Here is a 576,716-nt window from a genome sequence, read left to right as displayed (position 1 = left end):
CATGTTTTTCCCCCTTAGCTGTTTTGTAGCTTATATAAGTGAGGAATGATGGATTAAAAGTTGTTGTCTTGTCATTTAAGTTGTCTTGTTCATTTCCTATGAATCTGCAGTGGATCTGGGTCAGGGGCTTTAGAAAGGTATTGAACACCAGAACCGACGGTGGCTGTTGACATTGAAACCTCAAGATGGAGATGATGGCCGACTTTTACCAGCACCCACTTTGAGATGTTTTTTGTTGTTGTTGAGATTTCCTCTCCTCACCTCAGACGGGTGTGTTGAGGAATAACTGTGTGGACTGTCTGTACCGTACTAACACAGCCCAGTTCATAGTGGGGAAGTGTGCTCTTGCCTATCAGCTCTACTCTCTAGGCATGATTGACAAGCCAAGGTTGCAGTTCGACACGGACTGTGTCAGGTTAAACCCTACCCTACTCCTTACTCTTGCCAGAGATTCATTTAAACATTACTAAAAGCTCACATAAGAAAAAGCATTCAGTACATCAAATATACAGTAACTTCAGTTCTCTAACCTCTAACCTTGCGGTGCCCCCTGTGTGACCTTTACCCCCATGCAGGCTTTTTGAGAAGCTGTATGAGGACCATGGGGGCCACCCTGCCTCTGCAGTACAGGGGCTCCCAGCTGGGCCACAGGGTCAAGACCTACCGCAAGATAACCCCCTGGACACAGCACTCCAAAGACATCATGCAGACCCTGTCCCGCTACGACAGCAATGCTTTCTCAGGTAGACACGTCACACACACACACACACACACACACACACACACACACACACACACACACACACACACACACACACACACACACACACACACACACACACACACACACACACACACACACACACATTCCGTTCACCCCTGCCCTGTAATTATGAGACCACTGCTTACTTATCCACTAGTGAATTCCTTTCACCCCATCCTCATCCCCTCACCCCCTCCCCTTCTCCCACTACTGTTGAACCAGTGCTCCCACTACCTCCATGCTCTCTGTCAGATAATGTGTGCCCTGCCAACTCATCTGTCTGTCCTTCCACCCACCCCTGCCCTGCCCCCCATGAACCTACCACCCCTGCCTCTCCCTGTTAGCATGGAAACACTGATTCGTCATCCAGACCTGAACTCTTATTACATAACAAGATCCAGCTCTCCCCCCACCTCCCTCTCCCATCATCTTTCATTTCCCCAAAGCTTTACATTTCAAAGAAAATCAATGATGAGTTTGTAGACGCAGTGTACGGTGAGTGGCAACCTCTTAATAATATCATACATCAAGTGAATTGTACATACTCTCTCTCCCACGACTTTGCACACACACACACGCATGCACGTACACACACACACACACACACACACACACACACACACACACACACACACACACACACACACACACACACACACACACACACACACACACACACACACACACACACACACACACACACACACTGTGAAGGTACATTGTTAGCATTACAGTGGATACTATGGCTGTAGAGTATTCTGGTAGACAAACACTTTGTAGAGAGCTGGACATTATCCTCATAAATCAACCGTAAATGTACAGTGCATTCGGAAGGTATTCAGACCCTTTGACTTTTTCCACATTTTGTTATGTTACAGACTTATTCTAAAATGGATTAAATGCATTATCCCATAATGGCAAAGTGAAAACAGGTTTTTAGAAATGGTTGCAAATTTATTAAAATAAGAACACAGAAATACTCTTCCTTGATAAGTTCCTTTCCTGAGGATGGCTCACCTCTCACAGTTCTGGGTGACTTTAACCTCCCCACGTCTACCTTTGACTCATTCCTCTCTGCCTCCTTCTTTCCACTCCTCTCCTCTTTTGACCTCACCCTCTCACCTTCCCCCCCCTACTCACAAGGCAGGCAATACGCAATCTTTACTAGATGCTGTTCTTCCACTAATCTCATTGCAACTCCCCTCCAAATCTCCGACCACTACCTTGTATCCTTTTCCCTCTTGCTCTCATCCAACACTTCTCACTCTGCCCCTACTCGGATGGTATTGCGCCGTCCCAACCTTCGCTCTCTCTCTCCCGCTACTCTCTCCTCTTCCATCCTATCATCTCTTCCCTCTGCTCAAACCTTCTCCAACCTATCTCCTGATTCTGCCTCCTCAATCCTCCTCTCCTCCCTTTCTGCATCCTTTGATTTTCTCTGTCCCCTATCCTCCAGGCCGGCTCGGTCCTCCCCTCCTGCTCCGTGGCTCGACGACTCACTACGAGCTCACAGAACAGGGCTCCGGGCAGCCGAGCGGAAATGGAGGAAAACTCGCCTCCCTGCGGACCTGGCATCCTTTCACTCCCTCCTCTCTACATTCTCCTCTTCTGTCTCTGCTGCTAAAGCCACTTTCTACCACTCTAAATTCCAAGCATCTGCCTCTAACCCTAGGAAGCTCTTTGCTACCTTCTCCTCCCTCCTGAATCCTCCTCCCCCTCCCCCCCCTCCTCCCTCTCTGCGGATGACTTCGTCAACCATTTTGAAAAGAAGGTTGACGATATCCGATCCTCGTTTGCTAAGTCAAACGACACCGCTGGTCCTGCTCACACTGCCCTACCCTGTGCTTTGACCTCTTTCTCCCCTCTCTCTCCAGATGAAATCTCGCGTCTTGTGACGGCCGGCCGCCCAACAACCTGCCCACTTGACCCTATCCCCTCCTCTCTTCTCCAGACCATTTCCGGAGACCTTCTCCCCTACCTCACCTCGCTCATCAACTCATCCTTGACCGCTGGCTACGTCCCTTCCGTCTTCAAGAGAGCGAGAGTTGCACCCCTTCTGAAAAAACCTACACTCGATCCGTCCGATGTCAACAACTACAGACCAGTATCCCTTCTTTCTTTTCTCTCCAAAACTCTTGAACGTGCCGTCCTTGGCCAGCTCTCCTGCTATCTCTCTCAGAATGACCTTCTTGATCCTAATCAGTCAGGTTTCAAGACTGGGCATTCAACTGAGACTGCTCTTCTCTGTGTCACGGAGGCTCTCCGCACTGCTAAAGCTAACTCTCTCTCCTCTGCTCTCATCCTTCTAGACCTATCTGCTGCCTTTGATACTGTGAACCATCAGATCCTCCTCTCCACCCTCTCCGAGTTGGGCATCTCCGGCGCGGCCCACGCTTGGATTGCGTCCTACCTGACAGGTCGCTCCTACCAGGTGGCGTGGCGAGAATCTGTCTCCGCACCATGCGCTCTCACCACTGGTGTCCCCCAGGGCTCTGTTCTTGGCCCTCTCCTATTCTCGCTATACACCAAGTCACTTGGCTCTGTCATATCCTCACATGGTCTCTACTATCATTGCTATGCAGACGACACACAATTAATCTTCTCCTTTCCCCCTTCTGATAACCAGGCGGCGAATCGCATCTCTGCATGTCTGTCAGACATATCAGTGTGGATGATGGATCACCACCTCAAGCTGAACCTCGGCAAGACGGAGCTGCTCTTCCTCCCGGGGAAGGACTGCCCGTTCCATGATCTCGCCATCACGGTTGACAACTCCCTTGTGTCCTCCTCCCAGAGTGCTAAGAACCTTGGCGTGATCCTGGACAACACCCTGTCGTTCTCCACTAACATCAAGGCGGTGACCCGATCCTGTAGGTTCATGCTCTACAACATTCGCAGAGTACGACCCTGCCTCACACAGGAAGCGGCGCAGGTCCTAATCCAGGCACTTGTCATCTCCCGTCTGGATTACTGCAACTCGCTGTTGGCTGGGCTCCCTGCCTGTGCCATTAAACCCCTACAACTCATCCAGAACGCCGCAGCCCGTCTGGTGTTCAACCTTCCCAAGTTCTCTCACGTCACCCCGCTCCTCCGCTCTCTCCACTGGCTTCCAGTTGAAGCTCGCATCCGCTACAAGACCATGGTGATTGCCTACGGAGCTGTGAAGGGAACGGCACCTCCATACCTTCAGGCTCTGATCAGGCCCTACACCCAAACAAGGGCACTGCGTTCATCCACCTCTGGCCTGCTGGCCCCCCTACCTCTGAGGAAGCACAGTTCCCGCTCAGCCCAGTCAAAACTGTTCACTGCTCTGGCACCCCAATGGTGGAACAAGCTCCCTCACGACGCCAGGACAGCGGAGTCAATCACCACCTTCCGGAGACACCTGAAACCCCACCTCTTTAAGGAATACCTAGGATAGGATAAAGTAATCCTTCTAACCCCCCCTCCTTAAAAGATTTAGATGCACTATTGTAAAGTGGTTGTTCCACTGGATATCATAAGGTGAATGCACCAATTTGTAAGTCGCTCTGGATAAGAGCGTCTGCTAAATGACTTAAATGTAAATGTAAAATGTACCTTATTTACATAAGTATTCAGACCCTTTGCTATGAGACTCAAAATGTAAAAATCTTCCAAAATGTACATTTTTTCCATGTTTCCATTGATCATCCTCAAGCTGTTTCTACAACTTTATTGGAGTCCACCTGTGGTAAATCCAATTGATTGGACATGATTTGTATAGGCACACACCTGTCTATAAAAGGTCCCAGAGTTGACAGTGCATGTCAGAGCGAAAACAAAGCCATGAGGTTGAAGGAAGCTCCGAGACAGGATTATGTCGAGGCACAGATCTGGGGAATGGTACCAAACAATTTATGCAGAATTGAAGCTCCCCAACAACACAGTGGCCTCCATCATTCTTAAATGGAAGAAGTGTATTTATTTAATCAATTTTAGAATAAGGCTGTAACGTAAGAAAATGTGGAAAAAGTCAAGGAGTCTGAATACTTTCCAATGCAATGTAAATGTGTCCATTTATTTATTACTTGTATTTACTGGCACCGTTGTTTGAGGACACATTCTCATTTCCAACAACATTCTAGGGAAGTGTTAAAGTAGAGAGCAGAGGGGTAGAACTCCCCGTTATTGTTTCCTTGGAGTACCTTAGAGCAGCCGATATAGAACACAGGGGAAATCTTCAATACAGAGCACTAAGTGTTATGTTCTTGGCTTAGAAGTGTTCCCTTTATCCATTTAAATCACCATGGCTCTATTTCTTACTTCACAGACCTCTGGTATTGTAGAACACTGTAGACACAGAGTTGATTAGAAAAGCTTCTCCTTGTCTCTGTCTCATATCTCTCCTGTTTAGTGGAGGATTTAATAGAGCTGTAGAAATTCCCCTGGGTCTCCCAGAGAATTTTCTTCTGAATCACCCTCACACACTCCCACGTGAAAATACTTATTCACACATGCATGCACATGTGCGCGGACACACACTCACACACTCTCACACACAAACTCTCACTCTCTCACACATACGCGTACACACACCCACCTCCCCCATTCAGTCTATCATCACCACAGGACCCATATCTCCCTTCAGTCACACTGCCATCTTACAGAGGACAAAATGGCTTCTCAGCTCGTCAAACAACACATTACTTCCTGCTCAGGACTTTAGTGAGGAATGCAACTCTGAACTGTTTTACTGGGGGCCTTGATTGATTTAACTCAATCCTAGTGAGTCATGGGATTGATCCACTCAACAGAGAGGCCTGATGGAAGAGTTGGTAATATTGGATTATAGGGGGAATTGTTTATTTAGAAGAGATTATTATCGTTGATGTTATTGCATCATGGTCTTTTTTTATTAAAACTTTTGTGGCTCCCTAGGTTGATGTAATTGACCTTGTGTGTTGACTACACACACACCTAGTGTGTGTCTGTGTGTGTTTGAGTGTCTGGCTGTGTCTTCTCATCTCATCACCATCTGTTCCCTCTGCCACTGTACACAGACTCACAGACTCACAGAGACACACAGACACACAGACACACAGACTCACAGAGACACACAGACACACAGACACAGAGACACACAGACACAGACACACACACACACACACACACACACACACACACACACACACACACACACACACACACACCACACACACACACACACACACACACACACACACACACTGGGCGTTGCAGGTGAGTCATCTGATTGTGGTGTAATGCAAATTTAGTTTAGTGAAATGACATGCACTAGATCCCCAGGGGTCATATAAGATATCTACAAAGAGTTCTGCTGGGGCCTGGCTGGGATTGAGTGAGTGGGAGAAAAAAATAGGGGTTGAGAAGTGAGTGAGAGAAAAGAGGGGATCAGGGGCCTGAGAGTGTGATGCACTTGAGTTCAGTAAGTGCATTCTCACTATGTTGTAGCTTCACTGTCTGCAGAGTGAGAGTGGGAATCAGGTCAATGTCCCAGTGTGGTGGCGAGGTCTTCATTAGTGAGCTTAGTGTATTGCATGTGTGTATCTTTAGGTGTGTGTTGGCACGTTCCACACCTCACACTGTCCCTTGGAGAGAGAAACCCACTATACCGCTAACCATTGAGCACAACCATTTGGGTTTGACTCAATGTCACATCCTGACAATAGTAAGATGTTATTTTCTATGGTAGAGTAGGTCAGGGCGTGACAGGGGGTGTTTTGTGGTTTTCTATGTTTTGTATATCTATGTTTAGGTTCTAGTTTTTCTATTTCTATGTCGTTTTTTGGGGGATGATCTCCAATTAGAGGCAGCTGGTCCTCGTTGTCTCTAATTGGAGAGCATACTTAAGTATTTTTTTTTTCCCCCACCTGTGTTTGTGGGTAGTTGTCTTCTGTTTAGTTTATGTACCTGACAGAACTGTGCACTTTTGTTTTCTCTTTGTTATTTTTTCTTTAGTGTTTTGAGTTAACCTGTTAGGGCTAGGGGGCAGTATTGACACGGCTGGATAAAAAACGTACCCGATTTAATCTGGTTACTACTCCCGCCCAGTAACTAGAATATGCATATAATTATTGGCTTTGGATAGAAAACACCCTAAAGTTTCTAAAACTGTTTGAATGGTGTCTGTGAGTATAACAGAACTCATATGGCAGGCAAAAACCTGAGAAGATTTCATGCAGGAAGTGGCCTGTCTGACAAGGTGTCGTTCTTCTTGTCTCTGTTTATTGAAGAGTGAGGATCTTAGCTGTCCCGTGACACTTCCTACGGCTGCCATAGGCTCTCAGAAGGCGGCAAAATACTGAATCGTGGCTTTGCAGGCTCTGGCTGAAACAAAGTAGCGCGTTTGGGTAGTGGCTGGTTACAGTACTGTGAGACTCAGGCTCGTGCCCGCGTCGACCGAAAGCTTTGTTTTCTTTCCTCTGTTTAGCTAAATGGACATTCCCGGTCGGAATATTATCGCTTTTTTACGAGAAAAATGGCATAAAAATTGATTTTAAACAGAGGTTGACATGCTTCGAATTACGGTAATGGAATATTTAGATTTTTTTTGTCACGAATTGCGCCATGCGCGCGACCCTGATTTACCATTTCGGATAGTGTCTGGGACGCACGAACAAAACGCCGCTATTCGGATATAACGATGGATTATTTTGGACCAAACCAACATTTGTTATTGAAGTAGCAGTCCTGGGAGTGCATTCTGATGAAGACAACAAAAGGTAATCAAACTTTTATAATAGTAAATCTGATATTGGTGAGTGCTAAACTTGCCGGGTGTCTAAATAGCTAGCCCGTGATGGCTGGGCTATGTACTTAGAATATTGCAAAATGTGCTTTCACCAAAAAGCTATTTTAAAATCGGACATATCGAGTGCATAGAGGAGTTCTGTATCTATAATTCTTAAAATAATTGTTATGCTTTTTGTGAACGTTTATCGTGAGTAATTTAATAAATTGTTAGTGAATTCGCCGGAAGTTTGCGTGGGGTATGCTAGTTCTGAACGTCACATGCTAATGTAAAAAGCTGGTTTTTGATATAAATATGAACTTGATTGAACAAAACATGCATGTATTGTATAACATAATGTCCTAGGGTTGTCATCTGATGAAGATCATCAAAGGTTAGTGCTGCATTTAGCTGTCTTCTGGGTTTTTGTGACATTATATGCTAGCTTGAAAAATGGGTGTCTGATTATTTCTGGCTTGGTACTCTGCTGACATAATCTAATGTTTTGCTTTCGTTGTAAAGCCTTTTTGAAATCGGACAGTGTGGTTAGATTAACGAGAGTCTTGTCTTTAAATAGCTGTAAAATAGTCATATGTTTGAGAAATTGAAGTTATAGCATTTCAAAGGTTTTGAAAATCGCGCCACAGGATTCAACTGGCTGTTACGTAGGTGGGACGAATTCGTCCCGCCTGCCCCAGAGAGGTTAAAATAAATATTCATCATGAGCAATCAACACGCTGCGCTTTGGTCCCCTCTCTACGACAGGCGTTACACTCAAATATAAGACGAGTGATTATTTCACAGAAAATAATTATGTTCCTTGAGTTTTTTCAGTTTAGAGTTACAAAAAGTAGAATTGGTGTCCCGTCAACGGGACAGTTGTAAATCATGCAGCGCTATGTGTCACGATCGCAGATTTTAGAGAAACAACAAATGTCGGTACATATAATTGTCTTATATCGGCTGAAAGCTTAAATTCTGTTTAATATAACTGCACTGTCCAATTTACAGTAGATATTACTGCGGAGAAAATGCCATGATATTGTTTGAGGAGAGCTCCTAACAACAAAACACTTTTTTCACCGCGAAAGGTTTGATAAATTCACCTCTGTAGGTGAAATGTGTACTTACATTCTGAAATCTTGCTCTGATTTATCATCCAAAGGGTCCCAGAGAAAACATGAAGTGTCATTTTGTTAGATAAAATGCTTTTTAATATCCTAAAAAGGTCCATATAGCATGCACGATCGATTTTGTATTTCCACTTGTTCAATTTGCAAAGAAAGGAATCTGTGAAAATCTAACCCCAAATGTTGTTTCAACCAGTCAAATCACGTTCGTATGTATTCCTCAGAGATCCTAGAACATAACCAGACTTCACTATATAATTAGGGGTGTACTATATCCTATAGGACACCAAATTTGGTCAGAGAGCGACGCCTTCATGGCACGCCGATGACGCGGCTGGTCTTCATTTGATCGACTATCTTTGTCAAATAAGCACCAATCGGTGTCAAACAAAGCTAGCTAGGGCTTTATGGGAGTATCTGTATCTGTTGCAAAATGAAGGTGCTAACCTTTTGCGACAGCATGCCTTTTCCTTTTGCACAAATTATCAGAATATTCAGAGTTATGAAGTTATGAAAACTGATTGTTTTGCAAATGTTGAACTTATAATATGGCTACTAATACTGGAAGGCTAAATCAAATTCAAAATGTACAGATTTGACAATATTCTTGCAAAAAAATGTAATATGAATGCAACTGTCACGATTTGCCCAAATGTATCTGGGTGACTTCACACTATATGTCAAGTCGTTCGTTCAAACTTCAAGTTATCCATCTGAAACTTTGCACATACACTGCTGCCATCTTGTGGACACCATCTAAATTGTGCCTAGACAGAGTCATGGCTGGAACTGGGACCTTTCTCTTGCATTTCAAAGATGGTGGTAGAAAAAAAACGCTTGTTTTTTTCTTTGTATTTTCTTCTACCAGATCTATTGTGTTATACTGTCTTACATTGAATTCACATTTCCACAAACTTCAACGAGTTTCCTTTCAAATGGTACCAAGAATATGCACATCCTTGCTTCAGGGCCTGAGCAACAGGTAGTTAGATTTGGTATGTCATTTTAGGCGAAAATTGAAAAAAAGAGGGCTATCCCCAGCTTACTGCTCTCTCATGTCTCTTCATTGAACAGAGCAGCCCAAGTGGAGCCATTGCTATGGATACTTACAGTACAGACTCCAAGCGCCAGGAGCCGAGTGCATGCAGAGCGAGCTGCATGCAGGGAGCGAGTGACAGACAGAGGAGAAGCTAATGGATTTAATAACGGAATAAATTATGTCTGATTTCAGGCAGGGCTGGGCCTTAAATTTGGCAAAAGCAATCAGACCTGGGTAGGGTAGGGCTTAAAATGAATGTCCGTGCATCGCTAGACAGCACATCCTTTGTATGGCTGGAGTACATATTAGCTACAGTGTTATGATGTTCAGAACTGTGTTTTCTGTTCACTGAGGAGGTGTGAGTAATGATGAACTCACCATGGTCATGTTTTAAATGTTTACATAATTACTGTGGATGACAAACAAACCTCTAGTAGCTTCATTTAATTCCTTATTGTATTCCCTGAATAATATGTGTCATTTTGATATGGGCTGCATTTAGCTCCTAGGTTTTCTGGAGTGTTGTTGATGGGTAGTGATTCGATAACCGTGCTGTAAAGCTTCAAGAATAAAGTCATAACCCCACTTTTTAACATTACACAAGTGTACAGGTCAGGACTGTATGGCTATGAGAAAAATATATACAGACTCGCTTAGTTGTTGTGTAAGGGTGCGATAACAACAATGTTTACTAAATGTTTTTTTCAACCAGCAGTTTCTATTTCTGCCATATATTGCTTTTTTTGTCGCTAAAATCACATTAGGAATGTTATTTCTTTTTTTCAGGGACAAGTCATATGTTCTCTTACGGGGGAATATTCCTTAATTCATTCAATTCAATTCCAAATTCTTCGCCAAGGCCATGACACCTCTAGACCATTTAGCCTTTTTTAATAGAACAGTCATAAAGCCCCAATGACATTCTGCCTTTTAGAGGCTTGGAAACTTCAGGTGTCATTCTTGGAAATTGATTTAATTGATGTACAGCCTTGTACATGTTCACCTGTGTCAGTTGTTTTGCCTTTTTTACCTTCTTTCCTCCAGTTTAGTCCCAGTCGCACCCCTTTCTGTTCCTCCCTCCCTCATCTCCTTTTGGCTGGACGTGAGTTATGGAGCTCTCTGTATGATGTCATAGGGTCCCTGACTAAGTATCGTGATAGAGACTGTTCGCGCACACACACACCAGCTCCACACTGTTTTGCTAAATCTTAAGCAATTTTAAGCTTTCACTCCATTTCTCAGTTTTATACTTTAAATAAATGTTATTTGGAGAAGGACAGTAATTGCCTTGACATCACATTGTACTCTACACGCGTAATCAATTACATTGGGAGCTGTGGAGGATGTACAGAACACAGAGAAACTGTATTGTTTAATTAAATGAACACAAGCTGACACACACACACACACAAAAACACACACACACACACACACACACACACACACACACACACACACACACACACACACACAGTTCCCTAACCTGCCTCCCATGTACAATTAACACACACCGATGACACACCCTAATAATGTGACAAAAACACTTTTATTTTCTTCTCATTGACGTTTGTGGCCTCGTGTGCCTGCGTATGTACTTCTATTGTTTGACATTAACTCCTATACCCTGATTTATTGAATAAATCTTCAGCTGAAAATTGCCTGTAGAAATTACCAGGGAGAGCGAGTGAGAGTCTGTAATTGCAGCTAAACACCCTCGCTTAGTGGCTAATTACCCGCCATGGCCGTTAGTACATTACCACGTGGCTACGGGGCAGAGAGGGAGGTGTATCTTACCAATCACACCTCGCGCCACCGCAACATGATACAACACGTGACACATAGACGCTAAATGCACACAAACATGCGCACCCGCACCAACCAAACGATTATCTCTACAGCACCCACCTGCCACACCCCCAAACCGTGTAGTCATCATCATGATCTAGTCTGGTTTTAATTGTGTTTTCCATTCAGTGATGCTTTCATCTCATGAGCCCCTGGAGCTTTTCATGTAGATATAGTTTGATTAGATGATACATCTTACTTTTCTCTCTCTCTATCCTCATCTTCCATTTCTCATCTTCCATTGGCACCTCAGACCAAGGTCTGATTTAAGATCGACATTGAAACGACTGACCACAGCAGAGGCTCAACTGACCAACACTATAGACCAATTTGACTCCCTGTTACACCTCAGTCCTGTGCATATTGTCTCCTTTCTCTTCTGTCTCTTCTTTCTCTCATTCTGTCTCTGTCTCTCTCCCTCTACACTCCCCCCTCAGTTTCAGACCGGCAGGATGCCATCGACCAGTTTCTGCAGGTGTACCAGCCATTAGAGTCTAAGCCTCACCTCTGGGAGCTGCCCACTGACTTCTACCTGCACCAGAGGAACTCTATGGCAGTGTTTCCCAACCCTGGTCCTCGAGTACCCCCAACAGGACAGTTTAGTTGACAGACTAGTCCTTGACAAGCACACGTCATTCAACTCATTGAGGGCTTGATGATTAGCTGACAATTGAATCAGTTGTGCTTGTCCAGGGATACAATAAAAATGTGTACTGTTGAGGGTACTCAAGGACCAGGGTTGGGAAACACTGCTCTATGGTACCACCAATGACAGGCACAGGTACACGTATGCACGCATAGAGTACACACACATACACACACACACACACACACACACACACACACACACACACACTACACACACACACACACACACACACACACACACACACACACACACACACACACACAGTTTGTACAGCTAACCTTGTGGCGACACAGAATTCAGTCCCATGCAAAATCCTATTTTCCCTAACCCTTAACCATAACGGATACACATCATCATGGCAAGCACATAAAGTTTGCGCCTTTTGTTGCAGCTAGAACTGATCACTTGTTTGTCAGTGACAAGTAACATGACCAGATGGATCAATACAATTCAATTTCACACATCGCGCCAAAACGGCCCAATCACAGCTGTGTATGCAAACGAAATGATGACCGGTAGCAGGATTTTCTAACAGTAAAAAAAAGGTAGCTACATGCCTTGAAAAAAAAGGTTTCCTAATCAACTTGAAAAATAAATGGAGCCTAACGAGATTGAGCAGGTTCAGGAGACACACACAGAGACAGAGCGAGAGGCCGGGTCTTCTGAAGACCATGAGGAAGGAAATCCCTGGCCGCATCTCAAAGAACACTTCAGCTTCAAGCAGAGAAGAGGAGACAGTGTAATTATGGAATGTAAGCTCTGCGTACCAAAGAGGGTGGCGGTGGCCGCCTACAAAAACTCTGCGTCAAACTTGAGGAAACATGTAATGGTACGAAAAGTAAAGTTTTAAATATATGTTATTGCCATGAATGGCGTTTGTTGTGTAGGTTATGTAATGTAGCTAACTAAGTGTTGCTACTAGCCAGTTGCATTCAATCTGTAGCATAATGCTAACTTTAGCTAGCTCATCCTGTTGCTAGCTAGTTAGAAGCTAACCCTGACCAACGTCTTTACACAGCTGAAGGAACTATAAGCTGTAATGCGGGCTACTACCGCATTGACTTTATGGTGACTAGTAGCTAGCCATCCCCATAAGGTAAGTTGTTGGGGATAGCTAAAAGTGAAATTAAGGAACTTGTGAAGATAAAATAAAATGACACATTTTGAGACCTGGGATTTTTAGGTATGTGCACAATCTTTTTTTTGCTTGCTTATCACCTAGCTATATCTGGTTGGATCACTGAGTTTTGAATAATAGCCAAAAATCATGTTTGGTAAAACTATAGTTGGGGAAAAGAAAGAACAATATTCCCCAACATCTGTATGTATTTGGACAGTGACATTATTCTAAACATGCTGTAATTTCTAAATGTTTTATTTGATATGAATAAAAACACCTTATAGCTGACAGTCTGCACTTTAACCACATTGTCATTATATATTTTAAAATCCAATGTGCTGGACTACAGAGCCAAAACAAAATTTTTGTCATTGCCCATACACTTACAGATTGCACTTTATGTGCTGGTTTAAGTTAATTTGTATAAAACCAAACTGGTCAGGTTATATACATTTTGCCCAGATTGATGCAATAATTTTGTCCACAGAGGAAACATCCATTAAAGATAACAAACTACAATATGCTCACCTCTGTAACCACAACAAAGGAACCAAGGAACTATCAAACACCTCTTCAACTTGCAAGCAAGCAAATATGTCTGAAATGATGGCAGTGGGAGGAGCCAGGTGGGTCTCACAGGCAACCGTTGACAAGCATGTCATTCATTTGATCTGTGAGGGCCAACAGCCATTCTCTGTGGTCGAACAACCAGCTTTTAAAGAGTTGGTAACCACCTTGCATCCTCAATGCAAAGTGATCTCCAGACCTACTGTTCGTTCAAGAATACATGAAGCTGCCAATCACATGAAGAAGACAGTTATGGCACACCTTGGCAGGGTAAATTATGTTGCCACCACCACTGATTGTTGGACAGCTCTTCAAAGGAGTTACATCGGGGTCACATGTCACTGGATAGATGAAGAAACTCTGGTGAGACGTTCTGCTGCACTTGCTTGCAAGAGATTGAGAGGTTCCCACACATTTGATGTGCTTGCATGTGCCCCCGATGACATCTATTGTGCATACAGGATCAGGGGGAAAGTGGTAAGAACCACAACAGACAGTGGATGAAACTTCATCAAAGCATTCAATGTTTTTGGTGAGCAGAGCCAGGCAGTCGAGTCAGCAGACCAAGACACAGATGCTGAAGAGCCAGCAGAGCAGGTTGAATACCAAGACACCTATTCCATCCTGGAAAATGACAGTGGCCTAGAATATCAACTCCCTCAGCATCAACGGTGTGCATGTCATCTGCTGAAACTCATTGCAACAACAGATTCTGCGTTGGCAGAAACAAATAGTGATAGCTACAAAATGTTGTCCAGGTGGTCTTTTGCCAAATGCCAAGCCATGTGGAATAAAACAGGCCGGTCAACCTTAGCTGCTGAAGTTGTAGAGAATGAGCGCAAACTGCAGTTGATCTGTCCAAATCAAACACGTTGGAACTCAACTTACCTGGCTGTGGAGAGGATCACACGTATCATACAAGAGAAGGGGGAGGATGCCATAAGAAATGTGTGTGAAGAACTAAAAGTGAAAATGTGAGTAGCAATTCTTTGAATCAATGTAATGTTTTCCTATTACAGTAATATTTATTGTCCATGAAATGTTAGAATTCTAAGAGGTATTACATTTACCTTACCTTATCTTTCAGGCTGAGCCCGGCAGAAATGTCCTTCTTGAATGAGTACAGCAAAGTGATGAAGCCTTTGGTCTCAGCTTTGAACATTCTACAGTCTGAGACCAACACGTATATGGGGTGGCTGCTGCCAGGGATTTTTTACTAAAAACAAAACTTCAAAGGCTGAAAGCATCTTGCCAAATGTGCCTACCCCTTATCAAAGCCATTCAGAACGGTCTCCAAAAGCGCTTTGGAGAAATGATGGAGGAGCCACAGCTTATTGCTGGTGCAAGCTTTCTGCCAAAGTTCCAGACGTCTTGGACTGACAAAGCTGATGTCATCACAGCCGGTATGATTTCTTTACTCCAAAAGGTTTTTACCTCATTGTCCATATGATGATATCTTTTGGTCTTTGAGTCTTTTCTTTAACAGTTTTTTTGTTATGTTTTTCTTTTTTTCATTATTTAAGTTGCGTTACAGGTGCTGGACAATAACCTTTGCATATAACTATGTTTGGGCACAGCCAGACATGGACTCACCTCAACATTAGAGAATTTGTCTGGTCTGAATGTATTTGAACAACTCAAATCAATCTCCGTATCTGAGAATAAAAAGTGGGGATGTCAGTGTTAGAGCTATTGCAATGCCAATAATATGATTGTGTTGCCAGCCACATATAACAGAGTTTGCTAAAACACTGAATATGTGAATGTTGTGTTGTTTCCAATGTACAGGTTTGGCATACCTGAAGAACCATCTTGACACAATCACACAGGACGAGACTGAGCATCTAAGGCAGCATTCATCTGATGAAGAGGATTTCATCTCTTCACTGACAACCAAACGGTCAGAAGGTACAGGGGAGCTGGATGGGTATCTGGTTAGTCCATCGGACAAAATGGATTTACTTCATTTGTTTCCGTCCATAAAGAAGTTGTCCCTCAAGTTCAACACAGGCCTGTCTGCATCTGCCGCCTGTGAGCTTCTTTTTAGCTGTACTGGACTACTCTTCACTGCAAAGCGAGCCAGGATAGACTCAATTAACTTCAAAAATCAGCTCCTACTGAAACTGAATGGTAAATTCAGAGAAGTGAAGTGAGTTGAGAGTTAGTTCCACAAAAAATATGCCTTTTGAACATTCCTTTGAAAATTTGTGTATGTGAAGATTAATATGAAATATTAAAATCAGCTGTGCTGGATCTTATCTTGTTGGTTATTTTCTGGTGTTTTATGGAACATTTATCCTGTCAAGCATCAAATGTAAGCAATATTACATATACAGTAGTATATATAAAAGTATTCTTTTTTATATTAATTTGTTTGTGAAGCTTGCACTCAATTGCCACACCCTTTTCACATGAACTTCCATTCTTGTAAAAGGAGAATAAAAATAACCATCAAAATTGAAATAGCAAATTATTTTAGAAGTAATATAGTAACTTTTGTTCTGAGTACTTTTTAAATGTGCTATTTTTTACTTTTACTCTAGTAGTTTTTTACAGTACTCTTTCCACCCCTGCTTTTATGGTCTAATTACAGTACAGGTCTAATTGAAACGCCTATCAATATAACACGTTGTCATCCATACTCCCTCTGACCTGGCGGACTCACTAAACACAAATACTGCGTTTGTAAATTATGTCTGAGTGTTGGAGTGTGCCCCTGTCTGTCCTTAAATAAAAATAAACAAGGAAATTGTGCCGTCTGGAATGCTTAATTTAAGGAATTTGATCAAATCAAAATCAAATCAAATTCCTTATATAGCCCTTCTTACATCAGCTGATATCTCAAAGTGCTGTACAGAAACCCAGCCTAAAACCCCAAACGGCAAGTAATGCTGGTGTAGAAGCACGGTGGCTAGGAAAAACTCCCTAGAAAGGCCAGAACCTAGGAATAAACCTAGAGAGGAACCAGGCTATGAGGGGTGGCCAGTCCTCTTCTGACTGTGCCGGGTGGAGATTATAACAGAACATGGCCAAGACGTTCATAAATGACCAGCATGGTCAAATAATAATAATCACAGTAGTTGTCGAGGGTGCAACAAGTCAGCACCTCAAGAGTTGGCTTTTCATAGCCAATCATTGAGAGTATCTCTACCGCTCCTGCTCTCTCTAGAGAGTTGAAAACAGCAGGTCTGGGACAGGTAGCACGTCCGGTGAACAGGTCAGGTGCAGGCAGGCAGAACAGTTGAAACTGGAGCAGCAGCACGGCCAGGTGGACTGGGGACAGCAATGAAGCAATGATGTATAGCATAGCCACAGGAAGTACATAACCACAGGAATTACATAGCCACAAGAAGTAAAGGTGCTGAGGGTGCTGCAGCATCCTCTGATAAATCAAAATCTAACTTTTTTAAACAAACAAAAAATTTGTATGTCAACTGAGTACTTTTTCCACCACTGTACTTACAGTAAGTACCAGATTGAAACATATAGAACATCTCAGCAGAATATTTAATCATTCCAAACAAAGCTGATTGCAATTTAAGCTGAAAGCCTACCCAAAGGTCATGTTTTTAGTCTCGTTACCAAACAAACAAAAGAGGACGGCTTCGGAATGATTTAGTTTGGAAACATGGATCAAGGAAGACAGGTTGGTGGGGAAAGAAGAGTGGCAGGGAGAGGGAGAATGCGTGGAGGACAAAGGAGAGGAAGACCAAGAGCGGTGGTCTCTGAGGAGATAAGGGCTACAATTATTGACCATGTTGTAAACCATGGACTCTCTTTGAGAGAGGCCGGCTTAAGGGTGCAACCAAATTTTCAGCATTTAACAGTTGCATCAATAGTAAGAATTTTCCGGCAAAACAACAGGCGAGATGTGCGTCCTGCAATGATAATTGAACTACATATCACAGTACAATACAGTATGTTCACATTTTTACATGTACTGACATTTTGAAATATATTGATTGTTTTGTGTTTTACAGTAGGATCCAAAGGTTGCCTCCCACAGGAGGGAGAGGCAGAATACTATCAGATGCGCAGGAAATTGCCATTGTTGACATGGTAATTTGCAACAATGCAATAAAACTGCTGGAAATTCGGGAGAGAGTGCTGGCAGACTATCACTTTTGGGAATGTAAATACGGTCAGCACAAGGACAATTGCCAGATTCTTAGAGAAACATAAAATAAGGATGAAGCAGTTGCACACTGTACCCTTTGAGAGAAATGGTGAATGTGTAAAAGAACTCTACTATCAATATGTCCAGGTAGGATGTCTGTTCAATAACCTAACAGGGTACATACACAGCTATGCATAATGTAAAGTACTGTACAACTGTGGATTTACTGTATTTTAGAGAGTAATGAAGATGGAAGCCAGGCAAACTGCACATACATTCATCTTTGAGGATGAAGCTGGATTCAACCTGGCAAAAACACGCCGCAGGGGAAGAAATATGATTGGACAGAGAGAAACCGTGGATGTCCCAGGCCAGAGAGGAGCTAACATCACAATGTGTGCAGCACTGTCCAATGACTGTTTGCTGTTACACAAACCCCTTATTAGCCCCTCCAATACAAAGAGGCTAATTTCTTTTCTGGATAACCTGCATAATCGACTTGTGCCAGCGGAGGAGAGAGGGGCAAGAAACTCCCCTACCTTTGTTTTTGTGTGGGATAATGTGGCATTCCACCACTCTGCTGCAGTCACAGACTGGTTTGCTGCACATCCCAGGATGTCAGTACTATTCCTGCCTCCATACTCCCCCCTTCCAAAACCCCATAGAGGAGTTTTTCTCTGCGTGGAGGTGGAAGGTTTATGACCACCATCCACATGACCAGATGTCCTTACTGGATGCCATGAACGCAGGGTGTGGAGACACTTCTCCTGAATACTGCCAGGGTTGGATTAGACATTCCAGAAGATACTTTCCAAGAGGCATCGCCAGAGAAGACATAAGATGTGATGTTGATGAGAACTTGTGACCAAATGCAAGAGAGAACGAGAACTAGAACGCTCACAGCACAGTACAGTATGAGTGTTATACTATACATGTTGATGAGAACTAGAACCCTCACAGTACTGTACAGTATGAGTGATTATACTATACTATACTATACAGGTTGATGAGAACTAGAACCCTCACAGTACTGTACAGTATGAGTGATTATACTATACATGTTGATGAGAACTACAACCCTCACAGTACTGTACAGTATGAGTGATTATACTATACATGTTGATGAGAACTAGAACCCTCATAGTACTGTACAGTTTGAGTGATTATACTATATATGTTGTTGAGATCTAGAACCCTCACAGTACTGTACAGTTTGAGTGATTATACTAGACATGTTGATGTTTTTCTTGTAATTATTATTACATGTCAGGAATTCGTTTTTTCACAAGTAAATTACTATACAGAAAAAATAAAGGCTTTTGAAGCAAATTGCTGCATTTCTGATTAATTCTTGTGACATATACTTTAGTACAGTCAATAAAGTGAAACGGTGTTATTCTTATTATAAAATGAAATACTGATTTATGTGAAAAATCATTCAAACTTCAAAGAGAAAGGTTCATCATTTATGTAATGCTCCCTGTTAATGTTTTTTTAGGTCAGTGTGTTATGAGTGACAATGTATGCTTTCTGAGTAAGAATTGTGTTACGTGTGTTATGGTCGAACGAGCTTATTTTTGAGACATGTATGAAGAGTTTTGGTGGTTTGAGGGAGTTTTGGAGGCGAGATTAACTGTTTGGCCAAGATGCATGTTGGTAATGCAGACTGTGAGAAGAGTTTTGAAAAAGTGGCTTCAATATTGACGATGCTTGTTAGCAATTTAAAAAAGCGACTAATAGTTTTATTTTAAGGTATCTTGACTTTTACTCAGGTATGACAATTGAGTACACACACACAATACGGTAGATGCGTGCGCGCACACACACGCACGGCGGCACACACACGCACGGCGGCACACACCTAGAATGTGAGTAGGGTCTTTGTGCGGCCCCTCCTGTGTGTTTTTTTTCTTCCTGTGTGTTTCTTTCTACTGGCCTGGTGGGAGATCACTCAGACAAGATTACCAGCAGCACCTGTGTTTCTGTAACAGCTTTAACACCAGAGACTTATAAGGACTTTCCTGCAGCACAGCACAGTGTGTGTGTGTGTGTGTGTGTGTGTGTGTGTGTGTGTGTGTGTGTGTGTGTGTGTGTGTGTGTGTGTGTGTGTGTGTGTGTGTGTGTGTGTGTGTGTGTGCGAGAGAACGTGTGCACGTAAGTGCGTGTCTACCTCTGTGTAGAAAGCTGTCACCACCACTGTTCGTGAGCTTTTGTTTGTTTCTGAGCAGACAAAGGGGACACTTTTAGGAGCTTACAGACGGACCAATGGACCAATGGGAGTAGAGCGGCGTGCAGCAAAGAGCAAGCAGTTTTGCAAGGGGCACGGTTCGAGGTACTCACTCCCGTGAGTGGCGCCAATGGATCAGCGCTTGAGGCGCCAAAATATGAAACTAGTCTTGAGCGCCCACCGTGCATTGTTGACCAAGGAGCAGACTTAATCTTGTCAACCGATCAAACAATATTTTAACATTGGAGCTGACAACAACCGGGACCGGTGGTCTCTACACACAGTAGGCGGATTTTGTTGCAGTTAAATTTGCGTTTACCACGGCCTGTCTGTAAGCGCTTTTAGACTTGATGTGTGAACTGAGTCTAGAGAGGCTTTATTCACAGCAGGGAGAGGGCAAAGGGTTAATCTCTGTGGGTACTGTAAGTTATGGCTTCCTCACCTCTCTATCACCTCTACTTTATGATAGCAGGAGACATGTCAATTTAAGTCACCCTGAAGGGAAATGATCAACTCCACCCAACCTATCATCTTTGGGGTTTAGAGTGCACCTGGGTTTCCACTTACCTAGCTTCCTTTCACTGTAACCCCACCCACCATCCCACTGTCTTTTCTCCCACTCTTATCGCCCTCATCTTCTCTCTCTCTCTCTCTCTAATTCAATTCAAAGGGCTTTATTGCCATGGGAAACATATGCTTACATTGCCAAAGAAAATGAAATAGATAATAAAAAAAGTGAAATTCAAAATTAACAGTAAACATTACTCACAACATTTTCTAAGGAATAGAGACATTTCATATTATGGCTATGTACAGTGTTATAAAGATGTGCAAATAGTTACAGTATAAAGGGGAAATAAATAAACATAAATATGGGTTGTATTTACAATGTTGTTTGTTCTTTACTAGTTGCCATTTTCTTGTGGCAACGGTCACAAATCTTGCTGCTGTGATGGCACAGTGGTATTTCACCCAATAGATATGGGAGTTTATTAAATGTGGATTTGTTTTCAAATTCTTTATAGGTCTGTGTAATCTGAGGCAAATATGTGTCCCAAATATGGTCATACAGTTGGCAGGAGGTTAGGAAGTACAGCTCAGTTTCCACCTCATTTTGTGGGCAGTGTGCACATAGCCTGTCTTCTCATGAGAGCCAGGTCTGCCTACGCTGGCCTCACACTGAGTCTGTACATAGTCTAAGCTTTCCTTCATTTTGGGTCAGTCACAGTGGTCAGGTATTCTGCTATGGTTTACTCTCTATTTAGGGCCAAATAGCTTTCCAGTTTGCTCAGTTGTTTTGTAAATACTTTCCAATAGGTCAAGTAATTGTCTTTTTGTTTTCTCATAATTTGATTGGGTCTAATTGTGTTGCTGTCTTGGGGCTCTGTGGGGCCTGTTTGTGTTTATGAACAGAGTCCCCGTACCAGCTGGTAGAGGGGACTCTTCTCCAGGTTCATCTCTCATTAGGTGAGAGCTTTGTTATGGAAGGCTTGATAATCACTTATTTTTACGTAGTTGTAGAATTTAATTGCTCTTTTCTGGATATTTTTTATTGCTGTAGGCCCTTTTCTGGATTTTGATAATTAGTGGGAATCATCCTAATTCTGCTCTGCATGTATTGTTTGGGGTTTTACGTTGTACATGGAGGATGTTTTTGCAGAATTCTGCATGCAAAGTCTCAATTTGATGTTTGTCCCTTTTTGTGAATTCTTGGTTGGTGAGTGGACGCCAGACTAAACAACCATAAAGGCTAATGGGTTCTATAACTATAGCTGTAGGCACTCCTTGGTTCGGGACAGAAGCACCAGATCATCTGTAAACAGTAAACATTTGACTTCAGAGTAGGGCTGTTATGGTGACTGTATTACCAACACACCGGCGATCACAAGTCATGGCGGTAGTCAAATTTCATGTGACCGTTTAGGCACGGTAATTAAACTTCTCCAAGTTTGGATGCTGCTGATGGCCAATAGTAGCTTACCAAACTTGCTAACTGCCTGGTACTCAGCACTCTTATTGTCCCTCTAATCACTCTGACATCAATGGAAATGTAATCAAAAATCTAATCAAACACTTCATGAGAGCCCATGAGCTCATGTTACGCAAAATTTCTATAGGCTATGCAATTGCGTAAGAAAACAGTTTTGATGACCTCTATTAGAAAGAGGAGGATCCCACCAGCTTTCTATAGACTAGGCCTACTATATTTATTTATCAACTTTCCTAATATTAAGCAAGAGTATAGCCTACCTGGCTGGCATGAAAATGAACCATGGGAAAAGCGTCCTCCGTTCACTTTTTAAGTGTATAGTTGACATTTATTTTTTGTGTTCCCATGCCCCTGTTCCGAGACAGGTGAATGATAATTGTCCATTCTAAATCAAAACTAATTTCACACATATATTATTTAGTATGTTTTGTAAGGTTTGTATCACAACTAAAGGTGGCCAAATAACTTCTTAAAATTAAGCACATTAATCCCCTTAGAACCGTGACATGGCAGGAGATGTTTTGAAACATTTACTGCTTCGCATACAAGCCAGTGAATTATATGCGTTACAGTTGGATGAGTCAACAGACGTGGCGGCCCGGGCACAGCTTCTGGTATGTGTCCGTTACGTTTATGGGGGGTCAATTAAGGAAGACATCCTCTTCTGGAAACCAGGACAATATGAGAGGATATTTTTAAAGTACTGGACAGCTTTATGACATCAAATGGACTTTGGTGGTCAAGATGTGTTGGTATCTGTATTGATGGCGCAAAAGCCATGACAGGGAGACATCGTGGAATGGTAACGCGCATGCAAGCAGTTGCTCCCGACGCCACTTGGGTACACTGCAGCATCCACCGAGAGGCTCTTGCTGCCAAGGGAATGCCTGACAGCTTGAAATATGTTTTGGACACTACAGTGAAAATGGTTAACTTTGTTAAAGCAAGGCCCCTGAACTTTCGTGTATTTTCTGCATTATGTAATGATATGGACAGCAACCATGTAACGCTTTTACAACATACAGAAGTGCGCTGGTTATCAATGGGAAAGTATTGACAAGTTTTTTTAAATTGAGAGACGAGCTTAAAGTTCTTTACTGACCATAATTTTCACTTGTCTTCACTTGCATAATGATGACTTTCTCACACGACTGGCCTATCTGGGTGATGTTTTTTCTCACCTGAATGATCTGAATCTAGGATTACAGGGACTCTCCGCAACTACACTACCGTTCAAAAGTTTGGGCTCACTTAGAAATGTCCTTGTTTTTGAAAGAAAAGCACATTTTCTGTCCATTAAAATAACATCAAATTGATCAGAAATACAGTGTAGACATTTTTAATGTTGTAAAGGACTATTGTAGCTGGAAACGGCAGATTTTTTATGGAATATCTACTTACGTGTACAGAGGCCCATAATCAGCAACCATCACTCCTGTGTTCCAATGGCACGTTGTGTTAGCTAATCCAAGTTTATCATTTTAAAAGTCTAATTGATCAAAACTGTGTCCTGATTAAAGAAGCAATAAAACTGGCCAACTTTAGACTATTTGAGTATCTGGAGCATCAGCATTTGTGGGTTTGATTACAGGCTCAAATTGGCCAGAAACAAAGCACTTTCTTCTGAAACTCGTCAGTCTATTCTTGTTCTGAGAAATGAAGGCTATTCCATGCAAGAAATTGCCAAGAAACTGAAGATCTCGTACAACGCTGTGTACTACTCCCTTCACAGAACAGCGCAAACTAGCCCTAACCAGAATAGAAAGAGGAGTGGGAGGCCCCGGTGCACAACTGAGCAAGAGGACAAGTACATTAGAGTGTCTAGTTTGAGAAACAGACGCCTCATAAGTCCTCAACTGGCAGCTTCATTAAATAGTACCCGCAAAACACCAGTCTCAACGTCAACAGTGAAGAGGCGACTCCGGGATGCTGGCCTTCTAGGCAGAGTTGCAAAGAAAAAGCCAAATCTCAGATTGGCCAAGAAAAATAAAAGAAATGGGGAAAACAACACAGACACTGGACAGAGGAATTGTGCCTAAAAGGCCAGCATCCCGGAGTCGCCTCATCACTGATGACGTTGAGACTGGTGTTTTGCGGGTACTATTTAATGAAGCTGCCAATTGAGGACTTATGAGGCGTCTGTTAATTATAGTTTCTTACTTCCCTTGAGCCGGGTTGTGACCAAAACTCACACTCATTCTTATGTTTAATAAATGTATCGTATAGTGTGTGTGTGGCAGGCTTACAATGATGGCAAAAACAACATTTGAGAGTGTGCTGACCCTGCTGCTAGAGGGGGTACGCAGCTGGAAGTTGAATGTTTGAAGGGGTACGGGACTATAAAAAGTTTGGGAACCACTGCCGTAGAGGTTAAACATTCTGGAGGTGTGTTTTGGATCATTGGCACCAACAAAGCACCCCCACACCAACACACCTCCTCCTCCATGCTTCATCTCACGAAGACACAGCGGTTGGAACCAAAAATCTAAAATTTGGACTCATCAGACCATAGGACAGATTTCCACCAGTCTAATGTCTCCTGTGAACAGTTGATGTTGAGATATGTCTGTTACTTGAAGTCTGTGAAGCATTTATTTGAGAAGCAGTCTGACGTGCAGTTAACTTTAATGAACTTATCCTTTTCAGCAGAGGTAACTCTGGGTCTTCCTATCCTGTGGCGGTTCTCATGAGAGCCAGTTTCATCATAGCGCTTGATGGTTTTTGTAACTGCGCTTGAAGAAACAATCAAAGTTCTTGAAATGTTCCAGGTTGACTGACCTTCATGTCTTAAAGTAATGATGGGCTGTCATTTCTCTTTGCTATTTGAGCTCTTCTTGCCATAATATGGACTTGACCTTTTACCAAATAGGGCTATCTTCTTATACCACCCCTACCTTGTCACAACACAACTGATTGTCTCAAACGCATTAAGAAGGAAAGAAATTCCACAAATTAACTTTTAACAAGGCACACCTGTTAATTGAAATGCATTCCAAGTGACTACCTCATGAAGCTGGTTGAGAGAATGCTAAGTGTGCAAAGCTGTCATCAATGCAAAGGGTGGCTACTTTGAAGAACCTCAAATATAAAATATATTTTGATTTGTTTAACAATTTGTGGTTACTACATGATTCTCCATATGTGTTATTTCATGGTTTTGATGTCTTCATTACTATTCTACAATGTAGAAAATGAGTAGGTGTGTCCAAACTTTTAACTGGTATTGTATGTTGAAGCGGGTGGGGCTCAAGCTGCATCCCTGTCTCACCCTGAGGAAAGAAATCTGTGTTTTTTTGCCAGTTTTAACCACACACTTGTTTTTTTTGTAAATGGATTTTATAATGTTGTATGTTTTCCCCCCAACACCGCTTTCCATCAACTTATATAGCAGACCCTCATGCCAAATTGAGTCAAAAGCTTTTTTGAACTCAACAAAGCATGAGAAGACTTCGCTTTTGTTTAGTTTGTGTATATATATTTTTTGATTTAACCTTCATTAAACTAGGCAAGTCAGTTAAGAACAAATTCTTATTTAGAATGATGGCCTACCAAAAGGCAAAAGGCCTCTTGCGGGGGCGTATATAAATATAGGACAAAACACATATCACAACAAGAGAGACACCACAACACTACATAAAGAGAGACCTAAGACAACAACATAGCAAGGCATCAACACATGACAACACAACATGGTTGCAGCACAAGACATGGAACAAACATTATTGGGCGCAGACAACAGCACAGAGGGCAAGAAGGTAGAGACAAAAATACATCACACAAAGCAGCCACAACTGTCACTAAGGGTGTCCATGATTGAGTCTTTGAATGAAGGGATTGAGATATAACTGTCCAGTTTGTATTTCTATTTGTAATTTTTTAGGATCCTCATTAGCTGCTGCCAAAGCAGCAGCATTACTTCCTGGGGTCCAGCAAAATTAAGGCAGATCATACAATTTTAAAAGTTCTTAGGGATAGGCGGGACACCAGCCGACAACATCCGGTGAAATTGGAGTGCGTGCAATTCAAACATTCATGAACATACAAGTGTCTTATATCATTTAACTTCTATGGGCTAGGTGGGACAGCCAGTGAAATATCAGGGCGGCAAATTTAAAAACAACTAAATGTCATAATTCAACTTTCTCAAACATACAACTATTTTACACCATTTTAAAGATACACTTCTCCTTGATGTAACCACATTGTCTGATTTCAAAAAGGCTTTACAGCGAAAGCAAAACATTCGATTATGTTAGGAGAGTACATAGACTAAAATAATCACACAGCCATTTTCCAAGCAAGGACATGTGTCAATAAAACCCAAAACACAGCTAAATGAAGCTCTAACCTTTGACAATCTTCATCAGATGACACTCCTAGGACATTATGTTACACAATACATGTATGTTTTGTTCGATAAAGTTCATATTTATATCCAAAAACAGCATTTTACATTGGTGCGTGATGTTCAGAAAATGTATTCCCACCAAAACGTCCGGTGAATGTGCACATCAATTTACAAAAATACTTAGCGTAAACGTTGACAAAATATATAACAATTATTTTAAGAATTATAGATAGACTACCGCTGGATGCAACCGCTGTGTCAGATTTTAAAATAGCTTTACGGAGAAAGCACATTCTTCAATATTCTGAGTACATAGCTCAGCCATCACGGTGAGCTATTCAGACACCCGCCAAGTTCGGGGCAACCTAAACTCAGAATTAGTATTAGAAATATTCTCTTACCTTTGCTGATCTTCATCAGAATGCACTCCCAGGACTGCTACTTCCACAAGTAATGTTGTTTTTGTTAAAAAATAATCCATATTTATGTACAAATACCTCCGTTTTGTTCGTGAGTACAGATCACTTATCCAAAGGCATAACGTGCGAGCGCGGAATGAGAGACGAAAAGTCAAAATGTTCCATTACTGTACTTAGAAGCATGTCAAACGCTGTTTAAAATCAATCTTTATGGTATTTTTAATGTAAAATTGCGATAATATTCCAACCGGACAATAGCATATTCATTCAAGAAGAAAAAGAAGGAACGGCGTACTTGCGTGACCGCGCATATCCAATCCCTTTGTTGCCAGGCAGACCACTCAGTAACTGAGCTCCTATTATCTGCCCAGTGACAGGAAAATGCTCAAACCACTTTCTGAAGGCTTTAGATAGCCAATGGAAGCCTTAGGAAGTGCAACGTCACCCCACAGACAAAGTAGCTTCGATAGAGAATCAAAAGAAGAACTACAATTCTCAGACTTTTCACTTCCTGCTTGGATTTTTCTCAGGTTGTTGCCTGCCATATGAGTTCTGTTATACTCACAGACACCATTCAAACAGTTCTACAAACTTCAGAGTGTTTTCTATTCAAATAATATGCATATTCTAGTTTCTGGGCCAGAGTAGTAACCTGTTTAAATTGGGTACGTTTTTCATCTGGCCATTAAAATACTGCCCCCTAGCCCAGACAGGTTAAAAGCTTAAATTCTTGTTAATCTAACTGTGTCGTCCGATTTCAAATAGGCTTTACGGCGAAAGCATACCATGCGATTGTCTGAGGATGGCGACCCTAATCAACATATTTTTCAACCAGCACAGGCTTCACAAAATCACAAATAGCGATTTAAATAAATCACTTACTTTCAAAGATCTTACTCTGTTTGCAATCCCAAGGGTCCCAGCTACAACATGAATGGTTGTTTTGTTAGATAAAATCCTTCTTTATATCCCAAAAAGACCGTTTAGTTGGCGTTTTCAGTAATGCACTCATTCAATATGCAGACAAAGGAGTCCAAAAAGCTACCGCTAAACTTCATCCAAACAAGTCAAATGATGTTTCTATTTAATCCTCAGGTACTCTAAAATGTAAATAAACTATAATATTTCATACTGAAAGTAGTTTGTTCAATAGGAAAGCAAAATTAATAAGCATGCGCCCTCTCCCTCGCGCGCCGAAAGACTGATATTGTTCCGTGCGCTTCTCCCCAAAACCTCAAATACTTGTTTGTTTTTCAAAAAACAAGCCTGAAACCTTGAATAATAGACTGTTGACATCTAGTGAAAGCCATAGGAATTGCGATCTGGGAGACGGATTTACATAGAAGTTACCGGTTGGATTGTCTTCGGATTTTTGCCTTCCATATCAATTCTGTTATAGTTTCATAGTATCAGACATTATTTTAACATTTTTAGAAACTTCAAAGTGTTTTCTATCCAATTATATCCTAGCTTCCGGGCCTGAGTAACAGGCAGTTTACTTTTGGCACGTCAGTCAGGCGGAAATTCAGGAACCTAGACCCTATTCCTAACAAGTTTTAAAAACATTACAATACATTGACAGATTTCACAACACACTGTGTGCCCTCAGGCCCCTAATCACTTACTTTTGAAGATCTTCCTCTGTTTGCATATCCACAGTACTAAATCCATGTGTATGTATAGCACATATGTGTGTGTGTGTGTGTGTGTGTGTGTGTGTGTGTGTGTGTGTGTGTGTGTGTGTGTGTGTGTGTGTGTGTGTGTGTGTGTGTGTGTGTGTGTGTGTGTGTGTGTGTGTGTGTGTGTGTGTGTGTGTGTATGCATGTGTCTGTGCCATTGTTTTTGTTGCTTCATTGTCCTTGCTGTTCCATAGAATGTTTTTTATCTGGTTTTAAATGTAATTTTACGGCTTGCATCAGTTACTTGATGTGGAATAGAATTCCATGTAGTCATGGCTCTATGTAATACTGTGTGCCTCCCATAGTCTGTTCTGGACTTGGGGACTGTGAAGAGACCACTTGTGCCATGTCTTGTGGTGTATGCATGGGTGTCCGAGCTGTGTGCCAGTAGTTTAGACAGACAGCTTGGTGCATTCAACATGTCAATACCTCTCATGAATAAAAGTAGTGATGAAGTCAATCTGTCCTCCACTTTTAGCCAGTTTGAGTGTTTGTTGCAGCTCGTTCCAGTTGCTCGCTGCAGCGACCTGAAAAGAGGAGCGACCCAGGGACGTGTGTGCTTTGGGGACCTTTAACAGAATGTGACTGGCAGAACCGGTGTTGTCTGTGGAGGATGATGTCTCAGATAGTGGGGAGTGAGGCCTAAGAGGGTTTTATAAATAAGCATCAACCAGTGGGTATTGCGATGGATATACATAGATGACCAGTTTACAGAGTATAGAGTGCAGTGATGTGTCCTATAAGGGGCATTGGTGGCAAATCTGATGGCCGAATGGTAAAGAACATCGAGCTGCTCGAGAGCACCCTTACCTGCCAATCTATAATTTATGTCTCCGTAATCTAGCATGGGTAGGATGGTCATCTGAATCAGGAATAGTACGGCAGCTGGGGTGAAAGAGTAGCGATTACAATAGAGGAAACCAAGTCTAGATTTAACTTTAGCCTGCAGCTTTGATATGTGCTGAGAGAAGGACAGTGCACTGTCTAGCCATACTCGCAAGTACTTGTATGAGGTTACTACCTCAAGCTCTAAACCCTCAGAGGTAGTAATCACACCTGTGGGGAGAAGGGCATTCTTCTTACCAAACCACATTACCTTTATTTTAGAGGTGTTCAGAACAAGGTTAAGGATAGAGAAAGCTTGTTGGACACTAAGAAAGCTTTGTTGTAGAGCATTTAACATAAAATCCGGGGAGGATAAGACTGTATCCTCTGCATATAAATGGATGAGAGAGCTTCCTACTCCCTGAGCTATGTTGTTGATGTAAATTGAGAAGAGCGTGGGGCCTAGGATCAAGCCTTGGGGTACACCCTTGGTGACAGGCAGTGGCTGAGATAGCAGATTTTCTGACTTTATACACTGCACTCTTGGAGAGAGGTAGTTAGCAAAACCAGCCCAAAGACCCCTCAGGGACACCAATACTCCTTAGCCGGCCCACAAGAATGGAATGGTCTGCCATATCAAAAGCTTTGGACAAGTAAAAAAAATAGCAGCACAACATTGCTTAATATAAAGGGCAATGGTGACATCATTGAGGACCTTTAAGGTTGCAGTGACACATCCATAACCTGAGCGGAAACCAGATTGCATACCCGAGAGAATACTATAGACATCATGAAAGCCAGTCAGTTGATTATTGACAAGTTTTTCCAACACTTTTCATAAGCAGGGCAAAATAGAAATAGGCCTATAACAGTTAGGATCAGCTTGATCTCCCCAGATCCCCACGAACCGTGGCTGCCTTCCAAGCAATGGGAATCTCCCTAGAAAGGAGAGACGTGTTTAAAAGGTTGGAGATAGGCTTGGCAATGATAGGGGCAGCAACCTTAAAGAAGAAGGGTCAAGTTTAAGGAGCTCCTTTAGCACCTCGGACTCAGTGACTGCCTGCAGGGAGAAACTTTGTAGAGGGGCAGGGCAAAAAGAGGGAGTCGCATTAGAAGGGGTGGGAGATTTGGAAATGTTGGACGGGCAAGAAGGCATGGCTGAGTCAAATAGGAATCCTGATGTAACCTCTTGGCATTCCCCTAGGATAGGGGGCGCTACAGCGATTTTTGAAAAAAAATGGTGCCCATTTTAAACGGCCTACTACTCAAACTCAGAAGCTAGGATATGCATATAATTAATACTTGTGGATAGAAAACTCCCTAAAGTTTCTAAAACTGTTTGAATGGTGTCTGTGAGTATAACAGAACTCATATGGCAGTCAAAACCCCGAGACAGATCGAAACAGGAAGTGGAATTCTGAATTGCGAACTCAACTTCATCACGTTGCCTACTAATCACACCGTGAGCTATGGTTCATTGAGCACTTCCTATTGCTTCCACTAGATGTCCCCAGTCTTTACAAAGTGATTTGAGTCTCCTACTGTGAATACTGACAGAATGACACGCTGTGGAACGTGGTCACATGGAGAGGGCCATCACCATTATGACACCGGCGCCCCTGGTTACCCTCCCCTTTCGAAACATTTTGAAACACAATGCAATCGTCCCCCTCAAATCTTATTGGAGCTCTCGTTGAAAAAGGCCCTACAGATTTATGTTATACAACGTTTGACATGTTTGAACGAACCTAAATAAGAAAAAAATGCATTTTGTTGAAAGAGTAGCCCCGCGCACGTCGGAACTTTTGGTTCAGCCTTCAGAACGCGCTAACAACAACAAGCTAATGGAACATAAAGGATGAACTTTTTCAAACGAAAATACATTTGTTGTGGACCTGGCATTCCTGGAAGTGCCTAAGGATGAAGATAATCAAAGGTAAGGGATTATTGACAATAGTATACAAGACTAGATTTGATATGCGATTGTTCCAAGATGGCTAGCCTATTGCTATTGCTAGCCTATTGTTCTGAGTATCGCATCCCCTTTTAGCGCAAAGTGTGATTACCCAGTAAAGTTATTTTTAAATCTGGCATTACAGGTGCTTTCAAGAGATATTCATCTATAAATCTTAGAATGACAATATTACATTTTAAAAATGTTTTCGAATAGTAATTTAGTAAATTGTAGCGCTGTTTCATTGGATGTATTTGAGGGAAAATAGTTAGTCAACGTTACGCACCGATGTAAAATGCTGTTTTTATATATAAATATGAACTTTATCGAACAAAATAATGCATGTATTGTGTAACATGATGTCCTAGGTGTGTCATCTGATGAAGATTGTCAAAGGTTAGTGCTGCATTTAGCTGTTTTTTGGTTATTTGTGATGCATGTGGTTGGTCGGAAAATGGCTATGTGGCTACTTTTACGATATACTCCTCTAACATAATCTAATGTTTTGCTTTTGCTGTAAAGCCCTTTGAAATCGGACAACGTGGTTCGATTCAGGACAGGTGTATCTATAAAACGATATAATTTGAAAAAAAAAATGAAAAAAAAAAATTATTACATTTTGTTATGTTAATGGCGATATGATTTTTCGCTGGATGTCCATCCCACAGGGGTTAATGAAGTGGTGATTAAAGAGCTCAGCCAGGTGCTTCTTGTCAGTAACAACCACATCATCAACATTAAGGGACATGGGCAGCTGTGAAGAGGAGGGTTTATTCTCCAGATCTTTAACCGTTTTCCAGAACTTCTTGGGGTTAGACCCACAGAGAGAGAACTGCTCCTTAAAGTAACTATCTTTGGCCTTCCGGATAGCCTGAGTCCACTTATTTCTCAATTTCCTGAATGATAGCCAATCAGCCTGAGTATGCGTGTGCCGAGACTTTTGCCCAATGCAATTCTTGAGGTAGAGTAACTCTACAAGATCACGGTCGAACCAGGGGCTGCACCTGTTTTTAATTCTCATTTTCTTTATGGGAGCGTGTTTGTTTACAATACCAGTGAAAATATGAAAAAAGAAGGTCCAAGCGTCTTTGACAGAGGGGATCAAGCTGATTCTACACCATTTTACAGAGGCCAGTTCATGAAGGAAGGCTTGCTCATTAAAGTTTTTTAGCAAGCGTCTATGACAAATCAGGACAGGTCGTTTCACTGAGCAGCCATTACGAACACAGGCTGTAGAAGAGTGATCACTAAGGTCATTACAGAAAACACCAGACTGATACCTATCAGGATTATTTGTGAGGATAACATCGTGGAGAAGAGCCTTTTCTGGGTGTTTGGAGTCATACCTTGTGGGATTGATAATAATCTGATAAAGATTTAGGGAGTCCCATTGCTTTAGGACTTGGTCCGGTGGTTTAAGCATGTCCCAGTTTAGGTCACCAAATTCAGACTTAGTGTAAGGGGCCAGGAGAGAGCTTAGGGCAGGTAGGATACAGACCAGTGCTGAGGGAGGACGATCGCACCCAGCTACAGTCAACAAAGAGATATTTGAAAGTTTAATGCTTAAAACCAGCAAATCATATTGTTTGGGGACAGACTTGTTGGAGACAACCAAGCACTGAAGGTGATCCTTCAGTCTATAAGGGTGTGTAGGGTGAATACGTGGTCTGTTGTATGGTAATTTGGCAAAAAATCAACTTGACATTTGTGACACACCACCTGGATTCTGTCTTATGTAGCAAAATGTGAAATTGTGTTTTTTACATTGAATAAAATTAGAGACTCAGAGCTACAAAATGGTATATCATACACTGCATTTGAGGAACAATGGAAAAGTTATTCTGCTTTGAAAGTTGCAACTTGTAAACTCACTTTTGAGAAAATCGCCTTTGAATGTTTTCGTATCTAGTGAAGAGCTCTTCTTTGTCTACACCCATTCAGCATTGTTCACACCCTCTTAAGCTTTAGATCCACCCATCTCACAGTAGTGTGTTGATGCTGGAGTGAGTGGTCGTGCTGCACCTCGCTCCACAGGTAATATTACATTTCATTACATTGGAACGATTTGATTAGTGTATTGTTAGCTAGCTACATAGTTGTATCTGCTGTCTTTGTATCAAGGATAAAGGTGTAGCTCTGAGGAACTAACAACGTTAGCTAGCCAGCTGTATTCGTTCGTTCGCGCCGTTTTCGAAACTGCGTCAACACCATAACACCATAGCTAGCTAGCCAACTTATTACATTTCATTACATTACATTGGAACGATTTGATTAGTGTATTGTTAGCTAGCTACATAGTTGTATCTGCTGTCTTTGTATCAAGATAAAGGCGTAGTACAGAGTAACTATCGAGGTTAGCTAGCCAGCTACATTCTCTAACATAGTCAACAATGCGCCCACTGCTAGCTAGCTAACCCTACCAGCTAGCTGTATCATTTTTAGTCAATAAGATTTATGCAACGTTAGCTTAACTTTCTGAACATTCGAGATGTGTAGTCCACTTGTGTAGCTAGCAGGACTGACTTTGTGTTAGCTAGCCAACGTTTAATTACTTCTGCGTTATGAACTAGACACGGACACGAATGATCCATTGGTAGCTTGTTGTTACCAAGTATTGGTGCTAACCGTGTGTTATAGGATGCTAGCATGCTAGTTAGCTAGTTAGCTACGGCGTCATAGGACACGGTGCACTGGGTGGGTTTTCACGGAAGAATACTAGTTATCTAGCGGAATAAACTAAGTTTGAGCCTATTCCTGGAAACACTGAACCACTGTAGTTTACATCAATTTTAATTTCTAGTGGTAGCTAGAAAAGTTATATTTTATCGTTTTAGTGTTTCAGTGAATTGTTAGTGAGGGAGGCCCTGCTCTCTCGCTTCCCCAGTTGTTTAGTTAATTTTTCTCCTTTGCATTAGCGTAGCCTCTCCTGTAGCCTATCAACTATGTGTCGGTCTATCCCTGTTCTCTCCTCTCTGCACAGGCCATACAAACGCTTCACATCGTGTGGCCGCTGCCACTCTAACCTGGTGGTCCCAGCGCGCACGACCCACGTGGAGTTCCAGGTCTCCGGCAGCCTCTGGAACTGCCGGTCTGCGGCCAACAAGGCAGAGTTCATCTCAGCCTATGCTACCCTCCAGTACCTCGACTTCGTGGCGCTGACGGAAACATGGATAACCACAGAAAACACAGCTACTCCTACTGCTCTCTCCTCGTCTGACCACGTGTTCTCGCACACCCCGAGAGCATCTGGTCAGCGGGGTGGTGGCACTGGAATCCTCATCTCTCCCAAGTGGACATTCTCTCTTTCTCCCCTGACCCATCTGTCTATCTCCTCCTTTGAATTCCATGCTGTCAAAATCACTAGCCCATTCAAGCTTAACATCCTTACCATTTATCGCCCTCCAGGTTCCCTTGGAGAGTTCATCAATGAGCTTGATGCCTTGATAAGTTCCTTTCCTGAGGATGGCTCACCCCTCACAGTTCTGGGTGACTTTAACCCCCCTACGTCTACCTTTGACTCATTTCTCTCTGCCTCCTTCTTTCCACTCCTCTCCTCTTTTGACCTCACCCTCTCACCGTCCCCCCCTACTCACAAGGCAGGCAATACGCTTGACCTCATCTTCACTAGATGCTGTTCTTCTACTAATCTCACTGCAACTCCCCTCCAAGTCTCCAATCACTACCTTGTATCCTTTTCCCTCTCGCTCTCCTCCAACACTACTCACTCTGCCCCTACTCAGATGGTATTGCGCCGTCGCAACCTTCGCTCTCTCTCTCCTGCTACTCTCTCCTCTTCCATCCTATCATCTCTTCCCTCTGCTCAAACCTTCTCCAACCAATCTCCTGATTCTGCCTCCTCAACCCTCCTCTCCTCCCTTTCTGCATCCTTTGACTCTCTATGTCCCCTATCCTCCCGACCGGCTCGGTCCTCCCCTCCTGCTTCGTGGCTTGACGACTCATTACGAACTCACAGAACAGGGCTCCGTGCAGCCGAGCGGAAATGGAGGGAAACTCACCTCCCTGCGGACCTGGCATCTTTTCACTCCCTCCTCTCTACATTTTCCTCCTCTGTTTCTGCTGCTAAAGCCACTTTCTACCACTTAAACTTCCAAGCATCTGCCTCTAACCCTAGGAAGCTCTTTGCCACCTTCTCCTCCCTCCTGAATCCTCCCCCCCCCCCTCCTCCCTCTCCGCGGATGACTTCGTCAACCATTTTGAAAAGAAGGTCGACAACATCCGATCCTCGTTTGTTACGTCAAACGACACCGCTGGTCCTGCTCACATTGCCCTACCCTATGCTTTGACCTCTTTCTCCCCTCTCTCTCCAGATGAAATCTTGCGCCTTGTGACGGCCGGCCGCCCAACAACCTGCCCGCTTGACCCTATCCCCTCCTCTCTTCTCCAGACCATTTCCGGAGACCTTCTCCCTTACCTCACCTCGCTCATCAACTCATCCTTGACCGCTGGCTACGTCCCTTCCGTCTTCAAGAGAGTGAGAGTTGCACCTATTCTCAAAAAACCTACACTCGATCCCTCCGATGTCAACAACTACAGACCAGTATCCCTTCTTTCTTTTCTCTCCAAAACTCTTGAGCGTGCCATTCTTGGCCAGCTCTCCTGCTATCTCTCTCAGAATGACCTTCTTGATCCAAATTAGTCAGGTTTCAAGGCTGGTCATTCAACTGAGACTGCTCTTCTCTGTGTCACGGAGGCTCTCCGCACTGCTAAAGCTAACTCTCTCTCCTCTGCTCTCATCCTTCTAGACCTATCTGCTGCCTTTGATACTGTGAACCATCAGATCCTCCTCTCCACCCTCTCCGAGTTGGGTATCTCCGGCGCAGCTCACTCTTGGATTGCGTCCTACCTCACAGATCGCTCCTACCAGGTGGCGTGGCGAGAATCCGTCTCCGCACCACGTGCTCTCACCACTGGTGTCCCCCAGGGCTCAGTTCTAGGCCCTCTCATATTCTCGCTATACACCAAGTCACTTGGCTCTGTCATATCCTCACATGGTCTCTCCTATCATTGCTACGCAGACCACACACAATTAATATTCTCCTTTCCCCCTTCTGATAACCAGGTGGCGAATCGCATCTCTGCATGTCTGGCAGACATATCAGTGTGGATGACGGATCACCACCTCAAGCTGAACCTCGGCAAGATGGAGCTGCTCTTCCTCCCGGGGAAGGACTGCCCTTTCCATGATCTCGCCATCACGGTGGACAACTCCATTGTGTCCTCCTCCCAGAGTGCTAAGAGCCTCGGCGTGACCCTGGACAACACCCTGTCGTTCTCCGCTAACATCAAGGCGGTGACCCGATCCTGTAGGTTCAATGCTATACAACATTCGCAGAGTACGACCCTGCCTTACACAGGAAGCGGCGCAGGTCCTAATCCAGGCACTTGTCATCTCCCGTCTGGATTACTGCTACTCCCTGTTGGCGGGGCTCCCTGCCTGTGCCATTAACCTCTTGGGGCTATGTGGGACGCTAGCGTGCCAACCGTGGTGCACCCTATCAACAGCAGGTGCATTTCAAGAGCGGCAAATTTGAAACCAAATAAATGTCAAAATTCAAATTTTTCAAACATACAACTATCTTACACCCTTTGAAAGATAAACATCTCCTTAATCTAACCACGTTGTCCGATTTCAAAAAGGTTTTACGGCGAAAGCATAAAGTTAGATTATGTTAGGAGAGTACATTGACAATAGCTGTGTGTAATGTTTTGTCAATTCAAAGACAGGGTCACCAAAACCATAAAACCAGCTAAAATGATGCACTAACCTTTTACAATCTCCATCAGATGACACTCCAAGGACATTATGTTAGACAATGCATGCATTTTTAGTTCTATCAAGTTCATATTTATATCCAAAAACAGCGTTTTACTATGGCATTGATGTTGAGGAAATCGTTTCCCTCCAATAACCGGCAGTCAAGTCAGCACCACAGCACCACAGCATCGAAAATACTATGTAAATAATCCATTACCTTTGATTCTCTTCATCAGATGTCACTTCCCGGAATCCCAGGTCCATAACGAATGTAGTTTTGTTCAAAAAAGCTCATCATTTATATCCAAAAAGATCCGTGTTGTTAGCACATGATCTAAGCCAGCCGGACTTCTCGTCATGAACGAGGGGAAAAAATATATTTACGTTCGTTCAAACATGTCGAACGTTGTATAGCATAAATCATTATGGCCTTTTTTAACCAGAACATGAATAATATTCAAGGTGGACAAATGCATTCTCTTTTAAAACGTTTTGGAACGAGGGTACCCAACATGACCTCGCGCGCCAGAGTCTAATCGGCCATCACCGTTCCAAGGCTCTTGTTCGGTCAGATCTCATAGTAGAAGATTCAAAACACTTTGTAAAGGCTGGTGACATCTATTGGAAGCAATAGGAAGTGCCAAAACATTAATCAGCCCCTGTGTGTTTCAATGGCATAGGCTTAAAGGTAATTCAACACATCAGGTATCCACTTCCTGTCAGAAAATGTCTCAGGGTTTTGCCTGCCAAATGAGTTCTGTTATACTCACAGACACCATTCAAACAGTTTTAGAAACTTTAGGGTGTTTTCTATCCATATATAATAAGTATATGCATATTCTAGTTACTGGGTAGGATTAGTAACCAGATTAAATCGGGTACGTTTTTTTATCCAGCCCTGAAAATACTGCCCCCTAGCAACAGGTTAAACCCCTACAACTCATTCAGAACGCCACAGCCCGTCTGGTGTTCATCCTTCCCAAGTTCTCTCACGTCACCCCGCTCCTCCGCACACTCCACTGGCTTCCAGTTGAAGCTCGCATCTGCTACAAGACCATGGTGCTTGCCTACGGAGCTGTGAGGGGAACGGCACCTCCGTACCTTCAGGCTCTGATCAGGCCCTACACCCAAACAAGGGCACTGCGGCCCCCCTACCTCTGAGGAAGCACAGTTCCCGCTCAGCCAAATCAAAACTGTTCGCTGCTCTGGCACCCCAATGGTGGAACAAGCTCCCTCACGATGCCAGGACAGCGGAGTCAATCACCACCTTCCGTAGACACCTGAAACCCCACCTCTTTAAGGAATACCTGGGATAGGATAAAGTAATCCTTTTAACCCCCCCCCCCAAAAAAAAGATATAGATGTACTATTGTAAAGTGGTTGTTCCACTGGATATCATATGGTGAATGCACCAATTTGTAAGTCGCTCTAGATAAGAGCATCTGCTAAATGACGTAAATGTAAATGTTAAAATGTAAATCTCTTTTTGCTCTCGGAGTGCACACTTGACGCTCTGGCCGATGATTTGTTTACCTCTTCTTTTTAGAAGACATTTACTGAAACTGGCCATATTCAATGGGTGATGTACACACGTAACGTAACGTTAGCTAACGAGCCAGACCGCTAATATTAGCTAGTTACACAAAAATGAACAAAGTGTCAACAATGTCTAACATTAGGCTCTAACTAGAAAAGCAAACAGCTCTGGGAAACAAATAATAACCTCCGCTAGGGAGCCAGCCAGCTAACGTTAGCTAGTTAAACAACAATGAACAACGTTCCAACAATGCCACAGTTGCTCGAACTAGAAAAGTAAACGGCTCTGGGAAAGAAATAATAATGTCAGCAAGGGAGCCAGCCAGCTAACTTTAGGTAGACAGCTAACAGTACACTTTAGCTTGAAATGAAAACACTTTCTGTCAAAATTAGAAACATATAATATCTGAAAATGTAGCTAGCTAACGCTAGACTATCTTAACTGTATACATCATTATGCATGATGGACGTGTCTACCGGTCAGGAATGCCATACTACGATTGCCCTTAGTTTGAAGATGTAATCCGGAGACAAGTGTTTTCTCCATCTCTTTTGCTATCATACTCTAATTCCACTGATTTCAAAACTTGATCCTCCAGAGAGTGGAGAGCAACACTCATGCAGCTCCACTACACAATGAAAAAATTTAAAAGCCGTGTTCGACAGGATTACCAACGCAGACTGACGACCTCAAATAGACAGAAGCCTTGAATATGGCAGACCAATCCGATCTCCTCTCTCGGCATGTCCATCCCACTCATTATCTCAGCCAATCTTGGCTAGTGGGAAGGTTGCTAGCCTTTCTGTGACTTAACCAACAAGTGTCGTAATTTAACAATTTTATTTGTATTTACAGATGGCATACAAGTCTGTTATTAAATCACATTAAAGTTCACATGTCCCGAGAAGGTATTTCTATATTTTTTACGTTCAAACGGCTCTCCTGCGAAGTCGTGACTTGCGACATACGCCTAGTTTCCTGAATCGGGTCACATTTGCTCAGGACTTTGATGTCACTGCAGAAATGAAGGATTCTGCTGTTAATGATAATGCAGAGTATTTTCTGTTGCTGTTGACGCATATTGCACGGTAGTTATTGGGGTCCAATTTGTCTCCACTTTGTGGATTGGGGTGATCAGTCCTTGGATCCAAATATTGGGGAGGATGCCAGAGCTGAGGATGATGTTAAAAAGTTTCAGCATAGCTACTTGGAATTTGTAGTCTGTATATTTTGTCATTTCATTTAGGATACCATCAAAACCAAATGACTTTTTGGGTTAAAGGGTTTGTATTTTGTGATGTACTGTAGTTCATTCAAATAATTGAAGAATCCAGTGGGTTCTGGTAGTCTTTAAATAAAAAAAATGATTTAAAAAATAACTAGAAATATTGTCACACGCGCCGAATACAACAGGTGTTTAGAGTTAATAGAGTTAATAAAATAATGACTAAATAACTAAAGTTAAAGAATCACAAGGTAACACAATAAATGTACATAACAATAATGAGGCTATATACAGGACGAGGTACCAAGTCAATGTGTGGGGTTGCCGGCTTACATGTAGATGTTCCGCTAGTGGAACACCACTCCAATATCCAATGATAGGGCGTGGCACGAATTACAAATTCCTCAAAAATCCCAAAACTTCCATTTTTCAAACATATGACTATTTTACACCATTTTAAAGACAAGACTCTCCTTTATCTAACCACATTGTCCGATTTCAAAAAGGCTTTACAACGAAAGCAAAACATTAGATTATGTCAGGAGAGTACCCAGCCAGAAATAATCACACAGCCATTTTTCAAGCTAGCATATATGTCACAAAAACCAAAACCACAGCTAAATGCAGCACTAACCTTTGATGATCTTCATCAGATGACACTCCTAGGACATTATGTTATACAATACATGCATGTTTTGTTCAATCAAGTTCATATTTATATCAAAAACCAGCTTTTTACATTAGCATGTTTTGTTCAGAACTAGCATACCCACCGAAACTTCCAGTGAATTAACTAAATTACTCACGATAAACGTTGACAAAAAACATAACAATTATTTTAAGAATTATAGATACAGAACTCCTTTATGCAATCGCTATTTCCGATTTCGGTGAAAGCACATTTTGCAATATTCTGAGTAGATAGCCCGGCCATCATGGCTAGCTATTTTGACACCCACCAAGTTTGGCACTCACCAAACTCAGATTTACTATAAGAAAAATTGGATTACCTTTGCTGTTCTTCATCAGAATGCACTCCCAGGACTTCTACTTCAACAACCAATGTTGTTTGGTTCCAAATAATCCATAGTTATATCCAAATAGCTGCGTTTGTTCTTGCGTTCAAGACACTATCCGAATAGTGACGCGCCGGCGCGTATCGTGACAAAAAAATTCAAAATATTCCATTACCGTACTTCGAAGCATGTCAAACGCTGTTTAAAATCAATTTTTATGCTATTTTTCTTGTAAAATAGCGATAATATTCCGACCCGGGCGACGTTGTTTTCGTTCAAAGACTCAAAATGTAAAATGGACTCTTCACGTGCACGCGCGCACCCGTTTCATTGTTCTCAGATCGACCACTATCCAAATGCGCTACTGTTTTTTAGCCAGGGACTGCAGAGTCATCATTCAACGTTCTGGCGCCTTCTGAGAGCCTATGGGAGTCTTAGAAAATGTCACGTAACAGCAGAGATCCTCTGTTTTCGATGAAGAGGCTATAGAAGGCCAAGAAATGGTCAGAGAGGGCACTTCCTGTTTAGAATCTTCTCAGGTTTTGGCCTGCCATATGAGTTCTGTTATACTCACAGACACCATTCAAACAGTTTTAGAAACTTTAGGGTGTTTTCTATCCAAATCAAACAATTATATGCATATTCTAGTTTCTGGGCAGGAGTAATAACCAGATTAAATCGGGTACGTTTTTTATCCGGCCGTGAAAATACTGCCCCCTATCATAAACAGGTTAAGGTGTCATGAATCCCGCTTCCTGAGTCTGTTTTCTACCTGAGCTGCCTGTTTTCTGTTTTGGAGTGGTTTCCTGAGGGTTCTGAATACACCCTGTCTGGTTGCCGGGCGAACAAGCTAGGCGGGAGATCTCTTGATTAACCGCACCTGCATCTCATCAGCCATCTGCACCCCTGGTCCTGATCATCACCTCTTCTCTTCATAAGCTCTGACCTGACATCCATTCCCTGCCGGATCGTTAGCAATGAACAGTATGTTGTGTCAGCGTATCAGCCTCATGTTACCAGAGTTAGTTTTGTTGTTTTGTACTTTTTGCCGGTTACTCACTCCCGTTTACTCTGTCTACAGTCATCCTCCCGGAACATTCAACCCCCTTGCCTGGTAGTCAGTGTTTTCAGTGACATCGTTGGATCTGCCTACTCACTCTCATCAACTCACCTCCGCTGCTGCTCCGTCTCCTGGATTATTCTATTTTCACCCTGAGTCTGTAAATAAATACTCACCTTCATTTTACTTACCTTGTCCTGGTCTGCTTCTGGGTTCAGCTTTAGAGAACCGTGACATAAGGAGCCTTTTGGTCAAAGACTTGTCGCTCCGGTACCACTTGCTGTGCGGTAGCAGAGAGTAGAGTCTATGACTTGGGTGACTGCAGTCTTTGACAATTTTTGGGGCCTTCCTCTGACACTGCCTAGTATATACAGTTGAAGTTCTGCCTCTGTCCTCGTGCTCCTAGATCTTAGTGCTGCTTTTGATACCAGTGATCACCACATTCTTTTGGAGAGATTGGAAACCCAAATTGGTCTACATGGACAAGTTCTGGCCTGGTTTAGGTCTTATCTGTCGGAAAGATATCAGTTTGTCTCTGTGAATGGTTTGTCCTCTGACAAATCAACTGTAAATTTCGGTGTTCCTCAAGGTTCCGTTTTAGGACCACTATTGTTTTCACTATATATTTTACCTCTTGGGGATGTCAATCGAAAACATAATGTTACATTTCACTGCTATGCGGATGACACACAGCTGTACATTTCAATGAAACATGGTGAAGCCCCAAAATTGCCCTCGCTAGAAGCCTGTGTCTCAGACATAAAGAAGTGGATGGCTGCAAACGTTCTACTTTTAAACTCTGACAAAACAGAGATGCTTGTTCTAGGTCCCAAGAAACAAAGAGATCTTCTGTTGAATCTGACAATTAATCTGGATGGTTGTACAGTCGTCTCAAATAAAACTGTGAAGGACCTCGGCGTTACTCTGGACCCTGAACTTTCTTTTGAAGAACATATCAAGACTGTTTCAAGGACAGCTTTTTTCCATCTACGTAACATTGCAAAAATCAGAAACTTTCTGTCCAAAAATGACGCAGAAAAATTAATCCATGCCTTTGTTACTTCTAGGTTGGACTACTGCAATGCTCTACTTTCCGGCTACCCAGATAAAGCACTAAATAAACTTCAGTTAGTGCTAAATACGGCTGCTAGAATCCTGACTAGAACCAAAAAATGTGATCATATTACTCCAGTGCTAGCCTCCCTACACTGGCTTCCTGTTAACCTCTCTCGGGTATGTGGGACGAAATCGTCCAGTGGAATCGAGTGTCGCGAAATACAAAAACCTTAAATGCTATAACTTCAATTTCTCAAAAATATGACTATTTTACACCATTTTAAAGACAAGACTCTCATTAATCTAACCACATTGTCCGATTTCAAAAAGGCTTTACAGCGAAAGCAAAACATTAGATTATGTCAGGTGAGTACCCAGACAGAAATAATCACACAGCCATTTTTCAAGCTAGCATATATCTCACAAAAACAAAAACCACAGCTAAATGCAGCACTAACCTTTATGATCTTCATCAGATGACACTCCTAGGACATTGTGTTATACAATACATGCATGTTTTGTTCAATCAAGTTCATATTTATATCAAAAACCAGCTTTTTACATTAGCATGTTTTGTTCAGAACTAGCATACACACCGAAAACTTCTAGTGAATTTACTAAATTACTCTTGATAAACGTTTACAAAATACATAACAATTATTTTAAGAATTATAGATACATAACTCCTTTATGCAATCGCGGTGTCAGATTTTAAAATAGCTTTTCTGCAAAAGCACATTTTGCAATATTCTGAGTAGATAGCTTGGCTATCAAGGCTACCTAAACAGACACTCGCCAACATCGAGGCTCAGTACACTCAGAATTACTAGTAGAAAAATTGGATTACCTTTGCTGTTCTTCGTCAGAATGCACTCCCAGGACTTCTACTTCAACCACAAATGTTGTTTTGGTTCAAAATAATCCATAGTTATGTTCAAATATCCTCCGTTTTGTTGGTGCGTTCAGGTCCCTATCCGAAGGGTGACGCGCGGACGCATGTCGTGACAAAAAAATTCAAAATATTCCATTACCGTACTTAGAAGCATGTCAAACGCTGTTTAAAATCAATTTTTATGCTATTTTTCGCGTAAAATAGCGATAATATTCCAACCGGGCGACGTTGTTTTCGTTCAAAGGCTGAAAGAAAAACATGGCCACTTCTCGGGGCCGCGCATCTCCTGTCTCTGAGCCACTAACCTGACCACTCACAAACAGCGCTCCTGTACCTAGCCCAGAGACAGCAGAGATCTCATTCCACTTTCTGGCGCCTTCAGAGAGCCTATGGGAGCCTTAGAAATTGTCACGTTACAGCAGAGATCCTGTATTTTCGACAGAGATGCCACAGAAGCACAAGAAATGGTCAGAGGGCACTTCCTGTATGGAATCTTCTCAGGTTTTGGCCTGCCATATGAGTTCTGTTATACTCACAGACACCATTCAAACAGTTTTATAAACTTTAGAGTGTTCTCTATCCAAATCTACCAATTATATGCATATTCTCGTTTCTGGAAAAGAGTAGTAACCAGTTTAAATCGGGTACGTTTTTTATCCGGCCGTGAAAATACTGCCCCCTACCCTAGAGAGGTTAAGGCAAGGGCTGATTTCAAGGTTTTACTGCTAACCTACAAAGAATTACATGGGCTTGCTCCTACCTATCTTTCCGATTTGGTCCTGCCGTACATACCTACACGTACGCTACGGTCACAAGACGCGGGCCTCCTAATTCTTCCTAGAATTTCTAAGCAAACAGCTGGACGCAGGGCTTTCTCCTATAGAGCTCAATTTTTATGGAATAGTCTGCCTACCCATGTGAGCGACTCAGTCTCAACCTTTAAGTCTTTACTGAAGACTCATCTCTTCAGTAGGTCCTATGATTAAGTGTAGTCTGGCCCAGGGGTGTGAAGGTGAACGGAAAGGCTGGAGCAACGATCCACCCTTGCTGTCTCTGCCTGGCCGGTTTCCCCTCTTTCCACTGGGATTCTCTGCCTCTACCCCTATTACGGGGGCTGAGTCACGGGCTTACTGGTGTTCTTCCATGCCATCCCTGGGAGTGGTGCGTCACTTGAGTGGGTTGAGTCACTGACGTGGTCTTCCTGTCTGGGTTGGCGCCCCCCCCCCCCCTTGGGTTGTGCCGTGGCGGAGATCTTTGTGGGCTATACTCGGCCTTGTCCCGGGATGGTATGTTGATGGTTGGAGATATCCCTCCAGTGGTGTGGAGGCTGTGCTTTGGCAAAGTGGGTGGGGTTATATCCTACCTGTTTGGCCCTGTCCGGGGGTTTCATCGGATGGGGCCACAGTGTCTCCTGACCCCTCCTGTCTCAGCCTCCAGTATTTATGCTGCAGTAGTTTATGTGTGGGGGGCTAGGGTCAGTCTGTCACATCTGGAGTATTTCTTTTGTCTTTTCCGGTGTCCTGTGTGAATTTAAATATGCTCTCTCTAATTCTCTCTTTCTCTCTTTCTTTCTTTCTCTCTCTCGGAGGACCTGAGCCCTAGGACCATGCCTCAGGACTACCTGGCTTGATGACTCCTTGCTGTCCCCAGTTCACCTGGCCGTGCTGCTGCTCCAGTTCCAACTGTTCTGCCTGCAGCTATGGAACCCTGACCTGTTCACCGGACGTGCTACCTGTCCCAGACCTGCTGTTTTCAACTCTCTAGAGACAGCAGGAGCGGTAGAGATACTCTCAAAGATCGGCTATGAAAAAGCCAACTGACACTTACTCTTGTGTTACTGACTTGTTGCACCATCGACAACTACTATGATTATTATTATTTGACCATGCTGGTCATTTATGAACATTTGAACATCTTGGCCATGTGCTGTTATAATCTCCACCCGGCACAGCCAGAAGAGGACTGGCCACCCCTCATAGCCTGGTTCCTCTCTAGGTTTCTTCCAAGGTTTTGGCCTTTCTAGGGAGTTTTTCCTAGCCACCGTGCTTCTACATCTGCATTGCTTGCTGTTTGGGGTTTTAGGCTGGGTTTCTGTACAGCACTTTGAGATATCAGCTGATGTAAGAATGGCTATATAAATACATTTGATTTGAAGTTGGAAGATTACATACATTTAAGTTGGAGTCATTAAAACTTGTTTTTTCAACCACTCCACCAATTTCTTGTTAACAAACTATAGTTTTGGCAAGTCGGTTAGAACATCTACTTTGTGCATGACTCAAGTAATTTTTCCAACAATTGTTTACAGACAAATTATTTCACTTATCATTCACTGTATCACAATTCCAGTGGGTCAGAAGTCTACATACACTAAGCTGACTGTGCCTTTAAACAGCTTGGAAACGTCCAGAAAATGATGTCATGGCTTTAGAAGCTTCTGATAGGCTAATTGACATCATTTGAGTCACTTAGAGGTGTACCTATGGATATATTTCAAGGCCTACCTTCAAACTCAGTGCCGCTTTGCTTGACATCATGGGAAAATCAAAAGAAATCAGCCAAGACCTCAGAAAAAGAATTGGAGACCTCCACAAGTCTGGTTCATCCTTGGGAGCAATTTCCAAACGCCTGAAGGTACCACGTTCATCTGTACAAACAATAGTACGCAAGTATAAACACCATGGGTCTACGCAGCTGTCATACCGCTCAGGAAGGAGATGCGTTCTGTCTCCTAGAGATGAACATACTTTGCTGCGGAAAGTGCAAATCAATCCCACAACAACAGCAAAGGACCTTCTGAAGATGCTGGAGAAAACAGGTACAAATGTATATTTATCCACAGTAAAACGAGTCCTATATCGGCATAAACTGAAAGTAATAATGAGCTGATTCAGAGGACAACTGGGTGAAAGTGTTGTGGTCAGATGAGACCAAAAGGGAGCTCTTTGGCATTAACTCAACTCGCTGTGTTTGGAGCAGGAGGAATGCTGCCTATGACCCCAAGAACACCATCCCCACCGTCAAACATGGAGGTGGAAACATTATGCTTTGGGGGTGTTTTTCTGCTAAGGGGACAGGACAACTTCACCGCATCAAAGGGATGATGGACGGGGCCATGTACCGTCAAATCTTGGGTGAGAACCTCCTTCCCTCAGCCAAGGCATTGAAAATGGGTCGTGGATGGGTATTCCAGCATGACAATGACCCCAAACACTTGGCCAAGGCAACAAAGGAGTGGCTCAAGAAGAAGCACATTAAGGTCCTGGAGTGGCCTAGCCAGTCTCCAGACCATAATCCCATAGAAAATCTGTGGAGGGAGCTGAAGGTTCGAGTTGCCAAACGTCAGCCTCGAAACCTTAATGACTTGGAGAAGATCTGCAAAGAGGAGTGGGACAAAATCCCTGCTGAGATGTGTGCAAACCTGGTGGCCAACTACAAGAAACGTCTGACCTCTGTGATTGCCAACAAGGGTTTTGCCACGAAGTACTAAGTCATGTTTTGCAGAGGGGTCAAATACTTATTTCCCTCATTAAAATGCAAATCAATTTATAACATTTTTGACATGCGTTTTCTGGATTTTTTGTTGTTATTCTGTCTCTCACTGTTCAAATAAACCTACCATTAAAATTATAGACTGATCATTTCTTTGTCAGTGGGCAAACGTACAAAATCAGCAGGGGATCAAATACTTTTTTCCCCTCACTGTATCTGGCTTATATGATTACGATGGTGATAATGGTTCTTGACAGTGTCATAAAGTGTATTTTCTTAGTCCAAGTAAAGTGACGGGATATGTGTATTTTCTACAAGCTATTTAAAATATGTAAAGAATTCATAACAACACCAACAAAGGATTTAAGAAACAAACTTTTAAACGAAAGGAAACTTCTTGGCAGGGATTTTTGGGAGGGGAATAAATGTGGGTTTTGACACTCTTATGTAGGTGTCATAACCAGCAATAAAATAATGCAATATATGTCACAACAGTTGTAAATATATGGGTCATGACAGTGTTATGACCATATTATGTTGGGTAATGACAAGTTATGTCAGCTGTTATGACATATTATGACATGGTTATGATTCATAACGTGTTATGACTCTGAGTGTCAAGTAAAATGTTACCAAGAATGTGGTGCATTTTTCACAATTTTCCATCAAGCTTGCTTTACTTTGTGATGAATGTGTAATAAAAGTTTGATACTTGATCGTTCTTGATCGTTCCTCCAGTTATTTTAGTTTTTCCTCTAACTTATTCTGTGCCTCTATGGTACAGTGTTATTGCCATCCATCTGTTCTGCTAGTTCCTCCTTTTCCTTTGTTAGTTCCTCTATCTCTTTTGACTTAAAATGTTTTCATTTTAAAGATTAGTATTTCTTTGCATGACCTCTGAAGGCACATTTTAAACTCTCCCATGCAACGAGGGGCTCTGCTGTACCTATGTTATGCAGGAAAAAGTCTGTTATATATTTTTTTGTCTTGGTTAAGAACAGATTGTTATCCAATAGAAGAAAAAATAATAATAATAACTACAGGTTTGGTTCAAATCCAATTCAACACAACACATCCTGAAACCCACTGTATTTTCAAGAATTGTGGTGGCAGCATCATGTTTTGTGTATGCTTGTCACCAGCAGGGACTGGGGAGTTTGTCAGGATCAAAATAAATGTCAAAGGAGCAAAGCCTAGGGTAGAGGAAAACCTGCCTCAGTCTTCTGAAAACCCTGGGATAGAGTTTTGAGTGTTCCTAAGTGTTCCTAGGTGTTGAGTGTTCCTAAGTGGTCCTGGTCCAGTCTCAGTCCTGACTCAAATGTGCTTAAAGTTTGAATATTGCTCTCCATCAATGATTCTCAACCAAATTTACTGAGCTTGAGCAATTTTGACAAAAAAAATGATATATGTTGCCCTAGGAGTTGTGCAATGTTGGTCAAATCTTGTTCAGAATTATTCACAGCTCTTAGGGCTGCCAAAGGTGCTTACACCAAATATTAACTCTGGGGTGTGAAGACATATACAATTAAGATGTTTTTAATTATTATTCATTTGAAAAATGTAAAATGTGGGGTAGGTTGTGTAGATCGGTATGGAAAAAATATAAAATAATCATTTTTAAAATTGAAGCCACCGAAATATGAAGACTTTGCAAGGGGGTGTGTAGACTTTCACTATGTAATCCTTCCATTATCACCTTGCTGCTGTAGCTTCATTCACCTCAGTCGATAAACAACAACATTCTACCAACATGTCAAAATTAACTGATACATTACGCACTAGCTCAGCACCGGGATGGATTAAAAACTCTATTTTAGTTTCATGTCAAGTCAAACAGCAGTTACCTAGCCATCTACAACCATCTTCCACCTCTGCAGTATTTTGAGAAAAAAGTTGCTCTGTTCACTGCAGCTGCGTCAATGTGCTCTCTCAAAGGCATCCAGCCGGACAAACACCCTTCCTTAGCGATTGCGCATGGTCCTAACCAACTGCATTTGCCTTTTAATTGGGATTGGAAAGACTTTAGTAGCCTAATTTAAATTGTTGGTGTTGAGCTAGGGTATGGAGACTTCCATACTCTGCCATACCCAATTGACTGAGTTACAAGACAGGAAGATGCTGAGCGAAAAAATAAAACAACCCAGGTGCGGCAAAAGAACACTTACAGAGAAAAATGTGGCAGTCAAACACGAGGCGCAAACTTATTTTCTAATTTTATTCATATACTCATCTCGTATAAAATGTACAATCAAATAAACAACTTAACAAAATCAAAAATGACCCACAGTACTGACAAATACAAAGTAGCCAATAACTCCAACATATATAGGCCGATGCAATACTGCTTTGGCATTTCAAATACATTCAATAAAGTGCTAGTTTTTTTAATTCTTTGCTCATATAAATACATAATGCCGTATTTTTTTTCTTTACAAAAGCTGTTGTTCACAGCATTTCAGACGGACTGTGTCCTTGTCTTCAGTCGCAATAAAGTGCAGATGCTTGTTAGACATACATTTTGTTTAAAGGATTTAACGGTCAACTGAAAGCGAATTGTCGGTTGTCAACATGCACACGTACACACACATACGTTCACTCAGCACCCCTCTAAACTTCACTGGGTGACCTGGAGTGGGTGGCTACGTTGCTCTGAAAGCAGCCACAGAAGAAGACGTAGAGCGAGTGCTGGATCTCGGCATTACGGTAGGCGTAGATGATTGGGTTGATCATGGAGTTGTAGGTGGCCGGAAGCAGCGTGGCATACGTGTATACCGACGGGTATTCGCGCTCTCCCACCAGGCAGTAGATGGCGAAGGGTAGCCAGCTCGAGCCGAAGGTGCCTAGGATGATGGCGAGCGTGGCCACACCCTTCTTGGTGGCCACGTAGTGCGATGTGGTGAAGAAGTGCTGTTGAAGAGCGATCTGGTGCGCGTGGCGGCACACGATCTTGCAGATCTTGAAGTAGAGGGTCAGCATGAGTATGAAGATGATGAAGAAAGAGACCGCCAACAATGTTACATTGCTGCGAGTGAGTGGGCGCACGATGCTACACAAGCTTGGGTCGTCCAGGCAGTTCCAGCCTAGCACAGGCAGCAGGCCCAGGCACAGAGACACGCCCCATGTGCTCACCAGCATCAGGTGCACGTAGTGGAGCGTCTTCTCTGAGAAGTAAGTCAGTGCATTGTATAAAGAGAAATACCGGTCCACTGTTATAGCCAGCAGGCTACTTATGGACGCCGTGAAGGAGGCCACTAGGAACCCAACAGTAATAAGGCTGATAGTCTCTGAGGAGAGGACGTACTGGAACACGAAGTTGAGGATTAATCCCATGCCTGCCAGTAAATCCGCTGTGGCTAGGCTTCCTACGAGCACGAACATGGGGGTGCGCAGGGTGGGTGTATAGAAGATGATAGCCACCACGATGGCGTTCTCACAGGCGATGACAGTGCCCGCCATGCAAAGCATGATGTCCCACGGGTTAATGGGGAAGTCCAGAGGGACGGTGGAGAGCCCCAGGCTGACATTGCGCTCTGGAAAGTCGGTCTCCATCCACGGGAGAGCCTCTCCAGCCACCACAACCGTCATTGCGGTGTCGTTACACAGGAAAGTCTTGTTCATGTCTGCGCACATGTCTGCTTTCCACTCCTGAAGAGAGAATGAGATAGAGAGATTGTGGTTAAGTTTAACTAAGGGAAACCATAGTAACCATGACAGAGAGGGAGAAGCGTTCATCCATGTATACGGGTAAGATAGTTTAGCTAGCTAAATTTCTTGATATTATACGTTTCAAATGTTGTCAAAGTAATTTTCATTGCAAGTTAAAGCGTACTGTTAGCTAGCTAGCTAACGTTAACTGTCTGGCTCACTAGCTAACGTTACATGTATGATCTGTGTAGTAATATTATTCGTATCTCAGAGCCATTTGCATTGCTATTTATAGCTAGCTAACATTGAACGGTAACCATAGTTGGTTACCTTTAGCTACCAGCAGATTCAGGTAGTAACATTATGAGTTGGGATTATGGTTCATTGTTTAGTTAGCTAGCTAGCTACATGTCTAAACAAAAGACTCAACTATGCAAGTACCCATTTCACTGTTCCATTTACACTTCTGTATCCTGTGCATGTGACAAATAAACTTAGATTTTATTTGATATAGTGTGTGTTTACCAGAGTGAAGAAGAACATGACCTGCACCGCTCTGGTACACTCTGAAATCGGAGTAGATAGCCAGAGGGAATTTACAAACGCACCCTTTGAATTTAGCTAGCTGTTTTAGCTTGCCACCACATCATGTACTGTATATGTTGGATATAATTGAATTGCCAAAGCGAGCTAGTTCATGTTAAATGTTGCTTGCAGTGAGTGTTGGGTTTCTCTGAGAGCAATTTAGCTAGAACTGGCTAACTAGCTAGATTATTTCTAGTTAAAAAGGTAGTTGGTCTGGAGCCTCAACTGCCTTTGGACAGACCACAGCCAATGTAAGTTAGTCTTTTGTATAATTTAGTTAGTTAGTTCCTGAACATTAACCCCTTGTTCTTCATCTTGTGTGGAATAGTTTCACTGAGTCTCTGTCTCTGCATTATCCACAGGGTAACTGTCAACTTTTGAGTCTGAAAATTGACCCTGGAGGTTAAGAAATCTGCATTGTAAGTATCAATTTGAGGTTCATGAACATTAACCTGGAATTCTTCATCTTGTGTAGAATTTCATTTGACTCTGTCTCTGCATTATCCAGAGTTAACTCAAATAGTCTGTGTAGCTATTTTCTTAGCTATTTATTTGAAATATACACTGAGTGTACAAACATTAGGAACACCTGCTCTTTCCATGACATAGACTGAACAGGTGAATCCAGGTGAAAGCTATGATCCCTTATTGATGTCACCTCTTAAATCCACTTCAACCAGTGATGATGAAGGGGAGGAGGCAGGTTAAATAATATTTTTTAAGCCTTGAGACGATTGAGACATGGATTGTGTATGTGTACCATTCAGAGGTTGAATGAGCACGACAAAATATTTAAATGCCTTTGAGCGGGGTATAGGTGCCAGGCATACTGGTTTGAGTGTGTCAAGAACAGCAACGCTGCCACGCTTTCATGCTCAACAGTTTTACATGAATATCAAGAATGGTCCACCACCCAAAGGACATCCAGCCAACTGTGGGAAGCATTGGAGTCAACATTGGGTAGCATCCCTATGGAAGGCTTTCAACACCGACAAATTGAGGCTGTTCTGTGGGCAAAAGGGGGTGCAAGTCAATATTAGGAAGGTGTTCCTAATGTTTTGTACACTGACGTATGATGCTATATTAGGCTTCTGTATGGGTGGACAGCAAAGTAGGAGCCATCCATGGTGCTGAAACTTGGGCAACTTAATAACTGCAGGGTAAAAACAAAACCTCACAAAAGACACATATCTAAAACTGTTATGACAACACGGTAATGCGTCCAAGTTCAGAGACCACAGGAACAGCAGCACTCGAGGAGCTATCCATGGTGCTGAAACGTGAAACTGAATAATAGGCTATGATCGTGAATAAAACTTCAACCCTGTCCCACTTAACTCCCAAAAACGAAACAAACTGATAAACAATATTATCATAAGTCAATTAAGTAGCATACCTTCTATTCACCAAGTTTTAGTTTCTATGTAAAAGGACGATGTGGGCTACCTACCTTCGTTTCACACAGAGTTTAGGAGAAAACCGTCTTTATAGAAAATCAAAAGCGTTCCGTTCTTCGAAACCGCTCAGGTAAAGCCCTCGTTTTTGTTCTGTTTCCCTCGCATGGGCGAGACACCGAGGGCAGGTGCGACCTGAAGCATTGACGCGCGCGGGGGAGAGTGACTAGAGCTCGATAGCCAGAACGGTAAAGACAAACGTCTGCGAGCAGTGGAGCATTATTAAACCCAAGTGACGTCAGGCCCATTGTAGAGCGCGCGAGAGAGAGAGCTGAGAAGTCCGCCTTGCGATCACATGCTCAAAGGGAACCTCTACACCTGCCTGATGTGTTGAGGTGAGGCGATAGATGAGTGCGGTTGAATTTGTGGAGAGGGAATACAGCTATGTATTGACTCTCATGGCCTGGGGGGAAGATGTTTAGGTGTGGGGGTGCTGAGATAATTTTATTCTCCCTGCGCTGCTAACGACTATTTTTGTACACTCATAGTGTAGTAATAGAGGGTTCAACACAGCACCACCACTACTATACCCCCCTTAGTGCTGCTCCACGTGTTACCAGGCATTAACAGGCAGGCTGAAGAGGAATCAGTCAAAAGTCCATCTTTGCTGGACGTAGATCCTGTTATGTTAGTCCTGCACTACCCTCTCCAGTCCACTCCACAAAACAGTTTAAATGGCAAGCGTGGTAACCAAAATTTACACTGGTGTCCAAGCTTACATTATGTAATGCAGCGATGAGCAAGTGGCAGCCCCCCTTTTGTCGGCCTGCAGACCAGTCAAAAGTTTGGACACACCTACTCATTCAAGGGTTTTTCTTTATTTTTACTATTTTCTACATTGGAGGATAATAGTGAAGACATCAAAACTATGAAATAACACATATGCAATCATGTAGAAACCAAAAAAGTGTTAAACAAGTCGAAATATATTTCACATTTTAGATTCTTCAAAGTAGCCACCCTTTGCCTTGATGACAGCTTTGCACACTGTTGGCATTCTCTCAACCAGCTTCACCTGGAATGCTTTTCCAACGGTCTTGAAGGAGTTCCCATATATGCTGAGCACTTATTGGCTGCTTTTCCTTCACTCTACGGTCCAACTCATCTCAAACCATCTCAAATGGGTTGAGGTCGGGTGATTGTGGAAGCCAGGTCATTTTGATGCAGCACTCTATCACACTCCTTCTTGGTCAATTAGCCCTTATCCTCTCTGGGCTAGGCGGGACGAATTCGTCCCACCTACGCAACAGCCAGTTGAATCCCGTGGCGCGATTTTCAAATACCTTAGAAATGCTATTACTTCAATTTCTCAAACATATGACTATTTTACAGCATTTTAAAGACAAGACTCTCGTTAATCTAACCACACTGTCCGATTTCAAAAAGGCTTTACAACGAAAGCAAAACATTAGATTATGTCAGCAGAGTACCCAGCCAGAAATAATCAGACACCCATTTTTCAAGCTAGCATATAATGTCACAAAAACCCAGAAGACAGCTAAATGCAGCACTAACCTTTGATGATCTTCATCAGATGACACACCTAGGACATTATGTTATACAATACATGCATGTTTTGTTCAATCAAGTTCATATTTATATCAAAAACCAGCTTTTTACATTAGCATGTGACGTTCAGAACTAGCATACCCCCCGCAAACTTCCGGGGAATTTACTAACAATTTACTAAATTACTCACGATAAACGTTTCACAAAAAACATAAATTATTTTAAGAATTATAGATACAGAACTCCTTTGTGCAATCGAGGTGTCCGATTTTAAAATAGCTTTTCGGTGAAAGCACATTTTGCAATATTCTCAGTAGATAGCCCAGCCATCACGGCTAGCCATTTAGACACCCACCAAGTTTAGCCCTGACCAAAGTCAGATTTACTATTACAAAAGTTTGATTACCTTTGTTGTCTTCGTCAGAATGCACTCCCAGGACTGCTACTTCAATAACAAATGTTGGTTTGGTCCAAAATAATCCATCGTTATATCCAAATAGCGGCGTTTTGTTCGTGCGTTCCAGACACTATCCGAAATGGTAAATCAGGGTTACGAGCATGGCGCAATTCGTGACAAAGAAATTCTAAATATTCCATTACCGTACTTCGAAGCATGTCAACCGCTGTTTAAAATCCATATTTATGCCATTTTTCTCGTAAAAAAGCGATAATATTCCGACCGGGAATCACCGTTTAGGTAAACAGAGGAATGAAAACAAAGCATTCGGTCGACGCGTGCATGCGCCTGAGTCTCACAGTACTGTAACCAGCCACTATCCAAACGCGCTACTTTTTTTTCAGCCAGAGCCTGCAAAGCCACGATTCAGCTTTTTGCCGCCTTCTGAGAGCCTATGGCAGCCGTAGGAAGTGTCACGTAACAGCAGAGATCCTTTGTAATGGATAGAGATGGCAAAGAAGGCCAAGAAATGGTCAGACAGGGTACTTCCTGTACAGAATCTTCTCAGGTTTTGACCTGCCATTTGAGTTCTGTTATACTCACAGACACCATTCAAACACTTTTAGAAACTTTGGAGTGTTTTCTATCCAAAGCCAATAATTATATGCATATTCTAGTTACTGGGCAGGAGTAGTAACCAGATTAAATCGGGTACGTTTTATATCCAGCCGTGTCAATACTGCCCCCTAGCCCTAACAGGTTATACAGCCTGGAGGTGTGTTGGGTCATTGTCCTGTTGAAAAACAAATGATAGTCCCACTAAGCGCAAACCAGATGGGATGGATAATCACTGCAGAATGCTGTGGTAGCCATGCTGGTTAAGTGTGCCTTGAATTCTAAATAAATCACAGACAGTGTCACTAGCAAAGCACCCCCACACCCTCACACCTCCTCCATGCTTCACTGTGGGGACCACACATGCGGAGACCATCTCACAAACACACGGCGGTTGGAACCATAAATCCCAAATTTGGACTCATCAGACCAAAGGACAGATTTACACCGGTCTAATGTCCATTGCTCGTGTTTCTTGTTCCAAGCAAGTCTCATCTTCTTATTGGTGTCCTTTATTAGTGGTTTCTTTGCAGCAATTCGATCATGAAGGCCTGATTCACACAATCTCCTCTGAACAGATGATGTTGAGATGTGTCTGTTACTTGAACTCAGTGAAACATTTATTTTGGCTGCAATTTCTGAGGCTGGTAACTGTAATGAATGTATTCTCTGCAGCAGAGGTAACTCCGGGTCTTCCTATCCTGTGGCGGTCCTCATGATAGCCAATTTCATCACAGCACTTGATGGTTTTGTGACTGCACTTGAAGAAACTTGAAACGTTCTTGGAATTTTCCAGATTGACTGACCTTCATGTCTTAAAGTAATGATGAACTGTCATTTCTCTTTGCTTATTTGAGCTGTTCTTGCCATAATATGGACTTTTATCAAATAGGGCTGTCTTCTGTATAATATGGACTTTTACCAAATAGGGCTGTCATCTGTATACCACCACTACCTTGTCATAACACAACTGATTGGCTCAAACGCATTAAGAGGGAAATAAATTCCTCAAATTAACTTTTAACAAGGCACACCTGTTAATTGAAATGCATTCCAGGTGACTACCTAATGAAGCTGGTTGAGAGAATGCCAAGAGTGTGCAAAGCTGTCATCAAGGCAAAGGATGGCTACTTTCTATAATATAGAAAATAGTTAAAAAAATAAAAAACCATGTAATTAGTTGGTGTGTCCAAGCTTTTGACTGGTACTGTACATATACAGTTGAAGTCGGAAATGATGATGACAACATGATGCTGCCACCCCCGTGCTTCCCGGTTGGGATGGTGTTCTTCGACTTGCAAGCCTCCCCCTTTTTCCTCCAAACATAATGATGGTCATTATGGCGAAACAGTTGTATTTTTGTTTCATCAGACCAGAGGACATTTCTCAAAAAAAATACAATCTTAGTCCCCATGTACAGTTGCAAACCGTAGTCTGGCTTTTTTATGGGGGTTTTGGAGCAGTGGCTTCTTCCTTGCTGAGCGGCCTTTCAGGTTATGTTGATATAGGACTCGTTTTACTGTGGATATAGATACTTTTGTACCTTTTCCTACAGCATCTTCACAAGGTCTTTTGCTGTTGTTCTGGGATTAATTTGCACTTTTTGCACCAAAGTACGTTCATCTCTAGGAGACAGAACACGTCTCCTTCCTGAGCGTTATGTTGTCATATTCAATTGTTCAAACTATGAAATATTGGAAGGTGAGAAATGTGTACAATAGGGTTTGAACAGTAGCCCTATACATCTACCCTATATTCCCCATTAATCATGAAACTGTGATGGCAACGGTCCAGTCATCGTGAACCGTGCGCCAGGTTCCAGGTTTAATCTGCTGTATGGTCTGCGTTCCATAATGATTCAAATAGGCTACATGTCCCAAATTATTGCCGAAGTTGTTATATGTTAGCCTAATATCATCCACTATTGTTAGCAATCCTCATGAACAACCACACGAACGTGTCAGAGGAAAGAAAGGTAAACTAACAATGTAACTTAATGATGCAAAATGTAAGGAAACGAACACTAAAGTGACAGTTATAAATGGATGTGGGTATAAGTAAAAACTAAAGGTGGCTACCAAATTTCATATTTAACACTATACAAATTGAAAAAAGAAATACAGTAAAAAATGTCGCCATATAATTAAAACATTCTAGAAATCAAATCAACTCTGTAGGTTTGTTGCAATACGGTCATTTGGACTTTACTACAAAAGCCTATAGCTTGGGTCTTAAAATGGAACCCTGGCAAGTTATAAGGCCAGCATTTAATAAACTTTACTGTGGAAAAGTAGATATGTTGATACGCTTCAGTTTGCTGCCATATGACTGGTTTCACATTCGTCTCCAGTGATCATAAGGTAAAATAGATCTAAAACATGTCATTTATATTTACAATCCCCTTACTCAAATACTAATTTACCTAGCCCTTATCAATAGCTCTTATACATTTGTAATTTACAGTGCACGGAGAATGGTGTTATTTCTATCGGAAAGAAATGAAGTAGATGTTGTTCCACTTGGAACCGACAGGTTGCTTGACCTTATTCATCGTTTCACTGCGTGTAAAGGTGGTGGAATTATGAGGGAATTAAATTAAGGTCAGAGTACAGCATATCTGTAGACACACCTCAGCCACACCTTTATTTATTTGATCTAGCATGCTATTCTCATGTTTAAGAAAAGTGCATTAATAGGGAATTGCGTTCGATTTATGTGCTTTTAAATGAAATCAGAATTCATCCATTTTTTGCTTATTTCCAAGTGTTGCAGTCACTGCTATATGCTTTAACCACTGTCGGTCTCTTGGTTACCAAGCAACCACAGCCCTTAGATGCATCTCTATTCTCTACCAAGATTTGGGGAGAGAGAGAGAGTGAGAGTGGAGGAAAGAGAAGGGGGGTGTAATAGGTGGAGCAGAGGGAGCAGAGGGAGGGCGAGACATGGGTAAAAGGGAGAGAGGGAAAGAGAGGAAGATAATCTCCCTTCTATGTGATGATCACAGCAGGTGAACTACCATTAACCATGCTGTCATGACGTGGCCCTTTCTGGGTATAGATCGTGGCATCCCCCTCTCTCTCTTTCCTACACCCAGGTTCTGTTATCTCAGGTCATAAATTCCTGGAGGAGACTCTCTCCCCCTGGCCATGCAGAAAGAGACGGAAAGGATTTCACATGGCAAACTCCGAAATCCCCAAAATGGGGATTTGATACAAAAGGTCCACTTGTGAGAATGTGGGAATGATCCGTGGACACTTAAGGGACTGGTATGACGAGTATGTTTCATTTGGTGACCTCAGAGAGGACAGGAAACACACATAACTAGATCTCTGAATATCTACATTTCTCAATTATGTGGTTTGCATCTAATTCTTGTATAAAATGAATAACATCACCTTACATCATTGACCTGGCGTCATGGAACAGCCCTTTTCTACTGTTACTAATGAAACCCCCTCCTGAGGAAATCCTCTTTAGACCAAGCGTACTTCGATGGACACTGAGGGGGCACAGGTTGAGTTTAGACCACATAAACCTCAGTGTCCGCTAAGTTTGCAATGGTTGTTGAATTCCTAACCATACCACGTGGAGCATTGGCTCCACGGCTTGAAATGGTTAAACTCTGAGACTATCGATCCCTACCGAATAAAAACAAATCTTAGATAATAATTACTAGTCTGCAGCTAGAAATTATGTCAACCTAGGATGCGAAGACCGACATCCGCCGAAACCACTATTATATGAGAACATTTCTGAATGGTACTCTGAAGTATCCATTCTAACCACGAAAGACTTCAGGGAAGCAGAGAGAGAGAGACGCTCTGATGAACGGACTCTCCGCAGAAATATATATTGATTGCGATTATTCCCGAATGAGTGAGCGTTCATGTGCAAAGGATTAGCATTTCAATTAATATAATTATCAACTGTGTAGTGCCTTCCCTGTGGCTCAGTTGGTAGAGCATGGTGTTTGCAATGCCAGCATGGTGTGTGCAACGCCAGGGTTGTGGGTTCGATTCCCACATGGGGCCAGTACAAAAAAAAAATATTAAGAAAATGCATGATATGAGGTGTATGCAGTCACTCTGGATAAGAGCGTCTGCTAAATGACTAAAATGTAATGTAAATGTAGTGACTCCTTTTTCAGTCCACACCCACTTCCCTTTGTCCACCAAGCCGTCATATCGGCTTAGCCCACTAGGAAACCTCCCCTATCATTTCCTTGTAATTATATCTACTGTGTTGTTTGTTTATGCATTTCTGTGATTATTTATTTAGTAAATAAATAAATAAATGATTAAGACAATTGGTGTATTGATGATTCATAGTGAAGACTAGGTTCGTGCAGATAAACAACAATTTAAGACGTTTGGAATGAGACTAACGTGAGGTAAAGAATAATTAATTAATAAGAAGAATAATTGATCCAATATTAAAATATTAAAACTTCGTAATCTGAAGATTTTTCTTGGATTTTTCTTGACTTCCTAGTTAATTACATTTACATGATTGCTTTAATCACGTTATAATAATGACAGAGAATTGATTTGATAAAATAATAATCTTCACTTTAATGATGCCAAAGACACGACAATGCACATGCCTAGAGGGAGGTACACCTCCACTGGTCAACTAGCCATGCAATGTGTTTTTGTTTTTGCGGACATACATTTATCAGGATTGCTACCCCATGAAAGGTAGCTGGCTCCAGATTATACATTTATTTCAGAGAGGATACTACAAAGAACGATCAAGGAGTTAGCTAGCTAACTTGCCTTAATATTCTGAATTTATTTTTATTTTTTGGAAAGATAACCTTGAAATGGGCATCCAACTGTCTCAACAACCAAAAACACATATCTTGGTTTAGCTTTCTTAACAAACCATAAAATCAGTAGTTATTTCTGGTTGTCTATCAAAGTTGTCCGGCTAACTAATTGATTTTGCTTTGTAGTATACCCCTCAGGTGAATGAGAGGTGTGTGAGAGGTGTGTGAGCAAAACAAATCACTGATTTGACACTAGCTGTTTGGGCCAAAAAACAAATGAGAAAAACAGGTTCATATAAAGACCCTGCTTCTCCTAACTAATTGATTCTTACACACACACACGCACATACAGTATGCACACACACACACAATCACCCTGAAATCTTTAAATGCCTCACCTTGTTTACCTCGATAAAAGCTGTACATGCCTACTAATGCCAACAGCCATTTGCAATGAAGGAAAAAAAAGAAAAAAAGAGGGAAAGGTGAGAAAGAGAGGATGAACAATGAGAAGAAAGGGTCAGGAGAGGGTTGAGGTAGAGGGATTTAGAGTGGAGCGAAGAATGAAAGGGCAATGGAAAGAGAGGAATTTGTGTGGTGGGAGATGGCGAGTGAGAGCAAAGGAGGGAAAGAGATGTGGATGGATGGAGTGGAAATGGGGTTATAGCTGAAGTGCAGTGAGGGCTGGTCTTACAGTAAGAACTGGTAGAATTGGAACAATTCAAACTCCCAGCTCATGACCCAAAACAGAGGGATATACTACAAAACAAGATTAAGGAGTTAGCCAGCTAACTTGTCTGAATATTCTGAAATAACTTGTTCATTTTGATAAAACTCATTGATTCTGCTTTGTAGTATATACACCATTTGATATGGAAAATAACATCTCTCACAAAAACATGACTCATTCACACAGGCCTCTCATCCATAAGAAAAAGAAAAAAAATCACACACACATGCAAGAATTAAGAATTCTGCGTTAGGCGAATTTCCTTGCCTGATGGAGGATGTCGTTTCAGGAGGCACGCTTTCCTATGTACATGACATGCTCTCGTGGGATCCGTTTGCTTATGCTGTTTGTGATATCACTAGAAGAGGAAACCAGAAAGATGAAGTATAAATAGACATGTCATAATTGTTGTTGTTTCTCTCTGATGTCTGATTGGCCTTGCTTATCTCTCTAGGCTGTGAGAAGGAGACGCCGGCACACATTTTCTCTACCTCCATTGCTATTCCTATCTGGTTTAATCTGGGCTTAGTAACAGCTAATAGATGTTCACTCTGTTTCATTCTCTCTTTTCTACAAGTGGGCATGTGCAGCAGGCCATTTTCCCCCACACCATCTCACACCTTTTTCACCTATCCCTCCTTCTCTCCCTCCCCCTCTTTCAGTCTCATTCCTGTATTCTCATGCAGAGCCTCACAAGTCACACAGACACAGAGACTGCCAGGGAGAAAGGACCAGCTGCCAGTGTGTGTGTTTGTGGGAGTGTGTGTGTGATAACTGAATGCGTGTGGCATATCTGTGAGTGTTGAAGGATGTGATAAGGCCAGTTCCCCTCACATTGTCTGTCTGACACCTGTGGCTGCAAACCTTTGAGTCACAATAAAGTGGGAGAGAAAGAGCGAGAGAGACACACACACAGAGAGATGAAGAGAGAGAGCAATACATAGACAGAGATAAAGAGAATGAATACGACAATGTACAGTACCAGTCAAAAGTTTGGACACACCTACTCATTCCAGGGTTTTTCTTAATTGTTTACTATTTTCTACATTGTAGAATAATAGTGAAGACATCACAACTATGAAATGACACATATGGAATCATTTAGTAAACTTTAAAAGTGTTAAAACTTCTTCGGGATCGGTGTCCCTTCCACGGGACGGTTGAGCTAACGTAGGCTAATGCGATTAACATGAGGTTGTAAGTAAAAAGAACATTTCCCAGGACATAGACATGTCTGATATTGGCAGAAAGCTTAAATTACACTGTGTGCACAATTATTAGGCAAGTTGTATGTTTGAGGATTAATTTTATTATTGAACAACTACAGCGCTCTCGGTCAATCCAAAATGTTAATAAACCTCAAACCTGAATATTTAACCTCTATGGGCTAGGTGGGACGCCCAGCAGGTTTAGCACTCAAAGTCAGATTTACTATAAGAAACATTTTCTTACCTTTGTTGTCTTCATCAGAATGCACTCCCAGGACTTCTACTTCAATAACAAATGTTGGTTTGGTCCAAAATAATCCATCGTTATATCCAAACAGCGGCGTTTTGTTCGTGCGTTCTAGACACTATCCTAAAGGCTAAATAAGGGTGACGAGCATGGTGCAATTCGTGACAAAAGAATTCTAAATATTCCATTACCGTACTTCGAAGCATGTCAACCGCTGTTTAAAATCAATTTTTATGCCGTTTTTCTCATAAAAAAAGCGATAATATTCCAACCGGGAATCTGCGTTTAGATAAACAGACAAAGGAAAAGAAACCATTCGGTCGAAGCGGGCACGCGCCTAAGCCCATAGTACTCTGAGTGGCCACTAGCCAAAAGCGATAAAGTGTTTCAGCCAGAGCCTGCCTCGATATCGTTCAACGTTTTCCCGGGCTCTGAGACCCTATGGAAGACGTAGGAAGTGTCACGTTATTGCACAGATCCTGAGTCTTCAATAAAAAGAGCCAAGATGAAACACTACTTCTCAGACAGGCCACTTCCTGCTTGAAATCTTCTCAGGTTTTGGCCTGCCATAGGAGTTCTGTTATACTCACAGACACCATTCAAACAGTTTTAGAAACTTTAGGGTATTTTCTATCCAAAGCCAATAATTACATGCATATTCTAGTTACTGGGCAGGAGTAGTAACCAGATTAAATCGGGTACGTTTTTTATCCAGCCGTGCAAATACTGCCCCCTATCCCCAACAGGTTAAGAAAGTAAAAGTGAGGTTTTGGCTTTCTTTGGAGAATATCTATGTGTGCACAATTATTGGCCAACTATTAGTGTGCAGAATTATTATGCAACTAAATGAAAAATGAAAAGTTCCCCATCTCACTTGTTTATTTTCATCTTTTTTCCAAGATGGCGTAGCAGTTCAGACGTCCTCTACCCTCCTCTTGTCGTGTCCCGTGTATATATATATTTACATTTTTTTTTTTTCTTCACTTATCTTTTTATATATATATATATATATTTTTTTTAATTCTAAAAACTCAACCTCAAAGCACTCTCCTGCAACCCGCCTCACCAATTTAAAAAAGAAAGTATTATTTACCTCATCTGAATTCCTCAACAGAAGCTAGCAAGTGTTTAGCCATTTTCACTGGCTAACGTTGAAGTTCAGCTAGCCACGGTTAGCTGTCAGCTATCCATTAGCTTGAAAAGCTATCGCCAGTTTTTGTACAGCGCGACTCAGACCAGAGCATACCGGACCTATTCTCTCTCCTTTCCCCGATTTCTACCGCAGGCTCTGGACATTTACACCTGGATCTTGCAGCTAACTAGCTGCTACCTGAGTGACTATTGGCAACGTCGGTCACGGAATTAACACACATTATTACGGAGCTAGCCAGCTAGCCAGCTGAAGAGTTCCGTCAGCCACTCCTGGGCTATTCCTGAGCTAGCCAGCTGAAGTGTCTCCTGGGCTACAACTCACCTATCCTGACCCGTTTTACTGCCGATGCGGAGCCCCATCAGGTCTTCACGACTGGACCACCGACGTTATCTGCCCGAGGGAGTTATCCAACTGGCCCCTCCGTCGCGACGTAACCTGATCGCCCATCTGCGGCCCGCTAATCGTTAGCTGTCTTTTCGGCTGCGATCTGAATAGGTCTATCGGACACTTTTCTTGGGCCACTATAACTAACTATTTTGCCAACTTGGACTGGTCCCCCCTTCCACACGGAACCCCACTAACCCACAGACGGAAACGCACGAGGTGGCTAAAAACAGACCTCCCTCCCATCTTCCACCAGCTTGCTACCTATGGCCCGGCTAGCTGTCTGAATCTCACTGGACCCTTTGATCACTCGGCTAAGCATGCCTCTCCTTAATGTCAATATGCCTTCTCCATTGCTGTTCTGGTTAGTGTTTATTGGCTTATTTCACTGTAGAGCCTCTAGCCCTGCTCATTATACCTTATCCAACCTCTCAGTTCCTCCACCCACACATGCTATGACATCTTCTGGTTTCAATGATGTTTCTAGAGACAATATCTCTCTCATAATCACTAAATGCCTAGGTTTACCTCCTCTGTACTCACATCCCACCATACCTTTGTCTGTACATTATACCTTGAAGCTATTTTATCGCCCCCAGAAACCTGCTCCTTTTTCTCTCTATTCTGGACGTCACAGACGACCAATTCTTATAGCTTTTAGCCGTACCCTCATACTTATTCTTCTCTGCTCCTCTGGGGATGTAGAGGTGAATCCAGGCCCTGCAGTGCCTGGCTCCACTCCTACTCCCCAGGCGCTCTCTTTTGATGACTTCTGTAACCGTAATAACCTTGGTTTCATGCATGTTAACATTAGAAGCCTCCTCCCTAAGTTTGTTTTATTCACTGCTTTAGCACACTCTGCCAACCCGGATGTCCTAGCTGTGTCTGAATCTTGGCTTAGGAAGTCCACCAAAAACTCTGAAATCTTCATCCCTAACTACAACGTTTTCAGACAAGATAGAACGACCAAAGGGGGCGGTGTTGCAATCTACTGCAGAGATAGCCTGCAGAGTTCTGTCCTGCTATCCAGGTCTGTACCCAAACAATTTGAACTTCTACTTTTAAAAATCCACCTCTCCAAAAACAAGTCTCTCACCGTTGCCGCCTGCTATAGACCCCCCTCGGCCCCTAGTTGTGCTCTGGACACCATATGTGAACTGATTGCCCCCCATCTATCTTCAGAGCTCGTGCTACTAGGTGACCTAAACTGGGACATGCTTAACACCCCAGCCATCCTACAATCCAAGCTTGATGCCCTCAATCTCACACAAATTATTAATGAACCCACCAGGTACAACCCCATAGCCGCAAACACTGGCACCCTCATAGATATCATCCTAACCAACGTGCCCTCTAAATACACCTCTGCTGTTTTCAACCAAGATCTCAGCGATCACTGCCTCATTGCCTGCACCCGTAATGGGTCAGCGGTCAAACGACCTCCACTCATCACTGTCAAACGCTCCCTGAAACATTTCAACGAGCAAGCCTTTCTTTTCGACCTGGCCCTGGTATCCTGGAAGGATATTGACCTCATCCCGTCAGTAGAGGATGCCTGGTTATTTTTTTTAAATGCCTTCCTCTCCATCTTAAATAAGCATGCCCCTTTCAAGAAATTTAGAACCAGGAACAGATATAGCCCTTGGTTCTCCCCAGACCTGACTGCCCTTAACCAACACAAAAATATCCTGTGGTGTTCTGCATTAGCATCGAACTGCCCCCGCGATATGCAACTTTTTAGGGAAGTTAGAAACCAATACACACAGGCAGTTAGAAACGCCAAGGCTAGCTTTTTCAAACAGAAATTCGCTTCGTGCAACTCCAACTCTAAAAAGTTCTGGGACATTGTAAAGTCCATGGAGAATAAGAACATCTCCTCCCAACTGCCCACTGCACTGAGGATAGGAAACTCTGTCACCACCGATAAGCCCACTATAATTGAGAATTTCAATAAGCATTTTTCTACGGCTGGCCATGCTTTCCACCTAACTACCCCTACTGCATTCAACAGCACTGCACCCCCCACAGCTACTCGCCCAAGCCTCCCCCATTTATCCTTCTCCCAAATCCATTCAGCTGATGTTCTGAAAGAGCTGCAAAATCTGGACCCCTACAAATCAGCTGGGCTTGACAATCTGGACCCTTTCTTTCTAAAATTATCTGCCGAAATTATTGCAACCCCTATTACTAGCCTGTTCAACCTCTCTTTCGTGTCGTCTGAGATTCCCATAGATTGGAAAGCAGCTGCTGTCATCCCCCTCTTCAAAGGAGGTGACACTCTTGACCCAAATTGCTACAGACCTATATCCATCCTACCCTGCCTTTCTAAGGTCTTCGAAAGCCAAGTCAACAAACAGATTACCGACCATTTTGAATCCCACCGCACCCTCTCCGCTATGCAATCTGGTTTCAGAGCTGGTCATGGGTGCACCTCAGCCACGCTCAAGGTCCTAAACGACATCGTAACCGCCATCGATAAGAAACAATACTGTGCTGCCGTATTCATTGACCTGGCCAAAGCTTTTGACTCTGTTAATCACCACATCCTCATCGGCAGACTCAGTAGCCTTGGTTTCTCAAACGATTGCGTCGCCTGGTTCACCAACTACTTCTCTGACAGAGTTCAGTGTGTCAAATCGGAGGGCCTACTGTCTGGACCTCTGGCAGTCTCTATGGGGGTACCACAGGGTTCAATTCTTGGGCCAACTCTTTTCTCTGTATACATAAATGATGTCGCTCTTGCTGCTGGTGAATCTCTGATCCACCTCTACGCAGACGACACCATTCTGTACACTTCTGGCCCTTCTTTGGACACTGTGTTAACAACCCTCCAGACGAGCTTCAATGCCATTCAACTCTCCTTCCGTGGTCTCCAACTGCTCCTAAACACAAGTAAAACTAAATGCATGCTCTTCAACCGATCGCTGCCTGCACCTGCCCGCCTGTCCAGCATCACTTCTCTGGACGGTTCTAACTTAGAATTTGTGGACAACTACAAATACCTAGGTGTCTGGTTAGACTGTAAACTCTCCTTCCAGACTCACATCAATCATCTCCAATCCAAAGTGAAATCTCGAATTGGCTTCCTATTTCACAACAAAGCATCCTTCACTCATGCTGCCAAACATACCCTCGTAAAACTGACCATCCTACCAATCCTCGACTTCGGCGATGTCATTTACAAAATAGCTTCCAATACCCTACTCAACAAGCTGGATGCAGTCTATCACAGTGCCATCCGTTTTGTCACCAAAGCCCCATATACTACCCACCACTGCGACCTGTACGGTCTCGTTGGCTGGCCTTCGCTTCATAATCGTCGCCAAACACATTGGCTCCAGGTCATCTACAAGACCCTGCTAGGTAAAGTCCCCCCTTATCTCCGCTCACTGGTCACCATAGCAGCACCCACCTGTAGCACGCGCTCCAGCAGGTATATCTCTCTGGTCACCCCTAAAGCCAACTCCTCCGTTGGTCGTCTCTCCTTCCAGTTCTCTGCTGCCAATGACTGGAACGAACTACAAAAATCTCTGAAACTGGAAACACTTATCTCCCTTGGAGTTGGGAAATATGCATAATAATGATGATATGGTCAAAATACTGACTTGCCTAATAATTGTGCACATATGACAGCACTGGAGGATAATGGGTTCCTGGTAGCTTCACGTTTGATTCTTCTCAAATCTTTGGCAGTTAATTTGCATCTTTTTTTCTCAACACGGTTCTTGCGACCCTGTTGACTATTTGCAACAAAACGTTTGATGGTTCTGTGATCACGCCCCAATATCTTAGCAATTTGAAGAGTGCTGCATTCCTCTGAAATACTTTTTACAATTTTTGACTTTTCAGAGTCAGTTAAATCTCTTTTTTGGCCCATTTTGCCTGAGGAAAAGAAGCTGCCTAATAATTATACACACCTTGATATAGGGTGTTGATCTCCTTAGGCCACACCCTCCCTCATTACACAAATACACATCACCTGATATGCTTAAATCCAATAAGCATTCCAATTTATACAGCTTGGAGTTGGGAAATATGCATAATAATGATGATATGGTCAAAATACTGACTTGCCTAATAATTGTGCACACAGTGTATTGTTAATGTAACTGCACTGTCCAATTTACAAATACAAAAGAATGGTTTGTTTTTTCTTTGTATTATCTTTTACCAGATCTATTGTCTTATATTCTACTACATTCTTTTCACATTTCCATAAACTTCAAAGAGTTTCCTTTCAAATGGTATCAAGAATATGCATATCCTTGCTCCAGGGCCTGAGCTACAGGCAGTTAGATTTGGGTATGTCATTTATGCAAAAATTGAAAGAAAGGGTCTTAAAAATGATTTTTAAGTCTTGAGACAATTGAGGCATGGATTGTGTATGTGTGCCATTCAGAGGGTGAATGGGCAAGATAAAATATTTAAGTGCATTTGAACGGGGTATGGTAGTAGGTGCCAGGCGCACTGGTTTGAGTGTGTCAAGAACTGCAATGCTGCTGGGTGTTTCACACTAAACAGTTTCCCTTGTGTAACAATAATGGTCCACCACCAAAAGGACATCCAGCCAACTTGACACAACTGTGGGAAGCATTGGAGTCAACATGGGCCAGCATCCCTGTGAAACGCTTTCGACACCTTGTAGAATCCATGCCCTTACGAATTGAGGTTGTTCTGAGGGCAAAAATATTAGAAAGGGGTTCCTAATGTTTTGTACACTCAGTGTATATTACATAGACGTTACATAGACGTTTTTATGCATTATTAGAATCATCCACTTCGTCATATATGCGTTATTTGAATTGAGCGTCAAGGAACAGCAGTGAACAGTTTTATCCTTAACAAAAAAACTTGACATGAGGGTTCCTTGAAACCCACTGTTACTATGCCCTATAGATTCACAATTAACCGATTTAGGGGTGTATGCCACTTGGCAGTGATTGTAATGGAGGTATATGACAAGACCATAAGGCTCATCAACTTTTTTAAAGATATATGATAAACTTAAATGTTGTATAGACCTCCTTTATCTTTTCCCATAAAGGCATATGGATTTTTGTGAAACAGATAAGCAGAAACTTGCTATTTTTTTTCTTCAAATATGCAAAAACATGCCTTTTGAATTTTGTCTAATGTTAGTAGCTAGTAGCCTAGTCAAGGATGCATCATGCAAAATATTGGGACAATACACTTTACAGCGACCAAGTGGAACAAAAGTTAACCTTGGAGATTTAAAATATCCCTCTTGGGGCCAAGTTGACCCATTTTAAGAAATGCCACATAAAACAAATACCCTCTGCCACGTCCTGACCAAACTACAATAACAGTACCCCCCCTAAAGGTGCAGACCCCAGATGCACCTCATAAATAAACAAAAAACAAAAAACACCACAAAAATCCCCCTAAACTAAAGGGAGGGAAGGGAGGGTGGCTGCCGTCACCGACGGCACTTGTGCTACACCCCCCCCCTCCCCAACCCACCTATACAGGAGGTGGTTCAGGCTCCGGCCTACTGTCCTCCAGAATGCAGACAGACTTGATTAGTTTCGGGCCGTAGGCAGACTCCCCTTGTTCTGGATCGTAGGCAGACCTCTTCCTTTCCACACTGTAGGCAGACTCATTAAATACATAGTTAATCATTTTTAGTTCCAAATCGTCAGGCTTACTCAGTTCCGGGTTGCTGCTAGACTCACTTGGTTCCGGGTCATCGGCAGACAGACCCCTTCGGTTCCGGGTCGCAGGCAGACTCCCTCGGTTACGGACTAGACACTGTTGCCGGATACTCTGGACTAGACACTGTTGCCGGATACTCTGGACTGCAAACTGTTGCCGGATACTCTGGACTGCAAACTGTTGCCGGATACTCTGGACTGCACACTGTTGCCGGATACTCTGGACTGCACACTGTTGCCGGATACTCTGGACTGCACACTGTTGCCGGATACTCTGGACTGCACACTGTTGCCGGATACTCTGGACTGCACACTGTTGCCGGATACTCTGGACTGCACACTGTTGCCGGATACTCTGGACTGCACACTATTGCCGAACTCTCGAGGCTGGGCTGACGCACTGGAAGCCTGATGCGTGGTACTGGTACTGGATGTGCCAGTCTGGGGACACGCACCTCAGTTCTAGTGCAGGGAGCGGGAACAGGCCGAGTCGGACTGGGTTGACGCACTGGAAGCCTGATGCGTGGTGCTGGTACTGGAGGTATCAGCCTGGGAACACGCCCCTCAGGGCTAGTGCGGGGAGTGGGAACAGGCCGAGTCGGACTGGGTTGACGCACTGGAAGCCTGGTGCGTGGTGCTGGTACTGGACGTGCCAGACTGGGGTTTCGCACTTCCGGGTCCGGACGAGAGACAGGAACTGGAAACACCGGGCCATGGAGGCGCACAGGCGGTCTTGATCTCACCTCCTGCACAACCCGTCCTGGCTGGAGGGAACTAGTAGCCCTGTACGAGCGGGGTGCTAGTATAGGGTGAACTGGGCTGTGCAGGGGCCTGATGTTTGCCGTGTGTAGAGCGGGCGTAGGGTAGCCTGGTCCTAGGAGGTGCACCGGTGACCAGACGTGCTGCGCAGGCATCCTCCTACCAGGCTGGATGCCCACTCTAGCACGGCATCTGCGAGGGGCTGGAATAACTCGCACTGGACTGTGCGTGCTTATGGGCGAGATTGTGCGCACTTCAGCAAAACACGGCGCCCTCCACTCCATACGGTCCTCCATATAAACATGGGTAGCTGGCTTATGGCTCATCCTTGGCCCAGCCAAACTACCAGTGTGCCCCCCCCCCAAAAAAAATTCTTGGGGGTGCCTCTCGTGCTTCTCCCTCAGCGCGTACAAGGCCTCGTACCTCCGCCTCTCCGCCTTGGCTGCCTCGATTTCCTCCCGTGGGCGACGGTATTCCCCAGCCTGGTGCCAAGGTCCAGCCCCATCCAGAATTTCCTCCCAGGTCCATTTCTCCCACCAGTCCATCTCGAAATCCCTTTGCTCCTTACTCTGCTGCTTGGTCCATTTGTGGTGGGAGATTCTGTAACGGTTGTCATCTGGAATGGAGGACCAAAACGCAGCAGGAATGTGGATGCTCATCTTGATTTATTTTAAAATAAAGTGAACACCCCCCATTAACCTAAACATAGAAATACAACAAACCCGAAAGAACATAGAAATACCAAAACATAGAACATAGACCAAAAACCCGGAAATAATAAATCAAACACCCTAGTACATAAAACACCACCCCGAACCACATAAAACAAATACCCTCTGCCACGTCCTGACCAAACTACAATAACAAATAACCTTTAAACTGGTCAGGACGTGACAGACACCTTCAAATGGGGGGACTAGATGCATAAAGTGCTTTCATTTCTAAACAGTAAAACAGATGTGTATGAAAATACCCTAAAATAAAAGGTGACATTCTGTACTGTCGCTTAGAGTATAGAAACAAATTAACCATTTTAGCTTCACTATCCAAATAAATACGTAGGGGAGTGTATGTTGCCCTTTTTGGTTGGCTTTTGCTTTTGGTTTACTTGAATATGTTTTGGACAACTGCCTTACGGTAAATACTGCGGGCTATTTAGTGTGTAGCTCCATATTAAACTTGCATATTTATTAAATATAATGTAAATTGAAATGAAAGAGGGTTTTATTGGTCAGTGGGCAAGGTTGGTGACTGGTGATAACAATACAGTAGCATCCCACAGACAGCTATGTCATTGAAAATAAGACCAAGCCATAGTTGACACTTCTTCATAGTCTCTTCTTTCTTTCCTCTCCTCCTTTGCCTGTTCCCATCCTTTACTACTGTCACTCTAAAATAACTGCACATGACAGTACACAGTGCTCATTTATTGAGAATAATTTATCTGGTAGTGATACTCCAAAATTTGGACACACCTACTCATTCAAGGGTATTTCTTTATTTTTACTATTTTCTACATTGTAGAATAGTAGTGAAGACATCAAAACTATGAAATAACACATATGGAATCATGTACAGTAATAACCAAAAAAGTGTTAAACAAATCAAAATACATTATATATTTGAGAATCTTTAAAGTAGCTACCCTTTGCCTTGATGACAGCTTTGCACACTCTTGGCATTCTCTCAATCAGACAGCAGAGTGAAGGAAAAGCAGCCAACAAGTGCTCAGCATATGTGGGAACTCCTTATAGACTGTTGGAAAAGCAATCCAGGTGAAGCTGATTGACAGAACGGTTGGAAGAATCTCAAAAATATATTGTTTAATTAACCCGTCTCCTCCCCTTCATATACACTGAGTGGATTTAACAAGTGAAGTCAATAACAGATGATATCTTTCAACTGGATTCACCTGGTCAGTCTACTGGATGTCATGGAAAGATCAGGTGTTCCTAATGTTTTGTACACTCAATTTATGTAGGCCTAGTAAACTTGATTATTATCGGTGTGCTTGTCTATAAGGCTGAGGAAAGATGCAGCTCATGAAATTTTGGCTATTCTTAACCTTCATTTTCAATGTGTGAGCTGCACTTCCCTACGCAACATACTAACACAATAAATATAATTCTACATTTCAAAGGACAAACTATATCTCACCTAAGATTCAAACTTGCCTCAAACAGAGAAAATGACCAGGAGTTATTTGTCCAGTAAAAAGTTTACACGCTTTAGTAACTGATATTTTTTTCTTTTTTTAACCTTCAACTAGGAAAGTCAGTTAAGAACAAATTCTTACTTAAAATGACAGCCTACCCCAGCCAAACCCTAACCAGGATGATGCTGGGCCAATTGTGCGCCACCCTATGGGACTCCCAATCACGGCAGGTTGTGATACAGATTGGAATTGAACCAGGGTCTGTGTGACTCCTCTTGCACTGAGATGCAGTACCGTACACCGCTGCACCACTCAGGAGCAGACGGTGCCATTTGACTTCTGTTAAGAACGCTCTCATGGAAAAGTGTTCGATCATGTCAACATTTGTAATTGGCCAATGCAGAATTTGTTAGTGGACATAATTAATCACTGCCACCTGGTCAGATTAGCATAGGGCTAAATGTGCCAGGTTATGTAATGGGAACAGCTAACGTAACGTTGTATCACATGCAAAGACGTGAATGATTTTAATTGGCGGAAGTGACTTTTGAGACAGATTTTTTTTTTATTAAACTTTTTCGGATGTTCGTAAGAATGGACCCAGTATGTTCCTGAACACTTGTACATTAATATGGATGCTACCATGCTTACTGTCACTTCCTGACCAGTAAAGGGGTTATTTGTTATTATAGTTTGGTCAGGACGTGGCAGGGGGTATTTGTTTAGAGTGTTTCGGGGTTTGTTGGGCTATGTGTTTAGGTAGAGGGGTGCTTGTTTAGAGTGTTCCAGGGTTTTTGGTTATGTTCTATGTTAGTATATTTCTAAGTCCTGGTCTAGTCTTTTTAGTTCTATGTTTAGGGTTATTGGGTGGACCTTCAATTGGAGGCAGCTGTTCCTCGTTGCCTCTGATTGAAGGTCCTATATAGAGGGGTGTTTTTGTAATGGGTTTTGTGGGAAGTTGTTTTTGCACTGCTGTGTTAGCATGCAATACTGTTCGTTCGTTTTCTTGTTTAATTTTTGTAAGTGGTCTAATAAAAGTTAATATGAGCACTCAACCCGCTACGCCTTGGTCCACTATATATGACGACCGTTACACTTACGGATAATCATTAATGAATAATGATGAGTGAGAGAGTTTTAGGCACAAAGATAATTCCCCCAAGACATGCTAACCTCTCAATATTACCAATAACAAGGGAGGTTAGCATTTTGGGGGGTATGCTATTTATGCCTCTGTAACTTTCTCACTCATCATTATACACAATTCAGTCATGATTATCCATAATCATGGTAGTATCCACATTAATGTACAAGTTTTCAGAAAAATATGATATTCTTATTTTACAATAAAAGTGACATTCTGTACTGTCGCCTCATAAAACATTTGATCTCAAATCCAAAATGCTTGAGTATACAGTAGAGCGAAATTAACGCTTTAGCTTCACTGTCCAAATAAATACGTAGGGGAGTATATCATAATGTAAATAATCATATAATCTTTATTATTTATATGACATGGACTCAAATCAATTAATTCATTCGTTTACTATTTATTTATTTGTTTTTATATTTAACCTTTATTTAACAAGTCAGTTAAGAACAAATTCTTATTTTCTTTTGTCCAACATCCTTCTGAAACAGAAAAAATGACAGCTGTGCGAAATGTGTATAAAACCTGAAAGCTGTATTTTAAAATCCAGGGATGTGTTTAAAATGGCATGAGAGAAAATGTAATAACATTTTAAAAGTGTGTGTTCACCATTTATTAATCATTATTCCCACATTTATAAACCATGTACTAATAATTAGTAAAGTATTTTTGCAGCCCCTATAATGGTGACAAACGATGCCCACAAACTGTTAGGGCCTACATAAAGCTGTCCCAACAGCAGAGTCCCAACAGCAGTCCCAAGACCTTACCACTGCTACACCTGGCATTCAGCGGAGTCTTGTCTGGCAGCGAAACAGTTAATTCAGCCTCATTTACAGCCTTTAAAAAAACATAGCTGATATGGCTGACTTGCTTAAACAAATGTGGTTTCTACTGACAATTGAGATGTACTGTACAAACTATGGCATAAGGGGACAACAAGTGGATAAGAGGCAATCTTGATTAAGACATTAATGAGTGAGCGACGATGGACGTAGTCAATATAACTATTTGTTCAGCACTTTTGAAATGTACAGCGACTTAATTCAGAACATGGGCTGTTCTTACAGTGTACTACTATCTGTAGCACTGTCAAAGCTGTACAAAAAAAGTATGAAAACAAGCACACACCGGCCACGAACGATGTGTTTACAATACCACGTTGGTGAAAATAGACCAATGTATTAGGGTAAGGCACATGGGCTACTAACAGCTTACTACACAACATATACGTCGTATTACTTTCTTAGCTACAGTATACATACCTCTCTGGCATCCTACATAATTTATGAAGCAGCATAAGACATTTTTGGACTCAAGTTGTTGTGACGTGCTTAAGTGGCACGGCAGTCCTTCATGGGAAAACTTTGCCATCAAAGAGTGTCTAGCTCCACTCCCATCCCCAGGCTCTCTCATTCGTTGACTTCTGCAACCGTAAAAGCCTTGGTTTCATGCATGTTAACATTAGAAGCCTCCTCCCTAAGTTTGTTTTATTCACTGCCCTAGCACACTCCATCAATCTGGATGTCCTAGCCGTGTTTGAATCCTGGCTTAGGAAGACCACCAAAAACCTTGACATTTCCATCCCTAACTATAACATTTTCCGACAAGATAGAACTGCCAAAGGGGGCGGTGTTGCAATCTACTGCAAAGAAAACCTGCAGAGTTCTGTCTTACTATCCAGGTCTGTACCCAAACAATTCGAGCACCTACTTCTAAAAATGAACCTTTCCAGAAACAAGTCTCTCACTGTTTCCACTTGCTATAGACCACCCTCTGCCCCCAGCTGTGCCCTCGACACCATATGTGATTTGATTGCCCCCCATCTATCTTCTGAGCTCGTGCTGCTAGGTGACCTAAACTGGGACATGCTTAACACCCCGGCCATCCTACAATCTAAGCTTGATGCCCTCAACCTCACACAACTTATAAATTAACCTACCAGATATAACCCCAAATCCGTAAACACGGGCACCCTCATAGATATCATCCTAAATAACTCGCCCTCCAAATACACCTTTGCTGTTTTCAACCAAGATCTCAGCGATCACTGCCTCATTGCCTGCATCCGTAATGGGTCTGCGATCAAACGACCACCCCTCATCACTGTCTAACGCTCCCTAAAACACTTCTGCGAGCAGGCCTTTCTAATTGACCTGGCCGGGGTATCCTGGAATGACATCGACCTCATCCCGACAGAGGATGCCTGGTTGTTCTTTAAAAGTGCCTTCCTCACCATCTTAAATAAGCATGCCCCATTCAAAAAATGTAGAACCAGGAATAGATATAGCCCTTGGTTCACTCCCGACCTGTCTGCCCTTGACCAGCACAAAAACATCCTGTGGTGTTCTGCATTAGCATCGAATAGCCCCCGTGATATGCAATTTTTCAGGGAAGTTAGGAACCAATATACACAGGCAGTTAGGAAAGCTAAGTTTAGCGTTTTTAAACAGAAATTTGCATCCTGCAGTACAAACACAAAGTTCTGGGACACTGTAAAGTTCATGGAGAATAAGAGCACCTCCTCCCAGCTACCCACTGCTCTGAGGCTAGGAAACACTGTTACAACCGAGAAATCCACTATAATTGAGAATTTCAATAAGCATTTCTCTACGGCTGGCCATGCTTTCCACCTGGCTACCCCTACCCCGGTCAACTGCCCGGCACCCTCCACAGCAACCCGCCCAAGCCCCCACCATTTCTCCTTCACCCATATCCAGATAGCTGATGTTCTGAAAGAGCTGCAAAATCTGGACCCCTACAAATCAGCCGGGCTAGACAATCTGGACCCTCTCTTTCTAAAATGATCTGCCGAAATTGTTGCAACCCCTTACTAGCCTGTTCAACCCCTCTTTCGTATCATCTGAGATTCCTAAAGATTGGAAAGCTGCCGCGGTCATCCCCCTCTTCAAAGGGGGAGACATTCTAGACCCAAACTGCTACAGACCAATATCTATCCTACCCTGCATCTCTAAGGTCTTCGAAAGCCAAGTTAACAAACAGATTACCGACCATTTTGAATCACACCGTACCTTCTCCACTATGCAATCTGGTTTCAGAGCCGGTCATGGGTGCACCTCAGCCACACTCAAGGTCCTTAACGATATCATAACCGCCATCGATAAGAGACATTACTGTGCAGCTGTATTCATCGACCTGGCCAAGGCTTTTGACTCTGTCAATCACCACATTATTATTGGCAGACTCATCAGTCTTGGTTTCTCAAATGATTGCCTCGCCTGGTTCACCAACTACTTCTCTGATAGAGTTCAGTGTGTCAAATCGGAGGGCCTGGTGTCCGGACCTCTGGCAGTCTCTATGGGGGTGCCACAGGGTTCAATTCTTGGGCCGACTCTCTTCTCTGTATACATCAATGATGTCACTCTTGCTGCTGGTGATTCTCTGATCCACCTCTATGCAGACGACACCATTCTGTATACTTCTGGCCCTTCTTTGGACACTGTGTTAACTAACCTCCAGACGAGCTTCAATGCCATACAACACTCCTTCCGTGGCCTCCAACTGCTCCTAAACGCAAATAAAACTAAATGCATGCTATTAAACCGATCATTGTCCGGACCTGCCCGCCCATCCAGCATCACTACTCTGGACGGCTCTGACTTAGAATACGTGGATAACTACAAATACCTGTGTGTCTGGCTAGACTGTAAACTCTCCTTCCAGACTCATATTAAGCATCTCCAATCCAAAATTAAATCTAGAATCGGCTTCCTATTTCGCAACAAAGCATCCTTCACTCATGTTTCCAAACATACCCTCGTGAAACTGACCATCCTACCAATCCTCGACTTCGGTGATGTCATCTATAAAATAGCCTCCAACACTCTACTCAACAAACTGGATGCAGTCTATCACAGTGCCATCCGTTTTGTCACCAAAGCCCCATACACTACCCACCATTGCAACCTATACGCTCTCGTTGGCTGGCCCTCACTTCATACTCGCCGCCAAACCAACTGGCTACAGGTTATCTACAAGTCTCTGCTAGGTAAAGCCCCGCCTTATCTCAGCTCGCTGGTCACCATAGCAGCACCCACTCGTAGCACGCGCTCCAGCAGGTATATCTCACTGGTCACCCCCAAAGCCAATTCCTCCTTTGGTCGCCTTTCCTTCCAGTTCTCTGCTGCCAATGCCTGGAACGAACTGCAAAAATCTCTGAAGCTGGAGATTCCCATCCCCTCACTAGCTTTAAGCACCAGCTGTCAGAGCAGCTCACAGATCACTGCACCTGTTCATAGCCCATCTGTATACAGCCCATCTATCTACCTCCCCATACTGCATTTATTTATTTATTCTGCTCCTTTTGCACCCCATTATCTCTACTTGCACATCCATCTTTTGCACATCTACCATTCCAGTGTTTAATTGCCATATTGTAATTACTTTGCCACCATGGCCTATTTATTGCCTTAATTCCCTTATTTTACCTAATTTGCACTCACTGTATATAGACTTTTTGTTTTCTTTTTTTTCTACTGTATTATTGACTGAATGTATACTTCTCCCATGGGCAAAGAAACTCAAAAGGGGTGAGGATATTAATTAACAGAAATTTTGATCTGAATGTGCAAATTGTCCAAACAGATCCGCAAGGTAGATGGATGATTTTAAATATGTTATTGGACCATAAACAGATATGGCTCATTAACCTATATGGACCAAATAATGATGATCCAAGCTTCTTTGAATATATATATACACTGCTCAAAAAAATAAAGGGAACACTTAAACAACACAATGTAACTCCAAGTCAATCACACTTCTGTGAAATCAAACTGTCCACTTAGGAAGCAACACTGATTGACAATAAATTTCACATGCTGTTGTGCAAATGGAACAGACAACAGGTGGAAATTATAGGCAATTAGCAAGACACCCCCAATAAAGGAGTGGTTCTGCAGGTGGTGACCACAGACCACTTCTCAGTTCCTATGCTTCCTGGCTGATGTTTTAGTCACTTTTGAATGCTGGCGGTGCTTTCACTCTAGTGGTAGCATGAGACGGAGTCTACAACCCACACAAGTGGCTCAGGTAGTGCAGCTCATCCAGGATGGCACATCAATGCGAGCTGTGGCAAGAAGGTTTGCTGTGTCTGTCAGCGTAGTGTCCAGAGCATGGAGGTGCTACCAGGAGACAGGCCAGTACATCAGGAGACGTGGAGGAGGCCGTAGGAGGGCAACAACCCAGCAGCAGGACCGCTACCTCCGCCTTTGTGCAAGGAGGAGCAGGAGGAGCACTGCCAGAGCCCTGCAAAATGACCTCCAGCAGGCCACAAATGTGCATGTGTCTGCTGAAACGGTCAGAAACAGACTCCATGAGGGTGGTATGAGGGCCCGACGTCCACAGGTGGGGGTTGTGCTTATAGCCTAACACCGTGCAGGACGTTTGGCATTTGCCAGAGAACACCAAGATTGGCAAATTCGCCACTGGCACCCTGTGCTCTTCACAGATGAAAGCAGGTTCACACTGAGCACATGTGACAGACGTGACAGAGTCTGGAGACGGCGTGGAGAACGTTCTGCTGCCTGCAACATCCTCCAACATGACCGGTTTGGCGGTGGGTCAGTCATGGTGTGGGGTGGCATTTCTTTGGGGGGCCGCACAGCCCTCCATGTGCTCGCCAGAGGTAGCCTGACTGCCATTAGGTACCGAGATGAGATCCTCAGACCCCTTGTGAGACCATATGCTGGTGCGGTTGGCCCTGGGTTCCTCCTAATGCAAGACAATGCTAGACCTCATGTAGCTGGAGTGTGTCAGCAGTTCCTGCAAGAGGAAGGCATTGATGCTATGGACTGGCCGTTCCCCAGACCTGAATCCAATTGAGCACATCTGGGACATCATGTCTCGCTCCATCCACCAACGCCACGTTGCACCACAGACTGTCCAGGAGTTGGCGGATGCTTTAGTCCAGGTCTGGGAGGAGATCCCTCAGGAGACCATGCGCCACCTCATCAGGAGCATGCCCAGGCGTTGTAGGGAGGTCATACAGGCACGTGGAGGCCACACACACTACTGAGCCTCATTTTTACTTGTTTTAAGGACATTACATCAAAGTTGGATCAGCCTGTAGTGTGGTTTTCCACTTTAATTTTGAGTGTGACTCCAAATCCAGACCTCCATGGGTTGATAGATTGGATTTCCATTGATTATTTTTGTTTGATTTTGTTGCCAGCACATTCAACTATGTAAAGAAAAAAGTATTTAATAAGATGATTTCTTTCATTCAGATCTAGGATGTGTTGTTTAAGTGTTCCCTTTATTTTTTTGAGCAGTATATATATAATAAATGATCAACCCTGCAAGAAACACAATACTCTATTATTATGGTGGGAGATTATAATACTGTTTTAAATACCTCAATGGACCGTAAAGGAAATCACAATACAAACTATCACCCTCATGCTCTTAAGGACATCATGAATGTCATAGATATATTGGATCTAGTGGATATGTGGAGGCTTAAATAACCTGACCTAGTGAGATATGCAGTACCTGGCGGCGGCTCAATCAAGCTAGTCGTCGCTACATCTTTCTTTTTTCCTTCTAGTTGGCACCAAAACTTTAAAAAGTGTTGATATGGGGACACAACGCGGTCGGACCACCAGATAATTGCCATGTACATTACTCTTACAGAATGTACATGTGTACGAGGATATTGGAAATTTAATCAAAGCCAATTGGATGATAGCTTGTTTTTAACTAGGTCAGAGGAATTTTGACAGAATTATTTAATTACATAATCCACTTACTGTATGGGACACTTTTAAATGTGCCTTTAGAGGCCATGCAATTCAGTACTCATCTATAAAACAAAAACAATTTAGTTCAAAGGAGTCAATACTAATAAAGGAAATAGAAGGTCTAACAGAACAGATAGATAGCAATAAAACTGTACCATAGAGGCCCAGAATAAATTAGAGGAAAAACAAAAATAAACTTATTCAACACAGAGTATAATATAATTTAATAATAAAGCAAACTGGATGGAATATGGGAAAAATGCACCAAATAATTTTTTCCATATTATAAGTTTTGAAACCGGCGTCGTTTTGTGTATCAGTTGTTGCCATGGAATCGGAATATCGAAAATCTCTTCCCAACAATTTTGCGATCTATACGTCACAACCTTCGTTTTTTTATCCTGAAATGAAACTGGTATACTTTTTTATTTATCACAATTTTCTTTAACCAATTTTGGTTTTTAATGCAGGCCCGACAGACAAATTGCTTGGGGTCATTGTCCATTTGGAAGACCCATTTGGGACCAAGCTTTAACTTCCTGACTGATGTCTTGAGATGTTGCTTCAATATATCCACATAATTGTCTTTCCTCATGATGCCAACCATAGTGGAGCAGTTAGAGCAGTGGCTTCTTCTTTGCTGAGCGGCCTTTCAGGTTATGTCGATATAGGACTCGTTTTACTGTGGATATAGATACTTTTGTACCTGTTTCCTCCAGCATCTTCACAAGGTCCTTTGCTGTTGTTCTGGGATTGATTTGCACTTTTCGCACCAAAGTACGTTCATCTCTAGGAGACAGAACATATCTCCTTCGTGAGCGGTAGGACTGCTGCGTGGTCCCATGGTGTTTATACTTGCGTACTATTGTTTGTACAGATGAACCTTGTTCCTCAGGCGTTTGGAAATTGCTCCCAAGGATGAATCAGACTTGTGGAGGTCCACAATTCTTTTTCTGATGTCTTGGCTGATTTCTTTTGATATTCCCATGATGTCAAGCAAAGAGGCACCGAGTTTGAAGGTGACCTTGAAATACATCCACAGGTACACCTCTAATTAACTCAAATGATGTCAATTAGCCTATCAGAAGCTTCTAAAGCCATGAAATCAGTTTCTGGAATAATCCAAGCTGTTTAAAGGCTCAGTAAACTTAGTGTATGTAAACTTCTGACCCACTGGAATTGTGATTCAGTGAATTTTAAGTGAAATATTCTGTCTGTAAATAATTGTTAGAAAAATGACTTCTGTCATGCACAAAGTAGATGTCCTAACTGACTTGCCCAAACTATAGTTTGTTAACAAGACATTTGTGGAGTGGTGTAACTCCCTGGCCATAGAGAGGGGTTTTTGTTCTTTATTTTGGTTAGGCCAGGGTGTTACATTGGGTGGGCGTTCTATGTTCCTTTTTCTATGTTTTTGTATTTCTTTGTTTTGGGCTGTGTGTGGCTCCCAATCAGGCACAGCTGAAGTTGGTTGTTGCTGATTGGGAGTCACACATAAGGAGCATGTTTTTCCTTTGGGTTTTGTGGGTAATTGTTTCTGTTCAGTGTGTTTCCTGACAGGACTGTTTCTGGTTGTTTTTGTTCTCTTTTTTTAATAAAAATTCTAATGATGAACACATCCTCTGCTGCACCTTGGTCTAATTCTGACGACGGCCGTTACAAGTGGTTGAAAAATGAGTTTTAATGACTCCAACCTAAGTGTATGTAAACTTCCGACTTCAACTGTGGCTCGGATGAACAATACCTGAAAGTGGAGAAGAACTCATGTAATCACGTCACGTGCCACCTTAACACCTTTCCTACTAACATTTCCTGTTGAAACACTGTCTTCCTCTCTGTTGTGCAAGCATGTATGATGACACACTTCCTCTACAGTAAATCAAATTACTGGCAAGAACATTTATCTCATCTCTCTTTATACCAGTTCCCCTATCCTCAGTTTCAGGCAGTGATTTAAGTGTGTAGGTTTCTGTGTGGTGTCTGGGAGTACTGAGAGAGAAATAGTTGAGGTGTGGTAACTTTCCATTTCTGGAAGGAAAGAAATGTAGGTGAATAAGTGAGAGCATGTGTGGGTGTGTGATTTTGAGAACAAGGGTGGGTTGCACCAACATGGTTTAAATGAATCTTAGATTAGTCCTAATCCAAACTTTCTAAATCTAAGTTTGTGTTGCACCACTTAATTTTAAGACTGGATTAATTAATCAAAGGGTAATTCACTAAACTATGATTAGTGACACATGTCATAATGGATTCACCGTTGCAATAGGATTTAACCCAGTTTGAGTTCATCATCCATGTTGGTGCAACCCACCCTAAGGGTGTGTGAGAGAGTAGACACTGACACTAAGAGTGTCCTAAAAAATATTATCGAGTGGAACATGTTCTGACACAAACACACACAGAAACTTGTGAGTCAATGGAGGGTGTGTGGGATAGTCTAGACATGGAAGTGCAGCTCCTGCAGCACTAACCTACGAAATACGCATTCCAAAAAAATGATGAGGACCAGAGGATGGAATTGCTGAAGGCTGGTTGCTAATAACAAGGGCATGTGAGGTGAGTGCACACACACATACATTTGCAAAGAAAGACATGACCTTTTTGGCACTGCCTGAATGAAATAAGTCAGAATACATATATCACTGCATCAGACTGTCCCATGATCAGCCAATCAAAACACTGATATTGCTTTTCTCTTTTTTTCAGCCTTTCCCACCAATAGGGTGTCTCCATTCAGCTCAGCCAGTGTATGATGGGTCAAACGGATAAAGCCAAGCTCAAATGATGGATTTTTTTTTTGAAAAAACATGTCTGAGAATAGCCTTGTTATGTAATGGCAGGCACACCTGCTGGACTCGTGGCCATTACATGAGAGAGACTTGGAGGGAGGGATGAAGGGGGAGGGGGAAGAAGGGAAAGAGAGAGAGGACTAGAATGACAGTAATGGAGAGCAAGTGATAGAGCGAGAGAGAGAGAAGGGGGAGAGTGAGAGATTGATCCAAAGATAGCTATATTGATGAATCAGTTTGTTTCCCTTGCCACACACACCTGGGGCCCATCAGGGCTGGATGACTGGCTGACAAAGCTCTCCATAGAGAATACAGAGTGATGAAGACAACACTCAGCCAGCTTCACTGTGATGTTAACATCATAACAGAGAATCAGCTAGAACATTCAACAAAGGATGACACGTGTCCATCCATACCCCTCCACAAAGGGTTAAAATATCAATCAAGCAGAAAATCATATGAGGGGGAGAGATAAAATACCACAAGTACACGAGTGATCCCCTTTCTATTTATCTGTATAGGCACACTCATCTATATGATTGGTGATACAGACCTCTCCCTTTAAGAGAACAGTACATGTCCAGTCATAAATATGAACAGGTCAGGGAACAGGGCACATCCATATGTATGCATTAAAAGCATGGCTGGATAAGTGGGGAATTGGAAAAAGCCTTTCAGAACCTGCTTTTGTCAGGACTGTGTTTATTGTTTGTCATCAGCCTTCAGATCAACCTTCTTTTTTTCAGATCTTCTCAACATGTCAATTCAACTTCCTGTGAGATGGATCTCTGCAGGATCTCTGCAGTGATGTGAAACCATGTGAGTGTATAATTGTGTTGAAGTGTCAGTGTAGTATGTGTGAGTGTGCATAAAGCCAGTGCAAGAGAATCAGTGCAGATAAGAAGTGAGTCAATGCAAATAGTCTGGGTAGCCGTTTGGTTAACTATTCAGCAGTCTTATGGCTTGGCGGCAGAAGCCTTTTGATCTCAGACCTGGCGCTCCGGTACCTCTTGCTGTGCGGTAGCAGAAAAACTGTCTATGAGATGAGTAGCTGGAGTCTTGGACAATTTTTAGGGCCTTCCTCTGACAACGCCTTGTTAGAGACCAATTTGTAAGTTGCTCTGGATAAGAGCGTCTGCTAAATGACTTAAATGTAAATGTAAATGTAGAGGTCCTGGATGGAAGGGAACTCGGTCCCAGTGGTGTACTGGGCAGTATGAACTACCCTCTGTAGCGCCTTACGATCGGATGCCAGAAGAGTATGTGAGCGGAGCGAGGAGTAGAGTTTGACTGAAGCTTGGAGCGAGATTCCCAAAGGCTGGATAGTCATCCTTCTATCCTGCTCTAATTTCTCTCCAGTAGCACTCTGGTAGCGTTCACTTCACAAGCTCAGGGCATGCCCGGCCCAGCATGCATTTTTAGTCTACTTGTGTACTGCTATAGCCCCTTGCTTCAGCTACTGTCATGGAGTTCGCTAAATATTTTCATAAAGAAACTAATAAAACACACAGGGGCAACATCAAGATTACTTAATAAGATGAGGACCAAGAGCAAGCGAGAGGGTGCAGTGATGTAGTCTACAACAAAAAAATCATTGTGGAATTGAAAAGACACATATCCCGAAAGCATGATGGTGTTCTTACAACGTGCACATGCTAAACAAGGTGGTAGATAACTAAGTGTGTCATTGTAGCAACGTATTTATAAACAAAACATCTGATCTATTAAAAGTTTCACGCATTTTTACTCTACTATCTATACCATAGGTCATAATTGATTTTAGCCTAATAGGCCTGGCATATTCCCACTTTCAAGGAGAAATTGCCAAGAAATTGAAGATCTGGTACAACGCTGTGTACTACTCCCTTCACAGAACAGCGCAAACTGGCTCTAACCAGAATAGAAAGAGGAGTGGGAGGCCCCGGTGCAAAACTGAGCAAGAAGACAGGTACATTAGAGTGTTTAGTTTGAGAAACAGACGCCTCACAAGTCCTCAACTGGCAGCTTCATTAAACAGTACCCGCAAAACACCAGTCTCAACGTCAACAGTGAAGAGGCAACTTCGGGATGCTCGCCTTCTAGGCAGAGTTGCAAAGAAAAAGCCATATCTCAGACTGGCCAAGAAAAATAAAAGATTAAGATGGGCAAAAGAACACAGACACTTGACAGAGGAACTCTGCTTAGAAGGCCATTATCCCGGAGTCGCTTCTTCACTGTTGACGTTGAGACTGGTGTCATGGTGACTGGTGTCAATAGTCATTTACATAACATCAAATTGATCAGAAATTATTTAAATGGACCAAAAATGTGCTTTTCTTTCAAAAACAAGGACATTCCTACGTGACCCCAAACTTTTGAACGGTAGTGTATGTGTGTGTGGATTAAAAATAAAGTATTTAAAATATGTAGATGATTTCAATGTGTGCACCACTTCAACATCCAGGAGGTGGATGAGACAAAAGAGTGTTACCTTGACAACAGGCTGTGGAGATGAGCAAAGGTTCTATGGTGAGGGCACTCAGGCATGTTTGTGGGTGGTGGTGAAGAGGGATTGAGGTATCAGAAACCCCCCCTCACCTCTGGCACACACACAAACACACAACTAATTAATGTTCTCACTATAATAAAAGATAGATTTAGGGGGTAATTAAGGAGGTGTGATTGAGTGAACACCACTCCTTTCTCACCCAACAACACCCCTGCACATACATGCCAAAACAGATATGATACATACACGTGCACACTCCCTATCCACTAGATCCAACAGGCAGTTGAAAGGACATTTCTAAGTAACCCCAAACTTTTGAACGGTAGTGTACAGTTGAAGCTGGAAGTTCACATACACTTAGGTTGGAGTCATTAAAACTCGTTTTTCAACCACTCCACAAATTTCTTGTGAACAAAGTATTGTTTGTGTCATGCACAAACTACTTTGTGCATGACACAAGTAATTCTTTCAACAACTGTTTACAGACAGATTATTTCACTTATAATTCACTGTACCACAATTCCAGTGGGTCAGAAGTTTACATACACTAAGTTGACTGTGCCTTTAAACAGCTTGGAAAAATCCCAAAAATGATGTCATGGCTTTAGAAACTTCTGAGGCTAATTGACATCATTTGAGTCAATTGGAGGTGTACCTATGGATGTATTTCAAGGCCTACTGTCAAACTCAGTGCCTCTTTGCTTGACATTATGGGAAAATCAAAAGAAATCAGCCAAGACCTCAACAACAAAAAATTGTAGACCTCCACAAGTCTGGTTCATCCTTGGGAGCAATTTCCAAAATGCCTGAAGGTACCACGTTCATCTGTACAAACAATAGTACGCACGTATAAACACCATGGGACCACGTAGCCGTCATACCGCTCAGGAAGGAGACGCGTTCTGTCTCCTAGAGATGAACGTACTTTGGTGCGAAAAGTGCAAATCAATCCCAGAACAACAGCAAAGGACCTTGTGAAGATGCTGGAGGAAACAGGTACAAAAGTATCTATATCCACAGTAAATCGAGTGCAATATCAACATAACCTGAAAGGCCACTCAGCAAGGAAGAAGCCACTACTCCAAAACCGCCATAAAAAAGGCCAGACTACGGTTTGCAACTGCACATGGGGACAAAGATCGTACTTTTGGGAGAAATATCCTCTGGTCTGATGAAACAAAAATAGAACTGTTGGCCATAATGACCATCGTTATGTTTGGAGGAAAAATGGGGAGGCTTGCAAGCCTAAGAACACCATCCCAACCGTGAAGCACGGGGGTGGCAGCATCATGTTGTGGGGGTGCTTTGCTGCAGGAGGGACTGGTGCACTTCACAAAATAGATGGCATCATGAGGAAATGGGTCTTCCAAATGGACAATGACCCCAAGCATACTTCCAAAGTTGTAGCAAAATGGCTTAAGGACAACACAGTCAAGGTATTGGAGTGGCCATCACAAATCCCTGACCTCATCCTATAGAAACTTTGTGGGCAGAACTGGAAAGGCATGTGCGAGCAAGGAGGCCTACAAACCTGACTCAGTTACACCAGCTCTGTCAGGAGGAATGGGTCAAAAATCACCCAAATTATTGTGGGAAGCTTGTGGAAGGCTGCCCGAAACGTTTGACCCAAGTTAAACCATTTAAAGGCAATGCTACCAAATACTAATTGAGTGTATGTAAACTTCTGACCCACTGGGAATGTGATGAAAGAAATTAAAGCTGAAATAGGAATAATGGTATGGGGCTATTTTTTATGGTTCGGGCAAGGCCTTTAGTTCCAGTGAAGGGAAATATTAATGCTACATTATTAAAATGACATTCTAGACGATTCTGTGCTTCCAACTTTGAGGCAACAGTTTGGGGAAGGCTCTTTCCAGTCTCACCATGACAATGCCCCCATTTACTAAGCGAAATCTATTCAGAAATGGTTTGTTGAGATCGGTGTGGAAGAACTTGACCTGCCTGCACAGAGCCCTGATCTCAACCCCATCAAACACCTTTGGGATGAATTGGAACGCCAACTGCGACCCAGGACTAAACGCCAAACATCAGTGCCCGGCCTCACGAATGCTCTTGTGGTTGAATGGAAGCAAATCCCCACAGCAATGTTCCAACATCTCGTAGAAAGCCTTCCCAGAAGAGTGTTATAGCAGCAAAGAGGGGACAGACTCCATATTAATGCCCATGATTTTGCAATGAAATCTTCAATGAGCAGGTGTCCACATACTATTGTTCATGTAGTGTACATCCAACTAGCGCTAGCTAACGCTAACTACAGTAGCACATTGATACTTGGAGTCAAATATTAATATAAATATCAAAATAATATTGTGATATGTAACAGTATCAATTTTTTCCCCATCACTAGGGGTGGTGGAGAGTGGTGGGAGATCCCCAGGAAATAGTTGGTCATATACTTCCCAACAGATTGTGTGTGTGTGTGTGTGTGTGTGTGTGTGTGTGTGTGTGTGTGTGTGTGTGTGTGTGTGTGTACTTTTTGTAGATACCACCGAATCAAATATTAAACATTGAATTAGGAAAAGTATGTAAATAATGTTTGAGTAAAGATGGAACACTAAAAACACACACCTTTACTATTTCCCCATTTTGTTGTGTTACAAAGTGGGTTTAAAATGGATTTAAATGTCTTTTTTTGTCAACAATCTCCACAAATTCTGTAATGTCAAATTGGAGGAAAAAGTAAAATACAATGCAATTTTTAATGGATAATTGTCACGTCCTGACCAATATTTAGGTATTATTTCTATTATATTTGGTCAGGACGTGGCAGAGGTATATTTGTTTTGTATTATGGGGTTTTGTGTGTGGTGTAGTGGGGTGTATTAGTTTGGTATAGGTTCTAGGTTTGTTTTTGCACTGCGTGTTGTGTGCCTGCAAAACTGTTCCTGTCGTGTATATTGTTTTCCAGTGGATGCGTTACTCCTTTTTTGGAATTAAAACATGAGCATCCATATTCCCGCTGCAGTTTGGTCTATTCAACACGGCTCTTTTTGTGACAGAACTACCCACCACCAAAGGACCAAGCAGCGGAGAAGAGGACAGAGGCAAGTGAGGGAGGAATGTTGGAGGCAGCCCCAAGAATTTTTTAGGGGGGGGCACAAGGGCTATTTGGCGGGGCGAGATTACAGCCCCAGGCCAGCTCCCCGTACCCTTGTAGGGCAGACTGGACAGGTCCTGTGCTTTGGGGTTGGGGCTGTGGTGAGGCCTGGGATTTTCAGGCCGGTAGGCAAGGTACCAGCGCCCCGCATGTGCCAGGGCGAAGTAGGCATCGAGCCGGAAGGGGTGATGCCAACCCTGCGCTCAAGACCGCCAGTGCGCCCTTTCGGTCCGGTGTTTCCCGCTAGATGCACTAGCATGGAGGTGCGTGTCTCCAGGCCGGCACGTCCAGTACCAGCCCCACGCATCAGGAGTCTAGTGTGTCAGCCCAGCACCGCCAGTCAACAGTCGTCGGAGCTGCCCGCCAGTCAACAGTCGTCGGAGCTGCCCGCCAGTCAACAGTCGTCGGAGCTGCCCGCCAGTCAACAGTCGTCGGAGCTGCCCGCCAGTCAACAGTCGTCGGAGCTGCCCGCCAGTCAACAGTCGTCGGAGCTTCCCGCCAGTCAACAGTCGTGGGAGCTGCCCGCCAGTCAACAGTCGTCAGAGCTGCCCGCCAGTCAACAGTCGCCGGAGTGGCCAGACTGCGCTGAACTGCCGGAGTGGCCAGACTGCGCTGAACTGCCGGAGTGGCCAGACTGCGCTGAACTGCCGGAGTGGCCAGACTGCGCTGAACTGCCGGAGTGGCCAGACTGTTCCCCGGCCCAGCCCGAGGGGCCCTCCTGTCCCCTGGTCCAGCCCGAGGGGCCCTCCTGTCCCCCGGCCCAGCCCGAGGGGCCCTCCTGTCCCCCGGCCCAGCCCGAGGGGCCCTCCTGTCCCCCGGCCCAGCCCGAGGGGCCCTCCTGTCCCCCGGCCCAGCCCGAGGGGCCCTCCTGTCCCCCGGCCCAGCCCGAGGGGCCCTCCTGTCCCCCGGCCCAGCCCGAGGGGTCCGTCTGCCTGGCGCAGCTATCGGCTCCACCGAAGTGGGCGACGCCGAGGGTGGAGCAGGGTCCACGTCCTGCACCGGAGCCACCTCCAGGATAGGTGGGTTGGGGAGGGAGGGTGTAGCACAGTGCCGTCGTTGACGGCAGCCACCCTCCCTTCCCTCCCTTATTGTTTAGGGGGTATTGCTTTTTGGTTTTGTTGGGGTAATGGGGATTTTTTGTGTTCTTTTAAGGTGCATTCCGGGGTCTGCACCTTTAGGGGCGGGTAATGTCACGTCCTGACCAATATTTAGGTATTATTTCTATTATATTTGGTCAGGACGTGGCAGAGGTATATTTGTTTTGTATTATGGGGTTTTGTGTGTGGTGTAGTGGGGTGTATTAGTTTGGTATAGGTTCTAGGTTTGTTTTTGCACTGCGTGTTGTGTGCCTGCAAAACTGTTCCTGTCGTGTATATTGTTTTCCAGTGGATGCGTTACTCCTTTTTTTGAATTAAAACATGAGCATCCATATTCCCGCTGCAGTTTGGTCTATTCAACACGGCTCTTTTTGTGACAATAATAAATACAAATATATTTTGATTAGATAAGTATTCAACCCCCTGAGTCAATACATGTTACAATAACCTTTCTAGTCTTTCTGGGTAAGCCTTTAAGAGTTTTACAAACCTGGATTGTACAGTATTTTCCCATTATACAGTTTTTAAATTCTTCAAGCTCTGTCAAGTTTGTTGTTAATCATTGCTAGACTGCCATTTTCAAGTCTTGCCATAGATTTTCAAGCCGATTTAAGCCAAAACTGTGACTACGCCACTCAGGAACATTCACTGTAGTCTTGGTAAGTAACTCCAGTGTATATTTGGCGTTGTGATTTAGGTTATTGTCCAGCTGAAAGGTGAATTTGTCTCCCAGTGTCTGTTGGAAAGCAGACTGAACTAGGTTTTCCTCTAAGATTTTGCCTTTTTTTATCCAATAAAACTTCCTGGTCCTTTCCAATGACAAGCATACCCATAACCTGTTAGGGCTAGAGGGCAGTATTTACACGGCCGGATAAAAAACGTACCCGATTTAATCTGGTTATTACTACTGCCCAGAAACTAGAATATGCATATAATTATTGGCTTTGGATAGAAAACACCCTAAAGTTTCTAAAACTGTTTGAATGGTGTCTGTGAGTATAACAGAACTCATATGGCAGGCAAAAACCTGAGAAGATTCTGTACAGGAAGTGCCCTCTCTGACCATTCCTTGGGCTTCTTGACTCTTTTTATTGAAAACTTAGGATCTTTGCTGTAACGTGACACTTCCTACGGCTCCCATAGGCTCTCAGAACCCGGGAAAAAGCTGAATGATGTCGAGGCAGCCCCTGGCTGAAAAACATTAGCGCCTTTGGTAAGTGGTCTATCAGAGGACAATGAGACTGAGGCGCATGCACGAGGCGACCCCATGTTTTTATTTTCTCTCTCTTTGTACTAAAAAACAGATTCCCGGTCGGAATATTATCGCTTTTTTACGAGAAAAATGGCATAAAAATAGATTTTAAACAGCGGTTGACATGCTTCGAAGTACGGTAATGGAATATTTAGAATTTTTTTGTCACGAAATGCGTCGGGCGCGTGACCCTTCTTTACCCTTTCGGATAGTGTCTTGAACGCACTAACAAAACGCCGCTATTTGGATATAACTATGGATTATTTTGAACCAAACCAACATTTGTTATTGAAGTAGAAGTCCTGGGAGTGCATTCTGCCGAGGAACAGCAAAGGTAATAACATTTTTCTTATAGTAAATCTGACTTTGGTGAGGGCTAAACTTGGTGGATGTCTAAATAGCTAGCCCTGTGATGCCGGGCTATCTACTTAGAATATTGCAAAATGTGCTTTCACCTAAAAGCTATTTTAAAATCGGACATAGCGAGTGCATAGAGGAGTTCTGTATCTATAATTCTTAAAATAATTATGTTTTTTGTGAACGTTTATCGTGAGTAATTTAGTAAATTCACCGGAAGTTTGCGGGGTGTATGCTAGTTCTGAACGTCACATGCTAATGTAAAAAGCTGGTTTTTGATATAAATATGAACTTGATTGAACAAAACATGCATGTATTGTATAACATAATGTCCTAAGATTGTCATCTGATGAAGATCATCAAAGGTTAGTGCTGCATTTAGCTGTGGTTTGGGTTTATGTGACATTATATGCTAGCTTGAAAAATGGGTGTCTGATTATTTCTGGCTGGGTACTCTGCTGACATAATCTAATGTTTTGCTTTCGTTGTAAAGCCTTTTTGAAATCGGACAGTGTGGTTAGATTAACGAGAGTCTTGTCTTTAAAATGGTGTAAAATAGTCATATGTTTGAGAAATTGAAGTAATAGCATTTCTAAGGTATTTGAATGACGCGCCACAGGATTCCACTGGCTGTTACGTAGGTGGGACGAAATCGACCCACTGGCCCTAGAGAAGATAACACAGCCACCACCATGCTTGAAATATGAAGAGTTAGTCCTGAAGTTATTCAGGCTTGCCCTAACAAAGGGGTTGAAAGCTTGCTGTCTCTGCCTGGCCGGTTTCCCCTCTTTCCACTGGGATTTTCTGCCTCTACCCCTATTACGGGGGCTGAGTCACTGGCTTACTGGTGTTCTTCCATGCCGTCCCTGGGAGGGGTGCGTCACTTGAGTGGGTTGAGTCACTGACGTGGTCTTCCTGTCTGGGTTGGCGCCCCCCCTTGGGCTGTGCCGTGGCGGAGATCTTTGTGGGCTATACTCGGCCTTGTCCCGGGATGGTTTGTTGGTGGTTGGAGATATCCCTCCAGTGGTGTGGAGGCTGTGCCTTGGCAAAGTGGGTGGGGTTATATCCTACCTGTTTGCCCCTGTCCGGGGGTTTCATCGGATGGGGCCACAGTGTCTCCTGACGCCTCCTGTCTCAGCCTCCAGTATTTATGCTGCAGTAGTTTATGTGTCGGGGGGCTAGGGTCAGTCTGTCACATCTGGAGTATTTCTCTTTTCCAGTGTCCTGCGTGAATTTAAATATGCTCTCTCTAATTCTCTCTTTCTCTTTCTTTCTTTCTCTCTCTCGGAGGACCTGAGCACTAGGACCATGCCTCAGGACTACCTGGCTTGATGACTCCTTGCTGTCCCCAGTTCACCTGGCCGTGCTGCTGCTCCAGTTCCAACTGTTCTGCCTGCAGCTATGGAACCCTGACCTGTTCACCGGACGTGCTACCTGTCCCAGACCTGTTGTCCCAGACCTGCTGGAACCCTGACCTATTCACCGGACGTGCTACCTGTCCCAGACCTGCTGTTTTCAACTCTCTAGAGACAGCAGGAGCAGTAGAGATACTCTCAAAGATCGGCTATGAAAAAGCCAACTGACACTTACTCTTGTTTTACTGACTTGTTGCACCCTCGACAACTACTATGATTATTATTATTTGACAATGCTGGTCATTTATGAACATTTGAACATCTAGGCCATGTGCTGTTATAATCTCCACCCGGCACAGCCAGAAGAGGACTGGCCACCCCTCATATCCTGGTTCCTCTCTTGGTTTCTTCCGAGGTTTTGGCCTTTCTTGGGAGTTTTTCCTAGCCACCGTGCTTCTACACCTGCATTGCTTGCTGTTTGGGGTTTTAGGCTGGGTTTCTGTACAGCACTTTGTGATATCAGCTGATGTAAGAAGGGCTATATAAATAAATTTGATTTGAATACTTAGACATTTTAGCTTTTTATTTTTTATAAATTTTTTAACATTTCTAAAATCATAATTTCACTTTGACATTATGGGGTATTGTGTGTGTAGGCCAGTGACACAACATCTAAATATAATCCATTTTAAATTCAGGTAGTAAGACAACAAAATGTGAAAAAGTAAAGGGGTGTGAATACTTTTTGAATGCACTGTAACATAGCTGTATCACAAAACTACAAGATCCAGAGTGTTATAGTACAAAAGGAACACTTATGTGAGAATGCTGTTCATTGACTACAGCTCAGCCTTCAACACCATAGTACCCTCAAAGGTCATCACTAAGCTAAGGATCCTGGGACTAAACACCTCCCTCTGCAACTGGATCCTGGACTTCCTGACGGGCCTTCCCCAGGTGGTGAGGGTAGGTAGCAACACATCTGCCACGCTGATCCTCAACACTGGAGCTCCCCAGGGGTGCTCAGTCTCCCCATGTACTCCCTGTTCACCCACGACTGCATGGCCAGGCATGACTCCAACACCATCATTAAGTTTGCAGACGACGCAACAGTGATAGGCCTGATCACCGACAACGACGAGACAGCCTATAGGGAGGTCAGAGACCTGGCCGGGTGGTGCCAGAATAACAACCTATCCCTCAACGTAACCAAGACAAAGGAGATGATTGTGGACTACAGGAGAAGGAGGACCGAGCACGCCCCCATTCTCATCGACAGTGCTGTAGAGGAGCAGGTTGAGGGCTTCAAGTTCCTTGGTGTCCACATCAACAACAAACTAGAATTGTCCAACACACCAAGACAGTCGTGAAGAGGGCACAACAAAGCCTATTCCCTCTCAGGAAACTAAAAAGATTTGGCATGAGTCCTGAGATCCTCAAAGGTTTCTACAGCTGCAACATCGAGAGCATCCTGACTTGTTGCATCACTCCCTGGTATGGCAATTGCTCGGCCTCTGACTGCAAGGCACTACAGAGGGTAGTGTGTACGGCCCAGTACATCACTGGGGCTAAGCTGCCTGCCATCCAGAACCTCTACACCAGAGGAAGGGCCTAAAAATTGTCAAAGACCCCAGCCACCCCAGTCATAGATTGTTCTCTCTACTACCGCATGGCAAGCGGTACCGGAGTGCCAAGTCTAGGACAAAAAGGCTTCTCAACAGCTTTTACCCCCAAGCCATAAGACTCCTGAACAGGTAATCAAATGGATACCTGGACTATTTGCATTGTGTGCCTCCCCCAACCCCCCCAACCCCTCTTTTTACGCTGCTGCTACTCTCTGTTTATCATATATGCATAGTCACTTTAACTATACATTCATGTACATCCTACCTCAATTGGGCCGACCAACCAGTGCTCCCGCAAATTGGCTAACCGGGCTATCTGCATTGTGTCCCACCCACCACCCGCCAACCCCTCTTTTACACTATTGCTACTCTCTGTTCATCATATACGCATAGTCACTTTAACCATATCTGCATGTACATACTACCTCAATCAGCCTGACTAACCAGTGTCTGTATGTAGTCTCGTTACTTTTATAGCCTCGCTACTGTATATAGCCTGTCTTTTTACTGTTTTATTTCTTTACTTACCTATTGTTCACCTAACACCTTTTTTGCACTATTGGTTAGAGCCTGTAAGTAAGCATTTCACTGTGAGGTCTACACCTGTCGTATTCGGCGCATGCGACAAAAACTTTGATTTATTTTGAATTGATTCACTGTCTAACTGTTCAGTCTGCTATATCGAGAGATAGGTGTAGTGTTGAGTTAATGATTGACAGTTTGCTGATGTGTGTTTGTATGGGTGCCAATGTGCGTGTGTAAAGGGCCAAAGATAAGAGGGAGCAGATGGTGATGAAATGAGAATAATTCACATCCCTGACAACCACACACACACACGGTCTTGACGGTTTTATCCATGTATAGTTATAAACACTACAAGCTTTCACTTTATGGCTTAACAACTTGAGTGGCAAGTCTCGGGATAGTCTAGTGAAAACAATGGAAGCCTTAAATAAGCCTTCAGTGTTCACAGCAAACCGCTTTCCATTTCTTCCACCTAAGGACAGTTTTCCTCATAACATTCAGCTAAAATCTTTTAAATAACTTGTTAAGAACATCCTTCTGGCTAAAGCTGCACTTTATTATCATTCATGGCATTATCTCTAATTCAGAAGAAAACAAATATTTTGGATGTATTCTGAAATGACTACAATGTAAAAATAAATATTAAAAACATGGTCTGCCTTCTTTAGGGGCCTACCTATTGAAAGATGGTTGCCAAAAAAATTGGTTACTTCAACAAATTCCCAGTGTGGAAGAATCCCATAATCCAGAAAAAGTAGGACATTTTGTGAAAACCTGGGAATTGTGGCAAACTTACCGGAATTTCTAAAGCCAATATGTCCAACACCCCCACCTCCTCAACTCTCTCACATGACCATTAACTTTATTCCCCACTCCAGTGTTCCATTACTCTGCTCCTTTCCCTGTGTGTGAATGCCATTGACCTAGTAATTTCCATACTGCAACAGTGCGTGACATTAGCTGTAAGTGTTCTCATCCGTACTCATTATTGTTATGAAATCTGAATGAGGAGCTGAGAGGCCATATGGACAGGGTCGCACCTTGGTGCACTCAGCGGGCATTAGGATCCCTACAAATCTGAATCTCTACAAATCACCTGGGCTAGACAATCTGGACCCTCTCTTTCTAAAATTATCTTCCGCCATTGTTGCAACCCCTATTACTAGTCTGTTCAACCTCTCTTTCGTATCGTCTGAGATTCCTAAAGATTGGAAAGCAGCCACAGTCATCCCCCTCTCCCCCTTTGAAGACACTCTAGACCCAAATTGTGACAGACCTATATCCATCCATCCTGCCCTGCCTTTCTAAAGTCTTCGAAAGCCAAGTGAACAAACAGATCCCCGACCATTTCAAATCCCACCATACCTTCTCCGCTGTGCAATCTGGTTTCCGAGCTGGTCACGAGTGCGCCTCAGCCACGCTCAAGGTCCTAAATGATATCATAACTACCATTGATAAAAGACAGTACTGTGCAGCTGTCTTCATCGACCTGGCCAAGGCTTTCGACTCTGTCAATCACAGTATTCTTAGCGGCAGACTCTGCAGCCTTGGTTTCTCTAATGACTGCCTCACCTAGTTCACCAACTACTTCTCTGATAGAGTTCAGTGTGTCAAATCGGTGGGCCTGTTGACTGGACCTCTGGCAGTTTCTATGGGGTTGCCACAGGGTCCAATTCTCGGGCCGACCTTTTTCTCTGTATATATCAATGATTTCGCTCTTGCTGCGGGTGATTCTTTGATCCACCTCTACGCAGACGACACCATTCTGTATACATCTGGCCTTCTTTGGACACTGTGTTAACAAACCTCCAGACAAGCTTCAATGCCATACAACACTCCTCCGTAGCCTCCAACTGCTCTTAAATGCTAGTAAAACGAAATGCATGCTCTTCAACCGATTGCTGCCCGCACCTGTCCGCCCGACTAGCATCACTACTCTGGACGGTTCTGAATATGTGGACAACTATAAATACCTAGGTGTCTGGCTAGACTGTAAACTCTCCTTCCAGACTCACATTAAGCATCTCCAATCCAAAGTTTAATCTAGAATCGGCTTCCTATTTCGCAACAAAGCCACCTTCACTCATGCTGCCAAACATACCCTCGTAAAACTGACTATCCTACCAATCCTTGACTTCGGCGATATCATTTACAAATTAGCCTCCAACACTCTACTCAGCAAATTGGATGTAGTCTATCACAGTGCCATCCGTTTTGTCACCAAAGCCCCATATACTACCCACCACTGCGACCTGTATGCTCTCATTGACTGGTCCTCGCTACATTGTCATCGCCAAACCCACTGGCTCCAGATCATCTATACGTTTTTGATAGGTATAGCCCCGCCTTATCTCAGCTCACTGGTCACCATAGAAACACCCACCCATAGCAGGTATATTTCACTGGTCATCCCCAAAGCTAACACCTCTTTGGCCGACTTTCCTTCCAGTTCTCTGCTGTTAGTGACTGGAACGAATTGCAAAAATCACGGAAGTTGGAGACTTATATCTCCCTAACTAACTTTAAGCGTCAGCTGTCAGAGAAGCTTACCGATCACTGCAGCTGTACACAGCCCATCTGTAAATAGCCCATCTAACCAACTACCTACCTCATCCCCATATTTGTTTTTGTTATTCTGCTCTTTTGCACACCAGTATTTCTACTTCCACATCCTCATCTGCACATCTATCACTCCAGTGTAAATTGCTAAATTGTAAATTACTTCACCACTATTGGCCTATTTATTGCCTTACCTCCTTACTTCATTTGCACACACTGTATACAGATTTTTCTATGGTGTTATTGACTGTACGTTTGTTTATCTCATGTGTAACTATGTGTTGTTGTTTTTGTCGCACTGCTTTGCTTTATCTTGGCCAGGTCGCAGTTGTAAATGAGAACTTGTTCTCAACTGACCTACCTGGTTAAATAAAAAGATTAGTCCAATTACCCACATTCTTAGAGAGTCAGTGGGGGGTAGGTGGTTGTGGTGGGGGGGCTATTGTAATATGGACCAATGAACAACATGGAAAGGTTTGTTGAACATGGTGTTCAATAACAGTTTCTTTGTTTAGCTGTGTTTTAGCGGCAAAATAGTGTTCATTTCGAGCGTCTTGGTTGTTCGGTGGTGAAAGAAAGAGAGCAAGAGAAAGCAAACGTAAGAGAGCGAGCGTGAGAGAGAGCATGAGCGCGAGGGAAAGAGAGAGAGAGAGAGAGAGAGAGAGAGAGAGAGAGAGAGAGCAGGTGCCCATCCACATTGACAAGGCTGTTGTGGAGCGGGTCGAGAGCTTCAAGTTCCCTGCCATCCGGGACCTCAATATCAGGCACTTGCACTGACCCTATGCACACTCAATAGACTAGACTCACTAGATACACACACCATATACACACACACTCACTCTACATTGACACTCCCACACACATTAATATATACTTAATATGCACTCACACACACACACATAACATACACAAGAATACCAACAACACAAACACTACAAAAGTATGTGGACACCTGCTCGTCGAACATCTCATTCTAAAATCACAAGCATTAATATGGAGTTGGTCCCCCCTTTGCTGCTATAACAGCCTCCATTCTTCTGGGGAGGCTTTCCACTAGATGGTCGAACATTGCTGCAGGGACTTGCTTCCATTCAGCCACAAGATCATTAGTGAGGTCGGGCACTGATGTTGGGTGATTAGGCTTGGCTCGCAGTCGGCGGTCCCGTTCTGTGAGCTTGTGTGGCCTACCACTTCACAACTAAGCCGTTGTTGCTCCTAGTCGTTTCCACTTCATAGAAACAGCCACAAGATCATTAGTGAGGTTGGGCACTGATGTTGGGTGATTAGGCCTGGCTCGCAGTCGGTGTTCCAATTCATCCCAAAGGTGTTCGATTGGGTTGAGGTCAGGGCTCTGTGCAAGCCAGTCAAGTTCCTCCACACCGATCGACAAACCATTTCTGTATGGACCTCGCTTTGTGCACGGGGGCATTTTCATGCTGAAACTGGAAAGGGCCTTCCCCAAACTGTTGCCACAAAGTTGGAAGTATAAAATTGTCTAGAATGTCATTATATGTTATAATGTTAAGATGTCCCTTCACTGGAACTAAGGGGCCTAGCCCAAACTATGAAAAGCAGCCCCAGACCATTATTCCTCCTCCAACAAACTTTACAGTTGGCACTGTGCATTCGGGCAGGTAGCGTTCTCCTGGCATCCGCCAAACCCAGATTTGTCCACCGGACTGGCAGATGGTGAAGCGTGATTCATCACTCCAGAGAACACGTTTCCACTGCTCCAGAGTCCAATGGTGGCGAGCTTTACACCACTCCAGCTGACGCTTGGCATTGCACATGGTGATCTTAGGCTTGTGTGTGGCTGCTCGGCCATGGAAACCCATTCCATGAAGCTCCCGACAAACAGTTATTGTGAAGACATTGCTTCCAGAGGCAGTTTGGAGCTCGGTAGTGAGTGATGCAACCGAGGACAGATCATTTTTACATGCTTCAGCACTCGGCGGTCCCGTTCTGTGAGCTTGTGTGGCCTACCACTTCATGACTAAGCCGTTGTTGCTCCTGGACGTTTCCACTTCACAATAACAGCACTTACAGTTGATCGGGGCAGCTCTAGCAGGGCATAAATTTGACAAACTGACTTTTTGGAAAGGTGGCATCCTATGACGGTGCCATGTTGAAAGTCACTGAGCTCTTCAGTACGGCCCATTATACTGCCAATGTTTGTCTAGGAAGATTGCATCGCTGTGTGCTCAATTTTATACACATGTCAGCAATGGGACTGATATAACGAATCGATTAATTAGAAGGTGTGTCCACATACTGTTTACATAGACACTCACACACACTTTTACACTCATCATTTGCTGCTGCTACTCTGTTCTTTATTTTACTCTGATTATCATTGTCGCAGGAAGTAGATCATAGCCGTGGGAATTAGGGGTGTTGAGGTTGCTGCAGCACCCCCTGCAAAATCGGAATAAAAAAACATTTTTTTTTTCTTTCAAAAAACACTAAAGTAGTGCACTGGGACTTTACTAGTATTAGCGGACCAATGTAGACATCTGTAGCGCAGGCAAACACTTGTTTTATCATCATCTCTGCTTTGGCAAAAAAGGTAGTTGTTTAACCTCTTATGGCTAGGGGGCAGTATTTTCACGGCTGGATAAAAAACGTACCCGATTTAATCTGGTTACTAATCCTACCCAGTAACTAGAATATGCATATACTTATTATATATGGATAGAAAACACCCTAAAGTTTCTAAAACTGTTTGAATGGTGTCTGTGAGTATAACAGAACTCAAATGGCAGGTCAAAACCTGAGAGATTCCTTTACAGGAAGTGGCCTGTCTGACCATTTCTGGAACTTCTTTGCCATCTCTATCTTTTACAAAGGATCTCTGCTCTAACGTGACACTTCCTACGTCGTCCATGGGCGCTCAGAGCCCGGGAAAAACCTGAATGTCGTCATCCCAGCCCCAGGCTGAAACACATTATCGCCTTTCTCAAGTGGCCGATCAAGGGACTATGGGCTTAGGCGCGTGACCTGGCCGCCCCCCTGTCTTTGTGATTTTTTTCCTCTGTTTGCCGAAAAGGAGATTCCCGGTCGGAATATTATCGCTTTTCTACGAGAAAAATGGCATAAAAATTGATTTTAAACAGCGGTTGACATGCTTCGAAGTATGGTAATGGAATATTTAGAATTTTTTTGTCACGAATTGCGCCATGCGCGCGATCCTTATTTACCATTTCGGATAGTGTCTGGGACGCACAAACAAAACGCCGCTATTCGGATATAACGATGGATTATTTTGGACCAAACCAACATTTGTTATTGAAGTGGCAGTCCTGGGAGTGCATTCTGACGAAGACAACAAAAGGTAATCAAACTTTTATAATAGTAAATCTGATATTGGTGAGTGCTAAACTTGCCGGGTGTCTAAATAGCTAGCCCGTGATGGCTGGGCTATGTACTTAGAATATTGCAAAATGTGCTTTCACCAAAAAGCTATTTTAAAATCGGACATATCGAGTGCATAGAGGAGTTCTGTATCTATAATTCTTAAAATAATTGTTATGCTTTTTGTGAACGTTTATCGTGAGTAATTTAGTAAATTATTAGCAAATTCCTCCGGAAGTTTGCGGGGGGTATGCTAGTTCTGAACGTCACATGCTAATGTAAAAAGCTTTTTTTTGTATATAAATATGAACTTGATTGAACAAAACATGCATGTATTGTATAACATAATGTCCTAGGTGTGTCATCTGATGAAGATCATCAAAGGTTAGTGCTGCATTTAGCTGTCTTCTGGGTTTTTGTGACATTATATGCTAGCTTGAAAAATGGGTGTCTGATTATTTCTGGCTTGGTACTCTGCTGACATAATCTAATGTTTTGCTTTCGCTGTAAAGCCTTTTTGAAATCGGACAGTGTGGTTAGATAAAGGAGAGTCTTGTCTTTAAAATGCTGTGAAATAGTCATATGTTTGAAAAATGGACGTTTTTGTATTTTTGAGCAATTTGTAATTCGCGCCACGCCTATCATTGGATATTGGAGCAGGTGTTCCGCTAGCGGAACGTCTAGATGTAAGAGGATAATCAAGAACAGTATCTTGCAGGATTCAAAAGTTGGAATTGTAAGAGTTGTTGCCATTTCCCTTTCTCTGTGATTGTCATTCTAATTGAATCCAGAAATAACAAAACCCTGTCGTCAAACATTTACATCAAAAGGTGCAAAGTTGTGTAGACACAAAACATCCACATTGATCAATAACATGGAAAACAACCACTTTTTGTGCAGTACTATTTACCATTCTTACAAAGCACTTAATTTAAATGACTGTATTGTACATAGGCTGGTCATCAAGGTTTGTTCCTGTACTTTCAATCACCATGAAGAAAAATAATGCACAAACCAGTAATTGAGTACATTGAGACATCAAGTGGTTTGTGATGATCTGATAATGTGGCTCAATTGGCAGAGCATGTTGCTTGTAAGGCTAGGGTTATAGGTTTGATTCCCATGGGGGACCAGTACGAAAAAGTATGCATCTACTGAAATGGAAAAGGAATGAATAGACCATTTTAGTTCATATAGAAATAAGTTGGATTTGCTGAGTCTTTCAAGACAAATACAAAACAAATATTTTTATATTCCACAAGTAATATCAGATTAACTGTTTTGTATAGATAATTATCAGACTTAAGTTACAAATGCTGGTAAGCACTCAAATTAACTTAGTAAAAATGTTTTTTATAAAAGTAGTGCACTGGGCCTTTACGAGTCCTATATTAGCAGACCTACACTATATAGATGTCTTCAGTGCTGTCAATTTATTTTTCTGCATCACATAAACTCAGCAAAAAAAGAAACGTCCTCACACTGTCAACTGAGTTTATTTCTAGCAAACTTAACATGTGTAAATATTTGTATGAACATAACAAGATTCAACAACTGAGTCATAAACTGAACAAGTTCCACAGACATGTGACTAACAGAAATGGAATAATGTGTCCCTGAACAAAGGGGGGGAGGGGGCAAAATCTAAAATAACAGTCAGTTATTGCAGTGCATCTCTTACTGCAGTGCATCTCCTCATGGACTGCACCAGATTTGCCCGTTCTTGCTGTGAGATGTTATCCCACTCTTCCACCAAGGCACCTGCAAGTTCCCGGACATTTCTGGGGGGAATGGCCCTAGCCCTCACCTTCCGATCCAACTGGTTCCAGACTTGCTTAATGGGATTGAGATCTGGGCTCTTCGCTTGCCATGGCATTTCTGTCTTGCAGGAAATCACGCACAGAACGAGCAGTATGGCTGGTGGCATTGTCATGCTGGAGGTTCATGTCAGGATGAGCCTGCAGGAAGGGTACCACATGAGGGAGGAGGATGTCTTCCCTGTAACGCACAGCGTTGAGATTGCCTGCAATGACAACAAGCTCAGTCCGACGATGCTGTGACACACTGCCCCATACCATGACGGACTCTCCACCTCCAAATTGATCCCACTCCAGAGTACAGGCCTCAGTGTAACGCTTATTCCTTCGACGATAAATGCAAATCTGACCATCTGACCATCCCACCCCTGGTGAGACAAAACCGCGACTCGTCAGTGAAGAGCACTTTTTGCCAGTCCTGTCTGGTCCAGCGACGGTGGGTTTGTGCCCATAGGCGACATTGTTGCCAGTGATGTTCGGTGAGGATCTGCCTAACAACAGGCCCACAAGCCCTCAGTCCAGCCTATTGCGGACAGTCTGAACACTGATGGAGGGATTGTGCGTTCTTGGTGTAACTCGGGCAGTTGTTGTTGCCATCCTGTACCTGTCACGCATGTGTGATGTTCAGATGTACCGATCCTGTGCAGGTGTTGTTACACATGGTCTGCCACTGCGAGGATGATCAGCTGTCCATTCTGTCTCCCTGTAGCACTGTCTTAGGCGTCTCACAGTACGGACATTGCAATTTATTGCCCTGGCCACATCTGCAGTCCTCATGCCTGCTTGCAGCATGCCTAAGGCACATTCACGCAGATGAGCAGGGACCCTGTGCATCTTTCTTTTGGTGTATTTCAGAGTCAGTAGAAAGGCCTCTTTAGTGTCCTATATTTTTATAACTGTGACCTTAATTGTCTACCGTCTGTAAACGGTCTTAACGACCGTTCCACAGGTGCATGTTCATTAATTGTTTATGGTTCATTGAACAAGCATGGGAAACAGTGTTTAAACCCTTTACAATGAAGATCTGTGAAGTTATTTGAATTTTTACAAATTATCTTTGAAAGACAGGGCCGTGAAAAAGGGCCATATTTTTTGTGGCTGTGTTTACTTCATACCTCTGCACATTTATCTGGTACTGATATTCCCTGTGCATAGCTCCATTCTTGTTTTGTTTTTTTATTCCTCGTGTTTCTGTTTTATTTCTATTATATTTAAACTCTCCATCATTGGGAAGGGCTCGCAAGCACGCATTTCACAGTAAAAGCTACACCAGTTGTATTCGCATGTGACCAATACAATTTGATTTGAGAGAGCGTGAGAGAGAGAGGAGAGAAATGAGGGAACAGAATAGAGATAGAAAGGGGGGGGAATTGGGAGAAAGAAAGGAGCTTCACAACAGGGCATGAGCTTCACAATGGGACATGGTGTGCCATTCTCACCCAGCAGGCTGTAATAACCAGAGGAATAACAGGGACATGGGATGGCCTGTTCCTATCTTTCTAAAAGGTCTAGGACAGGACACCTTCTATCATCATTATCAACATCATTACAGAGAAAAGGATCACAATCATACAGACTGACTGACTGGCTGAATACTGAATAGCTTGGCCAGTCAGGTCCATCATCAGTCCCGTACATCTAACAGGGACCACTTTTAACGTGACATAACAAAACGTGATTAGACAGTTATGTGTCTGTAGGTCAGGGAGGTTGACATTCAATACCCAGTGTGAAGGCAGTGACGATCTGTTCTGCATTCAGTCAATCATCACCTGTCAACCTGACTCAGTTTCACAAGGGTTTTCCACTACATTTTTCCAATCTTTTGGCAGCAGCACATGATTTTGTCGAACCAATATATTATATACACTACCGTTCAAAAGTTTGGGGTCACTTAGAAATGTCCTTGTTTTGAAAGAAATGCAAATTTTTTATTCATTTAAAGTAACATCAAATTGATCTGAAATACAGTGTAAACATTGTTAATGTTCTAAATGACTATTATAGCTGGAAACGGCTGACTTGAAAAAATAATTGATTATCTACATAGACGTACAGAGGCCCATTATCAGCAACCATCATTCCTGTGTTCAAATGGCACATTGTGTTAGCTAATCCAAGTTTATCATTTTAAAAGGCTAATTGATCATAAGAAAACCCTTTTGCAATTATGTTAGCACAGCTGAAAACTGTTGTGCTGATTTAAAGAAGCAAGAGGTCAAGTACATTTGTGACTAGTTTGAGAAACAGATGCCTCACAAGTCCTCAACTGTCAGCTTCATTAAATTGTACTCACAAAACACCAGTCTCAACGTCAACAGTAAAGAGGCGACTCTGGGATGCTGCAAAGAAAAAGCCATATCTCAGACTGGCCAATAAAAAGAAAAGATTAAGATGGGCAAAAGAACAAACACTGGACAGAGATATGGCTTTTTCTTTGCAACTCTGCCTAGAAGGCCAACATCTCGGAATCGCCTCTTCACTGTTGACGTTGAGACTGGTGTTTTGCGGGTACTATTTAATGAAGCTGCCAGTTGAGGACTTGTGAGGCGTCTGTTTCTCAAACTAGACACTAATGTACTTGTCCTCTTGCTTCTTTAAATCAGCACAACCATTTTCAGCTGTGCTAACATAATTGCAAAAGGGTTTTCTTATGATCAATTAGCCTTTTAAAATGATAAACTTGGATTAGCTAACACAATGTGCCATTTGAACACAGGAATGATGGTTGCTGATAATGGGCCTCTGTACGTCTATGTAGATAAACCAATTTTTTTTCAAGTCAGCCATTTCCAGCTACAATAGTCATTTAGAACATTAACAATGTTTACACTGTATTTCAGATAAATTTGATGTTACTTTAATAAATGAATAAAACATTTGCATTTCTTTCAAAACAAGGACATTTCTAAGTGACCCCAAACTTTTGAACGGTAGTGTGAATATAGTACCAGTCAAAAGTTTGGACACACCTACTCATTCATGGGTTTTTCTTTATTTTTACTATTTTCTACATTGTAGAATAATAGTGAAGACATTAAAACTATGAAAAAAACAAAAAGTGTAAAACAAATTCAAATATATTTTATATTTGAGATTCTTCCAAGTAACCACCCTTTGCCTTGATGACAGCTTTGCACACTCTTGGCATTCTCTCAACCAACTTCATGAGAAATGCTTTTCGAACAGTCTTGAAGGAATTCCCACATATGCTGAGCACTTGTTTAATGCTATTCCTTTACTTTGCGGTCCAACTCATCCCAAACCATCTCAACTGGGTTGAGGCTGGGTGATTGTGGAGGCCAGGTCATCTGATGTAGCACTCCATCACTCTCCTTTGGACTCATCAGACCAAAGGACAGATTTCCACCAGTCTAATGTCCATTGCTCGTGTTTCTTGGCCCAAGCAAGTCTCTACTTATTATTGATGTCATTTATTGATGCCACTCTAACCTGGTGGTCCCAGCGCGCACGACCCACGTGGAGTTCCAGGTCTCCGGCAGCCTCTGGAACTGCCGGTCTGCGGCCAACAAGGCTGAGTTCATCTCAGCCTATGCTACCCTCCAGTCCCTATACTTCCTGGCGCTGACGGAAACATGGATTACCACAGATAACACTGCTCCTCCTACTGCTCTCTCCTCGTCTGCCCACGTGTTCTCGCATACACCTAGAGCATCGAGCCAGCGGGGTGGTGGCACGTGAATCCTCATCTCTCCCAAGTGGACATTCTCTCTTTCTCCCCTGACCCATCTGTCTATCTCCTCATTTGAATTCCATGCTGTCACAGTTACCAGCCCTTTCAAGCTTAACATCCTTATCATTTATCGCCCTCCAGGTTCCCTTGGAGAGTTCATCAATGAGCTTGACGCCTTGATAAGTTCCTTTCCTGAGGATGGCTCACCTCTCACAGTTCTGGGTGACTTTAACCTCCCCACGTCTACCTTTGACTCATTCCTCTCTGCCTCCTTGTTTCCACTCCTCTCCTCTTTTGACCTCACCCTCTCACCTTCCCCCCCTACTCACAAGGCAGGCAATATGCTTGACCTCATCTTTACTAGATGCTGTTCTTCCACTAATCTCATTGCAACTCCCCTCCAAGTCTCCGACCACTACCTTGTATCCTTTTCCCTCTCGCTCTCATCCAACACTTCTCACTCTGCCCCTACTCGGATGGTATTGCGCCGTCCCAACCTTCGCTCTCTCTCTCCCGCTACTCTCTCCTCTTCCATCCTATCATCTCTTCCCTCTGCTCAAACCTTCTCCAACCTATCTCCTGATTCTGCCTCCTCAACCCTCCTCTCCTCCCTCTCTGCATCCTTTGATTTCCTCTGTCCCCTATCCTCCAGGCTGGCTCGGTCCTCCCCTCCTGCTCCGTGGCTCGACGACTCACTGCGAGCTCACAGAACAGGGCTCCGGGCAGCCGAGCGGAAATGGAGGAAAACTCGCCTCCCTGCGAACCTGGCATCCTTTCACTCCCTCCTCTCTACATTTTCCTCTTCTGTCTCTGCTGCTAAAGCCACTTTCTACCACTCTAAACTCCAAGCATCTGCCTCTAACCCTAGGAAGCTCTTTGCTACCTTCTCCTCCCTCCTGAATCCTCCTCCCCTCCCCCCCCCCCCCTCCTCCCTCTCTGCGGATTACTTCGTCAACCTTTTTGAAAAGAAGGTTGACGACATCCGATCCTCGTTTGCTAAGTCAAACGACACCGCAGGTCCTGCTCACACTGCCCTACCCTGTGCTTTGACCTCTTTCTCCCCTCTCTCTCCAGATGAAATCTCGCGTCTTGTGACGGCCGGCCGCCCAACAACCTGCCCATTTGACCCTATCCCCTCCTCTCTTCTCCAGACCATTTCCGGAGACCTTCTCCCCTACCTCACTCATCAACTCATCCTTGACCGCTGGCTATGTCCCTTCCGTCTTCAAGAGAGCGAGAGTTGCACCCCTTCTGAAAAAACCTACACTCGATCCCTCCGATGTCAACAACTACAGACCAGTATCCCTTCTTTCTTTTCTCTCCAAAACTCTTGAACGTGCCGTCCTTGGCCAGCTCTCTTGCTATCTCTCTCAGAATTACCTTCTTGATCCTAATCAGTCAGGTTTCAAGACTGGGCATTCAACTGAGACTGCTCTTCTCTGTGTCACGGAGGCTCTCCGCACTGCTAAAGCTAACTCTCTCTCCTCTGCTCTCATCCTTCTAGACCTATCTGCTGCCTTTGATACTGTGAACCATCAGATCCTCCTCTCCACCCTCTCCGAGCTGGGCATCTCCGGCGCGGCCCACGCTTGGATTGCGTCCTACCTGACAGGTCGCTCCTACCAGGTGGCGTGGCGAGAATCTGTCTCCGCACCACGTGCTCTCACCACTGGTGTCCCCCAGGGCTCTGTTCTAGGCCCTCTCCTATTCTCGCTATACACCAAGTCACTTGGCTCTGTCATATCCTCACATGGTCTCTCATATCATTGCTATGCAGATGACACACAATTAATCTTCTCCTTTCCCCCTTCTGACAACCAGGTGGCGAATCGCATCTCTGCATGTCTGGCAGACATGTCAGTGTGGATGACGGATCACCACCTCAAGCTGAACCTCGGCAAGACGGAGCTGCTCTTCCTCCCGGGGAAGGACTGCCCGTTCCATGATCTCGCCATCATGGTTGACAACTCCCTTGTGTCCTCCTCCCAGAGTGCTAAGAGCCTCGGCGTGACCCTGGACAACACCCTGTCGTTCTCCACTAACATCAAGGCGGTGACCCGATCCTGTAGGTTCATGCTCTACAACATTCGAAGAGTACTACCCTGCCTCACACAGGAAGCGACTCAGGTCCTAATCCAGGCACTTGTCATCTCCCGTCTGGATTACTGCAACTCGCTGTTGGCTGGGCTCCCTGCCTGTGCCATTAAACCCCTACAACTCATCCAGAACGCCGCAGCCCGTCTGGTGTTCAACCTCCCAAGTTCTCTCACGTCACCCCGCTCCTCCGCTCTCTCCACTGGCTTCCAGTTGAAGCTCGCATCCGCTACAAGACCATGGTGCTTGCCTACGGAGCTTTGAGGGGAACGGCACCTCCGTATCTTCAGGCTCTGATCAGGCCCGACACCCAAACAAGGGCACTGCGTTCATCCACCTCTGGCCTGCTCGCCTCCCTACCTCTGAGGAAGCACAGTTCCCGCTCAGCCCAGTCAAAACTGTTCGCTGCTCTGGCACCCCAATGGTGGAACAAGCTCCCTCACGACGCCAGGACAGCGGAGTCAATCACCACCTTCCGGAGACACCTGAAACCCCACCTCTTTAAGGAATACCTGGGATAGGATAAAGTAATCCTTCTAACCCCCCCCCCACCCCCCTTAAAAGATTTAGATGCACTATTGTAAAGTGGTTGTTCCACTGGATATTATAAGGTGAATGCACCAATTTGTAAGTCGCTCTGGATAAGAGCGTCTGCTAAATGACTTAAATGTAAATGTAAATGTAGTAGGGCTTTCTTTGCAGCAATTAGACCATGAAGGCCTGATTCACGCAGTTGATATTGAGATGTGTTTGTTACTTGAACTCTGTGAAGCATTTATTTGGGCCATCTTCTGTATACCACCCCTACCATGCCACAACACAACTGATTGGCTCAAACGCATTAAAAAGGAAATAAATTCTACAAGTTAACTTTTAACAAGGCACACTTGTTAATTGAAATACATTCCAGGTGACTACCTCATGAAGCTGTTTGAGAGAATGCCAACAATGTGAAAAGCTGTAATCAAGGCAAAGGGTGGCGACTTTGAAGAATCTCAAATATAAAATACATTTTGATTTGTTTAACACTTTTTTGGTTACTAATGGTTCTAATGTGTGTAATGTCATAGTTTTGATTTCTTCACTATTATTCTACAATGTAGAAAATAGTAAAAAATAAAGAAAAACCCTGGAATGAGCAGATGTGTCCAAACTTTTGGCTGGTACTGTATATATTTTTTTGAATTAATAATGACCTGGCCTGTGTCCCAGAATGTGCCTACATAACATACAGAAGCAGGCTAGTAATGACTAGCCATATTTTAAATAAGCATGCCCTTGTGTTCTTACATTAATTTGGATAGATTTACTGTAACAGATTTCAACGTGCCATTGGTCATCCTCTTGACGGTCGCCTAGGATAGGGGGCGCTACAGCGATTTTTGAAAAAAATTCGTGCCCATTTTAAAAGGCCTCCTACTCAAACTCAGAAGCTAGGATATGCATATAATTAGTAGTTGTGGATAGAAAACACCCTAAAGTTTCTAAAACTGTTTGAATGGTGTCTGAGTATAACAGAACTCATATGGCAGTCAAAACCCCGAGACAGATCGTAACAGGATGTGGAATTCTGAATTGCGGACTCAACTTCATCACTTTGCCTATAAATCACACCATGAGCTATGGTTCATTGAGCACTTCAAATGGCTTCCACTAGATGTCCCCTGTCTTTACAAAGTGGTTTGAGTCTTTTACTGTGAAAACTGACAGAATGAGAGTGTGGAACGTGGTCACATGGGGAGGGCCATCACCATTATGACGCCGGCGCCCCTGGCTACCCTCCCCTTTCGAAACGTTTTGAAAGACAATGCAACCGTCCCCTTGAATATTATTGTAGCTCTGGTTGAAAAAGGCCCTAAAGATTTATGTTATACAACGTTTGAACGAGCTTAAATAAAATAAAAAATTGGCATTTTGGTAAGAGAGGAGTCCCGCGGACGACGGTACATTTGGTGCAGCCTTCAGAACGCGCTAACAAGAAGAAGCTATTGGGACAAATTATTAACTTTTTCGAACGAAAATACATTTGTTGTGGACCTGGCATTCCTGGAAGTGCCTTCTGATGAAGATAATCAAAGGTAAGGGATTATTGACAATAGTATACAAGAGTAGATTTGACATGCGATTGTTCCAAGATGGCGCTGACCTGTAACGGTAGCCTATTTTTCTGAGTATCGCATCCCCTTTTATCGCAAAGTGTGATTACCCAGTAAAGTTATTTTTAAATCTGGCATTGCGGGTGCTTTCACGAGATGTTAATCTATAATTCTTAGAATGACAATATTACATTTTAAAAATGTTTTCGAATAGTAATTTAGTAAATTGTAGCGCTGTTTCACCGGATGCATTTGAGGGAAAATAGTCAACGTCACGCGCCGATGTAAAATGCTGTTTTTATATATAAATATGAACTTTATCGAACAAAAGAATGCATGTATTGTGTAACATGATGTCCTAGGAGTGTCATCTGATGAAGATTGTCAAAGGTTAGTGCTGCATTTAGCTGTTTTTTGGTTATTTGTGATGCATGTGGTTGGTCGGAAAATGCCTATGTGAATACTTTGACGATATACTCCTCTAACATTATCTAATGTTTTGCTTTTGCTGTAAAGCCTTTTTGAAATCGGACAACGTGGTTCGATTCAGGAGAGGTGTATCTATAAAACGATATAAAATAGTCCTATATTTGGAAAAAGAAAAATATTACATTTTGTTATCAATATGGCGATAGGATTTTTCGCTGGATGTTGATCCCGCATACGGGACAGAGACCGTCAAGAGGTTTTAATTTCTGCGAAATCCTCTAGAGGCCAGAATAAAACATGTAAAAAGATACTTGATAGAAAAACGATAACACGGCAAAAAAAAAGTGGGACGAAGGACTGATTTCTCCCATTTATTTTTTAAATTCAGGTGAGCAGCAGCCATACAGTTGTATTTGGCTAGCAGTGTTTATGTAGGGCAGTTGTGATTGGAGTTTTCAAAACAAATATCACTGGATTGATGCAAATCGTCATGATTTGAATAAATCATGATAATAAAAAAAGCAATTTTGGAACGAAAATTAATGTGACCAGGTACATTTATTTCACTGGTACCCTTGCGACCAATTAAAAATTTGTGTCGCACTGCCAAGTCAAAAGGAGGCAAATATTGACTGTTGAACCCTGCTCACATGATGGGTGGAACACTTCTTTACACAGTGTGTGTGTGTGTGTGTGTGTGTGTGTGTGTGTGTGTGTGTGTGTGTGTGTGTGTGTGTGTGTGTGTGTGTGTGTGTGTGTGTGTAAAGGTCTTAACCCTCATATATGAGCATGTCCTCCTTGTCAGGGAATTCGGTCAGTTTGAGTCCGCAGGTTTCCCTCATGGGCTGCTGTAGGAAGTCCTGTGCAGGGGCAGGGGTTAAAGGTTAGGGCTTAGATGTCAAAAGCTTACAGTGAGCTGAGAGGTAATGGTGACAAATGGGATAAAAGACGGTAAGAGAAAGGAGACCAACACACAGTATGAAATTGCTGTCATCCAGAACAACTCTGACTATACTTCAAACTCACTCTAACTGTTTTGTACAACTATTCAGCTTGTTCATACCCTAACCAGGGACCAAACCTGAGAACATATCAACACATCCTCCCCTCTTGAGAAACACTAGGTGTAGGAAGTGTAGTTTACTGTGGGAGGGGTGCTTTGTAGTCCACAGGGAAGAAAATACTTGGTTTTCAGCTCACACTAAGCCACATAGGAAAATTACAGACTGGAACGCCTGTGATTGTCTCCACAAGAGACGAGAGTGAGAATCAATAATAACAACACTAGGGATGAAGTGTATAGCTCTCCTCTTTGTCCCTACATAGCCTGTATGGTCGAGAGGTGGTTACACAACAGCAGTAGCCTTTGAAGCACCTCCCTTCTGCTCTGAGGCGATGGGACAACGATATGTTGAACACCGTGCATTTCATTACCTATCAAAGTCTAGTGATTCAGCCTGCTGCCTTTCATTGTGCCCAGGAGAAGTGAGAACTGGAGAGAAGTGGAGGGAAACAACTGAATACAAGAGTGAAGCTCTGCCAACACTCACAAAAAAACACAGGAGGGGAATACAGAATTAGTGTGTGTAATCACGCGGCAAGCAGCAAGGTAAGGTAGCAAGGTAATGATCAGATTTAAATATTTTATCAGTTTTGCACTTTTCTAGCAACAAAGCAATCCATTCTCTGGGACAGGCTCGCAGGCAGCGACACAAGACACGTGTGTGTATGCCGACACGTGAGCTAAGTGTTAAATGTCCTCCCCAAAATATGAATGACCACCTACCCACTCCAGGCCCAAGAAGAGGGAGAAAACATGTAGGTGAGGAAAACATATTCTAAATCAACGTTGAGAAGCAGGGAGAAAACAGAGTCCTGGAGTTGCTCAATATTTACAAAGATAAGTATTTTATTCAATGTTTTTTTGCCTAAACAAACATTTAAAAAGGCGTATGGATAAACATCTAGAAGCATGTGAATGAACATGTAAGAGAAAATAAAAGGGGTCAGTGGAGGAAGGTAATCTCTTTCTCTCTATCGCCTGCTCTCCCCTTTCTCCCTTGATCCCTGTGGTATCTGCTGTTTAGACAGTATGAGATGGCCCTTACCTTAAACGCTTCGCTCAAGAATTTAAACGGAGGAGGCAATTACCCACAAGCCTCCAGCTGGCACCGGAAGCCATCTTGTGTGGGGGACTGGTGTCACTTGAAAAACAAAAAGAAGGGTATAGTCGGTTAACGAGACCTCCCAACAGCATCTGGGTTATCGTCATCGCCGACAACAACGAATGTTGCACACAATCATCTCGCTTTGGCAACCGGTTGAAGACAATTGGGTTTTTGGAGCACGGCATGATGTTTTTATGGGTCCCCATCTGCGTCACAGGATTTGGCTGTTGATTTCTCTGTCTGTCTCTTTTCAAGTGGCTACATTTCTCCCTTGATCTTTGTCCATCTATTTCTTTATAGAGCCTTCAGAAAGTATGCACATGCATTTACTTTTTCCACATTTAGTTGCGTTACAAAGTGGGAATAAAATTGATTTATGGTCATTTAAAAAAAAAATCAACAATCTACACAAAATAGTTTAATGTCAATGTGGAACAAAAATGGGAACATTTGTAGAAAAAATGTAATAAAAAGTAAAACACTAACATATCTTGATTACATAAGTATTCATCCCCCTGAGTCAATACATGTTATTAGATTGCGCCAGAGGGGATGCCTGACGTTTTACGGGCTCCTAACCAACTGTGCTATTTTGTTAGTTTTATTTGTAACGGGTGAGTAAACCTCCACTACCATCCGTTCTATTGGCCAACATGCAATCATTGGAAATCAAAATGGATGTAATATCTTAGGTGTCACTGAGTCGTGGCTGAACGACAACATGGATAATATAGAGCTACCAGGATTTTCCATGCATCGGCAGGACAGAGAAGCTACGTTTGGTAAGACAAGGGGCGGGGTTGTGTGTTTATTTGTCAATAACAGCTGGTGTGTGATGTCTAATATTAAAGAAGTTTTGAGGTATTGCTCACCTGAGGTAGATTACCTTATGATAAGCTGTAGACCACACTACCTACCAAGAGAGTTCTCATGTATATTATTCGTAGCGGTCTATTTACCACCACAAACCGATGCTGGCACTAAGACTGCACTCAACGAGATGTATAAGGCTATAAGCAAACAAGAAAATGCTCATCCAGAAGCGGCAATCCTAGTGGCTGGGGACTTTAAAGCAGGCAAACTTAAATCCGTTTTTCCTCATTTCTACCAGCATGTCACATGTGCAACCAGAGGAGAAAAAAAATCTAGACCCCCTTTACTCAACACACAGAGACACATTCAAAGCTCACCCTCGCCCTCCATTTGACAAATCTGACCATAATTCTATCCTGATTCCTGCTTACAAGCAAAAACTAAAGCAGGAAGTACCAGTGACTTGTTCAATACGGAAGTGGTCAGATGACGCGGATGCTACGCTACAGGACCGTTTTGCTTGCACAGACTGGAATATGTTCCGGGATTCATCTAATGGCATTGGGCTCCCGAGTGGTGCAGCGGTCTAAGGCACTGCATCTCAGTGCTAGAGGCATCACTACAGACCCTGGTTTGATTCCAGGCTGTATCACAACCGGCTGTGATTGGGAGTCCCATAAGGCGGCACACAATTGGTCCAGCGTCGTCCGGGTTAGGGTTTGTCTGGGGTAGGCCGTCATTGTAAATAAGAATTTGTTCTTAACTGACTTGCTTAGTTAAATAAAGTTTAAATAAATACAAATTGAGGAGTATACCACCTCAGTCATCAGCTTCATCAATAAGTGCATCGACGATGTCGTCCCCACTGTGACCATACATATCCCAACCAGAAGCCATAGATTACAGGCAACATCCTCATCAAGATAAAGGCTAGAGCTGCCGCTTTCAAGGTGCGGGACACTAATCCGGACCGTTATAAGATGCCCTCAGACGAACCATCAAACAGGCAAAGCGTCAATACAGGATTAGGATTAAATCCAAAAACACTGGCTATAATGCTCATCGGACGTGGCAGGGATTAAAAACTATTACGGACTACAAAGAAAAACCCAGCCGCAAGCTGCCCAGTGACAAGAGCATGCAAGATGAGCTAAATGCCTTTCCTTTAAACAGGTCAACATTCACAAAGCTGCGGTGCCAGACGGATTACCACGACATGTACTCAAAGCATGCGCGGACCAGCTGGCAAGTGTCTTCACTGACATTTTCAACCTCTCTCTGACCGAGTCTGTAATACCTACATGTTTCAGGCAGACCACCATAGTCCCTGTGCCCAAGGAAGTGAAGGTAAATGATTACCGCCCTGTAGCACTCATGTCGGTAGCCATGAAGTCATTTGAAAGGCTGGTCATGGCTTCCATCAACAGCATCATCCCGGATAACATAGACCCACTCCAATTTGCATACCGCCTCAACAGATCCACGGATGACGCAATCTGAATCTCACTCCACACTGCCCTTGCCCACCTGGACAAAAGGAACACCTATGTGATAATGCTGTTCATTGACTACAGGTCAGCATTCAACACCATAGCGCCTACAAAGCTCATCACTAAGCTAAGGACCCTGGGACTAAACACCTCCCTCTACAAATGGATCCTGGACTTCCTGATGGGCCGCCCCCAGGTGGTAAGGGTAGGCAACAACATGTCTGCCATGCTGATCCTTAACACTGGGGCCCCTCATGGGTGAGTGATTATTCCCGTCCTGTACTCCCTGTTCACCCACGACTGCGTGGCCAGGCATGACAACACCATCATTAAGTGGTAGGCCTGATCACCTACAACTATGAGACAGCCTATAGGGAGGTCAGAGACCTGGCAATGTGGTGCCAGGACAACAACCTCTCCCTCAATGTGAGCAAGACAAAGGAACTGATCGTGGACTACAGGAAAAGGCGGGCCGAACAGGCCCTCATTAACATTGACGGGGCTATAGTAGAGCGGGTCAAGAGTTTTGAGTTCCTTGGTGTCCACATCACCAACAAACTATAACGGTCCAAACACACCAAGACAGTTGTGAAGAGGGCACGACAACACCTTTTCCTCCTCATGGGTCCCCAGATCCTCAAAAAGTTCTACAGCTGCACCATCGAGAGCATCCTGACCGGTTGCATCACCGGCTGGTATGGCAACTGCTCGGCATCTGATAGTAAGGCGTTACTGAGGGTAGTGCGTACGGCCCAGTACATCACTGGGGCCAAGCTTCCTGCCATCCAGGACCTATATACTCGGCGGTGTCAGAGGAAAGCCCCAAAAATTGTCAAAGACTCCAGTCACCCAAGTCATAGACAGTTCTCTCTGCTACCGCCTGGCAAGCGGTACCGGAGGTGCAAGTCTAGGACCAAAAGGCTCCTTAACAGCTTCTACCCCCAAGCCATAAGACTGCTGAACAATTCATCAAATGGCCACCCAGACCATTTACATTGACACCCACCCATTTGTTTTTACACTGCTGCTACTCACTGATTATTATCTATGCATAGTCACTTTTCCCCATCTTTATGTACAAATAATCTCGTCTAACCTGTACCCCCGCACATTGACTCGGTACCGGTACCCCCTGTATATAGCCTCGTTATTGTTATTTTATTGTGTTACTTTTTATTATTTTTTACTTGAGTTTATTTGGTACGTATTTTCTTAACTCTTTCTTGAACTGCATTGTTGGTTAAGGGCTTGTAAGTAAGCATTTCACGCTTAGGTTGTATTCGGTGCATGTGACAAATAAAGTTTGTGGCACCCTATTGCCCTCATAGTGCACTACTTTTGAACAGGGCCAATAGAGCTCTGGTCAAAAGTAGTGTTCTATATAGCGCAATAGACCGCCATTTGGGATGCACACACAATGTGTTCTGACTGAGGCTGGCATAATAAGACTCAAGTCCAACTCCGCTTGTATGTTGTCCTATTAAAATTCAAACTCTAATTCTCTTCCCTCCGCTCCCTTGCTTGCTCACTAAGGAGAATATTCAAGAAGTCCAGTTGTCGTGGCAACATTGAAAGAGTCCTTGAGTCACACACAAGGTGTGTGTGTCCATGAAAAGGGACAGTCAGATATTTTTTTAATTTCATTCACTCTAATATAACCATTATGATACAATGTATTAGACTGGTAACTGTGGATAATACTTACATTACTGGTTGAAATCAATTGTTTTGAGCTATGTTAGTCTTGTACATTCTGCTCTAGTCTAAAAAGACAAATCAGAAAATCAAACCATCAAACCAATCCATCCAAAGCAATCACAGTGTCCTGGAGCGTTAAAACAAACCATTATAAGAATTCAAACTGTGGTGATGAATTAAGTAACGAAACCGATCTGATATGTAGGCAATTTTATGTTTTCTTTGGATTCATCATCTCTGAATGATTATGTGATCATTGTGATCATCTGTATGGATAGGGGGTGAAATGTATGTGCCGTTGGTGGCACTGAGTTCTCAAACAAGAACTAATTTCAGAAAGAAAACGCCATGTAGCAATATGTTTAACCATTTATTAAGCAATTAATAATATAAGTATTGGCGATATACAGTAGGCTTTGCTCCTTCAGGGTAGCTCACTGCCCAAGCAAAGCATCAATATAAAATAGCCTACAGGCAGTGAGCGTGGTAAGCTATACCAATCCCCCCGGCAGGAACACAGAACCTAACAGGTGGAGGCTGGGGTGGTTGTGGGAGCAAGAAGCCAGCGCATAGTTGCAGGAGCAGCAAGCGGCAGTAGGATGAGTGAGCAGACCCGGTAAGCTTAAATGTGACACGATTCAGGAAACTAGGCATATGTCGCAAGTCACGACTTCACAGGAGAGCTGTTTGAACATAAAAGTATTTTTTATCAAAATATGTTTTTTTGGTAAAAGTGCCTTAATATCAAACTTGTAAAATTGTTTAAATTACGAGCCTAGTTGGTTTAGCCAGAGAAAAAGCGAGCAACCTTCCCGCTAGCCATGATTGTCTGAGATAATGAGTGGGCTGGACATGCCAAGAGATGAGTTTGGATTGGTCTGCCATATAGCACGCATCTGTCTATTGGAGCTGGTCAGTATGTCTAGGTAATCTTGTCAAACACGTCTTTTTAAAAAATGTATTGTGTAGTAAAGCTACATAAATCTAATGTCAAGTTCAAGTGTACTGTTAGCTGGCTGGCTCGCTAGCTAACATTGTGTATACTCTCCACCTTCTGGAGGACCAAGTTTTGAAATCAGTGGAATTTGAGTATGATAGCTAAGGAGATGGAGAAAACACCAGTCTGGATTACATCGTCAAACTAAGGGCAACCATGCATGGCATCAGACAGGAGCCACGTCCAACCATGATGTATACTGGTAAGATAGTCTATTACACGTTTCTGATTTTGACAGAAAGTGGTTTCATTTCAAGTGTACTGTTAGCTAACTAACGTTAGCTAGAGCTAACGTTAGCTGGCTGGGTCGCTAGCTAACGTTGTGTATGATCTTATTCTTCGTATCTCAGACACATTTGCTTGACTAGTTATAGCCTTAGAACCTGGTTGGTTAGCTACCTGCAGATTCATGCAGGGTAGTAGCGTCATGAGTTGTGATTATGGTCCATTGTTTAGCTAGCTAGCTAGCTACATGTCTTACCAAAAGACTCCACTCTAATTTTGACAATGTATCTTAATTTCAAGTTAGTGTACTGTTAGCTAGCTACCTAACGTTACTTGGCTGGCTTGCTAACTAATGTTACGTCATGCGTTGGGATTCATTGTTTACCTAGCTAGCTATCTAGCTACGTTTCTTAACAAAAGACTCTCGTCTTAGTGTGCCAGAGCACAGAATAACTGATGAATTTTTGAACGCTCAACACCCGTTGAATATGTCATATGTCAGTAAACGTCGGCAACAAAGCATCACCAATGCTCTGGATAACATGAAAACTGCCTAACCAGCTCTGCTCGGGAGAGTAAAATGGTCAGAGTGGGTGTTCTCTCATTATGCGTCTGGAAGTAGCTAGCCAATGTTAGCCAGTTAGCTTGGGTGCTTGACTGTCGTTATGAGGTCAGAGCTTTCGGAACAACCCTACTTATTGGCCAGAGCATCCAGTGTGCCCTCTGAATGTGAAACGCACTGAATTTACGAACAGACAATCTGACAGCACAGCTGCAGTCACCAAAGCTCTGGATAACATACTGTAACAGCCTACCGCTGTGCTAGGGCGAGTAATGTTCAGTGAGCTGTCTGTCTCTTAGATGTCTGGAAGTTGCTAAAAAGTTAGTACAGAATGCATAGATCAACCCTTAAAGAGATGGGTGGGGCTAAGGCTTAAGAGGGTGTGAACAATGCTGAATGGGTGTAGACAAATAGGGGCTCTCCAATAGTAGTACCAAAACATTGAACGACGGTTTTCTCAAAAGTGAGTTGATCAACTTTAATTTCCTAAAATGCAGTGTATGATATACCATTTCGTAGCTCTGAGTCTCTACTTTTATCCAATGTAAAAAAACAGAAATTCATATGTTGCTACATGAGACAGAATCCAGGTGGTGAGTCACAAATAGACTGCCAATAAGGTAAGCGTGATTGTTACTCGCCTCTAATTGGTGCCATCACAGCTGATGTATCAGCCTGAGGCGGGGAACTCGGGTTTCCCTTCTGAACTGGCTCCGCTTAATTTCAGAAAGAAAACACCATGCAGAAATATGTTTTACCATTTATGAAGCAATGAATAATGCAAGTCTTTGCGATATAGGCTCTGCTTCTTCAGGGTAGCTCACTGCCCAAGCAAAGGATCGATATAAAATAGTCTACAGGCAGTGAGCGCGGTACATCAATCCCCCAAAAACAGCAGAACCTTATGCCAGCTGACTATGTATAGCTATACCAGAGCGCCGTTTAGATATTATCAATAGAACAGCTAAAGTAAACCTACCATCGACAGAATTAATACATATTTAGGAATGTTAATCATGTGTTGCATAAACTGCGGCGTATGACTCCTATCCCTCGTGACGTACTGCCGGGTACCCTTGCTTAAGGCAAGATGAGCTTGATCTTGGCACGTGTGAACTATCTGCCTATCTTGCCAATGTAGCAGTGTGAACCCAGCTGACCTAGAGACACACCACCAGGTTCTCCCACTGAACTATCGGAGTAGCATGATCATCTGTGGGCCTACATGAAATATTTACCATTATCAAGCAACCAAACCAATATGCACCCATCCAATCGCACTGAACTTTATTACGATAACCACCAAAGCAATGCTATTGACTGTGGGCTGAAGGCCGACATAGTTATTTTATATATATAAAATAACTATATATATATAAAATAACTATATATATATAAAATAACTATATATATATAAATATATATATATAGTTTGCTATCTTCAAAGTAATGACTCAGGACGTAATAATACTTGCCACGTTACATTTTACCACTTTAGTTTAAAAAAATTTTTTAAGATAGTTGCTAGCGAAAGCCAGGATAATCCCTTGTCCCTTGTACATAACTGGAGCATTCTTGTTTTTCTTACTTCCTGTCGTAAGGCATTCTGGTACTTGCAGTCAATAGCATAATCCTATACAACAGAAATATGTACATAGTTCTCTCAATCTACTTCACATGAATTCTAATACAATTACTCTTGTACATATGTAAATAACTGTAAAAGAAAAATATCTTTAGATACAGCTCAATTAATTAACTGTAAACATGAACTCTGTAACTGTCACAACATCGACGGAAGGTGGCGCCCCTCCTCACCCGGGCGGCGCTCGGCGGTCGTCGTCGCCGGCCTACTAGCGGCCACTGATCCTTTTTTTATTTTCTGTTGGTTAGGTCTTGTTTAGTTTGCACCTGTTTCTTATTAGTTCATTAGTGGGGGAGGGTATTTAGTCGTTCTGTGTAGTTTGTGCTGTGTGCGTGATTGTTTTTTGTCAGGTGTTACGTGTTTGAGGTACAGGTGTTTTTTTCCCCTCTGCCTGTGGGTTTTAGTGCAGCGTGTTTTGGGCTGCGTCCCTAAGCTGCGTGCGGGCTGTTTGTTTTGGGCATTTGTTTTGCCTTGCCCTGCCTTACCTGTTTTCTGGGCAACGTGTGGATATATAATAAATATTTTTTGTGTGTTCACGGACTTGAGTCTCCTGCGTCTGACTTCGACCCTCCTGTTTCCTGGTGAACACTAACAGTAACCCATTAAATTTACTACATCCTCCCCCCGATGAACAACTGTGTTCATCTAAATCTCTAAGCAGTATATAAACTGAATAGGTCTCACCAAAGTCCCTGAGGTAGTACGAACTGAACATGACCTAACTAAGCCATCTCAGCCTGGAAACAGTTCCTCAATCATCCCTAGTTTCCAGGTTTGTCTGGGTGTGTTATCTTCTCCGATGAGTGCAACATCACCCACTTCAGTGGGGTGGGCTGTAGTGTGTCAGTGGTGTCCTGACTTTAGATTCAGCAAGTAGTCTCTTCGCCAGCTTTTTTCCAGAAGCTGGCCACAAGTCTCTGCCTGTACATCTGCGTGTAATTTCCTCCTTGTTGAGCATTGGGTGCTGAGTGTCAGCCGGAAATGGCTTGGGCAGCAAAGAGGTTAGTATTTTACCCACCAGGATGTGTTCTGGTGTCAGGGGTTCTGGTTCATCCACCTCATTGTGGACAAAGGTCAGAGGCCTAGAATCTAGGATAGCTTAAACCTCTGTCAGGACTGTGCACAATCTCTTCAAATTGGAGGGAAGCTCTCCCGAGAACCTCTCAGGCATATTTTCACTGACTTGACAAGTCTTTCCCAGAATCTTCCCCACCAGGCTGCTAGCTCAGCGATGAACCTCCAGGTGATGCCCCTTTCTGAGAAGAACACCAAGAGTTGGGTCCCTTTGCTTGCATTCCACAGCTCTTTCAAGTCTTAGTCAGCTCTCTTGAACGTTTTTACATTGTCCGAATAGATTACCTTGCATAATCCTCTCCTTGGGATGAATATTTTCAGAGCTAACAGGAATGTCTCTTGACTGATCTGAGACCAGTTCCAAATACACTGCTCTTACAGCACAAGTGAACCGCGTAACGTATGACTTCTTGACAGAACTATTTTCTTTCATGTAGAGCGGTCCTGCAAAATCCACACCTGTGATTTTGAATGGTGGGGATTCAAGCACAGTGACCTGCTGTCCTGCCCTTGCAGACTATACATCTTACCACTGTGCTCTTGACTAGCTACAGTACCTTGCACGCAAGATCCAGTATCGCTCTCTGATTTGTACTAGTGTCTCTTACTCCAGAATGCATCACCTTCTCATGATGGTCCTGTATCAGCATTTCTGAGTATGTGTGCTTGTTGGGCAGAACCCATGGGTGCTGCTCTCTGAATGTGAAGTTGGACTATTGCAGTCTTCCTCCTACACTGAGTAGTTCTCTGATTTTACAGTCATTATTTAGGCTTTTTCCTGCCTTCAGTAGTTTGATCTTCTGACTGAAACTCTGTTGTGTTACCTTGATCCAGTACTTTTCTGCCTCGAACAGTTCGTCAACAGTCAGTTCACCTTGCATCTTTGTGTTTGTATGAGTATTGGCTGTGAATGTCTTTATCCAGGCCTTCACTCTGAACAATCTTTTCAGTTTGCTGTATCTTTCAAGCTCCAACATGGGTTCAGTGATGTCTGTGCTGTTTGCTGTGAGCTATACAGTGACCTGGTGACAGGACTTGAGTTCTGTATTCACCTCTTCTGGAACAGTCTCCTCCAACTGATTGGATTATGTCAGAATGCTGGGTCCGTTCCACCATAGCTGGCTCTGTGTCAAGTTTTGAAAAGTTTGTCCTCTTGTAGGGAAGTTGGCTGGATTTGTTTTCTAACCCCCCCCCCCCCTTAAAAGATTTAGATGCACTATTGTAAAGTGGTTGTTCCACTGGATATTAAGGTGAATGCACCAATTTGTAAGTCGCTCTGGATAAGAGCGTCTGCTAAATGACTTAAATGTAAAAATGTAAAATGTTTTCCCTTCAATATGCAACCTTGACTCTGGACTGTTCAAGGACTGGATCTCTGTCACTATTTGCGACAAACTGTTTCCATTTCTGAGCTCAGCTGCATATCCAATGCAGCACGAGCATCGAGACTGTACATATTTTCATCTGTTTTTGTTCCATTTCGGGGTGGTCATCAGGTTGTTTGCTAGTCACTCTCCAATTACAGCTCCCATGACCTCCAGGCGTGGGGCTACACTGGACTTGGATGCGACTAGACATGTTTTCCCATCTTGCGTTTCACCTTGCAGGTAAGCTACTGCACTGTAAGCCCTTTCACTTGCACCACAGAACACGTTTAGTTTCAGTGTGTGGCTGTTCTGCAGTTGCAAATCTTTTCTGTACCACCTTGGTATGACGAGCTGGTGTAGCTGGGGTAGTTCTGCACACCCCTGTTGCCATTCTAGTGTCAGATCAGTCCCAGCTGAGTCCTCTCTCCCACATTTCCTGGAACATGCACTTGATCCTGATGGAGAAGGGGGTCAGGAAGCCAAGAAGGTCGAAGACGCATGCAGAACACTTCTCTTTGTGTTTTCCTTTTGCTTTAGAATGCTCAGTAGCAGCCTGAGGTCAAACACTAAGTAATCTGTTCCCAGTCTCCACACTAAACCTAAAACTTTCAAATCAAATTGTATTGGTCAGATACGTGTATAGCATATGATATTGCGGGTGTAGCGAAATGCTTGTGTTTCTAGCTCCGACAGTGCAGTAATATCTAACAATTTCACAACATATACCCAAATCTAAGTAAAGGAATGGAATTAAGAATATATAAATATGTGGACGAGCAATGTCAGAGCGGCATAGACTAAGATACACTAGAATAGTATAGAATACAGTATATACATATGAGATGAGTAATGCAAGATATGTAAACATTATTAAAGTGACTAATGTTCCATTTATTAAAGTGGCCAGTGATTTCAAGTCTATGTATATAGGCAGCAGTCTCTAATGTGCTAGTGATGGTCATTTAACAGTCTGGTGGCCTTGAGATAGCTGCTTTTATGTGTCTCTGTCCCAGCTTTGATGCACCTGTACTGACCTCGCCTTCTGGATGATAGTGGGGTGAACAGGCAGTGGCTCGGGTGGTTGTTGTCGATGATCTTTTTGGCCTTCCTGTGACATCGGGTGCTGTAGGTGTCCTGGAGGGCAGGTCGTTTTCCCCCGGTGATGCATTGGGCAGACCGCACCACCCTCTGGAGAGCCCGACAGAATACTCTCAATTGTGCATCTGTAAAAAGGTTTGTGCAGGTTTTAGGTGCTGTTTCGCCTTCTTCACCACACTGTCTGTGTGGGTGGGCCATTTCAGTTTGTCAGTGATGTGTACGCCAAGGAACTTTCCACCTTCTCCTCTGAGGACCCGTCGATGTGGATAGGGGGCTGCTCCCTCTGCTGTTTCCTGAAGTCCATGATAATCTCCTTTGTTTTGTTGACATTGACTGAGGTTATTTTCCTGGCCCCTCTCCCAGAGCCCTCACCTCCTCCCTGTAGGCTGTCTGTCATTGTTGGTCATCAAACCTATTACTGTTTTGTCGTCCGCAAACTTGATGATTGAGTTGGAGGCGTGCTTGGCCACAAAGTCATGGGTGAACAGGGAGTACAGGAGGGGGCTGAGCACGCACCCTTGTGGGGCCCCAGTATTGAGGATCAGCGAAGTGGTGGTGTTGTTGCCTACCTTCACCAGGTGGTGGCGGCCTGTCAGGAAGTCCAGGACCCAGTTGCACAGGGCGGGTTCAGGCCCAGGGCCTCGAGCTTAATGATTAGTTTGGAGGGTACTATGGTAGTTAAGGCTGAGCTATAGTCAATGAACAGCATTCTTACATATGTATTCCTCTTGTCCAGATGGGATAGGGCAGTGTGCAGTGTGATTGCATTGTCTGTGGATCTATTGGGGTGGTAAGCAAATTGAAGTGGGTCTAGGGTGACAGGTAAGGTGGAGGTGATATGATCCTTGACTAGTCTCTCAAAGCACTTCATGATAACAGGAGTGCTACAGGGCGATAGTCATTTAGTTCAGTTACATTTGCTTTCTTGGGTACAGGAACAATGATGGCCATCTTGAAGCATGTGGGGACAGCTGATTGGGATAGGGAGAGATTGAATATATCCGTAAACACACCAGCCAGCTGGTCTGCGCATGCTCTGAGGACGCGGCTAGGGATGCCGTCTGGGCCGGCAGCCTTGTGAGGGTAACACACTTAAATGTCTCTTACGTCGGCCACAAAGAAGGAGAGCACACAGTCCCTGGTGGCGGGCTGTGTCGGTGGCACTGTGTTATCCTCAAAGCAGGCGAAGAAGGAGTTTAGCTTGTTTGGAATCAAGACGTCGGTGTCCACGGCATGTCTGATTTTCTTTTTGTAGTCTGTGATTGTCTGTAGACCCTGCCACATATGTCTTGTGTCTGAGCCGTTGAATTGCGACTCCACTTTGTCTCGACACTGACGTTTTGCCTGTTTTATTGCCTTGGAGGGAATAACTAAACTGTTTGTATTCTGCCATATTCCCAGTCACCTTGCCATGGTTAAATGCGATGGTTCTCGCTTTCAGTTTTGTGCGAATGTTGCCATCTCTCCATGATTTCTGGTTAGGGGAGGTTTCCGTGGGTACAACATCTCCTATACACTTCCTGATAAACTCAGTCACCGTATCAGTATATTCATTAATATTATTCTCGGAAGCTACCCAGAACATATCCCAGTCCACGTGATCAAAATCAATCTTGATGCGGTGATTCCGATTGGTCAGACTAGCGTTCAATAGTCCTTAGCACGGGTCCTTCCTGTTTGAGTTTCTGCCTATAGGAAGAGGGGAGCAAAATGGAGTAGTGGTCAGATTTGCAGAAAGGAGGGTGGGGAAGGGTCTTGTAGGCATCCCAGAAGTTGAAGTAGCAGTGATCGAGTGTTTTAGCAGCGCAAGTACTACAGTGTAGAACTTCGGAAGCCTTTTCTTCAAATCTGCTTTGTTAAAATCCTCAGCTACAATAAATGCGGCCTCAGGATATGTGGTTTCCAGTTTGCATAAAGTCCAGCGAAGTTCTTTGAGGGCCGTCGTGGTATTGGCTTGGGGGTGGGGGGGTGGGGGGGGGTAATACACGGCCATGACTATAACCAAAGAAAATTATCTTGGGGGATAATACAGTCGGCCTTTGATTGTGAGGTATTTTAGGTTGGGTGAACAAAAGGACTTGAGTTCCTGTATGTTATCACAACTTCACCATGAGTCATTAATCATGAAACAAACAGCCCACACTTCTTCTTCCCGGAGAGATATTTATTCCTGTCTGCGCGATGAACTGAGAACACAACTGGCTGGGCTGACTCAGACAGTATATCCCGAGAGAGCTATGTTTCCGTGAAACAGAGTATGTTACAATGCCTGATATTTCTCTGGAAAGAAACCCTCACCCTGAGCCCATCAACTTTATTATCCAGAGACTGAATATAATATACTCGGAAGCGGTGGGTGGTGTGCGCGCCTCCTAAGACAACTCCGAATACCACTCTTCTGCAGGCGTTGTTTTGGGTCGGCCTCTGGAATCAGTTCAATTGCCCTGGGGGGTGCGAACAAAGGATCCGCTTCGGTAAAGTCGTATTACTGGTCGTAATGCTGGTAGTGCTGGTGAGTTACCGCCACTCTGATGTCCAATAGTTCTTCCCGGCTATATGTAATAACACAAACCATTTTCTGGGCTAATAATGTAAGAAATAATACATAAAAAACTAAATACTGCAAAGTTTCCTAAGAGCTAGAAGCAAGGCAGCCCTCTCTGTCGGCACCATTTTAGCACTAAACCTTGTGTTTCTAGCGCCAATGGGTGGTCAGCTGTCGTACTCTCCTCCCATTTTGTTTTCAGTTCAGGAGAGTTGGTTATCCACTTGCAGAGGTCCATGCCTGCAGTTGACAACATTCGCTTTGCAGTTGTCACAAAGTAAGCCTCTTCAACATCACGTGAACTTGCAATGAAGTCATCTACATAGAGTGACTCTCTCAATGTCTCTTCAACTTCTGGTTGTTCTGTAGCTGCGAGCAAGAATGGACTTGGGGAAGCTCCAAATACCACTCTGTTCATCCTCAGCACGTGCAGCTCCTCTTCATTTTCTTCCCTTGGTGGGCCTGTGAGCCATTGAAATCTCACGGCGTCTCTGTCTCTCTCTGTTAGGGATATCTGCAGGAAAGCCTTCTTGATGTCTGCCATGAATGCGATCTCATGTAGTCTGAACTTTATCAGAATGCTGAGCAGATCCGGATTCAGGTTTGGTCCTGTGAGTAGACAGTCATTGAGGAATGGACAGCCATCTTCATGGGACGAGCCACCAAACACCACTCTGTTTTTTCATCACCTTGTCCTCTTGGAGTACTGCATGGTAAGTAGTATTTCACGTTGTCTGCGCTTGACGTGTTGTCCTTGGGCACATCGTCTTCCATATTCTGTTGTAAGTAGTCCTCCACTACTTCATTGTATCTGCTGTACAACATCATATCCTTCTTTAGTCTTTTCTTTTTTTCTGTTTCTTGATGATTCTATAGTGGTCTTGGAGTTCTGGCATTTCCCGTTTCCATGGAAACTCCACATGGTATTGTCCATCTTTGAAGGTAGTTGTTCTCTCAAACCTCTGTTGAGCCTTGTCTTCCTCTGGGTTCTCTGTTTTCTCGCGTGTGATACCCAGAGACTCAAGCTCCCAGAATGCATGCAGTTGCTTGGAGACTAGTGTGTCTTCATCAAGTGGGATGAGCATGCATGTTGCATCTGCAACACTTGACATGGACACTGGCCCCTACACAGACCATCCAAAGGTGCCCTCTAAAGCAACCAGTGCATAAAGAATGGAATTCGCAGATGAACTCATCACTTTTGGCATTTAATCTAAAATAGCGTTCGTGGGAAGCAAAGGACAGATGCGCCATAATCTTCAGTGTGGATGCAGGGACAGATAGAGAAGCCGTTGAAGCAGTGCCGATCCAAAATGAATGGGCTGCGCATAGCTCAGGAGATCCCCCACAGTAGTGACAGAGGAGACGGAGCCGTGATGAAAAACCAGTATCTCGTCATTGGTTTCCCAGCGTCAGTGATGAATAATGGATTGCCCGACGTGGCCAGTGGTCGCCGTTGCAGGTAGTGTGTCAGGGTGTGATTTGGGTGGGCATTCTATGTTTTTGTATTTCTTTGTTTTGGCCTGGTATGGCTCTTAATCAGGGACAGCTGTACATCGTTGTCGCTGATTGGGAGCCATACTTAGGCAGCCTGTTTTCCTTTGGGGTTTTGTGGGTAGTTGTTTCTGTTGTGTGGTTTGCACCTGACAGAACTGTTGGCGTTCGTTTGTTTCTTATGTTCAAGTGTTTTGTATTATTAAAACTTCAATATGAACACTCACCACACTGCATCTTGGTCCCCTCTTTCAGATGATCGTTACATAGTGTAACATGGAATAGAGGAAAGAAAGCAGTGTTAGTTTGAGCAATGATACCTGGCGTACCTTACCCATTCCTATCAGTTTGGGAATGCTTTACCAACACAGTGAACATGTGAGAGTGTCCATAATTAAATCAGAAAATCATGAGATCATGCAATGATTAAAGAGAAATGAATACGAAGTGAATTCCCCAACCGTAAAAAAACGTAGAAAGCTATAAGATGACTGCCTCGAATAAAATATCATTGTACATAAAAAATGTTTTGCATAGAGTAAGGTTGATAGGTAACCTTTGTCATTGCCTGAAGATTGCTCTTTTGAAGCCCATGAGGCAGAAGGAGCTGTCATCTTGGTGTATGGGGATATTCTACCTATGCAACATAGCTAATGGACCAGGGGCTGACAGAATCATGATCATAGGGCAATACTGCAAGAACTCAGGTAGGTTTCACAATCTCAGAATAGATACATTTTAACCTGTTAGGGCTAGGGGGCAGTATTGACACGGCTGGATAAAAAACGTACCCGATTTAATCTGGTTACTACTCCTGCCCAGTAACTTGAATATGCATATAATTATTGGCTTTGGATAGAAAACACCCTAAAGTTTCTAAAGCTGTTTGAATGGTGTCTGTGAGTATAACAGAACTCATATGGCAGGCCAAAACCTGAGAAGATTCCATGCAGGAAGTGGCCTGTCTGACCATTTCTTGGCCTTCTGTAGCCTCTTTATCGAAAATGCAGGATCTCTGCTGTAACGTGACATTTTCTAAGGCTTTCCTTGGCTCTCAGAAGGCGCCAGAACGTTGAATGATAACTCTGCAATCTCTGGGCAAAAAACAGTAGGGGTTTTGGAGAGTGGTACTTCTGAGAACAATGACACTGGCGCACGCGTGCATGTGATGACTCCATTTTCTTCTTTCAGTGTTTGAACGGATACAACGTCTCCCGGTTGGAATATTATCGCTATTTTACGAGAAAAATCGCATAAAAATTTATTTTAAACAGCGTTTGACATGCTTCGAAGTACGGTAATGGAATATTTTTACATTTTTTGTCACGAAATGCGCCGGCGCGTCACCCTTCGGATAGTGACTTGAACGCACGAACAAAACGGAGCTATTTGGATATAACTATGGATTATTTGGAACCAAAACAACATTGGGTGTTGAAGTAGAAGTCCTGGGAGTGCATTCTGATGAAGAACAGCAAAGGTAATCCAATTTTTCTTATAGTAAATCTGAGTTTGGTGAGTGCCAAACTTGGTGGGTGTCAAAATAGCTAGCCGTGATGGCCGGGCTATCTACTCAGAATATTGCAAAATGTGCTTTCCCCGAAAAGCTATTTAAAAATCGGACACCGCGATTGCATAAAGGAGTTCTGTATCTATAATTCTTAAAATAATTGTTATGTTTTTTGTCAACGTTTATCGTGAGTAATTTAGTAAATTCACCGGAAGTGTTCGGTGGGTATGCTAGTTCTGAACAAAACATGCTAATGTAAAAAGCAGTTTTTTTTATCTAAATATGAACTTGATTGAACAAAACATGCATGTATTGTATAACATAATGTCCTAGGAGTGTCATCTGATGAAGATCAAAGGTTAGTGCTGCATTTAGCTGTGGTTTTGGTTTTTGTGACATATATGCTAGCTTGAAAAATGGGTGTGTGATTATTTCTGGCTGGGTACTCTCCTGACATAATCTAATGTTTTGTTTTCATTGTAAAGCCTTTTTGAAATCGGACAATGTGGTTAGATAAAGGAGAGTCTTGTCTTTAAAATGGTGTAAAATAGTCATATGTTTGAAAAATTAAAGTTTTTGCATTTTAGGTATTTGTAATTCGCGCCACTCTATACCATTGGATATTGGTGAGGCGTTCCTCTAGCGGAACGTCTGTCCCTAACAGGTTTTAACCGATGACAGACTAACGCCATTCGAGTAGCACAAGATATCAAGCTGCTCGACTGCTGAACAGTTCGTGTAGCACCCACACATTTCGGCCAGCAGAAGTTGGAAGATATGAGTCGCGCTCAGTGAGCTGCATCAGGGTATAAGATGCCTGCATATGCACTATGTACATGCATGCATGATAACGCACAGGAACTTGCTTACTACTATCCTAAAATGATGTGTCATCGTACTACAATGCTTCAGAAGATGCTGTGGAAGGGATAGCTAGTGTTGTCCTTCAAGTCACCACAACCTTACTGTATGCTCTTGCAATAACAATAATGGCAACCATGCCATAGCAACTACGTGCAGATGATACAGAACATAACAGCCAATGCATGAATAAGCACAACATTGAACTAGGTGATGTATACAGAGCCTAACCAGCACATGCTCCCACAATGCAATATTGGCAGCCATGCTATTATGCATACTGTGTATAGAAAATAAAGCTAAGAATATCAGCTAACACCTGAATGTGCAAGCATTCACCACAGTATTCAAACCTCTTAATGTTCGGACCCTTTTTTACATTGTTGCCTAAAATTACATACTCAAATCTTACTGCCTGTAGCTCAGGACCTGAAGCAAGGATATGCATATTCTTGATACCATTTGAAAGGAAACACTGAAGTTTGTGGAAATGCGAAATTAAATGTAGGAGAACATAACACATTAGATCTGGTAAAAGATAAAGAAAAAAACATGCATTTTTTTGTACCACCATTTTTGAAATGCAAGAGAAAGGCCATAATGTATTATTCCAGCCCAGGCACAATTTCGATTTTGGCCAATAGATGGCAGCAGTGTATGTGCACATTTTTTGACTGATCCAATGAACCATTGCATTTCTGTTAAATTTTGTATCAAGACTGCCCAAATGTGCCTAATTGGTTTATTAATAACTTTAAGTTCATAACAGTGCACTCTCCTCAAACAAGAGCATGGTATTCTTTCACTGTAACAGCTACTGTAAATTGGACAGTGCAGTTAGATTAACAAGAATTTAAGCTTTCTTCCAACATCAGATATGTCTATGTCCTGGGAAATGTTCTTGTTACTTACAACCTCATGCTAATCGCATTAGCCCACCAATCCTGTAGAGGATTGCAGCCTAAACACACAATAGATAGTGTGTAGGACATGAAAGTAACAAAATGCAACAGAAAATGAATTAATAACAGTACTAATACATGATGACTAAAATGAAGTGATTGCTACAATAGCATAAGATAGAATAATCACTAGAATAATTATACTAAAACGCAAGCTGGACTGACAGGGAGGACCACCTTGTCACGTCCTGACCAGCAGAGGGAGTAAGTGTATAAGTTTTGGTCAGGGCGTGGTAGAGGGAGTTGTGTTTTGTATGTGTGTCTATGTCCTGTCTAGGTTGGGTTGTTCTATGTATAGTTAATTGGGGGGGACTCCCAATTGAAGGCAGGTGTGTTGTGTTGCCTTTGATTGGGAGTCCTATATTAGTAGGGTGTGTTTGTCTGTGTGTTTGTGGGTAATTGTTTGTGAGCACTGCTTGTTTAGCCTGCCACACTGTTTGGTCGTGAGTATTGTGAGTATTCCTGTGGATGCTTTGCGTTTTCTTCATTAAAATAATGAGTATCCACATTCCCGCTGCATTTTGGTCTTCTCTCCACTACGACAACCGTGACACACCTAATGTATATAAAATGCATGACACATGATTAGACATGCTAATAAACAGAGCCTAAACCTTCTGCTGCAAATAAGAATTAAGTAAATTTAACTACGCTGACTGTAATGATACCGTAAATGTGTGCCAATAGTGTGACTCATGCACAGAATGCACTTATGAACTGCAGATACTCTGATTGTTCAGATCAGAAAACCAGCAAAAGTGTAGATATACAAGCACTGTGACGTTCGTCATTAAGGGTAGACCAAGGCGCAGCGTGAGTTGGGTTCATCATATTTATTTTCAATGTGAACCAGCAAAAACAGTAAACAATACAATGAACGAAAAGCTAGGCGTGCAAACACATGCAACACCACGACAAGATCCCACAACTGACTGTGGGAAAAAGGGCTGCCTATGTATGATTCCCAATCAGAGACAACGAATGACAGCTGCCTCTGATTGGAAACCATACTCGGCCAATCAAAGAAAAAAAAAACATAGACATACAACACAGAATGCTCACCCCATGTCACACCCTGACCTAACCAAACAGAGAAAAACGTCTCTCTCAGGTCAGGGCGTGACAAGCACACTAATCCAGACCATGTCTGCAAGTTAAGTTGAATGTGTTCCATCTTAAACTGTGTAAGGAAATAGGGTTCCAAGAATAATGACCATAGTTGTACAACATTTTAAGGTGTGACTGCTGGCGCAAATCACTAACTAATGTGACTGGGATGACACGTAAAATCATTGATAGCATGCATCATTTCAGCATTTTCATAAACTGCGCGAAGCTCAGTGAAAACTATCGATTTGATCCTCTGCTGAACGCTAAACGTCTGCATAGAGACTGAAATACTATCGAATCACGATAAGCACCATCTCCTTCTCATGATTAGAAAACACTACTACTCACTCACTGTATATCAACACATAGCCTGTATGCTAGCCTAGCATAGGCTACTTCCTCCTTGTATGACGGAGGATGATTCCCCATGATGGGGTGTGTGTTCACGGAGCATGCCGAATCTGCCAGAAAGCTTGTATTGGGAACAAACAAGTAGACTATATGATTCTACTTAGCTAGCTATTTTGTAGCCGGCTAATGACTGACAACAGTAGACAGCAACATGGTTGATCCTTGTAATCATTGACTTCTCCGCAGCAGCCAAACATGCAACATTAGCATATTGAACAACGAGAGTGAGGTTCAAACACAGCGAGAAACATCTAGTCACACAGCAGCGTCAATAGCATAATAGCAAGTGGAGGCAGAATGAGTGAGCAGACCTGGTCAGTTTATAGACAGCCAGTAAGGTGGCATGATTGTTACTAGCCTCTAATTGATGTCATCTCTGCTGATGCGTTAGCCTGAGGCACGGGGCACTCGGGTTTCCCTTCTGAACTGGCTCTGCTTAATAACTCTTAAAGGAGAGAGAAAGAGAGCAAGACAGCGAAAGAGAGCAAGAGAGAGAAAGAGAGAAAGAGAGCGAAAGAGCAAGCGAGAAAGAGAGCAAGAGAGCGAAAGAGCGAGCGAGAAAGAGAGAGAGAGAGAGCGAGGAAGAGAGAGAGCGAGCGTGCAAGAGAGAGCGAGCGAGCAAGAGAGAGCGAGCGAGCAAGAGAGAGCGAGCAAGAGAGAGCGAGCGAGCAAGCAAGAGAGAGCGAGCAAGAGAGAGCGAGCAAGAGAGAGCGAGCAAGAGAGAGCGAGCAAGAGAGAGCGAGCGAGCGAGCAAGAGAGAGCGAGCAAGAGAGAGCGAGCAAGAGAGAGCGAGTAAGAGAGAGCGAGCAAGAGAGAGCAAGAGAGAGCGAGCGAGCAAGAGAGAGCGAGCAAGAGAGAGCGAGCAAGAGAGAGCGAGCAAGAGAGAGCGAGCGAGCGAGCAAGAGCGAGCAAGAGAGAGCGAGCGAGCGAGCAAGAGAGAGCGAGCGAGCGAGAGAGAGAGCGAACGAGCGAGAGAGCGAGCGAGAAAGAGAGCGAGCGAGAGAGAGAGCGAGCGAGAAAGAGAGGAAGAGAGCAAGAGAGGAAGAGAGCAAGAGAGCGAGCGAGCGAGCAAGAGAGCGAGCGAGCAAGAGAGCGAGCGAGCAAGAGAGCGAGCGAGCAAGAGAGCGAGCAAGAGAGCGAGCGAGCGAGCGAGAGAGCGAGCGAGCGAGAAAGAGAGAGGGAGAAAGAGAGCGAGCGAGCAAGAGAGCGAGCGAGAGAGCGAGCGAGAGAGCGAGCGAGAGAGCGAGCAAGCAAGAGAGCGAGAAAGAGAGAGCGAGAAAGAGAGCGAGCGAGCGAGAAAGAGAGCGAGCGAGAAAGAGCGAGCGAGCGAGAAAGAGCGAGCGAGCGAGCAAGAGAGCGAGCGAGAAAGAGAGCGAGCGAGAAAGAGCGAGCGAGCAAGAGAGCGAGCGAGCAAGAGAGCGAGCGAGCAAGAGAGCGAGCGAGCAAGAGAGCGAGCGAGCGAGAAAGAGAGAGCGAGAAAGAGAGAGCGAGCGAGCAAGGGAGAGCGAGCGAGAAAGAGAGAGCGAGCGAGAAAGAGAGAGCGAGCGAGCAAGAGAGAGCGAGCGAGAAAGAGAGCGAGCGAGCGAGAAAGAGAGCAAGCGAGCGAGAAAGAGAGCGAGCGAGAGAGTGAGCGAGCGAGAAAGAGAGCGAGCGAGCAAGAAAGAGAGCGAGCGAGCAAGAGAGCGAGAAAGAGAGCGAGCTAGAAAGAGCGAGCGAGAAAGAGAGCGAGAAAGAGAGCGAGCGAGAAAGAGAGCGAGCGAGCAAGAGAGCGAGCGAGCAAGAGAGCGAGCGAGCGAGCAAGAAAGAGCGAGAAAGAGCGAGAGAGCGAGAAAGGGCCAGAGAGCGAGCGAGCGAGAAAGAGAGAGAGCGAGAAAGAGAGCGAGCGAGCAAGAGAGCGAGCGAGCAAGAGAGCGAGCGAGCAAGAAAGAGCGAGCGAGCAAGAAAGAGCGAGAAAGAGCGAGAGAGCGAGAAAGGGCCAGAGAGCGAGCGAGCGAGAAAGAGAGAGAGCGAGAAAGAGCGAGAGAGCGTGCGAGCGAGAAAGAGAGCGAGCGAGCAAGAGAGCGAGAAAGAGAGAGCGAGAAAGAGCGAGAGAGCGAGCGAGCGAGAAAGAGAGCGAGCGAGCAAGAGAGCGAGAAAGAGAGAGCGAGCGAGAAAGAGAGCGAGCGAGCAAGAGAGCGAGAAAGAGAGAGCGAGCGAGCGAGAAAGAGAGCAAGCGAGCAAGAGAGCGAGAAAGAGAGAGCGAGCGAGCGATAAAGAGAGCGAGCGAGAAAGAGAGCGAGCAAGAGAGCGAGAAAGAGAGCGAGCGAGAAAGAGAGCGAGCGAGCAAGAGAGCGAGCGAGCGAGCAAGAGAGCGAGCGAGAGAGCGAGCAAGCGAGAGAGCGAGCGAGAGAGCGAGCAAGAGAGCGATTAAGAGAGCGAGCGAGCGAGAAAGAGAGAGCGAGTGAGAAAGAGAGAGCGAGTGAGAAAGAGAGAGCGAGAAAGAGAGAGCGAGCGAGAAAGAGAGAGCGAGCGAGAAAGAGAGCGAGCAAGCGAGCGAGAAAGAGAGCAAGCGAGCGAGAAAGAGAGCGAGCGAGAGAGTGAGCGAGCGAGAAAGAGAGCAAGCGAGCGAGAAAGAGAGCGAGCGAGAGAGTGAGCGAGCTAGAAAGAGAGCGAGCGAGCAAGAAAGAGAGCGAGCGAGGAAGAGAGCAAGAAAGAGAGCGAGATAGAAAGAGCGAGCGAGAAAGAGAGCGAGAAAGAGAGCGAGCGAGAAAGAGAGCGAGCGAGAAAGAGAGCGAGCGAGCAAGAGAGCGAGAAAGAGAGCGAGAAAGAGAGCGAGAAAGAGAGCGAGCGAGAAAGAGAGCGAGAAAGAGAGAGCGAGCGAGCAAGAGAGCGAGCGAGCAAGAGAGCGAGCGAGCAAGAGAGCGAGAGAGCGAGAAAGAGTGAGAGAGCAAGAAAGAGCGAGAAAGAGCGAGAGAGCGAGAAAGGGCCAGAGAGCGAGCGAGCGAGAAAGAGAGAGAGCGAGAAAGAGCGAGAGAGCGTGCGAGCGAGAAAGAGAGCGAGCGAGCAAGAGAGCGAGAAAGAGAGAGCGAGAAAGAGCGAGCGAACGAGAAAGAGAGCGAGCGAGCAAGAGAGCGAGAACGAGAGAGCGAGCGAGAAAGAGAGCGAGCGAGCGAGAAAGAGAGCGAGCGAGCGAGAGAGCGAGCGAGAGAGCGAGCGAGAGAGCGAGCGAGAGAGCAAGCAAGAGAGCGATTAAGAGAGCGAGCGAGAAAGAGAGCGAGCGAGCGAGAAAGAGAGCGAGCGAGCGAGAAAGAGAGCGAGCGAATGAGAAAGTGAGCGAGCGAGCAAGAGAGCGAGCGAGCGAGCAAGAGAGCGAGCGAGAGAGCGAGCAAGCGAGAGAGCGAGCGAGAGAGCGAGCAAGAGAGCGATTAAGAGAGCGAGCGAGCGAGAATGAGAGAGCGAGAAAGAGAGAGCGAGCGAGAAAGAGAGAGCGAGCGAGAAAGAGAGAGCGAGCGAGAAAGAGAGCAAGCAAGCGAGCGAGAAAGAGAGCGAGCAAGAGAGCGAGAAAGAGAGCGAGCGAGAGAGCGAGCGAGCGAGAAAGAGAGCGAGCGAGAAAGAAAGCGAGCAAGAGAGCGAGCGAGCGAGCAAGAGAGCGAGCGAGCAAGAGAGCGAGCGAGCAAGAGAGCGAGCGAGCAAGAGAGCGAGCGAGAGAGCGAGCGAGAGAGCGAGCGAGAGAGCGAGCGAGAGAGCAAGCAAGAGAGCGATTAAGAGAGCGAGCGAGAAAGAGAGCGAGCGAGCGAGAAAGAGAGCGAGCGAGCGAGAAAGAGAGCGAGCGAGCGAGAAAGAGAGCGAGCGAGCAAGAGAGCGAGCGAGCGAGCAAGAGAGCGAGCGAGAGAGCGAGCGAGCGAGAGAGCGAGCGAGAGAGCGAGCGAGCGAGAGAGCGAGCGAGAGAGCGAGCAAGAGAGCGATTAAGAGAGCGAGCGAGCGAGAATGAGAGAGCGAGAAAGAGAGAGCGAGCGAGAAAGAGAGAGCGAGCGAGAAAGAGAGCAAGCAAGCGAGCGAGAAAGAGAGCGAGCGAGCGAGAAAGAGAGCGAGCGAGAGAGTGAGCGAGCGAGAAAGAGAGCGAGCGAGCAAGAGAGCGAGCGAGAGAGCGAGCGAGCAAGAGAGCGAGCGAGCAAGAGAGCGAGAAAGAGAGCGAGAAAGAGAGCGAGAAAGAGAGCGAGAAAGAGAGAGCGAGCGAGCAAGAGAGCGAGCGAGCAAGAGAGCGAGCGAGAAAGAGAGCGAGCGAGCAAGAGAGCGAGCGAGCAAGAGAGCGAGAAAGAAAGAACGAGCGAAAAAGAGAGCGAGAAAGAGAGCGAGCGAGAAAGAGAGCGAGCGAGAAAGAGAGCGAGCGAGCAAGAGAGCGAGCGAGCAAGAGAGCGAGAAAGAGAGCGAGAAAGAGAGAGCGAGCGAGCAAGAGAGCGAGCGAGAGAGCGAGCGAGAAAGAGAGCGAGCGAGAAAGAAAGCGAGCGAGCAAGAGAGCGAGCGAGCAAGAGAGCGAGCGAGCAAGAGAGCGAGCGAGCGAGCAAGAGAGCGAGCGAGAAAGAGAGCGAGCGAGAAAGAGGGAGCGAGCGAGAAAGAGCGAGCGAGCAAGAGAGCGAGAAAGAGAGAGCGAGCGAGCGAGAAGGAGAGCGAGCGAGCAAGAGAGCGAGCGAGCAAGAGAGCGACCGAGCAAGAGAGCGAGCGAGCGAGCAAGAGAGCGAGCGAGAAAGAGGGAGCGAGCGAGAAAGAGGGAGCGAGCGAGAAAGAGCAAGCGAGCAAGAGAGCGAGAAAGAGAGAGCGAGCGAGAAAGAGAGAGCGAGCGAGAAAGAGAGCAAGCAAGCGAGAAAGAGAGAGCGAGCGAGAAAGAGAGCAAGCAAGCGAGCGAGAAAGAGAGCGAGCGAGCGAGAAAGAGAGCGAGCGAGAGAGTGAGCGAGCGAGAAAGAGAGCGAGCGAGCAAGAGAGCGAGCGAGAGAGCGAGCGAGCAAGAGAGCGAGCGAGCAAGAGAGCGAGAAAGAGAGCGAGAAAGAGAGCGAGAAAGAGAGCGAGAAAGAGAGAGCGAGCGAGCAAGAGAGCGAGCGAGAAAGAGAGCGAGCGAGCAAGAGAGCGAGCGAGCAAGAGAGCGAGAAAGAAAGAACGAGCGAGAAAGAGAGCGAGAAAGAGAGCGAGCGAGAAAGAGAGCGAGCGAGAAAGAGAGCGAGCGAGCAAGAGAGCGAGCGAGCAAGAGAGCGAGAAAGAGAGCGAGAAAGAGAGAGCGAGCGAGCAAGAGAGCGAGCGAGCAAGAGAGCGAGCGAGCAAGAGAGCGAGCGAGCAAGAGAGCGAGAGAGCGAGAAAGAGTGAGAGAGCGAGAAAGAGCGAGAAAGAGCGAGAGAGCGAGAAAGAGCCAGAGAGCGAGCGAGAAAGAGAGAGAGCGAGAAAGAGCGAGAGAGCGTGCGAGCGAGAAAGAGAGCGATCGAGCAAGAGAGCGAGAAAGAGATAGCGAGAAAGAGAGGGCGAGAAAGAGCGAGAGAGCGAGCGAGCGAGCGAGAAAGAGCGAGCGAGCAAGAGAGCGAGAAAGAGAGAGCGAGCGAGCAAGAGAGCGAGAAAGAGAGAGCGAGCAAGCGAGAAAGAGAGCGAGCGAGCAAGAGAGCGAGAAAGAGAGAGCAAGCGAGCGAGAAAGAGAGAGCGAGCGAGCGAGAAAGAGAGCGAGCGAGAAAGAGAGCGAGCGAGAAAGAGAGCGAGCGAGAAAGAGAGCGAGCGAGAGAGCGAGCGAGAGAGCGAGCGAGAGAGCGAGAGAGCGAGCGAGCAAGCGAGGGAGAGAGAGCGAGAGAGAGCGAGAGCGAGAGAGAGCGAGAGAGAGCGAGAGAGAGAGCGAGCGAGAGAGAGAGCGAGCGAGAGCGAGCGAGAGAAAGCGAGAGAGAGAAAGCGAGCGAGAGAAAGCGAGCAAGAGAAAGCGAGCGAGCAAGAGAAAGCGAGCAAAAGCGAGCAAAAGCGAGCAAAAGAGAGATAAAGAGAGCTAAAGAGAGCTAGAGAGAGCTAGAGAGAGCTAGAGAGATAAGAGATAAAGAGAGATAAAGAGCGAGCGAGCGAGAGAGAAAGCGAGAAAGCGAGCAAGAGAGCGAGCAAGAGAAAGCGAGCGAGAGAGCGAGCGCGAGCGAGAAAGCGAGCGAGCAAGAGAGCGAGCGAGCAAGAGAAAGCTAGCGAGCGAGAAGGAGAGCGAGCGAGCGAGAAAGCGAGCGAGCAAGAGAGAGAGCGAGAAGGAGAGCGAGCGAGCGAGAAAGCGAGCGAGCAAGAGAGAGAGCAAGAAAAAGCGAGCGAGCGAGAAAGAGAGCGAGCGAGCGAGAAAGAGAGCGAACGAGCGAGAAAGAGAAAGCGAGCGAGCGAGAAAGAGAAAGCGAGCGAGCGAGAAAGAGAGCGAGCGAGAAAGAGAGCGAGCGAGAAAGAGAGAGCGAGCGAGCGAGAAAGAGAGAGCGAGCGAGAAAGAGAGAGCGAGCGAGAAAGAGAGCGAGCGAGCAAGAGAGCGAGAAAGAGAGCGAGCGAGCAAGAGAGCGAGAAAGAGAGCGAGCGAGCAAGAGAAAGAGCGAGCGAGCGAGCAAGAGAAAGAGCGAGCAAGAGAAAGAGCGAGAGAGCGAGAAAGAGCGAGAGCGAGAAAGAGCGAGAGAGAGAGCGAGAAAGAGCGAGCGAGAAAGAGCGAGCGAGAAAGAGAGCGAGCGAGCGAGAAAGAGAGCGAGCGAGAAAGAGAGCGAGCGAGCGAGAAAGAGCGAGCGAGCGAGAAAGAGCGAGCGAGCAAGAGAGCGAGAAAGAGAGCGAGCGAGAAAGAGAGCGAGCGAGCAAGAGAGCGAGAAAGAGAGAGCGAGCGAGAAAGAGAGCGAGCGAGCAAGACAGCGAGAAAGAGAGAGCGAGCGAGAAAGAGAGCGAGCAGCAAGAGAGCAAGAAAGAGAGCGAGCGAGAAAGAGAGCGAGCAAGAGAGCGAGAAAGAGAGCGAGCGAGCAAGAGAGCGAGCGAGAGAGCGAGCAAGCGAGAAAGAGAGCGAGCGAGAAAGAGAGCGAGCGAGAAAGAGAGCGAGCGAGGGGCGAGCGAGCGAGAGCGAGAAAGAGAGAGCGAGCGAGAAAGAGAGCGAGCGAGCAAGAGAGCGAGAAAGAGAGAGCGAGCGAGAAAGAGAGCGAGCAGCAAGAGAGCAAGAAAGAGAGCGAGCGAGAAAGAGAGCGAGCAAGAGAGCGAGAAAGAGAGCGAGCGAGCAAGAGAGCGAGCGAGAGAGCGAGCAAGCGAGAAAGAGAGCGAGCGAGAAAGAAAGCGAGCAAGAGAGCGAGCAAGAGCGAGCGAGCGAGCAAGAGAGCGAGCGAGCAAGAGAGCGAGCGAGCAAGAGAGCGAGCGAGAGAGCGAGCAAGAGAGCGAGCGAGAGAGCGAGCGAGAGAGCGAGCGCGAGAGCGAACGAGAGAGCGAGCGAGAGAGCGAGCGAGCGAGAGAGCAAGCAAGAGAGCGATTAAGAGAGCGAGCGAGAAAGAGAGCGAGCGAGCGAGAAAGAGAGCGAGCGAGCAAGAGAGCGAGCGAGCGAGCAAAAGAGAGCGAGAGAGCGAGAAAGAGTGAGAGAGCAAGAAAGAGCGAGAAAGAGCGAGAGAGCGAGAAAGAGCCAGAGAGCGAGCGAGCGAGACAGAGAGAGAGCGAGAAAGAGCGAGAGAGCGTGCGAGCGAGAAAGAGAGCGAGCGAGCAAGAGAGCGAGAAAGAGAGAGCGAGAAAGAGCGAGAGAGCGAGCGAGCGAGAAAGAGCGAGCGAGCAAGAGAGCGAGAAAGAGAGAGCGAGCGAGCAAGAGAGCGAGAAAGAGAGAGCGAGCGAGCGATAAAGAGAGCGAGCGAGAAAGAGAGCGAGCAAGAGAGCGAGAAAGAGAGCGAGCGAGAAAGGGAGCGAGCGAGAAAGAGAGCGAGCGAGCAAGAGAGCGAGCGAGCGAGCAAGAGAGCGAGCAAGAGAGCGAGCAAGCGAGAGAGCGAGCGAGAGAGCGAGCAAGAGAGCGATTAAGAGAGCGAGCGAGCGAGAAAGAGGGAGCCAGCGAGAAAGAGAGAGCGAGCGAGAAAGAGAGAGTGAGCGAGAAAGAGAGAGCGAGCGAGAAAGAGAGAGCGAGCGAGAAAGAGAGAGCGAGCGAGAAAGAGAGCGAGCAAGCGAGCGAGAAAGAGAGCAAGCGAGCGAGAAAGAGAGCGAGCGAGAGAGTGAGCGAGCGAGAAAGAGAGCGAGCGAGCAAGAAAGAGAGCGAGCGAGCAATAGAGCGAGAAAGAGAGCGAGAAAGAAAGAGCGAGCGAGAAAGAGAGCGAGAAAGAGAGCGAGCGAGAAAGAGAGCGAGCGAGCAAGAGAGCGAGAAAGAGAGAGCGAGCGAGCAAGAGAGCGAGCGAGCAAGAGAGCGAGCGAGCGAGCGAGCAAGAGAGTGAGCGAGCGAGCGAGCAAGAGAGCGAGCGAGCAAGAGAGCGAGCGAGCAAGAGCGAGCGAGCAAGAGAGCGAGAGAGCGAGAAAGAGTGAGAGAGCAAGAAAGAGCGAGAAAGAGCGAGAGAGCGAGAAAGAGAGCGAGCGAGCAAGAGAGCGAGCGAGCGAGCAAGAGAGCGAGAGAGCGAGCAAGCGAGAGAGCGAGCGAGAGAGCGAGCAAGAGAGCGATTAAGAGAGCGAGCGAGCAAGAGCGAGCGAGCAAGAGAGCGAGAGAGCGAGAAAGAGTGAGAGAGCAAGAAAGAGCGAGAAAGAGCGAGAGAGCAAGAAAGAGAGCGAGCGAGAAAGAGCGAGAGAGCGGGAGAGCGAGAAAGAGAGCGAGCGAGAAAGAGAGCGAGCAAAGAGAGAGCGAGAAAGAGAGAGCGAGAAAGAGCAAGCGATCAAGAGAGCGAGAAAGAGAGCGAGCGAGCAAGAGAGCGAGAAAGAGAGAGCGAGCGAGCAAGAGAGCGAGAACGAGAGAGTGAGAGAGCAAGAAAGAGCGAGAGAGCGAGAGAGCGAGAAAGACGAGAGCGAGCGAGCGAGAAAGAGAGAGAGCGAGAGAGCGAGAGAGCGTGCGAGCGAGAGAGCGAGAAAGAGAGCGAGAGAGAGAGCGAGCGAGAGAGCGAGAGAGCGAGAGAGCGAGCGAGCAAGAGAGCGAGCGAGCAAGAGACAAGAGAGCGAGCGAGCAAGAGAGCGAGAAAGAGAGAGCGAGCGAGCGAGAAAGAGAGCGAGCGAGAAGCGAGCGAGAGAGCGAGCGAGAGAGCGAGAAAGAGAGCGAGCGAGAGAGCGAGCGAGAGAGCGAGCGAGCAAGAGAGCGAGCGAGCAAGAGAAAGAGAGCTAAAGAGAGCTAAAGAGAGCTAAAGAGAGATAAAGAGAGATAAAGAGAGATAAAGAGCGAGCGAGCGAGCCAAGAGAGAGCGAGCGAGAAAGAGAGCGAGCGAGCGAGAAAGAGAGCGAACGAGCGAGAAAGAGAGCGAGCGAGCGAGAAAGAGAGCGAGCGACCGAGAGAGAGCGACGAGCGAGGCGAGAGCGAGAGCGAGCGAGAGAGGAGCGAGCGAGAGAGAGCGAGCGAGAGCGAGCGAGAGAGAGCGAGCGAGCAAGAGAGCGAGAAAGAGAGCGAGCGAGAGAGAGCGAGCGAGCAAGAGAGCGAGAAAGAGAGCGAGCGAGCGAGAAAGAGAGCGAGCGAGCAAGAGCGAGCGAGAGAGTGAGCGAGCAAGAGAGCGAGCGAGCAAGAGAGCGAGCGAGCAAGAGAAAGAGAGCGAGCGAGCAAGAGAGCGAGAAAGAGAGAGCGAGCGAGCGAGAAAGAGAGCGAGCAAGAGAGCGAGCGAGAGAGCGAGCGAGAGAGCGAGAAAGAGAGCGAGCGAGAGAGCGAGCGAGAGAGCGAGCGAGCAAGAGAGCGAGCGAGCAAGAGAAAGAGAGCTAAAGAGAGCTAAAGAGAGCTAAAGAGAGATAAAGAGAGATAAAGAGAGATAAAGAGCGAGCGAGCGAGCCAAGAGAGAGCGAGCGAGAAAGAGAGCGAGCGAGCGAGAAAGAGAGCGAACGAGCGAGAAAGAGAGCGAGCGAGCGAGAAAGAGAGCGAGCGACCGAGAGAGAGCGAGCGAGCGAGCGAGAGCGAGCGAGAGAGAGCGAGCGAGAGAGAGCGAGCGAGAGAGAGCGAGCGAGAGCGAGCGAGAGAGAGCGAGCGAGCAAGAGAGCGAGAAAGAGAGCGAGCGAGAGAGAGCGAGCGAGCAAGAGAGCGAGAAAGAGAGCGAGCGAGCGAGAAAGAGAGCGAGCGAGCAAGAGAGCGAGCAAGAGAGCGAGCGAGCAAGAGAGCAAGAGAGCGAGCGAGAGAGCGAGCGAGAGAGCAAGCGAGAGAGCAAGCGAGAGAGCAAGCGAGAGAGCAAGCGAGAGAGCGAGCGAGCCAGAGAGAGAGCGAGCCAGAGAGAGAGCGAGCCAGAGAGAGAGCGAGCCAGAGAGAGAGCGAGCCAGAGAGCGAGAGAGAGCGAGAGAGAGCGAGAGAGAACGAGCAAGAGAGCGAGCGAGAGAGAGCGAGCGAGCGAAAGCGAGCGAGCGAAAGCGAGCGAGAGAAAGCGAGCGAGCGAAAGCGAGCGAGAGAAAGCGAGCGAGCGAAAGCGAGCGAGAGAAAGCGAGCAAGAGAAAGCGAGCAAGCAAGAGAAAGCGAGCGAGCAAGAGAAAGCGAGCGAGCAAAAGCGAGCAAAAGAGAGATAAAGAGAGATAAAGAGAGCTAAAGAGAGCTAGAGAGAGCTAGAGAGATAAGAGATAAAGAGAGATAAAGAGCGAGCGAGAGCGAGCGAGCGAAAGAGAGCGAGCGAGCGAAAGAGAGCGAGCGAGCGAAAGAGAGCGAGCGAAAGAGAAAAAGAGAGCGAGCGAGCGAGAAAAAGAGAGCGAGCGAGCGAAAGAGAGTGAGCGAAAGAGAAAAAGAGAGCGAAAGCGAGCGAAAAAGAGAGAAAAAGAGAGAAAGAGAGCGAAAGAGAGAAAGAGAGCGAAAGAGAGAGAAAAAGAGAGAAAAAGAGAGAGTAAGAGAGAAAAAGCGAGCAAGCGACCGAGAGAGCGACCGAGAGAGCGACCGAGAGAGCGACCGAGAGACCGACCGAGAGAGCGAGCGAGCGACCGAGAGAGCGACCAAGAGGGCGAGCGAGCGACCAAGAGAGCGAGCGAGCGACCAAGAGAGCGAGCGAGCGACCAAGAGAGCGAGCGAGCGACCAAGAGAGCAAGCGAGCGAGAAAGAGAGCAAGCGAGCAAGCGAGAAAGAGAGCGAGAAAGAGAGCGAGCGAGAAAGAGAGCGAGCAAGCGAGAAAGAGAGCGAGCAAGAGAGCGAGCAAGCTCAACCATACGATTAACAAGACACTCTTCTTTAAGAAAAACCACCACCTCTTTATTCATCCGTGACGCATAAGCAACATTCTCATATCCTACCTTCTCTCCCACGGCGACCAGAAACTCCTCCACCGTGACAGTAGCTTCAGTAACACACCTAAAGCCGTGCCGAAGTGACAGGGACGGCATCCCCATTCAGGCTGCCATCCCCGCCAAAATCAGGGTAATTTCGATACAAAAACAAAATACTTAATTCTACCACAACAAATAAAAATAATAACCTTGATCATGCACAGAAAAAAAACAAAGAACGCCACCAAGAAAGAGAAAACCTAAAGAAAGTTCTGAATATCTAACTCTACACAACACACTCAATTCCTTGCTCAAACAATTCCCAGCATGCACCAAACACTCCCAGCATGCAGAGAGAGAGAGAGAGAGGAAGAGAGAGAGAGAGAGGAAGAGAGAGAGAGAGGAAGAGAGAGAGAGAGAGAGAGGAAGCGAGAGAGAGAGAGGAAGAGAGAGAGAGAGAGAGGAAGAGAGAGAGAGAGCGAGAGAAAGAGAGCGAGCGAGAGAAAGAGAGCGAGAGAAAGAGAGCGAGAGAAGAAGAGGAAGAGAAGAAGCGGAAGAGAGAGAGAGAAGACGAAGAGAGGGAGAGAGAGAAAGAGAGCGAGAGAGGAAGAGAGAGAGAGCGAGAGGAAGAGAGAGAGAGCAAGAGAGCGAGAGAAAGAGAGCGAGAGAAGAAGAGGAAGAGAGAGATAGAGGGGAGAAGAGGAAGAGGTAGAGGAAGAGAGAGAAGGAGAGAGAAAGAGAGAGATTCATCCCAGAAATTAATCCAAGAAGATAAACTCTTCCCCCAACACAAGGTGTGCAAAATATGGTGCCCAAAAACACAGGATGCACTCCACATCCTGTCCCAGCCTGACTTTGGCACACCAGGCCACATTATTATTATTCACACCGGCACCAACAACCTGCGAGAGGAGCAGGAGAGAGCCTGGTCAACAGAGTAGCAGAGAGGGCCTCTGAGTGGTTCCCCAACTCCCACATCACCATCTCCACTCTGCTGCCCCACAAAGACTTTCATCCCCGTACCATTCAGAAAGTCAACGCTGACATCAGAGGGTGTGGCCTACTCCCGAACGTACACGTTGCTCACCACCCAACAATCACCCCAGAGCATCTGCACGACCACTCCCACCTGAGGAAGCAGACAGTAGGGATGTTTGCCAAGTCTCTAAAGGACGTGGAACTTGGTAGACAAACACCCCATGCGGCATTGGACAGAGGACCACCCAGAGACCCCTACCAGACCACTGCACCACCAAGGAGCCCCAGGCCCCTTCAACGCCACACCAGACCCAGTGCACCCCACCCACCACCACTTCCATCGGCTTAGCCAGACCAGACCGGGCCCAGCCTACTACCCCGCACCAGACCACCACCCCTACCAGACCAGAGAGGAAGCCCCATGGCCCAGAACTGGCCCTCCACTCCACAGGGCCCAACAGCAGGACCAGCACAGCTACGCAGAGGTCGTCAGCGGACAGCAGAACCCTGTAGGATTGAGTGAGATTAAACAGCTCCTCCAATACATCTGCACCACACACACACACACACTGTACTAGAATTGACTTGTTCAATGAATATATATTTAACAGAAAAAATGTTAGCTGATATCCTGTTTCTCACTCTTAACTTATTAGTTAATAGTTACTGTATTTCTGACTGCTATTCTTTCTTTTTGCGACATGAAATCGCTATCAGTTAGCATGTGGAACATTCAGGGCCTAAACTCATCAACCTTTGGACTGAAGAGTTTAGCACTGGAGTTCAACAAAAATCTTAAAGATGTTGACGTCATTATTCTGCAGGAGACATGGTGTAAGGCTGACATTGTCACTCACTGTCCCACAGGCTACAGAGAGGTCATTGTGCCATCACAAATACACAGCTCTGTCAATAGAGGCAGAGACTCTGGAGGATTGATCATTTGGTACAAATCCGAACTACAAAATCTAATTGATCCCCTCAAAATTGGCAAATATCACATTTGGTTGAAACTAAAAAAAGAACTTGTACTGACAGAAAAAGATGTGTTCCTTTGTGCAATATATATCCCCCCCCCCTCAGAATCCCCATATTACTCAGAGGAGATCTTCCCCACCCTTGAGGAAGAGACGCGCCATTTTCATCTGTGGGGACACAAATGTGCGCACAGGAACACTACCTGATCTAACGAGCTCAAGAGGGGACAGCTTTATTACAGGCCATACTGTTTCTAACTGTCTTAATCTCCCCCATAGAAACAACAGTGATAGCACCGTCAACAAAAACGGAAGGGATCTTTTGCAGCTCTGTAGAAGCCTGGGTCTGTACTTTGTCAATGGTAGGTTACGGGGGACTCTTTGGGGAGATTCACCTACTGCTCACCTCTTGGCCACAGTACAGTAGACTATATGATCACAGACATGGACCCTTTCTCTCAGCTCATTCACTGTCAAGCCACTAACACCTCTGTCTGATCACAGCCAAAATTACATTGTTCCTCAAAAGAACAGACATGGAAACAACCACACATTCACAGCCCAGTAAGCTGTACAACATCAGACATTCATACAGATGGGCCCAAAACAGCACAGAAGATTACCAGAAAGCAACCAGGAACTAAAATATCCAAACACTCTTAGATAACTTTCTGGATACCACATTCACTCAGAGTAAAGAAGGCATCAATCTAGCAGTACGAAACATCAACTATATATTCAGGCAAACGGCACAAGAAGCACAATTGAAATTGATAAAAGAAATAAACTAAATCAGAGATGACAACTGGTTTGATGCAGATTGTAAAATAAGGAAAAAACTTAGAACACTATCCAACCAAAAGCACTGAGACCCAAATAATGGTGAATTACGCCTTCATTACTGTGAGACTTAAAACCTGTTAGGGCTAGGGGGCAGTATTTGCACGGCTGGATAAAAAAAATGTACCCGATTTAATCTGGTTACTAATCCTACCCAGTAACTAGAATATGCATATACTTATTATATATGGATAGAAAACACTGGATAGTGGATACCTGATGTGTTGTATTACCTTTAAACCTATCCCATTGAAAAACACAGGGGCTGAGGAATATTTTGGCACTTCCTATTGCTTCCACTAGATGTCACCAGCCTTTACAAAGTGTTTTGAGTCTTCTGGAGGGAGATCTGACCGAACAAGAGCCATGGAACGATGATGGCCCATTAGACACCTGGCGCGCGAGTTCATGTTGGGTACCCTCGTTCCAATACGTTATAAAAGAGTATGCATTCGTCCACCTTGAATATTATTCATGTTCTGGTTAAAAAAGGCCCTAATGATTTATGCTATACAACGTTTGACATGTTTGAACAAACGTAAATATATTTTTTCCCCTCGTTCATGACGAGAAGTCCGGCTGGCTTAGATCATGTGCTAACAAGACGGAGATTTTTGGACATAAATGATGAGCTTTTTTGAACAAAACTACATTCGTTATGGACCTGTGATACCTGGAAGTGACATCTGATGAAGAGAATCAAAGGTAATGGATTATTTACATAGTATTTTCGATTTTAGATCTCCCCAACATGACGTCTAGTCTGTATCGCAACGCGTATTTTTCTGGGCGCAGTGCTCAGATTATTGCAAAGTGTGATTTCACAGTAAGGTTATTTTTAAATCTGGCAAGTTGATTGCGTTCAAGAGATGTAAATCTATAATTCTTTAAATGACAATATAATATTTTACCAATGTTTTCTAATTTTAATTATTTAATTTGTGGTGTTGACTTGACTGCCGGTTATTGGAGGGAAACGATTTCCTCAACATCAATGCCATAGTAAAACGCTGTTTTTGGATATAAATATGAACTTGATAGAACTAAAAATGCATGCATTGTCTAACATAATGTCCTAGGAGTGTCATCTGATGGAGATTGTAAAAGGTTAGTGCATCATTTTAGCTGGTTTTATGGTTTTGGTGACCCTGTCTTTGAATTGACAAAACATTACACACAACTCTTGTAAATGTACTGTCCTAACATACTCTAAATGTATGCTTTCGCCGTAAAACCTTTTTGAAATCGTAAAACGTGGTTAGATTAAGGAGATGTTTATCTTTCAAAGGGTGTAAAATAGTTCTATGTTTGAAAAATTTGAATTTTGACATTTATTTGGATTCAAATTTGCCGCTCTTGAAATGCACCTGCTGTTGATGGAGTGCACCACGGGTTAAACTCTATAAACGTACACTCAGAACCAAAAAACCACAGTACAACAGCAAGCAGCTGACACTAATTGAGGAGTCCATAAACACAAACAACTTCTGGCAAAATTAGGAAAAAATAATAATAATCTAAATAAGAGGAATTAGCGATACAAAATGGTGACATATGGACAACCCATTTCAAAACACTACAACACTGTTCAAATTGACACAAACGCAGAACGCCAAATTCATGAGAAGTTGAATGGATTAGAAAAAGCTATAAAGGACAATCAAAATCCATTGGACTCCCCAATTACTGACCAGGAGCTCTAAGAAACTTCAGGCTCTCAAATTTAAAAAAGCATGCGGACCTGATGGCATCCTAAATGAGATGCTCAAACTTACTAGTGCAAAATTTCAATTGGCTATATTAAAACTGTTTAATTTGATCCTGAGTGTAGGCTATTTCGCTGACATCTGGAATCAAGGACTCATAACCCCAATCTTTAAGAACGGAGACAAATTTGACCCTAACAATTAGAGGCATTTGTGTGAACAGTAACCTGGGGAAGGTTTTCTGTAGTATCATCAATGTAAGAGTTCTAAACTTCCTTAACCTGTCTGGGCCAGCGTCCCACCCTAATCAACAGCCAGTGGAATCGCGTCGCGCGAAATGCAAAACCTCATAAATGCTATAACTTCAATTTCTCAAACATATGACTATTTTACACCGTTTTATAGATACACCTCTCCTGAATCGAACCACGTTGTCCGACTTCAAAAAGGCTTTACAGCAAAAGCAAAACATTAGATTATGTTAGGAGAGAACCCAGCCAGAAATACTCACACAGCCATTTCCAAAGCAACTAGCATGCATCACAAATACCCAAAACACAGCTAAATGCAGCACTAACCTTTGACAATCTTCATCAGATGACAATCTTAGGACATCATGTTACACAATACATGCATTTTTTGTTCGATAAAGTTCATATTTATATATAAAAACAGCATTTTACATCGGCGCGTGACATTCAGAAAATCTTTTCCCTCAAATGCTTCCGATAAATCAGCGCTACAATTTACAAAATTACTATTCGAAAACATTGTTAAAATGTAATATTGTCATTCAAAGACTTATAGATTAACATGTCTTGAATGCCACTGCTTTGCCAGATTTAAAAATAACTTTACTGGGAAATCACACTTTGCAATAAACGACGTGGTATACCCAGCAAAATAGGCTAGGCTATACATGTTGGAGCCATCTTGGAATGATCAACCATCAAAAATACTATTGTAAATAAAACCTTACCTTTGATTATCTTTATCAGAAAGCACTTCCAGGAATCCCAGGTCCATAACAAATGTAGTTTTGTTCGAAAAAGTTAATCATTTATGTCCCAGTTGTTAACGCGCTCCGAAGGCTATTGAAAATGTACCGTGCTGAGTAGGACTTGTCGTCACGAATGTACAAAAAAAATATATTTAAGTTCGTTCAAACATGTCAAACGTTGTATAACATAAATCTTTCGGGCCTTTTTCAACCAGAGCTTCAGTAATATTCCATGGGGACGTTTTCATTGTCTTTCAAAACGTTTCGAAAGGGGAGGGTAGCCATGGGCGGCGGCGTCATAATGGTAAATGGCCCTCCACCTGTGACCACTTTCCACAGCCTCTCTTTCAGTCAATTTTGATAGGAGACTCAAACCACTTTGTAAAGACTGGGGACATCTAGTGGAAGCCTTAGGAAGTGCTAAATGATTCATAACCCCCTGTGTGTTTCAATGGCAAATGTTTGAAGTGATATCCACACATCAGATTTCAGTTTCCTGTCAGGATTTGTCTCAGGGTTTTGACTACCATATGAGTTCTGTTTTACTCACAGACACCATTGAAACAGTTTTAGAAACTTTAGGGTGTTTTCTATCCAAATCAAACAATTATATGCATATTCTAGTTACTGGGCAGGAGTAGTAACCAGATTAAATCGGGTACGTTTTTTATCCGGCCGTGCAAATACTGCCCCCTATCCCCAACAGGTTTTAATAAGCACAATGTCTTGAGTAAAAGCCAAATTGGATTTATACCAAAACATCGCACAACTGATCATATTTACACCTTACACACCCTGATAGATAAACATGTCCACCAAAATATATGCTTGCTTTATCGACTTCCAAAAAGCATTTGATTCTATTTGGCATACAGGACTGTTATACAGAGTTATTGAAAGTGGTGTAGGGGGTAAAACATATGACATAATTAAATCAATGTATAATGGCAATACGTGCAACATTAAAATTGGTAAGAAAATAACAGAATTCTTTAACCAGGGGCGGGGCCTTCGTCAGGGTTGCAATCTGAGCCCTGCACTCTTCAATATTTACATTAACGAATTGGCCACTATTCTAGAAAAATCCTCAGCCCCTGGTGTTAGTCTCCACAATTCAGAAGTTAAATGCCTACTCTTTGCAGATGACCTATGCCTGCTGTCACCCACAGCACATGGCCTACAGCAGAGCCTGAACCTGCTAGAGCAGTACTGGGCCCTGGCAGTAAACCCCAAAAAGACTAAAATAATGATTTTCCAGAGAAGATCCAGATCTCAGGGAATTAGACCAAAGTTCTCAATTGGTACAAAATATATAGAGTACTGTACACACTACAATTACTTAGGTTTAAAAATAAGCTCAACTGGAAACCTTAATGAGGCAGTGAATGAACTGAGAGAGAAAGCACGCAGGGCATTCTACGCCATAAAAAGCAAATTCAAATTGAAATACCTATTAAAATTTGGCTAAAACTAATTGAATATGTCATTGAACCAATTGCACTTTATGGCAGCGAGGTGTGGGGTCCACTTGCAAAACAAGATTTCATCAAATAGGACAAACACCCCATTGAAACCCTGCATGCAGAGTTCTGTAAGATTCTCCTACGTGTCCAGAGGAAAACTACAAACAATGCATGCAGGGCAGAATTAGGCCAATATCCACTAATAATAAAAACTCAAAAAAGAGCAATTAAGTTTTGTAAAAATCTAAAATACAGTGACCCCCTCTCATATCATTACCAAGCCCTGCAATGCCAAGAGCTGAGCAAAGAAAAGAGTCCCCTCATCCAGCTGGTCCTGGGACTGAGTTCACAAACCTGTTCTACTAACACACTGAAGCCTCAGGACCAGAACATCCAATCAATCAGAATTAACCAAATTACAACAGTCAAAACAAAACTACATTGCTTATTGGGAAACACAAGCACAAACACAAAGCAAAATGCAGTGCTATCTGGCCCTAAATCGACAGTACACCATGGCTAAATATTTGACCATGGATACTGATCAAAACCTTAGAAAAACCTTGACAAAGTACAGGCTCAGTGAGCACAGCCTTGCCATTGAGAAGGGTAGACACAGGAAAACCTGGTTCCCTGTAGAGGAAAAGCTGTGCAACCACTGCACCACAGCAGAACCTGAGACGGAGCTGCATTTCCTGACAAAATGTCAAAAATATAAAACAATTAGAGAGTGTCATTTCCCAAAATTTGAAACCCTTATTCAAGGTTTCAAAGACTTCTCTGATGAGGATAAGCTACCCGTCCTGTTGGGGGAGGACGCAGAGAGCTGTGTGTTGGAAGCGCACTACATTGCTGCCTGACATAAGTTGAGGGACAGTGTCTGACAGACCAATAAACCTGCACATGTACTCTACTGTATGGCTATTGTTATTGTTGAATGTATGGTTATTCTGACCCTTGGTTATTGTTGTTACTGTTGTCCCGTTGACAATTTTGATTCTCATTTTGTTCTATATTGTAAATATCCAAAATAAGCTTTGGCAATATGTACATTGTTAAGTCATGCGAATTGAATTGAGAGAGACAGATAGAGAGACAGATAGATAGAGAGACAGAGAGACAGATAGAGAGACAGAAATGTCAAGTTTTAAAGGGAAGGAAAGAGAGCGAGAGAAACCAAGAGAAAGCTCATTTTGTTCTGAAGGAGGGAGAAGAGTCTCCACCTAACACTTAAAATCCTTTTTGAATTGACACAGAATGAGTTTAATCCCAGCGGCAGAACGCAAGATGATGAAAACACTGAGTTTCACCTCCTGTTGGCACACTCACCCCCAAAGTTCAGTTGGCATGTCAGCTTAACATACAGTTGAAGTCAGAAGTTTACACACACTTAGGTTGGAGTCATTAAAACTTGTTTTTCAACCACTCCACAAATCTCTTGTTAACAAACTATAGTTTTGGAAAGTCGGTTAGGACATAGTAATTTTTCCAACAATTGTTTACAGACAGATTATTTCACTGTATCACAATTCCAGTGGGTCAGAAGTTTACATACACTAAGTTGACTGTGCCTCTAAACAGCTTGGAAAATTCAGAAGCAAGCCAGCAGTGGGATACTGCACCTCACACACACAAACACAGTAGCAGTTAGTGTCAGTAGCCTGTAAGGTGACCATACTGATCTTATGCACACAGAATAAACAGACAGTAACTAACAGCTGGCAATAAAGGAAAATATTTTAGGACGTATTTTTAACAAATATGGCCAATAAGACACGGACAGAATTATTCAAAGACTTCAAGTCTGTTCCTCCTCACTATGAAGGGAGAGAGACACAAACAATGCCTTTGTACCTGACTGAATAAAAAACTACAAGTAAGCTCCTACAGAAATAAAGTGATGTGTTTCCTGACATCAAAAAGGAAAAACATGTTAAAACCAGGGTAACACTTTATTTGGATAGTCTGTAGAGTATCTATATATGGACTATCCGTACCATTTTAACATACTGTATACAGTCATGGCCAAAGGTTGAGAATGACACAATTATACATTTTCACAAAGTCTGCTGCCTCAGTTTGTATGATGGCAATTTGCATATACTCCAGAATGTTATGAAGAGTGATCAGATGAATTGCAATTAATTGCAAAGTCCCTCTTTGCCATGCAAATGAACCGAATCCCCCAAAAACATTTCCACTGCATTTCAGCCCTGCCACAAAAGGACCAGCTGACATCATGTCATTGATTCTCTTGTTAACATGTGTGAATGTTGACGAGGACAAGGCTGGAGATCACTCTGTCATGCTGATTGAGTTCAAATAACAGACTAGAAGCTTCAAAAGGAGGGTGGTGCTTGGACTCATTGTTCTTCCTCTGTCAGTCATGGTTACCTGCAAAGAAACACGTGCCGTCATCATTGCTTTGCACAAAAACGGCTTCACAGGCAAGGATATTGCTGCCAGTAAGATTGCACCTAAATGAACCATTTATCGGATCATCAAGAACTTCAAGGAAAGCGGTTCAATTGTTGTGAAGAAGGCTTCAGGGTGCCCAAGAAAGTCCAGCAAGCGCCAGGACCGTCTCCTAAAGTTGATTCAGCTGCGGGATCGGGGCACCACCAGTACAGAGCTTGCTCAGGAATGGCAGCAGGCAGGTGTGAGTGCATCTGCACGCACTGAGGCGAAGACTTTTGGTGGATGGCCTGGTGTCAAGAAGGGCAGCAAAGAAGCCACTTCATTCCAGGAAAAACATCAGGGACAGACTGATATTCTGCAAAAGGTACAGGGATTGGACTGCTGAGGACTGGGGTAAAGTCATTTTCTCTGATGAATCCCGTTTCCGATTGTTTGGGGAATACGGAAAAAAATCTTGTCCGGAGAAGACAAGGTGAGCACTACCATCAGTCCTGTGTCATGCTAACAGTAAAGCATCCTGAGACCATTCATGTGTGGGGTTGCTTCTCAGCCAAGGGAGTGGGCTCACTCACAATTTTGCCTAAGAACACAGCCATGAATAAAGAATGGTACCAACACATCCTCCGAGAGCATTTTCTCCCAACCATCCATGAACAGTTTGGCGACGAACAATGCCTTTTCCAGCATGATGGAGCACCTTGCCATAAGACAAAGGTGATAACTAAGTGGCTTGGGGAACAAAACATCGATATTTTGGGCCCATGGCCAGGAAACTCCCCAGACCTTAATCCCATTGAGAACTTGTGGTCAATCCTCAAGAGGCAGGTGGACAAACAAAAACCCACAAATTCTGACAAATTCCAGGCGTTGATTATGCAAGAATGGGTTGCCATCAGTCAGGATGTGGCCCAGAAGTTAATTGACAGCATGCTAGGGCGGATTGCAGAGGTCTTGAAAAAGAAGGGTCAACATTGCAAATATTGACTGCATCAACTTCATGTAATTGTCAATAAAAGCCTTTGACACTTATGAAATGCTTGTAATTGTACTTTAGTTTTGAAGTACTTCACTGAAGCAACAAACTTTGTGAAAATGTATATTTGTGTCATTCTCAAATCTTTTGGCCACGACTGTACTAATCCTAACCTTAGCTCTAACCCTAACCCTTATCCTAACCCTAAACTTGACCCTTACCCTAACCCTTATTCTAAACCTAACCCTAAACTTAGCAAGCAGTTGCTTATCTGTAGAGCATCTACAGATGGAAAATCCGGACTATCCAAATAAAGTGACCAAACCCAGGAAGTAAACCCAGGATGGCAGTGAGAGAGGTTTGCTGACACAACCGTGAAGCACATGGGTGGCAGCATTATGTTGTGGGGGTGCTTTGCTGCAGGAGGGACTGATACAGTTCACAAAATAGATGGCATCATGAGGTAGGAAAATTATGTGAATATATTGCAGCAACATCTCAAGACATCAGTCACGAAGTTAAAGCTTGGTTGCAAATGAGTCTCCCAAATGGACAATGACCCCAAGCATACTTCCAAAGTTTTGGCAAAATGGCTTAAGGACAACAAAGTCAAGGTATTGGAGTGGCCATCAAAGCCCTGACCTCAATCCTATAGAAAATTAGTGGGCCGAACTGAAAATGTTTGTGCGAGCAAGGAGGCCTATGTAAACTTCTGACCCACTGGGAATGTGATGAAAGATATAAAAGCTGAAATAAATCACTCTACTATTATTTTGACATTTCACATTCTTAAAATAAAGTGGTGATCCTAACTGACCTAAGACAGGGAATTTTTACTAGGATTAAATGTCAGGAATTGTGAAAAACTGAATTTAACTGTATTTGGCTAAGGTGTATGTAAACTTCCCACTTCAACTATATGTACGGAGAGTGCAGGGCAGCAGAAGGCGAACAGAAGAGGGGCTGAGGACCTTAGAGTTGGGGAAAGGTCCGATAAAACGGGGGAGAAAGTTTGCGGGACTCCACCCGGAGGGGCAGATCGAGTGGACAGCCATACCCTCTGACCAAGACGGTAGCGGGGAGCAGGGGTCCAGTGGCGGTCCGCCTGTCATCGATTACATGGGGGTGGTGGTCTTGAGAAGAGCGGCCCGGGATCCCTTTCAGGTACGGTGACAGCGACGGACGAACATCTGGGCTGAAGGTATACTGACCCCTTCCTCTTGCTCCGGGAAGAGCAATGGCTGATATCAATCATCTGATGTCACAAAGTGCTGTACAGAAACCCAGCCTAAAACCCCAAACAGCAAGCAATGCAGATGTAGAAGCACGGTGGCTAGGAAAAACTCCCTAGAAAGGCCGGAACCTAGGAAGAAACCTAGAGAGGAACCATGCTATGAGGGGTGGCCAGTCCTCTTCTGGCTGTGCAGGGTGGAGATTATAACAGAACATGGCCAAGATGTTCAAATGTTCATGGATGACTAGCAGGGTCAAATAATAATAATCACAGTGGTTGTCGAGGGTGCAACAGGTCAGCACCTCAGGAGTAAATGTCAGTTTGCTTTTCTGATCATTCAGAGTATCTCTACCGATCCTGCTGTCTCTAGAGAGTTGAAAACAGCAGGTCTGGGACAGGTAGCACGTCCGGTGAACAAGTCAGTGTTGCATAGCCACAGGCAGAACAGTTGAAACTGGAGCAGCAGCATGGCCAGGTGGACTGGGAAGAGCAAGGAGTCATCAGGCCAGGTAGTCCTGAGGCATGGTCCTAGGGCTCAGGTCCTCTGAGAGAGAGAGAAATAAAGAATTAGAGAGAGCATACTTAAATGCACACAGCACACCGGATAAGACAGGAGAAATACTCCAGATTTAACAGACTGACCCTAGCCGCCAACACATGAACTACTGCAGCATAAATACTGGAGGCTGAGACAGGAGGGTTCGGGACACACTGTTGCCCCATCCGACGATACCTCCGGACAGGGCAAAACAGGCAGGATATAACCCCACCCACTTTGCCTAAGCACAGCCCCCACACCACTAGAGGGATAACTTCAACCACCAACTTACCATCCTGATACAAGGCCGAGTATAGCCACAAAGATCTCCGCCACGGCACAACCCAAGGGGGGGCATCAACCCTGACAGGAAGATCACGTCAGTGAATCAACCCAGTCAAGTGACGCATCCCTCCTAGGGATGGCATGGAAGAGCACCAGTAAGCCAATGACTCAGCCCCTGTAATAGGGTTAGAGGCAGAAAATCCCAGTGGAGAGAGGGGAACCTGCCAGGCAGAGGCAGCAAGGGCGGTTCGTTACTCCAGTGCCTTTCCATTCACCTTCACACTCCTGGCACAGCCAACACTCAATCATAGGACCTACTGAAGAGATGAGTCTTCAATTAAGACTTAAAGGTTGAGACCGAGTCTGCGTCTCTCACATGGGTAGGCAGACCATTCCATTAAAATGGAGCTCTATAGGAGAAAGCCCTGCCTCCAGCTGTTTGCTTAGAAATTCTAGGGACAGTAAGGAGGCCTGCGTCTTGTGACCGTAGCGTGCGTGTAGGTATGTACGGCAGGATCAAATTGGAAAGATAGGTGGGAGCAAGCCCATGTAATGTTTTGTAGGTTAGCAGTAAAACCTTGAAAATCAGCCCTTGCCTTAACAGGAAGCCAGTGTAAAGAGGCTAGCACTGGAGTAATAAGAACACAATTTTTGGTTCTAGTCAAGATTCTAGCAGCCGTGTTTAGCACTAACTGATGTTTATTTAGTTCTTTATCCAGGTTGCCGGAAAGTAGAGCATTGCAGTAGTCTAATCTAGAAGTGACAAAAGCATGATTATTGTTTCTGCATCATTTTTGGACAGAAAGTTTCTGATTTTTGCAATGTTGCGTAGATGGAAAAAAAGCTGTTCTTGAAACAGTCTTGATATGTTCATCAAAAGAGAGATCAGGGTCAGATTCAACAGAAGATCTTTGTTTCTTGGGACCTAGAAGAAGCATCTCTGTTTTGTCCGAGTATAAAAGTAGAACATTTGCAGCCATCCACTTCCTTATGTCTGAAACACAGGCTTCCAGGGAGGGCAATTTTGGGGCTTCACCATGTTTCATCGAAATGTACAGCTGTGTGTCATCCGCAAAGCAGTGAAAGTTAACATTATGTTTCCGAATGACATCACCAAGAGGTAAAATATATAGTGAAAACAAGTGGTCCTAAAACGAAGCCTTGAGGAACACCAAAATTTACAGTTGATTTGTCAGAGGACAAACCATCCACAGAGACAAAATTATATCTTTCTGATAGATAAGACCTAAACCAGGCCAGAACTTGTCCATGTAGACCAATTTGGGTTTCCAATCTCTCCAAAAGAATGTGGTGATCGATGGTATCCAAGCAGCACTAAGGTCTAGGAGTACGGGGACAGATGCAGAGCCTCGGTCTGACGCCATTAAAAGGCAATTTAGCACCTTCACAAGTGCAGTCTCAGTGCTATGATGGGGTCTAAAACCAGGCTGAAGTGTTTTGTATACATGATTTGTCTTCAGGAAGGCAGTGAGTTACTGCTCAACAGCTTTTTCAAAAACTTTTGAGAGGAATGGGAGATTCGATATAGGCCAATAGTTTTTTATATTTTTTGGGTCAAGTTTCGGCTTTTTAGGAGAGGCTTTATTACTGTCACTTTTAGTGAGTTTGGTACACATCCGGTGGATAGAGAGCCATTTATTATGTTCAATATAGGAGGGCCAAACACAGGAAGCAGCTCTTTCAGTAGTTTAGTTGGAATAGGGTCCAGTGTGCATCTTGAAGGTTTAGAGACCATGATTATTTTCATCAATGTGTCAAGAGCTTTAGTATTAAAAAACTTGAGTCTCTCCCTTGATCCTAGGTCCTGGCAGAGTTGTGCAGACTCAGGACAACTGAGCTTTGGAGGAATATACAGATTTAAAGATGAGTCTGTAATTTGCCATCCTCTCTTGGGGAATGCTGCATTTTAGTTAGCTTTGCGAAAGTATCAAAACTACATTTTGGATTGTTCTTATTTTCCTCAATTAAGTTATAAAGAAATAGGATGATCGAGCAGCAGTGAGGGCTCTTCGATACTGCATGGTACTGTCTTTCCAAGCTAGTCGGAAGACTTCCAGTTTGGTGTGGCGCCATTTCCGTTCCAATTTTCTGGAAGATTGCTTCAGAGCTTGATATCCCAGACTCAAAAGGCGAGAGACCTGTAGCAGAACAGGGAAGGGTGTTGCGGGCATATTCCAACCACACGAGTTGCTGGCCCCAGGTGGTGGGATTGGTGGAGACGAGGCAGCGAAGAGTCGTCTCAGGTACTGATTGCCTCGCTTCAACTGGCCATTAGACTGGGGATGAAAACCAGCGGACAGGCTGAACCGCGACCCAATAAGGGTGCAGAACCGGGACGAGAATTAAGGACCACGATTGAAGACCATGTCGACCGGCAGTCCATGGATCCGGAACATGTGCTGCACCATAAGCTGGGCCATCTCCTTAGCTGCTGGCAACTTAGCAAGGGGAATAAAATGGGCAGCTTTGGAAAACCTGTCCAACACCATAAGGATGGTGGTGTTGCCATCTGACGGAGGGAGGCTAGTGACAAAGTCCAAGTATATATGTGACCAGGGGTGGTGAGGGACTGGGAGAGGTTGAAGGAGTCCAGCCGGAGCTTGATGCAGAGTCTTGTTCTGCGCACACACAGTACAGGCGGCCACAAACGCAAAGACGTCAGGAACCATGGTGGGCCACCAAAAACGTTTTCGGACGAAAGCCAAGGTCCGATGGGAGCCAAGATGACAGGTGAGTCTCAAGTTATGTGCCCATTCCAGAACAGGAGCACTGGCAGAGGCCGGGACAAACTTCTGGTTAGTGGTACCCCCCCTGCTGGGAACATTGTGCCTTGCGGATCAGACTCTCAATTCCCCAGATGATAACAGCCGCTAGACAGGAAGTATGGAGGATGGTCTCAGGGTCCGATGGTGTAGGAGTGGGGCTGTACAGATGTGAGAGTGCGTCAGGCTTCACATTTTTGGACCCCGGGTGGTAGGATGTAGTGAAATGGAAACAAGTGAATAACAAGGCCCATCTCGCCTGCCTGGAGTTGAGGCGCTTGGGAGATATTCCAGGTTCTTATGGTCCGTCCACACCAATAATGACTGTTCCGCCCCTTCTAACCAGTGCCTTCACTCCTCCAACACCATCTTGACAGCGAGTAATTCTCAATTTCCCACGTCATAGTTCCTATCAGTGGGGTTAAGGCGATGGGAAAGGAAGGTGCAGGGATGCAGCTTCTGGTCCTGGGCAGAACGCTGGGACAGGTAAGCACCAAAAGGTAGGTCAAAGTATTTACATTACATTTACATTTACGTCATTTAGCAGACACTCTTATCCAGAGTGACTTACAAATTGGTGCATTCACCTTATGATATCCAGTGGTACAACCACTTTACAATAGTACATCTATATCCTTTTTGGGGGGGGGGTGGGTTAGAAGGATTACTTTATCCTATCCCAGGTATTCCTTAACCTGTTGGGATAGGGGGCAGTATTTGCACGGCCGGATAAAAAACGTACCCGATTTAATCTGGTTACTACTCCTGCCCAGTAACTAGAATATGCATATAATTATTGGCTTTGGATAGAAAACACCCTAAAGTTTCTAAAACTGTTTGAATGGTGTCTGTGAGTATAACAGAACTCATATGGCAGGCAAAAACCTGAGAAGATTCCTTACAGGAAGTGGCCTGTCTGACAAGTTCTTGTTCTTCTTGGCTCTGTTTATTGAAAACTGAGGATCTTTGCTGTAACGTGACACTTCCGACAGCTCCCATAGGCTCTCAGAACCCGGGAAAAAGCTGAATGATGTAATTCCAGCCTCTGGCTGAAAAACATTAGCGCGTTTGGATAGTGGCCGGTCAGAGTACCATCAGACTGAGGCTCGTGCACGAGTCGACCCCATGTTTTATTTTCTTTCGTCTTTGAACGTAAACACGCTTTCCCGGTCGGAATATTATCGCTTTTTTACGAGGAAAATGGCATAAAAATTGATTTTAAACAGCGGTTGACATGCTTCGAAGTACGGTAATGGAATATTTAGAATTTTTTTGTCACGAAATGCGTCGTGCGCGTCACCCTTCTTTACCATTCGGATAGTGTCTTGAACGCACGAACAAAACAGAGGATATTTGAACATAACTATGGATTATTTTGAACCAAACCAACATTTGTTATTGAAGTAGAAGTCCTGGGAGTGCATTCTGACGAAGAACAGCAAAGGTAATAACATTTTTCTTATAGTAAATCTGACTTTGGTGAGGGCTAAACTTGGTGGGTGTCTAAATAGCTAGCCCTGTGATGCCGGGCTATCTACTCAGAATATTGCAAAATGTGCTTTCACCGAAAAGCTATTTTAAAATCGGACATAGCGAGTGCATAGAGGAGTTCTGTATCTATAATTCTTAAAATAATTATGTTTTTTGTGAACGTTTATCGTGAGTAATTTAGTAAATTCACTGAACGTCACATGCTAATGTAAAAAGCTGGTTTTTGATATAAATATGAACTTGATTGAACAAAACATGCATGTATTGAATAACATAATGTCCTAGGGTTGTCATCTGATGAAGATCATCAAAGGTTAGTGCTGCATTTAGCTGTGGTTTGGGTTTATGTGACATTATATGCTAGCTTGAAAAATGGGTGTCTGATTATTTCTGGCTGGGTACTCTGCTGACATAATCTAATGTTTTGCTTTCGTTGTAAAGCCTTTTTGAAATCGGACAGTGTGGTTAGATTAACGAGAGTCTTGTCTTTAAAATGGTGTAAAATAGTCATATGTTTGAGAAATTGAAGTAATAGCATTTCTAAGGTATTTGAATAACGCGCCACGGGATTCAACTGGCTGTTGAGTAGGTGGGACGATTTCGTCCCTCCGACCCTAGAGAGGTTAAAAAGGTTAGAAGAAATAGTGTAACTTAAAGTATTTACACTACAGGTAGGAAGACTCCATCCTTAACGTTGTATATGAAAAATGATAATATAGGAATGTGATTTTAGGAGGAATAAATTCTCTTAGGGCTAAGGGGCAGTATTTTCACGGCCGGATGAAAAATGTACCCAATTTAAACAGGTTACTACTCTGTCCCAGAAACTAGAATATGCATATTATTAGTAGATTTGGATAGAAAACACTCTGAAGTTTCTAAAACTGTTTGAATGGTGTCTGTGAGTATAACAGAACTCATATGGCAGGCAAAAACCTGAGAAAAGGTCAAGCAGGAAGTGGGAAGTCTGGTGCTTGTAGTCCTTTCAAGTGATCGCCTTGACTGTATACAGTGACTTAGGGTTCATTTTGCACTTCCTAAAGCTTCCACTAGATGTCAGCAGTCTTTAGAACGGTGTTTGAAGATTCTATGGTGAATTTGAAGGGAATACCAGCTGTGGTAAACTGGTGTCCCATTATGAGGCATGGGCTCAAGTCAAGCGCAATGACTTGGGAGCGAGCTGAGTTCATATTCACTCCTAAAGAGAACGGATAGGTCCGGTTGGAATTTTATTCAAGGTATATGATAAAAACAACCTAAAGATTGATTCTATACATTGACATGTTTCTACAAACTGTAGTATAACTTGACTTTTCGTCTGGACTAAGTAAGCACGTGCGTAGTGGATTTGGATAGTGAACCTAACACGTGAACAAAATTGATTATTTGGAAATAAATATGAACTTTATTGAACATTTATTGTGGAGCTGGGATCACTGGGAGTGCCTTCTGATGAAGATAATCAAAGGAAAGTGAATATATATATAATTTCTTAGTTTTATTGACTCCAAGATGGCGGGTTTATGTTTGCTAGTTGCTAGTGTCATCTGGGCTGTACTCAGATTATTGCAAATTGTGCTTTCGCCGTGACCTTTTTTGAAATTTGACAAAGCGATTACATTTATGAGAAGTGTATCTATAATTCTGTGCATAACACTTCTATATTGATCAATGTTTACGATGAGAATTTACGTACTGTGTGTGCTCATTCACCGGCAGGTTTGGAGGGAAAACATTTCTCAACATTACACGCCAATGTAAAATGCTGTTTTTGGATATAAATATACACTTTATCAAGCAAAACATACATGTATTGTGTAACATGTCCTAGGAGTGTCATCTGATGAAAATCGTTAAAGGTAAGTGCTTCATTTAGCTCTGTTTTGGGTTTTTGTGATGCATCTAGTTGCTTGGAAAATGGCTGTGTGGTGTTTCTTGTGAAGTTTGTCCTAACATAATCTAATTTTATGCTTTCGCCGTAAAGCCTTTTTGAAATCGGACAATGTGGTTAGATTAACGAGAATTTTATCTTTAAAATGGTGTAAAATAGTTGATTGTTTGAGAAAATGGAATTATGAGATTTTAGCTGTTTTAAATTTGGCGCTCTGATTTTCCACTGGCGGTTGTCAAAATCAATCCCATTAACGGGATGAGAACGGGAAGGGGTCACCAACAGGTTTTAAGGACCAACACCTTTTTTTTCAATTTTCGCCTAAAATTACATAACCAAATCTAGCTGCCTGTAGCTCAGGCCCTGAAGCAAGGATATGCATTTTCTTGGTACTATTTGAAAGGAAACACTTTGCAGTTTGTGGAAATGTGAAAGGAATGTAGGAGAATATAACACATTAGATCTGGTAAAAGATAAAACATTTTTTTGTATTATTTTTGTATCATCATCTTTGAAATACAAGAGGAAGGTCATAATGTATTATTCCAGCCCAGGTGTAATTCAGATTTTGGCCACTAGATGGCAGCATTGTATGTGCAAAGGTTTAGACTGATCTAATAAACCATTGCATTTCTGTTCAACATTTTGTATCAAGACTGCCCAAATGTGCCTAATTTCTTTATGAATAACTTTTCATGTTCAAAATTGTGCACTCTCCACAAACAATAGCATGGTATTCTTTCACTGTAACAGCTACTGTAAATTGGACAGTGCAGTTATATTAACAAGAATGTAAGCTTTCTGCCAATATCAGATATGTCTATGTCCTGGGAAATGTTTTTGCTACTTACAACCTCGTGCTAATCGCATTAGCCTACGTTAGCTCAACCGTCCTGTGGAAGGGTGTAACAATCTTCTCCTTCATCTGACGATATGTTAAAATCACTGTCAGAAAAGGTGGACCAATACGCAGCGGGTTGCGTGTTCATCATGATAATTTATTAAATAAACGTGAACACGGAAAAACAATACACAAAAGAGAACGACAGACCGACAGTTTTACAGGCAAAGTACTTACATACAGCAGTGCAAAATCAACTACCCAAAAAATAACCAAACCAAACACACACCTCTATATAGGACTCTCAATCAGAGGCAACTAGAAACACCTGCCTCCAATTGAGAGTCCAACACCCAATCCTAAACATTGAAAAACGAAACTAGACAGAACATAGAAATACATACACAACACAAACCCTCTGCCACGTCCTGACCAAAACTAATACAATTACTCCCTCTGCTGGTCAGGACGTGACAAACGGACACCGATCCCGAAGAAGTGACATCAATAAGGGTAAATATCTTTCAGAATGTTTTGTACACTCTGTGTATATTGTCCTAAGAGTTGTGCAAAGTGTATTAGATTATTTTTCAAAATGATTCACAGCTGTAATGCCTGCCAAAGGTGCTTCCGCCAAGAAGGCCTATTAACTCTGAAGTGTGAAGACCCATGAAATCCAGATATCTTTGTATTTCATTAATTTGAAGATTTAAGATTTAATTTTAAGACAGCAAAATGTGAAAACTGTGCAAGGGGTGTGTAGACTTTCACTACACAATGAACTGGTGTGATATGTATGCTTACTATCAACAACAGACCATCAAGCTGGGGACAGTCACTGAACTAAAACAAAGATTGGGATATATTAAATAAGCAAAGCACAGCTGTTAGTTACTGTAAGGTGGTAATGGTACATTTAATCCAGTCAGGAGCACATTGGCCAAAAGGACGCAGTGCTCCAACATCGCAGTCACGGCTGCATTGAATGAACCGTCTGTAGGCCTATTAAGTACAGGATGTGTCGACTGTAATGTAGCCTCGACTGTCATGTAGCCTAACTCTGTACTGACCTGTGCACACAGATCCACTTGGTTTAATAAGATAATGTTACTACAATTATATTACATGACCACATCTCACTGAGCTAGACTGATAATTAAACAAGTTCAACAAATGTTGATTATATGGCATGACAAAAGTTTTAATATTCTCAGTGAAAGTGATAATAATGATAATAATAATGATAATAATGTCAATCTGAGGTAATCAGATCTCTCACTCTCTCTATATATATATATCTCTCAGTGTTGGGCCACATTCATACTCTGTTTATGAGGCAGTCTGTTGGCGCATCACTCCTTCGGGATTATACTTGGTAACCACTGATTAAACCGAACAGGAGTTTGTAGCAGCATCTGAATGCTCCCGCACAGTGGTTTACCTGCGAGCCTGTTTAAACAAACATCCATCCCGAGCAGTGATCCAATCAAATCAAATTTTATTTGTCACATTCGCCGAATACAACAGGTGTAGACCTTACAGTGAAATGCTTCCTTACAAGCCCTTAACCAACAATGCAGTTTTAAGGGAAAAAAAAGAAAAAAGAAAATAAAGTAACAAATAATTAAAGAGCAGCAGTAAAATAACAATCGAGAGGCTATATACAGGGGGTACCAGTACAGAATCAGTGTGTGGGGGCACCGGTTAGTCGAGATAATATGATCACGTCCAGCGGCCGCGAACGATGGAGGACAGTGATCCCAGGACTCTGTTTGAGCAAGCTTCTCTCCTGCTCGTGAATGACGTTTTCACGCACTGCCCAACTCACCGTGTTCCTCTTACAGTTTTCCTATTGAATTTGAGGCTATTCGCTCCATTTGATTGTGTTTCTCGGCAGTAGGCCTATAATGTTACCGCTCCTGGGGGCCACAGAGTTATCAAAAGTTGAAATAAGGTTGTTTCTTAGACGGTGCTGTACAAGGGGAACAAGAGGAAAGGTTACAACACGCCGGTAATGAACCGTCTAGTTTGAGTTGTTTGTTCATTACAGTGAAATCTATACCTAGACAGATGTTCCATCTTTTTTTAACCGAGTCGATCTACTTAAAGGTGTCGTCATCATAAGTGGTCTGCCTCACCGCCTGTTTGTTTGCACTTTATAACATGACATAGTCATCACTTTATAACTCGCTCATGCATAGGCGGGCCAAATGTGCAATGAAATGGTAAAAAACAACCATACCCCAACCTCGACTGGGGGAAAAGTTTGTGAGGGTTACAGCACAGAGGAAGGCAGGATGGAGGAACTCTAACATCCACCTTCACGCTTCTGTTGTCCCCTCTGCAATCCTCCACTGTTTGACGTTTCATTAAGTTCTCTCAATATTCACAGGCTTTCATAGCCACGCGTTCACATACATACTGTGTTAACTGCTCATCACTGAAAGCGTGTTCAGTGTAGGTAGGTTAGGCGCAGTCCATGCATCTCTCTCTCTCTCTCTCTCTCTCTCTCTCTCTCTCTCTCTCTCTCTCTCTCTCTCTCTCTCTCTCTCTCTCTCTCTCTCTCTCTCTCTCTCTCTCTCTCTCTCTCTCTCTCTCGCTCTCTCTCTCTCTCTGTGTGTGTGTGTGATCCACATCTCCAAAAGCATTAACGTTACCCACATTAAACCAGCCAGACTACTGTGCTAGTATTTGAGCCATTACCCAGCTAACAATTCTAGGGAGAAGGAAAGTTTTTGAGTGTCCAGTTTTCCATTAGTTAGGAGAACATTCCATGTATACTGAACAAAAATATCAACGCAACATGTAGTTGGTCCCTTCTTTCATGAACTGAAAAAAAAATATCCCATAAATATGTCATATGCATTTCTCCTTTGCCAAGATAATCCGCCTGACAGGTATGGCATATCAAGAAGCTGATTAAACAGCATGATCATTACACAGGTACACCTTGTGCTGGACAATAAAAAGCCACTCCAAAATGTGTGGTTTTGTCACACAACACAATGCCACAGATGTCTCAAGTTTTGAGGGAGAGTGCAATTGGTATGCTGACTGCAGGAATGTCAACCAGACCTGTTGCCAGAGAATTGAATGCTCATTTCTCTACCATAAGCTGCCTCCCAACTTCATTTTAGAGAATTTGGCAGTATGTCCAACCGGCCTCAAAACCACAGACCACGTGTAAGAATGCCAGGACAGGACCTCTACATCCGGCTTCTTTACCTGCGGGATCGTCTGAGGAGGGAGTATTTCTGTCTGTAATAAAGAAAAACTTATTCTGATTGGCTGTGTCTTACAAATGGAGAGCCTACACACAAACAACCCAACACATATGAAGTCAGACAGTTGGAAAGATAGTTCTACACATGTAACCACACACACACATGCACCAATCACACCACTCAGGGGGCTGGAGAGGGGGTGTAAACAGTACCCTAACAGATTTTGGAAGGAACCAGAACAGGCAAATAAGATGTGAGTAAACACACACACACACCCACGCCCACACCCACACCAGGGTCTCAGTGATTGTCTCAGACAGGCACGTTAAGTTATATCCATTGTCCACATCTCCTGTGTAGAACAACAGCCCCGCTATAAACGTCACACTCATCTAAACCTCTTCACCGGCGTCTGTAACAAACAAGCTGTGTGTGTCTGTGTGTGTGTGTGTTTGTTTACTCTGAGCTTGTTAGCATGTTCTGGCTACTTCCAGAATCTGACAGGTATATGTTTGTCCCACCCTCCCCAGCCCCCTGTGTGGTGTCTAATGGTGTGGTATAATGTGGTGTATACAGACTGGTCTAAACCTACCTAGTTCCAAGGACATTTACTCCTGTCCCTCTGTGTTGTTAAAAAGTGTGTGTGTGTGCATGTGCGTGTGCGTGTGTGTGTGTGTGAGGACCTTAAATACTTTTCTCTCTGAGTAAAATATGCAGTGAAATATTTTACAGCCCAATCAGCCTATGGAAAATTGTTGAGCCAACCCTCGTTAAAAATATTGTGTGTGTGTGCCTATGTGTGTGTGAAATCACACTGTAGCTCAGTTGGTAGAGCATGGTGCTTGCAATGCCAGGGTTGTGGGTTCGATTCCCATGGGTGGGCCAGTATTTAAAAAATTTAATAAAATGTATGCACTCTACTGTAAGTTGCTCTGGATAAGAGCGTCTGCTAAAATGTAAAATCAAATTGTTTTTGTTACTTGCGCTGAATACAACGGGTGTAGACTTTAACGTAAAAAGGTTTCTTAAGAGCCCTTCCCAATGACACAAAGTTTAAAAAATAAAAAAAATAGTAACACAACAGGAATAAAATACATAATAATTAAGCTATACTGAACAAAAACATAAATGCAACATGCAACAATTTCAAAGATTTTATTGAGTTAGTCCTCTCCTCCTTTTCACCCCTGCTCCATCTCTTTATCTGATCACAGAGGGGGATGACAAAGCCTGTTCAATCGAAAGAGAGGAGTAGAGTGTGAATAGGAGGGGAGTGTAGGAGGAAGCATTTGTTTCTACAGAAGCCTACTGTACTAGGCTTCTTATCCTTTACATGACCACAACAACAACAAAAATAATTGGCCTTAGTTGCTCACTTCAATCTCACCATTGTCAACAGCAGACTAATGTGTATAATAAACCTCTGATGGGATTTATAAATGAACAAAATCTTAATGCAAATGCATAATATTTAGTTAGTGCCAGGATATGTCTTCTTACTAAATTATTTTATTCCTTCCTATATTATTCTATTATTTTTACAGATCTATTGTTTGACTGAACCATAACTCTACCTGTCTCCCTTCCCTGCCTGCCTGCCTTACTTGACTAAGCAATAACAAAACAGCAGACACTTCAGATACAGTTATTTTATTATTTCTCAAGAATCCTTTAATTAGATAAAAATATAAGACATCCTTACTCCAAAGGACTATGGAATAAATATTATGAAATGCAGCTACTATAAATCTTCTATTCCCTCTTCTTTTTACCACGTCTTGTTTTATGTCCTCTGAACATGCCCCTATGCTGACCAAGCCATACCAACGCCTGTCTTCCATCCCAGTTAGCCCGTCTAAGCCATAAACTTTAATAAAGACATTTAGGTAAGTACAAACCTCCATGAGTCTCTGTGCTCCCTCTCCAAAGGAAAACTTTGGGAGCATCTCAGTGGTCTAAAGTACTTTAGTACAAATACTTTAAAGTAGTATTTAAGTCATTTTGGGGGGTATCTGTACTTTACTTTGATATTTATATTTATGACAACTTTTACTTTCACTTCACTATATTCCTAAAGAATGTACTTTTTACTCCATACATTTTCCCTGACACTCAAAAATACTTGTTACATTTTGACAGAAAAATTGTCCAATTCACACACTTATTAGGAGAACATCCCTGGTCATCCCTACTGCCTCTGATCTGGCGGACTCACTAAACACAAATGCTTGGTTTGTAAATGATGTCTGAGTGTCGGAGTGTGCCCCGGCTATCCGTAAATAAATAAAAACAAGAAGATTGTGCAGTCTGGTTTGCTTAATATAAGTTGAAATGATTTAGACTTTTACTTTTGATACTTTACATTTTAGCAATTCCATTTACTTATACTTAAGTATATTTAAAACCAAATACCTTTAGACTTTTACTCAAGTAGTATTTTACTGGGTGACTTTCACTTTTACTTGAGTCATTTTCTATTAAGGTATCTTTACTTTTACTCAAGTATGACAATTGAGTACTTTTTCCACCACTGGAGCATCTCAATAGTATAAATAAAGTATCTCTCTCTCCTGGTCTCCTCTCCTTCATCTTTACTGGTCTGAAAACAGAATGCAACATGGTGGATGACTACCAGGAATATGCGTTCTCCTGTCACCTGTCACCAGACACCTGTCAAATGGAGAAAACGAGACGAAGGGAGGAAGCCACTTCAGACTATTGATATTCACCCAATCGCTTGCTCAGTGCAATTATGTTTTTACACACATTTTTATTTATTTTTATTTCACCTTTTATTTAACCAGGTAGGCCAGTTGAGAACAAGTTCTCATTAACAACTGCGACATGGCCAAGATAAAGCAAAGCAGTGCAACAAAAACAACAGAGTTACACATGGGATAAACAAACATACAGTAAATAACACACTAGAAAAATCTATATACAGTGTGTACAAATGTAATAAGATTAGGGAGGTTAGGCAATAAATAGGCCATAGTTGCGAAATAATTACAATTTAAGATTAACACTGGAGTGATAGATGTGCAGATGATGATGTGCAAGTAGAGATACTGGAGTGCAAAAGAGCAAAAATAAATAACAATATGGGGATGAGGTAGTTGGGTGGGCTATTTACAGATGGGCTGTGTACAGGTGCAATTATCGGTAAGCTGCTCTGACAGCTGATGCTTAAAGTTAGTGAGGGAGATATAAGTCTCCAGCTTCAGGATTCAAAAAAAAATTGTTCCTGTCATTGGCAGCATAGAAATGGAAGGAAAGACGGCCAAAGGAGCAGTTGGCTTTGGGGATGACCAGTGAAATATACCTGCTGGAGCGCATGCTACGGGTGGGTGTTGCTATGGTGACCAGTGAGCTGAGATAAGGCAGGGCTTTACCTAGCAAAGACTTATAGATGACCTGGAGCCAGTGGGTTTGGCGACGAATATGAGCGAGGGCCAGCCAACGAGAGCATACAGGTCACGGTGGTGGATAGTATTTGGGGCTTTGGTGACAAAACGGATGGCACTGTGATAGACTACATCCAATTTGCTGAGTAGAGTGTTGGAGGCTATTTTGTAAATGACATCGCCGAAGTCAAGGATCGGTAGGATAGTCAGTTTTACGAGGGTATGTTTAGCAGCATGAGTGAAGGATGTTTTGTTGCGAAATAGGAAGCCGATTCTAGATTTAATGTTGGACTGGAGATGCTTAATGTGAGTCTGGAAGGAGAGTTTACAATATAACCAGACACCTAGGTATTTGTAAAAGTCAGAACCGTCCAGAGTAGTGATGCTAGTCGGGCGGGCGGGTGCGGGCAGCAATCGGTTGAAGAGCATGCATTTAGTTTTACTTGCATTTAAGAGCAGTTGAAGGCCACGGAAGGCATTGAAGCTTGTCTGTAGGTTTGTTAACAAAGTAACAAAGTCCAAAGTATACAGAATGGTGTCGTCTGCGTAGAGGTGGATCAGAGAATCACCAGCAGCAAGAGCGACATCATTGATATATACAGAGAAAAGAGTCGGCCTGAGAATTGAACCCTGTGGCACCCCCATAGAGACTGCCAGAGGTCCAGACAACAGGCCCTCCGATTTGACACACTGAACTCTATCTGAGAAGTAGTTGGTGAACCAGGCGAGGCAGTCATTTGAGAAACCATGGCTGTTGAGTCTGCCGATAAGAATGCGGTGACAGAGTCGAAAGCCTTGGCCAGGTCGATGAAGACAGCTGCACAGTACTGTCTTTTATCGATGGCGGTTATGATATCGTTTAGGACCTTGAGGTGCACCCATGACCAGCTCGGAAACCAGATTGCATAGTGGAGAAGGTACGGTGGGATTCGAAATGGTCGGTGATCTGTTTGTTAACTTGGTTTTCGAAGACTTTAGAAAGGCAGGGCAGGATAGATATAGGTCTATAACAGTTTGGGTCTATAGTGTCTCCCCCTTTGAAGAGGGGGATGACCCCGGCAGCTTTCCAATCTTTAGGGATCTCAGATGATACAAAAGAGAGGTTGAACAGGCTAGTATTAGGGGTTGCAACAACTGCGGCGGATCATTTTAGAAAGAGAGGGCCCAGATTGTCTAGCCCAGCTGATTTGTAGGGGTCCAGATTTTGCAGCTCTTTCAGAACATCAGCTATCTGGATTTGGGTGAAGGAGAAGCAGGGGGTGGGCGGCTTGGGCAAGTTGCTGTGGGGGGTGCAGAGCTGTTGGCCGGGGTAGGGGTAGCCAAATGGAAAGCATGGCCAGCCGTAGAAAAATGCTTATTGAAATTCAGTGTTTCCTAGCCTCAGTGCAGTGGGCAGGTGGGAGGAGGTGTTCTTATTCTCCATGGACAGTTTCCCAAAACTTTTAGGAGTTTGTGCCACAGAATGCAAATTTCTGTTTGAAAAAGCTAGCCTTTGCTTTCCTAACTGACTGTGTATATTGGTTCCTAACTTCCCTGAAAATCATGAATATGGTACCCATGAATATCGTATCCATATAAGAACAGCATCAGTCTCAGCAGGAGTTGCCTTACATCTGAGACTGTCGTTATGCTAATATGGACACCCTGCATGTAAAATAAAGGGGTTTTGGTTTGGCACCAGAAGTCTGGCCATGTCAATTATATAGAAAGCATGTTGCTTCCACCTACTGGTCATATTGATTAATTCAGAGCGTTTGAGAGTGGCTCATCATGTAAGAGACTTCCTGAGCCAGCAGAGGGCAGTGTTATACAACTTTTACAACATAGCTTTGTCAAGTGTTTTTCTATGAATCAGGGCCAGTTTTCTGGCCATTGATTATGCCTAGTCCTGTATTAAAAGCACTTTAAATGGACATTCTCCTTTGAACCAGGACTGGACTAATGGGAAACTAGCCCATGGGGTCTATAGCAAAATTGATGTTACGCAGGAAACGGAAACCAATTGCAGTCTTCATGTACTTGATGTGCTGGTTAACAACATGCATAGTACAGTTTGCTTAACTACATATCTTTGTCTGTCGTGACTACAACACAAAGCATGTTGAAACAGGGTTTTCACAGTTACATTAAATAAATGGCAATAAATCACATTCAGTCCTTTAGACCAGGCAGGAGGAGAAGGTAAGGCAATGTCACTGAGTCAACTCAAATTTGTTTGTGTGAATGTATTGTGTGAAAGACAGCAGGTGAGTAAATGTTGTCTACAAGGCTGGAGTTTGAAAGAGAAACTAAAAGAAGACTCCCTACAGTCATGAATAACGGGTGCGCCCCTTTGGTTTTAGAAGTGGGGTGGACATAACCTGACGGGGGTCTGGGTGTCCTCCCCCAGAGATGTTTAGCCATCTTAAGCTCATTTTCTGCATTTTTACACAATCCAATATGCCGACTCCATTTAGAACAAAAAGTAAGCAAAAATGCCCACAGTCTTCAAGCTAGGTAAGAGATCATTATTAGATATGTTTAAGTGATTAATAAGACTGAACTAGATCAAAGGTAATTCAATAATAAATGTTGTGTTGCACGTTTAACCAACAGCCAAACAAATGAACAACTCTTGTAAAAATACAAAGACTTTTGATTGTCTTTATTAAGACATTCTCTATATCAAATTTCAGCCACACCAACCAGTCAGCCCGACCCCCACCAGTCTAGTCAATAACTCAATTCTCTCCCAACACAATTTCCTTCCCAGTTCACACCTTTACTTTTTTCATTTCGAAGGGAAAGGTTTAAAAAAAAAACACAATCACCTCAAATAAACATTAACACACAGAAACAGCAAATCCTCCATATAGTTAATCTCATGGGACTACCGTAAATTCCGGACTATAAACCGCAACTTTTTTCCCAGGCTTTGAACCTCGCGGCTTAAACAATGACGCAGCTAATATATGGATTTTTCCCGCTTTCAATAAACATTTTTAAAAAAAAACACATTCTGTGACGTGCTCAGTTTTTTGGCGGCATGAAGCTTTCATTAGACCAATGAAATTGCCGAACGGGTTAAGGTCAAACAACTTTTTTGTTTACTGTTTAGATTAAATCGAGCGCTCTCAAACTTCCCATCATTCTGATTATGGTAGTCATTTTGTCACCCTCATCATGGCAAAGACACGGAGAAATGCATATGATGCAGCTTTCAAGTTGAAGGCGATTGATCTGGCTGTTGGAAAAGGAAATAGAGCTGCTGCACGGGAGCTTGGTCTTAATGAGTCAATGATAAGACGTTGGAAACAGCAGCGTGAGGAATTGACTCAGTGCAAAAAGACAACTAAAGCTTACTGCAAATTTTTTATTTTTTGTTACAAGCCGTGTTTCGTTAAAGCCTATTTATTTTTGTTACAAGCCGTGTTTCGTTAAAGCCTGTGTAAAGTTCATTTTTTTTCAATGTACCGGTAGGCACCTGCGGCTTATAGACATGTGCGGCTTATTTATGTTCAAAATAAAAAAGAATCAGTGGGTGCGGCTTAATTCAGGTGCGCTTAATAGTCCGGAAATTACTGTAATAGTACTGTATTTTTACTTGCACACAATGTAGCTGGTTCACCCCATCCTGTCTCTACGCAGACTGCCACCCGGCAGTGCCCCACCACTCTGCAGTGCCCCAACCCAACACACCCCACTCAGATTTAGGATCTTAGTGAAACATTCATTATTGGTTTCAGGTGTGTTAGGCCAAGGCCAGAGAGACAACCCACAGGACCCCCCAGGGCCAGGACTGAGCTGCCCAGATGCTTTTTATTTCAATTTTATTTAACCTTTATTTAACCAGGTAGGCCAGCTGAGAACAAGTTCTCATTTACAACTGCGACCTGGCCAAGATACTGCAAAGCAGTGTGACACAAACTATAACACAGAGTTACACATAAAAAAAACGTACAGTCAATAACACAATAGAAAAAGTCTATATACAGTGTGTGCAAATGGCGTGAGGAGGTAAGGCAACAAATAGGCCATAGTAGCGAAGTAATTACAATTCAACAAATTAACACTGGAGTGATAGATGTGCAGGTAATGATGCGCAAGTAGAAATACTGGTGTGCAAAAGACTAAAAAAGTAAATAAAAACAATATGGGGATGAGGTAGGTAGATTGGATGGGCTATTTACAAATAGGCGCCTACAGCTGCAGCGATCGGTAAGCTGCTCAGATAGCTGATGCTTAAAGTTAGTGAGGGAGATATAAGTCTCCAACTTCAATGATTTTTGCAATTCGTTCCAGTCATTGGCAGCAGAGAACTGGAAGGGAAGGTGGCCAAAAGAGGTGTTGGCTTTGGGGATGACCAGTGAGAAATACCTGCTAGAGCGCGTGCTACAAGTGGGTGTTGTTATGATGACCAGTGAGCTGAGGCAAGGCGGAGCTTTACCTAGCAAAACTCATTGCACTGAAAAAACGTCAGAATATCAATCACTTGGCCGATGGTTTCATCGTTTGATTCAAGTCTAATGTGATTGAGGCAAAATTAATTGCTAAGTTTAGCCAACATTTGGCCAGCTCTCTCTCTAACGGTACATCAACTGGCGAAAGCTAGCCAAGTTCATTTACTTCTGAAACAGGACAAAACTAAGGCTATAAAACATTTCCATATAAACAACAGCTGTTAGATAGTAATAATAGCCACCTCTTATCACTATCTGACAAATAACTATAGGCAAGAGCTGATCTGGCTGTGGTAGCTACTAGCTAGTGTAGCTTATTCATTCACCTCAGTCGAGAGGGGATGAAGCATTAGCTAACGCTACATGTCAGTTACAATATTAGCTCAGCACTGCGAATAAACACAAGTTTTAAAAAATTCTGTTAAGTTAAATAGCAGTTACCTTGCCAGCTACATCAGTCAACTAAAGAGTAGCCAGTTTCTGCTCTGCTTGCTTTTACAACTCTGTGAAAGAGAGAAACACATACAGACTGAACTATGCTCAACTCTCCCGTGCTGGTCCAGCCAGCCTTCCAGAAGCTTTCCCTTCACACAGACTGCCACCACAGCTCTGTGGTGTCCACACAGTCCAAAATCCCTGTGGCTGAACACTCCAAACAGCCTATGCAACCACCAGGAGGTGTCCGCTTGGTCCTAAAGCAGTTGATGATAAAACTGGGGGGCGGTGACACAAAAATGCAATTTCAGTATGTGGGAGGGACATGACCCCCTTGTCCCCAGTGAAAGTGTATTATACAAACACACATACATACACACAAACACTGATTTTAAATAAACCTGCACCAGAACAGTGTGATTGTGAAGAAATGTATTAACTTTTAATCCCAACAGACCTAAAGCTGATGTATTAAAAGGAGCCTGTGTCATTTGCAGCTCTAATACAATGACTGAAATCTCTTAAGATTATCCTGCACTGCTTGCTGTCTTTTTTATATATTTTTTTATTTCACCTTTATTTAACCAGGTAGGCTAGTTGAGAACAAGTTCTCATTTACAACTGCGACCTGGCCAAGATAAAGCAAAGCAGTGCGACAAACAACAACACAGAGTTACACATGGAATAAGCAAGCGTATAGTCAATAACACAATAGAAAAAAAAGAAAGTCTATATACAGTGTGTGCAAATGGCGTGAGGAGGTAAGGCAATAAATAGCCCATAGTAGCGGAGTAATTACAATTTATCAAATTAACACTGGAGTGATAAATGAGCACATAATGATGTGCAAGTAGAAATACTGGTGTGCAAAAGAGCAGAAAAGTAAATTAAAAACAATATGGGGATGTGGTAGGTAGATTGGGTGGCCTATTTACAGATGGGCTATGTACAGCTGCAGCGATTGGTAAGCTGCTCAGATAGCTGATGTTTAAAGTTAGCGAGGAAAATATAAGATTTTTGCAATTCGTTCCAGTCATTGGCAGCAGAGAACTGGAAGGAAAGGCGGCCAAAAGAGGTGTTGGCTTTGGGGATGACCAGTGAGATATACCTGCTGTAGTGCGTGCTACGGGTGGGTGTTGTTATCGTGACCAGTGAGCTGACATAAGGCAGAGCTTTACCTAGCATAGACTTATAGATGACCTGGAGCCAGTGGGACTGGTGACGAATATGAAGCGAGGGCCAGCCGACTAGAGCATATAGGTCGCAGTGGTGGGTGGTATAAGGGGCTTTGGTGACAAAACGGATGGCACTGCGATAGACTGCATCCAATTTGCTGAGTAGAGTATGGGAAGCTATTTTGTAAATGACATCGCCAAAGTCGAGGATCGGTAGGATAGTCAGTTTTACGAGGGTATGTTTGGCGACGTGAGTGAAGGAGGCTTTGTTGCAAAATAGGAAGCCGATTCTAGATTTCATTTTGGATTGGAGATCTTTAATATGAGTCTGGAAGGAGAGTTTACAGTCTAACCAGACACCTAGGTATTTGCAGTTGTCCACATATTCTAAGTCAGAACCGTCCAGAGTAGTGATGCTAGTTGGGCGGGCAGGTGCGGGCAGCGAACGGTTGAAAGCATGCATTTGGTTTTACTAGCGTTTAAGAGCAGTTGGATGCCACGGAAGGAGTGTTGTATGGCATTGAAGCTTGTTTGGAGGTTAGTTAACACAGTGTCCAAAGAAGGGCCAGATTTATACAGAATGGTGTCGTCTGCGTAGAGGTGGATCAGGGAATCACCCGCAGCAAGAGCGACATCGTTGATATATACAGAGAAAAGAGTTGGCTAGAGAATTGAACCCTGTGGTACCCCCATAGAGAATGCCAGAGGTACGGATAACAGGCCCTCCGATTTGACACACTGAATGGTGTCTGAGAAGTAGTTGGTGAACCAGGCGAGGCAGTCGTTAGAGAAACCAAGGCTGTTGAGTCTGCAGATAAGAATATGGTGATTGACAGAGTTGAAAGCCTTGGCCAGGTCGATGAAGACGGCTGCACAGTACTGTCTTTTATCGATGGCGGTTATGATATCGTTTAGTTCCTTGAGTGTGGCTGAGGTGCACACGTGACCAGCTCGGAAACCGTATTGCACAGCGGAGAAGGTACGGTGGGATTCCAAATGGTCAGTGATCTGTTTATTAACTTGGCTTTCGAAGACTTTAGAAAGGCAGGGCAGGATGGATATAGGTCTATAACAGTTTGGGTCTAGAGTGTCACCCCCTTTGAAGAGGGGGATGACCCCGGCAGCTTTCCATTCTTTAGGGATCTCGGACGATACGAAAGAGAGGTTGAACAGACTGGTAATAGAGGTTGCAACAATGGCGGAGGATAATTTTAGAAAGAGAGGGTCCAGATTGTCTAGCCCAGCTGATTTGTACGGGTCCAGGTTTTGCAGCTCTGTCAGAACATCTGCTATCTGGATTTGTTTGAAAGAGAAGCTGGGGAGGCTTAGGCAAGTAGCTGCAGGGGGTGCGGAGCTGTTTTCTGGGGTTGGGGTAGCCAGGAGGAAAGCATGGCCAGCCGTAGAGAATTGCTTATTGAAATTTTCGATTATCGTGGATTTATCAGTGGTGAGAGTGTTACCTAGCCTCAGTGCAGTGGGCAGCTGGGAGGAGGTGCTCTTATTCTCCATGGACTTTACAGTGTCCCAAAACTTTTTGGAGTTAGAGCTACAGGATGCAAATTTCTGTTTGAAAAAGCTAGTCTTTGCTTTCCTGACTGACTGCGTGTATTGGTTCCTGACTTCCCTGAAAAGTTGCATATCGCGGGGACTATTCGATGCTAGTGCAGTATGCCACAGGATGTTTTTGTGCTGGTAGAGGGCAGTCAGGTCTGGAGTGAACCAATATCTGCTCTTAGTTCTACATTTTTTGAAAAGGGCATGCTTATGTAAGATAGGTGAGGAAATTACTTTTAAAGAATGACTTGACTGACGGGATATGGTCAATATCCTTTCAGGATACCCGGGCCAGGTCAATTAGAAAGGCCTGCTCGCAGAAGTGTTTTAGGGAGCGTTTGACAGTGATGAGTGGTGGTCGTTTGACCGTGGACCCATAGCGGATGCAGGCAATGAGGCAGTGATCGCTGAGATCCTGACTGAAAACAGCAGAGGTGTATTTGGAGGGCAAGTTGGTCAGGATGATATCTATGAGGGTGCCCATGTTTACGGATTTAGGGTTGTACCTGGTGTGTTCCTTGATAATTTGTGTGAGATTGAGGGCATCTAGTTTACATTGTAAGACTGCCGGGGTGTTAAGCATATCTCAGTTTAGGTCACCTAACAGAACGGACTCTGAAGATAGATGGGGGGCAATCAATTCACATATGGTGTCCAGGGCACAGCTGGGTGCTGAGGGGGGTCTATAACAGGCGGCAACAGTGAGAGACTTATTTCTGGAGAGATTAATTTTTAAAATTAGAAGCTTGAACTGTTTGGGCATAGACCTGGAATGTATGACAGAACTTTGCAGGCTATCTCTGGAGTAGATTGCAATTCCTACCCCTTTGGCAGTCCTATCTTGATGGAAAATGTTGTAGTTGGGTATGGAAATCTCAGACATTTTGTTGGCCTTCTTAAGCCAGGATTCAGACACGGCAAGGAAATCAGGGTTGGCGGAGTGTGCTAAAGCAGTGAGTAAAACAAACTTAGGGATGAGGCTTCTAATGTTAACATGCATGAAACCAAGGTTTTTTCAGTTACAGAAGTCAACAAATGAGTGCCTGGGGACACGCAGGGCCTGGGTTAACCTCCACATCACCCGAGGAGGAGTAGGATGAGGGTACGTTAACTACACACAGGGCCTGAGTTCGAGGCTGGGGGACAACAGATAAAAAATAAACAAAATGGAGTACCGTGATTAATGAACAGTCCAGCAGGCATCAGCTATGTAGCCTAGTGATCATAGGGTCCAGTGAACAGCAATAGATGGAACAGGGAAGCCGCGGGGTAGTCATTACTGTGCTAGCATGCCAGAGACACAGCGTTTAAAGTTAGCAGGACGGAGTTAGTAGAAGCGTCTGCTCCGACGTCCGGCAAAGGCCGGTTGAGGGCACAGCGGATGGAGTTCCGTCGGCAGACCAGTCGTGGTGGTACGGCGGGGCGCCGTGTCGACAAAGGGTCCAGGCCAGATGGCAAAAGAGGTATTGTAGTTGTAGTAATTTTGTTTGCTAGCCGGGAGATGCGCCTGGCTCCCGGCTAACTGGTGCTAGCTTCGGGGCAGGGGATTTAGCCACTATAGCCACTCATTAGCAGCTAGTAAGCAGCGATGATCCGATGCAAAGGTCCAGAGTTTACGGCAAGGATCCGGTGTAGTAGTGGATTCTAGCCGTGTTGGGGTAGAGTCCGGGAGACAACAGCTCTGTAGACGAGTGATCACTGAGTAGGCCGGGAGGTGGGCCTGGCTCAGAGCTAGCTTCAGGGCTGGGTCACTCGGTGGCAGCTAGCCAGCTGTGATGATCAGGAGCAATGGTCCAGGGCTTACGGCAGGAATCCGGCGTTGCAGTGGAGAAAACAGTCCGATACTGGCAGGCTGGCAAGTATTATCCAGGCAACAAAAAACGTCTGGTGTCTGTGCGGAAGGTAAAGGCCGCTAGCAGTGGCTATCAATGACTAAATAGCTAGTAGCTAGTTAGCTTCTGATGGCTAGCTGCTGATGGAGGTTCTGGCTATAAGGTTAAAAAAAATAGCGGATCCGTATCACATTGGGTGAGGCAGGTAACCGGAAGGTATATTTAATTTAAAAATGGAAACAGATTGAAAATAAATTGAAATATATACAAAAAAATAAGAAAAATACAAAATGTGTGTGTGTGTGACAGAAGAAATAAGACATTCAAAAATACTGAATACTGTATTATTTACTATAGTATTTATTGTAGTATACTGTAGTATTTACAGTTAACTATAGCATAAATAGTGGAGTAAAAGAAAACTGTACTACTGTACACTGAGTATACAACACATTATGAACACCTTCTCTTTCCATGACATAGACTGACCAGGTGAATCCAGGTGAAAGCTATGATCCCTTATTGATGTCACTTATTAAATCCACTTCAATCAGTGTAGATAACGGGGAGGAGTCATGTTAAAAAATGATTTTTAAACCTTGAGGCAATTGAGACATGGATTGTGAATGGGTGTCATTTGGAGGGTGAATGGGCAAGACAAAATATTTAAGTACCTTTAAAAGGGGTATGGTAGAAGGTGCCAGGCGCACTGGTTTGTGTCAAGAACTACAACGCTGCTGGGTTTTTTTCCCGTGTGCATCAAGAATGTTCCACCAACCAAAGGACATCCAGCCAACTTGACACAACTGTGGGAAGCATTGGGGTAAACTTGAGCCAGCATGCCCTGACGTCCATGCCCTGACAAATTGAGACTGTTCTGAGGGCAAAAGGGGGGGTGCAACTTAATATTAGGAAAGTGTTCTTAATGTTTTCTACACTCAATGTATATACTATAATAATTAATTAAGTTTTTTGCAGACTGTAGTATAATGTAGTGTTTTTGCAGACATTACTGTAGTATTTATTATAGTGTTTTGTTTTATTATCAGTACCTACTGGATACATATATCATAACCTGTATGTACTGTATGACTGGGGTCTGAAAGTAGAGAACACATTATGGTCTATACTGGGCATGTTGTTTTCTCACTTGGGTGGCACAAGTTGTGATATGGGGAGTGGAATGGGCAGGGTATATGGAAATGACATACTGTAGTATTTACTATAGGTAAAAAGTGTAGTGTTTTTGTAGACTGTAGTGTTTTTGTGGAACTTTACTGTAGTATTTACTACAGTATTTGTTTTGCGGATAATACTGTAGTATTTACTGTAGTATTCTACAACATTCTATAGTAAGTACGAGGGATACGACAGTGTGTATTATTGTATTATACAGCATACTACAGTTTACTATATAATTATATTGTAAGTACTGTAGTGTTCTATAGTAAACTGTAGTATTTTTGTCATTTTGGTTTACAGGAGAGGTTACAATGTGGTTACAGATGGAGTAGAACAGTGGGGAGCGTGGGCAAGAGGAACACACATGGAGGAACTGCTGGAGCCAGGAGGAGAAAGAGGACTGGAGCAGCTCCTCTTCACCATTTGTGCACCAAGGCGAGAAATGGAGTTCAAAAGTTCACATAGGCAGTTTATAGATACAATACTGAAGGCTGTTTGTGTGTGCATGTGTGTGTGAGAGTGAAGAGAGGGAAGGTTATCTTCATGAGTTGTATTGCATGGTGTTCCCATTAATGATTCAGGAAGAGTTCTCTGAACCTTAGCCTATTGGTACACCATTACTGAAAAACATATACAGGCCCTGGACCAATGGTTACCTTATGGTTCATGAAGGGAGGTTGGGGGTTTGGTGCTATAGCAGGTGAGGCTCAGAGGAGGAAGGGGAGGACCATCCTCCTCAGTAAAATTTCATTAAAAAAACAATTTTGAAACATTAAAAAAGTTTCCTTTTTAGATAAACTATAATATATATATATATATATATATATATATATATATATATTCATAGGTCACCAAATAATTGATTAAAATACACTGTTTTGTAATGAAGGTCTACAGTAACTAACTACATTAACAGCACTGTTAAACCTACGATGACACAGCAGTAATGGAATGTATCTGCTATTTGTATTTACAGCAAAGTCCCCTCCTGTTCCCTGATTAAGAGGTGATGACAACTCCACTCCACTACCATTGTCAACTTTCTCCTGACATGAACTGAAGCCACCTCTCATGTGCCCGCTCATCCACTGGTATATTGAATGTTTCCCCTCCAAGCATTGTGAGAACCCCTATCAATTTTCTCTCATTACTGTATGTAGAGTCAATCACATACACAATCACATTATTACACATCAATGATTTTACTCCTTGCTTGGACTAACTAATTCGTAGCTCTTTTGTGTAACTGTGTAGTGTGTAGTGTCTTGTGTTATTGTTTTTTGTCTTCTTAGTCAAATCCTGTCCTGGTCAAGCCTCTGAACACCTCAACTTATGTCTCATACCCTCATTCAATCACTGCTTTGATCCCTTTCCAACACTGTGTAAGTAGCTTCTCATTCCCATTCCCCATAATATTGTACAATAAATGTCTTTATTAAATGCTTTAAGGTAAAATAATTTGCCTTTGACGATTTATGAAACACACTTTGTCGTACCGTGGTTCTCCCATCCTCCTCAATGTTTCAAGTCACCAGCCTCTGCTGGGCTATAGATGGAATGACTAACCCTGGATCAGCTACAGTGGAAAGAGAAGGTTTGTGAACCCTTTAGGATTTGCTGTATTTCTGCATACATTTGACCTAAAATGTCCTAATAATAGATCAAGTGAACTTGATTTAACAAATAACACAAACACAATTGTACTTATTCCATTCTTTATTGAGAAAATTGATCCAACATTAAATTGCTTTGTTGGAAATCGTATTTGAACCTCTAGATTAATAAGCTCAAAAAAGTGTATTAACGTAGTCAAAAGTTGCCAACACCACGATCAGCTGGCACAACTGGGGATAGCGATGGATGAGGTCTTCCGAGTTCTTTAACATCTAGAGCTTCCCCAAGGGGCATCACTCCAACGAGCGCAGGATCCTCTACCATGAGTCGACCCAGCGAGCCAGCACCCCAACCCATTCAGCAGTCTGCCCAGGTCAGCGATGCCCGTTTGTCTCTTCCAGACATGTATGACGGGACTCCATCCAAATGCCGTGGCTTCATCCTCCAGTGCTCCTTCTAATTTGCTCTTCAAACGGGAGCCCACACCACCGAGAGGTCCCAGGTGGCCACGTTTATTTTCCTGTTGACCTGGCGGGCATTGGAATGGGTTATGGCTGTTTAGGAGAGAGGATAGGAGGAGCTGGTTTCCTATGGGAGGTTCATGTCTCTGTTCATAGGAGTCTTCGATCATCCACCAGAGAGGGGGGTGAGTGCCTACTCCACCTACGGCAGGAGGACCAGACTGCTGCAGAGTACGCCCTCACCTTTGTACTGTGGCAGCATCTTGCGACTGGAACAAACCGGTGCTCCGCACCTTATTCAGATAACCTCTTTCGGGAACGTCGGCACTCCCATCGCCTCTCTCCCTCCCTTCGTTGACCGATCTGAGTCAGAGCCTGAACCCATGGAGGTAGGGACCACACGCCTCCCCTCGGCTGAGCGACGCCGTCGGAGACAACTGGGGCTCTGTCCCTATTGTGGCCAGGAGGGGAACCAGCTTAAATGGTGTCCGCTACGTTCTAACCTGAGAGCCACTAGAGCAGAGGGACGGTCCAGTGATCATCCGTCTCCTGGGGTAGGTGTGAGTATTCCATCTTCACTTTCCACCAAACCCTTCTTATTATCGATTTCACTAGCTGGCTGTCCCTCGTGTTTCCACAGCTCTAATGGACTCTGGAGCCGTGGGGAATTTTATTGACCAGGCCCTTGCCTCCTCCCTGAACATAACATCATACCTGCTCTCCTCTCCGTTTCCAGTTTAAGCACTGGATAACCGACCACTGGGATCTGGCACAGTCACACGCATCACAGCACCACTCACCATCACCGTGGGACCTCTGCACCAAGAAAGCCTCCCCTTCCTCATCATCCAGGCACCTGTACACAAAGTCTTCCTCTTTCTTCCGTGGCTCCAACCCCACGACACCACCATCTCCTGGCCGAGGATGGAGATTATGGCCTGGACACCGAGATGCCAGAAGACCTGCTTTCCCTTACCTTGTGGTTCCACGTTGGTTGAGACTCCTGTTGTTGCAGTCCAGGGTGACCGCCCCGAGGTTTACCAGGATCTCCGGGAGATTTTCTCCAAGACTTGTGCCACCTGTCTCCCTCCTCATCACTCCTGGGACAATGACCTGCTAACAGACTCTGTGCAGCCGCATCTGCCCCGTCAGTGGCTGTAACAAAGGCTATGGATGAGTACATCCAGAAGGCTCTCCAACAGAGTTTCAACTTCCCATTCACCTCCCCTGCATCAGCTGGGTTCTTCTTCATGGCCAAGAAGGAGGGGGATCTTCGTCAGTGTATTGACTACAGAGGTCTCAATGCCATCACCAAGTACCACTACACCCCTCCTGTTGGTGCCGGCCACCATTGAAGAGCTCCGCGGGGCCCAGTTCTTTACCAACCTGGACCTGCGGAGTGCCTACAAATTGATCCGCATACGGGAGGGGGATGAATGGAAGACAGCCTTCAGAATTGTGTCTGGGCACTACGAGTACTTGGTGAGGCCTTATGGTTTAGCCAATGCTCCGTCGGTGTTCCAGGCATTCGTGAACGAGGTGTTTCAGGACACGCTTGGGTGCCAGGTGGTCGTGTATATCGATGACATCCTGATCTACTTGGCCACCTTGGAGGAGCAAATCACCCATGTCAAGGGATGCCTCCTGGAGAACCATACATCTGTGGAAGCGGAGAAGTGCCAGTTCCATCAGGTCTCCTTGTTGGGATGTCGGATCAGACCGAAGGGAGTGGTTATGGAGGAAAGGAAGGTAGATGCGGTCAGCTCATGGCCAGTTCAAACCACCATAAAGGGACTACAACGGTTTTTGGGGTTTGTCAACTTCTACAGCCACTTCATCAGGAACTTCAGCTCCATCGCCTCTCCTCCAAGTTGGTCCCCGTAAGTTGGCGTGGAATCCTGCAGCTGATGAGGCCTTCCGCCTGCTGAAGGGACGTTTCACCACTGCCCCGTTGCTGAAACATGCTGCCCTTCATGGTGGATGCCTCAGAAGTGGGCGTGGGGGCCGTCCTGTCACAACTTAAAGGTAATCCACAAAAACTATCTATGTGCATACTACTCTAAAAACTTCACTGCTCCTGGCAGTGAAGTTGGCATTAGAGGAGTGGAGGCACTGGCTGGAGGGCGCCACAGACCTGTTTCTCATCCTCCCCAACCATCGGAACTTTGAGTACATATTGACAGAGAGGCGACTTAACCTCTATGGGCTAGCGTCCCACCCGTGGTGCACTCCATCAACAGCAGGTGCATTTCAAGAGCGGCAAATTTGAATCCAAATAAATGTCAAAATTCAAATTTTTCAAACATATAACTATTTTACACCCTTTGAAAGATAAACATCTCCTTAATCTAACCACGTTTTACGATTTCAAAAAGGTTTTACGGCGAAAGCATAAATTTAGATCTAATGTGGAACCCAGGGTGCACTGGAAGGGAGACAACCAGTTGGAGGAGTGACAAAGTGAGTTCTGGGCATACTCCGCCCAGGGAAGAAACCAGGCCCACTCCCTCTGTCGGTCCTGACAGTGACCCCTCAGGAACCTCCCCAGCTCCTGGTTGGTCTTTTCCACCTGACCGGGTGTCTGATTATTTCTGGCTGGGTACTCTGCTGACATAATCTAATGTTTTGTTTTCGTTGTAAAGCCTTTTTGAAATCGGACAGTGTGGTTAGATTAACGTCTCTGGGCTAGGCGGGATGAATTCGTCCCACCTACGTAACAGCCAGTTGAATCCTGTGGCGCGATTTTCAAAACCTTTGAAATGCTATTACTTCGATTTCTCAAACATATGACTATTTTACAGCTATTTAAAGACAAGACTCTCGTTAATCTAACCACACTGTCCGATTTCAAAAAGGCTTTACAACGAAAGCAAAACATTAGATTATGTCAGCAGAGTACCCAGCCAGAAATAATCAGACACCCATTTTTCAAGCTAGCATATAATGTCACAAAAACCCAGAAGACAGCTAAATGCAGCACTAACCTTTGATGATCTTCATCAGATGACACACCTAGGACATTATGTTATACAATACATGCATGTTTTGTTCAATCAAGTTCATATTTATATCAAAAACCAGCTTTTTACATTAGCATGTGACGTTCAGAACTAGCATACCCCCCGCAAACTTCCGGCGAATTCACTAACAATTTACTAAATTACTCACGATAAACGTTCACAAAAAGCATAACAATTATTTTAAGAATTATAGATACAGAACTCCTCTATGCACTTGATATGTCCGATTTTAAAATAGCTTTTTGGTGAAAGCACATTTTGCAATATTCTAAGTACATAGCCCATGCATCATGGGCTAGCTATTTAGACACCCGGCAAGTTTAGCACTCACCAATATCAGGTTTACTATTATAAAAGTTTGATTACCTTTTGTTGTCTTCGTCAGAATGCACTCCCAGGACTGCTACTTCAATAACAAATGTTGATTTGGTCCAAAATAATCCATCGTTATATCCGAATAGCGCCGTTTTGTTCGTGCGTCCCAGACACTATCTGAAATGGTAAATCAGGGTCGCGCACATGGCGCAATTCGTGACAAAAAAAATCTAAATATTCCATTACCGTACTTTGAAGCATGTCAACCGCTGTTTAACCTCTATGGGCTAGGTGGGACGCTAGCGTGCCACCCGTGGTGCACTCCATCAACAGCAGGTGCATTTCAAGAGCGGCAAATTTGAATCCAAATAAATGTCAAAATTCAAATTTTTCAAACATACAACTATTTTACACCCTTTGAAAGATAAACATCTCCTTAATCTAACCACGTTTTACGATTTCAAAAAGGTTTTACGGCGAAAGCATAAATTTAGAGTATGTTAGGACAGTACATTTACAAGAGTTGTGTGTAATGTTTTGTCGATTCAAAGACAGGGTCACCAAAACCATAAAACCAGTTAAAATGATGCACTAACCTTTTACAATCTCCATCAGATGACACTCCTAGGACATTATGTTAGACAATGCATGCATTTTTAGTTCTATCAAGTTCATATTTATATCCAAAAACAGCGTTTTACTATGGCATTGATGTTGAGGAAATCGTTTCCCTCCAATAACCGGCAGTCAAGTCAGCGTCACAAATTAAATAATTAAAATTAGAAAACATTGGTAAAATATTATATTGTCATTTAAAGAATTATAGATTTACATCTCTTGAACGCAATCAACTTGCCAGATTTAAAAATAACCTTACTGGGAAATCACACTTTGCAATAATCTGAGCACTGCGCCCAGAAAAATACGCGTTGCGATACAGACTAGACGTCATGTTGGGGAGATCTAAAATCGAAAATACTATGTAAATAATCCATTACCTTTGATTCTCTTCATCAGATGTCACTTCCAGGTATCACAGGTCCATAACGAATGTAGTTTTGTTCAAAAAAGCTCATCATTTATGTCCAAAAATCTCCGTCTTGTTAGCACATGATCTAAGCCAGCCGGACTTCTCGTCATGAACGAGGGGAAAAAATATATTTACGTTCGTTCAAACATGTCAAACGTTGTATAGCATAAATCATTAGGGCCTTTTTTAACCAGAACATGAATAATATTCAAGGTGGACGAATGCATACTCTTTTATAACGTATTGGAACGAGGGTACCCAACATGAACTCGCGCGCCAGGTGTCTAATGGGACATCATCGTTCCATGGCTCTTGTTCGGTCAGATCTCCCTCCAGAAGACTCAAAACACTTTGTAAAGGCTGGTGACATCTAGTGGAAGCAATAGGAAGTGCCAAAATATTCCTCAGCCCCTGTGCTTTTCAATGGGATAGGTTTAAAGGTAATACAACACATCAGGTATCCACTTCCTGTCAGAAAATGTCTCAGGGTTTTGCCTGCCAAATGAGTTCTGTTATACTCACAGACACCATTCAAACAGTTTTAGAAACTTTAGAGTGTTTTCTATCCATATATAATAAGTATATGCATATTCTAGTTACTGGGTAGGATTAGTAACCAGATTAAATCGGGTACATTTTTTTTATCCAGACGTGCAAATGCTGCCCCCTAGCCCTAACAGGTTAACGAGAGTCTTGTCTTTAAAATGGTGTAAAATAGTCATATGTTTGAGAAATTGAAGTAATAGCATTTCTAAGGTATTTTAATAACGCGCCATGGGATTCCACTGGCTGTTACGTAGGTGGGACGAAATCGTCCCACTGGCCCTAGAGAAGATATCATCTCCAACCATGGTCCCCAATTCACACCACGTTTTTTGGGTCATGGTCAGCCTCACATCCAGGTACGGCCTTCCGTCCAACGGTCAGGTGGAAAAGACCAACCAGGAGCTGGGGAGGTTCCTGAGGGGTCACTGTCAGGACCGACAGAGGGAGTGGGCCTGGTTTCTTCCCTGGGCGGAGTATGCCCAGAACTCACTTTGTCACTCCTCCAACTGGTTGTCTCCCTTCCAGTGCACCCTGGGGTTCCAGCCGGCCCTGGATCCATTGATCTGGAGCCAGACCAAAGTTCTGACGCTCAGGGGAGGTTTGGGACGCTGCCCACGTGAGGCTCCAACATGCCATCCGGTGCCAGAAGCAGCAGGCAGACCGCCACCGCTGTGAGGCACCCGTTTTCCATCCTGATGATCGCATCTGGCTCTCCACCAAGAAACTCCCACTCCACCTGTCCTGCCGGAAGCTGAGCCTCCGGTTTATGGGGCCATTCAATGTCCTCTGGATGGTCAATGAGGTAACTTAACTTCTTTGGGATCTGGGGGCAGTATTGAGTAGCTTGGATGAATAAGGTGCCCAGAGTAAACTGCCTGCTACTCAGGCCCAGAAGCTAGGATATACATTCTGAAGTTTCTAAAACTGTTTGAATGATGTCTGTGAGTATAACAGAACTCATATGGCAGGCAAAAACCTGAGAAAAATCCAACCAGGAAGTGGGGAATCTGAGGTTTGTAGTTTTCAAGTGATTGCCTATCCAATATACAGTGTCTGTGGGTTCATATTGCACTTCCTAATGCTTCCACAAGATGTCAACAGTCTTTAGAACGTTGTTGCAGGCTTTTACTGTGAATGGGGAGAGAACAAGAGCTATTTGATCCAGGTGTCTGGAAAAATGGCATGAGCTCAGTTACACGCGCAGCCGTGAGAGCGAGCTGAGTTCCTTTTCATTTCTGAAGACAAAGGAATTGACCGGTTGGAATATTATTGAAGATTTATGATAAAAACATCCTAAAGATTGATTCTATACATCGTTTGACATGTTTCTACAAACTGTAATGCAACTTTTTTGACTTTTCGTCTGGACTTAGTGCATGCACCTTCTGCATTTGGAATAGTGAACTGAACGCGTGAACAAAAAGAAGGTATTTGGACATAAATATGGACTTTATTGTAACATAACGAACATTTATTGTGGAACTGGGTTTCCTGGGAGTGCATTCCGATGAAGATCAAAGGTAAGTGAATATTTATAATGCTATTTCTGACTTTTGTTGACTCCACAACATGGCGGGTATCTGTATGGCTTGTTTTGGTGTCTGAGCACTGTACTCAGATTATCGCATGGTGTGCTTTTGCCGAAAAGCTTTTTTGAAATCTGACACAGCGGTTGCATTAACCTGTTAGGGCTAGGGGGCAGTATTGACACGGCTGGATAAAAAACGTACCCAATTTAATCTGGTTACTACTCCTGCCCAGTAACTAGAATATGCATATAATTATTGGCTTTGGATAGAAAACACCCTAAAGTTTCTAAAACTGTTTGAATGGTGTCTGTGAGTATAACAGAACTCATATGGCAGGCCAAAACCTGAGAAGATTTCAAGCAGGAAGTGGCCTGTCTGAGAAGTAGTGTTTCATCTTGGCTCTTTTTATAGAAGACTCAGGATCTGTGCAATAACGTGACACTTCCTACGGCTTTCATAGGGTCTCAGAGCCCGGGAAAAAGCTGAACGATATCGAGGCAGGCTCTGGCTGAAACACTTTATCGCTTTTGGCAAGTGGCCACTCAGAGTACTATGGGCTTAGGCGCGTGCCCGCTTCGACCGAATGCTCTCTTTTCTTTTGTCTGTTTACCTAAAAGCAGATTCCCGGTTGGAATATTATCGCTTTTTTACGAGAAAAATGGCATAAAAATTGATTTTAAACAGCGGTTGACATGCTTCGAAGTACGGTAATGGAATATTTAGATTTTTTTTGTCACGAATTGCGCCATGCTCGCCACCCCTATTTACCCTTTAGGATAGTGTCTAGAACGCACAAACAAAACGCCGCTATTTGGATATAACGATGGATTATTTTGGACCAAACCAACATTTGTTATTGAAGTAGAAGTCCTGGGAGTGCATTCTGACGAAGACAACAAAGGTAATAACATTTTTCTTATAGTAAATCTGACTTTGATGAGTGCTAAACTTGCTGGGTGTCTAAATAGCTAGCCCTGTGATGCCGGGCTATCTACTGAGAATATTGCAAAATGTGCTTTCACCGAAAAGCTATTTTAAAATCGGACATATCGAGTGCATAGAGGAGTTCTGTATCTATAATTCTTAAAATAATTGTTATGCTTTTTGTGAACGTTTATCGTGAGTAATTTAGTAAATTCACCGGCAGTGTTCGGTGGGAATGCTAGTCACATGCTAGTCACATGCTAATGTAAAAAGCTGTTTTTTGATATAAATATGAACTTGATTGAACAAAACATGCATGTATTGTATAACATAATGTCCTATGGTTGTCATCTGATGAAGATCATCAAAGGTTAGTGCTACATTTAGCTGTGGTTTGGGTTTATGTGACATTATATGCTAGCTTGGAAAATGGGTGTCTGATTATTTCTGGCTGGGTACTCTGCTGACATAATCTAATGTTTTGCTTTCGTTGTAAAGCCTTTTTGAAATCGGACAGTGTGGTTAGATTAACGAGAGTCTTATCTTTAAAATTGTGTAAAATAGTCATATTTTTAAAAAATTGAAGTAATAGCATATCTAAGGTATTTGAATAACGCGCCACAAGCGTCCCACCTAGCCCATAGAGGTTAAGGAGAAGTGTATCTTTAATTCTATCTTATATCAACGTTTATGATGAGTATTTCTGTAAATTGATATGGCTCCCTGCAAAATCACTGGATGTTTTAGAGGCAAACATTACTGAACATAACGTGCCAATGTAAACTGAGATTTTTGGATATAAATGTGAACTTTAGTTAAACAAAACATACATGTATTATGTAACATGAAGTCCTATGAGTGCCATCTGATGAAGATCATCAAAGGTTAGTGATTAATTTTCTCTATTTCTGCTTTTTGTGACTCCTCTTTTTGGCTGGAAATGGCTGTATGTTTTTTTGTGACTAGGCGCTGACCTAACCTAATCATATGGTATGCTTTCGCCATAAAGCCTTTTTGAAATCAGACACTGTGGCTGGATTAACAAGAAGTTAAGCTTTAAAATGGTGTATAATACTTGTATGTTTGAGGAATTTGAATTATGAGATTTTTGAATTTGGCGCCTTGCAATTTCACTGGCTGTTGTTGAGGTAGCGTCCCTCATATCCCAGAGAGGTTAACGATTACAACTACCCAATGACTACCGGATCTCACCCTTTTTTCACATTTCCCTCAGGCCGGTGGTTCCTGATCCCCTGGCTGATGCAATCCCTCATGACACCTCTCTGTCTCCCCTGCTGATTGAGGGTAGTTCCGCCTATGCCATCAGGTCCCTCCTGAACTCCAGACGTCGTGGGGGTTGGTTCCAGTACCTGGTGGACTGGGAGGGGTGCGGTCCAGAGGAGCAGTGTTGGGTTCCGGTGGGTGACATTCTAGATCCCAACATCATCCGAGATTTACACCTTCGCCGACCGGCCCTGTCCTCGTCCTCGGGGCCGTCCTCCTGACCGGAGTTGTCCAGCAGCTGAAGCCGCACATCGGGGGGAGGGTACTGTCACGTACACTCCCCCTCCGGAGCTCGACATCGTCGGTCTACTAACCACTGGTCCTGAAAACCCATCCTTACACACACCTGGCAACCCTCATTAGACACGCCTGGGCTTCATTACTTCCCCTTTATATAGCACTTCATTGTTATCACCCACAGGCAATATATTATTTATGTTTCCATGTTTGGTTTGGACACTTTTCTTGTATCGTTCTATGTTCTTCATCATTAAACTCATCTGCATTTCCTTCCTGACTCCCTGCATCTACGTTACACCTCCCTTGTTATTGTAAATGGTGAGAGGTTAGCATGTTTTGTAACTTTGAATCATTATTCATGTTTTTTCTTAATCATGGCATTATCAGGATGAATTTAGAAGTGTTCAGAAACAGATGATATACTCACTTAAAAATAAAATTACTCATCATTCACTATGGATTTACTATTGGGTAAAGCAAACAGCAAATGCATCCAAGCTGTATGTAGTCATTTGTCACCAAAAATGTCATACTCCTCACAGAAAATGTCGTATGGGAGAGAATAGGACCAAGGCGCAGCAGGTTTGTGGATACTCATGCTTTTAATGGTAAAACGAAAGGGCATCCACAGGAAAAACAAAATAATAGACAGTACTCACGACACAAACAGTTTTGCAGGCTCACAAACGCAGTGCAAAAACAACTCCCCACAACCCCAAAGAAAAACACACACACCTATATAGGACTTCCAATCAAAGGCAACTCAAAACACACCTGCCTTCAATTGGAAGTCCCAATCACCAACAAACATTCACACACACAAAACTGCCACGTCCTGACCCCAAAACTAATACAATAGCTCCATCTGCTGGTCAGGACGTGACATCATTATATGCACAGAATATTGGACCAAATACAACATTTTTTACTACTTTAATACACTTAATTGAGCTGGTTCACATACTTATAATAAATTGAATGCTGGCTCAATTTGCACAAAGAAATGAAAAGAAAAATTGTTTTTGTGTTATTTATTTAATTATGTTCACTTGATCTATGATCAGGACTTAGATCAGGGGTGTCATACTAATTTTGCCCTGCAGAGCGCATTCGGTCTTCAACGGCATAGGCTGTCATTGTAAATAAGAATTTGTTCTTAATTGACTTGCTTAGGTTAAAGAAAAAAAAGAAAAAATTAACGAGGTCCGGGGGGCCGAATTGTAAATTGGTTATATTTCCTCACTGTCACAATTTACAAAAACGAGTCCTCTGTCCATCATTTTTTGATGGACAATTGAGCACATCAATATTCTTTGGACTATATGGGTCCCATTATACCTGACAAAAACCAAATGCCAGGATTGTGGGTTTTTATTCCAGCTGGGAACACCCATACCAGAAATGCATGTATATAAGTCGCTTTGGAAAAAAGTATCTATTCAATGAATGTATATATGTATATACACTGCTCAAAAAATAAAGGGAACACTAAAATAACACATCCTAGATCTGAATGAATGAAATAATCTTATTAAATACTTTTTTCTTTACATAGTTGAATGTGCTGACAACAAAATCACACAAAAATAATCAATGGAAATCCAATTTATCAACCCATGGAGGTCTGGATTTGGAGTCACACTCAAAATTAAAGTGGAAAACCACACTACAGGCTGATGCAACTTTGATGTAATGTTCTTAAAACAAGTCAAAATGAGGATTAGTAGTGTGTGGCCTCCACGTGCCTGTATGACCTCCCTACAACGCCTGGGCATGCTCCTGATGAGGTGGCGGATGGTCTCCTGAGGGATCTCCTCCCAGACCTGGACTAAAGCCAACTCCTGGACAGACTGTGGTGCAACGTGGCGTTGGTGGATGGAGCGAGACATGATGTCCCAGATGTGCTCAATTGGATTCAGGTCTGGGGAACGGGCGGGCCAGTCCATAGCATCAATGCCTTCCTCTTGCAGGAACTGCTGACACACTCCAGCCACATGAGGTCTAGCATTGTCTTGCATTAGGAGGAACCCAGGGCCAACCGCACCAGCATATGGTCTCACAAGGGGTCTGAGGATCTCATCTCGGTACCTAATGGCAGTCAGGCTACCTCTGGCGAGCACATGGAGGGCTGTGCGGCCCCCCAAAGAAATGCCACCCCACACCATGACTGACCCACCGCCAAACCGGTCATGCTGGAGGATGTTGCAGGCAGCAGAACGTTCTCCACGGCGTCTCCAGACTCTGTCACGTCTGTCACATGTGCTCAGTGTGAACCTGCTTTCATCTGTGAAGAGCCAGTGGCAAATTTGCCAATCTTGGTGTTCTCTGGCAAATGCCAAACGTCCTGCACGGTGTTGGGCAATAAGCACAAGGCCCACCTGTGGACGTCGGGCCCTCATACCACCCTCATGGAGTCTGTTTCTGACCATTTGATCAGACACATGCACATTTGTGGCCTGCTGGAGGTCATTTTGCAGGGCTCTGGCAGTGCTCCTCCTGCCCCTCCTTGCACAAAGGCGGAGGTAGCGGTCCTGCTGCTGGGTTGTTGCCCTCCTACAGCCTCCTCCACGTCTCCTGATGTACTGGCCTGTCTCCTGGTAGCGCCTCCATGCTCTGGACACTACGCTGACAGACACAGCAAACCTTCTTGCCACAGCTCGCATTGATATGCCATCCTGGATGAGCTGCACTACCTGAGCCACTTGTGTGGGTTGTAGACTCCGTCTCATGCTACCACTAGAGTGAAAGCACCGCCAGCATTCAAAAGTGACCAAAACATCAGCCAGGAAGCATAGGAACTGAGAAGTGGTCTGTGGTCACCACCTGCAGAACCACTCCTTTATTGGGGGTGTCTTGCTAATTGCCTATAATTTCCAACTGTTGTCTAATCCATTTGCACAACAGCATGTGAAATGTATTGTCAATCAGTGTTGCTTCCTAAGTGGACAGTTCTATATCACAGAAGTGTGATTGACTTGGAGTTACATTGTGTTGTTTAAGTGTTCCCTTTATTTTTTTGAGCAGTGTATCTATGTTTCTATATTTATTTAACCCCCCCAAAAAGTAATATATATATATATATATATATATATATATATATATATATATATATATATATATATATATATATATATATATATATGTATATTTATGTATTTATAAGCCCTTGAGGACTCAAACCTATCTAACAAGGTTGCATAGAAGTGAGTTGCTAGTTGAGAAGCAATTTTTAGACTTGTGGGTAATGTAAGCCTTCGACAAGCTTTTGAAGTGAACACAAGTTTTATGGGTAACTAGGCCCTATAGAGACAAAGGGACAGGATGAAGTTTTATAACCTAGCATTAGCCTGTGGTTAACCAATTAGAATTCCTTGCAATATAACTCGGCCAATGGCCAAATAACAAGTATCCTATTTCAGGTTCAATGCATAAACAATGTGTACCAATGAGAACTTGCCATGTAGCTATGAGTCCCAGACTGAAATTCCTCCCATGTCTCTGACCCATTGAAATTAATCCCTTATTACAGAAAAAAACACTATTTCCATTGACCGTTAGTACTCTATTGACTTTTAGTCCTCTTCACCTTTAGTACTCTATTGACCTCTCGTCCTCTGCATTGTGTATTTATCTTCAAAATATTCTTACAATAACATACAGGAACTCAAGTCCTTTTGTTCACCCGACCTAGAATACCTCACAATCAAAAGCCGACCGTATTACTTCCCAAGATAATTATCTTCGTTTATAGTCACAGCTGTGTATATTCCCCCTCAAGCCGATACCTCGAAGGCACTCAAAGAACTTCACTGGAATTTATGCAAACTGGAAACCCCATATCTTGATGTCGCATTTATTGTAGCTGGGGATTTTAACAAAGCAAATTTGATGAAAAAGTTACCGAAATTCTATCAACACATCGACTGTAGTATTCGTGCTGATAAAACACTCGACCACTGCTACTCCAACTTCTAGGGATGCCTACAAGGGATATTGTTCCGGGCAGCCTCAGAGAATAACATAGACAAATACACTGACACGGTGACTGAGTTTATCAGGAAGAGTATAGGAGATGTTTTACCCACTGTGACTGTTAAAACCTACCCTAACCAGAAACCGTAGATAGATGGCAGCATTCGCACAAAACTGAATGCGCGAACCACCGCATTTAACCATGGTAAGGTGATTGGGAATATGGCCGAATACAAACAGTGCAGATATTCCCATAAGGCAATGAAAAAGGCAAAACGGCAGTATAGAGACAAAGTGGAGTCGCAATTCAATGGCTCAGACACTAGACATATGTGGCACCGAAGTCTTGCTACCAGACAAACACCTTCTTCGCCCAATTTGAGGACAACACAATGCCCCCGATGCGGCCCGCTACCAAGAACTGTAAGCTCTCCTTCTCCATAGCCGACATGAGTAAGTCATTTAAGTGTGTTAACCCTCGCAAGGCTGCTGGCCAAGACGGAATCCCTAGCCACGTCCTCAGAGCATGCACAGACCAGCTGGCTGGAGCATTTATGGACATATTCAATCTCTACCTATCCCAGTCTGCTGTCCCTACAAGCTTCAAGATGGCCACCATTGTTCCTGTACCCAATAAAGCAAAGGTAACTTAACTAAATGACTATCACCTGTAGCACTCACTTCTGTTATCATGAAGTGCTTTGAGAGACTAGTCAAGGATCATATCAACTCCACCTTACCTGACACCCTAGACCCACTTCAATTTGCTTATCGCGCCAATAGATCCACATACGATGCAATCACCATCGCACTGCGCACTGTCCTATCCCATCTGGACAACAGGAATACCTATGTAAGAATGCTGTTAACCTGTTATGGCTAGGGGGCAGTATTTTCACGGCTGGATAAAAAATGTACCCGATTTAATCTGGTTACTACTCCTGCCCAGTAACTAGAATATGCATATCATTATTGGCTTTGGATAGAAAACACTCCAAAGTTTCTAAAACTGTTTGAATGGTGTCTGTGAGTATAACAGAACTCAAATGGCAGGTCAAAACCTGAGAGATTCCTTTACAGGAAGTGGCCTGTCTGACCATTTCTTGAACTTCATTGCCATCTCTATCTTTTACAAAGGATCTCTGCACTAACGTGACACTTCCTACGTCTTCCATAGGCTCTCAGAGCCCGGGAAAAACCTGAATGTCGTCATCCCAGCCCCAGGCTGAAACACATTATCGCCTTTCTCAAGTGGCCGATCAAGGGACTGTGGGCTTAGGCGCGTGCCCTGGCCGCCCCCGTCTTTGTGATTTTTCCTCTGTTTGCCGAAAAGGAGATTCCCGGTCGGAATATTATCAATTTTTACAGATAAATTGCATAAAAATGTATTTTAAACAGCGGTTGACATGCTTCGAAGTACGGTAATGGAATATTTAGATTTTTTTTGTCATGAATTGCGCCATGCGCGCGAACCTGATTTACCATTTCAGATAGTTTCTGGAACGCACGAACAAAATGCCGCTATTCGGATATAACGATGGATTATTTGGGACCAAACCAACATTTGTTATTGAAGTAGCAGTCCTGGGAGTGCATTCTGACGAAGACAACAAAGGTAATAACATTTTTCTTATAGTAAATCTGACTTTGATGAGTGCTAAACTTGCTGGGTGTCTAAATAGCTAGCCCTGATGGCTGGGCTATGTACTTAGAATATTGCAGAATGTGCTTTCACCAAAAAGCTATTTTCAAATCGGACATATCGAGTGCATAGAGGAGTTCTGTATCTATAATTCTTAAAATAATTGTTATGCTTTTTGTGAACGTTTATCGTGAGTAATTTAGTAAATTGTTAGTAAAATCCCCGGAAGTATGCTAGTTCTGAACGTCACATGCTAATGTAAAAAGCTGTTTTTTGATATAAATATGAACTTGATAAGAACAAAACATGCATGTATGTATGTAAAGATGGTATAACATAATGTCCTAGGTGTGTCATCTGATGAAGATCATCAAAGGTTAGTGCTGCATTTAGCTGTCTTCTGGGTTTTTGTGACATTATATGCTAGCTTGAAAAATGGGTGTCTGATTATTTCTGGCTGGGTACTCTGCTGACATAATCTAATGTTTTGCTTTCGCTGTAAAGCCTTTTTGAAATCGGACAGTGTGGTTAGATAAAGGAGAGTCTTGTCTTTAAAATGCTGTGAAATAGTCATATGTTTGAAAAATTGAAGTTTTTGTATTTTTGAGGAATTTGTAATTCGCGCCACGCCTATCATTGGATATTGGAGCAGGTGTTCCGCTAGCGGAACGTCTAGATGTAAGAGGTTAATTGACTAATGCTCAGCATTCAACACTGTAGTACCCTCCAAGCTCATCATTAAGCTTTGAGGCCCTGGGTCTGAACCCCGTCCTGTGCAACTAGGTCCTGGACTACCTGACGGGATGCCCCCAGGCAGTGAAGATAGGAAACAACACCTCCACTTCTCTGATCCTCAACACTGGGGCCCCACAAGACTGCGTGCTCAGCTCCCTCCTGTACTCCCTGTTCACTCATAAGGGCATGGCTTCCATGCCTCCAACTCAATCGTCAAGTTTGAAAATAACACAACAGTAGTAGGCCTAATTACCAACAATGACGAGACAGCCTAGGGAGGAGGTGAGGGCCCTGGGTGTGTGGTGGCAGGAAAATAACCTCTCACTCAACATCAACAAAACAAAGGAGCTGATTGTGGACTTCAGGAAACAGCCGAGGGAGCACCACCCTATCCACATCGATGGGACAGCAGTGGAGAGGGTGGAAAGCTTCAAGTTCCTTGGCGTACACATCACTGACAAACTGAAATAGTCCACCCACCCAGACAGTGTGGTGAAGAAGGCGCAACAGTGCCTCTTCAAACTCAGGAGGCTGAATAAATTTGGCTTGGCACCTAAAACCCTCAAAAACTTTTACAGATGCACAATTGAGAGCATCCTGTCAGGCTGTATCACCACCTGGTACAGCAACTGCACTGCCCGCAACCACAGGCCTCTCCAGAGGGTGACACGGTCTGCCCAACGCATCACCGTGGGCAAACTACCTGCCCTCCAGGACACCAACAACACCCGATATCACAGGAAGGCCAGAAAGATCTTTAAGGACAACAACCACCCAAGCCACTGCCTGTTCACCCCTCTATCATCCAGAAGTCGAGGTCAGTACAGGTACATCAAAGCTGGGACCGAGAGACTGAATCACAGCTTCTGAACTCAGCAAAAAAAGGATACATCCTCTCACTGTCAAGTATGTTTATAATCAGCAAACTAAACATGTATAAATATTTGTATGAACATAACAAGATTCAACAACTGAGACATAAACTGAACAAGTTCCACAGACATGTGTCTAACAGAAATTGAATAATGTGTCCCTGAACAAAGGGGGGGGAGGGGTCAAAATCAAAAGTAACAGTCAGTATCTGGTGTGGCCACCAGCTGCATTAAGTACTGCAGTGCATTTCCTCCTCATGGACTGCACCAGATTTGCCAGTTCTTGCTGTGAGATGTTACCCCACTCTTCCACCAAGGCACCTGCAAGTTCCCGGACATATCTGGGGGGAATGGCCCTTGCCCTAACCCTCCGATCCAACAGGTCCCAGACGTGCTCAATGGGATTGAGATCCGGGCTCTTCGCTGGCCATGGCAGAACACTGACATTCCTGTCTTGCTGGAAATCACTCACAGAATGAGCAGTATGGCTGGTGGTATTGTCATGCTGGAAGGTCATTTCAGGATGAGCCTGCAGGAAGGGTACCACATGAGGGAGGAGGATGTCTTCCCTGTAATGCACATCGTTGAGATGGCCTGCAATGACAACAAGCTCAGTCCGATGATGCTGTGACACACCGCCCCAGACCATGATGGACCCTCCACCTCCAAATCGATCCCACTCCAGTGTACAGGCCTCAATGTAATGCTCATTCCTTCGACGATAAATGCAAATCCCACCCCTGGTGAGACAAAACTACGACTCGTCAGTGAAGAGCACTTTTTGCCAGTCCTGTCTGGTCCAGCGACGGTGGGTTTGTGCCCATAGGCGACATTGTTGCCAGTGCTGTCTGGTGAGGACCTGCCTTACAACAGGCCTATAAGCCCTCAGTCCAGCCTATTGCCGACAGTCTGAGCACTGATGGAGAGATTGTGCGTTCCTGGTGTAACTCGGGCAGTTGTTGTTGCCATCCTGTATCTGTCACGCAGGTGTGATGTTCGGATGTACCGATCCTGTGCAGGTGTTGTTACACGTGGTCTGCCACTGCGAGGACGATCAGCTGTCCATTCTGTCTCCCTGTAGCGCTGTCTTAGGCGTCTCACAGTACGGACATGGCAATTTATTGCCCTGGCCACATCTGCAGTCCTTATGCCTCCTTGCAGCATGCCTAAGGCACATTCACGCAGATGAGCAGGGACCCTGGGCATCTTTCTTTTTGTGTTTTTCAGAGTCAGTAGAAAGGCCTCTTTAGTGTCCTAAGTTTTCATAACTGTGACCTTAATTGCCTACCGTCTGAAAGCTGTTAGTGCCTTACGACCATTCCACAGGTGCATGTTCATTAATTGTTTATGGTTCATTGAACAAGCATGGGAAACAGTGTTTAAACTCTTTACAATGAAGATCTGTGAAGTTATTTGGATTTTTACGAATTATCTTTGAATGACAGGGTCGTGAAAAAGGGATGTTTATTTTTTTGCTGAGTTTATCTCAAGGCCATCAGACTGTTAAATAGCAATCACTAGCACGTTAGAGGCTGCTGCCCTATATACATAGACTTGAAATCACTGGCCACTTGAATAATGGAACACTAGTCACCTTAATAATGTTTACATATTTTGCATTGCCCATCTCATATGTATATACTCTATTCCATTCTATTGTATTGTCTTAGTCTGCCGCGCTGACATTGCTCGTCCAAATATTGATATATTCTTAATTCCATTCCTTTGCTTAGATTTGTGTGTATTGAGTGTATTGTTGTGAAATTGTTAGATATTACTTGTTAGAAATTACTGCACAATAGCATTTGCTAAACACGTGTATGTAACCAATAAAATTGGATTTAAATTGAGAGATAATGTTGCAATTTTAAAGTGAATATCCTGCAATTCTACAAAATGTTCCATGTCTTATATGAGTTTATATGATACCAGATAATTAGACCATACTCTTTCATAAGTTTGTTGGGAAAGTGGTCAAAATGTCTGTTATTTGTAAAAATAATGCGTTTGCGAAAACACCTTGATTGGTAGAAATTATTTTTGTTCCGATTTCAGATTTGAATAGCAGATAAGTATACTAAGATTTCATATGCTCAACATTTTTGTCTAACTTTTTGGGAAAGTGGTCAAAACTGTATTTGTTTCAAATGTAGTTGATGCGGTTACTAAAACAGCTGTATTGTTTGATTGGTTGAATATTTTTTTTCTTCAGATTTCAATATCAGAGAAGTAGACTAAGATTCCATACACTAAGTTGTTGTATAACTTGTTGGGAAAGTGGTAAATGTAGCTGATGTGTTTACAGTGGAAAAACCTTTTGGAAGTCACAGCTAAGAATGGGAGTTTTAAACAATGGGAGCTTTAGAATGTTGAAGAAATCCCATTAAAGTGGATGAGGTTTAATAAAAGCTTAATAGTTAAAAGTCACACTAATAAAACACACAACAACAACAACTCCTGAAACATAACATTAGCTTTTATTAACTCAAGCAAACTGTTATAGTCAACAGTTACATAAGTTACATGTTATACAGTATATTTTTTTAACCCAGGGTTAATTTTCCTCTCTCCCACTCCCCAAACATAGAAACAGTTAATTCATACCAGAACAGGCAGAAAGTAGTAACAGCACAATACATTCATCAACTCAACGATATGTCTGTACAAACAATAAGGCAAGTAGAAGAAAGAACGAAAGAAAGAAAAAAGAAAGAAAAGGACGGCAGACATCTTCAAAGGGAGCCGTGAAGGCAGATGAATCCTTCTTTCTCATCATGGCCCCGCCCCCTTGGCAGCAGAAACACAGGTAGACTAATGCCGTTAATTCATTTAAATTCTTCATAGTAACTGTGGGAGCTCTATTCAATGTGTATCGCTGAAGATTAGCGTTACAGCGTGATTGAAATGTAAAGGCAATGTTCCCAAGTTAGCGGAGACTGCCTTCACAGTAAATGCAGCACCTGTCGGCTCAATCGGAAATTATCTTAACATTTGTATTGCACAATCTGTAACGCTTCAGCGATACAGATTGAATAGAGCCCTTATTTAGTTTTCTAGAGTCAAACGAGGTAAGGCTTCTCGTTAGTTGACACACAGAGAAATAATCTGCCTTCTATAAGTGGTTCCCATTGGTCAGACCCCACTGAGCAAAGACGTCAACTCAACGTCTATTCCACGTTGGTTCAACATAATTTCATTGAAATGAAGTGGAAACAACGTTGATTAAACCTGTGTGTGTCCAGTGGGACACTACTGTTAAGTGGTTCTGATTATTCTAATATCTCACCATAATTCTTCTTTATCTTCATCATCAGAATCATACAACAATCATCACATAACATATCATCATCACAATATTTTCCTTGTTCTAAGGTAATAAGTCAAATCGGATGATATAAAAACACAGAACAACTCCAATAAATCACCTCAGCAAATAACCACAGCCGACTGATATTCAGGATGGCTACCATCCTTCAAGTAGTTCATATTGGCAACAACTGGCCCATTTAGAAACGGCATGTGTTTTTCTGTTAGAAAAGAAACTCCAAGAAGAGATAATAAAATACAGAATGCATTCACCTCCACTTTGGCCCACCAGGAGGCAAGACAGTACTAAGGACAGAAGTGTCATGCCACTTTGTTACGTTAATACTGAACAGCGAGAAACAAACAGGAAATAAAAAAATGTGTCGTTCTTCATCAATAGTTTTTCTTTAAAAGGTTATTTTTGAAACAACTGTACACGAGGAGGATTTCATACCATTGGAGGATAAAGAAGGAAAATAACATGATAGCAACTGAACGATGTGCAGTAGTGTAGAAAAATGAGTACAAAAACATAACCCGACCAGAACACATGGAACAAACAACTGACATGGAGCTTTTTATCCAAACACACATAGAAGAACAGTAATTGACACAGAGAGAGAGAGAGAGAGAGAGAGAGAGAGAGAGTGAGAGTGGTGTAGAGTAGTGCATGAAGGGGAAGTAAAACAGGACTGACAGGTGAGAGCAGTTGTAAGGATAAACTTCTGACATCTAGAAAGGGGGTACGGTTGGGTGACAGTTTTGCCCTCTGTCCCCTTCTCTTCTCCTCTCCCTCCATCTCATTCACTCCATCCAGTCTCCTTCGTCGAACTCGGACTCATCCTCCGAGTCAGAGTACTCGACGGCAATGCGTCGGGACAGGATGGTGGCCACGTCGTTCCCCACACGCTCGTGTTTGGCCGCCTCCTGCTCCCTCTGCTCTTCCACCTTCCTGAGCTGGATACCTGGGGGTAGGGAGGCAAAGAGGGAGGGGGAAAGAGGGGGTGGGGTGGGGGCAGAGAGAGAGAGGTCACATAAGTCCAACTCTCAAAGTGCTAGCTAGTTACAATGAGGGAAAAAAGTATTTGATCCCCTGCTGATTTTGTACGTTTGCCCACTGACAAAGAAATGATCAGTCTATAATTTTAATGGTAGGTTTATTTGAACAGTGAGAGACAGAATAACAACAAAAAAATCCAGAAAAACGCATGTCAAAAATGTTATAAAATGATTTGCATTTTAATGAGGGAAATAAGTATTTGACCCCTCTGCAAAACAAGTACTTGGCAAATACAGAGGTCAGACGTTTCTTGTAGTTGGCCACCAGGTTTGCACACATCTCAGGAGGGATTTTGTCCCACTCCTCTTTGCAGATCTTCTCCAAGTCATTAAGGTTTCGAGGCTGACGTTTGGCAACTCAAACCTTCAGCTCCCTCCACAGATTTTCTATGGGATTAAGGTCTGGAGACTGGCTAGGCCACTCCAGGACCTTAATGTGCTTCTTCTTGAGCCACTCCTTTGTTGCCTTGGCCGTGTGTTTTGGGTCATTGTCATGCTGGAATACCCATCCACGACCCATTTTCAATGCCCTGGCTGAGGGAAGGAGGTTCTCACCCAAGATTTGACGGTACATGGCCCCGTCCATCGTCCCTTTGATGCAGTGAAGTTGTCCTGTCCCCTTAGCAGAAAAACACCCCCAAAGCATAATGTTTCTACTTCCATGTTTGATGGTGGGGATGGTGTTCTTGGGGTCATAGGCAGCATTCCTCCTCCTCCAAACACGGCGAGTTGAGTTGATGCCAAAGAGCTCCATTTTGGTCTCATCTGACCACAACACTTTCACCCAGTTGTCCTCTGAATCATTCAGATGTTCATTGGCAAACTTCAGACGGGCATGTATATGTGCTTTCTTGAGCAGGGGGACCTTGCGGGCGCTGCAGGATTTCAGGTCTTCACGGCGTAGTGTGCTACCAATTGTTTTCTTGGTGACTATGGTCCCAGCTGCCCTGAGATCATTGACAAGATCCTCCCGTGTAGTTCTGGGCTGATTCCTCACCCTTCTCATGATCATTGCAACTCCACGAGGTGAGATCTTGCATGGAGCCCCAGGCCGAGGGAGATTGACAGTTCTTTTGTGTTTCTTCCATTTGCGAATAATCGCACCAACTGTTGTCACCTTCTCACCAAGCTGCTTGGCGATGGTCTTGTAGCCCATTCCAGCCTTGTGTAGGTCTACAATCTTGTCCCTGACATCCTTGGAGAGCTCTTTGGAATCTGATTGATTGATTGCTTCTGTGGACAGGTGTCTTTTATACAGGTAACAAACTGATATTAGGAGCATTCCCTTTAAGAGTGTGCTCCTAATCTCAGCTCGTTACCTGTATAAAAGACACCTGGGAGCCAGAAATCTTTCTGATTGAGAGGGGGTCAAATACTTATTTCCCTCATTAAAATGCAACTCAGTTTATAACATTTTTGACATGCGTTTTTCTGGATATTTTTGTTGTTATTCTGTCTCTCACTGTTCAACTAAACCTACCATTAAAATTATAGACTGATCATTTCTTTGTCAGTGGGCAAACGTACAAAATCAGCAGGGGATCAAATACTTTTTTCCCTCACTGTACCTTTAAAAGGTACACTCCTTTAGATTATAGCAACCTATAAGATAGAATGGAACAGCTTTTTTCTGTTATAATACTGTCCAATGACCAACGCACATTGAGCTTCGGACGCTACCATATTACCACAATACCCAGATCTACTGGCTGATACACTAAGGCCCCACCCACCTTTGCGAATGGCCTCCAATAAGACGCTGCGTGCGTCGCTGATGGGCGGCAGGCTGGCAGAATGTTTCTTCCCACTGGAGTGAGAGGCTGGGGACCCCACGGCACCTGACAGGAAGGAAGGCACGGGGGGCGGGCCTGGCGGGCAGGGGGAGGAGCTCCGTGCTCCTGGGAGAGGCAGAGGAGGAGGAGGGGGCGGGGGCAGTACAGTGCCATCTGATTGGCCAGGGGGCGGGCCCTTGTCCAGGATCTGTTGGAGGCGGGCCGGGGAGGAGAGGTGGAGGGGAGGAGCCACGGGAGGAGGGGCAGGGTGGAGGACGCCAGGGGCGATCTGGAGGGGGGCGGGGGGAGGGGGGATGGCCGGGGGCTGCTGCTGGACTGGTAGAGGAGGGATAGGGGGAGGAGGGGTGCCCCGTGGGCCAGAGCTGGACATAGAAGGCAAGGGGGGAGGTGGAGGAGGCAAGGGGGGAGGCGGAGGGGGAGGGGTGTTGGAATTGAAGCCATGCATCTGTGCTGGAGACTGGGGTCTGCTGTCTGAAAAACCTGAACTGGAGCTGAGGAGAGAGAGAGAGAGAGAGAGACAGAGAGAGAGAAACAAAGAGAAAGAGGTACTGTTAACCGGAAGCTAACTTATAATCAGGTTGGGGGGGCAAGAGAGAGCAAGAAATGGAAGAATATCTAGTGGAGATAACAGAGAGATGGAAAGTAAAGCAAGAAGGAGAAAGCTGTACTGTGTTATTTCCGGTGCCATCTAGAGCCGTGTTTCCCCAACCTGATCCTTGAGTACCCCCAACAGTACACAGTTTCGTTGTAGCCCTTGACAAACACATCTCATTTAACTCATTGAGGGCTTGATGATTAGCTGACAAGTTGAATCAGGTGTGCTTGTCCAGGGATACAATAACAATGTGTACTGTTGGGGGTACTCAAGGACCAGGGTTGGGAAACACTGATCTAGAGTCAATACGTCTGGGCTGAAAACAAAGGTCAACACAAAGGGTGAGTGTACTACAGGTTCTCTCGCTCGCTCTGTCTCTTTCTCACTCTCTTTGAGGTAATTTCTCCTGACATGTTCTCTCTCTCTCCGCATCTATACCGATCTCTTCAAGGCCCTGACTAACACTTACTTGTCATGCTAAGCATTACATAAGTGATGTCTAGTCATCCAAACACTGTGTGTGTCAAACCTATCAAGATAAATTAGTCTGACATGCATGGTCTATACAGAACTAGAGAAAAGGCAAAAGAATGACTGAAACACAACAATAATCTGGAGAGAGAACAAAATGAGAGATGGGGAGGGGAGAGGAAAGAGCAAAATGAGAGATGGGGGAGAAAGCAGAGAGAGCAAAAGGAGAGAGGGGGAGGATAGAAAGAGCAAGAGAGAGAGAAACTGCTCCAGTGTCCTTATTCCCTCTCGCTCCCTCCCCTCCCCTACCCTCCCATCCATCCATCCATCCATCCCTCATTTCCTCTGCCCACGCTCAGATAAGAAAATTCTGGGGATGGGAAACACATCTGCACCCGCTCGCGTCCCATCATTAGAGTTAACCAGAACAAAACACAACACAATGGGCTAGAGAACAGAGCAACAAAGCAGAGAAAAGACCTAAACTGGAAACATTTTTTAAAATTTGTATTCACTTGAATAGCGTCCTCAGAGTCAAAGCCAGAGAGCCAAAGAGGTGGTGGGAAGACGTTGTGTGCCTGTGTGTGTATCTGCCTCTGTGTGTTTGTGTGTGTGTCACCCACCTGATCATGGAGGGGGGTTTGATGTCTCCCAGAGGGTGCATGGGGGGCAGTGGTGGGGGGTCGTGGGGTCGCGTGTACATTCTGTCCCCAGGACGGTTCAGCAGCTCGTTCATTTGACTGTAGGGCAGCGCTGCTAGGGAGAACGGCCCGTCCATCCCTTCCAAGTACATAGGAGCTCTGAGAGAGAGAGCGGGAAGAGTTAGCGTGGGACACATCCACTCCATATGCAAAGGAGCTCCGAGGGAGACACAAAAAGGGGGGGGGGTCACAAATGCTCCATATAGAATAGCGTTGGGGTTTAATAGCATTCCACAATGCTCCATGTACGGAGATACAAGGAAGCGCACATGCACACTCACCCAGACCTGTCGTGGTAGGTGGCGGAGCCGTTAGCCTCTCTTTCTTTCAAGGCCTCCTCAGAGTCGTCCTCAGCTAGCTCTGCCCCCAGCGCCAGTTTCTGCCACTCCTTCTTCCGGTCATGAGGCACCCGCGGTACCTTCTCAGTCTCCAGAGTACGGTCGTTTCCCCTTACCTGGAGGAGAGACGATGGAGGAGGAGAAGGAAGAGAGGACAGACATGAGAGAGAGAGAGAAACTAGAGTTTTAACCTGCACAGAACTATTAGACAGAAACACAGAACTTTCCTACACCCCTCATGTCTGCTTTGATCACAAGTAGGGGGAAGAACTATCTGTTCATTTTACATAGAGAGCGAGAGAGAGGTGAGTTGAAAGACAGGAGGCAACAGAGAGAAAAGAGATTGAATAGAGAGAGAGTGCATACATTTCTGTGCCCATAACTAAAAACTACACATCCATCATCTAGGCGGCGCGCTCACACACACAAGTAAAGCCTCATAAGCAAATATTATTTTGTCTCTTGGTTTTGCACAGCTGCTGTTGTCATAGCGAATCCTTTCATTTTCATTGGAGACTAAGCAATATGGCATATTTACATAGAAACAGAGTAGGATGCTCATTCTACACATACAGTCCATTCGGAAATTATTCAGACCCCTTCCCTTTTTCCACATTTTGTTACGTTACAGCCTTACTCTAAAATGTATTACATTAAAAAAATGCTCACAATCCACACACAATCCCATAATAACAAAGCAAAAACTGTTTTTTGAAATGTTTGCAAATTTATTAAAAATAAACAACAGAAATGCATTATTTACGTAAGCACTCAGACCATTTGCTATGAGACTTGAAATTGAGCTCAGGTGCATCCTGTTTCCATTGTTCATCCTTGAGATGCTTCTACAACTTGATTGGAGTCCACCTGTGGTAAATTCAATTGATTGGACATGATTTGGAAAGGCACACACCTGTCTATATAAGGTCCCACAGTTGACAGTGCATGTCAGAGCAAAAACCAAGTCATGAGGTCGAAGGAATTGTCTGTAGAGCTCCAAGACAGGATTGTGTCGAGGCACAGATCTGGGAAAGGGTACCAAAAAATGTCTGAAGCATTGAAGGTCCCCAAGAACACAGTGGCCTCCATCATTCTTAAATGGAAGAAGTTTGGAACCACCAAGACTCTTCCTAGAGCTGGATGCCTGGCCAAACTGAACAATCGGGGGAGAAGGGCTTTGGTCAGGGAGGTGACAAAGAACCCAATGGTCACTCTGACAGATCTCCAGAGTTCCTCTGTGGAGATGGGAGAACCTTCCAGAAGGACAACCTTCTCTGCAGTACTCCACCAATCAAATCACATTTATTGGTCATATACATGTAAAGGCTGTCGTCGGAAGAAGACCAAAATGAAATGTTAGTGTTCAACATATTTAATTATTGCCGTAACACTATTCAAACAAAGCAAGGAACTGACAGCCAACACAGTCCTGTCAGGTGAAACACACTAAACAGAAACACGAACAGAAACAATTACCCACAAAACCCCAACGGAAAAACATGCACTTATGTGTGACTCCCAATCAACAGCAACGAACTTCAGCTGTGCCTGATTTGGGAGCCACACACGGCCCAAAACAAAGAAATACAAACACATAGAAACAGAACCTAGAACGCCCACCCAATGTAACACCCTGGCCTAACCAAAATAAAGAACAAAAAACCCCTCTCTATGGCCAGGGCGTTACAATACACATATTTAGTAGATGTTATTGCGGGTGTAGTGAAATGTTTGTGTTCCTAGCTTCAACAGTGCAGTAGTATCTAACAGTTCACAACAATACACACAAATCTAAAAGTTAAAGAATGGAATTAAGAAATATATAAATATTAGGACGAGCAATGTCGGACTGGCATTGACTAAAATACAGTAGAACAGAATACAGTATATACATATGAAATGAGTAAAGCAGTATGTAAACATTATTAAAGTGACTAGTTTTCCATTATTAAAGTGACTGTGATTCCATGTCTATGTATATAGGGCAGCAGCCTGTAAGGTGCAGGGTGGAGTAACTGGGTGGTAGCTGGCTAGTGATGGCTATTTAAGTCTGATGGCCTTGAGATAGAAGCTGTTTTTCATTCTCTCTGTCCCATCTTTGATACACCTGTACTGACCTCGCCTTCTGGATGGTAGCGGGGTGAACAGGCCATGACATCGGGTGCTGTAGGTGTCCTGGAGGGCAGGCAGTGTGCCCCCGGTGATGCGTTGGGCTGACCACACCACTAGGGCTGTGGCGGCTCTGAAATTCCATCAACCGGTGATTGTCAAGCAAATAACTGACAGTCTCACGGTAATTTACCGTTAATTAACATAAACACATTTAGCATCTCCTGGCTTCCACATGTTGCCTACAAGCCGCTGCTGCAGACCTTTGGAACATCTACATTTTAAAAAGTCAAATAAATCCATGTAATATAACCTACACTTTCACAATAAATCCATTCTTACATAGGTATTCCTCTTGTCCAGATTGGATAGGGCAGTGTGCAGTGCGATGGCGATTGCATCGTCTGTGGCTCTATTGGGTCGGTATGCACATAGAAGTGGGTCTAGGGTGTCAGGTAAGGTAGAGGTGATATGATCCTTAACTAGGCTCTCAAAGCACTTCATGATGACGGAAGTGAGTGCTACGGGGTGATAGTCATTTAGTTCAATTACCTTTGCTTTCAGGAACAATGGTGGACAGCAAGTGGGGACTGCAGACTGGGATAGGGAGAGATTGAATATGTCCGTAAACACTCCAACCAGCTGGAGGCCTTTATGGTAGAGTGGCCAGACAGAAGCCACTCCTCAGTAAAAGGCACATGACAGCCCCCATGAGAAACAAGATTCTCTGGTCTGATGAAATCTAGATTGAACTATTTGGCCTGAATGCCAAGTGTCAAGTCTGGAGGAAACCTGGCACCATCCCTATAGTGACGCATGGTGGTGCCAGCATCATGCTGTGGGGATTTTGTTCAGCAGCGGCGATTGGGGGACTAGTCAGGAACAAGGGAAAGATGAACAGAGCAAAGTACATAGAGATCCTTGATGAAAACCTGCTCCAGAGTGCGAAGGACCTCAGACTTGGGAGAAGGTTCACCTTTCAACAGGACAACAACCCTAAGCACACAGCCAAGACAATGCAGGAGTGGCTTTGGGAAAAGTCTCTGAATGTCCTTGAGTGGCCCAGCCAGAGCCCGGACTTGAACCCCATCGAACATCTCTGGAGAGACCTGAGAGCTTAGGGGATCTGCAGAGAAGGGATAAACTCCCCAAATACAGGTGTGCCAAGCTTGTAGCGTCATACCCAAGAAGACTCAAGGCTGTAATCGCTGCCAAAGGTTCTTCAACAAAGTACTGAGTAAAGGGTCTGAATACTTATGTAAATATGATAATTCCGTTTTTTTTTTATACATTTGCAAAAATATATAAACATCAATTTTAGAATAAGGCTGTAACGTAACAATATGTGGAAAAAGTCAAGGGGTGTGAATACTTTCTGAATGCACTGTATATTGTTGGAATCGGCTAAACTTTAAACATTGAGATATTAAATAAATGATAGAGAAGAAGCCTAGAATAGAAGGAGTGAAAGAGACTGGGTTTTAATGTCAGAAGTTAATGGTTCTCTGTAGGAAGACAGATGGCTTTGGAATGTGTTGGGTGGAAGGGAGGAGAGCAACATGTTGAGATAGGGGAGACAGGTGAACGTCTGTGGATTAGGGGAAGGAGGGGTTGAGGTCAGGAGGTGAGGTCAGATCCCCTTAATAAGGGAGTAATCAGGGTTTAGTATCTGGTTACCCTCTTCCTGCAGAACCATAAGATGTAAGGATTGGAGAGAATGAGTGTCTTAAGTGGGATGTATATAACTGTGACGGTGAGAAATGTTTTGCTGTCTGAATTACAGCTGTACAGAACCTTTGGGCAGAATTAAACTTGGTTAAAGCTTCTCTAGTGTCCGTGAGTTATTTACTCTGAAAAATAAGAACCTAACAATATAAACAGGACACACAGAAGGTGGCACACACGACAGAATAAGTTGAAGGCAGAACTTAAGAAAGGAAAGCAGTAGGACTGACTGACTGAATAGAACAAGACAATGCTGACATTTACATTACAGGGCTTGTTACATTTACAGTACCACACAAAACATGGTGTCTATTATACATCAAAGTTAAAAAAGATAAGATCCAAATAAGTCCATAAAATGTTACTTTACTTTAGTCATTTATGCTTTTTTGCCCAAATACACTACAAATTCCCTAGTTCCCATATCACTGTGAACGTGATGTTAGGTCTTTATAATGCATTATAACACTTCTAATTGTTGTCCTAGGGATTATGAGCTGCCAACACTTCACACACTGATACTAGAAGGCACACAGTTTGTAATGAGATCACATACCTGCCCTGGGAGGTCTAAGTACCTATAGACCTGATCATACATGCGGGGGTCCTGCAACTACAAGAACAAAAACGACAAGAAAAGCACCAGGGCGCATGAATTAACACCACACAGATCAATAGAACGTAATACCGCTGGCTGCTGAGAGTGGCAAAAATAGGAAAGCAGCAGCAGAGCATTGAAATAGATGAGGAAGCGAAACTCTGTTAAACATAAAATGACATGACACAGCTGGACTCAATGGCAGCGCAGTCAGACCCAGCGATAGAGCGCAAAACATACAATTTAACATAGTGCATGTGCCACTTACAAACCAAATGACAGAGTGGACTAGAGAGCACTCCCCCCCCCCCCCTCACTCACTCACTCACCCTCACTCACTCACCACCACCACCACCACCACCACCACCACCACCACCACACACACACACACACACACACACACACACACACACACACACACACACACACACACACACACACACACCACACACACACACACACACACACACACACACACACACACACACACACACACACACACACACACCCCCCCCCCCCCCCCCCCCCCCCCCCCGTGCCAAACAAACTCAAAGATAACAGAGCTGTTCAGCCATACAAAGACAATGAAGAGACAGTACAAAACAAGAATTCAACATAAAATAAAATAGCCTATTTGAACACGCAAAAAGCACAAATCAAGCACCCCATGCACAACAGTGCAGCATGACACAACACACACTAACAAAACATGACAATGTTGTTTAGCATTAGCACAACATGGTTAGCACCAGAAGGAAGCATAAGGCAAGCAGGAAAAGAACAAGAGAGTCATAATTCATTGAAACACTTGGATAGCTTACCATCAACAACATCCTACACAAAGACAGTTGGTGTTTCTACTCTGTTGCTATGCAGCAGAAATCTCAACAATGTGGTCAAACACTTTAGTTAAGCAAAGTATCTGCCTCAAATCATTATGCTAATTAGGCACATTTGTTTTTATAATTTGTACGTAACCTTGCTTAAACATCGTACACACAAGCATAATGAGACACTTATGATGCACTAAGATATAACAAATGTTTGAAATAACAGTTGTTGTGAGACATTTGTTTAGACAAATGTGCAGTAAAATATCTGGAGTCTTGAGACTTGGCAGGTGGAGGTCACAACGCTGGACTGGATTGTATGTGACCATTTGTACTGTAGCATTAATAACACACGCACACACGAAAAATAGCTTGATCGATTGTTGATCAATCAACATTCCTGTTAGTAACTACAGTTTAGCTCTAATCTAACTCATGCAGATAGATAACAGATTTTTGTTATACTGAACAAAAATATAAACGCAACAATTTCAAAGATTTTACTGAGATACAGTTCATATAAGGTAATCAGTCAATTGGAATACATTTATTAGGCCCTAATCTATGGATTTCACATGACAGGGCAGGGGTGTAGCCATGTGTGGGCCTTAGAGGGCATAGGCCCACAAACTGGGGAGCCAGGCCCTGCCAATCAGAATAATTTTTTCCCCCACAAAAAGTATCTATTACAGACAGAAATACTCCTCAGCACAAATACTGCCAAATTCTCTCAAACGACGTTGGAGGCAGCTTAGAGTAGAGAAATTAACATTCAATTATCTGGCAACAGCTCTGGTGGACATTCTAGCAGTCAGCATACCAATTGCATGCTCCCTCAAAATATGAGACATCTGTGGCATTGTGTTGTGTGACAAAACTGCACATTTTAAAGTGGCCTTTTATTGTCCCCAGCACAATTTCCCCAAGTGTAATGATCATGCTGTTTATTCAGCTTCTTGATATGCCACACCTGTCAGGTGGATGGATTATCTTGGAAAAGGAGAAATGCTCACTAACAGGGATGGAAACAAATTTGTGCACAACATTTGAGAGAAATAAGCTTTTTGCGAGTATGGAACATTTCTGGGATTTTTATTTCAGCTTATGAAACATGGGACCAACACTTTACATGTTGCGTTTATATTTTTGTCCAGTGTAGTGTGTTTCTGTGACACATGCTCATTTGTATGACAGATGATCAGGTGGGCGTGTGACACAACGGTGGGTTGTGATTTGACGTGACATGGATTGGGCCGGTGTCAGCCTCGGTGTGTTTGGCTAATTGCAGTTGACCCCGCCCTCACCCTGTCATGCCCAGGATAGTCAGTAGTCACACAGCAGAGAGAAGGAAACATAATGAATCTTAAAAGTAATGCACATTGATTAGCCATGATTAATCAGAGGCCATTACGCTGATGGAGAGGTGCATACACTCGCACACACACCAGAGAAGATTAAGCGAAAACCCCCTGTTTATTGTTCTCTCAAGCCTTTCCTTTAGCAGTTACTGGTTATGAGTGATGAGTATGTGGATCACTGGGTGTGTGTACTACATGTGTCATTACTAGGGATGCACGATATATCTGTGAACATATCGGAATCGTCAATATTAGCTAAAAATGGCAACATCGGTATCGGCCTGATGTCTAATTTAATGCCGATTTTAAAAACCGATGTCAAAGCTACCGTGCATACCTATATAACGTAGGTACATGATGTAATGACGCCACATAAAATGTTGCGCTACACATCCAACACAGCATTCCTAACCTAGCCCGCAATATCTTCTGTGTGGAACGAGCAGTCGACAAGTCGAGCAGTCATTTGAAAGAGTATGAAAATTTCAGTGAGACAACTCAAAGGCGAAATCCATTAAAGCCAAGATAATGGAATTCATTGCCCTTGACAATCAACTGTTCTCTGTCGTGGGTGATGTTGGCTTTCGCCGACTGGTCGAGCACCGGTACACATTACCAAGTGCGCTATTTTTCAGATGTTGCCCTACTGGAGTTATACAGTAATAGCGTCACTGCTATTAGCTTCACGACATACATACTATGGAACACCGTTTGGGTCTTTGCGTGTCAAAAAAGATACAGTAGCACTGTCAAAATAAACAAGCAAACACTGGCCACGAACGATGTGTTTACAATACCACGTTGGTAATAAAGGGTTAGGGTTAGACCGCAACTTCTGGCGTAGCTAGGTTTAGCTTGGTACCTAGCTAGCACCAATACAACCAGCCTGAAAACAATGACCAGTAGAAACTGAAGTCAATTTCATTATTCTTAGCGATGATTAAGTAATCCTTGTGAGTAAGTATTAGCTAGGTTGCCACTTGTTGTTCACCTATTGAAATTGAACTTCAGTTCATGAAAGCCAGCTACTTAAACCTGTTGCCCAAAGCTAATGTTATAAGCAGCCAGCTAGCTTCATCTGGCTAGTGAGGCTCGACCGGACCGGGTTATGTGTTGTGAAGCTAGCCACAATAAAGATTAGGCACAATAGTGGAATTTGCGGTTTGCCTTCAAAGTAAAAGTATGTCATTGGCAGTGATGCTCTCTAGGTTTCTTCCTAGGTTTTGGCCTTTCTAGGGAGTTTTTCCTAGCCACCGTGCTTCTACACCTGCATTGCTTGCTGTTTGGGGTTTTAGGCTGGGTTTCTGTACAGCACTTTGAGATATCAGCTGATGTAAGAAGGGCTATATAAATAAATTTGATTTGATTTGATGCAAATGAATACAAATAGTAGAATTACGCCATACTTTTCTTTTGAAGGCTAACCACAAAGTCCACTATTGTGGCTAATCCTTATTGTGGCTAGCTTCACATAGATGGGTCCAACCACCATTAATCAAATAAGAAATGTCTTATAAATTAGGGTTATTTTAGATGATTACACCTAGCTATATAGTTAGCTACTGAACCAGATTATGTCGTTTTGCTAAGTAGAAGAAATAGCAAGTGAAAGTATAGGTTTTGATTATGTTTTACTGGTAATGGGGACATACGTAAATGCCAACAATGTCACGACTACTGCCGAGGGTGGTTCCTCTCCCTGTTCGGGTGGAGCTCGGCGGTCGTCGTCACCGGCCTACTAGCTGCCATCGATCCCCTTTTCGTTTTTCTGTTAGTTATGTCTTTATTAGTTGCACCTGTGTTCATTTAGGTAATTAGTGGTGTTATTTAAGCCCGCCTCTCCACCTGTTCTGTGTGCGGGCTTGTTACGTGTTTTCACTGTGTTTATGTAGTGTATCGTGTTGTTGGACTTTTTTTATGTAGTGTATCGTGTTGTTGGACTTTTTTTATGTAGTGTATCGTGTTGTTGGTTTTTGTTACGCCCTGTTGTTTTGGGCATATTTCTCTTTTGTGGTACTTATTAAATATATATTGTACCAAACATTTTTCTGCCTCCTGCGCCTGACTCCACACCCACGACGTCCAAGGGTAACAGAAGCCCACACCACCGACATGGAGTCAGCAGAAGAAGCCACCACTCCTCTACCATCAATGGAAGAACGGGTCCTCCATCACACCACCGTCCTCCATCGGATTGGATCAGCCATGGACCAGATGATGGAGAGGATGGATCGATGGGAGAGGAGTGGTCTCCTCCCTTCACCTCCGGCTCACCCGACGAGTCCACCTCCTACACTCCCTTCCCCGTCTGGATCTGGGGCACTGCGTCTTACGCCTCCGAGGGAGTTCGATGGAGCAGCGGCAGGGTGCCAGGGATTTCTATTACAACTAGAGTTATACCTGGCGACCGTGAGGCCGACTCCCTCGGGGGAGGAGAGTGTGAGCCTCCTCATCTCCTGCCTGACGGGTCGAGCATTGGAGTGGGCCAACGCTGTTTGGAATGGACCAGACTCATTGAGGAATAACTAACCTGAGTTCACCCGCCGTTTCAGGGCCGTATTCGATCACCCCCCAGAAGGACGAGCGGCGGGTGAACGACTGTTTCACCTTAGACAGGAGATGAGGAGCGTGCAAGACTTTGCCCTAGAGTTCCGGACCTTGGCTGCTGGGGCTGGGTGGAACGACAGAGCCCTAATGGACCACTACAGGTGTAGCCTCCGGGAGGACGTCTGCAGGGAGCTAGCGTGTCGGGATACTACATTCTCCCAAGATGAACAAATCGACATGTCTATATGACTGGACAATCTGCTGGCTGTCCGTGGGCATTCAGAAAGGGTCCTGCCTGTTCCATCTCCTAGCCTGCCTGCGCCCATTTCTATGGAGCTAGGGGGAACCGCGTCAAGGGGAACCGGAGGAGGGTGCCTCTCCTGCACCAATTGTGGTCGACGAGGATACACGGCCAACCGGTGCTGGGGGGGTCCCTCTGGGAGCCGAGAAGGCAGACAGAACACTCCTCATTCATCCCAGGTGAGTCAGCACCACACTCACCCAGAATCCTCTGTTGGTCACATGTTTGTCTAAATTCTTTTTCTTGATTTTGCTCCCTTTTCCCAGCATAAGGCACTAGTCGATTCAGGCGCAGCTGGGAACTTTATGGATAGCGGACTCGCCCTTACGTTGGGAATTCCGCTGGTACCGTTAGATTCCCCTTTCCCCGTGCAGTCCTTAGATAGCCGACCATTAGGGTCAGGGCTGGTCAGGGAGGCCACGGTGCCACTGGACATGGTAACGCAGGGGAATCATAAGGAACGAATTAGTTTCTTTCTTATCGATTCACCTGCATTTCCAGTGGTGCTGGGGGTGCCCTGGCTAGCTAGTCACAATCCCAAGATTTTGTGGAAACAGGGGATTCTCCAGGGATGGTCAGAGGAGTGTTCAGGTAGGTGTCTGGGTGTTTCCATCGGTGCCACATCGGTGGAGAGTCCAGACCAGGTTTCCACTGTACGCATTCCCCCTGAGTATTCCGATTTGGCTCTCGTCTTCTGTAAGAAGAAGGCGACTAAATTACCACCTCATCGACAGGAGGATTGTGCGATAGACCTCCAGGGTAACGCTGCGCTTCCCAAGAGTCACGTGTACCCATTGTCCCAGGAGGAGACGTTGGCTATGGAGACATATGTCACGGAATCTCTGGGGCAGGGGTACATTCGGCCCTCCATTTCACCCGTCTCCTCAAGTTTCTTTTTCGTGAAGAAAAAGGGGGGAGGTTTGCGTCCATGCATTGATTATAGAGGTCTCAATTCCATTACAGTGGGGTTCAGTTACCCGCTACCTCTCATTGCTACGGCGGTGGAATCATTTCACGGAGCGCATTTTTCATGAAACTGGATCTCAGGAGCGCGTATAATCTGGTGCGTATTCGGAAGGGAGACAAGTGGAAAACCGCATTTAGTACCACATCGGGCCACTATGAGTACCTCGTCATGCCGTATGGGTTGAAGAATGCTCCAGCCGTCTTTCAATCTTTTGTCGATGAGATTCTCAGGGACCTGCACAGGCAGGGAGTAATTGTGTATATCGACGATATCTTGATTTACTCCTCCACACGCGCTGAGCATGTGTCTCTAGTGCGCAAGGTGCTTGGTAGACTGCTGGAGCATGATCTATACATCAAGGCTGAGAAGTGTGAGTTCTTCAAAAAAGCTGTCTCCTTCCTGGGTTATCGCATTTCCACCTCAGGGATGGTGATGGAGTGTGACCACGTTAATGCCGTGCCTAATTGGCCGACTCCAACCACGGTGAAGGAAGTGCAGCGGTCTTTGGGTTTTGCCAATTACTACCGGAGGTTTATCGAGGGTTTTGGCCAGGTGGCAGCTCCCATTACCTCACTATTGAAGGGGGGACCTGTGTGTTTACGGTGGTCAACAGAGGCGGACAGAGCCTTCAAGCAGTTGAAGGCGCTGTTCACTGATGTGCCCGTGTTGGCGCACCCGGACCCCTCTTTGCCGTTCATAGTGGAGGTAGACGCATCCGAGGCTGGGGTGGGTGCCGTTTTATCACAGCGCTCGGGTGCGCCACCGAAACTCCACCCCTGCGCTTTCTTCTCTAGGAAGCTCAGTCAGGCAGAGCGGAACTATGATGTGGGGGACCGAGAGTTGTTAGCTGTGGTCAAGGCTCTGACCGTGTGGAGACATTGGCTTGAGGGGGCTAGACACCCTTTTCTCATCTGGACTGACCACCGGAACCTGGCGTATATCCGGGCAGCCCGGAGACTGAATCCGCGTCAGGCACGGTGGGCCATGTTTTTCACCCGATTTCAGTTCAGGATTTCATATAGACCAGGCTCCATGAACACCAAGGCTGACGCGCTGTCCCGCCTCTATGACACTGAGGATAGACCCATCGATCCTACTCCCATCCTTCCAGCTTCTAAGCTGGTAGCACGAGTGGTATGGGAGGTGGACGCAGACATTGAGCGGGCGTTACAGATGGAGCCTGCGCCTTCTAATTGTCCTACAGGTCGTAAGTACGTTCCCCTTGGTGTCCGTGATCAATTGATTAGATGGGCTCATACGCTACCCTCGTCTGGTCATCCTGGGGTAGCGAGGACAGTACAAGGCCTTAGGGGGAGGTACTGGTGGCCCACCTTGGCTAAGGACGTGAGATTTTATGTCTCTTCCTGTTCGGTATGCGCCCAGAGCAAGGCTCCTAGGCACCTTCCTAGAGGGAAGTTACAACCCCTCCCCGTTCCACAGAGGCCGTGGTCTCACCTGTCGGTGGACTTTCTTACCGATCTTCCCCCGTCTCAGAGGAATACCACGGTTCTGGTAGTTGTGGATCAGTTTTCTAAGCCCTGCCGTCTCCTCCCGTTGCCCGGTCTCCCTACGGCCCTGCAGACTGCGGAGGCTCTATTCACCCATGTCTTCCGGCATTACGGGGTGCCGGAGGACATCGTCTCTGATCGGGGTCCCCAGTTCACATCCTGTGTAAGGAGGGCGTTTATGGAGCGTCTGGGGGTCTCGGTCAGCTTGACCTCCGGTTATCACCCCGCGAGCAATGGGCAGGTGGAGAGAGTGAACCAGGAGGTGGGTAGGTTTCTGAGGTCGTACTGCCAGGACCGGCCAGGTGAGTGGTCGAGGTACTTACCATGGGCTGAGTTGGCGCAAAACTCACTCCGCCACTCATCCACGAACATATCGCCTTTCCAGTGTGTGTTAGGCTACCAGCCGATCCTGGCACCATGGCATCAGAGTCAGACCGAGGCTCCTGCGGTGGAGGATTGGGTGCAGCGCTCCAAAGACACCTGGAGGGCTGTCGAGGAATCCCTGAAGCAAGCCGGAAGACGGCAGAAGAGGAGTGCTGACCGCCACCGCAGTGAGGCCCCCATATTCGCACCGGGAGAAAGGGTCTGGCTCTCGACCTGAAACCTGCCCCTCCGCTTGCCCTGCCGGAAGCTGGGTCCGCAGCGTGTAGGGCCCTTCATAGTCCTGAGGAGAATAAACGAGGTGTGTTATAGATTAACTCCCTTCTTATTATCGTATTAACCCCTCGTTTCATGTGTCTCTCCTCAGGCAGGTGGTAGCTGGTGCCCTTCAAGAAGGTGAGGTGCCGGAGGTCCCTCCGCCCCCTCTAGACATCGAGGGGTCCTCGGCGTATACAGTACGCCCCATTCTGGACTCAAGACAACAGGTGGGGGGCCTACAGTACCTCGTGGACTGGGAGGGGTACGGTCCGGAGGAGAGGTGCTGGGTACCAGTGGGGGACATACTGGATCCATCACTGTTAGAGGATTTCCATCGACTCCATCCGGATCGCCCTGCGCCTCGTCCTCCGGGTCGAGCCGCACGTCGGGAGGGGGGGGGGGGGGGGGGGGGGTACTGTCACGACTACTGCCGAGGGTCGTCGTCACCGGCCTACTAGCTGCCATCGATCCCCTTTTCGTTTTTCTGTTAGTTATGTCTTTATTAGTTGCACCTGTGTTCATTTAGGTAATTAGTGGTGTTATTTAAGCCCGCCTCTCCACCTGTTCTGTGTGCGGGCTTGTTACGTGTTTTCACTGTGTTTGTGTAGTGTATCGTGTTGTTGGACTTGGGGTTTTTGTTACGCCCTGTTGTTTTGGGCATATTTCTCTTTTGTGGTACTTAAATATATATTGTACCAAACATTTTTCTGCCTCCTGCGCCTGACTTCACACCCACGACGTCCAAGGGTTACAGACAAAATAACTTTTTGGTGTGTGTGTGTGTGTGTGTGTGTGTGTGTGTGTGTGTAACCTTTTATTTAATTAGGCAAGTCAGTTAAGAACAAATTCTTATTTAAAATGACGGCCCGGATGACGCTGGGCCAATTGTGCGCAACCCTATGGGACTCCGGATGTGATACAGCCTGGATTCGAACCAGGGACTGTAGTGACGCCTCTTGCACTGAGATGCAGTGCCTTAGACCGCTGCCTCCGTGTGTGTGTGTGTGTGTGTGTGTAACTATTTAACTGTACTAGAATGCTTAAAAAGACGCTAAAAAATGTTATATTGGTATCTGTTTTTTTGGCAAGGACAATATCGGGTATCGGCCAAAAATGTAATATTTGTGCATCACTAGTCTTTACTGTTATACATGTGGCTGATGTCGGTAGCCTGTATGACTAACCCATGCAGTCCTCCTTCATCTGAATGTGGCAGTGGCACACAGGAGTGTCTTGCTGTGTACACACAGGCTGTGTGTGTATATACAGTGTGTGTGTGAGTAATGTGACGGGCTCAGCATAATGCCACCCCCAGCACTCTCTCTACTCCCCTTTAGAGGTCCTAACCCAGCCTGGGGGTGGGAGGGAGGGGAGCTATGGTTACCTAACAATCATTAGGTCATTAGCATGGAGACTGTATACTAAGTACATTATAGAAAATACCTACTTGTAAAGTACAGGGAGTGAAGTACAGTGAGAAATATGTGATTAAGTCCAAGCTCAGACATCAGATCAAAACCATCCTGGCAGTTAGTGGAAACCCAAAACCCAAAGAGTGGAGGGAGGGGGTCTGTGTTAGTGGGCACCACACAGTGGTCACGGGAGCATGTGCGGGAAGAGGGTGGCAGGTTAATCCAAAAGGTTACAATCCCTGTGAAATAAGCAGAATCCCACTAGTGGCCAGTCAGTGATCGTCCCAGATGCACCTTGTAGTTAGAGAGGTGATTAGCAAGGGTTTCCAGGTAAGTAGCAGGGGTTTGAAGCAGAGTTAGTGGGAGTCCAGTGCACTGCTTTAGGCAGGGCAAACCCAAAAGGAGGGGGGTTAGATAGGGCTAACCCGAGGGTCCCAGGACGGGGTCTGAGGGGCGGGGCAGTCTTACCTCTGGGGGGGCAAGGAGGGGAGAGGGTTCAGAGGGGACTCTGATAAGGCCCTCCGGCCACACATGAAAAGGCAATTCCATCTGCACAGAGTCAGAGACAACAGAGACCGAGGAGAGGACGAAGGGAAAGAGAGAGGGAGGTAGCGAAGAGAGGGATACTAGGCATGAGAGGTTTCAGGAGTCTAGATATATTCATAAGAATATATGAATATATTACTGTATATATTCATAAGAATATATATTCATAAGAATATATACAGCAGATACATATACTTCCCTATGTCAAATATAACTGTCCTACTAGCTCCAGAAACAACACACATAGCTATAGCATAGCCCCTTGTCCAAGATTACATCCCTATGTAGCCTATCTGTATGTGTTTGCCAGACAGTGTAACAGGCAGTGATGTGTGCATTAGCTGTGGTCATGGCTGCTTATTGACAGTCTGTCCTTCCATCTTACTGCAATTGCTGCTCTTTCAATCTCTGGCCAGCTCAGCACGGCAGAACAATGTAGGGTTGCTATGGCAACCCCCGGGAGGGGTAGGGGGGTTGGAGCATGCGATGGGGAACCTGACCAGTAACATTGTGTTTGAGGGCGGTAATGGACACTGTGGGGGCCCCATGATGTTGTTACTTTTTTCTACCAGTGTTTGACTCAAAGGAAAATGTTCCCTGATCTCCTCAAAGATGTTCTAGAGATGCTTGTACACTCTCTCTCTGTTCTCTATATCACACACACACACACACACACACACACACACACACACACACACACACACACACACACACACACACACACACACACACACACACACACACACACACACACACACACCCGCACACACACACCTCTGCCTGAGAGGCATATTCAGCTGATCTAACAGCATTATTCAATGACCTCAGTAAGTCTTACAATGAGTCACGGACACGGTCACACACACTCAACCTGACGACACCCTTTCTCTATCTCTCTCTCCTTATGGAAATACTGTCCATTCACTCACACAACTCCAATATGTTCATGCCAGTCTTTTCTTATCTCACTATCCTGTAGCTGTATGGCTGTATCTCATGATGTGTCTGAACCCAAAGTGTGTGTGTAAAGTCCAGTAATCCTCCCTCCCTGGGCTCAGTGGGCTGCCATCCTAGCTCTTTGTACGTGGTCTGTACTCTATACTGTAATGGCTGCCAGTGTATTGTGGTGCAGCGGAAATTAATAGTGCTTCATACCTCCACTGGCCTTTTCTGAGACTGGTATCCGGCCTCAACTCCCCACCCTCCCAACTCAAATACTCTGTCTACACCAAATAAGGCCTATTAAATACTGTATCTATCTATATATTGTTCTGTGAGCTATTTTTGTATACAGTTTCTGTATTTCCAGTCTTTCTCTAAATACATAGTGGTGTGACTGTTACTGTCCCCTGTTCTCTGACTGTGAGTCTTGTGACTGAACCCTTCATCACCACCACAAAAACCCAAACCTCAACATTTATATCCCCAAACCTCTCTGGCAGGGTTCCCTCACCTCATTGGTAGGTTGTGCTTGAAAATCTATGAGGCTATGAGCGGGAGACCCCACCATCTGCACAGGAGCTGACTGCTCTGTAATTTAGGGACTGTGGGGGGGAAAGGGAAGGAGGAGAACTCAGAGGATACACAAAGGCTCCCTCATGATTCTGTGTGTGTGTGTGTGTGTGTGTGTGTGTGTGTGTGTGTGTGTGTGTGTGTGTGTGTGTGTGTGTGTGTGTGTGTGTGGAATCTCACTGAGTATAGACAATGTTCTCGCTAATGGGAGCATTTGTGTGTACAGTATGGGTGTGTGTGTCTATGAGGGGCCCCACATGAAAGCAATTGTGTGTATGGTATGTGGGTGTATGCATATGTGTGTGTATACAGTTTGAGTGTGTGTCTCTCTCAGGACAAACATAGGCTCCCTCATGAGGTGCGGGGGTAGAGAGAGGGCAGATCCAAACATTAATTAGAGTAAATAACTAGACAACAGAGAACCACTGTGTATCCTTCCCTCCCTAATGCTCAACTATTACAGAGATACATAGTTAATGGATCCGTGTGTGTGTGTGTGTGTGTGTGTGTGTGTATAGAGTACGCTATTGGGTGATATACTGAAGTCACTCTGTGTCTCACTGATTTATGCTCACCCCATCTTCCTCCACTCCACTGACCCATATCGACCAGTATGTTTCTGTGTTTGTGTGAGTGTGTCTGTTTGTATGAATCACTGACCATAGACTACAGTGTTATCTCATTAATTTCACTGTCTCCTTCGCCACATATATGGTCTGTGGTTCTAGATGCTAATAATAGAGGCAATTCTGATCCGGGAACAGTTTCAATATTGGGCTCATAATGGCTGAGATTAAACCTATAATTGGGAGAGCCGATCTGAAATTAGTTAGGGTCCAAAAGCTACTTGGTGACACAGCACCTCAGCTAAGGATCAATGTGCAAACAATACCACACTGAATCCTACAATAAGAAGACAGGATGCTGGTGATGGCCCGGCCCACTGGCGGCCCTTTCTTACCTTCTGTTTCCTCTTCTCTTTCCTCTTGTCCTCCGTGTCCTGCAGCATCTTCTCTCTCCATAGGTCAAAGAAGTAGGAGGGGTTTGTGTAGAACTTCAGCCCCTCCTTACCATCATCCCTGTAGGAGCAGTAGGAAACCAGAGTTACTCCTAGACACCGATTTAAGGTCAGTTTTGCTGATCCTAGATCTGCTACTCAGAGCGTTGCAAACCAGAGATGGCTGATGAGGGTCAGAGGGGTCAGAGGGCATGCTGAGTAGAGGTGTCTGTCTGTATGCAGTCCCATAGCGGCAGGTAGCCTAGAGGTTAGAGCATTGGGCCAGTAACCAAAAGGTTGCTGGATCAAATCCTGAGCTCACAAGGTAAAAATATGTCGTTCTGCCCCTGAACAAGGCAGTTAACCCACTGTTCCCCGGTAGGCCTTCATTGTAAATAAGAATTTGTTCTTAACTGACTTGCCTAGTTACATAAAGGTTAAATACAAAATAGCGATATCTACAGCTGCTTCTCAGCATAGGCTAGCTCAACAGCCGACATCTATCCTAGAGAAGACAGACACTGAGCCATACAGCTATTAAACCCACACTATTAAACTGAGAACCCAGACAAATAAAAGGCCCTGGACCACTTGCTGTGGTTTCATTATGGATTATTTATGTCCAGCTGGCTCTCTGAATTCAATTCAATTTAATGGGCTTTAATGGCATGGGAAACATATGTTTACATTGCCAAAGCAAGTGAAATAGATAATAAACAAAAGTGAAATAACAATACATAATTAACAGTAAACATTACACTAAAAGAATAAAGACATTTGAAATGTCATATTATGTCTATATACAGTGTTGTAATGATTAATAAATAGTTAAAGTACAAAAGGGAAAATAAATAAACATAAATAGAGATTGTGTTTACAATGGTGTTTGTTCTTTATTGGTTGCCCTTTTCTTGTGACAACAGGTCACAAATCTTGCTGCTGTGATGGCACACTGTGGTATTTCACCCAATAGATATGAGAGAATTCTTTAGAATTTTTAGAATTCTTTGTGGCTCTGTGTAATCTGAGGGAAATATGTGTCTCTAATATGATCATACATTTGGCAGGCGGTTAGGAAGTGCAGCTCGGGGGCGGAGCTAGCATGTTGGAGTGAACGGCTGTGTGAGAGAGAGGCTCCTGCTACTTTTTTGCGAAACAATCTAACTTAACCTACTTTATGGCACTTTTTACAACAAACGTTTCTTTCTAATACAATATTGTACATTTCTATGTGAAAATGCCGAGTAATAAGGGACCAAAGGACAATAAATCAGACATGGCGGAAGGCACAGGTAACAACGTGTCACTTACAGAACTTACCCGGGCTCTGGGAGAACTACGTGTTGCTATAGCTGAGGATCTTAAGGCTACTATTGCTGAACTGGACACCAAAATCGAGAGCACCATTCAAACGGTTGCTTCGCAGGGCCAGAGTATTGTGGAAAGCTTCTGAATTCAACGCTGGTAGGATCGATGAGTTAGAGAAGCTATGCACGTCCTTGCAGGATAGTGTGCAGAGGCTTTCTGTGAACGTGGTCGACCTAGAGGGCCGATCCAAACGTCATAACCTTTGCGTTGTTGGTCTGGCAGAGGGGGTGGAGGCTGGCTCTCGCCCAACCGACTTCTTCGCCAAGCTATTGAGGGATGCAATGAGATCGGATGTTTTGGCTTCGGATCCCCAGCTGGACCGTGCACATCGCGCCCTTGTCCCAGTGCCTGGACCGGGCCAACGTCCTCGCCCAGTAATCCTCTGTTGTCACAGTTTCAAGACCAAGGATCTTATCCTGCGCGAGGCTCGAATGAGGGGTAACCTGTTAAATAAAGGACACCCCTTCCGTGTCTATGAGGATTATGCAGACGATGTGGCAAAGCACCGCGCCAGCTACAGAGATGTCATGACCAAACTCTATCTTCGCCCAGCCTTGCTCTTCCCTGCAAGACTCCTTGCTCTTCCCTGCAAGAATTACCTCTCCTTCCGGTGAGAAGATTTGGCTCTCCCCGGTTTTGGACACAGAGAAGTTTATCTGGGAATATACACCAATCCCCCGTACAGGTAGAGTGCCTTGTCATTGTGTGTTAGGGTCTGCTCATGGACTCGAATCCATACTATACCATAACGGGTGAAACCTTATTAAACTGTCTCAGCAAGGGCTACCGACGCTGAGCCAACCAAGAGCTCTTATTTAACGTTAATTTCACTTCCATTCCGGCTAGACGGCTAGACGACTGACCATTCCGGCTAGACGGCTAGACGACTGACCTGTCGTTGGAGTTCAGAGTGATGCCTGTTTGGGTGGCCTTCCAGGTTTGATCATTGACACTTTTGGATGGATATACTTATATTTTTGTTTATTGGTCAATTCTTACATTATTCTTATTACCATACCATTTATTTATTGCTTGCAGGGGACTGGGGGTGATGGTTGGGGAGGGGCAGACACAGACATCTGGATAGCAAGTTGGTGTTTTGTGCCGTTCTGCTTCTGTCATAGACGTGGGCCGCTCTCCCGATTAGATTCCCACCAGCCTTTTGTGGTGCTTGTGTCTATGTTTAGGTGTGCGTACATATAATTATTATTTGTACTTTATTATTATTATTATTTCATTTTTTCTATATGTATATAGTAAAAAAATGTATATATATATTTTTTGTGTGTAAGTGTGTGTGTATGTATATATATATGTACATGTATGTGTGTGTGTGTGTGTGTGTATGTATGTATGTATGTATGTATGTATGTATGTATGTATGTATTGTCATGACGTTGGCCTGTGGGTAAGGTTTATGACCCCCCCATAAATACCTTTCTCCCTTCCCCTCTCTTTCTGACCCTACTGAAGGACTGCTGTCCTGAAGGACTGCTGTCCTGTTAAATATAGAGAGTCTGGGAACATCAAACAAATGGGGAAAGGAACCATATTTTGGTAATAAAACCAGTTGGAAATATGCTTTGGAACGTAATGAGTATGGATGTCAGTTCGGTTGTCATCTGAGACATTATGACTGATGACAGGACGATATAAACTGTACCTGGGAAAGTATACACCCTCTAGTTATCAGAGTCACATGGAATTGTTATGCAATTGAAATGTTTGATATTGAAATTGTTTGTTAGGAGATTAAATGTAATTTTAGCTTCCAAATGAGAGAATTGGGTTTTCATAAGGAAAGTGCCCTGCTTGATCAGTGGCCCACCCCTGTGAAGAGACAGGGGTTATAAACGATGAAACACATCCTTCCTCCTCTCCACTATATAAGCCTTTGACGAAAAGATAACCACATGTTCCAGTACGTGATGTCTGCAGCCTCTACGTTAGAAGGACACACAGGTCAAGTACAGAACTAAACCAACCTCGGCGTGAGCTTTGATGGTGAATGGTATGAACTTTGAGCTTATTCACTACAGAAGTGATACTTCCAGCCGTTGAGTTAGCAGCGGCCGCTGTAGACGTGGGCTAGGAAAGGACGGACGACGGATTCAGTCTAACAACGAACAGACGAAGATACCACCACGTATCCAATTTACCACCAGAGACATTCTTCCGAGGACCGGAAGATCTGTTGGCCAACCCGGCCAGCATCTACGACCAACCTAACGAAGCGCAGCTCAGAGTAAATATTTATTGCATTTTCCTTTTCCAAATGGGCGGTAATTTAGAATGCATAAGATACTGTATTTATGATAGCATAGCTGCTGTTTCTTTGTTCCTAAGTCTTCCCGCTCTTTCATTCAAGCCCAACCCCCTTTCCTTTGTGTAACCAGCCATCATACAGGTTCCGTCTACCAGGGATGTTTTCTGTATGACATCATTTGTATTCTGTGTATTTGTAATTCTGTGTGATTGGTTTAGGTATTTAGTAAATAAATAATTAAACCCAATTTTGTATTGCTGATTCAACTTGTTAGCCAGGGTTTGTGAAGATAGCCAAGAATTTACAACTTTCATTATGAGACTGAAAATACGATAAGGGTTAATATTGACTGCTATCGATGTAAAAGATTACTAAGTATTTTAAGAGTTTATTCGGAAGATGACGGCTCTATAAACGTTCTTCCGTGGTGCCCCGACTTTCTAGTTAACTACATTTACATGATTAGCTTAATCAGGTAATATTAATTACAGAGAAATAATTTTATAGGTTAGCATGTCATATCACTTAATCCGGCATAGCCAAAGACACGACAGTATGTATGTATGTATGTATGTATGTATGTATGTATGTATGTATGTATATATATATGTGTGTATAGATCGGAACAAACAATTTAAAAAAATATATATATATTTATTTTTTGATTGGGGGTACGTTTAATTTAGTAAAATCCTTGTTCCGATCTCCTAACCCACAATATGTAAATGTACTGCTGTCTACCTGTATGTCGGTTGCTGATGGTTTATGTTTAGACCGGCATTGCTTAGCAATATAATCTTGTGATGCTATATCTTGCTTATCTCAGGGATTGACCCAAGATGACGCTTAAGTGCGCAATATGTTTAATTTCAACTTATTCTGTTTAGGTTTATTAGATGCTAATTGAACACTTTATTCGTGGGAGCCTCCTCAGTTCAGATGTTAGTAGAAGTTCTAGGATAGTGAGAGGTGAACGTATAGTTGGGATTTTATTTTTGTTTTACCTCGTTCGAGGTCGCGCCGTGCATTTTTGGCATCGGCCAGACAATGTGTTTATTATTTTTATTTTTCTATTTTTTTCCCTCCTATTTGTGTATGCCTGTTAAAGGTGGGTTGATGGGGGGGGGGGGGGGTAAATATTGGGAAAGTAGGGGGACAGGGTGGAGAGTAAAGGTGCTTGCCGGGAGGGAGGGGTTGGTTGGATACTGCTCGGGTGTATGTGCTACATATGTTGATCGTGATGGTTTGGTGCGCTTTTTACCTTTTTATTGAGTTACATGTTATGCAGGCCACCATAGGAACTACAAACAAGAGGAGGGCGGGACTTACATTCACTTCCTGGAATGTCAAGGGTTTAAACGAACGAAATAAGAGAGGCAAGGTCCTAGCCCACTTGAAAGCACTCTCGTCTGATATTATATTTTTGCAAGAAACCCATCTGAAAAACTATTCTCATAACAGACTTAAATGTAGGTGGGTGGGGCAAGTGTATCACTCTAACTTCTCTGCCAAAACGAGAGGCACAGCGATTCTGGTACGGAAAGGAATTCCCTTTCTACATAAAACCACTATTGCGGATAAAGAGGGTCATTATGTGATCATAATAGGAGAGATCCTCTCTACTTCTGTAACTCTACTAAATATCTATGGGCCAAACATTGATAACCCCTCTTTTTTCAAAAGAGTCCTTGCCCTGATTCCAGATATCTCCCATACTAACCTGGTCATTGGAGGGGACCTTAACTGTGTGCTAGACCAATATTTGGATAGATCCTCTACCCGACAAACCCCTACCTCCTCTTCAAGCGAATTCTTGAATACCTACATAAACAATTCTAACTTATTTGATATATGGAGGATCTCTAACCCTACGGGTAGGGAATAATCCTTTTACTCTCATGTTCACAATGTTTATACTCGAATTTACAACTTTTTGGTTGATCCGAAATTACTTCCCTATGCCTGTAATGTGAGGTATCATGATATTATAATCTCTGATCACAGTCCACTCACCTTCTCCCTGAGATTGGGTGACATTTTACCAAACGAGAGGTTTTGGAGGTTGAATCCTCAGCTGCTCACAAGAACCAACATTCTGTGAACATCTTAATGACCAAATTACATTTTTCTTTGATACCAACGACAACACAGAGACTTCCCCAGCATTATTGTGGGAAACACTGAAGGCTAATTTGAGAGGCTGTATCATCACCTTTCAGTCTGCCAGGAGTAGGCAAAACAGAGGACAATTGGTTGAATTGGAGGGACAAATTCACTTACTGGATAGGGAGAATGCTAGCCATCCATCTATGGAGAAACATAAAAAATTACCTCTTTAAAATTTGAATATAATCAGATTCTCTCAGCTAAAATTGCTAAATCTTTTCTCTATGCGAAGCAAAAATATTTTGAGTTTGGTGACAAATCACACAAATTACTCGCCAGACAACTTCGGAAAAATGTGAGTGACCGAATGATTCACAAAGTTAAATCTTCATCTGGGGAATTACTCTCTTACCCCAAAGACATCAATGACAGATTCCGTCAGTTTTATGAGACTCTATATACATCTAAAGCGGATCCTAACCTCTTAATTATGCAAAACAAATTGGAGGACTGGTTATTTTCCTGCCCTGAACCAGGAAGATTCCAACTTCCTGAACAAGGAAATATCTCTTGAAGAAATTCGAGAAACAATTAAATCTCTAAGTGAATCCTATAAAACATTCAGCAACATGCTCTCTCCCTTCCTGCACAAAATGTTGGTTCAGGCCAATGAGGATGGAGCTCTCCCACCTACCTTGGATGAGGTGTTCATTACAGTTAGACATAAGAAGGGTAAAGATCCGGAAGAGGTAGGGTCATACAGACCAATATCTCTCCTTAATACAGACCAAAAGATTTTAGCAAAAACTCTGGCTAACAGGCTTAGCACTTTAATTGGCAAATTGGTCCATTCGGACCAGACAGGCTTTATCCCTAACAAAAACTCATTCTTCAATCTCAGGCGCCTCTTCAACATTATGTATTCTCAGAGGTTAACTAAAGTGGACCTTGCTGTTATATCTCTTGACGGTGAAAAGGCCTTTGACCAAGTTGAGTGGTCCTATCTATTCAAGGTCCTGCAGAAATTTAATTGATTTGATTTTGAATTTTTTATATTGGAGATGGGTTCATAAATTGGATCCAGCTTTTATATAGGAACCCCTGTGCGAGAATACTCACTAACCAATCATTGTCGCCCCGATTTAACCTTTATAGAGGGACAAGGCAGGTTTGTGCGTTGTCGCCTATGCTCTTCGCCCTAATTATTGAACCTCTCACTCAGGCGATCAGATCTCATGCAGCAATACACGGCTATAATACTAAAGATACTCTAAATAAGATTTTCCTATACGCAGATGACATTCTCCTCTCTGTAACAGAACCCCAAGCTAGTATGCCATCTATTCTTGATGTGATTTATTTGTTTGGTACCTTCTCAGGATACAGAATAAATTGGAACAAGAGCAAATTAATGCCCATTCGGTTGCAAAACACCTCTTGGCTATCTTCAGAAAAATTTACCTGTCTAAGAATTGTAGTTACCAAACAATACTCCTCACTATTTAAAGAGAATTTCCCCTCTCTGATGCAAAAACTCAAGGCAAACATACAATTTTGGAGAACTCTCTCAATTTCTCTGCTCGGAAGAATTAATGGCATTAAAATGGTCTTCCTCCAACAACTGCTCTACCTATACCAGAACATCCCAGTATTCATACCTAAGTCCTTTCATAAACAACTGGACTCAATTATCAATCCTTTCATCTGGGATTATAAAACACACAGGATAGGTAAAAACACCTCTGTAAATCCAAGATGGAAGGAGGATTGTCTCTCTTAAATGTTATATTTTACTATTGGGCCGCTAACCTCCGTGCTGTTACGTTTTTGCTGGATGACGCACTTCCATCATCCAGCTGGCTTAGTATGGAGTGTGAAGAGTGTCACCCCTTCTCTCTTGGCGCTGTGATTTTATCGCCTGTCAATCTGGAGATATCACTTTATTGGAACAATCCTATTATACATAGCACAGTCCGAATCTGGAAGCAAATTAAAGTCCACTTTGATCTTAGATCAATATCATTCATGCTCCCTGTTGGCAGGAATCCCTCCTTTGCCCCCTCTAACCTTGATAACACCTTTGAGCGATGGGGAGAGCTAGGGATAAGTACCATAGGGGATCTATATATAGAAGGGACCTTTGCCTCCTTTGAGTTGCTGAGGGAAAGTTAATCTTCCCAGAAGTAACTTTTTCAGATACCTACAAATTAGAGACTATGTTTTAGCATTCCCAACATTTGGGAATGCTAAACCTTCCATGTTTGATGGATGCATAAAAATATGCCCCACCTCAGACAAACTGATATCTCATCTACATGATACTTTTCAATCTGTTAGCATACCTTCTACAGATGCCATTAACCTCTCTAGGGTATGTGGGACGCTACCGTCCCACCTGGCCAACATCCAGTGAAATTGCAGAGCGCCAAATTCAAAAACAGAAATACTCATAATAAAAATTAATAAAACATACAAGTGGTATACATCGGTTTAAAGATTAACTTCTTGTTAATCCAACCGTTGTGTCAGATTTCTAAAAGGCTTTACGGCGAAAGCATACCATGTGATTATCTGAGGACAGCACCAAGCACACAAAACATTACAAACAGTTACCAGCCAAGTAGAGGAGTAATAAAAGTCAAAAATGGCGATAAAATGAATCACTTACCTTTGATGATCTTCATATGGTTGCACTCACAAGACTCCCAGTTACACAATAAATGTTTGTTTGTTCGATAAAGTCCCTCTTTATATCCAAAAACCAGGGTTTGCTTGGGGTGGTCTTAGCTGGTTGGGGTGTGGCTGGTGATGCTGTGGTCTGGGTGTAGGTCCTCTTGCCGTGGGTTCTCTCGGTGCAGGTCCTTCGAGACGGGGTCTTGCATATCTGGGAGGGTCTCCAGCTGGTTTGGGCGGGGTGTCCGTTGCTCTGTTGCTCCTGTGTGAGGTGCTGGGGCTACGGTTAAGGGTGACATCCTTCAGGGTCCTGGCAAAAGTTGGGATTGCTGCCTTGTAGAGGTGGACCTGGTCGTAAAGGCTGTTCAAGTCCAGGGTGGAGTGGTGGTCCAGGTATACACTAGGTTTTGAGGCACAGTCTCGTGAAATGCTTGCATTCACCCACTGTATGGTGGCAGGGTGAACATATTTTTGTGGTAGTAGGGTGGAGATAACCACGTGTGTGGGGGAAAGTGGAAGAAGCTTTTTCAATCACTCCCTTGAGTGCTGTTGCCACCCTTACCTGCTGGGTCCTCAGGTCATTTGTGCCCGTGTGAATTATAATGTGGCTGGGAGACCCTAGTCTGTCCTTTGACAACAGCACCAGGGCATGCCTATTGTTTAGGAACCAGAGTTTAGCCACTTTGTGTTTGGAAAAAGTGAATCCTCTTGAATGTATTTGCCATTTGAGTCAATGAGGAGCACAATCTCTGGCTTTTGTGTGTCTTCAGTAGATGTGGGGGGGTTGTCAGTAGGGCTATCGGGGGAGCTGACAGGAGGGCTGTTAGGAGGGGTGGGGTCTGTTGGGTTGGTGAGTCCTGTGTTGTCTGTCCCATTGTGGTGTTGAGGATGTGGTCCGGGTCTGTGGTGGGCTGTTCTGCTGACTTGTCTGGGGGAGTGTCCTGCTCTCTGTCACACCTCAGCTTTCTGACCTCGTCCTTCAGTGCCATGTGTGCCTCTTAGGTCTCTCACCTCAGTCCGTAAAGCAGCCAGCTCTCTCAGACAGCTGTCCATCTCCACCTTCTGCCCTCGGGGTCTTGTTGGAGGGGGGGGGGGGGGGTTGTTGTGCTGGTTTGTTTGGTGGGCTTGTTCTGTCTGGATTGTGTGGACTAGCTCTCTAAGGAGATGGAGGAGCAGTGCAGTTGTGGGACCTGGGTGTGTTCAGTGCTGGGGGGGTGACAATACTCGTCTACAGGACAGTTTGAAGAGGTGTGATCAGACTCACTCAGGATGGGGGAGTCATCACAGAGAGAGAGCTTTTCCTGCAGTGCTCTCTCTTTGATCCCATAAAAGTCCTGCTGGAACTGCATGAGGATGCCCTGCACCATTACTATCCCAGACTTGCACACGTTGACAGAGGTTGTTTCAATTTCCTCAATGTCTAGTATTCTGAGTTTCCACCCTGGGCCAATACCCTCTCTCTTGACATAGGGGTAGTGCGTTCTTATAGCACTGTCCCATGCCAGGGGACGGTCTGCGTGGAAAATGAAGTTGCTTACGTTCCCCTCTTTGTAGCAGTCAGCAAATAGTGTCTCTGGATTGTCCTTGAGGAGTTTTTTTTGTACTTATCCTTGCAGGATTATTTTTTATATCCATTGGGATCTGTAGGGATAAGCTATGGGGCTTCAAAGGCCAATGCATTTGGGTGGGGGGAGGGGGCTGTGAAACTCTCCTGCCATTGTTGGACTCAAGAGTTTTCACACATCTGACTTCACACTTCAGTGCTAATTGAAGGTCTGTTCTGTCCTAGTGTAACCGATGTGAAATGGCTAGTTAGTTAGCGGTGGTGCGCGCTAATAGCGTTTCAATCAGTGACGTCACTCGCTCTGAGACTTGAAGTAGGGTTTCCCCTTGCGTTGCAAGGGCCGCGGCTTTTGTGGCGCGATGGGTAACGATGCTTCGTGGGGTGTCAGTTGTTGATGTGTGCAAGGGTCCCTGGTTCGAGCCCGGGTTGGGGCGAAGAGAGGGACGGAACCTACACTGTTACATTGGTGCCGTGACCCGGATCGTTGGTTGCTGCGGAAAAGGAGGAGGTCAAAGGGGGGGTGAGTGTAACCGATGTGAAATGGCTAGTTAGTTAGCGGTGGTGCGCGCTAATAGCGTTTCAATCAGTGACGTCACTCGCTCTGAGACTTGAAGTAGGGTTTCCCCTTGCGTTGCAAGGGCCGCGGCTTTTGTGGCGCGATGGGTAACGATGCTTCGTGGGGTGTCAGTTGTTGATGTGTGCAAGGGTCCCTGGTTCGAGCCCGGGTTGGGGCGAAGAGAGGGACGGAACCTACACTGTTACACTAGCATCTTGGTAACTTAGTATACTTCTTTACTTAGCTTTATATACTGCTCAAAAAAATAAAGGGAACACTTACACAACACATCCTAGATCTGAATGAAAGAAATAATCTTATTAAATACTTTTTTCTTTACATAGTTGAATGTGCTGACAACAAAATCACACAAAAATAATCAATGGAAATCCAATTTATCAACCCATGGAGGTCTGGATTTGGAGTCACACTCAAAATTAAAGTGGAAAACCACACTACAGGCTGATCCAACTTTGATGTAATGTCCTTAAAACAAGTCAAAATGAGGCTCAGCAGTGTGTGTGGCCTCCACGTGCCTGTATGACCTCCCTACAACGCCTGGGCATGCTCCTGATGAGGTGGCGGATGGTCTCCTGAGGGGTCTCCTCCCAGACCTGGACTAAAGCATCCGCCAACTCCTGGACAGTCGGTGGTGCAACGTGGCGTTGGTGGATGGAGAGAGACATGATGTCCCAGATGTGCTCAATTGGATTCAGGTCTGGGGAACGGGCGGGCCAGTCCATAGCATCAATGCCTTCCTCTTGCAGGAACTGCTGACACACTCCAGCCACATGAGGTCTAGCCTTGTCTTGCATTAGGAGGAACCCAGGGCCAACCGCACCAGCATAAGGTCTCACAAGGGGTCTGAGGATCTCATCTCGGTACCTAATGGCAGTCAGGCTACCTCTGGCGAGCACATGGAGGGCTGTGCGGCCCCCCAAAGAAATGCCACCCCACACCATGACTGACCCACCACCAAACCGGTCATGCTGGAGGATGTTGCAGGCAGCAGAACGTTCTCCACGGCGTCTCCAGACTCTGTCACGTCTGTCATGTGCTCAGTGTGAACCTGCTTTCATCTGTGAAGAGCACAGGGCGCCAGTGGCGAATTTGCCAATCTTGGTGTTCTTTGGCAAATGCCAAACGTCTTGCACGGTGTTGGGCTGTAAGCACAACCCCCACCTGTGGACGTCGGGCCCTCATACCACCCTCATGGAGTCTGTTTCTGACCGTTTGAGCAGACACATGCACATTTGTGGCCTGCTGGAGGTCATTTTGCAGGGCTCTGGCAGTGCTTCTCCCGCTCCTCCTTGCACAAAGGCAGAGGTAGCGGTCCTGCTGCTGGGTTGTTGCCCTCCTACGGCCTCCTCCACGTCTCCTGATGTACTGGCCTGTATCCTGGTAGCGCCTCCATGCTCTGGACACTACGCTGACAGACACAGCAAACCTTCTTGCCACAGCTCGCATTGATGTGCCATCCTGGATGAGCTGCACTACCTGAGCCACTTGTGTGGGTTGTAGACTCCGTCTCATGCTACCACTAGAGTGAAAGCACCGCCAGCATTCAAAAGTGACCAAAACGTCAGCCAGGAAGCATAGGAACTGAGAAGTGGTCTGTGGTCCCCACCTGCAGAACCACTCCTTTATTGGGGGTGTCATGCTAATTGCCTATAATTTCCACCTGTTGTCTATTCCATTTGCACAACAGCATGTGAAATTTATTGTCAATCAGTGTTGCTTCCTAAGTGGACAGATTGATTTCACAGAAGTGTGATTGACTTGGAGTTACATTGTGTTGTTTAAGTGTTCCCTAGCTTCAGACTGAACATTACTCACTCAGTTTTGTGTTGGATGGTATTTCCAGGTTCTGTTGTGTTTCTTCTGCAGGTTTTGGTTTGTTAGAAGTTTTTTCTTGATGGTGCTTGTAGTATAGTCCATTAGGGTAATTTTGTCCAAAGTCAAGATTTTAGGTATGGAATTTTGATTTGGATTGAAGGTTTTAATGTTGAGGTTACAAACGGAGAGCCAAGTAAGCTAACATGCACACCAACAGTATAAAGATCCACCAGGCAGTTTTCCGTCTCAGGTCAAAGCTGCTATTAGCCTGGTAGTATTTGCTTGGTGTGATCAATAATGCAGTGGTTGCATCAGTAGTGTTATCACACACAGACACACAGACAGACTAAGATTCTAACCAATGGGGTGTGATTTTGAAGAGGTTCTTACCAATGACATCATGGTATGTTTATGGGCTGTTCAGGTGCTGACTAATAAGGTGTCAGGTTGCAAAAACATTACCCAATCTGGAGGGAGGTTGCTGTGATGCTCACCTGTAGGGTGTGAGGATGTTGAGGGGTGGTGGCTGCTCGCAGAGGTCAAACGTCTCCTGCAGGGGGATGGGCAGTGACAGGCGGGAAAACAGCTGCTGGTCCTGGATGGTGGAGCTCCTAAATGCCTTCCTCATAGTAATGTCCTGGAGAGATACTGGTGAGAAGGAAAGAAAGAGAGAGGCAGTCATGCAGAAGAACAGCTCCTGACTTTTTGGTTGTTAAAGGTGAGATGAACACGATGAAATTAGAAAAACATATATAAGTAATCAAATTGTACAACTGAAGATCAACACAAAAGGAAAAGATTGACAGTGTGAGTTAAAAGAGCGATCTTAAAGTGGAACTGACAGCATTTTAGCAACATTAACTGAAATCTTACTACAATCTGTTCATATACTGTACACCCCCAGGAATAATATGACACTTAAAAAAAAAAAAAAAATCTGACAAGCGAGCATTTAGGTCATTTTCACAAATTCTTAGAATGTTTGGGAATTACGTATACTAAGGCATTTGTGAAAATTCTATAGCAATATAGAGTGGGAAAGCGGCTGTGCATTTGGTCAATTAATAGACACTGCAGGACATAAAACCTAATAAAAACATCTTTACAGTCCTATTGATCAAACAACGATGGAAAGCTAAGGCTATCTGTTCCCTTATAAAAATGCTTTTGTTGCTACAAACTTCCTGCAAGTTTGTGGCAATTTTTCAGCAAACCAAATAGTGCGCCACAAAATGTTGCCAGAAGTTTGAAAATGTTTTGTCACGAGTGGTGAATCTGCGGCAAACCAACAATAATATTTATTGCCACTAGTGGCAAACAGTTTACCAGAAACAGTTTCTGGTGAACACATGAGTTCCAAGACCAGTAATTCTGACCAATCAACGAAACTGTTGGAAAATGGAAACCAAGCTATCAAGCTAGCTACAACACCTACCAAAGTTGTCCGGTGAGTGTCTAACTTATTAATTAAACTTCCTAATAAACTTTAACATTGTATTAGCTAAATTATGCCTAGTTAGCAATGTCATGTTTCATGGGATAGATTGAAACACATTTTGTTGATACCAGTTTCATTCTGTCAGCGCCACAGACTGACTGGCTTACCTAGCTAATGTTATCTATCATATTTTTGCACAATTCATGTGATAAGAAGCTAGCTAACTAATGATTTGCCTAAACACATATTTTTAGGTGAATACGTTGTTGTCTTTTAATCAATATGCATGTCAATATGCTAGTGTCACGGTTCAGTAGCATGTTAGCTAGCACAACTGCTAAGGTAGCTAGCTAGCTACCAGAACAGAACTTCACTTTTGCAGATGGATACCCATCCCCTACCTGTGGATAGGACTAACGAGCATGCTCGCGACGCTAGCTTGTTGTCGCGGAATATAACTACATTTACAGCTTTTGTTGACGTTTGGCTAGCTAACTATGTCAGTGTCTGTAACGGTGGCTAGCTAACGTAGCTAGCTAAGTATGACACTTCTTCTGGACTGTCTCGGACACTGTTTCACTCGTTAGCCAACGTTAGATAAGTTAGCTGACTAGCTAAGTTACAATAGCTAGATTTTACTTATTCTCCCTCTGGGTTCATTTAACCAAGCTATTTGGCAGGCTTATCTCATGCTTGCATGGTGATTGATTGAGTTAGCTAGAGCTACTGTACTGGTTTACGGCTGGGACTGCAAGTTTGTGTCCTGGATTCCTGTTAAGTAGCAGTTAGCTGCTAGCCATCATGAAAATGGAGCAGACTAATGCTAGCAGTGCTAGCCCACCGGTGTTTTTAACCACGGCTGGGAACAAATGCGTCAGGTGTGATATTTCTTCCACACAACAACAAGATGAAGATAAGGTGGAACTGGAAAATGGACAGGGATTTGTCTGCCTTAAATGCACCACCATCAAGCAGCTTAGGGAAGAGATCCTCCAACTGTTAGCTTTGCAACGAGAAAAGGATAACCTGCTTTCTAAGTACACCGACCTTGCTGTAACCCAGGCAAATTGAATCTCAGTTTTAAATGCCTCCTATAGCAAAGCTGTCGTTGAGTCGGGCGGTGTTGATCTGTCCCAATCCAACGGAAAGATGTTAAGCCCAACGCCACAGCCCATGGGAGACTGGAAGCTCATAAGGCGTAGGAGATCAGGGAGGCAGTCTGGCCACCCTTCATCTATCCGAGATGATCCGATCCAGCTATCAAACAGCTTTGCCCTGCTTGAGATGGACCTACCAGCCCAGCGGCACCCTCCCCCACGGCCACTACAGTTCAGCAGGTCACTTCCCCATCGGATTCCATCACGACCACCATCATTCTGGGCAGCTCGATAGTGAGAGATTTTGGCCTGCCTATAATCTGTGGACCGACCAAGGTCCACTGTCATCCAAGAGCTCGTGTCAATGACATCAACTCCCTCCTGCCCATGGTTCTGTCCAAATACTATATTAAAACCATTGTCACTCATGTAGGTTTTCACGACGATCTGAGGCACTGAGGGAGAACTACAAACTAAAACACGCTCACTAGCACAGGGAAGAGAATAATTATCTCTGATCCCTCCAGTGCTACCAAATGGGTACGGAACGTTTCAGCCGACTCTTTGCCCTTAACAAGTACCTGAAGAAAGTTTGCAACGACAGGAATGTCTCTTTTTGTAACAATTTTGATTTGCTGTGGGAGCAACCAGCACCTTCTAAAAGAGACAGGATTCACCCTAACCGCACCGGTTACAGGATTATTTCCAGTAACATCGCAAAACTGTTTTAGAGACTGACAGATTGGGTCTGTTAGTGAGCCAGTTCTCCCTGTCAGAAGGACATCATATCAACTGCTGTAGAAATGGCACTATGGTTATTGTGAGTAACCTAATTTATGTTCCTTTAACTCAGCCTTCTAGTGACTTTATACAAACTGTCATCTCCTACCATTCTGATAAATTGTCTGAATACGTGTTTGTAACGTTAATAATTTGGTTGTTATTCCATTGGTTACCTTGAGGCAGATTCCCCAGGGTCAGAGTGGCCCACACTCATTGAATATGGCGCTTTTAAAAGTTAGAGCAATCTCAAGTAAAACCTTTCTCGAGAATGACCTCATTACTGAGCGCAAAGTTGATTGTATGTTTCTCACTGAAACATGGCTGTCATCAGACTGTATTGCCACTCTAATTGAAGTATCCCCCCGGGCTACAGCTTTTCATACTCTATCAGAAAAGAAAAAAAGGGTGGGGGGACAGCCTCTATTTCTACTAATGCTGTCAACTGTAAGGACATTTCATTTGGCAACTTTGGGTCTTTTGAGCATCACGCTGTACTGTTTAAATGTCAGCCACCAGTGCTGGCCCTAACCCTGTACAGGCCAAGAAGCACTGCCCCACTTTCTTCATTGATTTATCTGAACTATTGTCTATTGTCCTTGAGAACTATGATAAAATCATTGTGTTGGGCGATTTTAATATTCATGTTGACAAAGAGACTGACTCCAAGGCTATTGAATTTCTGAATCTTTTGAGCTCTATGGACTTTATCCAACATGCTACTAGGCCCACCCATAACCACGGCCATACTCGGGACCTGGTTATTACCAAGGGGCTTTCTGTTGACATATCTTCTATTGTAGATGTTGCTTTATCTGATCACCACTGTATTTTTTACTATCTTGTTGCCCATAGCACAGGGTAACGTAAATTCTGGACTATAAGCCGCAACTTTTTTCCCACGCTTTGAACCTCGCGGCTTAACCTGTTAGGGCTAGGGGGCAGCATTTGCACGTCTGGATAAAAAAAATGTACCCGATTTAATCTGGTTACTAATCCTACCCAGTAACTAGAATATGCATATACTTATTATATATGGATAGAAAACACTCTAAAGTTTCTAAAACTGTTTGAATGGTGTCTGTGAGTATAACAGAACTCATTTGGCAGGCAAAACCCTGAGACATTTTCTGACAGGAAGTGGATACCTGATGTGTTGTATTGACTTTAAACCTATCCCATTGAAAAACACAGGGGCTTAGGAATATTTTGGCACTTCCTATTGCTTCCACTAGATGTCACCAGCCTTTACAAAGTGTTTTGAGTCTTCTGGAGGGAGATCTGACCGAACAAGAGCCATGGAACGATGATGTCCCATTAGACACCTGGCGCGCGAGTTCATGTTGGGTACCCTCGTTCCAATACGTTATAAAAGAGTATGCATTCGTCCACCTTGAATATTATTCATGTTCTGGTTAAAAAAGGCCCTAATGATTTATGCTATACAACGTTTGACATGTTTGAACGAACGGAAATATATTTTTTCCCCTCGTTCATGACGAGAAGTCCGGCTGGCTTACATCATGTGCTAACGAGACGGAGATTTTTGGACATAAATTATGAGCTTTTTTGAACAAAACGACATTCGTTATGGACCTGTGATACCTGGAAGTGACATCTGATGAAGAGAATCAAAGGTAATGGATTATTTACATAGTATTTTCGATTTTAGATCTCCCCAACATGACGTCTAGTCTGTATCGCAACGCGTATTTTTCTGGGCGCAGTGCTCAGATTATTGCAAAGTGTGATTTCCCAGTAAGGTTATTTTTAAATCTGGCAAGTTGATTGCGTTCAAGAGATGTAAATCTATAATTCTTTAAATGACAATATAATATTTTACCAATGTTTTCTAATTTTAATTATTTAATTTGTGGTGTTGACTTGACTGCCGGTTATTGGAGGGAAACGATTTCCTCAACATCAATGCCATAGTAAAACGCTGTTTTTGGATATAAATATGAACTTGATAGAACTAAAAATGCATGCATTGTCTAACATAATGTCCTAGGAGTGTCATCTGATGGAGATTGTAAAAGGTTAGTGCATCATTTTAGCTGGTTTTATGGTTTTGGTGACCCTGTCTTTGACTTGACAAAACATTACACACAACTCTTGTAAATGTACTGTCCTAACATACTCTAAATTTATGCTTTCGCCGTAAAACCTTTTTGAAATCGTAAAACGTGGTTAGATTAAGGAGATGTTTATCTTTCAAATGGTGTAAAATAGTTGTATTTTTGAAAAATTTGAATTTTGACATTTATTTGGATTCAAATTTGCCGCTCTTGAAATGCACCTGCTGTTGATGGAGTGCACCACGGGTGGCACGCTAGCGTCCCACCTAGCCCCAAGAGGTTAACGAGAGTCTTGTCTTTAAAATGGTGTAGAATAGTCATATGTTTGAGAAATTGAAGTAATAGCATTTCTAAGGTATTTGAATAACGCGCCACGGGATTCAACTGGCTGTTGAGTAGGTGGGACGATTTCGTCCCGCCGACCCCAGAGAGTTTAAAGCTTGGTCGCAAATGGGTCTTCCAAATGGACAATGACCCCAAGCATACTTCCAAAGTTGTGGCAAAATGTATAAAGGATAACAAAGTCAAGGTATTGGAGTGGCCATCACAAAGCCCTGACCTCAATCCCATAGAATGTTTGCGGGCAGAACTGAAAAATGCGTGTGCGAGCAACGAGGCCTACAAACCTGACTCAGTTACAACAGCTCTGTCAGGAGGAATGGGACAAAATTCACCCAACTTATTGTGGGAAGCTTGTGGAAGGCTACCCAAAATGTTTGACCCAAGTTAAAGAATTTAAAGGCAATGCTACCAAATACTAATTGAGTGTATGTAAACTTCTGACCCACTGGGAATGTGATGAAAGAAATAAAAGCTGAAATAAATCATTCTCTCTACTATTATTCTGACATTTCACATTCTTAAAATAAAGTGGTAATCCTAACTGACCTAAAACAGGGAATATTTACTAGGATTAAATGTCACATTTTGAAAAACATCTGAAATACAGTGACCCCTTTCATATGACAACCAAGCCCTGCAATGGCTGAGAAAAAAAAAAGAATCCCCTCATCCAGCTGGTCTTGGGGCTGAGTTCATAAACTTGTTCTACTAACCCACTGAAGCCTCAGGACCTGTCCTGTCCTGTCCTGTTGGGGGAGGACACAGAGAGCTGTGGGTTGGCAGCGCACTACAATGCTGCCTGCCATAAGATGAGAGACAGTGTCTGACAGACCAACCAACCTGCAGACGTCTTCTACGCCATTGTCCATTGTATGGTTAATTCTACTCTTGATTATTATTGTTACTGATTGTCCCATTGACAATCTTGATAATTATTATTTCAATTATGTTAATATTGTAAATGTATAACTTTATTTCCAAAGTAAGCTTTGTCAATATGTGCATCGTCACATCATACCAACAAAGCAATTTGAACTGAGAGAGAGAGAGAAAGAGGGAGATATGCAACAGGTTTTGTGTGCAATCTACAGTGGGAATTTACAAACTAAGCATGTCTGTTTACTCAGTCTGCCAGATCAGAGGCAGTAGGGATGACTAGGGATATTCTCTTGATAAGTGTGTGCCCTGCTAAGCATTCAAAAATGTAACGAGTACTTTTGGGTGTGAGGGAAAATGTATGGAGTAAAAAGTACATTATTTTCTTTAGGAATGTAGTGAAGTAAAAGCAAAAGTTGTCAAAAATATAAATAGTAAAGTACAGGTACCCCAAAAAACGACTTAAGTAGTACTTTAAAGTAGTTTTACTTAAGTACTTTACACCACTGACTGAGACTGCAATAAAAGTAGGACCCGTATTAACCACCATCATCATTATGGTAGTCACAATTAGCGTCAGGAAATTTCAAATTCATTCACAACCATTGTAATCCGCCTGCAGGCTAATGTTCTATAGCCGCAATTTGCTCTAATTGGCTGAATTTGACTCCATCTGCTCCAAAGCAAAGCCTGGGTAGACGGCTAAGCTAACGCTAAGCGCTAACCCATTGGTCAACGGCAGTGGGTGAAATTTACCTTCTTTAATACTGAACCAACTGACATTTTGGAACAGAATGAGAATAACAAGAGGAAAATCCATGCTGTGCTGCCAATAGCACACGACTGCTCTCAGAAAACAGCCTTGAGAAATTGCTGAGAGAGGAAGAAATCTACAAGACAGCGAACCCAATCGATCTCACAGGGCAAAAACTTTTTTTCTCAAAGCCAGATGGACTGGGATTTAAAGGTCTTCCACTCTATCCATTTCCATCTCTGTCTGTCTCCCTCTTTTTCCATTTCCCTCTCCGTCTCTCTCTTGCTTTCTATTCCCCTCTCTCCATTTCCCTGTCTGTCTCTCTCTATTTCCATCTATCTCCCCATTTCCCTCTCTGTCTCTCCGTCTCTCTCGTCACCTATTAGAGGGCAGGAAATAACATCCACAAAGCTAAGGGATGGCCTGAGGGGCTTGGAGACGAATAAACACAATTAAGTAGGGATGAACAGAGTCACACAAGAGCTCTCAGACTGGAGAGAGAGAGGTCCACTGCTGTAACCTAAGCAGTACTGAGAGTATTGGACGTGAAGGACTCCCACAGTAGACAGCCACAGTATTCTCCCAGGGCACCACACACACACAGGGGACCTTCACCTAGGACTCTCGGTCTTGGTGGTAAATAAAATCTAAATCCAACCCAGATGGAGGAAGAATGGATTTGTCCCAACATGTCCCTCAAGCCTCCTGTGTTCTCCTCCCTGAGAGTTCTGCTGGAGGTAGAACTCACATCCCTAAGTGCTTCTGATTTCTTATTCCCTAAACACTCCCTCTCTTAATACCTACTCTGACACTCTATCCTACACTCCCCCACACTCCATAACCCTTCTCCCTTCACATGAAAGCTGAACAGAAGCTGAAACTTTATACAGTACATTTGGTATACTGTTTGTGTATGTTTTTGCTGTGTGTGTGTCTGTGTGTGTGTGTTCTGGGTGAGGTGTTTACCTCCTGCTAGACACTCACTTCGCAGAGCAATATAGTTTCCCTTGACGTATGGGTCAATTAATTTACCGCGTGAATAGGAAGTCTTGTTCTATTCTGTTCAGTGATGAAAACAGACAGACGTAAGACATTTAGCATACAGGTGGATTCAGTAGAGAGCCATGCTGCTCTATGGCAGAGCAGAGCAGGGGGTGTGGTGGCTGTCAGATCATGTTAACCATGGGCGTGACAGCACAGAGAAGCATCACAGCAGCCGGTGTCAGGGCACATTTTTCAACAGCGTGAAGAGCCAAAAACAGCTCTGCCAAGTAGTGTTGAGCTCTACAGATATACACTACACATCACAGGATGCAATGCACACAGACAGATCTTTAGCATGGTCACTTGTTCTACTGTATACTCAAACAGGTAAGGTGTGTAAACCCAAACACTTGGACTAAAGGCAAATCTTTCTAAACAACATCTTTTACAGGAATTAATTGGCATTTGGTCTTATTCAAATATTTCAAAATTACATTTTTCTTCATCCCTTCGGGATTCCGGTGGAGGGGAGGATGCATTTGACATATGCATATTTGAACAGGGTCTCTGGGTTTGTGTGAGTCTCTGTTTCTCTGGATTGCAGGGACAACAGCAGAAGTAGCAGGTGCTGTATCTCTGTTAGAGTTCCTTATCTGTGCAGCTATCTGTGCAGAGTGAGGGGGTATAGTTTATCTTCCTTTAGCCCTCTGATAACATCTACAGTGGTTCCTCCTTTAAAAGTTGCGAGCTTACACCGCGCGACTTAGAGGTACCCAGCGTCACGGCTTCATTGCGCTAGAGCACTCATTATGCATTTGGGTCCCAAGGTTTTTATATGACCGATCATAACGAGTGGTTCCAATGACGAATGACGCAAGCCACCCCTCCCTGGTGACTTTCTTCAGCAAAGATGGCTGACAAAACATTACAGGGAGGCAAATGTAAGTAGTTATGACATCATAATGAGTCAAGCAAAAAAAAAATACAATTGAGAGGAATATAAAAGTTAACATAGAGACAAATGATTGTGCATATTTTTGTCATAAAATTAATTTATGAAAATCGCTATTTTGCAAAAATATCCAAAACCAGGTGTATCAAACTCCTTTCTGTGAATGATACTGTGTCTGCATGCATGTATTACAATTATACACTTCAACAGTGTTTACCACTCCTGCTCCTGGGACATCAATGATTACACATTGTAACTATGCAATAGACTTGAAACATGTTTTGTAATTCATATATACAGAATAAAAAACAGTACATCCTGCCAGCACGCCCACAAGCATGCTGAATGATGGTGGAAGAGAGCGAGGAATGAGATGGGAGTAACAATCCAGGATATTTGCTCTGAGACCTGCATAATAATGTAATGAAACAAGCAGGGAGCAGGTTTCGAACCCTCAACATTCTAGCCCGAAGTCCAGCACGCTGCCCAAATGTATTAATTGGGGTTGGGGCCGATTGTGGCTAAAAAAACTTTATCTATTGGAATCTTTAACATGTGGAAAGGGGAAAAGGTATTATTATTAGTTTTTCACAAGCGTAGCAGGATGGACTATTAGATGAACAATATCAGCGTATCAGAAGTTTCTGTCCATGACTGATGCAACCCGAAAAAGCATTAAAGACAGAGTTAATGAGTACTTGAGGTCACCGAGAAAGTCTGGACATGGCCTGCTCTCCCTTTTGAAGGAATTAGGCACTTTCCCATGTTTACTACAGTATGTACTGTATGCTATGTTGTCAGACTGCACAGTAGCCTAATAAACAAATGCAGGTGGCTTGTATCTTCAAAATGCTTTAAATGCTTTATTATCCATATGTAAAAGCATATACTGTACAGTACTGTATTTCTTCATCAGCTTTTGTTAATGATATAAGGATAAAAATACTATTTTCTTTGGTACGTAACTCCTCCCATGGCTCTGGGCTCCCTCTGTCAGACTCACTCTCTGGATGTGTACATCGCTCCCTGACAGCTGACAACACCCATTTTAAAGGCACTGGGACTGGGAGGGAGGATATTCTGTATAAGGAGTTAATGTATGGGTGTATAATGATGCTGGTTGAGGCTGCAGGTGCAGGTGCAGGTGGATAAAGAGCTCATTTTAATCATAATGTGGTCACGGTGGACTGAGGTCCCTGAATTACCATACAACTTCAATTAAAACGCAGACGCAAATAGTCACCTATCCCTTTTAATAGTCGGGCATCAGCACACATTTCAGCAAATAAACGCCGGTTTCAAATAAATGCTGGGTCTAAATTAATTGTTTAAGAGGTTAGCATGAATTCTTTAGAAGCTTTAATGTTTGATTTGTTACATTAAGGACTCAAACATTATGGCAATCATTTGTTTTTTTGCCAGTAAGAAACTGCTAGCCATTGGCTGCAAACAGCTGAGAACTGCTAGCTAACTTGCAAACACAAAAACAGTCAACAACTTCGGGTACAGACCCCCAGAAATCGGCTGATCCCCTTCTAGTGGTGAAAGTAAGAACTGCTGAAAAAATGCACAGTCAAAGATGAGAATAATTATGTAAAGGACTTTTTTAGAAATAGAGGCATACTAAGATAAAATAAATGTGTCACAGTGTGTAAATGATAACACATTAGAACAGGAAAATAAGAAATTAAAAATGTAATGTTGGAAGTAAATGCTGGAATTAAATAATTAACTATGCTAATGAGCAAAAGCTGTGTGCATTAAGGAAATAGATGTCTGGCTCAAATGGAAACCTGTCTCTAAACGCCTGTTGTGTTCAGCGATTTAAGCAATTGAGAGTGTCATGTCTGTGACTATCATTAAACGTGAAGACTGTTATTTTATCAAATTAATTCTCTGTGTAATTATTATTATGTGATTAAACGAATCATGTAAACTTTAATTAACTAGGAAGTTGGAAAAATGTTTATAAAGTCTCTATTTCCTGAATCAACTCTTCAAATATTTTCATATCTTATCGATTAGTCATTCTCATTAATGTATTATTACCTCATCGGCTCTCATTACTGAACGTCGCAAACCCTTGAATATCTGCACAAACCCTAGCCTAAATCATGAATCAGCGATATATGAATAGGCTTAATTATTTATTTACCAACTAACTAAATAATCACAGAAATACGTAACAAACAAACAGTAGATACTGGCTAATAACACAATGCATTGATAAGTCCCTAGTGGGCTAAACCGGTATGATTGGTTTGGTAGACAATGGAAAGGGGTGGGGACAGGAAAAGAGCGGGAGAGACAAAATGGATTCACTACACACAGTTGATCATTATATTCATTGAAATGCTAATCCTTTACACATGAATGGCCGCTCATTCAAGAATAATTGCAATGTATATATTTACGCCTGTATGTCGTTGTCTTCTCTGTTGGAATCGCCGGTCCGTCTGCTGGAGAGTCAGTTCATCAGAGTCTCTGGTTAACTTCCCCAGAAATCATAATGTCTTTCGTAGTTGTCACTTTCTCAGCGGCCCTGGATAGTGTCTGTTGAAATGGATACGTCAGGCGTACAGATAGTTGATGCGGTTTTCGGTATTCTCGTACTAGACTTATGTCATTTCCAGCTGCTGACAAGTAATTATACATCTAGGATTTGCATTTATTCTGTAGTGATCGAATGTAGAGTTTAACCATTTCCAGCCATGTAGCCAAAACTACAGCTGTATGGTCTCAGTGGCCATTTCAACATGTCTCGACAGCTCCATATTTTCTGGTCTAATGATCTATAGCCATTCCAACGTGGGGACTCTGTCCCGGCGTTCTCTGACTTAATATACATTTTGTAGGAAGTGGGTTTTAAACTCTGTGGAAGAAGGGGCGGTTGTATGATGCCTATTGTGATGTCTGGGCTCACGGGTGTGTGGCCCTGACTAGTTAAACTTTATATGAAAATCCATACTCTCATTTAGAAGGTTAACATCACATTACATCTTTTTACAAATAGTTTCATGTTTAATCACATACGTTTCACAATATTTAAATGTAAACCTGACAGCTGGGAAATGTAAACTTTAAGAGATACAGTTATGTGTGTTTCCTGTCCTTCATGAGATCACCAAATGAAACACACTCATCATGACTGTCCCTTAACCTGTTGGGGATATGGGGCAGTATTTGCATGGCCGGATAAAAAACGTACCCGATTTAATCTGGTTACTACTCCTGCCCAGTAACTAGAATATGCATATAATTGTTTGATTTGGATAGAAAACACCCTAAAGTTTCTAAAACTGTTTGAATGGTGTCTGTGAGTATAACAGAACTCATTTGGCAGGCCAAAACCTGAGAAGATTCCAAACAGGAAGCGCTCTCTCTGACTATTTCTTGGCCTTCTTGATCATCTCTAACCAAAACAGGGGATCTCTGGCATAACATGACATTTTCTAACGCTCCCATAGGCTCTCAGAAGGCGCCAGAACGATGAATGGTGGCTTTGCAGGCCCTGGCTGAAAAACATTAGCGCATTTGGATAGTGGTCGATCTGAGGACAATGAGACTGGAGGCGCGTGCACGAGCTGACACCAATGTTTACTTTCTCTCTCTTTGAACGAAAACAACGACTCCCGGTCGGAATATTATCGCTTTTTTTACGAGAAAAATCGCATAAAAATTGATTTTAAACAGCGGTTGACATGCTTCGAAGTACGGTAATGGAACATTTTGAAATGTTTTGTCACGAAACGCGTCGGGCGCGTCACCCTTCTTTACCCTTCGGATAGTGTCTTGAACGCACGAACAAAACGCCGCTATTTGCCTATAACAATGGATTATTTGGAACCAAACCAACATTTGTTATTGAAGTAGAAGTCCTGGGAGTGCATTCTGACGAAGAACAGCAAAGGTAATCAAACTTTTCTAATAGTAAATTGGAGTTTGGTAAGTACCACACTTGGTGGGTGTCAAAATAGCTAGCCCTGTGATGCCGGGCTATCTACTCAGAATATTGCAAAATGTGCTTTCACCGAAAAGCTATTTTAAAATCGGACATAGCGAGTGCATAAAGGAGTTCTGTATCTATAATTCTTAAAATAATTGTTATGCTTTTTGTGAACGTTTATCGTGAGTAATTTAGTAAATTCACCGGAAGTGTTCGGTGGGAATGCTAGTCACATGCTAATGTAAAAAGCTGGTTTTTGATATAAATATGAACTTGATATAACAAAATATGCATGTATTGTATAACATAATGTCCTAGGATTGTCATCTGATGAAGATCATCAAAGGTTAGTGCTGCATTTAGCTGTGGTTTGGGTTTATGTGACATTATATGCTAGCTTGAAAAATGGGTGTCTGATTATTTCTGGCTGGGTACTCTGCTGACATAATCTAATGTTTTGCTTTCGTTGTAAAGCCTTTTTGAAATCGGACAGTGTGGTTAGATTAACGAGAATCTTGTCTTTAACCTGTTAGGGCTAGGGGGCAGTATTGACACGGCTGGATAAAAAACATACCCGATTTAATCTGGTTACTACTCCTGCCCAGTAACTAGAATATGCATATAATTATTGGCTTTGGATAGAAAACACCCTAAAGTTTCTAAAACTGTTTAAATGGTGTCTGTGAGTATAACAGAACTCCTATGGCAGGCCAAAACCTGAGAAGATTTCAAGCAGGAAGTGGCCTGTCTGAGAAGTAGTGTTTCATCTTGGCTCTTTTTATTGAAGACTCAGGATCTGTGCAATAACGTGACACTTCCTACGTCTTCCATAGGGTCTCAGAGCCCGGAAAAAAGTTGAACGATATCGAGGCAGGCTCTGGCTGAAACACTTTATCGCTTTTGGCAAGTGGCCACTCAGAGTACTATGCGCTTAGGCGCGTGCCCGCTTCGACCGAATGCTTTCTTTTCCTTTGTCTGTTTATCTAAACGCAGATTCCCGGTCGGAATATTATCGCTTTTTTATGAGAAAAATGGCATAAAAATTGATTTTAAACAGCGGTTGACATGCTTCGAAGTACGGTAATGGAATATTTAGAATTCTTTTGTCACGAATTGCGCCATGCTCGTCACCCTTATTTAGCCTTTAGGATAGTGTCTAGAACGCACGAACAAAACACCGCTGTTTGGATATAACGATGGATTATTTTGGACCAAACCAACATTTGTTATTGAAGTAGAAGTCCTGGGAGTGCATTCTGACGAAGACAACAAAGGTAAGAACATTTTTCTTATAGTAAATCTGACTTTGATGAGTGCTAAACGTGCTGGGTGTCTAAATAGCTAGCCCTGTGATGCCAGGCTATCTACTGAGAATATTGCAAAATGTGCTTTCACCGAAAAGCTATTTTAAAATCGGACATATCGAGTGCATAGAGGAGTTCTGTATCTATAATTCTTTAAATAATTGTTATGCTTTTTGTGAACGTTTATCGTGAGTAATTTAGTAAATTCACCGGCAGTGTTCGGTGGGAATGCTAGTCACATGCTAGTCACATGCTAATGTAAAAAGCTGTTTTTTGATATAAATATGAACTTGATTGAACAAAACATGCATGTATTGTATAACATAATGTCCTAGGGTTGTCATCTGATGAAGATCATCAAAGGTTAGTGCTACATTTAGCAGTGGTTTGGGTTTATGTGACATTATATGCTAGCTTGAAAAATGGGTGTCTGATTATTTCTGGCTGGGTATTCTGCTGACATAATCTAATGTTTTGCTTTCGTTGTAAAGCCTTTTTGAAATCGGACAGTGTGGTTAGATTAACAAGAGTCTTATCTTTAAAATGGTGTAAAATAGTCATATTTTTTGAAAAATTGAAGTAATAGCATATCTAAGGATTTGAATAACGCGCCACAGGATTCAACTGGCTGTTGAGTAGGTGGGACGCTAGCCCATAGAGGTTAAAATGGTGTAAAATAGTCATATGTTTGAGAAATTGAAGTAATAGCATTTCTAAGGTATTTGAATATCGCGCCACGGGATTACACTGGCTGTTGAGCAAGCGTCCCACTGGCCCAGAGAGGTTAAGTGTCCACGGACCACTCCCACATTCTCAAAAATATAAATATTGTTGAATTATTCCAACTTTTGATGTCCAAGGGTCTCTCTGTGTTCCACAGTTTACATTCCAATCTCAAACACTACAGAGCATAGAGGCAGCGTATTTTATGACCGCCCATAAAACAGACAACTTCCCACTCTCCCCCTCTACGAGAGAGAGCACGCTGTAGAGTGGACCCAATGTAACCTGATTCTTCAGATCGTCACAGGAGAGTGATGACAGTCCCCCTCTGGTGTATTCGACTTGGAAGGATTCTGCAAGTTGCAGACCAACATAAAAATAACTACCACGTGATGTCCTGGTTGTGGATCATCGTTGCAGTCCCCCTCTGGTAGGTTGACCTTGGTAGGCTTTCGTTCACCAGACTGGAAGATCTGGGCAGTAACTTAGGCAGATGTTAACAACGCACACACACTCACAAAATATATAATTACATTTTTTCCCAAATGAGCGGCGTTGTGGCACTAAGTGATGGTTGTATGGGGAACTTGTTTATGGCTCTAGTACTTCCTATGTGTCAAAGGAAATGAAACGAAAAGGAATGAAAGCATAAACAAAAGATATACAAAATATAGTTATCACACATTCATCTAATTGGACTGTATTCTGTATATGTCTAATGTCATAGCTAAAGCATTCCTAATTTACGGTGTGTTGCTTAGGGCACTTTCCTAAGTTGATAAGTCTACAGCTGTAAGGCACCAGCTTCGGGCAGTCTACAGGGATGACCTATGGACCTCTGTGGAGAAACAGGTGAGTACTGTAGCTGTAGAGTCAAAAGGCCTAAGAGTAAATTTTCAACTTAACTAAGGCTGGTATTTTGTTCAGACCCTTAAGTGATATGAGTATAAACCCTCATTAAATGTTCCGTTGTACGTGTGCGTTTATGTTTACATAAGCGCACATGCCAAGGGAAAGAACCAAGTATCCTAGTAGGTTGCAACCTGTTCAGAATGAGTCTGATGTCATCATGTCAATGCCTGGAGGTCAGTAAGAATTGATGTCAACCTCTAGATGTGTTAAGGGGACCTGTAGTAGTTTTCCTACACGTAAATGTGTCTTACACCATTGTAGTGGTGATAGGTATGAAGGAGTCTATTTCATAGCTATGTTATCCACAGAGGAGCTAACCTCACGACGGAAGTACTCTCTAAGCACTGGACCAGTCGTACGCTGAGTGATCATGGTTCATGACTTCTAATAACTTTCCTCCTGAATGGAAGCTTCTATTTATTAGTGGCATGTGTGTTAACCATCAGAAGAGTGTTCTTGAGATTCCCTTACATGTGTTACAATCTGAGTGACTACTAACTCCTCTGTCGCTGTTATCAATAGCAATTTGACTTGTGAGGTCTCTAATCCTCTTACTGATTGTTGCTGGACTGACTGTGCTGGCATTGGTACTATTACTCAAGGGGACCAGTTATCTTACTGATTTATTCTAAAATATTATCCTACCGGAACACATGATTAGAGCACTTTACTAGTTGTATTGTAGTTGAAACTACACATGGCAAGGCATGATTATTTTTGTTTTGGAGGTGGAAGTCCATTGGACTTCTTTTACGACCAGTGTGGTACACCTCAGTAATATCTTAGATGCGCTCTAAGATTATCCCCGTCTAGGGGCCTGTCTGCTCCTCACTGTTCTCATAGGGGAGTTTACAACAAGATTTGTATTCTGCTCTGGCGGCCTCGTACAGTGTTGCACGTAGTCTCGACTCCCCCACCGTCCTCGATGAGGCTCATCATGGGTCTGGGCTAGTATTCCGCACTTTGTGTCTCGGGACCCCCCCACCAGCGGTTGGTGTTGGTATCCGAGGCACAAAAGAAAAGTTCGGACCCTATGTACGAGTTGTCAGCGGCCACATTGTTATGAGAACGGCTGTAAACTTTCAACCAAATCTCCTGGTGTTTATGCTTCAAAACACTCAGTGGCTGTCGAGGCTTGTAGGTCACCACAGCGTCCGCATGTGGCAACCTCTTCAGTACCTGCAAACTGAGACGAGGACATCTGTCTGTGATATCGCAAAGTGTTTCACCAGTGGGAGTCATCGAGTCAGTTGCGGGACTGACGCCATTAGTGTCATTGTAAGGGGTGACAGTCTCCCACCAAGCGGAAGATGTATCATTGGAAGCAGAGTACGCTCTGCGCGTCTATGTTTTACTTGCTGAGAAGGCCACAGTGCTTGCTGAAGTGTCCGAAGGGCAAGAGAAGTTCATCTCAACTACAGTATTGCACGACTTCATGGAGGAGGGAAGTTGCTCATTCACAAACACTTCTGTCTCAAAATCATGAAAAGAATGGTCAATCAGGTTTGCTGATGGAATGTGTCGAGATATCGTAATATCTCCTTGGATCGGATTCTGCACCAAGAGGTTTCGAAACGTCTTTTTCCCAAGGGGTGCTTTTGACAGATACCCCTTGTGAATGACTGCATTGCAGCTACTGTTAGAGGAAGACAGTGTGGTCAGTGGAGAATGCACTGTGACCTGTGACCATACATGGTTGGTTTTCCAATCCATCAGTGGGAGTAACCAATCCATCAAGTCTGCTCCGAGTAGCAGGGGTTCAGATTCGAGGCTGGTAACATACACGGGTGAATGAGTGATACGTCCTGGAAGTGTAGTTTCAGCATGACTCTCAATGTGAGAGGTGAGGTAGTCTGAGTGACCCCTCGAAGTGTAGTTTCGCATTGTTCCACTTTTAACCAACGTTTAGTTTGGAATCAAAGCCCTTTTCAATTAGCGCATGACAAGTTAAGCAGTCCTCCAGGACTGTTTCCAGGTATGGCCGTTTCGAGTTGCGTTTAGTGGACATATTCCCCACAAAGTGGAGTAGTTGTATGCAATTACGATTTCTACAGTTTTTTCCGCTACTGGCATAGCTAGGGTTGGTATCGCTGCTGAGGTCAAAGATCAATCCTTTTGTGGGTGAGGGTTCACTAATTAGTGGGGGAGTGGGGACACATTATTAGAACATTTGAGGAGACATTTTTTTTCTCCTATTTTTCCAGTTTGGTTGTGGATTCTTTGGAAGCTGAAAAGACGATTTTAATCCATTTATAGACGTTAATGAACCATCAGTACTGTATCAGTAATGTGGGAGTTGGACATGAATGAATTTGCAAAAGCAAATTGACTTGATTAATCAATGATAATGATTAATCATGCCTGTAAAGGCAACTGGGAATTAAACTTTATTTAACCTGAGAAATTGGTTCATGTAGGTTAATATGGGAAAGTTTAAATGTCTCATTTAATTGGAAGTACCTGAAAAGGTATGTTTGACAATTTAACTTATTAAATTGAATGAGACGATGATATCCAATCAATTGAGACTGTCTGGATTATCATAAGTGTAACCAGTAGAGCAAATGTTATGGTACATTCACCACTAGGTTCACTTATCCCTGAGGCCGAAGCCACATGGGATTTCTGCGAAGGCGGGACTTCCGTCAGTACTGGAGGTTTGTACTGAATGAGCTTCGCAAAAGCAAATGTTAATAATAAATCAATGTCAATGAGACATCAAACCTGTATAGGCTATTTGGGAATTGAACTTTAATTAACCTGACAGCCTTGTTGATCTAAGTTAATATGAGAAAGTTTAAATTGTCTCATTTGTAGAAACCAATCACTTTGGATATTATCCAAAATATCCACCTAAAAAGATTTGTTAGGCAATTTCAAGTTCTTAGTTAAATTGAATGAGACCGATATCCAATCAGTGTAGATTGGCTGGATATCAGAAGAGTAACCACTTGTTAGCACTGTGGGACAACGGTGGTCCTCAATGGAATATTTATTTAAAAAAATATATATAAAAAAAATCTGTACAACCAGGTGTCACTCGTGTACCACCAGGGGTCACTTATCCTGAGGGCTGAAACCACATGGGATTCCCGCAAAGGTGGGACTTCGATCAATACTGGTCAGTAATGTGGGATTTGGGCTTAATGATTACAAACGCAACTTTTATTGATTAATCAATGTTAATGATAAATCAAACCTGTATAGGCTATTTGGGAATTAAAACTTTAATTAACCCGACAACATTGTTGATCTAGGTTAATGTGGAAAAGTTTAAATTGTCTCATTTGTAGAAAACCAATAAATTTCAATCCACCTGAAAAGGTAAGTCTGGCAAGTTTAACATCACTAGGGTAGGGGGCACTATTTTCACCTCCGGATGAAAAGCGTGCCCAAAGTAAACTGCCTGTTTCTCAGGGCCAGAAGCTAGGATATGCATATAATTGGTAGGTTTGGATAGAAAACACTCTAAAGTTTCGAAAACTGTTCAAATAAGGTCTGTGAGTATAACAGTACTGATATAGCAGGCGAAAACCTGAGAAAAATCCATCCAGGAAGTGGGATTTTATTATGTTTGTAGTTTTCCATTGACTGCCTATAGAGATTCCAATGATTTAGGACTGAACATGCACTTCCTATGGCTTCCACTAGATGTCAACATTCTTTAGAAATTGTTTCAGGCTTGTATTCTGAAAAATGAGGGAGTAAGACCACTCTGAATGAGTGGTCTGGGAAAGTCCCCAGAGCTGTTCGCTGGGCGCAACCGAGAGCACACCTTTCTTGTTTTCCTTTTATATTGACGAAGCTATTGTCCGGTTGAAATATTATTGATTATTATGACTAAAAACAACCTGAGGATTGATTATAAACATCGTTTGACATTTCTACGAACTTTACTGATACTTTTCGGATTTTTCGTCTGCCTGTTGTGACTGCCTTTGAGCCTGTGGATTACTGAACAAAACGCGCCAACAAAACTGAGGTTTTTGGATATAAAGAGGGACTTTATCGAACAAAACAAACATTTATTGAGTAAATGGGAGTCTTGTGAGTGCAACCATGAAGATCATCAAAGGTAAGTGATTAATTTTATCGCTATTTCTGACTTTTGTAACTCCTCTACTTGGCTGGTAACTGTTTGTACCTGCTGGGCGCTGTTCTCAGATAATCGCATTGTATGCTTTCGCCGTAAAGCCTTTTTGAAATCTGACACAGCGGTTGGATTAACAAGAAGTTCATATTTAAGCCGATGTATAACACTTGGATGTTTTATGAATTTTTATAATGAGTATTTCTGTTTTTGAAATTGGCGCTCTGCAATTTCACTGGATGTTGGCCAGGTGGGACGCTACCATCCCACGTACCCTAGATAAGTTAACTTTAGTTAAAATTGAATGAGACCGATATCCAATCAGTTTAAATTGGTTGGATAAGTTACAGTCTACCCCGTTTCAAAAGATGTGAGCATACGGTCGATGTCACATAGAACTAATTATTATTATATATTTTTTTATTTTACTGGCGATTATTTATTTTTTAATTGATCCTTTATTTAACTAGGCAAGTCAGTTAAGAACAAATTGTTATTTACAATGACAGCCTAGGAACAGTGGGTTAACTGTCTTTACCTTGTCAGCTCGGGGATTCGATCTAGCAACCGTTCGGTTACTGGCCCAACCGTCTAACCACTAGGCTACCTGCCACCCATTCTTCACCACCAGGGGTCACTGATCTCAGAAAGCTGATAACAAATGGAAGTACATGGGGCGGGACTTCCATCGCCCAAGAGAGGAATTTCAACGTGACACCGGAAAAACAAAATTGCTGCTTTCCCTTTGTTAGCTTAGCATCTCGTGCAAGCTAATCCTACTTTGTACACTTTCAAATCATAACATAGGATCCCCTTAAACAAGGGATTGGTTTTACTAATAACGTCTTACGTTCAAACCCTTTTTGGCGATCTTCAATGCTAGCACTAAGTTCCCGGAACTTGCTGTAAATTTTAGGAAAAAGATACGCCTGTGCCCTACCCATGCTACTGAAAACACGGGGGACCGAGAATTATTGCTTGAACAGCTAATATCTCCTCAAATTTCAATCGGCTGGCTCTGTGTCCTCGCTCGAGAAATGAATAATGACTGAGTCTACCCGGTTTTGAAACAGGGGAGACAGAAATAGCACGTTTGGCCCAATGCGTGTATTTGTCTATTTTCTATAAGCAGCTGGATCGTGTCCTAGCACTAGAAATGTAAATCACTAACTTTACCAACTCCTAAGACACCCTGACGTCATCAAATATGCGACACCGGGACACCTTCTAAGGGCAAACACACACAACCAATAATTCCTGTCTACAACTCCCATGCTGTAACACATAACCTGGGTGTATAATGCATGGTGCTTTAAAATTTTTATATAGGCTGAATCAAAATAAATGCCTAATTCTATCTTAGATTCCTCGCACGGGGCGTCAATATGTCGTGTCTGTGACTATCATTAAAAGTGAAGACTGTTATTTTATCAAATCAATTATCTGTGTAATTCTTATTACGTTATTAAACTAATGATGTAAACTTAAATTAACTATGAATTTGGGGCACCAAGGGAAAATGTTTATAGTCTCTATTTCCCGAATCAACTCTTCAGACATTTTCATATCTTATCGATTAGTCATTCTCATTAATGTATTCGTATTACCTCATCAGTTCTCATATCTGAATGTCACAAACCCTTGGATATCTGCAGAAAGCCTAAATCATGAATCAATGATACACAAATTGGCTTAATTATTTATTTACCAACTAACTAAATAATCATAGAAATACATAACAAACAAACAGTAGATATTGGTTACTAACACAATGCATTGATAAGTCCCTAGTGGGCTAAACCGGTATGATGGCTTGGTAGACAATGGAAAGGGGTGGGGACAGGAAAAGAGCGGGAGAGACAAAATGGATTCACTACACACAGTTGATAATTATAGTCATTGAAATGCTAACCCTTTGCACATGAACGGCCGCTATTCGAGAATAATTGCAATGTATATATTTATGCCCGTATCCCCAGAAGTCAATGTCTTTCGTAGTTGTCGCTTTCTCAGCGGCTCTGGATAGTGTCTGTTGTAATGGATACGTCAGGCGTACAGATGGTTGTTGCATAGAATAGATGCGGTTGTCGGTATTCTCGTACTAGACTTACGTAATTTCCAGCTGCAGACTAGTACTGATACGTCTAGGATTTGCTCTTATTCTGTAGTGATCGATAGTCTAGAGTTGAACCATTTCCAGCTGTGTAGCCAAAACTACAGCTGTATGGCCTCCGTTGCCATTTCAACATGTCGCTTCAGCGAATTGTAGCCATTCAAACGTGGGGACTCTGTCCCGGCGTTCTCTGACTTAATGTACATTTTGTAGGAAGTGGGTTTTATACTCTGTGGAAGAAGGGGCGGTTCTATGACGCCTAAATGTGATGTCTGGGCTCACGGGTGTGTGGCTATGACTAGTTGATTCACAAGGTTCAATTCTCGGGCCGACTCTTTTCTCTGTATATATCAATGATGTCGCTCTTGCTGCTGGCGATTCTCTGATCCACCTCTAAGCAGACGACACCACAGAAATTGTGGACAACTACAAATACCTAGGTGTCTGGTTAGAATGTAAACTCTCCTTCCAGATTCACATTAAGCATCTCCAATCCAAAATTAAATCTAGAATCGGCTCCCTATTTCCAACAAAGCTTCCTTCACTCATGCTGCCAAACATACCCTTGTAAAACTGACTATCCTACCGATCCTTGACTTTGGCGATGTCATTTACAAAATAGCCTCCAACACTCTACTCAGCAAATTGGATGTAGTCTATCACAGTTCCATCCGTTTTTTCACCAAAGCCCCATATACTACCCACCACTGCGACCCGTATGCTCTCATTGGCTGGCCCTCACTACATATTTGTCGCCAAACCCAAAGCCAACATTTACTTTGCCCATCTTTCCTTCCAGTTCACTGCGGCCAATGACTGGAACAAATTGTAAAAATCACTGAAGCTGGAGTCTTATATCTCCCTCTCTAACTTTAAGCTGTCAGAGCAGCTTACTGATCACTGTAGCTGTACACAGACAATCTGTAGATAGCACACCCAACTACCTCATCCCTATATTGTTACTTATCCTTTTGCTCTTTTGCACCCAAGTAGCTCTACTTGCACATCTATCACTCCAGTGTTAATTCTAAATTGTAATTATTTTGCCTCCATGACCTATTTATTGCCTTACCTCCCTACTATTCTACATTTGCACACACTGCACATATATTTTCTATTGTGTTATTGACTGTATGTTTGTTTATGTGTAACTCTGTGTTATTGTTTTTGTCACACTGCTTTGCTTTATCTTGGCCAGGTCGCAGTTGTAAATGAAAACTTGTTCTCAACTGGCCTCCCTGGTTAAACCTCTTACATCTAGGCGTTCCGCTAGCGGAACCCCTAGCCAACAGCCAATGGGATCGCATGGCGCGAAATACAAAAACAACAAAAATACCACAATTCAATTTTCTCAAAAATACGCCAAGTTTGGGGCAACCTAAACTCAGAATTAGTATTAGAAATATTGTATTACCTTTGCTGATCTTTGTCAGAATGCACTCCCAGGACTGCTACTTCCACAAGAAATTGTTTTTTTTTTTGTTCGAAATAATCCATAGTTATGTCCAAATACCTCCGTTTTGTTCGTGTGTTCAGGTCACTATCCAGAGGGTAACGCGCGAGCACAATTCGAGACACAAAAAGTCAAAATGTTCCATTACCGTACTTAGAAGCATGTCAAACGCTGTATAAAATCAATTTTTATGGTATTTTTAACGTAGAATTGCGATAATATTCTCTGCCCAGAGACAGGAGAAGGCTCAAACCACTTTCTGGAGGCTTTAGACAGCCAATGGAAGCCTTAGAAAGTGTAAAGTAACAGCACAGATACTCTAGTTTCGAAAGGGACTAGAAAGAAGAACTACATTTCTCAGATCCTACTTCCTGGTTGACTTTTTCTCAGGTTTTTGCCTGCCTGTAACGATTGTCTGACAGAGGGGACCAAGGTGCAGCGGAGAATGTATTCCTCTTGACTTTTAATGGAAAAAAATGAACACTTTACAAAATAAACAAAAATGACTAGCAACAGTTCTGTCAGGTTATCAATAACTAAACAGGAAAATATCTACCCACAAACCCCAACGGAAAAACAGGCTACCTAAATATGGCTCCCAATCAGCGACAACGATGTACAGTTGTCTCTGATTGAGAGCCATACCAGGCCAAAACAGAGAAATACAAAAACATAGAAAAAAGGACATAGAATGCCCATCCAAATCACACCCTGACCAAACCTAAATAGAGACATAAAAAGGCTCTCTCAGGTCAGGGCGTGACAGTACCCCCCCCCCCCCCCCCCCCAAAGGTGCGGACTCCGGCCGCAAAACCTGAACCTATAGGGGAGGGTCTGGGTGGGAATTTCTCCACGGTGGCGGCTCTGGAGCGGGACGCAGATCCCGCTCCACCACTGGCTCACTCACCCCACTTTGGTGGCGCCTCTAGAGCGGGGTCCCTCGCCGCGGGCCCCGGACTGGCGGGCGACTCTGGCTGTGCCGGACTGCCGGGCGACTCTGGCTGCGCCGGACTGCCGGGCGACTCTGGCTGCGCCGGACTGCCGGGCGACTCTGGCTGCGCCGGACTGCCGGGCGACTCTGGCTGCGCCGGACTGCCGGGCGACTCTGGCTGCGCCGGACTGGCGGGTGACTCTGGCTGCGCCGGACTGGCGGGCGACTCTGGCTCAGGACGCACCAGGCTGGGGAGACTTGCAGGAGACCTGGCTCTAGGAGCAGGCACAGGACTCACCCGGCTGGAGAGACTTGCAGGAGGCCTGGCTCTGGGAGCATGCACCGGATACACTGGGCCGTGGAGCCACACTGGCGGTCTCGAGCGCAGGACTGGCACCACCCGTACAGGCTGGGTGCCCGCTTCCCCCCGGCAAATGCGGGACGCTGGCACCGAGCACACCGGCCTGTGGATGCTCGGCCTCGACACCGTGCGCATCACCCCATAGCACGGGGCCTGCTCGCCACGGTAAGCACGGGGAGTTGGCTCAAGCCGCACTGGGTTCTCCAGGCGAACTGGGGAAACCGTGCGTGGAGCGGGCGCAGGACTCACCGGGCTGTGGAGGTGCACTGGAGGTCTGGAGCGCCAAGCTGGCACAAGACGTGCAGGGCTGGGGAGGCGCACAGGAGGCCTGGTGCGTGGGGCTGGCACAGTCTTCACCAGACGGCTAGCACGCACCTCAGAACGAGTATGGAGAGCTGACTCAGGTGACATCAATTTGAGGACACGCTCCGTAGGGCGAATGTCATGCCTCATGCACCAACACAGCAGCTCTCTCATCGCTCTCTCCTCCAATCTCCCCATCAACTCCTTCACTGTCTCTGCTTCGCTCCCTTCGCTCACCTCCAACTTCACCCCGACTGGCTCTGGTTCCATCCTCGGCTCGGCCGACCGTCCCGTGTGCCCCCCCCCCACAAAAAAAATATTGGGGCTGCCTCTCCTGGCCACGCTGCTTGGTCCCTGGTTGGTGGGTAGTTCTGTAACGATCGTCTGACAGAGGGGACCAAGGTGCAGTGGAGAATGTATTCATCTTGACTTTTAATAGAAAAAATGAACACTTTACAAAATAAACAAAAACGACTAGCAAGAGTTCTGTCAGGTTATCAAGAACTAAACAGGAAAATAACTACTCACAAACCCCAACGGAAAAACAGGCTACCAATCAGCGACAACGATGTACAGCTGTCCCTGATTGAGAGCCATACCAGGCCAAAACAAAGGAATACAAAAACATAGAAAAAAAGACATAGAATGCCTACCCAAATCACACCCTGACCAAACCTAAATAGAGACATAAAAAGTCTCTCTCAGGTCAGGGCGTGACACTGCCATATGAGTTCTGTTATACTCACAGACACCATTCAAACACTTTTAGAGTGTTTTCTATCCAAATCTACTAATAATATGCATATTCTCGTTTCTGGGCAAGAGTAGTAACCAGTTTAAAATTGGGTAAGTTTTTTCATCCGGCCGTGAAAATACTGCCCCCTATCCATATCAGGTAAAATAAAGGTGGGAAAAAAGTAAAACTTTATATGAAAATCCATACTCTCATTTAGACGGTTAACATCACATTACATCTTTTCACAAATAGTTTCATGTTTAATCACATACGTTTCACAATATTTAAATGTAAACCTGACAGCTGGGAAATGTAAATGTAAAAAAAAAATGTTTCCTGTCCTTCATGAGATCACCAAATGAAACACACTCATCATGACTGTCCCTTAAATGTCCACGGACCACTCCCACATTCTCAAAAATATAAATATTGTTTAATTATTCCAACTTTTGATGTCCAAGTGTCTCTCTGTGTTCCAAAGTTTACATTCAATTCTCGAACACTACAGAGCATAGAGGCAGCGTATTTTATGACCGCCCATAAAACAGACGACTTCCCGCTCTCCCCCTCTACGAGAGAGAGCACGCTGTAGAGCGGACCCACTGTAACCTGATTCTTCAGATCGTCGCAGGAAAGTTATGACAAGAGCGATAGTAAAATCTATCTACATATGTTTGGTAGTGAGCAAGTTTCCGGTTTCAAAGTTTATGACCGCCCATAAAACAGACGACTTCCCGCTCTCCCCCTCTACGAGAGACGGCACGCTGTAGAGCGGACCCAATGTAACCTGATCCTTCAGATCATCGCAGGAAAGTTATGACAAGAGCGATAGTAAAATCTATCTACACATGTTTGGTAGTGAGCAAGATTCCGGTTTCAAAGTTTAATCGCCATGTGCACAGGATACAACGGGTGTAAAACAGTACAGTGAAATTCGTACCTTTTGTTCCCCAACAATGCGTTGATGATAATAAGAATAATAACCACATAGATAATAATAGAAATTAGATTAAAGAACACACAAGAACTACGATGCGAGTTAAAGAAACATGAGAATGTAAACAATATTTATTTTATTTATTTAACTGTTATTTAACTAGGCAAGTCAGTTAAGAACAAATTTAACACTACATAAAGAGAGACCTAAGACAACAACATAGCACGGCAGCAACACATGACAACACAGCATGTTAGTAACACAACATGACAACACAGCATGGTAGAAACACAACATGGTAGCAACACATGACAACACAGCATGGTAGTAACACAACATGACAACACAGCATGGTAGCAACACAACATGGTAGAAACACAACATGACAACATGGTAGCAACACAATATGGCAGCAGCACAAAACATGGTACAAACATTATTGGGCACAGACAACAGCACAAAGGGCAAGAAGGTAGAGACAACAATACAGCATGCAAAACAGCCACAACTGTCAGTAAGAGTGTCCGTGATTGAGTGTTTGATTGAAGAGATTGAGATAAAACTGTCCAGTTTGAGTGTTTTTTGCAGCTCATTCTAGCTGCAGCGAACTGAAAAGACAAGCGACCCAGGGATGTGTGTGCTTTGGGGAACTTTAACAGAATGTGACTGGCAGAACGGGTGTTGTATGTGGAGGATGAGGGCTGCAGTAGATATCTCAGATAGAGGGGAGTGAGGCCTAAGAGGGTTTTATAAATAACCATCAACCAGTGGGTCTTGCGACGGGAATACAGAGATAACCAGTTTACAGAGGAGTATAGAGTGCAGTGATGTATCCTATAAGGAGCATTGGTAGCAAATCTGATAGCTGAATGATAAATAACATCTAGCCGCACGAGAGCACCCTTACCTGCCGCTCTATAAATGACATCTCCATAATCTAGCATGTGTAGGATGGTCATCTGAATCAGAGTTAGTTTGGCAGCTGAGGTGAAAGAGGAGCGATTACGATAGAGGAAAACAAGTCTAGATTTAACCTTAGCCTGCAGCTTTGACATGTGCTGAGAGACGGACAGTGTATCGTTTAGCCATAGTCCCAAGTACTTGTGTGAGGTTACTACCTCAAGCTCTAAACCCTCAGAGGTAGTAATGAGACATGTATATATGGAGCATAATGTATTTACAGTTTTATTCACATTTTCAAGTACTGGTGACAAATAACGCATTCTGTTTATTGCATAGATTGTAATGGACACCTATGACGTGTGTAAAATATTTATTTGAAGGTTGTACTGATTATAATGAGCTAATGCTAAGCTATATGCCAGCTATGTGTGGCGCCATGTTTGTTGACATTATACAATGCATTCTGCATGGCACGTAAACATCTGTCAGACCAAAAGTTATTATAATGAGGTGAAGGAATGGTTCACTTATCTTTCGGGTAAACTTCCGGAAGTGAATGAAAGGAAGTAAATGATCGTAGACGACACACCCCCTTCAACATGCAAACTGCAAATAGACTAAACTCATCTTTTCTCCTCTCATTATATTTGGTTGACAAAATACAAACTACCCTTGTCGGATTACTTTTCATTTCTATAAAGTGTTTTACTCAATTATTTCGATCAATGTTGAGCTCACCCGTGATGTGATGAATTTAAATAGTTATTGCTATTAGCTAATTCATTTTGTGGTTTCTGTCAGCCGATAGTTATCAAAATATGACCGCTTGTGTTGCGTCAATCTTTCCTCAGTTAGCGCTAGGACTAATGTAGCCTACATTTTCCAGTTTGGATGATTGTGTATGCTTTTGCTACTTCTGTGAATATCTGAACATTGCATCCAAAAATAAACTGCTCACATTCAGGACATAACTTTGTAAGCTAGCTCAAATGCTGACGGTTGAATCAATCAAAACTGGACGTTCTATATAAGCGTTTTAATCACACCATTTTGAGCGTACGCTGCAGGGACCCCTGTAGAATGATCACAGCCTTTTGTTGGTACAGTTGAAGTCGGAAGTTTACATACACCTTAGCCAAATACATTTAAACACCGTTTTTTTTTAAAATAATTCCTGACATTTGATATCCTAGTAAAAATTCCCTGTCTTAGGTCAGTTAGGATCACCACTTTATTTTAAGAATGTGAAATGTCAGAATAATAGTAGAGAGAAGGATTTATTTAATCTTTAATTTTTTTCATCACATTCCCAGTGGGTCAGATGTTAACATACACTCAATTAGTATTTGGTAGCACTGCCTTTAAATTGTTTAACTTGGGTCAAACATTTCGGGCAGCCTTCCACAAGCTTCCCACAATAAGTTGGGTGAATTTTGGCCCATTCCTCCTGACAGAGCTGGTGTAACAGAATCAGGTTTCTAGGCCTCTTTGCTCGCACACACTTTTTCAGTTCTGCCAACAAATGTTCTATAGGATCGAGGTCAGGGCTTTGTGATGGCCACTTTGTTGTCCTTAAGCCATTTTGCCACAACTTTGGAATGCTTGGGGTCATTGTCCATTTGGAAGACCCATTTGCGACCAAGCTTTAACTTCGTGACTGATATCTTGAGATGTTGCTTCAATGTATCCACATAATTTTCCTCCCTCATGATGCCATCTATTTTATGAAGTGCACCAGTCCCTCCTGCAGCAAAGCACCCCCACAACATGATGCAGCCACCCCCGTGCTTCACGGTTGGGATGGTGTTCTTCGGCTTGCAAGCCTCCCCTTTTTCCTCCAAACATAACGGTGGTCATTATGGTCAAACAGTTCTATTTTTGTTTAATAAGACCAGAAGACAATTTCTCCAAAAAGTACAATCTTTGTCCCCATGTGCAGTTGCAAACCATAGTCTGACTTTTTTATGGTGGTTTTGGAGCAGTGGCTTCTTCTTTGCTGAGCAGCCTTTCAGGTTATGTTGATATAGGACTAGTTTTACTGTGGATATAGATACTTTTGTACCCGTTTCCTCCAGCATCTTCACAAGGTCCTTTGCTGTTGTTCTGGGATTGATTTGCACTTTTCACACAAGTACGTTAATCTCTAAGAGACAGAACGCGTCTCCTTCCTGAGCGTAATGATGACTGCGTGGTCCCATGGTGTTTATACTAGCGTAAAATTGTTTGTACAGATGAATGTGGTACCTTCAGGTGTTTGGAAATTGCGCCCAAGGATGAAGCAGACTTGTGGAGGTCTACAATTATTTTCTGAGGTCTTGGCTGATTTCTTTTGATTTTCCCATGATGTCAAGCAAAGAGGCACTGCGTTTGAAGGTAGGGCTTGAAATACATCCACATGTACACACTGTGTGAATCAGGCCTTCATGGTCAAATTGCTGCAAGTAAAGCACTACTAAAGGACACCAATAAGAAGTAGAGACTTGCTTGGGCCAAAAAACACAAGCAATGGACATTAGACTGGTGGAAATTTGTCCTTTGGTCTGGAGTCCAAATTGGAGATTTTTGGTTCAAATCATATAACATTTTATTTGTCACATGCGCCGAATACAACAGGTGTAGCCCTTACACTGAAATGCTTACTTACAAGCCCTTAACCAACAATGCCGTTTTAAGAAAAATACACGTTAAGTGAAATATAGATAAGTAAAAAATAAGAAATAAAAGTAACAAATAATTAAAGAGCAGCAGTAAAACAACAATAGTGAGGCTATTTACAGGGGGTACCGGTACAGAGTCAATGTGCGGGGGCACTGTTTAGTCAAGGTAATTTAGGTAATATGTACATGTAGGTAGAGTTAAAGTGACTATGCATAAATAATAAAGAATAGCAGCAACGTGTCTTTGTGAGACGCGGTGTGGGTGAACGGATGATCTCCGTATGTGTATTTCCCACCGTAAAGCATGGAGGAGGAGGAGGTGTTATGGTGTGGGGGTGCTTTGCTGGTGACACTGTCTGTGATTTATTTAGAATGCAAGGCACACTTCACCAGCATGGCTACCACAGCATTCTGCAATGATACACCATCCCATCTGGTTTGGGCTCAGTGGGACTATCATTTATTTTTCAACAGGACAATGACCCAACACACCTCTAGGCTGTGTAAGGGATATTTTATGAAGAAGGAGAGTGATGGAGTGCTGCATCAGATGACCTGGCTTCCACAATCCCCTGACCTCAACCAAATTGAGATGGTTTGGGATGAGTCGGACCGCAGAGTGAAGGAAAAGCAGCCAACAAGTGCTCAGCATATGTGGGAACTCCTTCAAGACTGTTGGAAAAGTATTCCAAGGGAAGCTGGTTGAGAGAATGCCAAGAGTGTGCAAAGCTGTCATCTAGGCAAAGGGTGGCTATTTGAAGAATCTCAAATACAAAATATATTTTGATTTGATTAACACCTTTTGGGTTACTACATGATTCCATATGTGTTATTTCATAGTTTTGATGTCTTCACTATTATTCTACAATGTAGAAAATAGTAAAAAATAAAGTAAAACCCTTGAATGAGTAGGTATTCTAAAAACCTTTTGACCGGTAGTGTATATAAATACACTCCGGACCCCGACATTGCTCATCCTAATATTTATATATTTCTTAAATCCATTGTTTTACTTTTAAATTTGTGTGTATTGTTGTGAATTGTTGGATATTACTTCACTGTTTGAGGTAGGAACACAAGAATTTCGCTACACCCGCAATAACATCTGCTAAATATGTGTATGCGACCAATAACATTTTATTTCATGCTGTATGCATCAAAACAGTGTCTTCTCTCTCCCCATGAGCTAGTCATCTTGCATGCTCTTTCTTTAGATAGCTCACCTACATACAACCACACCACCTTTCTCCAAAATGTGCGCACACACACACACCAGCCCTTCCCACTCTTGTGTTAATGTAAACCTCATCCGCCTCAATGGTTCTATTCCTTTAAGAGACCCCTTTATCCTCTTCATCCCCCACTCACGTACTCCTCTCAGCGACCTCTCTTTATCTCCTTACCCCCCTGCCTTGATTTACAACATGACGGCACCTGCACTCACTCTCTCAATCCCCTCTCCTTCCCTTGCTCTGCGGCCTCCTCACTGTCTTTCTCAGGGACTACAGACTCACACAGACCATTACCCAGAATTCCTGCGGTGGAGAGGGGTGTGTGTGTGTGTGTGTGTGTGTGTGTGTGTGTGTGTCTGTGTGTGTGGTGGGGGATGAAAAGTGCATCTTACGGGAAACAAATCTTAAGCCCTTCCCATAACCGTCCATCTCTCTGTCACATCTCTTTCGCTCTTTTTACTACATACACCATTTTTATCTCTTTACCACTTCTTTCCCTATTTTGTCATATAGTTGCAGAACAAGCTGTGTTAATTTATGTCTTGTTGTATCATTACAGTAACTCTGTGATGATTAAATTAACTTGTAATGATTATTGTTTGGAGGCTAATGGCACACACATAGACACACACTGTTGTGTGGAGTCTAATGGCACATACTGCAACTCTCTGCAGCTGGAGATCTCAAACTAACCTGTAGACAGTTCAGCCATTTTAACCTCCGCTGTAGTCTGCAGAACAAAGACTTAACACTCCACTGCTTTTACTGCAGAGCTCAGTATTATGCAGTATAGCCGTGTCTCTGCCCCTCTACCACACCCCGCCCAACCCAACCCAACACCAAACCAACACTACCCCACCCCAACCCCAATCCAAATGGATCTGATCCTTTTTCACTGTCACCTATAGGACCGAACTGGAGCTACAACACAGAAGGCAGGCTTATATTACAAGGAGAGATAAAGCCAGGCTACACTCACCCTTCCAATGTGTGTGTGTTTGTGTGTGATAGCCAACTCAGCTTAGCAGGAGCTCAACAGTGCTTGCTTAGTTGTATTTCGGCAGGTAGCTTAGTGGTTAGAGCGTTGGGCCAGTACCCGAAAGGTTGCTGGATTGAATCCCCGAGCTGACAAGGTAAAAATCTGTCATTCTGCCCCTGAGCAAGGCAGTTAACCCACTGTTGCCCGGGCGACAAAGATGTGGATGTCGATTAAGGCAGCCCACTGCATCTCTCTGATTCAGAGGGGTTGGGTTAAATGCGGAAGACACATTTCAACTGACTAGGTATTCCCTTTCAAAGTATTTTGTTTCTGTGAGTTTTGTGGTGTTTGTTACACTGGCTGATTTGTTAACCTGTTAGGGCTAGGGGGCAGCATTGACACGGCTGGATAAAAAACATACCCGATTTAATCTGGTTACCACTCCTACTCAGTAACTAGAATATGCATATACTTATTACATATGGATAGAAAACACCCTAAATTTTCTAAAACTGTTTGAATGGTGTCTGTGAGTATAACAGAACTCAAATGGCAGGTCAAAACCTGAGAGATTCCTTTACAGGAAGTGGCCTGTCTGACCATTTCTGGAACTTCTTTGCCATCTCTATCATTTACTAAGGATCTCTGCTCTAACGTGACACTTCCCACGTCGTCCATAGGCTCTCAGAGCCTGGGAAAAAAGAGAATGTCGTCATTCCAGCCCCAGGCTGAAACACATTATCGCCTTTCTCAAGTGGCCCATCAAGAGACACTAGCTTATGCGCGTGACCCCGACCGCCCCCGCCTTTGGGATTTTTTCCTCTGTTTGCCGAAAAGGAGATTCCCTGTCGGAATTTTATCGCTTTTCTACGAGAAAAATGACGTAAAAATTGATTTTAAACAGCGGTTGACATGCTTCGATGTACGGCAATTGAATACTTTGAATTTTATTGTCAGGAATTGCGCCAAGCGCGCGACACTTCTTTACTATTTCGGATAGTGTCTGGAACGCACGAACAAAACGCCGCTATTCGGATATAACGATGGATTATTTTGGACCAAACCAACATTTGTTATTGAAGTAGACGTCCTGGGTGTGCATTCTGACGAAGACAACAAAAGGTAATGACATTTTTATAATAGTAAATATGATTATGGTGAGTGCTAAACTTGCCGGGTGTCTAAATAGCGAGCCCGTGATGCCTGGGTTATGTACTTAGAATATTGCAAAATGTGCTTTCACCAAAAAGCTATTTTAAAATCGGACATATCGAGTGCATAGAGGAGGTCTGTATCTATAATTCTTAAAATAATTGTTATGCTTTTTGTGAACGTTTATCGTGAGTAATTTAGTAAAATGTTAGCGAATTCCCCGTAAGTTTGCGGGGGGTATGCTAGTTCTGAACGTCACATGCTAATGTAAAAAGCTGGTTTTTGATATAAATATGAACTTGATTGAACAAAACATGCATGTATTGTATAACATAATGTCCTAGGGTTGTCATCTGATGAAGATCATCAAAGGTGAGTGCTGCATTTAGCTGTCTTCTGGGTTTTGGTGACATTATATGCTGGCTTGAAAAATGGGTGTCTGATTATTTCTGGCTTGGTACTCTGCTGACATAATCTAATGTTTTGCTTTCGTTGTAAAGCCTTTTTGAAATCGGACAGTGTGGTTAGATTAACGAGAGTCTTATCTTTAAATGGCTGTAAAATAGTCATATGTTTGAGAAATTGAAGTAATAGGATTTTGAAGATTTTGAAAATCGCGCCACAGGCTGGCAGTGGCTGTTACGTAGGTGGGACGAATTCGTCCCGCCGGTCCCATAGAGGTTAACTCCTGCACCCTGGTACTGTGGAGTTGCTTGGGGCCTGGATATGAGGAGTATGTGTGTCTGTGTGTTGGTCCAGCCTGTAACCCCTGGAGAGAGTGTATGACAGGGTGAACCCGTAGTAGTCCAGACAGTGTGGAGTCACAACATGACGGGAATGGAATTATATCCTCTCTATAGCAGAATGGACTATTAAATCACACACATCATAACATTTGCACAAATATGTGGAGGAGGGAGCTGAGGGAAGAGGAGAAGAGGGGAGGGAGGGATGAAGATGAGGGGAGGTGGAAGAATGGAGGAAGAGGAGAAAAGGAGTGTGTATAAAAGGTGTCAGCGGACCTAAGTGGGACACTAATATAGCTGAAGTGAATACAAGAATAACTCCAAGGCAACAACTCCACACAAAGCATTGATACATGCCATGCTCAAATATTTAAATTAAGGGACTTTAAGTATTGATCCTGTGAATTAATAAACTGTGGAAAGACCACCAGGGGGCAGGCTGTTCCCACGGATTGTAGCCCAGCCCGGCATGTGAGTAAAGGTGATCAGAGGCAGTTAAGCACAGCTGACGGTACTAATCACCTATTTTCTTCACCCTACAAGAGAAAGGAGGGAACCGGCAATGAGGGAGCCTGGAGGAAAAAACTGAGTGATTCATTCTCCAAAGGAGAGGATTTACCTGACGAAAGGGAGAAGACAAACTACCTCTTGGGAATGGCAACCACGTATCTGCACCACCGCCCGAAAGGAGCTCTCCGCGAACGGACAGCTAAGGCGGTGACACACCCGTGATTTATGTTATAGTTAAAAGTTACTCACTTTGTGTTCCTTATCCCTGTAAAGAAGAAGATTGGTGTTATCCTTGAGATCATCCTTGATTGTGTCGGAGTGTCCTAGAAGAGAAAATACACCTCAATAGAGAACTTTGTTCAATGTAAGAACCTGCTCCCGACTCGTTTATTCCACCTTTCTTCTTTAGAGCAACCTAAAAATACTTGGTCTACTCACATTGGTGGAGAATGCAGGCATTAGGTGGACGAGTTTCACGAGGATAAGTAAGGAAAACGAAAATCTACCTGTAGACACAGAGGAACCATACAAGAAAGATGGATAACGCTCTGCTACAACAGTTGATCACGGCCCAGCAGACAACCACAGAACTCCTGCAACAGCTGAGCCGGCGAGAAGAACCGAGAGTGAAGCCGAGAGCGGCTGCTCACGCCATCTTACCTCGCCTCTCAAAGGAGGATGATATTGAGGCTTTCATCATGACGTTCGAAAGGATGGCCACCTTGGAAAAGTGGTCCCCAACAGAATGGGCGAGTGCGTTAGCCCCTCTTTTGACCTGGATAGCCCAGGAAGCCTACTATGACCTGGACCCCCTCGAAGCTGCTGACTATAGGCGACTAAAAACCGAGATTCTGTCCCGGTACCAGCTGACCGCCAGAGGTAGAGCCGTAAAGTTCCATCAATGGACCTATATGGCCGACCAACCCGTGAGGGCCCAGATCTTCGCACTCATATGACTAACAAAACAGTGGCTGGAACCCGGAAAGGGAGTAGGACATGTTGTAGAGACTCTCGTAGTGGACAAGATTTTGAAGGAATTACCCATGGACTTAAAAAGGTTTGTGGGGCAAACAAACCCCTCGTCAGCAGACGATATAGCCCATGCCATGGAAACGTACCGATCTACATGGGAGTTGTTAAAAGGGGACAAGGAGGACCAGAAGGACTCTGCCAAGACCGTTCCCCGATTAACCCTGGCACGTCCACCACCAAAACGACCGAACCCGCTCCGGACGTGGGAGAAGTCATCACCCACGCAACAGGGTCGGTGCTATAAATGCCAGTCTCCGGACCATTACGCCCCACAATGTCCCAGAAAGGACGAGTCCATGGCCACCGAGTCATCGCTGCCCGTCCCCACACATCCCTATCCGAGAGGGCAGGATCGCTCCTGTTGGTTAGCAGAAATAGCCCCAGCCCCAGAGATTCCGGTTTGTATAGAAGGACGAGACATGGTAGCCATTCTCGAATCAGGAAGTATGGTTAAAATATGAGTAGCAGATGGTGACCACAGCAACACTGCTACCAGACAAAGTAGCCGTGTCCTGTATCCATGGAGACACCCACTATTACCCACCATGAGTCTGTCCATTCTCACCCCGAAAGGAAGGTATACAGTCAGGGTGGGGAAAGTACCACAGCTGAAGGTGCCATTATTGATCGGGAGAGACTGTCCCCTATATAAGGAATTTCTGCAGACAACTTTATGCACCGAACAAAGGGGATCAGGTCTCTCTATCACACACCAAGGCTCGGCCCACCACGGGGGCAAGAAAGCAGACAAAATAAAAAAAACAAGTCCAAGCCACAGGTGTAGCCCTACAAGGAAAAGTAGCCTCGGCCTCGTCCTCTGGAGGAGAGGAAGAAATACACACCCAACGCCTCCGACAGCTATTCCAGGAAACCTCCGATGAAGACACCTGCAAAGGTTTGTACACGATGGAGGAAGGAAGGAGTGACGCAGAGTCTACGGGATATATTTGAAGCCCTGTCAGAGGGAACACCCCCGACAGGGATGAAGAACAACCTCCACACTCCTATTGAGGTCGGCCTGCCAGAAGAATTAAAGGGACAGTTCGGCACTGCTCAGCATATAGATACCCAGACCTACGGGATGCCATGAGGAAGGTGAAGGTAATCGACGAGAGAAATGTCGACGGATCAGGTGAGCCCTCTCTTCCCTACTATGCAGTCAGGCGGGGCCTCTTGTATTGGGTTGTGCTACGAAAGGGGGAAAGCAGGAACTACTAATGGTGCCTAGACCATACAGGGATACTGTCCTACAGCTAGCCCATTCCCATGTCCTAGGAGGACACCTGGCACGGGACAAAATGATCGACAGAATCATGCAGAGGTTCTATTGGCCTCGTGTCACCCGAGATGTGGCCAGGTATTGTAGGACGTGTGATCAATGTCAGCGTATGGCCCCATGGCCACACCTGCGTAACCCTTTGATTCCTCTTCCCACTATAGAGACCCACTTCGAACGCATAGCTATGGACCTCGTAGGACCCCTCCCGAAATCAACCAGAGGACACGAGTACATCCTGGTTATCGTATGCTACCAAGTTCCCTGAGGCCATACCCCTTCGCAACATGTCGTCAAAAGGAATCAACAAGGAATTGTTCATGCTGTTCTCCCGGGTGGGCCTTCCCAAGACAATCCTAACCAACTAGGGAACCCAGTTCATGTCCCGGTTGATGAAGGACCTGTGTCTGTTATACCAGGTTCAACAGATGCGCACAAGCATACTCCATCCACAGACAGACGGTTTGTGCGAACGCCTGAACAAGATGACTAAAAGCATGTTGAGAAGAGTGGTGTCCAGAGACGAGAAAAACTGGGACATGCTTCTGCCCTACTTAATGTTTGCCCTGCAAGAAGTATCACAGGCATCCACAAGGTTTCCCCCGTTCAAATTGCTATACGGTAGACCATGTCGAGGGATCCTTGACTTAGCCTAGGAGACCTGGGAGGTCATATGACTCAACCCTGCCCATTCCGGTCGACGATAGAACATGTTACCCTGATGCGGGACTGACTATCGGCAGTCGGGCCCATAGTAAAGGAGCATATGGAGAAAGCGCAATAGACTCAAGGCCGGGCCAACGATAAGTTGGCGACACCCAGAGAGTTCACTGTGGGAGAGAAAGTGATGGTACTCATGCCCACGGCCGAACACCGCTTTCTGGCACAGTGGAGGGAGCCCTGTGAGGTAATGGATATGGTCTCACAGGTCAATTAGCGCATCAAGCAACCTGACAGGAGGAAGAAGGTCCAACTCTATCATATCAACCTGTTGAAGAAGTACCATGGAAGAGAGGAGGGTGGAGGACAAAGAAAAAGAGGAGGTCCCGCTACAAGTGCACCGTGGCAGAACTCCCCTGCCCGAGCAGTTGAGACAGCTAGACAAGCAGATTATGCAAATCGGCAAGGCATTCTCTCCCTTCCCAGGACAAACAGATGTCCTGTTTCACCATATCCACACCGAACCAGGCAAGAAGGTGCATATCCGACCTTACCAGATTCCTGAGGCACGCAGAGTCGTCGCTAAGAAAGAGGTAAGGGAGATGCTGAGGATGAGGGTGATCGAGCCATCTACGAGTGAGTGGTTCAGTCCCATAGTTCTGGTCCCCAAACCCGGTAGTATGAGGCTCTACAACAACTTTAGGGGCATAAACAATCTCTATGTTCGATGCGTATCCCATGTCCATCGTGGATGAACTCTTGGAGCGCTTGGGAAAGGCCAAGTTTATCACCACTCTGGATCTAATGAAGGGATATTGGCAAGTGCCGGTGGCGCCGGAGGACCGCCCTAAGACTGCCTTCACCACACCGGAGGGGCTTTTTCAGTATGTGATGATGCCCTTCAGACTGCATGGTGCGGCGGCGACTTTCCAACGCCTTATGGATGCCATTCTACGACCCCATCAAAAGTATGCAGCGGCGTACATAGACGATGTTGTCATCCACAGCGAGGACTGGGATAGCCACCTCCTGTGACTGCGGGCAGTGCTCGTGAGCTTGGAGGCTACAGGGCTGACAGCAAATCCCAAAAAATGCTGCCTGGGTCTGTCTGAAGCGGAATACCTGGGATATACCGTGGGGAACAAAAAAATACGTCCACATGCAAAAAAGACTAGGGCAATTCGGAACTGGCCTCGGCCCCAGAAGAAGCAGGATGTCTGAGCCTTCTTGGGAATAATGGCATATTATGACCATTTCATCCCTGGATATGCAACCATTGCCACCACCCTCACAAATCTCATCAAGAAAAACCTGCCAAACCATGTAGCGCGGAAGGAAGAGACGGAAGACGCCTTCCAGTAGCTAAAAGATAGCCTGTGCTCTGATCCCGTCTTGCAGGCTCCCAACTTCTTCCAAGAGTTCATTGTGCAGGTAGACGCCTCAGATACGGGGCTCGGGCTGTCCTAGCTCAGGGTGAAGGAGAAGCAGAGAGGCCTATTCTCTTCATAAGTAGGAAGCTCAGTGATCGAGAACAGAGATATGCTACCGTAGAGAAAGAGGCCCTAGCCATTAAGTGGGCCCTCAATTATCTCCGGTACTACCTACTTGGGCATAGGTTCGCCCTCGTTACTGACCATGCTCCCCTCATGTGGATGGCCGGTAAGAGAAACAATAACAGAATTGCCAGATGGTTTCTTGCATTACAACCATTCACTTTCCATGTCATCCACAGGGCCGGATCAAGGAACAGGAATGCGGAAGCACTGTCCAAACGCGACCAAGGCGGCGCGTCTAGCCCCTGGCCTTCCGGTCCGGTCCTGAGGAGGGAGGTATGTGGAAGGACCACCAGGGGGCAGGCTGGTCCCACGGATAGTATCCCAGCCCAGCATGTGAGTAAAGGTGATCAGAGGCAGTTAAGCACAGCTGACGGTACTAATCACCTATTTTCTTCACCCTACAAGAGAAAGGAGGGAACCGGCAATGAGTGAGCCTGGAGGAAAAAACAGAGTGATTGATTCTCCAAAGGAGAGGGTTTTCCTGACGAAAGGGAAAAGACGAGGACAAACTACCTCTTGCAAATGGCAACCACGCATCTGCACCACCGCCCGAAAGGAGCTCTCCGCGAACGGACAGCTAAGGCGGTGACACACGTGATTTATGTTATAGTTAAAAGTTACTCACTTTGTGTTCCTTATCCCTGTAAAGAAGAAGATTGGTGTTATCCTTGAGATCATCCTTGATTGTGTGGGAGTGTTTGAGAAGAGAAAATACCTCAATAGAGAACTTTGTTCAATATAAGAAAACCTGCTCCCGACTCGTTTATTCCACCTTTCTGCTTTAGAGCAACCTAAAAATACTTGGTCCGCTCACAAACATTATTACCTCTTACCCCCCTCCCCCTTAGCTCGAGTACCAATGTGTTGTGTTAATGTACAGAGGCAGCCCAGTCCAGTATAGTGTGTATATATACTGTGCCTTCAGAAAGTATTCACACCGTTTGACCTTTTCCATATTTAGTTGTGTTACAGCTTGAATTTACATTTTTGTCACTGGCCTTCACACAATGTCAAAGTGGAATGATGTTATTCGAAATTGTTACAAATTAATAAAAAATGAAAAGATGAAATGTTTTGAGTCAATAAGTATTCAACCTCTTTTTAATGGCAAGCCTAAATGAGTTCAGGAGTAAAATGTTGTTTAACGAGTCACATAATAAGTTGCATGGACTCACCCTGTGTGCAATAATAGTTTTTAATATGATTTTTGAATGACTACTTCATTTCTGTACCCCACACATATAATTATCTGTAAGGTCCCACAGTCTAGCAGTGAAATTCAAACAGAGATTCAACCACAAAGACAAAGAACATTTTCCAATGCCTCACTAAGTGTACCCCTTTGAGCATGGTGAAGTTATTAATTACAGTTTGGATGGTGTATCAATACACCCAGTCACTACAAAAATACAGGCGTTTTTTCTAACTCAATTGCCGGAGAGGAAGGAAACCGCTCAGGGATTTCACCATGAGGCCAATGGTGACTTTAAAACAGTAACAGAGTTTAATGGCTGTGATAGGAGAAAACTGAGGATGGATCAACAACGTTGTAGTTACTTCACAATACTAACCTAAATAACAGAGTGAAAAGAAGGAAGCCTGAACAGAATAAAAATATTACAAAACATGCATCCTGTTCGCAACAAGGCACTAAAGTAAAACTGCAAAAAAATGTGGCAAAGAAATTAACTTTATTTCCTGAATACAACACGTTACCACTCTTCATATTTTCAAGGATGGTGGAGGCTGCCTCATGTTATGGGTATGCTTGTCATCATCAAGGACTAGGGAGTTTTTTTAATAAAAGAAACAGAACAGAGCTAAGCACAGGCAAAATCCTAGAGGAAAACCTGGTTCAGTCTGCTTTCCAACAAACACTGGGAGACAAATTCACCTTTCAGCAAGACAATAATCTAAAACACAAGGGCAAATATACACTGGTGTTGCTTACCAAGACGACACTGAATTCCTGAGTGGCCTTGTTACATTTTTCACTTATATCTGCTTGAAAATCTATGGCAAGACTTAAATGGCTTTCTAGCAATGATCAACAACTAACTTGACAGAGCTTGAAGAATTTTTTTAATAATAATGTGCAAATATTGTACAATCCAGGTGTGTAAAGCGCTCAGAGACTTAGCCAGAAATACTCACAGGTGTAATCACTACCAAAGGTGATTCTAACATGTATTGACTCAGGGATGTGAATACTTATGTAAATGAGATATTTTAGTAATTCATTGTGAATAAATTTGCAAACATTTCTAAACACATGTTTTCCCTTTGTCATTATGGGGTATTGTGTGTAGGCCAGTGACAAAAACATCTCAATTTAATTCATTTTAAATTCACGCAGTAACATAACAAAATATGGAAAAAGTCAAACGGTATGAATACTTTCTAAGGCACTATATCTAGCTATTTATCTCTCTAATCCAAGTTCTAAAAACCCCGTTGGCCAATGGGAAATCGATACGGCGCAGAAGCGTGGTATTGGCCTCATACTACCCTCCTCTCTAAGTCCCCCCCCATCTCTCCCTACACTCTCTAGAACTTGTTTTACCTAACAGCCTAACTAGGCCCCTCCATTGACAGACGGGCATTATACTTCTCTTTTCTATTACACCACTATTACATATCACATATATCTGGATATCTCATTTCCTCACAAAGACAGGCCATTGTATGAGGCAGGGCTACAGTAAGTGAATCAGTGGACAGCTGGTTAGAATGGCTATAATGGGGGCTTATTGAGCCTGCGGATGCGGGAGTGTGTGTGTGGAGGATTTGGTTTGTACAGTGTGGATCTTTGGAGCTGCAAGGATGAAAAATGACACCGTCTCACTGTGGCCTGTTCCTCTAAGGCCATTTACACACACACACACACACACACACACACACACACACACACACACACACACACACACACACACACACACACACACACACACACACACACACACACACACACACACACACACACACACACACACACACACACACACACACACACACACACACACACACACGACTGGAATGGGTTTATCCTGATGAGGAATAATCAGTGGTGGAAGTGCTAGAGAAAGGAGTGTGTGAGGATAGAGTGTCTGAGTGTGAGTGTACGGTTGCCTGCATGTATGTGTGTTTGACACTGATGTGTGTGTGTTTGTACTTACACTCCTCTTTTAGGTCGAGCTATGTAAAACATGGTGTGTGTATGGTACTCACGCTCCTCCTCCTTAGGATCTAGCTGAGTGACGCTGATAGAGAGGAGGTCCACGCGCTCCTGGAGGGAGTTGACCCGGAAGGAGAAGGAGTGGGCCTCGTTGAACAGCTCCCCAAAAAGATCCTCTGCGTACTTACCTGTAGAACACACACAGACAGAGAACAGACACTTAATACACACACTTAAGTATAATACAGTAATACAATCAAGCATAATAAAAGAATAAACATGCTTAACTAACAGAAAAATGTGGGTACGGAGTGTGTTGTTTAGGTGTGAGTGTGAACAGTGTGTGTGAGCATGTGTGTGTGTGTATATGTGCAACAATGTGTTTTTTGAGTGTCCGTGTGTGTGTATTATGAAGGTGTGTATGTGTGCAGACATTGTGTGTGACTCACTGAGGCTGCTGAGCTGTCGGATGACGTTAGCTAGGGACACATTGGTCACACACTCCAGCTCGTTCTTGATGGCCCGCGGCAGCACCGTGTGGCACAGGTGCCTGGGCTCAATACTCCTCTTCACCAACGGCATCCTGGGATACCTGGACCACGGCTACCACACCTGGAGAGAGAAGGAGGGCGGGAGAGGAGGTGGTTTAAGTTATTACATCCCTGGATACCTCTACCTCTACCACTACCACACCTAAAACTCAATAGTTGAGTTATATTAAACCTTTAATAATGTACAGGTATACAATTACTATTGTACAATTAGGTCTATTACTGTACAATTATGTTGCAATTATGTAGTAATTATGGTGCAGACTGCTACAAGGCTTCCAACACAGCATGAACTACCCTACACAGAAATAATAGGCTACATTTGTTCCACACAGCCACAAAAAGTAATCCCCCTCTGTAGAGGTGTAGTGATCAATTTCCCTGGCGGCAGGTACCCTAGCGGTTAAAAGCGTTGGGCCAGTAACCGAAAGGTCGCTGGTTCAAATCCCTGAGCTGACTAGGTGAAACATTTGTCGATGTGCCCTCGAGCAAGGCAATTAAGCCTAATTGATCGTGTAAGTTGCTCTGGATAAGAGCGTCTGCTAAATTACGAAAATGTAAAAGTAAATTATAGGACTGTGTTCCAAATTTCCTATAGGCCCAACCCTGGTCAAAAGTAGAGCATTACATATGGAATAGACACAGTATGTTTCTCTCAGTCAGCATAGTTTTCCTCCTCATCATTCTCATCATGGTCGCCAGAGACAATTCACCCCCACACACACAGCCAGGCACACACACACACACACACACAACACCAGAGACAATTCACCCCCCTCACACACCGCCAGAGACAATTCACCCCCACAACCACAGCCAGACACACAGACCACTAGAGATAAATTCACCCCCAAACACACAACAAGAGATAATTCACACCCAAACCGACCAACACACCAGTGGCCCGCATAGCTAACAGTATAGCAACCCCCCCTGTCACCTCTCCATGGCTAGCATGCTGCTGCTACTAACAAACCAACTGAAAACACGCTGGTGCTTACGAACACACAAACCAACGTTATAGCTAGATTACAACCTGCTACTCTCACACAGTGACTCACAAAAGGATTTACCAGTCGCACTTTACACCAGTGGAGGCTCCTCAGAAGAGGAAGGGAAGGACAATCCTCAGTGAAATTCACAAAAATAGTGAAACACTGAAAACATTAGATAAAACAAATTGTCAACAAAAATTTGATTAAAACATACTGTTTTTGCAATGAAGGTCTACAGTAGCTTCAACAGCACTCTGTAGGGTAGCACCATGGAGTAGTCGGAGAACAGCTAGTTCCCGTCCTCCTCCAGATACATTGACATCAATACAAAACTTAGGAGGCTCATTGTTCTCACCACCTTCCATAGATTTACTGTAATTATGACAACTTCTGGAGGATTCATTTCAACCTATCGGAGCTGTTGCAGCATGAACTGACATGTTGTCCACCCAAGCAAATGATCAGAGAATCTAGTACTGAAAGCATAAGCTACAGCTAGCCACCACCGCAGTGCATAAAATGTGTTGAGTAGTTGACTCAAAGAGAGAGATATACAATAGTTGTACAGTTTTTAACAAATCATTTTTTTTTTAAATGAAGGAGGAGCAAGAGAGAGAGAGAGAGCTAGCCATATTTCATATGCTTTTCACTTTAATTTACTTAGCTAGCGATTGCAGCTAGCTATTTTATCCGACTCAAACAGAGAGGGATGCTATGTTACCTAGCTGGCTATGGCTATCCAACACTGGAACTCTTCCAAGTCAAGATAAGCTTTTGGTTTTATTAATTTATTGCCACCGGGGCCGCCTGCTAAACTGCTTGCTAAATGTACAATGTAATTCATGATTGTAGCGGGTTTACTAACTCGTTAGATCTATTAGCTACAGTACCAGTCAAAAGTTTGGACACACCTACTCATTCAAGGCTTTTTATTTATTTTTACAATTTTCTACATTGTAGAATAATAGTGAAGACATCAAAACTATGAAAACACACATTATTATTCTACAATGTAGAAAATAGTAAAAAATTAAGAAAAACCCTGGAATGAGTAGGTGTCCAAACCTTTGACGGGTACTGTACGTTGTAAACTTTCATTCATAGGCTAGGTTGTAGCAACCTCATGATGGGTATAGGGAAAATTTGAGTATAATGTAGTAGCCTAAACCTATCGATGTTACATTGAGCTGGGTGAATGGAATATATATATGACAGTCATCCAATATGCTGTAATATAATTAAGGCCATGCTCATAAAAAAAATATATATATTGTCCTCCCTCATCTTAAACGACACCGACCACCATGCTTTACACTCACACTAGCTCACCAAAATCAACCACTAGAATTACACTCTTCCATGAAAAATGCATACAGTACACATGGGGGAAAGTCAAAACACATACAGTGCATTCGGAAAGTATTCAAACCCCTTCCCTTTTTCCACATTTTGTTACGTTACAGCCTTAATCTATAATGGATTAAATAAAAACATATCCTCAATCTACACACAATACCCCATAATGACAAATCAAAAATAGCTTTTTAGAAATGTTTGCACATTTATTAAAATGAAAAACAGAAATACAATATTTACATGAGTATTCAGACCCTTTGCTTTGAGACTCAAAATTTAGTTCAGGTGCATCCTGTTTCCATTGATCATCCTTGAGATGTTTCTACAACTTGATTGGAGTACATCTGTGGTAAATTCAATTGATTGGACATGATTTGGAAAGGCACACACCCCTGTCTATATAAGGTCCTACAGTTGACAGTATATGTCAGAGCAAAAACCAAGCCATGACGTTGAAGGAATTGTCCGTAGAGCTCCGAGAAAGGATTGTGTCGAGGCAGAGATCTGGGGAAGGGTACCAAAATATTTCTGCAGCATTGAAGGTCCCCAAGAACACAGTGACCATCATCATTCCTAAATGGAAGAAGTTTGGAACCGCCAAGTACTTCCTAGAGCCACTGCCTGTTCACTCCGCTATCATCCAGAAGGCGAGGTCAGTAGAGGTGCATCAAAGCGGGGACCCGAGAGACTGAAAAACAGATTCTATCTCAAGGCCATCAGACTGTTAAACAGCCATCACTAGTACATTAGAAGCTGCTGCCTATAGACATAGACTAGAAATCACTGGCTACTTTAAGGAATGGAACACTAGTCACTTTAATAATGTTTACATATCTGGCATTACTAATCTCATATGTATATACTGTATTCTATACTATTTTAGTCACTTAATAATGTTTACATATCTTCCATTACTCATCTCACATGTATAAACTGTTTTCTATACTTCTACAGTATCTTAGTCACTTAATAATATTTACATATCTTGCATTACTCATCTCATATGTATATACTGTAATCTATACAATTCTACTTTATCTTAGTCCGTTCCACTCTGACAACGCTCGTCCATATGTACAGTTCAAATCGGAAGTTTACATACACTTAGGTTGGAGTCATTAAAACTTGTTTTTCAACATTCCACAAATTTATTGTGGAGCTGGGATTCCTGGGAGTGCCTTCTGATGAAGATAATCAAAGGTAAGTGAATATTTAAAATGTAATTTCTTAGTTTTATTGACTCCAAGATGGCAGGTTTCTGTTTGCTAGTTGTTAGTGTCATCTGGGCTGTACTCAGATTATTGCAAATTGTGCTTTCGCCGTGAACCTTTTTTTAAATCTGACAAAGCGATTTCATTTAGAAGTGTATCTATAATTCTGTGCATAACACTTCTATATTGATCAATGTTTACGATGAGAATTTACGTACTGTGTGCGCTCATTGTGCTCATTCAGCGCAGGGTTTGGAGGGAAAACATTTCTCAACATTACGCGCCAATGTAAAATGTTGTTTTTGGATATAAATATGAACTTTATCGAGCAAAACATACATGTATTGTGTAACATAATGTCCTAGGAGTGTCATCTGATGAAGATCGTCAAAGGTTAGTGCTTCATTTAGCTGTGTTTTGGGTTTTTGTGATGCATCTAGTTGCTTGGAAAATGGCTGTGTGGTGTTTCTTGTGAAGTTTATGTCCTAACATAATCTAATTTTATGCTTCGCCATAAAGCCTTTTTGAAATCGGACAATGTGGTTAGATTAACGAGAAGTTTATCTTTAAAATGGTGTAAAATAGTTGATTGTTTGAGAAAATGGAATTATGAGATTTTAGCTGTTTTAAATTTGGCGCTCTGATTTTCCACTGGCTGTTGTCAAAATCAATCCCATTAACGGGATGAGAACGGGAAGGGGTCACCAACAGGTTAACAAACTATAGTTTTGGCAAGTCAGTTAGGACATCTACTTTGTGCATGACACAAGTAATTTTTCCAACAACTATTTACAGACAGAGTATTTAATTTATAATTCACTGTATCACAATTCCAGTGGGTCAGACGTTTACATACACTAAGTTGACTGTGCCTTTAAACAGATTGGAAAATTCCAGAAAATTCTCTCATGGCGTTAGAAGCTTCTGATGGGCTAATTGATATAATGTTAGTCAATTGGAGGTGTACTTATGGATGTATTTCAAGGCCTACCTTCAAACTCAGTGCCTCTTTGCTTGACATAATGGGAAAATCAAAAGAAATCAACCCCAAAAAATTGTAGACCTCCACAAGTCTGGTTCATCCTTGGGAGCAATTTCCAAACGCCTGAAGGTACCGCGTTCATCTGTACAAACAATAGTACGCAAGTATAAACACCATGGGACCACGCAGCCATCATACCACTCAGGAAGGAGACTCGTTCTGTCTCCTAGAGATTAACGTACTTTGGTGTGAAAAGTGCAAATCAATCCCAGAACAACAGCAAAGGACCTTATGAAGTTGCTGGAGGAAACAGGTACAAAAGTATCTATATCCACAGCATGTGACCAATAAAATTTGATTTGATTTGAGCTGGCCGCCTGGCCAAACTGAGCAATCGGGGGAGAAGGGCCTTGGTCAGGTAGGTGACCAAGAACCCAATGGTTACTCTGACAGAGCTCGAAAGTTCCTCTGTGGAGATTGGAGAACCTTCCAGAAGGAAAACCATCTCTGCAGCACTCCACCAATCAGGCCTTTATGGTAGAGCATCCAGACTGAAGGAACTCCTCAGTAAAAGGCACTTGACAGCCCACTTAGTTTACCAAAAGGCACCTAAAGGACTCTCAAACCATGACAAACAAGATTCTCTGGTCTGATGAAACCAAGATTGAACTCTTTGGCCTGCATGCCAAGCGTCACGTCTGGAGGAATCCTGGCACCATCCCTATGGTGAATCATTGTGGTGACAACATCATGCTGTGGGGATGTTTTTCAGCGGCAGGGACTGGGAGACTAGTCAGGATCGGGGGAAAAATTAACGGAGCAAAGTACAAAGAGATCCTTGATGAAAACCTGCTCCAGAGCGCTCAGTACCTCAAACTGGGGCGAAGGTTCACCTTCCAACAGGACAACGCAGAAGTTGTTTTGGGACAAGTCTCTAAATGTCCTTGAGTGGCCTAGCCAGACCCCAAACTTGAACCCAATCGAACATCTCTGGAGAGATCTGAAAATAGCTGTGCAGCCACGATCCCCATCCAACCTGACAGAGCTTGAGAGGATCTGCAGAGAAGAATGGGAGAAACTCCCCAAATACAGGTATGGCAAGCTTGTAGCGTCATACCCAAGAAGACCCAAGATTGTAATCACTGCAAAGGTGCTTCAACAAAGTACTGAGTCCAAAATACTTATGTAAATGTGATATTTCTGTTTTAAAAACCAGTTTTTGCCTTGTCATTATGCCGTATTGTGTGTAGATGGATGAGGGGAAAAAAAATATACATTTTAGAATTTTAGAATGTAACGTAACAAAATGTGGAAAAAGTCAAGGGGTCTGAATACTTTCCGAATGCACTGTACTTGTAGAAAGTAGAAAGCTTTTCTTACTCAGCATTTTCCCCACTGAAACTGTTTCTCTTCAATCGTGAATCTCCATTTAACTAAATGGGTAAAGAATGTTTCAGAATCTGAGGGAGGGATATGGAGAGAGAGGAGAGGACTGGAGAAGAAGGAGGAAATAAATAAATAGAAGGGAACGTTTACAGCGAGTGAAGGTAAAGAAAGAGGAAAGAAAGAATAGGCTCCATTTACAGTAAATGAACCAAGAGGGACATTTAGGCTGAACAGCAGACTAAATGACAGGCTCTTTCTCTGTGAGACAATGGTAGTCTACCATGTCCAACCAGCCATCCTCTCCCTCCCTGACATGAATTAATCATAATGACATTAATTAATCAGCACTGTAATCAAGGCAGACATGTTTGATGGAGTGGAAGCAGACAAGGTGCAATAGGGTGACTGATAAACCAGCTACTACAAGAACAGTCATTAGTACCAACTACTACTCTGTCTTAATTCATCGCTGATGTATTTAATTTCTATAGGACTCTATAATGATGTTACAGTCATGGAGCAATTAGAATGATCATGGAGCGTATCCCCCCCCAAAAAAAGTAGACCATAAGAGGCATTACTAGCACTAGCAACTAAGGACACACGTCTTTATGGGCTAGTAGGAAGCCTGTTAAATGGTTTGTTGATGTGAGTCATGTTACAATCCTCTTAATTGAACTCAACCGCCTCCATATAGGGTAATGATCAGCCCTCGTATTTATCTAAGCGTGCGTTAAGATTTATAGGATGTACTTCAAACTGTACTGTGACACATTCTTAAAAAACATAAAACATTATGAGAGCACCATAGTAGCCCAAGCCCCACCCAACTACTAGGCTACACCTCCTACCCTCCTCCCATCCATCTCTCCCTCCCTCCCTCTCCCTCCCTCCCCCTTCCCTCTCGATTTCTTATGCACGCACGCACGCTCACACACTTCTAGTTGGGCCTCCAGTGACCCTGCATGTGGTGACCTTTTTCAGGACCCTGTTTTTTATTTATTTTTGTATTTAACTAGGCAAGTCAGTTAAGAACAAATTCTTATTTACAATAACGGCCTACCAAAAGGCAAAAGGCCTTCTGCGGGGACAGGGGCTGGGATTAAAAATAAAACACACATAATGACAAGAGAGACAACACAACACTACATAAAGAGAGACCTAAGACAACAACATAGCATGGCAGCAACACATGTAAACACAGCATGGTAGCAACACAACATGACAACTACATGGCAGCAGCACAAAACATGGTACAAACACTATTGAGCACAGACAACAGCACAAAGGGCAAGAAGGTAGAGACAACAATACATCACTCCTGTGTTCCAATGGCACGTTGTGCTAGCTAATCCAAGTTTATAATTTGAAAAGGCTAATTGATCATTAGAAAACCCTTTTGCAATTATGTTAGCACAGATGAAAACTGTTGACCTGATTAAAGAAGCAACAAGCTAACACAACGTGCCATTGGAACACAGGAGTGATGGTTGCTGATGTAACTTCCGGCGCCGACAAAGATGGCAGTATTTTGCTTTTTTATGTGTTATTTCTTACATTGTTACCCCAGGTAATCTTAGGTTTTACTACATACAGTCGGGAGGAACTATTGGATATAAGAGCAACGCCAACTCACCAACATTACGACCAGAAATACGACTTTCCCGAAGCGGATCCTCTGTTTTGCCCACCACCCAGGACAATGGATCGGATCCCAGCCGGCGAGCCAAAACAACGGCGCCACAGAAGAAGGGGCAGACGGAGCGGTCTTCTTGTCAGGCTCCGTAGACGGGCACATCGCGCACCGCTCCCGAGCATACTACTCGCCAATGTCCAGTCTCTTGACAATAAGGTAGACGAAATCCGAGCATGGGTAGCATTCCAGAGAGACATCCGAGACTGTAACGTTCTTTGTTTCATGGAAACATAGCTCACTCGAGACACTCTGAGTCGGTACAGCCACCTGGTTTCTTCATGCATCGCGCCGACAGAAACAAGCATCTCTCTGGTAAGAAGAAGGGTGGGGGTGTATGCCTTATGATTAACGAGACGTGGTGTGATCATAACATACAGGAACTCAAGTCATTTTGTTCACCTGACTTAGAATTCCTCACTATCAAATGCCGACAGCATTATCTACCAAGAGAATTCTCTTCGATTATAATCACAGCCGTGTATGTCCCCCCCAAGCAGACACATCGACGGCCCTGAAAGAACTTCATTGGACTCTATGTAAACTGGAAACCACATATCCTGAGGCTGCATTTATTGTAGCCGGGGATTTTAACAAGGCTAATCTGAAAACAAGGCTCCCCAAATTCTATCAGCATATCGGTTGTGCTACCAGGGCGGGCAAAACCCTAGACCACTGTTATTCTAATTTCCGCAACGCATATAAGGCCCTCCCCCGCCCTCCCTTTGGAAAAGCTGACCACGACTCCATTTTGTTGCTCCCAGCCTATAGACAGAAGCTAAAACAGGAAGCTCCTGCCCTCAGGTCTGTTCAACGCTGGTCCGACCAATCGGATTCCACGCTTCAAGATTGCTTCGATCACGTGGACTGGGATATGTTCCACATTGCTGCGAACAACAACAATGACGAATACGCTGACTCGGTGTGCGAGTTCATTAACAAGTGCATCGGTGATGTCGTACCAACAGCGTCTATTAAAATATTCCCCAACCAGAAACCGTGGATTGATGGCAGCATTCGCGCAAAACTGAACACGCGAACCACTGCTTTTAATCAGGGCAAAGTGACCGGAAACATGACCGAATATCAACAGTGTAGCTATTCCCTCCGTATGGCAATCAAACATGCTAAGCGTCAGTACAGAGACAAAGTGGAGTCGCAATTCAACGGCTCAGACACGAGAGGTATGTGGCAGGGTCTACAGTCAATCACGGGCTACAAAAGAAAAATCAGCCCCGTCGCGGATCACGATGCCTTGCTCCCAGACAGACTAAACAAGTTTTTTGCTCGCTTTGAGGACAATACAGTGCCACTAACACGGCCTGCTACCAAAGACTGCGGGCTCTCCTTCACTGCAGCAAACGTGAATCAAACATTTAAACGTGTTAACCCTCGCAAGGCTGCAGGCCCAGACGGCATCCCCGGCCACGTCCTCAGAGCATGCGCAGACGAGGTGGCTGGTGTGTTTAGAGACATATTCAATCTCTCCCTATCCCAGTCTGCTGTCCCAGCCCACATGCTTCATGATGGCCACCATTGTTACTGTTCCCAAGAAAGCTAAGGTAACTGAGCTAAATGACTACCGCCCTGTAGCACTCACTCATCATGAAGTGCTTTGAGAAACTAGTCAAGGACCATATCACCTCCACATTACCTGACACCCTAGACCCACTCCAATTTGTTTACCGACCCAATAGGTCCACAGACGACGCAATCGCCATCACACTGCACACTTCCCTAACCCATCTGGACAAGAGGAATACCTATGTAAGAATGCTGTTCATCGATTACAGCTCAGCATTTAACACCATAGTACCCTCCAAACTCGTCATTAAGCTCGAGACCCTGGGTCTCGACCCCGCCCTGTGCAACTGGGTCCTGGACTTCCTGACGGGCCGCCCCCAGGTGGTGAGGATAGGTAACAACATCTCCACCCCGCTGATCCTCAACACTGGGTCCCCACAAGGGTGCGTTCTCAGCCCTCTTCTGTATTCCCTGTTCACCTTACGACTGCGTGGCCATGCACGCATCCAATTCAATCATCAAGTTTGCAGACGACACTACAGTGGTAGGCTTGATTACCAACAACGACGAGACGGCCTACAGGGAGGAGGTGAGGGCCCTCGGAGTCTGGTGTCAGGAAAATAACCTCGCACTCAATGTCAACAAAACAAAAGAGATGATCGTGGACTTCAGGAAACAGCAGAGGGAGCAGCCCCCTATCTACATTGACGGGACAGTATATTTATATTTACATTTAAGTCATTTAGCAGACGATCTTATCCAGAGCGACTTACAAATTGGTGCATTCACCTTATGATATCCAGTGGAACAACCACTTTACAATAGGACATCTAAATCTTTTAAGGGGGGGGGGGGGGGGTTAGAAGGATTACTTTATCCTATCCTAGGTATTCCTTAAAGAGGTGGGGTTTCAGGTGTCTCCGGAAGGTGGTGATTGACTCCGCTGTCCTGGCGTCGTGAGGGAGCTTGTTCCACCATTGGGGTGCCAGAGCAGCGAACAGTTTTGACTGGGCTGAGCGGGAACTATGCTTCCTCAGAGGTAGGGAGGCGAGCAGGCCAGAGGTGGATGAACGCAGTGCCCTTGTTTGGGTGTAGGGCCTGATCAGAGCCTGAAGGTACGGAGGTGCCGTTCCCCTCACAGCTCCGTAGGCAAGCACCATGGTCTTGTAGCGGATGCGAGCTTCAACTGGAAGCCAGTGGAGAGAGCGGAGGAGCGGGGTGACGTGAGAGAACTTGGGAAGGTTGAACACCAGACGGGCTGCGGCGTTCTGGATGAGTTGTAGGGGTTTAATGGCACAGGCAGAGAGCCCAGCCAACAGCGAGTTGCAGTAATCCAGACGGGAGATGACAAGTGCCTGGATTAGGACCTGCGCCGCTTCCTGTGTGAGGCAGGGTCGTACTCTGCGAATGTTGTAGAGCATGAACCTACAGGATCGGGTCACCGCCTTGATGTTAGTGGAGTACGACAGGGTGTTGTCCAGGGTCACGCCAAGGTTCTTAGCACTCTGGGAGGAGGACACAATGGAGTTGTCAACCGTGATGGCGAGATCATGGAACGGGCAGTCCTTCCCCGGGAGGAAGAGCAGCTCCGTCTTGCCGAGGTTCAGCTTGAGGTGGTGATCCGTCATTCACACTGATATGTCTGCCAGACATGCAGAGATGCGATTCGCCACCTGGTTATCAGAAGGGGGAAAGGAGAAGATTAATTGTGTGTCGTCTGCATAGCAATGATAGTAGTGGAGAGGGTGGAGAGTTTTAAGTTCCTCGGCGTACACATCACGGACAAACTGAAATGGTCCACCCACACAGACAGCGTGGTGAAGAAGGCGCAGCAGCGCCTCTTCAACCTCAGGAGGCTGAAGAAATTCGGCTTGTCACCAAAAACACTCACAAACTTTTACAGATGCACAATCGAGAGCATCCTGTCGGGCTGTATCACCACCTGGTACGGCAGCTGCTCCGCCCATAACCGGAAGGCCAAAAAGATCATCAAGGACAGCAAACACCCGAGCCATTGCCTGTTCACCCCTCTATCATCCAGAAGGCGAGGTCAGTACAGGTGCATCAAAGCTGGAACCGAGAGACTGAAAAACAGCTTCTATCTCAAGGCCATCAGACTTTTAAACAGCCATCACTAACATTGAGTGGCTGCTGCCAACATACTGACTCAACTCAAGCCACTTTAATAATGGGAAATTGATGTAATCAATTTATCACTTGCCACTTTATATCATTTATATTAGATCATGTTTACATAACCTACATTATTCATCTCATATGTATATACTGTACGCCATACCATCTACTGCATCTTGCCATCTTGATGTAATTAGATGTATCACTAGCCACTTTAAACAATGCCACTTAATATGTTTTCATAACCTACATTACTCATCTCATATGTATATACTGTACTCTATACCATCTACTGCATCTTGCCATCCTGATGTAATGTATCACTAGGCACCTTTAACAATGCTGCTTTATATGTTTTCATACACAACAATACTCATCTCATATGTATATACTGTACTCCATACCATCTATTACATCTTGCCTATGCCGTTCGGCCATCACTCATTTATATATTTTTATGTACATATTCGTATTCATTCCTTTACACTTGAGTGTACAAGGTAGTTGTTGTGGAATTGGTAGATTACTTGTTAGATATTACTGCATGGTCGGAACTAGAAGCACAAGCATTTCGCTACACTTGCATTAACACCTGCTAACCATGTGTATGTGACAAATACATTTGATTTTGATTTGATAATGGGCCTCTGCGTGCCTATGTAGATATTGCATAAAAAAAATCTGCCGTTTCTAGCTACAATAGTCATTTACAACATTAACAATGTCTACACTGTATTTTTGATCAATATGATGTTATTTCAATGGACAAATGAGATTCATTCCAATCCGCCAGAATGTTGTCTTCTGTCTTTTCTCCCTGTTGAATAAGGATACGTGAGAATGGAGTTTCCCGCAATTCACTATTGTTATTTTTGAGATGGTACTCTGATCACTCATTTTCCTGGAAATCAACTCATTAATTTCTTACTCATCCCTCTCTTATTGACTGAGGGATGTCCTTCAGGGACATCCTTCAGACAAAACGGAGGAGCAATATCTCCTTCAGTTGCCCTGGACCTTGACAACCCTGATTGGATTCCTTCACTAAGCCACCAGCACATAGGAACAGAGATGAGAGAATGAGAATAATCAAGGTTGATCTCCCCACAAAGAATCATTACAACTGCAAACACCATTTCCAATGTCCTCTTATTCCTCTTTTTCTTGCTCCTCTTCAAATCAGTAGTCTCTTTCCCTACTGCGCCAACATCCCAACCCCCACCTCAGCTCACCCCATTTCATCCATCTCTACACTGCTTGGGTGGTGCATCCTATCTGTCACTCATCACCAAGGCAACAGACCATTGGGATGCTGGTCACTACCCCAGGAGAAGAAAAAAAAGAGGGAAAAAAAGAGAAGATAGACAGAGTCAGAAGTGTGCACGGAGAGAAGCGATAGAGAGCATAAGAAAGCACAAGATTGAGAGCAGGAGAGAGAGAGAGAGAGAGAGAGAGAGAGAGAGAGAGAGAGAGAGGAGAGGGAAAGAGCGAACGATCGAGAGAGAGAAAGAGCAAGAGAAAGCACAAGATTGAGAGTAGGAGAAAAAAGAGTGAGAGAGGGAGACAGAGAGATCAAAAAGTATTGGTCTATTGTGCGACACAAAGGGACTAGCGCGTGTCTGTATAGTGCAGGGTCCTCCTCTCTCTCGGCTCATTGCTCTCTGAACAATATGGCAAAGAGAAGAGCTACTGAATACTAATGGAGAATTAACTTACTCACATGGCAGCACAATGGAGCACAGGGCCACACAAGTGGTCAGGTCAAGGGCCCTTATACAGGGCAGACACAGACACGCACCCCTCATTTTTAAAAATGTTTATTTTATTTTACAAATCGATACTTGGAGTCACAGTACTGGCAGAAAAAATATTGCGATACTCTACAGTATCAATGTTTTTCCCCCATCCCTAATGTTTCAACCCACCTCATGTCTCTAGCCCCCACTCTCCTCTCGTTGCACCCTCTTTCGGTTGTTTAACTTACTCACAGATGAGTTAACTGTGTGATATAACCACCCAGCAAAAATTACCCCACTGTGTATTTGGTGGGCAAGGTGGGAATTGCTGACACCATTCAAACCAATGAGAGTTCGGAACTTTAAAGCCAATTATCACAAGTTATTTTTATGCAAACGTTACTAAGTGTTTAAGTGTTCTGTTGTGTAATGTAAACATAAATGTATCTTATACTGCCAATGAGTACGTTGACATGAACAGTAATTCAGTATGCAGATTATGTTATAGTCCTGTAAACATCTTACTCTGCTTATGTTAAAATCGGTGTAAGGTCAAAATCGAAGTTAGCACAAGTCGATTTCAAACACCTGGTTTTCTGAACACCTTAAATTGGCGTTCCAGCTGTGTATTTGATCTGCGCGTGTGCTAGTACCAGCTGAAGGAGCCTTCCTCTTCAGCATGAAGTCATTTTGGAACAACAATGGATGCGTATTAGAAATAGTTTTCACATACAAACTTTGCATGTCTGAACTCAGAATCACGTTTGCTGTGGTACAACATTTATTTTGATTGGCAATTTCCTGCATTTATCAAAGTGCCATCAGGTAGCCTGATTTAAGATGTGTCCATGTAAACAGGATTATTAAGGAAATCATTATTCTTGCAAAGTATGTACACATTTTAATCAAACTATTATATTAATCAGACTATCCACAATAAATCGCATTATTGTGTGCATGTAACCGTACTCAATGATTAAGTCTATAAAAAATCGAATCAAAGTTTCCTTGTCACGTGCGCCGAATACAACATTACAGTGAAATGCTTACTTACAGGCTCTAACCAATAGTGCAAAAAAGGTGTTAGGTGAACAGTAGGTAAGTAGCGAGGCTACATACAGACACCGGTTAGTCAGGCTGATTGAGGTAATATGTACATGTAGGTATGGTTAAAGTGACTATGCATATATGATGAACAGAGAGTAGCAGTAGCGTAAAAGAGGAGTTGGCGGGTGGTGGGTGGCAGGACAATGCAGATAGCCTGGTTACCAATGTGCGGGAGCACTGGTTGGTCGGCCTAATTGAGGTAGTATGTACATGAATGTATAGTTAAAGTGACTATGCATATATGATAAACAGTAGTAGTAGTAGCAGCAGCGTAAAAAGAGGGTTTGTGGGGGTTGGGGGGGGGGCACACAATGCAAATAGTCCGGGTAGCCATTTGATTACCTGTTCGGGAGTCTTATGGCTTGGGGGTAAAAACTGTTGAGAAGCCTTTTTGTCCTAGACTTGGCACTTCTACCGCTTGCCATGCGGTAGAAGAGAGAACAGTCTATGACTGGGGTGGCTGGGGTCTTTGACAATTTTTAGGGCCTTCCTCTGACACTGCCTGGTGTAGAGGTCCTGGATGGCAGGCAGCTTAGCCCCAGTGATGTACTGGGCCGTATGCACTACTCTCTGTCGTGCCTTGCGGTCAGAGGCCGAGCAATTGCCGTACCAGGCAGTGATGCAACCAGTCAGGATGCTCTCGATGTTGCAGCTGTAGAACCTTTTGAGGATCTCAGGACCCATGCCAAATCTTTTTAGATTCCTGAGGGGGAATAAGCTTTGTCGTGCCCTCTTCACGACTGTCTTGGTGCGTTTGGACCATTCTAGTTTGTTGTTGATGTGGACACCAAGAAACTTGAAGCTCTCAACCTGCTCCACTTCAGCCCCGTCGATGAGAATGGGGGCATGCTCGGTCCTCCTTTTCCTGTAGTCCATAATCATCTCCTTAGTCTTGGCTACGTTGAGGGATAGGTTGTTATTCTGACACCACACGGACAGGTCTCTGACTTAGATAAATGCATGTTACATAAGAAACTTTTAAGTTAGTGAAAACTTTGTTGTCATTCTGATACAATGTTATGGGCAGCTGATCCAAAAAGATGGGCTTATTTCAGGCAAAGTGAGGGCTGACCTAACCAGATATGGGCTGCCCAAACTGGGCCACACTGGGACAATGCCTTGTGGAGCCGATTCGCTTTTGTGGGAAGCCTACATGTGTCCAACAATTTAGCCCGCATTGGGCCCACATCATGCCAATGTGGACATGTTTGCTGGAGAGCTGCAGGCTCCGACAGAGATCAAATGCGCTTACGTGTGGTCTCAATTAAATAGCCTGTAGGCTATATGTATGGGCAAAGAAGCACGACACAGTTGTCTTTCCATGGAAATGAACTTCCTAAATATGATAGGCTCTGACATTGACTGGAAATAAATATTGAGAACAGATTTGTCTGCCTGCAAATCGTCTCACTCCTATCAACGTTATGCAAAACGTAGTTCAAGTAAGTGTCTTCTCGCCTATTCTATTTCGCCCCAACGCTACTCTCTTTCAAATGCCATCCACCCTATTGGCTGATATAGCCCAATAATATGATAGCCTAATACACTATACAGCGTTTGAAAAGTATGTGGACACCTGCTCGTCGAACATCTCATTCCAAAATCATGGGGAATAATATGGAGTTGGTCCCCCGTTTACTGCTATAACAGCCTCCACTCTTCTGGGAAGGCTTTCTACTAGATGTTGGTACATTGCTGTGGGGTCTTCCATTCAGCCACAAGAGCATTAGTGAGGTCGGGCACTGATGTTGGGCCACTAGGCATGGCTCGCAGTCGGCTTTCCAATTCCTCCCAAAGGTGTTAGATGGGGTTTAGGTCAGGGCTCTGTGCAGGCCAGTCAAATTCTTCCACACCGATCTCGACAAACCATTCTGTATGGACCTCGCTTTGTGCACGGGGGCATTGTCATGCTGAAACAAGAAGGGGCCTTCCCTAAACTGTTACCACAAAGTTGGAAGTACAACATTTTCTAGTAATGTGGTGTAATGTTAAGATTTCCCTTCACTGGAACTAAGGGGCCTAGCTCAAACCATGAAAAGCAGCCCCAGACCACTATTCCTCCTCCAACAAACTTTACATTTGGCACTATGCATTCGGGCAGGTAGCGTTCTACTGGCATCCACCAAACCCAGATTAGTCTGTCGAACTGACAGATGGTGAAGTGTGATTCATCACTCCAGAGAATGTGTTTCCACTGCTCCAGAGTCCAATGGTGGCGAGCTTTATACCACTCCAGCCGACATTGGCATTGCACATGGTGATCTTAGACTTGTCGGCTACTCGGCCATGGAAACCCATTTCATGAAGCTCCTGACGAACACCTGGTGTGCTGACATTGCTTCCAGAGGCACTTTGGAACTAGGTAGTGAGTGTTGCAACCGAGGACTGACGATTTTTACACCTACGCGCTTCAACACTCGGCGGTCCCATTCTGTGAGCTTGTGTGGCCTACCACTTTGATGCTGAGTCATTGTATCTCCTAGATGTTTCCACTTCACAATAACAGCACTCAGTTGACCGGGGCAGCTCTAGCAGGGCAGAAATTTGACGAACTGACTTGTTGGAAAGATGGCATCGTTGAAAGTCACTGAGTTCTTCAGTACGGGCCATTCTACTGACAATGTTTGTCTGTTGAGATTGCATGAATGTGTGCTCGATTTTACACACCTGTCTGCAATGGGTGTGGCTGAAATAGCAACATCCACTAATTTTAAGAGGTGGCCACATACTTGTGTAGTGTATAATGGGCCCAGGGTGCTAGCTACATATGAGGACACCGAGGTATGGACCTCTATTTTTTTCAAAAGTGCAATTTTGTCTTTAAGACAACGTTAATTACAATTTCACCCTAGTGTTCCATTTGTACATGTGCATTTGCGGGGCACAACAAAAAAAGAAACCAAGCCAATCATCAAACCGTTCTTCTCGCTAAAAATTCCCTTTCTCCTCCATGTCTCATTCACTCAATTGCATTCCGACTGCTCCCTCCAGACACGCTTACCGAGTGCGCACACAAGCTCCGGTTAGACCTACAGAAATAAACGACTATAAAAATGTATCATCTAACTGATAGGACACACAAGCTACATTCCTTGCCAAATGATGACAGTTTTAACACAAATTCCAAATGCACTGGTTGATTAAAGTAGGAAAATGTGTTGTGTCCCGTCTATTTTCCACTTATGCTACTTCGTGAACTGCTAGTGCCATTTAGAATAAAACAAATAGGATGTCAGTCAGGGACTCAACTTATTGTTGGTAATTAGAATAATAGAATACAAAAAGGTGCCATTTCAAAACTTGATTATGCACCACCTTGTAACGGCGGTCGTACAAAGGGGACCAAGGCGCGGCGTGTAAAGTGCACATATTTTACTTTAATGAAAACACTAAATCAAAACAACAAAAACGACCGTCAACAGTTCCGTCAGGTTACAAGGAACAAAACAGAAAACAACTACCCACAAAACCCAAAGGAAAAACAGGCTGCCTAAGTACGGCTTCCAATCAGAGACAACGATAGACACCTGCCTCTGATTGGAAACCATACCCAGCCAAAACATAGAAAACAAACAGAATGCCCACCCACCTATCACACCCTGGCCTAACTAAACAGAGAAAACACAACTCTCCTAGGTCAGAGCGTGACACACCTCTTGTTACAGCGCCTTCTGAAAGTATTCACACCCTTTGACTTTACTTTTTTTTTTAATTATGTTTAGACATTTTTTTTAAATGAATAAAAAAATGAAATGTCTTTAGTCAATAAGTATTGAAGACTTTTCTTATGGAAAGCCGGAATAAGTTATAATACATCTCATGAACTAACTTTGTGTGTAATAACAGTGTTAACATGATTTTTGAATGACTACCTCATCTCTGAATCCCAAACATACAATCATAGTGTATTCGGGAAAAGTATTCAGACCCCTTGAATTTTTCCATTGTTACTTTACAGCCTCATTTGAAAATGTATTTAAAAATATGTCCTCGTCAATCTACACACAATACCACATTTTGACAAAGCAAAAGCAGGTTTTTAAAATGTTTTCCAATTTCTTATAAATAAAAACCGTAAATTATCACATTTACATAAGTATTCAGACCCTTTACTCAGTACTTTGTTGAAGCACCTTTGGCAGAGATTACAGCCTTGGGTCTTCTTGGGTATGACACTACACGTTTGGCACACCTGTATTTGGGGAGTTTCTCCCATTCTTCTCTGCAGATCATCTCAAGCTCTGTCAGGTTGGATGGGAAGCGTCGCTGCACAGCTACTTTCAGGTCTCTCCAGAGATGTTAGATCAGGTTCAAGTCCGGGCTCTGGCTGGGCCACTCAAGGACATTCAGAGACTTGTCCCGATGCCTCTCCTCCATTGTCTTGGCTGTGTGCTTAGGGTCGTTATCTTGTTGGAAGGTGAACCTTCGCCCCAGTCTGTGGTCCTAAGTGCTCTGGAGCAGGTTTTCATCAAGGATCTCTATGTACTTTGCTCTGTTCATCATTACCTCGATCCTAACTAGTCTCCCAGTCCCTGCCGCTGAAAAACATCCCGACAGTGTAGAGTGCCAGGTTTCCTCCAGACGTGACGCTAGGCATTCAAGAGTTCCACCTTGGTTTCATCAGACGAGAGAATCTTGTTTTTCTTTAGGTGCCTTTTGGTAGACTCCAAGCGGGCATTCATGCCTTTTACTGAGGAGTGGCTTCCGTCTGGCCACCCTACCATAAAAGGCCTGATTGGTGGTGCTGCAGAGATGGTTGTCCTTCTGGAAGGTTCTGCCATCTCCACAGAGGAACTCTAGAGCTCAGTTAGAGTGACCATCGGGTTCTTGGTCACCTCCCTGACCAAGGCCCTTCTCCCCTGATTGCTCAGTTTGGCCGGGCAGCCAGCTCTAGGAAGAGTCTTGGTGGTTCCAAACCGCTTCCATTTAATAAATATGGTGTTCTTGGAGACCTTCAACGCTGCAGAAATGTTTTGGTACCCTTCCCCAGATTTGTTGCTCAACACAATCCTGTCTCTGAGCTCTACTGACAATTCCTTCGACCTCATGGCTTGGTTTTTGCTCTGACATGCATTGTCAACTGTTGGACCTTATATAAACAGGTGTGTGCCTTTCCAAATCTTGTCCAATCAATTGAATTTAGCACAGGTGGACTCCAATCAAGTTGTAGAAACATCAAGGATGAACAATGGAAACAGGATGCACCCGAACTCAATTTTGAGTCTCATAGCAATCGGTCTGAATACTTATGTAAATAAGGTATCTGGTTGATATTTGTAAGAAATTTGCAAAACTTTCTAAAAACCTTTTTTTCGCTTTGTCATTATGGGATATTGTGTGTAGATTTATAAGGGAAAACATGTATTTAATCCATTTTAGAATGAGGCTGTAACGTAACAAAATGTGTTAAAAGTCAAGGGGTCTGAATACTTTCCGAATCTTTAAGGTTCCTCAGTCAGATTCAACCACAAACACCAGGGAGGTGTTCGTTTCAATGCCTCACAAAGAAGGGCAACTATTGGTAGATGGATAAAAATAAACAAAGCAGACATTGAATATCACTTTGAGCATGGTGAAGTTATTAATTAGGCTTTGGATGGTATCAATACACCCAGTCACTACAAAGGCGTCCTTCCTAACTCAGTTGCCGGAAAGGAAGGAAACCGCTCAGGGATTTCCCACGAAGACAATGGTGACTTTAAAACAGTTGCAGGGTTTAATGGCTGTGATAGGAGAAAACTGATGAATCAACAACATTGTTGTTACTCCACAATACTAACCTAAATGAAAGAGTGAAAAGATGAAGCCTTTACAGAACAGAAATATTCTAAAACATGCATCATGTTCACAATAAGGCACTAAAATAAAAAAAGACATTAACTTCATGTCCTGAATACAAAGCCTTCAGTTTGGGGCAAATCTAACACATCACTGAGTAATACTCTTAATATTTTTAAGCACGGTGGTGGCTGCATCATGTTATGGGTATGCTTGTCATCGGCAAGGACTTGGGAGTTTTTTGGGGGGATGAAAAGAAACGGAGTAGAGCTAAGCACAGGAACAATCAGAGGATTACCTCTTCAGTCTGCTTTCCAACAGACACTGGTGGACAAATTCACCTTTCAGAAGGAAAATAACCAAAAACACAAGATCAAATATACACTGGAGTTTCTTAACACATCGAATTTTACTGAGTGGCCTAGTTACAGCTTTAACTTAAATCAGCTTGAAAATCTATGGAAAGACTTGAAAATGGCTGTCTAGCAAGATACCGTAAAGTTTGTCTGTAAAGGGTATTTGCGAATAACTGCTCCAGGAATGAGATATGCATCACTTCGCACTGGCAACTTTTTTCATTTTGAAAAAAATTCTGTTGTATATTATTTTGTTATTTAGTTTTTTTACTACAAAATTGGTGTGTCTTGACTGTGATAAGGGCTTGGGAAGTAAAAGTGTCTTGTCTGCTAAATTAACAAAACAAGGCTATGCCATTGCACAGCCATTAGGCTTCTACAATCAAGAGCCACCATTAGGTTACTGCCTTTTTGAAGATTGTGTTCCACCATACACGCTGAACAAAAATATAAACACAACACGTAAAGTGTTTCTCCCAATGTTTCATGAGTTAAAATAAAGGATCCTAGAAATGTTCCATCTGCACACAAAATATTATTTCTCTCAAATTTTGTTCACTTTTTTTTTTTTTACATCCCTGTTAGTGAGCATTTCTTCTTTGCCAAGATAACCCATCCACCTGACAGGTGTGGCATATCAAGAAGCTGATTAAACAGTATGATCATTACACAGGTGCACCTTGTGCTGGGGGCAATTTTATTTCACCTTTATTTAACCAGGTAGGCTAGTTGAGAACAAGTTCTCATTTACAACTGCGACCTGGCCAAGACAAAGCAAAGCAGTGCGACACAAACAACAACACAGAGTTACACATGGAATAAACAAATATACAGTCAATAATGCAATACAAAAAGTCTATATACAGTGTGTGCAAATGAGGTAGGATAAGGGAGGTAAGGCAAAAAATAGGCCATAGTGGTGAAATAATTACAATATAGCAATTAAACACTGGAGTGATAGATGTGCAGAAGATGAGTGTGCAAGTAGAGATACTGGGGTGCAAAGTAGATAAATAACAGTATGGGGATGAGGTAGTTGGATGGGCTATTTACAGATGGGCTATGTACAAGGTGCAGTGATCTGTGAGCTGCTCTGACAGCTAGTGCTTAAAGCTAGTGAGGGAGATATGAGTCTCCAGCTTCAGTGATTTTTGCAGTTAGTTCCAGTTATTGGCAGCAGAGAACTGGAAGGAAAGGCGGCCAAAGTAGGAATTTGCTTTGGGGGTGACCAGTGAAATATACCTGCTGGACCGCGTGATACGGGTGGGTGCTGCTATGATGACCAGTGAGCTGAGATAAGGCAGGGCTTTACCTAGCAAATACTTATAGATGATCTGGAGCCAGTGGGTTTGGCGATGAATATGAAGCGAGGGCCAGCCAACGAGAGCATACAGGTCGCAGTGGTGGGTAGTATTTGGGGCTTTGGTGACAAAACAGATGGCACTGTCATATACTCCATCCAATTTGCTGAGTAGAGTGTTGGAGGCTATTTTGTAAATGACATCGCCGAAGTCAAGGATCGGTAGGATGGTCAGTTTTTTGAGGGTATGTTTGGCAGCATGAGTGAAGGATGCTTTGTTGCAAAATAGTATGCAGATTCTAGATTTAATTTTGGATTGGAGATGCTTAATGTGAGTCTGGAAGGAGAGTTTACAGTCTAACCAGACACCTAGGTATTTGTAGTTGTCCACATAATCTAAGTCAGAACTGTCCAGAGTAGTGATGCCGGACGGGCGGGCAGGTGTGGGCAGCGATCGGTTGAAGAGCATGCATTTAAGAGCAGTTGGAGGCCACGGAAGGAGAGTTGTATGGCAATGAAGCTCGTCTGGAGGTTGGTTAACACAGTGTCCAAAGAAGGGCGAGAAGTACACAGAATGGTGTCGTCTGCGTAGAGGTGGATCAGAGAATCACCAGAAACAAGAGCAACATCATTGATGTATGTAATGTGTTCCGGAACTCCAATTTGAGCAGCAGCAGCTGAAAAATGAGCTCCTACAAATATTGAAATTTACATGGTTTTTAGAGTGAAGTACATCGGAAAAAAGCAAAAGAAAACTGCAAGACTGAATAGGAGAAAAAACAAGCAACAAACAAAGAAGATAGGCTTTTGAAAAATAACTATTTTTCATAAAATTGTAGTTATCTTAGCAAGCTGAATTGTTTACCAGTTGCTAAGCAGTTGCTAGGGACTCTTTTGGAAGAAGCTATCTAGCTAACGAAGAACAACAAAGAATATCTAGTTAACAGAAGAAAAGAAAGAGAAAATCAGGACAGAAGAAAAAATGATATCAAAGTGAAACAGTTCTCTAAAGACACAGGAGACAATAATACAAGAAACAACACTTCTGTAGCTTGTCAACTATGTGTCTGTCTATCCCTGTTCTCTCCTCTCTGCACAGGCCATACAAACGCTTCACACCACGTGGCCGCTGCCACTCTAACCTGGTGGTCCCAGCGCGCACGACCCACGTGGAGTTCCAGGTCTCCGGCAGCCTCTGGAACTGCCGGTCTGCAGCCAACAAGGCTGAGTTCATCTCAGCCTATGCTACCCCCCAGTCCCTAGACTTCCTGGCGCTGACGGAAACATGGATTACCACAGATAACACTGCTACTCCTACTGCTCTCTCTTCGTCTGCCCACGTGTTCTCGCATACCCCTAGAGCATCGAGCCAGCGGGGTGGTGGCACTGGAATCCTCATCTCTCCCAAGTGGACATTCTCTCTTTCTCCCCTGACCCATCTGTCTATCTCCTCATTTGAATTCCATGCTGTCACAGTTACCAGCCCTTTCAAGCTTAACATCCTTATCATTTATCGCCCTCCAGGTTCCCTTGGAGAGTTCATCAATGAGCTTGACACCTTGATAAGTTCCTTTCCTGAGGATGGCTCACCTCTCACAGTTCTGGGTGACTTTAACCTCCCCACGTCTACCTTTGACTCATTCCTCTCTGCCTCCTTCTTTCCACTCCTCTCCTCTTTTGACCTCACCCTCTCACCTTCCCCCCCTACTCACAAGGCAGGCAATACGCTTGACCTCATCTTTACTAGATGCTGTTCTTCCACTAATCTCATTGCAACTCCCCTCCAAATCTCCGACCACTACCTTGTATCCTTTTCCCTCTTGCTCTCATCCAACACTTCTCACTCTGCCCCTACTCGGATGGTATTGCGCCGTCCCAACCTTCGCTCTCTCTCTCCCGCTACTCTCTCCTCTTCCATCCTATCATCTCTTCCCTCTGCTCAAACCTTCTCCAACCTATCTCCTGATTCTGCCTCCTCAACCCTCCTCTCCTCCCTTTCTGCATCCTTTGATTTTCTCTGTCCCCTATCCTCCAGGCCGGCTCGGTCCTCCCCTCCTGCTCCGTGGCTCGACGACTCACTACGAGCTCACAGAACAAGGCTCCGGGCAGCCGAGCGGAAATGGAGGAAAACTCGCCTCCCTGCGGACCTGGCATCCTTTCACTCACTCCTCTCTACATTCTCCTCTTCTGTCTCTGCTGCTAAAGCCACTTTCTACCACTCTAAATTCCAAGCATCTGCCTCTAACCCTAGGAAGCTCTTTGCTACCTTCTCCTCCCTCCTGAATCCTCCTCCCCCTCCCCCCCCTCTCTGCGGATGACTTCGTCAACCATTTTGAAAAGAAGGTTGACGATATCCGATCCTCGTTTGCTAAGTCAAACGACACCGCTGGTCCTGCTCACACTGCCCTACCCTGTGCTTTGACATCTTTCTCCCCTCTCTCTCCAGATGAAATCTCGCGTCTTGTGACGGCCGGCCGCCCAACAACCTGCCCACTTGACCCTATCCCCTCCTCTCTTCTCCAGACCATTTCCGGAGACCTTCTCCCCTTCCTCACCTCGCTCATCAACTCATCCTTAACCGCTGGCTACGTCCCTTCCGTCTTCAAGAGAGCGAGAGTTGCACCCCTTCTGAAAAAACCTACACTCGATCCCTCCGATGTCAACAACTACAGACCAGTATCCCTTCTTTCTTTTCTCTCCAAAACTCTTGAACGTGCCGTCCTTGGCCAGCTCTCCTGCTATCTCTCTCAGAATGACCTTCTTGATCCTAATCAGTCAGGTTTCAAGACTGGGCATTCAACTGAGACTGCTCTTCTCTGTGTCACGGAGGCTCTCCGCACTACTAAAGCTAACTCTCTCTCCTCTGCTCTCATCCTTCTAGACCTATCTGCTGCCTTTGATACTGTGAACCATCAGATCCTCCTCTCCACCCTCCCCGAGTTGGGCATCTCCGGCGCGGCCCACGCTTGGATTGCGTCCTACCTGACAGGTCGCTCCTACCAGGTGGCGTGGCGAGAATCTGTCTCCGCACCATGCGCTCTCACCACTGGTGTCCCCCAGGGCTCTGTTCTAGGCCCTCTCCTATTCTCGCTATACACGAAGTCACTTGGCTCTGTCATATCCTCACATGGTCTCTCCTATCATTGCTATGCAGACGACACACAATTAATCTTCTCCTTTCCCCCTTCTGATAACCAGGCGGCGAATCGCATCTCTGCATGTCTGTCAGACATATCAGTGTGGATGACGGATCACCAGCTCAAGCTGAACCTCGGCAAGACGGAGCTGCTCTTCCTCCCGGGGAAGGACTGCCCGTTCCATGATCTCGCCATCACGGTTGACAACTCCCTTGTGTCCTCCTCCCAGAGTGCTAAGAACCTTGGCGTGATCCTGGACAACACCCTGTCGTTCTCCACTAACATCAAGGCGGTGACCCGATCCTGTAGGTTCATGCTCTACAACATTCGCAGAGTACGACCCTGCCTCACACAGGAAGCGGCGCAGGTCCTAATCCAGGCACTTGTCATCTCCCGTCTGGATTACTGCAACTCGCTGTTGGCTGGGCTCCCTGCCTGTGCCATTAAACCCCTACAACTCATCCAGAACGCCGCAGCCCGTCTGGTGTTCAACCTTCCCAAGTTCTCTCACGTCACCCCGCTCCTCCGCTCTCTCCACTGGCTTCCAGTTGAAGCTCGCATCCGCTACAAGACCATGGTGATTGCCTACGGAGCTGTGAAGGGAACGGCACCTCCATACCTTCAGGCTCTGATCAGGCCCTACACCCAAACAAGGGCACTGCGTTCATCCACCACTGGCCTGCTGGCCCCCTACCTCTGAGGAAGCACAGTTCCCGCTCAGCCCAGTCAAAACTGTTCGCTGCTCTGGCACCCCAATGGTGGAACAAGCTCCCTCACGACGCCAGGACAGCGGAGTCAATCACCACCTTCCGGAGACACCTGAAACCCCACCTCTTTAAGGAATACCTAGGATAGGATAAAGTAATCCTTCTAACCCCCCCCCCCCCCTTAAAAGATTTAGATGCACTATTGTAAAGTGGTTGTTCCACTGGATATCATAAGGTGAATGCACCATTTTGTAAGTCGCTCTGGATAAGAGCGTCTGCTAAATGACTTAAATGTAACGTATACAGAGAAAAGAGCCGGCCCGAGGATTGAACCCTGTGGCACCCTCATAGAGACTGCCAGAGGTCCGGACAACAGGCCCTCCGATTTGACACACTGAACTCTATCTGAGAAGTAGTTGGTGAACCAGGCGAGGCAGTCATTTGAGAAACCAAGGCTATTGAGTCTGCCGATAAGAATGTGGTGATTGACAAAGTTGAAAGCCTTGGCCAGGTCGATGAATACAGCTGCACAGTATTGTCTCTTATCGATGGGTCGGTGATCTGTTAATTAACTTGGCTTTCGAAGACCTTAGAAAGGCAGGATAGGATAGATATAGGTCTGTAGCAGTTTGGGTCTAGAGTGTCTCCCCCTTTGAAGAGGGGGATGACCACGGCAGCTTTCCAATCTTTGGGGATCTCAGACGATACGAGAGAGAGGTTGAACAGGCTAGTAATAGGGGTTGCAACAATTTCGACGGATAATTTTAGAAAGTGAGGGTCCAGATTTTGCAGCTCTTTCAGAACATCAGAAGAAGCTGGGGGAGGCTTGGGCAAGTTGCTGTGGGGGGTGCAGGGCTGTTGACAGAGGTTGGGGAAGCCAGGTGGAAAGCATGGCCAGCCTTAGAAAAATGCTTATTGAAGTTCTCAATTATCGCGGATTTATCGGTGGTGACAGTGTTTCCTAGCCTCAGTGCAGTGGGCAGATGGGAGGAGGTGCTCTCATTCTCCATGGACTTTACAGTGTCCCAGAACTTTTTGGAGTTTGTGCTACAGGATGCAAATTTCTGTTTGAAAAAGCTAGCCTTTGCTTTCCTAACTGCCTGTGTATATTGCTTCCTAACTTCCCTGAAAAGTTGCATATCGCGGGGGCTATTCGATGCTAATACAGTACGCCACAGGATGTTTTGTGCTGGTCAAGGGCAGTCAGGTCTTTTTAATGGGGCATGCTTATTTAAGATGGTGAGGAAAGCACTTAAAGAAAAACTAGGCATCCTCTACTGATGGAATGAGGTCAATATCCTTCCAGGATACCCGTGCCAGGTCGATTAGAAAGGCTTGCTCGCTGAAGTGTTTTAGGGAGCGTTTGACAGAGATGAGGGGTGGTCGTTTGACCGCAGACCCATTACGGACATAGGCAACGAGGCAGTGATCGCTGAGATCCTGGTTGAAGACAGCAGAGGTGTATTTTAAAAGGCCACTCTAAAGGGTGCAGTTTGGTCACACAACACAATGCCACCAATGTCTCAAGTTGAAGGAGCGTGCAATTGGCATGCTGACTGCAGGAATGTCCACCAGAGCTGTTGCCAGTGAATTTAATGTTTCTCTACCAATGTCGTTTTAGAGAATTTGGCAGTACGTCCAACCGGCCTCACAACCGCAGAACATGGTGTCGTGTGGGCGAGCGGTTTGCTGATATCAATCAAAGTTGCAAACAGAGTGCCCCATAGTGTTGGTAGGGTTATGGTATGGGCAGGCATAAGCTACGAACTACGAAAACAATTGCATTTTATCGATGGCAATTTTAATGCACAGAGATAGCATGCCGAGATCCTGAGGCCCATTGTCGTGCCATTCATCAGCCGCCATGTTCCAGCATGAAACAGCCCCATGTCGCAAGGATCTGGAAGTTGAAAATGTCGCAGTTCTTCCATAGTCTGCATACTCACCAGACATGTCACCCATTGAGCATGTTTGGGATGCTCTGGATCGATATGTACAACAGCGTTCCAGTTCCTGCCAATATCCAGCAACTTTGCACAGTCATTGGAGAGGAGTGAGACAACATTCCACAGGCTACAATCCACAACCTGTGAAGGAGATGTGTCGCGCTGCATGAGGCAAATTGTGGTCACAGCAGATACTGACTGGTTTTCTGATCCACTCCCCTACTTTTTTTTTTAAAGCTATCTGTGACCAACAGATGAATATCTGTATTCCCAGATCCATAGATTAGGGCCTAATTTATTTATTTTAATTGACTGAATTCTTTATATGAACTTTGAAATTGTTGCATGTTGAGTTTTTACTTGGTTTGGCATAATATAACTTGTTTATATTACAGTATCAATAAATTCATCTTAAATGGCACTTGCTTTTTCATTGACTGAATATATAATGGGGAAATTGAGCAATTAGGATTTGTTATCTGTAAAAGTTTTGATAAATTAGGCATTGTTATGATCTGCTGTCACATAGATAAATGCACAAATGTTTTCCCGTTCAAGTACTCAATGAGAGTACTCGAACAGTCAAAAATATTGAAATGCCCATCCCTACTCCAAATAGCATTTCAGAGTTTTTTCATTAAAACTCAGACCCTGGGCCACATGAGAATCTCTGGTATTTTAATTGATTTCTTAGGCAATTTTTGTGCATTATGATCTTGACTTGGGTGGCAAAATTGCAGGGACTGGGCCTGCAAAGTGAGCTGCGTCACATACACCTAAAAATAACATTGTGGGACTGTGGTTGGGTTGGGGAACAGTTCTTGCGAGAGCAGGTGGGAGTCGGACAAGAAGTCAGCGGGAACGGGCGGGAACGGGCGTGCACGGTATGAAAAGCAGCGGGCGCAGGATGAAGAAATCTGTCCTGAGTAGTCCTCTAATCCGTAGCTCAGCTCCTTGGAGTGGCCTGTTCAGTACCCATAGTGTGGGCTGGGAGGGGGGGGGGGGGGGGGGGTAGAGAGGGGCAATAGAGCACAAAGCTGTGGATTTACAGACTAGCTAGGGATTGAGGTTCGCTCTGTCTGCTAAATTGAAAATGAATAAAAATTCTACACAAATCTAAACTGAACATTTCTACTCATGGTATCTGGATGTAAAATTAATGAATTGAATCATCAAACCTCTCAGACAACCATGCAAGAACAGAACAAAGAATAGAAGAGGATTCAGTATGAATAACCAACACAGCAGCGAACAGAATAGTATTTAGTATACCAACAGAGCAGTCCTGAGGAACCACATGGAACACACATCCACACCCAGACCCAGCAACCCCCACAGGCTCACAGACACACACAAACACACTTCATAAGCCTAAAATATAGAACAGAATTCAGACTAATCAAACTCAACAAATCCCCCAATTTCAACAATGAACATGCCTTTGAGTTTGAGTAAAGTCACTGTTTTCAACCCTTCTCCTGTCCCACACAATAGAGTAGCCTAGCCACTGCCAGCAACACAGACACCCCAAAGATTAAACATACGTGTTGGATTTCTGATGCTAAAAACAGCAGGCCAATCAAAACACAAAAAGCACCCCGGTAACCAATCACAAAGCCCTCTAGAACAGCAGCAGCCAATCACAGGAGGGAGAGTTCAAAACAGTAAACAGTCCCACAGCTGGTTTAGATTAGTAAGAGATACTCAGCGGAGGTCCCCCACAGCTTGAGCAGAAAAGAGAAGAAAATGAAAAGAACACACATTTTCTGTGTTTCCTTTGGCTGTTTTAAGATGAGAGCTGTTTCATGTGGCAACTCAGGGGACCTGTTTGGAAAAATATGCTTCTGGTGGTGCGTGTCTCCTTTTTTGTTATTCTAATGAAGAATATCTAAATCGCTGAGATGATATTTGCCTAATTTTCTCTCTCATTAGAACCTCTGCTCTTGAAACCATTTTTTTCCTTCTTCAGAACATGATCCGTTTTTCTCTCATCCACAACAGCTAAGAAAGTGCTTTAGCTGGGCTGTCTGTCTGCCTCCCTGGCTTTGCCTTTCAGATTGATTCACAGTTATCCGTCTTGAGAAGGTTGAAAGAAACATTGATGTATCAAGCGACATATGCACTGAGTTCCTAATATTGAGTTGTATCCACTTTTGACTCAGAACTGCCTCATTTGCCAAACCCAGATTTGTCTGTCAGACTGCCAGATGGTGAAGCGTGATTCATCAATTCAGAGAATACGTTTCCACTGCTCCAGAGTCCAATGACAGCGAGCTTTACACCACTTCAGTCAACGCTTAGCATTGTGCATGGTGATCTTAGGCTTGTGTATGTAAACCGGCCATGTAAACCCATTTCATGAAGCTCCAGACTAACAGTTTTTGTGCTGACGTTGCTTCCAGAGGCAGTTTGGAACTCGGTAGTGAGTATTGCAACCAAGGACAGACGATTTCTACACTCTACACGCTTAAGCACTCGTTGGTCCCATTCTGTGAGCTTCTGTGGCCTACTATTTTGAGGCTGAGCCGTTGTTGCTCGTAGACATATTCACTTCACCACAACAGCACTTACAGTAGACGGGGGCAGATCTAGCAGGGCAGTCATTTGACGAACTGACAAGTTGGAAAGGTGGCATTCTATGACAGTGCCACGTTGAAAGTCACTGAGCTCTTCAGTAAGACCATTCTACTGCCAATGTCTGTCTATCGAGCTTGCATGGCTATGTGCTCGATGTTATGCACCTGTCAGCAACAGGTGTTGCTGAAATAGCTAAATCCACTAATTTGAAGGGATGTCCACATACACAAACACATACACTACCGTTCAAAAGCAGCTTCATTAAATAGTACCCGCAAAACACCATTATCAACGTCAACAGTGAAGAGGCGACTCTGGGACGCTGGCCTTCTAGGCAGAGTTGCAAAGAAAAAGCCATATCTCAGACTGGCCAATAAAAAGAAAAGATTAAGATGGGCAAAAGAACAGACACTGGACAGCGATACAGATGAAGTCAGAAGTTTACATACACCTTAGCCAAATATATTTTAAACTCACTTTTTCACAATTCCTGACATTTAATCCTGGTAAAATTCCATGTCTTACGTCAGTTAGGATCACCACTTTATTTTAAGAATGTGAAATGTCAGAATAATAGTAGAGAGAATGATATATTTCAGCTTTTATTTATTTCATCACATTCCCAGTGGGTCAGAAGTTTACATACACTCAATTAGTATTTGGTAGCATTGTCTTTAAATTGTTTAACTTGGGTCAAACGTTTCAGGTAGCTTTCCACAAGCTTCCCACAATAAGTTGGGTGAATTTTGGCCCATTCCTCCTGACAGAGCTGGTGTAACTGAGTCAGGTTTGTAGGCCTCCTTGCCCGCACACGCTTTTTCAGTTCTGCCCATAAATTTTCTATAAGATCGAGGTCAGGGCTTTGTGATGGCCACTCCAATACCTTGACTTTGTTGTCCTTGAGACATTTTGCCACAACTTTGGAAGTATGCTTGGGGTCATTGTACATTTGGAAGACCCATCTGCGACCAAGCTTTAACTTCCTGACTGATGTCTTGAGATGTTGCTTTCATCCCACTCCTATCCCCTGTAACTATTTCCCAGGTCGTTGCTGCAAATGAGAATGTGTTCTCAGTCAACTTACCTGGTAAAATAACAGATAAAAAATAAAATAAAAAATATCCACGTAATTTTCCTCCCTCATGATGCCATCTATTTTGTGAAGTGCACCAGTCCCTCCTGCAGCAAAGCACCCCCACAACATGATGCTGCCACCCCCGTTCTTCAGAGTTGGAATGGTGTTCTTCGGCTTGCAAGCCTCCCCTTTTTTCCTCCAAACATAACGATGGTCATTATGGCCAAACAGTTCTATTTTTGTTTCATCAGACCAGAGGACATTTCTCCAAAAAGTACATTCTTTGTCCCCATGTGCAGTTGCAAACCGTAGTCTGGCTTTTTTATGGTGGTTTTGGAGTAGTGGCTTCTTCTTTGCTGAGCGGCCTCTCAGGTTATGTCGATATAGGACTTGTTTTACTGTGGATATAGATACTTTTGTACCCGTTTCCTCCTGCATCTTCACAAGGGCCTTTGCTGTTGTTCTGGGATTGATTTGCACTTTTCGCACCAAAGTACGTTCATCTCTAGGAGACAGAATGCGTCTCCTTCCTGAGCAGTATGACGGCTGCGTGGTCCCATGGTGTTTATATTTGCATACTATTGTTTGTACAAATGAATGTGGTACCTTCAGGCGTTTGAAAAATGCTGGATGAACCAGACTTGTGGAGGTCTACAATTGTTTCTGAGGTCTTGGCTCATTTCTTTTGATTTTCCCATGATGTCAAGCAAAGAGGCACCGAGTTTGAAGGTAGGCCTTGAAATACATCCACAGTTACACCTCCAATTGACTCAAATGATGTCAATTAGCCTATCAGAAGCTTCTAAAGCCATGACAGCATTTTCTGGAATTTTCCAAGCTGTTTAAATGCAGTCAACTTAGTGTATGTAAACTTCTGACCCACTGGAATTGTGATACAGTGAAATAATCTGTCTGTAAACAATTGTTGTAAAAATTACTTGTGTCATACACAAAGTAGTTGTCCTAACTGACTTGCCAAATCTATAGTTTGTTAACAAGAAATTTGTGGAGTGGTTGAAAAACAAGTTTTAATGACTCCACCCTAAGTGTATGTAAACTTCTGAATTCAACTGTATGGCTTTTTCTTTGCAACTCTGCCTAGAAGGCCAGCATCCCGGAGTTGCCTCTTCACTGTTGACGTTGAGACTTGTTTTGCGGGTACTATTTAATTAAGCTGCCAGTTGAGGACTTGTGAGGTGTCTGTTTCTCAAACTGGACACTAATGTACTTGTCCTCTTGCTCAGTGGTGCACTGGGGCCTTCCAGTCCTCTTTCTATTCTTCTGGTTAGACCCAGTTTGCGCTGTTCTGTGAAGGGAGTACTACACAGCGTTGTACGAGATCTTCAGTTTCTTGGCAATTTCTCGCATGGAATAGCCTTCATTTCTCAGAACAAGAATAGACTGACGAGCTTCAGAAGAATGTGCTTTGTTTCTGGCCATTTTGAGCCTGTAATCGAACCCACAAATGATGATGCTCCAGATACTCAACTAATCTAAAGAAGGACAGTTTTATTGCTTCTTTAAATCAGCACAACAGTTTTTAGCTGTGCTAACATAATTGCAAAAGTGTTTTCTAATGATCAATCAGCCTTTTAAAATGATAAACTTGTATTAGCTAACCCAACGTTGGAACACAGGAGTGATGGTTGCTGATAAATGGGCCTCTGTATGCCTATGTAGATATTCCATTAAAAACATGCTGTTTCCAGCTACAATGGTCATTTAAAACATGAACAATGTCTACACTGTATTTCTGATCAATTCGATGTTATTTTAATGGACAAAATGTGCTTTTCTTTCAAAAACAAGGACATTTCTAAGTGACCCCAAACTTTTGAACGTAGTGTATGTAGAATGCTAGTATGGGTATTCGGACATGGCCCCTGTCAGGTAGCTAGGCCTGCTGTCTCAGACACAGCCACAGTGAGTCTCTCTACTCCACAGGAATGCATATGGAATACCTAGATAGGCTCTTCGGTCTCAGGAGACAGGTCTAAATTAGACCTTAATTATAATTAAGCCTATTTGTGATACAAGGCCAAGACCGCCTTGCATTATTCATAAGTCAGTGCTCTTACAAATGCTCTGATTAGATGCTCAGAAACAGCTATCTTCTTGCCACCCGAAACTAAAGGGCAACGACTGAAATTGGAACAGACATCAACCCAGCTCCTGGCATACAGGATGTTTCCCTTACCCTCTCTCTCTCTCTCTCTCCCATGATAATTTCTCACATACAATAAGAGTGATAGGCACATTGACCATTTAGCACTCTGCCCCATCTCCTTTCGCCTGCTGTTCCTCTGCCCAGCGTTGATCACAACAGGAGCCTTGGCATGGCAGCATACAGGTGCTCAGATTGCAATGCTGCCTATGTTGTGTTGGCACAGCTCCTAGGCCACAATAACACTAGCTAGACTGGCAACCGTGACAGACTGGCAGGTTCTTGGAACACCTCTAGAGCTGGCCTGCCAGACCAGTAATACTGGAATAGTTCTAGAGCTGGCCCGCTGGTCCATTATTACTCAACACCTCTAGAGCTGGCTGGCCTATTGGTCCAGTAATACTGGTTGTGCCAACCAGTGGTTGTGCTAACCAGTGGTTGTGCTATCACCAGTGGTGAATATTTCTAATGAACAGAGTGGTTGTGCCAATATCAGTGGTGAATATGTCTGATGAACAGAGTCTGGTTGTGCCAACACCAGTAGTGAAAATACACTATCTAATGAACAGAGTGGTTGTGCCAACACCAGTGGTGAATATGTCTAAAGAACAGACTGTATATGCTGAGTGAACAGAAACCCTAAAGTCATAAATAATGAAGGTCATAGTCCGTCATCAATAATAGATGCAGCATGCAGCTCACAGCCTCCAACTACGCATGCACGCATGCACACTGTCATGACGTGGCCCTCTTTGGGGATAGCGAGTACCATCCCTCTCTCTCTCACCACCTCTCTCTTCCCCCTACACTCAGGCTCTGTTATCGCAGGTCATAAATTCCTAGAGGAGTCTCTCTCCTCATGCCCATGCAGTATATAGAGAGTTTCACAGGAGAACAAAGGAACCTCTTCCACATCACCGAACTTGAGAACTGAACAATGTCCATGTTTTTGAGAATGTGTATACGGTCGGGGGAGAATCCAGCTACGACCTGTCCATTTCGTTTAATGTTTGTGAAACTCATGAGAGACAATACAGCCACATTACCATAACTCTGTTTATTCAAGAGTCTCAGTTGTGAGGCTTGCATCTAATTGTTGTATAAAATGAATGAGTAAAGATGAAACTATTTGTGAAATTATGTAATGTGATTTTAAACTGTTTAATGAAAGAAACTCCAATTCCCTTTGGAGTTTAACTAAGTCATAGGCCCGCCCCATGAGCACAGACATTGCTCTGGCATCATGGGACAGCCCTTTCCTACGGTTCTGGATATAACCCCCACCTTGGGAATTTCCCAGTAGACCAGTATCTCGATCGTGAGGGAGCTAAGGTTGAGTAGAGACCATGCGTACCTCGACCATCGAGGGAGCTAAGGTTGTAATGGTTGCTGAATCTTTTAACCATACCACGTGGTTAAACTCTGAGACTATCGATCTGACAGAATAAGAGCTACTCTTCGATACTAATTACTAGTCTGCAGCTAGAAATTATGTACCCGTGAATGCGAGGACCGACAACCGCCGAAATATCTATTCTATAAGAACATTTCTGAATGGGACTCTGAACTATTCATTCTAACCACGAAAGAGAGAGAGGGTGGACAAACTTTCCAACAGAAAAGGACGATTCCAACAGAGATCACGATGACACACTGAGCGTAAATATATATATTGATTGCAATTATTCCCGAATGAGTGAGCGTTCATGTCCAAAGGATTAGCATTTCAATTGTTAGAATTATCAAGTGTGTAGTGACTCATTTGCGTAATTCCCGCCTTTCTCAGTCTACACCCATTTCCCTTTTGTCAACCAAGCCGCAATGCCGGTTTAGCCCAAAAAGGCACATCCCCTATCATTTCCTTGTAACCATATCTACTTTGTTTGTTTGTTTGTTTGTTTGTATGTGCATTTCTGTGATTATTTAGTTAGGTAATAAATAAATGATTGAGACAATTGATGTATGGATGATTCATAGAGAAGACTGGGTTCATGCAGATAACCAACAATTTACGAGGTTTGGAATGAGTAACGTGACGTAAAGAATAATTCATTAATTAGAAGACTAATTGATCAGTTATTAAAAAATCTGAAAGTTATATTAGGAAAATTATAACTTTGTAATATGAATATTTTCCTTGGTGCCCCGACTTCCTAGTTAATTACATTTACGTGATTAGTTTAATCACGTAATAATAATTACAGAGAATTGATTTGATAAAATAAGTCTTTAGTTTAATGATGCCAAAGACATGACAACACACACGCAGTATGATGCTCAGCCTAAGATAGTGCAGTTGTACTTGTTCCTCAGTGATCCTCACGAATAGAACAGAAGTGCTGTGTAAGCCAGCAAAGCTCTTATGAAGGCAACACACCTTGGCGTGAAACAGACACCCTGGCCAAACGAAGCTCTGCCACTGACTCTGTTCTGCTTGTCTCCCTTCATACAAATGATTCCATAGAGATCGATGGGAATAATATAATATGGCCCCTGTCCCAAAAACATGGAGAGGAGACAAAGATGGATTCAGTTTCTCTTTTTAGCAAATACACTTCTCACACATCATAGATACAGTGAGGGAAAAAAGTATTTGATCCACTGCTGATTTTGTACATTTGCCCACTGGCAAAGAAATGATCAGTCTATAATTTTAATGGTAGGTTTATTTGAACAGTGACAGACAGAATAACAACAAAAAAAATCCAGAAAAACACAGGTCAAAAATGTTATAAATTGATTTGCATTTTAATGAGGGAAATAACTATTTGACCCCCTCTCAATCAGAAAGATGTCTGGCTCCCAGGTGTCTTTTATACAGGTAATGAGGTGAGATTAGGAGCACACTCAAAGTGAGTGCTCCTAATCTCAGCTTGTTACCTGTATAAAAGACACCTGTCCACAGAAGCAATCAATCAATCAGATTCCAAACTCTCCACCATGGCCAGGACCAAAGAGCTCTCCAAGGATGTCAGGGACAAGATTGTAGACCAACACAAGGCTGGAATGGGCTACAAGACCATCGCCAAGCAGCTTGGTGAGAAGGTGACAACATTTGGTGCGATTATTCGTTGGTGCGATTATTATGGAAGAAACACAAAAGAACTGTCAATCTCCCTCGCCCTGGGGCTCCATACAAGATCTCACCTCGTGGAGTTGCAATGATCATGAGAACGGTGAGGAATCAGCCCAGAACTACACGGGAGGATCTTGTCAATGATCTCAAGGAAGCTGGGACCATTGTCACCAAGAAAACAATTGGTAACACTACACCGTGAAGGACTGAAATCCTGCAGCGCCCGCAAGGTCCCCCTGCTCAAGAAAGCACATATACATGCCCGTCTGAAGTTTGCCAATGAACATCTGAATGATTCAGAGGACAACTGGTGAAAGTGTTGTGGTCAGATGAGACCAAAATTGAGCTCTTTGGCATCAACTCAACTCGCTGTATTTGGAGGAGGAGGAACGCTGCCTATGACCCCAAGAACGCCATCCCCACCGTCAAACATGGAGGTGGAAACATTATGCTTTGGGGGTGTTTTTCTGCTAAGGGGACAGGTCAACTTCACCGCATCAAAGGGACGATGGACGGGGCCATGTACCGTCAAATCTTGGGTGAGAACCTCCTTCCCTCAGCCAGGGCATTGAAAATGGGTCGTGGATGGGTATTCCAGCATGACAATGACCCAAAACACACGGCCAAGGCAACAATTTAGTGGCTCAAGAAGAAGCACATTAAGGTCCTGGAGTGGCCTAACCAGTCTCCAGACCTTAATCCCATAGAAAATCTGTGGAGGGAGCTGAAGGTTCGAGTTGCCGAACGTCAGCCTCGAAACCTTAACTTGGAGAAGATCTGCAAAGAGGAGTGGAACAAAATCTCTCCTGAGATTTGTGCAAACCTGGTGGCCAACTACAATAAACGTCTGACCTCTGTGATTGCCAATAAGGGTTTTGCCACCAAGTACTAAGTCATGTTTTGCAGAAGGGTCAAATACTTACTTCCCTCATTAAAATGCTAATCATTTTATAACGTTTTTGACATGCGTTTCAGGATTCTTTTGTTGTTATTCTGTCTCTCACTGTTCAAATAAACCTACCATTAAAATTATAGACTGATCATTTCTTTGTCAGTGGGCAAACGTACAAAATCAGCAGGGGATCAAATACTTTTTTCCCTCACTGTACATTGAGTGTGTTTGTGCTTCTCTGTTCTAATTTAAAGCTATCCTCTAGATGAAAGTGAACGAAGCTGTGAGTTTTGACCTTGAGAGAACAGACCTCAGGCTCCTGTTGTACTGTTCTGAACAAATCTTCCCTGCTGCTGAGCTGTGCAGGGGGTTGCCCTGAGCCAAGCTACTATCAAAGCAGAGAGGGAGGAGGTAGGGCCAGGAGGGAACAGAGGAGAGAAGAGCTTCAAGCACACTAGGGGGTAGGAGAGAGAGATGGACGGAGAGAAAAAGAGAGCAGAACCTCATCACCTCGACACATTGAGATCAATGCCTGAAGCCAAACCAGGAGCTTCAAGGCTCAGAAGAGAGAGAAGAGAGATGAGTGAATGATGACTGGGGGGGACATATACGGGTGGCAGGTATTAGCATACCGTAAAGGCGTCCGCATGCTTCTCAGACGAAACAGTTCGTAAAAGTTTGTGCATATATTATGACGCCATTTTGTGACGTATTTGTTTGTTTTCGACTTTGGTACGGGTTTTTTCAGCTTTGAGCACACAAACACGTTCGGGCACACGCCATTTCATCTGTGATTGGTCAACAATAGGGATACTTCAATAAAGTCTTTGTTGTCAATTCAACAACAGATGGCTCATTTCTATGCACATTTTTTCATGAGAAATACTGCATCAAACATCGTAGCTAGATGTAAAATTGCACGGCTTAAGATCTCCTCTGCAAAAATTTCCAAATTAATCTTAGATCAATTCTGACTTAGTGTATAGTGGCGACGGCGTCTCAAAATTGACAAACAGTACCATTGCTGTTTTTTTTTGTTTTTAATGCAAAGGTCTTTAAAGGGAGTATGCGAGTACACTCGATCGGTCAAACTGAAGCATGCTGACGCCTTAAATAACACAGTATATAGAAAACTAAATAAGGATAGCAATCCAAACTATACAGGAGCTTCTCATCTAAACCGTATTGCATATAGTGTTGCACACTTGATTAATGCAATGATTCACAAATGTGTAAAGATTTAAAAAACCTTTACTTTTCGATTTGGCTAACAGAGCAAAAATGCTGTCTACTGGTATAAAAGGTCATTATTTTTTTAAGGGTGGATCAGCTTAATATTGCGGAAAGATTGTTACTTCCATCAATGTAATTGTCTGCATCATTTCCAATCCCCCATATCTTTTTTTGGTAAATATATATACACAAACGTTCATACACATATGCATACATATGCACATATATACATACACATACAGTTGAAGTCGGAGGTTTACATACACGTAGGTTGGCGTCATTAAAACTTGTTTTTCAACCACTCCACAAATTTCTTGTTAAAAAACTATAGTTTGGCAAGTCAGTTAGGACATCTGCTTTGTGCATGACACAAGTAATCTTTCCAACAATTGTTTACAGACAGATTATTTCACTTATAAATCTTATAGTGCGCAAGTATAAACACCATGGGACCACGCAGCCGTCATACCGCTCAGGAAGGAGACGCGTTCTGTCTCCTAGAGATGAACGTGCTTTGGTGCGAAAAATGCAAATCAATCCCAGAACAACAGCAAAGGCCCATGTGAAGATGCTGGAAAAAACAGGTACAAGGGTATCTACAGTCGTGGCCAAAAGTTTTGAGAATGACTCAAATATTAATTTTCACAAAGTCTGCTGCCTCAGTTTGTATGATGGCAATTTGCATATACTCCAGAATATTATGAAGAGTGATCAGATGAATTGCAATTAATTGCAAAGTCCCTCTTTGCCATGCAAATGAACTGAATCCCCAAAAAACGTTTCCACTGCATTTCAGCCCTGCCACAAAAGGACCAGCTGACATCATGTCAGTGATTCTTTCGTTAACACAGTTGTGAGTGTCGACGAGGACAAGGCTGGAGATCACTCTGTCATGCTGATTGAGTTCGAATAACAGACTGGAAACTTCAAAAGGAGGGTGGTGCTTGGAATCATTGCTCTTCCTCTGTCAATCATGGTTACCTGCAAGGAAACACGTGCCGTCATCCTTGCTTTGCACAAAAAGGGCTTCACAGGCAAGGATATTGCACCTAAATTAACCATTTATCGGATCATCAAGAACTTCAAGGAGAGCGGTTCAATTGTTGTGAAGGCTTCAGGGCGCCCAAGAAAGTCCAGCAAGCACCAGGACCGTCTCCTAAAGTTGATTCAGCTGCGGGATCGGGGCATCACCAGTACAGAGCTTGCTCAGGAATGGCAGCATTCAGGTGTGAGTGCATCTGCACGCACAGTGAGACGAAGACTTTTGGAGGATGGCCTGTTGTCAAGAAGGGCAGCAAAGAAGCCACTTCTCTCTAGGAAAAACATCAGGGACAGTCTGATATTCTGCAAAAGGTACAGGGATTGGACTGCTGAGGACTGGGGTAAAGTCATTTTCTCTGATGAATCCCCTTTTCCGATTGTTTGGGGCATCCAGAAAAAAGCTTGTCCGGAGTAGACAAGTCCGGACAACTGTCATGCCAACAGAAAAGCATCCTGAGACCATTCATGTGTTGGGTTGCTTCTCAGCCAAGGGAGTGGCTCACTTACAATTTTGCCTAAGAACACAGCCATAAATAAAGAATGGTACCAACACATCCTCCGAGAGCAACTTCCTCCAACCATCCAGGAACAGTTTGGTGACGAACAATGCATTTTCCAGCATGATGGAGCACCTTGCCATAAGGCAAAAGTTATAACTAAGTTGCTCGGGGATCAAAACATCGATATTTTGGGTCCATGGCCAGGAAACTCCCCAGACCTTAATCCTATTGAGAACTTGTGGTCAATCCTCAAGAGGCAGGTGGACAAAATAAAAACCCACAAATTCCGACAAACTCCAAGCATTGATTATGCAAGAATGGGCTTCCATCAGTCAGGATGTGGCCCAGAAGTTAATTGACAGCATGCCAGTGCGGATTGCAGAGGTCTTGAAAAAGAAGGGTCAACACTGCAAATATTGAGTCTGCATCAACTTCATGTAATTGTCAAAAGCCTTTGACACTTCTGAAATGCTTGTAATTATACTTCTGTATGCCATAGTAACATCTGACAAAAATATCTAAAGACAATGAAGCAGCAAACTATGTGGAAATTAATATTTGTGTCATTCTCAAAACTTTTGGCCACGACTGTATATCCACAGTAAAACAAGTCCTATATCGACATAACCTGAAAGGCCGCTCAGCAAGGAAGAAGCCACTGCTCCAAAACCACCATAAAAAAGCCAGACTACGGTTTGCAACTGCACATGGGGACAAAGATCGTACTTTTTGGAAAAATGTCCTCTGGTCTGATGAAACAAAAATAGAACTGTTTGGCCATAATGCCCATCGTTATGTTTGGAGGGAAAAAGGGGAGGCTTGCAAGCCGAAGAACACCATTCCAACCGTGAAGAACGGGGGTAGCAGCATCATGTTGTGGGGATTCTTTGCTGCAGGAGGGACTGGTGCACTTCACAAAATAGATGGCATCATGAGGGAGGAAAATTATGTGGATATATTGAAGAAACATCTCAAGACATCAGTCAGGAAGTTAAAGCTTGGTCACAGATGGGTCTTCTAAATGGACAATGACCCCAAGCATACTTCCAAATTTGTGGCAAAATGGCTTAACGACAACAAAGTCAAGGTATTGGAGTGGCCATCACAAAGCCCTGACCTCGATCTTGTAGAAAATTTGTGGGCAGAACTGAAAAAGCGTGTGCGAGCAAGGAGGCCTACAAACCTCACTCAGTTACACCAGCTCTGTCAGGAGGAGTGGGCCAAAATTCACCCAACTTATTGTGGGAAGCTTGTGGAAAGCTACCCGAAACATTTGACCCAAGTTAAACAATTTAAAGACAATACTACCAAATACATATTAAGTGTATGTAAACTTCTGTCCCACTAGGAATGTGATGAAAGAAACAAAAGCTGAAATAAATCATTCTCTCTATTATTGACATTTCACATTCTAAAAATAAAGTGGTAATCCTAACTGACCTAAAACAGGGAATTATTACTAGGATTAAATGTCAGGAATTGTGAAAAACTGAGTTTAAATGTATTTGGCTAAGGTGTATGTACACTTCTGACTTCAACTGTATGTGAGAATGCTGTTCATTGACTACAGCTCAGCGTTAAACACCGTAGTGCCCACAAAGCTCATCACTAAGCTAAGGACCCTGGGACTAAACACCTCCCTCTGCAACTGGATCCTGGACTTCCTGATGGGCCGCCCCCAGGTGGTAAGGGTAGGCAACAACACGTCTGCTCTGATCCTCAACACTGGGGCCCCTTGGGGGTGTGTGCTTAGTCCCCTCCTGTACTCACTTGTTCACCCACCACTGCGTGGCCCAACGACTCCAACACCATCATTGTCTCCCTCAATGTCAGCAAGACAAAGGAGCTGATTAGCATGCGACCGCAAGGCGCTACAGAAGGTAGTGCACACAGCCCAGTACATCACTGGGGCCGAGCTCTCTGCCATCCAGGATCTCTATATTAGGCGGTGTCAGAGGAAGGCTCTACAAGTTGTCAAAGACTCCAGCCACCCAAGTCATAGACTGTTCTCTCTGCTACCGCATGGCAATCGGTAGCATAGCACCAATTCTGTAACCAACAGGACCCTGAACAGTCTCCACCCCCAAGCCATAAGACTGCTAAATATTTAGTTAAATAGTAACCAATAGCTACCAGGACTATCTGCATTGATGCTTTTTTTGACTGAACACATATGCTGCTTCTACTGATTATTATGTAACCTTTTGCCAAGTCATTTTATCCCTACCTACAGTGTCTTCAGAAAATATTAACACCTCTTGATTTCTTCCCAATTTTGACGCTTGGTCTTACGCATGGTGATCTTAGGCTTGTGTGCGGCTGCCATGGAAACCTATTTCATGAAACTCCCGACGAACAGTTCTTGTGCTGTAGTTGCTTTCAGAGGCAGTTTGGAACTCGGTAGTGAATGTTGTAACCGAGAACAGATGATTTTTACGCACTACGCGCTTAAGCACTCGGTGGTGCCATTCTTTGATCTTGTGAGGCCTACCCCTTCATGGCTGAGCTGTTGTCGTTCCTAGACGTTTCCACTTCACAATAACAGCACTTACAGTTAACCGGGGTAGCTCAAGCAAGGCAGCCATTGTTGGTCTATGGAGATTGCATGTCTGTGTGTGCTCGATTTTACACACCTGTCAGCAACGGGTGGGGCTGAAATAGCTGGATCCACTTATTTGAAGGGGTGTCCACACACACACACACACACATATATATACACATATATACACACATACACACACACACGTGAGGGAAAAAAGTATTTAATCCCCTGCTGATTTTGTATGTTTGCCCACTGATAAAGAAAGGATTAGTCTATAATTTTAATGGTAGATTTATTTGAACAGTGAGAGACAGAATAACAACAAAAATATTCAGAAAAACGCATGTCAAAAATGTTATAAATTGATTTGCATTTTAATGAGCGAAATAAGTATTTGACCCCCTCTCAATCAGAAAGATTTCTGGCTCCCAGGTGTCTTTTATATAGGTAACGAGCTGAGATTAGGAGCACACTCTTAAAGGGAGTGCTCCTAACCGCAGCTTGAAACCTGTAAAAAAGACACCTGTCCACAGAAGCAATCAATCAGATTCCAAACTCTCCACCATGGCAAAGACCAAAGAGCTCTCCAAGGATGTCAGGGACAAGATTGTAGACCTACACAAGGCTGGAATGGGCTACAAGACCATCGCCAAGCAGCTTGGTGAAAAGGTGACAACATTTGGTGCGATTATTCGCAAATGGAAGAAACACAAAAGAACTGTCAATATGCCTCGGCTTGGGGCTCCATGCAAGATCTCACCTCGTGGGGTTGCAATGATCATGAGAACGGTGAGGAATCAGCCCAGAACTATACGGGAGGATCTTGTCAATGATCTCAAGGCAGCTGGGACCATTGTCACCAAGAAAACAATTGGTAACACTACGCCGTGAAGGACTGAAATCCTGCAGCGCCCGCAAGGTCCCCCTGCTCAAGAAAGCACATATACATGCCCGTCTGAAGTTTGCCAATGAACATCTGAATGATTCAGAGGACAACTGGTGAAAGTGTTGTGGTCAGATGAGACCAAAATGGAGCTCTTTGGCATCAACTCAACTCGCCGTGTTTGGAGGGGGAGGAATGCTGCCTATGACCCCAAGAACACCATCTCCACCGTCAAACATGGAGGTGGAAACATTCTGCTTTGGGGGTGTTTTTCTGCTAAGGGGACAGGACAACTTCACCGCATCATTTGACGGGGCCATGTACTGTCAAATCTTGGGTGAGAACCTCCTTCCCTCAGCCAGGGCATTGAAAATGGGTCGTGGATGGGTATTCCAGCATGACAATGACCCAAAACGCACGGCCAAGGCAACAAAGAAGTAGCTCAAGAAGAAGCACATTAAGGTCCTGGTGTGGCCTAGCCAGTCTCCAGACCTTAACCTCTCTGGGCTAGGTGGGACGCTTGCGTCCCACCCACTCAACAGCCAGTTGAATCCTGTGGCGGGTTATTCAAATACCTTAGAAATGCTATTACTTCAATTTCTCAAACATATGACTATTTTACAGCATTTTAAAGACAAGACTCTCGTTAATCTAACCACACTGTCCGATTTCAAAAAGGCTTTGCGGTGAAAACATAGATTATAATAATCTGAGGACAACGTCCCGCAAACACAAGCATTAGTAGCATTTCCCAACCAAGCATTAGCGTCATTAAGGTCAGAAATAGCAATATAATAATAAATTACCTTTGAAGCTCTTCTTTTGGTGATACAAAAGGCCCAATCTTCACAATAAATGGTCTTTTGTTCTATCAAATCCATTTTTATAGCATAACACGAAACATTTCCTAACCGGCTAGTGTCATGAATTCCGACTCCTTCAACTTTCGACGAAGCATTCGATGTAATTACTCCCGCTAAACACACGTTTATCCAGTCATGGTTGGCTTTGTTGCAATCTCCTGTTTGCTAGTAACACAACCATACTTGATTGTTCTTTTTGCGGGATGTATTGACCGAAAATACCTGATTCAAACACACCTAACAATGACCTCATTGCGCGCCAATGATATGACCAGTGCTTCGTTGATTGACTGTATTTCGGACCAATCACCACGGATCGTCTTGAAATCTAGCTTGGCAGATAGCCAATGAGCTAAGGTAAACGGCAATATGCAATGGTAATACCCGGAATGACCAGCTCTTGAAAAGCCGAGCGTAACGTAGCCATTCGCCATTGAAACTTCTACCCGCAGGAGCCACTTGTTTGCGCGCAGCAGTTTTGAGTCGAGATAATTTCCAGCTATTTTATCGATAAAATTATGGCTAGTAAATCTGTTAAATCAAAGGCTAAGTCCAGGTATACAGATGTACATGACATAATTGATGAAATAGATAGAGATAGTGAGACCGAGTTACTTGAAGAGGAGTCGGATTGTGAGTCAAGTTTGGACTCGGAGTTTGAGGAAATGTTTTTGCATGGAAAGGACGCTGTTTTGGACGGGTGAGTACCTCTCATGCCGTTGTTTGAAATTAATAATATCAAATATTATTCATTTGAGTTGTTTGGAGAGATAGATAGATAGATAGATTATTTTGTATTTATTTATTTGACATATATATGTAATGAACTGTGTTAAGTACACATGGCTAAACATTATGAGTGCGTGTCTGTGTCTGTATATATTAGATACATGTAAAAAAAATATCTATATGTTTTACATGTATTTTATCTAGACATGGGGTTCCCAACTCTGTATATAATCTGTCTGTATATCTAAAATATTTTTTTACATGTATTTTATCTAGACATGGGGTTCCCAACTGTGTATATAATCTGTCTGTATATCTAAAATATTTTTTACATGTATTTTATCTAGACATGGGGTTCCCAACTCTGTATATAATCTGTCTGTATATCTAAAATATTTTTTACATGTATTTTATCTAGACATGGGGTTCCCAACTGTGTATATAATCTGTCTGTATATCTAAAATATTTTTTACATCTATTTTATCTAGACATGGGGTTCCCAACTCTGTATATAATCTGTCTGTATATCTAAAATATTTTTTACATGTATTTTATCTAGACATGGGGTTCCCAACTCTGTATATAATCTGTCTGTATATCTAAAATATTTTTTACATGTATTTTATCTAGACATGGGGTTCCCAACTGTGTATATAATCTGTCTGTATATCAAAAATATTTTTTACATGTATTTTATCTAGACATGGGGTTCCCAACTGTGTATATAATCTGTCTGTATATCTAAAATATTTTTTTTTACATGTATTTTATCTAGACATGGGGTTCCCAACTGTGTATATAATCTGTCTGTATATCTAAAATATTTTTTACATGTATTTTATCTAGACATTGGTTTCACAACTCTATATATAATCTGTGTGTCTGTGTCTTCACAGTCCTTCTGATTCTGACTGGGAGCCCCCACTGCCAAGGTGCCCATCACCCACAGGAGCTGAATCAACTAGCCGGACCCCTGCTGTCTCCGGCTCCACACCTACCCCCACCCGCCATATTCTCCTACATTCAATTCACATTTCCACAAACTTCAGAGTGTTTCCTTTCAAATGAAACCAAGAAAATGCATATCCTTGCTACTGGGCCTGAGCTACAGACAGTTAGATTTAGGTATGTCTTTAGGCAGAAATTAAGAGAAGTGGGGGGATAGCCCTAACAGGTTAATCCCATAGAAAATCTGTGGAGGGAGCTGAAGGTTCGAGTTGTCAAACGTCAGCCTCGAAACCGTAATGACTTGGAGAAGATCTGCAAAGAGGAGTGGGACAAAATCCCTCCTGAGATGTGTGCAAACCTGGTGGCCAACTACAAGAAACGTCTGACCTCTGTGATTGCCAACAAGGGTTTTGCCACCAAGTATTAAGTCATGTTTTGCAGAGGGGTCGAATACTTATTTCCCTCATTAAAATGGAAATCATTTTATAAAATTTTTTACATACGTTTTTCTGGATTTTTGTTGTTGTTATTCTGTCTCTCACTGTTCATATAAACCTACCATTAAAATTATAGACTGATCATTTCTTTGTAAGTGGGCAAACGTACACAATCAGCAGGGCATCAAATACTTTTCCCCCCACTGTATATATACAGTACTAGTCAAAGGTTTGGACACACCTACTCATTCAAGGGTTTTTATTTATTTTTACAATTTTCTACATTGTAGAATAATAGTGAAGACATCACAACTATGAAATAACACATATGGAATCATGTAGTAACCCAAGATGGCGCCGATAGAGATGTACCATTGCTGTGTTACCTATCCCATTTAGACAAACACCAGGTGAATCGATAGAGATGGCAGCTTCCCCAAAGCGGATCCTTTGTCTGCAACTCCCTGGGCATTTGAACTGATTCCAGAGGCCGACAAAAACAACGCCGCCGGAGAAAAGGGTGCAGGTGCGGTCTTCTAGTGAGGCTTCGGATGCGCGCACACCACCCATCGCTTCCGAGTATATTACTCGCTAATGTCCAGTCCCTAGTTAACAAAATCAGGGCAAGAGTTGCTTTCCAAAGAGATATCTGGGATTGTAACATACTCTGTGTCACGGAAACATGGCTAGCTGGGGACATGCTGCCAGAGTCCGTACAGTCAACGGGATTTTCAGTGTATTGCGCCAACAGGAATAAACATCTCTCCGGTAAGAAGGGCGGGGGTGTATGTTTCATGATTAACGACTCATGGTGTAATTGTAACAATATAGAGAACTCAAGTCCTGTGTTCACCTGACCTAGAATTCCTCACAATCAAATGCAGACAGTATTATCTCCCAATAGAACTCTCCTCGGTTATCGTCACAGCTGCGTATATCCCCCACAAGCGCATACCAAGACGGCCATCAAGGAACTTCACTGGACTTGTGCAAACTGGAAACCATATATCATGAGTCTGCATTTATTGTAGCTGGGGATTTTAACAAAGCTAATTTGAGAACAAGGCTACCTAAATTGTATCTGCATATCGATTGCAGTACACGAGCAAGTAATACGCTCGACCACTGCTACTCTAACTTCCACAATGAATACAAGGCCCTCCCCCGCCCTCCTTATGGCAAATCCGACCATGGCTCCATCTTGTTGCTCCCCTCCTATAGGCAGAAACTAAAACAGGAAGCACCGGTGCTTAGGTCTCTGACCAATCGCATTCCACGCCTCAAGATTACTTCGATCACGTGGACTGGGATATGTTCCGGGTAGCCTCAGACAATAACATTGACGTATACGCTGACCCTTGAGCGAATTTATAAGGAAGTGTATCGGACTATTAAAACCTTCCCTAACCAGAAACCGTGGATTGATGGCAGCATTCACACAAAACTGAAAGCACGTACAACTGCATTTAAATCAGGGCAAGACGACTGGAAACATGGCCAAATACAAACAGTGTAGTTATTCTCTCCGTTAAGGCAAAGTGTCAGTATAGAGACAAAGTGGAGTCGCAATTCAACGGCTCCAACACAAGACGTATGTGGCAGGGTCTACAGTCAATCACAGATTACAAAAAGAAAACCAGCTCCGTCGCAGCTAAGGACAATACAGCGCCGCCAACACGGCCCGAGAACAAAGACTGGGCTCTCCTTCTCCGTGGCCGACGTGAGTAAAACATTCAAACGTGTTAACCCTCGGAAGGCTGCCGGCCCAGATGGCATCCCTAGCCGCGTCCTCAGAGCATGCGCAGACCAGTGGCTGGAATGTTTACGGGCATATTCATCTCTCCCTATCCCAGTCTGCTGTCCCCACATGCTTCAAGATGGCCACCATTGTTCCTGTTCCCAAGAAAGCTAACTGAACTAAATGACTAATCGCCCCGTAGCACTCACTTCTGTCATCATGAAGTCCTTTGAGAGACTAGTCAAGGATCATATCACCTCCACCCTACCTGTCACACTAGACCCACTCCAATTTGCTTACCTCCCCAATAGGTCCACAGACGATGCAATCACCATCACACTGCCCTATCCCATCTGGACAAGAGGAATACCTATGTAAGAATGCTGTTCATTGACTACAGCTCAGCATTCACACCCTCCAAACTCATCATTAAGCTTGAGACCCTGGGTATCGACCTCACCCTGTGCAACTGGGTCCTGGACTTCCTGACGGGCCGCCCCCAGGTGGTGTAAGATGCAGAGTAGGTGAACGGATAATCTCTGCATGTGTGGTTCCCACCGTGAAGCATGGAGGAGGAGATGTGATGGTGCTTTGCTGGTGACACTGTATGTGATTTATTAAGATTAAGGCACACTTAACCAGCATGGCTACCACAGCATTCTGCAGCAATACACCATTCAATCTGGTTTGTGCTTAGTGGGACTATCACTTGTTTTTCAACAGGACAATGACCCAAAACACACCTCCAGGCTGAGTAAGGGATATTTGACCAAGAAAGAGAGTGATGGAGTGCTGCATCAGATGACCTGGCCTCCACAATCACCCTACCTCAACCCAATTTAGATGGTTTGGGATGAGTTGGACCACAGAGTGAACGAAAAGCATCCAACAAGTGCTCAGCATATGTGGCAACTTTGTTGGAAAAGCCTTTCTCATGAAGCTGGTTGAGAGAATACCAAGAGTGTGCAAAGCTATCATTAAGACAAAGGGTACACTTTCTTTGTTACTACATTATTCCATATGTGTTATTACATAGTTTTGATGTCTTCACTATTATTCTACAATATAGAAATAGTAAAAATAAAGAAAAACCTTTGAATGAGTAAGTGTCCCCAAACTTTTGACTGGTACAGAATACTGTACACTTGAGTTGCTTACCAAGACAACATCCAATGTTCCTGATTGGCCTAGTTACAGTTTTAACTTAAATTTGCTTGAAAATAATCTCTGGCTAGAAAGAATAATGTGCAAATATTGTACAATCCAGGTGTGTAAAGACTCACAGCTGTAATCACTGAAAAAAGATGATTCTAATATGCTTTGACACAGGTGTGAATACTTACATAAATTAGATATCTGTAGTTCATTTGCAATACATTTGCAAACATATCTAAAAACAAATTTTCGCTTTGTCATAATGGGCTATTGTTAGTAGATGGGTGAGAGAAAAATATATTTCTGAAGGCACTATGGACATATCTGTATATCTACCACATCTGTATATCTCTACCTCAATGACCTCGCACCCCTGCACATCGACTCGGCACTGGTACCATGTGTATATAGTCAAGTTATCATTACTCATTCTATATTTATTTCTCGTGTTATTATTTCTCTTTTTTTCTCTCTGCATTGTTGGGTAGGGGCCGTAAGCATTTCACTGTTAGTCTAGATCTGTTGTTCACAAAGCATGTGACAAATATCATTTTATTCTGATAATAGCACTACAATGGCCAATAAGCTGTTGTAACAGCCGTCGTTAGAGAAAGACCAAGGTGCAGCGGAGGATGTGTTCATCTTGAATTAATTTTAACTGAAAAAGAGAACACTTTGACAAAATAAACAAAATGACAGCCGACAGTTCTGTCAGGTACTAACAACGAAACCGAAAGCACTAAACAGAAACAATCACCCACAAAAACCCAAAGGAAAAACAGGCTACTTATGTGTGACTCCCAATCAGCAACAACGAACTACAGCTGTGCCTGATTGGGAGCCACACACGGCCCAAAACAAAGAAATACAAAAAACATAGAAAAATGAACATAGAACGCCCACCCAATGTAACACCCTGGCCTAACCAAAATAAAGAACAAAAACCCCTCTATGGCCAGGGCATTACAGCTGTAGAAAAAAATAATAAGATCTTACAGTATTTGCCTCTAGTCAATTGCATCCAAATCACTGATTAACCTAATTAAAATCCACTTTAGAAAATGTGCAATTGAGTGGAAACTAGCTCTAGTCTTGGGACTGACATGGAGAAGGATGAGAGGAAGTGGATGTGTGGCTAAAATGGCCAAACGAGCCGTGACAGCTGCAGCTGGTGCTAACTTCTCATAGACGGCTTCTCTGCTCTGTGTGAAGAGGAAAACTGGTGTCCATTTTGTGCCCTCTCATTGAATTAATGAATGGTCTGATTCAGCACACACACAACACTGGCAGTCGCCAGCGGTTACTGATGGTGTCCCCGCTGTGTGGTGCCCTGTGGCAGTGCGAACGGGCATAAAATGCCAGGCAGTCAGAATAGAACACTGGGACAAGGTTGGCCTGCGTTTTATTATGGACTCCCCGAGTCCCCTTCTCCAATCGATCAAGAGTGATTCCTTTAACATTAGCCAAAGAGAAGGACCCTTTTGAAATTGGATGGATGGAGAAAGACAGCACACACACACACACACACACACACACACACACACAGCAGCACAGCCCACTGAGTCGTGGGTTGGAGTTCATTCTCTCCACAGGAGCTTTTCTTCTCTGTAAATGGAAGGTTCTCACACAGGGGTCAGATTGTGGGGCATCATGTGACCTGTGTCTCATGACAATTGAAGTCACCCTGGTCCCTCCGGCCTCTTTAAGAGTACAGTAACACGGGTGGAGTGGAGTGCTAGAGGCATCCCTACAGGCCTCCCTACAGACCCAGGTTGGATCCCGGGCTGTATCACAACCAGCCGTGATCAGGAGTCCCATAGGGCAGCGCACAATTGGCCCAGCGTCGTCCAGGTTAGGGGAGGGTTTGGCCGGGGGGGCTTCACTCGGCTCATCGCGCTCTACAACTCCTTGTGGCACTGCTGTGCTAAATGCTGGACTGGACATTCTCAGCATTCATACTGTACATGTAGAGAGAGAGGATGATGGGGTAGTGAGGGAATGAGAGTAGGGTGGGGAAGAGAGAGATGGAGAGATAAGATTGAGAGTGTGAAAGGGAGAGTACAGATAGAAAGCGAGAGAGTAAAGATGGCATGTGAGAGGGAGAGTAAAGATAGAAAGTAAGAGTATAGAGAGAATGTGAGCGCTAGATGGTGTATGTGAGAGAGCAAGGGTGAGCGAAAGAAGATTCAGAAAGCATCTGCGTCACTATGACTATCTTGCGTTATCACTCTATAAGATTGTAGTCAGTGATGGCGCTGGCCTTCCACTTATTCTGCTATTATATTGAACAATGATGAGGTCATCAATTTGTAATGCCTTCCAAACACTTCTGCCAGCCCTGGGAACCTGATGAGATTGTTAGCTGGCAGAGAACCTTTGGTTAAGGTAGCATGTGTCATTTAGTTAACTTTAGATGAAGGATGATTATGTGGGTGTGTCTGCCTGAGGGTCCCATCTCTCTCTTGCTCTCCAGCAGGTGATACTAGTGCTGCAATAAGAGAGAGAGGATAAAGACGTCTCCTCTCGCTCTTCTCTATGTCCTCTCTCTCTATATATCTCTGTGGTCTGTCAGAAGGCATTGTGTGGCTCCCTGCTCGCCGCCAATCGTCAAGGTGGTACAAAGCTCCTTTTTTTCCTTTCTCTCCCTCCCTCCCTCCCTCCCTCCCTCCCTCCACCTTCCTCTCATTTCTTATCAGCGGGCATATTTCAAGCCCTGGGCATTCACTCGATTGTTTAGTGGGGTTGACTAGCAGACTGGTGAGGGAGTGTGTGTGTGTCTGTCTGTGTGTATCAGGGCCATTAAGGAGGAGGGTGGTCCAGGTTCTTATCGCCAGTCCCACGCAATTTCTGTTATCTTTTCCCAGAGTTCTGTCCCTGCGCTTCGCCGATGCTTGTCCACCGGCAAGCGTGAGCCAAGGATGTCTGAGTCATCATTATACTTTTGTCACTGCCACATCGCTTTTCTCTTCTCTTGCTGTCATCTCCCCAACGCTGCTTTGTGAGCCTCAGATATGTAGCTTCAACGCTACGCGGTGTCGAGTTGACCTGATTTGAGGTATGGGCGTCTAAATATTGTTCGAGAAATAAAGCAAATAAGAAGCGTTATGATGTTAAGCTTAAGTTTGTACATTCTTGGTCAAAACATGGATTAACAGTTGAAGAAAAGGCTTGGCTGAAAACAAAAACAATTTTCCATGATTACTTTAGAGAGGAAAAGTAACTCCGTTATGGATGTTGAGTCTGAAATAGACACATCTTAAAGAGCTCATGATCAACACCTATCATAACACGTTTTAAAAAGCTAAGAAGTCTTTAAAAAGCTCAGCAGAAGGCATAGTACAGTAGGATTGCATAGCCTAAATAGCAAACTTCTGAAGCTAAGATCTGACACATCTGTTATGGTAAAAAAAGGACTCTGACAATGAAAAGAGAGAAACCAATTAAAGACCATGTAAAACCTTGATGAAAGTTAGCTTTACAGAGAAAGTTTCAAAATGATCCAATATAAGGGGCATGTTTCACAAAACCTGTTCCTAAAAAACATTATGGATGTTACGTTGCCTATCCCAGTCCCCCCCCCGTCCCCCCCCCCCCCTCTTTACAAGACTACGGAATACGCAAACAAAATCAAGACACTATTGTCAAGACACTGTATTGCCTCATTAACATCTCATCTTCATAAATAACATTGAGAGACAAACAAGCTCTGTGAACTTTCAAAAAGCCATGAAAAATTGACTACTTTCAAATGGCCAAAATACATGCAATTTCCTACTTAAACCTTTCAAATAAAGCATGAACTCCATTACATAGACCTTAACCTGTTAGGGCTAGGGGGCAGTATTTACACGGCCGGATAAAAAAACGTACCCGATTTAATCTGGTTACTACTCCTGCCCAGTAACTAGAATATGCATATAATTATTGGCTTTGGATAGAAAATACCCTAAAGTTTCTTAAACTGTTTGAATGGTGTCTGAGTATAACAGAACTCATATGGCAGGCCAAAACCTGAGAAGATTCCATGCAGGAAGTGGCCTGTCTGACAAGTTGTGTTTCATCTTGGCTCTTTTTATTGAAGACTGAGGATCTTTGCTATAACGTGACACTTCCTACGGCTCCCATAGGCTCTCAGAGCCCGGGAAAAAGCTGAACGATATCGAGGCAGCCTCTGGCTGAAACACTTTATCGCGTTTGGCAAGTGGCCGATCAGAGTACTATGGGCTTAGGCGCGTGCCCTTGTCGACCCCATGCTTTATTTTCTTTCGTCTGTTTACCTAAACGCAGATTCCCGGTCGGAATATTATCGCTTTATGAGAGAAAATTGATTTTAAACAGCGGTTGACATGCTTCGAAGTACGGTAATGGAATATTTTGACATTTTTTGTCACGAATTGCGCCATGCTCGTCACCCTTATTTACCCTTTCGGATAGTGTCTTGAACGCATGAACAAAACGCCGCTATTTGGATATAACTATGGATTATTTTGAACCAAACCAACATTTGTTATTGAAGTAGAAGTCCTGGGAGTGCATTCTGACGAAGACAGCAAAGGTAAGAACATTTTTCTTATAGTAAATCTGACTTTGGTGAGTGCTAAACTTGCTGGGTGTCAAAATAGCGAGCCCTGTGATGCCGGGCTATCTACTGAGAATATTGCAAAATGTGCTTTCACCGAAAAGCTATTTTAAAATCGGACATATCGAGTGCATAGAGGAGTTCTGTATCTATAATTCTTAAAATAATTGTTATGCTTTTTGTGAACGTTTATCGTGAGTAATTTAGTAAATTCACCGGCAGTGTTCGGTGGGAATGCTAGTCACATGCTAATGTAAAAAGCTGGTTTTTGATACAAATATGAACTTGATTGAACAAAACATGCATGTATTGTATAACATAATGTCCTAGGGTTGTCATCTGATGAAGATCAAAGGTTAGTGCTACATTTAGCTGTGGTTTGGGTTTATGTGACATTATATGCTAGCTTGAAAAATGGGTGTCTGATTATTTCTGGCTGGGTACTCTGCTGACATAATCTAATGTTTTGCTTTCGTTGTAAAGCCTTTTTGAAAATCGGACAGTGTGGTTAGATTAACGAGAGTCTTGTCTTTAAAATGGTGTAAAATAGTCATATGTTTGAAAAATTGAAGTTTTTGCATTTGAGGAATTTGAATAAGCGTCCCACCTAGCCCATAGAGGTTAAGAATAAGTGTGAACATGGTTTCACTTGGAAATTGTAAACTTGATTTGGGTTTGCTCAGGTTGACCTTCCAATGGAATAGGCAGCATGTCTCACCTCTCTAAAGCACAAATCTGGATATGGAGTATCACTATTGGCATTGTAATCTCTCTGATGGTTGTTTTTTGGCCCGTGTAGTGTTGGGAGATGACCAACTGCTGAAAGGCAAATGTCAATGTCAGTCTGATACCACAGTACTGACCATTCACACAAAATGTTGTTTTGGTAGAGATTAATAGAAGGTGAATGGTGGAGAAAAAAAATCTAGGATGAATAGTCTGAGTCTTTCCCAGGCTGCTCTAACATGGTTAAAGTCTGACATTTTGATCAACTTCTTTGGTCAAAACTCTCCCTTTTATCTCTTTCTTCTGAGTCTAGGCTAATGGCTTCCACGCAACAACCTGTTTGGATAATGTGCCATTACATTTCTTTGCTAAAGGTAGTGTATTTTGTGCAATTGCATTAGCGCGACATTGGGGAAAATGTGTCATTTCCCGGGTCTTGACATTGAATCGTACTTTATAACTTAGCTAGTCATGCTGGCATTAGAACAAGCTTTGAAATGATGCCTCACCTGACCCAGATTGCGATTTATAAATGGACAGTTTTTGGACTGATTATGCAACAGTAATTGTGTGATGGCGGGGATGCAGGCTGTGTTCCAAAAACAACTAAAAGTGTGCTTGCTCTAGTTACTCAACGGCACAGCTAGGAGAGCGTATTTTAGTCATAAAAGTCCATTGAAATGACTTAGGAACTGTGCACACTTGAGAGGTATATGGCCACTTGGAGACACCAGTTGTCATAATGATGATAGGGTCCAAATAGGCTGTTTTCAGAGAGAGAGCGAGAGAGTGAGAGAGACTGACTTACCTACCTACCTCTATCTCTCCTCCTGAGGTTGAGACACACAAATGAGGGCCCTGGTCACCCTGAGCCAACATTTACATAACCATGGTACTCTGACTCCTGACCTTATGGGAACAGGGGGAGGAGGAGCCATGTGGGTTACCCCAAAGGGAAAACATCTGCCTGCACCTAGGGCCTGCTCTATGACACCTATCATACTGGCTTGCAAACTGGATATAAAGAAGCATTACATTGCACTGCGCTATTAGCCTTACTTTAGCTGTGAGATAAACCGCCTGGCCCCACTGTAATACATCATACGAGTCGATCACACACACACACGCACCCACCACACTTGCCAGATGCTGCCATACCTGTGTGGCTCGAAGCAAAGAAGCACAAATATAACCATGGTTGGTGTCTTGTCGCGGGATTCCGAAGCACTGCCCACAGTGGGAAAAGGTTGGGATCAATTGGGAAAGCTCACCTAATTAAAAGATCTGAATGGCATACTGCCTCTTACCCCTCCTTCCCCCTTACTTTTCTTCTGTTCTTTTCTCGCCACGCTCCCACATGAAACAGCACTAGCTCCTGAATGAAATAACCTAATGAGCCAAAGACTGCTTATAATGCTAAAATCCATCTGTCAGCTTCACAGCCCTTATGCTTCAACACCTTTGCTTGTGAGTGTGTGCGGGTAACAGGAGGTTGGTAGCACCTTAATTGGGGAGGACGGACTCCTGGTAATGGCTGGGGCAGAACGGTATGAAATACAAACACATGGTTTACATTAGGGCTGGGCGATATATCAGATGAATTCAATGAATTCCCCAAAAATTCTGCTCAATATTTCAAATGCCTGTATTGCAGAATGATTTTAAAAAAAATGTATATTACGAGTGTTTGTCTGCTTGTTATGTAGTTACGCAAGTTCCATCAATAAGGCTGCTCTGAATGGTTCATCACTTTTCATTTATCCAGTAAACTCATAACTCGCATCCCTTTCTCACACTCATCAGCATAGCAATAATTTACAAGGTAGTATCTATAATGTTAAATCACTAGCCAGTATTTACATTACAGTGCATTCGGAAAGTATTCAGACCCCTGGACTTTTTCCAAATACAGACTTATTCTAAAATGGATTCAATTGTTTCCCCCCCCAATCTACACACAATACTCCATAATGACAAAGCAAAAACAGGTTTTTAGAACATTTTGCAAATGTATTACAAATTAAAAAAATATAACATTTACATAAGTAAATCAGACCCATTACCCAGTACTTTGTTGAAGGACCTTTGGCAGCGATTACAGCCTTGAGTCTTCTTGGATATGATGCTACAAGCTTGGCACACCTGTATTTGGGGAGTTTCTCTTAGGGGAGCATCGCTGCACAGCTATGTTAAGGTCTCTCCAGAGATGTTCAAGTCGGGTTCAAGTCCGGGCTCTTGTTGGGCCACTCAAGGACATTGAGACTTGTCCCGAAGCCACTCCTGCGTTGCCTTGGCTGTGTGCTTAGGGTCATTGTCCTCTTGGAAGGTGAACTTTTGCCCCAGTACTTTGCTCCGTTCACCTTTCCCTCGATCCTGACTTGTCTCCCAGTCCCTGAAAAACATCCCCACAGCATGATGCTGTCACCACCATGCTTCACTGTAGGGATGGTGCCAGGTTTCCTCCAGACGTGTCGCTTGGCATTCAGGCCAAAGAGTTCAATCTAGGTTTCATCTGACCAGAGAATCTTGTTTTTCATGGTCTGAGAGACATTAGGTGCCTTTTGGCAAACTAAGAGGGCAGTCATGTGCATTTTACTGAAGAGTGGCTTCCGTCTGGCCACTACCATAAAGGCCTGATTGGTGGAGTTCTGCAGAGATGGTTGTCCTTCTGGAAGGTCCTCCCATCTCCACAGATGAACTCTATCGGAGTGACCATCGGGTTCTTGGTCACCTCCCTCACCAAGGCCCTTCTCCCCTGATTGCTCAGTTTGGCCGGGGCGGCCAGCCGGCTCTAGGTAGAGTCTTGGTGGTTCCAATGATGGAGGCCACTGTGTTCCGAGGGACCTTCAATGCTGCAGAATGTTTTTTGTACTCTTCCCCAGATCTGTGCCTCAACACAATCCTGTCTCGGAGCTCTACGGACAATTCCTTCGACCTCATGGCTTGGTTTTTGCTCTGAAATGCACTGTCAACTGTGGGACCTTATATAGACAGGTGTGTGCCTTTCCAAATCATGTCCAAATCAATTGAATTTAGGACAAGTGGACTCCAATCAAGTTGGAGAAACTTTAAGGATGATCAATGGAAACAGGATGCACCTGAGCACAATTTTCGAGTCTCATCGCAAAGGTTCTGAATACTTATGTAAATAAGGTATTTATTTTTAATACGTTTGCAAAAATGTCTAAAAACCTGTTTTCACTTTGTCATTATGGGGTATTGTGTGTAGATTGGGAAGGGGTCTGAATACTTGCCGAATGTAATGCATAGGGTAGTGTTTATAATGTTACCTCATTAGCGTAGCAGGTATTCATATGGAAGTGTTTATAATGTTACCGCATCAGCAATAGCAGGAATTGATATCGTAGTGTCATAATGTTACCTTATCAGCATAGTGTCACGACTCGCCTCCTTTACTATTAGCAAGCGTGCAGAATGTCTTCACCTATTAACGTCAGCATATGGGCATGGCATACTAAGGCAATTCCACCACGGTTGCGGATTAACCTCTGGGGTCACTCATGCAATAAGCACTTTCTTTCTTTCAACCAATGGCCATGAATCTAGGGGATTATTTATATGGCAACTCAAAAACTTGTGTCAACCACTTGTTTATTTGCAGCACCAGTCTTCCAACCACCCTTCACCTTCCCACCAGCACCAACTGGTCCCTGCTCTCCCGGGGTGGGGGGGGGGGGGAGGAGGAGTTTGATGCCAGCTAGCCAGCATTCTTCATACCTTGGGCGTTTCCAGTGCGCCATTTTATTTCTCGATGTAGCCCACATTTTTTTTCAAAATGTAAATAGTAATGCATTTGATTCATCCACTGTCTAAATAATTTCCAGTTTTTTCAAAATGATTGACTAGATTGGCGTATTGTTTCTCAAACCAGACACTAATGTACTTTACGTTATCAGAGAGCGATGCATGTTTGTTGTTGAATGCCGAGACAAACCTGTTGAAAGCTGAAACCTGAACTAAAGACCTCGGTTTAAAAGCTGAGTGTTTTTATATACTTTCATTTCATTTTGAATCCTGCGGCTCTGTTGGGCTAAATTGCTGCTATCTGTCCCGGGATCCAGCCAGATTCTGTATTGGGGGGGGGAGACGCGAAAGCCCAGCTAGCCTAAAAGGAGCGAAGTAGTTACTCTTAGCAAGCAAGTAGCAAATCTACATAAGCTACTAGGGAACCCACGCCCACCTACTTTTCCTTTTTCTTCCACCCCAGTATCCGGACGCCGCTCTGGTCTGGTGGAAGTTTCGCCGCCGTGTCGGCTCTCCACAGCCGACTGGCCGGTGCTCGGCAGGGTTCCATCCCTGAAGGGGTCTCCCCCTTTCCTGGAGAACGGAGCTGATCTCGACCCTTTCAACCAGCCATGGAGGTAAGTCACTCATGGCGGCGTTCCCTGGCAACAGGGGTCTCCATGGAGATGTTGAGCCCGGAACTGACACAAACCAGAAACAGCTTTGCCACCCTGGATCCAGAGGTTCCGGCCCCTTCGTCCGTGGTGGCTTCCCAATTAAGATCGGATCCGGAGGTACCTGCGGATCCGGAGGTACCTGCGTCTTTGTCCTCGGCTCTGTCTCCCTCTCCGGTGGCTTCTACCTCGGGTTCAGATCCTAGGAGCTCCCAGCCTGGTGTGGTGAGGCTGCCTGAGAGACCGGCCCATTCAACATCACCAGCTGTCATCATAGGCAGCTCTATGTGAGAAACATCTCGGTCCCCAAGGCAAAAACCCTGTGCTACCCAGGAGCACGAGTACAGGACATAACAAGGCTGCTTCCGACTGTTCTATCACAAATGCTGGGAACTGCCACTGTCGTAGTCCATGTGGGGTCAAATGACATCAGGAGAGCTAGCTCGGAACATTTGAAAATGGATTTTAAAGAACAGATTTTAGCATGAACACAACAACAAAAAAACTGCCAAAAATGTCAGGTCCAGTACCATCATTGGGACGCGGGTGTGAAAGATTCAGTAGACTGCTGGCATTACACATCTGGCTAAAAGACTACTGTAGCTCTGCTGGAGACACTTTTATTGATAACTTTGACACCTTCTGGAAACAGAAGATACTCTACAGGAATGACAGAGTCAATCCAAATCATCTTGGCTCCTGGACTCTGTCCACGCATTTCAAACAATGACTGGTAAATTATCCAAGACCAGCTCAGTGGCAAACACAATGCAAGTAATTTAATGTACCCCTAATTGCACCGAATACATCCGTTTATCCTACAGCTACTGGAAGCAGTAATCATGAGTCTATAAACAAGAGTTACACTGTTAGCACTGAGGCGGTGTGCAATAGTAGGAAGACCACTTTATGCAGCTAACCCTGCACTATCAGCTCCAATGTAAATAACATGAGTAAGTCTACCTCTGATAAGCTTCCCAGTAAAGCATTAAAAACAATCAAGCAATACAGAAAAGTGCTACAAATAGCCCATATTAACATATGGAGCCTAAGAAACAAGCACCATGAAGTCAATAACTTGCTTGTAACAGATGACATTCATATTCTGACTCTCTGAAACTCACTTAAATACTACCTTTGATGATACAGTGGTAGCAATACATGGTTATAACATCTACCGAAAAGACAGAAATGCCAACGGAGGCGGTGTTGCGGCCTATACTCAGAACCACATTCCTGTAAAGCTTAGAGACGATCTAATGTTAAATACTGTTGAAGTAATACGGCTACAGGTTCATCTGCCTCACCTAAAGCCCATTCTTGTGGGAAGCTGCTAAAGACCACCAAGTGCTAAGAGTCAGTATCTGGATAATATGTGTGAAATGCTTGATAATGTATGTGATCAACAGAGAAGTATATTTTCTGGGTGATTTAAATATTGACTGGCTATTATCAAGCTGCCCACTCAGGAAAAAAACTTCCAACTGTAACCAGTGCCTGCAACCTGGATCAGGTTGTCAGTCAACCTACCAGGGTAGTTACAATCACAGGAATTAAATCATCATGTTTTGAGCACATTTTTACTAGCGCTGCAGATATTTGTTTTAAAGCAGTATCCAAATCCATAGGATGTTGTGATCACAATATAATAGCCATATCTAGGAAAACCAACGTTCCAAAGGCTGGGCCTAATATAGTGTATAAGAGGTCATACAATAACTTTTGTAGTGATTCATATGTTGATGATGGAAAGAATATTTGCTGGTCTGTGGTGTGTAATGAGGAGCAACCAGACGCTGCACTTGACGCATTTATGAAACTACTTATTCCAGTTACTAATAAGCACGCACCCATTAAGAAAATTACTGTAAAACCTGTTAAATCCCCTTGGATTGACGAGGAATTAAACAATTGTATGGTTGAGAGGGATGAGGCAAAAGGTATGGCAATTAAGTCTGGCAGCCCAACTGATTGGCAAACGTACTGCAAATTAAGAAATCATGTGACTAAACTCAAGAAAAAGAAACTACACTATCAACAAAAATAAATTATATGAAGAATGATAGCAAAAAGCTTTGGGGCACATTAAATGACATTGGGAAAAAAAGCCAACTCGGCTCCTTCATTTATTGAATCATTCATCACAAAGCCCACTGATATTGCAAACTACTTTAATGACTTTTTCATTGGCAAGATAAGCAAACTTATGGATGACATGCCAGTAACAAACGCTGACACATCCAAGTATATCTGACCAAATTATGAAAGACAAGAATTGTACTTTTGAATTCTGTAAAGTCAGTGTGGATGAGGTGAAAAAAAATATTATTGTCCATCAACAAGCCACCAGGGTCTGACAATCTAGAAGGAAAATTACTGAGGATAAGAGCCTTCAATATTGCCACATCTTCAATTTAAGGCTACTAGAGAGGGTGTGCCCTCAGGCCTGGAGGGAAGCTAAAGTCATTCCGCTACCCAAGAATAGTAAAGCCCCCTTTACTGGCTCAAATAGCCAACCAATTAGCCTGTTACCAGCCCTTAGTAAACTTCTAGGAAAAAATGGTGTTTGACCAGATACAATGCTATTTTACAGTAAAAACAAATTGACAATAGAATTTTAGCATGCTTATAGGGAAGGACACTCAACAAGCACAGCACTTACACAAATGACTGATGATTGGCTGAGAGAAATTGATGAAATGATTGTGGGGGCTGTCTTGTTAGACTTCAGTGCAGCCTTTGACATTATTGATCATAGTCTGCTGCTGGATACATGTTTTATGCCTTTACACCCACTTCTATAATGTGGATAAAGAGTTACTTGTCTAACAGAACAGAGGGTGTTCTTTAATGGAAGCCTACCAAATATAATCTAGTGAAGAGTCAGGAATTCCCCAGGGTATCTGTTAAGGCCCCTTGCTTTTTCCAATTTTACTAACGACATGCCACTGACTTTCAGTAAAGCCAGAGTTTCTATGTACACGTCAGCTACTACAGCGACTGAAATGACTGCAACACTCAGAGCTGCAGTTCGTTTCAGACTGGGTGGCAAGGAATAAATATTTCTAAAACTAAAAGCATTGTATTTGGAACAAAACTCACTAAACCCTAAACCTTGTAATAAATTTAGCAAGTTGAGATGAATATACTGCTTGGAGTAAGAGATTTCTGTTTGAGAAGGCCTTTATTAAAAAAAAAACCTTTCTGGAGTTGGAACTCGCTGAGTCAGGAGCGTCTGTCTGCGTGCAAGGCCTGCTACGCGAGCGCAGGTGCGCACTGTAGGCTAGGAGCGGAGAAGCGGTTATTGGATTGGAAAACCTGATGCACCATGGGAAAATCTACGTTCTACACAACGTCTACTGGTCGTTGCACACCTGTGCAGAAATACCTCTAAAAACCGGCATTATGCATCTGTTACTGTGCCTGTTCTTTACTCAATGCCATCCTGGATTAAATAGGCTGAATGATCAATGGGTGAGTGAATTATCTTCACCTTATGCCCTACAATTCGCAAACACAACGATGAGACCATCATGTCAATACCACCAGGAACTTTCTCTTTCTGCAATTGCATTTGTACCACTCTCAAAAACAACTGGACCTACACTTGATGGCATACTTCCAAAACCTCAAACTATTGAATGACTTTTTTTCTGAGTGGAAAAACTCAGTTCTTTTTATTGACAATGGTGCTGGCTCGCCAAGTCCACACGCATTGGGCAACTGAGATATACTGTTATGCTTTAATTGCTGATCTCTGGTAACGTGCGACCAAACCCTGGGCCGGTACATACCATGCAATCTCTACCGACTCCCTACGATTTTAAAAACAGAGCAGGTTTTGGCCTCTTGTATGTCAGAAGTCTATTTCCAAAAATAGACATGATTAGAATATCGGCCAAAACAGATGCAGACATAATGGTTTTATCAGAAACTTGGCAAAAAAAAAAAAATAAATAAATAAATATAATCGGTGTCAAATAACTCGATTTCTATTGATGGGTACACGGTTTTTAGAGCTGATCAGATGAGTAAAGGAAGAGGGGTTGCAATTTATGTTAGATCCGAGTTCAAAACCTGAAAGTCTCGATTACCAAAGCCAAACATTTTGAATTGCTTGCGGTTAAAGTGAACGTATATAAGGACTCCCACATCACTGTTGCCGACTGCTACAGACCGCCCTCGGCTTCGGAAGACACACTAAACTCTCTGATAACGTCCTGCACAAGTTAAATGCCTCCGAATTCGTTATTTTAGGAGATTTGAACTGGGACATGCTTACATCTGTATTGGACTCTTTTAAAGAATTGTGTGACTCTCTGAATCTCGGTCAATTAATTAATGCGCCGACAAGACCGAATCCCAGAGCACCAAACAAATCAACTCCATTGGACATTATTCTAACTGTCACAGGCCGGCTCATAGCCTGTGGCAAAAATGAGAGGACATCAACAACCGGTATAGGCCAATTCAAAAAGTTATTTATTATAAAACAAAACTATTAATTCTAAACAAAGAAAAAGGAATGAGGTGTGGAAATGTCATAATGTAGGGTGTATGTAGGGTGCATGGATGCGTGAATATGTGTGTGTAAACATGACTGAGTAGAAAGTAAATAAACCAACAAAGGCACAAACAAAACAGGATCATACCTGGAGGAGCAGGGAAAGAGAGGTGTTAGTGGAGCAGTTTGTTAAATACCCTGAGCCCAGGTGGCTCCAATCACACCAGCTCCAATCACTAACGACCCTCTGCCTGCAGGAGGAACCGCCCCTGCACTGCAGAGGAGGAGCCGTGATACCCCCCTCCTTAAAATGAGGGTCCCACCCTCAATTCAAATTACGACCCAACATATTTAAAACAATCCAAAATTCACAAAAAACTAAAAAACGGATACCAGTCCCGGCTCCTAGTAGTAGCCCTGTGTCCCCTAGCTGACTGTCCTCAAACTCAGCAGCCCTGGTACCTGGGGAGCAAATTAAGAGGAAAGAGGCGCAGACAGCCCGCAGGGTTCAGAGAGAAAATACAAACTAGATTAAAGGAGCACGGGACAGAGCATCAGCAATGATATTATCCTTACCCCTAATGTGTCTAATATCTAGGTTTAATGGTTGCAAGAACAAAGCCCAACGCATCAGGCGCTGGTTGGGATTTTGCAAGGAATTCAGAAAAGTGGGTTGTGGTCCGTGAACACAGTTAAAGGGGTTAAAACAGAACCAGACCTCAAAGTGCTGTAAAGCCCAACTGAGACCTAAAGCCTCCTTTTCAATTACAGAATAGTTTTGCTGATACTTCTTAAATTTCCGGGAAAAGAACTGACTGGACACTCAATATTGTCATCATTTTCCTGGAGAAGCACAGCCCCAGCACCGATTTGACTGGCGTCTACCTGCAATTTGAAAGGTTTCTCAAAATTTGGTGCTACCAACACAGGTGACAAACAAAAGAGCCTAACCTCTTGACGGTCGCCTAGGATAGGGGGCGCTACAGAGATTTTTGAAAAATTCGTGCCCATTTTAAACGGCCTCCTACTCAAACTCAGAAGCTAGGATATGCATATAATTAATACTTGTGGATAGAACACCCTAAAGTTTCTAAAACTGTTTGAATGGTGTCTGTGAGTATAACAGAACTCATATGGCAGTCAAAACCCCGAGACCGATCATAACAGGATGTGGAATTCTGAATTGCGGACTCAACTTCATCACTTTGCCTATAAATCACACCGTGAGCAATGGTTCATTGAGCACTTCCTATTGCTTCCACTAGATGTCCCCAGCCTTTAAAGTGGTTTGAGTCTCCTACTGTGAAAACTGACAGAATGAGAGGCTGTGGAAAGTGGTCACATGAGGAGGGCCATCACCATTATGACGCCGGCGCCCCTGGCTACCCTCCCCTTTCAAAACGTTTAGAAAGACAATGCAATCATCCCCCTTGAATCTTATTGGAGCTGTGGTTGAAAAAGGCCCTAAAGATTTGTTATACAACGTTTGAACGAACCTAAATAAAAAAAAATGCATTTTATTGAAAGAGGAGTCCCGCGGCCAACGGAACTTTTGGAGCAGCCTTCAGAACGCGCTAACAAGAACAAGCTATTGGGATGTAAAGGATTCACTTTTTCGAACGAAAATACATTTGTTGTGGACCTGGGATTCCTGGAAGTGCTTTCTGATGAAGATAATCAAAGGTAAGGGATTATTGACAATAGTATACAAGAGTAGATTTGTTATGCGATTGTTCCAAGATGGCGCTGACCTGTAACGGTAGCCTATTTTTCTGAGTATCGCATCCCCTTTTATAGCAAAGTGTGATTACCCAGTAAAGTTATTTTTAAATCTGGCATTGCAGGTGCTTTCAAGAGATATTCATCTATAAATCTTAGAATGACAATATTACATTTTAAAAATGTTTTCGAATAGTAATTTAGTAAATTGTAGCACTGTTTCACCGGATGCATTTGAGGGAAAATAGTCAACATCACGCGCCGATGTAAAATACTGTTTTTATATATAAATATGAACTTTATCGAACAAAAGAATGCATGTATTGTGTAACATGATGTCCTCGGAGTGTCATCTGATGAAGATTGTCAAAGGTTAGTGCTGCATTTAGCTGTTTTTTGGTTATTTGTGATGCATGTGGTTGGTCGGAAAATGGCTATGTGAATACTTTGACGATATACTCCTCTAACATTATCTAATGTTTTGCTTTTGCTGTAAAGCCTTTTTGAAATCGGACAACATGGTTCGATTCAGGAGAGGTGTATCTATAAAACGATATAACATAGTCCTATATTTGAAAAAAGAAAATATTAAATTTCGTTATGCTAATGGCGATAGGATTTTTCGCTGGATGTCTGTCGAGCCCGCCCAGAGGTTAACTGCATCAAATGCCTCTTGACACTGGGTGGACCAGAGAAATTCAGCCTTGGCATTCAACAGATCGGTCAGGGTGGACACTACTACCGAAAACAAAAAGCACTGTAGTACCCCGCCATTCCCAGGAAGCGCATCAGTTCCTTCTTTGTGGAGGGCTGTGGGAACTGCTTCACAGTCTGAACCTTGGCTTCCACGGGACAGACAACACCTTGACCAACAACCTTGCCTAGGTATGTGACTGTAGCTTTGGCAAACTCACACTTGGCCAAATTGATAGTCAACCTGGCCCACACCAGTCTTTCAAACAGGGCTTGCACTCTCCAGACATACTCCTCCCAGGAGTCTGAGTAGACGACCATGTCGTCCAATTGAAGTCTCTTCTCCTGAGATACACGATAAAATCTGTTTGATAGGCTTAGCATCTCCGATGTCTATGTCATGCTCAATTAAGTGGGTTTTCGATAGAGTGTCAGAAAACAAAACAGAGTAGCTTCTAATAAAAGCTACCAAATCGTCACGTTTCTCAGAGTCTAAATGATCTACCAAAACCCCAAGGTTTTGCAAAGTCTGGGAGTTTTTCAACCGACCTTGTAAGACCTCATCCAAAACCCTAACTACCTCCACTTCGCCCCTCCCCTCCACAAAGTTAAAGCCACAAGATGCAGTGACTGGAGCAGCAGTCAACGCTGACCTCACTGCTGGAGTGCCTTCCACTTTGCTTAGATCACGGGAGTGATAACATTTTAACAGGTTCACATGGCATAATTTAGAGGACTTCCTATGACCAGGGGTTTCAATAAGAGTTCTAATCTGACACTTTGCGCAACATTGAAAGGACCACAATATTTTGCCTGAAAAGGTGAACTTACAAGAGGCAAAAGAGCAAGTACACGATCACCGGGACTAAACTCAGCCTGTCCGTCATATTTCAGTTCCATTTTCTGTTGAGAACATTTTAGTTTTTCCTTTTGCCAGTTCACCAGCCCTATACAACTTGAACCTAAAACCATTTACATAGTCAATAAGGTTCCGCGGTGGTTCTTCAGGCAAACAACCATCCTGCAGTACTGCTAAAGGCCCACACACCTTATGACCAAACACCAAGTAATTTGGGCTAAACCCAGTGCTTTCCTGCACTACTTCACGATCAGCTAGTAACAACCAAGGTAACCCCTCCTCCCAATCTGCAGACAGTTCTGTACAGTATGCACGAACCAAGGATTTATTGTGGTTAGACTTATTGTGTTTAACTTTAAGCTGTTTGAGAACCTGAGCAAATAAATGGGAGGTACAGTTAGATCCCTGATCTGACTGGATGATTTTTGGAATCCCAAATGTTGAAATAAATTGAGTTAATGCTTTAACCTCTCTGGGCTAGGCGGGACGAATTCGTCCCACCTACGTAACAGCCAGTTGAAGCCTGTGGCGCGATTTTCAAAACCTTAAAAATCCTATTACTTCAATTTCTCAAACATATGACTATTTTACAGCTATTTAAAGACAAGACTCTCGCTAATCTAACCACACTGTCCGATTTCAAAAAGGCTTTACAACGAAAGCAAAACATTAGATTATGTCAGCAGAGTACCAAGCCAGAAATAAATCAGACACCCATTTTTCAAGCTAGCATATAATGTCACAAAAACCCAGAAGACAGCTAAATGCAGCACTAACCTTTGATGATCTTCATCAGATGACAACCCTAGGACATTATGTTATACAATACATGCATGTTTTGTTCAATCAAGTTCATATTTATATCAAAAACCAGCTTTTTACATTAGCATGTGACGTTCAGAACTAGCATACTAGCAAGCTTCCGGGGAATTCGCTAACATTTTACTAAATTACTCACGATAAACGTTCACAAAAAGCATAACAATTATTTTAAGAATTATAGATACAGACCTCCTCTATGCACTCGATATGTCCGATTTTAAAATAGCTTTTTGGTGAAAGCACATTTTGCAATATTCTAAGTACATAGCCCAGGCATCACGGGCTAGCTATTTAGACACCCGGCAAGTTTAGCACTCACCATAATCATATTTACTATTATAAAAGTTTGATTACCTTTTGTTGTCTTCGTCAGAATGCACTCCCAGGACTGCTACTTCAATAACAAATGTTGGTTTGGTCCAAAATAATCCATCGTTATATCCGAATAGCGGCGTTTTGTTCGTGCGTTCCAGACACTATCCGAAATGGTAAAGAAGGGTCGCGCGCATGGTGCAAGTCGTAACAAAAAAATTCTAAATATTCCATTACCGTACTTCGAAGCATGTCAACCGCTGTTTAAAATCAATTTTTATGCCATTTTTCTCGTAGAAAAGCGATAATATTCCGACCGGGAATCTCCTTTACGGCAAACAGAGGAAAAAAAAAATCACAAAGACGGGGGCGGCCAGGTCACGCGCCTAAGCCCAGAGTCCCTTGATCGGCCACTTGAGAAAGGCGATAATGTGTTTCAGCCTGGGGCTGGGATGACGACATTCAGGTTTTTCCCGGGCTCTGAGCGCCTATGGACGACGTAGGAAGTGTCACGTTAGAGCAGAGATCCTTAGTAAAAGATAGAGATGGCAAAGAAGTTCCAGAAATGGTCAGACAGGCCACTTCCTGTAAAGGAATCTCTCAGGTTTTGACCTGCCATTTGAGTTCTGTTATACTCAGACACCATTCAAACAGTTTTAGAAACTTTAGGGTGTTTTCTATCCATATGTAATAAGTATATGCATATTCTAGTTACTGGGTAGGAGTGGTAACCAGATTAAATCGGGTACGTTTTTTATCCGGCGGTGTAAATACTGCCCCCTAGCCCTAACAGGTTAACTACTGATTTTGAAGTTATGGAACGCAAGGGAAAAGCTGCTGGATATCTAGTTGCTTGACACAACAGTTAATAAGTAGCTATGACCTGACTTGGACTGTGGTAAAGGCCCAACACAATCGATAAGATCCTCAAAAGGTTGCCCTACAGCTGGTATTGGATACAAAGGTGCTGGCTTTACAACCTGGTTTGGCTTGCTTGTGCGCTGACACCCATCACAAGTTTTAATAAACTGAGATACATCCTGCTTTAAACGTGGCCAGAAAAAAAAAATAGAGTATGCGATCATAAGTTTTATGAACACCCATATGACCTGCCACATCACCATGTGAAATTCACAACACTTTATTTCGCAAAGTAGTAGGTACAACTATTTGAAAGACTGGTTCTCCTAGACCCTGATCATAGTGTGGAACCCATTTCCTAACCAACAGCCCATCAAGAAGAAAGTAAAACTGAGCACTATTCCTCACCACTGAATCAGGAACAACTTTCTCAAACAGATCATCCAAAGTAGTATCAGCCTTTTGCTCAGCTATCAATGAATCTCTAGAACTAGTCAACTGTTCTGTCTGGAGTTTGACTGGCAACTCAAGACTTTCTGGCTTACTCTCAACCTTATTCCGAGAGGCAGCGCGGGTAACAGCACAAACTGGAAATATCTCAGGAGATACACAGTTGTGATCTGGAGTTACCCTTGCTGGGGACACTGAAGGTTGCTTCGTAAAGATGTTTACTTTTCCCATCTGCTCACACCTTACTACCTGCCAAATCATTCCCCAAAATCATGTGGACTCCCTCTACTGGCAACTGGGGTCTAACCCCAACATCTACATCACCCTCTATCATACCACATTTTAGGGTAACTTCATGTAAAGGAGAAGAGAATGGAACTAAACCCATACCACGTACCATTACACATCTGCCAGTATCAGACTCCTTAGAGAATGGCAAAACAGATTCCAGAATAAAATAATCTAAAGCTCCAGTGTCTCTTAAACTCTCTAGGGAAGGTGGGACGAAATCGTCCCACCTACGTAACAGCCAGTGGAATCCTGTGGCGCGTTATTCAAATACCTTAGAAATGCTATTACTTCAATTTCTCAAACATATGACTATTTTACAGCTATTTAAAGACAAGACTCTCCTTTATCTAACCACACTGTCCGATTTCAAAAAGGCGTTACAACGAAAGCAAAACATTAGATTATGTCAGCAGAGTACCCAGCCAGAAATAATCAGACACCCATTTTTCAAGCTAGCATATAATGTCACATAAACCCAAACCACAGCTAAATGCAGCACTAACCTTTGATGATCTTCATCAGATGACACACCTAGGACATTATGTTATACAATACATGCATGTTTTGTTCAATCAAGTTCATATTTATATCAAAAACCAGCTTTTTAGATTAGCATGTGACATTCAGAACTAGCATACCCCCCGCAAACTTCCGGTGAATTTACTAAATTACTCACGATAAACGTTCACAAAGAACATAATTATTTTAAGAATTGTAGATACAGAACTCCTCTATGCACTCGCTATGTCCGATTTTAAAATAGCTTTTCGGTGAAAGCATATTTTGCAATATTCTAAGTAGATAGCCCGGCATCACAGGGCTAGCTATTTAGACACCCACCAAGTTTAGCCCTCACCAAAGTCAGATTTACTATAAGAAAAATGTTATTACCTTTGCTGTTCTTCGTCAGAATGCACTCCCAGGACTTGTACTTCAATAACAAATGTTGGTTTGGTTCAAAATAATCCATAGTTATGTTCAAATATCCTCTGTTTTGTTCGTGCGTTCAAGACACTATCCGAAGTGTAAAGAAGGGTGACGTGCACGACGCGTTTCGTGACAAAAAAAAATCTAAATATTCCATTACCGTACTTCGAAGCATGTCAACCGCTGTTTAAAATCAATTTTTATGCCATTTTTCTCATAAAAAAGCGATAATATTCCGACCGGGAAAGCGTGTTTACGTTCAAAGAGAGAGAAAATAAAAACATGGGGTCGCCTCGTGCACGCGCCTCAGTCTGATTGTCCTCTGATAGACCACTTACCAAAGGCGCTAATGTTTTTCACCCAGGGGCTGTAATTACATCATTCAGCTTTTTCCCAGGTTCTGAGAGCCTATGGGAGCCGTAGGAAGTGTCACGTTACAGCAAAGATCCTCAGTTTTCAATATAGAGAGTCAAGAACAAGAACTTGTCAGACAGGCCACTTCCTGTAAGGAATCTTCTCAGGTTACCTGCCATATGAGTTCTGTTATACTCACAGACACCATTCAAACAGTTTTAGAAACTTTAGGGTGTTTTCTATCCAAAGCCAATAATTATATGCATATTCTAGTTATCCGGCTGTGTAAATACTGCCCCCTAGCCCTAACAGGTTAAGATCTTGATTGAAACATTTTGTTTGCCATCTACCAGGGACACTACACCATCTGAAATAAAGGCTGAAAAATCACAGTGGGAAGACTGAGAATCAAACTCAACTAGTGGCTGAAAAAACTCACCCTGGTGGTCAGAGGCTGAAACAGGAGCTGCCATCACAGCAGGTTTAACTTGACCTGACTTTTTGTTTTAAGTAGAGGACAATCTTTCTTCCAATGTCCTTCAACTAAACAGTAGCGACAGGTATTAGCATTCACCGGTGCTTTAAGTCCCAGACCCAAACTTCTGTTGACGCCTTTGGAAAGAAGCTCCAAAAAAATTTGACCTACTATTCCTGGAAGTAAAGTTATTTTTATTGTACATGTCACTGACTCAAAATTGCTTTTGTGTTAGCCTGTACTCATCTGCAAGGACTGCTGCATCACTTGGAGACTTAACTTTACGTTCATTCATGTATGTAGCAACCTGGTCAGACAATTTTTGAACTGTTCAGACACAATCAGATTAGACAGATCCTCAAAAGTACTAACTTCAGAAGCTGTACACCAACGGTTAAATGCAGAAGTCAAATCACGAACAAACTCAGAATAGGTTTGTGAATCTAGCTTTTTCCTGTAACGAAAAACGTTGACGATATGCCTCCGGCACAAGTTCGTAAACCTTCAGAACTGCTGATTTAACTTTAGCATACAATTTACTGTCAGCTACACTCAGTGCTGCAAAAATCCTCACGTGTTTTACCTGTAAGTACACATTGCAACAACATAGTCATGTCCAAATCAGACCAAGCTCTAGCTTCCGCAATACGCTCAAATAAAGTAAAGTATGTATCTGGATCTCACTCATCAAATTTAGGCAACAAACGAAGATTCTGTGCAACAAACTGTGGTAGTCCTTTCTGGTCTATTAGAGCGATTGCGACATGCCATCTCCAACTGCATTCGCAACAGCTCCCGCTCAAAAGTTAATGAAGTACTAGATTGAAAACTTGTACCTTCACTACTAGCAGATTGACCCGAAAAAACACCTATTTCTATAAGACCCTGCTTTAATAGTCTCTTTAATTTTTTTATCAACAATCTCAATCTGATAATGTTCAGCAATTTCAATTAACTGCTCCTCAGTACACAACTAAGGCTACCTCTGAAGGAGCTTGAACAAAACCACTCAGAATGGAAGACATTTTCCTCAACCAATACAACCATTACAAATGCTCAACAACAAAAAACACAACTCACCTGCTGTCAGTCTGGGTTCAAGGACAGGAGCCACACCCCACTATCCTCCAAAACAACTAACTAACTGGCCCTGGTCTTCATGCAGTCACATGTGGTGGGGTTTTACGCACACAAAACCAGCGGAGTGGAAAAGACAACCAGAAACTGGCGGCCCCCCCATAACCACGGAGGTGCTCCCGAGCCGATGTAGGGGGAAGGGAAGCTCTACCCACGTTCACTGCCACCTAAAACAAAAACACCACGAGCCTCCTATTGACACTCGCTGATAAACCTGAACAGGAGAGGACTCCGACTTGAACAAAAACCCAGAAAAACCCAGAGTGAATTGTTAACCAAATTTAGCTACCAAACTAACTGAACCAAAAGAACACATGGATCTCAACGTTCTCTCCAACAATATTGGCCCAACCAAAACATCCCTAAAAACAAAAACTTGGCAAGCTGAACTAAACTAACCCAAGTTACCTATAAAACAATAGTCAAATAAGCCAAATTACAAATAAACAAACGTATCAATAATAAAAGCAAAGACAATCTAGACAAAACCTTAACCAATTATGACAAAACGTTAAAGTACGGATGAGCCCCCACAAATAATCCATAGTTATATCCAAATAGCGGCGTTTTGTTCGTGCGTTCAAGACACTATCCGAAGGGTAAAGAAGGGTGACGCGCCCGGCGCGTTTCGTGACAAAAGAAATCTAAATATTCCATTACCGTACTTCGAAGCATGTCAAACGCTGTTTAAAATAAATTTTTATGCGATTTTTCTCGTAAAAAAGCGATAATATTCCGACCGGGAAACCATGTTTTCGTTCAAAGACGAAAACATAAAAACATGGAGTCGTCTCGTGCACGCGCCCCCAGTCTCATTGTTCTCAGATCGACCACTATGCAAATGCGCTACTGTTTTTGAGCCATGGCCTGCAAAGTCATCATTCAACGTTCTGGCGCCTTCTGAGAGCCTATGGGAGCGTTAGAAAATGTCACGTTACAGCAGAGATCCCCTGTTTTGGATAGAGATAGAAATAGTCAGAGAGGGCGCTTCCTGTTTGGAATCTTCTCAGGTTTTGGCCTGCCAAATGAGTTCTGTTATACTCACAGACACCATTCAAACAGTTTTAGAAACTTTGGAGTGTTTTCTATCCAAAGCTAATAATTATATGCATATTCTAGTTTCTGGGCAGAAGTAATAATCAGATTAAATGGGGTACGTTATTTATCCGGCCATGAAAATACTGCTCCCTATCCATAACAAGTTAACAAGCACTTCATATCTGCTGGTTCAGTTTTTAATAATGGTGGGACCCAGGCCTCTAATGTAAGCAATGTTACAGTCAACTATGATATAGGCCCACATGTGAACCATTTTAACTTTGAGCCCGTTTCTTATACTGATATCTATAGCATGTCTGAGCACTAAAGGTAATAGACACTAAAAAGTCTGCAGGTCCAGACAACCTGGACCCCTACCTCTTAAAGATAGCAGCTGGTATTATTACTGAACCTGTGGCTCATATTTTCAACTTGAGTCACTTGACCAATTCCATACCCAGCATTTGGAAATCAGCTTATGTCATCCCACTGCTAAAGGGTGGAGATCCCTCAGATGCTAATAACTATGGTCATATCTCCAAACTCCCTATCCTGGTCAAAGTCTATGAATCCCATAGCTAAAAAACTTCTCAATTGAAAATAACATACTGAGCGGGGTTCAGTCTGGCTTTAGATCGGGACACAGCACCACAACTGCAGCTATGGCAGTGGCAAACGACATCATTAACACACTTGATTAAAAGCAACACTGTGCTGCTCTGTTTGTGGATTTATCAAAGACCTTTGATTCAGTTGACCATGAATTGTTGCTAGCTAGACTCAGAAACAATGGTCTCAGTGAAGGGGAAGTCAATTGGTTTAGGAATTATCATATTTGACAGAACACAATGTGTATATACTGACCATCACAAGTCTAGCTTTCTTGAGATTAATATAGGTATGCCCCAGGGTTCCATTTTAGCTCCAGTGTTGTTCTCAATTTTTATTAATGATTTGGGAAATGGGATGCAACCAGAAAAGTTACATCTATATGCAGATGATAAAGTCATATATTCATGTGCTCCTTCTCTGGTTCAGGCTGTTGAAGAGCTCCAGACTGCTTTTCAGTCACTGCAGGCCTCCCTTTATGGTCTCAAACTGGTCTTGAACGTACAAAAAGCTCAATTCATGACCTTTAACAGAGCTTGAACTCTGCCAGAGAAGGTTAGCATTGTCACATCTGGTGGCTTATCCATTGAAAATGTGTCATCCTACAAATACCTAGGTATTTGGTTGGATGACAAGTTGCCTTTAAAGTTCATGTGGATAATCTTGTGACAAAGCTTAAATTGAAATTGGGTTTTTATTTTCGTAATAAGGCTTGCTTCCCACTTATGGCTAGAAAGAAGCTTGTTCATGCCACTTTTCTCTCTGTAATTGATTTTAGTGACTTGTTGTATATGCATGCAGCCTCCTCTGTCTTACAGAGACTGGACTGTTTATCATGCATCCTTGCTTTATTACAAATGCCAAGTCACCTTGTACTAAATGGTAGATTGGGCCTCACTTTATAGGCGCAGAAAGATACAAATGTATGTGTTCATCTACAAAGCCCTTTTGGGTAAACTCCCTCTTTACCTCTGTAGTCTGGTCTCCTTCACCACCAGCAGTTACCATACCCGGTCTGCTAGGTGGTTGCTAAAGTCCCCAGGTCATTCACAGTATTAGGCAAGACTGCCTTCTCTTCTTGTGCACCAGAGGCATGGAATAGTCTACAATCCATGCTTCATCTAGATAAATTAGTGCCACTGAATGAATTTAAAATATTGATGTTACAGAGGAGTATAAGTGCTTTTTTTAGGCTGGATCACGTTGTGTTGTATGTTTTAATTATGTAATGTATTGATTGTTGCTGCCTTCTTGGCCAGGTCTCCCTTGAAAAAGAGACTCTGGGTCTCAATGGGCTTTTCCCAGTTAAATAAAGGTTAAATATAATAAAATATTGATGCAGTAGTAGCTAAGATGGGGAGAAGTCTGTCTATAATAAAGCGATGGTCTGCCTTCTTAACAACACTATCAACAAGGCAGGTCCTACAGGCCCTAGGTTTGTAGATATGTGGTGGTGGTGGAGTAGTGGCCTGAGGGCACACAGTGTGTTGTGAAATCTGTGAACATATTGTAATTTTTTTTAAATTGTATAAACTGCCTTAAATTTCACTGGACCCCAGGAAGATTAGCTGCTGCTAATGGGGATCCATAATAAATACAAAAATACAAATAGGGCAACCTGTCATCAGCATCTGGCTCTGAGGGGCAATCCTCAAAGACAAAACCTACCCCAAGCTATTTCAATATTCTGTCTCTGTTGTCATTCAGTTAAGCCCGGTACTCGATTGAACTCATGTTGTCTTTTTGATCTTGTTGCCTCCCTACTTTTGTGCTGTGTGCACCTTCACCTTCCCATTTATACCAGAGATCTATACTGAACAAAAATATAAAACGTAACATACAACAATTTCAACGATTTTACTGAGTTACAGTTCATATAAGGAAATCATTCAATTGAAATAAATTCATTAGGCCCTAATCTATGGATTTCACATGGCTGGGCAGGGGCGCAGACATAGGTGGGCCTCGGAGGGCATAGGCCCACCCATTAGAGAGCCAGGCACACCCACTGGGGAGCCAGGCCCAGCCAATCAGAATGAGTTTTTCCTCACAAAAGGGCGTTATCACAGACATAAATACTCCTCAGTTTCGTCTGTTGTCCGGGTGGCTGGTCTCAGACAATCCCACAGGTGAAGAAGTCAGACGTGGAGGTCCTGGGCTAGCATGGTTACACATGGTCGGCGGTTGTGAGGCCGGTTGGACGTACTGCCAAATTCTCTAAAACTCATGGTAAAGATTAACATTAAATTCTATGGCAACATCTATTGTGGACATTCCTGCAGTCAGCATGTCAATTGCATGCTCCCTCAAAACTTGAGACGTCTGTGTCGTTGTGTGACAAAACTGCGCATTTTAGTGTGGCCTTTGATTTATTGTCCCCAGCACAAGGTGCAAAAAATTCAAAAAAACTGTTTTTGCTTTGTCATTATGGGGTATTGTGTGTAGACTTATGAGGACATGTTTTTATTTAATCCATTTTAGAATAAGGCTATAACGTAAACAAAATGTGGAAAAAGGGAATGGGATCTGAATACTTTCCAAATGTCTACTTTCTCAAAACATAAGATTAATCTGTAAAACAAATAGAGACATTATTTGGTTACAACACTGAAAGAAGTTGGTGAAGAAACTTTTTAAGAGTCTACAAGAGAGCACACTGGGCTACGCAATACAAAGTTGACATGTTTGTTGACATTATACAATGCATTCTGGGTGTCGAGTAAACGTCTGTCAGACCAAAGATGCTATAACAAAATGAGGTGAAGAGATGTTTCACTTATCTTTTAGTAAATTTGCATAAGTGAATGAAGGGAATTATGGTAGACGACACACCCCCTTCATCATGCAGTTTGTGCGCACGCTGCAGAGACCACTGTAGAATGATCACATCGTGTGTTGGTATGTGTCAAAGGGTTACATAGTTTCTATTTGTTTGATGCCATTCCATTTGTTCCGTTACAGCCGTCCTCCCCTCAGCAGCCTCCTGTGGTGTGGGTCTGTGTAAATGTAACAGCGAAAGACTTTCAGAAGATTTTTTTTTTTTTTTTTCACCTGCTGGTATAAAACCCCACAAACAAATCCTTGTGTAACTGACACACATAATTCCTTGTCAACTCAATATCCATCAGGGAAACTAAGGGATGTGGTAACCCTTGATGGCAATGTTTAGTAATCCTACAGGGATCCACAAAACAATAACAAGTACCCTGAACTCAATTGACCTCTGTTCACCTCACAGCTGCAGTGAGCCCACGGTGTTAGCGATTAGTACTCTCTCCATTGACTGGCATTGACTTAGTTAGCGTCACATGCTAACTCTCCTCCAGACGCCAGCACCAGTAGGCTTAGCGCTGTGGTACTTTGGGATTGTAGAGTGGATGATAGCCCACAGTAACAGCCAGTCACATTCCACAGGCCACATGAGGCCCCACGGGCAAAACATCACATTCACCACCTATGCTATGTAGTTGAATCCAAGGTATTAGAGGCCTATGGGGGAAAGGAGTTCCAATGACAGGCCTTAAGCTGGTGTTGCTGGATAGTTTGACAAATGATGCTGAAAAACAGCAAGTGAGAGAACATAGGTAAATTCACATATAATTATAAATATATCCCAAGATATATGCCCATTGGTTGAGAGAGAGGAAGCTGATAATTACAAGTGAGCCAATAGGTTCACTTGTAGCTTGTTCTCTCACTCCTTCTCATCCTCCATCCTTCTTAACCCAGTTTAAAGAAACCATTTTAAAAACACATGAAAAAAGGGTGCTTATGAAAATGCTAATCTGCTCCTTGACTCCTTCCTCTGTGGCTGTAATTGAATACAAGCGCCTGAATCGTGACGCAGGGGAATCAACTGCCCCTGATTAACACACCTCAGTCACCTCCCACCTCTGCCCATACATTAATCAACACACTTCGCCATGGTATCAGGGCATTCCCCCTCAATGCCACTCCCATCAGAGAGAGAAAGTGAGAGGGAGAGGGGGGGAGCAAAAGAGCGAACAGCCAGTGATCAATTTCTTTTATTTTACCTTTATTTAACTAGGCAAGTCAGTTAAGAACAAATTATTATTTTACAAATGACGTCCTACCCCGGTCAAACCCTCCTAACCCAGACGATGTTGGTCCATCATGCACAGAGAGACAGAAAAACCAGTTTGTTACCCGTCGGCTGTCGAGTCTTTGCATATTCAAATCTATTAGAGGAGATTCAGCATATTCAAATCTATTAGCCTACATAGAAAGAAAAATGAATGAAACGCACACAAGCCTGGAGTGCAGCTGAAAGGTATTGCTATGAATCACTTTGAGGCTTGGGCCTGATGTATTCATCTAAAGTCTCACACACAGAGACCAGACTGCGTGGCCACCCAGGACACAGTATCCAGTGGATGCTGAGGGGGCTCTAGCTGCTGCATGGTGCTGTGTGAGGTATTGGACTACGTTTACCATCCAAACAAACACACCACACACGAGGGGCCACACACAGAGACCAGACTGCGTGGCCACCCAGGACACAGTATCCAGTGGATGCTGAGGGGGCTCTAGCTGCTGCATGGTGCTGTGTGAGGTATCGGACTACGTTTACCATCCAAACAAACACCACACAGGAGGGGCCACACACACACACACACAGAGTTCCTCCCAACCTTACCTGACCCCATTGTGTCACAGCGTTTGGATCCGTGGCTGGAGTGAGAGAGACAGAGAGAAAAGAGCAGGCCAACCATGCGACAGGCAGGCAGCTCTGGTTGCAGGGCTGAAAATGTATTACTAATTGAATGACTGACTACAGTCCTCAGGGTCTCCCTGACCTCTTTATATTAACGGTGGCAGGGTGAAACAAGCTAGGCTACTAGTAGTTACTGTGTATAAGTAACCGGTTAGGCTAGTTACCCTATTACTATACAAGAGCTACTACTCTAAAGGCTTCCCTCCCCCCTATAGGACATTGAAATTCATACATGGCTACTAGAGGAGGTGTGACTTCAAAACAACAAGTTAGGCTACTTCTTACTTAATGACCACTTACTAATCTGAGACTTTCCTGCACCATGCCAGCCATTATTGCTGAAGGAGACAGAGCTATCATATCCGCCCAGAACACCTGCTGTTTACAAGAGAGAGCTCGAAAGAGAGAGAGTGAGAGAGAGCGCGAAAGAGAGAGAGCACGAAAGAGAGAGAGCGCGAAAGAAAGAGCGAGCATGAAAGAAAGAGAGAGCATGAAAGAAAGAGAGAAAGGGAGAGAAATATCACTGTAAGCGCCTGCTGTCTACACTATAGAAAGAGGAAGAGATACAGACAGTGGGAGGGGGGGTTTGGGCAGTGAGAAATATGGTTAAAAGGGGTTGGAAAAGCGAAGGAAGGAGGGAGGATTAGAGAAGTGAGAAATACAGGTTAAAAGGGGTTGGAAAACTGAAGGATGGAGTGAGAGGGCAGGGTTAGGTTGTCATCCAGACTCTCTCTGGCTGTGGTGATCGGTGGGCACTTCTGCTCCTACGGGACTAGTCCAGGGTTGAGATATGGCGGCACATACCTACTGTATTTCAAAATGCATCCTGTCAAGTCACTGACTGACCCTGTCACTAACCCCTCTCCCAGAGAGAAGAGCGTGAGAGAGAGAGAGAGACTACAGACAAAATAAGAGAGGGGTATTAGGAAGAGAGAAGACATGCGGGAATGGGAGAAATATAAAGAAAGAGAGAGAGAACAGGTAGGGTGGTGATACACAAGGGGCACCAGTCAGTCAGTGTGACCGGACCAGGCCCCGTCTCTGGGTCTCTGGTAGGACAGAGGCAGCATTATGGAGCACTGAGCCCAGCAGGACAGGCAGATTGACTTTGTACAGAAAGTTAATAATATTATCACATATGACCACCAAGCGTAGAATACCTCATGGTAAGCTGCAGACCCTTTAATCTACCAAGAGAGTTCTCATCCATAATTATCACGGCTGTCTACATCCCTCCACAAGCCAACGCCACTCTGGCACTCAATTACCTCTCTGGGGCCATAAACAAACAAGAAACTTCTCACCCAGAGCAACCATTTCTGGTGGGCGGAGACTAACGCAGAGAGACTTAAAACTGTACTTTCTCACTTCTACCAACACGTCTCCTACGTCACTAGCAAATGCTAAATCTCTAGACCACTTTTATTCTACCCACAGAAAGGATACAAGCCCCTCCCTCGTCCTCCCTTCGACAAATCTGACCACAATTCCATTCTCCTGCTTACAAACAAAATCTCAAACAGGAAGTACCAGTGATTTGCTCACTACGGAAGTGGTCGGATGAAGCAGTCGAGAGGCTACAAGACTGTTTTGCTAGTCATCCCCACAGTGACTATATGAACGTATCCAGACCAAAAACAATGGATCACAGGCAATATTCATGCTGGGCTAAAGGTTAGAGCTACCACCCACAAGGAACGGGACAAGGAAGCATAGAAAGCCCGCTATGACGAGACATCAAACATGCAAAAGGACAATATAGGAAGAAGGTGGAATCCTATTACCCCGGCTCCGACCTTGTCGTATGTGGCAGAGCTTGCAGAATACAACACTGTGTCTTGCGTGAAAGCCCCTGTTTTTCTGGATCAATAAAAAGACCGGGCCAGATGGAATACCAGGGCACATTCTCAAAGCATGAGCCGACCATCTGGCAAATGTCTTCACTAGGGGTGTGAACGTTTAAACATTTAAACAAAGTTTGGATCCTTAATGTTAAGAACTTTTTTCCCCCACTTACAGTGCCGTGGAAAAGTATTTAGACCCCTTGACTTTTTCCACATTTTGTTACGTCACAGCCTTCTTTTAAAATTGATTAAATAAAAAAAGTCCCCAGCAATCTACAAACAATACCGCATAATGAAAGCGAAAACCATCTCTGCAGCACTCCACCAATCAGGCCTTCATGGTAGTGGCCAGACAGAAGCCACTCCTCAGTAAAAAGGCAGATGACAGCCCGCTTGGAGTTTGTCAAAAGGCACCTAAAGTCTCTCAGACCATGAGAAACATGATTCTCTGGTCTGATGAAACCAAGATTGAACTCTTTGGCCTAAATGCCAACCATCACATCTGGAGGAAACCTGGCACCATCACTACGGTGAAACATTTTCCATGTTATAGCCTAACAAGACTATATGGCTATTAAGGCCTGGGGAAAGTTATTTAAACAAAACCAGAGGAACAGGCCCACTTTAGACTACTTTGGTGAATTTGTGAGGCATGCAAGACAAGACATTGCGAGATGCAGATTACCAAGACATATGCGCACTATTCTGCCTACCCTCCTCGCTCTCCCTCGTGCTGGCCTGCCTGCTCCTTCTCTTAGCTAATGATGCAAGTATGTATTCAGTCTTCAGTCTGTTGCCTGTAGAATATCCTAGTTAATTCATGGAACCGATGTTGCCAGGATACAGAGCTATCTTCTGGCCAGTCTTGCGAGCATGGGGTACGATTTGTTGCCGAGTGGGTGGGGGTGTTTTTGTCTAATAACATGAAATTACATTACCGGTACCCTGTATCGATTACCCTTTTCAGATATAATGGTATCTGGCCCCTTAAAAGCTCTTCGGCTACGGTATGTTTGCTTGTCTGTTAGGGTAGGCTACAATATGGCAAAAGCTGACACAAAACCTTCTCTGGCGATATGAGTGGTATTTTACTTGTCTGTAAAGTAATGCTGCTTCTGAAGCAGATTAACTTCCATCACTAGGAGACCAGAACACGCAATCAAATAATCTCGAGCTGCTGTGCGAAGCCTGCCTGCGCGCAGACCACTCTCTTCTAAAAAAGACCTGATCAACAATGAGACAGCCTACAGGAAGGTCAGAGACTTAGCAGTGTGGTGCCATGACAACAACCTCTCCCTAAATGCCAGGAAGGCCAAGGAGCTGATCGTGGACTACAGGAGAAAGAGAGGTGAGCATGACCCCATCCACATCGACGGGGCTGTAGTGGAGCGGGTAGAGAGCTTCAAGTTCCTTGGCATTCACAATGCTAAGGACTTAACATAGCCCATACAGACGTGAAGACGGCACGGAGGCGCCTCTTCCCCCATCATTTCACTGTAAGGTCTACACCTATTGAATTCGGCGCACGTGACAAATAAACTTTCATTTGATTTGAATAGATTTGGCATGGGCCATCGGATCCTCTAAAATGTCTACAGCTGCACCATCAAGAGCATCTTGACTGGCTGCATCAACGCTTGGTATGACAAATGCACCGCCCTCGACCGCAAAGCGCTACAGAGGGTGGTGTGGACAGTCTAGTTCATCACTGGGGCCAAGCTCCCTGCCATCCAGGACATTTATATCAGGCGGTGTCAGAGGAAGACCCGAAAATTTGCCAGACTCCAGTTACCCAAGACATAGACTGTTACCTCTGCTACCGTCAGGCAAATGGTACCGGAGCATTGGCTCTCTGACCAACAGGCTCCAGGACAGCTTCTACCGCCAAGCCAAAAGACTGCTAAATAGTCAATTAATGCTTACCCTAACTATCTGCACTGACCCTACACACACTCACTAGACTACACACTGATTGTACAAGACATTAGGAACAGCTCTTTCCATGACAGACTGACCAGGTGAATCCAGATGAAAGCTATGATCCCTTATTGATGTCAGTCTAGATCAGGCCTGGGCAATTATTTTCCATGGAGGGCCACATTAGAATATATTTTTGCCATCGCGGGCCAGAATCATATTACAGGATTATGACCGTGTTGACAGATATATCTACTGTAAATCACGTCCCCGATATGCTACTTATTTAACTTTTTTTAACATGCACAGAAATAAACCACATCCATGTTCTCCTTTTGGTAGGTATTTTCATTATTAAACATGCAATGAACTACACGGAGGGAAAAGTACACTGTACATTCAGCACCACGGACAGAGCTCTTGTTAACAGATATGCACAAAAACACATTAAAGAGAGAGAGCTCAACATTACATTTAAACTACTCAATCAGTGTGAGGAGTCTCTGATGGGCATTGGTTCGAGCAGTGACGGTATAGTTTAGGTATCGTTTCTGACGTCTTTATGTGCAGGATTGCTGAGAGTCAGTAAGAGATGATCTGTGCCTTGACTTGATATATTTCATCACTGAAAATGTCTGTTCACATACATAGGTTGACCCAAACAGTACAAACATCTTCTGAGCATGACTCCTAATCTTTGGACAGTTTTGTTCATCAAGAGATGCATAGAACCTCGTCAGTGACATTGGAGAACTATTCAAAACAATCACTGCATCAGACTGAAGATCAATAAGCTGAAGTTGCAGATCAGTGGGAGCGTTATCCACATTGAAGGTGAAAGGAGAGGAAACCAACAACAGCATGTCATTTTCCAACACTTTGAAATCCTCAAAATGACAAGAAAAGTCACCATTCAAAGCACGCAGCAGCGGTGTATACTTCTCCCGCTGGTCATCTGATAGGGAACAGCCTGGTAGTGTCGGAAGGTGGGTGGGATTGTTGGCTTCTACTTGGCGGGTCAGGAGGTGTAATTTTCCCTTGAAGGCTTTGACAAGGCTGTACATCTGATGTACAAAAAGGCCCTTCCCTTGTAGTTTGGAATTCAGTTCATTCATGAGGGCCATGATGTCCACGGTGAAGGCAAAAATCAGCCAACCATTCTTTATCTTGCAGTTGAGGGAAATCCACGTTATCCTTTCATTTGCAAAAACTCAGCAATCTCCAACTTCAGGTCCCACACCCTTTTATTAAGCACCTTCCCCAAACGTATCCATCTCACATTTGTGTGGTAGGGGAGATCTGCATGACCCAACTCTTCCAACAGTGAGACAAACTGCCTGCGGTGTAAAGATTTTGCTCTTATGAAGTTTACCATTTTAGTGACTGTATCCACAACATGGCTCATTTTCAGAACACATTTACAGAGCACCTCCTGATGAATAATGTAATGCCGGAAAATCATTTTCTGATCTTGGTTTAGCTCAGCTACTTGATCTTGTATCCTTTTCAAAAGGCCAATGTTTTTTCCTGTCGAGTTTGGGCACCCATCAGTGGTCACACTGAATAACTTTTCAAAACTCAGTCCCAGCTTTGCCAAACACTTATTAACCTCCTCCAATAAATATTTCCCTGTGGTTGTGCTGTTTATTGACTGCCCTGAAGCAAGCTCCTCTAATTTCAAAGTCTGGGGTGATGCCTCGTAAGAATATCAACAACTGCACCGTGTCGCGTGCATCCCTGCTCTCATCCAGAGCCAAGGAGAAATAGGTGAAATCCCTTGTCTTTCAACTGTTGTTCCATATTCTCTGCGATGTCCTCAACACGCCGTGTCACTGTTCGCCTTGACAGGGAAACATTTTCAAACAGCTCTTTCTTGTTAGGGCAAAGTATTGCTGCAGAGTCAAATAAACATTATTTAATGAATTCATATAGCTTGCTATGTTTAGCAATTTTGTGGGACAGCACATAGCTAGCTCTCGCAATTCCGTTGTTTGCTGAATGCAGTTTTGTGGAAAGCCCTTGCTGCTTTTGTAACTGAGAAATCAACTCTTCCGATGCACTTGTCCTCTGCTCAGAAGACCCATTCCTATATTTCTCTGCATGCTTCATCTGGAAGTGTCGGGACAAGTTATAGTCTTTCAAGATGGAGTATTTTTGCACACAGCTTTCCCTGATACCTCAAAGAAATATTTTAATGTCCACTCTTGCTGGAACACCCTACATTGTCTACTTTCCTTTTCTTTGAAAAACGCATTTTTGCGCAATTTCTACCTAGCTACTATTTGTAACTGTGACGTGTATGTCAACATGTCAGTCACCGTCTGTCCTCGTGCTGTTATTAATACAGGCATTCAAAATAAAATGTCCCACAAGCGGTGGGAGTTAAATCATTACACAAAGGCGAGTATTCACTGGGCTTTTCATTTGAATAACAAATACATTTTTCAAAACATTACTATCGCAAATTCTTTATGTGATCCTAGCATGATTCCGCGGGCCGTATTGAAACAGGTTGCGGGCCGCATACGGTCCCCGGGCCGGCCTTTGCCCAGGCCTGGTCTAGAGGAAGGGGAGGAGACAAGTTAAAGAAGGATTTTTAAGCCTGGAGACAATTGAGACATGGATTGTGTATACAGTATGTGCCATTCAGAGGGTGAATGGGCAACACAAAATATTTAAGCACCTTTAAAACGGGGTATGATAGTAGGTGTCAGGCAGACCGGTTAGTGTGTCAAGAACTGCAACGCTGCTGGATTTTTCACGCTCAACAGTTTACCATGTGTATCAGGAATGGTCCACCAACCAAAAGACATCCAGCCAACTTGACACAACTGTAGTCAACATGTCAGCTCGGGCGGCAGGTAGCCTAGTGGTTAGAGCGTTGGACTAGTAACCGAAAGGTTGCAAGATCGAGTCCCTGACCTGAGAAGGTAAAAATCTGTCATTCTGCCCCTGAACACGGCAGTTAATCCACTGTTTCTAGGCTGTCATTGAAAATAAGAATTTGTTAACAGACTTGCGTAGTTAAATAAAGGTAAAATAAAAATGTGCCAGGATCCCTGTGGAACGCTTTCGACACCTTGTAGAGTCCATGCCCTGACAAATTGAGGCTGTTCTGAGGGCAAAAGTAGGGTGCAACTCAATATTAGGAAGGTGTTCCTAATGTTTTGTACACACACACACACCATTGACATGACTACACAAACAAACATTATTTTACTCCTATTAATATCTATCCTGATGCCTAGTCACTTTACCCTGCCTTCATGTACATATCTACCTCAAATACTGCGTACCTCTACATTGATCTAGTGCCATTCTTGTGTATTTTATTTATTTATTATTTATTTTTTTACTTTGTATCGTTGGGAAGGGCTCATAAGCAAGCATTTCACGGTAAATTCTATACCAGTTGTATTTGGCGCATGTGACAAATAACATTTGATTTGATTGGTTTGAGAGGAGGAACAATGGCCCCAGTGTGTGTGCTGCCTCTGCCCTCCGCTGCATCCCAACAGCTGGGAGATACAGGAGCCATACAGACAGGCCTCCTAGCAAGTAAGGTACGCCAAGGTGATTCACACACATACAACCACTGGCCTCATTTTGCTCTCTTCTATTTCCGCCCTCTCCTTTCTCTCACAGGCAGTGTGAGAAGAGAAAGCTACAGGCTGGCAACAGATCAAACCATGGCCATCCTGCTCATTAGGCAGCCGCCTCTGGCGGCAGATTGGCGAGGGCGGCATCTTCTGAGCTAAACTGACCAAGACGCAACTCCAACACATAAAACCTGACATAATTCTGTTAAAAAACAATGACAATTTCTCTCAACCAGTGGCATATGGGCTTTTTAGGTGAGCACTGGTGCTGCCCTGTGATAAACAGTGCCCACTTTGTAAAAGGCAGGGGAGATTAAAAAAAAAAAATGTTGCCTCTTCATGTTGCTGATTGGAGAGACACATCGCTGCGGCGCTCCAACATTCCGTCAAAAAAAATTATCGAACATAAATCACGTTGCAGATAAAGAATATGGTAGAAAGAGTATGTGGCATTTTCTGTAACCTACAGGCTAGAGATAAAATGTATGACAATGTAATGAGATGACCACTTTTTACATCATGCAGGTTTCTCCGATCAAATAGCCTAACATAAATGGCACTCAAATAAAAAATGTGCTGTCATGTTAACAAACAATATATATATGCTAAAAACAGGACAGGTCAAAGTAAAATGAACAATATGGAATAGACAATCACAACTGTTGTCCGGAGTTCCCCCCCATTGCCATACATTATCAGTGGTTTCAAATTTGTATCCGTCAATTTTTGACAAGCTGTGTAAACACATTGCAAATAGGCTCACGATAACTCCTGATAAAGTTGGGTAGCTGATATTCAGTGCTTAAATAGCCAAATTGATTGGTCACAGGAATCAGGACTAATAAAGCCAATGCAAATGCCCTGTTTTACAAATGGTGGGTATTCATACATAGTGTCTCCTGACCCCTCCTGTCTCAGCCTCCAGTATTTACGCTGCAGTAGTTTATGTGTCGAGGGGCTAGGGTCAGTCTGGAGTATTTATCTTGTCTTTTCCGGTGTCCTGTGTGAATTTAAATATGCTCTCTCTAATTCTCTCCTTCTCTCTCTCGGAGGACATGAGCACTAGGACCATGCCTCAGGACTACCTGGCTTGATGACTCCTTGCTGTCCCCAGTTCACCTGGCCGTGCTGCTGCTCCAGTTCCAACTGTTCTGCCTGCAGCTATGGAACCCTGACCTGTTCACCGGACGTTCTACCGGTCCCAGACCTGCTGTCCCAGACCTGCTGGAACCCTGACCTATTCACCGGACGTGCTACCTGTCCCAGACCTGCTGTTTTCAACTCTCTAGAGACAGCGGGAGCGGTAGAGATACTCTCAAAGATCAGCTATGAAAAAGCCAACTGACACTTACTCTTGTGTTACTGACTTGTTGCACCCTCGACAACTACTATGATTATTATTATTTGACCATGCTGGTCATTTATGAACATTTGAACATCTAGGCCATGTGCTGTTATAATCTCCACCCGACACAGCCAGAAGAGGACTGGCCACCCCTCATAGCCTGGTTCCTCTAGGTTTCTTCCTAGGTTTTGGCCTTTCTAGGGAGTTTTTCCTAGCCACCGTGCTTCTACACCAGCATTGCTTGCTGTTTGGGGTTTTAGGCTGGGTTTCTGTACAGCACTTTGAGATATCAGCTGATGTAAGAAGGGCTATATAAATAAATTAGATTTGATTTCCATTGTGGTGACATAGTTGGCTACACCCCAGTATGCACCAGTCGACGTCTTTTGGACGTCTTTATTTGGTCCTTTCCGGACGTTTATTTGTGTGTTTGACAAACGGTAGACTTACCACATTTATTTCAGGCAACAATGTAGGCTACACCTCAGTAAGCACGGACCAACGCCGATGCCTTTTGGACGTCTTTTTTTGGTGCGGTCCAGACCGGCCTTGATTTCAAAGTCCATGGACATTCATTTTTTGTCCAAGTTTGGTTCAGATATTGTCCGGTTTGGACCAGCCTTCATTTGGCACAAAAATAGACGTCTATAAATTAGGTCTTTCAACTTCATATTTATATAAAAAAACAGCTTTTTACATTAGCATGTGACTAGCATTCCCACCGAACACTTCCGGTGAATTTACTAAATTACTCACGATAAACGTTCACATGGTGTGCTTTCGCCGTAAAGCCTTTTCATGGCCGGATAAAAAAACGTACCCGATTTAATCTGATTATTACTCCTGCCCAGAAACTAGAATATGCATATAATTATTAGCTTTGGATAGAAAACACTCCAAAGTTTCTAAAACTGTTTGAATGGTGTCTGTGAGTATAACAGAACTCATTTGGCAGGCCAAAACCTGAGAAGATTCCAAACAGGAAGCGCCCTCTCTGACCATTTCTTGGCCTTCTTGATCATCTCTATCCAAAACAGGGGATCTCTGCTGTAACGTGACATTTTCTAACGCTCCCATAGGCTCTCAGAAGGCGCCAGAACGTTGAATGATGACTTTGCAGGCCATGGCTGAAAAACAGTAGCGCATTTGGTAAGTGGTCGATCTGAGAACAATGAGACTGGTGCGCGCGTGCACGAGACAACTCCATGTTTACATTTTCAGTCTTTGAACGAAAACAACGACTCCCGGTCGGAATATTATTGCTTTTTTTACGAGAAAAATCGCATAAAAATTGATTTTAAACAGCGTTTGACATGCTTCGAAGTACGGTAATGGAATATTTTGAATTTTTTTGTCACGAAACGCGCCGGGCCCTTCGTTACCCTTCGGATAGTGTCTTGAACGCACAACAAAATGCCGCTATTTGGATATAACTATGGATTATTTGGAACCAAACCAACATTTGTTATTGAAGTAGAAGTCCTGGGAGTGCATTCTGACGAAGAACAGCAAAGGTAATCCAATTTTTCTTATAGTAAATCTGAGTTTGGTGAGTACCAAACTTGGTGGGTGTCAAAATAGCTAGCCCGTGATGGCGAGCTATCTACTCAGAATATTGCAAAATGTGCTTTCACCGAAAAGCTATTTCAAAATCTGACACCGCGATTGCATAAAGGAGTTCTTTATCTATAATTCTTAAAATAATTATGTTTTTTGTGAACGTTTATCGTGAGTAATTTAGTAAATTCACCGGAAGTGTTCGGTGGGAATGCTAGTTCTGAACGTCACATGCTAATGTAAAAAGCTGGTTTTTGATATAAATATGAACTTGATTGAACAAAACATGCATGTATTGTATAACATAATGTCCTAGGAGTGTCATCTGATGAAGATCAAAGGTTAGTGCTGCATTTAGCTGTGGTTTTGGTTTTTGTGACATTATATGCTAGCTTGAAAAATGGGTGTCTGATTATTTCTGGCTGGGTAGTCTGCTGACATAATCTAATGTTTTGCTTTCGCTGTAAAGCCTTTTTGAAAATCGGACAGTGTGGTTAGATAAAGGAGAGTCTTGTCTTTAAAATGGTGTAAAATAGTCATATGTTTGAAAAATTGAAGTTTTCGGATTTTCGAGGACTTTGTATTTCGCGCCACGCCCATCATTGGATATTGGAGCAGGTGTTCCGCTAGCGGAACGTCTAGATGTAAGAGGTTAACCTTTAATTCAGAACCTAAATTAAACCTAATTTCAACGTCTGGAAAATATGTATTTTACATGTCTTTTCAACGTCATTTTACTTACTGTGACTATTCTAGTTTTGCGGTCTCTTTTGGTCTCACCTTGGGAGGACCGGTCCTGGATCAAAGCAACCACAACAAACAGGATATTTCTGCAGCTATTACTTTAATCACTAACTAGGCAAAACAGCAGACATAACAATTTTACTGACAACCATATGTAACATTATTTCCTCTAATGTAACAGTTGACATGCAGTTACACAGGCTAATGTAAAACTTAAATAAATAGAAGTACAGGGAACAAAGGCATGGAGGATTGGGCAATAGGCCATGTATGTCCATCTTCCCCCTCCTCTGCTTTGGTTCTGTGATTCTCTCCACTGGGCCCGTTCCAGTTTGTAGCAAGTGTGTGAAGGGTTGATAACACAACCCCAGAAGATAAGGAAATCCCACGTGGACGTTAAGTACACACTTCAAAGATAACAAGGGCACACTTTTAAAGTGGTTTGTGACAGGGCCATGGGTGGACTCGAGCACCCAGAGGGCCTGTTGGCCAAGGTCCATGGTTTAGGTGCATCTCCTTAAACTAGTTGTGCAAGGGTGAATTATAGTGTAGAGAGCGAGAGACAGAACATTTATCTCCTAAATGCTTTAAATGGGGTGATTTTAAGTTCATGTCTCCAGGCAGGGTTTCCGCTAGGAAAATGTGGCACCGGACAACATGACCAGGAAGATTTTAATTTACCGGCCATTTGAGAAATTTAACAGACCCATATGCATTGGGTGCATAACCCATTAGGGCATCCACCCACAGTGCTCAGAATGACAGAAATCACATGTAGATTATGGTAATGCATCTTAACAGAACATGAAACTCATGTAATTAAGTGGCCGATAAAAAAAAAAAATAATTCAAACATTGGTCAAACATCATTCTAAACAGCACACCTGGGAAAACACAATTATAAACAGCACACATGATAGCGCTACCATATATGACAGAGATTTTTAAAAAATTAAAAAAATCGCTGTTAGAAACATAGAAAGAGGGGAAATCTAAAGATGCAACAACTAGGATTGGTTGCTAATATGAAAACTAGGATTGTGCTTTTGGCTTCTGGACAAGAAAGTTGATATGAAAACCAATAGATCAGGAGATAAATGGCTAGTGGTGGGTCCAATAGAGAAGTAAATGGAAATAAATTTCCCAAAATTATATAGGCTAATCACTCCTGTCAATACAGAAAAAAATGTCATCATTCAAAATACTTCAACAGAAAGCATGACTTAGCTACAGAGGAATCGAGAATCATTAGCTTCTTATAAAAAATAGATGTGGATTATTTCAAAACCACAAGCTTGTAGGCCTATGCCTAGTTTGGCAGCCGGCGTGGCAATAGGCCTAGCTGATTATTGACTTGCCGCTGTCAGTGAAAAGCATCTAAAATATGTGTGAAGATAAGGTGTCTTGAGTAAAACAATTTAAGCTGAGAAAAGAAGAATGGGAGGGGTGTGTCGCGAGGATATGTGATTATTGCACATTTATTGTTTCATTATGTACATTTTTTGCCCTTTGATAAAAAAAATATATAATCATTCACCATGACATACACTACAGGTCAAAAGATTTAGAACACCTACTCATTCAAGGGTTTTTCTTTATTTTTACTATTTTCTACATTGTAGAATAATAGTGAAGACCATCAAAACTATGAAATAACACATATGGAATCATGTAGTAACCAAAGAAAGTGTTAAACAAATCAAAATATATTTTATATTTGAGATTCTTCACTTTTATTCTACAATGTAGAAAATAATAATAAATAAAAACCCTTGAATGAGTAGGTGTTCTAAAACTTTTGACCGGTAGTGTATGTCACCGGTAGTAAATGTACTGTTAATCCCCTTAATTTAGCTACATTAATTCATGTTAATCATGTATTAATTACAGTCATTTACCATTCTCTTTATCAGTGTGGAAACATTGTTTACAGAGTTCACCACCTACTACACTTGTGAGAAACAAGTTTTGGTTGATTTAATACCTATCATTTACAAGATTTGAAAATGTTTTCATTGTCTTTTGTTTGGAGTGCTTCGTGAGCATGTCTGGTTTCTCTGTCCTGATAATGTTGAAGGAGCGTGCGTACCTGAACATGCATAGAAGTACGTAGGAAAGTTACATTTTTCTCGCATTTTTTTAACACCCATTGAGAATTGTAATATATTAAAACTACAGTTCCTCACAATAAGTTACTTAAAATCTTTCCAACAATCTCCCCCTCGATAATCACCAATCCTCGGTGTGACAGAGCAATGGAAGTTATAGGCCGACTGCGACATTGGGCTATATACTATGAGTTCCATGCGCTCATTTCTTTAGCCGCCAATGGATCACAATGCATCAATATGGCAGAGGCTGGTGATATTGCATTAGTTTACTTTTTACTTTTTATCATTTTAATTAAAAAATGTATGATTAACCACATGAAAATGATTGAGAAATTAAAATGTTATTATTATTATTATTAAAATGAAACCGTTCCATGAAAATTCACATATGAAAATCATAACTGGCACAGTCCGGAAGAAATGGTAGGAGAAATTGTAAGCTCCCCAAACTTGATACACATGCGCCGCCTAATAAGTCTTTATAAAATAATTACCTCCACATTTCCATGGTGGGATTTTGCCTGCAGGCTACTTTGAAGCAAGGAAAGCACACCTCAAACCGAATGTTTTATTTCATGTTTCAAAGTAGCTTATGCTTTCAAAATGCATAAAGCCTCCAGCTCACATTATAAAGTGCTGGGTAACATGCTGATAGTCTGTTACCTGCACTTGAATGGTGAACGGGAGGCACGCTTCAATTACCAATTAAGCTATTTTTAAATCGAGCACCAAACTGTTTTTAACACGCGATTGCATAAAATAAATTGTTGAGCAATGAATGGGTGTCATAACGTCCACAAAAGGTGGCGCCACTCCCCGGTCGGGCAGCGCTCAGCGGTCATCGTCGTCGGCCTACTAGCTGCCACCGATCCATGTTTCAGTGTCTGTTGGTTATGTCTGTTTTAGTCCGCACCTGTTCCTTGTTTGTAATTAGTGGGGGGTATTTAGTTTGTCCGTTTTTTGTTTGGGATTTGTGCGGAATTGTTTTGTGTTACGTCGATGGTAGTGGGCTGGATTATTTTTCTATGTGTTTTGTGTACGCGACTATATTTGATAGGCTTTAGGGTTGCCGGGCTGCGCCCCGTGTATTTTGGAGTTTGGAGCCGTTCTCCCTCCTGTTTGTGGATTACACCCTGCCTAGTCGCTGTATTCACTCTGGAGATTATTAAAACATATATTCTACGGACCTCTATTCTCCTGCGCCTGACTCACCCATTTCCTGCTACCTTGAATATCGTGACATTGGGTTTATAAAAGCAAATGTTATACTCCAGCATCAACCAGCTGAGGAGTTGCAGGAGAAATCCCGCTCAAAATAGGCTCTGTATGCTGTACGGGGTGTGATAGCTGTGTTAGGTGGCCTAAATAAAATAAAAGATGGCTTACGAAAATGCACACAGGCCAATTTAATTCCACTAAATTATGAGCACATCAACAGGGCTGGAGTGGGTCGAGAATTCAAGTTTCTTGTGTCCAAATTACTTACAACTTAAAATGATCAACACACACGGGGAGGTTGAAAAGGTGTAGCATGGGCCCTCAAATCCTGAAAAAGTTCTACAGCTGCACCATTGAAAGCATCTTGACTGGCTGCATCACTATGGAACGCTGTTTGGGTCTTCGCATGTCAAAAAAGATACATGTCAAATAACACTATTTGACACGTTAAATAAGCTTTTAATTTGACACGTCAAATAACACAGTTTAATTGTAGAACGTTGTGTTGGACTGCAACTTCTGGTATTAGCTAGGTAGCCACTTGTTGTTAGCCTATTGAAATTGAACTTCAGTTCATGAAAAGAAGCTAGCCAGTTACTAAACCCTGTTGCCCAAAGCTAATGTTTTAAGCAGCCAGCTAGCTTCATGATGCTCAACCGGACCGGGTTATGTGTTATGAAGCTAGCTACAATAACGATTAGGCACAATATTGGAATTTGTTGTTTACCTTCAAAATAAAAAGTAGCTATTTGAAAGTGATGCAGTATGTTACAATTGGTGGAATGCCATATTTAGACTAGATAATGTCAAACAAGGTTGGAATGTGAAGCAATGAAATGGGGTATCAGTCAACTCGGTGACACCCACAGAACACAACTGTGAAGACTTTACGCAATATTAGCGTTGGAGCTCTTAATGCGGGACTGTGAATATGTCAAAGCACCTCCCCAGTCAGGCCATTGTGTGTATTGACATTCATATTGCACTGTACAGCTTTACCTAAGGATTGGGGACAATGAAATGGGGTATCAGTCTACTCAATACCCTAGATATTTTTCCAAACGTCCTCCTCAGAGTTATCAGACTCCAAAACATCCACGCAGTATGGTTTTTCCTCTGGAATAGTGTTCAATACACATAGGTTGACAATAAATGTGACTCAATTCACAGTTCTTTCAGGGTCCCACAATAAGAGCTACGACACTATTGTTCTCTGGGTGTCACTGAGTAGACTGATACCCCATGTCATTGATCCACAATCCATAGGTAAGGTTGGTGTTTAGAGCGTTGGGCCTGTAACCGAATGGTTGCTAGATCGAATCCCCGAGCTGCCAAGGTAAATAAAATCTGTCGTTCTGCCCCTGAACAAGGCAGTTAAACCACTGTTCCTAGGCCATCATTGTAAATACTAATTTGTTCTTAACTGACTTGCCTAGTTAAATAAAAGTTTAAATATATTTTACATTACATTTAGGTTATTTAGCAGACGCTCTTATCCAGAGCGACTTACAAATTGGTGCAATCACCTTATGATATCCAGTGGATATATATATATACTTTTTCATATATAATTTTTTTTATAACAAAAAATGCTGTACAGTGAAATGAGTATGCCCCTAATGCAATTCTAAAGTCTAATACATCCAGTGCGAATTCAATAGATTTGTCAAATTAACAAATGAATGTCTTTTGTTGATTTTATATAACATTTCAACCTCGTTTAGCATGATCTATTCAATTGTCATAATTCTACTATTTGTATTAATTTGCATCACTGTCAATGACACTTTTATTTTGAAGGCTAACCGCAAAGTCCACTGTTGTGGCTAATCCTTATTGTGGCTAGCTTCATATAGATGGATCCGACCACCATTAATCAAATAAAAACGGTCTTCTAAATTAGGATTATTTTAGACAATGATACTACTCTAGATTGTTAGCAAGCTAACTATAGCTACTGAAACAGATTGTCATTTTGCTACGTTTTTGGGGAAGAACATTGTTTGCATCATGAGCTAGCTAGCTTTTTTTTATGACCAGCACTGTAGGTGCACGAGACAAGTTTACCAGCATCATAGCGATGAATCGTTGTGACATATGAAATATGAGTGAGTGTAATCAATGTGTAATAACTATGTAAAAAATGTATGAATGCGTTAAATGTATGTGACGTGCAGTCATATTCAGGTCCTGATTGGTCAACAAGCTTATTTGACACGTCAAAGAGTGTTATTTGACATGTGTCTTTTTTGACATGCAAAGACCCAAACGCCGTTCCATACATCACTGCTTGTTACGGCAACTGCACCGCCCTCGATCGCATGGCGCTACAGAGGGTGGTGCGGACAGCCTAGTATCACTGGGGCCGAGCTCCCTGCCATCCAGGACCTCTATATCAGGCGGTGTGAAAAGAAAGCACCAAAAAATAAATAATAATAATAATAAATAAATCGCTAAAGACTCCAGCCACCCAAGACATAGACTGTTCTCTCTGCTTCCGCACGACAGGCGGTACCGGTGCATCTGATACCAACAGGCTTCTGAACAGCTTCTATCCCCAAGCCATAAGACTGCTAAATAGCTAACAAAATGGCTACACGGACTGTCTCTATGCACACTAACACTACAACAAACACCATAATTTGTGCACACACATAATAAGCAGATACATATATACTGCTGATTCCACACACACACACACACACACACATCAGTGGCAACCCATCATTCAGGGCAGAGCCCCACATTTTTTGCATTTTATTTTGGCACTAATACGTGTCACGTATCAGTTTGCAAACAATGTAAAAATATATAATTGAGTTAATAAAGCCTCATACGAACATGGTCTGTTTTGTTTTCTTGAGTAGGGCAGCTCCAAAATGCAGGTGTTTCAACCTAGCTCAGTGCTTTCTGTGGTGGTGGTGGTGGTGGTGGGGCAAGTCAGCAGAAAATCCGGAGCATTGCACCGTGATGAGCTCAGTGTTCTGTCACTCATGGGGACACTACGTCACCACCAAGTCGAAGGGTAGAGCTAGAAAATTCTACCCCCTTGGGTGCTGCCATAGTTACATTAGAAGTGCCCATCCAAGAAGGCTCAAGGTGATTGGCCACAGATAAAATGACATCAAATCACAATATATCTACAGTAGCTTTGATTGGACTGATCATGTCAACATCATACTTTCAAAATCTTAGCTAACAGTCATCATCATGAATCAAGTCGACAATCTACTGGCAAATATTTTTTAATCCTTGAATCCTTTAATCCATCATGAAGATAAATAATGAAGAGAAATTATAGATAAAATGTTTAAAAAAAAATAAATAATAATAATTTAAAAAAAATAAAAAATAAATAAAAATAAAAAAATCGGCCATTCGACATAAAGATTACACAAATTGGAAATCGCAAATTCAACAGTGAGTGGTTTGTAAGGAATCAGTGGCTAATGGCAAGCATTGCAAAGCAAACATTAGCCTGCTATTCAGCAGTGGTGGAAAAAGTACCCACATTTCATAGATAGACAATGACTCAAGTAAAAGTGAAAGTCATTCAGTAAAATACTACTTGAGTAAAAGTCTACAAGTATTTGGTTTTAAATATACTTAAGTATCAAAAGGAAATGTAATTGCTAAAATATACTTAAGTATCAAAAGTAAAAGTATAAATAATAAAAAAATCCTTATATTAAGCAAATCAGATGGCACCGTTTTGTTGTTATTTTAATGGACGGATAGCCAGTGACACACTACAACACTCAGAAATAATTTACAAACTAAGCATGTGTGTTTAGTGAGCCTGCCTCAGAGGCAGTAGGATAACCAGGGATGTTCTCTTGATAAGTGTGTCACGTATACTCCCTCTCCAGTACTCGAGGTCATCAGGCTGCTCATTATTACGCCTCTTTCTCGAGATACAACCTGAAGATCACTGATGTCATCATGATTCAACCTTTTTTTTCCCCCTCTGAGAACCGAGATGTCTTGAAAGAACCACAAATCCAGAGGATGCCAGACTTCAATGAGCAAGTTTGATGGCAAAATTTGCCCAGGAAGGACCGCCGCGTCACCTTCCTGTTTAAGTGAGCACAGCACAACAAGGGGAGTCCAAAAATGTATTGTATGCTGCTGCATAAATGTAATATGCCAGGGAGATATGTATACTGTAGCTAAGAAAATATTACTAAGTGTATGTTGTGCAGTAAGCTGTTAGTAGCCCATGTGCCTCACCCTAATAATTTGGTATATTTTCACCTCTTAATTTCGGCTACTGTGCTGACTTGGTGGTGCACTTGTAGCCAACAAACTACTTTTGAGAAATGTAATCATCGAAAATTGTAAGAGCTTTCATTGTCTGCTTATACGCCCCCTTTATTTATCCTACAGTTCTGACTTTGTGTAGAGGGAGAACACTAAGAATGGCCCATGTTCTGAATTCTGTTGATGTACAATTCAAACGTGCTGAACAAAGTTATATTGACTACGTCCGTCCTAGCTCGCTCATTAATGTCTTAATCGAAATTAAAGATTGCCTCTCATCCGCTTGTCGTCCCCTTATGCCATAGTTTGTACATCTCAATTGTCAGAAACCACATTTGTTTAAGCAAGTCAGCCATATTTTTTAAAAAGGCAGTAAATGAGGCTGAATGAACTGTTTCGCTGCCAGACTAGGCTCCGCTGATAGCCAGGTGTAGCAGTGGTAAGGTGTTGGGACTCTGCTGTTGGGACAGCTTTATGCAGGCCCTAAAAGTTTTTGAGCACCGTTTGTCACCGTTATACTGCAATTAATGTATTGTTTTGTGTTGTGTAGTGGCATTGCTGGCATGCAACCCACATATATATATATATTCTTTGCCCCACCAAGATTTACATGCAAAAATCACCACTGCATACAATCATTTACGCAGCTGCTGCTCCGTTTATCAAATATCCTGATGCCTAGTCACCTTACCCCATTACATATCTACCTCTATCACTCTAGTATCCCTACACCAGTGGAGGCTGGTGGAAGGAGCTATAGGAGGACGGGCTCATTGTAATGGCTGGAATGGAATCAAATGGAACAGAGTCAAATGTGGTTTCCATATGTTTGATACAGTTCCATTTATTCCAGTCGAGCCATTACAATGAGCCTGTACTCCTATAGCTCCTCCCAGCAGCCATGCACATGGTGAGTATGGTACAGGAACTGACTGACCCTGTATATAAACTCAGCAAAAAAAGAAAACGGCCCTTTTTCACGACCCTGTCTTTCAAAGATAATTCGTAAAAATCCAAATAACTTCACAGATCTTCATTGTAAAAGGGTTTAAACACTGTTTCCCATGCTTGTTCAATGAACCATAAACAATTAATGAACATGCACCTGTGGAACGGTCGTTAAGACACTAACAGGTTACAGAAGGTAGGCAATTAAGGTCACAGTTATGAAAACTGAGGACACTAAAGAAGCCTTTCTACTGACTCTGAAAAACACCAAAAAAAAGACGCCCAGGGTCCGTGCTCATCTGCGTGAATGTGCCTTAGGCATGCTGCAAGGAGGCATGAGGACTGCAGATGTGGCCAGGGCAATAAATTGCAATATCCGTACTGTGAGATGCCTAAGATAACGTTACAGGGAGACAGGACGGACAGCTGATCGTCCTCGCAGTGGCAGACCACGTGTAACAACACCTGCACAGGATCGGTACATCCGAACATCACACCTGCGGGACAGGTAAAGGATGGCAACAACAACTGCCCGAGTTACACCAGGAACGCACAATCCCTCCATCAGTGCTCAGACTGTCCGCAATAGTCTGAGAGAGGCTGGACTGAGGGCTTGTAGGCCTGTTGTAAGGCAGGTCCTCACCAGACATCACCGGCAACAGCATCGCCAATGGGTACAAACCAACCGTCGCTGGACCAGACAGGACTGGAAAAAAGTGCTCTTCACTGACGAGTCGCAGTTTTGTCTCACAAGGGGTGATGGTCGGATTCGCGTTTATCGTCGAAGGAATGAGCGTTACACCGAGGCCTGTACTCTGGAGCGGGATCGATTTGGAGGTGGAGGGCGGTGTGTCACAGCATCATCGGACTGAGATTGCCTGCAATGACAACAATCTAAACGCTGTGCATTACAGGGAAGACATCCATCTCCCTCATGTGGTACCCTTCCTGCAGGCTCATCCTGACATGACCCTCCAGCATGACAATGCCACCAGCCATACTGCTCGTTCTGTGTGTGATTTCCTGCAAGACAGGAATGCCAGTGTTCTGCCATGGCCAGCGAAGAGCCCGGATCTCAATCCCATTGAGCACGTCTGGGACCTGTTGGATCGGAGGGTGAGGGCTAGGGCCATTCTCCCCAGAAATGTCCAGGAACTTGCAGGTGCCTTGGTGGAAGAATGGGGTAACATCTCAAAGCAAGAACTGGCAAATCTGGCGCAGTCTATGAGGAGATAGTACTGCAGTACTTAATGAAGCTGGTGGCCACACCAGATACTGACTGTTAATTTTGACCCCCCCCCCCCTTTGTTCAGGGACACATTATTCAATTTCTGTTAGTCACATGTCTGTGGAACTTGTTCAGTCATGTCTCAGTATTTGAATCTTGTGTAAATATTTGTATTAACATGACATGTTATTGTTTGCTGAAAACAAACGCAGTTGACAGTGAGAGGACATTTCATTTTTTGCAGAGTTTAGTATGCTTACTTGTTTTCTCATGTTCTTCTTTATTTATCCAGGCGAATCAATTAAGAAAAAAAATTCTTATTTACAATGATGGCCTGGCCAGTGACGACTGGGAAGGGTATTGCAATAAAATAAAAACATTGAAATCACAGGACAAGACAGACAACACAGAAGGACAGGGACATAATGACAAACACAAAAGTCAATACAGAACAGTTACAGCACAAGGAGAACAGATATCACAACACAGCAGTACAGAAACAATGCAACATTTAGTAAAAACGGTCAGCATTGATAGTAGACAGTCAGCACTAAATTTGATAGAAAATCAGGTACACCTACCTGACCAAGACTGCTGATACTCATAGAAAAAACAAAACATATCCATGCAGTGATTCAGGGAGATTGTCTTCTTCTCTTCTTCAAAATAAATATTTTTGATAAGATTACCATTGCTATCCTGATCTGTTATTAGATTTGGGACCAGAGATATTATCCTAATCAAAGAAACCTATTAATTTCAGGGGATTCTTTTCAAATTTCAGTGGAAATGTATGCAATATGGCATATCATAAAAATAGAGGGTTGAGCTCGAACCTAACCTACCGTTCAATATTTGAATGACAGGTGCTTCTCGCTGGCAAATGCAGGACCTGTCGTGCTCCTCGCCACATTGGCATACACACAGATGTTGAACTATAGGCATCAAATTGGACCGTTGTCAGTTAGCCTTATATTATGTTGGCTGATATCATGGTGCGAGAGACATCTTAAATAATGCAATCTTATCACAACCAAATGAACTGACAATCTATCATAATATACTGAACAAAAATATAAAACGCAACAATTACTACAATTTTACTGAGTTACAGTTAATATAAGAAAATCTGTCAACTGAAATAAATTAATTAGGCCCTAATCTATAGATTTCACATGACATGGCAGGGGAGCAGCCATGGGTGGGCCTCGGAGGGCATAGGCCCACCCACTGGGGAGCCAGGCCCTGCCAACCAGAATTAGTTTTTCCTCACAAAAGGGCTTTATTACAGACAGAACTACTCCTCAGTTTCATCAGCTGTCTGGGTGGCCGGTCTCAGACGATCCTGCAGGTGAAGAAGCTGGATGTGGAGGTCCTGCGCAAGTGTGGTTACACATGGTCTGCGTTTGTGAGGCCGGTTGGACGTACTGCCAAATTCTTTAAAACAATTTTGGAGGTGGCTTATGGCAACAGCTCTGGTGGATGGTCGTGCAGTCAGCATGCCAATTGCACACTCCCTCAAAACTTAAGACAACTGTGGCAATGTGTTGTGTGACAAAACTGCACATTTTGGAGTGGCCTTTTATTGTCCCCAGCACAAGGTGCACCTGTGTAATGATCATTGTGTTTAATCAGTTTCTTGATATGCCACACCTGTCAGGTGGATGGATTGTCTTGGCAAAGGAGAAATGCTCACTAACAGGGATGGAAACAAATTTGTGAACAAAATGTAAGAGAAATAATATTTTTGTATGGAAAGTTTCTAGGGTCTTTTACTTCAGCCCATGAAACATGGGACCAACATTTTACATGTTGCGTTTATATTTATGTTCAGTATAAGTACATCCTGAAATGAAAGCCTGTCAATATCTATATGTAACCAGTAGGGATGCGCTGCTGTCGGGGCTATAGGCCTAAGCTGCTACTTTGAAACAAGCCGAAAAGGCGTTAGAGAAACATTTGCATAATAACAAAAAATGTTGGAGAAAAAGATACACCCAAACGACATAGCCATCTGAAAACACGAGTTGTGCTTCCGGATAGCGTGTAGCGGTCACATTATGGGTGCGTTCGTAAATTCACTCAGGCTATCTACTCCGATTTCAGAGCACTCTCGTCTGAGTGTGCCAGAGTGCAGAATAATTGATTCATTTACGAAAACTCAACAGCAAATTGAATATGCTCGGTGTCAGTAAACAACGCAAAAATACGTCATTCAATTGTTGCCAGCAGCACAGTTACCAACGCTCTGGATTACATAAACAATCTAACCAACTCTGCTAGGGCGAGTAAAATGGTCATAGTGAGGTGTTCTCTCATTTGTGTCTGGAAGTAGCTTGCAAGGTAGCCAACGTTAGCTTGGGTGCTTGACTGCCGTTGTGATGTCAGAACGCTCGATCTACCCTACTCCTCCGCCAGAACGTCCAGCGCTCTGAACGCTCCGAGAGCGAAACGCTCTGAATTTACAAACGGACAATCTGACGACTGATTTACGAAAGCCCAGAGTGCCCTCTGGCACTCCAGATTTAATTTACGAACACACCTTGTGTTTTTGCCACAAAAACTCAAGGCGCCCGAGTCAGAAAAGGGTTTCAAAGGGACTTTCCTAAAAATATTTTCCACGGCTGTGGCATCCCCAATAGACAACTTCAATGGAAACGAACTGAAGGTCGATCGAAGAGGACCCCAACCCTTCTGCACCGGAAAGTCAATGCATTCTTCGTGCAGAAATGAAATCGCGTGCGTGCTTGCCTTGCACAAAGGGTTTGATGCACCGTTATCTTGCAAAAATGCAACAACAAAAAATCGTCAGCTAACTAAATATCGATTATGTTGTCCAGTTTACAAAAAAAATACTTCGTGATAATGAATTGAGAATATGTCTAATGTATATTGTCATCCACACCAACGCTTCAGAATGACAATGTGGTGTGATAGTTAGCATGCTGCTTGCTAACAAGCTCTCCTAATTTACAACCACCATCAATTGAACCAATTACGTTAGCGTGAGTTCTCAATTCAAAACATGACCACTGGTCAAGTAGCTAGGTGTTCTCTCTTTTTTGTGCATCCAGGTTAATTGCCGTATACATAATGCAACCAATAAAACCAGATGTGCAACAAACGGACAAGTTAAATATTTTCCTCACACCTGTCACCTGAGTGGCTAGCTCAGTTGCTCACTACAAATGTTAGCAGTGATGGCTAAACATTTTAACAGTTAATTGTGTAAGTAAATGGTCGCGATTTTACTACATTTCCCAATTCCCAAACATTGTTAATGGTTGCAGTTTTTAGAGCATGCAAAAATTCAATCATGATAAAATGTTATCATACCTTAAATGTCTGTTCAATTCCTCCTATATTCTTGCCATCCCTACTACAGTACAGTGCACGCCGCTGTTTCTGTCAATTGACATATCCAATCCAACCCACTTCCATGCTTTGGTTATCATTGCCGGGGAGAAATGAATCACGTTCAGCAGCGAAGGAACAAGGCACTATTCCCTACCAGAAGGGCTCCGGAGGGCACAATCTAATGCAACATACTACAACAACCGATTTTAAGATTAATTCACTGGCGAGGAAACTATTTTATCAATGCAAAGTAGAAAATATAATCTTGACTTCGTGGGGAAATGTACCTATCGTAAAGACTGTGATGGTACGTACCACTTTCTATTGTTGGAGAGCCACCTCACGCATCAGAGCGAGGAGCCACAAAACTGACCTTCAGAAAATGCACACCTGATTGGCCCATTTTCTTCAAACCACTCCCGGTCTTCTCGTATGTCCAATCCATAGCAAGGAGGTGGATAAAACTTTGATTAGTTCTGATTTCCCTACTGTGCAAAATGATTTTATTTTTATATACTTAATATTTTGTTATTGCAAAACTTTATCACAGTTACACATATAATGTATCTCACTATTTAAGTTATTGATATAGGTAACCATAGGATTACATGCAATTATATATAGGGTTTAATAATAATCATCCTGTGGGAAAGGTTGGGTAGGTTACTTTCTTAAATGTAATTTAGGTTACTGCTTACCTGTCCAAAATTGTAGTAAGTAGGCCTAATGTAACTTTTGGATTACCCAAACTCAGAAACGTAATCGGATTACTTTTCCCTAAAGAGGCATTAGAAAAAGACATAAAGGATACATGAAACACATTTTCTGTGTCATCCTGGTTGTCTCCAGGTGAAACAGACGTAAACTTTTTTCAATGCTGAAATGATTTTTTTTGGTTGCAAATATCCTTAATGAATTGAAAATTTAATCCAATAAGTAATCATGTAATTTTTCAAAGTATCTAATCTGACTACAATATTTTTTCTGACAATGTAACTGATTATATGTATTAAATTACTCCCCAATTATGCTTGTGGGTTATTATGGCTGCGCATGTAATTGACTTTCAGATCGCGTACAACACCAACTAGTCTTATTGGCTCGTTTGTTTCCGTTCAAGGAATATTGGCCAATCATGGTCTTGTATTTTGCCTGCAATAAAATAAAGAGGCTATTCGATTATCTGCCCCGGATTGCACCGTTGGAAGGAGTTTATACGGGTGAGAAGTGATTGCATTCGTTTTGGGACATGGTTGCCTCCCGGGCGTGAGCCAGGTGCACATCTCTGGATTAGGATTCCGTTTTTTTCCAAATGCAAAAGTGTTTTCTTTATCTGCCTTCATCATGAAACCTAGTTTGAACATTCGAACATAAAAGACTGCCTCGTTGACAACATGACCGAACATCGCAGATTACTGTTCGATTAGAGGACGCTTTTCTGCCTCACCGTCACAGGCCAAACCCATGTGCACCACGGCTCAGCTTAATCGAACTTCCTCAGACAACGACCAATAGAGAATTATATCCTAAAAGGTTTATAAAATTAATTTGCATTGATTAAATATATTTAGATCACTCATCAATTGAAAACATAGGAGTGACTTATATTAATACACATTTTGTCATCATAATATTTAACTGAATAATGAATCTCTCCCAATGTTGACGTTTATTATATATTTGTTCACGTTAATATTACAGAGTGAATACCTACTTTTCGGACATTTCCGGTAGTGCTTTCACAACATCCAAGATGGCGGCCATCCTCGTTTCGTACTGGAGGGATTCAGATAATGAGACCAAATCTCATGTTAATCCTGAAAAGGTTGACCCCGATGCTCTGGCACATCTTCAACAGTTGAAATCTGGCAAAACAATGTCACTGACTGTCCTCAATTCAGCTCCTGAGGTCGCCGTAAAGGTACGTGAGATAGCTAGGCATGTTATTAGCCGGCTGCTAATGTAGCTAACGTTAGCTTGTGAATAAAAAAAAACCTAAATGTAACGTTAACTTAATAGCCACTTAGCTAGCTACACTACATGGACCGTTGAAAGTAAAGTCACTAATTTAGCTAACGTTAGTCGATAATAATTTGATGCTGACGCGTAACACTAAGTAGCTAGCTGAGTCAAAAGGGGTTCAGTAATGTCGTTAGCTGGTCAGGCGGGGAAATGTTAACTGTCTTTAGCTTGCTAGTTAACGTTAGATAGCCAACTTGCTGTTAACGATAACTTGAAGAACGTTGTGATTATGGTAGCCTATAGGGCGATACATTGGGCTGCACGAGTTTTGCGATTACAAGTGTCACCCATACTGATCAGCCAACACTCCCGTCAAACGGGAGCGAACGCATCTCAATTCAAAGACTGTTTAAGAATGGTACCCAACGTTTGTGGGAAACTTGTTGTTTTGTACTGAACGTGACGGTTTTGTCGTCACCCAAGGTAACAACGTTTAATGAACTGAACGCAACACGATAGATGTGGGACAGCTAACTTCAAGACCCTTTAATTTAAGTGTCTTCATAGTTTGATGATTGATCAGAGTGGTTAGCGGTATAGAACCTGTCATGTTTCTTCACTCCAACAGGAGGCTGTGGAGACTGGCGTACATCTGGACCCCTCTCTCAAAGAGGTCACCTACAACCCCACATATGAAACCATGTTTGCGCCAGAGGTCAAATTAACATTAAAACATTTTAATCAAGTAAACTTCCTTACTTCATTCTGACTGTACCTACCTAAGATGTTCATCATTATCATATTCACATTGCACCCCTTCTAGTTCGGTCCTGTCAACCCATATAAAAGTCAACAGGTGGCTGCACCCAGGAATTTGCTGTCTGGCTATGCAGAGCCTGCTCACGTCAACAACTTTATGTTTGAACAGCAGAGGAGGACCTTCTCCACCTTTGGTAAATATACCTTATTCACACCCCAGTCATTGTCTATGATAGAACGTAGAGCTGTGAAGAGGTCAGCCTTCCTTCCACCTTAAATCTAAAGGTTTAGGGGAATGTAGCATCTTAGTTATTTTTTTCACTTGTTATTCGCCGTTGCTTTCAGGCTATGCTCTGGATCCGTCTGTGGATACAAGTCAAAACTCCTCCAATAGCTACATTGGTGCAGTGGAAGAGGCAGAGAAAAATAAAGTTAATTTCCTGCTCATTTTGTTTTGCTTGTGGTGGCTACCCTGTGTAAGTGACATCATCCTACGTCATACTTCCGGCGTCATGTCCCGACTCTCTTGAATGGGCTTCAAGAATATATAATAAAATTCATGAAAACGTGGTTATTTAACATATATCAGATTCATATTTGTTTTCGTGTATTGATTCAGTCATACCCGATGTCTGTTATCAAAATATTTGACACAGTAAGACATCAACGGAAGTTAGGAAAGTCTGATATGGACCACATCCCCTGCTGTTTTGGTAGCATGTCGGAGCGTGCCTGCTTGAGCTGAGGACTTACAGGACGGTAAGAACCTGTTAATAGGCTGTTTGATGTTTTATATTATTTTACACACATTTGTTTTTACTGAACATTGCCAGCCAGTACTTTTGAAAAATGCTATCCCTCCCGAAAAAAATGTATACCGGCAAGCTGTCGTAAGATTTGCAGTTCGTGTGTAGATTTTCGGCTTCTTGCTTCTTCTTGGCCGTCAAATACGTTGAAACACGGCACTTGGAAATAAGTATGCAATTTAATATACAGTTTTATCTTAAATAGCCGTGTTTTCATTTTCTCATTCTTAGCCACAAAACAAAGAATATGGAGGTAAAATTGACGCGTCACTTGCACATCGTGTATGTTGCTAGCCGGTAAGGGGGATGTTTTGAAACACAATGGAAAGCCGTTGAAATGTGTAGTCAATGCTTTCTATAACAGTCAGTGAAAGAAAGGGAACAAAATGACAGTTTCTCTTGTTTCTCCTCTGGTAGGATTGACTGTGTTTGAGGTTGGCCCAAAGAAGACTGACAAGAGGAAAAAGGTGCAAGGAGGTGAAGCGAATAACATTCACAATTACCTCGGGCCCTGGGCGAAATACGTGGATGAAAAGGACGGCGCCAAACCATCAGAGGTAATCAATAAATCAATCAAACTATATTATGTGAAGCTCAAACAAAATTTGGATGCTTGGATTATACAGCAGCAGTGTGGTTATTTGGACATAACTGCTTTTCCTCAGAAAAGGATATTGTCTGATTCTGACCGATTGTTTTCTGCTGACTGGTCTGTAGGAGGAACAGAAGGAGCTGGATGAGATCACAGCCAAGAGGCAGAAGAAGGGAAGGAACGAGGAAGAGGCTCTGGCGGAGGAGAAGACCATTCTCCATGGTAACTAACACTCATCTCCGCAATTACTACTTACATAACTGAACTGATCAGCACTCACTCAAATGAAGAGAGAATGAGATGTTCACCGTTATGTAGTACGTTCTCAATGTCTTACTGTTTATATACTGTGTCTCCAGTCAAAGATGCGTACGACTACCAGGGGAGGTCATACCTCCACGTACCCCAAGACGTGGGCATCAACCTGCGTACTGCAGACATCCCAGACAAGTGTTACCTGCCCAAGAAACAGATCCACCTCTGGTCTGGACACACCAAGGTAGGGTGTGTGTGTGTTAGTTAGGGTGGTGTACTGTGTACTGGAGTATTTTGAAATACACTCATCGGGGTTAGCTATTATTATACTGTGATACACACTTCACAGCGTCTGTCATATTTACAGAGACGGGAAATGTATAACTATATGTTCACTATCTAAGATGTGCCAAATAAATTATCTCCAGCTCAGGGCTCCAGCTATGCATTTGGTTTGCTAAGTGGATGGCTTGCAACATCAAGCTTCTTGGTCACAGCAGAGACAATCAATCCCCTCCTGGATCTAGATCCCTGCTCCCTAAATGTGTTTTGTGTGTAAATCATTATTACATTTTTTTTGTTGCTTTTGGAAAGAAATGGCGCCTCTTGTGTGCACTTCGAGTAATACCATATACCCCAGTATGAGAAGGAACGTTATGAAATCTTGAGACCGCCCAAACCTACTTTTCAGAGGTTGAGTGAGGGAACACTCATCAGTCACTCAGTTGCATCCAAAGATATTGGCATCCTTGCACTTTTCTAGAGTAATTCCCTATTTCTTCTAAAATAATATGAAATTGCGACACCTCTGGTCTCCAACTTATTGGATTTTCAACATTGCACAAGCAATTACATTTTGTTCACTTAAGTTTACAAATTTAGTTTAGAAAATAAAGACAAATGTTATGAACAGAGTTATTGGTACCCTGGAGCTAGTACTTGATTGCAAAGACTTTGGCCAATATAACTGCAGACAAATGCTTCTTTTAGCCATCAATCAGCTTGCTGCACCTTTCTACTAGCAATTTGACCCACTCTTCAGCAGCAATTCTTTCATGTTTGAGAGATGCCCTCCACCAACTGAAGTGTTCAGATCTCACCTTACATTATTCAACCTCCCATATTAGATTGTCCTGTGTTCTTTTCATTGATGCTTAATTTGGTCATCGGTAAACACTTAGGGATGCAACGGTACAGTGGGCCCACAGTTCGGTATGTATTACGGTTTGTGGGCTACGGTAACGGTACGGTTTCGGTATCTTTATTTAAGAAAAAAAAAACATCACCCTTTCAATTTATTTGAAGAAATGGGGAATTATTTGGAATGCGCAAGGGTGCCAATATATTTGGCTGCAAATGTATGTAAGAGGAATTATAGCAATACCATACACACCTGCATGCTCAAAGACGGGCAGATTAATATTCTAATAATCTATTATGTCCGCACGTTAACCTCTCTTTCTCTCTCATTCTCTTTCTAGGGGGTCAGTGCTATCCGTCTGTTTCCTGTGTCAGGTCACCTGCTGCTCTCCTGCTCTATGGACTGTAAGGTCAAGGTAAGGAACACTCTTGCCTCGCTCAGACACCATCAAGTCCTCACTGAGGACCCAAAATCTGTCAGATTAAGCTAGAGATATCAGTTTTTTTGCGTTGGATGCGTTTCAATCCACCGCATCCACCTATGTCGCACGACCGCATCTGCGGTGAAAGGTGTGCGAACGGTTTGGTCTACATAGGCTATTATGACCCCTCTATGGAAGGATAACACTCTCACGAACATGATGGGGGTCTCCGTTTTGCTCTACGACCCCTACACGCGTCTTGGGACTCATCTGATGTCGGTACAACTGATCTGTCAACTTCTGTCTGTAGCATCCTAACAGTTTGGTCTACACACTCACCTTTGTCTCACCTTTCCACAAACACGTACATGTCAGTGGTTTTGTTCTAGGACACTCACAGGCCTCACAAGACTTGTCTGATGGTCCCCCGGGACCAGTTGAATTGTTTTATGGAAGTACTGTCAATGTGGAGACTGTTTAGTGGCAAAAATAAGAGGTTAAATGCATGTATACATTTTTTTAAATAAATAAAAACATTTTCCTGATCTTTCTTATCTCTCAGATATAGGACAGAGACTTCAGAACAAACTTACTTTAAAAAATGTTGGTGTACTATCTGTTGTTCTATATAGTGAATCAGTTATTCAATGTGTTTGCATGGCCTAACAGCAGTAAGCCAAAATATTTTTGGTTCAAATAATGTTATAATATATTTTGTTATACTTCAAGGGGTCTTAAAATTCTAAATCAAATGGCAAAATGATCCTTGGGATGACCTTAAAACAATTCAATTTAGCTTAGTAGAACCCCCACCTACCTGGTTTAGACAGAGCTTAGAGTCTTATGGGTGATTAACAACTCAGTCAGATCTTCAATTTTTCCTGTCCTCATCTCCCCTTTCCTGGCCAGATATACATATATTTTTTTAATGATATCTCTCTAAGGTAAACCAACATGTGTTTTTGGAGAAGGAGCATCTTCTCTTCCCCTCTGTTCTCTCACTCTTCCATCTGTCCCTTTCACTCTCCCATGGCTTAGATGAGTCATTCTATCCTGTGGATTTAGATATAAAGATGGCTCTGTTCTGTCAAAAGGTCTCTGGGCCCCCTGACTCCTCACTGTGTGTCTGGTAGAACGAGGAGCCTATTGGTTTTAATGCTTTTACTGTCTCAGATGAGCCCTTTGCTGATTTCTTATGAGACCCTGGGTGGTTGCCAATGGGACTGGTGCATCAGACACTGACCCATGCTGGTCGAATCTAGTCAAAGGATCACACAGTGCTTTTTAAAATATTTTCTTCTCTCATCCCTCTCCTCAGTTGTGGGAGGTGTATAACGAGAGGAGGTGCATACGGACATTTATCGGTAAGTGGACAATCTCTGTTTACTGTTTCACACTCTGTTTCTGTTATTCGTGTGTTTTGCTACAGGGATTACAATGCTCCTTGGGTTAAGAGAATAAGACCTTAGCTCAAACCACTAACTAGCCTAAGTGTTGTCATCTCTAAGGGTATACAAATCCAAATGCAATTCTTAGTCAATCAAGCACATCACTTCAACATACAATCTATCCACCAGTACAAGTTAGTTGGATTCCAATCAAGCACACTCCTCTCCCTTGGCAGATCTCATTAGTGTTTCTAATTCAACGCGGAGCGAACTTGATTCGTACATCGGGGGAATAATGGATGTCAGAGCGTCACACTGGGCAACGGTCAAGGAGAGTGACATCTCATTACCCTGTTTCCCACTATTCCAGAACTCTGTTGCGGTGGACCGTTAATTCAGCATTAATACATAAATGGAATGTGAGCTGACACTGTTGGGGGGAGGGGTGTAAGATAGAGCGCAAAGTGAACATTAATGGAACATAAGCTTTCCGCTGAGTGTTGAGGATAGGTTTAGAGTAGACAGAGGCATAGAGCTGGGAATTGCATGCAGGTCACTCCTCATCCCTCCCTCCTGTAGACAGGCTGGGCTGTCAGAGTAGATTGTTTTCCTTAAGCTGTGTTTCTGCCTGTCGGCTCCCTCAAACACCATGTATAATTCAACAGCCCTGGGTAGATGGGGGGAGGAGTGTATAGAGGGCAAGAAATGGAGAGATGAAGAGTGCGTTTGTTTCAGGAATGGAGCTTCAGAGAGCGCAGTGGGGTTATTTCAGAGTAGCAAGTGAGCTAACTAAAGTGCTAACGTGTGTGTGTGGTGACGATGTCTAGCTTGAGTATGTCTGTGTGTTTTGCCCTACCTTACAGCACATCTCAAGCCAGGTCTGTACAGTGCCTGTGGGGTTAGGAGTCTGTGCTGTTACAGTAATGAGATGTGGGATAGGCCTGGTTAGAGCGTGGACAGACAGATGGCTAGCCTCGACGGGAACCTGTTATTGTTGTTGTAGGCTTTCTTAACAAGAGGGGCGCCTGAGAGGGGGGAGAGAGACCAGCGGGACCAGACGTTACTTAACCTGACTCTATAGACACGCACACACATACAGTTGAAGTCGGAAGTTTACATACACTTAGGTTGGAGTCATTAAAACTCGTTTTTCAACCACAAATTTCTTGTTAACGAACTATAGTTTTGGCTAGTCGGTTAGGACATCTACTTTGTGCATGACACAAGTAATTTTTCCAACAATTGTTTGCAGACAGATTATTTCACTGTATCACAATTCTAGTGGGTCAGACATTTACATACACTAAGTTGAATGTGCCTTTTTAAACAGCTTGGAAAATTCCAGAAAATGATGTCATGGCTTTAGAAGCTTCTGATAGGCTAATTGACACAATTTGATTCAATTGGAGGTGTACCTGTGGATGTATTTCAAGGCCTACCTTCAAACTCAGTGCCTCTTTGCTTGACATCATGGGAAAATCAAAAGAAATCAGCCAAAACCTCAGAAAGAAAATTGTAGATCTCCACAAGTCTGGTTCATCCTTGGGAGCAATTTCCAAACGCCTGAAGGTACCACGTTCATCTGTACAAACAATAGTACGCAAGTATAAACACCATGGTGCAAAAGTGCAAATCAATCCCAGAACAACAGCAAAGGACCTTGTGAAGATGCTGGAGGAAACCGGTACAAAAGTATCTATATCCACAGTAAAATTAGTCCTATATCGACATAACCTGAAAGGCCGCTCAGCAAGGAAGAAGCCACTGCTCCAAAACCGCCATAAAAAAGCCAGACTACGGTTTGCAACTGCACATGGGGACAAAGATTGTACTTTTTGGAGAAATGTCCTCTGGTCTGATGAAACAAAAATGGAACTGTTTGGCCATAATGACCATTGTTATGTTTGGAGGAAAAAGGGTTACGCTTGCATGCCGAAGAACACCATCCCAACCATGAAGCACGGGGGTGGAAGCATCATGTTTGTGGGGGTGCTTTGCTGCAGGAGGGACTGGTGCAGGAAGAATAGGCCAAAATTCACACAACTTTTTGTGGGAAGCTTGTAGAAGGCTACCCAAAATGTTAGCTCAAGTTAAACTATTTAAAGGCAATGCTACCAAAAACGAATTGAGTGTATGTAAAAGTCTGGCGCACTGGGAATGTGATGAAAGAAATAAAAGCTGAAATAAATCATTCTCTCTACTATTATTCTGACATTTCACCTTCTTAAAATCAAGTGGTGATCCGAACTGACCTAAGACGGAATCTTTACTAGGGACTAAATGTCAGGAATTGTGAAAAACTGAGTTTAAATGTATTTGGCTAAGGTGTATGTAAACTTCCGACTTCAACTCTAAACAGAGGGGAGGGAGAGTGTGAGAAGGAGGGATAGATGTAGGAAGGAGTGGAGACCAGGGGGATGAGTTGAGGGAAAGTGGGGTATAGTAGAGAGCTTCTCACTCCATGTCCCCTCATTGCTTAAGCTTGTTTTTCTTCCTTGATGTGCCCTCCCCCTCTCCCCACCCACCTCTTCTCTCTGACCGTCAGTTCCACTTTGGCTTTCAATCTCTTTCTTACCCTTTTTTTCTCTGATTTCATATTCCACCAATGAATGTGATTTGAAAGGCAGTCTGATCAGGGACTTTGACAGAATAACAGAACAGAAGGAATATGTGCATATAAAATTTGTGTGTTTCTGTGTCTCTCCCTCCAGGCCACAGTAAAGCAGTGCGGGATATTTGCTTCAACAACACTGGGTCTCAGTACATGAGTGCAGCCTACGACCGCTACCTCAAACTTTGGGACACCGAGACGGGGTCGGTTCAGCCGTGGTCATGATAGAATTGCCACAAACGTTCCACCATGTCTGGGGACTGTCATTGAACAGAACAGTCGTAGCAATGATAGAAATGGCACAAATAGAGCTTTCACGATTACTTGACATTCAGAGACGCATGTCAGTTCTGTTTAGCACAATTCAATGAGAATGTTTCATAATGTTGTGCCCTGCTGAAGGTGGCCAGCATGGTTGAACATTCAGATAGAAGTATGTTGTGTAGATCTGGGCACTACCAGTGGGACCAGAGAGAGTCTGCTCTCCCAGTAGAGGGCAGTAGAGAGACTCATCTGCCACTTGTTGTTCTGTAGAACCACTGACTTGTCGTAGCGCCTTGTGTACGAGTCAACGAGCTGTATGGTTAGGGGACATTTAATTTACGTTCTGTCAACTTGTGTTGATTAATTGAAAATGGCACATTTTTTTATGAGAATACATCAATTGTATTGAAGATGTTGGTTTTGACAAATCTGATTGAATTGTCATAATGCCACTGGGAAGTTATGGCTGGGTGTTTCTGCACTATAATGATGACAATGTGTGTTGTAGACAATCTGTGTGGGTTCTTCTCAAATGTGTAGTAAACTGTCCTTCCACAGGCCAGTGCATCTCCCGCTTCACCAACAGAAAGGTGCCATACTGTGTCAAGTTCAATCCAGACGAGGACAAGCAGAATCTGTTTGTGGCTGGCATGTCTGATAAGAAGATTGTTCAGGTACTGTCATGTAGAGGTCGACCGATTAATCGGAATGGTAGATTGATTAGGGCAGATTTCAAGTTTTCATAACAATCGGAAATGGGTATTTTTGGATGCCGATTTGGCCGATTTATTTTTGGTTTTGTAATTATTATTTTTTTAAATATTTTTTTAACCTTTATTTAACTAGGCAAGTTAGTTAAGAACACATTCTTATTTTCAATGACGGCCTAGGAACGGTGGGTTAACTGCCTTGTTCAGGGGCAGAACGACAGATTTTTACCTTGTCAGCTCGGGGATTCAATCTTGCAACCTTACGGTTAACTAGTCCAACGCTCTAACCACCTGCTTTACATTGCACTCCACGAGGGGCCTGCCTGTTACGCGAATGCCGTAAGAAGCCAAGATAAGTTGCTAGCTAGCATTAAACTTATAAAAAACAATCAATCATAATCACTAGTTAACTACACATGGTTGATACTACTAGTTTATCTAGCCTGTCCTGCGTTGCATATAATCGCGTAGGTACACGTTGCTCCAACCATAAACATCAATGCCTTTCTTAAAATCAATACACAAGTATACATTTTTAAACCTGCATATTTAGTTAATATTGCCTGCTAACATGAATTTCTTTTCACTAGGGAAAATGTGTCACTTCTCTTGCAAACAGAGTCAGGGTATATGCAGCAGTTTGGGCCGCCTGGTTCGCTGCGAACTGTGAAGAATATTTCTTCCTAACAAAGACAGCCGACTTCGCCAAACGGGGGATGATTTAACAAAAGCGCATTTGCGAAAAAAGCACAATCGTTGCACGACTGTACCTAACCATAAACATCAATGCCTTTCTTAAAATCAATACACAGAAGTATATATTTTTAAACCTGCATATTTAGCTAAAAGAAATCCAGGATAGCAGGCAATATTAACCGGGTGAAATTGTGTCATTTTACGTTCATTGCGCGCAGTCAGGGTATATGCAACAGTTTGGGCCGCTGCAAACTAATTTGCCAGAATTTTTACATAATTATGACATAACATTGAAGGTTGTGCAATGTAACAGGAATATTTAGATTTAGGGATGCCACCCATTAGATAAAATATGAAACGGTTCCGTATTTCACTGAAAGAAAAAATGTTTTGCTTTCAAGATGATAGTTTCCGGATTCGACCATATATTAATGACCAAAGGCTCGTATTTCTGTGTGTTATTATGTTATAATTAAGTGTATGATTTCATAGAGCAGTCTGGGGTCCCGTGTGGCTCAGTTGGTAGTGCATGGTGTTTGCAATGCCAGGGTTGTGGGTTCGATTCCCACGGGGGACCAGTACGGGGAAAAAATGTGTGAAATATATGAAATGTCTGCGTTCACTACTGTAAGTCGCTCTGGATAAGAGCGTCTGCTAAATGACTAAAATGTAAAATGACAGAGCGGTGGTAGGAGGCAGCAGGCTTGTAAGCATTCATTCAAACAGCACACTTGTGCGTTTTGCCAGCAGCTCTCCGCTGTGCTTCAAGCATTGCGCTGTTTATGACTTCAAGCCTGTCAACTCCCAAGATTAGGCTGGTGTAACCGAAGCTATACTGTTACACTGGCAATACTAAAGTGCCTATAAGAACATCCAATAGTCAAAGATATATGAAATACAAATCGTATAGAGAGAAATAGTCCTAGAATTCCTATAATAACTACAACCTAAAACTTCTTACCTGGGAATATTGAAGACTCATGTTAAAAGGAACCACTAGCTTTCATATGTTCTCATGTTAAATTGATTTTATTGATGTATTATATTAAGTTAAAATAAGTGTTCATTTAGTATTGTTGTAATTGTCATTATTTCAAATAAATAAAAATAAAAGAAAATCGGCCGATTAATCGGTAGCGGCTTTTTGGGTCCTACAATAATCGGTAGCGGTGTTGAAAAATCATAATCGGTCGACCGCTACTGTCATGACACACGCAACCTAGAGGCTGGTGGCAATACAAGAGAGCGAGCGAGAGATCTGTGAAAGACAACAACCTACTAGGCAGAGTCCCCTCGCTGGAAAAGCAATTAACTCTTTAACCTCTATGGGCCAGTGTAATCCCGTGGCGCGATATTCAAATACCTCAAAAATGCAAAAACTTCAATTTTTCAAACATATGACTATTTTACACCATTTTAAAGACAAGACTCTCGTTAATCTAACCACACTGTCCGATTTATCAAAAACCAGCTTTTTACATTAGCATGTGACTAGCATTCCCACCGAACACTGCCGGTGAATTTACTAAATTACTCACGATAAACGTTCACAAAAAACATAATTATTTTATGAATTATAGATACAGAACTCCTCTATGCACTCTATATGTCCGATTTTAAAATAGCTTTTTGGTGAAAGCACATTTTGCAATATTCTCAGTAGATAGCCCGGCATCACAGGGCTAGCTATTTAGACACCCAGCAAGTTTAGCACTCACCAAAGTCAGATTTACTATAAGAAAAATGTTATTAGCTTTGCTGTTCTTCGTCAGAATGCACTCCCAGGACTTCTACTTCAATAACAAATGTTGGTTTGGTCCCAAATAATCCATTGTTATATCCAAATAGCGGCGTTTTGTTTGTGCGTTCAAGACACTATCTGAAAGGGTAAATAAGGGTGACGAGCATGGCGCATTTCGTGACAAAAAAATTCTAAATATTCCATTACCGTACTTCGAAGCATGTCAACCGCTGTTTAAAATCAATTTTTATGCCATTTTTCTCGTAAAAAAGCGATAATATTCCGACCGGGAAAGCGTGTATACGTACAAAGAGAGAGAAAATAAAAACATCTCATGCACGAGCCTGAGTCTCATAGTACTCTGATCGGCCACTATCCAAACGCGATAATGTGTTTCAGCCTGGGGCTGCCTCGATATCATTCAGCTTTTTCCCGGGCTCTGAGAGGCTATGGGAGCCGTAGGAAGTGTCACGTTACAGCAAAGATCCTCAGTCTTCAATAAAAAGAGCCAAGATGAACAACAACTTGTCAGAGAGGGCGTTTGGAATCTTCTCAGGTTTTTGCCTGCCATATGAGTTCTGTTATACTCACAGACAACATTCAAACAGTTTTAGAAACTTTAGGGTGTTTTCTATCCAAAGCCAATAATTATATGCATATTCTAGTTACTGGGCAGGAGTAGTAACCAGATTAAATCGGGTACGTTTTTTTATCCAGCCGTGTCAATACTGCCCCCTAGCCCTAACAGGTTAAACAGACAATCTCTCTCCCTCTCTATTTTTGAATCATTTTGTCACCTTACTAAACTGTAATATCGGTGTGTGTGTTCTAGTGTTTGTCTAAGACAGGAGTGTTGTGTAATTTATTGTTCACATTACCGGTCTGTGTTTAACCTGTTTCAATATCTATTAATTGATCTCTTCTCTCTATCCTGTGCTTCCCCCCTCCACCAGTGGGACGTGAGGACAGGAGAGGTGGTTCAGGAGTATGACCGTCACCTGGGAGCGGTCAACACCATCACATTTGTGGATGAGAACCGCCGTTTCGTCAGCACGTCTGACGACAAGTCCCTCCGCGTGTGGGAGTGGTAAGTGACAAACAAGAGACTGCTGAGCTTCTTGTCTGCACCGACCCTACCATAGCTTTCAAGCTTGTGTGTATTGGCTGACGGTCTGAATCAGCACCGTTAATTATGAGATGGAGATGATTCAACGACATTGTTGATGAGTAGCATCACTCTTTGTATTATACTTCATTTGCATAATATAGCTTGCTTGTACATTGGAGCCAACAGCTTGTCCTGACGGTGTTCTAGATGCCTCTCTGCAAACTGAACTCATTGCCAGAGTGTTTCACAAGTAATAAAGTGCAAATGAGATTGGAGGAGGAATGTGTTTGGTTGAATTGGGTTAGGGTGCTGCTATGGGTGGCAGGTCATGGGAAGTTCACTACTCTTGAATTCCTCGAAGTCCCCTCTTCTAGCGAAGTGCCTAGCTTGTAATGTCAGGGTCTTACATAACTGCTCCTGTTCCGCTTTCATGTTTACTTATTTGCTCATGACGTGTTTAGATTTTTATAGAAAAATACAAAAGGTTTTACACCAGGGGTGTCAAACAAATTTTGCCCCGGGTCGGCATTTGGTCTTCAACGATGTCCAAAGGGCCGTACTTAAAATGTGTTATTTCCATGCCGTCCAATTAAAAAAAATATATACATAAAAATAAAAAAAATAGCAATAGTCCTCTGTCCATTTAAAAAAAAATAAAAAAAAAATAAATAAATAAATGATGCTCCCTGACTGTAGTGATTATTAGCAAGCTGGACAGTCAAGAAACTGTATGAATGTAGGTCCATTGACTGCACAGCACAGGAGGTTGGTGGCATCTTAATTAGGGCTCGTAATGACGAGCGGTATTTGTGGAATGGTATCTGCATATGTTTGATGCCATTCCATTTGCAACGTTCCGGCCATTATGAGCCGTTCTCCCCTCCGCAGCCTCCTGTGGTTCACAGTGATAATGACCAAGCTAGATAGTCAATGTATGAATTTAGGTCCATTATTATTTCTACACAGTTTCCATTTGGTTTTAGTCATTTTAAAGTATATATAGTTCATTTCCCTTTTTTTTATTTTTTTAAACCAACCGTGGGCCAGATTGGACCCCCTCGCGAGCCGGATCCAGCCCGCAGGCCATATGTTTGATACCTTTTTTTAGACATTCATGTTCTCTCTTTCCACCGCTAAGATGATAAATATTTAAGACCCGGTGACGGATGGACATTTCACAAGGATTCTTAGAGGGAACACAGATTCCACTAAATACCCCTTTTTCAACCAGTTGTGATTCTTTCTGCAATATCTGGTTGGCGTGTGTGTTTAAACTGTAGGATTGACTGGTAGGAAGAGGGTGCCAGGTGTGGGTTTAGTAGTGGAGGGAGTGGGTTTGGTTGGTGAGAAGGGAGTGATATGCGCTCTTGGACAGCCCAATTCTGATCTTTTTACACTAATTGGTCTTTTGACCGACCAGGTCAGCTCTTTTGACAATAATTGTGCAAAAGATCAGTTAGGCTGCGTTTACACAGGCAGCCCATGTGAGCGACGGGCTTGAGTGCACATCCACTTTTTGGTCTCTGCTGTAGTTTTGACAGTTGACTGGAGACATTGTACTTGCACTTGTTATCTTTCACAGTAGAATGTGCTTGTTAGGGTAGTGTGAGAAACATGCAGTCTTTTGGCTTTGAGTGTTGAGTATTTGAGTGTATTGCACACTCCATTCAGGGTCCTCTCAGGGGCTTTGGGAGTGTAGTGGGGGTGCGAGAGGGGTTTGTTATGGTGGAGAGAAGAAATGTGCCAACGAAAGGCTTTACTGCCCCCACTCTGTCTCCCCTGGATACCACCTGGCTGGCTCTGGACTCCCCCTCTCCCCAGCTCAGCTGAATTAGGCAAAAATAAACATGGAGTCACATCACTGACATGGAGATAGAGGTGGTAAGTGTAGTGGGAAATATGGGGATTTGGAATGAGACAGGAATGAGTCCTTGTTCACACACAGGCATATCATAAACTCTACCACCCCCTTGGCTCCTTTTGTGGCCAACACACCCACAGAGTGAACAGCTCTCTCAGAGGCTGGCTGTCAGTAGTTGAGGTATATTTGTTGCGGATGTAGAGATGGGCTAGGCACGATTTAGAATCAATACAGTGTACTACACTATGCCAGCAAGGGACATCAAGTCCTTATTATAAACACATCATTAACACACACACACAGAGTGAGTTACTGCCAACCTTCCCCCGGTGGCTACAGGCTCTGCACCCCCTATACATTAGACACTGTTGAGGGTAAGATATAAACCAAGGGCCCTTTTGATCCAAGTTTCACAGAGGAGTGCTGATTTTTAGGATCAGTTTTGTCTTGTAAATCACAATGAATTTGATTACAAGGGGACCTGATCATAGATCAGCAGTCCAACTCTGAGTGAAGCTGTTAATGTGGATTAGGACTGACTGGGGAAAGTTAGGGTCTTCAGGGACACAGCTTCACCTGATGGTTTATGGGCTTTGGGAGGAAATGGCAGCAGTCCACTACAAACTCTGGTGGTGTTATTCATATCCTTGTTCTTTTTCTCTCCCAGCTCTATCTGTCTCTTTCCCAGCAACGCAGGCACATTGAGAGCAGGGTTATTTTTGGAGCTCTGAGAGGAGATTTCACGTGTTTCGCTTGTGTTCAGAGACTTAGTTTGGCCTGACTTCTCTGCTGTTGACGTCAGCCAGCACTCGCTCAGGGGGCCATTTTGGGTTGCGTGTGTGCACATGCTCTACATTTTATCTTGTTTAATCCTACGACTGACTGCATGTACATGTTATGTTGATAAGGTGTTGTATTCAGGATCATAGGCAGATATTTTTCTGTAGTTCCCCCTGGTTTGAAAATGGCTGTCCTTTTCCTTCTGTTCCTGGTTTGTTGGGTGGAGATAGGCCTAGCTGGTGTTTATAGGATAGAACTGTGCAGCACTGCTACTCTAAACCACTCCAGCTGTTTGTTGTCTGAGAGAGGGGGAGGGAGGGATGGAAGAGGGAGCGAGACAGCGATGGCCTCAGTCCAAATAGACAGCCTCATACTGAGTGAGCAGTCTCAAACCCGACCAAATCCCCCCCAAAAAATTCTTCCCTTATCGAAGTTGCCAAAAGAGTCTGTCATTGAAATCAGACCCTAGTCCCTGTTGCTTCCTAGGGTCGGGCTTTCGAGACTACTGAGTGAGGGGAGAGGAGGATCAAGTCAACACGCACGCGCACACACACACACACACACAACGTTAGTCACAGTCATAGACAATCTGCAGGCTGCCACAGGGGTTGTTGTCTTTCATGCACGCAGGCAGCCAGGTGGGACAGGACCAGGGAGTTGAATGATGCTGGGCAGACCCAAGAACAACATACCTCCATTTGACTCAAATTCTGAGAGTGGAGGGTTGAGAAAGGGAGAATGAGGAGAGCATGAGGACAGCGAGGGAAAGTGTAGATTTAATTGGATGCTAGCGTTTAAGCAAACTTTTATTTTTATTTTTTTACTTAACTGATTTGCCTAGTTAAATAAAAGGTTAAGATCACATTCTTATTTACAATGACGGCCTACCGGGGAACAGTGTGTTAACTGCCATGTTCAGGTGCAGAATGACAGATTTTTACCTTGTCAGCTCGGTGATTTGGATGTCTGCTAGAATCATGTCCTGCTTAGAAACAGCTCATGCTGCATTGCATGACTTTGTGAATGTTTCCAACTTGAGATCATTGCTGCTAGTTGTCAATACTCATGCCAGTAATGTCATTGTTCACCTTTGGACCGTACTTGACTGTACTCTAACTGATTTGTGACCGTGCTATGTTTTACAGGGACATTCCCGTGGACTTCAAGTACATCGCAGAGCCCAGTATGCACACAGACACACACAAACAGAGAGAGAGATTGGTGTACATATTCTGGCACTTAGCTTTTTATTTGTCCCATTCCGCCCTTCATACCCCTCTCCCCCATCCTCTCGTCCCCCATATCTTTCTCTGAGCTGTTCATATTTGTCCTGACATGGATTGTTTCTCTTTAGTCTACATAATGGATGAACTCTCACTGGGAGAGCAGACCACTCCACTCTGTCCCCCACAGCTCCACTCCTAAATGGCAGCCAGGCAGCAGCCCTAGCTGGGACTGCGTATGGAGCCTTTCTTCCTCTTATCGTTGTTATTTTCTCTCCACTTTAACAAAAGAGAGCTGAGGTTGGAGCAGTCGGGCGGAATTGGCCCAGTTGTTTTCATCCGTTTCTCATCCACATTTTGGAATAATGGCATCCTTTTTATGTGGGTTTGTTAGGGAGGCGCTCAGAAAAGGACACGCACGCAGTGGAACACACACACACACACATCACACACACACACCACACACACACACACACACACACACACACACCCTAGTAATTTCCATCATGTTTCTTTTCAAGAAGTGCAGTGATTTGTGAAATGCTTTGACACAGCTGCCCAACCAGCATTGCTGTTACTGAGTCCCAGTGTCTGAGAAGGAGAGAGACGGGAGGGTTGCTAGCTAACTGAAAGTCTGTGAGGTTGACATAAAAGTTGTGTCCCAAATAGTGACCTATTCACTATATAGTGCACTACTTTTGAACAGGGACCAAAGTAGTGCACTATATAGGGAATAGGATGTCATTTGGGACGTAACCCAAGTCGGCATTCGGCCATCAAAAGTCTTCATATTTTCCAAAGGGAATGCTCATCTTTCTCAAGTGGTTAGGGAGAAGAGCTGCCAGTGCAGTCTTCTGTGGTGGTCCACTCATACAGACCATAAAAACGAGCATTTTCTTGAGCTCAACCAACCTGGCTTGTTCGACTCGCTCAATCTGCCTAGGAAAGATTTGTATGATTTTATTTCTACAATTGTATCCCATTCCCAACAAAACTGAGCTCCTCAAATGCATTAGCTGCTTTTCACACTGAAAAAGGTTGAACAGAAATATGTTGTTTTGAAATACCTTGGCCCAGGCCCATTGGAGAAGTCCTGACCTGGGCTCAACCCCTAACATCAGCATGCTCATACTAAAACTGCACTCTGAATAACTCTAAATCAAACCGTTTTTCTAAATGATATTGTATTTTCTCCCCTCGTAGGTAAGTGTCAGGCCTGTCAGTCCATGGACAACCAAATCCTGATCTTTGGAGCCCAGAACCGTTTTCGTCTGAACAAGAAGAAGATATTCAAGGGCCACATGGTGGCTGGCTACGCCTGCCAGGTGGACTTCTCCCCAGACATGAGGTAAGCGACGCAGAGTCCCATTCATTAGAGCACACCATTGCAAACAGTAGCAAAACGTTTCGCAACGAAACAAAAGTTTCTTATTGGACAAATTCAGGTAGTCCCTCCCCGTTTTTTAATGAATATGACCCAGGGCTTCAGGGGTCTGATGTTCAGTGACATCGCCCCCTAAATCAAATAAAAATGTTATTGGTCACATACACATGGCTAGCAGATGTTATTGCGAGTTGAGCGAAATGCTTATGCTTCTAGATCCAACAGTACAGCAGTATCTAACAGGTAATATCTAACAATTCCACAACAAAACCTAATACACACAATCTAGAAAAGGAATGGGATGAGAACATATAAGTACAAAATATATGGATGGGCAGTGACAGATGCAATAGTATAGATAGTGAAGAATACAGTATACATTATATACATATGAGATGAGTAATGTGAGATATGTAAACATTCTTAAAGTGGCGTTATTAAAGTGACTAGTGTTCCATTTATCAAAGTGGCCAATGATATCAAGTCTGTAGGTAGGCAGTTGCCTCTCTGTGCTAGTGGTGGCTGTTTAACAATCTGATGGCCTTGAGATAGAAGCTGTTTTTCAATCTCTCTTTCCCAGCTTTGATGCACATGTACCTACCTCGCCTTCTGGATGGAAGCGGGGTGAACAGGCAGTGGCTCGGGTGGTTATTGTCCTTGATGATCTTTTTTGCCTTCCTGTGACATCGGGTGTTGTAGGTGTCCTGGAGGGCAGGTAGTTTGCCCCCGGCGATGCGTTGGGCAGACTCCACCCTCTGGAGAGCCTTGCGGTTATGGGCGGTGCAGTTGCCGTACCAGGCTGTGATACAGCCCGACCGGATGCTCTCAATTGTGCACCTGTAAAAGTTAGTGAGGGTTTTTGTTGGCAGGCCACATTTTTTCAGCCTCCTGAGGTTGAAGAGGCGCTGTTGCGTCTTCTTCAACGCACTGTGTGCGTGGACCATTTCAGATTGTCAGTGATATGAACACAGAAGAAATTCAAACTTTTGAACTTCTCCACTGCTGCTGTCGCGTTGATGTGGATAGGGGGCTGCTCCCTTTGCTGTTTCCTGAAGTCCACGATCATCGCTTTTGTTTTGCTGACATTGAGTGGGAGTGTATTTTCCTGACACCACACTCCGAGGGCCCTCACCTCCTCCCTGTACACAGGCTGTCACGTTGTTGTTGGTAAGCAAGCCTACCACTGTTGTGTCGTCTGCAAACTTGATGATTGAGTTGGAGGCGTGCATGACCACGCAGTTATGAGTGAACAGGGAGTACAGAAGGGGGCTGAGAACGCACCCTTGTGGGGCCCCAGTATTGAGGATCAGTGGAGTGGAGATGTTGTTTCCTACATTCACCACCTGGGGGTGGCCCGTCAGGAAGTCCAGGACCCAGGGTCTCAAGCTTAATGATGAGTTTGGAGGGTACTATGGTGTTGAATGCTGAGCTGTAGTCAATGAACAGCATTCTTACATACAGTTGAAGTCGGAAGTTTACATACACCTTAGCCAAATACATTTAAACTCAGTTTTCACAATTTCTGACATTGAATCCTATTAAAAATTCCCTGTCTTAGGTCAGTTAGGATCACCACTTTATTTTAAGAATGTGAAATGTCCGAATAATAAAAGAGTGATTTATTTCAGCTTTATTTCTTTCATCACATTCCCAGTGGGTCAGAAGTTTACATACATTTGGTAGCATAGCCTTTAAAACTGTTTAACTTCGGTCAAACCTTTCAGGTACAAGCTTCCCGCAATAAGTTGGGTGAATTTTGGCCCATTCCTCCTGACAGAGCTGGTGTAACTGAGTCAAGTTTGTAGGCCTCCTTGCTCACACATGCTTTTTCAGTTCTGCCCACAGATTTCTATAGGATTGAGGTCAGGGCTTTGTGATGGCCACTCTAATACCTTGACTTTGTTGTCCTTAAGCCATTTTGCCACAACTTTGGAAGTATGCTTGGGGTCATTGTCCATTTGCGACCAAGGTTTAACTTCCTGACTGATGTCTTGAGATGTTGCTTCAATATGTCCACAATTTTCCTCCCTCATGATGCCATCTATTTTGTGAAGTGCACCAGTCCCTCCTGCAGCGAAGCACCCCCACAACATGATGCTGCCACCCCCCGTGCTTCACAGTTGTGATGGTGTTCTTCGGATTGCAAGCCTCCCCCTTTTCCCTCCAAACATAACGATGATCATTATGGCCAAACGGTTCTATTTTTGTTTCATCAGACCCGAGAACATTTCTCAAAATAGTATGATCTTCGTCCCCATGTACATTTGCAAACCATATTCTGGCGCTTTTGGAGCAGTGGCTTCTTCCTTGCTGAGCGACCTTTCAGGTTATGTTGATATAAGACTCATTTTACTATGGATATAGATACTTTTGTACCTGTTTCCTCCAGCATCTTCACAAGGTCCTTTGCTGCTGTTCTGGGATTGATTTGCACTTTTCGCACCACAGGACGTTCATCTCTAGGAGACAGAACGCGTCTCCTTCCTGAGTGGTATGACGGCTGCGTGGTCCAATGGTGTTTATACTTGCGTAATATTGTTTGTACAGATGAACGTGGTACCTTCAGGCGTTTGGAAATTGCTCCCAAGGATGAACCAGACTTGTGGAGATCTACAATTTTCTTTCTGAGCTCTTGGCTGATTTCTTTTGATTTTCCCATGATGTCAAGCAAAGAGGCACTGAGTTTGAAGGTAGGCCTTGAAATACATCCACAGGTACACCTCCAATTGACTCAAAGGATGTCAATTAGCCTATCAGAAGCTTCTAAAGCCACAACATAATTTTCTGGAATTTTCCAAGCTGTTTAAAAGCCACAGTCAACTTAGTGCATGTAAACTTCTGACCCACTGGAATTGTGATACAGTGAATTATAAGTGAAATAATCTGCCTGTAAACAATTGTTGGACAACTTACTTGTGTCATGCACAAAGTAGACGTCCTAACCGACTTGCCAAAACTATAGTTTGTTAACAAGAAATTTGTGGAGTGGTTGAAAAATGAGTTTTAATAAACTTCTGACTTCAACTGTAGGTATTCCTCTTGTCCAGATGGGATAGGGCAGTGTGATGGTGATTGCATCGTCTGTGGACCTATTGGGGCGGTAAGCAAATTGGAGTGGGTCTAGTGTGACAGATAGGGTGGAGGTGATATGATCCTTGACTAGTCTCTCAAAGCACTTCATGATAACAGAAGTGAGTGCTACGGGGCGATTAGTCATTTGGTTCAGTTACTTTTGCTTTCTTGGGAACAGGAACAATGGTGGCCTTCTTGAAGCGTGTGGGGACAGCGGACTGGGATAGAGAGAGATTGAATATGTCCGTAAACACTCCAGCCAGCTGGTCTGAGCATACTCTGAGGACGTGGCTCGTGATGCCGTCTGAGCTGGCAGCCTTGCGAGGGTTTTACTCCCGTCGGCCACGGAGAAGGAGAGCCCACGATCTTTGTTAACGGCCCGCGTCGGTGGCACTGTATTGTCCTCAAAGCGAGCAAAGATGTTTTTTAATTTGTGGGAGCAAGATGTCAATCAATATCTGCGACGGGGCTGGTTTTATTTTTGTAATCCGTTATTATCTATAGACTTTGCCACATATGTCTTGTCTGAGCCGTTGATTTGCAACTCCACTTTGTCTAAATACTGACGCTTTGCTTGTTTGATTGCCTTAGGAAGGAAATAACTGCACTGTTTGTATTCGGTCGCCTTGCCATGGTTAAATGTGGTGGTACGTGCTTTCAGTTCTGCACGAATGCTGCCATCAATCCATGGTTTCTGGTTCGGGAATGTTTTAATAGTTAGTGGGTACAAAATCTCCTATACACTTCCTTATAAACTCGCTCACCGAGTCAGCATATATGACAATGTTATTATCTGAGGCTACCCGGAACATATCCCAGTCTACGTGATCGAAGCAATCTTGAAGCGTGGAATCCGATTGGTCAGAACAGTGTTGGATAGACCTAAGCACGGCGCTTCCTGTTTTTAGTTTCTGCCTATAGGAGGGGAGCAACAAAATGGAGTCCTAGTCAGATTAGCCAAAAGGAGGTCAGGGGAGGGCCTTGTATGCATCGCTGAAGTTAGAGTAGCAAACGTCGAGCGTGTTACTTGCTCGTGTACAGCAATCAATATGCTCTATAGAATTTAGGTAGCCTTGTTCTCAAATTAGCTTTGGTAAAATCCCCAGCTACAATAAATGCAGCCTCAGGATATATGGTTTCCAGTTTGCATGAAGTCCAGTGAAATTCCTTGATGGTCGTCTTGGTATCCGCTTGCGGGGGGATATACACGGCTCTGATGATAACCGAGGAGAGCTCTTGGGGGAGAATGCGGTCGGCATTTGATTGTGAGGAATTCTAGGTCAGGTGAACAAAAGGACTTGAGTTCCTGTATGTTGTTACAATTACACCATTAGTCGTTAATCATGAAACATACACCCCGCCCTTCTTACCAAAGAGATGTTTATTCCTATCGGCGCAATACACTGAAAATCCCATTGGCTGTATGGACTCCCACAGCATATCCCCAGCTAACCATGTTTCTGTGAAGCAGAGTATGTTACAATCCTGGATATGTCTTTTGGAAAGCAACTCTTGCCCAGATTTTGTCGATTATATTAACTAGGGACTAGACATTAGTGAGTAATATGCTCGGGAGCGGTGGGTGGTGTGCGCGCATCCAAAGCCTCACTAGACCGCTCTGGCACCCTGTCCTCCGGCGGCATTGTTACAGCCTTTGGAATCATTTCAAATGCCCTGCGAGGTGCAAACAAAGGATCCGCTTTGGGAAAGTCGTATTCCTGGTTGTTGTGCTGGTAAGTTGAAGTCTCTCTGATATCCAATAGTTCTTCCTGGTTGTATGTAATAACACGTAAGGTTTTCTAGGCTAACAATGTAATAAATAATACATTCCAAAAAAAAAAAGATATATATAATTGCCTATAATTTCCACCTGTTGTCTATTCCATTTGCACAACAGCATGTGAAATTTATTGTCAATCAGTGTTGCTTCCTAAGTGGACAGTTTGATTTCACAGAAGTGTGATTGACTTGGAGTTACATTGTGTTGTTTAAGTGTTCCCTTTATTTTTTTGAGCAGTGTGTGTGTATATATATATATATATACACACACATACATACACATACATACGTACACACACACACAGCTCAAAAAAATAAAGGGAACACTTAAACAACACAATGTAACTCCAAGTCAATCACACTTCTGTGAAATCAAACTGTCCACTTAAGAAGCAACACTGATTGACAATAAATTTCACATGCTGTTGTGCAAATGGAATAGACAACAGGTGGAAATTATAGGCAATTAGCAAGACACCCCCAATAAAGGAGTGGTTCTGCAGGTGGGGACCACAGACCACTTCTCAGTTCCCATGCTTCCTGGCTGATGTTTTGGTCACTTTTGAATGCTGGCGGTGCTTTCACTCTAGTGGTAGCATGAGACGGAGTCTACAACCCACACAAGTGACTCAGGTAGTGCAGCTCATCCAGGATGGCACATCAATGCGAGCTGTGGCAAGAAGGTTTGCTGTGTCTGTCAGCGTAGTGTCCAGAGCATGGAGGCGCTACCAGGAGACAGGCCAGTACATCAGGAGACGTGGAGGAGGCCGTAGGAGGGCAACAACCCAGCAGCAGGACCGCTACCTCTGCCTTTGTGCAAGGAGGAGCAGGAGAAGCACTGCCAGAGCCCTGCAAAATGACCTCCAGCAGGCCACAAATGTGCATGTGTCTGCTCAAACGGTCAGAAACAGACTCCATGAGGGTGGTATGAGGGCCCGACGTCCACAGGTGGGGGTTGTGCTTACAGCCCAACACCGTGCAGGACGTTTGGCATTTGCCAGAGAACACCAAGATTGGCAAATTCGCCACTGGCCCCCTGTGCTCTTCACAGATGAAAGCAGGTTCACACTGAGCACGTGACAGACGTGACAGAGTCTGGAGACGCCGTGGAGAACGTTCTGCTGACTGCAACATCCTCCAGCATGACCGGTTTGGCGGTGGGTCAGTCATGGTGTGGGGTGGCATTTCTTTGGGGGGCTGCACAGCCCTCCATGTGCTCGCCAGAGGTAGCCTGACTGCCATTAGGTACCGAGATGAGATCCTCAGACCCCTTGTGAGACCATATGCTGGTGCAGTTGGCCCTGGGTTCCTCTTAATGCAAGACAATGCTAGACCTCATGTGGCTGGAGTGTGTCAGCAGTTCCTGCAAGAGGAAGGCATTGATGCTATGGACTGGCCCGCCCGTTCCCCAGACCTGAATCCAATTGAGCACATCTGGGACATCATGTCTCGCTCCATCCACCAACGCCACGTTGCACCACAGACTGTCCAGGAGTTGGTGGATGCTTTAGTCCAGGTCTGGGAGGAGATCCCTCAGGAGACCATCCGCCACCTCATCAGGAGCATGCCCAGGCGTTGTAGGGAGGTCATACAGGCACGTGGAGGCCACACACACTACTGAGCCTCATTTTGACTTGTTTTAAGGACATTAAATCAAAGTTGGATCAGCCTGTAGTGTGGTTTTCCACTTTAATTTTGAGTGTGACTCCAAATCCAGACCTCCATGGGTTGATAAATTGGATATTTATTGATTATTTTTGTGTGATTTTGTTGTCATCACATTCAACTAGGTAAAGAAAAAAGTATTTAATAAGATTATTTCTTTCATTCAGATCTAGGATTTGTTGTTTAAGTGTTCCCTTTATTTTTTGAGAGAGAGAGATAGAGATATATATATATATATATATATATATATATATATATATTTATTTATTTATTTATTTATTTATTTATTGCACAGGGTTCCTAATGACTAAAAGTGAAGCTTCCATCGATGGGGTCACCTGGTGTTTGTCTACATGGGATAGGTAACACAGCAATGGTACGAGCATGTTTTCAAATGGAGAATTTTTTTGTTTTCTAGTTTTTTTTAAATGTACCTGGAATCAACCCATGTATTATTGTTAGCAAAGGGTTTTTGAAGGGTGGAATGTTACAAACTTCAGGAAGAGATGGGGAGAGAGAAGCATGCCCTAAGCAGGTAATATTGTGTTTATCCAGAAACAGACAGATCCATACACTCACCTCTACTATCCTCTAAAACGAGTCCTTCAGTCATTGAGTGTTTCTGAGGATATCCTGTACTTAGTGCCTAATATACACCCCTCCAGGAGAGAGCTAACCAGGCCACCTACCTAATTTTAGCACAAACCCCAATTAAGAACCCCCTCACCCTCCCCGTGTTGCCCCCACCCTTCCCCGTGCCCCATCGCTCACCCTTATCAGCAGGTACCTTCGCTTCTCTTAGTAACCATGGAAACAGCAAGTACCCCCCCACCCCCTTCGAGCAGAAACCCAAATTCACACAACCTCTTAGGTGAAATGGAACAGGATACATTTTTAGTAGGGAGCCTAACCTCTTTCTCTCCTCCCTTCTCTCCCTTCTCATCCCTCTCTCTCTTGTAGCTATGTGGTGTCTGGCGATGCGGATGGGAAGCTGAATATCTGGGACTGGAAGACCACCAAGCTGTATCACCAGATCAAGGCCCACGACAAGGTGTGCATCAGCGCCCTGTGGCATCCGCATGAGACCTCCAAGGTCATCACCTGTGGCTGGGACGGACAGATCAAACTCTGGGACTAGAAACATGGGGGTGGGGGGTGCAGGGGGACTCCCTCTCTTTAGGGGGAGAGGTGGTCTTTCTGTCATGTATTTTCCATAATTTAATGGCAGCCATAGGGCTGGTATCCAGTCCTGTTTTAACTCAGTATATATTTCTACCCCATCTGAAGAGGGGACACCGGTGGATTGAACTTTGAACTGGTGATGTTGATGAAGAGTTGTATACATTTGAAGTTGGAAGTTTACATAGGCTTAGGTTGGAGTCATTAAAACTTGTTTTTCAACCACTCCACAAATTTCTTGTTAACAAACTATAGTTTTCGCAAGTCGGTTAGGACATCTATTTTGTGCATGACCCAAGTAATTTTTCCAACAATTGTTTACAGGCAGATTATTTCACTTAGAATTCACTATCACAATTCCAGTGGGTCAGAAGTTTACATACACTAAGTTGACTGTGCCTTCAAACAGCTTGAAAAATTCCAGAAAGTGTCATGGCTTTAAAAGCTTCTGGTAGGCTAATTGACATAATTTGAGTCAATTGGAGGTGTGGATGTATTTCAAGGCCTACCTTCAAACTCAGTGCCTCTTTGCTTGACATAATGGGAAAATCCAAAGAAATCAGCCAAGACCTCAGAAAAAGCATTGTAGACCTCCACAAGTCTGGTTCATCCTTGGGAGCAATTTCCAAATGCCTGAAGGTACCACGTTCATCTGTACAAACAATAGTACGCAAGTATAAACACCATGGGACCATGCAGCCGTCATACGGCTCAGGAAGGAGACGCGTTCTGTCTCCTAGAGATGAATGTACTTTGGTGCGAAAAGTGCAAATCAATCCCAGAACAACAGCAAAGGACCTTGTGAAGATGCTGGAGGAATCAGGTACAAAAGTACCTATATCCACAGTAAAACGAGTCCTATATCAACATAACCTGAAAGGTCGCTCAGCAAGGAAGAAGCCACTGCTCCAAAACCACCATAAAAAGGCCAGACTACGGTTTGCAACTGCACATGGGGACAAAGATTGTACTTTTTTGAGGAATGTCCTCTGGTCTGATGAAACAAAAATAGAACTGTTTGGCCATAATGACCATTGTTATGTTTGGAGGAAAAAGGGGGAGGCTTGCAAGCCGAAGAACACCATCCCAACCATGAAGCACGGGGGTGGCAGCATCATGTTGTGGGGGTGCTTTGCTGCAGGAGAGACTGGTGCACTTCACAAAATAGATGGCATCATGAGGGAGGAAAATTGTGGACATATTGAAGCAACATCTCAAGACATCAGTCAGGAAGTTAAACCTTGGTCGCAAATGGACAATGACCCCAAGCATACTTCCAAAGTTGTGGCAAAATGGCTTAAGGACAACAAAGTCAAGGTATTGGAGTCGCCATCACAAGCCCTGACCTCAATCCTATCGAACATTTGTGAGCAGAACTGAAAAAGTGTGTGCGAGTAGAGGTCAACAAACCTGACTCAGTTACACCAGCTCTGTCAGGAGGAATGGGCCAAAATTCACCCAACTTATTGTGGGAAGCTTGTGGAAGGTTACTCAAAAATGTTTGACCTAAGTTAAACAATTTAAAGGCAAATGCTACCAAATACTGAGTGTATGTAAACTTCTGACCCACTTTGAATGTGATGAAAGAATTAAAAGCTGAAATAATTCTCTCCTGACATTTCACATTCTTAAAATAAAGTGCTGATCCTAACTGACCTAAGACAGGGGATTTTTACTAGGATTAAATGTCAGGAATTGTGAAACTGAGTTTAAATGTATTTGGCTAAGGTACATGTAAACTTCCAACTTCAACTGTACATACAGAGATAATGATTCACACATACTCACCCACATTGTATTAGTTGTGTTTCGAGGGTTTACATCCTTTTTTAGTTTCATTTTTAATCAGTGATGTCAGTATCATCCACACAATAACCCTGGAAAATATATTTTTCCTTATTTAAAAAAATGTTTTCTCGATGTATGGCTGTCTCTTTTTGAAATGAGATTAACATTTTGCCTGTCAAGAAATCACTTGTCCTTGGTCAAGTTGTTTTCATACTTCTGTCATTTGGCTTTGAATGTCAGATTTTCCATAAAGTTTATTAGGATTCTCTCCCTTTAGTAACAGTTCCCTTCTACCCATTAAATCCACACAAACCCCTCCCTGAAAAGACAAGTGTATCCAAGTTCCTATTTCCTCACGTCTTTATAACCACATCAAAAGATCAGGGGTATTCATTTTTTCAGAATGTTTTCATTTGTAATATGTCAGCCTGAACCTTGTCTCCCATTTTGTAATATTTGTTGACAAAGTAGTTGCACAGCTGCAGAGAGTGATTGGGAAAACAACAGGAGTCATTGTGGTGTCTGGATTGAAATGTTCTATTATTTCAATTCTGAGGGAGCCACTCCGTTCTTTTCCCTCAAGAAACTGCTCGTTTTAGAGCTGCAGTTCAGGTTAAATACGCACGCACGCACAGATTTCATAATCTTGGGGATTGCCTGTAGAATAATCCAGATTGAATATTTGCTTGGTCAAACTCCAGTCTCGCTACAAATTGACATACCTTATAGTATTTTCAAACACTCAGTGTAATGTATTGTCATGTGTATTGACTGACATAAGACTTGTGAGTGAGGTGATTCTTCACATTCTTGAGTTCCCTCCACATGTAACCTAGATACAGGTTACTGTTGTAACCCAGGCAGGGTCAGTCTCTGGGAAGACAGTATATCTCTCTTCAGGCGGCATAGTCTCTCCTACCCTGCCTCCTACAGACACTAAATTAGGCGTGCTCAGCCTGTCTGACAGCAATGCCCCCCAGCTCCATTTACCCTTTTCTGCGGAAGATCCTGAGGACAATTTTGAGGCTATTGTACTGAACAAAAATATAAACACTCTCCTTGAGCTGAAATAAAAGAGAGCAGAAATTTCCCATATGCACAAAAAGCTTATTTCTCTCAAATGTTGTGCACAAATTTGTTTACATCCCTGTTAGTGAGCATTTCTCCTTTGCCAAGATAATCCATCCACCTGGCAGGTGTGGCATATAAATAAGCTTATTACAGAGCATGATCATTACACAGGTGTACCTTGTGCTGGGGACAGTAAAAGCCCACTCTAAAATGTGCAGTTTTGTCACACAGCACATTGCCACAGATGTCTCAAGTTTTGAGGGAGCAATTGGCATGCAGACTGCAAGAATGTCCACCAGAGCTGTTGCCAGAGAGTTGAATGTTAATTTCACGACCATAAGCATCCAATGTCGTTTTAGAGATTTGGCAGTACGTCCAACCGGGCCTCATAACCGGTGACCTAGTGTGGCCACGCCAGCCCATGACCTCCACATCCGGCTTCACCTGAGGAATCTGCTGAGGAGTATTTCTGTCTGTAATAAAGGCCTTTTGTGGGGAAAAACTCTGATTGGCTGGGCCTGGCTCCCAAGTGGGTGGTCCTATGCCCACCCATGGCTGCACCCCTGCCCAGTCATGTGAAATCCATAGATTAGGGCCTAATATACACTGCTCAAAAAAATAAAGGGAACACTAAAGTAACACATCCTAGATCTGAATGAATGAAATAATCTTATGAAATACTTTTTTCTTTACATAGTTGAATGTGCTGACAACAAAATCACAAAAATAATCAATGGAAATCCAATTTATCAACCCATGGAGGTCTGGATTTGGAGTCACACTCAAAATTAAAGTGGAAAACCACACTACAGGCTGATCCAACTTTGATGTAATGTCCTTAAAACAAGTCAAAATGAGGCTCAGTAGTGTGTGTGGCCTCCACGTGCCTGTATGACCTCCCTACAACGCCTGGGCATGCTCCTGATGAGGTGGCGGATGGTCTCCTGAGGGATCTCCTCCCAGACCTGGACTAAAGCATCCGCCAACTCCTGGACAGTCTGTGGTGCAACGTGGCGTTGGTGGATGGCGCGTGACATGATGTCCCAGATGTGCTCAATTGGATTCAGGTCTGGGGAACGGCAGTCCTCTGGCAGTGCTTCTCCTGCTCCTCCTTGCACAAAGGTGGAGGTAGCGATCCTGCTGCTGGGTTGTTGCCCTCCTACGGCCTCCTCGCCAGTCCATAGCATCAATGCTTTCCTCTTGCAGGAACTGCTGACACACTCCAGCCACATGAGGTCTAGCATTGTCTTGCATTAGGAGGAACCCAGGGCCAACCGCACCAGCATATGGTCTCACAAGGGGTCTGAGGATCTCATCTCGGTACCTAATGGCAGTCAGGCTACCTCTGACGAGCACATGGAGGGCTGTGCGGCCCCCCAAAGAAATGCCACCCCACACCATGACTGACCCACCGCCAAACCGGTCATGCTGGAGGATGTTGCAGGCAGCAGAACGTTCTCCATGGCATCTCCAGACTGTCACATCTGTCACCTGTGCTCAGTGTGAACCTGCTTTCATCTGTGAAGAGCACAGGGCGCCAGTGGCGAATTTGCCAATCTTGGTGTTCTCTGGCAAATGCCAAACGTCCTGCACAGTGTTGGGTTGTAAGCACAACCCCCACCTGTGGACGCCGGGCCCTCATACCACGCTCATGGAGTCTGTTTCTGACCGTTTGAGGAGACACATGCACATTTGTGGCCTGCTGGAGGTCATTTTGCAGGGCTCTGGCAGTGCTTCTCCTGCCCCTCCTTGCACAAAGGTGGAGGTAGCGGTCCTGCTGCTGGGTTGTTGCCCTCCTACGGCCTCCTCCACGTCTCCTGATGTACTCGCCTGTCTCCTGGTAGTGCCTCCATGCTCTGGACAATACGCTGACCGACACAGCAAACCTTCTTGCCACAGCTCGCATTGATGTGCCATCCTGGATGAGCTGCACTACCTGAGCCACTTGTGTGGGTTGTAGACTCTGTCTCATGCTACCACTAGAGTGAAAGCACCGCCAGCATTCAAAACTGACCAAAACATCAGCCAGGAAGCATAGGAACTGAGAAGTGGTCTGTGGTCCCCACCTGCAGAACCACTCCTTTATTGGGGGTGTCTTGCTAATTGCCTATAATTTCCACCTGATGTCTATTCCATTTGCACAACAGCATGTGAAATTTATTGTCAATCAGTGTTGCTTCCTAAGTGGACAGTTTGATTTCAAAGTGTGATTGACTTGGAGTTACATTGTGTTGTTTAAGTGTTCCCTTCATTTTTTTGAGCAGTGTATTTATTTCAGTTGACTGATTTACTTCTATAACACAGTAAACATTAAAAAAAAGTTGCATGTTGCGTTTATTTTTGTTCAGTATAGTTTGGGCTGTGGTCTTACCTCACTATTCAATGCCCGTGCCTTTGAGGAGAATTCTCCAGGAGAGAGTGGATGTCTCTGTCTATGTTCGGGACGGTTTGGCTCAGGTCCAAGTCCAGATAAGGCCATGACCTCCAGACAGAACACAGCCACTTTGAAGCAGCTCTGACCGATGGACGGACCTCAAGGCCACAAGAGGCAATTACCTCACCATGTCTAAGGTCATATCAGGAAAGGGAACAGGGAGTGGTGATTCAACATCGTTTGAATGATAGGAGCTTGATAGGAGGAGAGTAGAGCTCACAAAACTTTACATAAACCTCCGTAAAAGTATTGGGACAGTGACATACATTTGAGGGTATTTTCATCCATATCACGTGTGAACCGTTTAGAAATCACAGCACTTTTTGTATATAGTCCCTACATTTTAGCGGACCAAAAGTATTGGGACAAATCCACTTACATGTTTATTAAAGTAGTCAAAAGTTTAGTATTTGAGGGCCTCCCGAGTTACGCGGCGGTCTAAGGCACTGCGTCGCCGTGCTAGCTGCGTCACTACAGATCCTGGTTTGATCCCAGGCAGTGTCGCAGCCAGCCGCGACCAGGAGACCCATGAGGCGGCGCACAATTTGCCCAGCATCGTCCGGGTTAGGGGAGTGTTTGGCTGGCCGGGTTGCCCTAGCGACTCCTGTGGCGGGCCAGGTGCAATGCTTGCTGACATGGTCGCCAGGTGTACATTGTTTCCTCCGACACATTGGTGCGGCTGGCTTCCGGGTTAAGCGAGCATTGTGTCAAGAAGCAGTGCAGCTTGGCGGGGTTGTGAGATGCATGCCCCTTCTGAGTCCGTACGGGAGTTGCAGCGGTGGAACGAGACTGTAACTACCAATTGGGGAGAAAAAAAATAGAGAGAAAAACAAATCTAATAAATATATTTAAAGTTTAGTTATTGGCACCACATTCCTAGCATGCAATGGTTACATCAACCTTGTGACTTTACAAACTTGTTGGATGCATTTGCTGTTGTGTTTTGGCTCCAGTTTCAACTGGTTCCAGTTTCAACTCCGGCTATGGAACCCTGACCTGTACACCGGATGTGCTACCTGTCCCAGACCTGCTGTTTTCAACTCTCTAGAGACAGCAGGAGCGGTAGAGATACTCTCAATGATCGGCTATGAAAAGCCAACTGACATTTACTCTTGAGGTGCTGACTTGTTGCACCCTCGAAAACTACTGTGATTATTATTATTTGACCATGCTGGTCATTTATGAACATTTCAACATCTTGGCCATGTTCTGTTATAATCTCCACCTGGCACAGCCAGAAGAGGACTGGCCACCCCTCATCGCCTGGTTCCTCTCTAGGTTTCTTCCTAGGTTTTGGCCTTTCTAGGGAGTTTTTCCTAGCCACCGTGCTTCTACACCTGCATTACTTGCTGTTTGGGGTTTTTGGCTGGGTTTCTGTACAGCACTTTGAGATATCAGCTGATGTAAGAAGGGCTATATAAATACATTTGATTTGATTTGTGTTTAAGATTATTTTATACCCAATAGAAATTCATGGTATATAATACATTGTGTCATTTTGAAGTACTTTTATTGTAAATAAGAATATAATATGTTTCCTAACACTTCTATATTAATGTGGATGCCACCATGATTATGGCTAGTCCTGAATGAATCGTGATTAATGATGAGTGAGAAAGTTACAGAAGCACAAATATCATAACCCCAAGACATAACAGGGGAGTTTAGCATTTTTAGGGGGGTATGATATCTATACCTCTAACTTTTACTACTTTAATACACATAAGTGAATTACACCTCAAATTAAAGCTTACAGTCTGCACTTTACGCTCATAGTCATTCTATCATTTCAAATCAAAGTTGCTGGAGTAAAGAGCCAAAACAATAACACAATTGTCACTGTCCCAATACTTTTGGAGCTCACTAAATATCCAAAGGCAAACATCCCATGGGATTGACGACTCCTTCGTTTCCCATCATAGCTGGACTACATTTCACAGAGTCTCCCCTTCTCATTGGCCAGAGGCCTGTCCGTCAGTCAGTCAGTGCTCTCAAGTCTTCCACTCATTGTTGATCCAGCCCAGTGTATAGGTACTGCTGGCATTCAGAAAGTTCCTGTGCAGGAAAAGGCGGGGTTTGGCTGGGTCGTTGTGGTAACGGAAGAGGCGGAAGTGAGCTCGCTCCAGCTCCTTCAGCAGGCTGAACCAATAGCGCACCACGGATGGGTCGTCCCCACCCACCTCAAACCCTGCCCAGTGGAGGTGGACTTCTAGTAGTAACTGACCCACTGAGCTTAGAACCCCTTCTAGAACCAGGTTCTCCAGAATCTTCCACTCCGCACTCTCCATGTCTACCTTCAGAACATCCACCTGGAACAGAGAGCGGGAGAAAGAGGGGGAACATTTGAATTGCATACTCCTTGTGTCAATGATTTATTTACACTAGATGACTGATGGGGGGGCTGTGTGTTAAAGCCACTGTGCCTCCATCTTGGCACTACCCCACCATTGTAAAAATGTTTTGGAAGTTATAGAAATTGATTTGTTTTTGCCACATTTCTTATATTACAGACACCTTATTGCATACTTTTAAATGATACACTGCTCAAAAAAATAAAGGGAATACTTAAACAACACATCCTAGATCTGAATGAAAGAAATAATCTTATTAAATACTTTTTTCTTTACATAGTTGAATGTGCTGACAACAAAATCACACAAAAATAATCCATGGAAATCAATTTATCAACCCATGGAGGTCTGGATTTGGAGTCACACTCAAAATTAAAGTGGAAAACCACACTACAGGCTGATCCAACTTTGATGTAATGTCCTTAAAACAAGTCAAAATGAGGCTCAGTAGTGTGTGTGGCCTCCATGTGCCTGTATGACCTCCCTACAACGCCTGACACACAAGACCTGGACTAAAGCATCCGCCAAATCCTGGACAGTCTGTGGTGCAACGTGGCGTTGGTGGATGGAGCGAGACATGATGTCCCAGATGTGCTCAATTGGATTCAGGTCTGGGGAACGGGCGGGCCAGTCCATAGCATCAATGCCTTCCTCTTGCAGGAACTGCTGACACACTCCAGCCACATGAGGTCTAGCATTGTCTTGCATTAGGAGGAACCCAGGGCCAACCGCACCAGCATATGGTCTCACAAGGGGTCTGAGGATCTCATCTCGGTACCTAATGGCAGTCAGGCTACCTCTGGCGAGCACATGGAGGGCTGTGCGGCCCGCCAAAGAAATGCCACCCCACACCATGACTGACCCACCGCCAAACCGGTCATGCTGGAGGATGTTGCAGGCAGCAGAACGTTCTCCACGGCGTCTCCAGACTCTGTCACGTCTGTCACATGTGCTCAGTGTGTACCTGCTTTCATCTGTGAAGAGCACAGGGCGCCAGTGGCGAATATGCCAATCTTGGTGTTCTCTGACAAATGCCAAACGTCCTGCACGGTGTTGGGCTGTAAGCACAACCCCCACCTGTAGATGTCGGGCCCTTATACCACCCTCATGGAGTCTGTTTCTGACTGTTTGAGCAGACACATGCACATTTGTGGCCTGCTGGAGGTCATTTTGCAGGGCTCTGGCAGTGCTCCTCCTGCTCCTCCTTGCACAAAGGCGGAGGTAGCGGTCCTGCTGCTGGGTTGTTGCCTTCATACGGCCTCCTCCATGTCTCCTGATGTACTGGCCTGTCTCCTGGTAGCACCTCCATGCTCTGGACACTACGCTGACAGACACAGCAAACCTTCTTGCCACAGCTCGCATTGATGTGCCATCCTGGATGAGCTGCACTACCTGAGCCACTTGTGTGGGTTGTAGACTCCGTCTCATGCTACCACTAGAGTGAAAGCACCGCCAGCATTCAAAAGTGACCAAAACATCAGCCAGGAAGCATAGGAACTGAGAAGTAGTCTGTGGTCTCCACCTGCAGAACCACTCCTTTATTGGGGGTGTCTTGCTTATTGCCAATAATTTCCACCTGTTGTCTATTCCATTTGCACAACAGCATGTGGAATGTATTGTCAATCTATGTTGCTTCCTAAGTGGACAGTTTGATTTCACAGAAGTGTGATTGACTTGGAGTTACATTGTGTTGTTTAAGTGTTCCCTTTCTTTTTTTGAGCAGTATATTATGTGAGCTAAACATATTAATAATATTACTGTCCCCACTACAACAAAATTACTTTAATGCATGTAACTTGTCCTTGAAACATTTAAGTGAAATACTGTAGAATTCCATTCATTCCTATAGACAGGTTGGTTGTTTAGCAACAAAACCGACTTGTGCCCAAATATGGGGCAAAAGAGACAGGGTTGCATTAGATTGTTGACGACATGTAAACTATATTTAGTCTCCGATGTATATTGAAAGCATAAATAGATTTGCACAATCAACACTTGTCGTTTCTCAAATACATTGATACAGTTGTTGGTTTTTTATTTTTATTTATTTCACCTTTATTTAACCAGGTAGGCAAGTTGAGAACAAGTTCTCATTTACAATTGTGACCTGGCCAAGATAAAGCAAAGCAGTTCGACACATACAACAACACAGTTACACATGGAGTAAAACAAACATACAGTCAATAATACACGTAGAAAAATAAGTCTTTAAACAATGTGAGCAAATGAGGTGAGATAAGGGAGGTAAAGGCAAAAAAAAGGCCATGGTGGCAAAGTAAATAAAATATAGCAAGTAAAACACTGGAATGGTAGATTTGTAGTGGAAGAAAGTGCAAAGTAGAAATAGAAATAATGGGGTGCAAAGGAGCAAAATAAATAAATAAATACAGCAGGAGAAGAGGTAGTTGTTTGGGCTAAATTATAGATGGGCTATGTACAGGTGCAGTGATCTGTGAGCTGCTCTGACAGCTGGTGCTTAAAGCTAGTGAGGGAGATAAGTGTTTCCAGTTTCAGAGATTTTTGTAGTTCGTTCCAGTCATTGGCAGCAGAGAACTGGAAGGAGAGACGTCCAAAGGATGAATTGGCTTTGGGGGTGACCAGAGAGATATACCTGCTGGAGTGCGTGCTATAGGTGGGTGCTGCTATGGTGACCAGTGAGCTGAGATAAAGGGGGACTTTACCTAGCAGGGTCTTGTAGATGACCTGGAGCCAGTGGGTTTGGCGACGGGTATGAAGCGAGGGCCTGCCAACGAGAGCGTACAGGTCGCAGTGGTGGGTAGTATATGGGGCTTTGGTGACAAAACGGATGGCACTGTGATAGACTGCATCCAGTTTATTGAGTAGGGTATTGGAGGCTATTTTGTAAATGACATCGCCGAAGTCAGGTTAGCTAGCTAACTAATTTTAGCCATATTAGCATATACGTAACATCATTCAAAACCCCTCAAAATAAGACATGGTATCAAGCATAAGATAAAACTAACTGAAATGAGCCACCTACGATTCCCCACATGGCAGCTTCTTGTCATTGTTGCTAGTTAGCTGGCCATCCAGACTCACAACAACACACGGACTGTTACGGAGTCTAGTTGATAGGTAATCGACTAGCCGGACTGTTCCCCGGACTCCGCGTGTAGGGATTTGTACAATGCATGAACAAGGCTATTGAACTAGACATTGGTGTCTGTCTTTATTACTTTATCCAATATATCATACTGAAACATGGTATCAGAAGTGGCTCGAAAACCACACGTTTGTTATTTTTGTAGCTAAGTACAGTATAGGTGCGGTTACGTTCCATATGCGAACACACGCCGATTCCTACTCCTAATCACAACACTGATCAACTAGTTGTTAGCTGGTTAGCTAGCATCACTACCTACCTCGATGACTGAAGGCAAAGAAATCTCCTATTCCATCGCTATGGCAGCGAACATTCCGCCACCAAATCCCATGGTTCTCACAGGGGACTGGAATACTAATTGGGACAATTTCAGGGATGAATTCGAGGACTATGCGCTGGTGACCGGTCTACATGAGAAACCCAACGAGGTACAAGCGGCAACTCTGAGGAGTTTAATGGGCAGCGAATGCAGGCATATCTACCGGCACAATCTCACCCTCACAGCGCGACAACAGTGTGATGCAAAGGCTATATTGGATGCATTGGAGAATTACTTCAAACCCGCCAGAAACGTAATTTACGAGCGGTTCGTTTTCGGAAGCTGCAAACAGGAAGAGGGTGAGTCAGTACACAACTTTGTAACCCGTTTGAGAGAAAAATCCGCCACTTGTGAATACGGGGGATTGAAAGATGAATTGATTCGTGACAAAATAGTACTGGGAATTGCAAATGAGGATTACGCGCCGGCGTCTACTGAGAGAGAGAGGCTTAACATTAGTAACTGCCATCGAAATGTGCCGCACTGCCAAAGTCACTGACATGAGAATGAGAGCAATGGAAATCGAAACCCCACGCTCCGACGTTGATACTGTTCACGCTGTTGCTAGGCAGACATTCAGGCAAAACCAATGGAGGCAGAGTAATTCACCACGAACGGTGAACACAGAGAGCCCAGTAGCATGTAAATACTGTGGGAATATGCACACACGTGGCAAAGAGCACTGCCCTGCCTATGGAAAACCATGCAGAGCTTGTGGAACTAATAATCACTTTGCAAAAGTGTGTCTCAAAAGCAAAAGAAGGGTGAGTGAGGGCAAGATTCACTGTGTTGATGATGTCACTCAATGTTCAGAGCTGAACAGTGAAAGTGACATTTACATGCATGAATCCATTGGGGCTGTACACTGAAGAGGGAAGAAATGGTTTGTGACACTACGATTACACAACAAGCAACAACAATGTCAACTGGATTCCAGTGCTACATGCAATGTAATGAGCTACAAAGACAAAATCAATCTGGCATCTGACACACATCTATTGCCCAGCGACACTAGACTAAAGCTGTACTCAGGAGAGCCAATGAGCTCTATGGGCACCTTTGAGACCGAATGTGTTATTCGGGGACGCAAACACAAGCTGGAGTTTGAGATTGTGAAAACCAGTCAACATCCTCTCCTCTCAGGCTCTACATGCGAACGCCTGGGACTGATGCAGTTCACTGTACCAAATGACCTGCACGTTGTGGATCATGTCCAGCATGGACCCCTGTCCAAAGAACAACTACTCAGCAGATATGACGATGTATTCAACATGCCCGTTGAATCATGCCCGTTGAATCAGGGGAGGTACACTTTGAAGTGGATGAGAGCATCACTCCAGTCCAGTGTGCTCCTCGCAATGTGCCCATTGCAATGAAAGTGGCTGTGAAGGCCCAGCTGGACAAGTATGAGGCCGATGGCCACATGATATCTGTGACCGAACCAACTGACTGGATCAGCAATATGGTCATAGTGAAAAAAACAGAGAAGCTGAGGGTCTGCATCGACCCAAAGCATCTGAACCAAGCACTGAAACGATCCCACTACATCATGCCGACACTAGAGGATGTCCTCTACAAGCTTCCCAAGGCCAGGATTTTCACATTTACATTTTACATTTACATTTAAGTCATTTAGCAGACGCTCTTATCCAGAGCGACTTACAAAATGGTGCATTCGCCTTATGATATCCAGTGGAACAACCACTTTACAATAGTGCATCTAAATCTTTTAAGGGGGGGGGGGGGGGTTAGAAGGATTACTTTATCCTATCCTAGGTATTCCTTAAAGAGGTGGGGTTTCAGGTGTCTCCGGAAGGTGGTGATTGACTCCGCTGTCCTGGCGTCGTGAGGGAGCTTGTTCCACCATTGGGGTGCCAGAGCAGCGAACAGTTTTGACTGGGCTGAGCGGGAACTGTGCTTCCTCAGAGGTAGGGGGGCCAGCAGGCCAGTGGTGGATGAACGCAGTGCCCTTGTTTGGGTGTAGGGCCTGATCAGAGCCTGAAGGTATGGAGGTGCCGTTCCCTTCACAGCTCCGTAGGCAATCACCATGGTCTTGTAGCGGATGCGAGCTTCAACTGGAAGCCAGTGGAGAGAGCGGAGGAGCGGGGTGACGTGAGATAACTTGGGAAGGTTGATGTTAGTGGAGAACGACAGGGTGTTGTCCAGGATCACGCCAAGGTTCTTAGCACTCTGGGAGGAGGACACAAGGGAGTTGTCAACCGTGATGGCGAGATCATGGAACGGGCAGTCCTTCCCCGGGAGGAAGAGCAGCTCCGTCTTGCCGAGGTTCAGCTTGAGCTGGTGATCCGTCATCCACACTGATATGTCTGACAGACATGCAGAGATGCGATTCGCCGCCTGGTTATCAGAAGGGGGAAAGGAGAAGATTAATTGTGTGTCGTCTGCATAGCAATGATAGGAGAGACCATGTGAGGATATGACAGAGCCAAGTGACTTGGTGTATAGCGAGAATAGGAGAGGGCCTAGAACAGAGCCCTGGGGGACACCAGTGGTGAGAGCGCATGGTGCGGAGACAGATTCTCGCCACGCCACCTGGTAGGAGCGACCTGTCAGGTAGGACGCAATCCAAGCGTGGGCCGCGCCGGAGATGCCCAGCTCGGAGAGGGTGGAGAGGAGGATCTGATGGTTCACAGTATCAAAGGCAGCAGATAGGTCTAGAAGGATGAGAGCAGAGGAGAGAGAGTTAGCTTTAGCAGTGCGGAGAGCCTCCGTGACACAGAGAAGAGCAGTCTCAGTTGAATGCCCAGTCTTGAAACCTGACTGTTTAGGATCAAGAAGGTCATTCTGAGAGAGATAGCAGGAGAGCTGGCCAAGGACAGCACGTTCAAGAGTTTTGGAGAGAAAAGAAAGAAGGGATACTGGTCTGTAGTTGTTGACATCGGAGGGATCGAGTGTAGGTTTTTTCAGAAGGGGTGCAACTCTCGCTCTCTTGAAGACGGAAGGGACGTAGCCAGCGGTCAAGGATGAGTTGATGAGCGAGGTGAGGAAGGGGAGAAGGTCTCCGGAAATGGTCTGGAGAAGAGAGGAGGGGATAGGGTCAAGTGGGCAGGTTGTTGGGCGGCCGGCCGTCACAAGACGCGAGATTTCATCTGGAGAGAGAGGGGAGAAAGAGGTCAAAGCACAGGGTAGGGCAGTGTGAGCAGGACCAACGGTGTCGTTTGACTTAGCAAACGAGGATCGGATATCGTCAACCTTCTTTTCAAAATGGTTGACGAAGTCATTCGCAGAGAGGGAGGGGGGGGGGGAGGAGGATTCAGGAGGGAGGAGAAGGTAGCAAAGAGCTTCCTAGGGTTAGAGGCAGATGCTTGGAATTTAGAGTGGTAGAAAGTGGCTTTAGCAGCAGAGACAGAAGAGGAGAATGTAGAGAGGAGTGAGTGAAAGGATGCCAGGTCCGCAGGGAGGCGAGTTTTCCTCCATTTCCGCTCGGCTGCCCGGAGCCTTGTTCTGTGAGCTCGTAGTGAGTCGTCGAGCCACGGAGCAGGAGGGGAGGACCGAGCCGGCCTGGAGGATAGGGGACAGAGAAAATCAAAGGATGCAGAAAGGGAGGAGAGGAGGGTTGAGGAGGCAGAATCAGGAGATAGGTTGGAGAAGGTTTGAGCAGAGGGAAGAGATGATAGGATGGAAGAGGAGAGAGTAGCGGGAGAGAGAGAGCGAAGGTTGGGACGGCGCAATACCATCCGAGTAGGGGCAGAGTGAGAAGTGTTGGATGAGAGCAAGAGGGAAAAGGATACAAGGTAGTGGTCGGAGATTTGGAGGGGAGTTGCAATGAGATTAGTGGAAGAACAGCATCTAGTAAAGATGAGGTCAAGCGTATTGCCTGCCTTGTGAGTAGGGGGGGAAGGTGAGAGGGTGAGGTCAAAAGAGGAGAGGAGTGGAAAGAAGGAGGCAGAGAGGAATGAGTCAAAGGTAGACGTGGGGAGGTTAAAGTCACCCAGAACTGTGAGAGGTGAGCCATCCTCAGGAAAGGAACTTATCAAGACGTCAAGCTCATTGATGAACTCTCCATGGGAACCTGGAGGGCGATAAATGATAAGGATGTTAAGCTTGAAAGGGCTGGTAACTGTGACAGCATGGAATTCAAATGAGGAGATAGACAGATGGGTCAGGGGAGAAAGAGAGAATGTCCACTTGGGAGAGATGAGGATTCCAGTGCCACCACCCCGCTGGCTCGATGCTCTAGGGGTATGCGAGAACACGTGGGCAGACGAAGAGAGAGCAGTAGGAGTAGCAGTGTTATCTGTGGTAATCCATGTTTCCGTCAGCGCCAGGAAGTCAAGGGACTGGAGGGTAGCATAGGCTGAGATGAACTCAGCCTTGTTGGCTGCAGACCGGCAGTTCCAGAGGCTGCCGGAGACCTGGAACTCCACGTGGGTCGTGCGCGCTGGGACCACCAGGTTAGAGTGGCAGCGGCCACGCGGTGTGAAGCGTTTGTATGGCCTGTGCAGATGAGGAGAGAACAGGGATAGACAGACACATAGTTGACAAGCTACAGAAGTGTTGTTTCTTGTATTATTGTCTCCTGTGTCTTTAGAGAACTGTTTCACTTTGATATCCTTTTTCTTCTGTCCTGATTTTCTCTTTCTTTTCTTCTGTTAACTAGATATTCTTTGTTGTTCTTCGTTAGCTAGCTAGCTTCTTCCAAAAGAGTCCCTAGCAACTGCTTAGCAACTGGTAAACAATTCAGCTTGCTAAGATAACTACAATTTTATGAAAAATAGTTATTTTTCAAAAGCCTATCTTCTTTGTTTGTTGCTTGTTTTTTCTCCTATTCAGTCTTGCAGTTTTCTTTTGCTTTTTTCCGATGTACTTCACTCTAAAAACCATGTAAATTTCAATATTTGTAGGAGCTCATTTTTCAGCTGCTGCTGCTCAAATTCAAATTCACCTTGGTGGATGCCCGAGATGCATTCCTTCAATGCAAGCTGGACGAAGAAAGCAGCTTCATGACTACCTTCTGGACCCCCTGGGGTCGGAAACGCTGGCTCAAGCTCCCGTTTGGTGTCTCAGTGGCACCTGAGGTATACCAACGCAAGCAGCACGAGTTACTGGCTGGGCTCAAGGGCATTGAACCCATCGCCGATGATGTCTTGATCGTAGGCTGTGGTGACACAGACGAAGAAGCAGAACGTGACCACGATGTGAAGCTCCTGGCACTGATGGAGCGCTGTCGATCAGTTAAGCTTCGTCTTGGCCTGAAGAAGCTACAGTTCAAGGTGAAAGACGTCCACTTCCATGGCCACATTCTCTCGGCAAACGGCCTGAAGCCGGACCCAGACAAGATCCGAGCGATCCTCGACATGCCAAACCCATCTGATGCAAAAGGAGTACAGCGTCTCATCGGTTTTGGAAACTATCTTGCAAAGTTCATGCCACACCTATCAGCAGTCTGTGAGCCTCTGCGCCGGTTGCTGGACAAAGACACACCATGGCACTGGCTACCCAAGCACGAGGTTAAATCTTTGGCTTCATCCATGCCAGTGTTGCGCTACTACGACGTCACGAAGCCTGTCACAATCCAGAGTGACTCCAGCCAAAGGGGACTTGGATGCTGCCTTATGCAGGAAGGCCAACCCGTTGCGTTTGCCTCGAGAGCGCTCACCCCCACCGAACAGAACTATGCACAATTTGAGAAAGAGTGCCTCAGCATCGTCTTCTCCTGCCAGCGATTCCATCACTACTTATATGGTCGAGAGCTGGTCACCGCTGAAACTGACCACAAACCACTCATTGCCATATTCAGTAAACCTCTCCTCAATGCGCCCAAGAGGCTTCAAAGCATGCTCCTGACTCTGCAAAACTACAGCCTGAAGGTCATTTACAAGCCAGGACCAGAGATGTACATCAGCGACACACTGAGCAGGGCAACGGCACAATGTACAGGCAGAGGCACTGCCTATCAGCGGCAGGCCATCTGTTCGCTACAGCAGGAACAACAAGACTTAACCTCTATGGGCTAGGTGGGACGCCTACTCAACAGCCAGTTGAATCCTGTGGCGCGTTATTCAAATCCTTAGATATGCTATTACTTCAATTTTTCTAAAATATGACTATTTTACACCATTTTAAAGATAAGACTCTCGTTAATCTAACCACACTGTCCGATTTCAAAAAGGCTTTACAACGAAAGCAAAACATTAGATTATGTCAGCAGAGTACCGAGCCAGAAATAATCAGACAACCCATTTTTCAAGCTAGCATATAATGTCACATAAACCCAAACCACAGCTAAATGTAGCACTAACCTTTGATGATCTTCATCAGATGACAACCCTAGGACATTATGTTATACAATACATGCATGTTTTGTTCAATCAAGGTCATATTTATATAAAAAACCAGCTTTTTACATTAGCATGTGACTAGCATGTGACTAGCATTCCCACCGAACACTGCCGGTGAATTTACTAAATTACTCACGATAAACGTTCACAAAAAGCATAACAATTATTTTAAGAATTATAGATACAGAACTCCTCTATGCACTCGATATGTCCGATTTTAAAATAGCTTTTCGGTGAAAGCACATTTTGCAATATTCTCAGTAGATAGCCCGGCATCACAGGGCTAGCTATTTAGACACCCAGCAGGTTTAGCACTCATCAAAGTCAGATTTACTATAAGAAAAATGTTCTTACCTTTGTTGTCTTCGTCAGAATGCACTCCCAGGACTTCTACTTCAATAACAAATGTTGGTTTGGTCCAAAATAATCCATCGTTATATCCAAACAGCGGTGTTTTGTTCGTGCGTTCTAGACACTATCCTAAAGGCTAAATAAGGGTGACGAGCATGGCGCAATTCGTGACAAAAGAATTCTAAATATTCCATTACCGTATTTCGAAGCATGTCAACTGCTGTTTAAAATCAATATTTATGCCATTTTTCTCATAAAAAAGCGATAATATTCCGACCGGGAATCTGCGTTTAGATAAACAGACAAAGGAAAACAAAGCATTCGGTCGAAGCGGGCACGCGCCTAAGCCCATAGTACTCTGAGTGGCCACTTGCCAAAAGCGATAAAGTGTTTCAGCCAGAGCCTGCCTCGATATCGTTCAACGTTTTCCCGGGCTCTGAGACCCTTCAATAAAAAGAGCCAAGATGAAACACTACTTCTCAGACAGGCCACTTCCTGCTTGAAATCTTCTCAGGTTTTGGCCTGCCATAGGAGTTCTGTTATACTCACAGACACCATTCAAACAGTTTTAGAAACTTTAGGGTGTTTTCTATCCAAAGCCAATAATTATATGCATATTCTAGTTACTGGGCAGGAGTAGTAACCAGATTAAATCGGGTACGTTTTTTATCCAGCCGTGTCAATACTGCCCCCTATCCCCAACAGGTTAAACGTCACAGATCACCGCCTAGCCCAGATCAGGCAACACACTGACAAAGACGAACACCTACAATCACTGAAGTCCATGGCTCTCGCAGGTTGGCCATACCTGAAAGAGGAGACACCTTTCACAGTGAGAGAATACTGGACCTTTCGAGATGAGATCAGCATGCAAAATGGCGTCTTGTTCAGAGGTCAGAAGGTCATTATTCCCAAATCACTACGTCCAGAGATGCTTACCCGCATACACTCCAGTCACGTTGGAGGTGACGCATGCTACCGCCAGGCTCGTGAAACATTATACTGGCCAAACATGCAAGCAGAAATTAAAGACTTTGTCAGCAACTGTACCACGTGCAACGAGTACGCTCATGAACAGCAAAAGGAAACCATGATGTCACACGAACTGCCCACAAGGGCCTGGCAAATCGTCAGCATGGACTTATTCAGCCACAGACAAAAGGACTATCTTCTCATTGTTGATCACTACTCTGACTTTTGGGAAATTGAACTGCTCCCTGACTTGTCTGCAGAGACGGTCATAAAGCGCTGCAAGGCGCAGTTTGCCAGGCAAGGTCAGCCTGACAAGGTAATCACGGACAATGGCCCACAATTCACTGCACAGTTCAAGCGTTTCGCCTCAGAATGGGAGTTTGACCACGTGACCTCCTCTCCAAGACACCCAAAAGCAAATGGCAAGGCAGAGTCAGCTGTCAAGATTTCAAAAAACCTGGTAAGCAGGGCCGCGCGCGACAGCAACGACCCATGGAAAGCGATCTTACAGTGGAGGAACACACCCACCGAAAACATGGACAGCAGCCCAGCACAACGCCTTCTGTCCAGACGTCTGAAGACTACCATCCCCGTAGCTAACAAGCTACTTGAGCCCTGCGTCATGGTTGGCGTCACGGACAAACTGCGTCGCAGAAAGCAGCTCGCTAAGTGCTTCTACGACCGGACTGCTCGAGACCTACCAGAGCTGGAGGTGGGTGAAACGATAAGGATGAAACCGCTGCCGGGAGACCACACAGGACTTTGGAGGCTGGGCACGTGCCTACAGAGAGTTGCACCACGCTCTTACCTGGTGGATGTTGGTGGCTCCCTCTATCGTCGCAATCGGGTGGATCTGCGCGTAGCAGAGCAGACAAACCAGAACACGCCATACACTCACCTAGATGAGCTGGATCACAGTCCAGGCCTAAGGGTAAGAGGCGCAGAATTGAGACATGAGCGAACTGAAGGTGAGGCTTCTACCCCACCAAGCTCTCCAGCTCGTGGCCCTAATCCTACCCCTGTCAGAGCCCATACTTACTCACGGGTGGGTTGGCTGTGCAAGCCACCGGACAGGCTTACTCTGTAAGCAAGAGACTGTGTTAACTTGTCCTCCTGTTTATAAAAATTCAAAAATAATTTAAAAAAGAAAGGAAGATGACAACTGAAGTAAAAAGAAAATGTCATGCTTTTTTCATTGTTATGACTTGATTGTTAAGAATTTAATGTTATGCTATTATGTTTGCACTTTCTATTGAAAAGGATGATGTTACGGAGTCTAGTTGATAGGTAATCGACTAGCCGGATTGTTCCCCGGACTCCGCGTGTAGGGATTTGTACAATGCATGAACAAGGCTATTGAACTAGACATTGGTGTCTGTCTTTATTACTTTATCCAATATATCATACTGAAACAACGGACCATCTATAGATGGGTTGGCTGACAACGTCACGAAAATGATGCGTGTGTATTGGTGAGGCAAAAGCAGTGGTGGAAAAAGTACCCAATAGTCATACCTGAGTAAACGTAAAGATACCTTAATAGAAAATGACTCAAGTAAAAGTTAGTCACCCAGTAAAATACTAATCGAATAAAAGTCTAAAAGTATTTGGTTTTAAATATACTCATCAAAAGTAAATGTAATTGCTAAAATGTATTTAAGTATTAAAAGTAAAAATATGAATAATTTAAAATTCCTTATATTAAGCAAACCAGACGGCACAATTTTCGTGTTTTTTTTGGTTGTTTTTTTTAGCCAGGGGCACACTCCAACACACACATCATTTACAAATGAAGCATTTGTGATTACTGAGTTTGCCAGATAAGAGTCAGTAGAGGTGACCAGGGATGTTGATAAGTGTGTGAATTGGACCATTTTCCTGTCCTGCTAAGCATTCAAAATGTAACGAGTACTTTTGGGTGTCAAGGAAAATGTATTGATGGAAAAGTACATTATTTTCTTCAGGAATGTAATGAAATAAAAGTAAAAGTTGTCCAAAATATAAATAGTAAAGTAAACTACAGATACCCCCCAAAAAACGTTATTTTAATTATTCTTACTTAAGTACTTTACACCACTGGTCAGAAGGCCGTGTGGCGTTATGATTATGAACAGTCAGATAGCTAGCAATAATGACAAGAAGCTGCCATGTGGGGAATCGTAGGTGGCTTGTTTCAGCTCGTTGTATATTGTTAATGATATGTCCTGTTGAGGTATTTTCACTGGCTAACCAACAACTGTAACAATGTATTTGATAGACAACAAGTGCTCATTGTGCTAATGTATTTATGTTTTCAATAAACATTTGGAGGTTAAATATATTTTACATGTTCTCAACAATCGAAGGCAAACCCTTCTGTTTTGTCCCATAGTTGTGTTCGCGTAGGTTTTGCTGGTAAATAACCAACCCGTCTATGGAGGACTGCTCCTACGGGGAGTGCCAATATAGCCGACCGGAGGCTTCAAAGCCTTTCAATGGCCAATACATACAGTAGCATCAGCAATACAGGGTTTATATACAGTGGCAAGAAAAAGTATGCGAACCCTTTGGAATTACCTGGATTTCTGCATAAATTGGTCACCAAATTTGATCTGATCTTCATCTTAGTTCATCTAATATTATAAGGTGAATGCACCAATTTGTAAGTCGCTCTGGATAAGAGCGTCTGCTAAATGACTTAAATGTAAATGTAAATCTAACAATAGACAAACATAGTGTGTACCTGGATGTTCCACAGGTTTTGATAAGGAGATGAGGAGAGAGTACACGAGGATGGTGCAATTGAGATCCCAGAGAGAAAAAGTCTAGCAATCAGTAGGTAGAGATAACATGGAGAGAGTGGAAAAGTACTCTCGATGGAGGTGAGGGGAAGTTGGTGCAAAGATTGAGAGAGAAAGAGATGTACTGTATATGTCTGAGTTGAGAACGAGGAGAATATGAGGGGGTGTGGGGGGGTTTATGTGGTATAAGATGAGATGGGGAGGAAAATGCATTCATTTTAACAATGGCCTCAAGATATAATCTTACTGAGTCATCATAAGCATGGCCTACTTTCAATGCACATCTATTAGGCATTGGGCTGCCATTTAAATGTGTTGGAATGTTTTTGATGTCAGGTTAACTCCTTGACCCATACTTTTTAAAAGCCTAATTAGTGAAAGCGCTTTCATCTCTTTGCTTTTGACATTTTATTTAAGCCTGGTTAGCCCGCCCAGGTTTGTGCGGGATTATTTAGCATCAGGTTGTGTTTTGTATTTGGATGTGCTGGCGATCTACTACTGTTATATTTTATGCATGCTGTGCACCTGTTCTGGGCACTTTGCATTTTTCCATGCCTGTTGTGTTGGCGTCGATCGTGTTGTTTTATTTAATAAACACAAAGTTCCTTACCTCTGCTCTCTGCGCCTGACTCCTACCACCACTCCTAGCAACTACTGACAGAATCCCGCACCAACTATGGAGTCAGCAGGAGCAGCCTCCCCTCCTCTCCCATCGATGGAGGAATGGGTCCTCCACCATACCACCATCCTCCACCGAATCGGCTCAGCGATGGACCAGATGATGGAGAGGATGGACCGATGGGAGAGGAGTGGCCTCCCTACCGCATCCCCAGCACCAATTCCCCCTCCACCATCTACCCCTCCACCGACGTCCTGACCCGGAGCCCTATGCCTGGCTCTCCCCAGGGAGTACGATGGAGCGGCGGCTGGGTGCCAGGGGTTCCTGCTACAGTTGGAGTTGTACCTGGCTACCGTTCGTCTGACTCCCTCGGGAGAGGAGAGCGTAAGCGTCCTCGTCTCCTGCTTAACGGGACGTGCCCTGGAGTGGGCCAACGCAGTGTGGTATGGCCCAGACTCGGCAAGGGATCACTACCCCGAGTTCACCCGCCGTTTCCGGGCCGTGTTCGACCACCCAGCAGAAGGCCGGGCGGCGGGTGAACGGCTGTTCAACCTGCGGCAGGAGACGAGGAGCGCACAGGACTTTGCTCTGGAGTTCCGGACCTTGGCTGCTGGAGCGGGGTGGAACGACAGGGCCCTGATGGACCACTATCGGTGTAGCCTCCGGGAGGACGTCCGCCGTGAGCTAGCCTGTTGGGACACTACCCTCTCACTAGATGAACTAATCGACATGTCCATTCGTCTCGACAACCTGCTGGCTGCGTGCGGGCGTCCAGACAGGGCCCTGTTGGTTCCACCTCCAGGTCCTCCAGCTCCCATCCCTATGGAGCTAGGGGGGGCCGTGTCCAGGGGAACCGGAGGAGGAGGCTCCTCTTGTACCCAGTGTGGTCGGAGAGGACACACTACCGACCGGTGCTGGGGGAGCTCCTCTGGGAATCGGGATGGCAGGCGGAGCACTCCTTGTTCACCTCAGGTGAGTAAGCACCAACCTCACCCAGAGCTCCCTGTTGGTCATATGTTCGTTTTAGTAACTTTCCCCTTGTTTTCTCCCTCTTTCCAGCATAAGGCGCTAGTCGATTCAGGCACAGCTGGAAACTTTATGGATCGTGGGCTCGCATTAAGGCTAGGGATTCCCCTGGTGTCGTTGGACCAACCTTTCCCCGTGCACTCCTTAGATAGCCGACCATTAGGGTCAGGACTGGTCAGGGAGGCCACGGTGCCACTGGACATGGTAACGCAGGGGGATCATGGGGAATGGATTAGTCTCTTCCTCATTGATTCTCCTGCATTTCCGGTGGTGATGGGGATTCCCTGGCTGGCCAATCACAATCCCAATATTTCGTGGAGACAGGGGGCTCTCAGAGGGTGGTCAGAGGAGTGCTCAGGCAGGTGTAAGGGAGTTTCCATCGGTGCGACGACGGTGGAGAGTCCAGACCAGGTTTCCACTGTGCGCATTCCCTCAGAATATGCCGATTTGGCTATCGCCTTCTGTAAAAAGAGGGCGACCCGATTACCACCTCATCGACGAGGGGATTGCGTGATAAATCTCCAGGTAAACGCTGCACTTCCCAGGAGTCACGTGTACCCATTGTCACAGGAGGAAACGTTGGCTATGGAGACATATGTCACGGAATCTCTGAGACAGGGGTACATTCGGCCCTCCATGTCACAATCTGGTGCGTATCCGGGGAGGAGACGAGTGGAAAACCGCATTCAGTACCACATCGGGCCACTATGAGTACCTCGTCATGCCGTATGGGTTAAAGAATGCTCCAGCCGTCTTTCAATCTTTTGTTGACGAGATTCTCAGGGACCTGCACGGGCAGGGGGTGGTGGTGTATATTGACGACATCGTGATTTATTCCGCCACCCGCGCCGCGCATGTCTCCCTGGTGCGCAAGGTGCTTGGGCGACTGCTGGAGAATGACCTGTACGTCAAGGCTGAGAAATGTGAGTTTTTCAAACGAGCCGTTTCCTTCCTGGGGTATCACATTTCCACCTCGGGGGTGGTGATGGAGGATGACCGCGTTAAAGCCGTGCGTAATTGGCCGACTCCGACCACGGTAAAGGAGGTGCAGCGGTTTTTAGGGTTTGCCAATTACTACCGGAGGTTTATCCGGGGCTTTGGTCAAGTTGCTGCTCCCATTACCTCACTGCTGAAGGGGGGTCCGGCGCGCTTGCGCTGGTCAGCAGAGGCGAACAGAGCGTTCAGTCGCCTGAAGGAGCTGTTTACCATCGCTCCAGTGCTGGCTCATCCGGATCCCTCTTTGGCATTCATAGTGGAGGTGGACGCGTCCGAGACTGGGGTGGGGGCCATGCTATCACAGCGCTCGGGCACGCCACCCAAACTCCGCCTGTGTGCTTTCTTTTCTAAGAAGCTCGGGCTGGCGGAGCAGAACTATGACGTGGGGGACAGGGAGTTGTTAGCTGTGGTCAAGGCTCTGAAGGTGTGGAGACATTGGCTTGAGGGGGCTAAGCACCCTTTCCTCATCTGGACTGACCACCGTAATCTCGAGTACATCCGGGCAGCTAGGAGACTGAATCCGCGTCAGGCCAGGTGGGCCATGTTCTTTACCCGTTTCCGGTTCACGATCTCTTATCGGCCAGGTTCACAGAACACGAAGGCCGACGCACTGTCCCGCCTATATGACACCGAGGAGAGGGCCATCGATCCGGCTCCCATTCTTCCAGCGTCGTGCTTGGTAGCTCCGGTGGTATGGGAGTTGGACGCGGAGATCGAGCGGGCGTTACGGTCGGAACCTGCACCATCGCAGTGTCCGGCAGGTGTTCAGTACGTACCGCTTGGTCTCCGTGATCGATTGATTCGATGGGCCCATATTCTCCCCTCTTCGGGTCACCCTGGGATCGAGAGGACAGTGCGGAACCTGAGGGGGAAGTACTGGTGGCCCACCTTTGGTAAGGACGTGCGGTTTTATGTTTCCTCCTGCTCGGTGTGCGCTCAGAGCAAGGCTCCTCGACACCTGCCTAGAGGGAAATTACACCCCCTCCCCGTTCCACAGCGTCCGTGGTCACACTTGTCAGTGGACTTCCTCACTGACCTTCCCGTATCTCAGGGGAACACCACTATCCTGGTCGTTGTGGATCGGTTCTCGAAGTCCTGTCGTCTCATCCCGTTGCCCGGTCTCCCTATGGCTCTGCAGACTGCGGAGGCCCTGTTTACCCATGTCTTCCGGCACTACGGGGTGCCCGAGGACATAGTTTCTGATCGAGGTCCCCAGTTCACGTCCAGAGTTTGGAGGGCGTTCATGGAACGTTTGGGGGTCTCGGTCAGCCTGACCTCGGGTTTCCACCCCGAGAGTAATGGGCAGGTGGAGAGGGTGAACCAAGAGGTGGGTAGGTTTCTAAGGACGTATTGCCAGGACCGGCCCAGGGAATGGGCGAGATACGTGCCATGGGCAGAAATAGCCCAAAATTCTCTACGTCACTCATCAACCAACATGTCACCGTTCCAGTGCGTGTTGGGCTACCAGCCGGTCCTGGCTCCATGGCACCAGAGCCAGACCGAGGCTCCTGCGGTGGAGGATTGGGTGCAGCGCTCGAAGGACACTTGGAGAGCCGTCCAAGACGCACTCACAAAGGCGAGTGGACGGCAGAAGAAGAGCGCTGACCAGCACCGCAGTGAGACCCCTGTGTTTGCACCAGGGGATCGAGTCTGGCTCTCGGCTAGAAACCTGCCCCTCCGCTTGCCCTGCCAGAAGCTGGGCCCGCAGTGTGTAGGGCCGTTTAAAGTCCTGAGGAGAATAAACGAGGTGTGTTACCGGTTACAACTTCCATCTTACTACCGTATTAACCCCTCGTTTCATGTGTCTCTCCTCAGGCCGGTGGTGGCTGGTCCCATGCAGGAAGGTGAGGTGCCGGAGGTTCCTCCCCCCCGCTGGACATTGGGGGGTCCCCGGCGTATAAGATACGCGCCATTCTGGACTCCAGACTTCGGGGGGATGGGCCTACAGTACCTCGTCGACTGGGAGGGGTACGGCGCGGAGGAGAGGTGCTGGGTACCCAGGAAGTGGACCCCCCACTACTGAGGGAGTTCCACTGCCTTCATGGGGATCGCCCTGCGCCTTGTCCTCCGGGTCGCCCTCGAGGTCGGTGGCGGCGCGCTGCGGGAGCCGCGCGTCAGGAGGGGGGTACTGTCACGAATCCCACCGAAGGTGGCTCCCCTGCCTGCTCGGGCGGCGCTCGGCGGTCGTCGTCACCGGCCTACTAGCCGCCGCTGATCCCTTTTTCCTTTTCGTTTGGTATGTCTTATTGTTTGCACCTGTTCCTCATTTGGGTCTTTTGATTTTGGTTATTTAAGCCTGGTTAGCCCGCCCAGGTTTGTGCGGGATTATTTAGCGTCAGGTTGTGTTTTGTATTTGGATGTGCTGGCGATCTACTACTGTTATATTTTAAGCATGCTGTGAACCTGTTCTGGGCACTTTGCATTTTTCCACGCCGGTTGTGTTGGCGTCGATCGTGTTGTGTTTTATTTAATAAACACAAAGTTCCTTACCTCTTCTCTCTGCGCCTGACTCCTACCACCACTCCTAGCAACTACTGACACAGAAGTTTACATACACTCAATTAATATTTGGTAGCATTGCCTTTAAATTGTTTAACTTGGGCCAAACGTTTCGTGTAGCTTTCCACAAACTTCCCACAATAAGTTCGGTGAATTTTGGCCCATTCCTACTGACAGAGCTGGTGTAACACACCTTTTCAGGTCTGCCCACACATTTTCTATAGGATTGAGATCAGGGCCACTCAAATACCTTGACTTTGTTGTCCTTAAGCCATTTTGCCACAACTTTGGAAGTATGCTTGGGGTCATTGTCCATTTGGAAGACCAGATGTCTTGAGATGTTGCTTCAATATATCCACATCATTTTTCCTCCTCATGATGCCATCTATTTTGTGAAGTGCACCAGTCCCTCCTGCAGCAAAGCACCCCCACAACATGATTGTCACGCCCTGACCATAGTGAGCCCTTGGTTCTCTATGGTGTTGTAGGTCAGGGCGTGACTAGGGGGTGTTGTAGTCTTTCATTTCTATGTTGGTGCTCTTGGTATGGTTCCCAATTAGAGGCAGCTGATGTTCGTTGTCTCTAATTGGGGATCATACTTAAGTTCTCTATTGTTCCCACCTGGGTTGTGGGATATTGTTTGTGTTAGTGTGATTAGCACTACGGCTTTCACGTTCGTTTTATGTTTGTTTATGGTTTTGGTAGTTTCACTATATAATAAAGTATGTGGAACTCAACTCACGCTGCGCCTTGGTCCGCTCTGTACGATGATCGTGACAGAATACCCACCAAACAAGGACCAAGCAGCGTGCAACAGAAGGAAAAGTGAGTTGGACCTGGAAAGAGATCATTGGAGGATGCTAGACCCTTCCTTGGCGGAAGTCGCCAGGAAATCAGGAAGGACAGCGACGACGCCGGGGGCCGCGGCCACAGAAACCCCAAGATTATTATTTTTTTGGGGGGGGGGGGTCGGCCGAGCCAAGGAGAGAGCCAGAGCTCACCTGGGAGTCGATGGAGCAGTGTGAGGAGGGATATCAGAGAATGACTTTGGCGAGGAGTATGCTGCAGCGCAGGCGTGCTGAAGAGCGTGACACCAGTCTGGTGCCATCTGTGCCAGCTCCCCGCACTCGCCCTGAAAAGCCAGAGACCGTCAGGGAGGCGATAGTGAAGTTGGGGGAGAGAGAGAGGAGAGAGATGTTGGTCAAGTGTGTTCTGCTCAACATTCGACCTGAAGAGCCTGTCAGCAGTCTGGTGAAGTCTGTGCCGATTTCATGCATCAGGCCTCCAGTGCGCCTCCCCAGTCCGGTACATCCTGTGCCAGCTCCACTCACTCGCCCTGAAGTGAGTGTCACCAGTCCGGTGCCACCTGTGCTGGCTCCACGCACCAGACCTCCAGTGTGCCTCCCCAGTCCGGTACGTCCTGTGCCAGCTCCCCGCACTCGCCTTGAAGTGCGTGTCACCAGTCCGGTGCCACCTGTGCCGGCTCCACGCACCAGGCCTCCAGTGCGCCTCTCCAGTCCGGTGCCACCTGTGCCGGCTCCACGCACCAGGCCTCCAGTGCGCCTCTCCAGTCCGGTGCCACCTGTGCTGGCTCCACGCACCAGACCTCCAGTGTGCCTCCCCAGTCCGGTACGTCCTGTGCCAGCTCCCCGCACTCGCCTTGAAGTGCGTGTCACCAGTCCGGTGCCACCTGTGCCGGCTCCACGCACCAGGCCTCCAGTGCGCCTCTCCAGTCCGGTGCCACCTGTGCCGGCTCCATGCACTAGGCCTCCAGTGCACCTCTCCAGCCCGGAGTATCCTCTGCCAGCTCCACGTGCTCAACCTGAAGAGTGTGTCATCAGTCCAGTGCAACCTGCACCGATGCCCAGTCCAGGCACGGTGTCCAGTCCCACTCCCTGGCAGGAGCCTCCCTCTGCGCCGGTGCCCAGTCCAGGCACGGTGTCCAGTCCCGCTCCATGGCAGGAGCCTTCCTCTGCGCCGGTGCCCAGTCCAGGCACGGTGTCCAGTCCCGCTCCATGGCAGGAGCCTTCCTCTGCGCTGGTGCCCAATCCAGGCACGGTGTACAGCCCGACGCCATGGCCGGATCCGGGGTCTGGGCGGGGGCGGCAACCCACACCGGAGCCGCCACCAGCCGGAGTCCACATCTTTGGGGGGGGTACTGTCACGCCCTGACCATAGAGAGCTGATGTTTGTTGTCTCTAATTGGGGATCATACTTAAGTTCTCCATTGTTCCCACCTGGGTTGTGGGATATTGTTTGTGTTAGTGTGTTTAGCACTACGGCTTTCACGTTCCTTTTATGTTTGTTTATGGTTTTGGTAGTTTTACTATATAATAAAGTATGTGGAACTCAACTCACGCTGCGCCTTAGGCTGCTCTGTACGATGATTGTGACAATGATGCTGCCACCCCCGTGCTTCACGGTTGGGATGGTGTTCGGCTTGCAAGCGTCCCTCTTTTTCCTCCAAACATAATGATGGTCATTCTGGCCAAACAGTTCTATTTTTGTTTCATCAGACCAAGGACACTTCTCCAGATAGTACGATCTTTGTCCCCATGTGCACTTGCAAACCGTAGTCTGGCTTTTTTATGGCGGTTTTGGAGCAGTTGCTTCTTCCTTGCTGAGCGACCTTTCAGGTTATGTCGATATAGGACCCGTTTTACTGTGGATATAGATACTTTTGTACCTGTTTCCTCCAGCATCTTCACAAGGTCCTTTGCTGTTGTTCTGGGATTGATTTACACTTTTCACACTAAATACGTTCATCTCTAGGAGACAGAACGCGTCTCCTTCCTGAGCGGTATGATGGCTGCGTGGTCCCATGGTGTTTATACTTGCGTACTATTGACTCAAATGATGTCAATTAGCCTATCAGAAGCTTCTAAAGCCATGACATCATTTTCTGGAATTTTCCAAGCTGTAAGGAATTTTCATGTCTGTAAACAATTGTTGGAAAAATTACTTGTGTCATGCACAAAGTAGATAGTTTGTTAACAAGAAATTAGTGGAGTGGTTGAAAAATGAGTTTGAATGATTCCAACCTAAGTGTATGTAAACTTCCGACTTCAACTATATATATCCATAAAAATGATACCAGCTGATTAATGATTTCGACTGGCTGAGAAACGCTGCCTGCCTCTCTCGTCCCGACCCCTACGCGTTCATTACTATCGGACAGTTGGAGATCGAATTTGAATATTGAAATAATTTTGCAAATGTCGCAGAGACAGACATTAATGTTTATACAAATCTCCGCTGTTGAAAACTAAATGTTAGTCTAAAAGAAATGTGAGATCATGTCTTGATGCTTTTTATAGTGGAGATCAAGTTATAACTTCCCTGCCTGGGCTGATGAGACAGTGGATTCCGGTGTCAGATGGAACAGAGTAAATAGGCATTTTAACATCATAGATTTAGAAGGTGGTAACTTGTGGAATAGACACCGGCTAGAATGCGCTTTTAACCAATCAGCATTCAGGATTAGACCCACCCGTTGTATAATAGTCAATAGAACAACAAACAGAGACACTGTCTGACAACCAGGTCACTTCCTAATATCTCACATCCACACTGTCACTAAAGGGGCACAGCCGGCAACATGGCTTCCATTGTATCTCCTCCACAGCGCAGGCCTTTCCTCACCCTGGTTAGAGTTAGTTATCATGCAGTTGTGGGGACCAGTTGTGGACCAGTCAGTTGTGACCAGCTGTGGGGAACAATTGGGGACCAGTTGGGACCAGTAACTCCAGGGAGGTTTGGAAACAGAACAGTTCCTGTACCAGTTATTGAGGGACGCACTGAGAGGCTGAACAGAACCACTCTCTCTCCTGATCCCATTGATGTTTAATTATACGTCTGCTCATTAAGATAATCTCTGGAGAGGCCTGTTTCAGACGTTTCTCCCCGCACCTCACATCCACTAATTAAAGAACACAAAATACTTAATCTCTTTTTGATACAATCAAAAAATCATGCAGGCCAAACTTGTTATCTTGTGTTAGTCACCCCAACGCCTTTAAACCATTCTACCAACAAATATTTGTATCCTAATCTGAAAGCAGCTTTATGGACAGACATTTTGATCAACAATTACTCATCGTCATGGAGACATACTGTCCCCCTGGCTGGGGGTGAACACAAACTGTGACTGCTGCTGTTTAATGACTGAGGGGCATTCATTTCAGCGGAAGGCCGACTCAACTTGAATATTCTCTGCAGTTAGGGAAATAGCTTCAGAACTTAAGGTCCGGACTGAGTGTGTGGCCCAAAGGTAAAAGGCACCACCATACCTCAGGCTCAGGGTAGGTGATAGCCATCTTTTTCAGTTGTTTCTATACTATTCTGCAACTCCAGAATAATATCTCCTGACAAGAGAATAGGAGAAAGCAATTGTTTACATAGCTTCTAGCCTTGCTTGGCAGGCTTTATAGCAATGCTATAGACCTATAGTGTTAAAGACACACAGGTAGGAGCAAGACAAGGCGACTGATGACCTTGGGAGAAGGCAAACTCAGGCAGAGCCTCTCTGAAGGACTAAATAACAGCTCCTTCCATCTCACACTCCCATCGGCACCACTGAACCTCCCTCCCCTCAGTAGACCCCAATTTAGGCCAAATCCCCAAGCACACACACCCTCCCCAAATCCATCAGTTATTGCCCTTCTTCCAATCCTCCCTGTCAAAGTAGTTTCTGTCCGCATATCTCTATTCCTCTCTCACTCTGACACACACACATTCCTCCCAGCTCCAGGCGCGGGACGTTTAGTGCCTCTAATTCTGCACAGCGGAGCAGTCCGAGAACTCTTCAGAGCTATGCCACCATATGGAGATGTTCACACAAAACTGGCATCTTTCCAGGGCTTCCAACTTCCCATATACAGGGGAAGCGAAGAACAGACGTACTACTGGTGGTGTGGGTTTAGAGACTTTGAGAGGGATATGTGTGTGTGTGAAGTCCTTAGGGGGGGAGGAGGGTCGTGGGTCATAACATCCCTGTTAGTTAGGGCAGTTCTCATTGTATGAAGTGTCTGTCCAGTTAAGAAATATTTATTTGCCTTGGGGAGGGATGGTATCCATTGGGAGACCCAGAGACAGAGTGAGCAATAGTCAGAGAGCCAGCCAGGTTCAGTTGTTAATTTTACTGTAACCCTTAGAATAAGTGCTTTTCTTTTGAGACAGGTCAGAATCTCATCACTTACACTGTAACGTTAGTGTGCTGAAAGATGGATCAGAGAGATATGATTGGTGTGTGGAGAGTTTGGGTCAACTATTTGACAAATATCAATGGTAGCATTGCAAGTTGCCAATTTTGATGTCACCAATGCCATGTTGGCAATCGGCCATTGAGGGGGTAGTAAAGTACATGGGGGAAGGAGAGAGGAGAGAATGAATTGGTTAACAATGAGCTAATGAGGCACCATGTCGCCTGGCATAGAAAATGTCCTCTCTCGTTAGGAAACTGTTGTTCAGAGGAGCTAGCCAAAAACACAGCTAACAAAATAACTTATAACAAACTAGCGGCACTTCGTTTCGTTTGACCTTTTTTCAATTTACATTTCTTTGTACAGTTGAAGTCGGAAGTTTACATACACCTTAGCCAAATACATTTAAACTCAGTTTTTCATAATTCCTGACATTTAATCCTATTAAAAATTCCCTGTCTTAGGTCAGTTAGGATCACCACTTTATTTTAAGAATGTGAAATGTCAGAATAATAGTAGAGAGAATGATTTATTTCAGCTTTTATTTCTTTCATCACATTCCCAGTGGGTCAGAATGTCACGAATCCCACCGAAGGTGGCTCCCCTGCCTGCTCGGGCGGCGCTCGGCGGTCGTCGTCACCGGCCTACTAGCCGCCGCTGATCCCTTTTTCCTTTTCGTTTGGTATGTCTTATTGTTTGCACCTGTTCCTCATTTGGGTCTTTTGATTTTGGTTATTTAAATGTCACTAGAAAACAGCTTAACAAGTGCAGCTACTGTTGTTATTCTGTCTGCACTGTTTGACGTGACTGTGAGTTAGCCGTAGTTGGCTAGCTAGCAAGCAAGGGATAAGAACGTTGCCGCCCAGTGTGGCAATGGAACATTTAGAACGAACAACTTTCTCAGGCCTAACAACGCCTGTGCCAATATATCCTCCAAACACCGGCTTCTCTGGCATTATCACTTAATTAGGTGAAAGCAAATCAATTTGCATGAGATCTGAAGGACTGCTGAAGTGGTGTTAATCCCCATGGAGACAGGCTCTGATGCTGACCAGAGTGGCATATGACTCATTTATGCGCTGCGTAATCAACGATAAAGAACACAAATGAATGCATATTTTGATCTTTAGAAGCGACTCATCAGTTCTCTGTGCTGTTCTTCTGACACAAAGCTGGAAGAAAGAAAAAAGGCAGGGAGAAGAAAGGCAGACAGTTGTTCCTTAAGCATGCTGTGTACTCACGTTAAAAGCCCATTATGGAGACGTGTGTCGCTTTGCATCTAAAGCAGGTACAGGGATCGGGTCTGTCCTTATCTCAAACACATGCACACACGCTCCAGAAAAAGGAATTAATGGCTGATGCCTCTAAGCATGGACTCGCTAATGCTAGGCGCCTGTGCGTGGCTTCTAGGCATTCTGCTCAAGAGCCTGATAAACAATGTGCACTAATTAATAGTGGCGGTTCTAGCTTGTATGGCTTCCTGGGCGAACCCCCCCTTCACGCCCACTCCCGACAAGGTTAATTGACCCACAGTCCCACACGGTGACATGATATCATTGACATGAAGTGCAAATGAGTGATAGAAAACCGATTATGTGCTGTTGTGTGCAGGCCCACGTGTGTGTGTGTGCAAGTGAGCATGCATGTGTGTAGGTACGTGTTTGCAAGCGTGCATGAGTGTGTGTGTTTGTGTGTGGATGTCATTGGCCTTGTATGCAGATCCATATCTGATAAGGCAGAACACAGAGCTCTGGGGGACTCCAGTGAGTTAATATTCTGAGTGATAATATTTAAAGGAGGAAAGCCATAACTATAAGCAAAAATTATGGATATACTGACAAGATACATGCCTCTCCGCCCTGACAATGGGAGTCATTGTCCACAAAGCGACACATAGGGCTGTCTAGCTCCTGCCTATCCCGTCTTTGGATTGGTGGATACATCTCATTGTTGTATTCCTTTTTTTGAATATTCGATGAGGGTTGTTGACGTCAAACGCCTGTATTCAATGGAGAGAGATGCTATGCTACTAGCCTCATTCCATGAATATGCATAGCCATCTCGAGACAACTCCGATATGAAGTGTTTTTTCTCAACAACTTAAACATTACAAAACTTCCATTATATAAAATAAACCTCACATGGACAAATAAGCCATTCATTTTTTTGTTGACAAAATTTGACACTTTCATTGACCTCCATAAAAAAACTCCTTGCTTGGTGGACGAAACAATGACAAAATACCACCTGCTGGAGGGAGACAGATTCTCAGCCGAGTTGGGCCTCTCACTTCCTCTGAGTTTTCTGCCCTCCAGGGCAAGAGGAGACACTGGAGGAATGAATGATGAGGAGGTGTAGAGAGGAGCTGCTGCTGCAGTCAACCTGCAGCTTTATGTGATAATAAAGTTAATTCTTCCAGCTCATAGGGAGAGAAAATATTCATTTTTGTATAGCCTTTTTCGGGCCAAGGTGAGGAAGATAAGGATATCTGGTTTGTTTTTATGATGACTTTTATAGTGTCTTTTGCATTGGCCATGGATATGCCATAAAAGACAGGTACTGCATATTGTGCACTGTGTAGGACGTTGGTTTGTGAAGTAAGTTGTCACTGTATTATGTATAGTACATATACTCTCACAATATAAGCCCATGCATGTCTTATTCCTTATATTTGATTCAGGACACATTTGCCCATTTGTCATTTCATTCACACCTCACCGTTTACACCCTTCTCCTCTCTATGTGCCCCCTGACCTGTCTGTGTCCAAAATCGTTGAGGATGGTGGCCAGTTTCTTGGTGTTGCCGTGCTGTCGCTGGGCGGGGATGGCTGGGTTGGGGTCCCTCCAGTCTACGGAGAGACGGTGGAGCCACATGTCTGACTCCTGCAGGTGGGCCTGCTTTAGGCTGGGGTCAAAGCAGTGTACCTCACAGCCCACCCTGGCCAGAGAGCGCTCCAGGGTTTTATCCTCCACACCCAACCTATGGGAGGGAGATAAAAAAGGTGGAGAGGGAGAGAGAGGTTATATAAATAATATTTTATGGATGGATGCTGCTGCTGAAGTGAGAAGTTATTTTCAGCTTCAGCAGATATACAAACTATTCCCCAAAAGTCCTTTACAATATATCATTATATCTGTATCCATCCATCCACTGGATGTGGCTTGCTGTATCTCTACACAGTAATTGCGGCTCAGGGAGTATCTCTCAAAGTTCATTTCTCACGGATGAGCTACTCTGTTTCCTCATAGACAACCATGCGTTTAGGAGGGAGATGCAGGGATGAGATGAGAGAGGGAAGGGAAGGCAGAGGAAGGGAATGCTCCAGACATCTCTGTTACCCTCTCTGCTAAATGATTCAGTTAACACAACCACTAATGGTATCATAGCAGGCCCTACCAGGAGAGTGGCTCATGCTTCGCTACCGTTTTAGTCAAATTTTACATGAGAGGATGTGGGAAGAGCAACTGTGGTATGGGCGGGACAAACGCCTCCGTTCTGTACATTACGCTGGTCCCGCTGCGTCATCCGTTATTTCCAAGGTAATGTACAGAACGTCGCCGTTTATCCCTTACATATGCCAACATTCCATTCAAACAATGCAGTCAATCTACAGCCATACACCGGTTGAATTCAGTAGATGATAGGACAGACAAGTTGTAAATGCAACAAGTACTGATATTGTATCATATAACAGCACACTCAGCTTTCCAAGAAAACAAAAATTCAGACATTCATGGTGTGTTCACACATATTTTAGAGGCTATTTATACAGATTTATTTTATAAAACCCGTATTTATTATTATATGATAATATTTTATCTTGACAATAATTCTATTCACAATATTACCATTTCTGATATATCACATGCCTTGTTTTATGTTCCTGCATAAGTAAAATCAGGATTATGCCTCTACTGCCATTCATTCCAGTTAGACTGGTGTGGATTTGTCCTTGACCAATATGGCTGCCATTTTCATCCCATTCTGCAACATCGAGGGTTTATGTCATATCCCCTCTAGTTATTTAATAGAATCTCTATGGATACATGTTTCAAAATTGCCCTTTGTAGTATAGTACTGTAAATTACAGTACATTACACTGTTTTCACATTAGGCCATATACTTGCACTACCCATTAAAATTGACTGAACATCACATTTCCATCATTTCTATCCCATGTGTGATCGAAGGTGTGATCATTGAAGACATCTTTCACAATGAAATAAATTAAAGAAACAATGTTTAGCAGGCACTAGTTGCATCAAGCCTGTCTTGACTATTTGGCCATAGGTTCTCATCGGAATTACATTGTTCATGCACCTGGGGAAAAGCCATTTGGCATGGCGAATCCAAGCCTGACATACAGTACCAGTCAAAAGTTTGGACACACCTACTCATTCAAAAATGTGCGAAGCTGTCATCAAGGCAAAGGGTGGCTACTTTGAAGAATCTCAAATATACAATATGTTTTCATTTGTCGCAGTGGCAGACCACGTATAACAACACCTGCACAGGATCGGTACATCCGAACATCACACCTGCGGGACAGGTACAGGATGGCAACAACAACTGCCCGAATTACACCAGGAATGCACAATCCCTCAATCAGTGCTCAGACTGTCCACAATAGGCTGAGAGAGGCTGGACTGAGGGCTTGTAGGCCTGTTGTAAGGTAGGTCCTCACCAGACCAAACCCACTGTCACTGGACCAGACAGGACTGGCAAAAAGTGCTCTTCACTGACGAGTCGTGGTTTTGTCTCACCAGGCGTGATGGTCGGATTCGCGTTTATCGTCGAAGGAATGAGCGTTACACCGAGGCCTGTACTCTGGAGCGGGATCAATTTGGAGGTGGAGGGTCCATCATGGTCTGGGACGGTGTGTCACAGCATCATCGGACTGAGCTTGTTGTCATTGCAGGCAATCTGCTCGTTCTGTGTGTGATTTCCTGCAAGACAGGAATGTCAGTGTTCTGCCATGACCAGCGAAGAGCCTGGATCTCAATCCCATTGAGCATGTCTGGGACCTGTTGGATCGGAGGGTGAGGGCTAGGACCATTCCCCCAAGAAATGTCCGGGAACTTGCAGGTGCCTTGGTGGAAGAATGGGGTAACATCTCACAGCAAAACCTGGCAAATCTGATGCAGTCCATGAGGAGGAAATGCACTGCAGTATTTAATGCAGCTGGTGGCCACACCAGATACTGACTTTTACTTTTGATTTTGACCCCCCCTTTGTTCAGGGACACATTATTCAATTTCTGTTAAACACATGTCTGTGGAACTTGTTCAGTTTATCTCAGTCGTTGAATCTTGTTATGTTCATACAAATATTTACACGTGTTAATTAAGTTTGCTGAAAATAAACGCAGTTGACAGTGAGAGGATGTTTCTTTTTTTGCTGAGTTTGCTTAGTCAGTTGAAAATGTGCTTAGAGTTTTGAAACAGCTGCCTTTTTGATTAACTGTTTTGAGTTATGTACTAAGAGTTGTGAAAATGTATCACATACTTGTAAAAATTGCACCAAAGCGATAAAATAAATGAACATACAGTATATAGTTTGATAACTGCTGAGCACCGTAAAATTCTATATTTTTACTTCATAAATGTATTAATTTGACATCAATTTATGTTGGAAGGTAAAACCAAATCACATATGCATATGGCTGTAAATACTACATCATCATTCTCCATCAGCCAGTGTCCTTCAATAGGACAAAGTTGAAAGAGTCACTTTATGTGCTACCATTTAGAATTGTGTAGTGTAGTGTACAATGCACTGCTGAAATACCTTGGTTGTTTAACAATATATTCCATCTCTTTATCTGAATTTCATTGATACACTATAAGCTGATGAATTTCAAGCAGAGAGACATGCAATACTTTATTAGTTGACAAATCATGTAGAAAAGGTGATAATTTTTTGCAATACCCCTATTTCTGATGATTTGTCCTACGTATGTACTATATAAAGAAACTGTAAGACTGACATATTTCTCAACATGCTCATAACCTGCCATTGGATACAAATTATTAGTAAGAAAAATTGCGTGTGAAGTTATAGTCAAATAAATTATATTTAACATCTACTATTCTTTTCATTCAGTGCTTCAAAAATAACACTTTTGAAATGTGATTATCTTGTATTTGCTATTGGAATTAAGTGGTAGTTAAAATGACTAAATGGTGAGCCTATCATTACCTGATGTACTGGTGACTAAACTAAATGTTCTCATGGTATTTCACTGAAAACGTAGTAGATGTGTTTGTCACGACCTGATCGGTTTCACCTGTCCTTGTGATTGTCTCCACACTTCTCCAGGTGTCGCCCATCTTCCCCCAGAAGTCATGCTGGATTGACAGCATGGCCAATGTTGAATGTTTATCCTTTAAAGCTTTGAAAATAGACCCTTAAACCCAGACTTGGAACACACACCCAATCCACTGAATAGCAGTTAGCCACTGATTCCTTCCAAACCACTCATTGTTGAATTTGCGATTTCCAACTTGTTGTGTAATGTTTATGTCCAATGGCCGATGAGCACCAATACATTTTATCTATAATTTGTCTTCATATGACAAGGATTGAGAAGGATTTGCCAGTAGATTGTTGTCATGATTCATGATGATGACTGCTAGCTTGCTAGCTAAGATTTTGAAAGTATGATGTTGACATGATCAGTTAAATAGATATATCGTATTTTATGTCATTTTATCTGTTGCCAATGACCTTGAGAATGACCTTGAGCCTTCTTGGATGGGCAGTTGTAATGTAACTCTATGGCGGCACCCAAGGCGCTAGAATTTTCAAGCTCTCCCCGTAGATTTTGAGGTGACGTAGTGTCCCCATGAGTGACAGACCACTGAGCCAATCACAGCGCAACTAGAGAACATTACCAATCCCTATGCTCCGTATTTTCCGGTGGACGCCCCACCTCCACAGAAAGCATTGAGCTAGGCTGTAACAACTGCATTTTAGAGTTGCCTCACTCAAGAAAGCAAAAGAGACCATGTTTGTATGCAGCTTTATTCGATAATTTTTTATACATTGTTTGCCAACTGATATGTGACACGTATTAATTCAAAAATAACATGCAAAACAAAAAACAAGTGGGGCTCAAAACAGGGCTCTGCCCCACCTGCCCTGAATGACGGGTCCACACTGGCTTGCCGTTCCAAATAAAGTGGAATATTTTTTGCTCATGTAATTTAGAAAGCAAGTCGTTAGGTTAGGCAGGGCCATAAGTAAATAGGTAAACTGGGATATGAAAGTTTCCATGGTAACTTTCTATTCAAATGTATTGTAATGAGATATTTGATTTATTTCGGGATATGAATACCGAGTATGTGCACTTTACCGTTGGACCATTTTATTTATAAACTACACAGTAATGTAAAAGTTGTATTTTTTAGTGATCAAATACGTAATATGGTGCACTTATCATAATTCTGTTTTAATCCAGAGAGGTTAGAGGTTTGCATATTTCCTTTGCCTTTCGAGTGAATTGTAGTTACCTACCATGAATGTATTTGTTAGCGACAAAGACATGGTTGTTGTATTCAATAGCTTTCAGTCCTGTAGCCTTCACCAAGTGAGTGTCTAAGTGAATATGTTTTCTTTAAAATGAAACTCTTTATGACAATACATTACAGTATATCATAAGGCATTTCTTTGACGGCCTAGTTACACCCTCACTCTAGGGATGTTATGTTTGATACCAGAGTGCCGAGGCATGCATCTACATCGCTAAGCAGCTAACTTCAGAGCAATGTGCCAATGAGTGCATCACTTTTTCAGAAATACGTCATCAATGATGTCCGAAGCTTCGCTTGTCGCATGCTTTTTCTAACCTTGTGTTGCAAAATTCCAGATCCCAGTAGTTATATATGTGTCGTGTCAAAGTTTACGTGAACAACCATGATCAAAGGAACAATCCGGCATTCACACAGCTCTGGGCCCTAGTTATAGATGTATTATTCCCTGATCGGGTAGTCAGGAAAAACCATGGTGCTTAATGATGTCTCCCCCCCCCCCACACATACACAGTGTTGTAGTGTTGGTGTGAGTGATGAGGATGGGGATATACTCCTGTTTATCTAGCTCTGCTATCACAATAGCCCATCAAACTAATGTGGCAGAGAAAACCAACCCACGGATCATTAGACCAATACAGACAGCTGAAGTGTGTGTGGGGACTTTTATGGCGTACTTTGACCTGAGAGGGCAATACTATAAGTAACATTGTGAAAAATGAGGAGAAATTAGTGTATATGTGTATGTGCTTATCAGTCACCAATAGGAAATCTGTTTCTCAAAACCAGTTAATTTGACCTTGACCCTGCTGTAAACAGGGGCAATACCTAAACCTCTCCTACTGCTTTCCCACCCCCTCATTCCTGTTCCTGCCCCTCTCACCTCTTCGCTCCTTCTCACCGACTGCTGCCAGCACACTTGTGGTGTCTCTTAGCACTCAAATGAATAGGCCATCCTGGGGCTTAATCTCTTCAACCCTACATCCCACCACTGCCAAGCCCAGCCAGCCCAGCTCAGCCCTGGGCATACAGCAAGGGCACAGCTTCTCCTGGAAGGTCAAATACATTTATACTCTGCAAAATATCATCCAGATTTCATGACACAGAGATATGAGTTTTTTTTATTTAACTAGGCAAGTCAGTTAAGAACAAATTCTTATTTACAATGATGGCCTACCAGGGAACAGTGGGTTAACTGCCTTGTTCAGGGGCAGAACAACAGATTTGTATCTTGTCAACTCGGGGATTCGATCTAGCAACCTTTCGGTTACTAGTCCAAAGCTCTAGCCACTAGGCTGACTGCTGCCCTAGTGATGTGTTGGGCCAGGCTGTCTCTGTTTCTCTGTGTTTCTGTGTGTGTGGGTGTCGCGGGTGTGTGTGTGTGTGTGTGTGTGTGTGTGTGTGTGTGTGTGTGTGTGTGTGTGTGTGTGTGTGTGTGTGTGTGTGTGTGTGTGTGTGTGTGTGTGTGTGTGCGTGTGTGTGCGTGTGTGCGTGTGTGTGTGCGTGTTTAACTATACTTGTGGGGACCAGAAGTCCCCAAAAGAATAGTAAATTAACACAATTTGGCTAACTGGGGACATTTTGTTAGTCCCCACAAGGTCAAATGCTATTTCTACGGGGTTTAGGGTTAGGGTTAGAATTAGTGTTAGGGTTATAATTAGGTTTAGGGTTAGGTTTAGGTGCTAAGGTTAGGTTTTGGGGTGAAAGTTTAGGGTTAAGGTAAGGGTTAAGGGTTAGGCAAAATAGGATTTTGAATGGAACTGAAATGTGTGTCCCCACAAGGTTAGTTATACAAGACTGTGTGTGTGTGTGTGTGTGTGTGTGTGTGTGTGTGTGTGTGTGTGTGTGTGTGTGTGTGTGTGTGTGTGTGTGTGTGTGTGTGCGCGCACGCGCGCGTGCGTGCGTGCGTGCGTGCGTGCGTGCGTGTGTGTGCACTCACCCCAGAGAGTAGACCCGGCAGTGTTTGGTGTGTATCCGTTGTGCCAGGCTGTACCTCCTGTCCAGACACACTGCCCAGGGCCCCTTTGGCCCTTCCTGACCCTCTAGTACCAAGGGGCCCTCTCGGGAAGGGGGGGCACAAGACATCTGTAGGAGAGACACAGGGGTCATCAGCAAACTTGTCCCCAAAAATTTCATTAAAAAAAATATTATTATTATTATTATTATTATATATTTGTTATTGCATTATGCATTGTTGGGAAGATTAAGTAAGCATTTCACTGTTAGTATACACCTGTTGTTTATGAAGCATGTGACAATTAAAATTAGATTTGATCGTTATCATCATCCCTATCGTTATCATTGTAATTGTAATAATCATCAACATCACATACTGTATAGTGTATACCATAGTTACCCCTTGGCCCTGTCAGATCACATATTCACCACACACACACACATATATTCATATTTCAACATGTTTTTCTTTCTCATCGAGTAGCACCCTCTCCATTTCTCCTCCTCTGCCCCTCGCCTTCCTTTCCTTTTGGTTTCAGTGAAGAAGAAGAAATGTGATTTAGTGTAAGGAAATGCGTCCTCCATCCTTGACATGATTCTCCATCTCACAACGAGGGACAGGGCACCTTAATCTTGCCTTAATGCTCAAGGATTCCATTGACTCCATGTTGCAGTTCAACGTTTCTGTTTATTTTTTCATTACATGTTCTACAGTGGGGGAAAAAAGTATTTGATCCTCTGCTGATTTTGTACATTTGCCCAATGACAAAGAAATGATCAGTCTATAATTTTAATGGTAGGTTTATTTGAACAGTGAGAGACAGAATAACAACAAAAAATCCAGAAAAACGCATGTCAAAAATGTTATAAATTGATTTGCATTTTAATGAGGGAAATAAGTATTTGACCCCCTCTCAATCAGAAAGATTTCTGGCTCCCAGGTGTCTTTTATACAGGTAACGAGCTGAGATTAGGAGCACACTCTTAAAGGGACTGCTCCTAACCACAGCTTGTTACCTGTATAAAAGACACCTGTCCACAGAAGCAATCAATCAATCAGATTCCAAACTCTCCACCATGGCCAAGACCAAAAAGCTCTCCAAGGATGTCAGGGACAAGATTGTAGACCTACACAAGGCTGGAATGGGCTACAAGACCAACACCAAGCAGCTTGGTGAGAAGGTGACAACATTTGGTGCGATTATTCGCAAATGGAAGAAACACTAAAGAACTGTCAATATCCCTCGGCCTGCGGCTCCATGCAAGATCTCACCTCGTGGAGTTGCAATGATTATGAGAACGGTGAGGAATCAGCCCAGAACTACATGGGAGGATCTTGTCAATGATCTCAAGGAAGCTGGGACCATAGTCACCAAGAAAACAATTGGTAACACACTACGCCGTGAAGGACTGAAATCCTGCAGCGCCCGCAAGGTCCCCCTGCTCCAAAATACATATACATGCCCGTCTGAAGTTTGCCAATGAACATCTGAATGATTCAGAGGACAACTGGTGAAAGTGTTGTGGTCAGATGAGACCAAAATGGAGCTCTTTGGCATCAACTCAACTCGCCGTGTTTGGAGGAGCATTGCCTATGACCCCAAGAACACCATCTCCACCGTCAAACATGGAGGTGGAAACATTATGTTTTGGGGGTGTTTTTCTGCTAAGGGGACAGGACAACTTCACCGTATCAAAGGGACGATAGACGGGGCCATGTACCGTCAAATCTTGGGTGAGAACCTCCTTCCCTCAGCCAGGGCATTGAAAATGGGTCGTGGATGGGTATTCCAGCATGACAATGACCCAAAACACACGGCCAAGGCAACAAAGGAGTGGCTCAAGAAGAAGCACATTAAGGTCCTGGAGTGGCCTAGCCAGTCTCCAGACCTTAATCCCATAGAAAATCTGTGGAGGGAGCTGAAGGTTCGAGTTGCCAAACATCAGCCTCGAAACCTTAATGACTTGGAGAAGATTTGCAAAGAGGAGTGGGACAAAATCCCTCCTGAGATGTGTGCAATCCTGGTGGCCAACTACAAGAAACGTCTGACCTTTGTGATTGCCAACAAGGGTTTTGCCACCAAGTACTAAGTCATGTTTTGCAGAGGGGTCAAATACTTATTTCCCTCATTAAAATGCAAATCATTTTATAACATTTTGACATGCGTTCTTCTGGATTTTTTGTTGTTATTCTGTCTCTCACTGTTCAAATAAACCTACCATTAAAATTATAGACTGATCATTTCTTTGTAAGTGGGCAAACGTACAAAATCAGCAGGGGATCAAATACTTTTTTCCCCCACTGTATATACTGTAAAGTTCATGTACTAACTGAAACTACATACAAAATCAATAGATTCATTAATAGCTAGAGTTGAACGCGGACACTGCCAAGTTTCTCTTGTCAGCAGAAGAGAGTGAGAACAAGAGGAAGTGAGGAAGAGAGGAGGAGCGGAGAATAGGGAGAGGATGAGAGAAGGAGAGGGAGATATCTGCCCTTCCAGGCCCCTATCTCTACTGCAGCCACCATTGCCGATAACAACACCAAGACTAACAGAACCAGTTGTCTTACACTGGCTTGTCTTAGTCTATGGGGAGTAGGTATTTCTTTGTTTGGGACGGGGTGTATATTAGAGAGAGACGGCAAACTCCAATGGCAAAAAGACAAGGATGGGTGTTTAAAGTATGTGTGAAGAGCTGTGTGTGAGCCAAAGGCATCATTGATAGAGTGTATGTGTGTGCTTGCGTGGAGGCATGTGTGCATGCATTCATGCATGTGTGTGTCCTGAATGTTTGTCCTGAATGTGTGTCCAGAATGTGTGTTTGGAGTGTGTCTGGGAGGTGTTGCGACGGACAGGATTTAAGACTGTTTTCTGTCTGATTGCTTTAGCTCTTCTATCTGCTCCAGAGACTGTCTGAACTGGACTGGACCAGCCAGTAATTGACAGAGACAGACTGATTATTTGTTCTAATCCACATAGAGACCACTGCCCAGACAGAGACTGGTCATAAATCCTTCTCTTTCTGAACCACCATGTTAGCCCAACCCTAACCAGGGGCCGGTTGCACCAGTTGGTGGGTCGTGACTATGTCCAACGTAAAATGTGCTCTACTTTGCTGACATTTATGAATTCTTCCCCATACCACTAATGGAAAGTGGACAAAGTCTAGAATCCCTAGAGGGTTCTTACGCTTTGTGATGTCATAAATCTTTGGAATTGATGGATTCAGACTGCTTCAATCTTTAGAAGAAAAGCATTTATCAATAGAGATGAATAGGAGGACCTCAATGCTTTTATCCTGTCCGAACAGAACTTTTGGCATGAAAAGAAGGCAGAAGGCAATAGGAGGCATGACCAAGTCAAGAGCTGTGACTTATTGTGAGGGAATAACAGTCACACTTGGAGCCTTGGGGACTTCTGTGAAGCAGTCTGCAACAATGACATTGTAAAAAATCGCAGAATGGAATAGAATTTTAAACAGCCTTATGAATACATTGTGTTGTGGTGAGCACCGTGAGCTATGCTGAAATGGGAGGCAGTCATCCATCCATGTATTGCTGTGGTAGCGATGATACTGCTGTATTGCAGGATTTTTGTTTAGCTGTTGCAGTTATGTGTTGTAGAGGTTCCTAATTGCATTGGCCCATTATTGTTGATTTTAACATGTTTTATTGAACACGTTGTTGTCATTTTGAATATACTGCAACACTACAGTATTACAGTATGTTACCTTGATCAGTCTCCACCTTTCCCACTGTTGTGTGTGTGTGTTGCATTGACTGCTAATGATTTGCCAAACGCAGTGCAGCGTACCTCTCTCGAAAGTTGAGTTCCACCAACCACGACGTCAGTCAGAATTACTGCTGAGGAAGCTGTTATAGTCACTGCAACTCCCTCTCCGCCTGTCAGACGAGATGATAGGCGATTCACCCCCAACAACCCCCTTCACGTGCACACACACACACACACACACACACACACACACACACACACACACACACACGCACATCCAAAGGCTAATTCATTATAAGCTACATGCCTGCCATGTAAGATATACTGTAGAGTAAGTGCTTCGTCATTAGCAGAACTCTGTAGGCCCACGGTATATGAAAGAAAAGATAGGAGGTTTGCTGATGTTTCTAAACATAATTTGATTACAGAGGCACAATGGCCTTCGTTATCAGAAAATGGTCGGTCTGTAGCAAGGATAAACCTTACTTGACTATTTAAACAACTTGACTGATGTTATAGCCTCTCTCACACAGTGCAGTTGGAGTTTGTATTTTGTTGATTATAAGACACAAGGGCATAAAAGCCGACCCTGTCTCTGCCTCGCAATCTTTATCCTCAAACAACACATCAATCAACAAACAAAAAAGGCAAGAACATCTCATTGATTAAGATAAATCGAGTACAGGCTAAACTGAATGAACAACAGAGACAGAATGCAGTGTGGAATTTTATTACATAGTTTTGGGTATGGCCTCGTCTCCGAGGAATGCTCCTCGGAGCCAGATGCTGATGACAGGTAGCCCTTTGCTGGGCAGCTGGCATCGAAACCCCTCGGCTGGAGGAAAGGAGTTCCAATGAGGGGCCTTAAACTTATTATAGCTGGTTGGGGTGGGGAGGTGGATGGTAGTTGAAACCTTTGCTGAAAACAGAAAGTGAGAGAACATGGGTAAGAGAGAGTGGAAAGTGATAATTGCAAAAGTGAGCCGATAGGTTGAACAGCAAGCAAGATGAATGTGAATTATTGTTCCGTGCTTATAGGCTATAAGTTAAATAGGTGAATGACATTCCACATGTGGCTAATAGGAAAGAGGAGAAGAAATAAGACGCTATGCTGATGATGATACATTTGTATCAATTCTAAATATGTCCGTATAATAGGAAACAAAGTGTATCTTTACTGAATAAAGTTAAATTAGCATTCAAATCAGCCTGCCTGATTGAACTTTCATAAACCACAGTAGCAAAGAGACAAATCAGATGAATCAGAACGCCATCTCTATGGTAATCAATGGAGTATGTTTGAGCTGTCAAGCTAGACAAATTGTCTTTCAATGAACATATATGAAAAGGGTGCTTTATTTACAGTTAGAGTTGGTTATAGACCAGCATAAATTTAAAGCTGGTCCATGCTGGTGTCGTGTCTCTGACTATGATTAAATTATATGACATGCTATTTTTTCAAATCGATTATCTAACATTTAATTGATTACGTGATTGAATTAAATTGTCGTAAGTACTCTGTACGAACCCTAGCTAACAAGTTGAATCAGCAATACACAAATTGGCTTAATTATTTATTTACTAAATACCTAAATAAATACACAGAATGACATATATATATATATATATACACAGGATAGATCACACATTGATTACTAATCATGTCATGAAAAGCCCCTAGTGGGCTAACCCGATATGACGGCTGGTTACACAAAGGAAGGGTGTTTGTTTGAATGAAAGAGCGGGAAGACTGAGGGACAAAGGGATTGGGTCTCTATCGGACCTTGAGAAGCTATGCTACCATAAATACAGAATCGTATGCATTCTAATGTCGTTCTTAAGAGATTGTCTGTCCTTTTCTAGGCCATGTACGTTTACAGCTGCAGCTGATAACTCTACGTCTAGGATGTATCACTTCTAGAGTTCATACCAAGTTGCCATAATCAACTCATGCTGTATTCTGGCTGGTCTCGTCGAAATTCACCATTCCAGCGTGGTGATCGTCACCTCCACGTTGAAATTCACCCTTCTAAACTTTAGGACAGCAGTCCTCATATTTCTGGAACTAAATGTTAATGATCGTTAGTGGGCTTTTGTACTGATACAAATCATTAAAATCCAGACGGAAAATATTTACACAAGAAGTAACCTAATATCACACAGTCAAACTCTCATTTCATTTAGTAAGTTCACCATTCTGCCATTCTGCCATTCTCACAAATCATTAAAATCCAGACGGAAAATATTTACACAAGAAGCAACCTAATATCACACAGTCAAACTCTCATTTCATTTAGTAAGTTCACCATTCTGCCATTCTCACTGTTAAACATTGCACAGTGTTCAACACAATGGCTCTTTATGTCAATCTGTCACGTCCTGGCCAGTATATAAGGTTAATTGTTTTGTAGTTTGGTCAGGGCGTGGCAGGGGGTATTTGTTTTATGTGGTTCGGGGTGTTGTGTTTGTGTAAAGGGTGTTTGATTTAGTATTTCCTGGTTTTGGTTTATGTTTAGTTAATTCTATGGTTAGTCTAGTGTGTGTGTTTCTATGTTTGGTTGATTGGGGTTGGGACTCTCAGTTGAAGGCAGGTGTTGTCTATCTGCCTTTGATTGAGAGTCCCATATATTAGGGTGTGTTTGTATGTGTTATTTGTGGGTGATTATTCTGTGTATAGCCTTGTGCCTTACCAGACTGTTTATTTGTCGAGTGTTCGTTTTTTCGTTATTTTGTATGTTCATTTTTGAGAGTAATTAAAAATCAAGATGAGCATTCACGTACCTGCTGCGTTTTGGTCCTCATTCACCGACAACAACCGTGACACAATCATTTGATCTGATCAGTCAACGCCAGTTTTGTTTCTAAAGTAATCTAGTATCATTTTATATCAACCCAATAAGCAAAAAATAAAAACTGTACCAATCTTCATGTTAAACTACTTTTACAAATAAAAAGCAGGAAGAAAAAAACACTATATTTACATGAAAAATATATTGGTTAGATCCTTCTAACCAATGTCTGTGCTCCCATGGGTGGGGTAACTGATTGAACATAAGTTTACTTATGAAACCATTCTCTCATTTAGAAGTTAAAATCACATTTTATCTTCTCACAAATAGTTTCATGTTTAATCACATACGGTATGCAACATTTTGATGTAAATCTGATAACTAGAATGTGTAGACTTTCAAAGATACAATTCTGTCGTCCTATCTACCAAAACAATGACTGATCTGACATCATATTCTTTAAGTACCAACGGACCCTTCCATTACAGAAATGTTGTCTCATTGTTTAACTTTCTGATGTTACCATCCTGTAGAGTCTTTCTCTGTGGTAACAAAAGGGCTTTCCATAAGTCCATTCTGTAACATCAAAGATCCTGGAGAGAATTGTACATGAGCAAATGTATGAATATGTTAACAAACAGGGTCTAATGTATGATTTTCAGTCGGGTTTTAGAAAAACATACTCCACTGATTCATGTCTACTTTACTTGACTGACTTCATCAGGAAAGAGATTGATGAGGGAAATCTGTGTGGAATGGTACTGCTTGACCTACAGAAGGCCTTTGATACAGTTAACCACTGTCCCCTAATCTCCAAACTGGAGGCACTGGGGTTAACCTCTCTAGGGTCGGCGGGGCGAAATCGTCCCACCTACGTAACAGCCAGTGGAATCCTGTGGCGCGTTATTCAAATACCTTAGAAATGCTATTACTTCAATTTCTCAAACATATGACTATTTTACACCATTTTAAAGACAAGACTCTCGTTAATCTAACCACACTGTCCGATTTCAAAAAGGCTTTACAACGAAAGCAAAACATTAGATTATGTCAGCAGAGTACCCAGCCAGAAATAATCAGACACCCATTTTTCAAGCTAGCATATAATGTCACATAAATCCAAACCACAGCTAAATGCAGCACTAACCTTTGATGATCTTCATCAGATGACACACCTAGGACATTATGTTATACAATACATGCATGTTTTGTTCAATCAAGTTCATTTTTATATCAAAAACAGCTTTTTACATTAGCATGTGACGTTCAGAACTAGCATACCCCCCGCAAACTTCCGGTGAATTTACTAAAACTTTACTAAATTACTCACGATAAACGTTCACAAAAAGCATAACAATTATTTTAAGAATTATAGATACAGAACTCCTCTACGCACTCGATATGTCCAATTTTAAAATAGCTTTTTGGTGAAAGCACATTTTGCAATATTCTCAGTAGATAGCCCGGCATCACAGGGCTAGCTATTTAGACACCCAGCAAGTTTAGCACTCACCAAAGTCAGATTTACTATAAGAAAAATGTTATTACCTTTGGTGTTCTTCGTCAGAATGCACTCCCAGGACTTCTACTTCAATAACAAATGTTGGTTTGGTTCAAAATAATCCATAGTTATATCCAAACAGCGGCGTTTTGTTCGTGCGTTCAAGACACTATCCGAATGGTAACGAAGGGTGACGAGCACGACGCATTTCGTGACAAAACATTTCTAAATATCCCATTACCGTACTTCGAAGCATGTCAACCGCTGTTTAAAATCAATTTTTATGCCATTTTTCTCGTAAAAAAGCGATAATATTCCAACCGGGAATCTGCGTTTAGGTAAAAAGACGAAAGAAAATAAAGCATGGGGTCGACTCGTGCACGCGCCTAAGCCCATTGTCCTCTGATCGGCCACTTGCCAAAAGCGCAAATGTGTTTCAGCCTGGGGCTGCCTCGATATCATTCAGCTTTTTCCCGGGTTCTGAGAGCCTATGGGAGCCGTAGGAAGTGTCACGTTACAGCAAAGATCCTCAGTCTTCAATAAAAAGAGCCAAGATGAACAAGAACTTGTCATACAGGCCACTTCCTGTTTGGAATCTTCTCAGGTTTTTGCCTGCCATATGAGTTCTGTTATACTCACAGACACCATTCAAACAGTTTTAGAAAATTTAGGGTGTTTTCTATCCAAAGCCAATAATTATATGCATATTCTAGTTTCTGGGCAGTAGTAATAACCAGATTAAATCGGGTATGTTTTTTATCCGGCCGTGTAAATACTGCCCCCTACCCCCAACAGGTTAAGCAGTATCCCTCTAGGCTGAGTAAAGTCCTATTTATCAGGAAGGGAGCAAGTAGTAGAGGTTAATGGTTCACTGTCTCAGGCAAAACCAATGAGTTGTGGCGTTCCACAGGGGAGCATGCTTGGGCCTCTGCTGTTTTTATTGTATATTAACGATATGAAATATGCTTGTTCTTGCCGTCTTTTTCTTTATGCGGATGACTCTACACTTCTGGTGTCTCACAAAAGTAAAACTATGTTGGAGAGCATACTTAGCACAGAGCTTACGAACATTAGCAAATGGCTTGGAGATAATAACTTATCTCTGCACACAATTATTTTTGGATCCAGACCTAAATTGGGTAGGTTGTCTGAAATCAGAGTGGAGTTAGGGGGTGAGGTGCTGACTACTAAAACCTCTGTTAGCTACTTGGGATGAATCCTTGATGGAAGCTTGGGAGGTGTGAGCATGGCCAATAAGGTGCTAGGGAAGGTTAATGCCAGGACAAAGTTTTTGGCTAGAAAGTCCAAGCTGCTTGATAAGGACTCCATGAAAGTACTAGCTTCTGCCCTCATTCAATGCCATTTTGACTATGCTAGTACTTCCTGGTTTGGGGGTTTATCTAAACTTATGAAGGGGGAAGCTCCAGATAGCCCAGAATAAGCTGATCAGGGTAGTATTGAAGGTGAGTCCATGTACTCACATAGGCAGGAGCTGCTTTCAGGAACTAAACTGGCTGCCTGTTGAGGCTAGGGTGTCCCGGATTAGACTAGGTTTGGTTTACAGGAGTATTTATGGTCCTGCGCCCAGATATCTAAGTGATTACTTTCCTCGTGTTAGGGATGCACACAATCACAGCACCAGATCAGGTGTTGCTGATGTGTGCTTATACAGGTTCTGGAGTAATGCTGGGAAAGGTACTTTCTTGTATACTGGAGCCTCAGAATAGAATGAGTTGCCTCTGCCTATAAAATCAACGTCCTCTCTGGACAGCTTTAAAAATAAAGTAAAAATATGTTTGATGTCTTCTGTGCCCATATGAATAACCCCTATGATGTAACTGGAATGATGAGATAGATGTTTTTGTTTTATTATTTCACTGCCATACTGTATTCGATCTTGTCTAGCAATCTTGTCTCAAGAGGACCAGAATGGGAATAAGTCCCAGACTTTATTGTGTGTTATCCTCGATGATTTTATGTATGCATGTATGGCTTTTAAGTTTTATGTGTGCTTGTTTTTTAAAATGGTCGAATTAATAAACTAAACTAAAACACCAAACAGGGCAAAGTGATGACACTGGTCAATACTGGTCCATGCAGATTGTGTGTGAATATAAGTCCCAATTGTTGGATATCTCCAATCTGGCTGGGGATATGCATGAACTAGTCACCAGCATACCAGCATCAAAGTTGCCAAAACACATCAAAGGCTGGTCACCAACAAAACCAGGACTAGTCAGCAACATATGCTGGTCTATGCTGTTTTTTCCCCAGAAGGGTTTTCTGTTATATTACCCGCAACATTTTTACATTTTAGCAGATGCTCTTATCCAGAGCGACTTACAGTAGTGAATGCATATATTTCATACATTTTTTTCACGTACTGGTCCCCCGTGGGAATCGAACCCACAACCCTGGCGTTGCAAACACCATGCTCTACCAACTGAGCCACACGGGACCACAAAACACCAGTCTCAACGTCAACAGTGAAGAGGCGACTCCAGGATGCTGGCCTTCTTGGCAGAGTTGCAAAGAAAAAGCCATATCTCAGACTGGCCAATAAAAAGAAAAAATTAAGATGGGTAAAAGAACACAGACACTGGACAGAGGAACTCTGCCTAGAAGGCCAGCATCCCGGAGTCGCCGCTTCACTGTTGACGTTGAGACTGGTGTTTAGCGGGTACTATTTAATGAAGCTGCCAGTTGAGGACTTATGAGGTGTCTGTTTCTCAAACTAGACACTCTAATGTACTTGTCCTCTTGCTCAGTTCTGCACCGGGGCCTCACACTCCTCTTTCTGTTCTGGTTAGGACCAGTTTGCGCTGTTCTATGAAGGGAGTAGTACACAGCGTTGTACAAGATCTTCAGTTTCTTGGAAATGTCTCGCATGGAAAAGCCTTCACTTCTCAGAACAAGAGTTTCATAAGAAAGTTCTTTGTTTCTGGCCATTTTGAGCCTGTAATCAATCCCACAATTGGGCCTCTGTACACCTATGTAGATTTTCCATTAAAAATGGAACAATAGTCATTTACAACATTAACAATGTCTACACTGTATTTCTGATCAATTTCATGTTATTTTAATGGACAAAAAATGTTGCTTTTCTTTCAAAAGCAAGGACATTTCTAAGTGACCTCAAACTTTTGAACGGCAGTGTACCTTAAGATGTTATAACGTGTGTATCCCAAATTGCACTCAATTCCTTACATGGGCCTTGGTCAAAAGCAGTGGGTATATAGGACAGCCATCCTCAATAGGTAGACCACGGTCCAGATCTGGACCCAGAACTAGGGCTGTTACGGTGACCATATTACTGAAGCACCGGCTGTCACGAGTCATGACGGCAGTCATATTCGACATGACCGTTTAGTCACCGGTAATTAGGCTTCTCCAAGCTCTGATGCTGCTGATGGTCATTAGTAGTCTACCAAACTTCCTAACTGCCTCCTGGTACTCAGCACTCTATTGTCCCTCTAATCACTTTGACATCAATGCAAATGTAATCGAAAATCTAATCGAACACTCCATGAGAGAATGAGCTCATGTTGCTCAACATTTCTATAGGCTATGCAATTGTGTGAGAAAAACGAGTGATGGCCTCAATTAAAAAGAGGAGGATCCCATCAGCTTTCTATAGGCTAGGCCTACTGTATTTATTTCTCAACTTTCTAACATTAAGCACATTGCTTCTCTTTACAACAGGAGTATAGCCTACCTGGCTGGCATGAAAATGAACCATGGGAAAAGCATCCCCATTTGCTATTTAAGTGCATACAGTTGAAGTCGGAAGTTTACATGCACCTTAGCCAAATACATTTAAACTATTTTTTTCATAATTCCTGACATTTAATCCTAGTAGACATTCCCTGTCTTAGGTCAGTTAGGATAACCACTTTATTTTAAGAATGTGAAATGTCAGAATTATAGTAGAGAGAATGATTTATTTCAGCTTTTATTTCTTTCATCACATTCCCACTGGGTCAGAAGTTTACATACACTCAATTAGTATTTGGTAGCATTGTCTTTAAATTGTTTAAATTGTTTGTCTTGGGCCAAACGTTTTGGATAGCCTTCCACAAGCTTCCCACAATAAGTTGGGTGAATTTTGGCCCATTCCTCCCGACAGAGCTGGTGTAACTGAGTTGGGGTTGTAGGTAACCTTGCTCGCACACGCTTTTTCAGTTCTGCCCACACATTTTCTATAGGATTGAGATCAGGGCTTTGTGATGGTCACTCCAATACCTTGACTTTGTTGTCCTTAAGCTATTTTGCCACAACTTTGGAAGTATGCTTGGGGTCATTGTCCATTTGGAAGACCCATCTGCGACCAAGCTTTAAGTTCCTGACTGATGTCTTGAGATGATGCTTCAATATATCCACATAATTTTCCTCCTCATGATGCCATCTATTTTGTGAAGTGCACCAGTCCCTCCTGCAGCAAAGCACCCCCACAACATGATGCTGCCACCCCCGTGCTTAACGGTTGGGATGGAGTTCTTCGGCTTGCAAGCCTCCCACAAAAGATCTGGTCAAATATATTTTTTGTACCATCATCTTTGAAATGCAAGAGAAAAGCCAGAATGTATTATTCCAGCACAGGTGCAATTTAGATTTTGGCCATCAGTGTATGTGCTAAGTTTTAGACTGATCCAATGAACCATTGCATTTCTGTTCAAAATGTTGTATCAAGACTGCCCAAATGTGCCTAATTTGTTTATTAATAACTTTTCATGTTCAAAATTGTGCACTCTCCTCAAAGGTATTCTTTCATGGTATTCTTTCACTGTAATGGCTACTGTCAATTGGACAGTGCAGTTAGATTAACAAGAATTTAAGCTTTTTGCCCATATATGTCTATGTCCTGGGAAATTCTCTTGTTACATATAACCTCATGCTTATCGCATTAGCCGCTTAACCGTGCCATAGAAGGGACACCAATCCCGAAGAAGTTTTAAAAGTTAATTAGTGGAATTTCTTTCCCTCTTAATGCGTTTGAGCCAATCAGTTGTGTTGTGACAAGGTAGGGGGTTATACAGAAGATAGCCCTATTTGGTAAAAGACCAAGTCCATATTTGGGCAATAACAGCTCAAATAAGCAAACAGAAAGGACAGTCCATCCTTACTTTAAGACCTGAAGGTCAGTCATTACGGAAAATTTCAAGAACTTTGAAAGTTTCTTCAAGTGCATTCGCAAAAACCATCAAGCGCTATGATGAAACTGGCTCTCATGAGGACCGCCACAGGAATGGAAGACCCAGAGTTACCTCTGCTGCAAAGGATAAGTTCATTAGAGTTACCAGCCTCAGAAATTGCAGCCCAAATAAATAACTTCACAGAGTTCAAGTAACAGACACATCTCAACATCAACTTTTCAGAGGACACTGTGTGGATCAGGCCTTCATGGTCGAATTGCTGCAAAGAAACCACTACTAAAGGACACCAATAAGAAGAAGAGACTTGCTTGGGCCAAGAAACATGAGCAATGGACATTAGACCGGTGGAAATATGTCCTTTGGTCTGGAGTCTAAATTGGAGATTTTTGGTTCCAACCGCCTTGTCTTTGTGAGACGTGGTGTCGGTGAATGGATGACAAATGACATATGTACACATATGTATTTCCCACCGTAAAGCATGGAGGAGGAGGTGTTATGGTGTGGGGGTGCTTTGCTGGTGACACTGTCTGTGATTTATTTAGAATTTATGGCACACTTAACCAGCATGGCTACCATAGCATTCTGGAGCGCTACGCCATTCCATCTGCTTCGCGCTTAGTGGGACAATGACCCAACACACCTCCAGGCTGTGTAAGGGCTATTTTACCAATAAGGAGAGGGATAGAGTGCTGCATCAGATGACCTGGCTTCCACCATCCCCCGACCTCAACCAAACTGAGATGATTTGGGATGTTTCGGACCACAGAGTGAAGGAAAAGCAGCTAAACATATGTGGGAACTCCTTCAAGACTTTTGGAAAAGCATTCCAGGTGAAGCTGGTTGAGAGAATGCCAAGAGTGTGCAAAGCTGTCATCAAGGCAAAGGGTGGCTACTTTGAAGAATCTCTTTTGATTAGATTTGTTTAACACTTTTTGACTTACTACATGATTCCATAAGTGTTATTTCATCGTTTTTTATTCTACAATGTAGAAAATAGTACAAATAAAGAAAAACTCTTGAATGAGTAGGCGTTCTAAAACTTTTTACCAGTAGTGTATATATATTTTTTTATCCCTCCCCGCAGGAGGCCTTTTGCATTTTGGCAGGCCATCATTGTAAATAAGAATTTGTTCTTAATTAACTGACTTGCCTAGTTAAATAAAGGTAAAAAAATATATAAAAAGAATAAAACTGACGACCAAAATCAGCCTGCAGGCTCCCAGCCCACCACAAGAAGTCACTAGAGCGCGATGAGCTAATTAAAGCCCCACCGGCCAAACCCTCCCCTTACCCACCCAATGGTCATGACCGGTTGTGACACAGCCTGGGATCGAACCTGGGTCTGTAGTGACGCCTCAAGCACTGCGATGCTGTGCCCTAGACTGCTGCACCACTCGGGTGGCTGTATTTGTACATTTTAAATAATACCTGCAGTCAACTTGTGCACTAGGTAATAGATAAAACAGATCGCGTTCATTATTTCGCCTGTTCGATTTATTTATTATAAAGCTTACCGGTACTATATAGTTTCCCAAAACAGCTGTTTGAGCCAGTCACGTGTTTGTTTACAAAAAAGCACAAGGAAAATGGGATTTTCTTGGGTCGAGTCAAGTAAGTGAGGTGATCAAGTTACACGGAAATTCACTACAAATGTTTGCCAGCTATATATCTTATAAGTATTACGTTAACTATCTAAGATGTGCCAAATAAATTCTCTCCAGCTGGGTTTTGCAAACTTCCTAACGTTATCTAAGTGTCTAACTAGATTGCGTGATCAAGCTTCTTGGTAACAGCAGCAGAGACAATCCTCTCCTGGATTAAGATCCCTGCTGTCTAATATTTGTTTTGTGCATGCTGCAAACTGCGTTTTGAGATACTTGCATAACTTTACGAGCTGTGTTGTCTATCTTAGTAGTAAATGTTTCCATGTGCTCACAAGCATCTATCTAGCATCCGCTATGGGGATGCTGAGTACTTGTTAGCATTGTGTTAGCGTTTTGGTAAGTGACGTTTTTTGGGCTTTTCTATGTAACAAAAAAAAGTAGCCTCCCTTGTGTGCACTACCAGTAATACCGTGTATCAAGGGATAGCACAGGCACCGTAGGAAGATATGGAACTCTGGATAGCACCCAACCCTACACCAAACACAGAACAAATGGGAAACATACTGTATACTGTAAGAATCTTTGTTATAGATGAATACGGTAAACCTTTTAAAATATTTGCTGACACCCAAATCTGGGTGTCAAATCTGGGCACGAATAGAATAGCTATCTAGCTATATAAACCACACTCCAAACACGTCTTCTCCGATCTTGGTTACAAGGTGGTACTTATTTAAATTAGGTAAGAGAATATCATGTTACCGTTGGTGTATTAAAATGAAATAAGGGTGATGTCACAAAATTATTATAAAAAAGGTCACCTTTATTTGACCAGGTAGGCCAGTTGAGAACAAGTTTTCATTTACAACTGTGACCTGGCCAAGATAAAGCAAAGCAGTGCAACAAAAACAACAACGCGGAGTTACACATGGGATAAACAACCTTACAGTCAGTAACACAGTAGAAAAATATATGTACAATGTGTGCAAATGTAGTAAGATTAGGGAGGTAAGGCAATGAATAGGCAATAGAGGTGAAATAATTACAATTTAGTATTAACACTGGAGTGATAGATGTGAAGATGATGACGTGCAAGTAGAGATACTGGGGTGCAAAAGAGCAAAATAAATAAATAAAAATAACAATATGGGGATGAGGTAGTTGTGTGTGCTATTTACAGATGGGCTGTGTACAGGTACAGTGATCGGTAAGCTGCTCTGACAGCTGATGCTTAAAGTTATAGAGGGAGATATGTCTCCAGCTTCAGTGATTTTTGCAATTTGTTCCAGTCATTGGTAGCAGAGAACTGGAAGGAAAAGCAGCCAAAGTAGGTGTTGGCTTTGGGGATGACCAGTGAAATCTACCTGCTGGAGCGCGTGCCACGGGTGGGTGTTGCTATGGTGACCAGTGAGCTGAGACAAGGCGGGGCTTTACCTAGCAAAGACTTATAGATGACCTGGAGCCAGTGGGTTTGGCGATGAATATCTTCCATGCTGTCCCTAGGAGGGGTGCGTCACTTGAGTGGGTTGAGCCTTGTCTCAGGATGGTAAGTTGGTGGTTGAAGGTATCCCTCTAGTGGTGTGGGGGCTGTGCTTTGGCAAAGTGGGTGGAGTTATATCCTGCCTGTTTGGCCCTGTCCGGGGGTATCATCGGAAGGGGCCACAGTGTCTCCTGACCCCTCCTGTCTCAGCCTCCAGTATTTATGCTGCAGTAGTTTATGTGTCGAGGGGCTAGGGTAAGACCCGGCCGTCCCTCTAAACTTTCAGCTCATACAAGGAGAAGACTGATCAGAGATGCAGCCAAGAGGCCCATGATCACTCTGGATGAACTGCAGAGATCTACAGCTGAGGTGGGAGACTCTGTCCATAGGACAACAATCAGTCGTATACTGCACAAATCTGGCCTTTATGGAAGAGTGGCAAGAAGAAAGCCATTTCTTAAAGATATCCATAAAAAGTGTTGTTTAAAGTTTGCCACTAGCCACCTGGGAGACACACCAAACATGTGGAAGAAGGTGCTCTGGTCAGATGAAACCAAAATCGAACTTTTTGGCAACAATGCAAAACGTTATGTTTGGCGTAAAAGCAACACAGCTCATCACCCTGAACACACCATCCCCACTGTCAAACATGGTGATGGCAGCATCATGGTTTGGGCCTGCTTTTCTTCAGCAGGGGCAGGGAAGATGGTTAAAATTGATGGGAAGATGGATGGAGCCAAATACAGGACCATTCTGGAAGAAAACCTGATGGAGTCTGCAAAAGACCTGAGACTGGGACAGAGATTTGTCTTCCAACAAGACAATGATCCAAAACATAAAGCAAAATCTACAATGGAATGGTTCACAAATAAATATATCCAGGTGTTAGAATGGCCAAGTCAAAGTCCAGACCTGAATCCAATCGAGAATCTGTGGAAAGAACTGAAAACTGCTGTTCACAAACGCTCTCCATCCAACCTCACTGAGCTCGAGCTGTTTTGCAAGGAGGAATGGGCAAAAATGTCAGCCTCTCGATGTGCAAAACTGATAGAGACATACCCCAAGCGACTTACAGCTGTAATCGCAGCAAAATGTGGCGCTACAAAGTATTAACTTAAGGGGGCTGAATAATTTTGCACGCCCAATTTTTCGAGTTTTTTATTTGTTAAAAAAGTTTGAAATATCCAATAAATTTCGTTCCACTTCATGATTGTGTCCCACTTGTTGTTGATTCTTCACAAAAAATTACAGTTTTATATCTTTATGTTTGAAGCCTGAAATGTGGCAAAAGGTCAAGGGGGCCGAATACTTTCGCAAGGCACTGTATTTTACCTTTATTTAACTAGGCAAGTCAGTTAAGAACAAATTATTATTTTCAATGACAGTCTAGGAACAGTGGGTTAACTGCCTTGTTCAGGGGCAGAACGACAGGTTTTACCTTGTCAGCTTGGGGAATCGATCTTGCAACCTTTCGGTTACTAGTCCAATGCTATTGAGTCTGCCGTTAAGAACCCTGTGATTTCCAGAGTCGAAAGCCTTGGCCAGGTCGATGAAGACGACTGCACAGTACTGTCTTTTATTGATGGCAGTTATGATATCGTTAAGGACCTTGAGCGTGGCTGAGGTGCACACATGACCAGCTCGGAAACCAGATTGCATAGTGGAGAAGGTACGGTGGGATTCGAAATGGTTGGTGATCTGTTTGTTAACTTTCAAAGATTTTAGAAAGGCAGGACAGGATGGATATACATAGGTCTATAACAGTTTGAGTCTAGAGTGTCTCCCCCTTTGAAGAGGAAGATGACCGCGGCAGCTTTCCAATCTTTGGGGATCTCAGACGATACGAAAGAGAGGTTGAACAGGCTAGTAACAATTTTGCCGTATAATTTTAGAAAGAGAGGGTCCAGATTGTCTAGCCCAGCTGATTTGTAGGGATCCAGATTTTGCAGCTCTTTCAGAACATAAACTGTCTGGATTTGGGTGAAGGAGAAGCGGGGGGGGGGGGCCTTGGGCAAGTTTCTGCGGGGGGTGCAGAGCTGTTAGTCGGGGTAGGGGTAGCCAGGTGGAAAGCATGGCCAGCCGTAGAAAAATGCTACTTGAAATTAGCGATTATCGTAGATTTATCGGTGATGACAGTGTTTCCTAGCCTCAGAGCAGTGGGCAGCTGGGAGGAGGTGCTCTTATACTCCATGGACTTTACAGTGTCCCAAAACTGTTTGGAATTAGTGCTACAGGATGCACATTTCTGTTTGATAAAGCTAGCCTTAGCTTTCCTAACTAACTGTGTATATTGGTTACTGACTTCCCTGAAAAGTTGCAGAGCTGCATAATCCCGCTTCCTGAATCCAAGTGTTTGACACGGGGGGAGGTGACCAGTAATTTTATGATCAAACTTTAGAATTGTAGAAGCAACAGTACATTTTCACACTTTGGTCATCATACTTTGATCTGATTTCATCCAAATATCATCAAATTTCATGGAAAAACATGATTGACTGTTCATTTTCTACCAGCCTCGCATGGGTCATGAGGTGAGGGTTTGTTACTACGCTGATAAATGACAATATCCATCCCGACCTTTGCCACCTAGGTATAGGGTGCCAATTTGGATGCAACCATTAAATGAGTGTGACCCACCTGTGGTATAGTGATGTAGTGAAGGAACCTCCTAGCTTCCTCCTCCAGGGAGTGACTGTCACTGGCCCACGGCTCGAGCTCTATATGCCACCTGGGAGACTGGAAAAAGCAACAGGGAGACAGCCAATCAGCATCAGTGGACCAGGGAGATGGCCAAACAACAACACAGTGGAACAAGGAGAAAGCCAATCAGCGTCAGTGTTACTATCAGTGTGGAATCCTAAAAATGACTGAGGGGATTAGATTAATCTGGCCCTGGCGCCCGGGTAGGCGTGTTTTGCACTAGGTGAAGTTGATTGTTTTCGTTTCGAAACTGGGCTGCATCCCAGACGTGAGCCAGGTCCCCGTTCAAAGCCCACGGTGAAGTCGGCTAAGAACAAATGTGACATAATTACCCACAAGGAGTAATGAGTATGATTCTGTGTTGCTTTTGGTAAAAATGCTTTATCTTCCTCTAACAAGTTAGAAAATTCAAACATATATTTAATGGAAAAGAGATTTTGTATGGTTTTCAAAAAAGTACCATGCTGCTTTGATGACAACATGACCAAGCGGCACAGATTACTGATTTGAGACGGGTGCTCCTCTCTCACCACTTTTGCCCATTCACATTACGGGCCACAGACCGGTGCTCCACTGCTCAGCATAATCAAATCCGCCCTCTGTCATCCATTAAAGTGACATTAATGCCAAACCTTGTGTCCTGCTACAGTATCCACCCAACTGTGAGACTGGAAAAGTGTTTCTGTTTCTGTCCCAGTACATACCCCTCTATGGGAGGGTTTCTGTGTCACATTCCTGTTGTTCCTGGCTGCTATACAGGCCTAGGCTCAGTGACCTCATTCATCATCACAGGAATGTGTCTGTTTGTGATTACAGCAGAGAGAGAGAGAGAGAGAGAGAGATAATAGCAATGTGCTGTGTTCCAGCAATCTATCTCCATTTTGCCCAACTAGACAACTGGAGGAGTACGTTCCATGGAGTGGTTCTGTTTGCACTATAATTATAGGCTGATGATAACTGGATCATGTTGGCATTTGTCTGTGTTCCCTTTCTGTGTTTTCATGTGGACAATATTAACAGTGTGCATGTGTTTTCATGTGTTGTAACTGTGCACAGTGTACTGTTATTTGTCCTACAGTAGTACATGGTAGTGTTAAATTAGCACTGTGCTTAGTGCTGATGCAATAACACGTCATACAGGATTTTTAACCATTACACAAAGAGGTCTGTATCGCTCATTTTCGATTAAGAACATTTCAATTATATTTACAAGTCTGTAATGCCTTATGGTCTTACATAAACATTTACAAAGACTTCAGGACTGGCAGCTGACATGCTCATAATTATTATAACATAACCATAGACCACTTCAAGTGTTACAACACCAAAAACAACAAATTGAAAGCCACGTCCCCCACTAAGCCACGCCTCCAATTTAATTTCCCAGTGTGCCTTGCCTTTTCCAGTGAATTTTAGCAAATATTATGGATATATTGTTGTAATTCTATTTTGAATATTCGATGATGGTTGTCAGTACACTCGTAACAACTTAAGCATTACAAAACGTATATTCGGTCAAAGAATCCACATGTAGAAAATAAACCATAAATGTTTTGTTGACCAAATTTGAAACTTTCTCATTGACCTCCATACAAAAACTCCTTGCTTGGTGGGCGAAAAAAAACAAAAAAAACGACACCTGCTGGAGCAAGACAGATTTTCTGTTAGCTACTTAACTTATTCAAGCCTGTCTCAAAATACAACACTTTAAGACAAAAAAAAGCTATTTTCCTGACTCACTTTTCAAAGATGCCTAGAAATGTATACATTTTGTGCTCAAGAAGGAAGCAATCACTCCACTATTGCTGACTACAAATGATCTATAACTGGGATAATAACTCACTAACTAGCAAAGGATGTGTACATGTGGCTACATGCAGCTCTCGCTTTGATTTCAAAACAAGCACATCTACTCACGACCGCTCATGCTGTAAACACAGTCCAGTTCAAAGTAAATGGCACAGATCCATATATGGCAATGGTCTATTTGCATATTGGCCTACTGAAGCGCCAATTGTTTATGCCACACCGGTCTGTGTAGAGTATGGCTGAGTAGTCCGTGTCAATGCAATATAATCCTACTCCGATTCGTTCTGCCTACAACAAAATCTCTTGCATAGTTAGTTTTGGTATGTTGCATTGAAAGTGGCTAATATTGCATTGATTTGATCACAATTGCCACAGACCACTAAGTGCTAACAGTCAGTATCTGGATAATACGTGTGTAATGCTTGATAATGTATGTGATATCAACAGAGAACTACAGTGCCCTTGACATTTTACACATTTTGTTAGGTTACAGCCGTATTCTAAAATTGATTAAAAAAAAAAAAAAATTATCAATCTACACACAATAACTCATAATGAAAAAGAAAAAGCTTTTTTTTTGTTAATTTATATTTAAAAAATAAATATCAGATTTACATCAGCATTCAGACCCTTTAATCAGAACTTTGTTGAAGCACCTTTGGCAGCAATTACAGCCTCGAGTCTTCTTGGGTATGACACTACAAGCTTGGCACATCTGTATTTGGGGAGTATTTCCCATTCTCTGAAGATCCTCTCAAGTTCTGTCAGGTTGGATGCGGAGCATTGCTGTACAGCTATTTTCAGTTCTCTCCAGAGATGTTCGATCAGGTTCAAGTTGGGCTCTGGCTAGGCCACTAAAGGACATTTAAAGACTTGTCCCGAAACCACTCCTGCATTGTCCTGTTGGAAGGTGAACTTTCACCACAGTCTGAGGTACTGAGCGCTCTGGAATAGGTTTTCATCTAGGATCTCTCTGTAATTTGCTCTGTTCATCTTTGCCTCAAACCTGACTAGTCCCCCAGTCCCTGCCACTGAAAACAGCCCCACAGCATGATGCTGCCACCACCATGTTTCACCATAGAGATGGTGCCAGGTTTCCTCCAGACGTGACGGTGAGCATTCAGGCCAAAAAAGTTCAATCTTGGTTTCATCAAACCAGAGAATCTTGTTTCTCATGGTCTCAGAGTCCTTTCGGTGCCTTTTCACAAACTCCAAGCGGGCTGTCATGTGCCTTTTACTGAGGAGTGGCATCTCTCTGGCCACTCTACCATAAAAGCCTGATTGGTGGAGAGCTGCAGAGATGGTTGTCCTTCAGGCAGGTTCTCCCATCTCCACAAAGGAACTAGAGCTCTGTCAGAGTTATCATCGGGTTCTTGGTCACCTACCTGTCCAAGGCCCTTCTCCTCCGATTGCTCCGTTTGAATGGGCGGCCAGCTCTAGGAAGAGTCTTGATGGTTCCAAACGTTTCCAATTTAAGAATGATGGAGGCCACTGTGTTCTTAGGAATCTTCTATGCTGCAGAATGTTTTTGGTATTCTTCCCCAGATCTGTGCCTCGACACAATCCTGTCTTGGAGCTCTACGGACAATTCTTTTGACCTCATGGCTTGTTTTTTGCTCTGACGTGCATTGTCAACTGTGGGACCTTATAGAGACAGGTGTGTGCCTTTCCATATCATGCTCAGTCAATTGAATTTACAACAGGTGGACTCCAATCAAGTTGTAGAAATATCTCAAGGGCTCCTGAGTGGTGCAGCGGACTAAGGCACTGCAGCTCAGTGCTGAAGGCATCACTACAGACCCTGGTTCGATCCCAGGCTGTATCGTAACCGGCCACGATCGGGAGTCCAACAGGGCGGCGCACAATTGGCCCAGCGTCATCCGGGTTAGGGGAGGGTTTGGCCGGGGTAGGCCGGGTCATTGTAAAATAAAAATTTGTTCTTAATTAACTTCCCTAGTTAAATTAAGGTTAAATAAAAATAATCAATGGAAACAGGATATACTTGAGCTCAATTTCGAGTCTCATGGTACAGGGTCTGAATACTTATGTAAATAAGGTATTTCTGTATTTTTTTATTTATACATTTGCTAAAATAAAATAAACTGTTTTTGCTTTGCCATTATTGGGGATTGTGCGTAGATTTTTTTTATTTAATCCATTTTAGGATAAGGCTGTAACTTAACAAAATGTGTAAAAAGTCAAGGGGCTTGAATACTTTCCCGAAGGCACTGTATATTTTCTAGGGGATTGAAATATTTACTGGCTTTCATCAAGCTGCCCACTCAAGAAAAACTTCAAACAGCATCCAGTGACTGCAAACTGGTTCAGGTTGTCAGTCAACCTACCAGGTTAGTTATAAATAGCACAGGAACTAAATCATCAACATGTAATGATCTCATCTTTACTAATTCTGCATAAATTTGCTTTAAAGCAGTATCCAAATCATTTTTTACATTTACATTTTAGTCATTTAGCAGACGCTCTTATCCAGAGCATTTCATTTCATTTCATGCATTTTTTTAAATGATTTTTTTTGTACTGGCCCCCCGTGGGAATCGAACCCACAACCCTGGCGTTGCACACACCATGCTGGCGTTGCAAACACCATGCTCTACCAACTGAGCCACAGGGAAGGAAAATCCAAAGGATGTAGTGATTACAATATAGTAGCCATATCTAGGAAAACCAACGTTCCAATGGCTGGATCTAATATAGTGTATAAGAGGTCATACAATACATTTTGTAGTGATTCTTATGTTATTTGCTGATCTGTGGTGTGTAATAAGGAGCAACTAGACACTGCAATTGACACATTTATGAAATTGCTTATTCCAGTTACTAATAAGCATGCACCCATTAAGAAAATGACTGTAAAAACGGTTAAATCCCCTTGGATTGATGAGGAATTGAAAAATGGTATGGTTGAGAGGGATGAAGCAAAAGGTATGGCAAATAAGTCTGGCAGCCCAACCTATTGGCAAACGTACTGCAAATTAAGAAATCATGTGACTAAACTAAATAATAATACAAATAAACTATACTATGAAACAAAAATAAATTGATTGACATTTTGGATAAAGAGTTACTTGTCTAACATAACACAGATGGTGTTCTTTAATGGAAGCCTCTCCAACATAATCGAGGTAAAATCAGGAATTCCCCAGGGTAGCTGTTAAGGCCCCTTACTTTTTTCAATCTTTACTAATGACATACCACTGGCTTTGAGTAAAGCCAGTTTGTCTATGTATGTGGATGACTCAACACTATAAACGTCAGCTACTACAGCAACTGAAATGACTGCAACATTTAACAAAAAGCTGCAGTTAGTTTCAGAATGGATGGCAAGGAATAAGTTAGTCCTGATATTTCCAAAACTAAAAGCTTTGTTTTTGGAACAAATCATTCACTAAACCCTAACCCTCAACTAAATGAATAATGTGGAAATTGAGCAAGTTGATGTGACTAAACTGCTTGGAGTAACCCTGGATTGTAAACTGTCATGGTCAAAACATATTGATAAAACTAGCTAAGATGGGGAGAAGTCTGTCCATAATAAAGCGCTGCTCTGCCTTCACTATCACTTCACTTCACTACCAACACTATCAACAAGGCAGGTTCTACAGGCCCTAGTTTTGTTGCACCTAGACTACTGTTCGGTCGTGTGGTCAGGTGCCACAAAGAGAGACTTGGGAAAATTACATTAAGCTCAAAACAGGGCAGCACGGCTGGCCCTTAAAAGTACACGGAGAGCTAACATTAATGATATGCATGTCAGCCTCTCATGCCTCGAAGTGGAAGAGAGATTGACTTCATCACTACTTGTTTTTGTAAGAAGTGTTGACAAGCTGAACGTACCAAGCTCGGACACCCATGCATACCCCACAAGACATGCCATCAGAGGTCTCTTCACAATCCCCAAGTCCAGAACAAACTATGGGAAGCGCACAGTACTACATAGAGCCATGACTAAATTGAGCTCTATTCCACGTCAGGTAACTGATGCAAGCAGGAGAATTAGATTTTTAAAACAGGTGACATTACAACTTATAGAAAAGCAGGGACTGTGAAGAAACACACACAAAGATACAGACACGCATACGCATGCATTTTAACCTGTTATGGATAGGGGGCAGTATTTTCACGGCCGGATAAAAAAACGTACCCGATTTAATCTGGTTATTACTCCTGCCCAGAAACTAGAATATGCATATAATTATTAGCTTTGGATAGAAAACACTCCAAAGTTTCTAAAACTGTTTGAATGGTGTCTGTGAGTATAACAGAACTCAAATGGCAGGCCAAAACCTGAGAAGATTCTGTACAGGAAGTACCCTGTCTGACCATTTCTTGGCCTTCTTTGTCATCTCTATCCAAAACAAAGGATCTCTGCTGTAATGTGACATTTTCTAAGGCTCCCATAGGCTCTCAGAAGGCGCCAGAACGTTGAACGATGACTCTGCAGTTACTGGCTGAAAAACAGTAGCGCATTTGGTAAGTGGTCGATCTGAGAACAATGAGACGGGTGCACGCATGCACGTGAAGAGTCCATTTTACTTTTTGAGTCTTTGAACGGAAAGGACGTCTCCCGGTCGGAATATTATCCCTTTTTTTACGAGAAAAATCGCATAAAAATTGATTTTAAACAGCGTTTGACATGCTTCGAAGTACGGTAATGGAATATTTTGAATTTTTTTGTCACGATACACGTCCGCGCATCACCCTTCGTTACCCTTCGGATAGTGTCTTGAACGCACGAACAAAACGCCGCTATTTGGATATAACTATGGATTATTTGGAACCAAAACAACATTTGTTGTTGAAGTAGAAGTCCTGGGAGTGCATTCTGACGAAGAACAGCAAAGGTAATCCAATTTTTCTTATAGTAAATCTGAGTTTGGTGAGTACCAAACTTGGTGGGTGTCAAATTAGCTAGCCCGTGATGGCGAGCTATCTACTCAGAATATTGCAAAATGTGCTTTCACTGAAAAGCTATTTTAAAATCGGACACCGCGATTGCATAAAGGAGTTCTGTATCTATAATTCTTAAAATAATTGTTATGTTTTTTGTGAACGTTTATCGTGAGTAATTTAGTAAATTCCCCGGAAGTATTCGGTGGGAATGCTAGTTCTGAACGTCACATGCTAATGTAAAAAGCTGTTTTTTGATATAAATATGTACTTGATTGAACAAAACATGCATGTATTGTATAACATAATGTCCTAGGAGTGTCATCTGATGAAGATCATCAAAGGTTAGTGCTGCATTTAGCTGTGGTTTTGGTTTTTGTGACATTATATGCTAGCTTGAAAAATGGGTGTCTGATTATTTCTGGCTGGGTACTCTGCTGACATAATCTAATGTTTTGCTTTCGTTGTAAAGCCTTTTTGAAATCGGACAGTGTGGTTAGATAAAGGAGAGTCTTGTTTTTAAAATGGTGAAAAATAGTCATATGTTTGAAAAATGGAAGTTTTCGGATTTTCGAGGAGTTTGTATTTCGCGCCACGCCCATCATTGGATATTGGAGCAGGTGTTCCGCTAGCGGAACGTCTAGATGTAAGACGTTAATATTTTAGTTTGGTGGTATTATACATTTTGTATTGTACATTTTGTATTGTAGGTATGTAGTAGCATAATAATGTTATATGATGTACAGTTTTATCTTCTGTTGTCTACAGTGGCAAGAAAAAGTATGTGAACCCTTTGTAATTACCTGTATTTCTGCATAAAATGGTCAACAAATTTGATCTGATCTTCATCTAAGTCACAACAATAAACAAATATAGTGTGCATAAACTAATAACACACAAATTATTGTATTTTTCTTGTCTATATTGAATACATCATTTAAACTTTCACAGTGTAGTTTGGGAAAAGTATGTGAACCCCTAGGCTAATGACTTCTCCAAAAGCTAATTGAGTCAGGAGTCAGCTAACCTGGAGTCCAATCAATGAGACGAGATTGGAGATGTTGGTTAGAGCTGCCTTGTCCTATTAAAAAAAAGGAACAAAATTTGAGTTTGCTATTCACAACAAGCATTGCCTGATGTGAACCATGCCTTGAACAAAAGAGATCTCAGAAGACCTAAGATTAAGAATTGTTGACTTGCATGAAGCTGGAAAGGGTTACAAAAGTATCTCTAAAAGACTTAATGTTCATCAGTCCACGGTAAGACAAATGATCTATAAATGGAGAAAGTTCAGCACTGTTGCTACTCTCTCTAGGAGTAGCCATCCTGCAAAGGTGACTGCAAGAGCACAGCACAGAATGCTCAATGAGCTTAAGAAGAATCCTAGTGTCCGCTAAAATCGTACAGAAATCTTTGGAACATGCTAACATCTCTGTTGAGGAGTCTATGATACGTAAAACACTAAACAAGAATGGTGTTCATGGGAGGACACCATGGAAGAAGCCGCTGCTGTCCAAAATAAAACATTGTTGCACGTCTGAAGTTTGCAAAAATGCACATGGATGTTCCACAGCGCTACTGGCAAAATATTCTGTGGACAGATGAAACTATAGTTGAGGTGTTTGGAAGGAACACACACCACTATGTGTGGAGAAAAAAAGGCACAGCACACCAACATCAAAACCTCATCCCAATTGTAAAGTATGGTGGAGGGAGCGTCATGGTTTGGGGCTGCTTTGCTACCTCAGGGCCTGGAAGGCTTGCTATCATCGACGGAAAAATGAATTCCCAAGTTTATCAAGACATTTTGCAGGAGAATGTTAGGCTATTTGTCTGCCAATTGAAGCTCAACAGAAGTTGGGTGATGCAACAGGACAACGACACAAAACACAGAAGTAAATCAACAACAGAATGGCTTCAACAGAAGAAAATACGCCTTCTGCAGTGGCCCAGTCAGAATACTGACCTCAACCTGATTGAGATGCTGTGGCATGACCTCAAGAGAGCAGTTGACACCAGACATCCCAAGAATATTGCTGAACTGAAACATTTTTGTAAAGCGGAATGGTCCAAAATTCCTCCTGATGTCACGTCCTGACAAGCAGAGGGAGTAATTGTATTAGATTTTGGTCAGGACGTGGCAGTAGGGTTGTGTTGTATGGTTTATCTAGTTGTTTTGTTTCTTTGTTAGTCTGTGTGGCTCCCGATCAGGAACAGCTGTATGTCGTTGTTCCTGATTGGGAGTCATATATTAGGAGTGTCTTTTTCACCTGGGGTTTGTGGGTTGTTGTTTTTGCATTGCGTTGTGTATAGCCTGCAAAACTGTTCCTGTCGGTCTTTGTTTCTTGTTTTTGCTTGGTGTTCACATTTAAAATAAATATGATGAGCACGCAACCCGCTGCGTATTGGTCCACTTTTTCCGACAGCGATTTCTCTATATCTTCAGACGAAGAGGAGCTTGACAGAACAACCCACCAAACAAAGACCAAGCAGCGGAGAAAGGAGCAGCAGGTGGAGTACATGGACTATAGAGAGAGATGGACTTGGGAGGAGATTCTGGACGGGGCTGGACCTTGGCACCAGGCTGGGGTATACCGTCGCCCACGGGAGGAAATAGAGGAAGCTAAGGCAGAGAGGCGGCGGTATGAGGCCAGGAACGCGCTGATAGAGAAGCACGAGAGGCACCCCCAATAAGTTTTTTTGGGGGGGCACATGGATAGGTTGGCTAGGCCAAGGAAGAGCCATAAGCCAGCTACCCATGCTTATATGGAGGAGCGTATGGAGTGGAGGGCGCCGTGTTTTGCAGAAGTGCGCACGATCTCGCCCATACGCACGCACAGTCCAGTGCGAGTTATTCCAGCCCCTCGCAGATGCCGTGCTAGAGTGGGCATCCAGCCTGGTAGGAGGATGCCTGCGCAGCGCGTCTGGTCACCGGTACTCCCGCTCTACGCACGGCAACCATCAGGCCCCTGCACAGCCCAGTTCGCCCTGTACCAGCGCTCCGCACATATAGGGCTACTAGTTCCATCCAGCCAGGACGGGTTGTGCAGGAGGTGCGTGCAAGACCGCCTGTCCGCCTCCATGGCCCAGTTTTTCCAGTTCCCGCCTCTCGTGCTGACCCGGAAGTGCGAACCTCTATTCTGGCACGTCCAGTACCAGCACCACGTATCAAGCTTCCAGTGAGTCAGCCTAGTCCTACTCAGCCTGTTCCTGCTCCTCGCACTAGCCCTGAGGTGCGTGTCCCCAGGCTGGTACCTCCACTACCAGCCCCATGCATCAGGCTTCCAGTGCGTCAGACCAGGCCAGAGTATCCGGCAACAGTGCCTCGTCCAGAGTGCCCGGCAACAGTGCCTCGTCCAGAGTGCCCGGCAACAGTGCCTCGTCCAGAGTGCCCGGCAACAGTGCCTAGTCCAGAGTGCCCGGTACCGGGTGAGACGGCCCACTGTACGGAACCGGGTGAGACGGCCCACTGTCCGGAACCGGGGGAGACGGCCCACTGTCCAGAACCGCGGGAGACGGCGCACTGTCCAGAACCGGGTGAGTCTGCCCGCGACCCGGAACCGGGTGAGATTGAAATTAACTATGAACCGGGTGAGTCTGCCCGCGACCCGGAACCGGGTGAGTCTGCCCGCGACCCGGAACCGGGTGAGATTGAAATGAACTATGAACTATGCGAGTCTGCCTACAGTTTTGAACCTAATGAGTCTGCATACAACCCGGAACTGAGGGAGTCTGCCTATGGTCCAGAACCAAGAGACTATGTCGTCAGTCAGGAGGACAGGAGGCCAGAACCAGAGCCTCCTCCAGTGTAGGTGGGTTGGGGAGGGGGGGTTGTAGCACAAGTGCCGTCGTTGACGGCAGCCACCCTCCCTTCCCTCCCTTTTTGTTTAGGGGGTATTTGTTTTTTTGTTTGTTGTGGTATTGGGGGATTTTTGTGTTTTCTTTTGAGGTGCATTCGGGGTCTACACCTTTAGGGGGGGGGTACTGTCACGTCCTGACCAGCAGAGGGAGTAATTGTATTAGCTTTTGGTCAGGACTTGGCAGTAGGGTTGTGTTGTATGGTTTATCTAGTTGTTTTGTTTCTTTGTTAGTCTGTGTGGCTCCCGATCAGGAACAGCTGTATGTCATTGTTCCTGATTGGGAGTCATATATTTGGAGTGTTTTTCACCTGGTGTTTGTGGGTTGTTGTTTTTGCATTGCGTTGTGTATAGCCTGCAAAACTGTTCCTGTCGGTCTTTGTTTCTTGTTTTTTCTTGGTGTTCACATTTAAAATAAATATGATGAGCACGCAAACCGCTGCGTATTGGTCCACTTTTTCCGACAGCGATTTCTCTATATCTTCAGACGAAGAGGAGCATGACACCTGACCGTTGTGCAGGTCTGATCCGCAACTACAGAAAACATTTGGTTGTGGTTATTGCTGCTAAAGGAGGGTCAACCAGTTATTAAATCCAAGGCTTTACATACTTCTCAATAAAGACATGAAAACGTATAATTGTTTGTGTTGTATTAGTTTAAGCAGACTGTATTTGTCTATTGTTGTGACCTAGATGAAGATCAGATCAAATTTAATGACCAATTTATGCAGAAATCCAAGTATTTCCAAAGGGTTCGCATCCTTTTTCTTGCCATTGAATGTAATGTAAGTGCTTTAATCTGTTTGGACCCCATTTAGAGTAGCTGCCTTGTTAACAGGGAAAACTGTAGAACAGCGGTCACCAAACTTTTCTGGGTCAAGATCACGAAATGCAAGCCGAGATCTAGTGCTCCGATTTTTTTTTTTACATGAAAAACGCAAGCCTATGCAACATTAACCAATTAAAAACAGTACTGTAGCAATGAGGTCTGTGCAGTAAGCTACAGGCCCAATACATTATCACTGCATGTTGGCTTTGCTTGAATTGCCCTGCCAATGCATTGTTTTTCGGGCCATTTTTGTCAATTATATTTCAAAATTTGAGGTAGGTTATATGATCAAACCGGTATTAGATCCGTTGTTGTATTACTTGTGAAGCACAGCTGAGTGAGCATACATATTTTATGTGCTGATGGTGCCTGCATCTGATGGTCAGTCTCAGCTGAGGGAGAGAGTAGCAGACTGAATATTCGGCTCTCAACGTCCCTCCGCTCTCCCTATCCTCCACTGACATTGACCAAAAAGGGACATAGTCTTCCAGATGATGGAGAAACTCGAGTCGCACCGCATTATTTCTGCGTCATGCACAAATTCATGTTGTTACTCCTATGAACAGAGAAAGTGAAATATTCCTTGATATTAAAAAAGACCCAAGCCGTTAATAACGCAAGCCTACAGACACACTTTCCTACTCATTCATTACTGCTGCAGTGCTTGTTGTAGCGCTGAGTGGAAATAGGAAGAACATGCATTTTATGGCTTATAAAAGTGTTGAATACAAAGTGTTGAGTAAGAACTTAAACATGAACTCACTCATAAAAACAGCATCTCTTTATTCGTTGTATTCGTTGTCTTCATTGACAGTCTCTCTCTAGTCATGGTTGAAAATATTTTGAAATATCATAGTATCAACTTTGCTGTAGCTTTCATTTTATGTCTGCTATTTTACTACAGACACAGTCATCTGAGCCATCCGATTGGCCAGCAGTAGACCCATAGTGCACTTGATTTGCTCTTTGGGCCCTCCGGGAAGTCAGAGTTTGTACCTTCAGACACATGAAATGTTTCAAAATGGCAACAACAAAATAGGGACACAAGGTTTTATCGTTGGGTTTTTTACCTACATTTTGGAGATCGACTAGGAATGCCTTGGAGATCTACCAGGTGATCGCGATCGACCGGTTGATGACCACTGCTCTAGAAAGTTGAATGAAGTTCAATCTTGTGCTTCTTTCTGTGGTATGACCGCACACACGCACAGCTTAGAGGGAACATTAATCATAAGGCGTTACTTAGATGGACAAGATTTATCCTAACACAGTGGTGTTAGGAACCTCCTGGTTTACATACCACATCAGGCCTGCAAGGGACATAAAGCTGGCTTGTCAAGTGATGTGTAATTCCTAATGGATTCCAGCCAGAGTTATATTCAACTGTACCCTGCGTTCAGAATTACTTTTAGGGTTAGGAACATTGTGAGGAGACTTCCATTTAAACTGGAACGAGCATTTCAGTAAGAGGTACAATAGATCGAACTAACTGATTGGATTAGTTTAGAAAAATGTATGTTATTTATCAAATCAAATCAAACTTTATTTGTCACATGTGCCGAATACCACAGGTGTAGACCTTACCGTGGAATGCTTATTTACAAGCCCTTAACCAACAGTGCTGTTCAGGAAATAGTTAAGAAAACATTTACTAAATTAAACTAAAGTAAAAAAATAAATAAAAAGTAACAATAACAATAACGAGACTATATACAGGGGGTACCGGTACAGAGTCAATGTGCGGGGGTACAGGTTAGTCAAGGTAATTTGTACATTTGTAGGGGTGAAGTGACTATGCATAGATAATAAACAGTGAGTAGCAGCAGAGTAAAAAACAAATGTAGGTGGGGGGTTTCAATTTACAGTAGGTCCTGGATGGCAGGAAGCTTGGCCTCAGTGATGTACTCGGCCGTACACACTACTCTCTGTAGCACCTTACGGTCAGATGTCGAGCAGTTGCCCGACCAGACGGTGATGCAACCAGTTAGGATGCTCTCGATGGTGGCTCTCGATGGTGCAGCTGTAGAACATTTTGAGGATCTGGGGACCCATGCCAAATCTTTTCAATCTCCAGAGGGGGAAAAGATGTTGTCGTTCCCTCTTCACGACTGTCTTGGTGTGTTTGGACCATGATAGTTTGTTGGTGAAGTGGACACCAAGGAACATGAAACTCTTGACCCGCACCACTACAGCCCCGTTGATGTTAATGGGGGCTGGTTCAGCTCTCCTTTTCCTGTAGTTCACGATAAGCTCCTTTGTCTTGCTTACACTGAGGGAGAGGTTGTTGTCCTGGCACCACACTGCCGGGTCTCTGACCTCCTCCCTATAGGCTGTCTCATCATTGTCTGTGATCAGGCCAACCACTGTTGTGTCATCAGCAAACTTAATGACGGTATTGGAGTCATGTTTGGCCACGCAGTTGTGGGTGAACAGGGAGTACAGGAGGGGACTAAGCACACACCCGAGGGGCCCCAGTGTTGAGGATCAGCGTGGCAGACTTGTTGTTGCCTACCCTTACCACCTGGGGATGGCCCGTCAGGAAGTCCAGGATCCAGTTGCAGAGGGAGGTGTTTAGTCCCAGGGTCCTTAGCTTCGTGATGAGCTTTGTGGGCACTATGGTGTTGAACGCTGAGCTGTAGTCAATGAACAGCATTCTCACATGATGTTCCCTTTGTCCAGGTGGGAAAGGGCAGTGTGGAGTGCGATAGAGATTGCGTCATCTGTGGATATGTTGGGCGGTATGCGAATTGGAGTGGGTCTAGGGTATCTGGGATGACGCTGTTGATGTGAGCCATGACCAGCCTTTCAAAGCACTTCATGGCTACTGATGTCAGTTCTATGGGCGGTAATCATTTAGGCAGGTTACCTTCGCTTCCTTGGTGGTCTGCTTGAAAAATGAAGCTATTACAGACTCAGTCAGCAAGAGGATGCAAATGTCAGTGCTTTGAGTTCACGTCCTGGTAATCCGGCTGGCCCCGCGGCTTTGTGAATGTTGACCTGTTTAAAGGTCTTGCTCACATCAGCTACCAAGAGCGTTATCACACAGTCATCCGGAACAGCTGGTGCTCTCATTCATGATTCAGTGTTGCTTGCCTCGAAGCAAGCATAAAAGGCATTTAGCTCATCTGGTTGGCTTGCGTCACTGGGAAGCTGGCGGCTGGGTTTCCCTTTGTAGTCCGTAATAGTTTTCAAGCCCTGCCACATCTGGCAAGCGTCAGAGCTGGTGTGGTAGGATTCAATCTTAATCCTGTATTGACGCTTTGCCTGTTTGATGGTTCGTCTGAGGGCTTGGCAGAATTTCTTATAAGCGTCCGGATTAGTGTTCTGCTCCTTGAAAGCAGCAGCTCTAGCCTTTAGTGTGATGTGGATGTTGCCTGTAATCCATGGCTTCTGGTTGGGATATGTACGTATGGTCACTGTTGGGACGATGTCCTCAATGCACTTATTGATGAAGCCGATGACTGAGGTGGTATACTCCTCAATGCCATTGGATGAATCCCGGAACATATTCTAGTCTATGCTAGGAAAACAGTCCTGTAACGTAGCATCATCTGACCACTTCGGTATTGAGAGAGTCACTGGTACTTCCTGCTTTAGGTTTTGCTTGTAAGCAGGAATCAGGAGGATATAATTATGGTCAGATTTGCCAAATGGAGGGTGAGGGAGAGCTTTGTACGCGTCTCTGTGTGTAGAGTAAAGGGGGTCTTGTAGAGTAAAAGTTTTTTTCCCCTCTGGTTGCACATGTGACAGGCTGGTAGAAATGAGGTAAAATGGATTTAAGTTTGCCTGCATTAAAGTCCCCGGTCACTAGGGGCGCCGCTTCTGGATGAGCATTTTCTTGTTTGCTTATGGCCTTATACAGCTGTTTGAGTGCAGTCTTAGTGCCAGCATCGGTTTGTGGTGGTAAATAGATGGCTACGAATAATATAGATGAGATCTCTCTTGGTAGATAGTGTGGTCTACAGCTTATCGTAAGGTATTCTACCTCAGGAGAGCAATACCTCGAGACTTTTTTAATGTTAGACATCGCGCACCAGCTGTTATTGACAAATAGACACCCACCCCCGCCCTCGTCTCACCAGACGTAGCTTCTCTGTCCTGCCAATGCATGGAAAATCCCGCCAACTCTATATTGTCCGTGTCGTCGTTCAACCACGACTCTGTGAAACATATACAGTTTTTAATGTCCCGTTGGTAGGATAATCTTGATCGTAGATCATCCATTTTGTTTTCCAATGATTGCACGTTGGCCAATAGAACGGATGGCAGTGGGGGTTTACTCACTCGCCTACGAATTCTCAGAAGGCAGCCCGACCTCCGCCGCCTTTTCTCTGTCTTTTATTCACGCAAATGACGGGGAATTGGGCCCGTTCCTGAGAAAGCAGTATGTCCTTTGCGTCGGACTCGTTAAAGAAAAAATCTTGGTCCACTTCGAGATGAGTAATTGATATTCTGATGTCTAGAAGTTATTTTACGTCATAAGAGACGTAAGCAGCAACATTATGTACAAAATAAGTAAATAAATAAGTTACAAACAACACGAAAAAACTAACAAAATAGCACAGTTGGTTAGGAGCACGTAAAATGGCAGCCATCCCCTCCGGTACCATTATCATGCATAAGATCAATCAATCAATGTACATGCAAAAATCATCCTGTGTAGTTCAGTTTGTATGCCAGGTTAGTGGGTTCGAATCCCTGGACCACAATGAATGTACGCATGACTGTAAGTAGCTTTGCTTTTATCCAAAAAATCTATCCAAAAATGTCTACCTGCAGTAGAGCATGGTGAAAAATCTGATAACGATGGGAATGTTTTACTCTCAACAGAGTAAAACTGACACAATCCCACTCTCAACACTGGTTATTAACACAACACTGGGATTATTTTACACCACTTATTGTTAATTGTACTATTGCAGAGTTCGTTTAACTCCTGAATCAATCTCATCTACCCCCCCAAAAAACTATTACAAAAATTCTGAATCGACAGTAGAAATGTTCCACTGAAAAATCCATACTAGGTCACACTGGCCAATTTGCTGTGTATTGTTAATTTGCTGTGTATTCCAGAGCCTTGGATCAAAAGTACACAGTAGAAAAGGGGGTGTAAAAATAACAGTGTTGACTTATTTTAACCCAGGATGAGTATTTTCAACACTATGAGGAGTCAATGAGCTCTAGTGTCGAGTGTAAAATTATGCAGTCATTGCAGTGTAAATTCAACTAATTCAGTGGAATTTTAACACCATTTTGAGTCAAATTAACTCTGAAAATGTGACACTACCTGTAGAGTAACTTTAACACTGTCACTCCATGATCTATTTCACCTGTCCCTGTGATTGTCTCCACCCCCTCCAGCTGTCGCTTATTTTCCCCAGTGTATTTATCCCTGTGTTTCCTGTCTCTCTGTGCCAGTTCGCCTTGTATGTTTAGTCAAGTCAACCAGCCTGTTTTTCCCCGTATTCCTTTTCTGTTCTCTTTTGCTAGTCTTCCCGGATTTGACCACTGCCTGACTCTGGACTACTTTTCCACCTGCCTGATCATCCTGCCTGCCCTGACCTTGAATCTGCCTGCCCTTCGGTACCTATTGGACTCTGTTTTGGAACTGTTTTGGAACTGGTTTTGACCTTTTTCCTGTACACGACCATTCTCTTGCCTACCCCTTTTTGGATTAAGAAATATTGTAAGACTCCAACCATCTGCCTCCTGTGTCTGCATCCGGGTCTCACCTTTTATCTTGATAGTATGAACTGGCCATGACAGACCCAGCAGACTTGGACCAGCTCCGCCACACTGTCTTCCTGCAGGGAGCCACCATTGGGAGGCATGAGGAGCTACTACAGGGCTTTTTGGAAGGGCTTCGTTCCCTGATGGAACACCACGACCAGGGGTTTAAGGCTACTATGGAGCAACAACCATTTGTGGTCATCTGGAGAAATTTATGGCAGAGGTGAGAAAGGTATTTGTGTCTCTGGTATCCGGGAGAAAGGCAGCCAGTAAACTGCTTGACTTACGTCAAAACTCCCGTAGTGTCATGAATCCCGCTTCCTGAGTCTGTTTTCTGCCTGAGTTGCCTGTTTTCTGTCTTGGAGTCTGTTTCCTGAGGTTCCTGAACGCACCCTGTCTGGATGCCGGGCGCCGAAGCTAGGCGGGAGATCTCAATTACCCGCACCTGCATCTCATCAGCTATCTGCACACCTGGTCCTGATCATCACCTTTCCACTTCATAAGCTCTGACCTGACATCCATTCCCTGATGGATCGTTAGCAATGAACATCATTCTCCCGGAACATTCACCCCACCCCTGCCTGGTCGTCGGTGGCTTCTGTGACATCATTGGATCTGCCTATTCACTCTCACCAACTCACCTCCGCTGCCCGCTCCGTCTCCTGGATTACTCTGCTTTCACATTTGAGTCTGTAAATAAATACTCACCTTCGTTCCACTCACCTTGTCCTGGTCTGCTTCTGGGTTCTGCTTTAGAGAATCGTAACAGAACGATCCGGCCAAGAATGAACCCAGCGGACCTGGACTCCGTTCGCCATGCCATTACCCATCAGGAGAAGATGTTGGGACAACACAGCACGGCGCTACAGGAGATCGCGTTTTTGGTTTGGAACTTTTCTGCTAGTCTGACGAGTATCCAGGCTCAGCTCAGTTTGCCGGCGGATCATCCACCACCTGCTTCACCCCTCTCACCTGTCGCTTCTGGAGCTGTTTCCTTCCGTGAGCCCAAGGTTCCGACGCCAGATAAGTACTAAGGGGATTTGGGAAGATGCCGTTCATTTCTTATGCAGTGTGGATTAGTGTTTGATCTGCAGCCCCACTCTTACGCCACAGACAAGGCTAGGATAGCTTTTGTTATTGAACTGCTACATGGAAGAGCTCTGGAGTGGGCTTCAGCCGTATGGGAACGACAGGACACCTGCATGGCGTCATACCAGGAGTTCACGGCAGAGATGAGGAAGCTTTTTGACCATCCTGTCCGAGGTAAGGACGCAGCAAAGCGTTAGTTCTCTCTTCGCCAAGGAGCTCGCAGTGTGGCAGACTTTGTTATCAAATTCAGGACATTAGCTGTGGAGAGTGGGTGGAATGAGGTGTCACTACAAGCGGTTTTTTATCAGGGGTTGTTGGAGCAACTCAAGGATGAGCTGATCTCCTATCCTGAGCCTAGTGACCTGGACAGTCTGGTAGCATTATCTATTCGGGTGGATAACAGAGTCCGAGAGAGAAGGAGGGAGAAGCAATGGGGCACGTCCAATCAATCAGCTACTCGGTTACCATTCGGGTCAGGAAGTGGACCAGAATGAGTCGATCATTATTCACCACACGGGATTAGTGGAGGGGTCCTGCCTCCAGATCCTGAAACCATGCAAGTGGGGCGGCACGGGATAACCAAGGAGGAGCGCCAATGTAGACGTGAGGCCAACAGCTGCCTCTACTGTGGTAGCTCGGGACATTACATCTCCGCTTGTCCCCAGCGCCCGTTAAACTGCCCAGTTTCAACCTCTCAATAGTCCTGTCAGACCCCGTTTTCCTGCAACACTCATGAAGAAGAATCAGAGTTTAGCGATTAACGCTTTTATCGATTCAGGTGCCGATGGCAGCTTTATGGATGCCGACTTGGTGGAACAGCTGGGGCTTTCCAAGGAGCAATTACCGGAAGCCATTGAAGCTACCACTCTGAACGGCAGTAGTCTGGCACGTATCACTATGAGGACTGAACCGGTTAAGATGCTGTTGTCAGGGAATCATTCAGAGGTTATCTCCTTCTTCATTCTGCCTTCTCCCCATGTTCCTCTGGTTCTTGGGTACCCCTGGCTGAGAGAACACAATCCCACGTTCGATTGGGTGACTGGCAAGGTATCTAGTTGGAGCACTGAATGTCATGCTAACTGCCTTAAGACTGCCTGTTGCCATTCTGTTCCCAGTCAGGTAATTGATTCTACCCCCCAGATTTGTCCCTGGTTCCTGAAACATATCACGATTTGGGTGAAGTGTTCAGTAAGCATAAGGCTCTGTCACTTCCTCCCCACCGACCATATGATTGTGCCATTAACCTGTTCCCTGGAGCTGCCTATCCCAAGGGACGGTTATACAGTATCTCTCGACCTGAACGTGAAGCTTTGGAGACCTACATAAAGGAGTCTCTAGCTGCTGGTCTCATTCGTCCCTCGTCATCACCCCTGGGGGCAGGATCATTTTTTGTGAGTAAGAAGGATGGCTCACTTTGACCTTGTATTGATTATCGGGGTTTGAATGATATTACGGTCAAGAACAAGTATCACCTGCCCTTGATGAGCTCTGCTTTCGACTCCTTACAGGGTGCTACTGTGTTCACGAAGCTGGATCTATGCAATGCGTATCATCTGGTCCGGATCAGAGAGGGGGACGAGTGGTTGACTTGTTTCAATACACCGATGGGTCATTTCGAGTATCTGGTGATGCCGTTTGGACTGACCAATGCTCCAGCAGTGTTCCAAAGTATGGTTAATGACGTCCTGAAAGATATGATCGGTCTTTTTGTGTTCGTGTACCTGGATGACATTCTTATCTTCTCTAAGGAGCTTTCCAGCCACGTCCAACATGTCAAGCAGGTTCTGCAGCGATTGTTGGAGAACCGCCTGTTTGTGAAGGCCGAGAAGTGTGATTTTCACGCCCACACTACATCCTTCCTCGGGTACATCATCTCCAGGGGAGAGATTAAGATGGACCAAGAGAAGGTTAGGGCAGTTCTGGATTGGGCCCAGCCCGGTACGAGATTGCAGCTCCAGAGGTTTCTGGGGTTTGCGAATTTCTATCGTAGATTTATCTGTGATTACAGCCGTGTGGCCGCTCCATTAACTGCCCTGATTTCTAGCACCAGGACCTTCTGTTGGAATCCTGAGGCAGACCGAGCATTTCTGGATTTGAAGAGTCGATTCACCAACGCCCCGATTCTCTCTCAACCTGACGCTGCCCGTCAGTTTGTCGTTGAAGTGGACGCGTCTGATGTGGGGGTTGGCGCCATCCTGTCCCAGCGAAGCTCCACTGACGGTAAACTCCATCCCTGCGCCTTCTACTCTCGTCGTCTTTCGTCTGCGGAGAGGAACTACGATGTGGGTAACCGGGAGCTTCTCGCGGTGAAACTGGCCTTGGGGGAGTGGCGCCACTGGTTGGAGGGGGCGGAGCAACCGTTTATTGTCTGGACTGACCACAAGAATCTTGCTTACGTGCAATCGGCTAGACGTCTCAACTCCCGTCAGGCCAGGTGGGCTTTGTTTTTTGGATGCTTTAATTTTTCCCTGACGTTCCGACCTGTGTCTAAGAATGGCAAGGCGGACGCCTTGTCCCGGATGTTCGCCAAGACGGAGGAGAGTGGGGCCAAGAACGAGACGATTCTTCTCCAGAACTTCGTCGTGGGACCAGTTACATGGAGGATTGAGGAGGAGGTTCTGGCGGCCCTTTGGACGCAGCCCGGTCCCGGTAACGGTCCACCCGGTTGGTTGTTTGTGCCTGAGTCTGTCCGTTCTGCTGTCCTCCAATGGTCCCACGCCAGCAAGATGGCTTGTCACCCGGGCGTGGCTCGGGCGATGGCGTTACTACACAGACGATTTTGGTGGCCTGCCATGGGAGAAGATACCCGAAGGTTTGTTGCTGCCTGTCCAGTTTGTGCACAGAATAAGAGTGCCAATCGGCCCAGCTCTGGACTTCTTCACCCCCTACCTATTCCCCGGTGACCATGGTCGCATCTGGCCCAGGACTTTGTCACTGGGTTGCCCTCTTCTGATGGGAACACGGTCATTCTGACTATTGTGGACAGATTCAGCAAGTTCACCCACTTTGTGCCCATCTCCAAGCTTCCCTCTGCCTCTGAGACGTCCGAGATCCTGGTTAGGGAGGTTTTCAGGGTCCACGGGTTGCCCAGTGACATAGTTTCCGACCGTGGTCCTCAGTTTACCTCTGCTGTCTGGAAATCCTTCTGTTTGGCCATTGGAGCTACTGTCAGTCTCACATCTGGATTTCACCCGAAATCTAATGGTCAGGTGGAGAGAGCCAACCAGAAGATGGAATCCACACTGCGCTGCCTTGTCTCCTCCAACCCCGCCTCTTGGGTCTCTCAGTTGCCATGGGTCGAGTATGCCCACAATACTCTCCCTACATCTTCCACTGGGATGTCTCCCTTCCAGTGCCTGTACGGTTACCAACCTCCCTTGTTTCCTTCTCAGGAGAAGGATCTCTTGGTACCCTCTGTCCAGGCCCACATTCGTCTTTGCCAGCGGACCTGGCATCGGGCCAGAAAGGCCCTCAGAGTTTCTGACCGGTATCAGCTCCAGGCGAATCGTCGCCGAATTCCAGCCCCCGCTTATGTCATCGGAGATAAGGTCTGGTTGGCTACACGGGATCTTCCTCTGCGGACTGAGTCGAAGAAACTGTCACCGAAGTTCATTGGTCCGTTTGTGGTGGAGAGAGTGATTAATCCTGTTGTGGTTCGACTCAAGTTGCCTAGAACGCTCAGAGTCCACCCCACCTTTCATGTCTCCTGCCTCAAGCCTGTGCTCCTCAGTCCTCTGCTGCCCCCTCCGCCTCCTCCTCCTCCTCCGATGATCGGAGGTGGTCCTGTCTACACGGTGCGCCGCATCATGGATTCTAGATGGCGGGGTCGGGGTTTCCAGTATCTCGTGGACTGGGAGGGGTATGGTCCTAAGGAAAGGAGTTGGATTCCTCTGCGCCATATCCTTGATGCTGACCTCCTTCTTGACTTCTACTGCCTCCATCCTGGCGCTCCGGGTAGTCCGCCCGGTGGCGTTCGTCAGAGGGGGGGTACTGTCATGAATCCCGCTTCCTGAGTCTGTTTTCTGCCTGAGTTGCCTGTTTTCTGTCTTGGAGTCTGTTTCCTGAGGTTCCTGAACGCACCCTGTCTGGTTGCCGGGCGACGAAGCTAGGCGGGAGATCTCTCGATTACCCGCACCTGCATCTCATCAGCTATCTGCACACCTGGTCCTGATCATCACCTCTCCACTTCATAAGCTCTGACCTGACATCCATTCCCTGCCGGATCGTTAGCAAGGAATATCATTCTCCCGGAACATTCACCCCACCCCTGCCTCAATGTCGGTGGCTTCTGTGACATTGGATCTGCCTATTCACTCTCACCAACTCACCTCCGCTGCCCGCTCCGTCTCCTGGATTACTCTGCTTTCACATTTGAGTCTGTAAATAAATTCTCACCTTCGTTCCACTCACCTTGTCCTGGTTTGCTTCTGGGTTCTGCTTTAGAGAATTGTGACACGTAGTGTGGCAGACTACATGGTTGATTTTCGCACGTTGGCCGCCGAGAGTGCATAGAATCCGGAGTCTCTTTTCGATACTTTTCTGCACGGATTATCTGAGGAGGTAAACGATGAGCTAGCTGCTTGGGAATTGCCGGTGGACCTCGACTCCCTTATCGCCCTAACCATTAAAATCGATGGACGCCTAAGGGAACGCAGGAGTGAGAAGAGGTCTGGTCTCGGGCACACTCGTGCACCCACTATGGCTCGTTCACCTTTGAGGGAATCTGGAAGTTTCCAAAGGCAGCTTTTCCGAGAAGATTCGAAGCCACCCGGGCCCTGTCGGGAATCTACGACAGTTGAGGTGGATACTCCTCAGCCTATGCAGTTGGGAAGAGCTAGGTTATCAGTTGGGGAACGCTCACAGAGGATGAATAGTAACAGTCTGTACTGTGGAGGGGTAGGACATTTTATAGCTACCTGCCCTATTAGGAAACCCTTGTCTCTAGTGGGTACCAGTACTATGGTGAGTCAGACTGGGAGTTCCCTAATTCCCATCACCCGCACACCCTTTTTGTGCTTGTGCTGTGGGGTGACCAATCTAAGTCTCTCCGAGTGCTCATTGACTCTGGGGCTGATGAAGGTTTTATGGATGCCACTATTGCTTCGGAGCTTGGTATTCCCACTCAGCCTCCCTCTGTTCCCATGGATGCTAGGGCACTGGGCGGCCGCTCTATAGGGGAAGTCACCCATAGTACTGTGCCCTCAATTACGGGTTTCTGGTAACCACAGTGAGACCATTCAGTTCCTCCTCATTGCATCTCCCCATGTTCCGGTTGTTTTGGGATTTTCCTGGCTCCAAAAGCACAATCCTGTGATTGACTGGACCACAAGCTCCATCCTGGGTTGGAGCCCATTTTGCCATTCCCACTGCCTTCAAGCAGCACAGCCTTCCCCAAGTCGTCTTCCTCAGGATGTTAGCAAGACTATGGATGTCTCTGCTATTCCCACTGAATACCATGGCCTCCTGGAAGTGTTCAGTAAGGCACGTGCTACTTCCCTCCCCCTGCGTCGTCCTTATGATTCTTATGATTGTGCCATTGATCTTCTCCTAGGCACTACACCACCTCGGTGTCGGTTGTATTCTCTGTCTGGACCAGAGACCAAAGCTATGGAGGAGTACATAGAGGCGTCTCTGGCCACTGGGGCCATCCGTCCGTCTGCATCTCCTGCTGGCGCAGGGTTTTTCTTTGTGGAGAAGAAGGACAAGACCCTGCGTCCATGCATTGACTACCGGGGACTTAATGACATTACTGTTAAAAATCGTTACCCCCTACCTTTCCTCTCCTCGGAGTTTGAACCTCTCCAGGGGACCACCATGTTTTCCAAGTTGGACCTTCGGAATGCCTACCACCTGGTTTGGATATGCGAGGGGGATGAGTGGAAGACAGCCTTCAACACAGCCAGTGGACATTATGAGTACCAGGTCATGCCATTTGGACTCACCAATGCCCCCGCTGTTTTCCAGGCTTTGGTCAACGATGTGCTCCGGGACATGCTAAACCGTTTTGTGTTCGTTTACCTTGACGACATCCAGTTTTTTCCCCGATATGCCCAAGAACATGTATTTCATGTCAGACAGGTCCTTCAGCGCCTCCTGGAGAACCAATTGTTTGTGAAAGCCGAGAAGTGTGAGTTCCACTGCTCTATTATCACCTTTCTGGGATATGTCATTGCTGAGGGCAATGTTCAGATGGATCCTGGAAAGGTGAAAGCAGTGGTAGATTGGCCTCAACCAATGTCCAGGGTGCAGTTGCAACAGTTTCTTGGTTTTTGATAAAGGAATTATATGTTTAAAGGTAATGATTAAAGAATCCCACCCTGAAACGTAACTAATTAGTAATTAGTAGTTTATGTAGCATGTATAATGAATAATTTAAGTACTAAACGTAAGTCCCATAAGGTTTTGTAGAGACCCGTGAGGAAGAGAAATGCATGTGTGTATGTGTGTGCCTAAGAGAATACCGAGAACAATGAAGACTGTGTTTGGCTCGACCTGGCTAGAACTGAGAAACTTATGAGAGGACAGGGAGTACCTCTCAAGGTTCCTCTAATCTCGGGGGAATGGAACGGACAGCGCTGGGTAGTGATTAACAGTGGTGAGAACTCCGGGGAGGGATACAACTCACCTACTGTTCGTGTGTATGTATGTGCGTAGGATATCTAATGTTGGTGTGGAGGTACAGTGAGAGAAAAAAGTATTTGATCCCCTGCTGATTTTGTACGTTTGCGTTATAAAATGAATGTCTTTGTATAATGGACTTCAGAACGTTCTCTGAATAAACTGTACAAACCTTTTGCATAAACTGAGTCTTTGCCTAATTATTATTAACTCAGTGTCTTACAAACCTTGTGGATTAGTCAAAGCTTATTGATTGTTAGTTATTATCATTGGGATTGGAAATTCTTGTGACAGTTTTGCTAACTTCTACCGCCGTTTCATTCGGGATTACACCCCCCTTTCGGCACTCACCTCTCCCAAGGTACTGTTCAAATGGTCTCTAGCCGTCGACAAAGCCTTTGTGGACCTGAAGCATCGGTTCACAACAGCACCCATCCTCATCCATCCGGACCCCTCGTGTCAATTTGTGGTAGAAGTTGATGCTTCGGATGTTGGAGTGGGGGCCATCCTGTCCCAGCGATCTGCCCAGGACCAAAAGCTTCATCCCTGTGTCTTCCTGTCCCATCTTCTCAATCCTGCAGAGAGGAACTACGATGTAGGCAACCGAGAACTCCTGGCGATCAAGATGGCGTTGGAAGAGTGGAGGCACTGGCTGGAAGGAGCAGAACAGCCATTCTTGGTCTGGACTGACCATAAAAACTTGGAATATCTCCGTATAGCCAAGCGCCTCAAATCCAGGCAGGTCCGGTGGGCCCTCTTGTTTACCAGATTCAACTTCACCATTTATTACTGCCCAAGCCTGATGCTCTCTCCCGCCTATACAGTTCCTCTCCCACACCCTCGATCTCCGAAACCATTCTCCCTACCTCATGCTTTGCTACCACTGTGGATTGGGGTATTGAGAACCTGGTCCGCGAGGCGCAATGCTCCCAGCCTGGACCTGAAGGGGTCCCGGCTAACCGGCTGTTTGTCCCTAACCCAGTCTGGTCCTGGGTCCTGGAATTGGCTCATTCCTCCAGGCTGACCTGTCATCCAGGGTCCTGTCATACACTAGCCTTCCTCCTTGGTTACCACATGCACAGTGTGTGCTCAGAACAAGACTCCACAGCAAGCACCTTCTGGCCTCCTTCAGTTACTACCGGTTCCTCATCGTCCCTGGTCTCATATATCTGTGGACTTTGTCACTGGGCTCCTTCCGTCTGATGGCAACACTGTCATTCTGACTGTAGTCGATTGGTTCTCCAAGGCCGCCCATTTCATCCCTTTCCCCAAACTACCTTCTGCCAAGGAGACGTCCCAGCTTATGATGCAGCATGTCTTACGGATCCATGGACTCCCGGTAGGCATGGTCTCCGATCGGAGTCCTCAGTTCTCATCTCAGTTCTGGAAGACATTCTGCACCCTTATTGGGTCGTTGGCCAGCTTGTCCTCCAGATTCCATCCCCAAACCAACGGTCAGTTGGAGCGAGCAAACCAAGACCTGGAAACCACCCTGAGATGCCTGGTCTCAACCAATCCCACTACCTGGAGCCGACAACTGGTCTGGGTGAAGTATGCCCGGAACACCCTTCCCTGTTCCGCCACGGGACTCTCTCCATTTGAGTGTTCTTTGGGGTATCAACCTCCACTCTTCCTGGAACAAGAGGAAGAGGTCAGCGTACCCTCGGTCCAGATGTTTGTCCGCCGTTGTCAACTTACTTGGAGAAGAGCTTGGGCGGTACTTCTCAAGACCAACTCCAGGTATCGTCGACAAGTGGACCGTTGCCGGACTCCATCTCCCTGCTACCGCATTGGGCAGAGGCTATGGCTTTCCTCTCAGGACCTGCCCCTGCGGGTAGAGTCCCGTAAACTGTCTCCCCGTTTCATTGGTCCTTTTCCCATCTCTAGAGTCCTTAGTTCCACTGCTGTCCATCTTGTGTTACCCCGTACCCTCCGTATCCACCCTACTTTCCATGTGTCCAGAATTAAGCCCGTGTCTCACGGGTACTGTCACACCCTGACCTGTTTCACCTGTCCCTGTGATTGTCTCCACCCCCTACAGGTGTCACTTATTTTCCCCAGTGTATTTATCCCTGTGTTTCCTTTCTCTCTTTCTATTCTCTTTTGCTAGTCTTCCCGGTTGTGACCACTGCCTGACTCTGGACTACTTTCCCGCTTGCCTGATTATCCTGCCTGCCCTGACCTTGAATCTGCCTGCCCTTCGGTACCTATTGGACTCTGTTTTGGAACTGTTTTGGAACTGGTTTTGACCTTTTGCCTGTACACGACCATTCTCTTGCTTACCCCTTTTTGGATGAATAAACATTGAAAGACTCCAACCATCTGCCTCCTGTGTCTGCATCTGGGTCTCGCCTTATTCCTTGATAAACACTATGTAGACATGGACCAAATGTTATTTGAAACAGTGTTGAATTCAACATTTTTACTGTGTAGTGTACGAGAAATGGAAAAGGCTGACATTTGGGTGAGTCTCACTGCTTAGGGCACATCTATCAGACAATCAGAACATGGGAACAACGTATAGGACTACAGTTCAGTGTTTATGTAATGTAATGTAATATGTAATGTAATGTAATAATTGATATGTGCCCTTGCTATTAGTTCACCAATTGTATAGAGCTGATCATGTCTTCGGTTGTACTGTGATTCAAAATCTCACTTGCTCTCACTTGCTCTCTCCCGCTGTCTCGCTATGTCTCTTGCTCTGTCTCTCTTTCTCACTCTTTCTGTTTCCCTCTCTCGCTTTCTGTTTCTCTTGCTTTACCCCTCCTATGGCCTATGGCCCCAGTATAGACCCATATTTGTCTACTATCCACAAATCTCCTTCTCTTTTCCTCTCTTGTCCACCCTTCATTCTCTTTCTCTTCCTTCCTAACACTTTTCTCTTCTCAAAGTGTTTGATTACACAAGGCTTCATGTCACTCAACAGAATGTGTCCTAGATACATTTGTTTACAATATTCTACCTTATCGCTTCTACAAAGAGAAAAAGACAGAGCAGGCCGGCTGGATTCCAATTGTTCACTGTAGTGTAATGGGGAATGAGAATGAAATGTTTTCTGTCATTTCTCCTGTCACCCTAGACCCACAGGTAGTATATAAATCACCTCTCTGACATTTTCATTAGTCTGATCTGTCAATGTGATGGGTTTACACACACGCACTCACACACACACACACCAAATCAAATCACATTTTATTGGTCACATACACATGATTAGCAGATGTTATTGCAGGTGTAGCAAAATGCTTGTGATTCTATCTCCGACAGTGCAGTAATATCTAACAAGTAAAATCTAACAAATTATACAACATATACCCAATACACACAAATCTAAGTAGGAATGAATTAAGACTATATATATATGTACGAGCGATGTCAAAGCGGAACGGACTAAGATACAGTAGAATAGGGTTAATAGGGTTAATCTATGTCTATAGGCAGCAGCCTCTAATGTCCTAGTGAGGGCTGTTTAACAGTCTGATGGCCTTGAGCTAAAAGCTGCTTTTCAGTCTCATGGTCCCAGCTTGTTTGTACCTGTACTGACCTCGCCTTCTGGATGATAGTGTGGTGAACAGGCAGTGGCTCGGCTGGTTGATGTCCTTGATGATATTTTTGGCCTTCCTGTGACATTGGGTGCTGTAGGTGTCCTGGAGGGCGGGTAATCTGCCCCCGGTAATGCGTTGGGCAGACAGCACCACCCTCTGGACAGCCCGACAGGATGCTTTCAATTGTGCATCTGTAAAAGTTTGTGAGGGTTTTAGGTGACAAGCCAAATTTCTTTTGCCTCCTGAGGTTGAAGAGGCTCTGTTGTGCCTTCTTCACCACACTGTCTGTGTGGGTGGTCAATTTCAGTTTGTAAGTAATGTGTACGGCAAGGAACTTGAAGCTTTCCACCTTCTCCACTGCGGTCCCGTCAATGTAGATAGGGGATGCACCCTCTGCTGTTTCCTGAAGTCCACGATCATCTCCTTTGTTTTGTTGACATTGTTGTTTTCTTGGCACCATGACTCATAGAGCTCTCACCTCCTCCCTGTAGTCTGTCTCGTAATCGTTGGTAATCAAGCCTACTACTGTACACACACACGTAAGCTTGTACACATACAGTACATACAGGCACGTACGCACACACACTCACATACTCACACACACACACACACACACACACACACACACACACACACACACACACACACACACACACACACACACACACACACACACACACACACACACACGCACACCTTCATCCCTCATCTCCCCCTTTCTTTCCATCCTCCTCCTGCCCCCTTTTTTCTTTCTCAGCTTGAAATTATGTGTGATCATAATAAGTGCCTCGCGGGCCAGCGGATGTGATTGGTGTGGTCGTCGTTCCTTCACCACCAGATTTCATTTCTATGTTATTTTTTTGTTTTTCTTAATTTATTTGTTTCTACTTGCGGCATCCTCTGTCCCTGACTGTGTGGCAGTGTTTCATCAAGCAGAGCTTGGAAGGGGAGAAAAGAAACACAAAACATAATTGGGCAATTAGTAAAAACAAGAGTAGTGGAGGGAGAGATGGAGGGAAGGGGAGAGAGCGGGAGAGTAGAAGGGGGAGAGCAAGAGTGAAAGAGAGAGAGAAGGAGAGAGGGAGAGGGATGGGGGTTAAGGGTAGCTAACAGTTTGCAGCCCCTCTCACTTCTGTCAAACAGTATTGCCTTGACCCCAGAACTGCCGTACTCACATCTATGTTTTCTTCTTTTCCACATACTTGAAATACCATATAGACCCCTGTGCCTCTCTCAGCCTAAGAAAGCCAGATGTCATGGCCAATACATCAGTCTGGATCAGGCCTTGGCACAACCATAGATTAACAGAGCAATGTGTGATAGAAAAATTACATATTTACTGATTTGTTTAATATTAATAGTTAATAATTAAACCTTAACAAATAGGACATTTCTGTTCTGTTTAATTCTGTGTTTCTGTAAAGAGATGGTTTCCACTCTAGCTTCCTGAAGTTGAGCTGACAATGGTGATAAAAACCTAAAAGCCGGCATTCCATAGACAAGATGTGGTGTGTGTGACCCGAGATAGAGATAGCCTGGAAGAGTTTAGAACAATGCCTCATTGTCTCATCATCATGGCATCTGGGAAATGGCATCTGGGAAACTCATGGCATCTGGGAAACTAAGCCAGGTTGGGGATAAAACACCATCCTGTGTAGATAACCAAGGTGACTTATGGGAGATGAAACCAGTCTGACTAAGGATTTTTAGGTCCTATAAAATATATATTTTTTTTCATTTTCAGTTGACGGTTTCATTATTGCAATAATTAATCAATATTTAATAAGATTATTGTTTGAAGAAATTACCAAGTCTCTCTCAGTACTGAGGAGAGAATGAGAATCTGCCTTCAGTTCGAATTACCTTTCTGAGAACAGAATTAACCTAGAGGACAAAAACTGTAATGTATTCACCCTGAGTCCTTCAGGGCAGTAATGTACAGTATTCTGGTTTCTTTCTCTCCCTGGATCTTATTTGATGAGGAAATATAATTGCTTGGCTAGAGTTTTCTCCACCCCTGCATGGTCTAAATCAGACAGAACAGATGAGACTGCAGCCCTGAAAGACTGGAGCTGAATACCCCTGACAAACACAGAGACACACACGTCATTAGCCAGAGTAATTACGTTGATGTGTATACCTACGGCCAATTTAAAAGGTGCTCCTGTGAAAAGAAAGAAGTAGAAATAGACACCTTTGCAGCACAGAATCAGAGCCTGGCGTCAATGTGATGTTACCCATGCTTGACGTTCTCAACTTGTTTCTGCCTGCAGGCTCTCTAGTCTGTGTGTGTGTGTGTGTGTGTGTGTGTGTGCGTGTGACTGTGTGACTATGGGCTGGGCTCCCTGCTGTGAGTTGATGGGATTACTGTTAGATCTAACGATCAGTGGAGCAGCAACAAGCCATCAACACCTCCAGGACAAGACACTTAATCAGACTCTGAGGCAGGCCTTCATCTTTGCTCTCTTTGCTCTCAGTCCTTAATCCATATCTATTAGTTATAAGGCTCTTTCCCATAGACCCGCTACTGTGGTATCTACAGTAAATGCTTGTAGAAGGAATAGTTTGTAGAATAAAAAATAAGACTGTCATCCTATACTACTCACAGATTTCTATTCACACCGTAACTGAACAAACATTTGAGCACTCAGTTCCTCGTCAGGGAGGGAGGTAGTTCAAAGCCTGCGTGATGGGTAACCTTGTGTAAGACTTCAACATTCTTGTTAGCTCAAGGTTGGCTTTAGCTTAGGATATTTATATCTTAAGTCGTGGAGAGTGGAAGAAAAGGTACTGAGCAGCAAGACAGACCGGCCAATCATAAATAATCCCTGGAAATGGTGGAGTGGTAGAGGAGTAGACAGTTAGAGGGGTAGTGGGATGGAGGGGTGGAGAGGTGCAGGGCTGGAGGGGTGAAGGAGTGGATGAAATAGGAGCAAACAAACTGTCAATACATCAGGCCCCACCAGTGAGGAGATGGAGAGTGGAGGGACAATAATTAAGAAACATGAAGGGAATTAGAGAGAAGGAGAGGTTTATACAGGCCTTAGTTATACATTTTGGAGATAGTGAAGTCTGGGCACAAACTGGTTGAATCATTGTTGTTTCCATGTAATATCAACAAAAAAAAGTAAATGTGATGATGTTGAATCAATGTGGAAAACTGGTTGGATTTGCAAAAACTTTAAAGGAATTTTGGTAATTTGTCTCTTTTTGGTCATTTGTGTCTTTTCAGTCATTTGTGTCTTTTTCACCCACATTTGACCCTAAATCCAATGAGATACTTGTTTTTTGTTGATTTCACTTTGAACTCACGTTAGTTGACAAGTCAATCAAACATAAATCAAAACTAGACATTGAACTGACGTCTGTGCCCAGTGGGGTAGAACTAAGCTGAATGAGAAGTCCTGTGTCTCATGTAAAGTATAAGTAAAAGCTACATTCTGTATAGTTGTGCAAATAGACACCAGCATAGGTACTGAGATTCAAAGTCTCTATCCTGTCTGTCAGCTGGACATGTTCCAGTTCTGCTGGTCTGGGACCTGCTGTTACACGGTCTCACATCTTCAACAGAACAGCCAGGATAAACAAGTCCTTATGTGGCTGTTATAGCCAATAATAACCCTGTAGAATCTCCCACAGCCTATTAGCTGCCTCCATCCACCTGTTAAATCTTCACCGTACCGTACTCTAGACAAAACATTTGGATTAAATGACAGTTTGGAGTGCATGCTGCTGTTGAAATCTCATTGTGGAAATGTATAATTACAAACACAACCCCAGCCTATTGTTGTACAGAACAGTATCTAGCCTAGCGTAGCGCTCCAGGCAATCTCACTCACCGTGGTAAACTTTTTGATTTATCTGTCTTTATTGTTTTAAGTGCGGGAGATCATCCATCTCTATCTCTATTGCTGTCTCCCCCACTCCTCCTGCTCTCCTCACCCTCTTTTCTTTATCACCCTTTTAGAGAGTGTCGTTATAGCTATGAATATGATTATGACCGTTGCGGTAGCTATTCCATCACACATTTGGGTGGTAACGGCAAGCTTGCTCATTGAGTTATGCTGTTAGGCTGTGTGGAGCTCCAGACTAGGGGGTTTTTGCCCTCAGAAACCCAGAATAGGAAGAACCTTGATGGGGATCGCCTCCTGGAAGCATGGCTTTAGTTTAGGTCCTGGGAGTAAAGGTTAATAAGACGTAGCAAATTGGTGGTCTTGTTGTAGTCCCACCCAGAACCAGCCCATAGAAAATGGAATTCCATAGATATAATCCAAAACCAATATGGGTTCATAAATTTAAGTGAATTGAGGTGAATTGTTCTGCTCAAAATCAGACAATGGAAGGATAATATATACAGTAAGTGTAACTTTTTAATCCATGTTTTGCAGTCCTTATTAAAGGCTCAGTGTAGTGAAAAAATGTATTTCCTGTGTTTTTTTACAGTTCCTTGAAAAAGTATTCATACCCCTTGGATTTCTTCACATTTTATTGTGTTACAAAGTTGGATTAAAATTGATTTAATTGTCTTTTTTTTGTCAACAATCTATACACAATACTCTGATGTCAAAGTGGAAGAATAACAAAAAACATTTGTTAAGGATTAATAGAAATTAAATAACTAAAATATAGTCATTGCATAAATATTCAGCTCCCTGAGTTAGGAACACCTTTGACAGCGATTACAGCTGTGAGTCTTCTTGAGTCTCTAATAGCTTTACACACCTGGATTGTGAAATATTAGCTCATTATTCTTTTATTAATTCTTCAAGCATTGTCAAGATGTTGGAGATCATGGCTAGACAGCTATTTCAAGTGTTGCCACAGATTCTCAAGCAGATTTAAGTCAAAACTTTAACATGGCCACTCTGCAACATTCACTGTCTTCTTGGTAAACAACTCCAGTGTAGATTTGGCCTTGTGTTCTAGGTTATTGTCCAGCTGAAAGCCTCTCCCAGTGTCTAGTGTAAAGCAGACTGAAGAAGATTTTGCTTAGCTCCATCCCATTTCTTGATGTCAGTACAGTACGTCCACTCTATGAGGTTGGAATAATACTGTGAAAATGATGATAATGCCTTTTTAGTGTAAGAGTTGTTTAAAAGAAGCCTGCAATTTCAGCTTGTTTTGGGGGATGGTTTTGGTCTTCCTGATGACATCACCAGGTGGTACATTAGTTAATAGACCAATAAGAAAAATAGTTCTGAACCTCTCTGCCAATAACAGCTAGTTTTCAGTTTTCCCCACCCCACTCCCAGACAGTCCTAGCTAAATTGTTTCTTGAGAAATTGCTCTTGCTAAGAATCTATTTTTGTTTCTATTTGATTGAAAACAATCACAGTAAGGTACTTAATTGTTACCCAGAAATGATTTGATATTGATATAAAACCATCTGCTTTGGGCCTTTAATATATATATTTGGTATGGCTGGTCTCTTCCCAGCAATCACAGCTAGTTTAAAAGTAGCTAAAATGTATTGTGAAGCTAAAAAAAGTAACTTACTGATGATTTGAACATGATGTGTGAAAAATGCTGATAACGGTCCATTGACTTGAATGGGATTTGTGCCACAAATGCTAAAACATTGTGCCAGGGAAACTAAATCAAAGTATGCATAAAATCAAATCAAATGTTATTTGTCACATGCGCCGAATAAAACAGTGAAATGCTTACTTACCAACCCTTAATGCAGTTCAAGAAATGGAGTTAAGAAAATATTTACTAAATAAACTAAAGTAAAAAAGAAAAAGTAACACAATAAAATAACAATAACGAGGTTATATACAGGGAGTACTGGTTGAGGTAATTTGTACATGTAGGTAGGGGTAAAGTGACTATGCACAGATAATTAACAGCGAGTAGCAGGAGTGTAATTATTATATTTTATGAATAAAAACAACTAAGGGGGTGTCAATGTAGATAGTCCGGGTGGCCATTTGATTAATTGTTCAATAGTCTTATGTCTTGGGGGTAGAAGCTGTTAAGGAATTTTTGGGGCATAGACCTAGCACTCCGGTATCGTGCGGTAGCAGAGAGAATAGTCTATGACTTGGGTGACTGGAGTCTTTGACAACTTTTGGGGTCTTTCTCTGACACTGCCTAGTATATACCGTAGGTCCTGGATGGCAGAAAGCTTGGCCCCAGTGATGTACTTGGCCATACGCACTACCCTCTGTAGTGCCTTATGGTCAGATGACGAGCAGGTGGTGATGCAACCGGTCAGGATGCTCTCGATGGTGCAGATGTATAATTTTTTGAGGATCTGGAGACCCATAACAAGTCTTTTCAGTGTCCTGAGGGGGAAAAGGTGTTGTCGTGCCCTCCTCACAACTGTCTTGGTGTGTTTGGACCATGATACTTTGCTGGTGATGTGGACACCAAGGAACTTGAAACTCTCGACCCGCTCCACTTCAGCCCCATCGATGTTAATGGGGGCCTGTTCGGCTTTCCTTTTCCTGTATTCCACAATCAGCTTCTTTGTCTTGCTCACATTGAGAGACAGGAAGTTCTCCTGGCACCACACTGCCAGGTCTCTGACCTCCTCCCTATAGGCTGTCTCATCGCTGTCGGTGATCAGGCCTACCACTGTTGTGTCATCAGCAAACTTAATGATGGTGATGGAGTCGTGCTTGGCCACGCAGTCTTGGGTGAACAGGGAGTACAGGAGGGGACTAAGCACACACCCCTGAGGGGCCACAGTGTTGAGGATCAGTGTGGAGATGTATTGTTGACTACCCTTACATCCTGGGGGTGGTCCGTCAGGAAGTTCAGGATCCAGTTACAGAGGGAGGTGTTTAGTCCCAGGGTCCTTAGCTTCGTGATGAGCTTTGTGGTCACTATGGTGTTGAACGCTGAGCTGTAGCCAATGAACAGCATTCTCACATGTTGTTCCTTTTGTCCAGGTGGGAAAGGGCAGTGTGTAGTGCGATTGAGATTGTGTCATCTGTAGATCTGTTGGGGCGGTATGCGAATTGGAGTGGGTCTAGGGTTTCCAGGATGATGGCGTTGATGTGAGTCATGACCAGCCTTTCAATGCACTTCATAGCTACCAACGTGAGTGCTACGGGGCGGTAGTCATTTAGGAAGGTTACCCTTGCTTTCTTGGGCACAGGGACTATGGTGGTCTGCTTGAAACATGTAGGTATAACAGACTTGGTCAGGGAGAGGTTGAAAATGTCAGTGAAGACACTTGCGAGTTGGTCTGCGCATGCACTTAGTACACGTCCTGGTAATCCGTCTGGCCCTGCGGCCGTGGCCTTGTGAATGTTGACTTGTTTAAAGGTCTTATTCACATTGGCTACCGAAAGCGTTATCACACAGTTGTCTGGAACAGCTGGTGTTGTCATGCATGCTTCAATGTTGCTTGCCTCGAAGCGAGCATAAAAGGCATTTAGCTTTCACATCTGCGGTGAAAGGTGGAAGAGCTAGAGTGGTGTTTGACAGACCATGAGACATCCGAAAATCGGTCTTCTCACTAAAACTTCTGCAGTGTCCAAACTATTATGAAAGGGGAGACTCTCACAAACAATTTGGTGGTCTCCGTTTTGCTCTACGACCCCCACAAGTTTCAGGGGACTCGTCTGACATCAGTACTGTCAGGGTGCCAACTTCTGTTTGTAGCGTCCAAACTTTTACGGTTACAAACTAATGTGACTCCACTATGGAAAGGGGAGATCATCACGAACATGATTATCACAAACTCCGTTTTGCTCCATGACCTCCACAAGTGTCACAGAATATGTCTGAATGTAACTAGCATTGGTTTTTAAAAAATGTATAGAAGTATGAAGGTAATTTTGTGCCTACCCAAAAAAGGGTTTAAATATGTGTAAAAAAAACAACATATATATATATACACTGCTCAAAAAAATAAAGGGAACACTTAAACAACACAATGTAACTCCAAGTCAATCACACTTCTGTGAAATCAAACTGTCCACTTAGGAAGCAACACTGATTGACAATAAATTCCACATGCTGTTGTGCAAATGGAATAGACAACAGGTGGAAATTATAGGCAATTAGCAAGACACCCCCAATAAAGGAGTGGTTCTGCAGGTGGGGACCACAGACCACTTGTCAGTTCCTATGCTTCCTGGCTGATGTTTTGGTCACTTTTGAATGCTGGCGGTGCTTTCACTCTAGTGGTAGCATGAGACGGAGTCTACAACCCACACAAGTGGCTCAGGTAGTGCAGTTCATCCAGGATGGCACATCAATGCGAGCTGTGGCAAGAAGGTTTGCTGTGTCTGTCAGCGTAGTGTCCAGAGCATGGAGGCGCTACCAGGAGACAGGCCAGTACATCAGGAGACGTGGAGGAGGTCGTAGGAGGGCAACAACCTAGCAGCAGGACCGCTACCTCCGCCTTTGTGCAAGGAGAAGCAGGAGGAGCGAGGCCAAAGCCCTGCAAAATGACCTCCAGCAGGCCACAAATGTGCATGTGTCTGCTCAAACGGTCAGAAACAGACTCCATGAGGGTGGTATGAGGGCCCGACATCCACAGGTGGGGGTTGTGCTTACAGCCCAACACCGTGCAGGACGTTTGGCATTTGCCAGAGAACACCAAGATTGGCAAATTCGCCACTGGCGCCCTGTGCTCTTCACAGATGAAAGCAGGTTCACACTGAGCAGGTGACAGATGTGACAGAGTCTGGAGACGCCGTGGAGAACATTCTGCTGCCTGCAACATCCTCCAGCATGACCGGTTTGGCGGTGGGTCAGTCATGGTGTGGGATGGCATTTCTTTGGGGGGCCGCACAGCCCTCCATGTGCTCGCCAGAGGTAGCTTGACTGCCATTAGGTACCGAGATGAGATCCTCAGACCCCTTGTGAGACCATATGCTGGTGCGGTTGGCCCTGGGTTCCTCCTAATGCAAGACAATGCTAGACCTCATGTGGCTGGAGTGGGTCAGCAGTTCCTGCAAGAGGAAGGCATTGATGCTATGGACTGGCCCGCCCGTTCCCCAGACCTGAATCAAATTGAGCACATCTTGGACATCATGTCTCGCTCCATCCACCAACGCCACGTTGCACCACAGACTGTCCAGGAGTTGGCGGATGCTTTAGTCCAGGTCTGGGAGGAGATCCCTCAGGAGACCATCCGCCATCTCATCAGGAGCATGCCCAGGCGTTGTAGGGAGGTCATACAGGCACGTGGAGGCCACACACACTACTGAGCCTCATTTTGACTTGTTTTAAGGACATTACATCAAAGTTGCATCAGCCTGTAGTGTGGTTTTCCACTTTAATTTTGAGTGTGACTCCAAATCCAGACCTCCATGGGTTGATAAATTGGATTTCCATTGATTATTTTTGTGTGATTTTGTTGTCAGCACATTCAACTATGTAAAGAAAAAAGTATTAATAAGAATATTTCTTTCATTCAGATCTAGGATGTGTTGTTTAAGTGTTCCCTTTATTTTTTTTTAGCAGTGTGTATATGTATATTATATATATATATATATATATATATATATATATATATATATATATATATGTCACGATTCCTACCGACGGTGGCGCCCCCTCCTGCTCGGGTGGCGCTCGGCGGTCATCGTCACCGGCCTATTAGCTACCACCGATTCCCTTTTTGTTTTTCCCTTTTTTTATGTTTTCTCACCTGCCCTGAGTTAGTCAATTAACCTGTTAGGGCTAGGGGGCAGTATTTGCACGGCTGGATAAAAAAAATGTACCCGATTTAATCTGGTTACTAATCCTACCCAGTAACTAGAATATGCATATACTTATTATATATGGATAGAAAACACTCTAAAGTTTCTAAAACTGTTTGAATGGTGTCTGTGAGTATAACAGAACTCATTTGGCAGGCAAAACCCTGAGACATTTTCTGACAGGAAGTGGATACCTGATGTGTTGTATTACCTTGAAACCTATCCCATTGAAAAACACAGGGGCTGAGGAATATTTTGGCACTTCCTATTGCTTCCACTAGATGTCACCAGCCTTTACAAAGTGTTTTGAGTCTTCTGGAGGGAGATCTGACCGAACAAGAGCCATGGAACGATGATGGCCCATTAGACACCTGGCGCGCAAGTTCATGTTGGGTACCCTCGTTCCAATACGTTATAAAAGAGTATGCATTCGTCCACCTTGAATATTATTCATGTTCTGGTTAAAAAAGGCCCTAATGATTTATGCTATACAACGTTTGACATGTTTGAACGAACGTAAATATATTTTTTCCCCTCGTTCATGACGATAAGTCCGGCTGGCTTAGATCATGTGCTAACAAGACGGAGATTTTTGGACATAAATGATGAGCTTTTTTGAACAAAACTACATTCGTTATGGACCTGTGATACCTGGAAGTGACATCTGATGAAGAGAATCAAAGGTAATGGATTATTTACATAGTATTTTCGATTTTAGATCTCCCCAACATGACGTCTAGTCTGTATCGCAACGCGTATTTTTCTGGGCGCAGTGCTCAGATTATTGCAAAGTGTGATTTCCCAGTAAGGTTATTTTTAAATCTGGCAAGTTGATTGCGTTCAAGAGATGTAAATCTATAATTCTTTAAATGACAATATAATATTTTACCAATGTTTTCTAATTTTAATTATTTAATTTGTGACGCTGACTTGACTGCCGGTTATTGGAGGGAAACGATTTCCTCAACATCAATGCCATAGTAAAACGCTGTTTTTGGATATAAATATGAACTTGATAGAACTAAAAATGCATGCATTGTCTAACATAATGTCCTAGGAGTGTCATCTGATGGAGATTGTAAAAGGTTAGTGCATCATTTTAGCTGGTTTTATGGTTTTGGTGACCCTGTCTTTGACTTGACAAAACATTACACACAACTCTTGTAAATGTACTGTCCTAACATACTCTAAATTTATGCTTTCGCCGTAAAACCTTTTTGAAATCGTAAAACGTGGTTAGATTAAGGAGATGTTTATCTTTCAAAGGGTGTAAAATAGTTGTATGTTTGAAAAATTTGAATTTTGACATTTATTTGGATTCAAATTTGCCGCTCTTGAAATGCACCTGCTGTTGATGGAGTGCACCACGGGGGGGACGCTAGCGTCCCACCTAGCCCATAGAGGTTAAGAGGGATATTTAGTTCAGCTGGCCCACTCCCTATTGTGCGGGATTGTCCTTCTGTGTGTCGACTGCGTTTTGTTCGACTGTGCTTGTCGCTTGTATTTTCCCTGTTGTTGGGAAACCTTTTATTTTGTACATGTGGTTTATTAAAATTACCACACAGTGTTCGCTGCTTCCTGCGCTTCTTTCCGCCACACCACAGACAAGCCGTTACAGAATCCCGCACCACAAAGAGCATGGAATCAGCGGGAGCAGCGGGCACTCCACTACCCTCGATGGAGGAACGTGTCCTGCATAATACATCGGTCCTGCATCGCATCGGATCCGCCATGGACCAGATGATGGAGAGGATGGACCGATGGGAAAGGAGTGGTATCCTCTCCACCTACACCCCCCCCGATACAACCATCTCCTCCTCCTACGACGTCTGGCTCTGGCGCGCTTCGACTGGCACTCCCGAGGGAGTACGATGGGACGGCGGCTGGGTGCAAGGGGTTTCTTCTCCAGTTAGAGTTGTACCTGGCCACCGTCAGACCTGCTCCTACAGGAGAGGAGAGCGTGAGTGCCCTCGTTTCCTGCCTGACGGGCCGAGCTCTGGAGTGGGCTAATGCGGTCTGGAACGCTCCAGACTCAGCGAGGGACCACTACCCAGAGTTCACCCGCCGCTTTCGGGCTGTTTTCGACCACCCCCCTGAAGGTAGAGCGGCGGGTGAACGGCTGTTCCACCTCAGGCAGGAGACGAGGAGCGCTCAAGACTTCGCGCTGGAGTTTAGGACCTTGGCTGCTGGAGCGGGGTGGAATGACAGGGCCCTCATAGACCACCACCGGTGTAGTCTCTGGGCGGACGTCCGCAGGGAGCTGGCCTGTAGGGACACCAATCTATCCCTGGACGAACTCATTGATATGTCCATACGGTTGGACAATTTGCTGGCTGCCCGCGGGCGTTCGGAGATGGTCCTGCCCGTTCCACCCCCGTGCACCCCCGCCCCTACCCCTATGGAGGTAGGGGGGGCCGTGCCAAGGGGCACCGGAGGAGGTGGCTCCTCCTGCACCAGCTGTGGTCGGAGAGGACACACGGCCGACCGGTGCTGGAGGAGCCAGTCTGGGAGTCGAGAAGGCAGGCAGAACACTTCTCGGTCACCTCAGGTGAGTCAGCACCAGACTCGCCCAGAACCCCCTGTTGGTCATGTGTTTTTGCCTGTTTCATTTTCTAAATCTTTTCCCTCTTCCCAGCACAGGGCGCTAGTCGATTCAGGCGCAGCTGGGAACTTTATGGACCGTGGACCTGCCATTAAGCTGGGCATTCCACGGGTGCCGATAGATTCCCCCTTCCCCGTGCACTCCTTAGATAGCCGACAATTAGGGTCAGGGCTAGTCAGGGAGTCTACGGTGCCGCTGGACATGGTAACGCTGGGGAATCATAAGGAAAGCATTAACTTTTTCCTTATTGATTCACCTGCGTTTCCGGTGGTGCTGGGGGTCCCCTGGCTGGCTGGTCACAATCCCCTCATTTCATGGAAACAGGGGGTTCTCCAGGGGTGGTTGGAGGAGTGTTCAGGGAGGTGTCTAGGAGTTTCCATAGGTGCCACGTCGGTGGAGAGTCCAGACCAGGTGTCCACCGTGCGCATTCCCCCTGAATACGCCGATTTGGCGATCGCTTTTTGTAAAAAGAGAGCGACTAAATTACCACCTCATCGACAAGGGGATTGTGCGATAGATCTCCAGGTTAACGCTGCGCTTCCCAGGAGTCACGTGTACCCCTTGTCACAAGAGGAGACGGCGGCTATGGAGACATACGTCACGGAATCCTTGGGACAGGGGTACATTCGGCCCTCCATCTCACCCGCTTCCTCGAGTTTCTTTTTTGTGAAGAAAAAGGAGGGAGGTCTGCGTCCGTGCATTGATTATAGAGGTCTAAACGCGATCACGGTGGGGTTTAGTTACCCACTACCCCTTATCGCTACGGCGGTGGAATCATTTCACGGAACACAGTTCTTCACAAAATTGGATCTCAGGAGCACGTATAACCTGGTGCGTATCAAGAAGGGAGATGAGTGGAAAACCGCCTTTAGTACCACATCAGGCCATTATGAGTACCTCGTCATGCCGTATGGGTTGAAAAATGCTCCAGCCGTCTTTCAATCCTTTGTTGACGAGATTCTCAGGGACCTGCACGGGCAGGGCGTGATTGTCTATATCGATGACATTCTGATATATTCCGCCACCCGCTCCGCGCATGTGTCCCTGGTGCGCAAGGTGCTTGGTAGACTGCTGGAGCATGAGATATACGTTAAGGCTGAGAAGTGTGAGTTTTTCAAATGAGCCGTCTCCTTTCTGGGTTATCGCATTTCCACCACTCCAACCACGGTGAAGGAAGTGCAGCGGTTCTTGGGCTTTGCCAACTACTACCGGAGGTTTATCCGGGGGTTTGGCCAGGTAGCGGCTCCCATTACCTCACTGCTGAAGGGGGGGCCGGCGCGTTTGAGATGGTCGACGGAGGCGGACGGAGCCTTCAAGAAGTTGAAGACACTGTTCAATGACGCGCCCGTGTTGGCGCACCCGGACCCGTCTTTAGCGTTCGTAGTAGAGGTGGACGCATCCGAGGCTGGGGTGGGTGCCGTGCTATCACAGCGCTCGGGTGCGCCACCGAAACTCCGCCCCTGCGCTTTCTTCTCAGGGAAGCTCAGTTCGGCGGAGCGTAACTACGATGTGGGGGACAGGGAGTTGCTAGCGGTAGTCAAAGCCTTGAGGGTGTGGCGACACTGGCTTGAGGGGGCTAAGCACCCCTTTCTCATCTGGACCGACCACCGAAACCTGGAGTACATCCAGACAGCGAGGAGACTGAATCCACGTCAGGCAAGGTGGGCCATGTTCTTCGCCCGGTTTAGGTTTACCATCTCATATAGACCGGGTTCCCTTAATACTAAAGCCGACGCGCTGTCCCGTCTGTATGACACGGATGACCGACCCATCGATCCAACTCCCATCATTCCAGCGTCTAGGCTGGTGGCACCAGTGGTGTGGGAGGTGGACGCGGACATCGAGCGGGCACTGGTGTTGGAACCTGCGCCTGCGCAGGTGCCCGTGGGGCGCATGTATGTGCTGCTCGATGTTCGAGATCGATTGATTCGGTGGGCGCACACGCTACCCGCGGCGGGTCATCCTGGTGTAGAGAGGACAGTGCGGAGTCTAAGGGGGAAGTATTGGTGGCCCACCTTGGCTAAAGACGTGAGGTCATATGTCTCTTCCTGTTCGGTGTGTGCCCAGAGTAAGGCTCCTAGGCATTTACCGAGAGGGAAGTTACAGTCCCTCCCCGTTCCGCAACGGCCATGGTCGCACCTGTCTATCGACTTCCTGACAGATCTTCCCCCCTCTCAGGGGAACACTGCGATTCTGGTGGTTGTGGATCGGTTTTCTAAGTCCTGCCGTCTCCTCCCCTTGCCCGGTCTCCCTACGGCCCTGCAGACTGCAGAGGCCCTATTTACCCACGTCTTCCGGCACTACGGGGTGCCGGAGGATATTGTCTCTGATCGGGGTTCCCAGTTCACATCCAGGGTCTGGAAGGCGTTTATGGAGCGGCTGGGGGTCTCGGTCAGTTTAACCTCCGGTTATCACCCCGAGAGCAATGGGCAGGCGGAGAGGGTGAACCAGGAGGTGGGCAGGTTCCTGAGGTTGTATTGCCGGGACCGGCCAGAGGAGTGGGCGAGGTATATTCCCTGGGCATAGTTAGCCCAGAACTCACTTCGCCACTCCTCTACTAACATGTCACCCTTCCAGTGTGTGTTAGGGTACCAGCCGGTCCTGGCCCCATGGCACCAGAGCCAGACCGGGGCTCCTGCGGTGGAGGACTGGGTTCAGCACTCCAAGGAGACCTGGAAAGCAGTACAGGACTCACTGAAGGAGGCCAGTGCTAGGCAGAAAAGGAGTGCTGACCGCCACCGCAGTGAGGCGCCGGTGTTCGCACCGGGTGACAGGGTCTGGCTCTCGACCCGGAACCTGTCCCTCCGCGTGCCCTGCCGGAAGCTGGGGCCGCAGTGTGTGGGGCCCTTCAAAGTCCTGAGGAGGATAAACGAGGTGTGTTATCGGTTGCAACTCCCTTCCTATTACCGTATTAACCCCTCGTTTCATGTGTCTCTCCTCAGGCCGGTGGTGGCTGGTCCCCTACAAGAAGATGAAGTGCCGGAGGTCCCGCCGGGGTCCCCGGCGTACAGCGTAAGGGCCATTCTGGACTCGAGACGCCGGGCGGGGGGCCTGCAGTACCTCGTGGACTGGGAGGGGTACGGTCCGGAGGAGAGGTGCTGGGTGCCGGCGGAGGACATCTTGGACCCATCCATGTTGAAGGAGTTCCACCGCCTCCGTCCGGATCGCCCTGCGCCTCGTCCTCCGGGTCGGCCTCGAGGCCGGTGTCGGCGCGCTGCAGGAGCCGCGTGTCAGGAGGGGGGTACTGTCACGATTCCTACCGAGGGTGGCGCCCCCTCCTGCTCGGGTGGCGCTCGGCGGTCGTCGTCACCGGCCTATTAGCTACCACCGATTCCCTTTTTGTTTTTCCCTTTTTTTATGTTTTCTCTCCTGCCCTGAGTTAGTCAATTAATAACCTCTTACATCTAGACGTTCCGCTAGCGGAACACCTGCTCCAATATCCAATGATAGGTGTGGCACGAATTACAAATTCCTCAAAAATACAAAAACTTCAATTTTTCAAACATATGACTATTTCACAGCATTTTAAAGACAAGACTCTCCTTTATCTAACCACACTGTCCGATTTCAAAAAGGCTTTACAGCGAAAGCAAAACATTACATTATGTCAGCAGAGTACCAAGCCAGAAATAATCAGACACCCATTTTTCAAGCTAGCATATAATGTCACAAAAACCCAGAAGACAGCTAAATGCAGCACTAACCTTTGATGATCTTCATCAGATGACACACCTAGGACATTATGTTATACAATACATGCATGTTTTGTTCAATCAAGTTCATATTTATATCAAAAAACAGCTTTTTACATTAGCATGTGACGTTCAGAACTAGCATACCCCCCGCAAACTTCCGGTGAATTTGCTAACAATTTACTAAATTACTCACGATAAACGTTCACAAAAAGCATAACAATTATTTTAAGAATTATAGATACAGAACTCCTCTATGCACTCGATATGTCCGATTTTAAAATAGCTTTTTGGTGAAAGCACATTTTGCAATATTCTAAGTACATAGCCCAGCCATCACGGTCTAGCTATTTAGACACCCGGCAAGTTTAGCACTCACCAATATCAGATTTACTATTATAAAAGTTTGATTACCTTTTGTTGTCTTCGTCAGAATGCACTCCCAGGACTGCTACTTCAATAACAAATGTTGGTTTGGTCCAAAATAATCCATCGTTATATCCGAATAGCGGCGTTTTGTTCGTGCGTTCCAGACACTATCCGAAATGGTAAATCAGGGTCGTGCGCATGGCGTAATTCGTGACAAAAAAAATCTAAATATTCCATTACCGTACTTCGAAGCATGTCAACCGCTGTTTAAAATCAATTTTTATGCAATTTATCTCGTAAAAAAGCGATAATATTCCGACCGGGAATCTCCTTTTCGGCAAACAGAGGAAAAATCACAAAGACGGGGGCAGCCAGGGCACGCGCCTAAGCCCACAGTCCCTTGATCGGCCACTTGAGAAAGGCGATAATGTGTTTCAGCCTGGGGCTGGGATGACGACATTCTGTTTTTTCCCGGGCTCTGAGCGCCTATGGACGACGTAGGAAGTGTCACGTTAGAGCAGAGATCCTTTGTAAAAGATAGAGATGGCAAAGAAGTTCAAGAAATGGTCAGACAGGCCACTTCCTGTAAAGGAATCTCTCAGGTTTTGACCTGCCATTTGAGTTCTGTTATACTCACAGACACCATTCAAACAGTTTTAGAAACTTTGGAGTGTTTTCTACCCAAAGCCAATAATTATATGCATATTCTAGTTACTGGGCAGGAGTAGTAACCAAATTAAATCGGGTATGTTTTTTATCCAGCCGTGAAAATACTGCCCCCTAGCCATAACAGGTTAAGAGGGCTATTTAGTTCAGCTGGCCCGCTCCCTATTGTGCGGGATTGTCCTTCTGTGTGTCGACTGCGTTTGGTTCGACTGTGCTTGTCGATTGTATTTTCCCTGTTGTTGGGAAACCTTTTATTTTGTACATGTGGTTTATTAAAATTACCACACAGTGTTCGCTGCTTCCTGCGCTTCTTTCCGCCACACCACAGACAAGCCGTTACAATATATATATATATATATATTACAGTACAAGTCAAAAGCTTGGACACACCTACTCATTCGAGTTTTTTTTTCTTTTTTTAACTATTTTCTACATTGTAGAATAGTAGTGAAGACATCAAAACTATGAAATAACACATATGGAATCATGTAGCATCCCAAAAAGTGTTAAAGAAATCAAAATATATATGAGATATGAGATTCTTCAAAGTAGCCACCCTTTGCCTTGATGACAGCTTTGCACACTTTTGGCATTCTCTCAACCAGCTTCTTGAGGTAGCCACCTGGAATACATTTCAATTAATAGGTGTGCCTTGTTAAAAGTTAATTTGTGGGATTTCTTTCCTTCTTAATACGTTTGAGCCAATCTGTTGTGTTGTGACACGGTAGGGGTGGTATGATAGCCCTATTTGGTAAAAGACCAGGTCCATATAATGCCAAGAGCAGCTCAAATAAGCAAAGAGAAATGACAGTCCATCATTACTTTAACCTCTATGGGCTAGGTGGGACGCTAGCGTGCCACCCGTGGTGCACTCCATCAACAGCAGGTGCATTTCAAGAGCGGCAAATTTGAATCCAAATAAATGTCAAAATTCAAATTTTTCAAACATACAACTATTTTACACCCTTTGAAAGATAAACATCTCCTTAATCTAACCACGTTTTACGATTTCAAAAAGGTTTTACGGCGAAAGCATAAATTTAGAGTATGTTAGGACAGTACATTTACAAGAGTTGTGTGTAATGTTTTGTCAAGTCAAAGACAGGGTCACCAAAACCATAAAACCAGCTAAAATGATGCACTAACCTTTTACAATCTCCATCAGATGACACTCCTAGGACATTATGTTAGACAATGCATGCATTTTTAGTTCTATCAAGTTCATATTTATATCCAAAAACAGCGTTTTACTATGGCATTGATGTTGAGGAAATCGTTTCCCTCCAATAACCGGCAGTCAAGTCAGCGTCACAAATTAAATAATTAAAATTAGAAAACATTGGTAAAATATTATATTGTCATTTAAAGAATTATAGATTTACATCTCTTGAACGCAATCAACTTGCCAGATTTAAAAATAACCTTACTGGGAAATCACACTTTGCAATAATCTGAGCACTGCGCCCAGAAAAATACGCGTTGCGATACAGACTAGACGTCATGTTGGGGAGATCTAAAATCGAAAATACTATGTAAATAATCCATTACCTTTGATTCTCTTCATCAGATGTCACTTCCAGGTATCACAGGTCCATAACGAATGTAGTTTTGTTCAAAAAAGCTCATCATTTATGTCCAAAAATCTCCGTCTTGTTAGCACATGATCTAAGCCAGCCGGACTTCTCGTCATGAACGAGGGGAAAAAATATATTTACGTTCGTTCAAACATGTCAAACGTTGTATAGCATAAATCATTAGGGCCTTTTTTAACCAGAACATGAATAATATTCAAGGTGGACGAATGCATACTCTTTTATAACGTATTGGAACGAGGGTACCCAACATGAACTCGCGCGCCAGGTGTCTAATGGGACATCATCGTTCCATGGCTCTTGTTCGGTCAGATCTCCCTCCAGAAGACTCAAAACACTTTGTAAAGGCTGGTGACATCTAGTGGAAGCAATAGGAAGTGCCAAAATATTCCTCAGCCCCTGTGTTTTTCAATGGGATAGGTTTTAAAGGTAATACAACACATCAGGTATCCACTTCCTGTCAGAAAATGTCTCAGGGTTTTGCCTGCCAAATGAGTTCTGTTATACTCACAGACACCATTCAAACAGTTTTAGAAACTTTAGAGTGTTTTCTATCCATATATAATAAGTATATGCATATTCTAGTTACTGGGTAGGATTAGTAACCAGATTAAATCGGGGACATTTTTTTATCCAGACGTGCAAATGCTGCCCCCTAGCCCTAACAGGTTAAGACATGAAGGTCAGTCAATACGGAAAATGTCAAGAACTTTGAAAGTTTCAAGTGCAGTCGCATAAACCATCAAGCCCTATGATGAAACTGTCTCTCATGAGGACCACCATAGGAAAGGAAGACCCAGAGTTACCTCTGCTGCAGAGGATAAGTTCATTAGAGTTACCAGCCCAAATACATTTTTCACAGAGTTCAAGTAACAGACACATCTCAACATCAACTGTTCAGAGGAGACTGCGTGAATCAGGCCTTCATGGTCGAATTGCTGCAAAGACACCACTAATAAAGGACACCAATAAGAAGGAGAGACTTGCTTGGGCCAAGAAACACGAGCAATGGACATTAGACCGGTGGAAATATGTCCTTTGGTCTGATGAGTCCATATTTTAGATTTTTGGTTCCAACCTCCGTGTCTTTGTGAGATGCAGACTAGGTGAACGGATGATCTCCGCATGTGAGGTTCCCACCGTGACGCATGGAGGAGGAGGTGTGATGGTGTGGGGGTGCTTTGCTGGTGACACTGTCAGTGATTTATTTGGAATTTATGGCACACTTAACCAGCATGGCTACCACAGCATTCTGCAGCTATACGCCATCCCATCATTTGTTTTTTAACAGGACCATGACCCAACACACCTCCAGGCTGTGTAAGGGATATTTGACCAAGAAGGACAGTGATGGAGTGCTGAATCAGATGACCATCCGACCTCAACCCAATTGAGATGGTTTGGGATGAGTTGGACCGCAGAGTGAAGAAAAAGCAGCCAACAAGTTCTCAGCATATGTGGGAACTCCTTCAAGACTGTTGGAAAAGCATGCCAAGAGTGTGCAAAGCTGTCATTGAGGTAAAGGATAGCTACTTTGAAGAATCTAAAATCTAAAATATATTTTGATTTGTTTAACACTTTTTTGGTTACTACATGATTCCATATGTGTTATTTCATCGTTTTGATGTCTTCACTATTATTCTACAATATAGAAAATTGCAAAAATAAAGAAAAACTCTTGAATGAGTAGGTGTGTCCAAGCTTTTGAATGGTACTCTATATATATTTGCTGGGCATTCTTATTTCTCATAGATATAGGACAAACACTTCAAAACCCTGTTTCTTATGAAAACATTTTTGACTGTCTTTTTTGCCCTCCCCATTACACTATCCCCTTAAAGTGGAAGGATTAAGCTAGTACTCTTTAATAAAGACCATAATCTGACTGGGATTTAGCTATGTCTTATCCCCACCCGGCACAGCCAGAAGAGGACTGGCCACCCCTCATAGCCTGGTTCCTCTCTAGGTTTCTTCCTAGGTTCTGTCCTTTCTAGGGAGTTTTTCCTAGCCACCGTGCTTCTACACCTGCATTGCTTGCTGTTTGGGTTTTAGGCTGGGTTTCTGTACAGCACTTTGTGACATCAGCTGATGTAAGAATGGCTTTATAAATTAATTTCATTGATTGATTGAAATGAAGAGTGACGGAGGGAGGGAGGGAGGGAGGGAGGGAGGGAGGGAGGGAGGGAGGGGGAGGGAGGGAGGGAGGGAGGGAAGGAAGGTAAGAAAGAGTCTGTTTGGCAGGGACAAGGGTAAAAGAGAAAGGGAGGGAGGAAGTCTGTAGGGAGGGAGGCAGGGGGATTGATGGATGGGGAGGTACTGTTTCAATCTCTTTTTCTCTGTAGAGGGGATTTGAAGGTAAAAACATACTGTACTCTCACTAACTAACATCTGGGCTACATTTACAATGTAGCTGTGTGTATATTGGGGGGTGGGGGTGAGGGGGGTTCTTCATAGGATTCAACGGATTCTTGAGAATGTGTTTAGTGTAAAGTGGAGATGGGAGATGGGAGTGTGAGATTGGAGGATCACTGCTTCTGTGTTTATGTTTCTCAACAACATCATAACAATACGATAAACTCATCTTTGAGCAGTTTTCTCATGGCAGTAACATTGCTATCTATCCATTCTTGAGCTACAACCAAGCTGCTCTGAGAACAGAGTTTGTCCTGGCCTCTAATACAGCTCTGTTGTTCCTTATGAAGCAGTCACTGATCCCAATCCTGTTTTCGCAGGTGGTTCTATTTAGCCCCCCCCCCCCCCCCCCCCCAAAAAAAAATATCCCAATAAGAGAACCCCCCTTTTGCGCCCCAAATACTGCATCTGTTCCACTAGCTTGCTATGCAGTGAATATGAGACGTAATCGTAGCCAAAACGACTGAGAGGCGATTGATTGCCCTGCAATGAATACAGATTCGAGAGAGTAAGATTTTACTGGTGCTTCCTGAGTAAATAATTGAGTTTAGTTCAGTTTATTAATTTGACCATTTAAAAAAACAAGCACACATCAAACTTAAAAGCCATACATGCACATTAATAAAATCATCGAGGATAACACACAATAAAGTCTGGGACTTATTTCCATTGTGGTCCTCTTGAGACAAGATGGCTAGACAAGATCGAATACAGTATGGCAGTGAAATAATAAAACAAAAACACAAAAGAATTGGACTTCAACACCGTCATTGTTATGGATTGCTGTATGAAGCACTTGGCCCAAATCCCTCTAAAAGTCAGTATGGGATGAGAGAGAAAAGTAGGGAGGAAAAACTCAAAACAACAGTCATAACAAGGAATGAATCCAAGCACTCCTGTTGATGAGGACAATCAATTCTGTAAGCCTCTACAGCACAAAAAGTACTTTCCCTCATAAAATGCATTTCCCCTTATAAACCTTTACATAGTTCTTGAATTTCTTGTCTATTTATCTTCTTATCATGGTTGGTTGTGTTATCGCTTCACTGCAACATCTCCATGAATGGTAAAAAAGCTTTTCTTTGCGAATGCCTTTTACAGTAGTTTGTCTTTTTCTCCAGCATATCTTAATATGTAGCCTACATTACATGGGCTGTTAGTTATCCATTCATCTATAAAATGCAATGAGGGGGTTGACCACTCCAGAATCCCCTGCCTACCTTTGTTACACACCCAGAGAGCCACACCCTTCCTTTGAAAGATTGGTGTGTGGGCCTCCCGAGTGGCGCTGTAAGGCAGTGCTTGAGGCGTCACTACAGACCCGGGTTCGATCCCAGGTATGTGTCACGACTGGGCGTGTCTGGGAGTCCCATAGGATGACCCAGCGTCGTTCAGGTTAGGGGAGGGTTTGGCCGGGGGGGCTTTATTTGGCTCATCGTGCTCTAGCGACTCCTTGTGGCCTGCAGGCTGACCTCAGTTGTCAGTTGAACAGTGTTTTCTCTGACACATTGGTGCAGGCGGTTGTTACTGAGCGCGGTTTAGCGGCTCATGTTTCAGAGGATGCATGACTTGACTTTCGCCTCTCTCAAGCTCGTTGGGGAGTTGCAGCAATGAGACAAAATAAACCAATAAAGACTGGAGTATGTCATACAGGCACACACTTCAGTCATTTAGCAGACGCTGTCCTGTCACATGAAGGGAGAGGGTGGGTATGGTGCTTATCATTAACCCAAATCTCTCCAAAACTTGGCAGCTTTTTCCCTGGGAACTACAGAATTACCTTCCTCGAGTCAAATAATAATTTCTTCCCTATTTGCTCGTCATTCACAGCAGGCCTCGTTTCACCAAGGGTGACAGTAGTTTTGTGTTTGAGTGTGAGCGAGAGACTCGGGCAGGTTAGAGTGTATGCTTGTGGTTGTGTATATCAGTGTGTATTTCAATGTGGCAATGTATGTGCGGCTCTACTGGTGCACCCACCTGTGTGTTTGAGTGAGTGTATGTGCATGTTTTTCAAGTACCAGCAAATATATGTAATTAGTTAATAACACCATGCCCAGACCGGACGTGCGCATGTGCCATCATGCGCCATCGTGTTCCATCGTGCGCAAATTGATTTTGTCCCCCACACCAAACGCGATCACGACACCTAGGTTGAAATATCAAAACAAAATCTGAACCAATTATATTAATATGGGGACAGGTCAAAAAAGCATTAAACATTTATGGCAATTTAGCTAGCTAGCTTGCAGTTGCTAGCTAATTTGCCCTATTTAGCTAGCTTGCTGTTGCTAGCTAATTTGTCCTGGGATATAAATGTTGTTGTTGTTATTTTACCTGAAATGCACAAGGTCCTCGACTCCGACAATTAATCCACACATAAAACAGCCATCCGAATCGTTTCTAGTCATCTCTCCTCCTTCCAGGCATTTTCTTCTTTGGACTTTATATGGCAATTGGCATCTAACTTTCATAGTTACCATGACTGACTGACCGATCTCAGTTCTTTTAGTTCTTTCAATCACCCACGTGGGTATAGCAAATGAGGAGATGCCACGTGGGTATCTATTTTATCTATATTTTGGCAAAGCAGAATCTCGTTGGTGCACTCGAGCAGTGTGGGTGCAATGATTGAATAACTTGTATGTTTAAATGTATTTTAAATGTATAAATGTGTGTGTTTCTCCTTGGCTGACGACTGTCTAGGCAGATGGGTCCACAAACTCCACATTGCCAACAGGCCCTCTGGTTAAACACCTTCCTCCCTCCTCCACACCTGCATGCCTGTCTGCCTGGACCAAAGCCCAGATATGATATCTATGGTTGATTTCTAATGGAGAGGAGAGCAGAGGGAATACGTTCAACACCACAGTGCCCACAAAGCTCATCACTAAACTAAGGACCCTGGGACTAAACACCTCCCTCTGCAACTGGATCCTGGACTTCCTGACGGACCGCCCCCAGGGGGTAAGTGTAGGCACATCTGCCACGCTGATCCTCAACACTGGGGCCCCTCAAGGGTGCATGCTTAGTCCCCTCCAGTACTTCCTGTTCACCCATGACTGCGTGGCCATGAACACCTCCAACTCAATCATCAAGTTTGCTAACAACACTACAGTGGTAGGCCTGATCACTGACAATGATGAGACAGCCTATAGGGAGGAGGTCAGAGAACTGGCAGTGTGGTGCCAGGACAACAACCTCTCTCTCAATGTGAGCAAGACAAAGGAGCTTATCGGGACTATAGGAAAAGGAGAGCCGAACAGGCCTCCATTAACATCGACAGGACGGAAGTGGAGCGGATCGAGAGTTTCAAGTTCCTTGGTGTCCACATCACCAACAAACTATCATGGTCCAAACACACCAAGACAGTTGTGAAGAGGGCACGACAACACCTTTTACCCCTCAGGAGACTGAAAGGATTTGATTTGTGTCCCCAGATCCTCAAAAAGTTATACATCTGCACCATCGAGAGCATCCTGACCGGTTGCATTACCGCCTGGTATGGCAACTGCTCGGCATCTGACCGTAATGCTACCAGAGCGTCAAGTCTAGGACCAAAAGGCTCTGTAACAGCTTCTACCCCCAAGCCATGAGACTGCCATAACACCCCCCCCCCCCCTCCCCCACCCACTCCCTTTGTCATTACACTGCTGCTACACTGTTTATTATCTATGCATAGTCACTTCACAAATTACCTTGACTAACCTGTACCCCTGCACATTGACCCAGTACCGGTACCCCCTGTATATTGTCACTTTATTGCTATGTACATTTATTGTGTTACTGTTTGATCGATTCAATTATTTTTTTTAAGTTAATCAATATTTTCTTAACTCTACTTCTTGAACTGTGTTGTTGGTTAAGGACTGGTAAGTAAACATTTCACGGTAAGGTATACATTTGCATGTGACAAATACAATTTGATTTGATTTGCTGAGAGCCATATGACACAGACAGAGATGGAGAGAGAGAGAGAGAGAGAGAGGTAAATGGGTTTGGAGATGGGAGAGAGAGGGTGGGTGGGAGGAAGACAGAGGGGAGGTAAGGGAGAGAGAGGCAGAAAATAGAGAGGAATAAGAGAGAGAGAGAGAGAGAGAGAGAGAGAGAGACTAATTAATCCTAGATGTGAGATATATTGGACATCTTGTTCAATTTCTTCAAATTTCTTCACTACCGCTCTGCTATGCACTTTGACATTTGAAATTGTCTTCATTGCATATCTATCACAGGCGGCCGGTGGCACCTTAATTGAGGAGGATGGGCTCATTGTAATGGCTGGGACGGAATAAATGGAATAGTATCGAACACGTAAAACACATGGTTTCCATGTGTTTGATACCCTTCCATTCACTACATTCCAGACATTATCACGAGCCGTTTTCCCCTCAGCAGCCTCCTTTGACCTCTACTCCAAACTACAAGAACAGAACAAGACATGTGCCCTGTCAGTTTCACTGGGCATGACGCCTCTGCTCTCTCTACCTCGCATCTTCCCTCTGTCCCTTTCTTTTCTCTACAAGCCAAACGCTGGTTTCTTCACAGCGAGAAAGCCTTCCTAACAAAATAAAAAAAGAAACTGAATATTTCAACACAGTGAGCTTATACCAACACAAAGCTCTCTCATTGTCTGCTGTGCTACTCAGGTCTCTAACAGTGTCTACCTAACCACAGCCGTACAAATTTCAAGGTTGAAGTTTTATTGTTACGTGCACAAGTACAGTGAAATGCCTCTCTTGCAAGCTCTTTGCCAACAATACAGTAATCAGTAGTACAATAAAATAAAGTAAAGTAAAACAAAAACACACAAGAAATAGAACTATGAAGAACACAAGAAGGTAAGTAAGCTACAGTGGATTTGGAAAATATTCAGATCCCTTTACTTTTCCCACATTTTGTGGGAAAAGTGCTGCTGATTATATAAATACATTTAATTGATTTATTGATTGGTTGGACCGAGATGACAGTGGCAATACAATAGCCCTCTATGCAAAAGTCAATCTCAAATCCATGTGCTCTAATTCTTTTAGAATATGTTAATTCTGAACTAGCTTTTGCAAAAAAAAACGATTTACTATACAGTATCTAATAGGTTAACTTCATAGAGTTCAAAAGAACCTAGAAACAACTGGATAAAGGTAGATGCAGTGTGTTTGTGATTCTATGGGTAGGTCCGGCATCAGCTCCAGCCTCAGCTTCAGCTCCAGCCTCAGCCTCAGCTCCAGAAAGGGGAGAACATACATAGTGTGACCCAAGGTGAAATGTCACTTTTTCAGCCATTGATCTACTGTGACTACCTTGTCCCTTGTTCCCCCAACTCTGGTTTTAAAGCTGCCTGAGAAACTGAGTCACACCTATGGGATTAAAACGTCTACTTCTACTACTCTCTTTCTCTCTTTCAGTCTTTCTCTCTTTCTCACTCTAGTTCTCTCTCCCTCCATTTTTAGACTGTTTAGACTTGTTTGTGAAAATCTTTCTGAGAATTGACAATAAAGCGATTGACATTGAAACTGAGAGGGGAAATAGAGAGAGATATGGAGTGTGCCTAGCCCTATTCTAATACACCTCTGGGCCTATGGCCTGTTTATCTCCAAATCAAATCAAGTTTATTGGTTGCGTACACAGATTTGCAGATGTTATCGCAGGTACAGCGAAATGCTTATGTTTCGAGCTCAACAGTGCAGTAATATCTAGCAATACAATGTCAATATAATACACAAATAACAGAATGAGTAATATCAGAATGAGCAATGTCAGTCTGGAATATAAATATACAGTTGAAGTTGGAAGTTTACATACACCTTAGCCAAATACATTTAAACTCAGTTTTTCACAATTCCTTACATTTAATCCTAGAAAATATTCCCTGTTTTAGGTCAGTTAGGATCACCACTTTATTTGTTAGAATGTGAAATGTCAGAATAATAGTAGAGAGAATGATTTATTTCAGCTTTTATTTCTTTCATCACATTCCCAGTGGGTCAGAAGTTTACATACACTCAATTAGTATTTGGTAGCGTTGCCTTTAAATTGTTTAACTTGGGTCAAATGTTTCTGTTAGCCTTCCACAAGCTTCCCACAATAAGCCGAGTGAAATTTGGGCCATTCCTCCTGACAGAGCTGGTGTAACTGAGTCAGGTTTGTAGGCCTCCTTGCTCACACATGCTTTTCAGTTCAGCCCACAAATTTTCTATGGGATTGAGGTCAGGGCTTTGTGATGGCCACTCCAATACCTTGACTTTGTTGTCCTTAAGCCATTTTGCCACAACTTTGAAAGTATGCTTGGGGTCATTGTCCATTTGGAAGACCAATTTGCGACCAAGCTTGAACTTCCTGACTGATGTCTTGAGATGTTGCTTCAATATATCCACATCATTTTCCTCCCTCATGATGCCATCTATTTTGTGAAGTGCACAAGCCCCTCCTGCAGCAAAGCACCCCCACAACATGATGCTGCCACCCCCGTGCTTCACGGTTGAGATAGTGTTCTTCGGTTTGCAAGCCTCCCCCTTTTTCCTCCAAACATAGCGATGTTCATTATGGCCAAACAGTTCTATTTTTGTTTAATAAGACCAGATGACACTTCTCCAGAGAGTACAATCTTTGTCCCCATGTGCAGTTGCAAACCGTAGTCTGGCTTTTTTATGGTGGTTTTGGAGCAGTGGCTTCTTCCTTGCTGAGCGGCCTTTCAGGTTATGTCGATATAGGACTCGTTTTACTGTGGATATAGATACTTTTGTACCTGCTTCCTCCAGCATCTTCACAAGGTACTTTGCTGTTGTTCTGGGATTGAGTTTCATTTTTTGCACCAAAGTACGTTCATCTCTAGGAGACAGAACGCGTCTCCTTCCTGAGCGGCATGACAGCTGCGTGGTCCCATGGTGTTTATACTTGCGTATTATAGTTTGTACAGATGAACGTGGTACCTTCAGGCATTTGGAAATTGCTCCCAAGGATGAACCAGCCTTGTGGAGGTCTACAATTTTTTTGTGAGGTCTTGGCTGATTTCTTTTGATTTTCCAATGATGTCAAGCAAAGAGGCACTGAGTTTGAAGGTAGGCCTTGAAATACATCCACAGGTACACCTCCAATTGACGATGATGTCAATTAGCCTATCAGAAGCTTTTAAAGCCATGACATCATTTTCTGGAATTTCCCAAGCTGTTTAAAGGCACAGTCAACTTAGTGTATGTAAACTTCTGACCCACTGGAATTGTGATACAGTGAATTATAAGTGAAATAATCTGCCTGTAAACAATAGTTGGAAAAATTACTTGTGTCATGCACAAAGTAGATGTCCTAACCGACTTGCCAAAACTATAGTTTGTTAACAAGAAATTTGTGGAGTGGTTGAAAAACGAGTTTTAATGACTCCAACCGAAGTGTATGTGAACTTCCGACTTCAACTGTATACACAGGAGACAGTATAGACAGTGTATGGGTAGAAAAGGTGTGTACTGCAGTAGTTATATAGGATGAGCCATGACTAGAATACAATATATACTGTGTTAGGCTAGAAGGGAAAATGAATGGCATGATGTACAGACAAGTCCTTGAAGAAAACCTGCTGCCCCAACTGCAAGAAAGACGAAACTGGGACAGAAATTCTCCTTTCTGCATGACAATGACCCAAAGCACACAGCTAAAGCTACAATGGACTGCCTAAGGAATAAAAAGTTAAATGTCATTGAGTGGCCCAGTCAGAGCTCAGACCTAAATCCAATGGAAGATTTGTGGGTGGGGGTTGACTTGAATATTGCTGTCCATTAACTCTCCCCAAGGAACTTGACAGAGCTTGAACAGTTTTGTAAAGAAGGTCAAATATTGCCAAATCTAGGTGTGCAAAGTTGGTAGAGACCTATCCCAACAGACTCACAGCTGTAATTGCTGACAAAGGTACTTCCACCAAGTATTAACTCAGGGGGTGGAGACTTTTTCTCTTAAAAGTGTAGAGTATGGTGTGAGATAAGTGGGGAAAAAATCCTTACTTAACGCTGAGGCACTGACACAACAAAATGTGAAAAACGTTCCAGGGAGTGTAGGCTTTCAATAGGCACAGTGCATAAAGTGGGTTAAACAGTATGTAAACATTGTTAAAGTGACCAGTATGGGTTTTTGGACACGGCCAGTGTCTAAGGTGCCGGACAGAGTACAAGGCGGTGGCCGGCAAGTCTGTTCAACGGTCTGATAGTCTGGAGATAGAAGCTGTTTTTCAGTCTCTCGGTCCTGGCTTTAATACACCTGTACTGTCTCCATCTGCTAGATGGTAGCAGGGTGAACAGGTTGTGGCTCCGGGGGCTGAGGTCCTTGCTTCTCTGGGTGCTGTAGATGTCCTGGAGGACAGGCAGTGTGCCCACAGTGATGCGTTGGGCTTTACCAGGCGGTGATGCAGCCCGATATAATGCTCTGGATGGTGCACCTGTCGAAGTTTGTGAGGGTCTTAGGGGCCATGCCGAAGAGATCACAGGCTCTCATTCTGTCTGTCTGTCTGTCTGTCTCTCTCTCTCTGTCTCTCTCTCTCTGTTAGTTGTTGTTTATCTTATCCATGTTTGTAAGTGGTTTAATGCATTCTGCTCCTCTATAATTTGCAATAATGCCTCATCCCCTCTACCACCTACCACTTCCCTCCATCCTTCCATCCCTTTACTTAGAGCTCAAAAAGGCAAGCAGAAGAAAGAAATTAAGCCTTGAACAAGTAAATGATTAAATAAAATATAGGGTGTTTGCGCTAGCAGGGGATTTGACAGCTGAGAGATGGATCTCGTTTGGTTTATTAATTATCCAAACAAACCATCAGGATGTTCTATCACACACGCACCTACACGCACACGCACACGCACACACACACACACACACACACACACACACACACACACACACACAGGATTTTGTTTAGCAACTTGAGAGGAGGATGATTTGTCGAGCAACAATTGTGCTAACGGCCTTTAACCTTTATTGCAGAGCTATGGAAAATATTTTCTCTTTAGAGTTGAGTTTTATACAGCTGTTTTTCCCAATCAAAGGCTCTCATTGAACTCATTCTGAAGCTTAATAACATAAGTGAGTTACAGAGAGGAACCTGATTTTTAGAGAACGGTGTTAACTTCTTCCATAGGGGATGAGGAGTAACAATTATAACAATGAACTAACAGGCAACTACCAGAACTCCTCACTACTGTTTGAGCAAATCGGAGGCCCCAATGTTCCAATCCACAGAAGTACGACATAGAACAGACAGAATAAACATGGTTCATGGATTGTCATTACATTGGACACACATGCTATGGTCTGCTATGTGTTTTTCTACACAGCTTTGGGTTTTCTACATCACATTCCCTGCCCCTTTTAGCAGCATATGCTGAAGTGTGCCACGACAGCACAGTGTGTTCCTGTGTACTACTAACTGTTCATGAAGGTCATGTGTTTCCCATTTGGCTCATCTTCATCATCTCAGTCAGAAACACTGAACCTTCCCATGCCTTCCATACCCATGTCATTCATCTGTTATGCATAAACACGTCTCCATGAGAGAGAGAGAGAGAGAGAGAGAGAGAGAGAGAGAGAGAGAGAGAGAGTGTAGTGGGAAAATAAGAGAGAGTGAACGAATGTGAACTATAATGAAGGCTAGTGATGAAGATGCGTCTGCGGCTTGTCGGCGCCAAGGCCCAGTGTGATGTTTCGATCACTGTTTGTGGCATTGTCTGGATAGATGGTGATATGTTTGCATATCACAGGAGTGAAACCCACCTACGCTATGGCATTCTCCGTGGCTGGGCATTCCCATGGAGCCCTGGGGATTACTGACTTTGTCGGAGGTGTGAAGACTGTTGAAATTGAAAGTTACTAAATGAATGTTACCGTGTGAATTACAGTGTCATGTTTAGATTGTTTCAAGAGCTGAACATTTGTATGTCTTATTGTACTGTACGTGTTATGGATATCATTTTACAGGGAGCTAAAACTGTTCGTCAGATGGAGGTCATTTCTAAGTGAGGAGTAGCTCAGATGCGCTCCTATCATTGTGTTGATTGGATTAGAGAATGTGTGTGGAAGTGTTATTATTTTGTTTTGTTGTTTGGGCCAAGCAGGGTGATGCTGCTAAACGATGGGGGTTGTTGACATTTGGATCCACCCTGGGAAGGATAAAAGTTGGAGGGATTTTTAGTTCAGGTAGTCATTGTTAACCAATCTCCTGACATATGTTATAGTGGAGTTTATTTTAAGAATATAGACAGATCATTTTGTAACTTTTTACATTGAAGACTTCTGTTATGTACTCTTTGATAATGGTATTGTTTTTATAACTGTAATAAGCCTGATTACTTTTAAATGGATATGTATTGTAGTCCTCATATTTCCGAGTAATATTCCTTGAATTATTCTTTGATGTAATGGTCTAATGGTAAATGTTATTACACTACACATAACATATGTTTGGGTCCTAACTTTGCATATATTCGCCAAGGCTAACTCAATGAATTAATGCTGGAACTCTGATTGCAAGGATTAACGCACAGAATCTGGACAGTTTTACTTGCATAACGGTTATCTTAGACACCTGTCAATTATAGTATTCCCGAGACTGGTCACACAAAGACTCGCTATCTTGATACGCTCGGATATGCTTAAGACCAATAGCATTTATTCACATGGTTATGGAGTCAGATTGAATTATAATATTACAATTGTAATCCTCCTACACTAATTCTGTCATTCCCAGTAGTTGGAATGGATTCATACCATTCTACAAAATCAAAGACATTGAGAGAAAGATTAACACATGCCAACATGTGAGAGGCAGTATGGGAGGTAGATAGAGAACACATGGTATGTTATGAAATGTCTTCTGCTCAGTGCTTCATTTGTAAATCGGGAGGTGCCGGAGCAAAATTTGAGTGCAAGAGGGTAGTGACCTAGGGAGCTCTAAGGTACCGGAACGCATAAGAAAAAAAATCCCCTTCATAGTAAAGCATTGCATGCATATCATCACATTTGCGTAGTGGCATATAGCAGTGAAGTAGAGACACTTACAGAAGTTGAACACATGGAGAACATTTTTAGTGGCCTATGGTCTGGGAAAATGTTTGCCTTTTTATAAACGCATTTCAGGTAATTCTACATTACTTCACATGACTGGAGATTTTGGCATAATCTCAAGACATGGGAACTCGGAACTGTGAAATCTCAGACTTCCAAATTCAGTGTGTTAAAGACAACTGGGAACTCGGTAAAAACGAGCTCCAACTGGGAAAATTAATTTTCAACATTCATCCAACTTGGAATTCCAAGTCGGAAACTCAGGCATCTTTCAGAGCTCCAACTTTCCAACCTGAAGCTCACTGAGGTCATGATTCCACCTCCTTTTTTGTTTGAGTTCCCAGTTGTCATGAAAGCACCATAATACTGCACAAATGATCGAAATGACTGGCTACTTTGACACTGACAAACTGAGATTCTGAGATCAACCTTGGTGTGTGGAGACACATATTGTAGGCTACAATATGAGGAGGAAATTATAGTCCTAAAAATGCTTTCCAGTTACATTGACTCAACCAATGACGCGCAGCTTACTTGCTGGTGATGGCCGATTCGCCCGTGCCAAAAGCCTCTCTCTATCGTTTTACTTTGTAAAACAATAAGCCTATTTGGAAGTTGATCAAATATTTTGATAGCCTACAGCAGACAGATTAGAGTCTTCTCTTTTCAGCAGGAGCCATTTGCTTTCCAATCTGTGTTTTCCAGCGATTGTATTTGTAACACTCGTCGTTAGAAGGAGAAGTGGACCAAGGCGCAGCGTGGTAAGTGTTCATGATACTTTATTTCACAACACACTCAAACAAAATAACAAACGGTGAAAAAATGAAAGCGCACAGTTCTGTCAGGCTCAGATGCTAAACAGAAAACAACCTCCCACAAACACGGGTGGAAAACAGGCTGCCTAAGTATGATTCCCAATCAGAGACAACGATAGACAACCACACTCGGCCCAAAAACAAAGAAACAGAAAACATAGACTTTCCCACCCGAGTCACACCCTGACCTAACCAAACATAGAGAATAATAAGGATCTGTACGGTCAGGGCGTGACAGTATTTGAAATATTGCGAAAGGCCTGTTTTGTCTGCATGCTGTTTGTTCACTGACAGATTTGCCGCACGTTCCCGAATGTACGCAAAACCTTGTTATTGGGCTACACCCCACAGCTAGGCAATTTTTAAAGAAGCTGTTCATCGTGTGTGTCTAAATGATATGCTTGCTCATGGTGTAGTAGGCTATTCTAAATTATTTAATTTATTTCTGAACAGACCGCAGTAATTCTATAACTTTGGCAAATGTATTTCAATTTATCAGGGGTGCTGCAGCTCCTCTAGAACCCTTCGCAGGCTATAATTCTATAAGGATATAAATGATGAAATGCAAGGCTGGTGAGATGAGAGTTGCAGGCTCATTCGTGTCTATCAGAGCAGAGAGAGGGAGAAAGGGAATCTCGTTCCAGTTCTGTGAGAGACACAGGCCCGCTTCTCACAAGGCCATGCATTGGTCTCAAACATAGGTTACAATGTTGTGCAAACCTGATACCGTACCCTAACCGGCCGCACGAGTGCACCATCGTGCGCTAATTTTGATACACTGGTTGAATCATCAAAACAAACTCTGAACCAATTATATTATTTTGGGGACAGGTCAAAAAGCATTAAACATTCATGGCAATTTCGCTAGCTAGCTTGTAGTTGCTAGATAATTTGTCCTATTTAGCTAGCTTGCTGTTGCTAGCTAATTTGTCCTGGGATATAAATGTTGAGTTGTTATGTTACCTGAAATGCACAGGGTCCTCTACTCTGACAATTAGTCCACACATAAAACGGTCAACTGAATCGTTTCTAGTCATCTCTCCTCCTTCCAGGCGTTTTCTTCTTTGGACTTTTAATGGCGATTGGCATCTAACTTTCATAGTTACCACTACGACCGACCGAACTCAGTTCATCTTTCAATCACCCACGTCGGTATAACCAATGAGGAGATGGCACGTGGGTATCTGCTTCTATAAACCAATGAGGAGATGGGAGAGGCAAGACTTGCACCGCATTCAGCGTCACAAATAGAACTGACTTCTATTTTAGCGCTTGGCAACGCAGACGCTCGTTGGCACGCGCAAGTAGTGTGGGTGCAATAATTGAATAACATGTATGTTTAAATGTATTTTGCAACGCACGTGACGCAAGCGGTGTGGTCAGCATGTTAAGCTCAGGCCGGCCCAACACGAATCAACTTTGATAACTTTTTCAATTGCAAAAAGTGACAATTATTTTTCATGCCATGAGAGGTACCGGGATCCGGCCAAATAGGTCCCGGAACTGAACAGTCCAAATTAAGCACTGGTTCTGCTCCCGTAGTGCAGTTTGTGACAATTGTGTGTTAAAAGCAGAGAGCACCAGGCAGCATATGGCATATGGTGCTATGTATTATTGATATCACAGCAGTGGCCAGCTAACTCTCAGTGCTCAGGGTGATGTGGCATAATGTGTGATTTCTTTGCCTGCAGTGATCTTCAAGCAGCCTCCTTTGAGACATGGCTGAGGAGATTGGAGTTTTGTGTCTCTTTAAAGATTCAGAGATGAAAGAGTGGGTAGCTAAAGAGCAGCATGGCTCGCTGAGGAGAAAGACAGAAAGGAGAGGGAAGACTGGGAATGAGATTGAGGGGTGAAGAGAGGGAAGGAGGGAGAAAGGAGTGAGATGAAGACAGCAGGGAAAAGAGAGGGATAGAACGTTGGGGGAAGAAGAGAGCCAAAGCGATAAAAAATGGTAGACAGATAAACAAAGAAAGAGAAAGAATTTGGAGTCAACAGGTAGTGTGGTGGGTGTGGTGCATGGTCAGAGGTCAGGTGTGTGTGTGTTTGTGTGTGTGTGTGTGTGTGTGTGTGTGTGTTTCTAGGTGTGGCAGCAAGGAGTGTCTTTGTCTCTGTGTGGGACTCCCACCCCAAGTAACTTAGTAGCAAATCTCTAAACCCCTAGTTAAAACTCTTTCGCTCACCCACTTTCATATGTAAACATCTCTCACAGCATATATTTAGCATTTAGCATGTTTCACCAGTGCTAGCACTCTCACTCCAAGCACATTTCAGGATTCTAAAGTTGAACATTTTTCTGCTAAATTAGAAGTAGAACATTTGAGTCTACGGTTCTTTCAGTTTGAGAGTGTCTATCATATTCTTAGTGTCTATCAGATAGAGTAATTCTCCTCAACTGTGTCCATTGTCTGTAGTTCAGTACAACAGCTCAGCTTATCATCAACCACTTAAGAGTCCTTTCTTCTCTGTAATCTAACAACAGTCAGCCTCTCTCTCCTCTTCAGCCTACAGCCAACCCATTGATCCCTCATTGATTCCACTGCCCTTCTCCTCTCCTCCTTTTAGTTTAAACTCTATCTGTCAGCCTCTAAGGATTAAGCAGCTTTGTGCCAACAACACAGTGACTGAACAAGTGCTCCCGAATGTCCCCTTATTGAGTCACACTCTCCAGGTGGGCATTGTCCACTAAGCTCTGATCTATGATCAGATAACACTTCTATAGTTCCACAATTCTAATCCTCAATATTGAACAATTAAACAGCAGAACTGACTTCAGATCAGATAAGAGTTTAGTGGTCACATCACCCTACTGCAGGTATAATCACTCTCACTCACCTTTCTCTTTGGTCGCAAAGGTGGGCAGCACGTGGAGGGGTTGTCCCCTCCCCCTGTCTTCCCTGCTACAGAGTCATTCTTCAGCGTGCGTATGTAGGACACCATTCTCTTTATGGCTCTGTCCTCAGTCCCGAAGTTGGGCTCCAAGGGGTCCTTTGTCCCCCGTGTCCTCGCACCCTTGTCTGGTAGCACCTGGCTGGTCTGTGTGGGACATCCTAAAATGAGGTGCGAAGGTGCCCCCCTCCTGCTCCCCAGCTCCAGGTAAATGTGAACACAGACACAGAGAGAGGTGAGGAGAAGACACAGGCGCAGAACCAGTCCTCTAGTCAGTCTGTCTCTCCCCATGCCTGGCCACATCTCTCTCTGTATCTCTCCCTTTTTCCTGTTCCTCTCTTTCTAGCCTCAGTCCATGTTCTGAACAGTGAGATTGTTGATCTCTGTCTCTGTCTCTATCCCATTCTTCCTCTCCTCCTCCTTGGAGTGGTTAGTCTTTCTCCTGTCCTCATTCTTTCCCTCCTTCCCTCCACTTGGAAGTCCACAGTTTGATCAAGATAGGCAGGAGCAGTGCTGAAGGTTTGTGAGACAGGAGGACACCTGCTCTTCGCAAAACAACTACCTCAGATACTGTGTGTGTGTGTGTGTGTATGTCTCTCTCGCCCCCTCGCTCTCTGTGTATATGTGTGTCAGTGTATGTGAGCCTCTGTACACAACTCGTGGAAAAGAGCATGTAGCTTTCATTGAAAAGTTTGGAACTTCCCCTTCCCTCTCCTAGCCCTCACACCTCTTTCTCGCACACACCCCTCTCACTTCATCTGTTCCCTCCCTCTCTATGTTCCCCTGTGTCTAGGGTTACTGTGTAACTCCACACTGGGCAGGGCCAACACATCCACAGCTATCTGTTACCAAGGCCTCACATTCTCTCTCTACTTAAACTCTGTTTCATACACAGAGGAGGTCATATAGAGAGTGAGAGGGAGACAGGGAGAGAGAGGAGAGAAGAGGAGTGAAGAGGAGTGGGATTTAGAGAAAGAGAAGGACAGGGAGACAATGAAGTGCAGTCTTGGAGGGTGGAGCATTGTATTAACGGCGTGTGTGTGTTCTTTTAAATCAAAGGCGTGTTTTGCAGTCTGTCACAGAAAGAGAGGAACTAGGGAAAAGAAAACAAATGGGAAGAATGGAGAGGAAATGGATACAGAGGTTGATTAGAAAAGGTTTTGGGTTGTTGTAAATGAAAGAATGAGGGAGCTTCATCTACGTTAGAGCTCTCGTTTTCGCTTTCATTTTCTCTCTCACACTGTGGGTATAAACATGATTATTCTAAACTGTTGGGTCCTATGAAATCACTTTGAAACACTCTACACTCTTAGAAAAAAAATGTTTCAAAAGGGTTCTTTGGCTATCCCCATAGAATAACCCTTTTTAGTTCCAGATTTAAACCATTTTGGGTTCCATGCAGAACTCTCTGTGGAAAGGGTCCTAGATGGAACCCAAAAGGGTTCTACATGGAACTAAAAATGGTTCTTCAAAGGGTTCTCCTATGGGGACAGCCAAAATGTACACTTACTCCCACTCCCCAGAAGCAGCCCAATTGCTCCTTTCTTTCATAAAAAAAAATATTCCAATCCCCCTACTGCAGCTCCCATCTATTAAGTCTCGATTGCAAAGGGTAAAAAGAGTTTACAGTATGGCTGGCTGATGGAAATAAGTGGATTTTTAGCACATCTGGGAAAAGTTTGGGGGACTTTATTAGTTGATGTCAGTGAAGTTGTGGAGGTAATGATTAAGGATCCACACAGGCTTTATGAAAGGAGGGGAATGGGAGGCTCCCAGACAGTGTACCCTTTATTTATGAAAACAGGCTTGTGGTATTGACCAGAGACACACAGTGCTCTGTTGCCACCTGTATGTAGTGAGAAGTACCACGCACACACACGCACACACACACACACACACACACACACACACACACACACACACACACACACACACACACACACACACACACACACACACACACACACACACACACACAATTAAACACCTTATTTGCCCGCTTCGAGGATAGTACAGTGCCACTGTAGTGGCCCACTAACAAGGGATGTACCCCCCCCCTTTTCCGTGGCCTGATGTGAGTAAAACATTTAAATGTGTTAACCCTCGCAAGGCTGCTGGCCCAGACGGCAGCCATAGCCGCGTCCTCAGAGCATGCGCAGACCAGCTGGCTGGTGTGTTTACGGACATATTCAATCGCTCCCTATTCCAGTCTGTTGTCCCCACATGCTTCAAGATGGCTACTTTGCTTTCTTGGGTACAGGAACAAAAGAACTGAACTAAATGACTACCACCCCGTAGCACTCACTTCTGTCATCATGAAGTGCTTTGATAGACTAGTCAAGGATCATATCACTTCCACCTTACAGGCCACTCTTGACCCACTTCAGTTTGTATACCGCCCAAACAGGTCCACAGACGACGCAATCGCAATCACACTGCACACTGCCCTATCCCATCTGGACAAAAGGAATACCTATGTAAGAATGCTGTTCATTGACTACAGCTCAGCATTCAACACCATAGTACCCTCCAAGCTCATCATCAAGCTGGAGGCCCTGGGTCTCAACCCCACCCTGTGCAATTGGGTCCTGGACTTTGACGGGCCGCCCCAGGTGGTGAAGGTAGGAAACAACATCTCCACCTCGCTGACCCTCAACACTGGGGCCAAATAAGGGTGCGTTCTCAGCCCCCTCCTGTACTCCCTGTTCACACATGACTGCGTGGCCATGAACACCTCCAACTCAATCATCAAGTTTGCAGACAACACAACAGTAGTGGGCTTGATTACCAACAATGATGAGACAGCCTACAGGGAGGAGGTGAGGGCACTCGAGTGTGGTGTCAGGAAAGCAACCTCTCAATCAACGTCAACAAAACAAAGGATATGATTGTGGACTTCAGGAAACAGCAGAGGGAGCACCCCCCTATCCACATCGAAGGGACAGCAGTGGAAAAGCTGGAAAACTTTATGTTCCTCGGCGTACACATCACAGACAAACTGAAATGGTCCTCCCACACAGACAGTGTGGTGAAGAAGGTGCAACAGTGCCTCTTCAACCTCAGGAGGCTGAAGAAATTTGGCTTGTCACCCAAAACCCTGACAAACTTTTACAGATGCACAATCAAGAGCATCCTGTCGGGCTGTATCACCGCCCTCAACTGCAAGGATCTCCAGAGGGTGGTGCGGTCTGCACAACACATTACCGGGTGCAAACTACCTGCCCTCCATGACACCTACAGCACCCGATGTTACAGGAAGGTCAAAAAGATCATCAAGGACAACAACCACCCGAGCCACTGCCTGTTCACACCGCTACCATCCAGAAAGCGAGGTCAGTACAGGTGCATCCAAGCTGGGTACGAGACTGAAAAACAGCTTCTATCTCAAGGCCATCAGACTACTAAACAGCAATCACTAACTCAGAGGCTTCTGCCTACATTGAGACCCAATCACTGGCCACTTTAATAAATGGATCACTAGCCACTTTAAACAATGCCACTTTAACAATGTTTACATATCTTGCATTACTCATATCATATGTATATACTGTATTTTATACCACCTATTGCACCTTGCCTATGCTGCTCGGCCATCGCTCATCATTAAACTTTTATGTACATATTCTCATTCACCCCTTTAGATGTGTGTATTAGGTAGTTGTTGGAGAATTGTTAGATTACTTGTTAGATATTACTGCACTGTCGGAACTAGAAGCACAAGCATTTCGCTACACTGCATTAACATCATACATGTGTATGTGACCAATTGTAACGGTCGTCGTATGGAGTAGACCAAGGCGCAGCGGGTTGAGTGCTCATATTTACTTTTATTGAACACGTACAAAAACAAAACAAGAAAACGAACGACAAACAGTCTTGCATGCTACACACAGCAATGCAAAAACAACTTCCCACCAAAAGACAGGTGAAAACAGGGCTACCTAAGTATGACTCCCAATCAGCAACAACGATGTACAGCTGTTCCTGATTGAGAGCCATACCAGGCCAACAAAGAAATAAACATAGAAAAACCATAGAAATACAAAACATAGAACAATTCCCAAAAACCCCAGAACACATAAAACAAACACCCCTCTTACATAAGAACATATTCCAACAAACCCCGAACCACATAAAATGAACACCCCCTGCCACGTCCTGACCAAACTACAATAACAAATAACCCCTTTACTGGTCAGGACGTGACACCAATACTATTTGATTTGATTTGAATTAAACTGGGTTATATTCCCCAGTCAATATGGAGGATGTTAGTTAAATTTGTTTTCAATCAATACATGGTATTTTCACAAGTATGTGGTGAATTTGAAAAAATCTTAGTACGAAACTACAAACTGGTAATACTTGTAATGCAGCAAGCCTTATTTTCAAAACCTTTTTACTGTGCATTGATTTTGTTTGGAGACGTCTTTCACCACACAACCATTGAGTCAAAATATAAGTTTACTCTGAAATATCATGAGAACATTGATTAAATCACCAGAACACAAGATAATGATATCTTCTCAATTTAGTTGTTTTACCAACCAGTTAATCCAATAGAAAAAAAATGCTAAATACATGTTTCAAAATTGCCCTTTGATTGTTATATGCTACAGTACTGTAAGTTACAGCACATTACACTGTTTTCACATAGACAATACACTTGCACTCCCCATCATTTATATCCAATGTGTGATCAAAGGTGTGATCTTTGAAGACATCTTTCATAATCATTGATGCATCAAAATAAATGTATTGTTCAGATATAAAACATAGGTGTACTGTAATCAAATGAGACAAATACAATTATTGAAAGAAACATAACGTTTAGCAGGCACTAGTTTGCATCAAGCCCGTCTTGAGCATGCCCACATAAAAATACTACAATTTACTATAGTACTATAGTACTTACTATAGATATCTGTAGTAAACTGTAGTACACTATAAAATACTATACTAGACACTGTAGTATCCCTCAATCATGTCTAGTACTTAGTATAGAATTGTGTAGTACACTGTAGGATTCTATAGTACACTGAACAAAAGCAACAAGTTCAAACAAGGAAATCAGTAAATTAAAAGAAATTCATTAGGACCTAATCTATGGATTTTACATGACTGGGAATACAGATATGCATCTGGTGGTCACAGATACCTTAAAAAAAGTAGGGGCATGGACCAGAAAACCAGTCAGTATCTAGCTTGACCACCATTTGCTTCATGCAGCGCGACACATCTCCTTTGCATAGAGTTGATCAGGCTGTTGATTGTGACATGTGGAATGTTGTCCCACTCCTCTTCAATGGCTGTGCGAAGTTCCTGGATATTGGCGGGAACTGGAACGCTGTTGTACACGTCGATCCAGCACATCCCAAACATGCTCAGTGGGTGACATGTCTGGTGAGTATGCAGGCTATGGAGGAACTGGGACATTTTCAGCTTCCAGGAATTGTGTACAGATCCTTGCGACATGGGGCCGTGCATTATCATGCTGAAACATGAGGTGATGGCTGTGGATGAATGGCACGACAATGGGCCTCAGGATCTCGTTATCTCTGTGCATTCAAATTGCCATCGATAAAATGCAATTGTATTCATTGTCCATAGCTTATGCCTGCCCATACCATAGCCTCAACCCCACCATTGGGCGCTCTGTTCACAATGTTGACATCAGCAAACCGCTCACCCACACAACATCTGTCTGCCATCTGCCCTTTACAGCTGAAACTGGGATTAGTCCGTGAAGTGCACACTTCTCCACTTGCCAGTGGCCATCGAAGGTAACCATTTTCCCATTGAAGTCGGTTACGAAACCAAACTGCAGTCAGGTCAAGACCCTGGTGAGGACAATGAGCATGCAGATGAGCTTCCGTGAGACGATTCCTGACAGTTTGAGCAGTTGTGCAAACCCACAGTTTCATCAGCTTTCCGTGTGGTGGGTCTCAGACGAAGAAGCCGGATGTCGAGGTCCTGGTCTGGCGTAGTTATACGTGGTCTGCGGTTGTGAGGCCGGTTGTACGTACTGCCAAATTCTCTAAAACGACATTGGAGGCGGCTTATGGTAGATAAATGTACATTAAATTCTCTGGCAACATCTCTAGTGGACATTCCTGCAGTCAGCATGCCAATTGCACACTCGCTCAAAATTTGAGACATCTGTGGAATTGTGTTTTTGACAAAACTGCACATTTTAGAGTGGCCGTTTGTTGTCCCCAGCAAAAGGTGCACCTGTGTAATGATCCTGCTGTTTAATCAGCTTCTTGATATGTCAAACCTGTCAGGTGGAAGGATTATATTGACAAAGAATAAATGCTGAGGGATGTAAACAGATTTGTGCACATAAATTGAGAAAAATAAGCTTTTGTGAGTATGGAACATTTCTGGGAACTTTTATTTCAGCTCATGAAACATGGGACGAACACTTTACACGTTGCGTTTATATTTTGTAAAATGAATGGATTCACATACAAGGCAATAAGCTTAAGTTACAAGACAATGCTGCCATTAGCAAAGCATAATTCTAGACACAGATCTTAGGTAAACTTAAAAGATAAAGCATGGACAAAGCCATGCATACTAGGCCTAGAAGCCTAGGAAATGATAATTGATCATACAACCTCTAATGGACAGGATACAGGATCAGGGAGAGAACAACAGACCTTCATTTCATTTATAACATCTGAAAGTGTAAAACCAACCACCATTGACCAATCAAACAATACCAAGTTTACACGAACCTGAGCCCAATGTAAATAAGACAGAAATCCTAAAAGGACAATTTGCAAAGAGTAATTTAAAGTTCACCCTGGACAGATACAAGTTACCACTGAGATCATACATCCATATAGATGGCATTAGAATTCTACTCATAGGACAATTTTCAGATAGAATAATACCATAGTATCCATGTTTGGCATCTATCACACATTCAATAGTCAGTCGTCTGGATACTGTAGAGAGAGATACATTTTGGCCCCTCAGAGGGGAAATGGCATACTGGTCCTTGAAGTATTGTCCTTTGTGTTTTGCCGGGCCATTTACATTGTAGCCCCAGGTGACAGAGAGCACACTGTTTAGGGCCGAGCCTACACGGGCCTGGATGCAAGGGAAATAACGGCTGTGAGTGGCCATCGGTCTGAGAGCTGACTTAAGAGTTATTGGCAGCCTAACATAGAGAATAGAAAACGCTGGAGTGCCAATTCAGCTGGCAACAATGTGAGTGGGACGTCCCATGCTCCGCCAAAGAAGAGGCAAGCACTGGCTATCACCAACCAGCACCAGAACCATGGACAATTCTTCCACACGTCACTATTAACGTCACCAACTAGCTTGGTTATCTCGGACTCGCCAACCATAGGCCTAATAGTTCTTGCCTATTTAGGCCTATTGTACAGTTATTAAATCATTATTTATTGAAGTTCTTGTCTCTCATCATCATTAAATCCTGCTAGCATACAGTCACTGCTCTGCCTCTCCCGTCCTTTCCAGCCACCTCGCTCGGCTTAATCCGCCCACGTGTTTCTGGTGAATTATTATTATTTAATCCCCCCCCCCTTTTTCGTGATTACGATCTTGTCTCAACGCTGCAACTCCTCAACGGGCTCGGGAGAGGCGAAGGTCGAGTCATGCGTCCTTCGAAACATGACCCACCAAACTGCGCTTCTCGACACCCGCTCGCTTAACCCGGAAGCTTGCATCGGAGGAAACACCATTCAACTAACGACTGAAGTCAACCTGCAGGCGCCCGGCCCACCACAAGGAATCGCTAGAGCGCGATGAGCCAAGTAAAGGCCCCCCGGCCATACCCTCCCCTAATCCGGACGATGCTGGGCCAAATGCTCGCTGCCCTATGGGACTCTCGGTCATGGCCGGTTGTGACACAGCTGTAGTGACGCTGCAACACTGCGATGAAGTGCCTTAGACCACTGCGCCACTCGGGAGGCCCAGTTCTTTGCTTAAGTAATAGAAAATTGTATTTATACAAATGAGAAGACAATCGTATCAAAAGTAATGTGAGCATTGCATTGTGAAAAGCAATTAATTTATATGAACATGTATTGCAATGTGAAACATGTATTTCTAGATGGTTAAAAATTCACTGTATGATTTTGTGTGTTGTGTTGTTCTTAGTCAATTGAAAATGTGCTTAGAGTTTTGCAACAACTGCCTTTTTGATTATATGTTTTGAGTTTTGTACTAAGCATTGTGAAAATGTTCCATATACTTGTAAAAATTGCACAAAAGCGATTGAAAGAAAACAGTAAATATAAAATTACTTTCAATGAGTCATATATTTGATTAGGTCTGTGTCACGCCCTGACCATAGAGAGCCCTTGTTTCTCTATGTGTAGTAGGTCAGGGCGTGACTAGGGGGTAGTCTAGTTTAATATTTCAATGTTGTGTTCTAGTTTATATTTTTTATGTTGGTGTTTTGTATGATTCCCAATTAGAGGCAGCTGGTAATCGTTGTCTCTAACTGGGGATCATATTTAAGTAGCTATTTTTCCCACCTGTGTTTGAGGGTTATTGTTTTGTTTTTTGTGCCTGTGCACCTCGTAGTCACGTTTAGTTGTTAGTTTATTTGATTTATTTGTTTTTGCTTGAAGTTTCACTTTGGAATAAAGATGTGGAACTCTACACACGCTGTGCCTTGGTCCCGTTCTTACGACAACCGTGACAGTCTGTTTCTGACGTGTTTTTATTAGATTGTTTCACTTAAATTCAGTGTGGTTTTCAGGGAAAGGCTGATACAGTGCATTTGGAAAGTATTCAGACCCCTTCACTTTTTCCACATTTTGTTACGTTACAGCCTTATTCTAAAATGGATTAAATAAAATTACTCAAATCTACACACAATATCCCATAGAGACAAGGCAAAAACAGGTTTTTAGACATTTTTGCAAAAATGTATTAAAATAAAAAAGTGAAATGCCTTATTTACATAAGTATTCAGCTATGAGACTGGTTGGACATGATTTGGAAAGGCACATACCTGTCTATATAAGGTCCCACAATTGACAGTGCAAAAACCAAGCCATGAGGTCAAAGAAATTGTGGAGCTCAGAGACAGATAGTTTTATTATTTATTTAACCCGGTGAGTTGACTGAGAACACATTCTCATTTACAGCAACAACCTGGGGAATAGTTACAGGGGATAGGAGGGGGATCAATGAGCCAATTGTACGCTGGGGATGATTAGGTGACTGTGATGGTATACGGAATTTAGCCAGGACACTGGGGTTAACACCCCTACTCTTACAATAAGTACCATGGGATCTTCAGTGACCACAGAGAGTCAGGACACCCGTTTAACATCCAATACAAAAGACAGCACCCTACATAGGGCAATATCCCTAATAACTGCTGTCAGGTATTGGGATATTTTTTTAGACCAGAAGAAAGAGTGTCTTCTACTGGTCCTCCAACACCACTTCCAGCAGCATCTGGTCTCCCATCTAGGGGCCAACTAGGACCAATCCTGCTTAACTTCAGAAGCAAGCCAGCAGTGGGATGCAGGGTGGTATGCTGCTGTCGAGGCACAGATCTGGGGAAGGGTACCAAAACATTTATGCAGCATTGAAGGTCCCCAAGAACACAGTGGCCTCCATCATTCTTAAATGGAAGAAGTTTGGAACCACCAAGACTCTTCTTAGAGCTGGCTGCCCAGCCAAACTGAGCAATCGGAGAAGAAGGGCTTTGGTCAGGGAGGTGACCAAGAACCCAATGGTCACTTTGACAGAGCTCCAGAGTTCCTCTGTGGAAATTTGGAGAACATTCCAGAAGGACAACCATCTCTGCAGCCGCCAATCAGGTCTTTATGGTAGAGTGGTCAGACAGAAGCCACCCCTCAGTAAAAGGCACATGGAGTTTAACAAAAGGCACCTAAAGGGCTCTCAGATCATGAGAAACAAGATTTTGTGGTGTGATGAAACCAAGATTGAACTCTTTGGCCTGAATGCCAAGCATCACGTCTAGCGGAAACCTGGCATCATCCCTATGGTGAAGCATGGTGGTGGCAGCATCATGCTGTGGGGATGTTTTTCAGCGGAAGGGACTGGTACTAGTCAGGATCGAGGGATCGAGGGAAACATAAACGGAGCAAAGTACAGAAAGATCCTTGATGAAAACCTGCTCCAGAGTGCTCAGGACCTCAGACTGGGGTGAAATTTCACCTTCCAACAGGACAACGACCGTAACCACACAGCCAACACAAAGCAGGAGTGGATTCGGGACAAGTCTTTGAATGTCCTTGAGTGGCCCAGCCAGAGCCTGGACTTGAACCCGATCGAACATCTCTGGAGAGACCTGAACATAGCTGTGTAGCAACGCTCCCTATCCAACCTGACAGAACTTGAGAGCATCTGCAGACAATGGGAGAAGCTCCCCAAATACAGGTGTGCCAAGCTTGTAGCATCATACCCAAGAAGACTCAATGCTGTAGTCGCTGCCAAAGGTGCTTCAACAAAGTACTGAGTAAAGGGTCTGAACACTTATGTAAATGTGATATTTCAGTTTTTAGTTTCTTTTAAAATTAGCAAAAGATTCAAAAATAATATTTTTTTCTTTGTCATTATGGGGTAGTGTGTAGATTAATGAGGGAAAAAAACTATTTAATACATCTTAGAATAAGGCTGTAACGTAACAAAATGTGAAAAAATGTCAAGGGGTGTGAATTCTTTCCGAAGGCACTGTTTCTCCATGGCATATTGCATAATTTATGCAGCAGCATACAATATATTTTTGGACTCACCTTGTTGTGCTGTGCTCCCTTGAACAGGAAGGTAGCACGGCGGTCCTTCGTGGGCAAATTTTGTCATCAAACTTTGTCATCAAAGTCTGGCATTCTCTTGATTTATGGTGATTTGGAACTGACGTCAGGTCGGAGCTCTAGAAAGAGGCTGGATGACTGTTCAACATGTATTTTCCCAATCGGAGCTCGTTTTTGCTTTGTCATTATGAGGTATTGTATGTAGATTGAAGGAACAACATTTGTTCCCCCTCCAGTTATGCAAGTGTGTAATGGGAGAAGACAGCACAGAGCCATAAAGGGACATGATGGACTAACACTCACAGAAACCAGCTAAACTCTAACAGATGTAACACTCTCTGGTGCCACCATGTGGTCAGTCAGGGATACCGCACCCAGAATACAGCCCAATACGGTGAGGAGAGGGGATGAGACAAGAACAAGAAAGGGGTGAAGAAATGTACCCATGAGGGGGACCCTGGGAAGCAAGTCATGTCGGACTGAACAATTTAGATTTACAGCCAGCAACCTTGGCAGTCGACTTGGTTGGAGCAACTGTGTGAGTGTGAGTGTGAGTGTGTGTGTGTGAGTGAGTGAGTGAGAGAGAGCACATTTTCCCCAGGAGTACAGTTGTGGCACGACTTGACTTAAGATTGCGTAACAGGGAAGAATCAAATGTAGTCAGATGTAGGGGTCATTGACCCTTCGATTGACCCTGGGTTCTGCGAAATCCACTCCAGTTGGCCATGCAAAGCAGAAGTCAACACCAACCAATAACGAGAGGCCACAGAGTGCTGCAGAGAGATTGACAGTGTCAAACGACTACGCTACAATAATCCCAATGATGATTTAGTCACAGACATTCATTTGACACTCTCAGGTAGAGGCCTTAATCCTTTTTATTGTTGTTAAGAAAGCTCTTGGTAAGTAAAAACCCATCGGGCACAGAAATCAGTTCAACAACAATTCTTATTTACATTTGGTTAAGTTGTCAACTAGAGTGAATTCAATGTGAAATCAGAAAAGAATTGCAACATGACATTGGATTTAGGTTAAAAGTTGGGTGAAAAAAAATGAAATTCCTTTTTGCAAATCCAATCAGTTCTCCATGATGATTAAATGTCATCGCAAATGATTTTTTGGTTGAAATGACGTGGAAACAATGTTGATTCAACCAGTTTTTGCCCAGCGGGGAGTGAGTGACTGTATGAGAGATCTCAGGATTGTTGGTTTCTCACAGTGAAAGAATGCATAACCTCTCGTTCTTTATCACCTGTTCTAGGGTCTGTGGTGGTGACTAGCCCCCTCCATTGTTCTTTCCACTTAAGTGATAATGCCCGAGAAGCCGGTGTTTGGAGGATATATTGACACGGGTGTTGTTATGCCAGAGACGAAGTCGAGCACCAGCAAACCATGCCAATATATCCTCCGAACACCGGCTTTGAGGGAATTATCATTTTTATACAACGGGTTACCGACATTTTCAAATAATGATTGACATGTTATCATTAAAAACGTGATTTTGATTAATTTATCATCCTTCCACAAGATATAGTCCTGACACAAATCTAGGGGTGCTAGAGACGTTACCCAGTCGTTCAGTCTTTTTGTTCTGTATCTATGGACGCGATCCAGTCGTTCAGTCTTTTTGTTCTGTATCTATAGATGCAACCCAATCATTCATTCTAAATGATCCATTGCCATAGGCCCCCCTGTGGCTCAGTTGGTAGAGCATGGTGTTTGCAACGCCAGAATGGCGTGTGCAACGCCAGTGTTGTGGGTTTGATTCCCACGGGGGGGCCAGTACAAAAAAAATGTATGAAATGTATGTATTCACTACTGTAAGTCGCTCTGGATAAGAGCGTCTGCTAAATGACTAAAATGTCAATGTAATACTGGCTGGCAGCGTTCTTATTCCTTGCTTGATAGCTAGCCAACTACGGCTAACTTTCAGTCACGTCAATTACAGCAAAGTAGCTGCATTTGCATTTGTTTAAGCTGTTTCTAGTTAGATTTATTTGGATACATCCATAACAACAAGCTTATGATGCGCGACTTTGCCTGGCAGAGAAAATGTGTTCTCTTGTCAGGACACTGTTCAGACCAAAGAAAGACAATCCATGACATTAATTTGAGCTGATTTTAATAAATGAAACCATACATTCTCTTTGTTATCTACCACAGATGACATAGCTATGGCTACTTATTGTTTGTCACATTTATCTGTACATTCCCCTGGATAATGCATTGGTTGAAATATCTGTCGGAGTCTGTGCTTCTACTTCTGCTGCCTTGCTTCAGCCTTTTGGGTGTTGATGGTGCTGCAGTGTTCTTTTTGTTTTCACCTGGATGTTGCTCCAGCATTTTCTGTCTGTCAGTGAGGGACACCAGTAGCTATGGAGCGAACTTTCGCACCGATGCCCACTCACTGACATAATCTCCCTCTAAACCAGCATTGGCCAGTTTCTGGACTGTCGTGGTCCTGATGCTGTAATTTGTATATGTAGTTGTTCCCACTGCCCTGCAGATCTTGGGTAGAAGTGCTGCCAGAGAGTTCACGCCCATCGGCTCTGACGTGTACCAGATCGTTTGATGTTTCCCAGAAATACATGATTTGGGGTGGTAAATTCAGTGTCCTTCATAAGGCACCAGCTGCGACCGATGGGGGGTTCATTTAGAAACCGGATGAGCCCATGTTAATCTTCATTAGTGACAGTTTTGAAGTCTCTGCTAGCCAGCCCTCGAAGCACCGCACAGCCCAGTTTGTATTCTTAACTTTTCTTCGTTGCTGCTTTTCTCTAGGTCATTCAATGCAGTATCCCCCAAATCTGCATGCCTTGCCATCTCTTTTTCCCATTCATCCATAGTCATGCCGCCGAAAATATCAAAAGAAATATTCCACTCATCCATTTTAGTTTTCTCAAAAAAGTATCAATTTAGCCAGTCAACTGAAAAAAGTTTTGTATGTTGCTAAATTTGCTGTGTCTCTTTCTGACACATTCACTTTATATGGGACAGTGGAGATTGCAATTCAATATTGAAACAATATTGAAAAAGGTCGGAGAGACAGACAACAAGGTTTATACAAATCTCTGCTGTTGAAAACCAAATGCTCGTCTAAAAGAACTTGGAGCTAAAGTCTAGATACTTTGTATAGTGGAGATCAAGTTGATACATTTCGTGGTAGGGTTGATGAGACAGTGGATTGCACCGTGAGATGGAACAGAGTAAATGGGCCTTTCAACGACATTGATTTAGCCGGTGGTAACTTGTGAAATAGTTACCGGCTGGAATGCGGTTTTAACCAATCAGCATTCAGGATTAGACTCACCGTTGTATAATAAATAATGAAACTCTACTCATCTTGTGTCAGTGAAGAAATAAAGACGAGAATAAGAAAGGGGGAGACAGATTGAAAAGGACTGGACTGGGAAAGCTATGGTGAAAAAAGCAAAAGAAAGAAAAATGGAGCAAGTGAGTGTGTGAGAAAACTGTACAGAGAGAAGGAAACGGTAAATTTAGCCCCATGTGTGCAAGAGAGGGGAGAAAAAGTGGAAAATGGAAAAGAAAGGAAGAGAGGAAAGAGGAAGAGAAGGGCGAGTTTCCCCAACAATGAGTGTCTGTGCTGGAAACAGGAGCAGTGATGGAGCAAAACTGCCATTAGCCCACCCTAAGGGTGTGTGTGTGTGTGTGTGTGTGTGTGTGTGTGTGTGTGTGTGTGTGTGTGTGTGTGTGTGTGTGTGTGTGTGTGGTTAGATTGGTGTTTTGAGGCTTTGGGAGTGTGTGAATGTAGATGTGTAGCAGAGTGGGAACTGCTCTGTCTGTATGTGATTGGACATGTACTGTAAAAAAGGCATCTTAAATCAGCATTATTCTGTTGAGTGGACTTGAAAAGGACAAGAATTTTAGCTAATACGTTAAAGTGTATTTACTCAACAATCTCTGCTCGAAGTCAGCTGAATTTGAACAAGGTTGTTGAGTAAAATTACAAATTCATGTCTGCTCAAAACAACTCAAAACCATGCCCATCATTATCATATTTCCCAGAATGCTCTCTTGCAGGTTGATTTTCAAAATAGTTCTTTTGAATTCCCATCCCGGAATCGCCTCTTCACTGTTGATGTTGAGACTGGTGTTTTGTGGGTACTATTTAATGAAGCTGCCAGTTGAGGACTTTTGAGGCATCTGTTTCGCAAACTAGACATTCTAATGTACTGGTCCTCTTGCTCAGTTGTGCACCGGGGCCTCCCACTCCTCTTTCTATTCTGGTTAGAGCCAGTTTGCGCTGTTCTGTGAAGGGAGTAGTACACAGCGTTGTACCAGATCTTCAGTTGCTTGGCAATTTCTCGAATGGAATAGCCTTCATTTCTCAGAACAAGAATAGACTGACGAGTTTCAGAAGAAAGTCTGTGTTTCTGGCCATTTTGAGCCTGTAATCGAACCCACAAATGCCGATGCGCCAGATACTCAACTAGTCTAATGGCCAGTTTTATTGCTGCTTTAATCAGGACAACAGTATTCAGTTGTGCCAAATATAATTGCAAAAGGGTTTTCTAATGATCAATTAGCCTTTTAAAATGCTAAACTTGGATTAGCTAACACAACGTGCCATTGGAACACAGGACAGGAGTGATGGTTGCTGATAATGGGCCTCTGTACCCCTATGTAGATATTCCATTAAAAATCAGCCATTTCCAGCTACAATAGTAATTTACAACATTAACAATGTCTACACTGTATTTTTGATCAATTTGACGTTATTTTAATAGACAAACGATGTGCTTTTCTTTCAAAAACAAGGACATTTCTAAGTGACCCCAAACTTTTGAATGTTAGTGTATGTTAACCTAACTAGGAAAACTCTGGACCCTATAAGGTATGACAGTGACTAATCAGTTGTAAAAAGGTTTTACATGGGCTATGATGGGACCATTTTTCCTAATCAGGTCACATGGTTTTAGAAAACGCCTGAAAAAATCTGCAGCTACCTTATATTTCTTCATATAAATTATATTTAGACTAGATTAGGAGGGGTTTAACCCAGACACATAGACAACAACTGATAGACAATATAACTTACAGGGCTGAGCCTGCTTTATGCATGTTTGCATCATGCAGGCCTATGTAACAGTAGGCATTAAAATATTTACTCACATCTTTCATCACTATTATGCTGATTGATTCATTCCAGTTAATAATGTTGGATTAAAAATGTTTAGGCAGCCTAGTCAGCCCAATTTTGAAAATAAACTACATTTGATCACATTCACATTTTCTCCTGACACACATATGAACGATAAATAGATAACGTTATACCAATTAGTTTACCCTGACCAGATGGAAAGGGCGCATATGCTGTATGCGGCGGCTCTTATTAGTAGCCTAGTTGATCAGACTGAAAAATAGTATTGTTTCCATCCCATACAGCAGCATGTCAGATTTCTAACATTTAGGTGTAGCCTAGGCTGCAGCAACATTTATGTGATGAGTTTTTGCTTGTGTCTGTCGGGAATTATTATGTGTTATCATCTTTGCTAAATAAATACCGGAGGAAAGTTGAAAGCCTACTTGAGCGCACGCGAAAAAAATGCGCTGCGTCAACCTCTTAAATCTAACTTTTAATGGATGATGCGATGGAATATATCAAATCATTCGGAATTGTTTTCGACATCCCAGAAAAGACAGTCGAAACTTTTAATATGTTCAGCAAGTAAAGCACCGTAACATACAATTATCTCTGCAAGCTCCTTTTAGTTGTCCTTGTTGGCGAAACTTTCCCTCTCGTGGTATCCTCTAAAAGTACATTCTTGCATGCCCAAAAACGCAGTGGTGTTGATAAGCCGCTTGAGAACATCCATGTTTCTTCTTACTTTCTCGTTGTGTTGCACAGTTTGAATATTCAGACCTTGGTCATAATCGATGCAGCTTTTTCCAAGAAGCTTGAATCTGTTGTGGTCATTTTTATGGGGTGGAGGTGGTTAGTTAGAGCGTTGGGCCAGTAACCGAAAGGTTGCTGGATCGAATCCCTGACCTGACAAGGTAAAAATATGTTGTTCTGCCCCTGAACAAGGCAGTTAACCCACTGGTCCCCAGTAGGGTGTCATCGTAAATACGAATTTGTTCTTAACTGACTTGCCTAGTTAAATAAAAAATATGCTCCCTGCTTTTGTTTAGCTGAACCATCAATGTTCTTCAGGTCACCATACCCACCTTACAACCAAGGCTCAGACTTTCCAAAATAAATTGCACAAACACAAAAAGAAAGTTCTAAAACCAAGAAAACATGTTATAATATATAGTTGAAGTCAAAAGTTTACATACACTTAGGTTGGAGTCATTAAAACTAGTTTTTCAACCACTCCACAAATGTCTTGTTAACAAACTATAGTTTTGGCAAGTCGGTTAGGACATCTACTTTGTGCATGACACAAGTAATTTTACCAACAATTGTTTACAGACAGATTATTTCACTTATAATTCACTGTATCACAATTCCAGTGGGTTAGAAGTTTACATACACTAAGTTGTCTGTGCCTTTAAACAGCTTGGAAAATTCCCGAAAATTATGTCATGGCTTTAAAAGCTTCTGATAGGCTAATTGACATCATCGTCAATTGGAGGTGTACCTGTGGATGTATTCCAAGGCCGACCATCCAACTCAGTGCGTCTTTGCTTGACATCATGGGAAAATCAAAAGAAATCAGCCAAGACCTCAGAAGAAAATTGTAGACCTCCACATGTCTGGTTCATTCTTGGGCGCAATTTCCAAACGCCTGAAGGTACCACAAGGCTGCTCAGCAAGGAAGAAGCCACTGCCCCAAAACCGCCATAAAAAAGCCAGACTACGGTTTGCAACTGCACATGGCGACAAAGATTGTACTTTCTGGAGAAGTGTCCTCTGGTCTTATTAAACAAAAATAGAACTGTTTGGCCATAATGACCATCGTTATGTTTGGAGGAGGGGGAGGCTTGCAAGCCGAAGAACACCATCTCAACCGTGAAGCACGGGGGTGGCAGCATCATGTTGTGGGGGTGCTTTGCTGCAGGAGGGGCTTGTGCACTTCACAAAATAGATGGCATCATGAGGGAGGACTATTTTGTGGATATATTGAAGCAACATCTCAAGACATCAGTCACATAGTTAAAGTTTGGTCGCAAATGGGTCTTCCAAATGGACAATGACCCCAAGCATACTTCCAAAGTTGTGGCAAAATGGCTTAAGGACAACAAAGTCAAGGTATTGGAGTGGCCATCACAAAGCCCTGACCTCAATCCCAAAGAACATTTTTGGGCAGAACTGAAAAGCGTGTGCGAGCAAGGAGGCCTACAAACCTTACTCAGTTACACCAGCTCTGTCAGGAGGAATGGGACAAAATTCACCCAGCTTATTTTGGGAAGATTGTGGAAGCCTACCTGAAATGTTTGACCCAAGTTAAACAATTTAAACGCAATGCTACCAAATACTAATTGAGTGTATGTAAACTTCTGCCCCACTGGGAATGTGATGAAAGAAATAAAAGCTGAAATAAATAATTCTCTCTACTATTATTCTGACATGTCACATTCTTAAAATAAAGTGGTGATCCTAACTGACCTAAGACACAGAATGTTTACTAGGATCAAATATAAGGAATTGTGAAAAACTAAGTTTAAATGTATTTGGCTATGGTTTATGTAAACTTACGACTTCAACTGTATATTCTCGGAAAAAACTATCTAAAGCTTATGCTGGAGACAGACAAGTAGAGTGGAGAATAAGGTGAGCCCTTCACCTCCTAATAAGGAGCCACTCTCCTGCCCTCTTGTCATTCTCGAGCATGATTCTCTTCCTCACGCTCCTGGGAGCAGGGAAATGCGGTGATACACTTCACTCATATGATCAAAGAAATGGGGTTACGAAAGTCAACTTGAGTTCTCTTTCATATACTTGTTTCGATGTATCACATATGGGGATTTGGCCAAATCCCGTATCGCAAACATGCTCTCCGAAGCCAGGGTAGTCCCAACATCAGTAACCCAACATCAGTAACAAGGTCCGGTTGGATACCGTAGAAGAGAGAAGGGCCCACCCTTAGTTTAATCCAAGTAAATTGACTAAACTCTTGTTCAATCCAAGTAAACGCACAATCGTGCTGTCACGCCTTGATCTGTTTCACCTGTCTTTGTGATTGTCTCCACCAACCTCCAGGTGTCACCCATTTTCCAGGCCCTGGTCAACAATGTGCTCCGGGACATGTTGAATCGTTTTGTTTTTGTCTACCTCGACGACATCCTGGTTTTCTCTTGTTCTGCCCAGGAACACATTCTCCATGTTTGACAGGTCCTTCAGCGCCTCCTGGAAAATCAGTTGTTTGTAAAAGCTGAGAAGTGCGAGTTCCACTATCTCCTTTCTGGGATAGATCATCGCTGAAGAGAATGTTCAGATGGATCCGGAAAAGGTGAGAGCGGTGGTGGATTGGCCCCAGCCCACGTCCAGGGTTCAGCTACAATGGTTTCTGGGGTTTGCTCATTTTTACCGCTGTTTCATTCAGGGCTTCAGCAACCTGGCGGCCCTCCTCTCTGCACTCACCTCTCCCAAGGTACCGTTCACATGGTCTCCAGTAGCGGACAAGGCTTTTGGGGATCTAAAGCAGTGATTCACTTCTTCCCCCATCCTCATCGACTCGTCAGTTTGTGGTTGAGATTGACGCTTCTGACGTGGGAGTAGGGGTCGTCCTTTCCCAGCGATCCATCCAAAAGCTTCATCCCTGTGCCTTCATGTCCCATCGTCTCAACCCTGCGGAGAGAAACTATGACGTTGGGAACTGGGAACTCCTAGCGGTTAAGATGGCTCTGGAGGAGTGGAGGCACTGGCTGGAAGGGGCAGAACATCCATTTTTGGTATGGACGGACCATAATAATTTAGAATACCTCTGCACTGCCAAGCGCCTCTACCCAAGGCAAGCTCGTTGGGCCCTGTTATTTACCAGGTTCAAATTCCTACCGCCCAGGGTCCAAAAAGACATTGAGCACCAGTTTTTCATTAATATATGAGAAATAGATACTTATTTTTTCTCTCCAACTACTTATTCAATATTTTTCAACCCTTAAACTCAGTCCATTTTCTAACTAACAATGAGGGATAGGTCTGATGATGGAGATGGGGCTGACAAGCCTGCACAGCCTGCTTCCAAGGACCCCACTCCTGGATGGGTCTGCACGCTGATGGACAAGCTGAGCAGAATGAAGGATAGCCAGCACAGCTAAGGACGGGCCAGCGGCAGCTAAACGAAAAATCTGAGAAGAGATGTGACCAATTGGAGAAGAGGATTAACAGGAAGATAGACGTCATCCTAAGCATGAGTCTACTCCGCCTAATCTCACATATCATGGTGCTGCAGCTGGCCTCTCTATCAGTGGGGCTCCATCAAACACATCACCCTTAGCAGCAGAACTTCATGTCATTGACCAGTATGCCCACAGCTCAGTTGTGAATGAGCACAACTTCAAGGCAACTGTTGGCCATGACAGCGGCTCAAGGCACAGGGCTCAGTGCCTATTGTGGTCCGACTTAGACAAACAACCAGTTACATTCAAGGGCCCCCTTATGTCACACAGGAACAGTTTGATTCGAAGTTTGAGTCTCTGCTGGAAGAAATGAAACAGCTACAGCTGTTGCTGAGAAACCTCCAACAACCCCCTGCACTCCCTGTCAGTGTGCAAAGCTGTCATCAAGGCAAAGGGTGGTTACTTTGAAGAATCTCAAATATAAAATATATTTTGATTTGTTTAACACTTTTTTGGTTACTGCATGATTCCATATGTTATTTCATAGTTTCGATGTCTTCACTATTATTCTACAATGTATAAAATAGGAAAAATAAAGAAAAACCCTGGAATGAGTAGGCGTGTCCAAACTTTTGACTAGTACTGCATGTCAGTCATCAGTGAGCTCAAGGTGAAGTTAAAAATTGGACTGAGAGAAATTGACTGGGATGGGTACGTGGCACCAATCAACGAAGCTTTACTCCTGGGACTGAGGGCAGCAAATGTGGCCATCCACACAAACGGAATTGTCTACATTGATGGACAGGCAGTTCCGGTGCAGATCGTGGGGGGAGCAGGCCCAGAATACTTTGTTGTTAGTCACACTGGGGCCAGACATCATCATCCCTCATGAGTGTGAGTGCTTAATCTGGGGGAATGGCTGACTCTACCAAGCCTGGTGTTCCCACTGTCTTAATAAAGCCAGTGAACATCGCTGACGATGTCCGATCTGGTAGTGTCACAACCGCATTAGAGCCACGAGTTCCTGTGAGTGTGTGCAGCCTCTCAGCAACAGAAGGCCTTTCGGATTGTGAAATGCTCTGAGCACTTTCCAGACAGCAATGGAGGTGGTGCTAAACTACAAGACTGTTTTGCTAGCACAGACTGGAATATGTTCCGGGATCCTTCCGATGGCTTTGAGGAGTACACCACATCAGTCACTGGCTTTATCAATAACTGCATTGAGGACGTTGTCCCCACAGTAACTGTACCTTCATACCCCAACCAGAAGCCATGGATTACAGGCAACATTCGCACTGATCTAAAGGGTAGAGCTGCCGCTTTCAAGGAGCGGGACTCTAACCCGGAAGCTAATAAGAAATCCCGCTATGCCCTCCGACGAACCATCAAACAGGCAAAGTGTCAATACAGGACTAAGATCGAATCGTACTGCACCGACTCCGATGCTCGTCGGATGTGGCTGGGCCAGCAAACTATTACAGACTACAAAGGGAAGCACATCCGAGAGCTGCCCAGTGACAAGAGCCTAACAGACGAGCGAAATAACATCTATGCTCGCTTCAAGGCAAGTAACACTGAAACATGCATGAGAGCATCAGCTGTTCCGGACGACTATGTGATTACGCTCTCCGCAGCCGATGTGACCTTTAAACAGGTCAACATTCACAAGGCCGCAGGGCCAGACGGATTACCAGGATGTGTACTGCGAGCATGCGCTGACCAACTGGCAAGTGTCTTCACTGACATTTTCAACCTGTCCCCGTCTGAGTCCTTAATACCAACATGTTTCAAGCAGACCACCATAGTCCATGTGCCCAAGAACACTAAGGTAACCTGCCTAAATGACTACCGACTCACAGCACTCATGTCTGTAGCCATGAAATTCTTTGAAAGGCTGGTCATGGCTCACATCAACACCATTATCCCAGAAACCCTACACCCACTCCAATTTGCATACCGCACCAACAGATCCACAGGTGATGCAATCTCTATTGCACTCCACACTGCCCTTTCACACCTGGACAAAAGGAACACCAATGTGAGAATGCTATTCATTGACTACAGCTCAGCTTTCAACACCATAGTGCCCTCAAAGCTCATCACTAAGCTAAGGACCCTGGAACTAAACACCTGCCTCTGCAACTGGATCCCGGGCTGACCCCCAGGTGGTAAGGGTAGGTAACAACACATCTGCCATGTTGATCCTCAACACAGGGGCCCCTCAGGGGTACGTGCTCAGTCCCCTCCTGTACTCCTTGTTCATTCATGACTGCACAGCCAGGCATGACTCCACAACCATCATTAAGAGGGTAGTGTGAATGGCCCAGCCCAGTCACCAGGGCCAAGCTTCCTGCCATCCAGGACCTCTATACCAGGCGGTGTCAGAGGAAGGCCCTAAAAATTGTCAAAGACTCCAGCCACCCTATTCATAGACTGTTCTCTCTGCTACCGCACGGAAATCGGTACCGGAGCGCCAAGTCTAGGTCCAAGAGGCTCCTAAATAGCTTCTACCCCCAAGCCAAAAGACTCCTGAACAGCTAATCAAATGGCTACCCAGACTATTTGCATTGCCCACCACTCCCAACCCCCTCTGGAACACTGCTGCTACTCTCTGTTATTATCTATACATAGTCACTTTAATAACTCTGCCTACATGTACATATTACCTCGACACCAATTCCCCCGCACAATGACTCTGTACCGGTACCCCCTGTATATAGCCCCACTTTTGTTATTTACTGCTACTCTTTAAAACCTCTTAAGGATCGGACCCTTTTTTTCAATTCTCGCCTAAAATGACATACCGGAATCTAACTGCCTGTAGCTCAGGCAAACTCTGAAGTTTCCAAAACTGTTAAAATAATGTCTGTGAGTATAACAGAACTGATATAGCAGGCGAAAACCCGAGGAGATTCCATCCGGGAATTTTTTGGCTGTCTATTGGTATATCAAAGGAATACCTCCCAGATTGCAGTTCCTAGGGCTTCCAGTAGATGTCAACGGTCTTTAGAAAGAATTTCAGGCTTGTTTTTCGAAAAATGAGCTAGAATTTGTAGTTTTTCTAAGTGGCTCCCATTTTGGCTGTAGTGTTGTGGTGCGCTTTCCGGTGAGGGTGCGCACTTCGTTATTTATCTCCGGTAATGAACATACTATTCTCCGTCTTAAATTGTATCGTTTATTTACATATTAGGGTACCTGAGGATTGTTTAGAAATGTTGTTTGACTTGTTTGGATGAAGTTTATTGGTAACCTTTGGGATTCATTTGTATGCATTTCGAATGAGGGAAACCGGTGGATTACTGAATCAAGTGCGCCAACTAAACTGACTTTTTTGGGATATAAAGAAGGACTTTATCGAACAAAAGGACCATTTGTTATGTAGCTGGGACCCTTGGGATTGCAAAAAGAGGAAGCTCTTTGTCACGTCCTGGCCAGTATAAGGTTAATTGGTATTGTAGTTTGGTCAGGACGTGGCAGAGGGTATTCGTTTTATGTGGTTCGGGGTGGTGTGTTTGTTGAAGGGGCATTTGATTTAAGCATTCCGGGGTTTTTGGGCACTGTTTGGTTTTCATGTATTCTATGTTTAGTCTAGTGTGTCTGTTTCTATGTTTTGGTTAATTGGGGTTGGGACTCTCAGTTGAAGGCAGGTGTTGTCTATTTGCCTTTGATTGAGAGTCCCATATATTAGGGTGTGTTTGTCATTTGTGGGGAATTGTTGTGAGCACTGCTTTTTTTGGTTTAGCCTGCTGCACTGTCATGTTGTGAGTCCTGGGGCCTGTTGCACAAAAGTAGAATTAAGACATCCGGGATAAATGACTCAGCTGAGCTCAATGAAGCCAAAACATGTGCGTCCAGGCTTAATTGGTTGCACAAAGACCAAGCCAGGATGAGCAGACACGGATTCATTAAGCCAGGTGAAACCAATCCTGGATAGGTGCGCGCTCACGGCTCACTCAAATAGACCCCGCCACAGATCACAGATTAACTGATTTACCATGGCAACTAGAGCCGCGTACTTTTCCCCGTCGGAAGCACAAATCCTCATGGAGGCATACGAGGAGGTAAAATATATAATTAAGAAGAAAGGCAACACCGCCACAGTGATAAAGCAAAGAGAAAAACCGTGGCAAAGTATTGCAGACCGCCTGAATGCGTAAGTAGTGCACAATTACACAGTCACCGCTCCGCTGAAACATCACAATTACAATTCAAATATTTAATTCACATCTCCAAAAATGCAGTTGTACTGTAATTATGAAACGGTTAAATTTTTTATTGAAATGCACTGCAGATATGAGTGAAATTGTGTAAAGTAACTCCATCACACTGTATAAAGCTATGATAGATTTTTTGATATTTTTACTGAAAACAAGACAAAAATACCAAGTAATTTTTTGCAGTGTGACTCCATTAAATGTGTGTGTGTGTGTGTGTGTGTAGATTAAACATGAACGGGCCAAAACGGACATGGCAGCAGGTCAAAATCAAATACAAGAACATTCTGCAGAATGGTATGGTCCCTGACTAATATTTAACAAAGCACAAGCATATATTGTACCCAGAAGGTGCCTGCTCACACATTGTCTGTACTGTTTTAGCAGTGAAAAAGAATACCCACAGACAAGGCACGGGTGGTGGGTCACCAAAGGCTGACCTTACCCCAGCAGAGGACATGGCCTTGGAGCTAAATAAAGGCAGGCCCGTCTTAGAGGGGATCCCTGGGGGGAAAGAGACGAGCATAGGTTCCTCCCAAGATGCCACCCGCTTCATTCAAGGTATGTCCTTCCATCTCTACATGGGATACAACCACATTCATATTGAATCAATTTGGACTGTCTGACTTTGGTTTACCTATTGCCTTGCAGTGTCTGGCAGCACTGTGTTCCTGTTAGAGCCACCAGCACAAGCACCAGACGATGCTGATCCAGTGAGTACTCCATCAAAGGCATACTGTAGGCCTGGCATGTCTTGTCTACTAGCTTCAATATGAATCCGATTAAATGTGATAGGGTGAAGGCCCCAGTGCAGCAGCAACAGCACATGATGGAGACGATGATGAGGAGGAGACCATCTCTCTGGATTCCAGAAGGCATGAGGTATCATGTTAAGACTGTGAAAGTACTATTTACTCTACAATGGTGAGGAGTCCTCATCAAAATCAAAAAATCTAATTTCTTTTACAGGACCCAGATGCTATACAGTGGGAAAACCAGCCTGGCAACATAGTGCGTATTAATAAAAGGACACCACATCCTGCCAAATTCCAGCTGCGCTAATTGTATTGTGTTCACAGAGCTCACAAGCTATCAGAAAGTTGTATGGCAACCACCTCCGGCGCCAAATAGAACTGGCAGACATAGACATTCAGTACAAGAAGAAAAAGATGGAAAATCTTGCACTGGAGTCCGAAATAAAAAAGAGGACAATTAGGAAACTGGACCTTGAAATAAAAAAACTTGAGAGGGAGGTGAGATATGCCTTCAATGTACACTGTATGCTAACTGTAACACAAATGTATTAATCATTATTTTTCTTTCCTCCCCCAGCTCCAAGAAGATGACACAGCTCAAAATAAAAATTAGGTATATTCTCGTAAAGTCAAGTGAGCCATGACATATGATCTCTTATTGTGAGCACACAGGACGGTGGCATCTTTCTAAGGTTTTTTTTATTTTCCCAGCAATCAGTACAACCAAGTCATCGTTATAAGGCATCGCCCTCTTTTGCCCACCCCCCCAGCACCAGGTGTGGCCACTAGCCTATATGAAGGCCCAAAATTGTGTGTTCCTTTCTGCTCTGACAATGGCATGCCCATTCGTGCGAGATGTGGTGGATGAAGAAGCACTTGTGCTGAGGAGAGCCTTCAGGCGAGAAAGGGTCTTCAGGGACCGGTTGGACCTACTGGCCTTCCCTGATGACCATCTATATGAAAGATACAGGTTTTCTGCAGATGGCATCAGGTATCTATGCAGACTACTGGGTCCCAGGATTAAGCACCGCACTGCACGGAGCCATGCACTGAGTGTGGAGCAAATGGTTTGTGTGGCCTTGCGCTTTTTTTCTAGTGGAGCCTTCCTGTACTCAGTGGGGGATGCAGAACAGCTGAACAAGGCCACAATTTGCCGCACAATAAGGAGTGTGTGTCTGGCTATCAAAGCATTAGCAGATGTCTTCATCTCCTTCCCTGGCCACAGAAGACTCTGTGACATCAAAGAGGAGTTCTATAGGATTGCAGGTAAGAGGATCTACAAATTACAGGACAACTGTTAACACATAGTAGGATACTCATTACTTTGTGTGACAGGTTTCCCCAATGTCATTGGTGCAGTGGACTGCACACACATAAGGATAAAAGCCCCCTCAGGTGCCCATGAGGCCGATTTTGTGAATAGGAAATCCTTTCACAGCATTAATGTTCAGGTGAACATAACTTTTTGATATTGTCCATTGACGAACACTCTGCATTGCCAGTGATGTGCATTGATTGGTGTAATATTCCTCATCTTATGATTTCAGATGGTCTGCAATGCTGACTGTGTGATCAGCAATGTTGTGGCAAAATGGCCTGGCTCAGTCCATGACTCCAGAATCTTTCGGGCCTCTGAAATCTATCAGTGCCTATCACAAGGTAAGCCACACAACCCCTATTTATAACCATCATGGCTGTGTCAAGAATATCACTGTGTTTATGAGGTAGTAATGATGAGATTTTGTGTTGACAGGTGAATTCTCTGGTGTGCTGCTGGGAGACAGGGGGTATGGCTGCCAGCCTTTTCTCCTGACACCTTTCACAGACCCCCAGGAAGCACAGCAGGCCTACAACCATGCCCATGCCAGGACCAGGGCCAGAGTTGAAATGACCTTTGGCCTCCTGAAGGCACGCTTTCACTGCCTTCACAAATTAAGGGTCAGCCCTGTTAGGGCATGTGATATTACTGTGGCTTGTGCTGTCCTCCACAATGTGGCCTGCCTGAGGAAGGAGAGGGCCCCCAGAGTGCCACCAGCCATGGACTGGGACAATCCGGCAATCTTCCCTGATGACGACAGTGGTCGGCTGCTGAGGGACAAATATGTGTTGAATTATTTTAGTTAGTATGTGTGCTTTCAATTTTGGTTAAATATGTCCTGCGGTGGCAGAGGAATTGGTTTTTTTTTGGGTTCGTTTTTTTACGAATTTGGCCTCTTATGATGTTTGTGCGGTATACTGTGTGTAATACAAGGCTGCAGGGAGGCTACTGCATCCATTCATTTGTCTGTTCAGTTGATGTGTATGGATTTGTCCTGCATTTATTTTAGTGTGCAGACATGCAGGGTGTGTTATATACAGACCTTTGAATGTGTATGTATCATTTTGTATAATATGCTTGGATTCTGTGCTTTCCATCTTGTAGTCACTGTGACTTCAGTTTCGAAAGGAGCTGATGGTTTACCTGCTTTGTTTTGTCCTTATTCAATAAAGGAACATAATGTTACACATTGTGTTTTTATATTCATATGGAATGTGTATTTGTTTATATGACAGAGTACTAGGGCCACACTGAAGAAAAAGGATAAAGTCATAAATTTATGAGGCTGGTTCTTTCTGCAGAAAAGCTACATATTGTTTTGATACTTATGACAATGTGATACTTAATATTCTGGCACATCAGCATGTCTTTGTTTATGAAACCATACTGAAGTACAATTTCACGAAATGCCCCACATCTGTCATTTTAACAACTGTCCTCCTTTAAAACAACCGGTTACAATATTATTACTTGTGTTTTTTTCCCCTCTGTGGCCCTAATATTATATCATTTTATATATAGCCTTATAGTCTATGGGAAACTGTAAATTATCTAATGATAGCAACATAATCTAAAAATTATTTTTTATCCAAAATCATTGAAATTAATGATCACAAACGTTTAAATAATGACAGTGGGTCTAGTTATGTGATAACAATGTATAGTGAGCAGTGAAATAACTATTGGTTTCCATTTGTGGTGACTGCTGACTGACATTAGGGATGAGATTAAATAGATCCTGGAATTTAGCCTGGTCTGGAGCAGGCTAGCTCCACAGAATAAATCTCCATGGTAATTTATACCATAACATATCCTCCTGCCCCCTATCCATCTTTAGTGCAACCGGATTACGGATCAATTGAGCCAGGATCACCAAGATATCCTGGCTTAATCCCTTATCCTAGTTTTGTGCAACAGGCCCCTGTTCATGGTTTTGTTTTTGTTTTTCCAGTGGATACTTTACTTGTTTTGTTAATTAAAGAAACATGAGTGTCCACACTTCCGCTGCGCCTTGGTCCGTCTCTCTCATGTATGACATTTTCAACGATGAGTACGACTTATTCTATGACACTCTTCAAAGGTAAGTGATTTATTTTATCCCTATTTCTGACTTTCGTGACGCATCTGCTTGGTTGGAAAATGTATGTAATGCTTTTGTATGCGGGGCGCTGTCCTCAGATATTCGCATGGTATGCTTTCGCCTTTTGAAATCTGACAAAGCGACTGGATTAACAAGTTAAGCTTTTAAACGATGTAAGACACTTGTATTGTCATGAATGTTTAATATTACGATTTTATATTTGGCGCGCTCCTGATTTCACCGGATGTTGGGTGAATAGGGCCTTCCTCTGCTCTAAGAGGTTAACCCATTACAGCCCTGTCTAAACCAGGGGAGGGGGTTCTACTCACCTATATGGAATTGTTATAAGCAGGTCATACCAAGGATCATTTTGCTATTTGATTTTGAATTTTAAGACCCCTTGAAGTATAAAAAAAATACATAAACAAATTATTTGAACATTGTTATTTGGCCTTACTGCTATCAGTGTCACATCTGCTCCTGCCACACCCCCTAGTGGTCATCCGGTGTCTGCTTGACCTGCAGCCATTTCCCCCAGTATACACTCTCTCTCTCCCCCTCCCTTTCTGTTTGTGTGTGATTGTGTGGTTGTAGACAGGTGTGGTTGTAGACAGGTGTGCTGGGGTCAGAGCAGATCCCTATCAGCTGCAACTCGTTCCATTATCAAGACCCCTACAAATACTCAGTTCTGCCACTTCCACTCTGCCAGATCGTAATCTCTGCTCAGTCAGTTTATGCTTCTAGCCATTATTATTATTCAAGATCCTGTTACCCTACTTTACCTGTTTCCCTGCTTGACGCTGTTTATCCTCTCACTGCAGTTTTGCCGCCCTGACTCTGTCTCCTGTTCCACATCTCACCACCCTGCTACCCTGTTCTGGACTCACCACACCACCACTCCCTTGGATTCCCCTCCGGACCTGTTTACCCTGTTCAAACCCAGCACACTCCAACTTCAGCCTCCACATCTGGTTTCCTACAACTCATCCAAGCTTCCCCGGATCTGCACTCCATATCTCCCTGTGTTACAATAAATACCTTGGTTCATTCATCTGTTTCCTCGTCTGAATCTGCTCTTGGGGGCCCCTGTGCTAGACACTCTATGGTACATGTCCTCTTGCTCAGTGGTGCACCGGGGCCTCCCACTCTTTCTATTCTTGTTAGAGCCAGTTTGCTCTGTTCTGTGAAGGGAGTAGTACACAGCATTGTACGAGATCTTAATTTCTCAGAACAATAATAGACTGACGAGTTTCAGAAGAAAGGTCTTTGTTTCTGGCCATTTTGAGCCTGTAATCGAACCCACAAATGCTGATGCTCCAGATACTCAACTAGTCTAAAGAAGGCCAGTTTTATTGCTTCTTTATTCAGAACAAAAGTTTCCAGCTGTGCTAACATAATTGCAAAAGTGTTTTCTAATGATCAATCAGCCTTTTAAAACGATAAACTTGGATTAGCTAACCCAACGTTGGAACACAGGAGTGATGGTTGCTGATAATGGACCTCTGTACGCCTATGTAGATATTCCATTAAAAATCTGCCGTTTCCAGCTACAATAGTCATTTACAACATTAACAATGCCTACACTGCATGCATTTCTGATCAATTTGATGTTAATTTAATGGACAAAATCTGCTTTTCTTTTGAAAAACAAGGACATTTCAATGTGAACCCAAACTATTGAACGGTAGTGTACATAGCCACTTAGAAACTCAGTGTAGGCTACAGTACTGAAAACCATTGAATTCAACAATCATGTCTCTGTCGCTAACAAATACAGTCATGGGTGATAACTTTAATTCACTCAAAAGGCAAAGCACTATATGCAAATAAAGTAGAATAAATTCTCAATTTGAATTGTATGTTCAATCATCCTAAAATTCAGTCCGTGAATATACAATTCAACTTGAGAATGTATGTTGGTTCAGCTATAGGCTCAAATGTTGAGCAAACTCACAATCCTATTGCAGCTGGTTGACTTACTATTGTACGTTAACTCAACATATTTTTTTACAGTGCTTTTATGCCTCTATAACAAGGCTCAAAATCTATCCTTCCTAAAAAATAAGAGCACAGGTTGTGAGATCAAAGGTTGAGAGACTGAATGCGGAAACCCGCAATTGGAAGAGGTCTCAGTATAGGAAGTAGAAGCTAGCAGATGAACAGGAAGTTGGAAGTATGTCAGCAAGAAGAACTTGTTAACTGTATGCTGCAAACCAATTTCCTGTCTTGGACAATAACAATACTACTAGAACTACTACTGCTTATTTTAGTACTCCTACTAGTAATACTACTTCTAATATTACTGCTACTTTAACTGTTGAGTGTTGAGTCTGAAACATACTTGGCCGCTCATGTACAGTAGATAGACATAACTTAGATCATCAAATGATATTTCAGCCATTTCCAGCATAAAGCAGTAGCACAGTAGGCTATAGTCCATATGTGTACCAGCCTGGATATTAGGAGGGGGGCATGCAGAGATATTTACATTTTAAATTCATATGGAGTCCAAATAACTGCCTCAGCGCTTCAAGTGTTAAGTGCATATTCGAAAGGCTACACTACACAGTCTACAGATTTTGTGTAATTCTACCATTCGATTGGTCCTTTTCTGTCCTATTCTTTAGCAGCAGGTGGTCAGTCAGTCAGTCCAAGTTTAGTTTCACTCTTAACACAAACAAAGGGTACCTGTTGTAGCCAACCAGGGCAGGGTGGAGAGATTCAGTAAGTCAATAGAACAACCCGTTCCTCTGCTCTTCCCCAGCTGCCCTATGCCAGATAGAGTCAACAGAGGCAGCTCTGCCTAACAATCATTCATTAATATGAGCTATGGATTCTTTTATAACATATTATAGTCAGAAACTGCCACAAACATGCAGCAGACACGCACATGCAAGCACAGTACACACACACCCGAACACACATATGATTTTCTAGTCACTTTTACCCCTACCTACGTGTACATACTACCGCAATCAGCTCAACTACCTCGTACCCCCAGCACATTGACTTGGTACCATTTACTATAGCCTCATTATTGTTATTTTATTGTGCTACTTTTTATTTTATAATGTTTTACTTTTTAACTCTGCATTTTTGGGAAAGGGCTCATAAGTAAGCATTTCATGGTAAAGTCTACACCTCTTGTATTCGGCACGTCACAAACACAATTTCATTGATTGACACACACATAGGACCGCCAGTGAATCGGCAAGTTTGTCTGTGTCAGGCACAAGAAGCATAAAACACAAACCTGGAAAAAGCGCTGGTTAGCAACTATGAATGATTTAATGTAGTAGGATAATTAATTTAGTGAATGTGATGTCTATCATCAAAGAAAACAGAAGGCCACTGTATTATTTTGGAGTGCTAGAATGATGAATCAATGGGTCTCCGAAACAAGTGAATTGATGAGTTGTTAGGCCTAAGTGCTTATCCGACTGATCAAAGGACAACATCATGGCTAGGCCAAATGTGTAACGTTTATCCATATAGCAGTGATATAAAAAATAAAAAAAATATCCTGGAGAAAAAAATAACAAACAATCCCAGCCTACGGGGCTGTCAAATTCACCCTTGGCAACACTCTTGACCATAGTAGCGAAAAAAATGTTTCCTGTTAGCCGCACTGAGTGGAAATGTCGCCTATTCGCGCGCCCCTCCTACTCGGTATTCCAGTGAAAGCCAACATTTACAAATTGTCAGTGGCGAGTCAGACCTGTCAACGAGTTATGAGCGTGGAGCGTATATTCGATGAGTTTGGACACTTCAAAAGGTAGGTTACCCGGAACAATACATGTTTATTGCATTGAATCAGTATATCCCTGCTATTACAAACTGTAAGACTATGTCCTTTTCACTCGACCACCCTCCATGTGAATATGATGACCGTATACCGTTTTTTAAATAGCTCTATGGGGATTATGGTTATATTTATGGTTAGCTTACATAGTAGCCCTAAATATGGCAGCCCTTAAAGTAGATGTTTCTTTCTCTCTGCAAACAAAATACAGCAGCTTTCTTCCTTCTTCAAGTTGGTATGAACTTGCTTTTAGAGACACGGATGTGTAGTGCATTGCATCATTGACGCGTTAAAATTGTATAAACATTCTCTTAGAATATATATTTTTTTCATTCTCACTATGCAACCATAACACTTAATGTACACCTACTCTATAGTTAATGTTTGGATTTTTTGCATATGAAGAATATTTTTTTTGTTAGGCTACTTTATAAGAACGCATGTATCAATTATGTTGGATAGTAACGGTTTCATTCCTTTGATGCACATTAAGACTTTTCTGTAATTTCAACAAGAAAACACTGTAGAATGCGTGGTAAAATAAATTAAATGTGTTTTACAGAATTATTGCTGTATATTGCATGGAATTATGGGTAAAATGCAGAAAAATATTGTTATTAACTGAAATTGAAAGCCTCCTGTAAAAATGACTTTAACGTACTGTATTGCTTTACAGTAATAGCTTATGCCTACTGTAGATGAAAATGTTCAGTTCCAGGCACCAACATCATGCCGGGTGAAACGCATGAAGCAGACTATTTTAGTAAATTTCTTCTTCAAAAGGCACTTGCACATCTGAGCTATCTTTGTTGCAGGTGCATGGCAACAATTAAACAAGATGAGAAAAAAGAAGAAACCCTCACACTGCTCTTGCTAGTATCACTGCTCTTTGTTAAGCTTTACGTATCGGCTACCTAAAGCGTAATAAAATATACCTAAAGCTTAATAAAGAGCATTGACACTAGCAAGAGCAGTGTCAGATATCTTCTTGAAAGGGCAGTGAAATGGAAGAATACTTTCAGCAGCTGCTGACTTCTCTCTATTGGATGCTCTCTGGCCCGTTGTGTGTTTAAGCGCCCATGAACCCCCTTACCCCAAATAGGTTTGTCCCTATCATAGATCTAGGATTGTACCCAATCCCAATTTTAACTCAAATCTCCATCTTTCTCTTTGTCTCTCTCTCCCAACACCCACCCCACACACACAGGCACACAATATGTCTTGAAACCGTGTTGTAATGATGCTCTTCTTTGTTTTTAGAGTATTATACAATAAAACTAACAGCTATGTACCTTATAAATTATTTACAGTAGATTGCCGTAAATTGCAACGCACTCTGGGTGATTTCAGAGTAACTGGTCAATTATACCATACATTCCAGTAAAATGTTGGTTTAACAGTACATTACTGTAAATAAGTACTGTATTTCAAATGGTACTATAATTACATCCCCCAGAATACAGTACACTACTGTATTTTTGGAGCACCAAAAACCTTTTGACCACTAGTGGGTGTATGGTATTGCTGTTTCTGGCTCATTAACACATTTTGTGTCGTGCCTTGTAAGAGGCTACATTTGTTGCACCGGTGAGTGAGAGTGCTGTACCAATTTAACTGATATGTGGTAGGAAGATTTTATTAAAGCTGCAATATGTAACTTTTGGGAGACCTGACCAAATTCACATTGAAATGGTAGTTATAGATCTGTCATTCTTATTGAAAGCAAGTCTAAGAAGCGGTAGATCTGTTCTATGTGTGCTATTGCTATGCTTCCCGTTTTTATGTTTAGTTTTTGTTTACTTTCAGTTTTGTACACCAGCTTCAAATAGCTGAAAATACAATATTTTTGATTATGGAAAATATATTTCACAGTGGTTTAGATGGTTGTCACAAGATTCGTAGTGGAGAGAAGACCAAGGCGCAGCGGGAATGTGGATACTCATGTTTATTGATAAAAAAAACAAGTAAAGTATCCACTGGAAAACCAAAAAAAAACAATACTCGCAACAGTGTGGCAGGCTAAAACAAACACAGTGCACACAAACACAGTGCACACAAACAACTACCCACAATCCCAAAGAAAAACACACCCTTCTATATAGGACTCCCAATCAAAGGCAACTCAACACACCTGCCTTCAATTGGGAGTCCCATCCCCAACACAAACCCTTAACATACAAACAACCTGTCACATCCTGACCACAACTGATACAATACCTCCCTCTGCTGGTCAGGACGTGACAATGGTACAATAATTCTCTACACTATACTTGCTTGTTTTGTCACATAAACTAAACTTAGGTGAACTAATAGAATTTTGGCAACCAGGAAATGGCTGAGCGATTTCTGCATAGTGTATCTTTAAGGTCACTAAATGTACAGGTTATATTAAAGACCAAATATTCATATAATATATATATACATATACAGTTGAAGTCGGAAGTTTACATACACCTTAGCCAAATACATTTAAACTCCGTTTTTCACCATTTCTGACACTTAATCCTGGTAAAAATTCCCTGTGTCTTAGGTCAGTTAGGATCACCACTTTATTTTAAGAATGTGAAATGTCAGAATAATAGTAGAGAGAATTATATATTTCAGCTTTTAATCCTTTCATCACATTCCCAGTGGGTCAGAAGTTTACATTCACTCAATTAGTATTTGGTAGCATTGCCTTTAAATTGTTTAATTGGGCCAAACTTTTTGGGTAGCCTTCCACAAGCTACCCACAATAAGTTGGGTGAATTTTGTCCCATTCCTCCTGACATATCTGGTGTGACTGAGTAAGGTTTGTAGGCCTCCTTGCTCGCACACGCTTTTCAGTTCTGCCCGCACATTTCCTATAGGATTGAGGTCAGGGCTTTGTGATGGCCACTCCAATACCTTGACTTTGTTGTCCTTAAGCCATTTTGCCACAACTTTTGCTTGGGGTCATTGTCCATTTGGAAGACCCATTTGCAACCAAGCTTTAACTTCCTGACTGACGTCTTGAGATGTTGCTTCAATATATGCACATAATTTTCCTACCTCATGATGCCATCTATTTTGTGAAGTGCATCAGTCCCTCCTGCAGCAAAGCACCCCCACAACAAGATGCTGCCATCCCCGTGCTTCACGGTTTGGATGGTGTTATTCGGCTTGCAAGCCTCCCTTTTTCTCCTCCAAACATAACAATGGTCATTATGGCCAAACAGTTCTGTTTTTGTTTTATCAGACCAGAGGACATTTCTCCAAAAAAGTACGATCTTTGTCCCCATGTGCAGTTGCAAACCGTAGTCTGGCTTTTTTATGGTTGTTTTGGAGCAGTGGCTTCTTTCTTGCTGAACGGCCTTTCAGGTTATGTCGATATAGGACTCGTTTTACTGTGGATATAGATATTTTTGTACCTGTTTCCTCCAGCATCTTCACACGGTCATTTGCTGTTGTTCTGGGATTGACAGCAAAGGACCTTGTGAAGATGCTGGAGGAAACAGTTACAAAATATCTATATCTGCAGTAAAACGAGTCCTATATCGACATAACCTGAAAGGCCGCTCAGCAAGGAAGAAGCCACTGCTCCAAAACCGCCATAAAAAAAGCCAGAATACGGTTTACAAAATAGATGGCATCATGAGGTAGCGCCTATTGACCATAGTATGTTCTGGCCAGGGGAGTTTTGTTACGAGCCTCTGAGTGTTAAAACACTTTGCTTGCGTGAAAACATAAGGAACATATCTCTTATGTCAGGGAGAAATAACAATGTAGGGGTTTTGCACAGATCCATACACTGTGTGCCTCCAGTTGACAAACTACACATTTACATTTTACATTTTAGTCATTTAGCAGACGCTCTTATCCAGAGCGACTTAAAGTAGTGAATGCATACATTTCATTAAAAAAAAAAATCCCGTACTGGTCCTACATTTCCTCCCCAGTTACGCTTATACACAGGTGTTCGGAGCATGCTAGATAGCTAATTAGCACAGGTGGCTGCCTATGTCCTCTATCTGTCTTCTGTAAACAAGCACTGTAACATGGAGATATGGCCCGTGTGGGAACACTAAACCAAACTCTATAAAGGAAAGTAGTAAATGTACCTTTTTTTAAATTAAGTGTATATTTGATTTGATAAAAAAAAAATATTTGAACAATTCTTTCTCGCTGATATGAAAGATAAAGGTATATAAGCATATGTTTCGAAAGTGATGATTATTGACATTTATAAACGTTAAAACAGCCTCGGAATTGTAGTTCACACTTGTAGTACACAAGCTATGCCCTGAAAACCCTTCTTAGGGTTAAGCATCCCTAATGTAAAGCTAAATTACAGTATTTAACTGGCAACTGTGCTGCCAGTATAATGCTGTACATTTACAGGGCAAAGTTTTACAATGCAACTTATCCTTTTATTGAACCCCTAGATTCTACTCTCCCTCTCATCCTTCTCTCTGCCTCCTAGGTTCCAGGCATGTCTGTACTTTGCTGCTGTCTTCCAGGCCATAGCCTGCGGAATCCACTACCTGGCCTCCGTGTTCCTCGTGGAGAGGCCAAACTTTGTCTGTGCTCCGCCAGGTAACATCACTGACGTCCTGTATGGGAACCACACTGGTGCTTCCCTGGAGGAGGTGCTACCATTCTTCAAACCGGCGAACGGGCCCATGGTGGTCCGAACGGCTGTGGGCCAACAGTGGGAGCTTAGCACCTGCCAGCGCGCTCAGCGGATGAACCCCACAGACTTTACCTACGAGCAGGTCGTCAACAGGACGACGGAAAAGTGTGACGAGAACTACCATTACGTGTACGACCACAGTGAGGTGTATCAGAGCATCGTGACGGACTGGGACCTGGTGTGTGACAGGGAATGGCTGGCCAAGCTGTGTCAGCCCACGTTTATGATGGGGGTGCTGGTCGGAGCACTGGTGTTCGGGGACATCGCTGATAGGTAAGAGTAGCTCTCCCCACATACTTAATCCCAAATATGGGGATCATGTCTGTCCCCTGCGGTGTCCCTGTGCCCTGGAGAACCTTGATAACTGGAAGGGTGTCGATGACAAAACATGGACGTCATCATCAGTGGTGTAGAGCAATTTGTTTTATGTGAGGGAGAGGAGAAGAAATACGTAAATTACATCATAATTTCCTCAATCAAAGTTTGTACCGACGGACGTGGCCAATTGCATAGCCTATCATTATAACATATACATACCAATTGCAACGTCTGCCTATGCCCACACATATTGTCTCAAGACAAATGTACATTTTTAATACCCTCAAACACCAAGTTAGGATAGGATACCAAATTTCAAAATAGGCCATCATCACTGTCAATCGTGAATGATAATTCTTCACGTTTTACCGGTGAAATGTCCAAATTGCATTTCCGTACCAATCATTTGATTGATCTCAGTAGTTTCATGGGAATATGGATTTTTTTAATTACTGTTTCGTGAGAGAATTAGAGAAGATGGTGTTAACAGACTATTAGCGTTTCTTGTATTTTGTTTCAATCAACGCATATATCCAGCCTAGTGGCACACTCTGTTGAGTCTATTCAGCTTCAGCTAGACATCCTAAAATCTCATTAGAAATGAGTAGGTGTTTTTGGTGTAACAGTAATGTAATTGGCCTACTCTGCTATGGTATTATATTTGAATCTGTTATGTAAATGCGAATTAATCATTATGTGATCTTGCGAGACATTGATTCTGCTTTGATTTAACTTTACTAAATGAGCACCATTGTGAGAAGTGATCATCTTCTATTTATAATAATAATAATAATAAGTGATGAATAGGACTACTGGGCGTAGGCAACAGATCTTAATGACATGTCATTTTAAACAATTGACGCACCCTTCGTGGTACTGAAAGGACAGCGCCAGGGTCATGCAACGATGTTAAAGAAGTTGAACCAACTTTTGGAACTGAAGGATAGCTGGAGGAACAAGTTCAGGAACAAACAATAATAATTTGCAGTAGGCCTATAGCCAAATAGGCCTACAACTACGTGGCATAGCAATTTGTAGGCTATAGCCTAATGTAAATACTGTCACACCCTGATCTGTTTCACCTGTCTTTGTGCTTGTCTCCACCCCCTCCAGGTGTCTCCCATCTTCTCCATTATCTCCAGTGTATTTATACCTGTGCTCTCTGTTTGTCTGTTGACAGTTTGTTTTGTTCGTCAAGCCTACCAGCAGTTTTCCCCTTGCTCCTGTCTGTTTCTAGTTTTCCAAGTTTTGACCATTCTGCCTGCCCTGACCCTAAGCCTAAGCCTGCCTGCCGTTCTGTACCTTGTCATACCACACTAGATTATTGAACTCTGCCTGTCCTGACCCTGAGAGTGCCTGTTGTTCTGTACCTTTTGGACTCTGATCAGGATTACTGACCTCCTCTTGCCCTTAACCTGTTGTTTTGCCGGCCTCCTGTTCTAGTAATAAACTTTGACACTGTCGTGAACTTCCCTAAACGTGATAAATACAAATACATACAGCTTAAAGTGAAACTTCACCGCTAGACACTATTTGGGGTGGTTTTCCAGTCTCCCTAATCATTATGAGTGATGAGAAAGTGTTTCAAACATTTTTATGCCCAATAGCTGTGTTTTTTTCATTGGTTGATTGAGCCTGCTGTTCAAAACATTTATGGAGTCATGTTTTGTAGCAATTATTGTGGCCTTTGTGTTTCGCCGATTGCACGATCATGCGAGTAGATATAGTTGTCCTTGTTCAGCAGAGCCATTGGACTTGTCTCAACGTTATTCCTATCTGCCAGAACATTGCAGGATATCTACACTGAACAAAAATATAAAACGCAACATGTAAAGTGTTTCATGCGTTAAATAAAAGTTCCCAGAAATTGTCCATATGCACTAAAAAGCTAATTTCTCTCAAATAATTTGGTGCACAAATTTGTTTACGTCCCTGTTAGTGAGCAGGTGTGGCATATCAAGAAGATGATTAAACAGCATCATAATTACACAGTTGCACCTTGTGCTGGGATCAATAAAAGGCCACTCTAAAATGTGCAGTTTTGTCACAAACACAATGACACAGATGTCTCAAGTTTTGATGAAGCATGCAATTGGCATGCTGACTGTAGGAATGTCCACCAGAGCTGTTGCCAGATAATTCAATGTTCCTTCTCTACCATAAGCCGTCTCCAACATCATTTTAGAGAATTTGACAGTACGTCCAACCAGCCTCACAACCCCAAACCATGTGTAACCACACCAGCCCAGGACCTCCACATCTGTCTTCTTCACCTGTGAGATGGTCTGAGACAGCTGATGAAATTGTAGGTTTGCACAACCAAATAATTTCTGCACAAACTATCAGAAAACGTCTTAGGGAAGCTCATCTGCATGCTCATCGTTCTCACCAGGCTCTTGACCTGACTGCAGTTCGGTGTACCTACTTCAGCGGGCAAATGCTCACCTTCGATGGACACTGGCACGCTGGAGAAGTGTGCTCTTCACAGATGAATTGCAGTTTCAACTGTACTGGGCAGATGGCAGACAGTGTGTGTGGCGTCGTGTGGGTGAGCGGTTTGCTGATTTCAACGTTGTGAACAGAGTGCCCCATAGTGGCGGTTGGGTTATGGTATGGGCAGGCATAAGCTACGGACAACGAACAAAATTGTATTTTATCGATGGCAATATGAAACACAGAAATAAACACAGAAATACCATGTCAAGATCCTGAGGCCCATTGCCATGGCATTCATCTGCCACAATCACCTCATGTTTCAGCATGGAAATGCACGGCTCCATGTTGCAAGGATCTGTACGCAGTTCCTGGAAGCTGAAAATGTCCCCGTTCTTCCATGGCCTGCGTACTCACCAGACAGTCACCCATTGAGCATGCTTTGGATCCTCTGGATCGATGTGTACGACAGCGTGTTCCAATATCCAGCAACTTCACACAGCTATTGAAGAGGAGTGGAACAACATTCCACAACTCTATGCGAAGATTCTGACTGGTTTTCTGACCAACTCCCCTACCTTTTTTTAAAGGTCTCTGTGACCAACAGATTTATATCTGTATTCCCAGTTATGTGAAATCCATAGATTAGGTCATAAGGAATTTATTTAAATTGACAGATTTCCTCATTGGAACTGTAACTCCATAAAATCTTTGAAATTGTTGCATGTTGCATTTATATTTTTGTTCAGTGTAGGTTGACTCATTTTCTCTGGCTTTGTAAAGACAACAGCCTAATGGGAGCCATACTTCCTTGTTCCCACCCTCAAAGGCTTTTCAAAACGGGGCCGTACTAGTTTACACGTTAACAGGAGCTATAGTACCGTGCACTGTCTATAGATAAATGAATAGCCACAATGGCTGCTTCTGATGATTCCTCTTTCCAAGAAGAGCTCACACATCCACAGGGCGGTCCTCCACCTCATGAATTAGCTATGAATTCTGGATATTGTGATTTGTTTACAACCAAGCAATGTAGCTGGCCCGTTTCTACCAGTGAGATGCAGAAATACTTGTATTTGCGTGTAGTGAGGAAATTCAACATTTTTGTGACACATACAGTATGATATGTTAATAACATATTACTGGACATACAGTGGTTTGCGAAAGTATTCACCCCCTTGGCATTTTTCCTATTTTGTTGCCTTACAACCTGGAATTAAAATAGACTTTTGGGGGGGTTGTATCATTTGATTTACACAACATGCCTACCACTTTGAAGATGCAAAATATTTTATATTGTGAAACAAACAAGAAATAAGAAAAGAAACAGACAACTTGAGCGTGCATAACTATTCACCCCCCCAAAGGCAGTACTTTGTAGAGCCACCTTTTGCAGCAATTACAGCTGCAAGTCTCTTGAGGTATGTCTCTATAAGCTTGGCACATCTAGCCACTGGAATATTTGCCCATTCTTCAATGCAAAACTGCTCCAGCTCCTTCATGTTGGATGGGTTCCGCTGGTGTACAGCAATCTTTAAGTCATACCACAGATTCTCAGTTGGATTGAGGTCTGGGCTTTGACTAGGCCATTCCAAGACATTTACATGTTTCCCCTTAAACCACTTGAGTGTTGCTTTAGCAGTATGCTTAGGTTCATTGTCTTGCTGGAAGGTGAACCTCCTCCCAGTCTCAAATCTCTGGAAGACTGAAACAGGTTTCCCTCAAGAATTTCCCGGTATTTCGCACCATCCATCATTCCTTCCATTCTGACCAGTTTCCCAGTCCCTGCT

The 576,716-nt window shown here is 43.8% G+C and overlaps 6 protein-coding genes and 1 non-coding gene across 13 annotated transcripts in view; 3 read left to right on the top strand and 4 right to left on the bottom strand.

The window, feature by feature from the left end:
- Nucleotides 1–49,836: 49,836 nt before the first annotated feature.
- LOC106571835 (G-protein coupled receptor 6-like) lies at nt 49,837–51,096 on the bottom strand. The gene has a single exon (XM_014145304.3). The coding sequence runs from the start codon at nt 51,084–51,086 to the stop codon at nt 50,064–50,066; it is 1,023 nt and encodes a 340-aa protein (XP_014000779.3). The 5' UTR covers nt 51,087–51,096; the 3' UTR covers nt 49,837–50,063.
- A 150,837-nt stretch (nt 51,097–201,933) lies between these two features.
- LOC106571806 (actin-binding protein WASF1) lies at nt 201,934–383,910 on the bottom strand. Of its 6 annotated transcripts, none has more exons than XM_082961942.1 (11): nt 383,855–383,910; nt 280,597–280,759; nt 280,201–280,335; nt 237,654–237,807; nt 224,755–224,872; nt 222,204–222,284; nt 212,132–212,188; nt 207,685–207,857; nt 207,326–207,502; nt 205,577–206,127; nt 201,934–203,749 (listed from the first exon to the last, which is right to left on the bottom strand). In XM_082961942.1, the coding sequence occupies exons 2-11, from the start codon at nt 280,727–280,729 to the stop codon at nt 203,589–203,591; spliced, it is 1,740 nt and encodes a 579-aa protein (XP_082818068.1). In that variant the 5' UTR covers nt 280,730–280,759; nt 383,855–383,910; the 3' UTR covers nt 201,934–203,588. The 6 variants fall into 6 exon arrangements, with proteins under 6 accessions (XP_082818068.1, XP_082818066.1, XP_082818067.1 ...); XM_082961940.1 differs by having other exon boundaries at nt 383,519–383,890; XM_082961941.1 differs by lacking the exon at nt 383,855–383,910 and adding an exon at nt 288,265–290,612.
- Nucleotides 383,911–385,254: 1,344 nt separating this feature from the next.
- LOC106571808 (pre-mRNA-processing factor 17) lies at nt 385,255–413,055 on the top strand. Its single transcript, XM_045695897.2, has 15 exons — nt 385,255–385,460; nt 386,130–386,216; nt 386,325–386,454; nt 386,606–386,690; nt 387,482–387,623; nt 387,784–387,880; nt 388,018–388,157; nt 389,395–389,469; nt 390,794–390,839; nt 393,575–393,681; nt 394,302–394,412; nt 397,839–397,972; nt 401,780–401,827; nt 403,029–403,205; nt 410,718–413,055. The coding sequence occupies exons 1-15, from the start codon at nt 385,293–385,295 to the stop codon at nt 410,893–410,895; spliced, it is 1,725 nt and encodes a 574-aa protein (XP_045551853.1). The 5' UTR covers nt 385,255–385,292; the 3' UTR covers nt 410,896–413,055.
- Nucleotides 413,056–416,111: 3,056 nt separating this feature from the next.
- LOC106571809 (putative methyltransferase-like protein 24) lies at nt 416,112–536,087 on the bottom strand. Its single transcript, XM_014145276.3, has 5 exons — nt 535,284–536,087; nt 471,154–471,252; nt 452,239–452,384; nt 445,524–445,749; nt 416,112–418,538 (listed from the first exon to the last, which is right to left on the bottom strand). Exons 1-5 carry the CDS (start codon nt 535,638–535,640, stop codon nt 418,221–418,223), a joined length of 1,146 nt encoding a protein of 381 aa, XP_014000751.2. The 5' UTR covers nt 535,641–536,087; the 3' UTR covers nt 416,112–418,220.
- trnaa-ugc (transfer RNA alanine (anticodon UGC)) lies at nt 462,664–462,739 on the bottom strand. The gene has a single exon. It is a non-coding gene; the product is annotated as a tRNA-Ala (tRNA).
- Nucleotides 536,088–552,975: 16,888 nt separating the features above from the next.
- On the top strand, nt 552,976–560,124 carry LOC145860890 (uncharacterized). 2 transcript variants are annotated; one of them, XM_082961939.1, is made up of 3 exons: nt 552,976–559,508; nt 559,796–559,866; nt 559,954–560,124. In XM_082961939.1, exon 1 carries the CDS (start codon nt 556,506–556,508, stop codon nt 557,511–557,513), a length of 1,008 nt encoding a protein of 335 aa, XP_082818065.1. In that variant the 5' UTR covers nt 552,976–556,505; the 3' UTR covers nt 557,514–559,508; nt 559,796–559,866; nt 559,954–560,124. The 2 variants fall into 2 exon arrangements, with proteins under 2 accessions (XP_082818065.1, XP_082818064.1); XM_082961938.1 differs by having other exon boundaries at nt 552,976–559,866.
- A 7,213-nt stretch (nt 560,125–567,337) lies between these two features.
- LOC106571810 (solute carrier family 22 member 16) overlaps nt 567,338–576,716 on the top strand; it is a 66,726-nt gene continuing 57,347 nt past the window's right edge. Inside the window, exons 1-2 of the mRNA XM_014145277.3 lie at nt 567,338–567,497; nt 571,966–572,448. Of these exons, the coding sequence (XP_014000752.1) occupies nt 567,361–567,497; nt 571,966–572,448 (620 nt within the window). The 5' untranslated portion in view covers nt 567,338–567,360. The remainder of the gene's footprint in view (nt 567,498–571,965; nt 572,449–576,716) is intronic.

This window comes from Salmo salar, chromosome 15, assembly GCF_965601325.2.
Source record: "Salmo salar chromosome 15, fSalSal1, whole genome shotgun sequence".
NCBI classification, from domain to species: domain Eukaryota; kingdom Metazoa; phylum Chordata; class Actinopteri; order Salmoniformes; family Salmonidae; genus Salmo; species Salmo salar.
Note: the sequence above shows the minus strand (reverse complement) of the source record. Positions and strands in the feature narration are given on the sequence as shown.

Bases quoted from the DNA above. Each gene is read 5' to 3' on its own strand.
- LOC106571808 (XM_045695897.2), top strand. From the start codon at position 385,293: ATGGCGGCCATCCTCGTTTCGTACTGGAGGGATTCAGATAATGAGACC. The intron at 386,455-386,605 runs GTAAATATACCT...CGTTGCTTTCAG, and splicing joins GAGGACCTTCTCCACCTTTG to GCTATGCTCTGGATCCGTCT. The intron at 390,840-393,574 runs GTAAGTGGACAA...CTCTCCCTCCAG, and splicing joins GTGCATACGGACATTTATCG to GCCACAGTAAAGCAGTGCGG.
- LOC145860890 (XM_082961939.1), top strand. From the start codon at position 556,506: ATGTTCCGGGATCCTTCCGATGGCTTTGAGGAGTACACCACATCAGTC.
- LOC106571835 (XM_014145304.3), bottom strand. From the start codon at position 51,086: ATGTGCGCAGACATGAACAAGACTTTCCTGTGTAACGACACCGCAATG.
- LOC106571809 (XM_014145276.3), bottom strand. From the start codon at position 535,640: ATGTGGCCAGGCATGGGGAGAGACAGACTGACTAGAGGACTGGTTCTG. The intron at 471,253-535,283 runs GTGAGTGAGAGT...TGCTTTTTCCAG, and splicing joins CTTTGCGACCAAAGAGAAAG to TCTCCCAGGTGGCATATAGA. The intron at 452,385-471,153 runs GTGGGTCACACT...TCTCTCCTACAG, and splicing joins ACTACATCACTATACCACAG to ATGTCTTGTGCCCCCCCTTC.
- LOC106571806 (XM_082961942.1), bottom strand. From the start codon at position 280,729: ATGCCGTTGGTGAAGAGGAGTATTGAGCCCAGGCACCTGTGCCACACG. The intron at 224,873-237,653 runs GTGAGCATCACA...CTGCTCCTACAG, and splicing joins AACATCCTCACACCCTACAG to GGATGATGGTAAGGAGGGGC. The intron at 222,285-224,754 runs GTAAGAAAGGGC...GACTCTGTGCAG, and splicing joins AAGAGAAGAGGAAACAGAAG to ATGGAATTGCCTTTTCATGT.